Source organism: Ovis aries, chromosome 17 (assembly GCF_016772045.2).
Source record: "Ovis aries strain OAR_USU_Benz2616 breed Rambouillet chromosome 17, ARS-UI_Ramb_v3.0, whole genome shotgun sequence".
Lineage (NCBI taxonomy): Eukaryota > Metazoa > Chordata > Mammalia > Artiodactyla > Bovidae > Ovis > Ovis aries.
In genome coordinates, this window is record NC_056070.1 from 57,231,460 (window position 1) to 57,721,080 (window position 489,621).

The 489,621-nt window shown below is 46.1% G+C and overlaps 1 protein-coding gene and 1 long non-coding RNA gene across 3 annotated transcripts; one reads left to right on the forward strand and one right to left on the reverse strand.

The window, feature by feature from the left end:
• The first annotated feature begins 13,305 nt into the window (after positions 1-13,305).
• KSR2 (kinase suppressor of ras 2) lies at positions 13,306-475,592 on the forward strand. Of its 2 annotated transcripts, XM_042234645.1 has the most exons (20): positions 13,306-14,181; positions 105,454-105,594; positions 109,304-109,454; positions 184,390-184,903; positions 271,185-271,369; positions 350,947-351,016; positions 353,934-354,017; positions 371,507-371,574; positions 374,719-374,837; positions 384,013-384,181; positions 392,609-392,650; positions 393,317-393,389; positions 396,309-396,357; positions 398,189-398,556; positions 445,503-445,599; positions 446,559-446,692; positions 451,007-451,138; positions 457,209-457,338; positions 458,321-458,454; positions 461,319-475,592. In XM_042234645.1, the coding sequence occupies exons 1-20, from the start codon at positions 14,002-14,004 to the stop codon at positions 461,323-461,325; spliced, it is 2,847 nt and encodes a 948-aa protein (XP_042090579.1). In that variant the 5' UTR covers positions 13,306-14,001; the 3' UTR covers positions 461,326-475,592. The 2 variants fall into 2 exon arrangements, with proteins under 2 accessions (XP_042090579.1, XP_060256762.1); XM_060400779.1 differs by lacking the exon at positions 461,319-475,592 and having other exon boundaries at positions 458,321-458,458.
• On the reverse strand, positions 160,215-165,489 carry LOC132658001 (uncharacterized). Its single transcript, XR_009596872.1, has 2 exons — positions 165,129-165,489; positions 160,215-163,987 (listed from the first exon to the last, which is right to left on the reverse strand). It is a non-coding gene; the product is annotated as an uncharacterized LOC132658001 (long non-coding RNA).
• Positions 475,593-489,621: the final 14,029 nt, after the last annotated feature.

Sequence of the window (489,621 nt, forward strand, 5' to 3'; positions counted from 1 at the left end):
TGGCACTGAATCACCCAGTAAGGAAGTTACTCCCCTCTCGATCCCTTGCAATCATTTCAACAAGGAGAACGTCCCTATGTGGTGTTAGAAAGACTGTAACATCTTTTTAACCCTGGCCAGTTTTCTTTAAAAAGCCAAGATGCACCTGCAAACTCAGAGCTTCGGTGAGTAACAGTGTCTAGGTAGAATTTAATAACATTATTTTTTAAAATTATATTTACTTCTATAGTTATCATCTAATTATGGCAAGATATCTATTTTTCATTTGCTTGAATGAAATAAATTTCCCTTTTACAATAAATTTGCTTTTGTAAAAATAGCAAGTCACTTCATAGAAAATTATATGCTGTGTCAGATTGTAAAATAATTGGGCAAAAATTATGCATAAAGATAATACTCAAATGAAGTTTTGGAGACACTACTTTAGTGGATCTGTAACAGCAGTATCTGGGCTTCAGAGGTACTGCTATTTGTTAACTCTGTTCATACTTTTCTAGCTTTAGAAAAGCCCCATCATGGCCCCATGGGATGCTTGTTAAAAATGCAGGTTCCCAGGACTTTAACCCCAGAGAGCCGAAGTAAGTCCTAGGTGGGATCTGGGATTTTGAAATTTTTTTGGCTGTGCCACATGCCTTGGAGGATCTTAGTTCCTCAACTAGGGGTTGAACATGGGCTATGGCAGTGAGAGCCCGGAATCCCAACCACTAGGCCATAAGGGAACTCCCTGGGATTTTGTAGTTTTGAGGTAACTGGTTAGCATGGGGTACTTACAGAAATTCTGAACTAGATCTTCCAATTTTAACCCAATACAGGTTTTTTCTTTCTTTTTTTTTTAATGGGTTTGTAACAGGGCTGCCTGTGCGCAAACCTGCCAAGCCACAGAAGTGCTTTTGCCTTTGTGCTACTATTGTGTTTCCAGGGATAGAAGCAGTTACAACTAACATTCGGGCTATGTTCTAAGCACTTTACACTTGTTGAGTCATTGACTCCTCATTACCACCCCAGGAGGCAGACAGTTACTACTCCTATTTTATAGGTGAGGAAACCTAGATCCAGAGAGCTGAGATCCCTTGAATAAGGTCACAGGGCCAGGAGGTTGGCAGAGCTGGGATTAGAACCTGGTTATGTGGCTCCAAGCCAGCATTTTTCCCTCTAGTAGTCTATTACCTTTCCTGGACCCCAGCTCTACTTGTGATGATGAAGAATCCATTGTATCAGGAAATCACACTATTTATAATCAGAAATATATTGATGTTTGGACTGAACAAATAAATGAATCAAAGACTAGGTGAATGTTTCAGCATTGAGAACAATTTGCCTTCTCTTGAAACTGGGGCAGGTCTGTCTTTTAAAAACTAAAAGTCAAAAGTTTTACTTCTTTTGATGAGGAAAAAAAAAAAAAAAGAGGCGTTCTCAATTTACCAAGAAAACTAAACTGTTACTGACATACGTGATCCTGTACACAAAAAGCACAAGAAGGGGGAAAACCTGTGATCTGTCCTGCTAAACATTTCTAATTTTCTCCCCCATTTCTTCAAAGAAAAGAATCCAAAAATCACAGATGAGACTTGTAAAGGACCTTCAGTTTTATTTTTCCAATTCAGGTGCAAAATGGGGCTCAGTGAACTCCGGGTCTGTACCTTTCAGAAGAAGGCAGTCAAATTTTGGATGACTTGAAGCTCACCCAGGACGACCTGGGCAATTTTGTTTACTCACCACATGCATTTTCCTTCCCTCCCGCCCTCCCCCCACCCCCACCCCCAGCCAAAGTCACAGATTGGTGCTGGACTCGAAGCCAACACTGGCCCACCAGCCGAGCTGCAGACAGCTGTGGTGGGGTGTGAAGAGGAGGCACATTCTGCTTTTACTGACCAAACAGCCCAGACAGTGTGAGCTAGAGGCAGTGGTGGGCTTCATCTCTGACCCAGGCACAGGTGACCTCCACAAAGGTCTGGTACCAAGGTAGGAAGCATGCCTTGAATATGCACAGACTATGGAACAGGTTTTGTTTTTCCTGTCAGCAGATGCTTTTTTGCACCGCTGAATTGCTCTGGTGGAAGAGAGCTTACAAGCAGGAGCACATGGAAAATGCATGGCCAGGATGTCAGCAATTGCGTCACAGTTGCACTTTGCAAAGGGGTGATCACTTTGAACAATGCACACGCATTCACATGACAAACCATTAAGACTCCGGTCCCAGGGAAACAGCATGTGTTCTTTATCAGATGGCTTCCTCAGACCGCAGCACACTGTGGACTGGAGCCCTTCACACCCATTAAACAAATATGGGGCTAACTTTTATATTTTATGAGACGCTTCAGATGTCCTTTTGATAATGAAGCAGTGAACGCTCCTCTAAAAACAAACAAACAAACAAACAGATGATTTACTCATGTGTTTCTTGTATCTGTCAAGATGACTGTTGGGCAGCTGAAGGTAGCCTGTGTCTGTTGGAGTAGATATTGAGAACTGCAAAAGACATGTCAGTAAAAACCAAAGGAAGATTTTCAACTCATGTGCAGTTTGATCGGTAAGGTCCAAGGCCAAAAAAGGGTGATTCTCTAAAAGACAGCTGTCAAGTAATTCTCTCAACTCCAGTTGCATGTTTGAATTACCTAGAGAGCTTTTAAAAATTCCAATCCTTTGGTTGCACCCCAGACCAAAGAAATCAGAATTTCCAGAGGTAGGACCCAGGCCTCAACACTTTCAAAAAAAGTTTCCTGGGTGATTCCCATGCGCAGATAAATCTTATTGAATCACTGCTTTAAGGGGATATTTCTGGGATATTTCCTTACTTTTTTGAAAGTCATATAGCATTTTGGGGAAAATAGTGATCCACTGATATCTCATTTACAAAGGAATGAAAATGGAAGTCACCATGTAGTGTGGCTGATTTCTGGACTTTATCATCTGCCTCTCTTCTAATTGCTTTGTGCAAGTATTGGAAGGCCTGTGCTTAGTGCCTCTGGGGGCCAGGCAAGTACCAAAGAGGAGGTGAAGGCTGAGGGAAAGGGGACTGAAGGGAACTGGAACACCCCCTTTGTTCCACCCCTCCTCCCATCCTTTCCAGGTACTGATGCAGCCTAAGTAGGCCCAGGGTTTCAAATTCTTCTGAATAAATTGCTCATCAGAATTATTTTTATGTGAAATATCCCCCTGCTAGAACTGTTTGCCAAAATTTAAAACTCCCTGGAGCCAAATGAAACTCACCTACAGTCCAAGTTTGACTTTGTGGACTGCCTTTGCTTTATACACCTTTTGGGGATTCTTTTTATTGCAGTAAAATACACTTAACATTAAATTATCATTTTAATCCTTTTTAAAGTATACAATTCAGTGGCATTAAGTTCATTCATGGTGTTGAACAACCATCACCTTTGTCTAGTTCTAGAACTCTCTCATCACCCCAAATAGAAATCCGATAGCTGTTAAGCACTCACTGTCCATTCTCCCCTCCCCCAGCCCCCCGCAACCACCAATCTGCTTTCTGTCTCACAAATTTGCCTATTATGGATATTCCATAGCAGAATCATACAGATGTGACCTTTTGTGTCTGACTTCTTTACCTCAGTGCAGCATTTTCAAGTCCATCCATGTTGTAGCTGGAGAAGGAAATGGCAGCCACTCCAGTATTCTTGCCTGGAGAATCCCAGGGATGGAGGAGCCTGGTGGGCTGCTGTCTATGGGGTTGCATGTATGCATTGGAGGAGGAAATGGCAACCCACTCCAGTATTCTTCCTGGAGAATCCCAGGGACAGCGGAGCCTGGTGGGTTGCCGTCTATGGGGTCGCACATAGTCGGACATGACTGAAGCGACTTAGCCGCAGCAGGAGCATGTTGTAGTATGCGTCAGTGCTTCACTCCTTTTTATGACAAAGTAAGATTCCATTGTGGGTTTCCCTGGTGGCTTATTGGTAAAGAATTTGCCAGTGATGTAGGAGACTTGGGTTCAGACCCTGGGTTGGAAAGACACCCTGGAGAAGGGAATGGCAACTCACTCCAGTATTCTTGCCTGGGAAATCCCATGGACAGAGGAGCCTGTCCACGGGGTTGAAAAAGAGTTGGACACAACTTAGCAACTAAATCACCACCACCACCACTAAAATTCCATTGTATGGAAAGACCATGTTTCGTTTATCTGCTCATTAGATGGTGGATAGGTGACTTGTTTCCACCTTTTGGCTCTTGTGAATAGTGATGCTCTGAACAACTGTGTGCAAGTTTTGTTTCAACACAGGGCTCATTCTTCCATAACAACATATGCTTCCGGAACATTGATCCCAACTCCAAGCATACTCTAAGTAGGTGCTTATGACTTGGGAACTTAACTCTAGGATGACCGAGTCATCCCAGATTGCTTTATACTGTCACAGTTCTAGCACTGAAGGTTCCACATCCCAGGAAGCCCCTCTGGGTGGTTATACCCCTCTAGAGGCCGCTGAAGCTAATAGGTAGAGGAAGGGCTGACAGGACCTCTCTCATTCACCAGCATGAGCCTTCTCAAGGCCAGGCCACGTAGTTTAAGTATTTCAAGTGTGACTTTAAAAATCATTGTGACAAGTATATGTTCCTTGTTATTGTTTGTAATCGCCAGTGATTTCAGGCCTCTGTGCTTTAGCACAAACCAGTGCTTCTGTGTGTACCTGGAGGATTCCCTTTTATTTATTCCTTCTTTTATTTATTAAATTTTGTTTAAAAAATTGAAGTATAGATGATTTACAATGGTGCGTTAGTTTCTGGCGTACAGCAAAGTGGTTCAGAAATGTGCATGTATACACATACATAATACATATATATCGTTTTCTACATTCTTTTCCATTATTGTTTATCATAGGATGTTGAATATCGTTCCCTGTGCTATACAGGAGGACCTTGTTGGTTAACCATTCTTTATATAATAGTCTGCATCTGTTAATCCTAAAACTCCCAATTCATCCTTCCCCTCGCCTGACGCCAGCAACCACGAGTCTGTTCTCTATGTCTGTGAGTCTGTCTCTGTTTCACAGATAAGTTCATTTGTATCATACTTTCCATTCTACCTATAAGTGATGTCATAAAATATCTTGTCTGTCTCTGTCTGACTTTCTTAGTGTGATCATCTGTAGGCCCATCTATGTTGCAACAAACGGCCCCTTCCTGCTTTAGTCTTGGCTTCAGAATCTCCTCCTCAACAGAGCTTTCCCAAAGTCCCATTCCTGTCTTTTGCACAGGTCTAAAGGACTCTTTTCTCTTTTCCCAGAGCATGTTCTAATTACAGGATTTGTTTGCACTGGTCCCCCAACTAGACTGTGACTTTCTCAAGGAGGGTGGATGGTTGCTGATGTTTTTGTCTGACCAAATATACCCTCTCTACTTCTGATAATAGTATTTCTCTTTCTCTTTGGGGGACCAGTCCTCCCCTAATCTCATACCACGTGGTTTGTGTAGACTTGATGCCACTTCCTGCTACCCAGGCCTGGCCCATCCTCATGTCCCACCCCCTTGGCTTGGGAACTGGTGGCCTGCACGTTCAGTCCTGCAACTTATGTTGAAACTAGCTAGAACTATGCTGGAGTGAGCTAGAACTTCATTGGAACTAAGGAGAAAGGGACTATATTTCTCACAGAATTACTAAGCTCTCTGTGCTTGTCTTTGTCACTCCCTGGGAGAAAGCCACCTAAAAACAAAATCAAAACAGAAGACAGCAGAGCTGAGTGATAGAGAGAGAAAAAGATGGTGCCGGGCCAGAGCAAGATTCCTCCCCTTCATTTCCTGGTGATGTCAGTCACTTTTTTTTTTTTTTTTTTTTACCTAAATTGGTTTGTGTTGGGTTTTTGTCCTTTGCAACTAAAAGAAAACTGAAGAACACACTGTCCCTAATATTTAAATTCCATGCATGCTGCATTTCCCTAGCACATTATAGGTACCCAAGAAATGAATGTATTGATACTTTCCTAAGGACGCCATTATGATGGGTTATTTTTTTTTTCAGTAATGGAATAATATCAGTGCAAGAAGAGTCAGGAGGGGAGGATATAGAAAAGTTGGAGCCCTCACACACTGCTGGTGGAAATGTAAAATGGTGCATTTCCTATGGAAAACAGTGACAGTTTCTCAAAAAGTTAAACAGAATTACCATATATGATAATTCTGCTCCTAGATATATACTTAAAGAATCAAAAACAGGTATCTAAACAAAACCTTCTACAAAGATGTTCACAGCAGCACTATTCACAAGAGCTAAAAGGTAGGAAAAAATCAGCTGTTCACCAACAGATAAACAGATAAACAAATTGCAGTATGGCCACACAATGGAATGTTATGCAGCCATAAAAAGGAATTAAGTACTGACATGTGCTTATGAAGTAATGACACTTATGAAGTAAGTGAATCTTGAAAACATGATGCAAAGGGAAAGAAGTCAGACACAATATTGTATGATTCCACTATATGGACTATCCAGAATAGGTAGATCCATAGAAACAGAAAGCAGATCAGTGGTTGCTTGGGGCTAGGAGAAGGGGGCAAATGTGGAGTGACTGCTAAATGTGTACAGGATTTCCTTTTTGGATGAGGAAAATGTTCTGAAACTAGACAGTGGTGATGGTCACCCAAAACTGTGAGTGTACCAAATGTCGCTACTGGTGAATTTTATGTTGTATATATTTTACAACAATAAAAATAAAGGAATCAGGAGCTTCCTCCGGGCTGCTGCAGATAGATGCTATGCAGGTTGCAGGTGCCCAGATTGAGGCAAGTCTGTAATCCAGGCTGCGCCCTGCCATACAAGCTGTGACCCTTGGTCCCCTTGTAGGGCAGATGCTTCATTCTGATTCACATAGTCTCCATTTGGGCTAAAGCAGAACTTCATAGACAAGATGGCATGAGAAGTAAGCAAACTTGGATGATGGCATCACTTTATTAAAATTTTTAATACTCCTCAGCTGTGTACCTCTCAGCATCCACAGAGAGCCACAGTCAGCATCCTTTTCTATTCTGAGGGTGCTGTGTCTGAAAATTTACAGTGCATCATTTGGGTGCTTAATTTGTAAAACCAGCATAAATCACTGGACTAAACTGCCCATTACCATGAGCTCAAACTATCTCGCCATCAAGAGTGTGAGCTGGTAGTTTTGCTCATGTTGGAAAATTAAGAGGTAAAAGGCCAAAAGGAGAAGAACTCTGAAACAAGTCAGTTTTCTCATGTTGGGAAAACTTTTAAGGTTAAAGGCAGGAACTTTCTGCCTGTACTCATCAAAGGTATTTTTTTTTTCAAAGTCATTTATGTTTTGGGGATCAATGAGTTAGAACAGAACAATAGTAATCCTTTCGAAGCTATGAAAGATTTGGTCATGTCCTGGGGACTAGTTTTCTGAACTTTTCCCCCTCCTCAAAGAAATCAATAGGAAAAAAGAAAAAAAGGAATTGCCCTGGGCAATTGCTTTAAGGACAAGTCAGTGGTAGTTGTTGTTTTTTGTTCGTTTTTCAGTTTCAGGGTCATCAACGACCCCTCTGCTTTTGAGTCTGCCATTTTCCAATTTGCGTCTGCATTCATAATGCAACTTAGGGAATATTGGAAGCATTTATCACTAATGGGCTCAGATAGTAAAGAATCCACCTGCAATGCAGGAGACCTGGATTTGATCCCTGAGTTGGGAAGATCCTCCGGAGAAGGGAATAGCAACCCACACCAGTAATTTTGCCTGGAGAATCCCATGGACAGAGGAACCTGGTGGACTACAGTTCATGGTGTTACAGAAGTCAGACACACACACACACACACACACATCGCTAATACAACAGGATGTGGAATGAGACTTTTCCTGTCAACCCAGAACTATAAAACTTTGAAGGTGAGGGCAGTGGGTAACAGTACTTCCTCCTTCTGTTATGAGGTGGCCAGACTGGTACTTTGACCATCAGTAACCATCAGCCTCCAGCTAATATAAGACATGGTCAAGATTTTATCTAGAGGAGGTTTCTCCAACAAGTCTTCGTAGGGGGTGTTTTCTTCTTCCCTTTCAACCCCCAAGCCAAGAGAGGAGAGTTCAAAGGAGGATCACTCATGAGACTGGGCACACAGAGGGGGAGTGGCTGGCATTTCACTGCCCACTTAAGGCTGCCCATGGTGAGGAGAAAGGGCAGCAGGGCAAAGGTGCATCCTGCTTCTCATGGGCAAAAGCACGTATCCTTAGACTTGAGTCATCCTGAAAAACTCACCGGAGAGGGTAGCCTGCCAGGCAAGGGGCCCTCAGAAAGAGAATGTAGGGTACTTCCTGGGGTATGAGTGGAAAGGGGATGTGTGAGAGATCATAGCACGTGCTTTGAGTCTCCACATGGTCCCCACGGAGGTCTCCAAAGATCCACCCCCACTGTGCACCCCTATGTGAAAGAACCAGCATGTAAGGACTCACCAGGACATGGTGGGGGGGTGGGTGGGATCTGACACTCAAATGTCAGATATATCTGTTCTCACTTGTTTCATCTATAGGTCCCTTGCACTCATTCCTCTGCTCCTGAACACCAGCAAGAGAAGCTGGAGAGAAGGCAGGAAAGGACATGCCCACCCTAGTCTCCTTTGCACGTTCCTGAGCCATCTACGGTCATACCAGAGAGGGTGGGGAAGAGGCATTAAACTGGATGTGAGAATGAAGCATTGGTTTGGACTACAATGGACTTCTAATATGCAAAATTGAGATCATTCTTAATGGTTGAAACTAAAAGCTATGGGATCTTATGAGGGTTTGCCAAGTTCAGCTCATTCAGTAGCCCAGTAACAATAATTTATTTCCACTATTGATGAAGCTACTCTGAGATTTTCATCATTCAGAGCTCGAACGCAGTTTCTGGTGTGAAATACGATTCTCATCAGTTAGTTTCCAGGAAGGGAGCTGCTTCTTGGGGACAGAGAAGCCACAAAACTTTTGGCAGCCTTCTAAGGTTGGAAAGACAAAACTGGGAACTTGAAAGGCTGCTAAGTCACTTCAATCGTGTCCGACTCTGTGCGACCCCATAGACCGCAGCCCACCAGGCTCCCCCATCCCTGGGATTCTCCAGGCAAGAACACTGGAGTGGGTTGCCATTTCCTTCTCCAATGCATGAAAGTGAAAAGTGAAAGTGAAGTCACTCAGTCGTGTCTGACTCTTAGCGACCCCATGGACTGCAGCCTACCAGGCTCCTCCCTCCGTCCATGGGATTTTCCAGGCAAGAGTACTGGAGTGGGGTGCCATTGCCTTCTCCTCTTGAAAGGCTAATACTGTGTAAAGAGGGAGTGGGGGACAGAAAAGTGAGCTTGATAGATGGCAATTTCCCACTTAAGACATTTGGCAAATTCTGAAACAGTGCAGGCCAAGAGGCTAAGGAGCCAAGCAAAACGTTTCTGAGAAACAGCAGAGTTTTCAACAGTCTTGTCATATTATGGAGACAAGGATTCGAACCTAGGACCAGGGGGAGGGGCCTTGGTGAACACCTAAACTTCTCAGTTAGAAATACTGAAAGGCAAGGATTTAGAAGTGAGAGCCAGAGTTAAATGGTGTCTTATCAAAACTGCTATGCAGCCTCCTTCCAGCTCAGCCTCTGATTGGATTAGGATGGTTAGTCTTCATGCCATCTGTTTTGCAGAGAAAGGATGAGCCCTCTCCAGAGTTAGACAACATCAATTGGAGACTCCAGATATTTTTTTCATACACAGATACTGTATTGCATTCAAGAAACATTACAAGGCCTGCCAAGAGACAGGACCAAATCACCAAAAACAAAGAGAAAAATAGTCAATAGAAATAGACCCCCCCTCCCCTCAGCTGACTGAGGCATTGGAGTTAGACAGGGGCTTTAAGAGAACCATAATTAATATTTCCAAGAAAAACAAAAGTTGGAAAAAATGAATGAAGAGAGAATTTTCCCAGAGAACTGGAATTTGTAAATTTCATAATCCAAAAGATTGAGAACGAGAGAACACACTTGAGCTCCTCATGGATGGGGGGAACATTTTGAAAATGCTGATTCAGCTCTGTTTGAGCCATTAAACCCCATGGGCCCACAGTCTAAGAAAAAGTTTGATATCTCCAGTTATCATTCTACATCTTAAGCAACTTCCTTTAAGGAATACATATTACCATGAGTTCTGAATCTACTCTGCTCTATAAGCCCAATCCCTGGAATGGAGCTCTGTTCACCTGAAGAAAGAGGTGCCTTTTGCCAATTATCCTAAATATATCCTTCGGGCAATGCGTCTTGGGAGTACTATCAGTCAAGATGGTCAGGGAAATGAAGCCTTTCTGAGATGACATTTGAGTTGACACAAAGTGACAGGAGTCAATCAGAAAAGTATTGGGGGAAATGTGACCTGGGGAGAGGAGACATAGGGTACAAAGATCTCTAAGACAAGAGCATGTTTGGCAAAAGTATGTTTAACCTGGGGATAGCAAACTTTTTGGTAAAGGGCTAGATAGTAAATATTTTAGGTGTTCCAGGTCATACAGTATCTGCTGCAACTAAATTCTGCTGTTATAATGCAAAGGTAAAGACACAAAATAAATAAATGTGTGGCAGTATTTCAATAAAACTTGATTTATGAACACAAATTAGAATTCCTTGTTAATTTTCACAACAAAATATTCTTTTGATTTTTTCTGAACCATTAAAAAATGTAAAATCCATTCTTTAAAGAATTTTTTTTATTGGAGTATCATTGACTTACAATGTTGTGTTTGTTTCTGCCGCACAGCAAAGTGAATCAGTCATACATATACATGTATCCACTCTTTTAAAGATTCTTTTCCCATGTAGGTCATTACAGAGTATTGAGTGGAGTTCCCTGACCATACAGTATAGTTCTTTATTAGCTGTCTATTTTGTATATGATAGTGTGTACATGTCAATCTCAACTCCCAATTTATCCTCCCCCTCCTTTATTTCCTGGTAACCATAAGATGGTTTTCTATATCTGTAACTCTATTTCTGTTTTGTAAATGAGTTCATTTGTACCTTTTTTAGATTCCACATATAAACAATATTATGATATTCATCTTTCTCTGACTTACTTCACTCAGTATGACAATCTCTAGGTTTCTTCATGTTGCTGCAGATGGCCTTCTTTCTTTCTTTTTTTTTTTATGGCTGAGTAATAAGCAACAGTTAGAACTGGACGTGGGACAATGGACTGGTTCCAAATTGGGAAAGGAGTAGGTCAAAGCTGTATATTGTTACCCTGCTTATTTAACTTATATGCAGAGTACATCATGCAAAATGCTGGGCTGGAGGAAGCTCAAACTGGAATCAAGATTGCTGGGAGAAATATCAATAACTTCAGATATGCAGTTGACACTACCCTTATGGCAGAAAGCAAAGAGGAACTAAAGAGCCTCTTGATGAAAGTGAAAGAGGAGAATGAAAAAGCTGGCTTAAAACTCAACATTCAAAAAGCGAAGGTCACGGCATCCAGTTCCTTTACTTCATGGCAAATTAGATGGGGAAACAATGGAAACAGTGATAGACTTTATTTTCTTGGCCTCCAAAATCACTGCAGATGGTGACTGCAGCCATGAAATTAAAAGATGCTTGCTCCTTGGAAGAAAAGCTATGATCAATCTAGACAGCATATTAAAAAGCAGAGACATTACTTTACCAACAAAATGTCCATCTAGTCAAAGCTATGGTTTTTCCAGTAGTCGTGTATGGATGTGAGAGTTGGACCATAAAGAAAGCTGAGCACCGAAGAATTGATACTTTTGAACTGTGGTGTAGGAGAAGACTCTTGAGAGTCTCTTGGACTGCAAGGTCATACCAGTCAATCCTAAAGGAAATCAGTCCTGAATATTCATTGGAAAGACTGATGCTGAAGCTGAAGTTCCAATAATTGGGCCACCTGATGTGAAGAACGGACTCATTGGAAAAGACCCTGATGCTGGGAAAGACTGAAGGCAGGAGAAGGGGATGACAGGATGAGATGATTGGATGGAGTTACCGACTCGATGGACATGAGTTTGAGCAAGCTTTGTGAGTTGTTGATGGACAGGGAGCCTAGTGTGCTGCAGTCCATGGGGTTGCAAAGAGTCTGGCATGACTGAGCAACTGAACTGAACTGAATATTCCATTGTGTACATGCACCGCACCGCATCTTCTTTATCCATTCCTCTGTCAGGGGACATTTAGGCTGCTTCCATGTACTGGCTATTGTAAATAGTGCTGCACTGAACATTGGCGTGCACATATCTTTTCAAATTATGATTTTCTCCAGATGTATGCCCAGGAGTGGTGTTGCTGGATCATATGGTAGCTTTAAGTTTTTTAAGAACCTCCCCTACTGTTCTCCATAGTGGCTGCATCAACTTACATTTCCACAGTGTAGGAGGATGCCCTTCTCTTCAAACCCTCTCCAGCATATATTGTTTGTAGCATAAAATCCATTTGTAATTCTGGGACCATAGTTTGCTGATAGAAGGTCAGTTAGGTATTCTGGGATCAGATCATGCAGGACATGTAGGACACGGTTAACAATCAGATTAAGGCAAAGCCCCTTTCACTCTCCAAATGGAAAGTCACCCATTAGGGCGATTGAAGGCCTGGGTGTCAGTTCTGGGAGGCAGTTTCCTACAGCCCAAGGGAGAGCATCAGGTTTGTCCCCCTCCCCCCTGCCCCCACATACCATCAAGGGAGGACAAGCAAACACACGCACACCCCACGCCCCACCACACACCTACACCCACCCACCCACACCCACACACCCTTCTAGCCAGAAAGCCAGAGCGGACGTGCCCAGGTTCACGCTGACGTTTTTCCAGCACGCACTATGGGGTTTAAAGTTGGACACACACCTGCTCCCAGCCAGAGCGCACCTGCTGAGCCGCGCGCCGGCCTCCTCTCGCGAGAGCGGTGCAGTAGTAGTGTCCCCCACCCCCGCCCGGCCACCAAATCCCTCTCCCCGCCCCCTCGCCCAGTCTCCGCGCTCTGGCACACTCCCTGCCTTCTCCACCGCCCCCAGGAGCAGCCTCAGCCGCCGCGCGCGCTTCCCCCGCCCCCCGCCTGCCGATCGCTCGCTCGCACGCACGCCCGGTAGTAATTTCACTTTGCCACGCGAGCTCCGCATCCCCTAGAAATCCCGCCCTCCGCTCCCCGTACCCGCGCCGCGAGCCGTCCCTTTCCCCGGCCAGGTGCGCGAGCCTGCGCGCTCCACCTCCGCCTTCTCCAGCGGGTCCCTGGCGCGCCGGAGCCGGGGCCCGGCGGGGGCGGATGCGCGCACGGCGCCTCTCCACCAACCCGCTCCCCTGCAGGTCTCTCGCTCGCTCTCCATCCCTCGCCGGCGCTCCCTCGCTCCCCCCTCCCCGTGATTGACAGGCAAGATGTCGGTGTGGAGCGAGGCAGGAGCGAATGCAGCAGCCGTCACCCCCGGAGCCCGGCGGCGGCAGCAGCAGCAGCGCGAGGACGAGACAGCAGCCAGCCGCAGTCGCCGCCGCAGCCGCGGGAGCAATGCAGACAGCATCTTGAGAACGCGCTAAAGCACCCCAAACGGTGGACAATGCCGTGTAACTGCAGCTGGGAGGGGGGCAAACCAGATTTTTTTTGACATAAAAGCCAGCCAGCCAAAAATATATAATTTTGTCCTTCACGGAGCCGGTGTGTAAAGAGTGAGCGCTATTTTCCTTCTCCTCCTCCTCTCCCTCCCCCTCCTCCTTCTCCCCCGCCCCCCCGCTAAGTGTACAGACAGCATCACATCACCTGGTTTGCTTCTGAGAAACAGCATCTCTTCTTCTCAGGGACCAGAGACTCAGAGAGGGGAGACGTTCTAATGGAGTCTGCTTGACACCCCAAAATAAAATAATAAATTTTGGCTCTTGTCCCCTCCTCCCACCCCCACCCCCTCAACCCTGTGTGAGATGTTGGGTTTCTTCTTCATGAGACACTGTTGAGAAGTCGCAGTGGTTGGAGAGGCGTAGGGGATAGACTACCTCTACTCCCCCCCCCACACCCCCCTTTTTTCTCTCTGGGAGGAGGAGGAGGGGAAGGGGGCTTGCAGAGCAAGCGATGGATGAGGAAAACATGACGAAAAGCGAGGAGCAGCAGCCTCTGAGTTTGCAAAAAGCCTTACAGCAGTGCGAGTTGGTCCAAAACATGATAGACCTGAGCATCTCCAACCTGGAAGGGCTTAGGACCAAATGTGCTACCTCCAACGACCTCACACAAAAAGAAATCCGGACCTTGGAGGTAGGTGTTGCCTATGGAAAAAAAAGAAAAAAAAGCAATCCTTCCTCCCCTCCCCTTTCTCCCCCACCATCCCCTTTTTCCTTGATTCTGTTTGTTGGGGGTGGGGTGGAGGGGGTGGGAGGATTGCAAGGTGGGCACGGTTCGGTCTTCGATCTTCTGTGATTTATCTTGCAAACCCTGCGCTTGGATGTCCCTTCACTGTACCGCTGTCGGCTGCCGCTTGGCTGGGTGGTGGGAGCAGTAGTAGTAATTGTTATTCTTTATTATTGTTCTGGCGGCTGTGGTTATCGTTCGCTTCCTCTCTGAGGAGTGAGTTCTCTCTTTTTTCCGCTTGTGGATTTGTTGATATGCCGCGGGGGGCTTGTGTGCAGGGTAAAGACGTGAAGGCGCTGCAGAGAACCCACGTGACCTTGCGCATTCTGCAGGTGGTCAAAAGGTGGTTTTTGCTTGCGGAATGGGGCTGCCTGGAAATGTAGACCTCGTCTTTCTTGGTCTCCTTCCCAGCCCTCCCACCGCCCCCCACCCTGGGCTCCTTGGATTTGGCTTGTTTGTTTTCAGGGGTACACAAGTCAGGAGGCAAGATGCCTGAAAAAGAATTCCCCGTTGAGCTCCCCATTTCCAGTCGAATCATTTTGATGCAGGGAGCTGTTGCAGGCCTGAAGCATGCTTTTTTTTTTTTTTTTTAAGAAAAAGCCTGGATCGGCACACACAGGTGGTGTGAGAAAATACTCTGGAATCTTGGTGGGACGGTGAAAAAAAAGGAGGGTGGTCGGGAGGAGGAGTTATCTTTGGCGTGTTATAACATTCTCTCTAACAGAACTTGAGGGGGAGTTTGAAGCAATTTTGTCCGGGGGGGAGGGGGGTGGGGTGGGGTGGGAGGTAGGATGGATGCAAAGTTACTCAGAAAGAAGATGGCAGAAATTATTCCTTTCCAAGGCCATCTGGTCAAAGGAAGGAGGTTTCAAGAGGTTTAGAAAATGCCTGGCATCCACGTTGTTCCAAACACCTGAAGGGTTTAACTCACCTCCCTCCCTCAAACCGGCGGGTGGTACACATGGCTTGAGGCTTGATGAAATGTGGGAACTCCCATTACTTGGCATTTGCTGAGGGTGGTGGCCATGGGCTGGGAGCAGAGGAAAGTGGTTCTCCTGTGGTGGAGCTGGCGTGTGCAGAGCTGGGAGGGCCCTTCGTTCCAGCCCGAGTGTTTCCAAGGCCTGCACTCTTCAATCCTGGACTGAATCTTTTAGCCTTTGTGCTCCTGTCCCAGCATGGATGAGCACCTCTCCCTGATTCACTTTCAAGTCTTTCTCCTCCATGGTTTTAAATTTGGCCAGATGTCAGTCAGCAGGCAGGAAGGTCACCAGTTTGAAAGTGGAAGTTAGTGTGTGTGTGTGTCTGTGTATATTGAATATGCTATTTGCTCCCCTAGAATGTGTCTCTGTATGCACCTGTCACCTGGGAAAATAACTGTCAGAAATGAAATAAGTGTCAAGGGGTAGCAGAGGCGTGGGAATTCTGTTGGGAGGCACAGGTATTTTCTTTCTCAGAGCTTTGGAGAGCCATGCAGGGTGGGACTCTGCCGATGGAAGAAAAAGTGTGGGATGCCCTGGCCCAGCCTTCCGTCTCTGTTCGAGCAGTGCCTCAGAGAAGATTCTGTTCAGAATTGCATGCTGTAAATAAAGAAATAACCCAAAAGGGCCACCGGAGGTCTCTTCTGATCCTCTGAGTCAGAAGTCCCAAATGCTAGCTTGTGTATTAGTATGTAACTTTCTCTAGTTTTCTTTTCTTTTCAACATGCTTCATCCTCTGAGAGCTCTGTGGCTCATGGTGATTGTTGCAGTGGGCCACTGATTCCATTGCTTCTTTTCTGCATAGAGAGGTATTTTAAACTGGGAGAGGTAGGCATTGGTATGGTGGGAGGTGGCAATTACTGGGAGTGCATCTGTTTGTTTCCTAATCCCAGTATGCCGCAGAGCGTGCCAACTACTTTATCTATATTGCCCAAGAAAGGGTCTTGAGCAATTAATGCCAATTTAGGCTTTCTAGATCTCCAGGGCTAAGGTGGGGCCCCTGAGGAGGGCTGGTGCCTTAGGGTCCAGCCAGGTGCTGCCAAACCTCACATAGGTTTTGGATCCACAGTTGTTGTTGTTTTTGAATCCCAGAAGTTGTCAAATTGTTTGTATCAAAATCACCTGGGGGAGCTTATTGCAAATGCCCATTCTCAGCCTTTAACCCCAGAGATTGTAATTCAGTTGGGATTGGAGGGGGCCCAGTAAACTGTTTAATAAACAGTCAGGTGTTTCTGATGCATGCTTTCTGATTGACACCATGGAAAGACTAAATAGGAGATAGAGGCCATATTTCAGCTATTCGACGATGACCTCTCTGTGCTCACAAGCACTAAAGAAAGCAGTAAATTGAACAGACCATTCCTGAAATTCTTGCCTATACCCCTGTGGAAACAAAAATGTACGACATGGACTTAGCCTCCAAGAAGCATACTTTATGATGAGAGAGACGAGTAATAACGTACGTGTGAGATAATGATTAAGTTCAACAGTAAGTGATATGGGAGACTGCATCTGCATCCATTAGAAATGTGTTCAGCTGCGTGAAACAGGAAACCCAACCGGCGTGGTAGAGTAAATAATGGTTTCTTTCTCTTAAGTAACAAGAAATCTGGAGGTATATAGCTGCTTGAGTTGGCTCAGTGACTTAATAACATCAGGACTGATAGCTTTGTGAATTCTCATGGCCTCTATCTTACAGTTTCAAGATGGCTGCTGAAGCTTTCACCATTACACCCAGGTTCAAGGCAGGGAAGAGAGGGACCAGGTGAGTGGGAGGGAATAAAGGCATCATATCTTTGTTTGGCTTCCATAAAACACCTCTCCTCCTTACCCCACAAATGTTGTTTTAGTATGTCTTCTTGGCCAGCACTAGGTCAAATCACTCATCCAAGCTGCAAAGCAATGGGACCACTGCCATGACTGGTTTAGGTGGTTGCAATCCATTGCCTGGTTTGACCTGTTGCTACTGTGTATAAAACCAGGGTTCCGCTAGCAGAAGAGAGCTAGAAGGGATATTGGGTGGACAGCCAGCCATGCTGGCCACAGTACATTATCAGGAGGCACTCTGGCAGAGAAGAAAGGTCATGAGCTTTGGAGTTAGACCTATGCAGTCTTGTGTTCTTGCTTTTCCACCTACTTTATCTTGGCCTAGTGATTTAAGTTTTCTGACCCATGGTTTCATTTTTGGCAAAAGAGCAGTGGAAGAATAACATTACCTACCTCAGAGGTGGTTGTAAGGATGAAAAGAGATGACGTTTTCAAGGGTCTAACACTGTCTGTAGGCAATGCTTGCTCCTTTGATGGTGATGATGATCATCACGTGGTGTGGAGTCGATGACATGGGAGGGAACAGCTCAGATTAGAGGGACAGCAGAAGGAGCTCAAGCAGCGTTTCCAAAGTATGTTTTGTGGAACCCTAGTTCTGGGGGATGTCGACACTATTCATTTTTTCAACAAGTGCTGAATTCCAGCCACGGTACTAGATGTTGGTGGTCAACAAGTATTCTGTAGACAAAATAAATCCCATTGTTTACTCATTGGGGAAAGGCTGAGTTCAGCAAAAGAGATAGAAAGGTATCTTTCTATCTGCAGGACTTCTCAGAGCCTTTAATATACCATATTTGTACACTGTGACTCCAAGGAAGGTGAACACCTGCAGACGTCTTTTTCCAAAGATGTCTTTTGGGCTTGATGTTCCATAGAATTCACCCAGGGAAACATGGGGCAGAGTGGTTAGGGGAGCATTCTTGGCTAAAGAGCTGCGACTCTGAGTGGAGAGAAGGATGGAGAGGGTTGAAATTGCAGCGGGCCACGGGAGCATTCTGGGCTAGAACAACGAACGATAGAGGCACTGTCCTGCCTTCAAGGGGCAGCTTACAAACGGTTTGGCCCAGAATGATGAGTACCTGGGAGAGTGTCGTAGGAAACAAATTCAGGTCACAAACTCCTGGGGTCTGCGTTAGGACGGGGAAGTCAGACCAATAAAGTTTTTATCTCTTTGAGGGAGGAGGTAGAAATCTTTAAAGGTTTTGGAATGAATACAATTAAAAAGTTGCTTAAAGTTTAGTCCAATGGCAGGAGGGACTAACAGGAGGGACCAGCCGGCTTTTCCTGTGAAGGGACAGATAGTAAGTTGTTAAGGCTTTGTGAGCATGAGGTTTTCATTGCAACCACTCAGCTCTGCTGCTGTAGCTTGCAGTAGCCATGGACAATCCAGAAATAAATGTGTTCTTATAAAAAAATCACCTAGGGACCCTGAACCTTGAATTTGATATAATTTTCACATGTCATGAAACATTATTTTCCTTCTAATTTTTTTTGACATTAAAAATGTTTTCTTAGGGTTCAGGTCAAGCCTTACAAAAATGGGTGGTGGTCAGATTTGGCCCATGGGCTGTAGTTTGCTGATCCTTGATCTTTAGGGTAGATGGGGTGAGAAAGAACCTGGAGGCACAGAGACCATCTGAAAGATGACTGAGTGGCCCTAGGACTGGTGGGCAATGGCTAGGTGTGGGTGGTCCTGCTGCTGCTGCTGCTAGGTCGCTTCAGTCATGTCTGACTGTGAGACCCCATAGACGGCAGCCCACCAGGCTCTCCCGTCCCTGGGATTCTCCAGGCAAGAACACGGGTGGGTTGCCATTTCCTTCTCCAATGGTCCTGAGTTGGGTTCTATTTTGGTTAAATTATAAGAGGAGGGAGGTATCAGGGATTGGGTTGGGGGATAAGTAAGTAACAGAATCTCCTTTTACAGCAAGAGCATTCTAGCCATTACTTATCAATTACTTGTTTTTAATCTGTTCTATCTCAATTATTAATAATGGTTAGAGAGACCATGCTGCTGCTGCTGCTAAGTTGCTGCAGTCGTGTCCGACTCTGTGTGACCCCATAGATGGCAGCCCACCAGGCTCCCCCGTCCCTGGGATTCTCCAGACAAGAACACTGGAGTGGGTTGCCATTTCCTTCTCCAATGCATGAAAGTAAAAAGTGAAAGTGAAGTCGCTCAGTTGTGTCCGACTGTTAGCGACCCCGTGGACTGCAGCCCACCAGGCTCCTCCATCCATGGGACTTTCCAGGCAAGAGTACTGGAGTGGGGTACCTACCTAGACTTAATTACGTTTGGGAAACTGGACCTCAGACAATATCCCATTATTTTCAGTGATTCTGTGGGTTGGGATCAGCTGGGCAGTTCTGCTGGTCTGGCCTGGACTTACCGTGTGGCCACATTCAGCTGGCAGATGCACTGGCTGCTGAGAGAGCTGAGCCTTTCCTTCCACGTGGACTCTCCAGTGGGATCACCTGCGTTTCTACATGGTCCCAGTATTCCAAGAGGGTCACAGGGAAAGTTGCAAGGGTCTTGAGATTCAGAAGTGACACAATGTCACTTTCATTGCCTTTTATGTGTTGGCACAAGTCACATGCCAGCCTGAATTTAGATGTTGGGGAAAGAGACTCTGCCACTAAGTGGGAGGAGCTGCAAAGCCCCTCTGGCCATATTTAATTTCTGACAGGTGTAGATACTTAGTGAACACTCACCGTGTGCCCAGAGTTGTTTTATGCACTAGAAACACAGTGGTAAATAAGGCAGGTGAGGCCCCTGCTCTCACGGTGCTTACATTTATGGGTGAATGTCAAGGTGGGGTTGGGGCAGACAGACAATAAGCAAGTGGACAGAGAATCTCAGTTATGTATTAGTTAGGAGAAGCTATATATACCCCCAAATTTGTAATGGCTCCAGTAGAGTAGAAGTCTTACTCTTGCTCTCTTGGTTGGGGGGTGTTTCTCTCATGGTCCAGGCCCCTTCCATTCTGCAACATTGTCATTTGTTTGCGTCCAGAAAGGGACAAAAGTGTGGAGAAAACAAAGCCTCTTAAAAGCCTCACCCCTGAACGTGCCCTCATCAGTTCTGTTTGCATTCTTTTGGCTAGAATTTAGTCACAACATTGCCAACAGGATGGTGAAGTGGGCCCACACTGACTGAAGAGCTGGTAGTTCTCTGCCACGGCTAGTGAGAAGCTAGTGTAACAGTAACCTACTGCTCTAAAACTAGCCAACCCAGGACTTAGTGGTTTAAAACAACAGTTATTTATCTGCTTACAAGTCTGCATTTGGGACTGGACTCAGCCGGCCAGTTCTGCTGATCTTGCCTGGGCCCCTTGTGTAGTTGTGGTTATCTGGTGGGTCCATTGAGACTGAATGGTCCAGTGTGGACTCACGTGGCTGATGGTTGGCTAGTGGTTGGCTGAGGCACCTCACTTCTCTTCCACATGGCCTTTCCAGCAGGACACCCCAGATTCCTTCTTTCCTTCCTTCTATTCTGTCTCCTTAAAATTGAGGTATAGTTGATTTATAGTGTCTTCCAGGTTTCTTACATGGTGGCAGCAGCAAGTGTTCCAAGAAGGCTGGCTCTAATTCATAGCCCACTTTCAGCCTCTGCTTCTGTAACCTTTGCTAATGTCCCGTTGGCCAAAGCAAATTATGTAGTTGAGCCCGTGGTCTGTGTGGGAGTTAATATTCAAGGGTATGGATTTGGCAGGTGTGGTTCTTTGGGGACTAGTGAACAATCTGATGTAACTGAACCACATGGAAAAATTCCCAAATAAACCCAAAAGAGCATAGGAAAGAGAGAGAGGGGTATGGGATGATCAGCAAAGGCCCTTCCCCTTGGGGAGATCTCACAGATGTGAGGGAGCAAAACATGAAATATCTGGGGAGTGTACAAGGCAGACGGAATAGCAGGTACAGAGTTCTTGGGTGGGAATACATTCCACATATTATGAGAACAGCATGGGGGCCACTGTATTTGGAGCAGAGTGAGTGGGGAAGGGATGAGGGGCACAGTAGGAGGAAGACACGGGGCCCTGGTCATGGAGGGCTTGGCTGAGATACTTGGATTTTGTTCTAACTGTGAAAAGGGTGGGGGATTGACTTATTTACAAGATCCTTTTGATTGCTGCAGGGAAAATAGTTGATAGGGGCCTAAGACTGGGAGCAGGGAAACAAACTGACAGGCTAGTGTGGGAGTCAAAGCCAGGAATGATGGTCCTTTTGATTCAAGTGATGATGAGGAGATGGAGCAAGTAGCTGGACTCAGAAGTTCACGGGCGTGAGAGGTTGCTCATGAATCCATGTGAGGAGCGAAGGAAAATACAGAACTGAGGTTTTTCGCAGGTGTTTGGCCTAAGAACTAAGTGAATGGCGGTGCCATTATTTGAAGTGTGAAGACTGGGGGCGCGTCAGATTGGGCTTGACGATTCAGTCCTGTTTAGACATTTAATGTTTGTGAAGTAGACAGTTGGGTTTGTGAGCCTGGAGATTTGAGGAAGACTGGATATATAAAGTTCACTTAATATGTCAAGAATATCTTTTCATCTTATTAAACAATATTTTTAATGGTTGTATAGTGTTATATGAATATACCAAAATTTATTTAACTTATTTAATGTAATTCTGTCAGTTGTATATGTTTGCCATTTTCTGCTATTATAAATAATACTGTGGTAGACATCCTCATGGCCTGTAGTAATGCTTGTCTTTGATTCACGAAGTAGAATTGCTGGATCTGGCAATATGCAAAGTTTCTGGACATTTGATAGGTCTTGCCAAATTACCTTTTACTTAAAGTTTGGGAAAGGACCTGCTTTTCCATATCCTTAGTCTGGATTTATGTTTTATTTTGGTTTTTGGTTGCCTGTATTTTGATGACCAAGAGCTTGGGTTTAAGGAGGCAGTTGTCTAGGCCAGAATTTCATCTTTCCAGTTTCTGGTTGAGAAGGACCTGGGAACCTGCGTAGACGAGAGGAGCACGTGGTTTTCCACAGACAGTGGCCAGCCTGCAGTGACCCAGCTCTGCCTTTTTCTCATAGAGACATGGGTGGAGCGTGGTCCCAAACATCTGAATCAGTGACAAGAGGTATTTCTGAAGGGTTCTCTGTGGATGCTCTGGGGTTTGGGAGTGGGTTCTACTAGGGAGCTCTAATCCTTCCTCCAATGGGTAGAAACTGAGGCGTCTTCCTCCTCTCCCTGAGGATGGCTGGTTTTCTGGGCTCTCTTCCAGCCATCCGCACCGGGCTCTATCTGTGGGACTGGGGCTTCCTCCTTGCTGCTCTGGAGCTGGGCAATGGAAGGTACTCAAAGGCCAAGGAAGCCAAGGGGGACATGGCAGCCAGGAAGGAGGATGGAGAAGATGAGGGCTGGGGAGGGAAAAGGGGCAAACATGGGAGAGGAGAAAAAAGCCTGATTTTCTTTGGCAGGGTTTCTGTGACCCTTGGAATGTCTCTCCAGTGGGGAGTGACCATAACTATAGTTGTTCCTGTTTTACAAGCCAGTTGCCTGAGGTTTGGAGTCACTGATCTGACCCCAATCCTGCAAATTCAGGGAGCCTTGGGTCTGGGAAGAGCTTGACAGCTTCTTCCTGGAGTCCCAAAGAGGGCCTGACCTGGAAGCAAAGAAAGCAAAGCTGAGGGCAAGTGCAGGTGAAGGAGGAAGGACAGACAATCAGAGCAGTGTGATCTGAGATGGGAGCTGGGGGATTCATGAGAAAGGTGAGGATGGAATACTCCACCACTCACACGCTCCCATCAGTGACCATTCCAGATGACGACGGAAGAGAAATACAGAACTGATGGAGACAAAGTAGGGCATTCACAGAGAAAAGGAAAGATGAGAAGAGGATTGTAGATCTGAAAGGTCCAGCCATTGGCCACTTTGGCTATTGATCAGTTGAAATGTGGCGAGTTCTAATTGAAATGTGCTATAGTTGTAAAATTCATGTGCTATGTGCATGCCAAGTCGCTCCAGTCGTGTCTGACTCTTTGCGACCCTATGGACTGTAGCCTGCCAGGTTCCTCTATCGATGGTATTCCCAGGCAAGAAGACTGGAGCAGGTTGCCATGCCCTGCTCCAGGGCATCTTCCCGACCCCGGGATCCAACTTGCATCTCCTACGGCTCCTGTATTGCAGGCAGATTCTTTACCACTGAGCCACCGAGGAAAGTGAAAGTAAAGTAGCTCAGCCATGTCTGACTCTGCAACCCCGTGGACTGTAGCCTACCAGGCTCCTCCCTCCATGGGATTCTCCAGGCAAGAATACTGGAGTGGGTTGCCACTTCCTTCTCCAGGGGATCTTCCCAACCCAGGGATAGAACCCTGGTCTCCCGCACTGCAGGCAGACACTTTAACCTCTGAGCCACCAGGGAAGCCCGAGCCACCGGGGAAGCCCCTGTGAAATACACACCAGATCCCAAACTCTTAGAATGAAGAATAGAATGTGAAATAGCTCATTGATTTTTTTTTTATATTGACAACATGTTGAAATTATACTACTTTAGACATATTGGGTTAAATAAACTACGTTAAAATTAATTTCATCTGCATCTTATTTTTTTCCTGAGGCTATTAGAACATTTTAAATGATACAGGCAGCTCAAAGTGTATTTCAGTTGCTCAGTGCTGCTCTTGAGCGTTGAGGTGATTTCAGGCTTCCCTGGTGGCTCAGATGGTAAAGAATCTGACTACAATGCAGGAGACCCCGGTTTGGTCCCTGGGTCAGGAAAATCCCCTGGAGAAGGGCATGGTAACCCACTCTAGTTTTCTTGCTTGGAGAATCCCATGCACAAAGGAGTCCACAAGGTTGCAAAGAATAGACATAACTGAGCGACTAACACTTTCACTTTCTTTCTTTCTGTGTTTTGTCATAATGGAAAGCTTGTTCTTGATAAAGACCGAAAGCATGGGCCCCCTGGAGTTACTAGGCAGCCATTGATTAAAGCCATGGATGCATTCCAAAGATGGATGCCTTCGATTTCCCTGGACCAGGAGAGAAAAATGAGATGAAGTCTCAAAAATTATAGCATAATTAGTCCTTGGAAATTTGGGTCAGTGCTCAAAGCAGTAGAGCTAAGTAGTTGGGAAGGCTTGGGCTCTGCAGTCAGACTGCTTGGATCCCAGTCTGAGTTCAGGATTTACTAGCTCAGTAACCTGAGGGTCAATGAGCTCTCCTTGCTGAGCCTCAGTTTTCTTGCTCATAAAATTGGGACAGTTTGACATGGGGTTGTTATGGTGATTCAGTGGACTCATGTATTACAAAGCTGTGTTAAGTGCCTGGCACACGGCAAATGCTTACTAGCTTCAGAGGTTTTGATGATCATACCCTCTGTAGATGGTCACGGGGAGGTGAGATGCTTCAGCCCTGGGTAGTTGATGGGGAGTTTCATTTATTCAGTCATTGATCACTGAGGCTGCGGTGTGTGAGAGGCAGGGACTAACACAGCAAGACGTGAAAAGGAGAAGCCCATGGAAGCCTTCTATGGGATAATGGCATACCCGCTGGGCTGCAGGTGACATAAGCAATCAAGATTCTTATACCAGGACTGCATCTTTGAATTTGCTCACAGATGACTCACTTCACATCAGTGCCTGGCAGGCTTTAGTCTTTAAACCACGTGCTCATCATAACTCCAAGTTCGATAACAAAATACCAGTTATGGGACTGGGCCTTACTACTCTTGAACTTGTCTCAAGCTTTTGAGGCAAAGAGAAGAGTCAGAAGCTGCGATATCCAAGGGCTTGAAAAGTGTGTTCTCTCAAGGTTAGAGGACCCTAGAGGTTGTGTGGGCCCACATCCTGCCCATGTCCAGCTTTGGCTAGGTGATTTGGGGCAAGCGCTACTTCACAAAGCTGCCTTTTAAAATTTTTTTGTTTTTTAAAAAATTGTGGTTATTTATATATATATATACATATATATATATATATATCACCTGAAATTTACCATTTTAACTGTTTTTAAATGTACAGTTCAGTGGCATTAAGGACATTCACGGTGTTATGCAACCATCATCACCATCCATCTGCATAACTTTTTCATCACTCCAAATAAAAATTCTGTATCCTTTCTGTACCTGCCCCCGGCCACATGATCACCTCTATTCTATTTTCTCTCTCTAGGAATTTGACTAGTTATCTCATGTAAGTTGAATCGTACACTGTGTGTCCTTCGTGTCCAGCTTTTTTCATATAGCATAGTATTTCTAAGGTTCATTCATGTTATAGTATATATACCAGTGTTTCGTTCCTTTTTATGGCTGAATAATATTACATTGTATGGATAGTCTATGTTTTCTTTATCTGTCCTGTGTTGATAGACCTTGAGTTATTTTCATCTTTTGACTATTGTGAATAATGCTGCTGTGAACACTATTTTACGAGTATCTGTTTGGGTCCCTGCTTTGAATTCTTTGGGGTCATATATCTAGAGTGGAATTGCTGGGTCATATGCTAATTCTGTGTTAAATATTTTGAGAAACCATCATACTGTTTTCCACAGTGACTGTACCATTTTCTGTTTCCACCAGCAATGCCCCAGGGTTCCAATTTCTCTACCTCCTTGGCAATACCTACGATTTTCTGATTTTTTGAATGTGGTTTTGATTTGCATTTCCCTACTGACTATTTGCATTTCCTAGGTGGCGCTAGTGGTAAAGAACCTGTCTGCCAATGCAGATGAAAGAGACATGGGTTCTGTCCCTGGGTTGGGAAGATCCCCTGGAGGAGGGCACGGCAACCCACTCCAGTGTTCTTGCCTGGAGAATCCCATGGACACTGGAGCCAGGCAGGCCATAGTTCATAGGGTCTCGAAGAGTCAGACACAACCGAAGTGGCTTAGCACAGCACAGCACAGTGACTAATGAATTAGGCATCTTTTCATGTGCTGATTGACCACTTGTATATCCTCTTGGGAGAAATGTCTATTCAAGCCCTTTTGTAAGTCAGCCTTTTGATATGGGTGAGTTATAAAGGTTGGAATTACCCTCTTTATGTATACCTGTATCTGCTCTCTGATGACTTCTATCCTTGGTTCTACTCTCTGAGGAAAAGTCAGTCCTTCCTTTGGCTGACGAAGTCTCAAGAAGTGTTTGCATTTAGATCTGGAACCCGCCAGGCAGAGACAAGAGATAGCCGCTTCCACAGATTTCTGACAAGTCTCCAACCCAGATTTTGCAGCCACTGCCTCCCTGCTTTGTCCTGTGTGGGTTCTATTCTTACAGAATTCTGGATGCTGGGGTCACTATTGATGGCGACATTTCCTTTGCCTGTGCACCAATTCTACCCAGAGTATCGCACCAATCAGAAATTGTCATGAATATATCTCTTTGTGCCCATCCACAAAGGCATTGGCATGGTGCCTTGGGCAGTGTTGGGCAGCCTGGACTTGAGCAATGAGACTAATAGGTATAATAAAGAACTCATCAGGTATAAAAAAGAACCCATCCAGGGGCTTTGTTTTTATTGTTGTTGTTTAGTTGTATCATCTGACTTTTTGCGACCCCACAGACTGCAGCATGCCCAGTTTCCCTGTCCTTCACTGTCTCCTGGAGTTTGTTCAAACTCGTGTCTATTGAGTTGATGAAGCCATCCAATCATCCTGTCCTCTGTCATCCTCTTCTCCTGCCTTCAATCTTTCCCAGCATCAGGGTCTTTTCCAGTGAGTCAGCTCTTTGCATCAGGTGGCCAGAGTATTGGAGCTTCAGCTTCAGCATCAGTCCTTCCAATAAACAAATATTTAGGGTTGATTTCCTTTATGACTGACTGGTTGGATCTTGCTGTCTAAGGGACTCTCAAGAGTCTTCTCCAACTCTACAGTTTGAAAAACATAAATTCTTTGGCTCTCAAGCCTTCTTTATGGTCCAACTCTCACATTGTAAAAGTGTTAGTATTAGTTGCTCAGTCATGTCTGACTCTTTGCTATCCCATCGACTGTGGCCAACCAGGCTCCTCTGTCCTTGGAATTCTCCAGGTAAGAATACTGGGGTGGGTTGCCATTTCCTTCTCCAGGGGATCTTCCCAACCCAGGGATTAAACCCGGGTTTCCTGCATTGCAGGCAGATTCTTTACCTTCTAACTACTGGAAAAACCATAGCTTTGACTATATGGACATTTGTTATTATTATTATTAGGTAGGAGGTAGAGCAAAGTTCGGAGAAGGCAATGGCACCCCACTCCAGTACTCTTGCCTGGAAAGTCCCATGGATGGAGGAGCCTGAAAGGCTGCAGTCCATGGGGTCGCTGAGGTCGGACACGACTGAGCAACTTCACTTTCACTTTTCACTTTCATGCATTGGAGAAGGAAATGGCAACCCACTCCAGTGTTCTTGCCTGGAGAATCCCAGGGATGGGGGAGCCTGGTGGGCTGCCGTCTATGGGGTCACACAGAGTCGGACATGACTGAAGCGACTTAGCAGCAGCAGGGCAAAGTTAGTTGACACTTTTTATATTGTTATGCTTATCTGACTGGGAGAAACAGTACATTGTGATAAACCCCCAAAGCCATATTATCCTTTTAATATGTTGCTATACTATTATTTTAATGTTGCTGGATTTGATTCCTTAGTATTTTATTGAGGGTTTTCTGTGTCTTCATAAGGGATATTGTCTGTGGTTTCCTTTTTTGTACCATCTTTATTTAATTATCAGGGTAATACTGACCTCATAACATGAGTTGGGAATTGTTTCCTCTACTTCTCTTTCCTGGAAGAGATTGTGGAGAATTGGTGTTATTTCATCTTTAGATTGGAGATGGCAATGCCAACCCACTCCAGTACTCTTGCCTGAAAAATCCCATGGATGGAGGAGCCTGGTAGGCTGCAGTCCATGGGGTTGCGACTTTTCACTTTCATGGTTTGGAGAAGGAAATGGCAACCCACCCCAGTGTTCTTGCCTGGAGAATCCCAGGGACGGCAGAGCCTCGTGGGCTGCCGTCTATGGGGTCGCACAGAGTCAGATACGACTGAAGCAACTTAGCAGCAGCAGCAGCAGCATCTTTAGATGCTGGTAGAATTCACCAGTGAAACTATGTGGAGTAGAGACTTAATTTCAATGTTTTGTGGAAGATTTTTAACTACAACTTCAGTTTCTTTAATTTATTCTTGGGTGAATTTTAGTAGTTTGTGGATCTGAAGGAATTGGTACAATTTTTCTAAATTGCTGAATTTACATCCAGAGAGTTGCTTGTAGTATTTCCCTATTATTCTTTTAGTGAGGTCTTACATTCCTAACGTTGGTAATGTATGTTCTTTCTCTTCTATTCTGTGTTTCTGGCTAGAGATTTATTAATTTTAGTTTTATTTTCAGAGAACCAATTTTTAGCTTCATTTATTTTCTCTATTGTTTTTCTGTTTTTAATTTTATTCATTTTTTGTTCTTCTTCTTATTATTTCCTTTCTCCTGCTTGCTTTGGGTTTATTTTGTGCCTCTTTATTCTGTTTTTTGAGGTGGACACTTTGTTGAGTTGAGACCTTTTTCCTTTACTAATGTAAGTATTACTTTAACTACGTCCCACAAGTTTTGGTATGTCATATTTTCATTTCCCTTTAGTGCACCTATTTTATAGTTTGTTTTGAAGCTTTCCCTTTGATGCATATGTTCTTTAGGAGTGTGTCATTTAATTTCCAAGTACTGTGGATGTTTCCCGTTATTTTTCTGTTACTGACTTCTTTTAATAGTTCAATTCAGTTATGATGAGTGAACACATATTATATTGATTCTTTTAAAGTGTTTAAGGTTTATTTTGTCACTTAGAATATATTCTCTCTTGGTGAAGCTAATGGGTGCACTTGAAAAGAATGTGAATTCTGGTATCGATAGGTGCAGTATTGTATAAATATCAGTTAGGTCCAGGTGGTTGATGGTACTAAGTCCTCTATATCCTTGCAGGTTTTCTCTTAAGTTTTATTGATTACACAGAGGTAATCTGTGTTGGTATCTCCTACTCTAAATGTGGATTTCTCCATTTCTCCTTGTAGTTCCATCAGTTTTGGTTTTTATGTATTTTGAGCTGTTTTTAAGTTTATACAAATGTGGGACAGTTGTTTTCTTGGTGACTTCACCCTTCAGCATTATGTAAAGTTACTTTTTATCCTGATAATTTTCCATGCTCTGAAAACTATTTCTCTGATATTAATGTAGCCACCCCAGCTTTTCTTTTTCTAGGTTTTTAAAAATTGAGGTAAAATATGCATAACAAAAAGTCACCATTTAAATGCTCCTAAAGTATACAATTGAATGACTTTTCGTATGTGTGCAGTGTTGTGCAACCATTAACCCCATCTAACTTTAGAACATCTCTATCACCACACATGCAAAAAAACAAAAACAAAAAACTCAACAACCAAGAAAACTAAAACTAAACCTTGTACTTGTTAGCAGTCCATCCCAGTTTTCCAGTCCTCCATCCCCTGGCAACCTTTCATCTATTTTTGGTATGTTTTTTTCCTCTTCTGGGTATTTCATATAAATGAAATCATACAGTACTCAGCCTCTTATGCATGGCTGCTTTCGCGTAACACAACGTCCTCAAGGTCGATCCATGGGGTGACATGTCCCAGTACTTCATTCCTTTTTATGGCTGAATAGTATTCCGTTGTATGGATCTGCCCATTTTGTTTATCCATCCATCAGTCAGCATTTGAGTTGTCTCTACCTTATGACTATTTGTGACTAGTGCTGCTGTGAATGTTTGTTTGCCTAAGAGGACGGGGCTGTTTCGGGGAGGAAACTGTTTCGCTTCTGCTACAAATGAAAGAAAGATGCCCCCAGGTTCAGGCTGGCACAGAGTTAGGAACTCTGGAGCTAGAAGTCCCTTCCATACCCTCTGTGATTGTACATGATGGTCTCTGGGACATTTCCCTGGAGCTCTTGCAGGTGCTTCTGTGGCTCTTCAGGTTACGTATGCCAGGTTATGAGTCGTTCACACTGACTTCAGAAATGGAACTCATTAAATAAAATAGTGATTTAAAAGACATTTATAGCCATTAAAGCAAAGTATATTCACCCAAGGAAAAAAAGAGAATGTGCATTTAATAAAAAAGAAAAATGAGCACACTCATAATCCCACCATCCACAGATCAGCACTGCTAATATCTTGTTATAGAGCCTTACAGATTTTCCTCCATGCATATGTGTACTTCCATATGACTTTTATGAACAACTATATTTTATTTATTTCATAATGTTCTCCTATTTATTTCTTTTTCCTCTTAAAATTTGACTGAAGACATGAATGTCTTTCCCTGCCAAATCCTTTTTTTTTTTTAATAGCAATTCAAATGGCTGGTAACACTCCAGCATAAAGATGTAGCATAATTGAGTTAAACAACCCCCTTTAGTGAGTTAGATTTATTTCTGGTTTCTTGCTCTCATAAACACAGCCTTAGTGACTACTTTTGAAATGAAATCTTTGTAAGCATCTTAAGAAATATGCCTAGAAGTAGAATTACTGTGTGCTTATAAGGCTTCTTCTCATGTATGACCATGGTCCTTTAGAAGGAGTGTCCATTTATAAAGCTCTCAAAGTTTATGAGAGTAGAGTTTGTTGTTTTGCATCTCTAGGAATGACAACTGGGAGAGGCAAATGTTACTAGCAAATCTGTAACTTAATAGAATATATATGTAAAGTCACTTTACTACATCTGTGAATCCGCTTGTGATGAGCTAAGAAACTTGAGGCAGGCTTGGTTTTTAAAAATACATACTTTCAGTTGAAATAAATGCAGTTATAATCATGTTAATAGCTAGGACACCTAATTTAAGATGAAATTTTTCTGAAATGATTTCAGAAAGGGACATGAGTTTTACAGATGAGGTCATCTGGTTTCAGGGGATCACGCAGTCAGTTGTTTTCTGGAACCAGACAGGGAACGCACAGAAGGAAAACAGGCCAGGGGCTGGATACTTGGGAGGAGACATAAGGGCCATGATGAACTGGAGAGCGTATGTCATGTTTACAGATGTCAGAGTTGTCAATGAATTGGATGTAAGCTTCATTTTATCATGGAATTTCCATTTTCCAGCAGAACTCGGAAATCAAAACTGTAAGTAAAAAGCAGACACTGACTAATGATTATCTGATCAAGAACCTCACCAGAGACTTCCCTGGTGATCCAGTAAGACTGCATAATCAGGGGGCGCGGGTTTGATCCCTAGTTGGGGAACTAAGATCCCGCATGCCTTATGGCATGGCCAAAGTAAATAAAATAATAAGAGTAATAAATTAATTTTAAAAATAAATACTTTTTTAAAGGAACCTCACCATCCTCTCTCTTAGTATACTTAATGTTGGGTAAGGAAAAGGAAAGTACAGATAATCAGTGCTGTCTTGCCCCAGCTCTGCTGACATAACTTTAGACCGTCTTGAAAACTGTCTTCAGAGTCACATTACAAGAAAACAAATCTCTATTTTCTCTTGACCTTAAATAATAGCCTTCAAAATGGAAAGCTACCATCTTAACTTGGCTTGATTGATTCTTGATGATTTTTGTCTGTTTAAAACAAACAAACAAAAAATAGGCAAGTCCACTCTCAAACAGGCCATGTTGCCATTGCAGATGATCCTGACAGTGCTCTGGGCAGTGTGTCTAAGAGGAAACTTGAGGAGAAGAGTCGTAGGTTTGATGTTGGGATAAGTGTTCAGCCATTTGCAATGTCTGTTCTGAAAGGTGACCTGGTTGATTAGTTTCAACATTCACTCACTCACTTATTCATTCATTCATTCATTCCATTTTGTGTCAAATGCATTAGACATACAAAGGAGACTGGCAAGACTTACAAAGTCTTGCCCATATGGGGCTTAGGATGTATGTATCTATATACAGCACATAAGGCAATGTTCTAAGTACTGGGACCTGGAATATATTGCCTCATGGATCTAGTGATGTGATGCTACAGCTAAGACATGAAGGGCCATGGAGTTAACTTGAGTTGAGGAAAAGCTCTTCCAGGGAGAGGGAAAGTCTGTGCAAAAAGCCTAGAGGTAGGAGCCAGTCTGGGGCTTCTGAGGGACCCGATGGAGCCCAGCATGGCTGGCACGCCAAGTGCTTCAGGCCCATTGGAAGGCAAAGGGATGGGACAGCTTGCTTTCCTTTCTCTAAACTGAGTTCCTTCACATCTTCTTCCGACTTCATCTCCTCATTATAGAAAAGTGAGGCATCTCATTTGCCAAATTGAATCAAGCTCTCTAATGTATGATCACCACTTCTCAAATACGACTTGAAAGCTTCACATGAGCTTATTGCTACCTGACCTGCCTCTTGAGAAATCTGTATGCAGGTCAGGAAGCAACAGTTAGAACTGGACATGGAACAACAGACTGCTTCCAAATAGGAAAAGGAGTATGTCAAGGCTGTATATTGTCACCCTGCTTATTTAACTTATATGCAGAGTACATCATGAGAAACGCTGGGCTGGAGGAAATACAAGCTGGAATCAAGATTGCCGGGAGAAATATCAATAACCTCAGATAAGTAGATGACACCACCCTTATGGCAGAAAGTGAAGAGGAACTAAAAGCCTCTTGATGAAAGTGAAAGAGGAGAGTGAAAAAGTTGGCTTAAAGCTCAACATTCAGAAAATGAAGATCATGGCATCTGGTTCCATCACTTCATGGGAAATAGATGGGAAACAGTAGAAACAGTGTCAGACTTTATTTTGGGGGGCTCCAAAATCATTGCAGATGGTGACTGCAGCCATGAAATTAAAAGATGCTTACTCCTTGAAAGGAAAGTTATGACCAACCTAGATAGCACACAAAAGCAGAGACATTACTTTGCCAACAAAGGTCCATCTAGTCAAGGCTATGGTTTTTCCAGTGGTCATGTATGGATGTGAGAGTTGGATGGTGAAGAAAGCTGAGCACCGAAGAACTGATGCTTTTGAACTGTGGTGTTGGAGAAGACTCTTGAGAGTCCCTTGGACTGTAAGGAGATCCAACCAGTCTATTCTGAAGGAGATCAGCCCTGGGTGTTCTTTGGAAGGAATGATGCTAAAGCTGAAACTCCAGAACTTTGGCCACCTCATGCGAAGAGTTGACTCATTGGAAAAGACTCTGATGCTGGGAGGGATTGGGGGCAGGAGGAGAAGGGGATGACAGAGGATGAAATGGCTGGATGGCATCACTGACTCGACAGATGTGAGTCTGAGTGAACTCCGGGAGTTGGTGATGGACAGGGAGGCCTGGCATGCTGCGGTTCATGGGGTCGCAAAGAGTCGGACATGACTGAGCGACTGAACTGAAGGTGGGGACAAGTTCTTTAACACCATGACAAATACAAGGCATTCCATAATAATCATTGATGCGCAAGACCTTGAGAAGGGTGACCTGGAGGGAGGGAAAATAAAGCCAGGAGAGAGAGAGTTGGCAAAATGGAAATACATTTTCAATCCCATGCTTTGTGGTTTATTATTAACAGCAAAGCAGAAAACATCTCTACAGAGTTATGAAAAATTCATCAGCAGCATGCTACAGGTCTGAGAAGCTGGTCATTGTTTGATCAGATTAATGATAATGAGAGCAGTCTTATATTAACTCAGATTAAGAGGAGGACTCTTCCCCCTACTATTCAGTCATTCACATATAATCACATTTCCTCACAGCCAGTTGCCCTTAGTTGTCTGCTAAGATGGGAACTAGGGTCTCTGCAAAGATAGACCAGGATGGCAGAGGGTGGGTTGAGCCCAGATGCCACTTTGAACCTGGGGTCCAATAGAGGAAGAGTCTCTAGACCTTCCCCTGTGCTTCGGCTTTTGTCTAGTCTCCCTGACACTGCCCTTCTGTTTTTCAGATCTAACTTCCTCCTAAACCTGTGTCATCCCAACTCATGATTTCTCAGTGTGGAGTCCCTGCAGTGTTCTGTGTGGTGTTCTAGGTGCTAGGGATACATGCAAGTGTAAAACGGGCACAGAGCCCTGCTGTAGTGCAGCTCACATTCCAACTGGTGGAGACAGACAATAAATACATGTAAAAAAAAAAAAAAAGGAAATATCACCTTTTCCAGCTTCATGGAAAAGGTGACATTTGAGCAAAGACTTAAAGGAAGTAAGGGAGCCATCCATGAAGCTGTCTAGGGCAGGGGAAGGAACATTTAGAGCAAGGCAACATCTAGTACAAAGGCCCTGAGGCCTTGGAGAAAGCTTGTATGACTGGTGTGGAGTGTTGAGGATAAAGTCAGAGCAACAGAGTGAGACCAGATCAGTAGGGTCTTTTGTTATTGTTTAGTTGCTAATTCGTGTCTGACTCCTTTGTGACCCCATGGACTATAGCCCACAGGCTCCTTTGTCTTTGGGATTTTCCAGGAAAGAATACTGGAGTGGATTGTTGTTTCCTTCTCCAGGGGATCTTCCTGACCCAGGGATTGAACCCACTTATCCTGCATTACAGGCAGATCCTTTACTACTGAGCCACCTGGAAAGCCCAAGTTTCTTTTAGTCGAGTGTAAAATTTTTACTAAGTGCGACGAGGTGCACTGGAGGGTTTTGAGCAGAGGAGAAACATGACCTGTCTTGAGTTTTATTTATTTATTTTTAATTTATTGTTATTTTAAAAGGTGTTTATTTACTTATTTAGTTTTGGTGGTGCTGGATCTTTGTTGCTGCGCATGGGCTTTCTCTGGTTGTGGGGATCAGGGGCTGCTCTCTTATGCAGTGTGCAGGCTTCTCATTGCAATGGCTTTTCTTGCTGTGGAGCAAGGACTCAAGGGCACCTGGTGTTCAGTAGTTGTGACACACAGGCTTAGTTGCTCTGAGGCATGTGGGATACTGTTTCGGGATCAGGGATTGAACCCGTGTCCCCTGCATTGGCAGGTGGGCTCTCAACCACTAGGCCACCAGGGAAGTCCCTTTCTTGAGTTTTAATAGCATCTTTCTAAGTAACAGACCATAGAAGGCAAGAGTAGAAGAAGGCAGACGAGTTGGAAGATTATCATCGATGGGAGACAATGGTGGGTCACACCAGGCCGGTGAGCTGTGGTTGGATTTTGGATATGTTTAGAAATTACGGCAAATAGGATTTCCATATATTTTTTACCTTGCCTATTGATTGATGTAAAAATTGATTATGCTTACTGGTTGCATTAATCTGAACTGTTTTGGTCACAAGTGACAGAAACATAACTTAAATTGTTTGTATAGAAAGTGGGAATTCTTTGGCGTATGTAACTGAGAAGTCAGCGCAGGCAGCTGACTGGTGTCTCAGAACCATGGCTGAGGCTGACGGGCTGCGGCAGCGCCAGCCCCTGCGGCCACAGGTGGTCACGGAGGACAACCAGACACTGGAGGCCAAGGGCGGCAGGTAGGCCTGGCCTGGAGCGGGGCTGTGCCCCGAAGGTGGCGACAGCAGCTGGCGCCTCATTTAGTCCTCGGCAGCCTCACTTCAGGAGAAGGCAGTGGCACCCTACTCCAGTACTCTTGCCTGGAAAATCCCATGGGCTTAGGAGCCTGGTAGGCTGCAGTCCATGAGGTCACTAAGAGTCGGACACGACTGAGTGACTTCACTTTCACTTTTCACTTTCATGCATTGGAGAAGGAAATGGCAACCCACTCCAGTATTCTTGCCTGGAGAATCCCAGGGATGGGGGAGCCTGGTGGGCTGCCATCTATGGGGTCACAAAGAGTTGGACATGACTGAAGCGACTTAGCAGCAGCAGCTTCAGTGTGGGTGAATCTAGATACTTATAGAGGGCAGACAGTACCTCTCTCTCCATCTCTCAGCTCTGCTTTTGTCCTCTCTTGTCTTCGTCCAGTCTTTCTGTCACCTTAGCTACTATGGAGGAAGAGCACTGTTGTTTCCTAGGAGCTCCAGTGAATGTCTGGGATAGCCTTTCCGCTGATCAGGTTTGGTTCATTCCTGTACTCCTCCTCTCTACAGGAGGGCAGAGCATTCTTATAGGTGAGTTTTGGAACCAGGGTGAAAGATTGGCACTTTCAGGCCTCATGGACTGAGTAGGGATGTTCTAACCAGAAGATAATAAGTTCGGCTGGAGGGAACACTAGATTCTCATTCAGCAAATGTCAGGAATTTCAGAAAATGTCAGGAATTCTAAGGAGGATATAAGGAGCAAAGGGTAGAGCATACCCTGGGAATGTTGAGGTGCTTTGGAGTGGGATATTTCAGAGATCTTTTAACCCAGTGTTCACACAATCAGCAAATGTATCTAATAGTCTTACTCTGGTAGTCGGCTCTGGGCCTAAGGAACCTTTGCTTCCAATGCGTTCTCATGATTGACCTCCCTTTTGAGATGGGCTATGTATCTCTCTTGGGACAGTGATTAGATGGAGAGTTAGTATACAACATATGGGTCCCAGTTCTGCCACCCTCTTGCCACACAGATTTAGGCAAATTACATAACTTTAATGAACCATAGAGGATATTGGCAGGATCAAAGGAAAGACACTTTTTATTTTTAACTTTACTTTTTGGCCCCGCTGCAAGGCATGCGAGATTTTCGCTGTCTGACCAGGGATTGAATTTGAGCTCCATGGACTGGGAGTATGGAGTCTTAACCACTGGACCACCAGGGAAGTCCTGAAAGATACTTTTTAAAGTGCTTGGGAAAATGGACCCACGTGTCAGGGCCTTGGCTGGATTGCTCCTAGTTAAAGACTGCTTTGTATTTTCTGATCATGGGGTTGCCAGGTAAAATACAGGATATTCGTTAAACTTAAATTTTGGATAGATAATGAATATTTTTCCAGTGCAAGTATGCCCCAATATTATACAGGACATGCTTATATCAAAAATCATTTTTGTATATCAGACATTCAGATTTAGCTAACTATTCTTTTATTTGCTAAACCTGACAGCCCTGGGTGATCATGACAAGGGAAATAAATGTGTTATTATTACTGATTGCCCATGACTGTCTACTGACAATTCATACAAGGAGACATGACTAGTGTTCTCAGATTGGACATAAATGGATTTTTTGTTCTCTTTTTGGACTGTGGGTTTATGGCTAAGTTTAAATTCTTAAATTTGACTGTGTTAGAGTCATATATGTCAATCCTGCTGCTGCTGCTAAGTCGCTTCAGTCGTGACCAACTCTGTGCGACCCCATAGATGGCAGCCCACCAGGCTCTGCCGTCCCTGGGATTCTCCAGGCAAGAACACTGGAGTGGGTTGCCATTTCCTTCTCCAATGTGTGAAAGTGAAGAGTGAAAGTGAAGTCACTCAGTCGTTTCCGACTCTTCGCGACCCCATGGACTGCAGCCCACCAGGCTCCTCTGTCCGTGGGATTTTCCAGGCAAGAGTCAATCCTATACTACCATATTTTGAAATTCTCATTGTAAGAAAGATTTAAATCTTGGATAATAGTGTTGCTTCTTCCAGTTATGAGTCATAACCTTGGGCTTAACCTTCTCCGTGTCTCAGTTTTCCCATCTGTACAAACAGGAAGATGACAGTACTTACCTCATAGTGTTGTTATGAGGATTGGATAATATATGCAAAGTGCTTAGCTCAGTGTCTGGCATGTGACAAGAGCTCAATAAGCATTAGCTGCTGCAGTTATGGCAAAGCTCTAGAAATTAATCTGGTTCAGAAAAATATGTGTTTAGTTTTCCAAATTAACTTCTCAGCTCTATTTGGAAAATTTGGGCTTGAATTGTCCTATGGTTTGGGCTTTATGCTTACTAGATTGAACTCTTGAAGCAGCGTAACAAGATAGAGACTTGAACTTGACATATATGAACAGTTTTGACCTCCAAACTGTGAGATGAGAGAGAAATGAGGAGTGAAAACTAACAGTGATTTGGATTGTTGTTCCCAGGCTTGATTTTGGGCATGATTTTGGCAGTCTTAGCTCAAGATTTTGCCCCACATCCAAGGAGGCATGCCCTGTTTAGCAGGAGGATGGATGTAGGAACACGACTTGGATTCCAAGGCTATGGAGCTGTTCTCCTTTTTGAATCGTTTTCTGCAGCTCCTATTTCTGATTCTATCTATTCCTCACTCCATGGCAAATGCCAGGATTGAGTACAGATGAACTCTTGGTCTCCAGAAGTGTTTGAGGGCTGCCCGAGAACAGAGTCTGGACAGGGCCTGCCCAAGGTTCATCCTGTGTGTTATGCATGCTTCTTTTTCCTTGGCATCATTTAACATGGAAATGTTTTCAACCTGGGTGTTTTTATTCATATGCTGTTGTAAGAGGAAAGTTTTTAGACAACTGTGGGAGACCCAGTGGCTGAAGTCTCTGCAAGATTCTTGTAACTTCTGTAAAAAGAGTGTGCTTGGGGGTTATGAAAATTTCAAAGGCAAATCAAAACGTGCTGGTGTATACTGAATCCTAAGCACTCACCTGAGCTTCAGGTACATGGTTCCCCCCAGTGTGGCCCACGGACAAGTGGTGTCAGTGCCACTTGGGGGCTGGTTAGAAATACAGAGGCTCAAACTCATCCACTTAGTTTATTTGTTTGTTTATTTTTGGTTGCATTGAGTCTTGGTTGCTTTGCGGCAAGTTACGGCATGCAGGGGCTGCTCTTCATTGTGGTGCTCAGGCTTCATTACGGTGCTTCTCTTGCGGTGGAGCATGGGTTCTCGGCCCATGGACTTCAGCAGATGCAGCACGTGGGCTCAGTAGTTGTGGCCTGTGGGCTTAGTTGTTCCATGGCATGTGGAATCTTCCTGGACCAGGGATCAAACCCATGTCCCCTGCACTGGCAGATGGATTCTTATCTACTGTACCACCAGGGAAGTCCTGAATTGCATTTTAATACAATCAGATTATCTGCATGCACATTAAATTTTGTGAAACACCAGTTTAATCCTTAGAACAACCCCAATATTATTAGTTCCATTAAAAATGCTTTTCTTGTGGTAAAATGTGCATGATATTTACCATTTTAACCATTGGTAGGTATACAGTTCAGTGATGTTAAATATATTTACAATGTGGTATAATAATCACCACTGTCTATACCCCAAACTTTTTCATCACCCCCAGGAAAAACTCTGTAACCATTGAAACAATCACTCCCCCCTCCCACCTCTTGCATCCCTTGGTAACACCTATTCTCCTTTCTGTCTCTATGAATTTGCACATTCTAAATATCTCATATAAGTGGAATCATACAGTATCTGTTCATTTGTGTCTGACTTATTTCACTTAGTATAGTGTCTTCCAGGGTCATCTATGTTGCCATGTGTATCATCACCTCATTCCTTTTTACATCTGCATAATGTTCCATGTCAAAGTGAAAGTTGTTCAGTTGTGTCTGACTCTTTGAAACCCCATGGACTGTAGCTTGCCAGGCTCCTCTGTCCATGGAATTCTCCAGGCAAGAATACTGGAGTGGGTAGCCTCCAGGGAAGCCCAAGAATACTGGAATGGATAGCCTATCCCTTCTCCAGGGGATATGCCTGACCTAGGGATTGAACTGGGGTCTCCTGCATTGCAGGTAGATTCTTTACCAGCTGAGCCACCATTTGAGCTACCATATAATATCCCATTATATGGAGAGGTCGCATTTTGTTTATCCATTCATCTGTTGATGGACACTGAAGAGTCATTCCTACCTCCTGACTATGGTGAATAATGCTGCTATGAATATTCATGTATAAATATCTGTTTGTAATTTTCCTGCTTTCAGTCCTTTTGGATGTATTCCTAGGAGCATTAACTCCATTTACACATGAAGAAATTGAGAGCAGAGGTGTGAAGGAACTCGTCTCAAGTCATCCAGCTGCTAGGTGATAGCGCTAGGTTTCTGGATTTTTAAAAAGTGTTTTAGCTGCTGCACCTTGTGGCATGTGGAATCTTAGTTCCCTGACTAGGGACTGAACCTGTGCCCCCTTGCATTGGAAGGCAGAGTCATTACCACTGGACTGCCAGGGAAGTCCCTGGGTTTCTGCATTTATTTGGTTGCTTCTCTTGTTTCCAGGGGCCACATGAATAACTAAAGAGAAAGACAAGTATTGTTCTTCCTTTCTAAGGGATGACAGTGTGGCCTGGTGGTAAATATTGGGCTTAGGGGCCTTCCAGCTCTGAGTTGAAATCCCAGCATCTGCCCTTGCTAAGTTCAGTGTCTTGCACTTATTACCTGTCTAGTCTTAAGTTCCATTTTTCTATCTGTAAAGTCATAATACCCACCTATGGGAATTGCTGTGAGAGTTAAATGGGAAAAAGTAATGCAAATTCCTGGTTTGTAAATATTTAAGAAGCTTATTTACCATTAAAAATAAGGAGGCACCTTAAAAAATTAAACATAGAAATATTATATGATCTAGCAATTCCACTTCTGGATATATATCCATCAGGACTGACAGCAGAGACTCAAATAGATATTTCTACATGAATATTCATAGAGGGATTGTTCACAGTACCCAAGAGGGTGGAAACAACCCAATCGTCCATCAACTAATGAATGAATAAACAAAATATGGTCCATCCATACAATTGAATATTATTTAGCCATGAAAAGGAATAAAGTACTGACACATGCTAAAACATGGATGATCCTTGAAAACATTATGCTAAGTGAAATAAACCAAACACAAAAGAATTAGCACTGTCTTTTTCTATTTTCATGTGATACCTGGCATGGTGAAATTCATACAAGCAGAAAGTAGAATTGTGGTTGTCTGGGGCTGGGAGAGAGGGAAATGGGAATTTATTGTTTAATGGGCATGGAGTTTCAGCTTAGGAAGATGAAGAGATTAATGAGATGGATGATGGTGATGGTTGCACAAAAATAGGGATATGCTAAAATGGTATATTTTGTTATATATATTTTACTACAGTATAAACATAAGGAGGAAAAGAAAGGGAAGAATGATTTTTCTAGGTACTAATTTTTTGCTGGTATGTCCCGACTACCTTGTTTTCAGCATACCAGTGTTTGACTGGTGTCCAGGAAAGGCTGGGTCCTTTATAATGATTATAAAATCATTACCCATAAGTGATCAGTGTTGTTATTGGATGCTGACAGTGCTGGGCAAACCCCTTTCCCTATATTATTCTATTTTCATCCACACAGCAACCCTGGGAGGTGGGTGCCCTCATATTCAACACATGCAAAAACTGAGGGATTAAATAACTTTCTGAAGGACACACAGTTAGTTGTTGATGGAGGCAGAATTTGAGAGCTTCAGGACCTGCTGTCCTACAAACCAAGCCATGCTGCCTCCCAGGATGTGCACCCAAAGGTGACCTGCACAGGGCACCCTCAGACCATACTTATGCCTCTCTATTGCAGGAAGAGGGTAGGTGGTGAAAGTCACTGGGCTATCTGTGGCTTTCCCTACCAGTAGCTACTGAGTGAATTTTCTCCTCTGGGTAGGAATGAATGCATGACAGGAGAAGGGGTGTTCAGGGGACCTCCCTTGGTGCCAGAAAGAGCTCTTGGAAATAGTACCAGTGGATTCCCTCCCAGGAGAGATCAACTAGTTTCCTCTGTTTAAAGCAGCCTTGACATATGCAAATCAAATTTATAATTCACCTCAAAAGCAGCAGCTTCCAGATTCCTAACTGAGAGATGCTAATTAGGAATTACAGAGTGTTTGTCATCCTTGGGGTGCTTCGCACATGATGCTCGGTGCTCATAGCATCCTTGTCAACAAGTTATCAGGACTTTGTTTTTGTGGCAGAAAACAAGATGAGCTAGTGAAGCTTTGCCTGGTTTCCTAAGAAGGAAACCAAGGCGAGGATGGGGAGAGAGCTGGCTTTTCTTCTCTTTTCTCTGTCGTTTACTTCCAGATCTACACGAGAAAGATAGACGGGCAGCCATTACTTCGTTTCTTAGAATGCCTTGAGCAGCATTCCATGTCAGATAAGCACACAGTTTAGAGTCAGCCCTGGGTTCAAATCTTGAATTTGCCATTTATTAGCTATGTGTCTTTGAACAACTCTATCAGTTTTATCATCTGTAAAATACAGAGTGTAACAAAACCTACCTCTCAGGGTCAGAATTTAATGAGATAATGCATGTAAAATGCCTTATATCAGGCATGCAGGAAGTAATAATATTAATACCCACAGCTATTGTCATTATTGTTGTTCAGTCACTGAGTCATGTCCAATTCTTTGTAACCCCTTGGACTGCAGCACGCCAGTCTTCCTTGTCCTTCATTGTCTTGCAGAGGTTGCTCACACTTACATCCATTGAGTCGATGATGTCATACAACCATCTTGTCCTGTTGCCTCCTTCTCCTCCTGCCCTCAGTCTTTCCCAGCATCAGGGTCTTTTCCAGTGAGTCGGCTCTTCGCATCAAGTGGCCGAAGTGTTGGAGCTTCAGCTTCAGCATCAGTCCTTCCAATGAATATTCAGGGTTGATTTCCTTTAGGATTGACTGGTTTGATCTCCTTGCTGTCCAAGGGACTCTCAAAAGTCTTGTCCAGCACCACAATTTGAAAGCATCAGTTCTTCAGTGCTCAGCCTTCTTTATAGTTAAACTCTCACATCTGTACCGGACTACTGGAAAAACCATAGCTTTGACTATAGGTACCTTTGTCACAAAATGATGTTTCTGCTTTTTAATATACTGTCTAGGTTTGTCATAGCATTTCTTCCAAGGAGTGAACAGTGTCTTTTAATTTCATGGCTGCAGTCACCATCTGCAGTGATTTTGGAGCCCAAGAAAATAAAATCTGTCACTATTTCTACTTTTTCCCCATTTATTTACCATAGAGTGATGGGACTAGATGCCATGATCCTGGTTTTTTGATTGTTGAGTGTTAAGCCAGCTATTTCACTCTCCTCTTTCACTCTCATCAAGAAGCTCTTTAATTCCTCTTCACTTTTTCCCACTAGAGTGGTATCATCTGCACATCTGAAGTTATTGATATTTCTCCTGGCAATCTGGATTCCAGCTTGTGATTCATCCAGGCTGGCATTTTGCGTGACGTACTCAGCATATAAGTTAAATAAGCAGGGTGACAATATACAGCCTTCATGTACTCCTTTCCCAGTTTTGAACCAGTCCATTGTTCCATGTCTGGTTCTAACTGTTGCTTCTCTAACCTGCATGCAGATATCTCAGGAGGCAGGTTAGGTGGTCTGGTATTCCCATCTCTTTAAGAATTTTCCACAGTGGGTTGTGATCCACACAGTCAAAGGCTTTAGCATAGTCAGTGAAGCAGAAGTAGATGTTTTTCTGGAATTCCCTTGCTTTCTCTATGATCCAGTGGATGTTGACAGTCTGCCTTTTCTAAATCAAGCCTGTACATCTAGAAGTTCTTGGTTCACATGCTGCTGAAGCCTCGCTTGAAGGATTCTGAACATTGCCTTACTAGCATGTGAAGTGAGTGTAACTGTACAGAAGTTTGAGCATTCTTTGGCATTGCCTTTCTTTTGATTGGAATGAAAACTGACCTTTTCCAATCCTATGGCCACTGCTGAGTTTTCCAGATTTGCTGGTATGTTCACCTCCACTAGGTTTGTTCACAATAATGCTTTCTAAGGCTCACTTGACTTCACACTCCAGGATGTCTGGCTCTAACCAGTGACCACACCATTGTGGTTATCTGGTCATTAAGACCTTTTTTTGTACAGTTCTTCTGTGTATTCTTGCCACCTCTTCTCAGTCTCTTCTGTTTGTGTTAAGTCCTTGCTGTTTCTGTCCTTAATTGTGCCCATTCTTTCGTGAAATGTTCCCTTGGTACCTCCAATTTTCTTAAAGAGAACTCTAGCCTTTCCCATTCTGTTGTCTTCCTCTATTTCTTTGCATTGTTCACTAAAGAAGGCGTTCTTGTATCTTCTTGCTATTCTCTGGAACCCTGCATTCATTTGGGTATATCTTTCCCTTTCTTCTTTGCCTTCCACTTCTCTCCTTTTCTCAACTATTTGAAAGGGCTTCTCAGACAACCACTTTGCCTTCTTGCATTTTTTTTTTCCTTTGGGAAGATTTTGGTCACTGCTTCCTGTACAATGTTATGGACCTCTGTCCATGGATCTTTAGGCACTCGGTCTACCAGATCTAATCCCTTGAATCTATTCATCACCTCCACTGTATAATCATAAGGGATTTGATTTAGGTCATACCTGAATGGTCTAGTGGTTTTCCCTACTTTCTTTATTTAAGCCTGAGTTTTGCAATAAGAAAAGTTGTCATTATTATACAGTTACTATCATGTAAAATATCACCACGTGTTAAAAATTGTCAGCATTAACTATCTTTTCCTATAAAGAGTAAGGTAAACAGGAGACTATTTAAAGTCTTTTTTAATGGAAAAAAGTAACAGATTGAGCAATAATCAGCATTTTGCTAGTCTTGTTTCATTTGTCTGTGTGTGTGTGTTAGCAGTGTTTTGAAGCAGATCTTAAGTGTTGTAAACTTTTATCTGTACTTCAGCATGTGTCTCAGTCAGGTTAATAAACCTTTTAAAATAATATAACCACAAAGCTGTTAACCACAGATGCCAATATAAAAACTAATTTCTTAATGTAATTTAGTACACAGTTCATGTTCAGAGTTCTCCATGTGCTTTTAAACTGTCTTTTCATAGCTGATTTGTTTACATCAAGATCCGTATGAGGGTCTTATATTGCCTTTGGTTGGTGTGTCTCTTAAGTTCTTAATCTTGATAGTTCCTGGTCCTTTTGCCCCACGTTACTTATTTGTTGATAAAACAGATTCATTTGTCCTGTAAAGTTTGTATGCTTCCTTGGAGTATGGTTTAACTTGTCCCTCTATCCACATGTTTCCTATCAAAGTGAAAGTGAAAGTCGGTCAGTCGTGTCGTGTCCGACTCTTTGCGACCCCATGGACTGTACAGTCCATGGAATTCTCCAGGCCAGAACAGTGGAGTGGGTAGCCTTTCCCTTCTCCAGGGGACTTTCCCAACCCAGGGATCGAAGCCAGGTCTCCCACATTACAGGCAGATTCTTTACCAAGGGCACTATTAGGGAAGCCCATGTTTCCTGTCAAATGATAGCTAAATCTAGAGATGTTTGATTAAGTTCAGGTTTACTTTTTCTTTTGCAAGAATACGTCATAGGTGATGCTGAGCATTTTGTAATGATCACACCAGAAAACACATAACATCTAAATACCGCCTTTTCAGTGACGTGAACATGGATCACACAGGATCATGTGCTGCCAACCTGATGTACCCATTATGTGTTCCAACAGTCTTTCACCTAATGACTGGCATCCACTGATAACCACAGCTAGGTCCTTGATTCCCTTCGGGGGTTGCAGTATCATGCTTTTCTAATTTGGTCATTCCTTCTGCATTTTAAGCTAGAAATACTTTATAAATAACCTTTCAGTTCAGTTCAGTTCAGTCGCTCAGTTGTGTCCAACTCTTTGTGACCCCATGAATCACAGCACGCCAGGCCTCCCTGTCCATCACCAACTCCTGGAGTTCACTCAAACTCATGTCCATCAAGTCAGTGATGCCATCCAGCCATTTCATCCTCTGTCGTCCCCTTCTCCTCCTGCCCCCAATCCCTCCCAGCATCAGAGTCTTTTCCAATGAGTCAACTCTTCGCATGAGGGGGCCAAAGTACTGGAGTTTCAGCGTTAGCATCATTCCTTCCAAAGAACACCCAGGGCTGACCTCCTTTAGAATGGACTGGTTGGATCTCCTTACAGTCCAAGGGACTCTCAAGAGTCTTCTCCAACACCACAGTTCAAAAGCATCAATTCTTTGGCACTCAGCTTTCTTCACAGTCCAACTCTCACATCTATAGATGACTACTGGAAAAACCATAGCTTTGACTAGATGGACCTTAGTTGGCAAAGTAATGTCTCTGCTTTTGAATATGCTATCTAGGTTGGTCATAACTTTCCTTCCAAGGAGTAAGCATCTTTTAATTTCGTGGCTGCAATCACCATCTGCAGTGATTTTGGAGGCCCCAAAAATAAAGTCTGACACTGTTTCCACTGCTTCCCCATCTATTTCCCATGAAGTGATGGGACCAGATGCCATGATCTTCGTTTTCTGAATGTTGAGCTTTAAGCCAACTTTTTCACTCACCTCTTTCACTTTCATCAAGAGGCTTTTTAATTCCTTTTCACTTTCTGCCATAAGGGTGGTGTCATCTGCTTATCTAAGGTTATTGATATTTCTCCTGGCAATTTTGATTCCAGCTTGTGCTTCTTCCAGCCCAGTGTGTCTCATGATGTACTCTGCATAGAAGTTAAATAAGCAGGGTGGCAGTACATAGCCTTGATGTACTCCTTTTCCTATTTGGAACCAATAACCTTTACTTATCTCCTATATGGTTACTTTGAAATCAACTGATAACCTCATCACTTGATCTAAATATTTAAAAGTTTAAATGGAAAGGCAGGAGAAACGTTGATCATTTCCCTTTACTTAACCAGTTTTTCAAATGTAGAGAGGAAAAAATGGCCAGTGATTTTAAAAGAATATGTATTCTTTGGCTGTGCTTTGCAGCAAGCAGGATCTTAGTTCCCTGATCAGGCATCAAACCCACACCTCCTGCTTTGGGAATATGGAATCTTAACCACTGGAACACTGAGGAAGTCCCTTAATATTATTCTGAAGTCATGAATTTCAAAAATGTACTTGATGTGTTACAATCCACAACAGCCATGACTCTTTTTTGAAGCTCAAAATGCTCCATCTTTGACCAGTCAAAGCCCCTTTAAGCTGCCTCCCAAGTTCTTCAGACATGGTCTTGGTTGCCTTGAATGGCTTCCATGCCTTCTGGCACAAGTCTTGCCCAAATTATTATTTTGTTCCATTCTTAAAGAAGTCCTGCTTCCTTTGAGAGAAAATGGAATTTAAAAACCAAGTTGGGCACTGGGGGTGCTCATTGCTACTTTTGTAGATAGACTTAGAAGATATAAATTTTTCAAAGAGAGGAAAATGAACATAATTTAAATCTAAGATTATATAATTTTACTTAACTTTTGATTTTATATTTGTATTTCATTTCTCTTAAGCTAAGAATCTTGATTTCTATGTTGATCTTAATACTAATTATACATAATTCAAAATAATGATTTTTATACTGCTACTATTAAATAAGAATACTGAATATAATTAATATATTTTGAGTTTCTTTTTTGTCATTATGATGTCTTACTCAACAAAAACAGTTGAAACATTGTGTTTTAAAATCGCATGAATTTTTCCTCTATATAATTATGTCACTAACTTGATACACAGATTCATTTGTTTTAAGTTTTATTTTTTTAAGCTCCATTATTAAAGCAAATATTTATTATATATAGGCAAATATATACATATATGACAAATATATTAATTAATATTACCCCTGTTCTACATAAAAGGTAGAATACTATCTACACTATATACCCTAATAGTCTGAATAAAGTTCCCCTGTTTAGTTCTATTTCAGCTAAGTTGTTGGCTTTGTTGTGTTTATAGATTTGATTGAGTTGATTCTTGTTATTCATGGCAGTTATGTTCTATAAAGTCATCGCTGAGTTCACAAATACTGAACCATTGCCCCAGGGAAGATAGAAGGTTAGGTAGGTTCCCGCAAGCCTCTGGTCATAGTTTTGCCAACTGATCAGGACATAACCTTGCTTTATGTGTGTTACCATTTAAAGATATCTTATTTAGTATCACGACCAACTCTACTATAGCTCACACCTGACTGAACCTTATCTAACACAGGTGTTTTCTCCATAAGTCACATTCCCAGTTTTCTTAGGAACTCTAAACAGCTTTTCAGCCCTATGCTTGAGTGTCATTTGAAAAAGTGCAGTCTTTAAAAAAGAAGAAGGCACAAAAAGTGGCTCTAAATAACCCTGAAAAGGACACTTGTTTATAGAACCAGAGCTGAAACAAGAAGCCAGAGTGTCACTCCATTCAGCCTCATCTGACAACATACAGTGGGCAGCGGAATAGTTTCACTGCTTTGCGTATGTCCCCAAATGACTGTGAAAATGCTGTGAGTAAAGATTTGGGGGTTACAAATGCATTTTAGCAAGTAGGCAAATTTGCAACAGGAAATCTGTGAATAATGAGGATGGATTGCGTTTTATTTGCCTATCTTTATCTTCTTTCTCCTTCATTCTCCACTGCTGTAAGCTCCAGGAGGGGAGAGCTGGTATGTGTATGTGTCTTGGATGTGGTAGAAGCTTAATAATGATGGATGAATGAATTCCCAAATGAGAATGGGTATTTTCTACTTTGGGTCATATAGCTCTAACTATTGGTGTTTAATTTGGTTTAGACGTGTTTCCATTCTTCTGAAATAGTAGTTTTTTGTCAGTAAGGCACTGGCCTAGCATATTAATCATAGAATCTATCAACTCTGTTGGTTCCAGGTCTTCAGAAATGTCTTACATGAAGTCAGACTCATGTAAAATTTCTCAAGTGCTTCATTTGTGACTGTTGGTCACCCTACCATATGATTTACCCAGGTTTTCTTTAAATAGGGGACTCTACTAATATGTGAAAAGTGTGCTTTCTTTTACCCCAAGTTGATTGATACGTACTGGTAGGTGACCTTCAGCCATGAATTTTTTTTAAACTTGTTAGGCAGAATTTCTCACAGAATTTCTCTGAGAAGAGGTTAAAACATTTGCATTAGATTGGTTGATGAGATTTTGTTGGATATTTCTAATTTGAAACTCGCTGGGTTTGCCCTGTCTTCAGATAGGTGGGAACATTTCTGGGTGTGATTAGAAGCCTAAATATACCATGTCATCTTGCCTGCAAAGGAGTTAGGCTTCCAGAGAGCTTGGGAAAGAGTCCTGGCTTCTGTCTGGGGATGGCTTCTATTACAGCCTTCACCATATTTTGTTTACGTATAGTGTATCAAATTCTAGGCAAATAAAAGCATGCAGCCTCCATAAATAGCTGTCACACAAACATATATTTGCTAACCTCTTTAGGGATTTGTATGTGAATTTGTTAGGAAGAGCAACTACTATTTACTGATCACTTCCTGTTATTCTGAAAGGTTCAAACCACTTTACTAGCTACACATCCTCCTTGGTTGCCCTTATAACATTATTTGTGATGGAAAGGGAGTAGGATTAAGTGCACCCAATGCGGTGACTTAGTTGCTGATAGTGCTTACTGTTATTTTAATATTTATTATGTTCTAGACATTGTGCTAAGAGCTATATATTGATTGCGTTGAATTCCCCCAGCAGTTCTGAGGGAATAGTCTCAATAACTTACAGATGAGGAAGTTGAAGCTCAGAGAGGTGAAGCAATCTACCCAAAGTTACACAGCCTGTTAGTAGCAGAGTCTAAGTCAGCCTGATTCCAAAGCCTGTGTGTTGACCACCTCAGTTAGAAAAGTCTCTAAAAGCCTCTTTGTGATAAGCTTTCACTGTGTGGCCTCAAAGACAGTCTTATTCAACTTGCTTAATATGTATTGAACAGGTATCATATGCTAGACACCCCAGTAGGCTTTTATGGAATTAATAATAGTAGCAGCTATTACTTAATGTAGTATTTAATGTGCTCCACGCTATTCTGAGGATTTTACATATATTGGCTCTTATAATCATTATAACAACCATTGGAGGTAGGTTTTGTTATTGCTATCACCAGACAGATGAGGAAACTGAGGCCAAGAGTGGTTAAATAAGAAGTCAGAGTCACAAAGTGAGTGAATAGCAGCCAGGCCTCATGCCCAGCTGGACCACTGCCCTCTGACTGCCTCTCAGATGTAAATCAAGAACCAGTATGGGGGTAAGAACAGTACCTCAAAAGCCATAATTTAGCACGAGGAGGGTTTTGTGCTTCTATCCACAGTGGGTCCACAGTTTTCCCCTAGATTTATATTTTTCCACTTGGGAGTTCGCCATCTGTGGACTGCAAACCCATTTTGAAGCCAGGTGGTCTCCGGGTTCAGAAACCCTGCTGCTTTGTGCTTGAATTTTTCCTCCCCTCTACTTTGTGCTACAGTGTGGGCCGTCACTCTGCCATCTCCACGTGAGCCCTGTGTTTCCTTATAGATGGTAGGAGACTGCATTTCAGGATGTAATCTTAGGAAGGGCTTCTCTGGTAGCTTGGATAGTAAAGAGTCTGCCTGCAGTGCAGGAGACCCAGGTTCAATCCCTGGGTCAGGAAGATCGCCTGAAGAAGAGAATGGCAACCCTCTTCAGTATTCTTGCCTGGAAAATCCCATGGACAGAGGCGCCTGATGGGCTATAGTCCATAGGGGCGCTAAGATTTGGCCATTTACCTTCTCAACTCATTGTGTCTTTATTTAAACCTGAGAGACCATAATTGCACCTCTCCCATGGGACTCTTGTGAGGTTTTAAGTTAATGCATACAAAGTAGCTGGTTTAGTGCCTGGCATATAAAAAGTGCTCAATAAATGGCATCAATGTCTTACTACTATTCATCTGTCTTATTTTAATCCAGGCAATTGTTTCTTAACTTTCCTTTATTCCAAGTCAAATCCACTATCATCAGACCTGTTTTACTTTTCTTTCATTTATATTGGTAAAACATTATTCATATAATGTATGACTCATTATCTTGGTAAAAAATTAGAGTATCACGGATAGCATTAAAATGCCCTTAAACACCCCTCCAATTCTATGGTTTGTTTCCTGCTCCCCAGAGCTAACTAGTATGATTGGCTTGCTATGTAGACTGTTTTCTGTGTGTTTACGTATACATATATGCACTTGTAGGAAATACCTATCATTGTTTTGTTTGTATATAAATATATATTTATACCTTTATACGTTATTCTGTATTTTTTTTCACTTAATGTGAATCAGTTCCTACTTTTTCCAGCCTTCTCCATTTTTGCTGATTTTGTCTATGTCTATCATTTGTTGAGAGTGGAGTATTGAAGTCTCCAACTATTAGTATTAGATTGTTTTTTCCTCCCTTCAGTTCTGTGAGTTTTTAGTTCTTGTATTTTGGAGCTTTGTTGTTAGATGTGTATTTTGTATGGTTTGGCCTCATCTTTTAGAGTGCTGCATCGCATTCTATAGATTATGTGCCAGTCAGCACGGGTTAAGAAATGCTGCAGTGACAAATAATCCTCACATTTCAGTAGTTTAACACAACAACAGTTTATCCTTATTTCATGCTACGTGCTCAGCACAGGCCGGCGGGGATCTTGGATAATCAGAGCCGCTCATGGGTGTAGGCTGATGGAGGCTTCAACTTCCCAATCACAGAGGCAGATAAGGCAGATAAAGGGGATGTAGAGATGACCACACTGGCCCTTGAAGGCTTCCATTTGGATATGACACATGTCACTTCTGCTTGTGTTTCATTGGTCAGAGCAGGTCACATGGCCATGCCTTACTTTAAAGGATGTGGGGACGTGTAGTCTTTTGTGAGGCTTCCCACATGGTGCTAGGGGTAAAGAACCCGCCTGACAATGCAGGAGATGAAAGTGATGCGGGTTCGATCCCTGGGTCAGAAAGATCCTCTGGAGAATGGAATGGCTACCCACTCCAGTATTCTTGCCCGGAGAATCCCATAGACAGAGGAGCCTGGCCTGCTGCTATCCATGTGTCACAAAGAGTTGGACACGACTGAAACGACTTAGCACTAGTCCTTTGTGACAAATGAATATGGAATTAGTGAGTAGCACTAAGGAAAGCCATAAAGTGGATGTTTGGTGGTTTGACATTTTACTAGTAAAAGTCATCTAGGATACTTTTGACTATTTTTTTATTACAACCATTATTGCAACAAATAGCCTAGTACATGCCTACTGGGGGATTTACCTTCTGCCACACTGTGTTTAAAGCTGAGGATGCTCCTACTTATTCCTTGGGGCTCTGGGACTTGTTCACCAACAAACTATATGTACAGCACAGGAGTTATTGAAAGCAGGGTCAAGATCTTGCCTGGTCTGATGGACCAGATAGGGTTTATCAGATACAGTATATGAAATGCGTATTGAAAGGTGGCTAGGAGACAATAGTGGGTAAGTGATAGGGTAATTAAGTAGCCGACAGGGCTTTCCTGGTGGTTGAGCAGTCAAGAATCAGCCTGCCAATACACGTCTGATCCCTAGGTTGGGAAGATCCCCTTTAGAAGGAAATGGCAACCCACTCCAGTATTCTTGCCTGGGAAAAGCCATGGACAGGGGAGCCTGGTGGGGCTCCATGGGGTTGCAAAGAATTGGACACAGCTCAGCGACTAAACAACAGCAAGTAGGGGACAGGGCAAGGACATTTGGAGTTTGTCGTGAAGCACGCGGAAGTTGACCATTGAGACTGGGGCCATATCATCAAGAGCTTTGAATACTTAGTTTGGTGAGCAGTGGGAGACAGTAAAATTTCATGAGCAGGAAAGTGGCATGATCAGAGTTGTGTTTTAGGATGCTGTGCAAGGCATTATGTAGGGCTTAGGTTTGCAAACTCCAGTGCTTAGAGATGCCAAAGAGGCCATGATAGTGAATGGGGTAGTGTCCCCTGAAATAAACATACGGTCGAAGCTGCTTGCTAGCTCAGGGCATTTCAGGTCAGCCTCCTCTTTGAATCAGAAAGCCATCCTGGTGGAGCTGCTGCTGACTGGATGAAAGATAATAAGCAGAGGAGGGCAGGGAGGAGACAGAACAGGCTGGAAAGTGGAGACACTGGTACTGTGTTCCAGCTGGGGTTTCCAGGCACAGATGTGGGCTTAGAATTGCTGGACCTTCTGTTTGTTTTTCAGGAGAAGTCAGACATGTAGATTTTTCATGATTTCCCCTAACTTTCAAAGTTTGGCAACTAATGCACAATTAAAAGGACACTTTTATGGGCTGGATCTGACCTGTGAGTTGTCCATTTTTATCCTCTGGTGCTGGGCAGAGAACAGAACACGAAGAGGCCAGATACAGTAAGAATTCAGAGTATTGATTACATTCCAATATATCTACAGATATATCCATCTGTATCAGATATGATACTCTGTCAGTTGGAGTTTCTCAAACTCACAGAATATTCCTTTTATAAAGGAAAAAAGACTTTCAGAAATTTATATAGATTTAATAATTTAAAGTAAATAATTGTTTAATTAAATCTCTACTGACATAAGCTAAGTTCTTAACTTGGGCTGGATTTGCCCTTTCCCAGAGGTCCTTTGGAGAAATCTGGCGACAGTTTTGGTTGTCATGATTTTGGGGAGGATGACGTACCACTAGCCTCCTGTATGGAGAGGACACTGATCAACATCCTGCAATGCACAAGATGGCCCCAACAACAAAGGATTATCTGGCTCCAAATATCAGTAGTGCCCATATGGAGATTCCCCCCAACTCTCCCATCCCCCACCCTACCGCTGCACTGCCCTTGCACAAACTTAGATGTAAATGACTTATGCTGATAGATGTTAAACAGTGATTAAAACAACACACATTTGCAAAATTTAAACACAGACTGTTTCACAAACCCAGTATATTCCAGTGGAGCCCATCAGTGGGGCAAGCGCTACTTTACTTGAAGCCAGCTGTTTCCTGGGAGCCTGATGGGGCTCCACTTACAAAGCAGTATGGCTGCTTTGTCTTAGGTGAGGCTCAGGTGTGTGCCTAGGTGACCAAGTGCTTCTGTCCTGTGAGGAAGGAAGAACGGTAGGATTTGGCCTTCACGGGGAGCCTGTTATCTCTGTATTAAGTCCGCGTCAGTCCGATGCTCATTAACCTGTGATAATTAAAGCAGAACAGCTCGGCACCAAAAGGCTCATAAATTACAAGCACTGAAATTGCCAGGCAGGACTGGTTTCCAAGGTGGGCATCCAGCAGGTATTTGTGTGTGTGTGTATATATATATATATATATATACATACATACATAGATATATGCATACATACATTCATATATATATCCTGTGCCATTAAAAAAAATTAGCTTTGAAGTGAAAACTCAAAATTAAATACTCATGTGAAATTTATAGACCTGCTTCCCCCAACCCCCACCATGCTGAAAGAATTCATCTGAGGAGCCTCAAGCTTTTAGGTATCCTAGTTTGAGGATCCAGAGAAGACGATGGCACCCCACTCCAGTACTCTGGCCTGGAAAATCCCATGAACAGAGGAGCCTGGTAGGCTGTTGTCCATGGGGCCCCGAAGAGTTGGACATGACTGAGCGACTTCACTTTCACTTTTCACTTTCATGCATTGGAGAAGAAAATGGCACCCTACTCCAGTGTTCTTGCCTGGAGAATCCCAGGGACGGGGGGCCCTGGTGGGCTGCCGTCTATGGGGTCGCACAGAGTCGGACACGACTGAAGCGACAGCAGCAGCAGCAGCAGTTTGAGGATCACCAGTGTGGACAATGTCAGAGTTGTTGAGTTGGGGGAAAAAGGGAGAAATGGAAATGGAATTATTTTGCTAATCTTGCAGTTGGCAAAAATGATAAATTGGCCATTTCCTCCAAGTCTGCTTAATGGTAGAGAAGGTTTTGGTACTCTGTGTGTGGGGGAGAGGGTGGGAGGGTGTTCTGGGTGTGTAGGCCGAGAGTGTGCAGTTCCTCAAGGCTTAAAGAGGCTCTGAGGTGGAGGAGCTGTTTGAATCAGGTCTTGAAAGAGGGGGGACATTTTTAGGGTATATCTCAAGCCAAAGCTTCTAAACTTGTCAGGGTCCACAGAAAATACACAGACAGGACAGTTTTCCCTGGAATTGCCAGGACAGGTTTAGTCTGGGATCAGCCTGATGGCAGAGGCCATATCTGTGTTCCTCTCCATTGCGTGCCTGCTGTCTGGTATGTACGAGTATGCAGCTGAGTATCTATCAAAAGGTTGAGTGCGTGGTCATCTCAGCTGAGAGTTCTCTGCCCCAGCATTCTCCTAAGTGTACTGGGGGCTCGTTAGATCTCGAATCTAGATTTTGGGGTAGAAAATAGGGGGCACAGACTGATGCTGGTACAGTAATGGCTCTGGGTGACCTTGTACCTCCCACTGACACTTGCTGTTGTGGACCTTCACCCTGTGACTGTAATCCTGGGTACCTGAGTGTCCTTTATTGACCTCATCCCTCTGAGATGCTCTGCTGACTCAGAGTCCCCCCACCCCCTTCAGATCCCTATATTCACACTGTATTTAGCTATTGCATGTGAAAATTTATCACTCATCATTTTCTTTTTTTGAAAAAAATTTATTTATTTATAGCTGCACCGGGTCTTCATTGCTGTGCACAGGCTTTCTCGAGTTGCAGCGAGTGGGCTTTTCATTGTGGTGGCTTCTCCTGTTGCGGAGCACGGACTCTAGGCTCACAGGCTTCAGTAGTTGTGGCTTGCAGGCTCTAGAGCACAGGCTCAGTAGTTGTGGGCATGGGCTTAGTTGCCCCTCAGCATGTGGAATCTGCCTGGGCCAAGGACTGGACCCATGTCCCTTGCATTGGCAGGCAGATTCTTAATCACTGGACCATCAAGGAAGTCCTCATTTGTTATTTTCATTAAAGTGCTGTCCAGCACTTATTATTACCAGACACTGAGACAGAGGCAGGGTTGTGTGTGTGTGTGTGTGTATGTGTGTGTGGGTTAGCCGTTCAGTCATGTCTGACTCTTTGTGACCCAATGGACTGTAGCACGCCAGTCTCCTCTGTCCATGGGATTTCCCAGTCAGGAATACTGGAGTGGGTAGCTATTCCCTACTCCAGAGGATCTTCCTAACCCAGGGATTGAACCCAAGTCTCCCGCACTGCAGGCAGATTCTTTAGTTTGAGCCACCAGGGAAGCCCCAGAGGCAGTCATAGATGAGACAAATCAGGGATCTTATAAAGGCTCAATGCCCAATAGTAAAAATTCAACTCTCTGAGCTTTGCTTTTTCATCTATATAACCGGGATAATAACTTACACTTTGCAAAGTTACTGTTAGGCTCAAACAACTCACAAAGTGGAAGCAGTTTGCAAACTGTAAAGGGATACCATTTTTGGAATTTATTATCTAGCAACTGCTAATTTTCCTGCCCAGTTTCAGAAACCTTAGAATCATTCATAATTCTCTCAGCTCCACTTTTATCCAAGGCTGTGCAGATCAGCTTAGGAAAAACTGTCAATGAAAGGGGCATAAATAGTTGAGTAAAAGCATCACCAGATAGGAGAGATAAAATCAGTTGGATATTTCTTAAGTGTTAGTTGCTGTGCTAAATGCTTTGCATAGATGACTTCTTTGATCATCCTAGTAACAGAATACACCTAACACATTATTCTTCCAGTTTTCAGATGAGAAATCTGATGCTCCAGGAATTTAATGTAATATATATCCAGTGTCACACAGCCAGTAAGTGGCAAGACCCCCTTAGAACCATTTTGGGGCCACTTGCCCCCTTTGGAATGAAGAGAGCAACAGAGAAGTCACAGGGAGAGGGTGATGTGTCAGAGCTGGGTTCATGGGGCCAGGGTGGAGAACTTGGGGTGGTAGGTGTCTTCATTACATGGGGCTGCTGTAACAAAATGCCACAAATTTACTATAGAAATGTATTCTCTCGAAGTTCCACAGATCAGAAGTCCCCATGGAGGCATCAGCTCCTGGCCCTTCCTGGCCGCTTCCAGCTTCTGGTGGCTCCAGGTGTCCCTTGGCTTGCGGCTGCATCATCCAATCTCTTCCTCTGTCTTCACGTGGCCTTCTTTCCTGTGTCTCTCTGTGTGTCCTATTTCTGTTTCTAATAAGGACACGCTCATTGGATTCAGGGCCCACCCTAATTTAGTGTGATCTCCTCTCAATTTTTACCTTAATTACATCTTCAAGGACTCTGTTTCCAAATAAGGTCACATCCTAAGATTCCAGCGGAACATGAATTTTGGAGGGGACGCAACTCAGCACTACAGTAGCATGGACAGGTTTAAAGAAAGAGAGGCCTGGATCGGGAGGGAGTGTGGGCAGAAAGGCTGGCAGTCGTTACTGCCCCACGGTTCAGGGTGGTGGTGACTGCTTCCCTGGGGGCGACTTTCAGAGCTCCCGCAGCTCACTGGCACGTGAGCATCTCACAGCCAAAAGAAACCAGGTCCCTGCGTCCTGTTCTAGAAACTCATCGTTCAAATCCCAGGATGTTTCTCCTTTTGGGCCACGTGCGGATGGGGGTACTCTGCTTCTCAGACAATCTTGGGGTGGGGAGAAGATATACCATTCATTTCCTGGTCTGAAGACTTCCTCACTCACTGTTCCTGGCTCCCCTGCTTGGGATAGGGCCTCTCACCTCTGGGCCTGCTGGAGATTCTCATCAAAAGGTTAATTTGGAACAAACTGTTTTCAGAACTGCTGGAAACAGTGTCTGCCCTGAGGGGACTGACTGCCAATGAATTTTTTTTTCTTTTAACTAAGTAAGCCTCCCTAGCTGGCATTTCACTGTCTTTACAGGTCCCTGCTTGCATCTTCCTGAAATACAGCATTCAAGGGGCCAAGATCAGAGAAAACTCTATATCCTCTGGAGTGTTAAGCGCAAATCACTCCGCCTTTTAATCTGTTCCCTGTATTTTATATTTTATAATCTGGCTTCCTGTTGAACATTTGGATAGTATGTAAAAGTGTTAAAGCGTACAAAGCAGTCCAATAATCGTACCACCCAAAAGCATTCACCAAAACATTTTTTATATTTTTTCCACTTTATAATATCAAGGTGATCTGCATTTAATACTTTAAATCTTGCTCTTCTTGCTTAATCTTATTTTCTTTTTTTGCACTTTTAAAAACAGCTTCAAAATCTTATATTCTTATTTGACCATTTCTCTATTATTTCAAAACTCTTGGACTTTAGATCCCTGTGGACAAACAGATCTGTGGTTTTCCGTAAGTTTCTGTTTCATTATAACAGAAATCTCTGGCAAGGTTTTACTGTAAGTAAAACCATGCTTCCAAATGTTCTTAAAGTCACAGGTTTACTTTTTTATTTTTTTATTTTTCCTGAAGAACGTAATCTACTATCATTTGAGTAATATTAATCTCTACTTTTATTTTTAACAAGGAAGTTAAGACAAAGCATTGATCAGGGTTATAGATCCAAATAGCTAAGTACCAGCAAAATAGCTTTTCCCCAGTCAACTTGGCTGCTTAATCTGTTCTTGGGAGAAGTTAATTTTCATATATAGTATATAAGGCACTGAACATGTAAGATTCTTGTTTATTCAACACTTCCTAGAGGTTGAGAGCAATCTAGGCGATGTTCCTTCTGTTTAGTTTCCTGGTATGTTGGAAATGAAGAAAAATAAGGAGAGGCCCAAACAAGATTATGCAAGTTGGTGATTTGTTTTAAATGTTTTCATTTAGGAAATCAATACATTTTACCCTCACAATGTAGTGGGATTTTTGGCATTTTGAGATGGTATTGGATGTCTGGGTCCAAGGTTCTTTGTGGATTCAAACCTAAGGATAGGTGGCCCTCTTAACCTAAGAAGCCTAAGCCCTGGCTTCTTGCCAAGCAGTATGTTGGTGTGTTTAAAAATCCAGCTCATGTTTTGCTATCTTATGCCTGTCGTGATTGAGAATTTGTAGTCATGGTGAATTGCAGTATCTGTCCAGTCAACGCTAGTATATCAAATACCTGTCATATAAGAAACTGGAAGAGATATGGTTCCTGCCCGCAAGGAGCTGTCTTATAAGGACCTGGACTTGTACATAAGAGCACTTAGAGTATGGTAAGTCCTTGAATAGAGACGTGTTCAAGTACCGTCATAGTGGAGGAGGGGGTCTGGATACAGCGTGTATCAGATGACCGAAAAGTAATGCCAGGGTCGAGGGCATGCCCTTTGAGGGCAGGGGGACCAGCGAACCTTGCCTTCCTGAGCCTAATACAGGAACAGGCATAAAGTAAGATCCCATGAGCTGACACTGGTTGTTTTCTATGCCAGGAACTGAGCTGGGCGCCTTTCACGTATCTATTTTGAACCTCACACCATCCTATGAGGCAAGTATTGTTATTACAAATGAGGACATAGAGACACCTGCTTAGAAGAAGGAGATTAGCAAACACTAGGAAGTTGTTAAGGACAGAATAGCACTAAGCTGAGACTCTTTTGGTATAATCTTGATGTAGTTGAAAACGAATTGGAGAAGGCGAATACGTTTCATACCACGTGATTCTGTGTGATTTAATGCCATGTGCAGGCACCAGCTAGATATCCCCTGATATTAACAGGAGTACGTATACCACACTTGGGTAGATTGTATCTTAGGTAATTGTTGTGGAGGGTAAAGCCAGTTGAAAGACACAGGAGCTGCAGTGGGGGCAGTGGAGGGACAAGTGAAAGGGCAGAGAAGTGTTCTCATACTTTTATCACCGTCCTTTCAGTAAACAATGTCAGATAACTTAGACCCGGTAGGGAGGGAACTAGTGAATTTGCTTTATAGGAGACAACAACTGGGGTAATAACCTTTTTTCCAAGTGAAATCTTAAAGACTTCTATATAAAAAGTAGATGAAAGTCAAACTACTAGATTGAAGCAGTTGGGGTTACTGGAACCCTGAGAGTTCCATGGAACATTGTTTTGTGCATATCCTTAGACATACACCTTGGTCCTAGGAGGCACAACCAAGTGTGAGTCTCAGTGCTGGGGTCAACTTGCTTCTTGGCTTTGCATATTCACATCACCCCTTGGAGTCTTTCCGCACTTACAGTTGGATTTGATGAGAGGCCCTCAGGCTCACTTTCGTTTTCAGTGTTCTCTAGAGTTATATGTTGCAGTGAATTAAATACTGGAATTGAAAGTGATATTTCATTGCCCAGCTGCCTCGTTGTCTTAATAGTACAAAAGAAATTCTGTAACTTGCTTTTGAACCTCAAGTGGGGGGGCTTATTCAAAGTTCATAACTTTTCCCTGTATTGTGTTTTTTTTTTTTCCTAAGTCGCTTCAGTCGTGTCCAACTCTGTGTGGCCCCAGAGACGGCAGCCCACCAGGCACCCCCGTCCCTGGGACTCTCCAGGCAAGAACACTGGAGTGGGTTGCCATTTCCTTCTCCACTGCATGAAAGTGAAAAGTGAAAGAGAAGTCGCTCAGTCCTGTCTGACTCCTAGCGACCCCATTAGAATGGTGATTTATTAGCTGTATAGCACATAACTTCACCTTCTTAACAGGTTGTTTTCTCTTTTTTGCTGTTTTTATTTTATCTTACTTTTAAATTTGTTTGGCCACACCACAAGGAATGTGGGATCTTAGTTCCCCCACCAGGGATTAAACCAGTGCATCCTCTGCATTGGAAGCATGAAGTCTTAACCACTGGACTGCTAGGGAAGTCCCAACGACTTCACATTCTTGTAAGAGTCACAGCACATTGAAGCCTCTTCAACCTCAGAGTGGCTGTTATAACAGCTAGCATCTCTTTGACCTTTGACCTCTGTGGATTTAAATCCCAAAGACAGGATTATCTTTGTGATTTTTGTGTGTCCTAGAGATATATTTAAAGAGCAGACATCCTTCAGATAGTAGAAAGGGCAGCTTTCGGGAATTGTGCTTCTGTTTACCATTCTATTCCTAAGGCTGGTTGCTTAGGAATATTTTGCCTTGACAAAGTCCCTTAAAGGTGAAGGTAGGTGTTCATTTCCACATTTGTTCATATTTCAGAAGACTTGTTTCTCCTCTCAAGGCAGCCTCACTCAGTAAACATGCCAGCAGATTCTAAAATATAATCCCGAAGAAAGCCAAACTCAGTAAAGAATTAGTCTTGCAAGAAAGCATAAACAGGGCCACAGTGAATGAGTTTTCCAGTTTTTTTTTTTTTCCGGATGTTTATTTGGAAATGTGTATAAATGGATATATGACAGGTTCTATTTAAATATAGTCTGTGTTTTGCTTTTCCATATATGGATTGTTTTCGTTTCAACATGAGATACAAATAGAAGATATTGATGCCACTTTGTAAATTGATTACTGTTAACCACTCTATCCTGCAAATACTCACCCAAATATTTCTTTTTCTCATTACATTCTTCTTTGTAACTAATTAACACTTTACCTTTAACCAACTTGAATCTTCCAATATCTTCCAGCCCTCACTAGAAACTTTCACTTGATTCTTTTCTCTCTAAAAGACAAGCAGTGTGATTATATTGAATAATTTTCCTGTAAGTTGGCAGATCCCAGGAGGCGCTTATCAACTCAAAGGGCATGAGTTTGAGCAAACTCTGGGAGATAGTGAAGAACAAAGAAGCCTGGTGTGCTGCAGTCCATAGGGGTCACAAAGAGTCAGATACAACTGAGCAACTTGAACAACAACAGCAATGAAGAGGGGCAGTGAAAGGATTATTAGGAAGCCAGTATCATATAGCTTTAGAGAAAGGAAAAAGGAAAAACTAAAGATGTGGCTACAAGTCCCCCCTCCAAATATTTCTGGAACCTTGCACATGAATTTCTCTTCATTTGCATTTTATGATTCAACAGTGTGAGGTCAGCTTCCTTTGACCTTGTACTCTTACAGGTGGTTGGTTTGCTTGCAGATTTTTCCATTCACTTTTTCTGATATTCTTCCTCTCTCCCTCTGCCTCTCTCTCTTTCTCTCTCTGTCTCCCCCTCCCCCTCCCCTTCTCTGTTCTGTGCTCTCTTAATCTCTAAACAGGTCAGGGCAGGAGAGCAGTTTCCACTGTGGCTGACGTCAATCCAGCCCTGCAGATTAGTTATCCCAGGGTGTTGCGAGAGGGGTGCAGCTGTTGTGCCTTCACCTGGAGACCAGGTCTCACCTGAGATGCCTGGCGAGTGTCATCTTGAGTTCCCAGACCAGGAACGTCCAGGCTTACAGGCTGGAGGATCGTTTCTTTGAGTTTTATACATTCTGGCAGGAAGAAAGTACACCTGTTCAACCTTCGCTGAATCAGCACGGCAGGACCACCCTCCTGCCCCTCAAACAAAGACAGCTTATTGCAGTGGCAAATCTCAGAGATCTTGTAGTCAGAAAGAGCCGGGTGTGAATCTCGGTACTGTCCCTTACTGTGTTACTTTGAGCAAGTCATTTAATCTCTCTGAGCTTCAGTTTTTCCAGCTGTCCAACAAAGAAAATACAAGTACCTTTCTTATAGACTTGCTGAAAGGCAGTGGTTGCCAAAGAGGGGCCCCCAACCAGCAGCGTGAATAAACGTCACCTTGATACATATTGTGCTGTGCTTAGTTGCTCATTCATGTCCAACTCTGTGACCCCATGGGCTGTAGCCCTCCAGGCTCCTCTGTCCATGGGATTCTCCAGGCAAGAATACTGGAGCAGGTTGCCATGCCCTCCTCCAGTGATCTTCCCAACCCAGGGATCAGATCCCATTCCAGGACCCATTGAATCAGCAACTTTGAGAGTGAGACCCAGGCATCTGCGTATTAGCAAGTCCTCCAGGGAATTTGATGCACCCTAAACTTTGAGAACCACTGCCATAAGGAATCAAGGAAAGACTTGTTGGCACATCAGAAGCTTCTACCTCTGTAGAGCAGAAGTTTGGTGAAGACTAGTGATTTTATAATATATTTCACCCATATCCCAGCCCCAGGCCTTGCATATAATAGATACTCAACAAATATTTGTAGAATGAATGAATATTAACTATGATCCTAATCACCCAATTATCCTATCTTCCTACTTTTTAAGTCATGGAATCAGATGAGAAAAAGGGGAAGGTTGTATAATTTAGTCCAAATCTCTTCAGAAGGATAAGGATATACGATTCCCATTTTGTGGTTATGACTCTCGTGACCCCATGTGTTGCAGCCCGCCAGGCTCCTCTGTCCATAGAATTTTTCAGGCAAGAATACTGGAGTGAGTTGCCATTTCCTCCTCCAGGGGATTGTTCCAACACAGGGACTGAAACCCCATCTCCTGTGTATCCTGCTCATTGCAGGTGAATTCTTTATCAGCTGAGCCATCAGGAAAGCCCATTTTACTTATTATTTTCCTCTTATTATGGCTCAGTGTCTAGTCCCCAGGCGTAAGGCAGAACTGTGATTTCAACCCTTGTCACCCACCTCCCAGGGTAATGCTTTTCTGCTGCAGAAAATATGTTCTTAGTGATGCAGAATTTTTTGTAGCTGCAGTGCATAGCCTACCCATTATCTTAGCTTTTTCTCTTTCCTCCTTTGGGTGCCTGCCTCCTTTTATTGTTTTTGCTGTTTCCAGAGTTTCAAGCATCCCAGACTGGCAAATTGACCAGCAATGGTACATGTACATAGTGGTTTAGGCCCAGGGTGTGGCACCTGGGCAAAACACTTTGCATTTTAAACAGTTACACGTTTAGTTTTATTTGTATTAAAAACACAGTACTAGCATATTAAAATTATGGCCTCCCAGACATTATGATGTAGGACAAGGCCAGAATGAGTAGTGATATTACTACTGAAGAAGTAGTAGTAGTTTTCCACTAGCTTGAAGACAAATTTTAAAGAAATAACAATTGTGAATTTTAAAGACATGGCAGTGCCCATGGCGAAGGTCAGTAGAGTGGTATACAGGTGACAAGTTTTGGAAACTGGCCCAGGGACTAAAAGCATCATATTTGAGGTTAAACACAGCTGGGTGTGAGTTCAGGATCTGCCGTTTACCAGCTCTGTGTGTACATGCATGCTAAGTCACTTTAGTTCTGTTGGACTCTCTGTGACCCTATGGACTGTAGCCTGCCTGGCTCCTCTGTCCATGAGATTCTCCAGGCAAGAATACTGGAGTTGGTTGCCATTCTCTCATCCAGGGGATCTTTCCCATCCAGGGATCAAATCCGTGTTTCTTGCATTGACTGGTGGATTATTTACCACTCAGCCATCTGAGAAGCCCCTACCAGCTCTGCTGCTGCTGCTGCTGCTAAGTCGCTTCAGTCGTGTCCAACTCTATGCGACCCCATAGACGGCAGCCCACCAGGCTCCCCTGTCCCTGGGATTCTCCAGGCAAGAGTACTGGAGTGGGGCCATGCCCTCTTCCAGGGGATCTTTCCCATCCAGGGATCAAATCCGTGTTTCTTGCATTGACTGGTGGATTATTTACCACTCAGCCATCTGAGAAGCCCCTACCAGCTCTGTAACCTCAGCCAAATCATTAAACATCCTTAAGCAATTATTTTGTTTATTTGGCTGCTTTGGGTTTCAGTTGTGACACATGGGATCCTCACTCCTAGTTGTGCCATGTGGCACCTAGTTCCCTGACCAGAGATCAAACCTGGGCCCCCTGCATTGGGAGTGTAGAGTCACTGGACCACCAGGGAAGTCCCAGGCAACTGTTTCCTCATCCATAAAGTGGGAATATATTTTTCTTTCACAGGTAGTAGGGAGGAGTAAATGAGAAATGTATCCAAAATGCTTAGCAGAGTGCTGGTGCTTAGTATGTGCCCAATATGTGTGTGTGTTAATCGCTCAGTTGTGTCTGACTCTTTGCAATCCCATGGACTGTAGCCCGCCAGGCCCCTCTGTCCATGGGGTTCTCCAGGCAAGAATACTGGAGTGGGTTGCCATGCCCTCCTCTAGGGTATCTCCCCAACCAGGGATTGAATCCAGGTCTCCCACATTGCAGGCAGATCATTTACAGACTGAGTCACCAGGGAAGCCCTGAATGCGCAATATACAGAAGCCCAATATGTTTAGGAGAGGAAGGGGTTATAATGCCATTGAAATCTGTTTTCTAGATTCTTAAAGATGGTCTGAATTTAAACAGTGTTGATGTGGAAATGTTAATATGAATGGTATGATAGTCCTCCATTTTTCAGCTCAGAGAGGTGAAGGGAACTTGCCCAAGGTCACACAGCTCGTAGGCGGTTCAGTGCAGTTCAGTCGCTCAGTCGTGTCCGACTCTCTGTGACCCCATGAGCCACAGCACGCCAGGCCTCACTGTCCATCACCAACTGCCGGAGTCTACACAAACCCATGTCCATTGAGTCAGTGATGCCATCTAACCATCTCATCCTCTGTCATCCCCTTCTCCTCCCGCCTTCAATCTTTCCCAGCATCAGGGAAAGATTTCAAATGAGTCAGCTCTTCACATCAGGTGGCCATAGTATTGGAGTTTCAGCTTCAACATCAGTCCCTCCAATGAACACTCAGGACTGATCTCCTTTAGGATAGACTGGTTGATCTCCTTGCAGTCCAAAGGACTCTCGAGAGCGTTCTCCAACACCACAGTTCAAAAGCATCAATTCTTCAGCACTCAGCTTTATGGTCCAACTCTCACGTCATAGGCGGTAGAGTCAGGATTTGAATCCAAGCAGTTTGGCTCCAGAGACTGTTGTTGATCTCTCTGCATTGTTCAGTATATGTTTAAGATGAATCCATAAATGAAACCTTTGGAACCTTTGGAGAAGTTTTTCCATCAGATCTGGTTTAGCAGAGACTCCTTAAAATAGAAGTCTATTGACGTTTGTTCCAAAGACTTCCTTTTCCTTTCCTGGTAATTCACCTTTAGCAAGAATAGACAAATTTTGCTGTATCCAGAATTTTCAAATTTTCAAACAGTTTGAAATTGTGTTCATTGTGTTTGGCCATTCAGTGTATATAAAGATGAAAGGATTTGACTGCTGACTGCTGTCCAGGAAAGGTGGTTTTGATAGTGTGGAGCAGAATCACACTGAGGCATGATGGGATAGGAAAAATGTGCTCCTCTCTATGTCTCTCTCAAGAGATCTGCCCAGGGAGTTCTCTGGCGGTTCAGTGGTTAGGACTCTGTGCTCTCATTGTCAAGGGTGAGGGTTCATTCCCTGGTCAGGGAACTGAGATCCTGCAAGCCCACATGTCATAGCTCCCCGCCAAAAAAAAGATCTTCTTATATTCTGAGCTAAGTGGGAAAGTTAGTAAAAGCTCTACAATAAAAAGCATGACTACATGTAAAGCCTGCATTGTCCCGTCTCTGAATGTCATTGTCAACCCCCCTGAACCTGCTCAGTGGGGGATGTGATGGCCTTACAGGTCTAGGGCTGATTGGAAAGGAAAACGCCTATTGCATACTAATTCAGGTTCTTAAAATGAACCATCAACAATGGCCTGTCTTTTAGAAATACTTGAATATTTTGTTCATGAATCATTTTTTCCATTTTTGGGGAAATGTGTATTTTATTTATATTTTTATACATTTATTTACATTTTATTATTTACTTGTCATTTCCTGGCTGTTGGGTGTTTTGGCACTCCTTAACTTTTTTTGGTGGCAAACAATTTTTTGAAACTTTATTTTATTGAAATATAGTTGATTTACAATGTTGTGTGAATTTCTGCTGTATAGCAAAGTGATTCAGTTACACATATACATATGTACTTTTTAAATATTCTTTTCCATCACGGTTTATCACAGCATATTGAATGTAGTTCCCAGTGCTATACAGTAGGACCTTGCTGTTTATCCATTCTATATATAATAGCTTGCCTCTGCTAACCCCAAATTCCCAGTTCCATCCCTCTCCCTCCCGTCACCTTTGACGACCATAAGACTGTCCTCTGTGTCTGTGGAACTCCTTACATTTTGTATCCAAGGTGAATGCCTCGGCTGCATCACCCTAGCCCTGGTCCCTCCACTTCAGTGACCCTGCTCTGTGCTGTTTCATTCTTGAGCATTTGTCACAATGTACTCTCTTCACGGATATTAAGCTGACTTTTTGGTAAAAGTCTGTGATGCTTTTGAATTTACTTTCCCAACAGATTCTCTGCTAAGAAAGGTGAATATGTCTTTTGGTTTTAATGATTCAATGTCTTGCCATGCTGTTCTAAGCATTTTGAAGAGAAAGCATGCCTTTGCCAAAATACAGATTGGTTGGGAGGCATGGGAATGTATTGTGTCTAATCAAGCATCCATGTAGTCCAGAACTTGTCCCCCTTACATGTTGACCCATCACATTTGCTCATCGCAATAGACAGTATGGTCTAATGTCAGTTTATTCAAAACCTTATCAATGCTGAGTGCATTCTTAAACACAAGTTTTGGCTATGATGCTGATGTTCTTATGATAGGAAAAAAAAAAAAAACAGTGGGTTACAAGTTGTAGGTTGGGTTATATCTCTGGTGAAGATGAAACATATAAAGTCCCTGTCATGGTGCCTGGCACACACTAGATTTTCAATAAGTGATAGTCTTTATTACTTTGAATTTTATGTCTATCTTTCTGTTTTTCTCTCCTTTCTCTTACTGCATCCATGAAATGTTCTTTGATTACACACTGTGTGGTAAAGACTGACTGTAGCACCTTTCGTATAGGGTCTGTTCCTGATGGCAATATCTTCCTGGTGTTATGTTTCTTTCCAGCTGTGTAGAAAAATATACACCTGAAATATGTATGGGATTAGAGTTAATAAACCTCTGTACTGGATATTGGATGAGAGCCTGTGTGAAGTGTGAAGTTGCTCAGTCGTGTCCGACTCTTTGCAACCCCACGGACTGTAGCCTACCAGGCTCCTCTCTCCATGAGATTCTCCTTCAGCTCTTAATAGGTATTTAAGGATCTTTGTATTAGTTTTAGGTGCTGCATACAGATTATCACAATTTTAGCACCTTGAAACATACACATTTATTATCTCAGTTTCCATGGGCTGTCTGTCCAGACATGGCTTAGCTGGGTGCTGTGCTCAGAGTCACACAGGGCTGCAGTCAAGGTGTTGACTGGGCTGCATTCTCATCTAAGGCTTGACTGGAGAATAATGTGCTTCCAAGTTCATTCATGTTGTTGGCAGAATTTATCTCCTGGCAGGTCTATGCCTGAGGACCCCAGCTTCTTACTGACCGTTTGCCCGGAGTCCACCCTTACGTCCCAGAAGTGAGCCATGGTTCCCTGACCATATGGCCATCTCTGTAGTGGTTCACAACGTAGCTCTTTGTTTCTTCAAGGCCAGCAGAGAAGTCTTGTTCCCCAGTCCACTGGGATGGGAGTTTTATAGAATGAGTCCTAATTATAGGAATGATATTCCATCACCTTCACCATATTCTATTGGTTAGAAGCAAGCCACATATTCTACCCACACTCAAAAAGTAAGGGTTGTACAAGGACATAACAGGTCATGTTGTTGTTCAGTCACTAAGTCATGTCCAACTCTTTGTGACCTAATGGATTGCAGCCAGGCTTCTCCGTCCTCCACTGTCTCTGGAGTTTGCTCAAATTCATGTCCATTGAGTTGATGATGTTATCTAATCACCTCATCCTCTGTCATGCCCTTCTCCTTTTGCCTTCAGTTTTTCCCACGATCAGGGTCTTTTCCAATGCGTCAGCTCTCTGCATCAGATGGCCAAAGTATTGGTGCTTCAGCTTCAACCACACCTTCCAGTGAATATTCAGGGTTGATTCCCTTTAGGATTGATTGATTTGATCTCCTTGCAGCCCAAGGGACTCTCAAGTCTTCTCCAGCACTCCAATTCAAAAGCATCAAATCTCCAGCATTCAACCTTCTGTGGTCTTACTTATACACCCGTCCATGACTACTGGAAAAAACCATAGCTTTGAGTATATGAACCTTTATCAGCAAAGTGATGTCTCTGCTTTTTAATACACCAAGTTTGTCATAGCTTTCCTTCCAAGGAGCAAGCGTGTTTTAATTTTATGGGCCCTCTTAGAATTCTGGCTACTATAGCCTTCTTGGAGAAAACATGTCAATTTTAGTGCATGGGCCTCATTAACACTAACTTTTCGTAGGACCTCATCTACAGTTTACTTTATGGTTGTGGCTCAAAGTGGGGAAGTTGCTGGAAGTGTGGCCTGGGAATAAGTAGTGACTTCTGTGTGTTTATCACATTAAGTATCCATGATAGACCAATCAAATTTATGTAGCTATTGAGATTATCTGTGTTTATGTTGGGATCCATCATATCAAGGTTTTATGAAAGGGGGGACTTTCAACAACAGTTTGCATGGAAGGAAGAATCTGAGGTCATCTGATCTTGCTTCCTGCCTCTAAGGAGGAATTTAGCTAGTTCTTACCCCTCCCAAACAAAAACAACCCAGGAGACAAAACAGCCCCGCAAATACCCCCTAATGTTTTCTTAAAAGAAAGTGGAAAAAAGAAAAGCTTCACTAACCTCTCCTTCAGCTGGAGGATTTTTGAAGTATGATTGCATTTGGCTCTCTACTAAGAAGACAGTTGTTGAGAGAGGGGTGATTGACCATCAGTGTCTGTGTTCACAGTCCCAACACCCTTTTGAAGTGCCTTTGAGTGTCTTAACCCTTGGAGATGGGGAACTAGTTTGCAGGAGGTTGATGTGCAAATGATGGCTTTCAGGAAGCCACCTGGGAGGGGTGCTAAGTTGCTGAGCTGAGGGTGATATATGACTGTATGCATGCACTCCCTTGTGCTTGTGCACATACGCGCATGCACACACACGCACACACACACACATGCTCATACACTCTGGCGAGGTGCACAATAAATTGCCAACCCTTTTGTGTGGGTGGACATATTCTCAAGCCAAGTGAAACTTATGCGGGGGTGTTTTCATAGAAGACTTCAAAATAAAACAATATTCCCGACAATTTGGGGACGTGAGACCATTATATTTGTGGGGCATCTGCTTGGTGGTTTCTGCTGCTTTAATGATCTGGCATCACCAGGTTTCTTTGCCCTGCAGACAGCTAGCACCCAAGTCACCCAGCTCACACTGAAAAAAAAAAAAAGAAATAGGAAAATAACCAACCCAGTGCTTATTTTTGTACCAAAGGGGATTTCCACAGGGGGAGAATTTTCCTCCCTTCTGAAGGCTGTTGCTACCTCAAAGGCATGTCTGCTGAGCCAGGTAATGGGGACAAGCATGCAGACAGAAAGAAGCCAGGACTTGGCCCCTTGCATGGGAATCGCAGGAGACGCTACTAAGCTTTGATTGTATTTTTGGACACGGCAAAGCTGATGTGGTTTCCTAGTCAACCTTTCATGCTTCCTGATAATGGAGGCTGCTGGGAAGACTGGAGTGCTTGCTTTTTCTCTTAAAAGAAGCCGAGATCTCAGACTGCTGGGTCAGGGAGAGCAACCTTCTCACCTTTCTGCACAGCATACTGAGCGCCAAAGCTATTCTTAGTTCGCGTGTATTTCCTTGGCATCCATGCCGTGGTTGTTTTTTTTTTCCCCCTCTCTCCAGATCATTTCTGCTGTGGATAATGTGGCTTGAAACTGGCATCTGCCACAGCTTGGGAGACAGATCCTAATGAGGCGATAACTCCTGATAAGGGTAGATGCTACCCACTTCCTCCCCCACCCCCCACCTGGAGCTGAGGACCAGTCCCTGTTGATTTGGGCAAGGAGGAACAGGGCGAAGGGGAAGAAACTGTTCCTCTCTAACACCTTCTGGTTAGTGGAGGAAGTGGCACAGCCCTGCCCTGTCAAGCTCCCCGAATCTGATTGCTATTGGAGCCCTGACCTTGCTGAGATGGGCAACTACCAGCACACCCATTTTATGAAGATGGAGACTTGACTGCATGTTAGTGTCATGTGGAGGCCTTTTTTTTTTCTAATTGAGATATAATTCACATAATATAAAATCTCCTCCTTTTGTGTGTACAGTTCAATTGCTTTTTGCATAAGGAGCAAGGTTGTGCAACCATCACCACTATCCAATTCCAGAATATTTTCATCACTCCAGGAAAATATTTGCATCACCCCAGGGGCATGCTCTGTAGACTGGAGTCTGTTCTCACCCACCTCTGGCAACCACCAACCTACTTTCTGTCTCTGTAGATTTACCTATTCTAGATAGTTCATATAAATGTAATCATACAATACATGGCCTTTTGCCTCTGGCTTCTTGCACTCAGCATAATATGTTCAAGGTTCATACCTCGAACCTTGAAAATGTTGTAGCCTATGTCTGTACCTCATTCATTTTTGTGGTCAAGTAATATTCCATCATATGGCTAGACCACATTTTGTTTATCTCTTCTTCAGTGGGTAGACATTTGGATTGTATCCACACTTGGGCTACTGTGAATAGTGCTGCTGTATACTTTTGTGTGCAAGTTTTTGTATGAACATAACGTTTTTCAGTTTTCTTGGTCTATACCTAGTAGTGGGCTTCCCGCAATGACTCAAGCAGTAAAGAATCCTCTTGCTAGCCATCCGTATGTCTTCTTTGGAGAAATGTCTATTTAGTTCTTTGGCCCATTTTTTGATTGGGTCGTTTATTTTCCTGGAATTGAGCTGCATAAGTTGCTTGTATATTTTTGAGATTAGTTGTTTGTCAGTTGCTTCATTTGCTATTATTTTCTCCCATTCAGAAGGCTGTCTTTTCACCTTGCTTATATTTTCCTTTGTTGTGCAGAAGCTTTTAATTTTAATTAGATCCCATTTGTTTATTTTTGCTTTTATTTCCAGAATTCTGGGAGGTGGATCATAGAGGATCCTGCTGTGATTTATGTCTGAGAGTGTTTTGCCTATGTTCTCCTCTAGGAGTTTTATAGTTTCTGATCTTACATTTAGATCTTTAATCCATTTTGAGTTTATTTTTGTGTGCGGTGTTAGAAAGTGATCTAGTTTCATTCTTTTACAAGTGGTTGACCAGTTTTCCCAGCACCACTTGTTAAAGAGATTGTCTTTACTCCACTGTATATTCTTGCCTCCTTTGTCAAAGATAAGGTGTCCATATGTGTGTGGATTTATCTCTGGGCTTTCTATTTTGTTCCATTGATCTATATGTCTGTCTTTGTGCCAGTACCATACTGTCTTGATGACTGTGGCTTTGTAGTAGAGCCTGAAGTCAGGCAAGTTGATTCCTCCAGTTCCATTCTTCTTTCTCAAGATTGCTTTGGCTATTCGAGGTTTTTGTATTTCCATACAAATCTTGAAATGATTTGTTCTAGTTCTGTGAAAAATGTGGCTGGTAGCTTGATAGGGATTGCATTGAATTTGTAAATTGCTTTGGGTAGTATACTCATTTTCACTATATTGATTCTTCTGATCCATGAACATGCTCAACATCACTCATTATTAGAGAAATGCAAATCAAAACCACAATGAGGTACCACTTCACACCAGTCAGAATGGCTGCGATCCAAAAATCTGCAAGCAATAAATGCTGGAGAGGGTGTGGAGAAAAGGAAACCCTCCTACACTGTTGGTGGGAATGCAAACTAGTACAGCCACTATGGAGAACAGTGTGGAGATTCCTTAAAAATTGCAAATAGAACTACCTTATGACCCAGCAATCCCACTGCTGGGCATACACACCGAGGAAACCAGAATTGAAAGAGACACATGTACCCCAATGTTCATCGCAGCACTGTTTATAATAGCCAGGACATGGAAACAACCTAGATGTCCATCAGCAGATGAATGGATAAGAAAGCTGTGGTACATATACACAATGGAGTATTACTCAGCCATTAAAAAGAATTCATTTGAATCAGTTCTGATGAGATGGATGAAACGGGAGCCAATTATACAGAGTGAAGTAAGCCAGAAAGAAAAACACCAATACAGTATACTAACACATATATATGGAATTTAGGAAGATGGCAATTACGACCCTGTATGCAAGACAGGAAAAAGGACACAAATGTGTATAACGGACTTTTGGACTCAGAGGGAGAGGGAGAGGGTGGGATGATTTGGGAGAATGGCATTCTAACATGTATACTATCATGTAAGAATTGAATCGCCAGTCTATGTCTGACGCAGGGTGCAGCATGCCTGGGGCTGGTGCGTGGGGATGACCCAGAGAGATGTTGTGGGGAGGGAGGTGGGAGGGGGGTTCATGTTTGGGAACACATGTAAGAATTAAAGATTTTAAAATTAAAAAAATAACAATAAAAAAAATAAATTAAAAAAAAAAGAATCCTCTTGCTATGCAGGAGACCCAGGAGATGCAGGTTTGATCCCTGGGTCCGGAAGATCCCCTGGAGGAGGAAATGGCAATCTGCCCCAGTATTCTTGCCTGGAAAATTTCATGGACAGAGAAGCCTGGCAGGCTATAGTCCATGGGGTCATAAAGAGTCAGACATGACTGAGTGGCTGAGCACGCACAGTATTTACTAGCAGAATCTCCCATGTGGTAACTCTGTTTAGATTATGAGGAATCACCAAACTGTGTTCCACAGCAGCTGCACCATTTGACATTCCCGCCAGCAATGTATGTGAGTTCCAGTTTCACCACAACCTCACCAACACTTGTCTGTCTTTTTGATGATAGACATCCTAGCAAGTGTGAAGTGGCTGTTGTTCAGTCGTTCAGTCATGTCCGACTCTTTGCAGCCCCATGGACTGCAGCATGCCAGGCTTCCCTGCCCTTCACCATCTCCTGAAATTGACTCAAACTCATGTACACTGAGTCGTGATGCCGTCTAATCATCTCATCCTTTGTCATCCCCTTCTCCTCCTGCCTTCAGTCTTTCCCAAGATCAGGGTCTTTCCCAATGAGTTGGCTCTTTGCATCAGGTGGCCAAAGTATTGGAGCTTCAGCTCCAGCAGGGGAAGTGGTTAGGATATCTTTTTAAAAAATACCAAATGTCCATACCACCTGCATCTCTCTTCATTCCAATGAATTGGTCTGGGGGCTGGGCGTGGGCATCAATTTTATCATTGTGTGCTAGATTGCTAGTCATGTCCAACTCTTTGCAACCCTATGGACTGTAGCCCTTCAGGCTCTTCTGTCCATGGGGTTCTCCAGGCTTGAGTTGGTTGCCATGCCCTGCTTCAGGGGATCTTCCCAACTCAGGGATCAAACCCACGTCTCTTATGTCTCCTGCATTGGCAGGTGAGTTCTTTAATACTAGCACTGCCTGGGAACACACGGTTTTATTATTACCATATTTTAAATTCCCCTGATTGATTTTCTTGTACAGCCAGGTTTTACAACCATGGGCCTGGGAGCACTTTCAAGCACATTAGTAGATATTTTGTAGGGCTCTACCCAGGGCTGGGGGTAGGTGAGGTATGCAAGGCACTCCACTTGGGCACAAAATTTAAGGGCCAGATGTGAAAAAAAAGTCAGTGATCAAGATATCTAATATTTTAATGCAATATTTAAAAATCAAAATTAATGCAAAAAGTTATTGATAAACAAAATACCACACTTTATATAAAGACAGCCTATGACCCCAAACTGGCATGACTTACCTCATTCCCCTCACCCTAATCCTGGTACTATTAGATCCTATTTTTATTTAAGATTGTGAGCCTGATGCTGGGAAGGATTGAAGGCAGGAGGAGAAGGGGACAACAGAGGATGAGATGGTTGGATGGCATCACTGATGTGATGGACATGAGTTTGAGTAACCTCTGGGAGTTGGTGATGGACAGGGAAGCCTGGCGTGCTGCAGTCCATGGGGTCGCGAAGAGTCAGACATGACTGAGCAACTGAACTGACTGTGAGCTTTTGTTCTTTGTAGATTCTTTTTAGGTATTAATTTTGATTTTTTAAAAAATATTGCATTAAAGTAGAATCCAACTTGAATTTTGATGCCTCCTTGAATTTTGCACCCAAGGTGAATGCATCACTCTCCTCAACTCTCTCCCATCCCTGCCTTTACCTGCTTCTAGATATGGTGAAAATTAAGCACTTACTATGTTCTAGTTACTTTTAGTTGCTCTACCTGACTTCATTTTATCACACCTAATTCTCTCAGCAATCCGCTTAAAGTAAGTGATAGAACTCTCAGTTCATGGATGAAGATACAGGGTTCAGAGATATGGTGAAAAGCGAAAGCGTTAGTTTCTCAGTTGTGTCTGACTCTTTGTGACCCCATGGACTGTAGCCCACCAGGCTACCTTGTCCATGGAATTCTCTAGGCAAGAACGCTGGAGTGGGTTGCCATTGCCTTTTCCAGAGGATCTTCCCAACCCAGTGATTGAACATGTGTCTCCCACGACTCCTGCATTGCAAGCAAATTCTTTACTGCCGAGCCACTGGAGAGATAGTGACTGTGACCCAAATCCCGCAGGTAGCACGGGTGGTAAGGCTGGGTTTGGACTCAGATCTTTGTGCCACCAAATGGTGCTTTTTGTATAGCACTGTGCTGCTGCCTGCTGGGGTGTCTGACATGTTCACATTCACAAGCCTCAACTAACTCTGTAAAGTAGCAAGGATGGAAAATGTGAGTCCCCATGTGCAGATGAGAAAGCTGAGCCTTAGTCACTAATTCATTGGAGACTTGGTCACTTTTTCTGAAAAGGCTTTTTCAGTTTACATAGAATCTCATTCTGTTTTTCCCTTAAATTTAATTAGTAATTTATTTATTTGGCTCAGCAAATAATTACTGAATCTAGCTATGTGCACTCTTTCATATTGGTTGTGGAGTCAGCAACAAGATGGCCAAAGTCCTATGTGTGGATTAGTGATGCAGTACTATTCATAAAAATGTATTTTACAAGCAATTCTCATGAAATTGATTTTTAGTTTTGTATGTGGAGCAGGGGTTAGCAAACTTTTCAATAAGAAGCCAGATGGCAAATATTTTGAGCTTTCCAGGTTCTGCAGTCTCTGCAGCAACTATTCAACTCTGCAATTATAGCACGAAAGCTGTCACAGACAATATGTAAATAAACGGGTGAGTCTGTGTTTCAATAAAACTTTATTTACAAAAACAAAATAAGGGCCAGATTTGACCTGTGGGCAATAATTTGCTAATCCCGGGTGTAAAGGAAGGTGTATCTTTCACCAGAAGCCAGTATGTGGGGAAAAAAATGCTTGGGAATCTCTGAAATTGGCCTGTGGAACATAGAATCTTGAAAGGCTGGAAACAAAACGAATTCTAAATGGAAGAGGTGGAAATACTGTGTTGTGAGAATCCTTAGCCTTTCAGGCATTAGGGGAATGAGAAACAAAGAAGATGTGCCAGTTTTTGAGGGGATGTGAGGACTTAGTTTTTAATTTAATCTTGAATTTTAAATAGGGAGGGGAAATGAGAATGTAAGTTAGAACAAAGATGTTGAAAAGGATATATAACCTGCTTTTTTTTTTTTTTTTGCTTGACTCTCAATTGTCTTTTAACAAATTATTAAAAATTTTTATTGTGGTAAGAACATTTAACATGAGACACACCCTTTTAATAGTTTTAAGTGTATAATACACTACTGTGAGATTTCTATGGTCACAATGTTGTATATCAGATCTCTAGAACTCTTATCATCTTGCATAAGTGGAATTTTATACTTCTTGGTTAGCAACTCCCCATTTCCCCCTCCTCCCAACCAATTTTGAATGTCACTTTAGATATAATAAGACATTAAAATTTTTTTTATTTTCTCCTCTTTTGGCTGTGCAGCCCAGCATGTAGAACCTTCCTTTCCTGACCAGGGATCAAACCTGTGCCCTCTGCAGTGGAAGGGTATAGTCTTAACCAACTGGACTGCCAGGGAAGTCCCAAGACATTTCTAATAAAAGAAATGAGCACTAGTGATTGGAACTAGAGGCCTAAGAATCGAGGAACCTCACTTACTTTCTCCCCCCCTGACATAAACACTTCTCTTGTGAACTTTGAATGATTTAAAGGGATGACAGTGCTTAACCACATAGCAAGGTGACCCAGTGGTAATTCCTTGTCCACAAGGGAACAGTAGCCCTTGGAGGGAGAGAATGGGCTGTTGCAATATTCCACTTTGAGACTTCCTTTTCCCATCTGCTGGAACCCAAGTCTCCTGGCTCCTAGTCCAGTGCTATTTCCATTACACCATTTGAGTGTGATGCAAGATTTGGCAGAAAAATGTCCCATGGTGGATCCAAGTGGGAAGAAAAAAACCCTATGGTTTATGGATATATAAACAACTTTAAAGGCAGTAAAATGGATGGATCTGAATGAAACATGGGGAAGGGGTCCCCACCTAAAGTCAATCAGGCATGAAATCATGGGTGAAATATTTCTTCTATATTAAATTTCTACAACCCACAAAAGGCTTTAACACAGAAAGGACTGTTAAATAGTGATCTTATTTAAAAATATTAGATTTGTAAGCAGTGTTTCCTGGAGAACATGATTATGGAATTCTAAGCTTGGTCCCCTTATTCTAAAACTTAGAAGCTTCACTGATAGAGGATTGTGGTTGCAGAAGGCACTTGCAAATGGTACTATCCTGGCTTCCAGGCCGCAGTGGCTGCACGCTAAAGCCTTTGGGTCCACATGGAGGCTGGAGAGTGTATACATCTGAGCTTGAATACTGGTTCTGTCATTTAGTAGCTTGAGTGACTCTGGGCAACCCTTGTCCCCTTTAGAGCTTTTGTTCTCATATTCATAAGGTAGGAAGAACAGTGTTAATGCCTCAAGACTGTTGTGAGGATGACTCAAGTCAGTGCATCTCCCACTGTTGTCCCTGGACCAGCAGCATCAGCATCACCTGGTTGGATATGAAGTTGGGCCTCTCCCCAGACCTACTGAATCGCAGCTCTGAGGGTGCAGTCCAGCAATCTCCATTTTTAACAGGCCTTCCAGGGGATTCTGATGCAGCTCAAGTTTGAGAACCATTGGCCTAGGAGAGGGTTTCTCAGCGTCTGCACTACTGAAATTTGGGGCTGGAGAATTGTTTGTGTGGGGGGCGATGGGAGAAAATGGGGGATTATCCTGCACACTATAGGATACTGAGCAGGAGGGAGCCCTGGCTTCTACCCAACTGATGAGCGTAGCAACCAGCCCTCCGCCCCCGCCACAAGTTGTGATAATCAAAAATGTCACCAGACTTTGCCAAACATCCCCTGGGAGCCAAAATCACCCCTAATTGGCAACCACTACTTTAGTATAAAGCAAGTTCCTAGAACTATAGTAGACTGTTAATTAAGCGTTAACTTGCTTAACTTTCTTCTATGGTTTAGCCATTTGAATTGTAATAAGAAAAAAAGGAAAAAAGTGAGATGAAAGTTTTTTTTTTTTTCTTTTCTTTTAACTTCTGTTGGGTGTGCTGACATTGTGGCCTGATGTTTCATTTAAAAATAGTCACACCCTTTAAACTTTCTAACAAAATTTTCCTTTAGGTTGAAGCTAAACATGGAAAATCTCAGCCTTGGGGACCCGCGTTAATTCTCCCCCAAGAACTAAGTGGCTGCACATGGGGATTTTGGTGGAAAGTTTTAGGCCGTGGTGAGTGCAGGGCTTGCTGCCTAGATGCGCGCACATGCTGGCCCTGCACTTCATCTTGGGCTTCTCTCCCGTGAGAGCCACACAGCTGGTGCCCTCCACACCCGGCTTCTTGGCCCGGCTAATAATAACCAGAGGAGATCTGTTTTCCTTTGCTGGTGAACTGTCACTGGTGCTGGATTTTCCTTTGACATGTGCCCTGAGTGTGAAGAGGCATCCGAGGCTGGGGAAGGGGGGCATCATCCCCGTGTGATGCCTCGGAATTGGGTGACCCTGGTTCTAACTCTGCCTCTGCCGCTGACTTGCATGGGAGATGCCAGGCAAGTCGTTCGGTTTCTACATCTGTAAAATGGACACTACAGTACCTGGGGCTTCTGTGGGAGCATGATTTTTCTTTTATTTGTAAGATACACACATAACATGTTGTTGTTCAGTCGCTAGGTCCTGTCTGACTCTATGCGATCCCATGAACTGCAGCACCCCAGTCTTCCCTGTCCTTCACTATCTCCTGGAGTTTGCTCAGATTCATGTCCATTGAGTTCATTGACGCCATCCAACCATCTCATCCTATATCACCCCCTCCTCCTCTTGCCCTCAATCTTTCCCAGCATCAGTCTTTTCCAATGAGTTGGCTCTTCAAATCAGTTGGCCAAAGTATAAAACTGTTTGAACTGTACAATTTAGTATTAAGTTTATTGGCATGTTGTGTAACCATCACCATGATCCATTGCCCAGAACTTTTTCATCCATCCCAAACTCAAACTCTGTATCCCTTAACTCCCAGTCAGCCAGGGTTGCCATAACAAAATATCACAGAGTGGGTGGCTTTAACAATATGCATTTATTTTCTCACAGTTCTGAAGATTGGAAGTCTAAGATCATGGTGCCAGCATGGTCAGGTTCTGGTGGGGGCTCCCTTTCTGACTTGCAGACAGCTGCCCTCCTGCTGTATCCTCACGTGGTGGAGAGAGTGCTTGGGTTCCTTCCTTCTCTTATAAGGCCACTCATCCCTTCACTGGGGCCTCACTCTCCTGACCTCATCTAAATCTTGCTTAGTCACTTCAGTCATGTCTGACTCTTTGAGACCCTATGGACTGTAGCCCACCAGGCTCCTCTGTCCATGAGATTTTCCTGGCAAGAATATTGGAGTGGGTGGCCATGCCCTCCTCCAGGGGATCTTCCCAACCCAGGGATCAGGCCTGCATCTCCTGTCTTGTAGGCAGATTCATTACCACTGAGCCACCAGGGAAGCCCCATTTAAACCTTATTGCCTCCTAAAGTTCCCAGCTCCAAATGCCATCACATTGGGGATCAGGGTTTCAGCATATGAATTTTGGGGAGACTCATTCAGCCCATAATGCTTCCTATCCCTCCCCCGCAGACCTCTACTCTAGTTTCTGTCTCTGTGAATTTGACTATTCTAGACACCTCACATAAGTGGAATCGTCCGATATTCGTCCTTTCCGAGGATGTACTTTTGATATGGTGGAAGCTCTTATTTGTAGTGTTGGCCCTCTTTGAGTTTTCCCAGAAGCCTCATTGAGGGCTGAATTGAAACCCTGGTGGAAAGTTTGGAAGTGCCCTGGGGAAAAACCAAAGGTCAAACATCTGAATAAAAACTAAAAAAAAAAAAAAAAAATTCTGGTGGTTTTAGGGTTATCCTTAATAGGGGTTTAAACCACAAGTTATCTGGGGCTGAAGTGAGATAAACACTGGGTGTGGCAGACACTCTTGTTTGCCTGTCCAAAGTCATCCATCTTCCTCCCTGCTTCCTGAATTCTAATATGATTTTGTTTGTGTTCATTTGAGTACCACTGCCCTTCAATGTGGAGAAGCCAGTGGCACCCCACTCCAGTACTCTTGCCTGGAAAATCCCATGGACGGAGGAACCTGGTAGGCTGCAGTCCATGGGGTCGCTGAGAGTGGGACACGACTGAGCGACTTCACTTTCACTTTTCACTTTGATGCATTGGAGAAGGAAATGGCAACCCACTCCAGTGTTCTTGCCTGGAGAATCCCAGGGCCGGCGGAGCCTGGTGGGCTGCCGTCTATGGGGTAGGACAGAATCGGACACGACTGAAGCGATTTAGCAGCAGCAGCCCTTCAATGGGTCACTCCTGACTGGTCCAAGTCAATGACATTCTCTTTGCAATGATTGGCTAGTTCTTACCACATGACCGCCCCATTCTGGCCAATGGGATGCAGGGAAGGTCTAGAAGGAGGTGGGCTCCTGGAAAACGTATGTATCACTCATAGAAAGAGACCCTTGGTGAAAATGTTGCCCCTTCGTTGTCACCTATGGGGAACTGCTGCAGCCACTTGGTGCCCACTAGGAAAGAAATCATTCATGGGTCCTTGCTGGTGGCAAAGAGCCAAAGAATGAACCAACCCCAGGAGCTACCAGCCTCTGAATTTCTTGCTCTGTGACTGAAAGAGTCCTCTGTTGAAGCCAGTTTTAAGTTTTTAGCTCCCTAAAACAGAGCATCCTATGGATAGGCTTGATTCTCAGGAATTGATCCTGGACCTGTGTGGTTTCATTGAGACCTGTGTATACTGGATTTTGACCGAGGTGGAACTGCATGTAAATATCACAGGCACCTCCTTCCTTCGCTTTCAACATCTCTTCTTAGGACCTTTATACAAAATAAGACAAGATATTTTTTTCCTCTTCCCCAGGGGGATGACCCAGTGTTTTTTAATAACCCAGGTAATAGTTGCATTAAAATGCATAAAATGCATAGCAACCCCCCCAAAAAAAGATATACTTAACAATTAGATATATACATCTGTATGTGTGTATGTAATGGTGTTACACATTTGTGTATATACACATATGATTTCATGTATATTATAAAGATAGGGTATGTACGGCACACATGCACACACACACACTTTTGCCCCAGAGATAACCCTGGCAGGGTAACATAGTGGTTGGGTGTCTGGGCTCCAAGCAAGACCTCCTGCATTCATTTTCAGGCTCCATCTTCTCTGGTTGTGGAATCTTGGGCAAGGTGACTAACCTCTCTGTGTGTCAGTCTCCTTATCTGTAAAAAGTGATTAATAATAATAATTAAGTTTATTGGCATGTTGTGTAAGCATCACCATGATCCTGCTTCATAGTTTTGTGGCGCAGATCAAATGAGATATGCATGCAAAGTGCTTAGCCCAATGCCAAGTGTATAGCGAGCTCTCAATAATTAGGGACAGTAATGACTCCTGTGACATTCACTGGCAAGACTTGGATTCCAGGTCCAGCTATGCCGCCTCGTAGCTGTGTAACCCTGAAGGAACCCTTTTGTCTCTCAGCCTGGGCTTGGCCATCTGCACCCAACAGGGCTGTTGTGATCATGCCCGTTGCAGTGGGATCCAAGACCCAGGTAGATGAAGTGACGTGTCCAAGGACACCCAAGTCAGCTCTGTCTTCCCTCCTCCGGGCTGTGGCATCCTTTGGCATTACCTATTGAACATTGGGAGGGAAGACAGAAATGCATTAGTTACGTGCAGTTTTTCTACATGGCAGGTGCTATTTTTGCTTCTACTCCCATTTGTGAGACTTAAAGAGAAGGACCTGAGTGGACGGTAGAGAGGCTGGACACAGACAGGGCTGGAGAATTCTAGTGCCTCATTCCCTGAGTTGGGTTTTGCGGAGGTCTGTTCAGTGCCATATTTTGCTTCTGCCTCTCTCCTTTCCACTCACTTACTATGCAACAGCTGCAGAGGTCAGAAATTTTCATTTTATTTTTTAATAACTCCTGCCAGATTGCTTTTCATAAATATATGACTTCTTGCACATCCACCAGAAATATAAGATGGTGTGTTTCCCTCAGTCTCAAGGCAGTATTTTTTTTGGCAGCACTCTTCTGAGTATCATCTTTTGGTGGAAGCTGAATATATGAGGCTGGCCGGCCATCAGGATTCTGGGAAGCCTTTTTTTTTTTTCCCCCACCACTACAAGTAATAGGTTTTCAGAAATTTCCCTTTGAGAAGACCATTTTAGTTCTGGCAATAGCTGGTGTCATTGAGGATTTTGGCTGTGTGATATGGAGACAAAAATGTCCATCTGAGCTCCAGGACATGCTCATTAATGTTTGCTGTGCTGAGGCCTCACTGGAGACAGGATTCCCCCTCATCCCCGGTTTCATGTCTTCTTTTCTCTCTTTTTGCTTCTATCATTTGCTCTGGGATTGGGGATTATGCTGGGGTATATTTTGTAGAAGAGCCTTTACTGTTAGAAGGCAGGAGGAGGCTGAAATGGCCAGCTGGAATGGGTTGCAGAGTTACAGATCCAGAACAGATGGAGAAGCCCTAATCACCTGGTGCCTCTGTTTACCCATTTGTAAAATGGGCATAGTGACATTGGCCGGACCCATCTCTCATAAGGTTGCAGATGAGGTTGTTTACTCGTTTTATCAGGTAATAGCACCTCTTGCTTAAAAAACTTCTGCAACATGGATAGACCTAGAAAGTATCATACTGAGTAAAGAATTGGCTTGCCAATGCAAGAGACTCAGGTTTGATCCCTGGGTCAGGAAGATCCCCTGGAGGAGGGTATGACAACTCGACTCTAGTATTCTTGCCTGGAGAACCCCATAGACAGAGGAGCCTGGTGCTACAGTCCATGGGGTCACAAAGAGTTAGACACAACTGAAGTGACATAGCACTTATCACAAGCCACAGAAAGACAGATATTATATGACATCACTTATAGGTAGAATCTACAGATAATACAAATGAACTTATTTACAAAACAGAAACAGACTCATAGACATAGAAAACTTATGGTTCTCAAAGGGGAAAGGGAGGGGGTAGGAATACACTAGGCGTTCAGGATTTGCAGATACAAACTACTATATATAAAATAGATAAACAAAAAGGAATTACTGTATAGCACAGGGAACTAGATTCAGCATTTTTAAATAACATATAATGGAAAATAATCTGAAAAAGATATATATATATAAATGAATCACTTTACTGTACATTTGAAGTTAACACAATATTGTAAATTAACTATAGTTCAAGAAGAACAATACAAAGTAAAACCAAAAATCATCTACTGCTCCCTACGGCATAGAGATAAAACCTCACTCCTGGCGATGACTATAATAGACCCATGTGACCTAGCCCCTGCCTGGATCTTTGACCTCATCTCCTCCTTTTCTTCCCTTTGCCTATGATAATCCAGCTCTCAGATCCTGAAACATGCCAAGTACTTTCTCACCTCAGGGCCTTTGCACACACTGTGCTTGGCTGCATAGTCCCTGACGCAGGGAGATTTCCTCTGGCTGGTTCAGGCACCCATCTTTCCCTGCTACATTCTCTAAGCTCTTTTTTACAACCATAGTAGTTATCACAATCTGTGATTAACATTTCTTAGTTGTTGTTTCTCTCTCCCAAGATAGAAGTTCCATGAGGGCAGGGACCAAGCCTACCTCATTCATCATTTTATCACAGTGCTTAGCACAGTGGTTGACACTTGCAGGAAATCAGCCATTTACTGATTGTCTACTATGTGCCAGGCGCAATGAGAAGCACTTTTAAAGCAATATCTTATTCTACTGTGTGGTTGTTTGTAAACTAACTTTATTGTCAAGACTAGTAGAAATGTATGTCACTTAGGTATAACAGCTACCCAAAGCATGAAGTGCCCAGTGTGATGTCAGTGGCTTTCAAGATGGGAATCCATCCTGGCTTCCCTGTGTTTTCATCATATGGTGCTAGGCAGGTACCATCAACGACATGCTTATGTGATGAATGGATGATTGCATGGATGAGTGGATGGAAGGAGGAGTAAGTGGGTGAGTGGGTGAATGGGTAGATGTTTGATGGGTAGATGGATGGGAAAGGAGAATGGCTAGGTTCCAGATCTCTGCAATCATAGGATACCAGGGTGGAAAGGAACCTCCAGATTCATCCAGTTCAATCCCCATCCACACGTGACTCCCCTCTGCTCAAATGAAAGCTGGAGTGGATGTGTTTTTGTGTGTAGGGGACAGGTGAATGGTGACTGGGAACACAGGAAATCATGAATGTCTGACAAGGCTGGCCTTGGATGCTGCTTCCTCTGGGGGATTTTCTCAGATTGTCCCTCTTAGAAGTCATCTCCCTGTCCTTGGAACACTTGGAGCTGTTTCCCCTGTCACTGGTTGAAGGAGCTGTGTGTGTACCTGGCCACTTCACTACCCTCCCAGCTCCTTGAGAGCGGGGCCTGTTTGGGAGCTGCAAGGTGCTTTCATCTTGAGGTTGTCTGCCCTTTTATACCTGCTGACATGGACATCACCAGATGGTCAACACCAAAATCAGATTGATTATATTGTTTGCAGCCAAAGATGGAGAAGCTCTATACAGTCAACAAAAACAAGACCAGGAGCTGACTGTGGCTCAGATCATAAACTCCTTATTACCAAATTCAGACTCAAATTGAAGAAACTAGGGAAAACCGCTAGACCATTCAGGTATGACCTAAATCAAATCCCTTATGATTATACAGTGGAAGTGAGAAATAGATTTAAGGGCCTAGATCTGATAGACAGAGTGCCTGATGAACTATGGAATGAGGTTTGTAACATTGTACAGGAGACAGGGATCAAGACCATCCCCATGGAAAAGAAATGCAAAAAAGCAAAATGGCTGTCTGGGGAGGCCTTACAAATAGCTGTGAAAAGAAGAGAGGTGAAAAGCAAAGGAGAAAAGGAAAGATATAAGCATCTGAATGCAGAGTTCCAAAGAATAGCAAGAAGAGATAAGAAAGCCTTCTTCAGCGATCAATGCAAAGAAATAGAGGAAAACAACAGAATGAAAAAGACTAGAGATCTCTTCAAGAAAATTGGAGATACCAAGGGAACATTTCATGCAAAGATGGGCTCGATAAAGGACAGAAATGGTCTGGACCTAACAGAAGCAGAAGATATTAAGAAGAGGTGGCAAGAATACACGGAAGAACTGTACAAAAAAGATCTTCACGACCCAGATAATCATGATGATGTGATCACTAATCTAGAGCCAGACATCTTGGAGTGTGAAGTCAAGTGGGCCTTGGAAAGCATTGCTACGAACAAAGCTAGTGGAGGTGATGGAATTCCAGTTGAGCTGTTTCAAATCCTGAAAGATGATGCTGTGAAAGTGCTGCACTCAATATGTCAGCAAGTTTAGAAAACTCAGCAGTGGCCACAGGACTGGAAAAGGTCAGTTTTCATTCCAATCCCAAAGAAAGGCAATGCAAAAGAATGCTCAAACTACCGCACAATTTCACTCATCTCACACACTAGTAAAGTAATGCTCAAAATTCTCCAAGCCAGGCTTCAGCAATACGTGAACCATGAACTCCCTGATGTTCAAGCTGGTTTCAGAAAGGGCAGAGGAACCAGAGATCAAATTGCTAACATCCGCTGGATCATGGAAAAAGAGAGACAGTTCCAGAAAAACATCTATTTCTGCTTTCTTGACTATGCCAAAGTCTTTAACTGTGTGGATCACAATAAACTGTGGAAAATTCTGAAAGAGATGGGAATACCAGACCACCTGACCTGCCTCTTGAGAAATCTGTATGCAGGTCAGGAAGCAACAGTTAGAACTGGACATGGAACAACAGACTGCTTCCAAATAGGAAAAGGAGTACGTCAAGGCTGTATATTGTCACCCTGCTTATTTAACTTATATGCAGAGTACGTCATGAGAAACACTGGACTGGAAGAAACACAAGCTGGAATCAAGATTGCCAGGAGAAATATCAATAACCTCAGATATGCAGATGACACCACCCTCATGGCAGAAAGTGAAGAGGAGGTAAAAAGCCTCTTGATGAAAGTGAAAGTGGAGAGTGAAAAAGTTGGCTTAAAGCTCAACATTCAGAAAACGAAGATCATGGCATCTGGTCCCATCACTTCATGGGAAATAGATGGGAAAACAGTGGAAACAGCGACAGACTTTATTTTTTTGGGCTCCAAAATCACTGCAGATGGTGATTGCAGCCATGAAATTAAAAGATGCTTACTCCTTGGAAGAAAAGTTATGACCAACCGAGATAGTATATTCAAAAGCAGAGACATTACTTTGCCGACTAAGGTCCGTCTAGTCAAGGCTATGGTTTTTCCTGTGGTCATATATGGATGTGAGAGTTGGACTGTGAAGAAGGTTGAGCACCGAAGAAGTGATGCTTTTGAACTGTGGTGTTGGAGAAGACTCTTGAGAGTCCCTTGGACTGCAAGGAGATCCAACCAGTCCATCCTAAAGGAGATCAGTCCTGGGATTTCTTTGGAAGGAATGATGCTAAAGCTGAAGCTCCAGTACTTTGGCCACCTCATGCGAAGAGTTGACTCATTGGAAAAGACTCTGATGCTGGGAGGGTTGGGGGCAGGAGGAGAAGGGGACGACCAAAGATGAGATGGCTGGATGGCATCACTGACTCGATGGACGTGAGTCTGAGTGAACTCCGGAGATGGTGATGGACAGGGAGGCCTGGCGTGCTGTGATTCATGCAGTCGCAAAGAGTCGGACATGACTGAGCGACTGAACTGAGGTATGTATTTTATACTTGCTGAGGTGTTTCCCTGCTGAGGGCTATAACTGCCTGCAGGTTTTCAAGGAAACGTATGTCTTCTGTAAATGTACCCAGGACACCTCAGCATCCCCTTTGAGGGGCTCTGGATAGGACTGTGGTCCTGGGGTGAGGCCCTAAGCTATTCAGTGTCCTGTCCTCTCTCTGTTCTCATGATCTTGAGGGATGAATTGGACTAAGATGCATAGAGTCACTAACCCTGCTAGACTTGACCACAACCTTGGCCTCTGATTCCACCTCTTACCAACTCAACTGGCCATCGTGGCTGTGGAAGCCCTTTGGCTTTGAAGCAGACAGCCCGGGGGTCAGCTCTGCCACTGGCCAGCTAGCGTTGCCCCGGACAAGTCCACCGACCCCCTGCTTTTCTCATTTGCAAAATGGAAAAAGTGAAGCCAATCACGTAGGTTTGCAGTAAGGATTGGAGAGGATATACATAAAGAGCCTGAAAAACGGAGTCTGCTGTTGCCATTTATTAGCTGCTGAGATGACTAGGAGAAATGACACTGCAGGGGCTGTAGGATGGTCACTGTGCTAAAGAGGGTCAAGTGATCAAAAGAGTCTCTCTTTTGGAAAAGAATAGCTTTCCGCTTCTCTCTGTTGCCAACGACCTCATCTCTTGGTGAGTAGCAGATGGTTGGAGTTATCAGTCTGTTGTGTTTGCATACCAAACCCCCTCCACACCCCAAAACACACCCAAACAAATGAAATAAAATGGTAATCCAGAGTTGAGGGTGGGAATCCGAAGCTAGGACCTGTGGGGCAGCTGTGGGTTTTGGGAATGGAGGCCTTCCCTTTGGTCATTTTTGCGCATCTCTCATTCATTCATGAATCCATTCTGCTGTTTTAATTATTTCCTATGGGGACATCACTCTGTTCATCGATGGGAGAATGCAAAGGTAGTAAAGACAAGGCCCCTTGCCCGTAAGATACTTAAAATCTGGTGGGAGAATTAAGACATGAAGAGACCCCCCTTTAAAACAAGGGAATACATTTTAGCTGTCAGGGATAAACATTGCGGTCTTTGAGTTGTAGATGGTGGATTGTACTTTTGGGTGGTTAGAGAAAAAAGAAGGCTTCCAGGGAGAGTGAGCATTGGAGCTAGAACTTGAAGGATGAACAGGAGGCTGAAGGGTAGGTAGGTTATTTCTGAAGCCCAGAAGGGCCTAGAGCGAGAGCTCCCACACTTGAACGTGCATCAGAATCACCTTATGAAAAACACATTGCTGGGTCAACCCCCAGAGTTTCATTCAGTGGTTCTGGGGTGGGGCCTGAGAATTTGCATCACTAACAAGTTCCCAGCTGATGTTGATGGCCCTAGTCTGGGGACCCCACTTTGAGATTCCCCTGATGAAGGTAAAGGGGCAGAGGAAGAAAGTCCAAGAGATCTTTCATTCACCCACTTTCCCGTCAAACAGGTATTACACACTATGCATCAGGCCCTGTGCTAGGTGTTGAGGATACGGAGGAGGATAAGAGAGACTGCTGTCAGGGCAGGGAGAGAAACATGTTAAGCAGAGACATCAGGGGATTATGATTGGAAGCTGTGGTAAGTGCTATGAAGGAAAAGAACGTGGTGATACAGGGGATAATAACAGAGTGGGGGGTCTCATCTGTTTTGCTGGAATGGACATGGCATATGCGGAGGCTCTGCAGGATAAGAAGGATCTGATAAGACGTTTGTAGGGAAGGTTCTTTGTGAAGGGCCAGCATATGCAAAGGCCTTGGGGGTAGTAGCGAGCTTGGCTTGTTTGAGGAGTGGAAGAATCTTCTCATGGACTTGGAATAAAGAGTTGTGGGGTTCATGGTGGAGTAGAAGTGGGCAGAGCCCTGCAGCCAGAGTAAGGCATTTGGATGGTACTCTGAGTGCACTGGATATCTATCAAACGCACGTCTTGGGGGAGAAGTGGAGAGAGTTTAGGCCACAGGACAGGAAGATCTTGGATGACAATCTCAGGACTCTGGACCTTTACCCATGACCACAGAAAGATCTGAACGGGGACTGCCCTGAGCTAGGCTGCACAGTGCCACGTCATACCTCCGAAGGGACCTGCTCTTAGCAAACCCTCAATCCTCCACAGTAGTTCCTTTGTTCAACCCCTAAACATGCCTGGAAGGTAGGGAGCAGCAGGCGTGGGTTCTTGCTGAGGGGGAGGAAAATGGGGAGAAGAAACACCATGGAGAAGGGCTACATCAATGCTGTCCAAGATGGTAGCCACTGGCTGCAGGTGGCTATTGAAAACTAATCAATGTGAAATACGACTTTGAATTCAGCTCCTCGGTCACATGGAGAAGCGACACTTCAGGCACTCAGTTGCCACAGGTGACTGTGGCTCCCATCTTGGATGCTGCCCGTACCAGGCATTGGCTAAGTGCTGCTATAAGCAAGATTCTATCAGTTTGTCAGATGGGACAGTCAGATGGGACCCCGGTCTCCTGAACAGCTCCCAGCATGGAACTCTTTTTGCTCCACGATTTCCTGTCCATGGCAGCCACCTGTGCCATCACATGTATGGACATCTCCCTGCTCTCAGCTTTGCTTGCTCGCACGCAAGGCCAGGAGGCTGGTGCCTCAACCCTGAGCCCTGCCTGCCTGGCCAGGATTCTCTTCTGAAAACTGACCCTGTTCACAAGACCCTAAGTGCAACACAAGGAGACACAAAAATGGTTTTTCCCTGCCCAGCGAGGTCAAGACAAGTGTGTAAAACTTGGTAGGAAGGTTTTGCTTTTCCTTCATCAGTGTCACTTCTAAGAATAATCCTGAAATCTCTGAACTTGGGGTCACTCTGGAGAGTACTTCTAAATCTTTCACTGAATGGATAAACGAGCCTGTGAGGGCTCATGGGGCTTGCCTGGCACCTCATGGTTTCTTAGTTACTAAGCAGAGAGTTGAATGCAGCCCCCTGACTTTTAGTCTTTTTCCACCCTGGCATTCAAAGAGCACAGTGATGTCCTATGGTTCATCTTTAGCTGTACCTTTTTCTGGCTCATTTGCAAATTTCCAAGTTTATTTTTGGGTCAGAATCCTTTAGGTTGCCTGTGAAATGTAGCAAATGGGGGAAGAAAACCAAGCTCAATTAAACCACTCCCTGGTTCCCGGTTCAGAGCCGCTCAGTACTGAGTGGGGATCAGAGTGAGAGCAATATCGAGAATTTGGCAAAACTCCATCATCAAATAAAATGGACAGGGGTAGAGGTTTATCGCTTGTATGCTTCCTCCTGCAGACTTTTATGGATTGTCTTCATTCTGGAGTAAATTTCACAGCCAGCATTCCCTGTACTGTTCTCCGTCTCTCCCATCCCAAGTCCCCTCTGGAGCTTGCCTCTTGTCTTCAGGAGCCTGCATTTCCCAAGCATTTTCCAGTCCTGAACATCTTGGAGAGAGTCAAGTTGTCCCCTCTGGGGGGAAAGGCTTTGGGGTGTTTGTTTCCTAAGAGATCTGCTAAAAGCTGGAGATGTGTGTAGGGGAAACACCCTATGAGTGACGGACATAGTCTACTTTTGTGTTGTTCAGCACCACAGCTGCTGGCCACACATGGCTGCCGACGACCTGAAATGTGGGTAGTGCAACTGAAGAAAGGAATTTTTACTTTTATGTAATTATTTTTTGGTCTTAGAAGTTAATAGTTTATTAAAGCAAAATTTTTTTCAATACCCTTATTCTCCTTATGCTTTAAATTCAGCTGACAGGCAGTATAATTCTAGTCATATACGTTCAGGACATTTTAGCAATCACATATAAGGGAATTTTGCATAACGTTTGCGTCCGTTGACAACCTTAGTGAATTAAACACCTTCAAACAATTTTAACTATATTTATAAATTTGAGATACAGAATTTTTGAGTACTCAGTTGACAGACAAGCCTCCCCAACTACTTACAGAGCACATGGAAATCTAAAAAAATAAACTTGTAAAATATACTGGGCCTTAAGCCACTTTCTAATATAGTACATGAATGGAGTACAATTTCAACTTAAAATGTAAACCAGTTATTCAGTTACACATTTGAAATTAGAATTAGGAAGGTGAAGTCTTCCCCTAATTGACCCTATGTAAAACATTAAGAGAATGTAAAAGAAATACTCCAAAGGCACAGACTCTTTAATTTAAATATTACTATTACAGGTTTAATTATCTTAAATATGTCTAATAATTCATCATAGATTTTCCCAGAGCCTAAAGATGCTAACCTGTTCAGGAAACTAGTTTACCTCATGCAATTATAAGCTTCCATTTTAATGATGTTTTTGGGAGGTGAATTCTCTGATTGTCTGAGGTCACTTAATGGCCAGTCTGGATTTTTGCTAGATGTTGCTTTCTGGATTTTTGTTAGCAGTACGCATAAGCTGCCTCAACCTTGTTTAGTCAGTATGTTGATTATTTATGTAATTTTAGTTAATTTAAAGGTACCTATACCGAGCCATGTGTGCTGAGTGGCTGGTTATTGGAAAGCACAGCTCTAGATGGAATAGGTTTCCAGCATTAAGCTGGAGTAGTTGCCTGGAAAATCCCATGGACGGAGGAGCCTGGTGGGCTGCCATCCAAGGGGTCGCGAAGAGTTGGACACGACTGAGCAACTTCACTTTCACTTTTCACTTTGATGCATTGGAGAAGGAAATGGCAACCCATTCCAGTGTTCTTGCCTGGAGAATCCCAGGGATGGGGGAGCCTGGTGGGCTGCCGTCTATGGGGTCGCATAAAGTCGGACACGACTGAAGCAACTTAGCAGCAGCAGCAGCAGCAGCAGTTGCCCAAATGAGACCTGCTTTCAGTGTTCGCAGGTTTTGTGTTTTTCCCTTGCGTCGTCTGGTCTTGCTTTATGCCTGTAAGTTCTACTTTCCCTCTCATTTGGACAGTGAAGAGTAAGGCGGCACAAGGCCCAGGCCAGACCTTCCACAGATGTTCTTGTCTGCTCCTCTTTTGAGTCTGGCTTTCTTCCCCCAGTAGCACAGGGACCACAGACAGGGCCCCCCAAAACTTCCAGCCATGCCTCCTCTTATGCCATGCCCACCCACTGGTCTTTTTTTTTTTTTTTTTCTTTTTTAAATAACTTCATCTATCTTTGTCACTTGCCAGGAAGTCTCATGCTTCGCAGTGTAGGTACAAAGCGTGGGTCCCCACCCTGAAAGCTTATATTTCTCTGTACAGCTTGGTCCCTGGTGGACGATTAAGGGAGGAGGGCCAGGGGATGGGCAGTGAGAGGTCATTTTGACTGTCTGGCTTTGCCCTCCTCAAGCCAGTCCTGGTCAAAAGTGTGTGCTATTTCTTATTACTCTTCACACAGGCTGTCCTTGTTCCAGAAAGGTTGGGAGAGGTTACAGCGGGGACACAAGCTAAGGTTTCCTGAGGGGACCCTGCAATCTTATTTTCCCCCTGCTTCTCCTCATTTTCAGGACGATTGGTCACTAAGCCCTCTCCGGAATTCGAGCCCCTCCAGACTCCCTCGTTTAATCAGATCACCTAATTGGCGCTGCAGTGGCAGTGGCTAATAAAGAACCCTTCGGCAGTGGTTCTGCACCTCTCTGCCTCTGTCAGAACTCTCTGGGGACCTTGTTTAAAAGGAACAAGAAGAAAAGCCACCCCCCACCCCCGTTCTCAGGAGTATTTGATTCTGCACGTGTGGGTTGGGGGGAGCAGGGGCTCAGCCTGTGTGCTCTTAACAAGCTCCCCTAAGGGAGCTAAAGGTCGACATATTTAAAGTGTGGAATGGAAATAAGGAACAGACCAGGCTTTCAGCCCCTTCTTGTTATCTCTCTGACCTTAGGCAAATTATACCATCACTCTGTACCTCCATTTTCTCATCTTAAAAATGAAATTAGGGAATGCCCTGGCAGTCCAGTGGTGAGGGCCCAATGCTTCTATTGCAGAGGGGCATGAGTTTGATCCTCAGTTGGGGAACCAAGATCCTACAAGCAGCACAGCCAAAAAAAAAAAATATAAAAATGGGGAATGATAAAGTTCTTGGCTCTTAGGGTACATATGACAATCAAATAACATGAATGAAGCATTTAGCGCAGTGTCTGATACATGGTAGGTAGCTCAGTTAAACTTAGCTATGATTATGAATATATTATTGCATAATAGATCATTGATAAGAGCATCATTCTTAACACAACTAAAGCAGTAGGCATAGGGCTGGCGTATAAAAAGTATCAACAAATGTCAGTTTTATTATTATAGATATATATGCTGTATACTAGAGATATTGCTATGTTTAAAATTATCTTATGTATTATAGATTTAGAATTAGATGGTAAAGAATCTGCCTGCAATGCAGGAGACCCTGGTTCGATCCCTGGGTCAGGAAGATCCCCTGCAGAAGGGAATGGCAACTTACTCCAGTATTCCTCCCAGAGAAATCCCACCGACAGAGCAGCCTGGTGGGCCACAGTCCATACAGTGCAAAGAGTCGGACATGACTGAGTGACAAACACTTTATCACTATCTATGATATATATAAGAATATGAATATGTATTAGGCAAATAAATTATATATAATATACAATCCACAATAACATAATACATGTATTTACATATAATAAACTGTGTATGTTATGTAGTATAGCAAAATATATTGTCATGGCAAAAATATTAAAATTGTAATTTACCATTACGTGAGGCAGTGACCAGTGGGGCCGGCATCTAAGTAAGTGCTCATTAAATGTATGAAGCCTTTTTTTCCGTAGAGTTTGTAATATTCATTAGCAGTAAGACTATAGAGAAAAGGAAAAGCCACCAGGAACATTGAGGACTTTAACCCAAGGCAGCGGGCAGTTGTGGGCAGAGGGAGCCAGAGCTGGACTGGTGCCTGAGGTTGGCCTCGGCCAGAGGAACCCTGTTTTAATTGGGATCCGGTTTGGAGAAGGCAATGGCACCCCACTCCAGTACTCTTGCCTGGAAAATCCCATGGACAGAGGAGCCTGGTGGGCTGCTGTCTATGGGGTCGCACAGAGTCGGACACGACTGAGCGACTTCACTTTCACTTTGGCAGAGGAGGAAGGGCGCGTCTCCCAGGCCTCCAGCCCTCAGTACCGGATTTGCCTGCGGATGCAAATGGCCGGTTACTTGAGACGTTTAGCGAGTCAAATAATTCTCTTCTGTTGTCAGCTGGTCCCCCCAGCGCCGGGGATGTTATGACAATGGTCGCCCTGGCAACCGCGGGAAGGCGTTGGGCCGCCGGGGCTATTGCTTTACCCTCGGAGAGCCTGGGTGGCAAAGCCAGGGCCTGGTTGGCCTGGCTCTGAACGTGCAGCGCCCGCTGGAAAAGCAGTTGAGATTTCTGGATAGAGGCTTCGGCACTTACCCCCACCCGCCTCCTCGCCAATGATGCTAGTTCATAGAACGACCAAGAAAAATGTCTTGTATTGCCAGGCACTGATCTGAAAGCTGGGAGGAAAGACGGGCAAAAGCCAGTGCTCTTTTGAGCTGATACTCCGATGGGTGTGTGAGATGATGAGGTGGGGTGAGGGGGGTGGGGGTGGGGGGGTAACCATGGAAACCAATAAACAGGATAATTTGTGGGATAGCATGAGTGCTCCTGAGGAAAAAAACAGGGTGCTGTGATGGTGACATCGGGGGATGGTTGGGAGGGGATGACACCCAGAGGACAGGAAAATGCCATTTATGTCTAACGCCAAAGGAAAAGAAGTCTGGGCGGTGGGAAGACATGAATCGTTCGGATTTAGTGCTTTGAGCTCCTCACAGCTAGCCGGTTACTGTTAAAGAGAAGGCAGGAATGCGGGTGGCTGCTGACGGGCAGCCCTGAGGGGGTACAATGGGCTCTGGAGCCTGCCTGTTCATTCGTGTGATGTTAAGGCCAGTTATAGCTCTCCTCAGCCTCAGTTTCCTCATGTGTAAAATGGGCATGTGAACCATGAGGTTCACACGAGATGCTCTGTGAAAACCCACGTAGATCCTCGTTCTGTATTGCACTCCTTTCCAGTGCCCCCAGACTCTGCTTTAGTTTTTTTTGTTTTTGTTTTTGTTGTTTGTTTTAATTGTGCTTTTTAAAACCATCTGAGTGGTGAAGGTTTTGAACTCCAGCAAACCAAACCCCAGGGGCTTGCTCATGGGTCTCTGGGTTTATCTTGGTTTAGATTCTGAGTGAAAAGTACCCATTTTCACATTAGAGATTTCAGACATGATTATTTATAGCTCTGTCACATGTCTTGACTTTAAACTTTTTTTTGTTGTTTATGCTGCTAAATTTATCATCATGCTAATACCGAGTACTGTAATAAGGCATGGAAGATGCTGAAATCCAGGAAGGTCTGAGAAATTATTCCATCTATTGTGGACAGTGCCAGGCTGCCCCCTGGTGGGAAGCTGGGGAAACACACATCTCCGTTCCTACTCTTCCCAAGTCCTGTGATCCTTCTGACCTCAGGCCCGCAGAGACCTGATTTTGTATCCGACAGTACAGGGGCCAAAGGTGGTGGGCTCAGTTTGGATGTGCTGTTTCCAGATACCCAATGCTTCTCACTTAAAGATGGGATTTCTTTGGACGTTTTGCAGTTCAGCTCTGCATGGACTTAAATTGAGGGTGACCTAAAAAGAAATCAGGACACCTGGCATGGTGAGGACAGACCAAGGCCCTTTTCTAATCGTATTTCACAACCTCGACGTCAGGTGATTTGAACCTTCTGCTTTGGTGTGGAGAGTTATGGTGAAGAGGGAGCCGAACTGGAAATTAGCTCCCGAGTTCAAATCCTGACCCTTCTGCTTCTTTAGTGATGGGCTTTGACATAGTTCCCAAGCTTCAGAGCATCAGTTTCACCGTTTGTAGAATTTTGTTAATAAAAGCCCAACACCTGCTTCAGGACTGTCATGATGCTCTTATAAGGCAGTATCTTTAGAATCATTTTGGAAAATAGTTTAGTTAGTGGTGTAGGGAGATTGAGATCAATCCATGAAAATTCCCCAAGGGGAGGTCAGTGCCTCTCACACCTTGTGTGGGGGAAGAATCAGCTTTGTTCTTTCCTGGTACTTTGGAGCCAACACTCTTATAAAAATATGATAAAAATTGTATACTTACTAGAAAAATGAAATGGGCCCCAAACCCCAAACAAAATGGAAGCTTCACTTTGAAACTATCACGTTCAACAAAACAAAAAGCTACCCTGTCAAATAGCCATTAACATGTCTTGTCGTTTAGTTCCTCGGTCGTGTCCAGGCTTCCCTGTCCTTCGCTATCTCCCAGAGTTTGCTCAAAATCTTGTCCATTGATTTGATGATGCCATCTAACCATCTCATCCTCTGTTAAAATGTCTAAATGCTCTCAGTTTCTGTCCTTAACTGAAGGGGGCTGGCCTTCAGGGCCTTCCCATATTTGAATGGCCCTTCCTTAGGGCAGGGAGGGTGTAACAGATCTTGGATCCCACCCCTCTCCCAAGCTCTTTGTATTTACCTGAAAAATCTTAAATGAATGAATGAGAAGGTTTACTTCTCTTAGGATAAACGTGGAACGCCCACTTGTACCACCCTGCGATCTTGGAACACTGTTGTGTGAGAGGCTGTTTTCGTGATTTTTTCATCCTTGGTGCCTGTGCTGAACCCTGGCTGCCCTTCTGCTCCTGTTCTCTGCCCCGTGACTGTGGTGATTGTGTTTGCCCGGCTGTCTTGTCTGCCCCACTGGGAGCCCCTTTAGGCCTGGATCTGTGCAGCCTGCTCTTTGGATTCCCGTGGACTCCTCCCTCGAGCTCCTGCTGAAGGCCTGCTGTGCAGCTGCGCCCACAGCCCTTAAAGGGCACTGCTGGCAGGGGTGCTGCACCCTGGCTTCTAGAAATGTTTTTTGGCCCTGATTTTGTTGCCCAAGAAAGAACCTGGATGCTTAACCTTGTCTGAGAAGCAACTAGCTTTCATTACGTAATTCAGATAGGAGATGGATGTTTCTCAAGCCTGCCTAACGCTCAGAATCCTGGGGGTGCTTGCATTTCTGTAGATTCCTGGCCCTTCTCTAGATTCCTTGTATCAGAATGTCTGGATCAGGGCATGCGTCTGGAAGTTTGATTTTTAACACCTCCAGGTGCTTTTTTATGGTTAGGAAATTAGGGAAAGAGGGAACTAACTTGTAAAATTACCTAGTGCCTTAGGAGGGCCACTTAAGCTCTATGGCTCTCATTTTCCTCATCTGTAAAATGGGAATATGTGTGTGTGTTTATACATAAATAGAAATTTTATGTTTCTTTATATATTATGTATGTATTTAAAATTTTATTTAATTTGAAATGGCTAACATTGTGAATGACCCACATCTTTATTTTTGGCAACTATCTGATTTTCATGACATCTGTAGCTATAATTTAGATAACTTAGGCTTACAGAAAAATTACAAGATACACATGCACAGAAATGAGCAAATAAGTCTCACCTTTAATAACCCAGAGATGCAGGTGCTAACATTTTGGAGTATTACCTTCTTGTCTTCTGTGTGTGTCTGTACATACATTTTATATTCAGAAAATGAGATTATACTGTTCCTGTTGTGTTATTGCTGTTGGTAAGTAGATCATAACACTCTTCGTGTGTCATCAAGAAATAAGAGTTTGTTAGACTTGGGTTCAAATCTTGATTCATTCACTTAGTAGCTGAGTAACCTTGGGCCAATTATTTAACCTTTCTGGGCCGTGATTTTCTCAGTTATGGAGCTGGGCAGTGATTGAACCTGTGCTGTGATGTCGTCATGAGGATTAAATCAGTAATTCGTAAAAAAGCACTTCTCACGGCATCTGGCTCAGAGGGAGCCCCTTTTACCTGACAGCCTTGGTTGTCCTGTACCCACCCTCCCCGGGCCCTGGTGGGAAGAGCTGCTGAGCCCCAGGGCCCCCATGTGGGAGGTGCTGCGTCTTCTCTGCCCAGTCTGAGCTCACACTGGGGGCAGTTCCCTGGGTTCTTCCCTGCTTAGACCAGCCATGCTCTTCCCTGAAAGGTGATCTGTGCTCCTCTTTAACTCCGGGGGAAGCCCTGGACTTGTCTTCCAACCCGACTCTTCCCCTTCATCTGCTTCCTACACTGTTTCTCTCCCCAATTCTACTGAATCATAGTGGGGATGTTCCTTGCTTCTGGCTTCTGGGCAGGTATAGGTCCAGTTTCTGGGTGACCCTGGAAACACCTCTCCAGAATCCAAAGTAGTCAGGACACAGTGTGTGTGTGTGTGATGGGGGGCTCAGCCTGTCTTCTGTACAGACATCTCCTGTGATGGCTCAGTAGGCATGTGAACAAAGGTGATATATACCCATTTCACAGATGAGAAAGTAGAGGCCCAGGGAACTGATATGACTTATCCAAGCCTCAGAACTGGAATTTAGAAATGTACTTCTCCCAAAACAGCCAGTGGGTTTCCCAAGATGAGTGAGACCATTTTCCTGCCCTTGCGGGGTCAGTGCCCAACTTTTGAACTTCCTGTTTGATGGGAAGGACCCATGAACAACTCATAGTTTAGTATCCTGGCAAAGAGGGTGCTTTGGGATCATACCCTGGTTCCCTGCTTAAGTATTATGACTTAAGTAACTTTGTGGATCCGGGCAAGTGATTTAACATTTTTACATTTTTGATGCTCAGTTTTCTCATTCACAGAATGGGCTCAGAACATCTGTCTCATAGTTAGCATTTTTGTGTGCATTAAAAATGAACAAACATATTCAAAGCACTTATCTCACAGCACCAGACACACTGTGCATATTCAGTGAATAGTGGTTACGTTCAAGGCCATTCCCTGGTGGCTCAGACGGTAAAGCGTCTGTCTACACTGCGGGAGACCTGGGTTTGGGAAGATCCACTGGAGAAGGAAATGGCAATCCACTCCAGTACTGTTGCCTGGAAAATTCCATGGACAGAGGAGCTTGGTAGGCTACAGTCCATGGGGTCACAAAGAGTTGGACACGACTGAGCGACTTCACTTTCACTTTCAAGGCCATTAGTCCCGAAAATGCTTTATGGGAACTGACAAAGACACCCTCAGCAGACATCCCAGAACTGCTTGCATCATGGGCTTTTGACCCTGGTATCAAAAAAATCTCTCATGCCAAAGATTAAAAAGAAAGAGGTAGATCAGCATGAGCTAGCAGGGAGAGATCCTGGAGGCTTACTACCAAGTGAAAAAATATGATATAATTGATGTGGAAAAAAACAACAACAACAAACAATCCTGCCCATCAAACCACACTGCAGAGTTTCTACATGTATGTACATTTACGGAAAGTAGGGCTTCCCAGGTGGCTCAACAGTAAAGAATCTGCCTGCATGCAGAAGACATGGGTTCGATCCCTGGGTTGGGAAGATCCCCTGGAGAAGGGCATGGCAACCCACTGCAGTATTCTTGCCTGGAGAATCCCATGGACAGAGGAGCCTCATGGGCTACAGTCCATGGAGTTGCAGAGTCAGACCCGCCTGAAGCAACTGAGAACTAGCACATATGTGAATGTACATGGGAAGGGTCTGGAATGAAGGACAGCAGAGGAATCTCAATAGTTTCCCCCATTTTCTCCATGGAGAAGGAGGCCAGCATGAGAAAGCGTGGTCACAGGGAGCTTTGTCTGGAATGTTCTAGCTCCTCCTCTACGAGGAAAATATATAGATGTGTTTATTAAATAATTAAGATGATCCTTTCTGCAACACTGAGTCTTTGGAATCAGATTGGGTTTGAATCCCTGCCCTCTTCTTAAGTTGTATGACAGGGAGCAGACAACTTAATCTCTCTGGGCCTCGTTTCTTCATCTTTGAAGTGTAGCTCTTAACAGCACCTGCCTCCAGGGGATGTGGGGAAACACTGACAGGATGCACGTACAAGCACATGCAAGCACCCAATAATGCTACTTTTATTTTTATCAGTGATGCCATTTTTATCAAATAGCAATGATGCTTATGGGCTTATAGGCCTCCCTTGTAGCTCAGTCGGTAAAGAATCTGTCTGCAGTGCAGGAAACCCAGGTTTGATCCTGGTTTGGGAAGATCCCCTGGAGAAAGAAATGGCAGCCCACTCCAGTAACCTTGCCTGGAAAATCTCATGGACAGAGGAGCCTAGTGGGCTGCAGTCCGTGGGGTCGCAGAGTCGGGCACAACTGAGCGACTAACACTTACTTCAGTTCAGTTCAGTTCAGTCGCTCAGTCGTGCCCGACTCTGCGACCCCATGAACCGCAGCACGCTAGGCCTCCCTGTCCATCACCAACTCCCGGAGTCCACCCAAACCCATGTCCATCGAGTTGGTGATGCCATCCAGCCATCTCATCCTCTGTCGTCCCCTTCTCCCCCTGATGCTTATTTCACTTATTCTTCCAAATCTGCAAAGGATTCCTTAATCCTTTAACGAAGGGATGAAGATTCCTGTGTCTTCATCACTCACCACTTATGATGTGAGGAAAACAGTAATAAAGTTTATAATACTGTATGTACAAATAAAATGCCAGGAAGGAATTGATAAAGACTTGCTGGAGAAGGTGACATCAGAGATGGGCTTTGGGGACAAAGTCAGATTTTCATGAGTTGATACGGTGGTATATCAGTTAGCTGTGGGTCCCACTAATGCTCTCCAAACATTTTTTTTCTATTGATAAGCAGGCAATACATACACATTGTATTTTCTAATATTGCTACAGAGGAGCAAACAGGAAAAAAAATAGTTCACTTGTAATCTTACTGCTGCTAATATTTTGTTATATATTTTCCCAAGGTTAGAAACAAAAATTTCTTTAATGTTTTTATTTCCTTTTGGCTGTGCTGCTGCTTTGCTTGGGCTTTTCTGTAGCTGATGCCAGCGGGGGCTACTCTCTAGCTGCGGCGCATGGGCTTCTCATTGCAGGGGTGTGGCTTCATGCAGAGCACAGGCTCTAGAGCGTGCAAGCTGCAGCACCTGCAGCACATGGGCTCAGCAGTTGCAGCTCCCAGGCTCTAGTGCACTGGCTCCATAGTTGCGGCACACAGGCTTAGTGGCCCCGCGGCATGTGGGATCGTCCCAGATCAGGGATCGAACTTGTGTCCCCTGCTTTGGCAGGTGGATTCTTTACCTCTGAGCCACCAGGGAAGCCCTCCCAAGGCTTTTTTGTATGCATCTATACCCATAAAGTTTTATAAATCTTTTAATATATTATTTATATATTACAAATGTTACACATACATATTTAATACATTATCTTAATGGTATGGCATTGTATGAATATATTGTAATTTATTTACATAGACTTCTGTCATTGAAGAGTTGGAAGGTTTCCAATCTTTCATGTCTATCATCCGCTTGGAGCAAGACCTCATGAATAGCCTTAATTATTTCTTTAGGATGAAACCCTAGTGCAGCATTGTCCATTAGAACTCTAACGAGAGTGACAGATGTGAGCCAAATGTATAATTTAACATTTTCTAGTACCCACATTAATAAACAGATGAAACTCATTTTAATAATACATTTTATCTAACCCAGTGTATCCAAAATATCACTGAAATGTGATCCATGTAGAAATATTAATGAAATATTTTATGTTATTTTTTTTCCTATCCAGTCTTCGATAGCGTGTATTTTACACTTATAGCATACCTCAATTCAGACACGAAAATTTCAAGGTTAAAGTAAAATGCGGCTCTATCATAACAATAAAATTATGTTTAACAGAAAAATATTGTACATGACTTCCATTTTCAAATTTAAATTAAATTTAAAGTTCCATTCCTTAGTCACACTAGCCATACCCTAAATGTTCAGTTAGCTACATGTGGCCAGTGAAAGAACCATTTTGGCCATATTGAGACTGAGATTAAGTCAGCCTCACTAACATCCGCTTCTCAATGTGTGAAACCAAAGCACAGCTGGGGATGGGGCCTGAATTTGGGATCTGAGAGCCCGCTGGCAAATATCAAGACCTGGAACAACAGCAGCAACGTGCCACAAGCAGCAGCAAGGCAGGCCACATGGTCTTGCAGCCCCACTCCCGGGCGTGTATCCAGACGAACCGATGATTCGAAAAGATACCCACGCCCCTCTGTTCACAGCTGCACTATGTACAGTGGCCAGAACACGGCAGCACCCGACACGTCCGCTGACAGACGCGCGGGTAAAGCAGACGTGGTGCATGCATGCAGTGGGATAGCGCTGGCTACAAAAGAGAAGGAGTGTCATGCGCAGCCACAGGGACGGGCCTAGAGCTTGTCATACCAAGCGAAGTAAGTGAGAAAGAAAGAGGAAGACAAGTGCCTTATGATATCGCTTATATACGGAATCTAAAATACGGCGCACATGAACTCATCTGCAGAACAGAAGCAGATGTAGCGAGCAGACTTGTGGTTTTGCCAAAGAGGGTGGGGTGGGGCAGGGAGGGGTGAGCTGGGAGTTTGGCACTGGCAGACACAACTGTTATACATAGAAACGGATAAACAACAGTGTCCTATAGTAGGACACAGGGATGTACCAAAATATTCAGTATCCTGTAATAAACTATAATGGAAAAGAATGTAAAGAAGAATATATACGTATGTGTGCGTGTATATATGTAGCATGGGTACATGCTTGCTCAGTTGTTAAGTCATGACTCTCTGCAACCCTATGGACTGGAGCCCACCAGGCTCCTCTGTCCATGGGATTCTCCAGGCAAGAATACTGGAGTGGGTTGCCATTTCCTCCTCCAGGGGATCCTCCCTGACCCAGGGATCGAACCCATGTCTTCTGCACTGGCAGGCAGATTCTTTAGCTTTGAATCATCAGGGAAGCTCCATGAATATACGTCTAAGTGAATTACTTTGCTGTACAGGAGAAATGAGCACAACATGGAAAATCAAGTATGCTTCAGTTTAAAAAGCAGCAGCACCAACAATGCAGGCAGCAGAACCAGGGTGAGGAGGCAGCCCCGCAGGGGTCGAAGTTTCCTAGGGCAGCACCCACGCAGGGCAGTAGCCTGGTGGAGTTGGGGAATTAACTAGATTCAGCAGATGGAGCCAATACATATATCGGGGATTGATTTTCCTCACTGTCTGAGAAGAGTGATACAAATGTGGGGAGGGGAAATGCTAGAGGAAGCCCTGTGGTGTTGACTAGGATTAGAGGTGTCAGTCAGCTATACATAGAGATAGCAAAATCAGTGTAAGTGCAGCCTAATGATATTTATGTGTCTACATATTCATACATGCATTGCACATACCTATGGTGCCCAGGCTGTCTACAGAGGGAACTGGAAATGTCAATGATCTCACCAAGTACCCAAATCTTGGTTTCTGAATACCATGAGGAACCAAGCAAGACTCCTTGGAGAAATGACTGATCCAGGGTTGGGGCAGGAAAAGGAGATGATGAACCTGGAAAACTTTGTTGTGCCAGAAAGTAAGGAAGTACTCCAGGAATGATGGGGATGCGTCAGAGTGTCGTTTTTCTCTTTTTCTTCTGTGTGGTTTTCCGTACCCGTGTAAAGATAACTGTTAAACCACTCATAGACTAAAACAACAGACAGACAGCAGAGTTCTATAGATGTCTCAGCTGAGAGCCTGGCTCTGAGTTCTCAGTAGGTCAGACCCTATTCATTCAGAAATAAGTTAGAGAAGAAAGACATTCTTTCGGACATTTTTCTATTTTAACACTCGAAACAGATTCCAAATGACAGGTATTCTAGGTACGTTGGCTCATTAATGTGATTATGGTGCCTGTTATTGCAATGGAATGTGGGCTTGTCAAGAATGGCAACTTTCTCTTTGTTAGTAAGGTGAATAAAATTAATGTTAGCTTAAAAACCACTTTTCTGATTTCTTCCAATGCACTTCAGTGTCAGGCAGCAGGAATGCCCTGGCAGCTCCTGGCGTCTCTGGCACCCTCCTGACAGTTCTCGAGGGGAGTGAGGGCTGTCTTCTGAGTGCTTGCGAAGGGAGCCTGGGGAGGCTTTTCTGTGGCCCAGCCCGGCTCACTTGTTATCCCTGATCCCAGTGCTCTGGCCAGGCGTGGGTCGCCAGCCCGCCCTGCAGCCCAGGTGTGGTGGGTGGGTGAGGCCAGCCTCGTCTCAGCCATGTGAACTGGGAGCCAAAGAAGTGTCACGCGAGCGTATGTTCCTCGGTTCTTTGTCTCGTCACAACAAAGATTTGGAGTGACGGACATTGGCGCCGCCTCGGCGAGTCACAGCTCTCAGGTCTTGGATAGACCGTGTTATAGCTCTCAGGTCTCAAATGGACTGTGTTATAGCTCTTAGACAAATCAGTGTTACAGCTCAGTGTTACAGCTCTACTTTATTTAGAAGATAGCAGGAAGATCCATCTTCGAGGCGTGAGGGCAGGTTGATCTAAAGACACGAGGAGAAGAGCGCCCCAGCGCGTGGGAGAGTGAGCGAGAGAGCTGGCTCTGGCTCCTCTGTTTATATGTTTATCTCTCCCTGGGCCTGTCCTATGTAAACTGGGCCAGCCAGGAGTGTTGTTTGTTTTACCTGAGGTCCTCACTCCGGTCCTCGGACCTTCTTTTGTTTAATTTTCGCGGGCTTTTCCGTTCCTTGTCTGTGGCCACCGCCATTTTGGACTCCTCTTCCCTGTTCTACCTGCCTAACAGAAGGAAGGTTCCCCCGAAAGAGACTCAAACGGTCTTTACCAAAAGAAGGGCAGTGCTCACCAGCTGAACAGAAACACACGCCTGCTCCTGTCATTCCTTGCTCCAAATTATGTGATCCTAGAATTCCAGGGGGCTTCTCTGGTGGCTCAGTGGTAAAGAGTCCACCTGCCAACATAGGAGATGTGGGTTCGATCTCTGGGTCTAGAAGATCCCCTGGAGAAGGAAATGGCAACCTACTCTAGTATTCTTGCCTGGAGAATTCCATGGACAGAGGAGTCTGGCGGGCTACAGTCCATCGGATCACAAAGAGTCGGACAAGACTTAGCGACTAACCAACCACAGAATTCCAGGACTGTCTTCTTGATAAATATTGATTGACAGGTGCTTTGAAATGTCAAAGGCATTTATATACCTAAAGATTTTTATTTTTGTTTCATTGAGTTATCTTTATTAAATAGATTTTATATCACAAAGATGATAATATACTTTGGGTAGCTATTGAAACAAGGCAAAAATATATAGAGAAATGCAAAGCCATTTTTTGTCACCCCATCTATAGGTCCTCCCCATCCCAACTTAGCAGGCTGGGGGGTGTGTCTTGCACACTTTATCCTCTGCTCATACATGCCTATTGCCTTCCTTTTGTTAATGTTGTTAGCTTTTACAAAATAGGCAGTTAAAAAAAAAACTTGCCTTTTTCACTCCATGGCATCCCTCTAGAAGCATGAGTTCAGGTCCATCTCATTTTATTTTTAAAATTTATTTGTTTGGCTGCTCCGAGGGGCATGCAGGGTCTTAGTTCCCCAAGCAGGGATGGAACCTGGGTCCCTCTGCAGTGGAATCACGGAGTCTTAACCACTGAACCACCAGGGAAGTGCCGGTGTCCATCTCATTTTAAAAGTATTTGTTAATTTGTGAATATCTGCATGTGTCTTAAGATTGAAATAATACACAACGAGTTAAACAAAGGTTCCTCTCGCGTCTGCTACCCACCCTCCCTCTTCCCTTCCCTAGAAGATTAGAGATCCTTCCAGAGTGTCTGCGTTTACAAAGATCTACAAATGTAAAATTTCCCACATGAGTGAGAGTATTTTTTTTTAATTTTTATCAGCGCATCTTGTCTCAGTACAATAGCACGCTTCCTTGCTTTATTCTGCAGCTGCATAGAGCTCCTTGTGGGCCTGTATCCTCATTTATGAAGAGTCTCCTACATATGGCTCCTTGGGGTGTTTGCAGTCTTTCACCATTGCAAACAGATGTGTAGGAAGTATCCTTTTCTGGTCATTTGCCATAGGATGAGGGGTCTGAGAGAGAAGTTCCCAGAAGTGCAACTGTGAAGGTCAAAGGAGACCTTTGTGCAGTGGAGACGTGGATGGATACAGCCCAAGTCCCACAGCCCCACTCCGCGGGAACTTCGCACGCCTCGCTCCCCGGCAAAATATTGGAACCTGCCTGTGTGTCCATCTTCACCAACACAGTTGGGTCATGAGTGGAAACTGGGTCTCACTGCAGCTGAATGGGTCTTTAAAATAGAGCTGGATGAACTTGGGGTGGGAGGGAATGCTGGCGAGATGCCTGCCTGTCCTCCTGTGGTAATACCTCTGAGACGCGTCCTCTGTTCTCTGTGTCTCTCCGCAGAGCAAGCTGGTGAAGTACTTCAGCCGGCAGCTGTCCTGCAAAAAGAAGGTCGCCCTGCAGGAACGCAACGCTGAGCTGGACGGCTTCCCCCAGCTCCGGCACTGGTTCCGGATCGTCGACGTGCGGAAGGAAGTCCTTGAGGTGACTGGAGGCGACCCCTGCTCCATGCCCCTTATCGGCTGGTAGCCAGCCCCCTCAGGCAGTGGGGTTTTGGCTGTGTCTGGCACACAGTAGGACTTGAATATGTGTGGGATGAAAATACAGAGCATCTCTGATGCTCTGAATGAATGAAGTCAGTGAGAAGGTGTTCCTAGGGACTTCCCTGGTGGTTCAGCGGTTAGGGATCCGTGCTTCCACAGCAGAGGGCACAGGTTCGATCCCTGGTCAGGAAACTAAGCGCCCACACACAGTGTAGCCAAAGAAAGAAAGAGTGTGGTTCTAGAGTCAGGTAGACCCTCTTTCAACTCTGCCACTTAAGGACTCGCTTGGTGACTTGGGTCAGATCACTTTACCCCTTAGATGGGTGCTGTCCAGCAGAATGTTCCATTATGATGGAAATATTTCATATCTCTGCTGCCTGATGCAGTGGCCACCAGCCGGATGTAAGCTACTGAGCACTGGAACCGAGGTCAGTGCATGTGACTGAGGAACTGAATTTTTAATTGTATTTAATGTTCATTAGTGAGGCCAGTGGCCACTGTACCAGGCAGCACGGTCTTAAGACATTAGTTTTCTCTCCTCTTCTTAAGTAGCTGGTGTGATAAAATGAGATAATCTGTGTAAAATGTTCAGACCATAGTCTGAGACCTAATTGTACCCAGGAAATGTCAGCTTACTATTATTATTGTCATTGCTGTTGTTGAAAACTTAGGAAGTAATGGGTTTTCCAGTGACAAAACCAAAACACCTGTTGTCTTGTGTCCACCCTCCAGGGTGGACCACATCCTTAAGGTTTCAAGGGTGGTGAGATTTCCTTACCCTCTGGGATCTTGGGTCCCCACAGTTATTAGTGACTGCGTGGAACCTTTCCACATTCATTGAATCTTCAGGGCCAGGCATAGTATTGAGGGCTTTACATGCAGGCTCTCAGCTCTGGAGAGTGTTCAGACCCTCACGATGACCTTTGAGGTTGGTCTGACTGTTACCCCATTGTACCGAGCAAGGAACTGAGGTTGGGAGATGGAGGGACTTGCCCTGCTAGTGAGTGGGAGGGGCTAGCAGGAAAAGCCAGCTCAGATAGACTCCAGAGGGTGAGGTGGGAAGCATGGTGCTTTCTCCTTGTTTTCCTGATGTGGGGGCCTTTCTGAGCTGGGGAGAGGGGTGCTGGGTGTGCCCCTTGCCTGCAGGGCCAAGTGCCGTTTCTCAAGGCACTCCCTGCTTCCTTCTCAGAGAGGTCTGAAAGATCCTCTTCTGCCTTTTGTCTTTTTTTAGACCTCGTCCTCAGTGTAATCTTGCCTGAACCCACCACATCTAACAGTCCTGAACTGGGGGCGCAGGACCCTCCCACGTTTCCCCATCCTCTCCATCCTCCCCACCCCATCTTGCGCCGGCGCACCAGATGGCGTATGCGTCTGTGTTTCTTAGTGTCATTCCCAGGATGGTGGTTTCTTGTGAACATCCTTCAAATGAAAGGTCTCATAAGAGTTCAAGCAGTACATTTTATTTGCTTGACCCTGTATACACTTTTCAGAGGCTTTTGGAACCATTTATTTATCAAATGAGGCGAATAAGACGGAGACTAATCTTCAGGGGTTGAAAACTAGTGGCGCTCTGTCTTATCTTGTATCTGATGCACAGATTATTTTTTGTCTGAAAAATTATTTTTGAGCCCATATGTAAAAGTTGAAAGAGTTTGCATTAAAAACCCAGGTCTTCGACTTCTCTTGAAAAATCGGAATTGCTGACACACAGAACTGAATTTGTCTGGTGTCAGTCTGCCCCTTAGGAAACCGCAGGCGAGTTTGCAGCTTTGTTCATTTACATTTACCTGGGCTGCAGGTGCTTGAGCTCAGGCTCTCACTTTAGTTTGTTGGAATAAACGAAGTCCAAGGCCATCCACCAGGCGGTGTGGACGTAGCAGGGTTTCCAGCTCTCTTTCTGCAACTCCTGCATATGTCCACAAGAGGGCCACCTTCTGCGGAGGAACAGGCACTTCAGAGAACGCTCCCAAGAGAGACTGCCTGGGTTCAAACTTACTGTGTGACACTGGGGAGTGGTCTAACTTTTCTGAATTCTAGTTTCCTATGTACAGACTGGTGATGATGGTAAAAGTACCTGCTTTATGTGGTCTTTGTGACCTTGAAAGAAAATCCACGAAGAGCACTTAAAGTGGTGTTACATCTATTTCGTTTATTATTATTATATCCAACAGAAATGCTTCTCCTCTTTTGGCTCAAGCATGTTAAAGCCTTCTGCATTTTTTTCTGCCTTTTTCCTTTTGTGATGTGTGGGTGTGAGCTATAAACTTTAGTGTAAATTGAGTATTTTGGAGGATACATAATAGGATTAAAACACGCAAGTGACTCTTGCAGCAAAGTGGAGAATTCTTTTATGTTGTGAATCATCCCTTCTAAATGTATCTCGTTTTATATCAATACTTCCAGATCTTGGTCCATCACCTTTCTTAAAGTGGCGCTACCCCTGTAACAGTCCCTGTTTGAGAAAGCTTCTATGTGACTCATTACTATTCTCTCCACCCCTGACCTAGTGAGTTGGAAAGGCGCTGACTGGGTTTCAGCTTTTGCCTGGCAGCTTTTTTTTTTAATAGAATTTTTTGTGCTGATGCGGTTTTCATCTTTCTATTGTAATACATAGATATGGCCACAAGAGGGCAGAACTACTCCACAGTAGTGCCTCAGAATCGCCATTCTTTGATATCTCAAACTCTTTCTTTCAAAATAAAAATAATACGTAAAAACACTGGTTATCATTAAGTGCTATAATGTGAAGTCTAGTTTTTGTGAATACATAAACATAGAAATCGACAAATTTCGAGGTATGTCCGTTCTGTAGTGTACAGAGACACACGGTTTGGGGGAGGGGAGTGGTTGCTGACAGTGGTGAAGGGACATCTGACTCACACATTTATACTCGGGAATCTTCCTTTTCTTTTCCCAGCCCTTGTCTTCAGAGGTGTCCTTTTCCCCCACTCCATGCAATGCTCCCCTTTGTCTTAGGTTGCAAAATCATGCCTCTAGTCGGGCTCAGACACAAACCCTGTTTCACTGACAGCATTGAACCACCCACAGGGTTCCAGCCCCCATTTCCCCTTAGGGCTCCTGAACCCCCAATCTGAACCCTATAATGTGTGTGGCTTGGAAAAAAAGAAGCACGGAATGGAGACCAGCCATCAGGAGACTGGGGCTGTCTGGTTTGCTCTGCTCTGAGGTTACCCGGGATTTGCAGCAAGTCAGTGCAGTCCAAGCTGGGCAGGAGGCATGCAGAACCCTCCAAGATGAGTAAACTGGAGCCTTACCCATAAGGAGTTCAGGAGCTGGATAGACAGACAGACAGGTAATTAATGGCTACCATTTGCAGAGCTCTCTAACGGTGTGGATACATAGCATGTGAGCATATATGTTACTTTACAAATCTCATGAGCTTAACATTCCCATTTTACAGGTGAGGAAAGTGAGGCTCAGAGAGGTTAAGTTATTTGCCCAGGGTCATTTAGCTACCGAGTGGCAAGGCTGAGATTCAGATCCAGGCCTGTCTGACTCCAAGATAGCAATCCCAAGCAGACGTCCACCCAGAGCCTGGTGTTCCGCTAGGTACCACTAGGGGATGGCATGGAGGCCTCCTCTCAGGGTGCTTCGGGTCTGGTTACCCTTCTCTCTCTTCCCTCCTCTAGGAGATCACCCCGGGCCAGCTGAGTCTGGAGGACCTCTTGGAGATGACAGATGAGCAGGTGTGTGAAACCGTGGAGAAATACGGGGCCAACCGGGAGGAGTGTGCCCGCCTCAATGCCTCCCTCTCCTGCCTCCGGAACGTCCATATGTCAGGTGAGCAGACCCATGGGGATGGACGCTCGTCCCCAGCGTGCGCCGGCGTTCCCGCGGGTTCCTGTTCCCGCACCTGCAGGCCAGGTTGAGGCGGAGTCGGTTCTGGATGGTGTGTGCCGCTCATGAGCAGAGGAAAGGGGTCTGGGGTTCGGAGCCAGAGGTGGTCAGGGCAGCTGTTCTTGCCCACCCTTCTGAGGTCGTTCAGCATTTGGTTCTGGATAATTAAGGTCCAGATATGGAAATATTGGACACGTGTGAAAGTTGAGGGGTCTTGTTACTTTAGACATTGTGACGTGCCTTTGTATTTAGGCTCAGCATCTAACTTATTTTCTTACATAAATAATATAAATTCATTGTAAAATAAGTTGAAAAAATAGATAAAATAGCAGCCCCAAGTCCCCACCCTCTACTGTTATCGTTTTGGTATAGTTTTTGGTGTAATTCTTCCTGACAAATGGGTATGTATGTAGTGTCTTTAAATGGTCAATGATAAAACCATAAAATTAGGGCTAGCCATACATATGATTTTGAAACCTACTTTTTTCACCCAGCAAAATAAGCTCTCACTTGTTTTATCAGTTTGAGGTCCAAATATATTGTCATCTTCCGTTGCTATTTCTCATTAATTGCTCAAATCTCTGTTTGCCCTGATTAACAAGACATCAAAAATCGTCCTGACTGAGGCTTCCTGCTTTCCTCTAGTCTCATGATTTTCCCACAATTTGCGGGGCCTTTTCAGTCTTAAGAGATCAGCTCTGCAAACATCAACCAAAGAAAAGCATTATTGGTCCACCTGCGCTGTTGTTCCAGTTCCTGCCACAAGGAGTCACTGCTGAGCACCAGTCTGGCACAGTCAGGTGGATGTTCATAGGTGCCCTCGATGGATTCAACATGCAACATTCGACGAGCATTTATCGACTGACTGTATGTGCCAGCAGGGCTCGGTATATGGAAGTGGACAGAGTAGAACATGCTTGAAGCAGGTCATTGGGCCAGGCTTTTTGTGTTCTTTCTTGCTAGCGGATTCTAACGATGGCTACAGTCACCATCAGGCATCCCTGAGTTGGGGGCTGTCTTGCCTTGAAGGATATTTGGTGGCTTTCCTGGCCTCTGTCCACTAGACACCAGTAACACCCCCTGTCACGACAAACAGAACCATCTCTAGATGTTTCTAAATGTTCCAGGGAGGGTGCACAATTATCCCTGGTTGACTAACTTTAAAGGTCATGTTATTCTTCACTCTGGTACAATGCTATTGACTCACCTAATATTTGCGTAGTTAAGAGCGGCACTCAGCGCAGACAAAACCTGCTTCAAGGTGACTTCTCTCCCCCTGCTGTGAGAAGCAGGTGGCAGTTTTCTCACCCTTAAAAACTGCACCGAATTGCAGTATTATATCACAAACAGCTTCCTCTGTCAATAAATGCATTTGCTGCTCATTTTTAATGCCTGAATTCTGCCACCATTTATTTCACCCCCCTCCTAGTTCTAGAAAGATACGTTGTGTCTGTTTTTTCTCCTATGATAGGCATTGCTGCAGTGAACAGTTCTGAGTGTTAACTTTAGGTACATCCTTGGTGGTCCCTGTAGTGTGGATTCATACGAGTGGGGTTCCAGCAAAGTATGTCCATATTTTAAAACTTCTGGTGAACCTTGCCACATGACCTCCCCAAAATTTGTGCCAATTTTTGCCTCTCTCCAACCCCTACCCCCCTACAGTGTATGAGAGTGAGCATTTGAGGTTAGGTTCTTAATTGCTTTTCAGAGTTAATATCTTCTCTTCAGAACTGTCCTGCTGAGTTTGAAAAAGTCCTTATAAATGAGCTAGACCCCAGTTCCTCCTGAGAAAGGGGTTTATGTCACTTCACCATGGGCTGGGCCATCATCCTCTGTAACATCCTGGGCTGGCTGAGACTTGAGAAGGACTCTAATCTGGAGTTTTCCAAAAAGTTTTTGATCACGATGCACAGGAACAAATATGACTTATGTTGCAGCCCTTTCAGCTCAGGTCAGTTCAGTCGCTCAGTCGTGTCCGACTCTTTGCCACCCCATGAATCGCAGCACGCCAGGCCTCCCTGTCTATCACCAACTCCCTGAGTTCACCCAAACTCATGTCCATCGAGTCAGTGATGCCATCCAGCCATCTCATCCTCTGTCGTCCCCTTCTCCTCCTGCCCCCAATCCCTCCCAGCATCAGAGTCTTTTCCAGTGAGTCAACTCTTTGCATGAGGTGGCCAAAGTACTGGAGTTTCAGCTTTAGCATCATTCCTTCCAAAGAACACCCAGGACTGATCTCCTTTAGGATGGACTGGTTGGATCTCCTTGCAGTCCAAGGGACTCTTAAGAGTCTTCTCCAACACCACAGTTCAAAAGCATCAGTTCTTTGGTGCCCAGCTTTCTTCACCGTCCAACTCTCAGATCCATACATGACCACTGGAAAAACCATAGCCTTGACTAGATGGACCTTTGTTGGCAAAGTAATGTCTCTGCTTTTGAATATGCTATCTAGGTTGGTCATAACTTTCCTTCCAAGGAGTAAGCATCTTTTAATTTCATGGCTGCAGTCACCATCTGCAGTGATTTTGGAGCACCCCCCAAATAAAGTCTGACACTGTTTCTACTGTTTCCCCATCTATTTGCCATGAAGTGATGGGACCAGATGCCATGATCTTCATTTTCTGAATGTTGAGCTCTAAGCCAACTTTTTTACTCTCCTCTTTCACTCTCATCAAGAGGCTTTTTAGTTCCTCTTCGCTTTCTGCCATAAGGGTGGTGTCATCTGCATATCTGAGGTTATTGATATTTCTCCCGGCAATCTTGATTCCAGCTTGTGCTTCTTCCAGCCCAGCATTTCTCATGATGTACTCTGCATAGAAGTTAAATAAGCAGGGTGACAATAAACAGCCTTGACGTACTCCTTTTCCTATTTGGAAGCAGTCTGCTGTTCCATGTCCAGTTCTAACTGTGGCTTCCTGACCTGCATATTGGTTTCTCAAGAGGCAGGTCAGGTGGTCTGGTATTCCCATCTCTTTCAGAATTGTCCACAGTTTCTTGTGATCCACACAGTCAAAGGCTTTGGCATAGTCAAGAAAGCAGAAATAGATGTTTTTCTGGAACTCTCTTCCGTTTTCCATGATCCAGCGGATGTTGGCAATTTGATCTCTGGTTCCTCTGCCCTTTCTAAAACCAGCTTGAACATCTGGAAGTTCACGGTTCACGTATGGCTTACGCACATGCAAATACACAAACACACGTGTACACATTCACATACGCAAGGAAGCAGTCTCCATTCCTACTGTGCGTGGCATTTTGTGCACTCTTTTCTGGTGTATTCCATGTCATTTGCTGAATGCTGGTGATGACCAGCCACTTTGACCTCATACCCCACTTTGGACTTTGAGCCACAGTTTGAAAAGATATTGATCTTATTGATCCTCCTGCCACCACCAACCCTTTCCAGGCAGCTAAGATTCCTTCAACGATGCCCTACCTCTGATGCCACCCTTTGAGCCACTGGGTCCTCTAAGGGCTGTGCCCATGCCCAGATTCTTCCAGCACCAAGGTCAGCTTGGAGAGAACCTCAGTGCAGTAAAGCACTGTCCACTCAGCCCTGAGTCTCTCTCTCTCTCTTTTGCTGCACCTTGTGACACGTGGGATCTTAGTTACGCCACCAAGGATGGAACCCAGGCCTGCTGCATTGGAAGGCAGAGTCTTAAGCCCCGGAGCGTTGGGGAAGTCCCTGAGTCTCCTTAATATCAGTATTGGACTTTACTTCTGCACTTCGTTGATGTTATGGTGCCACCTTTCAGATTTTAATTTAAACTTTTTTAAAGAGTGTTTTTTTCCTAAATGGATGCCTCTCTTCCTTAGTAGACTTAAAGCTGCGAGAGAACAGGGATTGTATCTGTTTTTGTTCACCATTTTATTCCTAGGTATATAGCTAACCTGTAGGAGGGACTCAGTAAATATCTCAATACACCTTCTGCCCTCATGTAGCACAGGAAAACTCCCCAGTGCCTGCACGTACAGGCTCTCTTATGGACGCCAGCCTCCTCAGATTCCAGCTCCCTTCTGGAAGCCCACTGTTCACATTTCCCCCAACAAGTCCTAAATACCCAATTAATCTATTAGTTACTTAGGGTTTCCTAGATCAGACATGGATTTCCCATCTCGACACCCACCTCTCTGGCTAGAATTCCATTCCCCTTTGTCCTCCTGATGGATCCCTGCTTATCCTCACAGCCAGCTCCTGCCTCTAAGCTTCCACACCTTATTGAGTGAATGGATGAATGAATGATTCTACCACCGACTGACCGTGTCTAACAGTGACTTCCAGCGTCCTTGACTCACGCCCTCATCTGACCGTTACGTCTCTGAAGCAGGCGCGGTTGGCCGCATGCCCTTCACCCCTCTGTTGCTGGCAGCGGGCCCAGGTTACCTGCCTGTGGTGAAGGAAGTTTGGGAAGACCGCCTGAAGTGCTTGCTACTCATCTCCACCAGGGGGAAGCAGTGAGCCACCCGTCAACAATCCTTGCTTTACGTTCTCTTCTCTCGGAAATGACCATCGGTTCCTTGAGGCTTCAAACTCTCTGGGGAGCTGGATGGTTCCTGCCATTTCCCCCACCCTTCACCTTAACCAAAAATGTATCCCAAACTAGAGGAAAACACACACACACACACACACACACACACACACACACACACACACACACACACACACACACAAACACATGTGAGTCTTTCCCACCAGATTCTTGTTTCTTGAGGGTCATACCATATTCAGCTTTGGTATCCCAACGTCTCAGCCAGAAAGCTGGAGCTTCCAACAGTCAGTGAAATCAGATATTTAAAATTCTGGTGTGTAGTGGGGACTCAATGTGTGTTTGTTGAGTGACTGAAGGAATAAAAGTTGTGTTGAGAAACCCATCTGGAAAGCAAGCTTGTGGAGACAAAGGGAGCTTTCTGTTTGGCCAGGAATGAGTGTAATCTCTGCCTCTGTCTCAGAGCATAGGGGCAGGTTGATTTTAGGGTTGTTAACTCTAATCTTAGTTTTTCTCCTTGGGTTCTGGGGCTCTCCTTATTTCCAGGTTCCCAAGGAACCCCAACGATAGGAAAGCTTAACCCTTTCATCTCTTCTCACAGTTTGTTAGATCAGCTTTTGCCTGACACCAAAGAATACTCAATCCTCCCTTCAACAAGCTCCAAGAACCCCAAAGCCAGGGTGTCTTAACCTTTCCTTACCATATCAGCTGTGACCTGAAACCGGAAAGCATTCATTCGCTCATTTAACAGAATTTATCAGTGCTTCAGTTATGCCAGGCACTCTCTGAAAACACGTGCTTGGATATATGTCTTCATGGAGTTTACATTGTAGCGGGGGGAGACAGGCAATAAATTATGTCATAATAAGCATGTACATTATAAAGTGTGTTAGACTAAGAGCTGTGGAGAAAATGGAAAGTTGAGCTGGTGAAGGCGGATCAGTAGTGTCCCCTGGGAACAGGGGACAGCTGTCATATTAAAAAGAGTGACCAGGCATGCCTCCCTCCCCGTCACTGTTTTCCTTTCCAGGGTCTCCTTAGTCCTCAGTCGTCTGCTCAGAGTATGGAATGTGGCATCAGACAAACCTGTCAGCTGGGTGACTTTGAGTTTGGTACCTCCTGATTCTGAGCTTAGCTTCACGAGTAGAGTGGAGATGACGGTCATTTCCACCCCACTGACTTTTGGGTGGATTACAGGAGATGATGCAGGCGGTGAGAGACGCGAGTTTGATCCCTGGGTTGGGAGAATCCCGCCAGAGCAGGGCACAGCAGCCTGCTGCAGCATTCTTGCCTGGAAAGTCCCATAGACAGAGGGGCCTGCAGATTACAGTCCATGCGGCCTCAAAAGAGCCAGACACGGCTTAGTGGCTAACGCAAGGGTGGAGGTGATGGTCGCTTCCACCCCCCTGATTGGGTGGATTGCAGGCACTGGTCAGGCAGGGCACTGTTCCTGGTCTGGGTTAAGTACACTGTCATTTTTACTCTCATTATTGCAGTAATTATCACCGTCCCACACCCACCATCAGCACCATTCCTGCTTCAGTTCCCGTGGTCACCGTCATCGCCAGCACCATGACCGCCATTACTGTCGTTGGAGCCTCTAGCCTTTCTCTGCCCCCAGCTCACTTTCCTCCACCTTCTTTCCATTCTCTCTCTCTTTTTTCCTTCCAAAGGGACCCTGGGCTTCCGTTTTCTAACTCCACTCTCTAATTCTTTGCTTCTCTTCCCTCTGAGCCGCTGTCTTCCTCAACCTTGATGATTCTTTAGAACCTATTTCCCACTTTTCGCTGGCTTGATTGTTCTCTCGTGGTGGCCCACCTTTCCCTGGCTAAAAAAATAAAAATAAAAGTCCAAGCTCTACCCCACTGCTGTGGTCACTGTAGACCTGAGGTCCTAGCGTGAAACTGATTTCGCTGCTAGAAGAGTATGTTCTCGCCATTCTTCCCACCCTCCGCCCCCCAGCTCCCTCCAGCCCAAGGCTTGAGACCTTGGATACAAAGACCACGGGCTCCCTTCCTGAAATTTCCTTTCCTGAGTCGTAGCTGCCTTACCAGAGGAAAGCCTGGTGGGGGCATGGCTCCGATGTCAGAGTGCTGTTGCTGTGGCTTTCTTTCTCTTTTCCAAGGCTTCCTCTTTCTCTCTATGCTATTTCTTGGCTTTTTGATTATTTTCAGCCTAATAATACATGGTCACTTGTGTCTTCACTTTCCTAAGGGAAAAACCAGGTTCAAGATAAAGGAAGACCTTGCTTTTCTCCCTCTTCCTCACCTCTCCCTCGTGTACATGTGTCAGGCACTCACGACACATCTGATACTGTGCTGGGTTCCAGGGCTTGAGGACTCTCTTGGAACTTCAGGCTGGAGCTGAGACCGAGAGGAGGAGGAGGTCTCCTGATGACTCTGGGATGCCGGGATCATGTGGAAGTGTGTTGCTTCCACAAGGGAGCATGGAGCATCCCAAGCATGGAGAGACCAGTGTAGGGCTGGCTCACTGGGAATGCTGGGGAGAGAAATTGGAGCTGGGGTCAGACAGAGGGCAGGCCAGCCCTCCCGGTTGACCAGGGCATGGAGCTTGCATGGCAGGGTTTTGAGTTGAAGATGCCTGGATCCCTTGTCTAGTTTTCAAACAAACACTGGCTGCGGATTGGGTGGGTGGCTCGGAGTGAGATGCCAGGAAGTGTCAGAGGAGCCCAGGGGTGCCACTGGCAGACAGGTGTCCTGGGGGCTTGCTGGGGAGCACCCACCCCAGCTCCTCCTCCCCTAAAGGTTAGGGCTTGGTGGAGGGTCAGGGAACCAGCAGCCAGGAGACAAACAGGAGGCAAAGTGGTCCCGAACTAGGACAGCCTCAGATGCTCTCCGGTTTCTGTGCAGTTTGGGGACTGAATGAAGCCCACCAGGACCCCGCCTTCCACTAGAGCCTTCCCTCCACTGGAACAAAGAGTAGGCGCCGTCTTGACTGCCCTATGGTTTCAGTTGCTTCTGACTTTGGGAGGGCTGGGCAGGGTGGCGCAGGACGAGCCGCCCCTCCCATAGCCCCCAGCTTTGCTGTGCTCCAGTCCCTGTTCGTCCTCCAGAGTCTTGTTTCGTGGGTTTTCAGGAATCCCTGGAAACAGCACGGCCCCTTGTTAGGACTCGATGCAGGTGACCAAAACCTAACATGATCACCCTCATGCAGACACAGCTCATTCATTCACCCCCAAATTTACGATTGAACGTCACGGCGGGGGACTAGAGACACAGTAGTGGGCATGGCGAGCCAGCTCCCACGGCCCTTGTTGTGTTCTAGACCTGAGCCATCCATTACAGCACCACTAGGCTCATGTGGCAAATTAAAGTTATATTCATTAAAGTGAAATAAAATTAAAATGTCCCTTCTTCCACGGCACTAGTCACTCTTCAGGTGACCCATCGCCACCTGTGTCTAGTGGCTCCTCTATTGGAACAGCCCCGGCTTCTAGGCCATTTCCATCATCACAGAAAGTTCTGTTGGGACACTCTGCTCTCGAATATACAGAGAGAAACAATAAGCAAGAGAAGTGACAATCGGTGATCAGTTTTGTGCAGAGGATTATAGGAGAGTGCGATGATGGTGACTCGGTGGCTGGTTCTGGTGGGGAGGCCACAGAAGGAGTGTCAGTCAGGGCTCCACCAGAGAAGCAGAGCCCCAGGGCAGCACCCCGTCCGGGGCCTCACCTGCCCTTCCCGATCCAGCCTCCTCTCCTGCTTTCTTGAAGGCTGCCTTTTGGCCCCTTTGTATAGCCCACTTGTTGCTTCCCCTGCAGTGACCAGCTCTGGCTTTTGTGGACCTCCCCACCATCCCTCTGAGATGAGAACAAAGAAAGCCTGGCCCCTGCTGTCACCTCTGATCAGCACCGAGGTTGCGCCCAGCAGGTGCTGAGCAGAACTGGGCACAAAACTGACCCTGAACTTGTACTGTATGGTCTGCGGGGGCTGAGCTGTTTGAGGATTGTGGTTCCACGTGCACCTCACTGGATGAGCCAGGTCAGACCCAGACAGACCGTCACATCCGCAATCAGATCACAGCTCCTCCGCCCAGGCTCTCCATGTCTCCACCAGCCCACCACGCCCGGCTCCCCCGACTTTGCTTTTCCTTGGAAGGCCTGCCTCAGGGCCTTGGCATGGGTCTTTTTTTCTGCCTGGAATGCTCTACCCTAGTCTGCCTGTGGCTAATTCTTTGTCACTTGGGTCTCAGCTCAAACGCAACCTTCTCCTGGTCCCACCTCCCTCTCAGTCACTCATTTCTTCACGGTCCCTATCATAAATACAATGATTTTTTTGCTTAAATGTTTGTTTCTCTACCTCTTCTCACTAGAACAATGGTTCTCAGACCTGAATATGCATCAGAATCCCCCAGAAGGCTCTACCCCCAGAGTCCGTGGTTCAGCCAATTTGGGGCAGCACCCAGGAATCTGCATTTTTTAGCAGTTTCCCAGGGGATGCTGCTGCTCCTGGTTTGGGGCCTGCCCTGTGAGAACCACTGTGCTGGAATTGTCCCAGGGCCTGACTCAGAACCAGAGTGTCAGGAGGAGTTACTGAGCAACTAAATGAGTGATAGTCCAAGGTAATGGTCACAGCAAACACTGCATTCTTGCCGGGCCAAGAGCTGTTCTGGGTAACTGACATGCAGCCTTAGCTTACTTAATTGTTCCCACAATCTTGTGAAGTCTACGTGATTTTATTTTCTGATAAGAACACTGAGGCTCAGAGTCACACAACAACTGAGTATCAGAAACAGGGTCTGTGGAGAAGGAAATGGCAACCCACTCCAGTATTCATGCCTGGGAAATCCCAGGGACAGAGGAGCCTGGCGGACTCTAGTTGATGGGGTCGCAAAGAGTCGGACATGACTGAGCGACTAAGCGTGCTCCAGTGTCATATCCTGGCATGGAATACAGTCATGGCTTTAGGTTTCCCAGAGACAAAATCAAATCAGCTTAGTGGAAGAGCTTACCCCAGAGAAAGTACAGCATGTCAATTCATAGAATACAAGAGGGAAGAGATTGCTAGTCCTGATGCCCTGAAAACACTGGTATTTCAGACTTCATGGTTAGTTCTTTGAGTGGCTGAATTGCTTTAATATCTAGATTTTATCTGAGGAGTCAGAAATCCCAAACCACATTTATTTTCTATAAACATTAAATCCAGACCAGCCAAACAAGGAAAACGCACAACAGAGTTTGAACCTGGGTCCATCTGACTCCTAAGCTGTGGCTCCCTCCTAGGAGAGAGGTGAGGGCAGCTTTCCCCTTACCTCTGAGAGCTCCATGTGTCTCCCTCCATTTGCTCTGCTGAAGTGACTGCCCTTGGTGGGGGAAAGGGGTTGCAGGGATGTAACAGCTTAAGCCAGAACAGAGATAAAAAGAAAGAACATAAAGCCTGAATGATATGTAGCCACCAAACTGCCTGTTTGCAGAGCACCTTCAGTTGTAGTAAGAACCCACACACAGATAGCTCCTTTCGATTCTCACAACCAGTTGAGTGGTAGGTAGGCAGACCAGGATGAGTACCCATTCCCCAGATGGGAGCACTGAGGAAAAGAGAAGGTTACTCTGAGCCACCCAGGATCTCACAGAGCTGGGACTGGAACAGCAACGTCCCTTTCCTGCTTCTCAGTGCAGAACCTCTTCTCTTGTCTGGTGTCAGGAGTTGGGTGGGGATGATGGCAGTGGCCGTGTTTCCCCTCCAGGTAGGATCCTGAAGCTGGGGAGAATGGGGTGCTGCCCCAAGCTGGGCATGGCTGGGAAAGCTCAGGAGTCCCTAGATCTGCTTCAGAGTCTGGGGAGACTCCCCCCTTTTCCTGGCAGGGTTAAGTCTGACTTGGTGACTATTTCTGCCCTTTTCAGCCGTGGAGGCATCCTCAGGTATATGAATGTGTTTGAAAAGTTCAGTAAATGTGCAGGAGGAAGGTAGAAAGGGCAGGGATGATGGAGAAAGATGTTATGATGTCATGATATTATTTGGAACTGAGCTATTTTCCCCTCCCCCTAAAATGTCCCAATATTGTGACAACACATTGCTGGAAACTATGAGAGGATTCTAGTTCGTAATAGTCACGCTTTTTACTCAGGTAGTTTTTTCCCCCCATTGTTTAATAGTAAATAAACTATTTACTATTTAAATAATTTTCCTATTTACTGACTTATAATCTTATATGAGAAGTATCCAAGCTATTGTTTGGGGAAGGGAAAAACAAGGCTTTGTTTTAACCATAATTTGCATGTTAGTTAGTATTTTAAAAATGGATTCATAGGAGGAATAATGTCTGGAAGGAAACACTTGGATGTTTAGCACAGTTTTTGGATTAGGGTAATTGCGATTTCTCTTCTGCTTGTCTGCTTTTTCTATCTTTCTGGGTAGGGAACAAGCAGTTGTGTAATTTAAACAAAAAAGGAAAAAATTCCTCCTTGAACCCAGTTTGTTTAGCTCTTTCTGTACCCACCCCTTCAGTTATTTCAACAGTTTATTTGTTGATTAACCCCTTTCTTTGCACCTGTTCAAAAGGGAAAACTTCCTGCTGCAGTTTCCTGAAGTAAAATTCCCTGTAGCTTAGACAATTCTTGATGATGCCCCCAAAGCAATTTATATGCCACCACTGCTGGGAAGGCTTCCTAGATTGCCCTTCTTCACTTTGCATTAATGATCCCACAGTTCTCATGTAATTTTTTTTTTAAGATTTTTTTAATGTGGACCATTTTTAAAGTTCTTATTGAATTTATTACATTGCTTTTGTTTTATATTTTGTTTTTTTTTTTTTCAGGCTGTGAGGTATAGGGTATCTTAGCTCCCTAACTAGGGCTCGAACCTGAACCCCCTGCATTGAAAGGGGAAGTCTTAATCACTGGACTGCCAGAGACATCCCTCTTGTAGTTGCTTTGATATAAAAGTCTTTCAGATTAGAAATCCCTCATTAGCAGGAGCCATCACAAATAGCGATGAGTTATTAAAAGCATGCTCTGTATCAGGTATCGTTCTAAGCTGACTTCAAGGATAACTTCACTTAATCTTGAGAACTTGACCATGAGATAGGGAATATTGTAGTCCCCAGTTTTCAGATAAGAAGACTAAGGAGCAGGGAGGTGAACCTGCTGACCCAAGGTTACATGAAGTGACTTGCAGGGCACCAGGATTTGAGCTTTGGCTGACCACAGGCTCTTTTTTCTTTCTCTCTCTATTTTTTTTTTTTTTTGGCTTCTTTTGTTTCCTATAAATTACTTACCACAGTAGCAAAAGTACCATTGAAGCAGTTAACAAATACATGGAAGTAAAAGTCTCTCAGTTGTGTCTGACTCTGCGACCCCATGGACTATACAGTCCATGGAATTCTCTAGGCCAGAATATTGGAGCGGGTAGCCTTTCCCTTCTCCAGGAGATCTTCCCAACCTGGGGATAGAACCCAGGTCTCCCTCATTGCAGGTAGATTCTTTACCGGTTGAGCCACAAGGGAAGCCCATGGGTAGCCTATCCCTTCTCCAGTGGATCTTCCCGACCCAGGAATCGAACCGGCAACTCCTGCGTTGCATTGCAGGCAGATTGCTTACCGACTGAGCCATCAGCGAAGCCCTGAACAAATACATGAGCAGTCATAGTTTAATCATGGAGATGATGCTCTTGGAGGGAGAGGTTGGTGCATTTCTAGATTTGCTCCAGGAGAGAGAAGTGAGAAACAGATATTTTCTGCCTATATCACTGAGGGCTTGTGTGGTGGAGATGACAAACAGATAATGAAAGAGAATTCACTCTGAATCAGGGGTCACTGGCCAAATTCGGCCATCTGCCTGCTTTCGAAAATAAAGTTTTATTGGAACATTGCCACACCCATTTATTTACACTGTAAAATAAAATTCACATTTTATGTCAAGATAAGAAAACTTTGAACATAAAAATGTTTTCTCTGCCCTGTGACCTCCCCTCTCAGCTCTACTGTGCTTTGCTTCTCTGCGTTATGCGGTGACCAACCTTCTCCATCGGCAGAAATACCTGTTCAACCATAAAAAGCAACATTCTCCTAGCATCAACAGGACAACATAAAGAGAACATTCCTTCTTGGTCTTAAGAGGCCACGATGATGCTTAGATCTGGATTGTGTAAACTGTCAATAATGTGCCATTTAATGTATAGCCCTCTGTCTCAAAAAACTTACATGACTGTGCCTTGACTTCTAACAGGCAGAACAGTTCTTGGAACTTTCCGAGATGCCATTCTTGGGTTGCAATCCTCAATTTAACTCAAATAAAATTTTCCATTTCTTTCTTAGATCGATGGGTTAAATGTTCATCGACAACATATTATGTTGTCTATAGCTATTCTCACACAGCAATGGCAGAATGGAGACCATCTGGCCTAGAAAGTCTAAAGGATTTACCTTCTGGCTTTTACAGAGGAAGTTTGCTAATAACCCTTACTGTAAAAGACCAAGCAAGAGATACTGAGTGTTCTTTAAAACAAATAGACACATGCTGTGTATTTGATGGGACACTGTTGGTGGAGAACTCTGCCACGAGGGTGCATTACTGTCTGTGCAGTACAGCATTACCTGGAGCTGTCCTTTATCGAGCACTTACCATTCTAAATGCTCAGAGGAGGGAAGAAACGGCAGGAAGGATGGACAGGCCCAGAGAGGTTGAATAGCTTGCTCAGGGTCACACAGCTGCTATAGGATAGAGCCTGCCCTCAGGCCTATGCCAGACTCAGTCAAAACACTTGCTTTCAGGGAACTTCCCTGGCAGTCCAGTGGTTAAGACTCCATGCTTCCACTGCAGGGGCCATGGGTTTGACCCCTAGTTGGGGAACTAAGATCCCACATGCCAATTTTGCTGCTGCTGTGTCGCTTCAGTCATGTCTGACTCTGTGTGACCCCATAGATGGCAGCCCACCAGGCTCCCCCGTCCCTGGGATTCTCCAGGCAAGAACACTGGAGTGGGTTGCCATTTCCTTCTCCACACATGCCATGCGTTGTGGCCAAAAACACAAAACAAAATGAAACAAGCCCACATGCTTTTATTGCAGTGTCTTGCACGCCGACTTTTCCCGTCTGTTTCCTGCTAGATGTGAGGTTTGGGGGGCTGGGGATCACATTGTATCTCTCGAGTGCCGCCTCAGTTGTGCCCCTGGAGGGTCACTCTCATTTAGGGGGGTCTGTGGGTCTCTTTGGGCAAACATGTCACACCATCCCCGTAGGATTCTGAAGGCAGGGGCGCCTAGCACTCCAGGTCTCCCAGCTGCCTCCTTCTCAATTTGGAAAAGGAAACCCGAAATGCCTCCCTTCCCCCAGTAACGCAGGCCTGTTGATGTGTCCACCCTCCACGTCAGCTCTGTCCTTGGGAACAGAGCTCAGTTTAGCTCCATCATCTGATCATCTTCTTTCTTTAGCACTTTTGTTTTTCCCTTCTCCGTCTGGTACTTTGTGGAGGAGAAATGAGGCGGACAAGCTCTGTAATCAGATACCAGGACACCCTCGGTGACAGCGACAGTTTGTTTTTCTAGCTCTAACTTCTAAAGACCTTCTGCCTTCATTGTCACGGAAGGCGGGGGTACTAAGTGGCAGGCTGTCTGTTTTGCTTTAAACCTTAGGCTCTTTGCTTGCAAAAGTTAGGGTCAAATCGCTGGCTGGCTGGACACACTTGGATGATTTTTCCTCCCTGTGTTTATTACCTTGGACACCATCCAACCGGGGCTAGTACATGATGACTGCTGATGGCCACCAGGGGGCGCTGCCTGACAACCATCCTTTAGCTGAGCCGGGAGTGGGGGAGGGGGGAGATCTACATTTAAGGTGCAAACTGGAAGAAGGAAGTTCAGTCTAATCATCTGAACTTTCAAATAGGGAAAAAAATAGAGTCCCGGAGAGGAGAAAGCCCTGACCCATGTACAGGATGGAAGAATGTGGGCTTAATTCTGTGTTATAGACAGAGCATCCGGGCAGGCTGAGAACCAGGGGAACTTTAGTCCCTTGTCCCAGCTGGCCTTGTGTGAGCTACACAGCATCGGAGCAGCTCCTGGTTCCTGCCTGCCTCCAGTCGGCTCAGGCGAGGTCTTGCAGTCACTAACCTTCCTACAGCCCTCTTGTCACCGAAGCTCTCGCCCCCCAGCTCCTTGCCACACTGCAAGACCAGTTAAGAGAAGAAAGTGATCTGTAAAGGAGGAATGCTGAAATGTAGTCTCCAAATAACAACGATTGGAGATGCAGCAGGAGCTCGGTAGTCAGTGGCCTCATTCCCTTGGGAGACATCTGGCAAGAGCAGGGGGCCAGACGTGGGGTAACTCTGGCCGTAAAGGAGCCTCCTGGAGGCCAGGAACAGGGTGGCCACGAAGAGAAGTAGCAGGACTTGCTTTGATCAAAATAATCATTTTAGCCTTTGCCATGTGCCCGGCATGGAGATGTAGAGATTAAAAAAACACGCGGGCTACAGTTGGCAAGGGGCTGGGCTCCTGGTTTCCTCTTCTAGCCAGCCTGGCCAGGTTTTGGCACAGTCGGGAGCATGTGTGGGTTCTGAGCCTGGGATGTGAGTCCTGGCAGGGCCACTGGGCTGTACTAAAGCCGGTTCAGCCCTTTCCCCATCAGAGTCTCTGTCTTTGAAGAAACGGGCATGAAAACACCTGCCTATTCAGTGTTGTCGGGAGGAACGGGTGTCATGATGCGTGTTCCTCCGCCGTCAGGGGTTGCTCCCCTGCCCGAGCAGAACCTCAGTTTAATCCTTTTGGCTGCAGTGAATCAGAAATCATATGAGCCAACTGAACGGGATGAGCCAAAGGTTTCTCTCTCTTCCCCAAAGGCAGGCTCCTCAGGAGCTGAAAGGTCCTGGGGCCTCAGAGCTGGTGGAGCCCACTTGCCGACGTGCGTGGGCAGCCAGGGGGCATGCCATGACTTCAGACAAGCCCCCGAATTAGCCAGAGCTAGTGCCCCATGGATTGAGGGTGGGCAGTGCAGCCCGTTTTATTATTTTGGAGCAGAAAAGAGATACCCCATCACAGCCTTCTTTTCATACACTTGAGAGGTTGGAAAAGTTCTCTCATCATCTTTTACAGAACCATAAGACTCTTATTTATTCCTCCAAAGTGACCAAGCTTCTAGACTAAAGAAAGGGCTTTTAAGGCAGGGGATCTGTCGATTTCCACAGGGTTTTCCCTCACACTGCTGACTGTCTCCGGGCATGGCGTGGGAGATATTGTGCTTAAGAACAAAGATCATTGTCTGTTAATCCCATCGATGTCACGGTCACCAGATCTCAGGCCCCAGGCAGGAGGTTTTCTTGGGCTCCTCAATGACAGCAGACAAAGGGCAGCTCAAGGTTCTCAAGCGGCACTGTTGACATGTCTGGCTCGATGATTCTTGGTGGTGGAGGCTGACCTGTGCATTGTAGACTGTTTAGCAGCGTCCCTCCGTGCCCTGAGCTTTGATGCCAGAAGCATCCATCCTCCAACCCCCTCCTCCTTCGTGAAATCCAAAATGCCTCCCAGCGTCCTCAGATGTGCCAGGTGGAGAACCGCTGTCTTGATTTCTCCGAGGTGCTCCAGGCTTCGCCCAGCTGATGATGCTCCTGCTCAGATGATGGTGGTGATGATAAGGATGTCAAGGATGATGACAAGTGAAATATTCTGAGGCCAGATGAAAGCCAGGAAATTTTGTGAAGACTGAGGGTCTATAAAAGCACAGAAAACTGTAATTGAGTTGGACTTGGGCTTATCATGCCCAGAGCATCATTTTCCCAGGGGTCTTTAGTCAAATTTCCAGAGACCAGATGAAAGCCAGGAACCTTGATGTACCACCCTCCTTCCAGTGAGCGCGTGCGCACACACACACAGACACAGACACACATACATGCTCACATTCACATGCATAATCCTTCCCTCTCTCTCCCCAGGGACCTAGTTAAAACTTCCATCACTTCTGCAGGTAGATAGCTCTTGATGCCCTGACTTCACCTGCTGGGACTGCCTGGACCCACCATGTGGCCTCTCTGTGCCTGTGTCTGTAAAATGCCCGGGACAGGAAGGATGAGCATGAACCCTTCCCCCAAGATTCTGTGTTTCGGGTTTGACCTTCATGCCCGGCTAGTGAGCTGACAGCAGTGAGCACATCCCCACTCTCACCCACAGCTGTGTGGTTCAGACGGCAGCTTCCAGTTGTGATGGTTGTCGTTGCGTGGATGCCTGAATCAGCTCAATGACACCTTGTGGGGATCCTTTGAACATAAGAAGCTCATTCCCACCCTTGCCCTCGTCTCTTCTGCCCTCTTCTGACACCCTTCCTGGGGGCTGGCTCCTTCCTACTATGTGCTGCCAGCTCTGGTGTGCTCTCACTGAGTGGAGTTCCTCTGATTACTTTCTCCGTCATTACTCGGGGAGCACGGGGGCTGGGAGAACCTGGGAGGAGGGGCTGGGAGGACCTGGGGGGAGGGGCCGAGTGCAGCCCCAGAGAGTTCCAGGGAGCTTTCTAGAGGAAGGAACCAGCTACACGGAGTTCCGAGGATGGCAGGCTGTGTTTGGGCTTCTTTGCCTACTTCCCGAGTTGATTATTTTGTTTTATTGCCCACCAGTGCCAACTCTCAGATCCGCTCAGGGTGTCGTTGCTTTTTTTTTTTTCTTTCAAATCATCCTAGCTCAAAAAAATTTTTTTTCATATTTACAATATCTTTGGGGGATGTTTTGGGGGCAGTATCTTCCTGAACCATTTTGTGTTGTAAAAGCTGCCTGCAGACTTTCAGTGCCAAAGCCAGTCATGCGCATGTTCTTTTTTTGGAAAGAAGGATGTATATACAGAAAATGGCAGGATCTGACCCAGCTTTATCCACTTTCCTTTGATCCCATGACCAGAAGGTGAAAGATGAATTTAAGTTAAGTTCTTCCTAAGCCTTGACTACAGAGAAGGCAATGGCACCCCACTCCAGTACTCTTGCCTGGAAAATCCCTTGGATGGAGGAGCCTGGTGGGCTGTAGTCCATGGGGTCGCTAAGAGTCGGACAGGACTGAGAGACTTCACTTTCACTTTTCACTTTCACGCATTGGAGAAGGAAATGGCACCCCACTCCAGTGTTCTTGCCTGGAGAATCCCAGGGATGGGGGAGCCTGGTGGGCTGTCGTCTATGGGGTCGCATAGAATCGGACACGACTGAAGCGACTTAGCAGCAGCAGCAGCTAGCTCTGACCATGGGCTTTATTTGGCAAGGTCTTTCATGTTCCTGGGCAATGCCAGTTCTATGAGGAGACACTGGCAAAGGCAAATTATGGCAACAGGGCCGGGCCAGAAAAGGCTGGGCCAGAGTTTAGGTTAGAGGTTTAGTTATGCAGGAAGGGCTTGGCGTCCAGTAGATTTTTTCCAAACATTCATCGTGCCAATGAATGTGGAAAGGGAGGATTTAAAATGCCCCTCCTGCCCCTGCCTCGATATCTCTCTCTGCAGAAATGATTGCTGTTCCCCACTGTGTCCAAGGCATTGTTCCATGCTTACAATGTGCTCAACACACAGCATATAGGGAATTTCTGTGATGGCCACCTGTTGTCTTTATAACAACTTTGTCAAGTTGGGGCTGCCCTGTGAAAAGGGAGGAGATGGGGGCAGAGAGGTGGACGAATTTAGCTGAGACTGCATAGCATAGGCAAGTCAGGAAGGCAGCCTTGCACTTGGGAGTTTGGAGTGAAACCACTGCTTTAATACCACGCCCCGAGGCCCTGAGGAGAGACAGGAAGGGAGTGGCATCGATTGAGAACCCAAGCGTGCTACAGAAGTTGCCCGGCCAAGGTCACCTGGACTGGCAGGTCTGCTTAGGCGTGAGTTTTGAGAATCATGAACTCATTGGGTGGCAGTGACCTATGGGCCCAGGTAACGCCAGTGGATGATTTGAAGCCCTGGGAGTAGATTGGAACGGAGCCGCTGAGCTGACCGAGTTGCACCCGGGCTGGGCCTGGAACAAGTGGTACGTGAAGGGGAGGGAGAGGTGAAGTGACGCAGGAGGGGGCGGGTGGGGACGAGGCCCAGGGCCTGAAGGGGAGTCCTGCTGTGTGGTGTCAGGCAGCTGCTGGCCCGAGTGCTCTGGATCTCTTTAGTGGGAGAAGAGTAGTAAGGAAAGTGTTAGTCCCTCAGTCCTGTCAGACTCTTTGCGACCCCTTGGACTGTAGCCCACCAGGCTCCTCTGTCCATGGGATTCTCCAAGCAAGGATACTGGAATGGTTTGCCATTTCCTCCTCCAGGAGGAGTACCTGTATCTCCCCCCAAAGGAAGGATGCAGTGAGGCGATGCGTCTCAAGGCTGTGGCCAAGCCCTGGTGCACAGTGTGTGCTCAGTAAATGCATGGCAGACGCTGCTTACACTGTTACTGCTAGTGATCAGGTTCAAACAGAAACAGCTCAGAGCAGGTAGGCATAGCTGCTGCCTGCAGAAGTTTCTTTAAGTGAAACGTCAGGCGAAGGGGAGACCTGGGGTTTGGTGCAGTGAGAGGGGAGTCACAGCTGCTTGCTTCCTGGTGTGCTGAGCTCCCATTTCTGCTGACAAGGACCAGTTCTGTGGTCCGAAGGGCGCCGTTCCTCAGTGTTAGCAGCCCGGGGAGATCCCAGGAATATGCCGGGGATCTGGGTGGGCTCTGCTCAGGGGGAGGGGAAAAGGACGGAAATGGGAGGGACTCTTCCACAGATCAGCTGAAATCTCATTAAACGTTGGCCTTGCTGTCACATGGTCCAAATGTCACGTGGTTTCAAATGCTGGGCTCCTGCAGCTTTCCTGCTCGCGACTTTGGGAAGTTGATCCACTTCTCCAGGCATCAGCGTCCGCTTCTGCACAGAGGGAAGAGGCTGTGGAGTTGGAAGGGCCACAGGAGCCGAGAGCAGTTGATGGTTAGCAAGCTGGAGAGGGCCCAGAGGAGCAGGCAGGGACTGGGGCAAGGGGACCAGCGGGGGTACCAGAGATCCAGGTGAGCGGGGACAAAGGTCAGCATCGATACTGCTGGGCGTCTGCCCTGCATTTTGCACCTGTGTTGCTGGGGTGATGCCTCTCAGGTCAAAGAACATCCCTGGATCCTACAGCCATCAGCCATTTCTCTCTCCCTGACCCACCAGACTCTTCGCAGATGTGAGCAGGGAGCAAAGTCTCCCCACACACCCCTCACACCCCTCACCTGCCCTGCCCAGCAGAGCAGCAGCACCAACTCAGAGCACAGCACCCCAGGCTGGGACCTGAGACCTTCCTGGAATCCTCCTGGTTTACTTCCTGGGTCACATCGCTCAAGCCTCACTTCCTCTCTTTAAAGAAGAGAATCAGAATTCTCACTCTCCTCACCTGCCTGGGTGTCAGTGAGTTTCAAACCAGGTGACATCCAGGAAGGGCTTTGCCAGTCATCTAGCACCTACAGTGGGGAGGGGTAGTTACTTTTACTGAGGACCGCTGGGTCTGAAGCACCAGCTTTATCTGGGGCCTTGAGCAAAGAAAAGGTGGAATCTCTCTTGAAGCAAGTTCCCCGGAGCTCTGGTTTGCTTCCCCCAAACAGATGTAGGCAGACACAATACGAATGTTACAGCAAGGCACCCAGAAATCTTCGATGGCCCATCCTGGGAAAGCAGAGCCTGGTTAGGAGGTTGTGACAGTAGGGGGTGATGATGGTTTAGTATATAGTTCACTCCTGTATTCAGCTTGAACCGGTGTTAATCAGTTACCTCGCTGTGCCCCGGGGGACAGTGAGTGAGTCATTTCATCTGTGAGCCATCATTTCCTGGCCTGAAAATTCAGGTGATCGTTGTCCCTCCTTCTTGGCTTCTTGTGAGGATTAAACGAGATGAAATATGCAGTGACAGTGCCTGGCATGGTGTTCCCATGGAGCCTGATAACTGGTCCTTTGCTGTTACTCTCATTGATCAATAACTGTCGTTACTCTTCGGATTCTCCAGTTCTGTTCTCAGCTCCTGGGAGTCCTGAAAGAGTTATTTTCTTCCTCTTCTCATTGGCACTCCCCTTTCCCTACCCTGTTTTCTGTGTGGATTAAGTGCCTGAGGCTCATGGTCCCAATTTATGGATAAAGAAAGAGGTACCGCTGTCTACGCCAACTGGTCCAGGTCTCAAAGAGGCAGAGAAGACGGGTCTTGGGTTTGCCCCTCCTGTGCCTCTGTCAAGATGGGCCAAATTTGGGATGGTTTCCGCCAGTGCAATGCTTGTATAAAACTTCTCACCTAAGGAAAGAAATGGCTGATGCTGGGTGGAGACAGAGTATCAGCCAAAACATAGGACGAAAGAAGAAAAAGTTGACCAAACTTTCTTTTCAAATGCATTTTTGGGGGAAGGGGAAAGAGCAAAATGAACAAGTTCTGCCTGAACAGACATGATTTCATGTGGCCAGGGCATATTGATAATATCAGGAAGTTTCTTGCTCTGGGTGAAGTATTTGGATTTTTCATGCTCCACTGGTCCCTCAGGAGACAGGGACCTGGGAGGAAGCTGGACTTTGGAAACATTTCTTATCTCTTTTCTTTTACAGTCAAGAGAATCTATTTATTTAATTAAATTTCCTTTGAGTTTGGTTTTTCCCTTGAGCTAATTTTCTCTTCTGTTTTCTTTCTTTCCCAAGACGTCAGTTAGGGCAGAATTTATCAATAGAAATGACAGTATTAGTAACAATAACAATAAAGATTGTAATAAAATCCAAACAGCACCACATCCTCTGTTATCTTAAGTATGTGGCTGAAGTCACATTGCTCTCTTTAGAGGAATCTGTCATTAACTTGCAGCTTATATACATTTTGTTCTTCCCATGTCCACCTCAAGGGTTTGAAGCTTGGGGTCTGAGTTTCGAGAAAATCTGTTTAATCATCCAGAAAACTTTCAGGAAATGGCATATCTACCCCCTGCCTCCTTTCTTCCTTTCCCCCTCCCTCCACCTTCATCCCTCCATCCTTCCATCCTTTCCTTCTCTATTGTAGCCTGGCCAGCTATCTTTGGGGGAAAATAGAGGAAGACTTGCTAAGAATGAGCCTATCTTCTTTATGCCATTTTGAGATATATCAGATAATCTAATCCAGGGGCCAGCAAACTATGGCCGGTAGGTCAAATCTGACCAGCTGTCTGCTTTTTAAAATAAAATTTTATTAGACCACAGCTACATCTATTCATTTGTGGCCGCTTTTGCATCATAATAGCAGAGTTGAGTAGTTGCAGTAGAGGTCATATGGCTCACAAGTTGAGGTATTTTTACTATCTTGTCCTTTACAGAAAACATTTGCCAATCTCTGGTCTAGTCCTTGACTGTACATGAAAATGATTTTTCACTTTTCTTCTGCTGTGTGTGATGTGAACAAGTAAGCTCATTTATTTATTTATTCATTCATCAAGCATTTAGGAAGCACTTTTTTGGCACCAAGCCCCCTGTTAGGCACAAGGGGTGTGTTTTGTCTTTAAGAAAGTATTGAAATACAGTAAGATACAAACAGAGGGCTATGTATGTAGTGGTATCAGTAAGGAGGAAATAGGCAGTGTTTTGGAGGCTGAGTATAGGAGAAAGCTAGGGAAACCTTCATAGAGGAGGAGATATTTGAGATGGGTATAAAAATGGGAAGTTACCAAACGGTTGGGGGACCATGACCTCCCAGGCGTGGGAACAGCCTGTAGTGAACCACTGGTTGTGATAAAGCATGACCAGCTCAGAGAGTAGGAAGTCAATTTGTAGGACAGTTTGGGTGATAAGAGGAAAAGTTGAAACTAGTAAGAATAGGAGAAGCTATGTGGGAGCACTTTAAGGACAGGAATGGTGACTTCTGTGTCTTTATTCTGTTGTGATTGTCTCCAAGCCACAGCTTTGGAGTGGTGTGTGGGTGACGGGGTCCATAAACCTAAGGTGTATCTCAAGGTCACCACGTCTTCAGGTGGCTTTGAAGCTGGCTGATCTGGATGCAGGTTGACTTTCCATTTTTATACCCATCTCAAATATCTCCTTTGAAAATACCTCTGCTTTTGGGGTCAGTGAGAATGTTAGCAGTAGAATTCTCCAAGGCACAGTTCCTATTTTACAGTACAGATGGCAGTTAGGAGGCTGACCAGAGGAGAAGACCCTGAAATCTGGTGTATTCCATTAAGTGTCTGAGCAGGTCCCAGACCTGCTCAGGATATTGGTCTGGATATTGTATTCCCACTGAGGGCCTGAGATCAGGGCTGATAAGTTCCAGGCTTCCCAGATGGTGCTAGTGGTAAAGAACCTGCCTGGCAATGCAGGAGATGTGAGAGACATGGGTTTGATCCCTGTCAGGAAGATTCCCTGGAGGAAGGCATGGCAACCCACTCCAGTATTCTTGCCTGGAGAATCCCGTGGACAGAGGAACTTGGTCCATAGAGTCACAAAGAATCAGACATGACTGAAGTGACTTTGCATGCACACATGACCTTGAACACTGGCTGCCCCTGTAATTTGGGGACAGCCTGGCCACAAAGGCAGGTCCAGGGTTGTACATTTGCTTTATAAAGGGGCTTAGAGACCTGTGCTTCCTTATCTGTGAAATGGGATAATTATAATTCTAACTTCTTAGGATTGTTGTGATAATTTAGTGAGTTATGCTAGAAAGAAATTATCTTGGACAGTAAGTACTTGACAAAATGATTCAGCAATGAAATTGTTATCCAGGATAGCATTTTCTAAAGAATATTGAAGCGTTTTACTTAACAAATGTGTTTGTTTCCTGTAAGGCTTCTTGGTGTAGGTAGTAAGTTGCTATGTACTGTGATTTTACTTATAACATCAGGATTCAACCCAAACTTGGCCACGGCTTTCTGTTTTCACTGAGTGTATGTTGAGACAGTATTGCACAAAGCAGGCTTTGGGGAATTCTGTTTAAGGTAAGGGTGGCGCCTAGCGAGGGCTTCTTCTGCATCTGGCACTGTGCTCGGCTCTGGGGACAGAAGAATGAGTAAGAAATCCTGGCCTCACAGACTCTGATGGTAGTTCCTAGAGTTCACATGAGAGTCCTGAGCTGCTCTGTGCCTCAGTGTTACACTCTGTAAAATGGGAACAGTGTGAATCTCTGCTGCCTCTTATCTTGCCAGGAGGTTGGAAGGGTGATGAGAAATACTGACTTGGCAGGAGTTAGTAAAACTGAATTGGGGAAGAGTCATGCTTAAGCCTAATGTAGGAGCTAATAGCACAGACCTTGCAATCAGTCAGCTGAGGTTGGAGAACCAGCTCTGCCTAACTGTGGTCTCTGACTGTGTGATCTTGTGCAAGGTACTAAACCTCTCTAAACCTGTTGCCTCTTCTACAGAATGAGGAGAGTACTCCTACCTCACAGGATTAATATGAGAATTTAATGAGTTATAAGGCACTGACATGTATAAAGTGCTTTATAAGTATTTAATAAAAGAATAGTCAATAGCAATGATAATAATAACAGCCAACACTGGTGGATTGTTTGCTCTGTTCTAGGCACTTTGCATGGATTTGTTTAATTTATTCCTCGCAACAACCTTACCTGGCAACGACTGTTATTATCTTCATTCAACGGATGAGAAAACTGAGGCTTACAATTAAGCCCCTATCAAGAGGACACAATTTGTTAGTGTCAGAGCTGGATTGACAAATTCCAGTGCCTGAGGCTGTAGCCACTGCCCCATCACTCTGTCGCTGAGATTATTGCGGAGCAGACCATGTTACCAGGCAGGGGTCCAGCTTGTGGATGCATGTGGAGAGGAGAGTCCAGCAGAGCTAGGGGGCAGACTGCATTCGGTTTAGCATTTTCAGAGATCAATCAAGCCTTATCTTTCTTCCCTAGACTTTCAGGAACCTGTACACCTTCTCCTTTTCTTCTCTTTCAAAAGGCAGACTTGATTCTCTTCCCTCCTCCTCTCTCTAGCCTTTGTAATGGGCTTTTGAAGTCAGAGGTATAGCTCAGGGCTCCTAAGAACAGATCTGTAAAAGAGGGAACTACTTTCTACAGTGTTTAAACAAAAAGTGTAAGGACATGGGAGCTCTGATACTTGAATCAGTTCTCTGTGTGTATATGTGTGTGTTCTGTATGTGTCCTCGCCAAATGCTAATGCCTGCCTCTGCTGATGTCAGGCAGGGCTTCCCAGAGGTCACCCTTCAGACTTCGCTTGTCTCCTGCTTGTCATCCTCTGAGTATTTTGAGAGTGGGGGGCTTGACCCCCTCTGTAACAAGCAGCGTATTTTAAGAGTGTTTTTTTGTTGTTTGTTTGCCTATCCCAGTGGTTTTTTTTCTCCTTGTCTTTAAAAATCTTCCTTTTTCCTCCTTCCCTGTGCCCCATAGTCTGACCCTGCCTTGCTTATCTAAGACAATAAAACATGAACAAGCTAACGTTAACCCTGGGGACAGGCTGAGGCTGCAGAGCAGAATTGCCATGGCCTTTATGAAGAGAGAATTTAAGTCCCTTAGCAGCTGGGAGGGTTGAGTGTCTTCTCTGCGACTACTCTGTGCTTTGTCAGCTGGTGATTGAGTGGAGGCTGAGTGAGACTTCTTTAAGCAGGGTTAGGTTGTCCTGAGTGTGGGTCAGAAGGGAGTGGGTGCATTCATTCCCTCTCATTCATTCATCCAATTTTTCTTCCTTCCTTCTCTTTTACCCTCTTCTCTTTCTGTCCTTCTATCCTTTGTTCCATCAATTGATCCATCCATATATCCACCCACCCATCCATATACCATTCATCCATCTATCTGTCTGCTCATTCACTCACCCCCTTACCTACATGCCAGCTCATACATCCACCTGGCCACCCAGCCATCCATCCACTCACTCATCTGTTCATCCACCTATCCATCTTCCATCCACCCCCTCATCTGTCCATCTACCCACCTATCACATTTACTCACCCATCTATCTATCCATCCATCCATCCATCCATCTATTTGATAGGTACCAAGTCCCTTCTATGCACCAGATACTCTGCTGAGTGCTGCAGATTTAGGAATGATGAGCAAGGCCCCTCCCCTTGTGGAGGACAGAACCAGCTAATGAGGGAGACAGACAATAGACCATTAAACAAGGAAATGAGTTAATTTGAGAATCTGATAAACACTGTGAAGAAAGTTAAGTGAGAGAACCATGTTAGTTAGAAGAGTCAGTGAAGGTTTCTCTGAGGAACATTTGAGCAGAAGCCTGAAGAATGTGAAGGGGAGAGAAAGTGGCAGAAAGAGTTCCCTAGACACAGGGAATGGTTGTGCAAGAAGGAAAGTACTTCCAGCTTAAGGAAGTAACCAGAGTCCCCTGTGGCTGGAGACACAGCATCCATGCCCCCATGAAGGTCCCCGTCCATCCATGCCCCTGTCCACTCACCCATGCACATCATGCACATCCATGCATCCCTGGATACATCCATGTGTGCATCTGGGTATATCTGTCTATACCCACTCATCATCCCTGCTCACATCTGTCCTGCACCCAGGCACATACTCATGCACCCATACGTCCATCCCAGAGAATGTGCCCATTCGCTCTTCTGTGCAGCCATTCACCATGCACTTATCCACTAACTCATTCATCCATCTGTGCATCCATCCACTATCCATGTGCACATCCATCCACACACCCACTCATCCATGTACCCATCCATCCATCTAGCCATACATCTAGCAAACTTTAGCAGACAACTTATATCAGACACATCTCTTTTTTTTTCTTTCTTCTTTTTTTTTTTTATTGAAGGATAGTTGCTTTACAGAATTTTGTTCTTTTCTGTCAGACCTCAACGTGAATCAGCCATCAGTTCAGTTCAGTCACTCAGTCGTGTCTGACTCTTTGCAACCCCATGAATCACAGGACGCCAGGCCTCCCTGTCTATCACCAACTCCTGGAGTTCACTCAGACTCATGTCCATCGAGTCAGTGATGCCATCCAGCCATCTCATCCTCTGTCATCCCCTTCTCCTCCTGCCCCCAATCCCTCCCAGCATCAGAGTCTTTTCCAATGAGTCAACTCTTCACATGAGGTAGCCGAAGTACTGGAGTTTTAGCTTTAGCATCATTCCTTCCAAAGGAATCCCAGGGCTGATCTCCTTCAGAATGGATTGGTTGGATCTCCTTGCAGTCCAAGGGACTCTCAAGAGTCTTATAGGTATACATATATCCCCTCCCTTTTGAACCTCCCTCCCATTTCCCACCCCATCCCACCCCTCTAGATTGATATAGAGCCCCTGATTGAGTTTCCCGAGCCATGCCTCAAATTCCCCATTGGCTATCTGTTTTACATATGGTAATGTAAGTTTCCATGTTATTCTTTCCATACATCCCACCCTCTCCTCCCCTCTCCCCATGTCCATAAGCCTATTCTCTATGTCTATTTCTCCATTGCTACCCTGTGCATAAATTCTTCAGTACCATTTTTTCTAGATTTCATCTATATGTGTTAGAATATGATATTTATCTTTCTCTTTCTGACTCACTTCACTCTGTATAGTAGGTTCTAGGTTCATCCACCTCATCAGAACTGACTCAAATGCATTCTCTTTTATGGCTGAGTAATAGTCCATTGTGTATATGTACCACAACGTCTTTATCCACTCATCTGTTGATGGACATCTAGGTTGCTTCCATGTTCTAGCTGTTGCAAATATGCTGCAATGAACAATGGGATGCATGTTGCAGACACTTCTCTCTTATCTGACTTAATCTCTCAGGAGCAGATACAGCCATTGGCCGCATCTTCCTTTTGGAAACATTCTCTTCTCTTGGTTTCCAAGAAGGCACACTCTCCCAATTTACTTCTACTTTTCTGGCTCCTACATGCCTAAAACAGAATTTGCTTATCTTTCTCTCAAATTGCCCTTCCAGTAATTTTTTCCTTCTTAGTTAAGTGGAAGCACCAACTCGTTAGTTAAGCTGAGAACTTGGGAATCATCTGCATTTCAGCCCTACCCTCCCTCCTCACATGCTGTACCTCCCCAGGTTATGTTAATTCTGTCTCCAACATGTAACTCAAGTATGCCCACTTCTCACCACTACAGCTTTACTCTTCTGCCTGGGTGACTGCAGCAGCCTCCTACCTGGTTTCCAGGCTTTTGTCCTTGTTCCTCTCCACTGCCTTCTCTACTTAGAGTCAGATTAATCTCTTATAATCCCAAGTCAAATCATGTGGTTCCCCTGATTAAAGTTATATGCCCACATGAAAAATACATTAGGAAGGGAAGTTCGATAAAAGTAATTCAGACAGTAACTGTATTTACCATGGATTAATTACTCTGTGCCAGGCAGTGTGCTAAATGCTTTATATGCATTATCTCACTTAGTTCTCCCAACAGCATGGTGAGGTAAGTTCTATTAGTGTCCCCATTTTATAGATGGAGAGACTGAGACACAGAAAGGTGGAGTCACTTGTCTAAGCACTTACAGATCAGAGGCAGAGATGGAATTGGGACCTAGAGCTATGAGAGTCTCAAGTTCTTGCCTCAACCTCAGCCCTGCAGGGCTTTGACATAGCGAAAGCTCCATAATCTATCTATAGACTTGGAGAAGGGTGACGTCAGCTCTTCTGGTGGTCTTGGCTAAGCACATGAATGTTCTTTTGCTTTGAGAAGAGAGGTAGACCAGATGAACCCCATTTGGGACTGTAGAACTAGTGCTCCTTGATAGGCCCTAAGTGACAGGGGCAACTAGATGTTTTTTCTTTACACTCTGCTGCCAAGTTCTGTTGCAAATGTGAGGCCAGTCTGCCGCCGCTGAACGTCTGGGCTCAGGGCAGAGGTGCAGGTGTTTGCCTTTGGTGTCAGGTGGTCCTGGGTAAGAATGTGACCTTGCTGATGCCCCGAGTCTTTCCACTTCTTCCTATTCCTCCTTCCCCTTGGGATCTGGAGCCAGAGTCTGGTTTTCAAATTGCAAGATAACGATCTGATTTAGTGATTTATCTGATTAGGCTTAAATGTATTTATTACATGCTTAAACATATTCCAGCGAGCTCTGAAAACGAACTGCAGGACTGTCCTGGGATGAATTTCCGGGACCCATTGGAGTGAGTTCAAGAAAAGCATAATCTACTTAGAGGAAGACAGAACCAGGCCCTAATCCAATCGGCATCTGCGTTAGGGAGCACATCCCCCACCCCCTGTCCACAACCTCAGAGCCCCCAGACGTGGGTCTGGAGGTTAAAAGGAAAGTCTGATTCAAAGGAGCCAAGGTCATCTCGACATCAATACGCCTCTGGCTTCTCCTTCCCCACAGAAGTGGTATGGGGAGATCACCTTTGTATACTTTACTTATTGTTCTAAAGTAATATTTATTTTTCTTTTTGATGCTAAAATCATTTTCATTTGTAAAATTCTGGAAAATAAAGAGAATAGAAAAAGTAAACCCATATCATCTATCCTCTTGCTCGTAGTCACATTTTATGGTGGGTCCTTTCAATATTTAAAATGCTTTCAAAATTTCCCAAGTAACACAGTATATATGTGTGTGTGTGTGTGTGTGTGTGTGTGTGTGTGTGTGTGTGCGTGTGCGTGTGCGCGTGCATGCACACGTGCATGCTCATGTTCAGTCACTTAGTCTTGTCCGACTTTGCAAGCGACCCCATGGACTCCTCTGTCCATGAGATTTTCCAGGCAAGAATACTGTAGTGGGTTGCCTTTTCCTCCTCCAGGGTATCTTCCCCACTCAGGTATCGAACCCATGTCTCTTGTGTCTTCTGGATTGAAAGGCAGATTCTTTACCACTGCACCACCTGGGAAGCCTAAATAACCCAGGATTGCATTTAAATTATAATTCCTTGGCTTTTTTCTACACATTTTTAGCAAAATTGCAACAGTACCAAGTTGTGTAAATTGTCTTATGCCCTTTTCCCTTCCCTCAGTTTTTTTGGGGGCTATGTCATTAATTAACTTTTGAAACCATCACACCTAGTAGCTACACCTTATTGCTTCCTGCAGGTGTGGTGAATTTGCACGCACACTGTCTTCTGGTTCTCTTGTACTTTCCTTTCTAATTATTATTAGCACTAGTGTCCTGAACATCTTTGTATCATCTGGTCTTGGTAGCATCTACTCTTACTCTATTTCTTTTAAAGACGGTGTATTTTTTAAGAGATTCATTGAGTTATAATCAGCATATAATTAACTGCACAGATCCAAGTATACAATTTGATGAGTTTTGACATATGTATACTCATTGGAAAAGACCCGGATGCTGGGAAATATTGAAGGCAAAAGGAGAAGACGGTGGCAGAAGATGAGACAGTTAGATAGCATCATGGGTTCAATGGACATGAGTCTGAGCACACTCCAGGAGATGGTGAAGGACGGGGAAACCTGGAGTGCTGCAGTCCCTGGGGTTGCAGAATTAGACACGACTTAGCGACCGAACAGTACACATGCCAAACAGACATCACGAGTCAAGACAGGGAATGTGTCTGTCACCCCCAGCCTGTCCTTGAGTGACTTTGTTTTCCTGGCACTTTGCGGTGACCTCACATGTCTAGATGCTCTTAGCAACTTTGGATCCCCTTCTGGGTCCCAGGGCACAGCTTAGGACATGCCCTGCATGTAGAAGATGGATACCACAGTTCACCAAATGAAGGAATGCAACTTCACACACATCTGCCTTGAATGCCTTCAGTGACAGAGAGCTCACTACCCCCAAAGTCAGCTTCCTTTCATGGCTGACTGTTCTGCATGCTTCTCCCTTGACCAGTCTCTCAAATGGGCCTCCTGACTCAGTGTACACTCTATGGTTTTAATTCTGCCTTCTGATCTTTTCAGGAGACATTCCTTCTCTCCCTACTGACTGAAGCTTCTTTCCCTGTTCATTCATTCCCCACCCCGGGGCTTGACGTTAAATATTTTGACCACAGCTGTGACTGAGACATACATTTTGATCTCCTCGGACTCATGATTAGGTGCGGGAGATAGATATTCAACAACCAAGTATGTAAATACAGCTTAACCCTGGGATGAACCTCATGCTGAAGGAGAGGGTAAGAAGCTATGAGAGCTTATCACAGGGTGCTGACCTGTTTTGGGGGGTGGGGAATGCCACAGTCAGGGAAACCCTCTATAGAAAGTGGCATTTAATGTGCTTTTTCTGTTGGGAGGTAGCATCTTATGCGTCTTTTCAGTTTTCTCTTCTCTGGACCAAACATTTTCAGTTCATCCAGCTGTTTCTCATTGGGCAGGACTTTCAGACATCTCTATCCCCCTCTGCTTTTTGTCATCCTTGCATCCCGTGACAGAAGGACACCAGGAGCTCTGTCTTGAGGACATTACCTGCCTAATCACCCAGTCAATGACTGCATTCACGTTCCTCCCCCAGACGCAGGAAGTGTTCAGCAGGATCAAAGGCTGACTGAGAAGCAACAATAACCACAGTCAGACACCGACACCCACGAACACCTATCAGATGCTCCTCTTACCTGTGCTAAGCCCCTTCCCGGGAGCTCACTCACCTCCCTGCTCCCATGACAATATAAACTCACTAGTAAGAGCCAACCCTTTATAGCACATGGGGGGGGGGTGGTGAAGCCTCCATTGTGAGCAGTTTATGCCTCGTCACTCACTTCATCCTCGTAGACACCTGCCAAGGTAGGTATTTGGACTATTCCCACTTCACAGATGAGGATGCTGGGGCCAAGAGAGAGGTTAAGCAATTTGCCCCAGACCATCCAGCCAGGATCAAATCCCCAGAGTCAGTGACTGGAGCCAGCAAGCATTCTATGACCTCTGTTATGGCTCCTGTTTTCCAAGTGAGGATATTAAGGTTTGGGGTGGGGAAGTGGTTGGGAATCTCCCCAAGGCCAAATGGTGACACTGGGATTTGGCCCCAGAGGTATGACTCCAGAGGTTATCTTCAAACCCTGCTCTGTTCCACATCCTCTTTGGAGGAGCATCTTGAGGACAGGAGGTTGCGGGTGCGAGTCCCAGGTTGTGCAGAGAGAAGTAGTCTTTCTTTCTCCACTGTCCCAGCCCCTGGGGTCTAATCCAGGTGTTCTGGGAGCACAGTGTTGGCCTGCAAAGATGAGGCATTGCAGAGGACCCTTCATAGCGCAAGCCAGAGCTTGGATCCTGGAAGCAGGGTGCCCTTTTCTCTAAAACATGGCAGGCTTGCTGTGGGAAGGTAGCTCGTTCAGGGCTGAAACACGTATCCCCTTTTCTTTAATTATTGAGTCATTAATTAGAGCCGTCTAATTTCCTCTGCCATTTCCAGTTGGGGATGTGGGGAGGGTGGTAGAGGGAGGGAGAGATCAGATCATTGTCTCTTCTGCCACACTCCGAATCTAATGAAGTTTTGCTTGAACAGCTTAGAAATTCAGATGTGATCCGACAGTAGGTCTTAAGGGACTTCTCTGTGTCAGCAAACTTTTTCTTCCAGAGGAAGAGAGGCTGTCACGGAGAGGCTCCGACAGCCTCAAAATGGCTTATCAAAACTTGCGCGAATTAGGAGTTGGTTAAAAGCTGAGTTCTGGGACTGCCGGCGACATTTGTCAAGAGGGCATTCTCCCTCGTGGACTGGCCACTCCAGACAGAAGCATACCCGTCTGTCTGGTAGCTTCTTTGTGCTGTGTGTATGATGGTTCAGGGTGTAGACTACAGGACCCGCCAGCACAGCCCTCCCTGGGTTGGAATTTCTGCTCTGTCCTTATGAGCTGATGAACCTCCAGCAAACTCACTTTACTTCTCTAGCTTTGTTGCCTTCTCTGCCAAGTGGGTAGTCATTTCTATGTGACAGGTTGTTGTATGAATTAGCTAGAATTGCATGAAGCCCTCAGCTCAGTGCCTGCTGCCCAGTGAACACCAAGGGTGGGCCAGTTTCTGTGCTGGTCATTGAGGACATAAGGATGATCATGACCTAGACCTTAACCTTCAAGGAACTCACGAGTTGCTAAGGGAGACAGAGATATAAGCTAATAAATATAGTGAAGAGTCACACCAACTATGCTCCAGGACTCTCCCCTTCAACCATCACGACTTTCCAGTTGTTCCATGATGGCCAAGAGAAGACAAAGCCACTTCACAGACATTTGTGAAATCTTGTCACAGTTATCACTGCCATGTAACAAACCACCCTAAACTTAATGATGTTAAATAGCAACCATTTTATGATGCTCATGGATTTCTAGGGTCAGGAACTGGGACAGGGTACAGTGGGGATGACTTGTGTCTGCTTCATGATGACTGGGGGCTGAAAGCATCTAAAAACTGACCTCCACTTACATGTCTGGAAGTTGAAGCCAGCTATTGGCCAAAACCTCACCTGGGGTCCTCAATGAAACTCCTACACTTGACTTTGCCCTGTGGCTGCTTGGGTATCCTCACAATATGCCATAAAAACAGTTTAAAGTTTCCTCATAGCCACGCTGGAAAAGAAACAGGTAACATTAATTTTTATTAATTATATATTATATAGTATATAATTATATATTACTGACATATAATTAGCATATGTCAGAAAACCTGGCAAAAATTAATGTTGCCTGTTTCTTTTCCAGTGTGGCTATGAGGAAACTTTAAACTGCTTTTGTGGCATATTGTGAGGGGTCGCAAAGAGTCGGGTACGACTGAGTGACTAACGCTAACTTTGGATAAGTCTAAGGTGTATGATATGATGATGAGATATGTGTGGTAATCAATGATTACCACAGTGAGGTTAGTTAACAAACATGTCCTCCGCCTCATGTAATTACCTGTTTGTTGTAGTTGTTGTCATGGGGAAATATTATAGCTCTACTCTTGTGCCAGCTTTTACGGGTACAGTGTGTGATGAGTGATGCGTGCGAGCACTCGGTCGTGTCTGACTCTTTCCGACCCCGCGGACTATAGCCCTCCAGGCTCCTCTGTCCATGGGATTTTCCAAGCAAGAACACTGGAGTGGGTTGCCATTTCCCCCTCCAGGGGATCTTCCCAACTCAGAAATCAAACCCGCATCTATTGTGACTCCTGCTTTGGCAGGAGGATTCTTTACCAACTGTGTCACCCGGGAAGCCCCTTATGGATACAATATAGTATTGTTAGCTACAGCCACCATGCTGTACATTAGACCCCTGAAACTTATTCGTCTTATAACTGAAAGTTTGTACCCTTTGACTAGCATCTCCCCATCCCCCCCACCTCCAGCCTCTGGCAACCATTATTCTGTTCTCTTTCTCTAGTTCAGTGTTTTTAGATTAAAAGAGATCACAGAGTATTTGTTTTTCTCCAACATATTTCACTTAGCATAATGGCCTTAAGATCCATCAGTATTATCACAAAAGGCAAGATTTCCTCCCTTTTATGGCTGGATAATATTCTTCTCTCGGTGTATATGTGTGTGTACATACACATATTGGGTTGTACAAGTTTCTTATAAATTTTGGTTATTAACTCCTTATTAGATTTATGGTTTGCAGCATATAGACTGGTTTATTTTCTCCCAGTCTATATGTTGTCTTTTCATTTTGTTGATTGCTTCTTTTGTTGTGTAGAAGTTTTTTAGTCGGATGTAGTCCCATTTCTTTATTTTTGCTCTGGTTTCTTGTGCTTTTGATATCATATCCAGAAAATCCATTGCCAAGACCAATGTCAAGGAGCTTTCTCTGCATGTTTTCTTCTAGGAATTTTATGGTTACAGGTTTTGCATTTAAGTCTATTCCGTTTAGAATTAATTTTTTGTGAGTGTGTAAGACAGGAGTCCAGTTTCATTCTTCTACATGTGGATAATCAGTATTCTTGATACTATTATTGAAGAAACTATGTTTTCCCCATTGAGTGATCTCAACTCTATTGTCAAGTATTAATTGACAATATGTGGGTCTGTTTTTGGGTTCTCAATTCTGTTCTATTGGTCTGAGTGTCTGTTTTTGTGTCAGTACCAAATTATTTTGATGACTATAGCTTTGTAATATGGTTTGAAATCAATAAGCATGATGCTTCCAGTCTTTCTCAAAATTGCTTTGGCTCTTTGGGGTCTTTTGTAGTTCCATACAAAATTTAGAATTTTTTTTCTATTCCTGTGAAAAATGAGATTGGAATTTTGAAAGGGATTGCATTGAATCTGTAGACAGGGAACTAATTTTAGTGTGTTTTATTTAACTCTGCATATCCAAGATATAAGTATTGCAATATGTCATCAAAATAAAAAATTATTGAGACATTTTACATTAAAAAATATATAATGCTAAGTCTTTGAAACCTGCTGTTTATTTTACACTTAGAGCCCATCTCAGGTCAACTAGCCACACTTCAAGGGCTTAACAACCACACTTGGCTAGTGGCTACCCTACTGGACTGGGCAGCTCCAGAGCTCTCCAAGGTGGGTGGTTTGTGAACAAGAAACATCTGCATTGGACTTTAGCCCAGTGTATTCCAAGCAGAATTTTGCTTCTCCCAGAACCCAAGCTCAGGGAGCTGACTCCCAGTGGGGACTTTCACCAGGCACATTCAGCCGGCTTGTTGGATAAGGAAGCCAGTATCAGTTCAGTTCAGTTTAGTCGCTCAGTTGTGTCTGACTCTGTGACCCCATGGACTGCAGCATGCAGGCCTCCCTGTCCATCAACAACTCCCAGAGCTTGCTCAAACTCATGTCCATTCAGTCAGAGATGCCATCCAACATCTCATCTTCTGTCATCTCCATCTCCCCCTGCCTTCAATATTTCCCAGCATCGGAGTCTTTCCCAGTGAGTCAGTTCTTCACATCAGGTGGCCAAAGTATTGGAGTTTCAACTTCAGCATCAGTCCTTCCAATGGATATTCAGGACTGATTTCCTTTACGATCAACTGGTTGGATCTCCTTGCAGTCCAAGGGACTCTTAAGAGTCTTCTCCAACACCACAGTCCAAAAGCATCAATTCTTCAGTGCTCAGCTTTCTTTATAGTCCAACTCTCACATCCATACATGACTACTGGAAAAACCATAGCTTTGACTAGATGGGCCTTTGTTGGCAAAGTAAAGTCCTGCTTTCTAATATGCTATCTAGGTTGGTCATAACTTCTCTTCCAAGGAGCAAGCGTCTTTTAATTTCATGGCTGCAATCACCATCTGCAGTGATTTTGGAGCCCCCCCAAATAAAGTCTCTCACTGTTTCCATTGTTTCCCTGTCTATTTGCCATGAAGTGATGGGACCGGATGCCATGATCTTCGTTTTCTGAATGTTGAGCTTTAGGCCAACTGTCTCACTTCCCTCTTTCATTTTTATTTGAGGCTCTTTAGTTCTTCTTCACTTTCTGCCATAAGGGTGATGTCATCTGCATTTCTGAGGTTATTGATATTTTTCCCAGCAATCTTGATTCCAGCTTGTACTTCATCCAGCCTGGCATTTCCCGTGATGTACTCTGCATATAAGTTAAATAAGTGGAGTGACAATATGGAGGCTTGACATACTCCTTTCCTGATTTGGAACCAGTCTATTGTTCCATGTCCAGTTCTAACTGTTGCTTCTTGACCTGCATACAGATTTCTCAGGAGGCAGGTAAGGTGATCTGGTATTCCCATCTCTTTCAGAATTTTCCATGGTTGGTTGTGATCCACACAGTCAAAGGCTTTGGCATAGTCAACAAAGCAGAAATAGATGTTTTTCTGGAGCTTTCTTGCTTTTTCAATGATCCAACAGATGCTGACAATTTGATCTCTGGTTCCTCAACCTTTTCTAAATCCAGCTTGAACACCTGGAAATTCATAGTTCATGTACTCTTGAAGCCTGGCGTGGATAATTTTTAGCATTACTTTGCTACTATGTGAGATGAATGCAATTGTGTGGTAGTGTGACCATTCTTTGGATTGCCTTTCTTTGGGATTGGAATGAAAACTGACCTTTTCCAGTCCTGTGGAGTTTTCCAAACTTGCTGGAATATTGAGTGCAGCACTTTCACACCATCATCTTTTAGGATTTGAAATAACTGGAATTCCATCACCTCCACTAGCTTTGTTTGTAGTGATGCTTCCTAGGGTGTACTTTACTTCTCATTCCAGGATGTCTGGCTCTAGGTGAGTGATCACACCATCATGGTTATCTGGGTCATTAAGATCTGTTTTGTATAGTTCTTCTCTATATTCTTGCCACCTCTTCTTAATATCTTCTGTTTCTGTTAGGTCCATACCATTTCTGTCCATTATTGTGCCCATCTTTGCATGAAATGTTGTATCTCTAATTTTCTTGAAGAGGTTTCTAGTCTTTCCTATTCTATTGTTTTCCTCTATTTCTTTGGATTGATCACTGATTTCTTATCTTTCCTTGCTATTCTTTGAAACTCTGCATTCAGATGAGTGTATCTTTCCTTTTCTTCTTTGCCTTTAGCTTCTCTTCTTTTCTCAGCTAATTGTAAGGCCTCCTCAGACAACCATTTTGCCTTTTTGCATTTCTTTTTCTTGGGAATGGAAACCCACATAATCGTGTCCTTTCCCAGGCTCCAGGCAGGGCTGTGAATCTCCAGATGCTGCCAGGAGATGCTCTGGCTCCCTGCAGTGTCTCCAGATGCTGAGCAGGCAGATCCACAAAGACCTCAATCCAATTTAGGACTCGCCCTCTCCGTAGCTACCAAAACTTAGCAACTAGGTAGTGACGACACCGGCAACTAGAACCAGCGCTTGCCAACATCTTCACCAGGCTCCAGGCACTGCATTAGCCCCATCACACCCCTTATCTCACAACCACCCTGTGATGTGGATACTTCTGATGTGCCTATTTGAGAGAGGGGACACTGGGGCAAAAAGAGGGTAAAGTAACTGGCCAAGGTCTTAATGTGAAGCAGTACATCTAAACTCGAGTGTGCGTCAGAATCCCCCAGAGAGCTTATAACACCACAGATTGCTAGTCTCTGTCTCAGAATTTCTGACTCTGTGAATCTGGGGTGGGGCCTGGGAATGTGTGTTTTAAAAAGTTTATCTATCTTTGGCTCTGCTGGGTCTTTCTGCTATGCACAGGCTTTCTCTAGTTGGGGTGAGCGGGGACTCCTCTCTGGTTGCAGTTTGCAGGCTGACTTTGGTAGCTGCGGCGCGTGAGCTCAGTAGCAGTGGCTCCTGGGCTCTGGAGCAGTGTCAGTAGCTGTGCACAGGCTTAGTTGTCCTGCAGCATGTGGGGTCTTCCCGGACCAGGGATCAAACCCATGTCACCTGCACTGGCAGGCAGACTCTTTCCCACTGAGCCACTCAGAATGCCCAGGAGTGTGCACTTTAAGTAGGTTCCCAGGTGATGCTGATGCTGCTGGTCTGGGGGCCACAGTTTGAATAGCACTGTGCTGAAGTCAGCCCTTCCTCCAAGCCGCTTCCCTTGCAGAAGGGTGAAGGCGCTGAAGGTGTTTGTCCTGAAGCGGAAGCCAGGAGGGGCACAGCCTCACCTGGGTGCCGCATGTGAAGAGGGCTGTCAGAGGGCACCAGGGTCTGTGCTGTGCGAGTATAGAGTGCAGAGCAGGGCCAGGAAGACAGAATGTACCTTGACTGGACCTGGGCTCCAGAAAAGAAAGAGCTTTCTGTTAGCCAGACCTGCCCTCCCTCCTTGTAAGAGGGTTTGAGCTGAGACCTCACATTGCTCAAAAAGCAGGAGAAAAATCCTTTCTTTGTTTGCTACTTTCTTAAAAAAAAAATCATAGCACATTTTAATTTGGATTTAATTTTATTTTGTTTCACAACATCATTGTTATTTATTCATTTATTTTTAGCTTTGTCCTGCCAAGCTCATTAACTCTGGCTTTTTTTTAAATTTCTCTTTTCTCTTTTCTCAAAGCAACCAAAAATAATACCCACAAAACAAAATAAACACAAAACAACGACTAAGTCCAGGATGGCTAAACGTGGTTTAACCATCTTCATATTGCAGTAGCTGTCTGTCATCTCTCCTGTATATTAGCTGGCTAAGACATGATGGTTTAATTGCCAGTCAGGTATCATCTTTAAAATTGAGAAAGGATTTATTTAATATTAAACTGGGGTTTGGGCTTCCCTGGTGGCTCTGCTGGTAAAAAAAAAATCTGCCTGCAATGTGGGAGACCTGGGTTTGATCCCTGGGTTAGGAAGAACTCATGGAGAAGGGAAAGGCTGCCCACTCTAGTATTCTGGCCTGGAGAATTCCATGAATTGTAAAGTTCATTTGGTCTCAAAGAGTTGGACACAACTGAGAGCTTTCACTTTCACTTTCAAGCTGGGTTTCGATAGAGATACTCTAGAGTCAGGATTAATGGAGTGATAGCTCATGAGTATTGTGGACTCTGTTGTTTGACCTAAAAAATCAGATTGGTTTGTGAGGTTCCATTGGCCAGAAGCTCACTGGTTGGTCTGTCCTTAAGGAGCAGATGCTTCAGCAAAATTTCCAGGGGAAAGAAACCTCAAGTATAAACAAATCCCTAAAGTAATGTATTAGTTAATATAATGCTGGCTGTTATAGAAGTCTCAGCAGCTAAATATAGCAGAAAAGTTTATTTCTAACTCAGTTATAGTTTAAATGGATGTTTTTGATGGGAGGCCAGGCAGGAGCTCTGTTCATTCAGTAACCCAAGGCCCAGTCTTCAGCATCTTCAACACGGAGCTACCGAGGTTGTCCTGCATATTGATTGACAATCAGAAGGTGGATGGTGGAGGGCAGGGGTTGGGGGAGGACTGAGCAGGTGGTTTTTTCTTTTTTTAACACACCTTTCTCTGTGGTCTGCCTTGCTTCCATCCATGTTCCACTGGCCAGAACTCTTAACTACAAAGGAGGCTGAGAAACGTCCAGATGTGGGCCCAGTAGGAAAGGGGGGTGCTTTCCATGAGCCGGGGATTTGGGAGGCCCAGTAAGGAGTTCACCAGGACTGGAATGGGTGGGAGAGGGGAGCGTGTAGGGGCTGAGGTTGAAGGGATAGTCATGGCTTCAGTCTGAGGTAGACAGACACTGTTTTCCTAGGAACACTGGCCAGTGAGAGGTAGCAGGCAGTGGGCCCCGGGCTAAGCCTCTCTCCATGAAAATATAATTTAATCCTCACACCAACTCTTTGAGATTGTTACTCTTATCATTCCCCTGTGAGAGATGGTAAGATGATGAACCTCTGAGGTTTAGAGAGATGAAATAACTTCCCATAGTCCCATATAATAGCTAATAAACGTTGGAGCTGGGATTTAATCACAGACACCAAGAAGCCATGGTAGAGACCCTAGGCTAGTGTTTCCCAAACTTTTGTTGCATCAAAGTCATCTAGAAGGCTTGCTGGGTCCCGCCTTTCTAGTCGTGCTTAGACTGACGTGTGGGGTCCTTGAAGAGCACCGTATGTGTAATATTGACTCACTGTAACCCACTTGGTGTTTTCCAGGAGCTTCTCAGGGATTCATTCAGTGGGGATCAGTGGGGACTGGGAAGCAAACAGAGAGATTCCTTTCCCAACGGAGTTTACAATTCAGCTGAGAATCCAGGACATAAAACAGGAAATATTAACAACCTAAGAGATCATGAGATTTCTAACATCATGATCTGGGAGCTGGCACAGGCAGAGCACAACTGATTTCCTCCTGCATGGTACCGACCATAAATATTATAGGAGCTGAAAGAGGAAGATGTCTCCGCTGATTGGAGGGGCCCAGAAAGGTTTGTTGAGATCTTTCAGGCAGGCACTGAAGGAGTAGATTCAGGTGTTGTTATTTTTGTTCATTTATTTACTTACTATGTCTCTACCTACCTGAATAGAAGCTCCTTGGGTGCAAGGATCACAACTCTTCTTGCTTCCACATCCCTAGTACCTCAAATTGTGCCCTGCACATAGTAGGTTCTCAATAAACATTTGGAGAACAATGGATTCAATTTGTGAATCCTTTAGGGACTTTTAAGATGCCTTTACAAGCAAGGGTCCACACAGGCAGAGGAATATTTCTGTGATCGGATGCGTTAAATGAAATGACCATAGTTTCCCTTCTTGCAGGACTTCTCAGGACCATTGATTTACAAACTTGCTTAGAGAATCTTTAATATGGGGAGCTGACAATCAGTGATACCCAAACTTAGAGCATCTGGTCTCTCTTTTCCAGAGCCCCTGACAACCTGCTGTGAAGCGGTATTAATGTGGGAGTACAGCCTGGGGGATATTCTTGAGAGTGATGGTGGTTTTCTTCTGCATCTTCTCTGCCTCTCTCCCTTGCCACTTCCAAGCCCTGCGTGGTTTCCAAGTGGTTGGGGGCAAGGGGCACACTCTAATGTGCACATAAGTCATCTGGGGATGTATCACAGTGATGATCTGGGCTCAGCGGGTCTGGGATAGTGTAAGAATCTGCATTTTCCAACCAGCTCTTGAGTGATGCTGATGCTGCTGGTCCAGGGACCAAATTCAGCCAGGGTCTAAAATGCAGATAAATCAACATGTGAAAATTCAGGTCCGGAGACTTTTTAAAAAGGATTATTTTTGTTGATTTATTTTTGTCTGTCCCCATTTGTATAACAGGGACAATTGAAGCACTTACTTCAGAGAATAGGTGTGAGGACCAAAATGACCAGAGCATGTAAGACAGAGTTCAACAGTAGCTCTCTGGTGCTATATGCTTTTTGAAAAAAAAAAAAAAAGGCTGCGGGGGTTTCCCTGGTGGCTCAGCAGTAAAGAATTTGCCTGCCAATGCCGGTGATCCTGGTGCTATCCCTGTCTTATATGCTTTGGTCATTTTGAGGACAAATGAGGACAGTGAGGCTGAGAGGCAGAAAGTAATGTGTCCATGCCTGTACAGCCATGCTGTTGACCTCTGCTTTCCTCCGCTTCCAGGGAAAGGACAGAGGCGGTCCAGACCTATGTGTCTTGGCTCAAGATGGTGCAGAGATGGCCAGGGTAGTATTCAGAGTCCAAATTCAGCATAGCCACCGGGTCCATAAAAAGGTGTGTGTGTGTGTGTGTGTTAGGATTCAACAAGTGGGTCCCCTGAATTAAAAGGTCTGTAGTTGAAGAGACTTCCACGGTGGTCCAGTGATTAAGAATCCATGCTTCCACCACAAGGGGTGTGGAGTCGACCTTTGATCGGGGAACTAAGAATCCCACAAGCCAGGCAGATTGGCCAATCAAGGTCTGTAGTTGACCTCGGCAAGGCCTCCTGATGGAGCAATCATATGTCTAGGGTGCAGGGGTGACCAGCTCATCCTGGTTTGCTGGGGATGTCCCTGATTTTAGCTTTGGAAGTCCTCGTCCTTGGAAATCACCCCACTCCTTGGCCAACCAGGATGATCTGTCCCCTACTGAGAGCTCAGGAGTCCTTCCACAGCTTCCAAGGGTGCCAGGTTGGCTATGGCTGGCGGGGAAAGGTGTCTGAAGATGCCCCTCTTGTGTCCCCACACATGGCTGGTCTTGGTAAATGGCTTCTACCTTTGTCAACCTGTGTTCCTTTGAACATCCCTGGAATTGTGCTGTGATTGGGGAGGAGAGCAGCTTGCATTTCCAGAAGAGCCTGTTGAAGGATGCAGTTGCAATTTAAATTCTCATGAAGATGCTCTGCTGTGTTTAGTCGCCCAGTCGTTTCCAACTCTGTGACCCTGTGGACTGTACCCTGCCAGGCTCCTCTGTCTCTGGGGATTTTCCAGGCAAGAAAACTGGAATGGGTTGCTATGCCCTCCTGCAGGAGATCTTCCCAACCCAGGGATCGAACCCAGGTCTCCCACATTGCAGGTGGATTCTTTACCACCTGAGCCACCAGGGAAGCCCAAGGATACTGGAGTGGGTATCCCTTCTCCAGGGGAGAAGAGAGCTTCCCTATCCCTTCTCCAGGGAAATGTCCCAACCCAGGAATGGAACTGGGATCTCCTACATTGCAGGTGGATTGTTTACCAGCTGAGCTACCCAGGAAGCCCCATTAAGATGCTAGGAATGTTGAAAAACTTAAACTCTTATGTTGAAGGTTCTTATGATTTACTATGGAAAACACAACATTTATTATCTTGAAGGCTAGCTCCATGGTGGGTGGTTGGCAAAATCTGTCTTTCTCAAGGAGGTAACGATAGTAAAAGCAGCCTAATAACAACAGTAATAAGAAAACAACAATGATAATGATTATTTTGGCTGCCGTTTACTGAGCGCACAGTGTAGGGTCTCCAAATGGACCGTGAACTTGCTGGCAAAGGATATACAACCAGAAGTCAGCAGGCTCTTTCTTAAAGGGCCAGAGAGTGACTATTTTAGACTTTTGAAGGCCATCTCATCTCTGTCAAAACTATGCAGTGCTGCCATTGTAGGGAAAAATCAGCTCCAACAATCTGTCAACAAATGTGGCTGTGTTCCAATAAAATCAGTTACCGAGGTATTAGGTATCGGCCCTGGGCTGCAGTTTGTCACCCTCTTGTGGAGTGGAAAGAGCACCATCTTCCGGAGTCCGGCTTGGGTTCCAGACCCAGCTCTGACGCTTTCTAGCAGATAACCCTGGACACGTACAACCTCGTCCTCTGAGCCTCAGTGTGCTCATCTGTAGAATGGGGACAGTGGTAGGTCCAACCTCACAGAGTTGTAGGAAGGATGCATGAGCAGAGAGCCTGCAGGGTAGCTAGTTCAGTAAATGTTAACTCATTTACATAAGCGCCTCAATGTGGAGTGGGGGTAGGTGGTGGTCACCCCAGGACCTCTTTCAGATCCCTTGGCAGGAGGGTGATGTATATTGTCCAAACTTGCTCCTGCATGGCCTGCAGACTCCCACCTCTCCGCCATGCACCTCCTGGCTTTCGAAAGGAACACCGTGTTCCTTCCCGCAGGTGCTGTTTGATGGAGGGGAGGCTGAAGTCCTTCTCTCTCTTTGTTTTCACGCCCAATAAATCACTCTGACAAGGGCTTGTTATTATTTAACTCTGTACATTGTTTCGGCGGTTGCCGGTAGGAGACTGGAGGGGAGAAAGGCATCATTTTGCCCAGAATTGCTTTAGGGATGGAAATATTTTTTTTGTGAATTAATATTCATCAAATAGATCAGGTAAACATCCAGTAATGACAATGCACGGGCAATTTATCAATTCCGGTTCAGAATGCAGTTATCAGTCCAGTAACGCTGAGACACTGTAATGAAGCCTGCCTGAAAAATCCCATTACTCCCAGATCGGGGTGGGGGTGTGTGTGTGAAGATTCATTTTTCACTTTTATATGAAGAATGCTACCCTCTTGTAAGAGAATAAGTTTCTCCTGAGCCTCAGCCTTGGACAGGTAGTTTGGCAAACCCCAGTTCTAAAGATGCAACAGGCCTCCTGGGGTTTTCGGGTAAAAGAGTGGGAGTGGGAAAGGGAAGGGGATGGCCCCCAAACGACCCCCTCCCCACCAACCTGCTCTGTCCCTCTTGCTGTGCTAAGAGATCATTGCATCCTATTGTCATCCTCACATAAACTCAGGGTATTTGATACTATTATTATTACTGTCATTTTCATTGTCTCCATTTTACAGGTGGGAAAACTGAGGCTCAGAGAGGAGAAGGCACTTGCTTGCTATGGACTCCAGAGATGTTCTTGTTGCCCTAATCTCTGGAACCTTACATGGCAAAAGGGACTTTGCAGATGTGATTAAGGGTCTTAAGGTGGGCAGATTATTCTGGAATGTTCAATGGGCGCAATGTAATCACGGGGGTTCTTGTAAGAGAAAAAGGAAGGCTGAAGGGTCAGCCTCAGAGAGAGGGGCCTGAAGGTGCTACACAGCTGGCTTTGAAGACGGAGGAGGGGGCCAGGACCCGAGGAAGGTAGGCGGCCCAGAGAGGCTGGGAAAGGTAAGGAAATGGCAGACCATCCACTGTAGTGACGCCCTGATTGCAGTCCACTAAGACCCACTGGGGTTTTGACACCCAGAACTCTGAGACAGTAAATGAGGGTTACATTGAGCCACTGACAAGTGACACTGAAGTCGCTCAGTCATGTCTGACTCTTTGCGACCCTGTGGACTGTAGCCTGCCAGGCTCCTCCGTCCATGGGATTTTCCAGGCAAGAGTACTGGAGTGGGTTGCCATTTCCTTCTCCAGGGGATCTTCCTGACCCTGGGATCGAACCTGGGTCTCCCGCATTGCAGGCAGACAGTTTGCCATCTGAGCCACCAGAGCCACTGGGTTTGTGGTGCTTTGCTTCAGTGGCCACTGGAAACTGATACACTTACCTGAGGTTAGTGGCTAGTCCCACACCCCATCTATGACCTTCTCAGTCACCCTTTTCTTGGAAACAAGTTTCCATGATGAGACACTCAGATAATGTAAACTTCTTCAGCCCCAGGGTCACTCAGGAGTCCCAGACCAGCTGCTTGATGGCCTTCAGTCAGCTACAGGCACTACTCCTCCCCTGGGCCCTTCCCACCCCCTTCTTCTCTATCTGGTTAGAATCTGCTTTTCCCCCAACTGAGTGGCCAGTGGGCTTGGCCTCCCCAGATCCCCAGGGGACGAGCACCCAGGCCTCTGTGACTCAGGGTTCTCTGCCGTGATGGTCAGGGCGAGCTGGTGAGGCAGCACTCATAGGAGCTCCGTCTTTAGAGCTCCTCACTCCCAGGAAGTGCTGCCGTAACAGCAGCCTGCCTTCCTGGTTCCTGTGACCACCTGGAAGGGTGTCCAGAGGGCCCTTGGAGCTTCTGCTGCCCCTTTTACTCCTAACTCTGGAGTGAAGTTACCAGAGGTGAGCAGTAGGCGCCCCAAAGCAGTCTAACCACGGGTGGTGCTCGGGTGTGTGGGATTGCCAGTGGCTCTTTAGAAAGGCTGGTGCCCATAGTACCTGGGCTCGGGTACGTCCTTTGTTTTGTTTTTAACATTTATTGAAGTATAATTGATTTATAGTGTTGTGTTAATTTCTGCTGTACAGCGAAGCGATTCAGTTATCTATCTATATGCATTCTTTTTCATAGTCTTTTCCATTTTGGTTTATCACAGGATGTCGAATACAGTTCTCTGTGCTATACAAGAGGACCTTGTTGTTTGCCCATCCTATATATAATAGTTAATATCTGCTAATCCCAAACTCCCAACCCAGCCCTCCCCCAGCCCTCTCCTGGGCAACCACAAGACTGTTCTCTGGGTCTGCAAGTCTGTTTCTGTTTTGTAGGTTAGGTTCATTTGAGCCATGATGTAGAATCTACATCTAAGAGATATCATACGGTATTTGCCTTTCTCTGTATGACTTACTTCACTGGGTATGATCGTCTCTAGGCCTATCCATGTTGCTGCAAATGGCATCATTTCATTCTTCTTTATGGCTGAGTAGTATTCCAGTGTATATTACGTACCACATGGAAGATGTCCTTTGGCTGTTTCTCCTATCTACAGGTAGTGCCACGATCACTGAGTTATTAATACCACTCCACTGTCATCTTGGAGGCACATAGCCGCCACGTCTCACAGAACCCAGGAGTCAGCCTCAGAGGCAGATTGGTGCCTGTCTTTATTCTCAACACAGAAGGCTCCAGGAGGTGGGAAAGAGTTCTGATGCCTCTTAGCCACACACCAGTTCTTAATACTCATCACTATTGATTCGATATTTAAGCCAGGCACTGTGGTTTATATCTTCATTCACAATAACTCTTATCTCCGGGTATTTTCTTTTTAATCTCTCTGTTTATTTATTATTTATTATTATATTTTGTCTAATTTGTTTAGAAAGAAAAGTAATCAAATTATATTTTTAATGCATGAAAAGAATGGGTCTTTTTGCTTAGAATTTGAAGGAGTCGTTGTTTCAAATTCAACTTCAATAACCTTTATTGCTGGCTTCTGATGTTCTAAGGGAACGTATATGGAGGATGAAGAATAGGACCTATCACATTTGGGAAATCAGGGTAGCTCTGGGTACTATTATAGATTGGAAAACTGGCTCAGAGACATCAAGTGTCTTATACAATATCACACAGCTTGGAGGTGGTTGCAGCTGAGCTGCAGACACTAATCTGCTTGACTCTTGACACCAGTTCTCTGAATTTTGCGTTTAGAAAGAATAAAGCCAATAACTTCCCATCATCTATTAATTTTTTAAAATTTGTTTATTGTGCAAAATAGATTTGAAATAGCTCAGCTGGAATTCCATCACCTCCACTAGCTTTGTTTGTTGTGATGCTTCCTAAGGCCCACTTGACTTCACATTCCAGAATGTCTGGCTCTAGGTGAGTGATCACACCATGGTGATTATCTGAGTCATGAAGATCTTTTTTGTATAGTTCTTCTCTGTATTCTTGCCACCTCTTCTTAATATCTTCTGTTTCTGTTAGGTCCATACCATTTGTCCTTTATTGTGCCCATCTTTACATGAAATGTTGTATCTCTAATTTTCTTGAAGAGATCGCTAGTCTTTCCCATTCTATTGTTTCTCTCTATTTCTTTCGATTGATCACTGATGAAGGCTTTCTTATCTCTCCTTGCTATTCTATGGAACTCTGCGTTCAAATGAGTATATCTTTCCTTTTCTCCTTTGCCTTCCTTTAATTTCTCTTCTTTTCTCAGCTATTTGTAAAGCCTCCTCAGACAACCATTTTGCCTTTTTGCATTTCTTTTTCTTGGGGATAGTCTTGATCACTGCCTCCTTTGTGGCTCAGCTGGTAAAGAATCCACCTGCAATGCGGGAGACCTGAGTTTGACCCCTGGGTTGGGAAGATCCCCTGGGAAGACCCCTGTACAGTTGGGAAGACCCCACTGTACAGTCCATGGGGTTGCAGAGTCGGACACAACTGAGCGACTTTTTCACCATTTTTAACCATTTAAAGTGTACAATTCGGTGGCATTGATGACACTCACAGTGTTGTACAACCGTCACAATCCACTTCCCAAACTTTGTCGTCACCCCAAACAGAAACTCTGTACCTGTTAAACAGTTCCTCCCCATCCATCTTTCTCTCCCACCCCCTGGCTAATCTACTATTCTGCTCTTTCTCTCTGTGACTTTGTCTTTTCCAGGTATTTCATATAAGTGGAATCATACATTTGTCTTTTGTTCTGTGTCTGGCTTTTTTTTCCACTTGGCATAATACTTCCCAAGTTCATCCAGGTTGTACTTCATTCCTTTTTATGGCTGAATAGCTATCACTTTGTGTGGACACTATTTTGTTTATCCATTCAACCATCAATGGGCATTTGTATTGTTTCCACTTTGGGGCTATTGTGAATCGTGCCCCGGTGAGCAATGGCACACTGCCCTGGCGCTATGTGGAGCGCCTGGTGCTTCAAAACACTTACTCCTGTTACACACAATCCAATCTTTTATTTAAATTGAGGTGGAACTTACATAACATCAGATTAACCATTTTAAAGCAAACAATTCAGTGGCGTTTAGTTGCACTCACCTCTATTTACAGAACATTTTCATCACCCCAGAAAAAACCCTGTCCCCATCAGGCAGTCACTTCCCACTTCTTCCTTCCTGAAGCCCCTGGCAACTACCGGTCGGCTTTCTGTCTCTGTGGATCCACCAGCTCTGGGTATTTCATATACATGGAGTCGCTGCGTATTTTCCTTCTGCGTCTGGCTTCTTTCACTCAGCATCATGTTTTCGAGGTTCATCCGTGCTGTAGCATGCATCAATGCTTCATTCCTTTTTTGTGTCTGAATAATGTTCAATTGTATGACTAGGGCACATTTTGTTTACCCATCCATCTGGGTTTCTTTAACCTCTTGGCTACTGGGAATAGCTCTGCTGTGGACATTTGTACACAGAGAGTTGTTTGAGCACCTGTTTTCCATTTTTGGAGTACGTACCTAGGAGTGAGATTGCTGAGTCATGTGCTGATTCTGTTTAGCTTTTTGAGGACCCATAATCCAGTCTTCCAGCCACGATGATTTGCAAGTATCCCCCTGGGCACGGGAGATCCTTTCTCATCTTCCTTGAGCCATTCTGGGAAGGGGAAGCCAAGAAAGCCCTCCCTTTGTCCATCCTAAAGGAGATCAGTCATGAATATTCACTGGAAGGACTGATGCTGAAGCTGAAACTCCAATACTTTGGCCACCCGATATGAAGAACTGACTCATTGGAAAAGACCCTGATGCTGGGAAAGACTGAAGGCAGGAGGAGAAGGGGATGACAGAGGATGAGATGGTTGGATGGCATCACCGACTTGATGGACATGAGCTTGAATAAGCTCCAGGAATTGGTGATGGACTGGTGTGGGTGAGGGTGATGGGAAGCCTGGTGTGCTGCAGTCCATGGGGTCACAAAGAGTCAGACACGACTGAGCAACTGAACTGAACTGTGAGCCCTTCCTTGTTCCTGGTTCCGTGATGAGAAACTCTGTTTATCTTCACACCTACTCTGGGAAGTAGACGTGATTAGCTCCATTTTATAGCTGAGGGAACTGAGGCTTGGGAGAATTAAGGACAGTGTGCCTGGAGAATTAAGGGCTGGGATTTGAACCTAGGTCTGTTTGAGTCCAAAGGCCATGCTGTTTGCCCAATTGAACAGTACTGTTTCAGGTATAAAGCTTCACTGGGCACTCTCCGGTATGTAACATGGGTCTAGAAATTTACTGGGCAGTTTGCACCCCTTCCACACTTCCTCAAAGGTGATGAAGGGACTTCCCTGGTGGTCCAGTGGTTAGGACTCCATGCTTCTGCTGCAGAGGGCCCAGGTTCTATCCCTGGTTGGGAAACTGAGATACCACGAGCTGCGTAGGAGGGCCAAAAACAGAAAGAGTGATGAATATGATGATGATGATGAGGAGGACAATTCAGTGTTTACTGTATGCCCAGCTGGTGATGAGTGATTTCCTTGTGTCATGTCATTTAGTCCTTAACCGCCACCTTACACAGAAGATATTGTCCTCCCTAGTTTACAGAAAGGTAAACTGAGGCTCACACTTCTCTTGTTCACAAATGCCTGAGAGTAAGAGGCAGAGCTTGGATTCAGTCGCAGGCTTCTGACCCCACCCCCGACTTGTCCTCACCCCACATTCTCCTGCCAGTGAGCTGTCATAACCTCCTTCCTTCACCTTAGTGACAAATGGTGTTCTCTGGGCACCAGGGACAACTGGGAAGTTTCTGGATGGCTCCCAGAACATCTCCGTGTACTGATAACCCAAACCCCGCTGTGCCTCCCAGGTCTTCTAGCCTGTTCCACCTGGCAGGCTGAGCTGTGAAAAGTTGGCATCGTTTTCTAGAGTGAGTGTCATTTGTCACCAGGAGGCACCGGTGATGTCCCTGGAATGGTGACATGATTGACAAGTTGGGCTGCCTCTCTTTTCTAAGAAAGTCTAGAGGTTTTAAAAAACCTTGTGCTCATGGCCCCTGATGTGTACAGGGAAGAAGCAAAGGGCCCCATAGTCGAGGGTGAATTTCTTCCCCACCACAGCTTCCCAGGCACTTTCAGTGGCAAAGGATGTATTTCCAGTAGCTAAAGAAAGATGAGTCCACTTCCCTCTGTGTTGCAACTTGGGATGGCATGCCTGGGAGCCATTCCCCTGCTAAAGGAGGGAAGCAAGACACTAACTTAGAATAGCGGATGCTCTCGTGGCAAATGAAGTCCAGAGAGGTCGCTAGAGCTGGAAGTCAGCGCCTCTGCTGTAGCTCCAGGGAAAATGTCACCTGGCTGCATTCTCTGACACCGTAGTCAGGCTGCCTTGTCCTGTTCCCCATCCGGGCTGGCTACTGTCCCCAGCCTTGACTCACTATGAGGGTGATAAAGGACTGGAGGACTTTTCCTCCTTGGTTGAAGTTGGTGTGTTTCCCCATTCCATTTAAAGTGACTCCTATGTGTGTGTGTGTGTGTGTGTGTGTGTGCATGCACACACGCTCATGTGAGGATGCGTGTGCCTGATGCAACCCAACATTCATCGTGTCGCCTTCACTTATGAGACGCTGGGTTATTTTTAGGGATGACGCACCCGACATCAAAATAACTGGTTATTTTTGTGATTGGGTGCATCAATCACATTATGACATATTCCAGCTCCAGAGAAACAGCAGCTAAACAGCAGGCAAGACGTGGAAAGGGAGCAGAGTGAGTCAGACACCAGGACAGAGCCAGAGGTCCAGGGGCTGAGGGGCCGGGAGAGGCTGCTGAATTGATTTAAGTGGCCAACGTTCCTAATAATAGCTCCCTAGGTTGAGGGCTTGCTTAGTGCCAGGCACAGTGCCAAGCCCTCTATAGGTAGGGTCCTGTTTACTCCGTGCCAGCATCTTCTGTGATGGGGGGGCCATTATCCCAATTGTGCAGATGCAAATACTGGGGCCCAGAAGTTAAGTGGGCTGCTGAGGTGTTGCACAGAGCGTAACCAGCTCCGTCCAGAGCACCATAGTCCCTTGTGTCTTATTGAGAGAATACTGGTCTTTTCCCTCTTACAAGCTCCACCACGTGTTTATAAAGTAGCAGTGTATAAAATAGTCCACTCACTGTGTATATTGAGCCCTGCAATTTATCTTTTGGGGTGGAGAGAAGTACAGAGACAGAGACATGGAAAAGTCATTTCCATTTCTGAAATACACAGAGAGCAGTTGAGTCAGACAAACAAAATGTTTATTTCTATTGGCTACATGATTCGAGTATCTGGGCAGCGTGGTGGGCCGACTGTAATGGGGTTTCGATCTTCGAGGCATCCTTTCCTTGGCCTCCTCCACATCTTGTCATTCATTCATTCCTCCCAAACGCCTCTCGAGTTGGTCTGTGTCATGCACACCACACACATCACACACACCACAGCCACAGAGAACCTGGCCATCCTAGCCTCTGCTGGATTTCCAGATCAGTCTCCAAAATGATCTCTCCCTTCCTCCCACGCCTTTCCACTTCCAGCCAGAGGGATCTTCTATAAAGTGCCTCTGATCATGTCATTCCTTGGCTGGAGATCATTCAGCCTTATTTCCACAGATGCAGTGTTCTGGTCACACTGAGTAGTGTGGGGTTTTTTTGGCCATTTACTCCCTCCCTCACTCGTGCGGTAAATATTTGTGGTGCTGTTGTGTGCCAAGCTCAGTTCGAGGTGGGAGAATGGTAAACAAAATACAACAGAAGTTCCTACTTTTCTAGAGCTTACATTCCAGTTGGGGGAAGCAGACGGTAAATGAATAAACGGGCAAATAGAGAATGGCTCAGTGCTGCGAAGAAAATAGCGCTTTGATGTTATGGGGAGTGATTAGCAGGAGAGGGGAGGCCTCCCCAAGAAGCTGGTGTGTGTGAGACAAGGGGCCAGCCTTTGAAGGGTCTGGGGAAGAGCTTTCCAAACAGGGAAAAGCAAGTGCAAAGGCCCTGAGGTCAGCTGGTGTGTTTGAAGGAAAGTAGGAAGGCCAGTGCGTCAGGAGGTCTGAGGGTGGGAGAGGAAGAAGGGAGGAGGAGGGGAGGCTTGTAGGCCTTGGGAGGGAATTTGGATTCTAGGAGTAATAGGGAGCCATTGAAGTTGACAGTAGGGAGGTGAGGGCTTTTTGTATGATTGTAAGATCAGTTGTCTTTGGAGAATGGTTTATAGAGGAGCTGGAGAGAAAGTGAGGAGACTGACCAGGAGTCTGCTACAGCTATGTAGCATGAGATGGCGAAGCCTCAGACCAGGCAATAGCCATGTGATGGAGAGAGCAGGGGGTGTGGGATGTGTTTGGAGGCAGTGTGGACAGGTCTTGCTGTGGGGAGAGAGGGAAAGCTGCATCTGAGCATGGGACCCTGCTGTATTTGGAGCTGGGGAGTCATGGAACATGATGGAGGTCTGGGGTGATGGCCAAGGGGTTGACCCAGGGCTCTTCTTTGAACAGCACGCCTTCCTCCAACTAACTTGACCTCTCCTCTGAGATTCAGCTTAGAATCCTCCTCCCAGAAACCCTGTCTGAGCTGCCCTGTGTCAGCTTGTGAACAAGGGGTGCACACTTTCTGACAGTTGTCTGTCTCCATGACTTTGCTCTAACCCCAGCAGTGATGCACGCCTGGTCTGCCCTGTTCACTGCTGTATCTGCAGGTGCCCGATGCTTAGTAGCCCTTTGAAGAACTGCATGGAATTGCTTACAGGAGGAATCAGGGAGGGGAGGGCCTTCTTCCCTCAAGAATTTATTCCCAGGGATTTCCTTGGTGGTCCAGTGGTTAAGACTCCACACTTTCTATTGCAGAGGGTTCAGTTGGGGAGGTTTGGCATGTCGTTCAGTGTAGCCAAAACAAGAGGAAGAATCTGTTCTCAATATAGGGCTTCCCTGGTGGTTCAGTGGTAAAAGTATCCACCTACCAGTGCAGGAGACACAGGAGACATGGGTTCTCTTGGGTCGGGAAGATCCCCTGGAGTAGGAAATGGTGACCCACTCCAGTATTCTTGCCTAGAAAATCCCATGGTCAGATGAGCCTGGCAGGCTGTTACAGTCCATGGGGTCACAAGAGAGTCAGGCGTGTCTTAGTGACTAAACAACATTCTCTGTATAGAGGTAGAGGGTTGGAGGAGAAGAAATAGGAGGGCGTGCCAGGTGGCAAGAAGACGGTCATGTAGTAGGAAAAGCTCCAAACATAAGCTCAAAGGATGAGGATTCACACCCCAGCTCTGCCTCCTTCTACTGTGTGACCTTGGCCAAACCCACTTTACCTATCTGAGCTTCAGGTTTACCATCAGTAAAAGGGGAACCATGGTAGTTTCCTGGAAAGGTAGCCGTAGCGGATAAATGAGAGAGTGTGAGTGAAAGCACCTAGATGAGGTCTAGGGAAAAAAGTAAGTATGTGATTGGATTAGAACATGGGAGGTCTGAACAGGGCTGGGTGTCCTGTCCAGGCTAATAACACCCCTGAGTGTTCTCTGGTCACACAACTGGCAGGGAGGGCTTTGCGAACTAGACCTCTATCACTAAGGATCAGATTCTTCTTTCTCTCCCCTCTCCACTTCCCACCTTTTGAAGTGAGAATAAAAGATCAGAATTATGAAGGCTTGGAGATTAAGTCAGTGAGATGACATGGAGCTCTCTGACTCCAGGTTGGTCTTCATCTTAGATTGTAGACAAACAGTTTTCAGAGTGTGGTTCTTGCACCAGCAACATCAGCGCTATCTGGGAACTTGTCAGGTATGCAACATATCAGACTCAATTCCAATCCAAGGCATCAGAACCTTGGGGTGGGCCCCACATTCACTGTTTTAACAAGCCCTATGGGGAATTCACAAGCATGTTCAAGTTGAGATCCAAAGCCTAGAGCTTCCAGTCTCTACTACTTCTTTCCCTTTAATGGAAAGAGAATCAGAATGTTCAGATCAAGAAGATCAGAATTATTGTCTAGTCCTGGTTATTTGAAACACATTTTATAGACCATGAGTTTCACCCATGTGTGGTGGAAGTTAAGTCATTTGGATTCTATAATCAAATAAGTCTGAGAAATGCTGAGTTTCTACTCTACAGGACTTGTCAGAGCCTTTAATATGCTAATGTGCTTTGTGAATCTCCAATGGAGGGCTGTAGCTTGCAGTCTTTTTCAAATTTACTTTCAGGGCTCATATTCCATGGCACGTGGTTTGGGTAACACAGATCTAGTTCAGTCTGCCATCACATGGACAAACCCCATCTGTGAATTTCTGGTTATTCAGCATTTTCTCCAAAGCTTCTGATACAGGGACTATCAGTATCATAAGTATCAGACTTTATGAGGTCACCCATTTCTTATTTTAGAGAGGCTGTTGGTAACTACTAGCATTTGTACTAAGCCAAATTTGCTTTCCTTTAGTTTCCTCTTATTGGTTTTAGCAATGACCCCTGGAACCATCTGGGACAAATCGAATTCCTTTTCTGCCTGATGGTAGCAGAAAGATAGGTGTCCATCCTCAATCTCTTCCAAGGTTTCTCTTTTCCATTTCTCATCCCATAAATGTCATTCGATTTCTGTAGTTAGGGAAGTACTGGGATGTTGCCTCTTTAAATTGGCTTCTTTCATAGAAGTGATTACAAAGAACAAACATTTATCATTGGGCAGACATGTATTTCAAGAATCGTCTGTAGTAGTTTTTCATCATTCCATCCATCCAAGTAGTCCAGTCTATTAATAAAGATCTGGGGAGATCACAGTCTTTCTCATTCATCTGTTCTGGTGAAGACCAGTAGTTTTGCTCATCTGAAATCTCCTTCGTATGCCTAACTGCATGGTTTGCTTGCCCGTCTGCTCCTAAACCATATTTGCACTTCACTTGTACTAAACAACCAATTGACCAGCTGACTGACTTCTCCCGTTTGTCTCTTTATTCATTCATCTGCAAATCTTTGGGTGTCCACGCTGTGCCAGGCATCTACAAGGTGCGACAGAGCTGAGCAAGACCGATTTGATCCATGCAGTCTGTAGGGAGAAGAGTGGTGACAGAATGAAAAGAACACATAAATACACATTTTAAACGTGTACTAAGTGGCTAGGCAGTGATGGGGAATGACGAGGGGTGCGAACTAACCCAGAGAAGATGGTCAGGGAAGGATGCTTGATGTTTGAGCTGAGAGCTGATGTATGTAATTGCAACCTTTTTTTTTTTTTTGGTTTCTGATCGTGTCATTATAATCAGCCTTATAGTGTAAGGACTGAGAGGGCAGGGACTAGGTTTTCACACTGTGTTCAGTATAAAGACGTAAGCATTGTGGTGGATGCTGAGGAAGATTTGAATACCTCATGTACAGTTGGAACAAGCCTCTCCCTGTAAAAAAGCAATCCACAAGCTATTACCTTTCTTAAACATCAGAGTATACTAGAGCAAGAATAATGTCATCATTTATTAAGGGTCTTCTCTGGTCTGAGTTTCCACTCTGACTTGACATTATGTTAATAGTTGTCATATGCGTTACGCCTGCAAACATTGAAGTAGTCTTGGAGTATCTCCCGGGCATTTGGAATACTGTGAGATTCTGAATCTCCTTTGGAGAGTATCGATTATTGTTTGTTTTGTGTTGATTTTCTCAAGCAATCCATCCGGTTAGGTTCAGGCTGTCAGTTTTGCTTTACTTTCTGTGGGTCCAAGACCGGCTGATTTCTCTGAGATTTTGCGATGCTTCTTTGGATTGGTCTGAGCAGGTACAGTGTTCCATACACAAAATTAGGAACCCCCTTCTCCTGCTCTTTCCTTCTGGGGAAATCTTCCCTGTTCTCTGTTTCCCAGGGGCCCCTTTCTCCAGTTCTTCTGTCCGGAAGATGGGGTTCTCTCAGAGGGTAGTCTGGTGCCCTGGTGCACTGTTCTGAATGACTGAGCCTGATCTTGGGATGAAGTAGTGACGAAAGAGAGAGAAAGACCCCCATGGATTCTCCCTCATGTTATGCACATCACACAGACCCCTATTCCCAGTTCCTCCATCTAGAGGGATGGGTTTTCTCTTGGAGTCCTAGGTGCCTGTGTTGTTTCTGTGTCATAAGAGAGTGGTTTTGTGTCTGGGGTGACCTGGGGGCAAGGCTGCAAGAGGAAAAAGAGAGAGAGAGAAAAAAAGAAGATTCTCCCTACCTTCTTCTGTTCACTGGGCCCCATGTCTGCATCCTTTAGCTAGAGAGTTGGGCTGCTCTGGGAGTTTTCTTCTGTGTGCCCATTGCATAGTTGCGAGATCCTGCCCACTTTCAAGGCAAAACAGGGAGGCGAAGGAAATTCATAGCATTAGTCCTTCTTCAAATTTTTACTTTCCTCCCTTCTTCACTGGCTGTTGTTTACTTGTTTGAATCCTCAGTTAGCTGTCTTTTTGCATTTTTTTCCGAGAGTTAGGGGCTGTAATCAGCGCTCCTAAGATAGTCTTTCTCCGTCAAAGCCAGACCCAGAACCTGCATAGGTATTTTGTAAATGTCAACTCATTAGACCTTCCAAACAATCCTGTGAGGTAGGTGATACCGCCCCCATCTTACAGGTGAGGAATCAAAGGCTCAGAGAGATGAAGTCATGAGATAAACCCTCAGCTGACTGCTGTTCTCACTCTACCTGGTGTCTTGCCTAAAGTATCCTTGTACCATCAGAGCTGCTCACCTGGGCCCCTTACCTTGCGTCCTCCACTGGGATGCCCTTGGGGCCAGCGCCGATATCCTCCTTGCCCCTCATATTTAAAAGGAGGAAATACTGGTGTCTGCCACATAGCAACAGTGCAAGGACTGGATGCGGTAATATGAGTGTTTAGAATAGTGCCTGGCGTGCCATACGCTCCCAGTGAAGGGTGACTGGGATCATTGCCACTGCTATTGTTTTCTTCCTTGTATATTAGACATTTCTCGGCACAATGACTGGCATGCCATGGGATTCAGTAAATATTTATTGATTTCAGTCATTTGTGACACCATTTTATCCTTAACCACAGTGGATATTACTTTGTCGTTTCTCTTTCAGAAATACATTAGCACTCTGGGCCATTATTCCTTTTCCTCTCCCGGCTGCTGACATGGCCCAGAGGATGTGCCCGGGGGGCTGAGTCTCAGGTGCCCATTCTCTGCCCTTTCCCAGTTTTCTTCTTCTTCTTCTTTTTCTTAGATGCACTTCCCCGCCTTCTTCCTTATCATCCTCCACCAGAAAAGGAAGAAAGAGGAGCTCTGGTTTCAGGTTTTGCCTTTCTCATTCAATAGCAGTATAGCTTAGGACAAGTAAAACTTAGACCCGCACCCTCCCACCCCACCCCCCGCAACACCCAAAACCTCATCTGTACCTTGTGAATAATTGCTTCCATCTGTGAAATTTAAAAATACAGGCAAAACATCTAGCACGATGTCAGGCACATAGTAGGTCCTTTTAAAATGTTCCTTATTAACGCCTGATAGTGTGATATCCAGAAGCTCCGACTGCAGTGTACAAGGAGTTATTCCAAATGTAGGAGGAGTTATGGTCCAGATACAGTTTGCAAAAAGTTGCCCAAGGCTTCCGACACCTCACAGGTGCTTGCTGTATAGTAAGTGTTCAGTGAGTGAGTGTGAGATGAGTAAGCCCCCTCTCGACTCAGTCTTGGTGCCTTGTCTGTCAGCATGAGACGGCCCTTTGGAGTGAGTAGCCATGAGGTCTGAGTTGCTAATATCTAGACACCCCGAGTTCCAGCTCAGGCTCTGATTTGTCTAAACCAGTTTAAAGTGTTTCATTGTTGTTTAGACCTGGAGGGATATTTTTAAATTTTGCATTTTAAAAAAAATCTCTGGACTCAGCAGCATCTCCTTTTGAGTATCCTTTGGAAGCATCATCAATGTGATGCTTGGGCTCCAGTAACAGCCTGGGTTCCAGACAAGGTTAGTCGCTACGGGCCCAAGATGGTGTGAGGAGATGGGAAGTGCCAGGATGTGGCCTCTGACCTCCAGGAGTTGGTGGTCTAACTGTGGATGTGGACAGGTCCACAGCGCCAATGAAGTGGGCTCGCTTCCTGAGGGCCGGTCATCAGTGTCTTGAGAGCACAGAGGGCGCCGTCCTCTGGATGAAGCCTCAGCTTCCCACCTTGGCCCGCACCCCACCTCACCTCCCCACCAGGTTACCATCTTCTAAACCCTGGCCCATTGGCCCCGCGAATTTCTTCCAGTGGGCCCCATCCTTAGACATGCGTGTCCTGGTTGGGGCACCTGCCCCTCTTTCTTCGCCTAATTAATCACTGCTCAATCACCAGACTCCAGCTGTTGGTGGGGGGGGGCCTCTTCCCAACCCTCTGCTGTCTCAGTTCCAACTAGATAATTAAATCACAAGTCTATGTCTAATGCCTGCCTCTTCTTTAGATCTGCTCTGGATCATATATGTATGAGAGGACGATAAGGCAAGCCATGTATGTATAGATAATTTAAATTTTTCTAGTTGTCACAGTAAAAAAGAACCTTTATTTTTTATTCTGGCAAAGTATACATAACAACAAGTTGCCCATGGTAAACATTAGAAGTGTACTGTTTCAGAGGTAGTATTTTTACAATGTTGTGTTATCATCTCAGCTATCCCTCCCTAAACTCTTTTTTGTCATCCCAAACTGTTACTCTGTAAACATTAAACAACTCCAGCTCCTGGCAACCACCATTCTACCTTCCTGTCTATGTAAAGTTGACTAGGGACCTCATATAAGTGAAAACATAATGATATTTGTCCTGTGAATGGATTATTTCACTTAGCGTGTTTTCAAGGTTCATCCATGTTGTAGCAGATATCAAAATGCCACCTGTTTTTATGGTTGAATAATGCTCAGTCGTGTGGATGTTTGTTTTTTCATTCATTGATGGACACATAAGTTGTTTCTACCTCTTGGTTACTGTGAATAATGCCACTGTGAACATCAATGTACAAGGATCTGAGTCCCACTTTCAATTATTTTGGGTATATACCCAGAGGTGGAATTCCTGAATCATATAGAGTGATGTTTAACATTTTAAGGAATGACATTAAATTTTACGATATATTTTATGTAGCCCAGTATTTTAAAAAATTACCCTTTCACTGTGCAGTTCACATAAAAATTATTAATGAGGGTTTTTTTTTTAAGCTTCTTTTTCATGCTAAGTCTTCATAACCCTGTTTGTAGGGCATAAATTCCATGTGGATGGAGAGCCACTGGTTTTGTGGATCCAGGTGGCTTGTAATGTATGCTAACTTGCTTCAGTTGTGTCTGACTCTTTGCCACCCCTGGACTGTAGCCCGCCAGACTCCTCTGTCCACGGGATTCTTCAGGTGAGAATACTAGAGTGGGTTGCCATGCCCTCCTCCAGGGATCATCCTGACCCAGGGATTGAACTCGCATCTCCTGCAACTCCTGCACAGCAAGGGGATTCTTTACCGCTAAGCCACTGGGGTGGGTGTCTAACCTGAAAGATGTATGTCTGTAGCTTCCTGGAGAAGGAAAGAGGATTGTAACTAAACAACACTAGCAACAATTGTGACAACGAGGGCAGGACTGTTTTATTTTCACGAATTTTCAAAACAACCCTACAGAGCTAGTGCCTTTCTCATTCCCTTCTGAGATATGCAAATGGAAGTTCAGAGAGGTTAGGCACCTGACTCCAGGTCACACTGCTAGTATTAGCAGGGCTGGGATTCGGTTGGGTGCTGCTATTCTGTGACAAGGAGTTATTGCAAGAGGTGCTAAATCTCGAGGTCCCAGCAAAGCCCTCTGGTGCCCACAGATGTGCCTGCTTTGGTCAAGAGGGGTGGTGGAGGATAATACAGGTTTTCCCACCACCTTTTTTCCTGGAAGCATCCATATTTCTGCCTATGGGGGTAACCTGAACAGATGGACTGCCTGCCACACCCCAGGCTCTAAAGCTTTCACAAGCAGTTTCCCCGCTGAGGAGTGGGTGCTGGTCCCACTGAATCCCCACAGCGAGGGAACTGGCAGGAGGATTAAGAAGACCTGCCATCCCAGTCAGGTGTCTGGAGATAAAAATAGGGTGCCTTGCTGCACCTAAGTTCATCTAAAGCTGCCTTCCGCTTTCTCGAATTTGCCAACACAAGAAGTTATAAAACTAATATACCTCCTGTCACTCAAAGGGAGATACAGTGATGGAGCAACAGAGGGTTCTGGAATCAGAGTCTCAGAGAGCATCCTTCACTAATGTGGCTTGTTCCTTTGTGGGCTTTCTCCTCCTGCATCACTGGGCGAGCTGGTCCTAGCCCACTGGGCACCTCCCCCAACTTCTAACCTCCCCTTCTCCTCCCTCAGAGGCCCATGGGGCAGACCACCCTTCTGCACGAGGCTGGAACAGGGCAGAGACACAGCTGTTACTCAGAGGGTGTAGAACCAGAAGGAGCCAGGCTCAAGATAAGGACATCTTATTTTTCTTCGGTCATTATTTCTTTAAGGACTTTATTTCTTAAGATTTTATCTTTCCAGAGAAGCCCTCAGCATCCCCAGGGACTTTAGTTATGGTAAAGCATTTCCCACCTCACCCCTCGATAAATTCAGGGTGGGTGGTATAAACAAGATGATCAGTCATGGCAGTTACAATGTCTGAAGAATCGATTCAGTCTACAAATATATACTGAAGCAATGTATAATATATGCATTGAGACAAAAGTCTTTATTTAAAAAATTTCCTCTAGTTTTGTGGAAAATTCTTAAGGAGATGGGAATGCCAGACCACCTGACCTGCCTCCTGAGAAACCTGTATGCAGGTCAAGAGGCAACAGTTAGAACCAGACATGGAACAACAGACTAGTTCCAAATTGGGAAAGGAGTACATCAAGGCTGTATATTGTCACCCTGCTTATTTAACGTATATGCAGAGTACATCATGTGAAATGCTGGGCTGGATGAATCACAGGCTGGAATCAAAATTTCTGGGAGAAATATCAACAACCTCAGCTATGCAGATAATCAAAAAAATGAAGATCATGGCATCTGGTACCACCACTGTAAAGCAGATAGAAGGGGAAATAGTGGAAGCAGCAACCTATTTTGTCTTATTGGGCTCCAAAGTCACTGCGGATGGTGACAGTAGTCGTGAAATTAAAAGGCACTTGCTCCTTGAAAGGAAAGCTATGACAAACCTAGAGGGCAGGTTAAAAAACAAAGACGCCACTTTGCAGACAAAGGTCCGTATAGTCAACGTTAGGGTGTTCCCATGGTCATGTATGGATGTGAGAGTTGGACTCTAAAGAAGGCTGAGCACTGAAGAATTGATGCTTTTGAACTGTGGTGTTGGAGAAGACTCTTGAGAGTCCCTTGGACTGCAAGGAGACCAAACCAGTCCATCCTAAAGGAAATCAACCCTGAATATTCACTGGAAAGACTGATGCTGAAGCTGAAGCTCCAGTACTTTGGCCACCTGATGCAAAGAATCACTTGTTAGAAAAGACCTGATTCTGAGAAAGATTGAAGGCATGAGGGGAAGGGAGCAACAGAGGATGAAATGGTTGGATTGCATCACCGACTCAATGGACAGGTTTGAGCAAACTCTAGGAGACAGTGAAAGACAGGAAAGCCTGGTGTGCTGCAGTCCATGGGGTCGAAAAGGGTCAGATACAACTTAGTGACTGAACAGCAACAACCTCCAGGTCTATCAAGATATAACGGCAATTGATAAATAACACGGTATAAGTTTTAGATGTACCATATGATGATCTGATATACATGGGGTTTGGGGGAAAAATATCTGTCTTTGTTTATTGCCAAGCACTGTGCTAGGTGCTGGGTGATGCAGTGACGGGAAAGTTAGCCCAGGGCTCCGTGTTCTTAGAGCTCGTATTTCAGTGAAGAAGACAGATGATAAACAAATAGTCTTTTAAAAAAAATTTTAAATTTTTTAATTTATAGCTGCTCTGGGTCTTTGTTGCTCTGCGCGGGCTCTCTATAGTTTTGGGGCTCGGGCTTCTCATTGCAGTGGCTTCTCTTGTTGTGGAGCACAGGCTCTAGGGTGTTCAGGCTCAGGGGTTGTGGCACACGGGCTCAGCTGCCCCACGGCGTGTGGATTCTTCCCAGACCAGGAGTCAAACCCATGTCTTCTGCACTGGCAGGTGGATTCTTAATCGCTGGACCACCAGGGAAGTCCAGTATAGTCAGTCTTAATTCTTTGTGGGTTCTGTATTTATCTCCTTGAATTTGCCAACTCCCCCAAATTTATTTGAAATCCTAACATCAATACTTGCATTTGTGGAGTGGGGAGAAATGTGAGTGACCTGACGTGCACGTCCTCAGCTGAGGTTGCTATTTCAGCTCTCGTACTGTCCAAAAGGCTTTAAATTTTTTTCCATGATTTTTTGGGGGTGATTTCTCTGTCTAAAATGCCCCATGAGCATAGTGCAGCAGGTGCTGTCCCGTAGTCCTGAGCAAGGAGGCTGCCACATGCCTTACAGAGAAAACATATGTTATGTAAGATTCCTTTATTTAGGCAGGAGTAACGGTGCTGTTGGCCATGCATTGAACCTTAATGAGTCAGCAATATAGATATTCAGTGACTTATCAAATTCTGTTTCTGAACAGAAATATTCATAAAACAAGATTATGTATGGATCAATAGATGAAAATGTGACCCAAGGCTCATAGGAACATAACCTGGTATTTCTTCTAGGAGCCATATCTGTGCTTGCAGTGACTTTATAGATTATAATGATGGTGAATAATGAGAACAGACGATATGAAAGAATAGTTCCACCAAGTGGTGAGGAGTGTGAGGAAAATGAAGCAGGAGGAGGAGGAGGGGAGAGAGGAGGAGGGGTGGGGTGGAAGCGAGGATGGGTGCTTGGCGCCGTGGGAAGCTTGGAACCCAGGAGTCCTGGTGTCCGGTGTGCTGTGCCATCCACTCTGCCTTTGTGTTAGGCTGCTCAGAGCTGCTGTGTGATGCTGATGGTCACCGGGGTTCAGAACCATGGTTCCAAGGAGACTGCAGTGTATGGTGTGAGAACCATCAGTACCTCCAGGGTTCACTGCTATCAGACATCCTAACCACAGCTCCTCTGGGAGCTGTCTTGTTGGAGTATTCTCAATGCAGATTTTCACCGTGTTACTCACCAGGAAGGGCTTTTTTTTTTTTTTTTTCACTTTAAAATGCCCAACAGATGGTAGCAGTTGCTCTCTTTATTCTGGAGAATGGATGCATCCCAGCCACAATTTTAACTTTGCTTAACAATTAAAACACTCAATATTGTAAAAGAATGTATAGCAGAGGGAAGAACATGGCGTTTGGAGTCGGAAATACCTGGAACTTTCTAGATGGGTGGAACCTAGGAAAGGTCCCTGCTGCTCTGTGGGGCTCAGTTTCTCCATCTGAACAATTGGGCTGGTAATACATGTCACCTGCATGTCCGCATGGATTAATTCAGATGTGCTATGTATGGCTGCCAAGAGAATGCAGTCTGTGGTTAGACTTACCAGGGTTTGGAACTTAGCCTCAAGCAAGTGTTTTAATTTTCCAAAGCCTTAATTTCCTCACCAACCCCACAGGATTGCTGTGAGAATGAAATGATGTTTCAGGACGAGAGATGGTGAGGTGTACAAGTAGCTATGGCCATGATTAAAAGTGCTTTGTTGGGAATACTCTGATGATCCAGTGGTTAGGACTCCATGCTTTCTCTGCCGAGGGCACAAGATTGATCCCTGTGTTGGGGAACTAAGATCCTGCAAGCTGTGGGGGTAGGGGGCAAAAATATAGAAATAAATTAATTAATTTAAAAAGAAGTACTATTAAAAATGCTTTGTTAAACATTCATTAGGATGGCAATAATGATATAATAATAATTTTGAAATAAGTAAATAATGAAACAAAAAGTAAAAGGAATTGGCTAAGATTGGAACAAATTAGACCCTCGGACATTGCTGGTGGGAATATAAAATGGTGCAGCCACAGTGGATAACAGTTTGGTGGTTTCTCAGAAGGTTAAACATAGAATTACCAGGTGACCCACAATTCTACTCCTAGGTGTATACCCCTAAAGAACTGAAAACAGTTGTTCAAATAAATACTTGTATAATATGTAAATTTTCACAGCAATGCTACTCGAGACAACCGAAAGATGGAAACAGCCCTCATATCCATCAGCTCACGAACAGATGAACAAAACGTGATCTACCTACAGAATGGAATATTTCATAGAAAAGGAATGAGATTCTGATATAGACTGCAACATGAGTGAAACTTGAAAACATGATGTCAAGTGGGAGAAGCCAGTCACAAAAGAGCACATATTGTTTGATTCCATTTATGTGAAACATCCAGAAGAGGCAAATCCAGAAAGACAGAAAATGGATTAGTGGTTGCCAGAGGCTGGGAGAATGGGGTGAGGTGAGGAGTGGCTCTTTAACAGGTATGGGATAGTTTGGGGGGGGATTGACGGAAGGTTTTTGAAACTGACAGAAACAACACTGTAAAATTTCATTGAATTCTGCACTTTAAAGGTGGTTGACATGAATTTTACTTCAATAAATTTTTTTTAAAAGGAGCTTTGTTAGAACAGAAAAGCCACCCTAAGGTTAGTGACCAAAAGTTAATCTATCTAGATCTCCGTGAATAATAAAATGACAAAAATCGTATAGAGCAAGACCTAGGAAGCATTACTAGGTCGGAGCCCAAGCTCCCTGCCATAACCTATCTCCCAGATGACTTGCACAGACTGGGGTCAGTGCATTTTTTTGGTCCTCCTTGGGATGTCCTGGGGGCAGAGACAGTGTCCAGCGGGACCCACAGTTTGACCAAATGCCAAGCTCATTAATGTGATCTTAGATTAAGATTCTTGCCAATGTTGAATTGCTTTGGCAACAGTGTGTTTTTCATTTGTCCTTATTTACTTCTCTTTGCAAGCACTCCAAACGAGAAACTTGAAAATCCGTCCTGGATTTCTGGTTTCACTCTTTCAGGCACAGTGGCTGTAATGAGTACAGTATTTGACTTTGGAAGGGTCACATGGCATTTGCCTCTAGTGCTGATCCAAAAAGACTGTGTCAAACAGTTCAGCCTTTCAAGGGCTTGCAGGCTGGCTGTCTTACTTTCTGAGGGCATTGCGAGGTTCCTAGAAAGACCTAGATGAAAAGGGGTACAGATCTGCATTGCAAACCCCACTGTACCGCTTATTAGCTGTGTGACCTTGGGTAGTTCAGTCTCTTTCAGATAATCCTCCGTTTCCTCTGATATAACATGGAAACAACGGCAGAGTTTTTTCCAAAGGGTCTTGTGGGGATGATGTGATGTGGTACATGCAAAGTGCTTGGAATGCTCTCTCACACATAGTAAGTGCTCAGTATATAGTAGATCTTATTAGTGTTAATTGTAAATGTTGTTACCTTTTTTTTTTTTTTTTTGCTTTACCAATGGCTCCAGGGAAATGTTTTCAACCAGCATCTAAAAGTTCTGTTTCTTGTCACAAAGTTATAGGGATTAAAGTACAAACTCTTTGTTTTTGTTCCACCCAGGGCTTCAGTCTCTTCTCTTCAACCAGCATCTAAAAGTTCTGTTTCTTGCTGAAAAGTTATGAGGATTAAATTGACAAGCATTTTGAAATAGTCACAAAAGTTACAGGCAGGGGTGATTCTGAAATAGTAGCATATATGCATTCTGATGCTGGCTCTGAAACTCAGACAAGGACTAAGTCACACATTTGTCTGTTTATAAAATTTTAATGGAAAGGGACAAAAAAGGTAGACCCTTGCCTAGACTTTCTGAAATCACTTTCTCTCCTGAGAATGGCTTTTATTTCTTGTAGACGCTTATCGGAGAATGTCAAAAGAAAAATCCCTGCACCTTGAAATGTCTTTAATCAATCCTCAGACCTTTCATTTCTTAAAACCTATTCCCTTCTCCCCGCCCTTTCAAGACCTCAAATAAAATGATTTTCCAGAAATGGATGACAAGATAGCAAGGGCAACGATTAATAACCCCAGAGCACCTTGGTACCACACCTTCCCTATTTAAAATGAAAAATTACACTCTTCCCTCAGACTTTATTAAAAAGAGGATCAAAAGAGAGAGGGGAAGGGTTGATGTCAGTACAGCCCATCAGTGAAACACTTCTGAAGCATCAGCACAGAGAAGTCGACAGTTGAACAGCTGGCAATTTGGATAATGAAATGAGGCTTTTTGCTTCTCCATCCCCAAACATTACATTTTAAATGTAAGAGTGAAGGAGAAGAGAATTCGATGGAGAAGGAAATTTGGAAACAGTGAAGCTTTTTTCCCTCTTTTTTATCTTTCAGAACTTTGAAACTTTAGGACAAGGATCCTTGGGACCAACTTAGTACTTCCTTGAATCTCATGGAGGCATGTGTGTGTGTGTGTGTTTGGAAGAACTGTAGGCTGTGCGGGGCGGGGTAGGGGGGCAGGCACTGGATCTCAGCTCAACTTCAGTTGCTACATGATCAAGGTAAAGATTGAAGATGAAGTTTATTACCAGCTATGGGAACTTTAGCCCTGTCCCTCATCTAGAACTTATTTATGAAACAGCTCAATAACACCTACCTCATAGGGCAGATAAGACAAGCACTGAATCCCCTAACTGGGGATTAGTTGAGATAAACATTGATATAGACACTCAGGGAATTAGAAGAATCAAGAATGATTGCCTCTCTAACTGGGATGGAGAAGGATTGGGCAGAGGACTGCTGTTAGCAGCAAAAATGTTTTCATACCTTTTTGCTTTCAACCATGTGATATATTTCTTTGATTAAAATACAAATTTTTTTTTTTTTGGTGCACTGCAACAGCTTACAGGATCTTAGTTCTCCAACCAGGGCTTGAACCCAGGCCACCACAGTGAAAGCCACTGCGTCCTAACCACCTCCAAAAGCTGACCTTTGTTTTGTTACTCCCCAGTCCGGATTCAGTAAACACTGTTGACTCCCTGTTGAAGGCTCTGTTACTCTCCCAGATCTACTGTAACAAAACCGCCACAAACTAGACAGCTTAACACAGCAGAAGTGTACCCTCTCACAGTTCCAGGGCACTCAAAGTCGAGGACCAAGACGTTGGTGGGGCCATGCCCCCTCCAAAGACTTGGGGGGAGAGTCAGTCCCACCCCTCTCTCCCAGCTTCTGGTGGCATCTAAGTTCCAGTTCCAGTGGCTGCATCACAGCAGTGTTCGCCTCTGCGTTCACATGGCTTCCTCCTTTGTGTGTCCTTTCCTCTTCCAGTGACACCAGTCATGGGATTAGGATGTGCCGTAATCCAGTGTTCCCTCATCTTGACTTGATCATATCTGCAGAGACCCTGTCTGTAAATAAGGCCACATTCACTGGCCCGGGGGGTTAGAGCTTCAACATAGCTTTTGAGGGGATACAGTTTAACTGCAATAAAGACTCAGAGGCTTTTGTGTCTTGGGTTTGCTTTCAGTACGGGATGGCAGCAGGCAAGATCAGGGGTATAGGCACTGAAGGCCAGGCATCTGTTTATTTTATTATTATTATTATTATTATTATTATTATTACTTGGCTGCACTGCGTGGCATGTGGAACTTCCCAACCAGGGATTGAGCCCACGTTCCCTGCAGTGGAACTGCGGAGTCTTAACCGCTAGACTGCCAGGGAAGTCCTAAAGGCCAGACACATTATATATATGCATATCAATCTCATTCAGTCCTCACCAGCATCATGTAAAAATAGGTGGTTTTACTCCCATTTTCGTTAACATTTATGCAGCATTGGCTGTGTGCCAAAGATCATACTGAATATTCTACCTGTATGGTCTTATTTAATCCTCAAAAGAGTCTAATGTTATCTCCATTTTGCAGACTAATAAACCAAAGCACAGGAAAGGTAGGTACAAGTTAATCTCTACGTATCATGTTGCAAAGTCCAGGGTGTTCTGTGCATATAAAAAGTCCCATTTCCTTACTTGATATTTACTTGGAACCAGTTCTTGTTCTTTCGGCTCAGAAAGCAAGTCTTCAATGTGCAGGGGCATCGCTTCTCTTTCTGGGGGAGTCGGTCACTGGGTGCTGTGCTTATGTAATTCAGGGCGATGGATGTCTGCTCTGAAGATTCAGGGATCAGATGGGAAAGGAGGCAAAAGGTGAAGTGTCATGTCTTTCTTAAAAAGAAAAAATTATAAAATGAGCCTGACACTCCTCCATAGACTTAGAAGGTTTTAGAATCCCCCGACCAATTCTTTCAGGCTCGACAAATAACTTCTCCTTAAGCAGTGCTGCCAAGATTTCCAGGGAGCCAGAGGAGGAGGCGGAATTCTGCTGCCTCCCAGGCATCGCCACCCAGGTGTCCTGCGAGAAGCTCGGACTCGGCCGGTCTGACCCTGAACTTCCGCCACGTCCTTCATGTGCTCCTTGAGCTTCACTGCTCCATGCGCACGTCGCTCCGTGTGCCCCACTCCCTTCTGCATTTTCCACTGCTGTGCTGACCCGAGATGAGGGGTGGAATCAGGACGTCAGCCTGGGCTTAGTGTCATGCTCAGGGGCACAGACTCCAAGCCCAGCTGTCCTTCTCTCCAACTGTATTGTCTTGAGTGAGTCATTTCAACACTCTGTGCTTCAGTTTCCCTGTCTACAAACTAGAGTGATTTCTGGCTACTTTGTAGGATTGTTATGTGGCTATTAATTTGATACAAGTAAATCACTTGGAACAACAGTGTCAGGAAAATGGTAAGTTCTCAATCAGGACAGCTATTTGTTTCTCCTCCTCTTATACTAGTCACCCCACCCGTCTCCGTCTCTGCTGTCACCATCCATTCCTGGTCCCCATCATCTCCCATCCAGGTGCCTCAGCAGCCTCAGGCTGGGCCTCTGCGCTTGCCCTTGATTTGTCTGATCCTTTCTCCGTACTGTGGCCAGATAGCGCCTTTCCACAACACTCACCTGGTCATGTCCTCTGTGCACAGCAGGTCCCACTGAATAAAAATGGATGCCCACACAGCCCTGTACCAGGGCCTCTGGGCCATTTTTAATCACAGAGGGACAGGGGGAGTAGCCAGTGTGCGCTCTGGGCCAGCACACTGGGCCTAGCAGGACTCCATGGCACATGGACCCACTCCCTTAGCCTGTGTGGTTTTTAAGCCATGGAATGAGAGAAGCACCAGCCCCTCCCCTGGTATGAACAAGGGGTGGGATATAGCAGTGATGTGAGGGCAAAAACGCTGGTCCCCAGCCCTAACCCATTTCTCAGCATTTGCCCACTGGGAGAGCCAGTCCTTCCCTTGGCATGAGCAGGAGTTTGGGTCCAAGGCTTGTGGATATAACAGTATGGCCAGGCAGGAACTTGGCTTCTGTATCATGATCACTTATGGTTGGGGGAGTGCCAGCCCCTCCTTGGGCATGACCGTGAGGCTGGGGTCGAGCTTACAGCTGCGTGGTGTGTTGGAGCAGAGCTTCCCCCTTGTCATTACTGGGTTTGATGGCCTTGAGCCTTCGGCTGCCTCAGGTTTCCAGGAGCTCCATAGGAGTCCCATGCAGGGGATCAGCTTAGGAGAATAAATCCCTGGACAGTCCCACTTTGCCCTTCTTTGCAGCCTCAGCTCGGATTTCTTCCTCCCTCGGAACATCTCCAGCCACACCAGACTGTCCGAAGTTCTCCAGAGTCACCCTGTTCTGCCATCATCTGGCTCTTGACCCTGCTGTTCCCTCTTCCTGCATCCTTCCTCCCATACTCTCCACCCGACTCCTTCCCAGGACCTTCTCCCTCATCCTCAAGGTCTGGGCATAGGTGCCCTCTCCTCCAGGATGCCTTTCCACCTCCTTCCCCAGGGGGTTGGCTTCCTTTCCTCTTCTCTCACCTGCGCTTTCTTCAACAGGGGCTTCCCTATTTCGTATTGTGAGTACTTTAATTGAGGTGAAACTCACAGAACATTAACAATTAACCATTTAAAAGAGAATGGGGACGTCCCTGGAGGTCCAGTAGTTAAGACTCTGCACTTTCAATGCAGGGGGCCATGGGTTCAATCCCTGGTCAGGGAAGTAAGATCCCATATACTACATCAGTTCAGCTCAGTCACTCAGTTGTGTCCGACTCTTTGCGACCCCACGAATCACGGAACACCAGGCCTCCCTGTCCATCACCAACTCCTGGAGTCCACCCAAATTCATGTGCATTGAGTTGGTGATGCCATCCAGACATCTCATCCTCTGTCGTCCCCTTCTCCTCCTGCCCCCAATCCCTCCCAGCATCAGAGTCTTTTCCAATGAGTCAACTCTTCTCGTGAGGTGGCCAAAGTATTAGAGTTTCAGCCTCAGCATCAGTCTTTCCAATGAACACCCAGGACTAGTCTCCTTTAGGATGGGCTGGTTGGATCTCCTTGCAGTCCAAGGGACTCTCAAGAGTCTTCTCCAACACCACAGTTCAAAAGCATCAATTCTTCGGCACTCGGCTTTCTTCACAGTCCAACTCTCACATCCATACATGACCAATGGAAAAACCATAGCCTTGGCTAGATGGACCTTTGTTGGCAAAATAATGTCTCTGCTTTTTAATATGCTGTCTAGGTTGGTCATAACTTTCCTTCCAAGGAGTAAGCATCTTTTATTTTCATGGCTGCAATCACCATCTGCAGTGACTTTGGAGCCCCCCAAAATAAAGTCTGACACTGTTTCCACTGTTTCCCCATCTATTTCCCATGAAGTGATGGGACCAGATGCCATGATCTTCGTTTTCTGAATGTTGAACTTTAAGCCAACTTTTTCACTCTCCTCTTTCACTTTCATCAAGAGGCTTTTTAGTTCCTCTTCACTTTCTGCCATAAGGGTGGTGTCATCTGCATATCTGAGGTTATTGATATTTCTCCCAGCAATCTTGATCCCAGCTTGTGCTTCATCCAGCCCAGCATTTCTCACGATGTACTCTGCATATAAGTTAAATAAGCAGGGTGACAATATACAGCCTTGACATACTCCTTTTTCTCTTTGGAACCAGTCTGTTGTTCCATGTCCAGTTCTAACTGTTGCTTCCTGACCTGCATATAGGTTTCTCAGGAGGCAGGTCAGGTGGTCTGGTATTCCCATTTCTTTCAGAATTGTCCACAGTCTATTGTGATCCACACAGTCAGAGGCTTTGGCATAGTCAAGAAAGCAGAGATCGATGTTTTTCTGGGACTCTCTTGGGTTTCCGATGATCCACACGGGGTGGCCTAAAAAGAGAAGTGAGCGATTCCACAGCATTCAGTGCATTCGCAATGGTGAGCAGCCATCATCCCCTCTGTCAAGTCCCACAACGCTTTTATCACCCTGAAAGGAAACTCTGTACCCATTAAGCAGTTGCTCTCCTTTCCTTCCTCCCCCCACAGCCCAGCCCCTGGCAACCACTTGTCTGATTTCTGTCTTTATGGGTTTGCCTATTCTGGAAATTTCATATAAATGGAATCATGGGCCATTCTGATCCCAGTTGGCATCATGTTTTGGAGGTTCATCCAAATCATAGCATGTAACAGTACTTAATTCTTTTTGATGGTGGAATCGTATTCCATTGTATGGACACACCACATTTACCTTACCCATTTGGCAGTTGATGAGCGTTTGAGTTGTTCTCACCGTTTGGCTGTTGCGACGAGCATTGATATGAATATTCACATACAAACACTTGAGTGCTGCATTCTGTTCCTGTGGATCTGCACCTGGGAGTGCAGTGGTGCTTGCTTCATCTTTGATCTTCCCAGTGGACTGTGAGCTCCGTGAAGACAGAGGAAGACAAACAGCCGACCCCAGGGGCCGGCCCAGCGAGTGCCTGGGGAGCAGATGGGACGAATCTCCAGCATCCAGAGTCGCTGTCTCACTCATCCTCACCCACCTGCCCATTTGTCCGCATCATCCCATGGTCCAGGCTCTACTGACTGCTCGACTCATCTTATCTCATTATTTCACTCCTTGATTCACTCCGATAATTTGTTCAGATGCCCGCTCATCCTTTCCTGACTGAGGTATCCCCAGCACACTCTTGGTACCCAAATCCAGCTTTCTTTTCCTCCATGCATTTATTATCACTGACATATAGACAACATACATATTATATATGACATCTTATAGATAATATACTGTCACTTTTTCTGTTCATCCCATTCTCTTCTCTCTTTCTTCACCAAGAACGTGTACTCTGAAGACAGGGACTTTCAGCTCTTTTGATCATTGCTCTATCCCTGTGCCTAGAACAGTGCCTGGTGTATGAGAAGAGTTCAAATATTTGTGAAATATACTTGGATGAATGAATGAGTGTGTTTAATCCTCACTGCACCCTTCAAGGGAGCCATGAGCATTCTAGTTTCAGAAACCCTGAAACAGAGGCTCAGAGAGGTCAGGTAACAGGCCCAAGGTCACAGAGCTGATCAGCTGGATCTTTCCGAGTCACGGTCCCATCTTCTTTTCACTTCACTCAGGGGATCATGAGGTCTAGTGATAATGCCCAAAGTGCTTCCTGTGGCCTTGGAGTGCAGTATATGATTAAGATAACTTAAAAAATAGATTTGCTCTCCTAAACATGCTTTAATTAGGCCCATTTGGCAATATGTTTGTATTTTCTGAGCAAATACATCAGTCAGGAGTTCACCGCGTGATGGAGAAGCTGATCTGGGCTTGAGTCTCTGTCTGTCCCCTGCTCTCAGAGCTATTCGGCCTCTCTGAACCTCATACTTCCTAGAGGTACACAGAGTGGTGATGTCACCCGGTGTGTGGACAGCTCTCAGCACAGGTGCATACACTGTAAATGGGAGGTAGCAACATGTCACCATGGTGTGGGGAATGACAATACAAGCAGCTAACATTTATGGAGTGCCCGCTGTGTGCCAGGTGCTGGGCTCAGCACGTTGTGTGTGTTATTGCATCTGAGCCTTACACCCCATGGGGCATATCTATTATTATTCTGTCTTACTACTGATAAAGTCAAGACTCAGAGAAGCCTGATGAGCGCCAGGGTCACACAGCCAGGAAGCAGGTAAGCCAGAATTAAGGCCAAATCACCTGACTAACAGAGCTGACTCTCTTGTCACAGGGCTGATGTATATGTGCAAATATTTTGAGAATCGACACCATAATGATGGTGATATTGGTAGAATGTTCTGGCAAAGTCTCGGAGGAGGGAACAGGGTGACTCTTGCCAGAAAGAGCCCTGGCTCCAGCTCCTGCTCCCATTTAGCTCATTACGATGGCCCAGGGTCTTCGGTGAATGCAGGTCCCATTCTTTCCCAGATGCCTGGTCCCCTCCTTGTTGGAGTGGCTGAGATCCTGGGTTTGAACTCCGGCTGCCAGTCCCCATCTCTGCTGTAACCTTGCAAACATCATCTCTGCCCATACATTTCCTTATCTACAAAGTAGAGATCAAAATGGCCCTTTGCACACAAATTTATGAAAATTAAGTAAGATGTGGAACAGTCTCAATATAACAAATGAAGAAAACATGACAAACCATTAAATAAGATCTTATGGCATTTCTTAAAAAAAAAAAAATGCACAGCAAACCATCTGGCAGGCTCCACGGCCGAGCGTTAATAGGGATGACAGCTAAGCTGTAGAACAGCATTGCCTTTCTCTTTATCTGAATTTTCTAATTTTCCTATAATGAATATGTAATAACAAAATGAGCTGTTTTAATTAAAAGGGGGGGCAGTGAGACAGTGTTCATGAAAGCACTTTATAAACTGTCAAAGGCCCTATGAATTAGCTCTCGTTATGGCCCTTATCATAATTATTACTGTTACTGCTAGTCAGCCAGGAATTGGGATTTATTTCTGCCCCAAATCTCCTTCCTTGGGCTGTGGTGGGAGGGCCCACTCGACTGCCTTCTGCCAAGTCCCACCACGTGGTCCTCCATTGACATCTGCCGACTTCTCTGCACCTCTGCTGCCACCACTCAACTGGAAGGCAGTATCACCTCTTGCCTGGAGCACTGTGATACCCTCTAACTGGGTTCTCCTTGTCTGTGCAGCATCCTCAGTATCTTTGAGAAATGAACTTTCTTTTATTTTTTTGGATTATTTAAAATTTTATTTATAATCATTTTATCATCAATCTATCCATCATCATCTATCAATCCATATATCATCTGTTATCTCTATCTATCATCTGTCTATCCATCTTTTGTCTCTATCTATCTACATCTAAATATCTATCTTGCAGTTTTATTGAGAAATGTTTGACATACAACATTGTCTATGTTTAATGTGTCCCGCATAATAATTTGACCTACATACATCATGAAATGATGACCACAATAGATTTAGTGAATATCTATCATCTTCTATAGATAGATACAGAAGAAAAGAAACAAAGTATTGTCTTTCCTTGTGATGAGAACTCTTAGGATTTATTCTCTCAGTAACATTCATATGTAACAAATGAGAGGGTTAATTGTATCAGTCATGTGGTAATGACATCCCTAGTACTTCCTTATCTTGTAACTGGAAGTCTGTACCTGTTGGCTGCCTTCATTCAGTTCCCCTCCTCCCCAACCCCTGCCTCTGGGAATGACAGATCTGATCTCATTTTCTCTGAGTTTGTTTGTCTTTTGAAGTATAATTGACCTACACCACCATCTTAGTTCCTGGTATACAGTACAGTAATTCAAAATTTCTATATATTACAGAATGATCACGGTAAGTCTCATTATAGTGTGGGGAATATAGTCAATAATATAATATCTTTGTACGGTGACAGATGGTAACTGGAGAAATGAACTTTTAGATCAAAACCCTCATTGGCTTTCCACGGAACTTGGTATAAAATCCGCCCTGCACCTAGACACCAGAAAAGAGACCCAGAGAAGTACCTGGCTTGACTTCGATGGTTTCGGATCCTGCAGTTTGGTATTGGTATCTGACTCGTGCTTTTGCGTCACTTTGCGTAGACGGTATAGAAGGGCTGCATTTTGTGGCCTGAGGGCCTGTGCATGTTTGAACTCTCAGTACAGAAAATGAGTGAAGAACGTTAATACACTAGTGGATTTATTTGTATTTTCTGACGTAGCTCGTATCAGGGCTGAAAACCTCAACTTGTGTCCAGACAGTAGGATATTTTTCTTATATTACTTTTTCAGTGCTCCATTTTTTTTCTAATAAACTGTTATAAAACAAACAAAAAATCCCCTTCCCACTGCTATGCTGTTGTCCTTGCCATCCTCCTCCTCTCTCCTCGCTCCTGCAAGTTCTTTCCTTGGACACTTAAATTGTGGGCTCCCCAATCCTGGACAGTGGAGGGCAAGGCTGTTGAATGAGGCTTATGGTGAGAGGGTCAAGGAAGGGTTTCTTTCTTTTTGCTGGGGCCAAGTGGGTGTGGTTGAATATATGTAAATTGTGCGTACAACTCATGGTGCGTAAACTCACCCTGTAACCAGCAGGCAGTGTTCAGGGTGTTATGTGCTTATATGGTAAGGTGCAGATGGTGTAATTAAGCAGCTTTCTCATAGCTCACCTGTCGTCTTTGCTTCTTTGTTCCAACTCAGGAGGCAACCTTTCCAAACAAGACTGGACCATCCAGTGGCCCACCACGGAGACGGGGAAGGAGAACAACCCGGTGTGCCCCCCGGAACCGACCCCGTGGATCCGCACCCACCTCTCCCAGAGCCCCAGGGTCCAGTCCAAGTGCGTCCAGCACTACTGTCACGCCAGCCCCACCCTGGGGCCGCCTGTGTACACCCACGTGGACAGGCTCACTGTGGACGCCTACCCGGGCCTGTGCCCGCCCCCGCCGCTGGAGTCCGGGCACCGGTCCCTGCCCCCATCGCCCCGGCAGCGGCACGCGGTCCGCACCCCACCGCGCACCCCCAACATCGTCACCACCGTGACCCCGCCGGGCACGCCGCCCATGAGGAGGAAGAACAAACTGAAGCCCCCGGGGACCCCGCCGCCCTCCTCCCGGAAGCTGATCCACCTCATCCCGGGTTTCACGTCCCTGCATCGGAGCAAGTCTCATGAATTCCAGCTGGGTCACCGCGTTGACGAGGCCCACACGCCCAAGTGAGTGCATTTGGTGGGGCCCCCCGGGGTGGCTGAGCCTCCCCGTCAGCCAAGCCACAAATCGGCTGTATTCCCCTCCTCCTGTTGAAGGAAAGGTGGAGTTTCTCTAATGGCTGGGCTGGAAAATGAATAGAAAAGAATTTCCCAGAAATGACCTCTTTTTATATTATTCATGCTCTAAAGTCAGATTTGGAAAACTGTAGCCCAGGAGCCAATTCTGAATTCATTGCACCCCATCCAGGTTCATTCCCTTCTGTTTTGTCTGTGATTGCTTTCTTGCTGCGATGGATGAGTTGAGTATGGCCCACAGAGTTGAAATCTTTACCATCCAGCCCTTTTGGATGGAACACTTGGCAGTCCCTGCAGGGTCTGCCCTAGTGCTGCCCCTAGATATAGGGTGCCAGCTGCACATGCGGCCTTCTGCTTTCTGGAAGCTGCCTTAAAAAAGAGTAAAAAGAAACAAGTGTTATTAGTTTTCAAAATACGTCATTTAACCCAGTCTATCAAAACATGATCATTTCAGCACAGAATCAGAGTAAAATATTACTTTGGAATTTTTTTTTTTCTTTTCTCTTTATTAAGTCTTTGAAATCTGGAGCGTATTTTGCACCTCCAGCTCATCTCAATTGGTTCTGGCCATGTTCCAAGTGTGGCCATGTTCCACCTGTGTCTGGTAGCCTCTGTGCTGGGAAGCGCAGCTCTGATAGACCCTATGCGTGGGACTTGCTCTGAAAGTGGATATGTTGTATACCTGGCTCCGGTTTGGAGGGGTCTAGCTTCTAGCACATAGTATCTGTGGCTAGTGCTGGCTAATGAGAGAAATGGGACAACTCTCTGCAGGGTCCCTCAGAGGCTGACTCTGACTTGGGTCCCTTGTAGACTTTGAGGTTCTCTGTGTATTAGAAATGGAAGAAATGCTAAACAGGATCACAAAAGTGGGTAGCATGTTTTAAATATTTACATTTAACAAAATTGCACCTGAGGCATAGAAGATAAGGGAAAACGGGAAGTCGCTCAGTCGTGTCCGACTATTCGCGACTCCATGGACTGCAGCCCACCAGGCTCCTCCGTCCGTGGGATTTTTCAGGCAAGAGGACTGGAGTGGGGTGCCATCGCCTTCTCCAATTAGAAGATAAAGTGGTTATGTATAATCCTGTTAGGAGATATGGGAAGGAGTCTACACTTGGGGATTGTTGTTTATGAGAGGTGTGGATCTTGGTTCTGGGAACTCTGATGTGGGGGAGCACTGGGGAATGTTTCATTGTGTTTCCATCTCAACAGTTTAGCGGTTGTTTCATGAGCTCGCATTACCATGCGTCCTGTGATAAAAGTTTTAAAATGTGCATCTTAGAATTGATGAAATGGGGTAGGTTCTAGGCTCTGGGCTAGTTGGCAGGGGTGTAATGGAAAGGAAGAAGAGACATAGCCTTTGGTCCTGTGAAGATCGACATTAATCAAATAACCACACGTAGGTGTTATGCTCTTGTGTTCAGTAATTACAAACAGCATTACAGGCCATCAGGAGAAAGTGTAGGAAGCTATCAGAGCTTATAACCTGGACCTGATTGAGTTTGCACTGGCAGGGAGGTGAGTGGCCGGGGAGTGGGGGAGTGGGAGTGGGGGAGGGGCACTGGGGAGGCTTCCAAAGGACTGTTGGGACTGAAGACTAATTGGGGATTAAGATGGTGGAAGGAGTGAGAGGTGTTCCAGGAAGGGAGTGTGAGTATGACCCTCTAGAGAACTCAACTAGAAGGCCTCTGTGGCTAAGGGAGCAGACAGGTGATACAAGAAGAGACTCATAGCTTGGGCGGCAGTACTGTTCACAACAGCCAAAACGCGGAAACAACCCAGCTGTTCATAGGCAGGTGAAGGGATGAACCCAGTGTGGTCCATACAACGAAATATTATCCAGCCATAAAAAGGGACGAAATTCTGACACCTGCTACAAGGATGAACCTTGAAAATGTCATGCTAAGTGAAATAAGCCAGGCATGAAAGGACAACTGTGGTCTGATTCTACTGATGTGAGGTGCCTAGAACAGGCCAGTTCACACACAGAGAAAGGAGGACAGAGGTTGTCAGGGACTGAAGGAGAGAGATGAGGTTGTGTTTACTGGGGACAGAGTTTCAGTTTGGGAAGTGGAAAACTCCTAGAGATGGAGAACAACAATGACAAAAAACGAGTTAGGCAGGAAAGCCGGGCGTGGGCACGCTTTTCTGTGAAGTGCCAGGTGGTAAATACTTTTGGCTTCGCAGTCCAGCTGTTCTGCGGCATCCCTGCCGTTGTAGCGAAAGCAGCCACAGAGAGTAGCTGAGTAGGTGGACGTGGTAATGTCCCAGGAAACTTTGCTATAAAACCAGGTGCCTGTCTGCATTTGGCTAACCCTAACCCTAATCCTGTGGGCTGTGGTATGCCCTAACAGAAGCCCAGTTGTAAACAGTGAGGGATTCTCCCTCCTGAGGCCTGAAAGGGAAGCCCTTAAAGTGATTTACGTGGAAGACATGATTGCATCCGATTTTAGGAAGGTTAGCAAGCTTCTGTGTGAGGTCTGGATTGGAAACACTCTGTTTCACCAGGCCTATTTGGGACATCAGAGACCGAGGCAGAGGGCCGATGCTTTTCTGATTGGAGATTGGCTTGATTTTTATGGTTTCGTGAGATCCTGAGGGACTGAGAGTGCTGCTGAGACCTCAGGGTGAGGGTGTGGGAGGGTTTCAGAAATGCAGGCTACCACTGTGGAAGATGGGAGAGGCATTTCAGGTTTGCTGGCCATAATCTGTGGTTCTGTGTCCACAGATTATACATCTTCCATATCCCTCCTTGTGTTGACCACAGAGTGGGGTGGAATTTAACCAGGAAAGCCTGGCTGGACAGACACACCATCTTCTAATCTATGAGGTGGGGGCAAAGTGAGAGAGGCTGCCCTTTGCCTGTTTGTTTTCTCCCAGCGTTATTGAGATGTAATTGACAAATAACACTCTGTAAGTTCAAGGTGTGCCGTGTGATGACTTAGTACACACACATATTGGGAAATGATTACCACAATAAGGTTATTTAACACATCCATCACCTCGCATAATTACCTTTTGTGTGTGTGCGGTGAGAGCAGTTAAGATTTGCTCTCTTAGCAACTTTCAAGTACTAACAATACATACTGTTAAGCAGTCAACACGGGTACACTAGATTCCCAGTACCTATTCTTATACCGGGAAGTTGGTACTGTTTGACCAGCGTCTCCCCATTTCTCTCACCCCCTTGCTCTTGGCAACCACCATTCTACTGTTTCTATGAATTCAGTGGTTTTAGACTCCCCATGTAACTGAAACCATAGTATTTGTCTTTCTCTGGCTTATTTCCCTTATAGCCTCATGCTGTCACAGTCAGCCCATGTTGTTGCAAATGTCAGGATGTTTTCTTTTCTGTGGTTGAATAATATTCCGTTGTGTGTTATATATATGTATATATGCCATGTTTTCTTTATCTGTTCGTCCACTGGTGTGCATGTAGGTTGCTTCCATGTCTTGGCTATTGTGAATAATGCTTCAGTGAACATGGGGGTGCAGAAATCTCTTTGAGGTGATAATTTCATCTTCTTTGGATATATACCCAAAAGGGGGATTGCAGGGTCGTATGGTAATTCTGTTTTTAAGTTTTCAAGGAATCTCTGTACTGTTTTCCATGGTGGCTGCACTGTTTACATTCTTATCAACAGTGCCTAAGGGTTTTCTTTGCTCCACCTCCTCACCCACACTTGGCATCACTTGTCTTTTTCATGGTAGCCATTCTAACAGATGTGGAGTGATGATATCTCATTGTGGTTTTGCATTTCCTTGACGATTAGGGATACCGAACCCTTTTTCATGTAAATATTGGCTTTTTGTAAATTTGTAAATCTTCTTTGAAAAAACGTCTACTCAAAAAATGTCTATTTTGCCCATGTTTTAATTGGATCTTTTTTTTTTTTTTTGCTATTGAGTTGTAGGAGTTCCTTATGTATTTTGGATATTAACCCCTTACCAGACATATGATTTGTAAGCATTTTCTCCCATTCTGTAGATTGTCTTTTCATTTTTGTTTCTTTTGCTTCTGAGTCTGATATAGTCCCACTTACTTTTCCTTTTGTTTCTTGTGGTTTTAGACCAGTATTAAGGAGCTTATATTTTTGGTCTATTTTTAAAATTGAAGTATAGTTGCTGTACAACATTGTATGTTACAGGCATATAATATATAGATTCACAATTTTTAAAAGTTACACTCCATTTATAGTTATTAGAAAATATTGGCTATATTCCCCATGTTGTGCAACACATCCTTGTAGTTTATTTTATACCTAATAGTTTCTACCTCTTAACCCCCTACCCCTCTATTGTCGCTCCCTCCTTCCCTCTCCTCAGTGGTAACCACTAATTTGTTTTCTATGTCTGTGAGTCTGCTTTTTTGTTATAGTCACTAGTTTGCTTGTTTGTTTGTTTTACACTCTGCATATAAGTGATATCGTGCAGTGTTTATTTTTCTCTGACTTATTTCACTTTAGCATAGTGCCTTCCAAGTTCATCCATGTTGCTGCTAATGGCAACATGTTGTTCTTTTTCATGGCAGAGTAGCATTCCATCCTGTAAGTATACCACATCTTCTTCCTCCTTTCCTCTGTTGATGGACACTTAGGTTGCTTCCATATCTTGGCAGCTGTGAATAATGTTTCTATCAACACTGGGGTGTATGTATCTCTTTGAGTTAGTGTTTTTTATTTTTTTGGATATATACCCAGGAGTGGGCTTCCCTGGTAGCTCAGTCGGTAAAGAGTCTTCCTGCAGTGAAGTAGAGCCAGGGTCAATCTCTGGGTTGGGAAGATTCCCTGGAGGAGGAAATGGCTACCCACTCCAGTATTCTTGCCTGGAGAATCCCATGGACAGAGGAGCCTGGTGGGCTACAATCCATGGGGTCACAAAGAGTCCGGCACTATTGAGCGACTAACACACACACACACCAGGAATGGAATTGCTGAGTCACATGGTAGTTATCTGTTTAGTGTTTTGAGAATCCTGTTCTCAGAATACTGTTTTCTGTAGTGGTTGTTCCAATTTACATTCCCACCAACACTGTACGGGATTCACTTTTCTCAAGGAGCTTATTTTAATGGGCTGTGGCCAGTGTTAAGAATATGAAATAGACTATCCCAGACTCAATTATGTTGGAATGCACTGCCTTTAGTGAGGCTAAGTTTTAGTATTGCTTTGTGAAACTTGTGTCTGATATACAGTCATCCCTCTGTATCTATAGACGATGGGTTCTGGGACCTGTCGAGGAAGTCTCAGAGTTGGCCCTTCATTTCCATAGTTCCAACCACAGTTTATGTATGATTTATTGAAAAAAAATTGTGTAAGTAGCCCATGACGTTCAAACCCGTATTGTTCAAAGGTCAACTATATACAAATTTTTTCTTTCTCTGGGGGTTCTTCTCGCTCTGGACAGCTTTGGTTTGGGGATAAACCCCACCAGGGAGCAGGTTAGAAGGTTTGAGAAGGTGGCCTTTAATTCTGTGGAATGTGGCCAGAGGCATGTCCAGAATCCCTCAGCTCATTCCGGTTTCAGTTAGTCTGTTTAGTATCTGATTTCTTCTCTCCTTCTGTCTGGTAGCCCTGCTGGGGATGGTTCTTTGCTGCCAACTTGGCAGTTTTCATCTTGCCTTTATTTCCTCTCAGTGGGATGTGGGGTTTCAGAATACCTTTCTCAACTTTTTAGAGGTCTTTCTAAGCAGAACTGAATCTTTCAAAACCATCATTTCCTATGAGTTTTTCAACACCAACACCCTGCTAGATTGTGGGTTCGAGGAAGGCTGTGTTTGAGACCATTTATCCTGGGCACTCTCAGGCATACCCACAGTGGTGTTTAGCAGAGATCTGTTGGGGTTCAGTCTTGTCCCCAGTAGCATCTCATGGGCATTTGTAGGAAAAGCATGACAAGAAAGCAAGAATATATTTGCAGTTGTCCGTCTCTCATCACTGGAAGCCTTGCGGCCCAGGTATATTGGGCTGGATCACAACTGTTGTGATCAGTCTTGGCCAAAACCATTTCTCCTGCTTTATAGGCATTCTCAAAGATGTTTTTATGCACTCTTGCCTGGAAAATCCCATGGACGGAGGAGCCACATAGGCTACAGTCCATGGGGTCACAGAGTCAGACATGACTGAATGACAACACATTTCCTTTTTTCTTTTCTTTTGCATTTGAGTTTATGAGTGTGATTTTACTCCTATGACATCACTAAAACACACACACATACACAGAGGGGGAAGAACGATTTTTTTTCCTCTGGTAAAGTAATACCATACTCACAGAAAACTAGTCAATCTAATCACACTAGGACCACAGCCTTGTCTAACTCAATGAAACCAAGCCATGCCTGCGGGGCAACCCAAGACAGGCGAGTCATGGTGGAGAGGTCTGACAGAATGTGGTCCACTGGAGAAGGGAATGGCAAGCCACTTCAGTATTCTTGCCTTGAGAACCCCATGAACAGTAGGAAAAGGCGAAATGATAGAATACCAAAAGAGGAGCTCCCCAGGTCATTAGGTGCCCAATATGCTACTGGAGATGGAGTGGAGAAATAACTCCAGAAAGAATGAAGGGATGGAGCCAAAGCAAAAACAATACCCAGTTGTGGATGTGACTTGTGATAGAAGCAAGATCCGATGCTGTAAAGAGCAATATTGCATAGGAACCTGGAATGTCAGGTCCATGGATCAAGGCAAATTGGAAGTGGTCAAACAAGAGATGGCAAGGGTGAACGTCGACATTCTAGGAATCAGCGAACTAAAATGGACTGGAATGGGTGAATTTAACTCAGATGACCATTATATCTACTACTGCGGGCAGGAATCGCTCAGAAGAAATGGAGTAGCCATCATGGTCAACAAGAGAGTCTGAAATGCAGTACTTGGATGCAATCTCAAAAATGACAGAAGGATCTCTGTTCGTCTCCAAGGCAAACCATTCAATATCACAGTTATCCAAGTCTATGCCCCAACCAGTAACGCTGAAGAAGCTGAAGTTGAACGGTTTTATGAAGACCTACAAGACCTTTTAGAACTAACACCCAAAAAAAGATGTCCTTTTCATTATAGGGGACTGGAATGCAAAAGTAGGAAGTTAAGACACCTGGAGTAACAGGCAAATTTGGCCTTGGAATGCGGAATGAAGCAGGGCAAAGACTAATAGAGTTTTGCCAAGAAAATGCACTGGTCATAGCAAACACCCTCTTCCAACAACACAAGAGAAGACTCTACACATGGACATCACTAGATGGTCAACACCGAAATCAGATTGATTATATTCTTTGCAGCCAAAGATGGAGAAGCTCTATACAGTCAACAAAAACAAGACCAGGAGCTGACTGTGGCTCAGATCATGAACTCCTTATTACCAAATTCAGGCTCAAATTGAAGAAAGTAGGGAAAGCTGCTGGACCATTCAGGTATGACCTAAATAAAATCCCTTATGATTATACAGTGGAAGTGAGAAATAGATTTAAGGGCCTAGATCTGATAGATAGAGTCCCTGATGAACTATGGACTGAGGTTCGTGACATTGTGCAGGAGACAGGGATCAAGACCATCCCCATGGGAAAGAAATGCAAAAAAGCAGAATGGCTGTTTGGGGAGGCCTTACAAATAGCTGTGAAGAGAAGAGAGGCGAAAAACAAAGGAGAAAAGGAAAGATATAAGCATCTGAATGCAGAGTTCCAAAGAATAACAAGAAGAGATAAGAAGGCTTTCACAGCGATCAGTGCAAAGAAACAGAGGAAAACAACAGAATGGGAAAGACTAGAGATGTCTTCAAGAAAATTGGAGATACCAAGGGAAAATTTCATGCAAAGATGGGCTCGATAAAGGACAGAAATGGTCTGGACCTAACAGAAGCAGAAGAAGAGGTGGCAAGAATACATGGAACAACTGTACAAAAAAGATCTTCACGACCCAGATAATCATGATGATGTGATCACTAATCTAGAGCCAGACATCTTGGAATGTGAAGTCAAGTGGGCCTTAGAAAGCATCACTACGAACAAAGCTAGTGAAGGTGATGGAATTCCAGTGGAGCTGTTTCAAATCCTGAAAGATGATGTTGTGAAAGTGCTGCACTCAATATGCCAGCAAATTTGGAAAACTCAGCAGTGGCCACAGGACTGGAAAAGGTCAGTTTTCATTCCAGTTCCAAAGAAAGGCAATGCAAAAGAATGCTCAAACTACCGCACAATTGCACTCATCTCACATGCTAGTAAAGTAATGCTGAAACAAGCCAGGCTTCAGCAATACGTGAACCATGAACTCCCTGATGTTCAAGTTGGTTTTAGAAAAGGCAGAGGAACCAGAGATCAAATTGCCAACATCCGCTGGATCATGGAAAAAGCAAGAGAGTTCCAGAAAAACATCTATTTCTGCTTTATTGACTATGCCAAAGCCTTTGACTCTGTGGATCACAAGAAACTGTGGAAAATTCTGAAAGAGATGGGAATACCAGACCACCTGACCTGCCTCTTGAGAAATCTGTATGCAGGTCAGGAAGCAACAGTTAGAACTGGACATGGAACAACAGACTGGTTCCAAATAGGTAAAGGAGTACGTCAAGGCTGTATATTGTCACCCTGCTTATTTAACTTCTATGCAGAGTACATCATGAGAAACACTGGACTGGAAGAAACACAAGCTGGAATCAAGATTGCCAGGAGAAATATCAATAACCTCAGATATGCAGATGACACCACACTTATGGCAGAAAGTGAAGAGGAACTAAAAAGCCTCTTGATGAAAGTGAAAGAGGAGAGTGAAAAAGTTGGCCTAAAGCTCAACATTCAGCAAATGAAGATCATGGCATCTGGTCCCATCACTTCATGGGCAATAAATGGGGAAACAGTGGAAACAGTGTCAGACTTTTTTTTGGGGGGCTCCAAGATCACTGCAGATGGTGACTGCAGCCGTGAAATTAAAAGACGCTTACTCCTTGGAAGAAAAGTTATGACCAACCTAGATAGCATATTCAAAAGCAGAGATATTACTTTGCCCACTAAGGTCCATCTAGTCAAGGCTTTGGTTTTTCCAGTGGTCATGTATGGATGTGAGAGTTGGACTGTGAAGAAGGCTGAGCACTGAAGAATTGATGCTTTTGAACTGTGGTGTTGGAGAAGACTCTTGAGAGTCCCTTGGACTGCAAGGAGATCCAGCCAGTCCATTCTGAAGGAGATCAGCCCTGGGATTTCTTTGGAAGGAATGATGCTAAAGCTGAAACTCCAGTACTTTGGCCACCTCACGCGAAGAGTTGACTCATTGGAAAAGACTCTGATGCTGGGAGGGATTGGGGGCAGGAGGAGAAGGGGACGACAGAGGATGAGATGGCTGGATGGCATCACTGACTCGATGGACGTGAGTCTGAGTGAACTCCGGGAGTTGATGATGGACAGGGAGGCCTGGTGTGCTGCAATTCATGGGTCGCAAAGAGTCGGATACGACTGAGCAGCTGCACTGAACTGAACTGAAAGTAATACCTGATTATTGTGGAAATTGAGACAACACAGGAAATATGATGAAGACAGTGGAAAGTTTATGCTACTGCTTTTGTTTTACACATGCACACACACACAACATGCATTCTCGCAGGTGTGAAGTCACTCCCAGTGGGGCACAGATTGACTTTTAGGAGAGGGAGGTGGGAAAAAAAATGCTAGATATAATCAGTTGCAAATCTCCATAGAGCAATACACATATAGATACTCAGTATATCTGTGGTACTCAAGTTTCCTTGGAAGTTGGGGGTGATGATTAGAAAAACCTTCTATATTGTTTCTTTAGGGGTCATTGAAAAAGAGTCTGGGAAATGCTGACATAGATCTGTGGAGATAATCCTGTAGATAGAGTTAGGCATAAACATTGAGGGTTGTTAAGTCTCCCCAATGTTCTCAGTGGTCTTTCTTGCTTCTTTCTCCATCAGCCTTCGTGGTCACATTTACATAGGTAAACTGGCACTGGTTCCTTACAGTCAGCCAAGTGAAAAGTTAAAAGTTAAGCCAGCCTCGAAGATTCTGGTTGTCTTGGCCTTCAGTACATGGATTCCATGGTCATAGTGTTGGAAGAGAGAAAAACCTAACAATTCTTAAGAGTGTGATGAGTTGTCTGTCTTTAATCCCCCCATTTGTCCCCCCATCACATAAATGACTTGCTTTCTCTTGTCAGAGCATCTGAAAGGGTAAACTGGATTTCTGTAAACTAAATCAGCTTTTAAATGCATAGGCGTAGCTCAGTATTAAAAAAGAATCCTATTGTAACCTTCTCCCCCTTTTGGCAAATTCCTTTTTAAAGGTAATTTCCAATTATAATTTTGTTTTAATTACACAGTTAATTCCCAAGTACAGCTTCATTTAGAAAGTAAAAGCAATATAAAATGTAAACCACCCAAGGTCAGAGTCCCCTTCCCCTTGCCATAGAGAACACCTAGAGCTTCTCTCGGAGAAGGCAATGGCACCCTACTCCAGTACTCTTGCCTGGAAAATCCCATGAATGGAGGAGCCTGGTGGGATGCAGTCCATGGGGTCGCTGAGAGTTGGACACGACTCAGTGACTTCACTTTCATGCATTGGAGAAGGAAATGGCAACCCACTCCAGTGTTCTTGCCTGGAGAATCCCAGGGACAGCGGAGCCTGGCGGGCTGCCGTCTATGGGGTTGCACAGAGTCGGACACGACTGAAGTGACTTAGCAGCAGCAGCCGCAGAGCTTCTCTTAATAAGAGTCCTTGTGTACATATTTGTGTTGTATGCATCTGTAATATCTCTGCTTCCCTCTCTTCATAATTGGAACCACACTGTATGGCTTTTCCAATGTGACTTGTCTTAATTAGTCCTGCATAAATATAAACATCCTGCTTATGACTTTCTCACACTTTATCTCTTTTAGAAATTCTTTTGTCTCCCCAAAGCCCATCTAGAACATTGTTCCTATCTCTGCTTTCAGCCCTCTGTATCATTTCTGTATGAGCACAATTCCCCTCTGCCCTTCTGGGACAGAGTATGAAAACCTCAGCTGACCTGGGAGCAAGGAGAACAGGCTGGATGAAACCCACACTCAGTCCTCATTCTGACCCTCCATTCCAGTGAGCTCACATTTCTATATCTGAGATCTATGCCATTTGTAGTTCGTATGAGAACAGACTCTTCTTGACATATTCCTTATGTATATAAGACTTCAAGGGGGCTCTCTTCATTTATTTTAGAAAACTAATTATGGGCAAGCACTTAGACTCTCTGACACAAACCTACAGATCATTGTGCTAATTAATACAACACTCACTAATATATTTATAAGTGCAAGAGTGAGTGATTAGTTTATATACCATAGCATATTCATTAAATTAGGAAGGTTTCTGCTAGGCTCATGCAGGGGATTCTTTTAGGTCTAACTAAGCATTCAGACACACAAGATTAATACTAATCACGCTTGGCATCCGACTGATGCCGGGCAGCCTCAGGCATCTCTTCCGTGGGTCCCTGGGGGCTGCTCTTCCTTGCCTTCATCTCCAAGTGGCAGTTCAAGTGCCAGGTGGTGAGATACACACTAAGCAGGTGTGGGAACCATCCTGGCTTAGGGCACAAGAACTCGGGTAGAAACTCCATCAGTATAGCTGCTTACGTCTCCACAGGGGACGTGCCCAGCTAGCACAGTCATGCTGCTCCAGGATCCCCGAAGGTTGTGGATTCCTCATCAGGTATTTCAGGTTCATACTGAAAACTCCCAGTCTGTGTGCGGTTTACCCATCAGAGGCCAGGTCTGCCGCTAGCAACGGGGTCTATTGACAGAGTCGACATTCCCCCTTGAGATTCAAAGGATTAGGGCTAGAAAGTCAACCCAAGGTCACCTTCCCATCTGCAGAAGATGAAAAGGTTGAGTTCACCCTTCACCTACAGCTTCTCTTGAAAAATCCTGTAATTTTTAAATGCCTCTGATTTGCAGTGAATTTCTTATTTTGAGTCAGTGAGGTCTTTAGTAAGGTCTTTTATAATTCATATAATAATGTATAACATGTATACATTATATACGGTCCCATCACTTCATGGTAAATAGATGGGGAAACAGTGGCTGACTTTATTTTTCTGGGCTCCAAAATCACTGCAGATGGTGATTGCAGCTGTGAAATTAAAAGATGCTTACTCCTTGGAAGGAAAGTTATGACCAACATGGACAGCATATTAAAAAGCAGAGACATTACTTTGTCAACAAAAGTCCATCTAGTCAAGGCTATGGTTTTCCAGTAGTCATGTATGGATGTGAGAGTTGGACTATAAAGAAAGCTGAGCGCCGAAGAATTGATGCTTTTGAACTGTGGTGTTGGAGAAGACTCTTGAGAGTCCCTTGGACTGCAAGGAGGTCCAACCAGTCCATCCTAAAGGAAATCAGTCCTGGGTGTTCATTGGAAGGACTGATGCTGAAGGTGAAACTCCAATACTTTGGCCACCTGATGCGAAGACCTGACTTGTTTGAAAAGACCCTGATGCTGGGAAAGATTGAGGGCAGGAGGAGAAGGGGACAACAGAGGATGAGATGATTGGATGGCATCACTGACTCAATGGACATGGGTTTGGGTGGACTCCGGGAGTTGGTGATGGACAGGGAGGCCTGGCGTGCTGTGGTTGATGGGGTTGCAAAGAGTTGAACTGATACATTATATATAACATTATTATAATTATTTGCCATAAAATATATGCTTAATGGCAACCCACTCCAGGACTCTAGCCTGGAGAATCCCACAGATGGAGGAGCCTGGTAGGCTACAGTCCATGGGGTCACTAAGAGTTGGACACAACTGAGCGACTTCACTTTCACTTTTCACTTTCATGCATTGGAGAAAGAAATGGCAACCCACTCCAGTGTTCTTGCCTGGAGAATCCCAGGGACAGAGGAGCCTGTTGGGCTGCCGTCTATGGGGCTACACAGAGTCGGACACGACTGACGCAACTTAGCAGCAGCAGCAGCAGCAGCAGCAGCAGCATATGCTTATTAGTTTTTTTTTTTTTGGTTAAATATTATCATTACTTTACGTAAGAAAGTTATGTTCACAGCTGAGACTTCCCATTCACCCTTGACCCATGCCCTCTGGTCTAGATGCCAGGCCCTCTTCCCTAGGGCTGGAACAAGAGTAGGCTCTTACTCTCATGGATACCTTTCCTTTCCCTCAAGCTGCTGAACCTTTCAGTCCTGTGATAACTCCAGTGAAAGTCATTTAGAATAAGTTTGTCTTTCCAGATATTAATCAGATTATCTTTCTCCGTTTGCCCCAGAGGCTTATAAACACAGCGCAATGAACTATCATTGCTACACTCCTATTGACATAGCAACCTAGAAATTCCACAGTGAAAACTCAGCTAGACAATGTGCTGATTGTATTATGACCTCTTGTGGTGAAGCGTGCTGTGGGTTGGGGAGCAGGTATTTTGTTTGAGGTGCTTTGTACAAGGAATAACTGAATTTATTATAGGTGAGATTTATTCTATGTAGAGTCATTCTGCTTCCCCAGCCCTGCCTCTGTCTCTTGTCTCAACTTCTTAAAAAGAAATTGAGAGTTTCCTGAGATCTCTCATAACAACTCCACCTGGGGTAGCTCCCAGTTTTAGAAGGAGCTTGGGGCAGCCCCAGGGCTTCCCAGGTGGTGCTAGTGGTAAAGAACCCACCTGCCAACGCAGGAGACGTGGGTTCAATCCCTGGGTTGGGAAGATTCCCTGGAGCAGGGCATGACAACCCACTCCAGTATTCTTTCCTGGAGAAATCCCCATGGACAGAGGAGCCTGGTGAGCTATAGTCCATAGGCTCGCCCAGAATTGGGTACAACTGAAGCGACTTAGCATGTGTGCATGGGACAGCCCCAGTGTTGCTGCTGACCAGCTTTTGACTGTCAGCAAGTCTCATAGGAGCTACTGCTTCCAGTGAAAGGAAGATATGTATGCCCACATCTCAGGGCAGGTGAGGCCCTGCCTATCCCTCCCGCTGAGTTGCATGTTACCTGCAGCTTTGATGAACAGACTCTGTGCATACCTCTCACACGTGTGTCTCTGCCTGGGGGCCTTTTGGGGCCAGTGGTCATGTCTTGCTTAAGTGCAGGGCAACCCACACCCCCAGGAGCAAGCTTCAATCAACAGGGTTGAGAGTTCATGTATAAATTTGTCCTCAGTGAGGCCATTCTGATGTGTTCTCTTGGAAGGTTCTCAGAGGGGCCATGCCCCAATTGCCCATGGTGGTACAGACCCATCATAACACATTGTCTATAAGCTTCCTTCCTTCCCTGCCTCACCTCTCCGCTTCAACATGTTTCCAGGGGCCACTTCCCAAGTATCCTACTTGTATTCCAGACCCCTCAGGGTCTGGTTTTGGGAGAAACGGAACTAAAACAGGAATAAAGGTAATCATTTATATAATCACATTAAGCTCTACACAGAGCTGTGTGGACACATTTCTACTTAAAAGATTTGCCGATTGGATGATTGTTGTAATAATGCAAATTATAGCTGTCACATACTGTATATTGTACAGCTTGCTGTTTGCTGGCACTTTATGTGGTGTATTTTATTTAATCCTCAAACATTCCACTTTACAGGCAAGGAAATTGGCTTTAAGAGAGGATATGCTGCCTCCAAACCCATTCAGACTAGTTAAGTACAGAACTGTGGGGTTCCTTCTAACCCAAAGTCCATGGTGCCATTGAGTGATAGGGTGAGTAGGGGCCATGGGCCCTGGAGTCAAGGGACCTGGTTAGCATTCTGCCTTTACCACTTGTTGGCTGTGTGACCCTGGGTGAGTTGATTACCCTCTGTCAGCCTTGATTTTTTCATCTATATAATGAGATTCATATGGTTCCTAGTTCATAGCATTGTTGAAAGAGTTAATATATGTCAAGTGCTTAGAACAGTGCCTGACCCACAGCAGGGGCTAAATAAGTGCTCCTCACTGTCACTATTTTAAAAAAATACCAGAATCCATGATAATAACCTTGGTTATTTGTAGGTTTCCTGCAGGGGAATAATCCATTAATAATACTGTGAGGCATAGGAAAGAGGATCTCATAGGATCCCTGCTGCTTTTAAGGAGCTTCAGTTCTTATTTGAGACGACCAGCATATCGTTAAGGCCTAATCTTAATAATGTAAGGCAGCTCAAACACAGAAATAGATTTGGAAGTAGAGACAAAACTTAACTAACTTGTCACCCCTAGCCCCGGGCTCCAGGTACTTCTGCACAGGGTGGCTGTGAGTGGCCACATTGCCATGGCTCTCCTCCATTCCTTCCCTTCTTGCAAGCTGAGTTAGAAAACTTCTGTCAGATCTTGGGCTTTCCATAAGCCAAGCTCTAGGCTGGAACCACAAAGTTCATATCAGCCTTTAACTGGGGCACTGCTTTCCTTTCCTCCCATGTTGTGGGACATATAATGTGACTGATACAGTCTTATGAATCTACCAGCCCACCGTCTGTAACCCAGTTACAGGTGGGGTAGGTCCTGGTACCCAGAATGGATGGATGCATGGGAAAAGCATCACTATAAATTCAAGGAGGTAGAGAACTGACAATTACTAAATACATATATGGAGGGCCTGACACTCGTGTGTGTGTGTGTGTGTGTGTGTGTGTGTATGCACGCACTTAGTTGTTCAGTCGTGTCCAACTCTTTGCGACCCCGTGGACTATAGCCCAACAGGCTCCTCTGTCCATGGCATTCTCCAGCAAGAATCTTAGAGTGGGTAGCCATTCTCTTCTCCAGGGAATCTTCCCGACCCAGGGATTGAACCCGAGTCTCTTGCATTTACTTCCCACCAGGGAAGCCTGACACTCCACATGTGGTGGTGTAATTACTTCTCATTGTAAACGGGAGAGGTCGTCGTCTTTATCCCCATTTTACAGATTAGAAAACTGAGGTTCAGGGAGGCTGACTAGTGTCGTGCAGCTTTGTACGCAGCAGAGGCAGGATGGGAACCCAGCCTGACGCCGGAGCTCTTGTTACTGTGCCATACTGGATGTGGCTTGCACTGAGCAGATGGTGTAGAAACCAAAGATTATAGGAATCATATGCACTAGGGAGCATGTGGCGTGCTTGCTGGCTTGGGACAGTCAGCACCTACAGATGGGGATGTTTGGTAATAAAGTGAGGGGGCCAGAGAGTTCAAGCAATGCTCTTGGCACTTCCCAAGAGCATCTTGATTTGTAACCTAGTGGCCAGGTTGAAAGTATCCAGGTAGTAGAGAAACTTCTGCTCCCCTGAGTCCCCCTGAATTAAAAGGGCTCTACCATGCTTCTGAAATCCTTACCATTTTAGAGCCAACTTGTCCATCAGTGACAGAAAAGTAGTAAGCCTCAAGGCTAAGTGTGCAGGCAATAGAGCCAAACAGACTTGGGTTCACATCCCAGTCATGCGACCTCCTGGCCAGATTTCCCTGGAAAGATAACTTGTCTGAGCATTCATTTTCTCTTTTGCAAAATAGGGGCGGTTGTAGTATTTACAGTACAGAGTTATTGGTGCAGATTCAGTGCTATGGGTATATTGTAGGGGATGCACTCGCAGAATATACCCACGCACCTCACTGTGTGTATAGACTTGCATTGTAGTCAGCCTGGAGGCAAAGGAGGAGCCCTGTGCTCCTTTTGTCCTCCTTGCCATTTGTAATCCAGTTCTTCTCATCTCTGGTCTGCCCTTTACCCCTCTGAGAAGTTCGTTGTGGCCTGTAATCCAAAAACAGATTCTTCCACAGCAACTGACAGAGCTGAGGGTGACCCCAATCCTCAGTGAAGATGAGGTGTCCTCCTTCCTCAGCTTCTTCAGCAGAGGCTGGTGGTGATGAGGCGCTCTGCCGGGAGCCTGAGCGGTGAACTAAAGACATTGTTATTAGGATTTCTGTGTGTTTATGGGGGCACATCAGTTCAGGTCAGTTCAGTCACTAAGTCGTGTCCGACTGTTGGCGACCCCATGAATTGCAGCATGCCAGGTCTCCCTGTCCATCACCAACTCCCGGAGTTCACTCAGATTCACGTCCATTGAGTCAGTGATGCCATCCAGCCATCTCATCCTCTGTCGTCCCTTTCTCCTCCTGCCCAGACTCCCTCCCAGCATCAGAGTCTTTTCCAATGAGTCAACTCTTCACGTGAGGTGGCCAAAGTACTGGAGTTTCCGCTTTAGCATCATTCCTTCCAAAGAAATTCCAGGGCTGATCTCCTTCAGAATGGACTGGTTGGATCTCCTTGCAGTCCAAGGGACTCTCAAGAGTCTTCTCCAACACCACAGTTCAAAAGCATCAATTCTTCAGTGCTCAGCCTTCTTCACAGTCCAGCTCTCACATCCATACATGACTACTGGAAAAACCATAGCCTACAATACCCAGCTGTGGATGTGACTGGTGATAGAAGCAAGATCCGATGCTGTAAAGAGCAATATTGCATAGGAACCTGGAATGTCAGGTCCATGAATCAAGGCAAATTGGAAGTGGTCAAACAAGAGATGGCAAGGGTGAACATCGACATTCCAGGAATCAGCGAACTAAAATGGACTGGAATGGGTGAATTTAACTCAGATGACCATTATATCTACTACTGCGGACAGGAATCCCTCAGAAGAAATGGAGTAGCCATCATGGTCAACAAGAGAGTCTGAAATGCAGTACTTGGATGCAATCTCAAAAATGACAGAATGATCTCTGTTCATTTCCAAGGCAAACCATTCAATATCACAGTTATCCAATTCTATGCCCCAACCAGTAATGCTAAAGAAGCTGAAGTTTTATGAAGACCTACAAGACCTTTTAGAACTAACACCCAAAAAAGATGTTCTCTTCATTATAGGGGACTGGAGTGCAAAAGTAGGAAGTCAAGAAACACCTGGAGTAACAGGCAAATTTGGCCTTGGAATGCGGAATGAAGCAGGGCAAAGACTAATAGAGTTTTGCCAAGAAAATGCACTGGTCATAGCAAACACCCTCTTCCAACAACACAAGAGAAGACTCTACACATGGACATCACCGATGGTCAACACCGAAATCAGATTGATTATATTCTTTGCAGCCAAAGATGGAGAAGCTCTATACAGTCAACAAAAACAGGACCAGGAGCTGACTGTGGCTCCGATCATGAACTCCTTATTACCAAGTTCAGGCTCAAATTAAAGAAAGTAGGGAAAGCTGCTGGACCATTCAGGTATGACCTAAATCAAATCCCTTATGATTATACAGTGGAAGTGAGAAATAGATTTAAGGGCCTAGATCTGATAGATAAAGCGCCTGATGAACTATGGAATGAAGTTCGTGACATTGTGCAGGAGACAGGGATCAAGACCATCCCCATGGAAAAGAAATGCAAAAAAGCAAAATGGCTGTCTGGGGAGGCCTTACAAATAGCTGTGAAAAGAAGAGAGGTGAAAAGCCAAGGAGAAAAGGAAAGATATAAGCATCTGAATGCAGAGTTCCAAAGAACAACAAGAAGAGATAAGAAAGCCTTTTCAGTGATCAATGCAAAGAAATAGAGGAAAACAACAGAATGGGAAAGACTAGAGATCTCTTCAAGAAAATTGGAGATACCAAGGGAACATTTCATGCAAAGATGGCTTGATAAAGGACAGAAATGGTCTGGACCTAACAGAAGCAGAAGATATTAAGAAGAGGTGGCAAGAATACACGGAAGAACTGTACAAAAAGATCTTCACAACCCAGATAATCATGATGATGTGATCACTCACCTAGAGCCAGACATCTTGGAATGTGAAGTCAAGTGGGCCTTAGAAAGCATCACTACGAACAAAGCTAGTGAAGGTGATGGAATTCCAGTGGAGCTGTTTCAAATCCTGAAAGATGATGCTGTGAAAGTGCTGCACTCAATATGCCAGCAAATTTGGAAAACTCAGCAGTGGCCACAGGACTGGAAAAGGTCAGTTTTCATTCCAATCCCAAAGAAAGGCAATGCCAAAGAATGTTCAAACTACTGCACAATTGCACTCATCTCACATGCTAGTAAAGTAATGCTCAAAATTCTCCAAGCCAGGCTTCAGCAGTACGTGAACCGTGAACTCCCTAATGTTCAAGCTTGTTTTAGAAAAGGCAGAGGAACCAGAGATCAAATTGCCAACATCTGCTGAATCATGGAAAAAGCAAGAGAGTTCCAGAAAAACATCTATTTCTGCTTTCTTGACTATGCCAAAGCCTTTGACTGTGTGGATCACAAGAAACTGTGGAAAATTCTGAAAGAGATGGGAATACCAGACCACCTGACCTGCCTCTTGAGAAATCTGTATGCAGGTCAGGAAGCAACAGTTAGAACTGGACATGGAACAACAGACTGGTTCCAAATAGGAAAAGGAGTACGTCAAGGCTGTATATTGTCACTCTGCTTATTTAACTTCTATGCAGAATAAATCATGAGAAACGCTGGACTGGAAGAAACACAAGCTGGAATCAAGATTGCTGGGAGAAATATCAATAACCTCAGATATGCAGATGACACCACCCTCATGGCCGAAAGTGAAGAGGAGCTAAAAAGCCTCTTGATGAAAGTGAAAGAGGAGAGCAAAAATGTTGGCCTAAAGCTCAACATTCAGAAAACGAAGATCATGGCATCTGGTCCCATTACTTCATGGGAAATAGATGGGGAAACAGTGGAAACAGTGTCAGACTTTATGTTTTTGGGCTCCAAAATCACTGCAGATGGTGATTGCAGCCATGAAATTAAAAGACGCTTACTCCTTGGAAGAAAAGTTATGACCAACCTAGATAGCATATTCAAAAGCAGAGACATTACTTTGCCGACAAGGTCCGTCTAGTCAAGGCTATGATTTTTCCAATGGTCGTGTATGGATGTGAGAGTTGGACTGTGAAGAAGGCTAAGTGCCGAAGAATTGATGCTTTTAAACTGTGGTGTTGGAGAAGACTCTTGAGAGTCCCTTGGACTGCAAGGAGATCCAGCCAGTCCATTCTGAAGGAGATCAGTCCTGGGATTTCTTTGGAAGGAATGATGCTGAAGCTGAAACTCCAATACTTTGGCCACCTCATGCGAAGAGTTGACTCATTGGAAAAGACTCTGATGCTGGGAGGGATTGGGGGCAGGAGGAGAAGGGGACAACAGAGGATGAGATGGCTGGATGGCATCAGTGACTCAATGGACGTGAGTCTGAGTGAACTCCGGGAGATGGTGATGAACAGGGAGGCCTGGTGTGCTGCAATTATGGGGTCGCAAAGAGTTGGACATTACTGAGTGACTGAACTGAACTGAACTGACTAGATGGATCTTAGTTGGCAAAGTAATGTCTCTGCTTTTGAATATACTATCTAGGTTGGTCATAACTTTTCTTCCAAGGAGTAAGCGTCTTTTAATTTCATGGCTGCAGTTACCATCTGCAGTGATCTTGGAATCCCAATAAATAAAGTCTGACACTGTTTCCACTGTTTCCCTATCTATTTCCCATGAAGTTATGGGACCGGATGCCATGATCTTCGATTTTTGAATGTTGAGCTTTAAGCCAACTTTTTTGCTCTTCTCTTTCACTTTCATCAGGAGGCTTTTTAGTCCCTCTTCACTTTCTGCCATAAGGGTGTTATCAGGGGGCCACATGGTGATTGGCTAATTGCATTGTATGGGAGAGACAAGTCCTTGACCTTGACCTGGAGAAGCTGGAGGTTCAGATTCTCCTGGAGGGGAGGGTTCTAGTTCCCTTCAGGAGCTCACAAAGGTGATTGAGTAAATGTCATGGTCCCAGCACGACTCCCAGATTAGCCACACTTTGTAGAAGTGAAGTAGGATATTTATCAACTGCATTCTGATCACAGATTTTGGCTCAGTTATCTGGTATGTGGGTTTCCTCATGATGTAACTATTCTTCCAGGGGGTGGATGGCTTTGATTCAGCAGAGACGGACTCACTGATGACCATTGTTCTATTCCTGTCTAGATTTTAAAGATTGACAGGGTTGGTTGTGCTTTCAAATACTTGGGAGGGAAAAGTCTGTTTAAAGGTCCCTTAAAGTCTGTTTAAAAAATGTTTTTGAAATTATTTCAGGCTTGTAGAAAATTTGAAAGATTACTACAAAGAATTCCTTCCTAATTCTCTTCACCCATATCCCAAACATTAATATTTTATCACATTTGCTTTCTCCCTTTATACACCTATTTATCCATCTGCCTGTCCATCCAACCATCTATGCATCCATCCATCCATCCATATTTCTTTCTGAACCATTTCAGTATAAGTGGCAGACGAATACCCCTTTGGTCCTACCTTCTTCAGTATGTATTTCCTAAAATCAAGAGCATTCTCTTAAATAATTACTATATAATTCCCCAAATCAGAAAATTAACACTGATTAAGTACTGTTACCTAATCTCAGACTTTATCCAAATTTCAGTTATCTTCATAATGCTCTTAATAGCAAAAGAAAAACCCGAATCAGGCATTGAATCCAGTTATCATGACCCCTTAGATTTCTTTAATTGGAAGAGTTCCTGAGATATGCTTTATCTTGTAGACCATCTCTCAATTTAGGTTTTTCTGATGTTTCCTTACGTTTGGGTTCAGGTTACACAGTTCAGCCAGAATATCACAGAAGCCATGTGGAATTCTCAGTGCATCACAGCAGGAAACACACGTTGATTTGTCCCATTCCTGGTGATGGTAGTTATGGTCATCTGGTGAAAGCGACATCTGAGGGAGGGCTCCATAAGAAAAGTATTATTTTGCCCATTAAAATAAATAAGCATCTGGTGGGGAGATACTTTGAAACTATGTAAGTCTTTTGTTGCTCTTCAAAATTTCACCACTCATTTGAGCATCCATTATTGATGATTCTTGCCCGAATCTGTTATCTTGATGGTTTCCAAATGGTCCTTTTCTAATTTCATCATTTCTTTTACATTTGAAAGGAAGAGTTTTCCTTCTCCTTCTTGATTTATGTCAGTGGGGTCTCACAGATTCTTAGCTTATTCATCAGGTTATAATCCTTTACATAATATCATTATTTATCTTGCTACTCAAATTGTATCAGATTTGCCCAGTGGAAGCCCCATCAAACTGGCTCCTGCATCCTTCAGACATGTTCTCATCTTTCTTTGAGCATTGCCTTATTTTCTGGCACAGAAAGTTGTGAAATCTCTATCTGAAGGCAGGTGGTTTTTATTTTTTCCCCAAGTATAAGATACTGTGTATACAGAGCTGAGCACCATGCCTCATGCAAAGTAAGTGTTAACTCTTACCATTCATGTCATCACCGCTGTTATGATATGCAAGCCCTTGACTCTCCTCCCTCCTCATCTTTTTCTAGCAGCAGCGGGTAGGCAGGCTCTGCCAGACACAGATATCTGTCACAAAGGCACAAAGGCTGTCTCTTCTGGTGCCCAGACTCTTAACTCACTCCAATACAGTCTTCAGGGGATATCCCCTTGCTGCTGCTGCTGCTAAGTTGCCTCAGTCGTGTCTGACCCTGTGTGACTCCATAGACGGCAGCCCACCAGGCTCCTCCATCCCTGGGATTCTCAAGGCAAGAACACTGGAGTGGGTCCACTATTTTTTTTTTTTAGAAATTAGAAAGTTTATAGAAAGGTGTAATGACTCATATAATGGACACTTAGGTTCTCATTACTCAGAATGAACATGCCTTAACATTTTCTTCCATTTGCTGCTGCTGCTGCTGAGTCGCTTCGGTTGTGTCCGACTCTGTGCTGTTTGCACTGCCCCCAAATAACAACAACAGCAACAGAAACTGGCAGATAAAGTTGAAGATCCCTCTGAAAACTCAGCCTCACTCCTGCCACGTCTCAGAGGCAGCCGCAAATGCATTCCAGAGTGTGTCTTTCCTGGGTGTGTGTATTATTTTGTGTACTTAACATTTTTATGTAACTGGTATGTACCTATGTGCATATCATTGTTTCTTGCTTTCCTTCAAGATGTTTTTGAGACTTTTCCATGTTGATGTATACATAGCTTCATGTTATTCGCATTTCAATGGCTGTATTGTGTATTATGCAAATATACAACATGTGTGTACAAATATGGATACAAGTATACCATAGTCACATATTTATCGATTCCCCTGTTGATGGACATCTAGGTTGCTATTAAATCTTTACCATAGCAACTAGTGAGAGGGTAGACACGTCCAATGTGGGTGACGCGCATGTCCAAGTTCATGGAGGTAGAAAGCTGGGTTTTGAGCTGAATATAGAAGATTTTGGATTGCAGACTGGGGAGAAGTACAGTCTCCCCTGTGGCTTTCCAGTTGGTTAATCTTCATGCTTTCCTCTAAGCTGTAGAGCATGGTTCTTGGTGGGGAGGAAACTCTCCTACTCTGGAATAAACTTATTGGAATTTACCGTGGAAATGTATCCATACACCTTATTAATTTTAACAGTTCTTGTGATTGGATGAGAATGGGATGGAATTTGTTCAAATGCAACATGAATTCAACAGATTATTTACTGGGCCCCTTTCATGATCCGGCCATGGTGATAAGCATGATGGACAGAGAGATGAACATGGAGGCAAGTTTCCCTAGTGAGTGTCAAAGTGCCAAAGAAAGAGTAGAGTTTACTTTGTAAAAAAATGTATGTTATTGAGGAATAGTTGATTTGCAATGTTGTGTTAATTTCTGCTGTGCTGCAAAGTGATTCCGTTATATATACATTCTTTTTTATGCTCTTTTCCATTATGGTTTATCACAGGATATTGAAACTAGTTTCCTGTGCTCTAACAGGACCTCGTTGTTTATCCATCCTCTATATAACAGTTTGCATCTGTTAACCCCAAACTCCCAATTCACCCCTCTCCTACCTCCCACCCCACGTGGCAACCATGTCTGTTCTGTGTCTGTGAATCTGTTTCTATTCACATAGATGAACGTTCATAGATAAGTTCATATTTTAGATCCCACACATAAGTGATATCGTATGGTAGTTGTCTTTCTTTTGGTGACTTCCTTCACTTAGTATGATCACTTCCAGGTCCATTGATATTGTTGCAAATGGCATTCTTTGTTTTTTACGGCCGAGTAATATTCCATTACACCACACACACACACACACACACACACACACACACACACACACACCCCTTCCACATCTTCCGTAACTGTTCATCTGTCTGTGGACATTGAGGTTGTCAGCATGTCTTGGCTATTGTGGATAGTGCTGCTGTGAACATAGGAGTGCATGTATCTTTTTGAATTATGGTTTTGTCTGGGTGTATGCCCAGGGGTGAGATCGCTGGATCATATGGCAACTCTAGTTTTAGTTTTTGAGGAACCTCCATTCTGTTTTCCATATTGGCTGCACCAACTTGCATTCCCATCAAAAGGATGACTTTACATTTTTGAAGAAAGAAATATTTGTTCTCCCCAGGCAGAAGGGAATACTGCCAAGGAAAGCTCAAGTGAAAAAGTGATACTAGGTTACCATTTAATGGCACCTTGTGGGAGGTGATTGACTTGGCTGGGCACAGAGAATGGGGAGAAATTTCAATACCCATTTTACTGAATTCCGCTATGGTCAAAGGACCAATGGTAGGGTTGGCATGTCTGCTATGTGTAAGACTGGCCATTCCCCTTCCAGTTCCAGGAACAGGCATTCTTCATGGACCCTGTTAATGACTTCAGAATCCTTCTCAACATAACATCTTGGGAAAGTCACCATCAGTCACTTGATGCTGGAATGTTCGATTAATTAATGTTTGTGCATTTCCGTCCCTCTCCAAAGCCCTTCGTTCTGTTGATTAGAACAAATGGTTCTTCTCTTGATGAGCATGTGACTTCAAATATGAAACAAAGACAGATAAGAAAAAGCTGGAGAAAGGGTGTCACCCTTAAGCTGTTAAAAGTATTTTTTACCTACTGTTATAGAGCAGCCTGTGGTTTTGTGGTGCCATGATTATCTTATAGACGCACTCTCCCCAAATCATCCAGAAGTGTCGTCCTGTGGGCCCATTGTTCATGCAAGTCCAGAGCTGCTTGGCCGCAAGTGGAGTGAGACATTTTGCACTGCACTGGTATCGGAGCTGTGTGTTCACACAGTGAAATCAGGCCCCACCTGACACCCTGTACCACTGTATGCCAGGTGGAAGGACTTGGTGACTGAGTTTCATTCATTCATTCATGCATCCTTTTGAATGTATAACAATAGTTACTGTTATTACCACGATTAAAGGGAAAGCATTAGAATTAAACTCAGGATTGAGGTGCCTAGGAATAAAAGTCCGTCTTGCATGCAGAAAACTGCAGGGTTTCCTGATTGAACTCATTCACTGAGTGGAATTTATGGGTCTTTTTAATCTTTCTTTGTGGTAATGATGTTGAGTTTTTGCTTCCCTCTGCTCTGCCTCCCTCTCTTTGCTCTGCCACTGGCAGGCGCCAGGCTTCTAGGAGGGAATGTCTCTTGATTGCCAGATTAAATACCCCAGATCTATTCACTCGAGAGAATGGTATCATTTCTGGAAAAAACAAACAGGAGGCACTGTTCTCTATCTTGCTATCTGGCCTGTCTGATAGAATTTGAGACAAACCTTTTATTGTGATAAATGGGAAGACAGAAAAGTTCCTCCCAGGGCCAACTTCACCCCTGTGTTTGGCTCCCAGATGGCAACTTGAGTCATAGAGGGCAGCTGCCCAGCACTTTGATTTAAGATAATGGGGGCCGGGATGCAGGAGTGATATCAGCGTGGGGTGGAACGGTCATACTGAGGCAGGCTTACAAGTGAGGCCTTTGAGAGCCAAGGCAGAAGTCAGGAACAAGGCTGGGTACAGCTGAGACCCCAGAAATACATCCAGAAAACTGGAAGCCATGGTGGAGAAGCTGTTGGAAGCCAAGTGTGTGGCCTCAGCATGCAGGTGCGAGATCGCCATGAAACAGTCATGACTATCCTTGTGGAAGGTACTCTGTGTTCCCGTCTGTGTCCCCTGTGGTCAGGGGCCAGTCTTGGGCCCGCTGCAGAGTACAGTCAGGCCCCATCTGACATTCTGTACTACTGTATACCAGATGGAAGGATTTGATGTTTTGTGGTTCATTCATTCATGTATCGTATGTTTTTGCCTACCTGGTACCAAGTCCTACAGGGATTCCCTGGTGAGCATATGACCCTCACTTTCCAGGAGCTTACAGCTGAGCAGAAAGGAATGGTCAGTTAGCAGACCAGAATAGTAGTGTGTGCTGAGCCCTGGGGGCTGTCTTGGAAGGCATAGTAGGATTTGAAGTATGGGTCCCAACTTGGAACAGTCTATCCCCAACCAGCAGTGACCTTTTCTTCTCTTCTCTCCTTGTGTTTGCCCTGAAGCCATTCCCCAGGACATATTTTAGGGCTTCTTTGTTCATTGGATGGGCCAATATTTGAGCCTTCCCTCTTTTCTCTGTTTATCCCAGGAGAATAATGCTGCTGGGAAGTGTCCTGACCAAGTTGCCAAGAGCCTGAATTAGTTGTACCCAATTTAATGGTATTATTGGGCTCTCCAGCCCTGCATCAAACACTCACTCATTGACTGATTCTTTCACTCAGAAAAAATTTATTTTTCCAGCACTTAGGATGTGTAGGATCTGTGTGAGAAGCTGGGGAAGCAGAGTTGCAAAAAGAAAACAGTATTCCTTTCAAGGAGCTCAGGATTTAGAGGCTACAGACTAGAAACCTATATTATAACTCAGTGGGGAAGGGTCTGGAGTAAGGGAAGTAAGAGCAGGACTGAAGGAGCCCAAGTGAGGATAACCCAAAACATTGGAGGAAGCCAGGGACAGCTTTGTGGAGGAACCATTATCTAAGGCAGCAGTGGGAAAGCTTTCTGTAGCTTTCTATAGGGGTCAGGTAGTAAATACATCAGCCTCTGCAACCCAATGGGTTCCCTGGCATCCACTCAACTCTGCAGTTGTAAGCGAAAGCAGCCATAGGTGGTATGCAAATGAGTGGGTGTGGCTGTGTTCCAATAAAGCTTTATTTACGAAGACAAGTGAAAGTTGCTCAGTCTGACTCTTTGCGACCCCATGGACTGTACAGTTCATGGAACGTTCCAGGCCAGAATACTGGAGTGAGTAGCCTTTCCCTTCTCCGGGGGATCTTCCCAGCCCAGGGATTGAACCCAAGTCTCCTGCATTGCAGGAGGATTCTTTACCAGTTGAGCCACAAGGGAAGCCCAACAATACTGGAGTAGGTAGCCTATTCCTTCTCCATGGGATCTTCTTGATCCAGGAATCAAACTGATGTCTCCTGTGTTGCAGGCAGATTCTTTACCAACTGAGCTATCAGGGAAGCCCGTGGTGGGCCAGATTTGGCATTTGGGCTGTAGTAGTGTGCCAGTTCCTGGCCCAAGATGAGACCTGCAGGGTGAGTGGAAGTTGTCCAGGTGAGGAGAGAAGGGGAAAGATGTGCAGGCAGAATGGCAGGTGGAAAGGCCTGGAAAGGAGGGCTGCTTGGGGAGCTGAAAATATTTATGTGACCAGACTGTAGCGTGTGTGTTTGTGTGTGCGTGTGTGTGGTGTGTGGTGTGGTGTGTGTGGTGTGGTGTGGGGTGAGAGGGAGGATTAAGGATAAGCTGTTGGGGAGTTTGGAGTGTCTCCCCGAGGTGGTTGGTAGGGAGCCTCTGGAAGGACTCTCAGCGCTGAGGAGCAGGACCTGAGTCATTTTAGCTGAGAGGCATTTTGGCCTCAAGGCCTCAGTCCAATTGCTCTGATCACTTTTCTTCATGTTTTCCATTAATTAATTCTTTCAGGTATGTGGTGTCCCTTCCAGGACACAGGAGAGTATAGCTCTGGTAACTTGGGAGGTCGTACCATCTGCTCCTGGCAGCTGATAGTAGAGAAGGGGGCCCCTGACCCTACTTCTAGAGCTGCCCATTTCATCCAGTGCCTCCTGGCCTGTGGTCCCCTTTGGGCCCTGTCAGGACTCTGTAATTTAGAATGAACGTGGCCGGGGCTCTCCCCCCGACAGCAGTGAGTTCTCCACCCCCTGCTCTTGCTTTCCTCAGACTAGAGGTATTTGTCAATACTAACTCGAATTAACGGAGTAAGAATAAAAATTTTAGTAACTCTTGAGGCGTCCAGCTGGGGCCCTGGATGCTGCAAACAGGTGAGTTTAATGTTCTAGAATGGTGCTTAATGATTGTTAGGAAGCCATCAGCAAATCCTTCCTTCTAGCCCTGGTTGTGTTTTGGGATCGTGACTCTGACATTAGAGAGAGATGGCCTTTAGGTGCCTGTCCACTGGATCAGGCACAGCTGTGTGGCTATCACTTTACCAGCCTGGATTTCAACCACCAAATAGGGGTGTGCTGTGTCTAGGGAGACCCAGCTGTCAGGATGTCATCTCCTGGGACCTGAGGTTGGCACCGACTTTGATGTCACTTTCCAAGATCCTGAGACTGAAAACATTTTGTCTTCTGTGAAAATGAGGGGGAGTATCTAAGGAACATGTTTGCACAGTGAAGACACCGATTAATTTTCTTACACCTTTGTTTCTTTCATCAACAGTTTGTGTGTGTGGCCTGAGCAAGTTCCCGTTTTCAGAGAGCTTTTTCCTTCGCCCCCAGAGAGCGTTTTGGACCACTACTGAGCCCTTCAGGGTAGTTGGGTGGGTTTGTCCTTGTTCTGACACGTAGGTATGTTGCTGTTGTTCACTCACTAAGTTGTGTCTGACTCTTTGCGACCCCGTGGACTGCAGCACACCGGGCTCCTCTGTCCTCCACTGTCTCCCAGAGTTTGTTCAAAGGTCCATCTAATGGACCTTTGGTGATGCTATCTAATCATCTCACCCTCTGCTGCCTGCTTCACCTCTTGCCTTCAATCTTCCCCGGCATCAAGGCCTTTCCTAAAGAGTTGGCTCTTCACATCAGGTGGGCAGAGTTTTGGAACTTCAGCTTTAGCAGCAGTCTTCCCAGTGAATATTCAGAGTTGATTTCCTTTAGGGTTGACTGGTTGGATCTCCTTGCTGTCCAAGGGACTCTCAAGAGTCTTCTCCAGGACCACAGTTCGAAAACATCAGTTCTTTGGCGCTCAGCCTTCTTTATGGTTCAGCTCTCATGTCTGCACGTGACTGCTGGAAAAACCATAGCTTTGACTACACAGACCTTTGTCAGCAAAGTGCTGTCTCTGCTTTTTAATACATTGTCTAGGTTTGTCATAGCTTCCTTTCCAAGCCTTTTAATTTCATGGCTACAGTCAACATCTGCAGTAGATTTTAGAGAGACTCAAATAGGTAACATTGATTGTGGTTTCCCTCACACCAGATGGACCCTCCACTCCTTTCTGCCTCTGCCAGCACAATTCTGTATTCATACTGTAGTGCAGTGAGTAATAAGTAATAATAATGATAATTATTTATTGCATCCTTACCATATTGTGAGCACTGTGCTAAGTGCTTTACATGTAGTATCAGCTTCTGCCACCCATGCAATAGGTGATTATTATCATTTCTCTTTAGTATTGAAAGAAACTGAGGTGAAAGGAGATTATATAGTTCACCTAGGATGACATCTTCTCCATCAGATATTGACAAACTACCACCTGGGAGCAAAATCTGGCCCTCCACTTATTTATGTAAATAAAGTTTTATTGAAATGCATCATATCCATTCACACTACAATGCCAGTGTTGAGTCATTGAGACCAGAGCCTGAAATATTTGCTTTCTGGCCCTTTCAGAGAATGCTTACAGACTCCTGTCCTTAGCTGAAGTCGTGATTGTAATACGTTTCAGGCCCAGAAGCTGAATTCATGATCTTACACATGCTAGGCCACCTCTGTAATTGCCATGCTTGCACCTGGCACTTTTCCTCCAGCAGGGTTTAAGTCTCTCCTTTTCTAGACCCTGGACTGTGAGTTCTTTGAGAGGAGGGATGCTGTCTCATTCATCTCTTTCACTTCTCTGCTTAACACAGCACTGGCTGCAGAGTTAAAGGCTCAATAAGTGTTTGTTGAATGACTGGATGAATGGGTAGGTGGATGATTCTCCCAGCACCCCCAGTATTGGAAGCCCCCACTTCCTACCCTCAGTCTAGTACTCTTCCCATTACAGAGTGAATGTGAGCGAAGCTGCATAAGGAGGGCCCTTGTCCAGTTTGCTCCTGTACGTCAGGGAGGGAGGTGAGTGATGCTGTCCCTGGCAAAGACACCGGCCTCATGGTTTCCGCCTCCCACCTGCTGGCAGAGTAATGTGGAAGCAGCTGGCAGAAGCCAGAGTAAGCAATCTTTACTGTTCATCTGGACAAATCTCATGGAGTTGTCCTTGTCTGGAATTCAGGTTCTGAATGTTCCTGACACCCTATTCTATTCAAGCAGCGTGTGTCAACCAGCATGGTGAGCACAGTCCCGAATGTGAACTCGTGGAGCCCCTTTGCTGGAACTTCTGCACAAGGCCTGAAGGAGAGGAGGGCTCTGTCACTCAGCCAGGAATCCCAGGAAGGGGCCAAAGCAGTGTCACCCTCCTCAAAGGGCAGCTGTGAGGCCAAGCCCAAAGGCAGGCCCAGAGGCATTTCATCCAATGTTAAGGCCACAGAAAATGAAGTCTCTAGCGGACAGCTTTTTTAAAAGCAGGGAATGCAATTCACATGGAGTTTACAGTCTTTAGGGTGCTGCTAACCTCCTTTCACAAGAGGAACCCCGTGTTTCCTGAGTACTAGTTCCCTGTCTGTGTGTATCTTAGCATCTTCCCATTTCTCAGGTTGGGAAATGATGGTGTAAAGAGCCCAGGGAGGAGGCAGTCTGGACACTTGAACTTTGGGCTATCTGGAGCCAAAGTTAGGGACTTTGGCCTTTCCCCGTGTTTGCAGTGACCCCTGGTGTGGCTTGGCTGTAGGTGAGGCAGCAAGGAAGGCTTTGACCTCAGACGCTGCTTCCTACCTGAGCCCTTAGGTGTCTGCAGCTCCACACAGGCCAAGTTCCCAGCATTGCCCGCTGCTGTCTGGGCGGTGACAGCAGCGCGGTCATTAGCCTCACTCGGAACGTTTCATGCTTTGATGCCAGCAAACCTCACAGGTTGCTCAGCAGGCACTGAGATCTGAGTTTTTCTCCATTGTCCATTTATGTTTTCAAGAATATTCCCGAAGTGTGGGGTGGCTAGGGGCTCTCTGGGAGCCAGAGGGGCCTCTCAGAAGTTAATGTTCCATTCCAGGTTATAATGGACAGCAGCTGGGATGTCTGCCTGGGCCAATTTGCTGTGAACAGCTCTGCAAACTTGGCCTCCAGGGGGGAATTTTCGAGTTTACTTACCCGTGGCGAGCACAGGTGTAACAGAGTGACAAAACTTGTTGGAGGTGGGGACGCAGTGGCTGACGCGTTTGCAGTTGGTCTTTTTCTGATGCGGCCACTTACTTTCTCCCTCTCTTTTCCTTCTCTGACCCTTATCATTGTGAGAACATCCCATGCTTCCCAGTTTTCTTTTCTTTTGAGCCTCTTTATTTCCAGTTTTAAAAACTAAGCATTAATTTACATACAATAAAAAATACAGATTTAAAGTTCAGTGAGTTGTAATAAATATATATTGCCAGATACTCACCACCCCAATCAAGGTACAGAATATTTCTCATCCACTCTGGAAAGTTCCCTTGTGCCCCATTCTCCAGTTGTTTTCCCTACCTTGAAGGCAACCACCATTCTGATTTTTATTACTTTGTAAGAGGCTGAGATATCTTATAAAACTTTATTACAAACAGAATCCTGCATTGTACATATACTCTTTCACGTCTGGCTTCTTTCACCCAGCATGATGCTTCTGAGCTTAATCTATGTTGTTGTGTGTATCGGTATTTTATTCTTCTGTATCACTTTATTGTGTGTGTGCTCACTCAGTTGTGTCTGACTCTTTACGACCCCATAGACTGGAGCCTGCCAAGCTTCTCTTATCCATGGGATTTTCCAAGCAACAATACTGAAGTGGGATGCCATTTCCTACTGCAGGGGATCTTCCCGACCCAGGGATCGAACATGGGTCTCTCACCTCTCCTGCATTGGCAGGTGGGTTCTTTACCACTAGCACCACCTGGGAAGCCCATCACTTTATTATTATCTGTTAATAATACCTCATTGTGTGACGAGACCACAGTTTATTTATCCCTTCTCACTGTATTTATTTCCTAGGGCTGTTATAACAAAGCAATACAAACCTGGTGGCTTAAAACACCAGAAATGTATTAACTCACAGCTCTGGAGGCCAGGAGGCCAGGTCAGGGTGATGACCGAGCCTTACTTCCTCTGAAGGATCTCAAGAATCCGTCCTTGCCTCTTCTGGCTCCTAGCAATCCTTAACATTTCTGGGCTGGTGGCTGCATCATTCCAGTCTCTACCGCAGTCCACACAGAGCCGCCATCTTCCCTCCTCTTCTTATAAGGACAGCAGTCAGTAGATGTCAGGCCCCCTCTAATCTGATATGACCTTATCTTAACTTGATTATACCTGCAAATACCCTATTCCTTGTAGGGTCATAATCATAGTTCCTGGGAGGGGGGTGGTTAGGGCTTCAGCATATCCTCCTCCCAACCCCCCCCCCCCCACCAAATTGGGTTCATTTATTTATTTATAGCTGCACTGGGTCTTCATCGCTGTGCTTGGGCTTTCTCTAGTTGTGGTGAGCGAGGGCTACTCGGGTCCAGTACTCGTGGGGCACAGGCTTCAGTAGTTGTGGCGCGTGGGCTCTGCAGAATGTGGAATCTTAGTTCCCTGACCAGGGATCAAACCCACGTCCCCTCCGTTGGCAGGCAAACTCTTAACCACTGGACCACCAGAGAAGCCCCTAACATATCCTTTTGAGGGTACAATTCAGCCCTTTACACTCACATAGATTGACATTTGGGGTGTTTCCAGTTTGGAACTATTGAGAATAAATCTGCTATGAACATTCCATACAAGTTGTTTTCTTTTTCTTTCTGTCAATGTATATTTTCATTTCTCTTGGGTAAATACCTATGAGTAGAATTCCTAGGTTGTAGTGTATGTATATATTTAACTTTATAAGGCTCTGCCAAACTGGTTGTACATTTTACAGCTCACCAGCAGTGTAGGGAAAGTCAGCAAGTCTGCATCAGTGGTTCTCAATGTGGGACAACTCTGTCTCCCAGAGGAGATTTGGCAACATCTGGAGACATTTTGTGTTGTCACAACTTGGGGGGAGGGTGCTGCTAGCATCTAGCTCCTGGGTGAAGACCAGGGGTGCTGATAAACATCCTGTAATGCATGGAGCAGCCCCCACCTTTACCCTCCCCTCCTCAGCAAAGAGTTTTCAAACCCAAAACATCACCAGTGCTGATGCTGAAAAATTGTTCTATATCCTTGTCACCACTTAATATTGTCAGGCTTTTGTTTTTGTCCTTTTAATAAGTATGAAGTGGTATCTTATTATGTTTTTATTTGCACGAATTAATTGATTTGCATTCCCTCATCCCTGGAGGCACAGAAGGTAAAGAATCTGCCTGTAATGCAGGAGACCAGAGTTCAATCCCTGGGACGGGAAGATCCCCTGGAGAAAGGAATGGCAACCCACTCCAGCATTCTTGCCTGGAGAATCCCATGGAGGGAGGAGCCTAGTGGACTATGGGATAGCAAGGAGTCAGACACAACTGAGCAACTAACACTTTGGGGGGCTTACCAAGTGGCTCAGCGGAGAAGGCAGTGGCAACCCACTCCAGTACTCTTGCCTGGAGAATCCCAGGGATGGTGGAGCCTGGGGGGCTGCTGTCTATGGGGGTTGCACAGAGTCAGACACGACTGAAGTGACTTAGCAGCAGCAGCAGCAGCAGCAGCAAGTGGCTCAGTGGTAAAGAGTCCACCTACCAATCCAGGAGACACAGGAGAGGTAAGTTTGCTCCCTGGGTCAGGAAGATCCCCTGGAATAGGAAATGGCAACCCACTCCAGTAATTTTGCATGGAAAATTCCATGGACAGAGGAGCCTGGCTGGCTGCAGTCCATGGAATCGCAAAGAGTCGGACACAACTGAACGCAACACACATGACTCGAGATGTTAAACCTTTCCTTGTCATTTAATCTCTCTTTATGTGAATTATCTGTCCATGTCTTTTGCCTATTTTTTAAGTGTTTATCTTCTTACTACTGTATTGTAGACCCTTTATCACGTTATGCTGTATGGATACTGTCTCTCAATCTGTAACCTCCCTTATCACTTTCATACAATTAGTTGTCTTTCAAAGAGCTGAAGTTTTCCATTTTAATGGAGTCAATGTATCAGTTTCTGTTTAATGCTTAGTGCTTTCTATATCCTGAGAAATCTTTACAAATCCCAAAGTCGCTAAGATATTCTCCTGTTTTCTTTTAGAAGTTTACAGTTTCAGCTTTTATAATCTAGATTCATTTTATCCATCTCCCATTAATTTTTGCACATGGTGTGAGGTAAGGGTTAAGGTGTGAGTATCCAGTTGCTCCAGCTATTTTGCTGTAAGGAGCACCTATTCCCCATTGAATTACCTGGTGACTTTGTTGCAAATAAATGAGCCATGTGTATGTGAGTCTATTCCAGGCCTCTTTTTCTGTTCTATTCTCATGCCAGTCTTATACTGTCTTGATTACTGTAGTCTCCTCGGCCCTGCTCTGCTCATCCATCTCCTGTTTTTTTCCCTCCCTAAATTTCCCCTCTTTCACTGGGCTTGGGATGAAGGCAATTGGGAGGAAAAAAAAAAAAACTATTTATTTCTTCCATTTTCATGCCTCTTTGCATGCCTCTCTCCCTTTTCATTTTCTCTCTCTCCTGTGCGTCTGTGTGAGTGAGAAAATTGACGTAGCCAGGAGTGAAAAGTAGTACCTGACTGCATCCAGCATTCTTGTCCTTGTTAACCAGTTTCCTAATTTTTTACGTATCCCCTGAGTTCTCACTCACCCCAAGAATGTCCTGTTTAAGCAGATTGGCCACAACTTATTCTTCCCCTTGTCTTTGATTCTGTTGACTTCTTGAAATCCTTGCCTTCCTCCACCAGTCTTCCTGGAATCAACAGAAAAAGGTCATGTTTCTCTCCTAATGAATGACTCATCAAGCCAGGACTGAAAACTCACAAACAGCCATCCCTATAAGGGATCAAAAATATTTCTTGTCTCCGTTGATTCTGTTTATTCTTGGCATGTTCCTGAGCATCTGGGCTGATGCCACTGGTTATGTCCTGGCATTGCAGACCCCCTGCCTGTTTGATGTGGCTCATGGAGTATCCAGCAACTCAGAAATGCACAGAGGGAGGAGGGGGGCAAGGCTATCTTTTGCTAATGATCCAGAGAGATGATGCTTGTTGTGTAGCTACCAGCAGCAAAGCCACCTAAAGTCCCATGACTCTGCAGGACTACAGGGAACGGTTGTAGTGCCCATCATATCTGGGAAAGTCTGGTGCTTTTATATGCAAATGATCTTTAGAACCTGCCCTGATTCCTCAGTGTCTGAGAGGCGTTGCTGCTTATTTCCAGGTATACCACAGTGGTCCCCAACCTTCTTGGCATGAGGAACCAGTTTAGTGGAAGACAATTTTTCTACAGAGCAGGGACGGGCATTTGTTTTGGGATGATTCAAGAACACTGCATTTATTTTGCCACTTTATTTGTGTTATTGTTACATCAGCTCCACCTCAGATCATCAGGCATTAGATCCCAGAGGCTGGGGATCCCTGGTTTAAAAGATTTACAGCAAGTCCTGTCCCCCAAACATACGTTTTAAAGAGTAAAAAGTGAATGTTATTTGCTCAGTCATGTCCGACTCTTTATGACCCCATGGGCTGTAGCCCACCAGACTACTCTGTCCATGGACTTGTCCAGGCAAGAATCCTGGAGTGGGTAGCCATTCCCTTCTCCAGGGAGCTTCCCTACCCAGGAATTAAACTCGGGTCTCCCACACTGCAGGCAGATTCTTAACCATTTGAGCCACCAGGGAAGCCCCATTTTACTGTACACTGAAATAAATAGTAAGAGCAGGCTTTAAAGACAGCTTGAATCTGAAATACTTACCTGAAAAATTTAGGATTTCCATTATCTTTAAATGATTTTCTTTCTTAAATCATAGACTAATACTTCAATGTAAAAACATACAATAAACATTTGCACAACTTCCAAAAGACTCAACTTAAAAGAACTTTTTATTATCAAATGGTTTAGGACTCCCTTTGAGAATTCCTTGGTGGTCCAATGGTTAAGACTTGGTGCTTTCACGGCTATGGGCCTGGTCTGGGAATTAAGATTCCATAAGCCAGGTGGTGAGGCCAAAAAAAAAAAAAAAAAAAAAAGGTAGAACATAAGAATGGTTTAGGACTCCCAAGAAGTTGTCGTGCAGAAGTTTCTTCCCCCAGCTTCCCCCTGCATGGATGGTGTCTTACTAACCACAGTATGTTGTCAAAACCAGGACATTGACACTGGTACAATACTGCTCACACAGGTGTGGATCTTATTTGGATTTCATCAGTTTTATATGCATGCTTTTTTTTCAGCTTTTTTTTTTTTAAATTATCATATTGTCCAAAAGATGACTTAAAATAATTAAGGAAAATTTTGGAGCAAGAAAACCTGGGGACAAATTTCATCTTTGCCACTTATCTGTGGGATCATGGGTGATTTACTTTCTGAGCCTCAGTTTCTTCCTCTATAAAATGGGGATAACTGTAGCATTATTGTGAGGCTTAAACAACTTATATGAGCATATAATGCTTGGACACTGTTGTAATTGGTTTGTTGAAAAGTCTAAACTCATCAGAGCGTGAACATGAAGGAAGCAGTTTGTTTTTCCTGCAGTTGAGATAAGCTGAATGTCTCCTTTCCCATCCTTAATGACAACTTGGACAGGTTTGTTCACTTTTGGTTGGAAAAACTTAAAACCAGGCTTGGCTTCCTGGGTAATGCTCTGGTTTGGTCTTCTGCATGAGTGACTTCCATTATAAGTGGGGAGCATGGTTTTCCCTGACCTGTCTTCATGCTCGTACTGACCGCCTCTCCCGTCCCTGAGAACCACCCTCCTCAGAGGATCCCGTGGGGCCCATCTGGGGCACCACCCTTGGCCCCTTCTCTGGTGGCCACCTAGACATGGATAGATGCCGCTCACCCACTAACCTGCAGGCTCCTTCCCCTGGACCCGTGGGAGCACTGGGGTCCCTTCTCACCCTGTCTGAGGGGGCAGAGATCAGGGATGAAGTAGAAAGTTTTCCCATTTTCTCCCCCAGCTCGCCACTTTTGTGTCCCCTCAAAGTGTTTAGATATCTAGTGACCTCTCATCCACAGAAACACCTCGACCTGTGCTGTCCAATATGGTAGTCACTATCCACAGCTGGCAGTTATTTAAATTGAAGGCAATGAAAATGAAATAAGGGCTTCCCCAGTGGCTCACTGGTAAAGAATCTGTCTACCAGTGCAGGAGACCAGGGTTCAATCCCGGGGTTGGGAAGATCCCTTGGAGTAGGAAATGGCAACCCACTCCAGTATATTTTGCTTAGAAAATCCCATGGACAGAGGAACTTGGTGGGATACAGTCCATAGGGTCACAAAAGAGTCAGATAAGACTTAGAGACCAAACGACAACAAAATGAAACAAAATGAAACTTTCAGTTCCTCAGTTACACCAGTCACATCTCAAGTACTCAGTAACCATGTTTGGGCGGTGGCTGCCATATTGTGTAGCACAGGTACAGAACATTTCCATTATCACAGAAAGTTCTTTTGGACATTGCTGGTCTAGACATCCTTCACCTTCATTTCTTCCAAGAACTGTCCCCCACCCTTCTCTGCTTGGATGGTGGCATTAGAGCATGGCTGTAGCATCAATATTTCAGCAGCTGTCTGCTCAGGATATGAGACGCCTGTTTCCCTTTTCTTGCAGATACCCCAGGGAACTGGATTGTACATACTTTGTGAATTCTGTACCCTCACAAGGGCAAAGACCACCCCATCCCCCTCTTCTTCTGTAGAGGAGGAGGTGGCAGTGATCACTGGGATGTGGGGCTGACTCTGTCCCCTCTTTGCTACCCTGGTGGGAAGGAGTCTGGTCCCAACTTTAGCTTGTGGGCAGTTCTCTTTAGAAAGTGGAGTTATGTGTTTCATTTTTAACTTTGGGCCTAAGCCATAATTCCAGGATAGTAGGAGAAATCCCCCTTGATATCCTATTACACTGTCATTATTAATAGAATCATTCTGACCATATATCCTTCTAGACATACTTACAAGTATGGAAGTATCTTGCCCTCCACTTCTTCTCTACACTCTTATATAGCTGTTCATTTCTCACATGCATGTCCCCAAGTTCCCACTTCAACTAGAATTTCCCTTTTTAGATAATATCGCATCATGTTGATGCCCATGGTTCTCTAGTGATCCTTCTTTTAGTTGGAGATTTCCATTCTTTCCAGAGCTTTGATGTTATAGATAGCGCAACTGCAAGCATCTTGGCATATATAACTCCTTGATCTGGATGATTTCTTTGGAGAGATTTTCCCAGGATTGGGACATGGGATTGAATTTATGGACCTCTTAACTCTGTCAGAGCTTAAGCTGGCCCCCTTCCCGCACCCATAGTGGATCTAGAGGCTGATGGGGCTGTAAGAGTCTATCTAGGTGACGTGTCTGTGTGTCACCTGTGCAGACTGCACACACCTGTCTTTCCTTTCCAGTTCCAGCTCATTCCGTTCTCCCAGCCCTCCTACCCCAGAGGTTTTGCCTATGCTGTCTGCTTCTTCTATGTGTCCCTTTCTCCCCCTTTAATTAATTTCTCTCTGTCCTTTAGATTTCTGATCTAGGCTCCAATGCCATTCTCTTTGAGAAATCTTCCCTCACTCCACGACCTTCAAATACATCAGACTCCCTTGTCAAGAATGATGCCCATTCTTCTCCGTCATAGCATTTGGCACGGTGTGTGCTTGGATGTTCATTTGTGTAACAAGTGGCCTGGTGTTTGAGTCCTTTATTAGGACACACAGTGGGGCTCAGCACCAAGTGCCTGGCGAGTGCCTGGCATTGGGCAGTGTTGAATGAATACCTGCGTCTCAATGTCAAACCAGGAGACTGCCAGTCAGGATGTCTGGGCTTTTATCAGTCTTGTCTCTGCCTCATCTCACTTTGAATAACTCCTCTTTGGGAATGGAAACCAATCAGGGATTAAAACCAATCTGAAGTCTATGAATGGGCTTCGGGGGCTGTGAGCACCAGGACATTATGTGTACAAGTGTGGTGTGAACAGGTGGGTAGCTTTCATCAGATTCTCAGAAGTGGGGGAAATGAACCCTCAAAGGGATGATAACTGTCATCCTAGATGATCGTCAGGGTCTTTGCAGCACTCAGGAGCTAGCTCTCCTTCTCTCATTCTCTGCTGAGCTTTGAATCAGTTGAGAAATACAAGTAAAGAAAGATGCAGATGGGGATCAAAGTACTCTCAATCTGGAGAAGGATGAGGAAGCATAGGGGATACACAGGCCCAGTTCTTCCTCCAAACTTTGAGTTACTGAATCTCCCTCTCTCTGTGGAAGGCGTGATGGTGGGTGAAGAGGGACCCTGTGTGGGATGTGGGTGGAGCTTCTTTCACGTGGAAAGATATACTAAAGGTTTGAGAAGTACCTGCCTCTCTTCTCCCTACCTCCTTCCGCCAGTGGTCTCAGAAAGCTTGTACAGCTCTGGTATCTTCTGAGTCCAAAGGGGTCTTAGAAGCCTCATTTTCTTTCACCTCCTGGTTTACTTGAGTTTTACTAAAACAGTTTACTATGCAGTTAATTCATGTGCATTTGGTAGAGCTTGTGAACTCCAGTATTTAATAGGGCCAGGCAGGAAATTCAGACAGACAGAAAGGGCCTGGTGTAAAATGACAAATGGCAACTTACATTCTGCTTCAGACAATAGGGCAGGGTGGGGAGTGGGGCCAGCCAGAGAGCCCGTGCCCTCATCTGCACTCCCCATCTCCAGCTGACTGTTGCTGTGGAGAATGCAGGCTGTACATTGCTTTGGTTTATCAAGTGAAGCCAGAAGTATGGCACTTTTTTCATGTGAAATTTCTCTGTTAATAAAATGTTGCCAGCAATTCCAAACTTAAGCCTCGTATTGAGCCAGATAAAATTTGTCTGCTGTCCAAATGGTACTGTATAGGTCACCCCGTTGCTTACTAAATTTAAAGTCTTATACATTCATTTAACAAATATTTTCCTTGAAGTCCACCAGACTAGAAAGCCTGCTGGGTCCACTGTAGGGTGGTTTGTTGAAAGTCCTCTTGGGACTTCCCTGGCAGTCCGTGGTTAGGACTCCGAGATTTCGCTGCTGAGCGCCCAGATTCAATCCTTAATGGGGAACTAAGATCCCACAAGCCTTGCAATGCAGCCAGAAGAAACCAAAATAATAATAAAGGTTGGAAGTCGTCTTTTGCAGGGAGATGGTGACTCTATGACCTCAACTGGACCTTGTCAGTGTCTCCACGTTCAAATCATATATGGCAGAAGGGACACACGGCAAACCAGCTGAAAGGCCATACTTTGCCAGGGCTGCTATTGGCATATGTCTTGAAGCCCGTGCAGAAGAAGCTGAAAAATAGTCTGGGGTGTTGGGTGATTGTTTTAACCCCTCCCAGGTCCTTGCCAATTGTCACCTTATTAATCTTCATGTCATGGAGCCTGGCTTATTTCTGACTGGGCATGGCACATGTGACCCTCAGTTTCCCCATCTCCCCATGAGCCATCTACTCACTAACCTTGTGAGGTGGCCAGGAAAGTGACCAGCAGGTCAGGATTTCAGGGTAAAAGTGGAGGTTTCTTGGTGGCATTCCTGGTGGCAGGTTTTTCTCAAGTAACAAGACTAAAACTCTGAAGCCCACATTAATTTAAAACCCCAGTAATCCAATTCTGAATTATTCCAAGTGGAGTGACTTGTCTGAAGTTTACTTCTGAAGATCAGGACCTTTCCTTCCATGGACAGTGAACAGTTGAGTTTCAGTAAAATGATCCCAGTGAACGTGACCCTTTCATGAACTTCTGTGCATTCTCAGTGACTTTAGAAGAGGCTGTTTGTGGTTAATTCATAATATAGTTATAAAGGATTCTTAGTGGCACCTATGGACAATACTCTGTTAAACCCAGATGGAGTTGTTGCATTAATTGAAAGTTATAAAAGTAAAATTCTTTTAAATGTGCTGTACTTGATCTCTTTTTGCTTTAGAAAGGTTTCTCTTGGTGGCAAGTGATTACCTCTCAAGTTAAACTGACTTCTCCCACAAAATGCACTTGTTGGCTTTTGGGACTGCCAAGTTCAGAGGCATTCAGAAGTCACTGGCTGCAGGTATAGTTGTATCTAGGTGACTGAACAGGGTTGAAGAGGCTGTCTGCCTTGACCCTTTCTCCATGATAGTCTAGCTTAGCTTTCTCATGGTGGCCTGCTTCTCTCAACTCCGTGTCCCAAGTAGTTGCAGACTTATCATCCAGTGGCAAGATCAACTCTTCTTTCTTGAAGGTTCCTCTAGATCAACTTCAGTCTTGTACCCTTCCTCGAAACCGTCACTGTGTCCAGGGGGATGGAATAAACTGATCAAGACAGGCACACATACACCTGTCTGCCCTACCCTGACTATGTGGGTGAAGACCAGGGGAAGAATGGGTCCTTAATAGAGCAATGATTATGCATTTGTGGGAACCAGAGGAAGTGGGTGATAGGTAGACTAAACCTACAAGGTTTCTACATTTTAAAAATAATTGAAACTTCAGCCCTGCTGCTGCTGCTGCTGCTGCTGCAAGTCGCTTCAGTCATGTCCGACTCTGTGTGACCCCATAGACGGCAGCCCACCAGGCTTCCCCATCCCTGGGATTCTCCAGGCAAGAACACTGGAGTGGGTTGCCATTTCCTTCTCCAATGCATGAAAGTGAAAAGTGAAAGTGAAGGCCCTCAGTCGTGTCCGACTCCTAGTGACCCCATGGACTGCAGCCCACTAGGCTCCTCCATCCATGGGATTTGCCAGGCAAGAGTACTGCAGTGGGTTGCCATTGCCTTCTCCACCTCAGCCCTAGGTCAGCCGAATTAATATAGAGCTCTCTCGAGGGTACAGTTGTCAATGGGCAGTTGTAGTACAAGAGGAAGCTGTCTGAATAATTAAGTTTCCCTTGACATCACTGTTACTTGAAAGATCACCGAGTGGCATGGGAATGTGGCTCACACACTGACTTTGATGAACTTGAGAAGTGTGACAGTGGACTTGTTTTGCCAAACTCCTCAGCTTCTGGAATTCTGTCCCCAGGGCAGGAGGGATGTGTCACTTGGGAGAAAGAACCAGTATTGATTCCAGAAGTCAGACCATGAAAATCAGAATTTGGAAAGGATGGAGCAAGTTAGGTCATAGGAGCCAGGGAGGCAGGGGAAAAAACACCTTGGGGATTTAGAAACAGAGTCAGAAAACCTCATTACAGAAGAGCTTACATCTATAAAGACTTTTTCCCAGGCACTTTCCTATCCATTATCTCATTTGAGCTACACCACAACTCATGTATTTGGCAGGTCAGAAATATTCATTTGTTGCATAAAGAAACCAAGACCTGTTGAGGTTAATTGACTGGGCCAACATCAGAGAGCTAATTAGTAGGAAGTCTGGGAATAGAATTGGGGAGGTCTAAACCAGTGCTACTTAATAGACATATAATTTTAAAAACTTTACCCACTCCAGTGTTCTTGCCTGGAGAATCCCAGGGACAGAGGAGCCTGGTGGGCTGCTGTCTATGGGGTCTCACAGAGTCGAACACGACTGAAGTGACTTAGCAGCAGCAGCAGCAGCAGCAGCAGCAGCAGCCACATTTTAAAAAAAAGTAAAAAAATCACCCAGTGAACAGATGAAATTGATTTAAATAATTTATTTCATCTTGCCCTGTAAATCTCAAATACCATTTCACCATAAAGAAAGCTGAGCACAGAAGAATTGATGCTTTTGAACTGTGGTGTTGGAGAAGACTCTTGAGAGTCCCTTGGACTGCAGGGAGGTCCAACCAGTCCATCCTAAAGGAGATCAGTCCGGGGTGTTCATTGGAAGGACTGATGTTGAAGCTGAAACTCCAATACTTTGGCCACCTGATGTGAAGAGCTGACTCATTGGAAAAGACACTGATTCTGGGAGAGATTGAGGGCAGGAGGAGAAGGGGACGACAGAGGATGAGATGATTGGATGGCATCACTGACTCAATGGACATGGGTTTGGGTGGACTCCGGGAGTTGGTGATGGACAGGGAGGCCTGGTGTGCTGTGGTTCATGGGGTCACAAAGAGTTGGACACGACTGAGCAACTGAACTGAACTGAACTGAATGGATATAGTCAGTTTAAAAACTTGAGATATTTTACATTATTTTTTTTCCATATGAAGTCTCCAAATCTGGTGTGTGTTGTATACTTATAGCTCAACTCAACTCAGACTACCCATATTTTAGTTGCTCACTAGCCACATGTGACTGGTGGTCACCATACTGGATGGCACAGCCTAAGCTGTACTTGCTATAATGGGTGGAGGTCATACTTTGGCATCAACTTTTCTGGGTTTATCAACTTACCAGTTCGGTTCAATACCTATTTGTTGAGCATCTGTTATGTGCCAGATGCTGAGAATATAATGGCAAATGAGAAAGACTTGATCCCCACCTCTGTGGAATTGATGTGCTAATAAGTGAGGTTGACACAAAACCTCCCTTTCATTAAAATGAAATTAATCAAATCATTTAAAGTATACCCAGTGCTATGAGAGAAACACACATGGTGCTGAGATGGAGAATGATAGGGTTGTCAGGAAGGCCTCTCTGTATCAGAAGCTGAGATCAGAAGGATCACAGCAGTAGCTAGGCAAAGAGCTGGTGGTGTGGGGATGGAGGAGGGTGTGGTAAGGGGAAGAGAATAGAGGCCCTGAACAATATTCAAAGGTCCTATGCAAGGCAAGCACTCACATGTCCCAGGAGCTTTCTGACAACCCGTGTAGGCAGAGCTACCTGGAGAAGGAGTTGGAGGAAACTCATTTGTCTTGATATCCAAAGGTTCTGACATATGGTAGGTTGTCAATGAATGTTCATTGTATGGATAGATGGATGGATGGATACATTAATGAGCTGGTGGATGGACAGATGGATAAATGAATGGATGGATGGGTGGTGTTGGTTGGATGGTTGGATAAATTAATGAATAGATGGATAGCTGGATAAATAAATGAATGGATGGACAGCTGGATGGACAAAAGAGTGCATGCCGTATGTATTGTCTACAGCTGCTTTTCTGCCAAAAAGGCAGTTGAATAGTTGGAACAGAGATCCTACAGACTACAAAGCCTAAAATATTTACCATCTTGCTCTTTACGGAAAAAAGTTTGATGATCCCTGGGTTATAAAATGGGGTCGGCAATAATACTGACTTCTTCAAACAATTGTGATTTAATGAGAGGAGGCTGTCCCTTGCCTGCTCCAGTGACTAGGCTTAGTTTACCCTCAAGGAGGTGGATTTTCTCCTTTGCATCCCCTCCCCCATTCTTCTCTGAACTCTCTGTTCATCCTTCCATGGACGGCTCATGTTCCAAGGCAGGTGAAATGGGAAATTGACTTCTCTGTCTGGATCAGAGGTTCCTCCTGAATGTGGCGTTTCATTTGCTTGAGGGGGCAAGGGTAGGATGGGGTGGTCTGTAGCTCATAGACCCTGCTGCCATCACCCCATGCTACAAAGCATCTTAGGGGTTTCATTAACATTAATTACAGCTTTGCTTCATTTCAAGGGAGCCCAGACTTTTCTCACTGCTCTCGGTAGACAGAAACTTTGACTGCACCCCTTAATGAGAAAGTTGTGCTTCTCTCGCCACCGTGAAATTGTGAGCGTGAGCATGAATTTAGATGAGAATTTATGTATCCAGGGGCAACGCAGAGAGGCAAGAATTCCCCACATACCTGCTCACTACCAGACGAGTTTTGTTGCAGGCATTGGGCAAAAATATAGGAGCACTGGGTAGAATTTCTAGATTGCCAGGGTGAAAGCCAGGGGGCTGTGGGAGCGATTGCCCATGGCCTCCACAGAGTACAAACCTTCTCAGCCTTGGCACTGTGGACATTTGGGGCAAGGTAATTAAGGGGCTTTCCTGTACATTGGAGGGAGGTTAATAGCTTCCCTGGCCTCCAATTAGGACACTGCCTCCCCCCAAGTTGTGACAACCAAAGACATCTCCTGACATTACCTAATGTCCCCTGGAGGACAGCTCTGTCCCTGGTTGAGAAGCAGTGGTATAGAGGGAACCATCGGCTGTGGACACCTGTGTGAGTTAAGAGACAACTGCTCCAGGTTTGGGGCTTAGAGGTCAGACCAACTGGCTTCAAGTCCCTGCTAGCTGTGTGACCCTGGGCATGCCACTTAACCTCTTGGAGCATAACTCCTGCTTGAAAGGTCATTGTAGAGATGCTGTGGGATGGTTTCAGTGAAGTGCTGGGCACCAGGGAGGGCCTCTGAGTGTGGATTTCTTTCCTTGCTTCCTGTCCCCCACTGCTACTGCCTCCTTGTCCTCCCTGCTCCCCAGATCCTGGGAGTCTTTTCCCCTCTGAGCTGATCCGTAAGGGCAGATGGGTGCAGGCTTCATTCCAGGTTTTCCCCTGTTCTTCTCTTGCCTTTCTTCAATGAGATCCAGCATAGGAGAGCACCTGTCGGGGTGAAGAAAAAGTTGCATTTGATTACTTAAAGTTCTCTTCAAAGAATGGTGCGGTTTTCTAATTTGCAGCTGCATGAAAGAGTTCCACCTGCGGCTCCAAATAGAATAATAGATCAGTGAGATTCGAACCTTAAATCGGATCATCCTCCTGGAACGGTGACAGGCATCCGGATGAATATTTAACGAGCCCAGCTTTGCTAACGAAAAGCTGCTTCTTCCCCCGATCCTGCCCTCAAATCAGAAAAGAAAATTCCTCTTCTTCATTCCAGCCTCTTAGATGAATGAGGAAAGGATAAAGTAAAATAGTGGGGAATAATTTGCCCTTCCCAGCCCCGAAACATCACAAGTAACACCATGCCGCCCAACTCATTTAATTCTGACTTCAGAGCAATGAGTTGCTGGCATCCAGGGAGCCCGAGGAGTTGAGACTGAGTCAGCCTCCAGAGTAATTTGTGTTTTTGCTGCATCCCCTGGGGAGCAGCCCCATTTCACCTCTCCCTCTAGAAGCCCTTTTGCTGGTATTTGCTCATCAGGGCTTACAGAAAACAGGAGGGAAGAGAGGGCAAGGATATGGTTGTGGAGGCTGGACCGGCTTTCCTTTGCTTATCCTGCCCTGTCCTCTCATCCCTCCCTCTCACTGTCCCTGACCATCCCTCCCCTTCCCCTATTTTAAATGATAAAGGTAAGCTGTGCTTCTGTAACAGACAGATGACACACAAGTACATAGAGTAAAACAGTGAGGAGTCCCCCTTCCCTCTAGCCCCAGTTTTACTCCCCAGATGACTGCTTTTAATCCTCTGCTGTGCATGGTTTGGGGGAATAATAGCCAACATGCCAAAGAATCTGTATTAGTCAGGGTTCCCAGAGAAACAGCCAAGAGGGTGTGTGTGTATAGCTCTATCCTATCTCTAGAGTGTCTTTGTCTCTGTCATTTCTATCAATATTATCTCCATCAGTATCATTTATATCTATATCAATACCATCTACATCTGTATCAATACATGTATCTATATCAATATCATATATATCTATTCAGTTCAGTTCAGTTCAGTCACTCAGTCGTGTCCGACTCTTTGTGACCCCATGAATTGCAGCACGCCAGGCCTCCCTGTCCATCACCAACTTCCAGAGTTCACCCAAACTCATGTCCATCAAGTCGGTGATATCTATAGCACCTATATTTATATCTATTCAGAATTTGAGGGATTGACTCATGGGACTGTGGGGGCTGGAAAGCCCAAAATCTGCAAGGCAGACTAGTAATTCCAGAGTTGATGCTGCAGCCTTGAGTCCAGAGACAATGAGGTGACAGAATTCTTTCCCACATGTCAGGTGCCGTGTTAAGCCCTTTAATGGCATCGTATTTGCTCCTAGAGATACCTGGAGTAACAGGCAAATTTGGCATTGGAGTACATAGTGAAGCAGGGCAAAGGCTAACAGAGTTCTGCCAAGAGAATGCACTGGTCCTAGCAAACACCCTCTTCCAACAATACAAGAGAAGACCCTACACACAGATATCACCAGATGGTCAATACTGAAATCAGATTGATTATATCTTTGCAGCCAAAGATGGAGAAACTCTATACAGTCAGCAAAAACAAGACCAGGAACTGATTGTGGTGCCGATCATGAACTCCTTATTGCCAAATTCAGACTTAAATAGAAGAAAGTAGGGAAAAGCACTAGACAACTCAGGTATGGCCTAAATCAAATACTGTATGAGATTATACAGTGGAAGTGAAAAATAGATTCAAGGGATTAGATCTGATAGACAGATGGACAGAGGTCTGTGACATTGTACAGAAGGCAGTGATCAAGGCCATCCCCAAGAAAAAGAAATGCAAAAAGGCAAAATGGTTGTTTGAGGAGGCCTTATAAATAGCTGAGAAAAGAAGAGAAGCTAAAGGCAAAGAAGAAAAGGAAAGATATACCCATTTGAATGCAGAGTTCCAAAAGAATAGCAAGGAGAGATAAGAAAGCCTTCCTTAGTGATCAGTGCAAAGTAATAGAGGAAAACAACAGAATGAGAAAGACTAGAGATCTCTTCAAGAAAATTAGAGATACCAAGAGAATATTTCATGCAAAGATGGTTACAATAAAGGACAGAAATGGTATGGACCTAACAGAAGCAAAAGATAATAAGAAGAGGTGGCAAGAATACATGGAAGAACTGTACAAAAAAGATCTTCATGACCCAGATAACCATGATGGTGTGATCACTCACCTAGAGCCAGATATCCTGGAATGTGAAGTCAAGTGGGCCTTGGAAAGCATCACTACGAATAAAGCTAGTGGAGGTGATAGAATTCTAGTTGAGCTATTTCAAATCCTGAAAGATGATGCTGTGAAAGTGCTACACTCAATATGCCAGCAAATTTGGAAAACTCAGCAGTGGCCACAGGACTGGAAAAGTTCAGTTTTCATTCCAATCCCAAAGAAAGGCAATGCCAAAGAATGTTCAAACTACCACACAATTGCACTCATCTCGCATGCTATCAGAGTAATGCTAAAAATTTTCCAAGCCAGGCTTCAACAGAATGTGAACTGTGAACTTCCAGATGTTCAAGCTGGATTTAGCAAAACCAGCTAAACCATGCTGACATCCGTTGGATCATCAAAAAAGCAAAAGAGTTCCAGAAAAACATCTACTTCTGGTTTATTGACTACGCCATAGCGTTTGACTGTGTGGATCACAACAAACTGTGGAAAATTCAAGAGATGGAAATACTAGATCACCTTACCTGCCTCCTGAGAAATCTGTATTCAGATCAGGAAGCAACAGTTAGAACTGGACATAGAACAACAGACTGGCTCCAAATATGAAAAGAAGTATGTCAAGGCTGTATATTGTCACTCTGTTTATTTAACTTATATGCAGAGTACATCATGTGAAATGCTGAGCTGGATGAAGCACAAGCTGGAATCTAGACTGCCAGGAGAAATATCAGTAACCTCAGATATGCAGATGACACCACCCTTATGTCAGAAAGCGAAGAACTAAAGAGCCTCTTGATGAAAGTGAAAGAGGAGAGTGAAAAAGTTGGCTTAAAGCTCAACATTCAGAAAACTAAGATGATGGCATCTCGTCCCATCACTTCATGGTGAATAGATGGGGAACAATGGAAACAGTGAGAGACTTTTTTAAAGGGGGGGCTCCAGAATCACTGCAGATGATGACTGCAGGCGACTGCATGAAATTAATAGATGCTTGCTCCTTGGAAGAAAAGCTATGACCACCCTAGACAGCATATTCAAAAACAGAGACATTACTTTGCCAACAAATGTCCATCTAGTGAAAGCTATGGTTGTTCCAGTAGTCATGTATAGATGTGAGAGTTGGACTATAAAGAAAGCTGAGCACTGAAGAATTGATGCTTTTGAACTGTGGTGTTGGAGAAGACTCTTGAGAGTCCCTTGGACTGCAAGGAGATCCAACCAGTCAATCCTAAAGGAAATCAGTCCTGAATATTCTTTGGGAGGACTGATGCTGAAGCTGAAGCTCCAATACTTTGGTCACCTGATGTGAAGAACTGCTCATTAGAAAAGACCCTGATGCTGGGAAAGATTGAAGGCAGGAGGAGAAGGGGATGACAGAGGATGAGATGGTTGGATGGCATCACCAACTCGATGGACGTGAGTTTGAGCAAGGTCCAGGAGTTGGTGATGGACAGAGAAGCCTGGTGTGCTGCAGTCCATGGGGTTGCAAACAGTTGGGCATGACTGAGCAACTGAACTATTTGCTCCTGTAAGTGACCTAGGAGGTAGGAATGAAGCTCAGTACCCCATCTTATAGGTGGAAGGAGTGAAGCCCAGTCACAAGAGTGTTCCTGTGACTGGGCAGAGAAGAAAGCCCCTCCGGCCAGTGATGTTTCTGAGGTTCTCCACTGCGGATTCCCTGACTTGTTTCTAGTAGTCCCTGCCTTCTTGGAACTTAGAGGCAGAAATAGTCTTTGAACAGACAATTGCACAAAGAGTTATACACATGATAGAATTGTGTTAAGGAAAAGGAAGGGAAATAATGGGCATGATGAAGGATGAAGCCAGGAGGATCTGACTTAGACGGGACAGATGGAAGAAGCATCTCTGATTAAGTGACATTCAAGACAATCTCTAAAGGATATGTTAGACCTTAAGTGTTAGTTGCTCAGTCTTGTCCAACTCTTTGCGACCCCATGGACTGTAGTCCACCAGGCTCGTCTGTCCATGGAATTCTCCAGGCCAGAATACTGGAGTGGGTTGCATGCCCTCCTCCAGGGGATCTTCCCAACTGAGGGATTGAACCCATGTTCTCTGCATTGGAGGTGGATTCTTTACTGTCTGAGCTACCAGGAAAGGCCAAGAATAATGGAGTGGTTAGCCTATCCCTTCTCCAGGGGATCTTCCCAACCTAGGAATCTAACCAGCGTCTCCTTCATTGTAGCTGGATTTTTTTTTTTTTTTTTTACCAGCTGAGCTACCAGGGAAAGCCCAGCATAATGGTACTTACCATTTATTCTTCCCTAATATGTATTAGGCCCTGAGTAAAAAGCTTTTTTGTAGCTCCTTTAATTCTTACAAGCCCAGATAACATTATTCTTAGGGTATAGATAAAGAAATGGAGACTCCCAGAGGTTAAGTGACATGTCCAAAGTCCCACTCCCGCAGCCTGCAGGGACAGACCCAAATTTGAACCCAGAACTCCAAAGCTTTTAAATCCCACAATGCACTTGTTTCTGTCTACACTTTGTTCCAGTATCAGGTTCCTTCTGCCTCAGCATTCAAGGCCACCAGAGGTTCAGGGAGGTATGAGCATCCCCAGCTCCCCTATAATCCACCCCAGGAACCAGCTTTCTGCCCAGCCCTGATATGAACATTTTTTCCATAGGGCACTCAAATGTTCTATTATTTTCATTCCCCCCCCGCCCCCAGTGCTCAGAAACTCTCTCATTTCCTTGTGCTTCCCCCGCCCCCCATTTCCTTGTTAAATAAAAGATGAGAAGCAGATAATGAAATCCAGATGCCCTCAAGGCCTGCAATGTCACCTGCCAATTTTTCTGTTGGTCATTTTTTTTTTTCTTTAAACAAACAGCAGCGATGGTTTGATGGTTCGGAGCAAGAGGCCATATTCAAATGGCATCATTACCTGTCGGGCCTCGCTATATTTTATTCACTCATTTCTCTCCTTGGATTCAGGGCTCCAATTCAATATTCCAATTGCCTTGCAGACAATTTTTCAAATATGTCTCAAATGCCAAAGGTCCTGTCCATATCCACCCCCTTGAGGGCTGAGAGCCGTCTCACTCTGTGATCTTCTTTCTGAGGATAAGAATGGTGTGAAACTAGACTCTTTGTGATCAAGTGTATTTAGTACCTGTCTCTCCCATGGGCCGGTGGTTCTCAATCTGGATGGTTCTGCTCCTCAGGGGACTTCAGGCAGTGCCTGGGTCTGTTCTGGCACTGTTGGCATCTGACAGGTACAGCCCAGTGATGCTGCTTGATATCCTGCAATGCGTGGGACAGCTCCTCTCATCAAAGAATTTTTGTTGTTTAGTTGCTAAGTCATGTCTGACTCTTTTTTGCAGCCCCCATGGACTGTAGCCTGCCAGGCTCCTCTGTCCATGGGATTTTTCCAGGCATGAATACTGGAGTGGGTTGCCATTCCCTTCTTGAGGGGATCTCACCAACTCAGGAATCGAACCTTCATCTCTTCAGTCTCCTGCATTGGCATACGGGTTCTTTACCACTAAGCCACCTGGGAAGCCCCAACAAAGAATTACCTGACCCCAAAAGTATCGAAGCTGGGTGATCCCGAATCAGACTGTGACTCCCAAGGGAAGCTGTTGTCTTCAGCACTGTGTCCCCAGGCTAGTTCTGGGCACTCAGCAGAGACTCAACAAATGTTGGTTGAACAAATAGTCTCATTTGGCCACTCTTAGCAGGAAGTTTGGGAAATGGCCCACCTACATCCCCCATCCTTCCGTGGTCCACTCCAGCAACCCCCAAATCTGTGTAGTTTTTTCACTTGTTCCTTTCCTCATGCCCTTCCTTATCTTCATCTCCTGGCTGATTCCTGTTTACTCTTTAACACTCTGTTCAGGGATCACCTCCTCCAGGAGGCCTTCTTTGACTCCCTCAGGCTATGCTCTCTTCTGAGCCCCATCACACTCTCCTCTCACCCAATCACAGTGCTCATCACTATGTGAAGTCCACTAAGTTGTGAGTAAGTCCGGCCCCTTCCCTCCCAAATGTCTCCCCTGTATTGTAACCTACCACCTACTTCCCCTGACTTCCTGTTCCTGCTGACCACCATCCCCTGACCCCCTTTCAGGGGAAAAAATCATATAGAGATTAAGAACTGACGTTTCTGGATTTGCAAGCTGTATGAGTCTCCCAAGGCTGCTGTAACCAATGACCACAAAGTTCATGGCTTAGATAATAGACGTTTATTCTCTCACAAATTTGGAGACCAGAGATCTGCAATCAAGATGACCTCAGTGTTGATTCCTTCTGGAGTTCATGCCTCTCTCCTAGCTTTTGGTGGAGGTTGCTGGCAATCCTTAATGTTCCTTGGTTTAGAAACTTATTACTCGAATCTTTACCTGGTCTTCGTAAGACCTTCTCCTCTGTGTGTCTGAGTCTCAAATCTCCCTCTCCTTTTTCTTAAAAGACATTAGGCATTGGATTTAGGGTCTGTCCTAAATCTTTGATGATCTCATCTTGAGTTCCTCAATTACATCTACAAAAAATCTTATTTCCAAATAAGGTCACATTCCTGCTTCTTAAAGCACTTGGCCTGTACATCTACATTAGCAGTTGGTCCTCACTCTTTCCCACCCCAGCCCCTGACAACCACTAACCTATTTCTGGGTCTGTAGATTTGCCTGTTCTGGGCATTCCATATAGATGGAATCATATACTGTGTGGCCTTTTGTGTCTGGCTTCTTTCACATAGCGTGACGTTTTCAAGGCTCTAGCATGTGTCAATACTTCATTCCTTTTTATGGTTGGATACTATTCCATTGTATGGATGGACCACATTTTGTTTATACCCTCTTTAGTTGAGGAACATGTGGGTTGTTCTGACTTTTTGGCAATTATGAATAACACTGCTGTGAACATTTATGTAAAAGCTTTTGTATGGACATACGTTTCCATTTCTATTTTAACCCTTCTATTTGTGATAGTATATATTTTATCTTTATAGCCATGTTTATAGCCATTTACAGCCACGTTGACCAGCTCATTTTGGGGGAAATATAATCATATTTGTTCATTTTTTTGGGAAACAATATCATATTTGTTCATATTTAAGCTACATACCATAAAATATATCCATTTTAAATACAATGAATGCATTTTTAGTAAACTTACAGAATTGTGCAGCCTTCACGATATCCTAGTTTTAGATTGCGTTCATCAGACCTTATATCTGCTGGCAGTTAATTCCTGCTCCTACCCCAGATCCAGGCAACCGTCAATCTGCTTTCTCCACATTATGTGTCTCCACATATGTGACTCGGCCATGTTAAAATCTGTTTTGCAAGCAGAATGGTTACTACTTAGAGAAGATGCTATGCTTTCTGAATGTCTATCCATCATGGAAAATGTGGATCAGGGACAGGTGACTTGGGCAGGTGACTTTGCCTCAGTTTCCCTAGATGTGAAATGGGATTGATTACTATAGGATTAGAAGTTGTAACCAGTGAATATATTCAAAATACTCAGCTTGATGGTCTTTATGTGGGAGGTGCTCAGCAAATTTTGGGCATCCTGATTACCTCCTCACCTTCTCCTAACAACTCTGTGAGGTGGGTGCAGCCCCATTTTACAGATGAATATACTGAGACTCAGAGCAGTAGATGGAGGTGCTGGGAATGAATTCCAAAATCAGTGGCTTTCGGAGTCTGGGCCCTTTCACTTCACTGGCTTCTCAGATTTTGCAACAAGAAGAGTTCCCAAAGAGGAGGGCAAGCCCCCACCCCAACCTTGCCTGGCGAGTTCTGAGTGCTTTGTTACGGCCCCATCTCTCAGGAACCAATTAGGGCCGAGAGTACTTAGCTGTAAATGTGGTTTCTGGGTAAGGATGGTAATAAGGCAGATGGGAACTGTCATCTGCAGCTGCTCGCCACCAAGCTAAGGCCAACCTCGAGGCTGGGACTGTGGGATCTGAAGATATCAGGATGAGGACTGGGTTAGGCACCTCTGCTGAGTGTCCCCTGGAGCCCTGTCAGGGAACCTGCCATCATTCATGGAAGAGCTAGGAAAGGGTGTCCCTGAGCCACATTGCCCTGTGTCCTGTGTCCCCGATTCCAGACTCCTAATGGCTTCTCGACAAACAGGGGGCCCTGTTGCATAATCCAGAGAGTGTGGGAGCAAATGGACAAAGCTGACATTTCTTAACTCAGGTTGAGAAACTGCACCTGTATGCATCTCCCACTCTGGGAACATCCTTTGCCTAACCCCATCTGGTCATAGCTTTCTTGGGGAACCTTCCCTGGCCCCCTTCACTAGGCTATGTGCCCCTGATCTTCTCTGAGAGGACCACCCTTCCATAGCACTTTCCGTAGTTTCAATGAAGCCATGCTTTATGGAATGAGCTCTGAGTCCCTTGGAGGCGGCACTTGGCTAGTCTCGTCCACACCACACCCCCAGCATTTAGTCCAGCATCCCACACAGTCTAGGCCCTTTGTGGGGCAGGTGATGAATAAAAGGCCAGACATCAAGCTCTTGAGACCTTGCCCTACTCTTTAAATGTAGAGTTAGTAGCTTCTAATGGAAACCATCTCAGCTCTAGATCCTTTTCCATTGCATCTTGAGTGTGGTATATTACAGAGGTCAGAACACTCGTTTGTAAAGGGACAGATAGGAGATACTTCAGGCTCCCTGGGCCATACGGCCTCCGTTGCAACTAAGTGCATTTACCATGTGCAAGCAGTCAGAGATGGTATGTCAGTGAGCGGACTTGGTTGAGTTGCAATAAAATTGATTTACAGAAAGAGGTGGTGGGTCAGATTTGGCCAGAGGGCCACAGTTTGTTGACCTTGGGTGTGGAGGGCCATAGGCAAAAGATTGGAAGATCTGGCATTGTGAAACCTGGGCCCTGAAGAGGAAGGTGGTCCAGACCATGTCTTTGAATTTGGAAGGGGATTGTTTTCAGGGTGTGTGTGTGTGTGTGTGTGTGTGTGTGTGTGTGTTTTCAGCTCATCAGATCCTATGCAGTGATTTCCACTGGAGGGGTCAGAATAAGTGGAGTGGACCCAAGTTAAAAAAAAAATCTTTGGTTGGAGACAAAGAATTCGATGGAAGTCTTGGCTTAGAGAGTATTTGTCTCAGTCAAGGTTGTAAAGGATTTAAGGAGCAGAAGTCCCTCCTTTTTAAGAACATTCACACTTTTACACACACAGTGAGATTGGTTGGAATGGTAAGGGTGCCCCAGGGAGGCTGAAGTTGGGAACCCAGGGGCTACTGACCCCCCTGCTCCTCTGTATAACCCCTGTTCCTTTGCAGGTCAACCTTCCTGACTCTCTGCACATTCTGAGTGGCAGCCTCAACCCCAAGTTCACGTGCCCTCATAGTGCAGCATCTGCAGCTAGCCAACCATATGCACTAGGCCCAATGCCAAAAATCCCAGGAGAGAGACTCTGATTGGCCCTTCCTAGGTCCGGAGCCCTCTCTCATCCAATCACCTGTTGCTGAGACAGGGGTGCAGGGACACATAACGCAATACTGGCTGAAGGGGGTAGCAGTCTTCACAGCGGGAGATATGGGTATCTTGAAAGATGTCTGCTAAGCGTAGGTGCTAGGGTGTTCTTCCTGGTGATGAAAGAGCATGAGCAGTGAGCTGATAGAACAGTGAGCCCCCTCTCCCCGGCCAAATCACGTCCATCCAGAACTACAGGATGTGACCTCATTAGAAAGAAGAGTCTTTGCAGATAAGAATCAAGTTAAGGTAAGGTCATTCTGGATTAGGGCGCACCCTAAATCCAGTGACTGGTGTCCTTATCAGTAGAGGAGTGGGACACTCGGAGACACAGAGTCCCACGGAGGAGAAGGCCATGGGAAGACAGAGACAGAAACTGGAGTGAATGGTTACACACCAAGGAGTGCCAAGGTGTGCTGAGAGCCCTCAGAAGCTGGATGCAGGGTTCTTCCTGGGAGCCTTCAGAGGGAGCGTGGCCCTGCCAACACCCTGATTGTGAACTGCTGGCCTCCAGAAAATAGATTTCTGTTGTTTCAAGCCACCCGGTTTGCAGGAGTTGATAACAGCAGCCCAAGGAAATGAGTACTCAGAATAGCTGTATTGCTCAGATAGTAGCTGACATGGTAGTGATGTAGGGGCACCAAGGCTTTCACATACTATCTCATGTGATCTTTACAACAGCCCCCCGAGAGAGACGTCATTATCATTCCCATCCTTCAGATGTAAAGCATGGGGCTGGGGTTTAGACCCAGGCATCTGATATGGAGCCCATGTTCTTTGACACCTCTGCCTCTTGGCATTCCAGGGGTCCGATTCAGTGATCTTCCTTCTCTCCCCAGCCATCTGGGTCTCCAAGGTTGCCTTCATTGCTCAGTTATTGAAGCAACACAGAAGTAAGCTCCAAGGTCAATGTCAGCTGGGTTCTTCCAGCTTCATCCAGTACCGATTTCCCCATCCATGCCGGAAACAGGCTTTTCCACTGGTCCACTTAGCTGGAGATGGTGGTGTGTGGGTTTACAGTCCTTGGAGGGAAAGACATGTTTCTGTCACTGGAAGTGATGGATGTGAAAGATCTTTCAGGGGCACCTGCAGCTCAGCAACTGAGCTGGGTGATGAGCCCAGGTTCATCTCCAAGGCATGAATAGGAACATCTTCACCTGTGAATACAGAATGTCCTTCTCAAATTCAGATAATCCTGAAGATTACAGGTCTTCTATTGGAACTTCACAGAAAGCAGTGCATGGATCAAATAATACCCCCAAGTGAGACTCAGCTTTTACCCAGAAATCGCCTGAATGCCTTCTATTTATGTTGATACATCCCAGTTGTGGGCATGTCCTCTTTTGCCCTCCCCCCTCCCCCCCAACAGTTTCTTTGCAAAATGAAGAGACTAGCTGATTCCACTGCTTCTTTCTTACACTGAGTGGAGAGAGGGTAATTTTGGTGCTCCCAATCCAGACCCTGGTGCAGTTGGAGTGCCCAGCATGCAGATTGGGAGGACCAACACTCCAGCAGGGCAGGTCTGGAAGAGGCTGATATTTATTGGGTCTGCTTGAGTTAATTTCCTTTGGCCTCTAATCCTGCTCTCTGGGAAGATTGCTGGGTAGCTGTGAGTGTTTGATAAATTCAGCCTAGCCTAGGACACATGAGTGGTTTTTCAGCAGGAGGTGGAATTGCCTTTTAAGAACTTCAGGGAGCAATTTCTTAGCCGTTATTTTTGTTGTTGTTGTTGTTGCGGCCAAAGGGATCAGTGTCGTAAAGTATAGACAGGCTTTCCCCCTTCCAGCTCCTAGACTTCATGACTGCAAAACGGACTTGGTGGTGTTCTCCCAGGACCCCTGCCCCAACACCAGAGCCAGGGTTGGGCGAGTAAGGCGCATATGGAGTCATGTTTACAGAGATGCTCACTCGGGGCTGGGCCAGTGCCTGAACCTTGGCCCCAGCTACCTCCCCCAGCTCCGCCTAGTTCCAGCCCTGCCTAACACGTTGTTGGCATTCCATGAGTACTTGTTGAATGAACAAATGAAATCCTGCTCCACAGCTTCAATGAGACTATGCGTGCGTGCTGAGTCCCTTCAGTCATGTCCGACTCTGCAACCCCAGGGACTGTAACTCCAGGCTTCTCTGTCCGTGGGATTCTCCAGGCAAGAACACTGGAGTGGGTTGCCATGCCCTCCTCCGGGGGATCTTCCTGACCCAGGGGTCGAACGTGTATCTCCCGCACTGCAGGTGGATTCTTTACCGTTGAGTCACCTGGGAAGTCCCTGAAATGAGACTAAAAGAGGTTAAATAATTTGCCCAAGATTTGGCACATGGCAGCTCCTGAGTTTGTGATTGGAACCTAGGCTTGACTCCAGGGCCATCTTGCTCTCCCTCCATGGCCCCCTGCTCCTTCCTGTTCAGTTCAATTCAGTCGCTCAGTCATGTCCAACTCTTTGCGACCCCATGAACCGCAGCACGCCAGGCCTCCCTCCCAGACTCATGTCCATTGAGACGGTGGTGCCATCCAGCTATCTCATCCTCTGTCATCCCCTTCTCCTCCTGCCCTCAATCTTTCCCAGCATTAGGGTCTTTTCAAATGAGTTAGATCTTCACATCAGGTGGCCAAAGTATTGGAATTTCAGCTTCAACATCAGTCCTTCCAATGAACACCCAGGACTGATCTCTTTTAGGATGGACTGATTGGACCTCCTTGCAGTCCAAGGGACTCTCGAGAGTCTTCTCCAACACCACAGTTCAAAAGCCTGGCTTTCCTCAATTCCCCATTGTTTCTGGGTTGGGTTTTTGGAGGAGGTTGATGAGTTTGAATTTAGACAGAATGAGAAGGAACCGAGTCCGTTGCTGGAAAACTGTCTTTCCTCACTTTTTCTCCTTCTCATCCCCCCAGGGGAAGCTGGCTGGTTTTCCCTTCATCCAGTCAATTGTCCAGATGTGAATAGAGAAAAATGGCCCTGAACATGTAATAATGTAGCTCTGGGAGATCTCACGCCAAGCTGAACACATCCCATTAGCCGGAGAGGAGCTTTAAGAAGGCCATGGTGTGCCGGTCACCAGCTCCAGCAGCTTCATTGAATTTTTCTCCTTTTGCAAATGATCAGAGTCTTGGCCTTGGTCTCTGGGAATATTCCAGTTTGGTGGAGGCATGGATAGAAATGATGCTTAATGAGGAAATTAGTTCTGCCCACACTAGGGAGTCTGGAAGACAAGATGTCCTGATTTGACACCATCCAAAGGCTCTGAAAGTTGTTCCTGAAAACTTTGATGTGGCTTTGGGAAAACAAGTCAGGCTAAATTGCCTGCTCACCTCAGAGACCTTTTCCCCCCACCCTTTTTAATTTGATGGGTCTATTTGAAGTCTGGCTATAGAACCTATTTCTGAGGTTCCCTGAATTACTCCTCCCTTCAATATTCAATCAGGTCTTCAGGGATCTATTATATATCAGGCACTGTGTGCACAGCTCTAGGGACAGGCGTAGAAGACCAATGTGATGCTCACCCTCATGGAGCACTGTTGATGGGGGAGATGATTGAATTCCATACCTTGGCAATGGTAACAGACATGACTACCAAGGAGAGGGGCATGGTAATGGGAAGAATTCTAACAGGGAGCTCACGCTTAGCCAGTGACATCAGGAAAATGTCCTTTAGGGCAGTTATGACTGATGCTTTCTGAAGGTGTAGGAGAAGTTAACTGGGGGCAGACAGAGACAACATCACGTGCGAAGGCCCTGGGGTGGGCAGGAAAGCCTGTTACATTTGAATGGCTGAAGAAGGGCAGTGCAGGAGGAAGAGATCAAGAGCAAGTGTGAGGAGTGAATCCCATGGAGACTTTGGAGGCTGTGTAAATTTCCTGAAAAGTGAAAGCGTTAGTCGCTCAGTCCTGTCCGATTCTTTGTGACCCCATGGACCATGGCCCGCCAGGCTCCTCTGCCCTTCGGATTCTCCAGGCAAGAAAACTGGAGGGGGTTGCCATTGCTTCCTCCAGGGGATCTTTCCCACCCAAGGATGAAATCTGGATCTCCTGCACTGCAGGCAGATTCTTTACGGATCTGAGCCACCAGGGAAGCCCAAATTTCCTGGGGCTGCTCTAACAATTTACCCTAAACAATAGGAATTAATTCTTTCACAGTTCTGGAGGCCAGAAGTCAGAGCAGGGGTGTAGCGGATGCCCCGCCCCCTCCATAGGCTCCAGGGGAGGACCCTTCCTGGCCTCTTCCGGCTGCTGGCGGCTTCAGGCTTTCCTCGACTTGCAGCTGCATCACTCCAGTCTCTGCCTCCGTCTTCACACGCCTTCTACTCTGTCTCCTCTTCAATCTGAAATCTCCCTCTCCCTTTCTCTTGTAAGAACACTTGTCGTTGGATATAGGGCCCCACTGGATAATCTAGGATTATTTCATCTCAAGACCCCTGACTTAATTGCATCTACAGGAACCTTCTTTTCTTTTAACAGGTTTTTATTCTGAGGTTGGGGAACAAAATACATTATGCTTATCTCTTTATCATGAATGCATAGGTGCGGTTTTTATACAAATGAGGAAAAGTGGCATGATCCCCATCCTGTCCGTGCCCCACATCTGAGCTTTGGGTCCCAAATGTACTTGTACAAATAGTACAAGTACAAATGTACAAAAGTACAAATGTACTTCCCCCCAAATAAGGCAACATTCACAAATCCCAGTGGATGTATCTTTTAGGGCAGGGGGGAGGGGGAAACCATTCAACTCACTACAGAGGTGATGATAAAGAATTTGATATTTATTTTATGACTTTGGGAAGCCACTAAAGGGTTCTAATCAAAGGCATGGCATGTCCAAATTTAAACTGTTAAAAAGTTTTCTCTTCTTTAATGCAATGAGAGGACTGAAAGGCATCGGATGTAGCCAAGACTTTTTTTCCTCCAGGAGAGAGATGCTGGGGCTTATCCTGGAGCAGAGGAGGGAATGATGTTGAAGAAGTGAATGGAAATAAACTAGAAGTTCCTTGTTGTCATCTAGGATCATTTATTCAGTGTTGCCCTGCATGGTGGCACGGGTGTTGAGAATTGTTAAGAGGACGTTTCAGCAGTTTCAGCGAGCCGTTCCCCCTCATCTGAGAGATGCTGACATTTGCTCTCACACAGACAATTCCCCTCATTACATGGCTTTCTTGTGAATAAATGTTTTCTTCTGGGCAGTTAATAGCATCCTTACCTAGTTAAGTACACACAGTGGCAGGAAGCCAATTAAAGCCTGGGAAGGCTTTATATATCTCCATATAGCTCCAAGGCATCAGTGCAGCATCATTATTTTCCAGTGACTTAAAAAGAAACAAAACAAAAAAACAAGCGGACCAGTCCTGTGCAGCAGAAATAAATAAGAAAAGGCAATTTCGTGGTTACTGTTGCTTGCATTTCATTTGCATTTCTTGAAGGATCTTGCTCTGCTGTGATGCTAGTTCAAATCATGGCTGGGGAGACAGAGTGGTATGTGGTGAGCTTAGGAGGCGAGTGGAGGGGGCAAGGAAGGTGGTTCTGCCCGGGGCCTCTGGGATCTGGTGTCCTGCCATCAAATCCTGCCTCCACCGCCCCATAGCTGTGTGTCCTTGGGTGAGTCACTTAGCCACCCTGTTTCCATCTGTAAAAGGGGATAATCCTAATGCCGACTTGATTGGGCTGCTGTGAGAATTAAATGAGATACCGTACTAACAATAGTCCACCAAAGGGTAGTGCTGATCATCACAGACGTTTTATGTAAGCGCTACAAGATGGATTTGTTCACAGGCATGTGTTGAGTGCCTGGCACGTGCCAGGCACTATCTTAGGTGCCAGGCTACAAGCAGAACAGAATCTTGAAGGCCCTGTGCTCATGTGGCCTCGCGGGGGAGATAGAGGGAGGTACATAAACCAGTAAGTATGCACAGTGTCCGGTGATGATTACTGCCACGAAGAAGCTGAGAGCCAAGGGAAGGGAACAGAGTGTGTGGGAGAGGAGGCTGCCACTTTATTTGTTCATTTATTTTCTAGATTAATTTTTTTGGAGTATAGTTTCTTTACTAAGTTGTGTTAGTGTCTGCTGCAGAGCAAAGTGAATCAGCTATACATATAAAAGGACCCTGATGCTGGGAAAGATTGAAGGCGGGAGGAGAAGCGGACGACAGAGGACGAGATGGTTGGATGGCATCACTGACTCAATGGACGTGAACTTGAGCAAGCTCTGGGAGAGAGTGACAGACAGGGAAACGTGTCGTGCTGCAGTCCATGGGGCTGCAAAGAGTCAGCTCAGGACATGACTGAGTGACTGAACAACACCAACAGATACATATATCCCCTCTTTCTGAATTTCTTTCCCACTCAGGTCACCACAGAGCACTGAGTAGAGTTCTGAGCTGTACAGCAGCTTCTCATTAGTCATCTATTTTATGCACGGTGTCAATAGTGTGTGTGTGTCAATCCCATCTTCCAGTAAAGGGGATGGCTACCATCTAGATAAGGTGGGTGAGATGGCCTTACTAATGAGGGCACGATGGAACACAGAGCTGAATGAAATGATGAAACAAGCTGTATGGACTTCTGTAGAAAGAGTATTTCAGTTTAAGACAACAGTGTGTGCAAAGGCCCTGAGGCAGCCAGTAAGACTCCATGGCCCCAGTCAGGAGACAGGCAGAAGATCAGTAAATGAGAGGTAATAAAACATCAGGTGGGTGCAGGGCAGAATGCAGCATGGGAGACTGCTGGAAGCCTTTTGAGGGGGAGCAGTCAGGGAAGGTCTGTTTGAGGATGTTGACGTCAGAGCGGTGTATGAAATGCTAGAGAGCTCGTCTTTGGGAGCGGCTCGGCAGCATCCTTTTTGCTCCCCATGCTGAAGGGGCTTATGATCTTAGATAGAGGGAAGTGATGGGGCTGCTCTTAGCTGTGGGCCACTGCCCCAAAGGTCCCAGCGGGTACCACTCTGAAGTGGGCGTGGAGCTCTCAATCCAGGTGTGCCTGACCCCTCACAGCGGCGCCACGAGCAAAGCTAAGAAGGGATAACAGATAACGGTGATTAAAACACATTCTCTGGGAGTACACACAAGAAGCCCTTAACAAGTGAGGACCTCTCAGGAGCTTGACTGAGAATGAGAGAAACAAACAGAGGAAGTGTATTCATTTCGTAATAGCCAAGCACTGTGAGCAGGATGGCATACATGACAAGTTTACTGTCTCACAGATCTGCAGGCTAGAAGTCCAAAGCCAAAGCGTTGGCAAGGTTGGCTCTTTCTGGAGGAAGAGCCTGTTCTAGCCTCTCCTCTGGCCTCTGGCAGTTTCCCGGCAGACTTTGGTCTGTAGGAACATCACTCTGCCCTCTGCCTTCATCTTCCCATGGTGTTCTCCATGTCCCCTCACTTGTCTGTGCCCAACTTTCCCCCTTTAGTAAGGACAAGTCATGTTGACTCAGGGTCCCCCCCTATTCCAGTGTGCATATGTGCATGCTAAGTTGCTTCAGTCATGTCACCACCCAGATAGCAATTCTGTGTGACCCCATGGACTGTAGCCTGCCAGGCTCCTCTGTCCATGGGATTCTCCAGGCAAGAATACAGGAGTGGATTGCCATGCCCTTCTCCAGACTCTAGTATGGCCTGGTCTAGATTTAACTGATTACATTTACAACAATCCTAGTTCCCAGTAAAGTCACAGTCTGAGTTACTGGAGGTTAGAAAATTGACATAGTTTGGGGGTAGAGCCCACTTCAACTCAGAGAGATCTGAATTATAACAAAGGGATCTGAAATGTTTTTGCTGAAGGAAATGGCAGCCCACTTCAGTATTCTTGCCTGGAGAATCCCAGGGACAGAGGAGCCTAGTGGGCTGCTGTCTGTGGGGTCACACAGAGTCAGTCATGACTGAAGTGACTTAGCAGCAGCAGCAACGTATATATAGAACAATGCATGTTGGTATGTGTATAGCTCTTGGATTTTCATCAAATAAGCTCACCTGTGTGATCAGCTCCCAGACCAAGAATCTGAACATTACTAGCTCTACAGAAGTCTTCCAGAGGGGCATTTCATTTTTCATTATGTACCTTCTAATGCTGACTTTGACATTTTGAAATGGTGTGGGTTTGCTTTACAATAAAATAAAGCTGAACTTAGAAATAAAGAACTCAAGCCTGTGGGCCTCCTAGGAGCAGGAGCGCACATGGGTCCCTCCATCATGGCGCAAGGAGAGCAGCTTAGCGCATTGTCTGTGCTCATGCTTTTCAGTGGAGCTTCCCCACCAGTGTCCTGTAAAATGGCTTAAAGGTGCATCAAAGCATTGACCAGCTCAGTCTCCTGGGTGCCTGGGGCAGCTGGACCCCATCATCTGTGTCACATTCTGCATGAACCATGGGGTGAACACAATTCAGGAGCCCAGCTTGACACATGTCATCTCAGGAAACCCTTCCTGAAACCTCAGGAGGCAGACACTACTGTTAGTTCCATTTTACAGGTATGGAGGCTGAAGCTCTTGGAGGCGACTTCCCAGGTCCAGTTTCTTAGGTGTTTTCTTAACATCAACCAGATCCGGCAAGGGGAGGCCATGGATGTCCTTGGATGTCTGGAATCGCTCATTGATTTCCATAGTAGCTACTCTTAGGGAAGGTTGGAGTGAGAAGGGTCCTTTGGGGAATGGTGCTCTCTAAGCCAACCCAGTCCCTTAATGAGAGAGGTTAAGCACCTGAATCAGCCCAGGTGCTCCACTGCAGAACTGGCACCTGAATCCCATTCCACCCCCTGAGCCCACACAGAGAATGGCTCCATGATACCGCCTCTGGCAGTGCAAGGACGCAGGACATCCCTTCCTACAAGAGAAATCCAAGGTGTAAGAGAAACAAGTTCCAAGCTGGTCTGACTCCAGATCCGCATTCTTCTTGGCATCTAGTGCTCTGGCTGCTCAGATTATTACCATGACCCTTTGAAAGCTTGTGCAAGCTGTGCTCCTGAGAAATCCACTCTCGTTTAGAGTTCACTGTCCACTGGTTTCCTTATGATCCAGATAATGTGTCGATCATGGGTGGAATGGGACCCCAAGGACACCCAAGCTGGGGCTTAGCAGCCTCCTCAGGGTGGCAGGTGGCATTGGATGTACTTGAGCAGGTCTGGGTTTTACAGCTCCTTTGCCAGTGTTCATAAACTTGGCATTTGCTTTTGGTGCTTGGGAAGCCCTGACTCTCTAATGAAACTGGGTCTGAGCAGGTGGAGAGCACATAGCTAGAGGAGGTATATGGAAAAGGCAGGGACCCAATTGGAGCTGGCTGATGGCTTCTCTCATTGTGGTGGCTGTGCACTTTCGTTCCCACAGTTTAACTTCCTTTGCCTAGAAACTCACACCCTGGTTCTGCCACGGGTCTCGGTGGTCCTCTCTTTGCTCTACTTAAAGAAAAGCAGTTTCCTCTCCAAGCATCTCTCTTTCTCTCTCTTCCCCCGCAGGACTTTCCTCCCCAAACAACATCACTGGATGGGTTATCCACTTGCTAACACAGTTTTAAAATTGTGATAAAATATGTGTGTGCTTAGTCACTTGGTCGTGTCCGACTCTTTGCGACCCCATGGACTGTAGCCCACCAGGCTGCTTTGTCCATGGGGATTCTCTAGGCAAAAATACTAGAGTGGGGTTCCTATGCCGTCCTCCAGAGGATCTTCCCAACCCAGGGATCAAACCCAGATCTCCCACATTGCAGGTGGATTCTTTACCGTCTAAATCACCAGGGAAGCCCACAGATACTGGAGTGGGTAGCCTGTCTCTTCTTCAGGGGCTCTTCCCAACCTAGGGATCATACTGGGGACTCCTGCATTTCAGGATGATTCTTTACCAGTTGAGCTATTATAATATCAGACAGGTCACTTTAACCATCTTTAGGTGTATGGTTCAGTGGCATGAATTGAACATTGTTCTGTAGCCACTACTACCATCCATCTCTGGAACTTTCCCCATCTTCCCAAACTGAAATTTTGTTTCCATTAAACATGAATTCTTCATTCTTCCCTTCCCCCAGCCCCTGAAAACTCCCATTCTACTTCCCATCTCTATGACTTTGACTATTCTGAGTACCTCGTATAGGAGGAATCATACAACATTTATCCTTTTGTGACTGGCTTATTTCACTGAATGGCATCAGGGGTTCATCTTTATTGTAGCATGTGTCAAAATTTTCTTCCTTTTAAAGGTTGAATCATATTCCATTGTGTGGATAGACCGCATTATGTCTATCCGTTCTTCTATTGATGGACACTTGGGATGCCTCTACCTTTTGGCTATTGTGAATAATGCTGCTATGAATATGGGTAAACCAAGATCTGTTTGGGATTTTGTGTTCCATTTTGCAGGGATTATATACCTAGAAGTGGAATTTGGGGTTGTATACCTAGAAGTCTTATGGTGATTCTGTTTACATTTTTGAGGAACTGCCATATTGTTTTCCTCAACAACTATACCATTTTCCATTTCCACCAGCAATGTGCTAGGGTTCCAATTTCTGAATACCCTCAATGCATTTGTAGGTCCTTTGGGTAACTCTCTTATGTCTTGCCCAAAGTTCAAGGGCTGAATGATGACCCTTCAGCCATTGCAGACCAAGGAATATGGAATTGAGGAAAGGAATCTGTTTGAGTAGCAAGAGCAGAGTGGTTTAGCCCCAGGTGGACTCAGAGAAAGGGTAATTCTTAAAGCCTGAGTTTGCTGCTCACAGGACAGATGACTTGAGTAAATGACGCTCCCTTCTAAGTCTTAGGTGTCCCAACTAATCAGTGGGATAACAGCAGGACCTGCTTTCTAGGTTTGGGAGGGTTCCATGAGACTGTGCATAGGAAGCATCTAGCATAGAGACTTGACAGGAGAAAAGCATTCTGGGAGTATCCCTAGTATGGATAGAAGGCATCCCTCCACTCAGGAGTTATCACCTACTAATGCTCAGCCTTGGAATTCACAGACACACCTACTATCTGTCGTGCTTGTTGCTTCTCAACAAGCATCTCTGCATCTCTGGGCTTTGAGATGCAGATGTCTTTAGAAATAGTCACATCTTCAGTGACCTAGTAGAAACGAAGAGGAAGTCTAGATTTTGAAATGTGAGCTTCTTCCTCCAGTTCAGGAATGTCCTAGAATGTCAGTCCCGTCCTCTGGGCTTCCATCAAGCATGGATTGGGAGTCATTTATTGCCTGCAGGTGGTTCATTTTATGTTGGTTCTTACTCTACAGCACTCTTAGATTCTCCTTTAAGTAAGACCAACAGAGAGAGGGTAATTCTTGAAGCCCGAGTTCACTGCTCACAGGACAGATGACTTGAATAAAAGAACACTATATGTCCCCCTTTGTCTCTATTCACTTTCTGTGTATAGCTTCTTGTGGGAGTCCATCTCGTCTCCTCAACTAGAGTATCAGCAACTTGAGGGCAGGTGCCTCTTCATATATCCTGCCCTATCGCTCGGTAAATATTTGTTCAGAGATTGAATGGATGTTCTGACTAGATACTGCCTCGGTTTCCTTATCTGTAAAAGGAAGACGGTGGGACTAGCACCCACCAAGGAGTATTTGGAAAAATTAAATTGACTTTATTAATTTACACAGGAAGCCTGGCAAATCGGAAGTCCTTACTAAGTGTTATTTCATAGGGATGACAATTTGTTTGCAGTGTACTATGGAGCTCTAGGGAGAAGGCAATGGCACCCCACTCCAGTACTCTTGCTTGGAAAATCCCATGGACAGAGGAGCCTGGTGGGCTACAGTCCATGGGGTCGCTAAGAGTCGGAGACAACTGAGCGACTTCACTTTGACTTTTCACTTTCATGCATTGGAGGAGGAAATGGCAACCCACTCCAGTGTTCTTGCCTGGAGAATCCCAGGGACGGCGGAGCCTGGTGGGCTGCCATCTATGGGGTTGCACAGAGTCGGACACGACTGAAGCGACTTAGTAGTAGTAGTATGGAGCTCTAGGGACTGCTGATGGTTAATATGATAGTTTGGGAAAACGTGAAACATTTACCAAGCATCCATTAAGTGAGCACAGCTCTTTACATGCGTCACCCCATTCAATCCTCATGCCAGCCCTGGAGGGAGGCGCCAGGTCCATCCTATAGTGGAGATGAGGACGTGCAGGCCTGGGCCCTTGGAGTGACAGCTAGGACACAGCAGAGCTGCCATCTGGCTGCCTCCAGGATCAGGTGACATGTTCATCTTCCCCTTTCCTTTCCTAGTCTGATTCATCTTTTCCCTACTGTTTCATATCCCACCACACCAAGTATCTCATTTGTGCAACAAATACATTCCCTTGAAGCAAGACAAGAAGTACGTGGGTGATGTCAAATTCTCTCTTGCCTGCCTGAGGTTGTTCTCCAGACTTTATGACGCAGCTGAAAGAGCCCCTGAGTGCAGGCTGAGAAATAGTAAATGGTATCCCCACTCCCTGAAATTTTCAGGACTGAGTGCAATTCAGCAGAAGCCACATGGCCCTCATGCTTGTTTGCCTGTGGTCCTTTCTCAGGGGAAAGATTCTTTGCATGTCAGTGGCACCACCAAGCCCCACATTGCCCATCGTGTAATCAGAATCAACTCGACCCTCTGCCCTCACCACACGCCTCTAAACCTCTTCCTTCGCCAGAGCTGTGGGAATCTTCAAGAGTAACTCTGTCCCCCACCTGTCCTATTTCTATTTGCTCCTGGGCATGTGTGTGTGCTCAGTCGTGTCCAAGTCTTTGCCACGCATGGACCATAGCCCACCAGGCTCCTCTGTCCATGGAATTTTTCAGGCAAGAATACTGAGGTGGGTCACCATTTCCTACTCCAGGGATCTTCCCGACCCAGGGATCGAACCTGAGTTTCCTACATTGGCAGGCAGATTCTTTGCCATTAGTGCCCCCTGGGAAGCCCCTGGGAAGTGATCTCAAGGGGTAGATAAAACAGGGGCTTAGGAGCTATGTCAACCCAGGTTTGAGTCCCTGCTTTCCCATTTCCCAGCTGTGTGGTTTCAAGCAAGTGAAAAAACCTCTTTGAGCCTCAATTGTCTCCTCTGCTCTGAGATGGGGTAGAGGGCTGGGTTCCCCCAGGAATAAGCCTCTTAGATGAAGTTAAGCACAGTGGATGTTTATTATGGAGTGCTGTGGGGATCCACCCCTATGGAAGGGAGAGGGCATATGTAGGAACAGACAGAGGGGGATGTCAAGTGGTGATGGAGGTCAAGTGAGACAGTCTCAGCCCAGAGACCCCATGGGAGCTCGGGAGCCAAAATGTTCAACCAGAGTTGACTTGCAATGGGTCCACATGGCCAGGCCTTTATATTCCTATGTTTTTGGGTCACTGGATGAGGGCTTTCCCCAAGAGGTATGATCTTGGGTGAGCCAGTCCCTAAAGGGCAGCTGGGGAAACAGGTTCTTCCTGAAGGCCCATCTGGGTGGCACCTCACAGCGTCTAGCACTCAGGGTGCACAGCACTCTTGGCTTCATGGATCTGTAATGAAGATTCAGTTTTGAAAGATGTGTATAAAATGGTATAGCACTTGGACTATTGTACATGCTCTATAAATGAGAGTTACTAATATTGTTCACATTGGATCCAGCCTCAATCCCCCATCTTCTGTAAACCTTTCACTGATTTCTAGAGTTGGAATGAATCCCTCCCACCCCGACCCCCACTCACTTCTGGAGCAGCTAGATGGTTATGCAGTTCCTGCTGAATTCAGAGGTTTCAGCAAGCAGACCTGTAGCTTACTATCAAATTCCCAGTACCTGCACATAGTAGACCCTCAGCCAGTGCTTGTCGAGTGAGGGCATCTCTAAGAGCCTGTTCTGTGACTATGTTATCCAGCAGGCAAGGAAGCTGAGGCCCAGAGAGACCGATGGAGGTGGCCCATCATGGAGCCAGTAGTGACAAAACCTCCAGGTCTCCTGACGTCCATGTTTCCACTTTTGCAATCCCCCAATGTCCCCATTTCTTTGGATGCCACCCTTTTTTTTAAAAGTATTTTTTAAAATTGAAATAAAGTCACTTTTGCAACATCAAAATTCAGAAAACATGAAACAAACTCTTTTGAAGCGAACAATGCAGTGGCATCTGGTAACTTCATCGTGTGCAGCCACCATCTGTGTCTAGTTCCTAAACATTGTCATCACCCTAGAAGGAAAGCTCATACCCGTTAAGTAGTCACTCCCTGTGCACCTTCCCAGTAGCCCCTGGCAGCCACTACCCTGCTTTCTGTCTCTATGGGTTTGCTGTTCTGAACATTGCACATAAGTGGAATCGCACGATATGTGACCATCGGTGTCTGGCGTCTTTTACTCAGCGTCCTGTTTTCCAGGTTCATCCATATTATAAACCTTCCTTCCTTTTCTCAGGTGAATAATAATCCACAGCATAGGTATGCCACCACTTGTTTAACCATCCGTCCTTTGATGGGCATTTGGTCATTTTCACCTTTTGAGTAATGCTGCTATGAACATACGTATACATGTATTGGTCTGTGTTGTTGTTTAGTCACTAAGTCATGTCCCACTCTTTTGCAACCCCATGGACTGTAGCCCGTCAGGTTCCTCTATCCATTGGATTCCCCAGGCAAGAATACTGGAGTGAGTTGCCTTCTCCAAGGGATCTTCCCAACCCAGGGATCAAACACATGTCTCCTGCATTGGCAGGCAGATTCTTTACCACTAAACCACCAGGAAAGCCCACATTTGCCTGAGTACCTATCCCTATTTTTAATTCATTTGGAGATAAATCTAGGAGTAGGGTTGCTGGGTCCTGTGGTCACATCATGTTTGAACTTTCTGAGGAGCCACCAAACTTTCCCATGGCAGCTTAGCCATTTTACATTCCCACTAAGAATGGGCAAAGGTTCCATATTCACATCCTTGGCAACACTTGTTATTTTCCTTTTTAAAGATTTTAGCCACCCTAGAGTTGTGTGAAGTAGTATCTCATTGTGGCTTTAATTTGCAATTGACTAATGACCAGTGTTGAGCATCCTTTCATGTTTTGGCTGGCCACCATTTGTAGATCTCCTTTGGAGAAATAGCTATGCAAGTCTTTTGTCCATTTAATAACTGGATTGTTTGTCTCTTTGTTCCATACTCTCTTCGAATCCACATTTGTCATTTCTCCTTCTCTTGAGCCCCCACCAACTGTAGCAGTAGCACCTTTCAGAGGTAAAGGAGTATAGACTTGTAGGCAGCAGGGTCTGGGTGGAGTACTACCTCTGTGGGCCCTTGGGTAAGCAGCTTCCATTCTCTGTGCCTCAGTTTCTACATCTATAAAATGAGGACATGGTCCTCTGTTTCCTACATGAGCTCTAAAGATTGGAAGTAATGTAGGGGAAATGCTTATTCCAGTGCCGAGCATGGGGAGGCCCCCTGAGAAATGATAACCCTAATTAGCTTGAATATTATTCCTGCTCCTTGACTGAATTTGCAGCTCATGGCTGGGCTCATGACATATACTGTCTTTCTGGATGCTTCTGCATCCACTAGCGATCTGGGATGGATGCTGCAGATAGTGATGGAGACAGCTTAGGGATTCTGTACCAAAGCAAACAGGGGCAGGAGGGAGCCTTTTGCAACATCTTGATGGCTGTGTTTACACTCAGCACGGCCTTTGGTGGGCAGCCGTCTGTCTCTGTCAATCTGCCAAACCTCTCTGATACATAATTCATCTTGATGCCACAGTCACACTGAAGGCAGCAGAACCCAAAGGGCAGGCAGGTTAGCATATTCAAGAGGGAGAGGGGAGCCTCTTACTTAGTAGCTTCCCAGGTGCCTGTGGCATAAGGTGAGGGCCAGTGACTCAGTGTCCACTGCAGCTATCTTTCTCTGTAGCAGTGAGACTCCAGGTTGTATCATTTCCCCAAGACTTAAAGATTACACTTGACGTTGCTCCCTCCAGTCTGCCAGTCGAGACGCCAATTGCCCTTGATTCGCAGGCACTGCGGAACAAAGTGTCCAAAAGCACAGCAATTTTCTCACTGCTTTAAAAATCCTCTTGCGAAGCCTCCCATCTCTCCTCCCACCCTCTCAAAAAACACAGCCCCGATACTTTCGAAAGTCACCTTTGCAATGTCGTCACTCCATATTGGTCCCCCTTTAAAGCCCTGTTCCTGTTTTTGAGAAGGGATTTGCAGATTTTCCTCCAAATCAGAATCTGTTTGCCTGTGGTTGGAAAACACTGCCTGGCATTTAGAGATGTGGTTTCCGTGGAGATGGAAACATCTGCTGGCAGATCTGGGGACCCGCATGACCGCAGACCAGCTTTTGTGCCTGGCAGTAACTGGGGACCCGGTCTCCAGATGTGGAGCAGAAGCCAGAGTGCTGTTGCTTTTTCTAAAGCAGCCCAGTGCCACAGAGCGAGAGCCCTTTGATGTGGCATTGCGAGAATAAGAATTGTTTTGTTTTGTTTTTTAAAGATCACTGCCATTTAATTAACCTATATGCTGACAGCAGTTAGTTTAAGGCATCTGAGTAACACACAACCAGGTTCCCTTTATATCTGCTCGTGTCAAGGGCTTAGGGTAATTGTTGACTTGTTAGTTTCCTAGATTCATAGAGAGAGGCCAGGTTTTATTCATTCTTCTAACAGTTATTTCTTGAGCTCCTACTGTGCACCAGGGTCTTCTCTAGACACTGCCATGTCCCTACCCTCACTGAGTCGGTATTCTAGATTAGACCATGGTCCATGGACCAACTCTGCCCACTGCCTGGTGTTGTAAATAAAGTTTTATTGGAACACAGTTTTCCTTCTGTCCTTCCCCTCTCTCCCTTCCTCCTTTGCCTTTTTTCTTTTCCTCTCTTCCTTCCTCCCTTCACTCTTCCCTCTCTCTCCTTTCTCCTAGTTTCCTTCTTCTTCCCTTCCGTCTCCCCTTCCTTCCAAATCACACACATTACACTCATGGTAAGCATTTTCACTTACCTTTCACATACACAGTCAAATGTGGGAGTTTCTCCAACTCTCTTACTCCCACCACCCTTCTTCTGTGACCTTAAATACATCATAGGAATATATAGTAAATATATTCAAACATTGCACAAATGCATCTATACATATTTTTATATATTTATATTTGTAGAGATGAGATCACACTAGGTGTGTTGCTGGGCAGTTAGTTTTCTTCATAAATCACTGTCTGGTGGCATTTTCCTCATCTGCTCATGGAGAACAGGAGTTGGTAAACCAGGGCCCCAGGTTCAAATCTGGTCCACTGCTTGTTTTTGTAAAAAAAAAAAAAAAAAAAAAGAATTAGGACACAGCCTCACCCATGTGTTTATGTGTTGCCAAGGACAGCTTTTGTGCTTCATTGGCAGAGTTGAGGAGCTGTGATGGATACCCCCTGGCCTGCAAAGTCTGTAGAATTTGCTACGTAGCCCTTTATAGAAAAAGTTGGTTGATCCTGGCTATAGAACTACCTTATCCTTTTTCAAGATTGCATAGTAGTCTAAAGTGTGGATGTATTGTATGTTATTAAAGTCAAGTGAAGTGAAAATCACTCAGTCGTGTCTGACTCTTTGAGACACCATGGACTATACAGTCCATGGAATTCTCCAGGCCAGAATACTAGAGTGGGTAGCCTTTCCCTTCTCCAGGGGATCTTCCCAACCCAAGGATCGAACCCAGGTCTCCCGCATTGCAGGTGGATTCCTTGCCAGCTGAGCCACCAGGGAAGCCCTCTGCTTTAGTCTCTGTATGTACTCTAGGGGGGACCCACTAACTCAGGCTCTCTCTGTGATGCCTCCAGTTTGACATAAATATTGTGGGCTTTTCTGATGGGGAGGGTGGTGAAGCCTTAGCTTTCAAGCTTGCACCAGAGATGGGCAGTGTGGCTTCTGCAGCTGTGTCCCCATGGCTGTCTTGGGGAGTGTGTTTCGGTGATAGCTTTCGTCTCTTCTGGCACACTCTCCCTGGTCTGGCCTAAACTCTCAGACCTTGAGGTCTGGTCCTTGGAGAACCTGAGCAGATGCTGGCAAGGCAAGTGGTCCTTCATTTCAGAGTGTCAGCCTGTGCCACACCTGCATTGGTGTTGAATTGGCAGACAGGGCAGAGGTTCTCGGGAGTGTGGAAGTGGTTTTGGAAAGCCCGTTAAAATGCAGATGTCTGGGCCCCACCCCAAAGGATTTGAGAAACTCTGGAGTTGAGCATATACTGCCCAACACAATGAAAAAGGGAACCATAGACATTCTTGGAAAAGAAACTCAGTTTCATTGGCTCCCTCAAGGGTGCACTAGGGGTCTTGGGTTGCAAATGACGGAAGCCAATTCTAGCCGGCTTACACAGAGAATGGACCTACTTGGAAGATTCCGGGATAACTCTCAGGATCTACTGGAAAGCTTGGAAAGGAGCAGGATCCAGGGCGTCCCAGAGGCTCTCGTATCAGGAATGACTTGAAAGGGTTTGGGGGAGCTGCCATAAATCAGCTGAGCTTCAGAGTGATTTTTTCCATTGTGTCACACCATTCAAGATTCACATTCCCTGGAGAGAGTCCGATGGGTCTGATTTGGCACCTGGTGACTTGGGGTGGGCAACGTCTGTTCCCTGGTGGACACCTCCAACAAGATTGTGCAGAGAGGAGAGAGAATGCCCCCAAACAGTGGGGGGTGGGTGGGTGGTCACAATCAAATGTCCATTGCGAAACAGCTGGACAGGCCATTGGCTAAGAATTTTAAATACCTGAGATGTGCTGAGCAGAGAGAAATACATGGACAAGCGCATTAAGTTACAATCCCTGGTGGACCTGCCTTCTGTATTATTTGATCCCCGATGAATACATTTTGTATCATAACAAGTCACTGTTGGATGCAGAAGTTGAAACCAGGTGGAAGGCCTTGGTTTGAAAAGCAAAACAAAACACTGGTTTCAGGCAACAGTGTTCAAACTCACATGGAAAAAGGGTTTCAGACCTTCTCAGAGTCACCATAAGACAGTACCGACTTATCGAAAATTCCGCACTGCTGGGATCATAGCGCCGAGGTTTCACCCTGCTCATGCTGACTCATTTGCCCCCAGAGAAGCGAGGGGTAGACAAGGGGTCTGGAGAGGTTGTCCCACAGTATAAATAAGAAGGCTCAAAGCCTTGCGGTTTCTGACCTGCCGAAGGTCACGGTGTAAGTCTGGAGGAAAGAGGGCAGAATCACAGAATCTTCACAGTGAGGATGGATGAGCTTTTAAGGATGATCTGCTCTAAGCCCTCATTTTATGAGTGGAGTGGCTGAACACCCGCTGAGGTTAAGTGGCTGGCCTGAGTGCCCAGCTGGTCCTGATGCTGTCTGAATCCTGCCCAAGCCCTCAGGGCTGTCAGAGGCTGCTGTCTGTCTTGCTGGCTCTGATGGACGCCTTTCACGTGGCTCTTGGAGAACCACCAGATTGAAATATGTGCTTTTTAGGCTTGTCTGTGAAGATTCACTCCCAATTAATTTTTCCCAGGGTAAAGGAAGCTTCTTTGAAGAGCTTTATAGGTGGCACACACGAAAAAATCATGGTTTCCTTGAAGAAACATTTCCTGCCAACCTCTAGCTTTGCAGAGAGAAGTCTCTCTGCTGGCCCACCACCTGGCAGACAATTGTCAATTCTGCCTTTGCTTAGGATGCTGACCCTCAGTCAGTGCTTTCATTGGGGGATAAAGGGACGTTAAGAATGCACGTGACAGCTTGCCTCTGTGCCCCAAGCAAATTCAGGTGTCAGGGAGGCTGCGATATATTTCAGGACCAAGAGCACCGAGGTCAGACAGAACCAATTTCAAGTCCTGGCTTCTGTCCTTCCTCACGTGCAGTGTGACCCTGGGGGAGTGGCTCAGTCTCTCTGATCCTCTGTATCTTCACCTAGAGATGACAATCCCCGTTTTAAAGACTAAAACGACCGAACACCTATACAGTGCTTAGCACAAGACTAGGCTTATCATACCGGCTTAATGGATGGTGCCAAGATACCTGGACTGGGAAGGGACAGATACAGCTTGGCAGATCCCTGCTTTGACAGGAAGGGAAACCAGCCTCCAAGGCTGCAGTGACCTGCTAAGTAATGACGGAGCCAGGGCAGCAGCTCAGCCTCCTGCCTCCATACCCAGAGATCTTATCAGCACAGCACATGACCCCCTCAGGGTCACCCTGGACAGGCCACACCATCCCCGGTAGGGTGGGTGTCCCTAATGGTGGTAGTGGTGCTGCCGAGTTTCCCCTTCCCGGCCTCTCCTCTCTGTCTCTCCTTTTGTTGCTGTTCAGTCGCTCAGTCATGTCCAGCTCTCTGTGACCCCAGGAACTGCAGCACGCCAGGCTTCCCTGTCCTTCACTATCTCCCAGAGTTTGCTCAAACTCGTGTCCATTGAGTCAATGATGCCATTCCAACTGTCTCATCCTCTGTCGCCCCCTTCTCCTGCCCTCAGTCTTTCCCAGCATCAGGGTCTTTTCCAATGAGTCAGCTCTTCAGGTTACCAAAGTATTGGAGCTTCAGCGTCAATCCTCCCAGTGAATTATTCAAGGTTGATTTCTTTTAGAATTGATTGGTTTGATCGCCTTGCTGTCCAAAGGACTCTCAAAAGTTTTCTCCAGCACCACAGTCTCCTTTAGGGTTTCTGATTTTAGGGGATGTTTGGTTAAAGCATTCTCTGCCCAGGAGGAGGCCAAGAGAAGCGGGAAGAAGCCAATACCGGCTGTCACTTATGGGGCTGATGAAAGCCTGTCCACATCCTACTGTCCCCAGGGAGACAGCAAGAGCAGACCTCTGTACCAATTCATCTTGGAAATTGTCTTTTCTTCAGGCCAGGGGAGGGGGAGGGAAACCTAAAAGAAAACATCCAGCCACATGCCCGTGAAATCTCTGTCCAAAATCAGTCATCCTTTCTAATAATGAGGGCTGTCATGAGCCTTGGTTCATTCGGAAATGACGGCCTGTGTAAATATTTGGTCTGTAACTGATTTATGAGTTGGGGAACAAAAATATAAGATTAGTTCCTAATCACAGAGACGCAGGAAAATCAGTGGGCCTGGATGCCGGCACAAATCAGGCCTGGAAGGCAGAATTGGGGGTGGCTGTCTGGGTGAGCTCAGATGGGGTAGGGGAGGCTGGAGAGGGAGCTGGAGAGGAGCCTCCGGGTCATCCCACAGGTCAGAAGCAGCGTTGTCTGTGTCCAGGTCAAGAACTGGTCAAAACCGCAAGATGCCTGGCTTGCAACTGTAAGATTGATTGTCCCCAGCCAACCCCCGTATCAACAACCTAGACAGCTCTAGAACTGCACAGGCACTGCTGTAAGATGGGAATATGTGTGGTCAGCTCTTATGGTGGGATTGATAAGGCGATTAGGAATTGGCTTTGAGGTCAGTGAAATCTGTGATCATGCTCCTAGCCTTTATCGAGCTGTGACCTGGGTATGTTAAGTGTGGAGAAACCCAGTTGCCTTCACTGCAAAATGGGGGTCATGATTGTTCCTACTCCAATGAGATAATATGTCCAGAACACAGCATCTGACCCCTTACCTCTCAGCCAGGCCAGTCTTAATGCTGACATTAGCAGTCCTAAGAATACTGGAATTCAAACCCCACCCCCCTCCCCAGGTGGCTGATGTGGGCACATACCTGTCCTGCAGGTTAACCAGCCCCGCAGCCACTTCATATAGAAAATGTCTCCTACCAGAAATAAATGTATAGGGTGGGTGCCAGCCTGGCACCCCCCACCTATGGCATCGAGGCAAAGTGTGTGTACTTGAGTGGGTGTACTCGCTGCCAGGAGGAGCCCCCGAGCATTCAGGCGATGGTATAGTGGGCACACTTGGACCTTCAGACATTCATTTCGTTAACTGAGCTCTTATTATGTGTCAGACTCCACACTGGGCCCTGGGGATCCACACAGAACAAGTCACACACGATCCCTGCTCTCCTGGTGCTTCCAAGTGGATGGGAGAGGTCCATGTTCATCAAATAATTAGAAAAACAGATGTGTATTCCAGAACGGAGCTAGAGCTTGAAAGCATGTCCAGGTGCTATGACAAGACCCAGCCTACCCTGGACAGAAGGGGTCAGGATGAGGAAAGGAAAGACACCAAACGAAGTCCAGCAGGCAGGGGTGGCAAGCTCATGGGATGAGCCAGGTGATGGGAAGTGGGAGTCGGGGTGAAACAAACCAGAGGAGTTTTCCTGCTTTCAGGTGAGTCCAGACCCTACTAGGACGGGGTTGGCAAGCTGCAGCTCACATCCAGCCCAGCGCCTACTTTTGTGGGTATTTTGTTGGAATACACCCCGTCCGTTCATCACTTGTCACCTGGGACTGACTGAGCTTGTGCTACAAGACCAGAGCTGAGTAGCTGTGACTGAGAGCTTAGGGCTTGCAAAGCCAAAGATGCTTACTTTCTGGCTGTTTACAAGAAGTTTGTCAACCTCTGCACTGGAACATCTTTCCTTTCCTCTCCTGATCATTTTTTTGTCTCCTGTACTATTTGTGCTTGGGAAATCCCATGGACAGAGGGGCCTCTGGTGGGCCACAGTCCATGGGGTCACAAGTCAGACATGACTGAGCAACTAAACAACAACTCACCTTGGGTCTGAAGTGTATCTTAGTGGATGAGAGGACAATGTGTGTATGAGGACTGTTTGCTCTTCCCTAAATCAAGTCTTGGTAGAAATCTATTGGATATTGAGAGCTGATCTGTTACTGAGTGAAGTTTAAAAAAATACAGTATATCTGTTCTTAAGACATTTTCAAGTGTGTATTTATACATACATTCATATATGACATATTTATATGTCATTTAAAAAAATTATGTATTATGTACTATATAGAAGTTTACATATATTTAATTATATATCATATATAAAATGGACTTCTCAGGTGGCACTAGTGGGAAAGAACATGCCTGCCAATGCAGGAGACTTAAGAGATGCTGGTTTGATCTCTGGGTCAGGAAGATTCCCTGGTGGAGGTCATGGCAACCCACTCCAGTAATCTTACCTGAAGAAATCCCCATGGACAGAGGAGCTTGGCAGGCTATAGTCCATAAGGTCACGCAGAGTCGGACACGACACGCACAGTCTCATTTAAGCTGTAGAGCAGGATTTGGCACCCATGCATGCCTGCATATATAATATATAAAAATATATGTATATGTTTACTTATATATCATGTAAATATAAAAGTACAAACATGCATAAATATATGCATCCATAAAATTTATGTAATATTGTATTTAATTAATATATACAAACATAATATTATGCAATTAAACATATATGCTAAATTTCTAAAAATACATAACCACATTTTAATATCTGTTAACTAAATCTGAGATACTAACTGGTACCAATCATATGGAAAACAAAATTCACCTCAAATTTGATCTTCAATATAAAACTTGAAGTAATAATGAAACATCATTGAAATATTAAGTAACAATTAAGCACATTATTCCATGCCCATACCTCTTGTTTTCTAGAGATTTTTTTTCATTTTAATAAAATAAAGAGGAGACATTCAAGCAAATAGTACAGTATGCATTTAAAGATTTATTATTATTATTATTATAAAATAATACTCCCGTGGCTAAGCTCAAATGGCAAAGAAGTCTTAAAGTAATAAAGTACGTACTCCAGAAATCCCATTTTGCCAGTTGCTTCTTGTGTAGCTTTAGACATGAGTGTGTCTACCTAAGACTGGGGGTCCATATGACACACCAACTTAGCACACGTCTCACGTCTCTTCCTGTTTCTCCCCTCACACTGAATTGGCCAGCAAGTCCTGGGAGAGCTGAGTCCCAAATACCTCCTCTCCCTCTTCCTCCATGACCCAGACCTTGGTCCATGGCACAGTCATCTTTTGCCTGGGTGCCTTCTGCAGCCTCCAGTTCAGATTCCCTCATCCCATTCTTGCTTCCATCACGGTCAACTGTCTACACACCGGGGAGAGTGATCTCTTAAGAACAGAATCAGATTTCATTATCTTCCTTCTTAAACCTCTCAAACAGGTTCCCATCACTTTCGCAATCTCCTTTGAGTAGCCCCCCTGCCTCTTTTCTCCTCTCTTGCTGTGAGTTGACCTGCCTTGGCCTTGACCTTTCCTCATGGCCTTGTCTCTCTCCCTTCAGATCTCTGCAAGTCTGGCTTTCCTTGACATGCAAGTCTCGGCCTAAAGGCCGTGTCCCCAGTGAGACCCCGCCACCGAGCCACTGCATCACCTGCTTTTCATTCTCCCTGTAGCTCTTATTATTAACCAGTATTTCCTTGTCATTTCATGTATTTGTCTGTATCCCCCACCAGGATACCAACCCAGGGACAGCATGGCTCTTGTTTCTGCCTCCTTCATTGCTGGCGTCTAGCACCTCCTTGTCCTAAGAATATTTATTGGATTCATGTTTTTCACTAATATATCTTTTAATGACACAAATGAGGTCATGCTATATATACTGTTTTCTCCTCTTCCTTCCTTCATTTTGTAATAAGTGGTATTCTCCCTATCCAGATTCTTTCAAACACCTACACAGCTCCATCAAGTGGAGTTTCCATTTCATACCGTTTAATGGGTCAGCCCCCTATGATACATATTTCTGCTGTCTCCAGGCTTTTGCAAAGCAAAGTTAATTTTACTATTAGGAGAGGGCGGGGGAAAATCAGAGAGAAGAGAGGGGGTGGGATGAAGAAGATGCTCTAATAGCAGAACAGTGATCACCTCACCCCGTGTGGCCGGGAACAGGGTGCCTTAGAGCAGCAAAGTCCAAAAAGAGGTTCCAGTGATGCTGGAAGTGCTGTGTCCAAAATGGCAGCCACTAGCTGCAGGTGACTTCGGGGCATTTGAATTGTGGCAACTTGAGACTGATGAACGGAATTGTAAATTTTATCTTACTGAATTTAAAAATTTTAACAGCCACATGTGGCTATGGTTACTGTATAGGCTGGCCTAGATTTAGGCAAAGGGGTTTATACTTACACTCAGGGATGTGGCCAGTGCTTGACCCTGGATGATTCAGGCCACCGTGGCTGAGCTACAAGGAGAGAAGGGAATAGGAAGGCGGAGTGTTTATTATTTAGCTGCAAAACGTCAAGAGATGCTGTCACTTGAGGGAAAATAAATTCCAAGCCGGCTCTGGTTCTTTTTAGAATTTTTTCATGATTAACATCTGTGGGCAGGGAGCCTAGAACAGGGATTGGAAACTTTTTCGGTAAAGGGCAAGAGAGGAAATAGTTTCTTTCCCCTGTGTGGGCCATACAGTGTGTGCTGCAACTTAACTCCCCCGTTGTCAAGCTAGAGAATTCACAGACAATGTGTTATGAATGGGCAAGGCTGATAAAACTTTATTTACAAGAACCGGCTAGGAGGTGGATTTGGTCCAGAGTTGGTCCATAGTTTGTCAGCCCCAGGACTAGAAGAATCTGGCTGGATCTACCCAGCTCAAACCAGCAGGCAGCCTCCCAGAGAACAAGAGAACAATGCCCAAGGCATAACTCAAGGTTTCTTGCATTTTGCACACCCAGCCAGGGTAGGAGGTAGCTGGGATGACCTACTTCCAGTGAAAGACGATTTCTGATGGGTTACACCTGAGTCTGAGATTCCTGCTCTGCTTTGGTGGGATACTCTCAGCCATAAAGCAGGTGTGGAACACACTCCTGCTTTCTGGCCCAGGTCCACACTGGTGTGGAAGTGGTATGCAAGGTGGGGCTGCTGAGAACAAACTGGGCTCACATTTCCTTTTTTATGTCCCGTGGTGTCCAACACAGTACCTTACACTTAGAGTATGCTTGGGCATCCAAATGCCACATCATCTCTGTGAGCTTCAGTTTCCCCATCTGTAAAATGGGAATGACTGTAGCACCTTCCCCACAAGGCAGTGGGGAGGACCGCAGGAATTACTGCCTGTGTAGGGTCGGTGTCTGGAATGCAGTGAGCACTCGGGCACGACAGAGATGCACATGCTGGGCTGTTGATGGCAACCCAGCGTCAGATGGTTCTGGAGGGATCAGAGCTGCTCATCCTTGAGTTCAGCCTCTAAGGGTGTGCAGGGAGAAGATGCGAGAGGGTTCTAGGAGAGTGAAGGCACAGGGAAGCTGAGGTAGCGCTCACTGGCAGTAAGAGGAAACAAGGAAAACAGAGCTGAGGTCGCGTGCCTTCATGAAGTAGGAAACTGACGGGAAACAATACAGATTCACACCAAGAGGATGGTGCCAGGCCTCACACCTTTCAGATCCCTCTAGTCTCCTGTGGTAATTTGCACACTTGGATGATAGCCCTCAGCAGAACAAGGAAGCAACCAGCCCATGACCACAAAGCTAACACAAGGGGAGCAGGACCTCCACCCAGGCTACTTGACTTCCAGGCCTTGGGAAGCACATTACTATGCTGTCTGCAGTCCTTATCCACAGAAAACCACAGGATATCAAATACAGTTCCCTGTGCTATACAGTAGGACCTTGTTGTTTATCCCTCCTACAAAATATACCATTTTAAAGAGTACAATTCAACAGCATTAAGTATATTCTCAATCTTGTGCAACTATCACCTCTATCCAGTTCTAGAATTTCCCATCAGCTCAAATGGAAACCCCAGACCCATTAAACAGTCATTGCCCATTTACCCTTCTGACCTCAGCCCCAGGCGACCACTAATCTGCTTTCTGTCTCTATAGGTTTTCCTATTCTGAATATTTCCTATAAATGGAATCATCATATGTGTGTGGCCTTTGCATGTGTTTTTTTCACTTAGTTCAAGTTTTTGGGGTTCATCTACATTGTAGCACGAATCAGTATTTCATAATACTGAGTAATAGTCCATTGCCTGGATAGGCCACAATTGGTTTATCCATTCACCTGTCGATGGACATTTGAGTTGTTTCCACCTTTTGACTGTTGTGAATGATGCTGCTATAAACATTGTGTACAGTTTTTGTTTGAACGCCTGTTCTCAGTTCTGTTGGGAATATATCTAGGAGTAGAATTGCTGGGTCAGTAATTCTGTTTACTTGTTGAGGAGTCATCAAACTGTCTTCCACAGTGGCTGCACCATTTTACAGTCCCACCAGCAGTGGACACAGGTTCCAGTTTCTCCACATCCTCACCAACACTTACTGTTTTATGATTTCTTGATTATGGCCATCGTAGTGGGTGTGAAGTGGCATCTCACTGTGGCTTTGATCTGCATAATGCTGGACATCTTTTCATGTGCTTGCCAGTCATTTGTGTACCTTCTTTGGAGAAATGTCAGCTCAAATCCTTTAATCTTTCACTTTTTAATTGGGTTGTCTTTTTTTTTTTTACTGTTGTCTAAAAGACTTTTTCGTAAGGCATAACTTCCACTCAGAAGTAAAATGCACAATTTTTGTGTACAGTTTGATGAATTTTGTTTCTCAGTACCACCCAATCAACACAGAGGACACATCCGGCACCAAGAAGGATTACTGGTTCTGTTTCTAGTCAATAACCTCCCCCAAAAAATCACTCTTCTGGCCTCTGTCACTATGGATCAGTCCTGCCTGTTCTTGAACTTGATGTAAATGGAATCGTGAGGGACTCAGCATATGCTCTTCTATGGCTGGCTTCTTTGGCCCAACACCGTATCTTTGAGACTCAGCCATATTGTACTATAGCAGTAGTTTCCTCTTTTTCATTGTCATGCAGTTACAGTCAAATATATGAGTATGCTACGATATATTTATCCATTCTATTATTGATGGACACTGAGAGTGTTCCCAGTGTGTTTGCCCGTATGAACAATGTTGGCATGAACATTCTTACACAGGTCATTCTGTGGACACGGGCAGTCATTTTGGTTAAGGACATAACACCCTGGGGTGAAATTATTGGATCAGAGTATTTGTTCAGTTTCAGTAGATACTGTCAAATTGTTTTCCTAGATGGTTGTACCAATTCACAGTCTCACCAGGATTTTATGAGAATTCTGGTTGCTCTGAATTGACATTTGGTGCTGTCACCTCTGTTAGCCACTCTGGTGAGACCTATACGAGAATTTACTTGACTTTTTTTTTTTTTTAAACCAATGTCTCTTCTCCATCTCCTTTCTTCTTCCTCATCTGCGTCTTCCTCTTTTTCTCTTTATTTTCCTTTTTCTTCTTTCCCTTCCTCTTCTTTTAATTCTTCTTATTGTATTTTACATAAGGCTGTATACTGGAAATTAACTGCATGAAATTATAGATTTGATGTACAAAATCAATACAAATTTTAACTATTAAAATACAAACATGATTCCGTGTCTCATCTGAAAGTACTGCCTGTTCATCCACACCTGGGGAAATGCAACTTATGCTGTTTGACTGACTCATTGGTGCTTCTGTTTTTGCCAAGGCCCCCGTTGATTCTTGCCCTGCTCCAGGCATGCTTAAGCCAGAAATGAGGGTTGTTGCCTGTGGCCAAGGAACAGAGTGGATTCTCAATAAACACTCTCCCAGCCTTAGGCTTTTCCAAACCTTCCTCATCCTCTGAGCATTTGAGTCCAGGGTCCCTAAGTACCCCCCACCCCAACTTTCACCCCTTCTCATCCATGAACTGGTGTTATTCTTTGCTTTTTGAAAAGGGTCTTTCCTGGAGGAGACTGACTGCAAAAGATTTAAATGGCCCAATTTGAGAAGGAGGAGCAACTCACACAGCCCCGGGTTAGACCAGAGGGCATTTTTCCTGTTTGGGGAAATGGCTCCTGGATTAGCCCTCTGCCACCCAGGGTGGTGTGTGAGAACGCACGTTTCCGCCTGTCCTCCTGCCATGCCCGAGAGGAGCTTGTCTGTCCCCAGCCCTGTCACTTCCTCCCAGTCGACAGGCCAGATGCTCCAGACCCTGTTAATAAGATGCTGAGGGATTTGGCCATTGAAGGCTTTTGAGTTCAAGGGGACATAGCCCACCCCTGACGCAGCTGAGGGGCTGTGAGCCGGCAGCTCAGCTCAACTCAAGATCCAGCAGGCTCTGGGGAGAGGAATTGGTGCAAAGCCCAACCATCAGTTTGGGACTTCCCTCGGCAACCTTTGTGATGAAAGCTCTGAGAGGCAGGTTGGCAAATGGGCATTCATCAGGAGCCTTCTGAGTGCAGAGCTGTCTGCCAGACCCAGGCAGAGATGGCCGAGGCTGGCAAAAGAAATAAGGTGCATTTCCACCCTCTAGGAGCCCATAGTTGAGAAGTAACTGGGAAGATGTGAATAAACAGTCCTCCTGACTCACAGATCAAATCTGGGCCACAGTCCTTTAGAATTTTCACAAGGTGGAGGATGTTGGTTCCCAGCCTGAGCTGGGGCACATGGACTTGGATGGGAGTCTGTGGGCCCGGCTCTGCCACTGTGGGGTGCCTGCTTTGTGTCTGCACTGACATCCAGCTTAACCTGGTCGTAGTTGCATTAATAGCAGGTAACCTGAACCCTCATTCTGTGGTGCGCCCCGTGTCATGCACATGATCTCATGTATTAATATCACGATTTCCTTCTTAGGTAGGTGCTATGATTTACCCCCATGGTCAGGCGAGGAAACTGAGGCACAGAAAGGTGAGATGTCTTTCCTGAGGTTACAATCAGGACCTGAGCTCCAGTCCTCCCCCAGACCCCAAAGCCTGTGTGAAAGTAACTCCTACTCCCTCTGTGCAGACACCTTTTTGAACCTCCACAGCTGGACGCTCATGTGGAATGAAATGCCGCGCCCTTCCCTCCTCTCGTCTCCAACCACGGGCAGGGTGAGCCAGAAAAACGCCGCCTGCCATTCTAACAAGAGGCCTTGCTGCCGACCCCTGGAGGGATAATAAGCAAGGCTGCCAGTGCAGGCGCTGCAAGGGGACGACTCTGCAGGCACCGCTAGAACTCCTTAAAGCCGAGGAGCAGCAGACCTCCTGGAGAGGGTGACTTCTAGGCTGCCTGTGTGGGAGGCCTCCACCCTCAAAATTAGCACTCTCCCGCCCTCTGTCCAGAGCTGTGAAAATCTGCAAGGCCGGTTTGCTTTGACCACAGGAAGGCGCCCAACTCCTTGCCACACCTGAACAGGGCACTGGGGTGGGGGGAGGTGAGGGGGAGAGAAGTGAGGGTAATTTTGGGTGCAGTTTTAAACCTAACTCTTCTCAGCTGATCACATGAGCTCCTGGGGGAGGGCAGAAACATTTCAAAACCAGCCCAAGAGGGACCTTCTATTCAGCTGGGGCTGAGCTAGGGGCTGAGAGTTCCAACAACAGAAATGACAGGGTCCGACCCTCCAAATAGCGTACAGTCAGGAGAATTCCAATGCCGTTGCTAAGTGTCCATCCAGAGCGATCATTTAACAAGCATTTCATGAGCACCGACTGTGTGTCAGACTCTGTGCTGGTTGCCAAAGACAGAAAAACAAAAACAGTACAAAATCATTGCCCTCAAAGAGCCACATGGGAGAGAGAGAGAGAGAGAGAGAGAGAGAGTGTGTGTGTGTGTGTGTGTGTGTATGCGCGGGCAAGATTAGTGGGGTCCAACTCTTTGTGACCCCATGAACTGTAGCCCACCAGGCTCCTCTGTTCATGGGATTTCCCAGGTAAGAAAGCTGGAATGGTTGCCATTTCCTAATCCAGGGAATATTCCCCACCCAGGGATTGAACCCGTGTCTCTTAAGTTGGCAGGCAAACTCTTTAGCACCGTGCCACCTGGGAAGCCAGACAAAGCCTACAGGAATAAGTTTGGGAAAAAAATAGGAAAGTGCAGACACAGAGATACATAGAGAATGCTTTAGAAGGGTGGAGGAGGAGCACCAAACGAAACTAGGAGGAAATGGGGAGTATCAGGGAAGGCTTCCTGGAGGAAGAACACTCGACCCTGGCTGGGATGGACTACAGTGTCAAGGAAGGCTTCTTGGAGGAGAGGACAGGAGAGCCAGAGTTATAAACGACATGTGGGGGTCAACCAGGCAAAGGAGGAGTGGGTCTTTCAGGCGATGGGAACAGTATAAGCGGTGGACTGGAGGTGAGGAACAGCACAGACTCTAGTGCGGGGAGCCTAGGGAGAGAACGTGGAAGAGGGCGGCAAGGCCAGGTGGAGATGGGGGGTGGGTGCAGAGTGCTATGGTAGGAGATAGGGCCCCCGGCTGTCTTTGTGTGTGCGTAGGGATACATTCCCCTCTTCTCTTTCTGTCTCCTTTTCAGAGCCAAGAAGAAAAGCAAGCCCTTGAACCTCAAGATCCACAGCAGCGTGGGCAGCTGTGAGAACATCCCCTCCCAGCAGCGCTCCCCGCTGCTATCCGAGCGCTCCCTCCGCTCCTTCTTCGTGGGACATGCGCCCTTCCTGCCCTCCACCCCTCCCGTGCACTCCGAGGCCAATTTCTCCGCAAGTAAGTCCTCTGTACCCGCGCCCGGCTGCCCTCCGCGCCCAGGGCGCGCCCCCTGCTTTTCCTTCCGCGAAAGTATACCTCTTCCACGCTCCGCCAGCCGCCACCCCTTGCGCCACCCCATGCCCCTTTGGAAATGGTTTAGGAGAAAAGGGGTATAATTGGGAGGCTGTTGTCACTGGTCCCGTGAGCCTGCAGGTGTGCAGGGATGACAGCGAGAAGCAAGGTTGCAGGACATTAAAGGAAACAGCAGTCTTTTCTCTCCTCTGCTTCTCAGCTGCCTGGTCACAGGATTTTCCCTGGACACCATGGGCTAAGGCGTCTCTGATTTAATTTTGTAATTATCTTCCCCGCACCGGTGGATGCGTGTAACCTTTACATCTCCATGATGGATTTGCGTTCACACTGGGCTGAACGGGGCCTGAGGTGGCTTACATTCTGCTGTCATGAGTTTTGCGGCAAAGTGGTTATTCCTAGGGGCGGAAATGGAACTTTCTGGTGATCAAGGATGAAGTCTCAGAAGGCGTTTAATCTTCTCTGCCCAGAGGCCCGTTTTGCGGAGCAGGCGCAGATGTGGTCAGAGGGGAGCCCCTGAAAAAAGCTCAACCAGTCCTACAGCCAAGACAACTTGGGAACTTGGGAAGAGGAGGGGGTGCTAGAATGTGGAGGAAATAACCACTTGCCCTTAATACAGCCAGACTGTGTCCACGTGTTGCTGCTCTGATAAGTGATGGTGCTCACTGAGTACTAGTATGTGCTAATCAGACACGTGATGTCATTAGTTCTTGCAACAATCAGTGGTACACATGGATTATTCCCATTGTATAGATGAGGAACCGAGAAGGCACTGGCGACCCACTCCAGTACTCTTGCCTGGAAACTCCCATGGATGGAGGAGCCTGGTAGGCTGCAGTCTATGGGGTCGCTAAGAGTCGGACACAACTGAGCGACTTCATTTTCACTCTTCACTTTCATGCATTGGAGAAGGAAATGGCAACCCACTCCAGTGTTCTCGCCTGGAGAATCCCAGGGACGTAGGAGCCTAGTGGGCTGTCGTCTATGGGGTTGCACAGACTCAGACACGACTGACATGACTTAGCAGCTTAGCAGCAGCATAGATGAGAAAATCGAAGCCCAGAGACATCAAAGAATCATCTAAAGTCACACAGCTATGGAGTAGTTGAGTCAGGATTTGAATCTGATTCCTTCTAACTCCAGAGTGTACCAGTTTAACCATCATGCCTGATTTTGTAACCAAGTTCCTCAGATACCCAGCAGGACATTTTTCTCTAAATGTGGGATTCTGTTCTTTATCTTTACATAAAAGTTTTTAAAACTTTTTAGGGAGCCCATGGACCTGTTAAGGATTGGATGCAATCTATTAGTTCTCTCCCTGGAAGACTGCAGATGGAATGTCCAACACAAATGTGTGGAGTCAGGACTGCCAGGTTCAGAAGCTCTGCCTTACCCAGCTGGATGGTTGGCCCAGAGCAGAACTGTGAACTCAGTTTACAGGTCACACATGTGTCTCCTGAGTCCACGGCAGGACTCGGTGGAGGCTCTGGTACCGGAAGAGACTTGTTGGACATCAGGAAAGGCTCCAGAACTGGCTTATCTCGGTGCCCAAGGCTACTGGCCCTGAATCAAGCAAACTAAAATAGTGCTCACGACACATGTTGACACCAGAAAGCCAGTTTATCAGTTTTCAAGGGAAATCACTGTCAGAGGGATTAGAGACACTCCATGATGGTGGGTGGGCCTGAGGTGAGCCTGGTCAAGGGAAAGGGGTGATGACATTTGCAGTGAGTATCGGCAGCCGACTGGAGCAGGGTGTCATGGCTCTGGAGGGGGCTGCCTGGGTTCCAGCCCCAGCTCTGTTATTTCTGAGCAGTATGCTGACCTCCAGCAAGTTAAGAGCCTCTCTGAGCCTCAGTTTCCTTAATCTGTGAAATGGGAATAACAATAGCTTCATGTCACAGATGTTTGTGAGGACTGGATGAGCTCGAGTTTGTCAAGTTGCCTGCACAGTACTTGGCATGCAGTAAGTGCCTCATAATGGCAGTTGGTATTCTGTTGTTTGTTGTTTCCTTCTCCTAGAGTCATTTCCATCCTCTGGCTCCATGATTAATTTTGAGGCTGTAGCTAAGTGCCTTTCAGTTTACCCCAGCACCCCCAACCCAACTCCCTTTGGTCCTAAGAGTGCCTGGAATTTACCTTGGCGTGATGCTGGGCACTGCCTTTGGCAGCCATCTGTCTTCAGGCATCGCCATCAAATGAGAGAATGTCAGCATGGCTGCCTCAGAGGGTTTGACCATAGCCCTGGACTTTAATCCAGCCAGAGGAGAAATATCTCCATCTTACCTTAAAAAAAAAAAAAAAAAGCTGTCAGACTTGCACGTTCAGACCCCTGCTTCTTCCAGAGTTTTGCAAGGATTCACCGTAGTTTCCCATTTTCATGCCTGCCCCCATCTCCATCTGGAGGAGACGCTTCCCTGCCTGCCCGTGGGCAGGAGCAGAGTCATCCTGAATTAAAATCAGCTCCCGATACTATGAGGCCCTATAAGTACAATTTTCTCTCAGGACAGTCCTGGTCCTTGTATGCAGAGAGGCCCCTCCCTGATCTCCCAGGAAGGAAAAAGCTAGCATTTGCGTCTCAGGGAGAGAACAAGTGTGTAACCCAAGTTATTAGCTGGACTCCCATGGACCAGTCCTATTTTCAATGATCCTAACAAATAATAGAAGCAGAGGCAGCCTGGTGGAAGAGGCTCCAGATCAGGAAATGAGAAGCTCTCCACTGGATCTTGGTGTTGTCACCAGTGGCCCGTGTGACCTTTGTCCTTGGCATGTCGGTGGCATTGTCACAGTTCAGATGCATTGCACTCTGGGGGCGGATATCATTATTCCCATGTTACAGATCAGGAAACTGAGGCTCTGAAAGGTGAGTGACCTTGACCACATTATAGGTATTGAATCCAAACGCAAACTCTAACCTGCATCCCGTCTTCCTTTCTCTCCTTGGGTCTCAGTTTGCCCAACTGTACAATAAAAGACTCCATGCAGGTCCATTCCGGAGCTTAGGAACTCTAAGGCTAACCCAGTGAGTATGCAAAGTGGCTTTTCCTAGGCAGATATTTTGACTCACTGAGAATGCCAGTTTGGGAGTCTCTGGGTCAGGGTTGTGGGGAGCACACAGCTGCAGGCACCGGCTCCCCCATACTGCTGACAGTCCTGTTCTCACGCCACTCTGAGCTCCAGAGGAGAACTTCTGGCCTCTGGGCCCCAGTGCCAGCCTTCCTCCCCTGACCTGGCTGAGGGAACCTCTGAGGCGGTGTCCCTGCCAGGCTGAGTCCGTCCTCCTGTTTGTCACTGTCAGCTCTGACTGTGGCTGCGCTGTGAAGGGTGGAGATCCTGCGTCCTGTTATCCCCGATGGTAATGCCGGGAGTCAGCGTTAGGAAGACTCTGGCTGCAGAGTGGCCGGGCCTTGGACCCGGGGTGCCCAGCCACCTCGAATGAGCTGCAAGAAGGACTTGACCTCCTTGGGGCTCGCCCTGCTTCCCTGGTCTGGGGATGATGGGCAGGGAAAGGAAGGAGAGTAGGAGTCCTGGCTCCTGAGGAATCCGTCTCTAAGATTAGCCATGGACAAAACACCAGATATCAGACTCTACTGCTCAACATGGAGGATGCAGACCCAGGAGTGAACCTGCTTCTCGGAGGAGTAGAGAACCATCGCTTACCTCTCCATCCTCGTGTATTTATTTACTCCATGCTGCGTTCATGCATGCCACATTGCCCCTGTATTGTCTCATTGGATGCCTTCCACCCATGGACCATTTTTGGACCAATAAGCTGTGTTTCTATGGCACCTTGGAGGGCATCTCTGATCCCCAGCTGACTCAGTTCAGGTAGCCTCTATGATCCTGATAAAGGAGTTTCTTCAGAATGAAAAAAAAAAATTGCTGCCTACGTGGGAACAGTAATTATTCATCATCATTCAATACCGGATGGTGGAAGTGATTTGGGGATTATAGCAACCAAGTGGTGGCTGACGTACCATTGGGCATATCGCTGAACCCCGTGGGTCTGTTTCTACCCAGCAAAGATGGTAGTGAGGGTAAAATGAGGAAATCGTGTGAATTTCCTAGCATGGGGGCCAGAACTGAAAGCACCAAGTCTCAATGAAGGGTCGCTTGGGGAGCTCTTGCTGTACATTATGTGATGGAATAGCTTGTAACAATGAGGAAAATGACGATAATAATAGCAGTCGGCATTTATTGCGTATTGACAATGTCCCAAGCTTCATCAATTCAGGCAAAGCAATTTACTTCTGTTGTTTTGTTTAAGTTTCATAGTCCTCCATCGGGTAGGTATTCTTCAGTTCAGTTCAGTTCAGTTTCTCAGTCATGTCTGACTCTTTGCGACCCCATGGACTACAGGCTTCCTATTATGATGCCCATTTTACAGATGAAGAAGCTGGGGCTGAGAGATATAAGTCACCGCCCCAAGGTCACAGGCTAGGAAGGGGATTGTTCTCATTCAGAATCCGCCAAATCTGTAACACTGGCGTGTAAAATGGCAACACCTTTTCCACTGAAACTTCTTTGTTCAGCAAGTAGGGAGCTTACCTTGTTCAAGGTTTCTCTCTGGCACCCTTGCCTCGTTGGGAGACTGTGTGATGGGGGCCAGTCTTGCTCCAAGGATGCCTCTTGTTCCACCAGAGCACAGTGCTTGCTCAACGATCAGCACCCACGCTGGCTAGCAGACTGTTACCCACCAGACTCTGGTGTTTATACTCAGGGGATCCATTGTCCCAGGCGGTGGCCATCCCTGTGTGTGTGTGGTGGGGGGGGCAGGCAGCTGCAGAACGCACCCAAAAGATGTCATCCTGAACATCTTTGGTAGGAGATGAGGGGTGATGGGGACTTCTTTTGCCACCTGCAGTTTTTGGGGGTGTTTATTAGCTGTCTGGGTGGATACTTCAAGGCAGCAGCTGCCAGAACGAACAAGTGACTGATGATACCTGGACATCCCCATCTTGGCCCTGAACACCAGCTGCAGTTGGATATGAGACCCCAGTCTTATGAAATACTGTCCTTCACCAGGTGTTTGAAGGACAGCATGCCCTCACCTTGCCCTGTCTCACTGTGCCCTCTCATCTCTTTTCCAAGAAGCTCCTGTTCTTTGTTCCAGACACAGCAACAGGCAGCTGACCCTCAGCCAAGGGCCTGGCCTCCTGTGCCTTGGCGGGGATGAGTCAGAAGCCCAGTTTGTTAGGGAGGCAGCCGCAGGTAGCAATAAAGTCTGATGAAGCTGAGCTTCGGACTCGCAAGAAACCAGCCACTGGAAGGGTTATAAAGAGGCTTGGGATGGGGTGCATTATATAATGGGGTTTAATGAGGCTTGAGGCCAAGGTTCATTACCGCCACCCCCTGGAAGAGGGGAAAGAGGAGTGCGTGCCTTGACAAAATTTGACTGCCTGAACCACGTTCTCATCTCAGAATTGAGAGAAATTTTGAGAAATTTGAGTCTGACCTGGCTCAGTGGTGGCATATCCAAGGGGAAGACATGATATCCCATACGAGTGACCCAAAGGACTTTTCTCCCCTAGAGTGAGCCAGTGGAAGTCCTGCTCCCCACACCCCCACCCAGGAGACCCAGGAAGCGCCCATGTCCCATGCCACCTGGCAACTTTAGAAACTGAGGTCCCAGCAGGTTGCTAACACTTACTGACCATCTGCCACTTGCCAGGCAGGTGCTGCTGTAGGTGCTTTATAGGCTGTCAGATATGTGCACCTGGGAACAAGTGAAATGGTACAGAAAGGTTCATAATGAGGACTTTTGTCCCTCGCATCCTCCCTCTCCCAGTCTTGCTTTTAAAAAATGCTTTCCGTGTCTGCTGCTGCTGCTGGACTCACACAATTTAAGCTAGGTTATAACCGCTTTGTTGTTCTCAAATCATGTCTCAGACTAGCACCATCCCAAAGCTTGTGAGAAATGCAAATTCTTACTCTTCTCCTTCCAGACCCACTGAATCAGCACCCCTGGGGAGGGTCCAGACTTCTGTATTGTCACCAGCCCTTCAGAATAGTGCAGCCCTATTCTGCACTTGAACATTTGAGATCACTTGATTATATCTCTCTCTCTTTTTGGGGAAATAGTTTCAAGCTTACAGAAGAGTTGCAAAAACAATACAAAGGTTTCCTGTACCCCCTTAGCTCAGAGTCATTAGTTTTTATCATTTCTTTACATTTGCGTCTTCTCTCCAATCCCTGCCCGCCAACCTCAGTTTCTCTTTCCCTCTCTCCCTCCCTCTCTCTCTTTCTCTCCTTTCTGTGGACCATTTGAGACTAGGTTGCATATTCTCTTACATAACCACACGTAGTTACCAGATTTAGTAAACTTGATATTGAATCAAGACTTTGATTTGACCATCTTCCAATTTCAGCAATTTGTCTCAATAGCATCCTTTATAGCATTTTTTTTTTTCCTGGTGCAGGATCCAATCTGAGGTCACGTACTACATTTAGCTGTTTTGTTGACCTTGAACAGTTCTTTACCCCTTGTCATTTTGACTTTGGCATTTTTGAAGAGTAGAAACCAGCCACATAACAGAATGTCCCTCAGTTTAGGTTTGTCTGTTGTTTTCCTGTGGTTAGACTTGGGCTGTGCAGCTTTGGTGGGACTTCTACTCAAGTGGTGCTGTGTTTTACTTAGTGCAGCCCTATTCTCTGTGGGCCAGGGCTGCAAGACCTTTAGCTTTAAAAAAAAAAAACCACAAAAAACAGTCTGAGACCATGACGTTGATGAGAAAGCTCCAAATCTTAAAATCTAAGCACCCAGTGAAAAATCTTTCAACTGTGTGTGAACCAGTTTAAATAGTCCCACAAGCTTATGAGTCCTACTTGGTCTTGGGTTTCCCAGTTTCTAACCTCTGTTCTAGAATCATGGAGATCAGAACAGGTAGGTGCCTCAAAAATAACCAAGTCCAAGCCCTCATTTTTACAGATGTAGAAAATGAGACCAGAGAGTGGAAGGGACTTGCCCCGGGTTACAGAGCTAGGTTTGGACCCAGGTCTCCTGATGCCCAGCTAATGGTTCTCTCTGTTACATCAAGATGGTTGGAAAACTGAAGCTTCATAAAATTTTGTGCTGTAAGTGCCCCAGAGGAAGGAAACAGTGCCTTTGATTAAAAGGCAATGTATTTTGTATGTACGGAGGGCTGGTGATGTGTCTGTGTGGGGGGTGTGTGTGTGTAGGTGGCTATGTACATTTTATGCAAGGCCACTATTGGGTTTTTATCAACTCCTTCTCTGATGTGCCCATGTATTTTGTAATTCCTGCCTTAGCACAAACAGTCTGGGCTCAGCATGCAGTGTGGACAACCTTAGACCTTTTGTTATGATTGCTCCCACCAGGAACTATGGCAGCAAAAATTGGTTGGTAAGTGGTTGGCACTTGGAACTGGGTGGGGGAGTCATTTGTGCCTCTTAGAGTGAGTCCTGATCCTCAGTCAGGTGCACATTGTCAGCATGGACATCCTATTCCTGTGTCTGATTGTGCCTTTGTCCCACCAACAACCCCTCCTGCACAAATAAATATTTTTGAACAGACAGTACCATTTTTGAGCATGTGCTTTGTGGCCAGCATTGTGAGTCTATAGCTACCCAACATCTTGAAGGTAAAGTAGAAAAGATTCTGCTTATTGCCCTTCAGAGCTGCTGAGCTGGATGGTTTTGGCATCACTGAGGTAGGAGCTGAAGTTGCTAGACTTCAATGCAGTCTTTGTATTTTATGGATGGTTTTCCTGACCAGACAAACAGGTGTCCAAGCAAAATTCTGCCAAAAACTATTTTGTTAATCAGAAAATAAGCAGGTCTTTATTGCTTCATAATAGTGGTTGTACGGACATATGGCTTTGTTACAAGTGACAGTAAACAAACTTGAGCTTTTTTTTTTTTTTTAACTGTGAAAGTGATTTATTGGCGCATGTAAGTGAAAAGTCCAGGGGTTGTGTGAGCTTTAGGAATGGCTAGATCTAGGGGCTCAGTTCATGTTGGGACTCTGTATCTCTCAGCTCTGCTCCTCTCCAGGGTGGCTTCACTTTTAGGCTTTTTGTGGTGACTATATGGCCTCAGAAGTTCCAGTCCCTTCCCTCTTCTGGTCCATAGTAAAGGAGTGAGATTGTTTAAGTCTGAGATTCACTGAGTCAACCAGCATGTGCTCGCCTCTGAACCAATCAGTGGAGTCAGGGAAATGGGGTGGAAACTTACTCGTTTAATCCTGAGCTGTGATTTTTACTTTGGGACTTAGAAATGGAATCTTTTTGCCTAAAAAGGGAACATGAATGCTGGGGAAGCTGACAACCAGTGCCCATTAGAGTAGAAATGAGCAACAATGGTCCCTGTCCTCAAAAGCTTTGAGGAGAATCTTTCTGGCCAAATTAGTTTATGATCCAAGTTAGTGGGGCCTTGTATCTCCCTTGGGCTGTAGTTCTCAGTGATCTCCGGCAAGGAGTTTCTTTTCTATCCCTCTGACACTCCTGTGGTGGGGTCTCCAGGAAGCACATAGCCTGTCAGGGAAGGTTAACCCATGGTTCCAGGTGGAGACTCAGCTCCACTCACAATCTGAAGCCATAGCATCTTGGCATTAGCCAGGCATGGGATGGAGAGTTGGACAAACCTGGGTTTGAATCTCATCTCTGCCATTTATTACTTAACATCTCTGAGCCTCAGTTTCCCCATCTTTAGGAAGGGCCTAATAGGCCTTGCTCATGGAGTAGTTCTTAGGGTTTGAAATAAAAGGAAGCTGAGCACTGCGCCTGTTGCTTAGATCTGTTTTGCTGTGGTCGTCAATACTATCATATAGGGTCTGGGTTTCAGTCAGCTTTGATCCTCCCTGGTTTCTGCTGGACATCGGTCCAGACCACCCCTGCCACCCACACCACACCTGAATGGAACCATCGCTACTGATTGAATGCCGGACGAGTAAAGTGTGATACTGAGCAACTTAGTCCTTGTGGGCTTTTCTGGTCCTTGTGCCCATACCTGCCTTAAATGACATGTCCTTTGCTAATTCTATTAACAGAAGGTTTTCTTTTCACAGACATCGAGTCCACTCTTCTCATCCCCAGGACTGTGCTCCCGGACTCCCCTCCTGATGACCTTTTCCATCACTCACGTGACACACAGGCTGTCCTGTTCTAGGATGGAGCTCTGATAACTCTGATCTTCCTCCTGGACATTTTGTCTGTTACTCCTTTTGAGTGGGGCTTCCCAGGTGGTTCAGCGGTAGAGTCTGCCTGTTAGTGCAGGAGATGCAGGAGACATGGCTTCAATCCCTGGGTCAGGATCCTCCCAGGATCCCCTGGGAGAGGAAATGGCAACCCACCCCAGTATTCTTGTCTGAACAATCCCATGGGCAGAGGAGCCTGGCAGGCCACAGTCCATGGGGTCATGAAGAGTTGGACACGACCTAGTAACTGACCATGTACACATTCCTTCTCAGCGGGGAGAGTCGCCCTTCTGCAAAGACCAAGTTGCCTCCTGGGCCTCAGGTGGCCTCCTGGGCCTCAGATGGCAACTGCCCCACCCCTGCTGGCCTGGGCGCACCATCTTACTGGTCATGGGTGCACGCCCTGGTTTGAATGCCCCACCCCACCAGCATCCAGGCTGGATCTGGGCACCTGTGTTTCATTCCAGGCACATTCTTCTCAGCTCTGTCCGAGACCCCTGTTAAAGCGAATCTCCCCTCGGCTGAAAGTCAGGGCATCACCGGGCAGGTGTGGTGGACACGGTGCTGCCCCCAGCTCTTCCCTTCTGTTTTCTCTCCTCCCCCTCTTTCTCCATCCTGTCTGTCTCTCTGGATTGGTCAGCCTCTTTTTCTGTTGGTTTTCCCTGGGAACACTGTCACGCTCCTCTTTTCTCCCACGGTGTCATCTTCACACTTTCAGTCCCCCTCCCTGCTCTTCCCCTTGCTGACTTCCCCTCTCTCTTTTCTCCTCTGTCTTTCTCTCCTCACCCTGCTGTCTCCAGTTACCCACCTTCCCAGCCTGACTCTTCCACTCTGTGCTGTGTTCCTTGATAGAGGTGATCTGGATTTGGTGGCTTGGGGGCTGGAGAGAGGGATGACTAACCCCATCCCCCAAGAAAAAAAAAACCCAGACTGCCTGTCTTTTAGGGATTCATCACAAATCGTAGGGGTAGATGGCGGAAGTGTCCTGTTTGGGGCAGGGGCTGGCCTGCCTCTTCCTGGCGAACCCCACTGCTGATGCCATCATGACAGAACTGGGATCTTAGGTCCTTAGGTGCTAATTGGCGTGGCTCAGCCTGCTTCCAGCCAGGGTCATTATTTTCTGTTTCCCCAAGCCTTCCATGCTGCATTTGGCCTCAGCACTTTCTGGAAACCCCAGGAGACACTGAGAGTATTTAGGCCAGGGCTCAGCAATTTTTTCTGTGACCAGAGAGCAAATATTTCCAGCTTTAAAAGTCAACAGTCTCAACTACTAACTCTTCAATAGTAGCATGAATATAGCCTTATGTAACCAAAGAGGTAGGGCTGTGTCCCAATAAAGCTTTATTTACAAAACAGGGGTTGGGCTAACTTGGGCTCAGACTTGGAAGCTAAACAAGACCTGTTTTCACCTCCCAGCTCTACCCGCTATCGGTTAGGAGACCTTGGGCGAGTGAGGTCTCTGAGCTGCTGTTTCTCATCTGCAAAGTTAGGAGAACATTTGGGCTTCCCTCATAGGGTGGTTTTAAGATTACATGAGAGAATGCCTGCAAACTGCTAGCACAGGGCCAGGCACATGGTGAGCAGGCAATAAATACCAGCAATTATTATTTATATAATGTTACTAATATGTGTACATGTTATATATAACATTCATATATGTTATATATATTACATACATACATATATGTTTTTATTTATATATATATATACACACACACGCACACGCACGCACACACAGACATACACAAATGCTCCATGAGTTGCAGTTGTTTTCTCTGATGGATTTGGAATTACAGGAAGAACCAAAACAGTGTGGTTTTTGGTGAGGCTTCTGCACCCACCTTACTTAATGAGGCCACTTCACAGTTGGTCCTCATGAGAAGCCAGGGCTTTAATCCAGGACCCATTTCCTCTGTCAGGGCTGCCATTCCCACCACCCAGTTCATCCACATTGAGGTGATTGCCGTTCACAACCCCTTCCAAGCAGCATGGGATTCTGTTTCCGGTGACAGTGAGTGAAGAGACAGACTATGAAATCAAGATTTGCACCAGGGCCAGTACAGCCTCTGCTCATATGTAAACTTAATCCCAAGAGCAGATACATGGTTTGGGAGACCCAGGCTTCTAGACAGAGGAAACAGTCTTTACGTACCCAGTTTCACTTCCTTTTGAAATCCCATAGAATCTGGACAAAAGAGTGGGGGTTTTTAAAAAAAGAGTGGCGGTTGCTGGTGAAAGAAGAGTATCTGGCTTAGACACCTCCAAGACTGCATTTATCAGGGCTTTTTCTGATGCAGAGACCTTCCACATACTGGCTTCAGAAGATAAAAGGGAAGTTGCTGGTTTAGGTACTGGGGGAAAAAAGCCTAGACATAAACAAGGTCTTCAGGAATGGCTGGATCCAGAAGCCAGTGTCATCAGCTCATGCTCTTTTTGTCTCTCATCTCACATTATGCTTTCCTTTTTATGGGCCTCATTCTCAGGTAGGCTCTCCCTTCGTGGTAGCCTTTGGCTGGTCCAGGTTTCCATCCTTGCAGATCTAAGTGCATCACTCCCTTGAACCAACTGGATTGCAGTTAAGGGGCTAGATCTCCAGGGAACACCAGGGTGATGTAACATCCAGAATAGGGATGCTGAGCAGATAGGAGCAACAACTGCTCCTACAAAACTGTGGGTTGAGTACTTATGATTCATTCTCTCACTTGTTTCTCTCCTCATTGAGGAGCCAGGGGAAATATGAATGATTAGTAAATCAGAAAAAGAGCGTGAACCTATTTGATGAGTCCACTTCCCTTTCTGTTTACTTGAGATTCCCACTTTCAGAGGGTGTCAGGAATCTTTTCCCCTTCAGTCAGCCATGAAATAAGAAGGAACTCAGTGGTTCCATGGAGAAGGCAACGGCAACCCACTCCAGTACTCTTGCCTGGAAAGTCCCATGGACAGAGGAGCCTGGTAGGCTGCAGTCCATGGGGTCGCTAGGAGTCGGACGCGACTGAGTGGCTTCACTTTCACTTTTCACTTTCATGCACTGGAGAAGGAAATGGCAACCCTCTCCAGTGTTCTTGCCTGGAAAATCCCAGGGACGGGGGAGCCTGGTGGGCTGCTGTCTATGGGGTTGCACAGAGTCGGACACGACTGAAGTGACTTAGCAGTAGCAGCAGCAGCAGCAGCAGCAGTGGTTCCAACCCTGATTGTACATCCCAATCACTTGGGCAGGGAGGGCTTTTCAAAATCCTGATTCCCAGGCTGAAGCCCCTGTCCAGTGATACCAGTCTCTGGAAGGTGAGGCCCAGGCATCAGTACTTTTCAGTGCTCCCTTGGTGATTTCAATGTGCAGCCAACATCAAGAACCACAGATCCAGCTGGAGTGGCCAGCATATTCAGAAGCTATCCTAGACAGGCGGAGGTAAGTTCTTGTAGGATTTTCTGAAGACCTACGTCATCTCTGTGGATACTGGGAACTGTCTTCTCATCTCAAGCTTTAGAATTAAATAGAAGACAGGTTTAGGTCTGCAGTATGACCCATGTGATTTACAGGTGTTGGGCCCCTGCTGGGGCCATGATTCACCACTGCTGTTCCTGCTTGCTAGCACACTGATTACTGTCAGATTATCTGGTCTCCTTGCTGCATCTTAAGCTGGGCCGACACTGAGGCAGCAACACGAGATTTTGAAAGCATATATGCAGAGGTGGAGGAAGTAGGTGGGCAGACAGGTATGAAATACAGACAGGACTGTGGTTCCTGGGGTGGATGACAGACAGATCAGGTTAGGCAACAGGGCCAATGAGGAGACTTGGACACCTGTCCAGAGGGCTTCAAATATCTGCAGTTTTTTTCCTGGGTTCATTCAGTGCTGGTGACGGGCTGACAAAATCAGGAGCTATGCAGAAGCATCTGAACCTCCTCTTGTTGAGTGAGAGGAGATCCTGGAAGGTCCTGTATTGGTTCAAATGGATCAGCTGTTCAAGAGTCTCTTTCCTATCCCAATCTCTGAGGCTGGGCCCGGAATCTGGGAATTGAACAAGCACCCTTGAGTTATGCCCCAGTTTGGGACCTGGGGCTGTTTTTAACTGGCTTCCAGCTAGATAAAAGAAATAAGGACAAGGAACAAACTGTGTTTCCACGAAGTATGTTAGTGAGCTAAATAAGCAGCCTTTTGGTTTGAGATTGTTGTTATTCAGTCGCTCAGTTGTGTCCGAGTCTGCGATCCCATGGACTGCAGCAGACCAGGCTTCCTTGTCCTTCACTATCTCCCGGAGTTCACTCAAACTCATGTCCATTGAATCAGTGATGCCATCCAACCATCTCATCCTCTGTCTCCCTCTTCTCCTCCTGCTCTCAATCTTTCCCAACATCAGGGTCTTTTCCAATGAGTCAGCTCTTCACATCGGGTGGCTAAAGTATTGGAGCTTCAGCTTCCAATGAATATTCGTTCAGGACTGATTTCCTTTAGATTGAGATAATATCCATCCAAACTTTTTGGTATTAAATATCCTTTTTAAAGTGAAATGATGGATAATTATAGATGGTGATTTTTTTTTTTTTACATAGCATCCTTTCTTAGAAACAGACATTGCTAACTGTAAGCCGTCTCCTGTTTATTAAATATTCTGGTCTGTAAAATTCAAGTCAGGAACTCTTTCTCTATATTGGAGTTTTAAAGGTTGATTATTAATATTATTGAACTAAGCCCCTTCTTCAAAAAGAAGCTCATATAACCCCGTACAGTATGAATCAGCAGATGAAAAGGGAGTTGTACTGGGTTTTGTAAACCAGGGAGCCTGATGTTCCATGCCCTGGCCCTCCCCTCAGTGATGGCTTTGGAGATACTTCTTTGAAATTCAATTTGGAACTGCAATCTCAGAAATTTCTTTAAATGATTCGAATGGGAAACCCGAGGCCTTAGGATGGAGAGCATTCTCTCAAACTCCTGATTCCTAATTGGGTCCAGTCATCCCAGGGGTTCATGTCATTAATGAATTAAAAAGATCCTCCCATCCTCCACCAACCCCAGAATGGATTTAGCACCTGGTGGGGGCATCATCTTCACTGTAACAACCCCTATTTTCTCACTTTGAAAATGAGAAGAACATAGCCCAGGGAAGTGACGTGACTTTCTCAGGATCACCAAGAAGGAGGAAGGACTTGGGGTCAGGACTTGGTTCACCTTGAGGTCCAGAGGACCTTTCCACTTTCCCTTATGGGACAAAGCTGGCTCTGGCGTCTCGGAGGGAGCTTCGAAAACATTAGGGAACTATGGCTTTTCCCATAGTATAACACATGAGTCTATCTCTTCAAGAGTCATTCCTCCATCTGTCCATCCAACCAAAAATATTTCAGATTGCCTTCTCCCTGTGTGGGTACCAGGGATACGAGGATGTGTAGACATTCAAGATCTCCGTCTTCACGGAGCAGCCAGACTGCTGGGGGAAACAGATAAAAAGAGTCACTAGCTATGGCGGTGATGAAAGCTGCGGGTGAATGTCCAGGATGCTGTGCAAATTAAAACAGGAGTGATGATGGGAGTGGGCAGAGCAGGGATGTCTAGTCCAGCCGAGGAACCAGGGGAGGCTTCCACGAGCATAGGCGGTTTATGCTGAGACTTGAAGGCTAGATGGGGCCAGTCAGATAATGTGATGCCTTTAAGGCAGAAAGAACAGCCTGGGCTGAAAGAGTTGGACAGGTTTCAGGAACCCAGGAGTCTGTGGATGAGGCAGGGCAGAGACAAAGAGGTGAACAGGAGCCCAGATCCGGAATTTTGGTTTAGCGTACGGGGTTTAGTGCTGAGGGAAGCTTTTAAGCCTCAGGCCTCAGGCACTGACCCACCTGTGCTGTTTCACCCTTCCCTTGAATGGCATCTCGTGCTCTCTGACAGGTGGGTCTGTTATGGGTTGAATTGAGATCCCCTCAAAAATAGGCTGAAGTCCTAGCCCCCTAGGATAGAACATGCTCATATTTGGAAAGGGGGTCATTGCAGGGATAATCAGCCAAGTTACAATGAGGTCATAATAGATCAGGGCAAGCCCTTCACCAACATGACTGGTAATCCTTCTAAGAAGAGGGAAATTTGGACGCCAAGGCAGAAACGGACAAGGGGAATGACACAGGAAAGTGGAGGCAGAGACTGGAGGGGCACAGCTGCAAACGAAGGGGCCCCCAAGGTTGACGGCCACCCCTAGAAACTGAAGGAGACAAGGCAGGATTGCATTTAGTCGTGATTTCAGATTTCTGGCCTGTAAAACCATGAGAGAATGCGTCTCCACTGTTGGAAGCCACCCAGTTTGGGGCACTCTGTTACGGCGGCCCCCGGACAGTAACAGGCGTCTCTAAGGGCTACATCTTCAGCCCTGACGTATGCGAGTGTCGTGCTCATGAGTCAGTCTCCTGGTGACTGTATAATTGGTCTGGGAGTAAACTGGGTGCTTTTTGGGAAAATGACATGAGTTCTTCTCAGCTGTGAAATTGCTCGTCAATCAGTGCGTTCAAGTGATCACCTGGCAGACGGCCTCTTAGTGACCCTAAAGAGTTAGTGCCGCTTCCCAAAATGGCCTGCTGGCTCCCTGGATGGCTGTTTGCCACAGAAGAGAGTCTGGACATGCGGCCCACGGGGCCTCTTGACGGAGGAGAGGGTGGGAGCCAATTAGGCACAGCTGTTGCCGCCCACCCTCAGGCGCACGTGTCTGTACTGCCTGCAAAGCTATGGGAATAAGCTCTTTGGAATCAGCCATTGTCCCAGCCCAGAAAGCCTCAGTGGAAGCCCCTTTGTACCCTATTGTCACCCCATTTTGTGATTTAATGGTAAACTGGGTACGGCGCCTCTCAGTTTACAAAGCATGTGAGTCTGATGTTGGCGTCTATGTAATGAGTGTTGAATGGATTAGAAACTCCCCGGTGTGAGCCGGGGCCTGTGATCCCTCACTGTGCAGTGTTGGCAGGGTTAGTCAACCTCTCTGAGACTCAGTGTTCCCATTGGAAAGTGAAGATTCTGCTACTTCCCCACACAGTAATATGATAAAGATTAGATTCAAGAATGGATGGCTAAGCGGCTTCTGTACTGAAGAATTCGGCCCCATTGGGGAAGGCTATTTGAAGGAGTTGCTAGACAGGCTGACAGAGGATTTTTTAAAAAAAGAATTTATTGAAGCACAGTTGATTTACAATATTGTCTTAGTTTCAGGTGTACAGATTTATACACATTTTATATATATATGACATATATTCTTTTTCAGAGTTTTTTGATTGTACATTATTACAAGCTATCATGTGGTTCCCTGTGCTATACAGTAGGTCTTTGTTGGTTATCTATTTTATATATGTGTGTATGTTAATCTCAAACTCTTAATTTATCTCCCCATCTTTCCCCTTTGGTAACCACAAGTTTGTTTTCTATGTCTATGAGTCTGTTTCTGTTTTGTGAAAAGTTCATTTGTACCTTTTTTTTAAGATCCCACATGTAAGTGATATCACATGATATTTGCCTTTCTCTTACTTCACTTAGTAGGATAATTTCTAGGTCCTGCTGTGTTGCTCCAAATGGCAATATTTCATTTTTTGTGGCTCAGTAATATTCCACTGTGTGTGTGTGTGTGTGTGTGTGTGTGTATATATAAAAACATACATACACATACATATATATGTATATATTCCACATCTTCTTTATCTACTTATCCTGAGGGAGGTTGGAGTGAAGCCCCCCACCCCTCTGTTTGGGGTTCAAGGTAGAAAACATCCTTTAATCTTACTGAAAATGCCTGATGAGTGGTGGCTGCAGTAGAGATCTCCCAGCCCAATGTTGTTCTGGGTATTCTTCTCACTGTTTTTTCCTTTCTGTAAAATATTTACAAAATATATATCCCAAATGAAAAAATAGTGTATTTGCATATATACATAATACATATGTGTATGTTTACAATCTGTATACACTCAAAAGAAAAATATTACAAGCTTAATGCAATATTTTAAGATAATAGGCGGACAGACTACAGTGTGTGGGCCAGCTGTCAGTTTTTGTTAATAAAGTTTTATTCAAACCAGGGCTGGGATTAGGGAGTACCAAGTGAGGCAAGGTCATGTAAGTGCTTGTATAAAAGTCGGCTCTTTTGTTTCTAGTGGATCTTTTGCGCTCAGTTAAAAATGCCGCTTCAAAATATTTTTATCTTGACACCTGAGCGTTTTGGCCACCTCCTTAAATTCCTGCAGGCTAATGCCCCACTTAACCTTCCCCTAGTGCCAGCCCTGATAATAATGCTCAGGAAACCAAACTTGAATTTGAGAATACGCATCTCAGGCTCCTGTTTATGTGCATTCCTCTTCCGTTCCCCTGAGGGACTGACAGCATCCTGGGTTTGTCTCACCACTCTTGCTTTTCTTTGTGGGCCACCTCACAGATGCAAGTCCCTAAACAATACATAGTTTAGTTTTGCATGAATTTGGCTTCACAGAAATGGAATCATCCCTCACATATTCTGTGGCTTTTCCCCCTTGAAAACTCTGGTTTTGAGATTCATTCAGGTCTATATAAATAATTGTAGATTATTTTCATACTGTCACATCCTGAGTTTCACCAGCTCTAAGACGCACATGTCCCCCCACAGTTCAGCACCGCCGAAGCTGGGCGGTGACTTGCAGTTTCTGGCACCTCTTGGTCGCTCTCCTCCTGGCAGGCTTTCAGGCTGTCATCATTTACTGCCCATCCATTGCACACAGACATGGCTCTTCATAATGTTGTCACTTCTGAGGGCCTCTGCTGTTTTGATCTTACGTGAGTTGAGTTTCACTGGAGTTGAAAAAGTCTTACACAGAAAGGTGTAAGAACAGAGCCGCATGATATATGATAAAATATGTCTAAATAAGTCTAAAAGGTATTTTACTTATTTTTTAATTTTTTTTTGTTTATTTTTCTGGCTGCACTGCATCTTCATTGATTCGTGAGCTTTTCACTAGTTACAGTATTCTGTAAATAGTGCACAGAGCTTCTCATTGTGGTGGCTTTTCTTACTGTGGAGCATGGGCTTTAGGGCTGACGAGCTTCAGTAGTTGTGGCTTTCAGGCGCTAGAGAACTGCCTCGAGAGTTGTGGTGCACTAGCTTAGCTGTTTTGCAGCAAGTGAAATCTTCACTGATTAGGGACTGAACCTATGTCTCCTGCATTGGTGGTGGATTCTTTACCACTGAATCACCAGGGAAGCCCTAAAAGATATTTTATTTTATTTTTTAAAATTTAAATTTATTTATTTTAATTGGAGGCTAATTACCTTACAATATTGTATTGGTTCTGCCACACAAAAACATGAATCCACCACGGGCGTACACGTGTTCCCCATCCTGAACCCCCCTCCCACCTCCTTCCCCTTACCATCCCTTGGGGTCATCCCATTGCACCAGCCCCGAGGATCCTGTATCGAACCTGGACTGGCGATCCGTTTCTTATATGATATTATACATGTTTCCATGCTATTCCCCCAAATCATCCCACCCTCTCCCTCTCCCACAGAGTCCAAAAGACCATTCTATACATCTGTGTCTCTTTTGCTGTCTCGCATACAGGGTTATCGTTCAGTTCAGTTCAGTCGCTCAGTCGTGACTGAACTTTTGCTCCTTTGCTTTTCACTTCACTTCTTTTCACAGCTATTTGTAAGGCCTCCCCAGACAGCCATTCTGCTTTTTTGCATTTCTTTTCCATGGGGATGGTCTTGATCCCTGTCTCCTGTACAATGTCACGAACCTCCGTCCATAGTTCATCAGGCACTCTATCTATCAGATCTAGGCCCTTAAATCTATTTTTCACTTCCACTGTATAATCATAAGGGATTTGATTTAGGTCATACCTGAATAGTCTAGTGGTTTTCCCTACTTTCTTCAATTTAAGTCTGAATTTGGCAATAAGGAGCTCATGATCTGAGCCACAGTCAGCTCCGGGTCTTGTTTTTGCTGACTGAATAGAGCTTCTCCATCTTTGGCTGCAAAGAATATAATCAATCTGATTTCGGTGTTGACCATCTGGTGATGTCCATGTGCAGAGTCTTCTCTTGTGTTGTTGGAAGAGGGTGTTTGCTATGACCAGTGTGTTCTCTTGGCAAAACTCTATTAGCCTTTGTCCTGCTTCATTCCGTTTTCCAGGGCCAAATTTGCCTGGGTTATCATTACCATCTTTCTAAATTCCATATATATGTGTTAGTATACTGTATTGGTGTTTTTCTTTCTGGCTTACTTCACTCTGTATAATAGGCTCCAGTTGTATCCACCTCATTAGAACTGATTCAAATGTATTCTTTTTAATGGCTGAGTAATACTCCATTGTATATATGTACCACAGCTTTCTTATCCATTCATCTGCTGATGGACATCTAGGTTGCTTCCATGTCCTGGCTATTGTAAACAGTGCTGCAATGAACATTGGAGTACACGTGTCTCTTTCAATTCTGATTTCCTCGGTGTGTATGCCCAGCAGTGGGATTGCTGGGTCATAAGGCAGTTCTATTTCCAGTTTTTTAAGGAACATCCACACTGTTCTCCATAGTGGCTGTACTAGTTTGCATTCCCACCAACAGTGTAAGAGGGTTCCCTTTTCTCCACACCCTCTCCAGCATTTATTGCTTGTAGACTTTTGGATAGCAGCCATTCTGACTGGCCTGAAATGGTACCTCCTTGTGGTTTTGATTTGCATTTCTCTGATAATGAGTGATGTTGAGCATCTTTTCATGTGTTTGTTAGCCATCTGTATGTCTTCTTTGGAGAAATGTCTATTTAGTTCTTTGGCCCATTTTTAGATTGAGTCATTTATTTTTCTGGAATTGAGCTGCAGGAGTTGCTTGTATATTTTTGAGATTAGTTCTTTGTCAGTTGCTTCATTTGCTATTATTTTCTCCCATTCTGAAGGCTGTCTTTTCACCTTGCTTATAGTTTCCTTTGTTGTGCAGAAGCTTTTAATTTTAATTAGGTCCCATTTGTTTATTTTTGCTTTTATTTCCAGTATTCTGGGAGGTGGGTCATAGAGGATCCTGCTGTGATTTATGTTGGAGAGTGTTTTGCCTATGTTCTCCTCTAAGAGTTTTATAGTTTCTGGTCTTACATTTAGATCTTTAATCCATTTTGAGTTTATTTTTGTGTATGGTGTTAGAAAGTGTTGTAGTTTCATTCTTTTACAAGTGGTTGACCAGTTTTCCCAGCACCACTTGTTAAAGAGAGTGTCTTTTCTCCACTGTATATTCTTGCCTCCTTTGTCAAAGATAAGGTGTCCATAGATGCGTGGATTTATCTCTGGGCTTTCTGTTTTGTTCCATTGATCTATGTTTCTGTCTTTGTGCCAGTACCATACTGTCTTGATGACTGTGGCTCTGTAGTAGAGCCTGAAGTCAGGCAGGAAAGTAACATCAAATTTAAAAGTTTTAAGTGTAAGAAAGCACTGTGTCCTAGATAATTGGTAGCCTCTCTCTATCTTCAGTTCAGTTCAGTTCAGTTGCTCAGTTGTGTCCGACTCTTTGCGACCCCATGAACCGCAGCACGCCAGGCCTCCCTGTCCATCACCAACTCCTGGAGTTTACCCAAACTCATGTCCATTGAGTTGGTGATGCCACCTAACCATCTCATCCTCTGTCATCCCCTTCTCCTCCTGCCTTCAGTCTTTCCCAACATCAGGGTCTTTTCAAATGAGTCAGCTCTTCACATCAGGTGGCCAAAATATTGGAGTTTCAGCTTCAATAACAGTCCTTCCAGAGAACACCCAGGACTGATTTCTTTTAGGATGGACTTTTTGGATCTCCTTGCAGTCCAAGGGACTCTCAAGAGTCTTCTCCAACACCACAGTTCCAAAGCATCAACTCTTCGGCGCTCAGCTTTCTTCATAGTCCAACTCTCACATCCATACGTGACCACTGGAAAAACCATAGCCTTGACTAGACGGACCTTTGTTGGCAAAGTAATGTCTCTGCTTTTTAATATGTTATCCAGGTTGGTCATAACTTTCCTTCCAAGGAGTAAGCGTCTTTTAATTTCATGGCTGCAATCACCATTTGCAGTGATTTTGGAGCCCCCCCAAAATAAACTCTGACACTGTTTCCACTGTTTCCCCATCTATTTCCCATGAGGTGATGGGACCAGATGCCATGATCTTCGTTTTCTGAATGTTGAGCTTTAAGCCAACTTTTCTGCTCTCCTCTTTCACTTTCATCAAGAGGCTTTTAGTTCCTCTTCACTTTCTGCCATAAGGGTGGTGTCATCTTAGTGGTTCATAAATTGATGACCTTACACTCAACAGCATCTTAAAAGCCAGTGAAATATGGTAATATTCCATTGTATGAATAGGCCACAGTGAATGCATGCATTCCTCTGTGGATGGATGTTGGGATATTTTCCTGTCTTTATTTATTTTGGCTGTGCTGATTCTTCGTTGCTGCACTTGGATTTTCTCTAGTTGCGGGGAGCAGGGACTATTCTCCAGTTGCTCTGCACGGGCTTCTCATTGCAGTGACTTGCTACTGAGCACGGGCTCTCGGGTGTGCAGGCTCAGTGGCTGCGGTGCACGGGCTTTGTCGCCCTGCAGCATGGGGAGGCTTCCCAGACCAGGCATCAGACCCGTGTCCCCTGCACTGGCGACGGATTCTTAACCACTGGACCACCAGGGAAGTCCCTTTTCCCTGTTTTTAACTGAGGCTTTCAACTTGAGGTCAGAGTTTCTTAGCTTCAGAACTATTGACACTTGAGGATGAGTCATTTTTCATAGTGGGGCCTATCTTGTCTGTCTTAGGATGTTTAGCAGCACCCCTGGCCTCTCCCTCTGAGATGCCAGGAGCACCCGTCCCCAAAAAAGCACACTTCAGAAATCAGAAGCTCTTCAGACATTGCCAACCTTCCTCCAGGGGCAAAAATCATCCCCTGGCTGAGAACCGCACGGCCAGAGGATGTATGGTTGGTGGCCACAGTGGTTGCCTCAGTTAATATACATGTTCACCCAGTGATGCACTGGGGTTCTCCATCCTCCCTACTCTTGCCAGCTTTCATTAGGCCGGACTGTTGAACTCCTCTGCCCATGTGGTGAGAATAACGCTGCATCTGGGCTTTGTTTCTGTTTGCATTTCCCCTGTTGCCAGTGTGGTTGAGGATCTTTTCAAAAGTGTTTTGACCTCTCATGTTTCCTCCTCTGTGTCTTTGGCCCATTTTTTTTTTTCCTAATGAGTTGTTTCCTTTTTTTTTTTTTTCACCTTATTGATTTTTAGGGACTAAAAATATTCTGAGTTCTAATTCTTTGTTATATGTGTGGCAAATATCTTCTGATTTGTGGCATGCCGTCTCACTTTATTGTCTCTTTTGATGAATAGAAGTTTTTAACATTAATGTAGTCAGATGTATCATTTCTTTCCTTTATGGCTTTTGCTTTTAAGAAATCTTATTTAATAAAGTCTTTCTGCCCTGAAGTCATAAACACATTGTCCTGTCCACCTGGGATTGATTTTGATGTATGGTGTAAGGGCAGCTCTCTTTCTTTTTTTCTTCCCCAAATGGGTAGCCAGTTTCCCAGCATCGCTTATCAAATAGGCTTTCTTTTGCCCCACTAATCTGCCATTTCACCTTGTTATTGGTCAGGTGCCTAAGTTCACTCAGGACCATTCCTGTGCTTTTTATTCTGTTCCGCTAGTTGTCACTTCTTCCTATCCCCCCACCTTTTTTTTCAAGTATATCTGAATAATTTTGTAAATATTGTTTTAATTTTCTTTTAAAAGTAGTCTGTCTTAAATGCACTGGGGTATCTCAGAGCAGAAAAGGACACTGAGGAAAAAACTAGTGAAATACAAATAAAGTCTGGTGTTTACTGAATAGCAGTGTACCAACATTGGTTTGTTAGTCTTGACAGAGGTACTGTGTTTATGGAAGAAGCTACATGAAAGGTATATGGGAATTCTCTGTGCTCTCTTCGCCAAGTAGTACATTGATTAAAACAGATTTCTCTCATTTAAAAAAAACTTTTTTTTTTTTTTTGCCTTCTGTTACTAACACCATCTCTAATGCCTTCTCTAATCCTTACACCCATCACTTACTTTTACATTTTTTAATTTATCATCTCTCGGCTGTAAACCATTTGTCTTAATCTTCGAGCTCTTTTGCCCTCCACCTTTAAATTTCTGCTTCCTTGACTGATAGTCATTTTTTATTTTAAGTCTCTTTTCTTTTCTCTCACTACATAAGGCAAAAACTCTAACTGTCTTCTGCTTATCGACGTCCTGACTCATTTTGAACTTATGGGTTATTCATCGCTTTAGTTCACTCTCAGCTTTCATCTCTTCATAGGCTTCTACCCTCCCTTTAAAATATTATATATTTTAAATATATAATATTATTACATGTTATATAAATACATATTAAAATATGTGATATTTCTCTCCTCTGCTTCTCTCTGAATACCTTTTTTAAGTTTTGGTCGTGTTTGTAACAGTAGAAAACCCTGGCCATAGGAAGCCAGCAAGGAGGAAACCCTCAGCATGAATGAGGATGGGGAGGGGGCGACAGCTGGTCTGCTTCCTCCCTCCCCTGAGTTTTAGCGCTGGACTCCAGTTCTCCAGAGGTCCCCGCTCTGGGAGCACTGCCGTGGGTTAACCCTCTACAGGCAACTGTTCTGAGTGCAGATGGCATGTTTGAGTTGCTGGGGCAGCAGCTTCTGTAACACCTGGGGCAGCAGCCATCACGTGGCACCTCCTCCTTGAAAGTCCCTGGTCTGGTATCATTGCATCTGGGCCTCCTTCACCTCTGTTGACTGAACTTGATCTCACTGCTCTCATATCCCCGACTTTGGGATGGTCAGACGATCTGCCTCTGGGCCTGACTGAAGTTCTCCAGGAAGATAGATATGGCGTATCTCAACACTGACATTTTCCTTGCCGAGGAAAACACCTTCAGCTTGGAGGTAACCCTAGTTGACTCCAGAGTCCTCAGGGCAGGCCAATCATCTCTGGGACTCTGAGTGCTGGGTGTGGCTGATCCAAGGGGACCCAGCCCTGATTTCCTACCTTCCTTGTGGTCAGTTCGTGTGACAATGAAAGTATGACTTGAAATGGAAATTCTTCCTCAGGTGGTATATTTCAGCAGCAGGCTGGGGGAGAGACAATTCCTGTAAGATTTTATCCTGAGGGCATCTCTGTCTAGCCACTTTCTGCTTCAAGTGAAATTTCTTCTCCTTTACATCTTGGCCTGGCAACTGTCTGCCTTCATGATTGGCTTGTGGAAGTTGGTGGCTGATGAATGCCTAGTGGGGGCTTTCAGATTCTACAGGAAACCTGAGCTTTGTGAGGGCCTTTTAAAGGTCCATCATACAGACCCAACTTTTTTCTTCCATCAGAATAAATAAATCTTTTATGAGGGCTTTGAAAGATTTTTTTTAACTTTGGAATTTTGTTTAACGCATGGTAACAGCTCATATTCTGTATAATGCTTTTTAGCTTAAAAGTGCTTTTTCGTTTATAATCTCATTTGATAAATAATGATAATTATCCCTATTCTGCCCCCAAGGAACTTGTTTCGTCTCATTTGTGAGTATGTAGAAAACACTGAGGTTTCATTTGGATTCCGGGTGTTAATTAACACTTAGTATGCTTAGAGAAGGAACCAACTAAAGATTATCTAGATTTATTATCATAATATTTAGCATATTGGAATATAGATGAAGAAAAATAATTAGGCATGAAAAATATAGATAAAAGTCAAGATTTTTTTTTTGATGGAGAAGAAAAGACTTAGATTAATAATAATCACAAACAAGGATCATGAAGTTGTTTTTCGAGCTTAAGAGTCTAAATATTTTTCAAAAACAGAAATAGTTATAAGAGGTCAGGCCATCATCCAGGCTTGTAGTTTTAAAATGGTAGGTTCCAGGCAGCTCCAGACTTGGCTGATCATTCATTCTTTCAATAAACTATTCAGAACCTTGTTTTTCCATCTGTCTCTTTCTTGGCAGCCTGGAGAAGAGTTTTACTTTTCATGGAGTCCACTGGCCTGGGTTGCAAATCCTCAGGTCTTTGATCAATAGATACCAACAGGAAATAGTACTGTTGTCCTTTATCTTCAGGGTCCCTGCTTTTTGCAGAAGACATAGTCCTGACCTCTACCTTGTCCAGCTGTCCTCAACACCCTCCATTCTGCCCACCAGGGCCTCTTTTCTTCACCCATTCAGCAACCACACACCCACAAAACCTATGTCCCTGATTCCTCCCTGTTGTCACTTCCTAGTGAGTTCTCAAATTGCATCTTTACATTCATGGTTTCCTTCTGGGTCAAAGCCATCACTGCCACAACCACAGTCCCCTAACTCCTTTCCCTTCACCTTCTTCCGATCCATGACCCAGCTGAAGCCAAGGAGATCTGTGCAGAAGGCAACTCTGGTCAGTTCCTCCTGCTTAGAATCCTTTCAAAAACCCCCATTGCTCTCAGGTCAGCGGTGCACTAAGTTGCTTCAGTTGTGTCCAACTCTTTGCGACCGCATGAACTGTACCCCACCAGGCTCCTCTGTCCATGGGATTCTCCAGGCAAGAATACTAGAGTGGGTTGCCATGCCCTACTCCAGGGATCTTCCCCACCCAAGGACTAAACCCACATCTCTTATGTCTCCTGCATTGGCAAGGGGTTTCTTTATCACTAATGCCACCTGGGAAGCCCTAGGTCAGAGACAAAACTGCTCAGTGTGGCCACCAGGCTGTGTGCTCTGGCCCCTCCCTCTCTGGCTTCATTTTGTACCCCCCCCCCCCCCCCCCCCCCCGCCACACACACACACTTCTCTCTCTCTCTCCCTCCTGCCCTCTCTCTCTTTGCCTCATCTCCACGCTCCCTCTTCCATATGTACTGGTTTCTTTCAGCTCTGCTTATACCACCCTGTTCTATTCTGCCTCAGGACTTTTGCACGTGTTGCTCTCTCTGCCTGGAACACAACTGAGCACCCAGAGTATGTCTCAGCCCTCACCCTGCAGTAGCTTTGTGTTTCCATAAGGAGACACTGAGAGACAGTACTTGTGGGAGTACATATATTAGGCATGTGTACCATCACTTCCTTAGAATTTCAGGGTTCTCCTTGCTTCCTCCTGGATGTGCTGGAAGGACCTCAAACCTACTTAAGAGAACTCTCCCTGGCCTGTCTGTAAACATTCCCATGACCCACTTCTGTGTGAGCCCAGTTGGCTGAACAATAAAGCAGATGGTAGCATACTCAGTGAAGCTGGAGACAGTCCCCCTACTAGAGGACTGGCTAATGTTTCTTATTTTGCATAAAGTTGACTGAAGGGAGCAGAGCTTATGGAGGGTATGTGCACATTTCTTGATATACCAAGTAAGTTTCTGGGATGATACCAGGACTGAATCATTTTGACTTCCCACAGGATTCCTTGCACCTACACTGTGGCTCTTATATTTCCTCATCGTTAACTGAAACATTTTAGGATGATCCCAGGAGGGGTATGTGGCAGATGCTGGTTGCCTTGGTAACCAGTATCCTATGGAGGACCTATTTCTGTTTTCAGTAACAGGAAGAATTGTGATTCTCACACTTTCTTGCTTCGTTTTTTATATTATAGAAGCAGTGACTGGGTCAAGTGACTGATTGTATTTTCCTCTTTGCACGGGCTACCAGGAAGCTCAAGATCAAATCTTTGGCCAGCTGCCCACAACTATCAGCTTAAATGCTACATCTGTTCTCTTAGGTTTTAGATTTATTTCCTACTCTCATTTTCTTTTTGCTCAGCATTTTTTATTAGCTCATTCAAAAAACTTTTTTTCCTTCTATAATGTCTGCATATAAACAGTTTTAGATCCTTTCTGGAATAAAGAAAGGAATTAAAAATATACAAATGTTAAGTATCATTGTATATATGGCTACTCACCCTCCCCACCCCCACCCCAAGGGCCCATGGGGAGTCTATCACATGGCAGGCACTGGTCTACATGATCAGATTTGCATTATGAAATTTAAATAAAAGGAAAATGAGGCTCAAAGAGGTTGGGTAGCTTGCCCAGAGTCACACATCAGCACTGGGCTGAGTCTAGCTTCTTAAAAACTGGGGTTCAAGCCACTAGCTTAAACTTCCTCCAGTGGAGTGCTTGCCTACCTCACTGCATTGTAATTGTTTGGCTTCTTGTCTTTCTCCCAGATCTGACTGTATTTCAGGAGGACAGTGTTCACACATGTTGTCATATTCCTGGCACTGAGCACCATGTCTAGAGTATAGAAGAAGTTCAATAAATATTTGTTGAGTGGGTATCAGCTTAAACTAGGTTTTGGGAACAGTTTCCCCTTATTCCTAAAAGTGGAGTAAGGAACATTTCTAAATTCATGATTCTGAAAATTCCATTTAAAGTTTTTTTTTTTTTTCTGGTGTATAATGGACCTGGAAGTTTTGTGCAGATATAAGAGAACCTTTTTCAATCAGTGTGAGTTAGTCATGGTTTTGCCTTTGTTCAAGGCAGTGGAAGATATGAACATGTGTTTAATCATGTTTGACCTTGTCTTCTGGGGACAGGGAAAAAAAGAAATCTTGATAACTAAATTGCACAACACTCAAATTGCACAAATAGGCTCACTGAGAAGGAGATGCCAGTTGAATAAAGTGACTTTCGTTGTCTTATCAAAGAGACTCTCTGCAATAGGATCTTCTGCTTTGCAGCTGTTTGGGGTGCAGTCTGTGAGGGCTAATTGTGAATCCCGATCGCGTTGACTCTCTGAGCTCTTGAATTACACATGTAAAATAAGATGCAGGAAATGATGATTCAATCCTCAGCAAGTGCTTTTTTCCACCTCTCCTCTTTTCTGAAGAAATCAAAAGTGCAGAGAATTATGGTGACCTGCCTATGGTTGCATTGGAGAAGCAAATGGCAACCCACTCCAGTATTCTTGCCTGGAGAATCCCAGGGACAGAGGAGCCTAGTGGGCTGCCGTCTATGGGGTCGCACAGAGTCGGACACGACTGAAGCGACTCAGCAGCAGCAGCAGCAGCAGCAGCAGCCGCAGCAGCCGCCCATGGTTGCATTGGGAGTCATTGGTGGGAATGGTCTGAGTCTCTTCTATGAAGATGGGCTTGAGGTTTGCAGCTGGTGCCATCTTGCTTGTGAGCAACACAGTCATGTAATTTTCATGTGCTGAATGAGATCATCCCTTAGTGCCTGAAAGTGACAGAATAGAGTATGCCAGTGCATCCCCAGGTAAACCATGGAGTGTCTCTGGCCCCTTCATCTGTCTCCCTTTTGCAAATTAGTATAGTGGAGGCTAAAGCATGGAGGTGTGGATGGTGTTGAGGAGAAGGTCTGTGTCATGATGATCATTTTTATATTGGGCTTAGGAATTGTACACTTTTTTAAAACTTTGAAATAACAGTGGACTCATGAGAAGAGCCCAGATAGTATAGGATTCCTGTGTACTCTTCACTCAGCTTCTCCCAGTGACCTTAACAAACATAGCTATAGTACTGATCTATTACCATTACCAGGAAAATGATCAGTACAGTTCAGCTGATTTGCTCAGTCATGTCCGACTCTTTGTGAGCCCATGGACTGCAGCACGCCAGGCTTCCCTGTCCATCACCAGCTCGCAGAGCTTGCTCAAACTCATGTCTATTGAGTCGGTGATGCCATCCAACCATCTCACTGTCTGTTGTCCCCTTCTCCTGCCTTCAGTCTTTCCCAGCATCAGAGTCTTTTCACATGAGTAAGTTCTTTGTACCAGGTAGCCAAAATAGTGGAGCTTCAGCTTCAGCATCAGTCCTTCCAATGAATATTCAGGACTGATTTCCTTTAGGATGGACTAGTTGGATCTCCTTGCAGTCCAAGGGACTCTCAAGAGTCTTCTCCAACACCACAGTTCAAAAGCATAAATTTTTTGGTGCTCAGCTTTCTTTATGGTCCAACCCTCACATCCATAATGTCCCTGCTTTTTAATATGCTGTCCAGGTTGGTCATAGCTTTTCTTTCAAGGAGTAAGTGTCTTTTAATTTTATGGCTGCAGTCACCATCTGCAGTGGTTTTGGAGCCGCCTCCTAAAAAAACGTCACTCACTGTTTCCATTGTTTCCCGATCTATTTGCCATGAAGTGATGGGACCTGATGCCGTGATCTTAGTTTTCTGAATGTTAAGTTTTAAGCCAACTTTCTCACTCTCGTCTTTCACTTTCATCAAGAGGCTCTTTAGTTCTTCTTCACTTTCTGCCATAAGGGTGATGTCATCTGCATATCTGAGGTTATTGATATTTCTCCTGGCAATCTTGATTCCAGCTTGTGCTTCATCCAGCCCAGCATTTCTCATGATGTACTCTGCATATAAGTTAAATAAACAGAGTGACAATATACAGCCTTGACATACTTCTTTTCATATTTGGAACCAGTCTGTTGTTCCATGTCCGGTTCTATCTGTTGCTTCTTGACCAGCATACAGACTTCTCAGGAGGCAGGTCAACTAGTCTAATATTCCCATCTCTTAAAGAATTTTCCAGTTTGTTGTGATCCACACAGCCAAAGGCTTTGCTGTAGTCAATAAAGCAGAAGTAGATGTTTTTCTGGAACTCCCTTGCTTTTTCGATGATCCAACAGATGTTGGCAATTTGATCTCTGGTTCCTCTGTCTTTTCTAAATCCAGCTTGAACGTCTGGAGGTTCACGATTCACATACTGTTGAAGCCTAGCTTGGAGAATTTTGAGCATTACTTTGATAGCGTGTGAGATGAGTGCAATTTTGAGGTAGTTTGAACACTCTTTGCCGTTGCCTGTCCTTGGGGTTGGAATGAAACCTGACCTTTTCCAGTCCTGTGGCCACTGCTGAGTTTTCCAAATTTGCTGGCATATTGAGTGCAGCACTTTCACAGCATCATCTTTTAGGATTTGAATAGTTCAACTGGAATTCCATCACCTCCACTAGCTTTGTTCATAGTGATGCTTCCTAAGGCCCACTTGACTTCACATTCCAGGATTTCTGGCTCTAGGTGAGTGATCACATCATTGTGGTTATCTGGGTCATGAAGATCTTTTTTGTATAATTCTTCTGTGTATTCTTGCCACCTCTTATGATATGATACATTGGTATGATACTATTAACTAAACTAAAAGAGAAGGTCTGTATTATTTACATGCATATATATGTAGATTTTGGTCATCTGATGCGAACAGCCAGTTCATTGCAAAAGATCCTGATGATGGGACAGATTGAGGGCAGAAGGAGAAGACAGCGTCAGAGGATGAAATGGCTGGATGGCATCACCGACACAATGGACATGAACTTGAACAAACTTTGGGAGATGGTGAGGGACAGGGAGGCCTGGTGTGCTGCAGTCCATGGGGTTGCAAAGAGTCAGACACGACTAGGTGATTGAGCAACAACAATATGTGGATGCAATCACTGAATTCTTGCTCTGTACCAACCCCTTTGCATGCTGATACCATTTAAGTTCTTGTTGAGGTAGATGCTATCATTGTCCCCATTTTACAGATGGGGAGAGTGAGACACTGGTTAAAAAAGGTGCCTAAATGCATGCAGCTAGTAAGTGTGCTGTTGTGATGCTAACCTGGAATCTGACTCCAGAGCCTACATTCTTAACCTCTTTTCTCTACTGCCTTCCAGCTCAGTAGTAAAATTCTTTGGAAGTAGAGGCTTAGATTATATATCCTCCTACTCTTACTGCAGTGATTTACCTGTGGTAGGGTCAGACATGACCGAGCGACTTCACTTCCACTTTCATGCATTGGAGAAGGAAGTGGCAACCCACTCCAGAGTTCTTGCCTGGAGAATCCCAGGGACAGGGGAACCTAATGGGCTGCTATCTCTGGGGTCGCAGAGTCGGACAAGACTGAAGCGACTTAGCAGCAGCAGCAGCGTGGGTTTACTACATATTTAGGTTTGTTTGGGCTTCCCTTATGGCTCAGCTGGTAAAGAATCTGCCTGCAATGCGAGAGACCTGGGTTCGATCCCTGGGTTGGGAAGATCCCCTGGAGAAGGGAAAGGCTGCCCACTCCAGTATTCTGGCCTAGAAAATTCCATGGACTATATAGACCTTGGGGTCACAAAGAGTTGGACACGACTGAGTGACTTTCACTTTCACTTTGAATACATGATGGGTAGGGTCTATGAAGTGGGCTTCCCTGGTAGCTCAGCTGGTAAAGAATCCACCTGCAATGCAGGAGACCCTGGTTTGCTTCCTGGGTCAGGAAGATCCTGTGGAGAAGGGATAGGCTATCCACTCCAGTATTCTTGGGCTTCCCTGGTGGCTCAGATGGTAAAGAATCCACCTGCAATGTGGAAGACCTGGGTTTGATCCCTGGGTTGGGAAGATCCCTGGGTTGAGAAGATCCCATGGAGAAGCAAACTTCAGTATTCTGGCCTGGAGAATTCCTTGCGCAGAGGAGCCTGGCAGGCTACAGGCCATGGGGGTCAAAAAGAATCAGACATGACTGAGTGACTTTCACTTTCAGGGACTGTGGGGTATGACCAGAGTGAATCTTTTTTTCCCTCTACATCCCCAGAACTTGGGGATGGCTAAGTCTAAGCCACGAGAACTAGAAATGAAAGATGCTGGGGAAACAAAGGAAGAATGGGAAATAGCCACACTTTGGTTTTTGGTCATAAACCACTTGATCTGATACCAGCATCCTAAGCCATGTTGTCAGCGAATGGGCTCACCTTTCTGGCATTTGCCTAACCCATCATGGAGCTAGGAGCAAACCTAACCTACCGCTATCAGGGCACAGATATCTGTTCATCAGGAGCTCTGAGGTGTGTGAGCTCCAGTAATAGTTAATCCACAAACTATTGTGCTGCGTGTGCTTCCTTAATTTCTTCATTTTTCTTTGTTTGCCCTTGGTCAACCATGACACAAATGTGTGATCCTGAGGAATATATCAACTAATGACAGTCAATATGAGGTCACTCAAAATGGTACCTGGGGATAATGAATAAGGATAGGGGCAGGAACTAAATAGGATAAATTGACTTCAGTTCAATGAATAATTCCTGAACACTCCAATGGGCCAGACACTGCTCATCACTCAGGATCTAGGGACCATTGCGACTAGCTCTAGTTTCCAGGCATCTTGCACGTGATGGTGGCAGTTTGGTAGAGGGAAACAGCTCTCAGACATGGGTTCACATCCCAGTGCCCTCATCATTAACCAACTGATGAACTTTGAGCGAGTCTCTTAACCTCTCTGACCTTCAACTTTCTCATTTGTAAAATGAAAGGAAGAGTGCTTTCATTAAAGATCAACTGTGATAAATGAAAGAAGGCAAAGACCTTGTTCCCTACAGTTTCATTTATATGAAATGTCCAGAAAAGCAAATATATAGAGACAGAGAGAAGATTAGTGGGTGCCTGGGGCTGGGAATGGGAATAGGAAGTGACTGTAAATGGGTACAAGGTATCTCCTGGGGTGATGGAAATGTTCTAAAATTGAGTTGTGACGATGATCACAACTGTGTAAATTTACTGATAGCTCAGTTGATAAGGAATCCCCTGCAATGCAGGAGACCCTGGTTTGATTCCTGGGTCAGGAAGATCAGTTAGAGAAGGGAAAGACTACCCACTCCAGTGTTCTTGGGCTTCTCTTGTGGCTCAGCTGGTAAAGAATCCACCTGCAATGTGGGATACCTGGGTTCGATCCCTGTGTTGGGACGATTGCCAGGAGAAGGGAAAGACTACCCGCTGCAGGATTCTGGCCTGGAGAATTCCATGGACTGTACGGTCCCTGAGGTTGCAAAGAGTTGGACATGACTGAGTGACTTTCATTTTCACATTCATTGAAGTGTACCCTTAAACTGACTGAATTTTACAAATTTGTAAATTATACCTCAATGCATGCATGCTCAGTCGCTAAGTTATGTCCAACTCTTTGTGATCCCATGGACTATAGCCCACTAGGCTTCTTTGTCCATAGGACTTTCCAGGCAAGAATGATAAGAATGACTTCCAAAAAAAAAAAAGAATGACTTCCAGGCAAGTTGACTACCACCTCCTTCTCCAGGAATATTTCAAAAAAGCTGTTTTTTAAAAAGTATTCATTGGGAGGCTCAGTGAGATGATGGGAACGGAATCACTTAAGACATTCTGACACTCTCTACATGTGTGCACTATCATTAGCATTTTCAAAACTGGAAGTTGGCTGCTCTCTGAGGCCAGCTGCACAGAGAAAATGTTGCTGGGGAGTACCGTTGCACCAACTTGGTAGCCTGGCAGTCTAGCAGACATCCTTGTAGTAAATAATGTGTATTGAAAGTTGTCAGTTTTTGGAAGGTAGGGGCTGGCCTTGGATCTGGGTCTCCCAAAGGCCCTCAAGAAATTCCTCCTTCCAGTAATGGCAATCTGTACTTTTGTGGACCAACTGTCCTGCCAAGAATAACTGGAAATACTGGATAAGATATTTTTAAAAATCTATATAAAGACATCAGTAAGGTACGCAGTTAGTGAGGCTCCCAAAAAGAAAGGTCACACAGAGAAGTGACCCCCTAGTTCAATGCTACTTTTCCACTCAAATTATTGGTTAAATCCAAAGTGGCAGCTGAGAGATTAGGAAGCTAAGAATTTCCTTCACCTCTTGGGGCTGGAGGAACAAAAATTGGAGCTCAGGACAAACAGAAGACCTTGATAAATAGTAGTGTGTCTAGTAGGGATCTGAGAGGCTATGCTCTAGGAGTAAGGGTAAACTAGAAACATTCAGTTCAGTTCAGTCGCTCAGTCATGTCTGACTCTTTGTGACCCCATGAATCGCAGCACGTGAAACATACCCATGCTTATAAAGATAAAGCTGAGCTTCAAATCTCATCAGTCCCTGTTTGGATTAACATGATTTCCCCCTTCCTTAACTGCCTGCCAAAAGCAGAAGCAAAATCTCCAGCCCTTTCTGGAGAAAAATAACATCTAGCATCTTGAATTTCCTCAATTTTCGGACAATTTTGGGAATTCAATTAAAAAAAAAAAAAACTATACCAAGCATATTAGGAGGCAAAACCACATGACTTAAAACCAGAAGGAAAGGACAGACCAGAGGAGTCATTTGAGGGCTTTGTCTTTTGTTTTATTAAGATTTAATTTCTTAATTCATGTGATTCAAGATTTGCCAGAATTAGAAGCTGTCTGCTCAATTAGCTTAGGTCTAATTTAACTTTTATAAGATCAACACTATTGAGGTATAATAAGTTGCACCCATTTAAATTTGCTGTTGGATGGATTTTCACAAGTGTATTCATCTAGGTAACCACCACCACAATGAAGATATAGAACATTTTCATCATTCCAAAAAATTATTCAATATCCCTTTGTAGTTAATCTCTTCATCTTCCCAGTCCCATCAACCATTATCTTCTCTATGTCACTATACATTATTTTGCACTTTATAAAACTTCATAAATAGATTCATATGGTATGTATTCCTTTGTGTCTGACTTTTTCCCACTCAGCATAATGTTTCTGAAACTCATTTCTGTTGTTACAGTTATCAGTGTTTTGTTATTTTTATTGCTTATATTTCATCGTAAGACATGGATTTTAAATAACTATAATTAAGATACATAAGAAATTTGATGACAAGCTGGAGAATTTCAGCAGAGATCTGGAAATGAGAAAAAAATCAAATGAGCATTCTATAAATGAAAGGTATAATAATAGAAATTAAATATGTGGGTTCAAAAATTAGCAAGTTAGGCATGTTGAAGAGAGAATTAGTGAACTGGAAGATGGGTCAGAAGAAAATACTCAGACCTAAGCACAAAGGGAGTATATTGTAAAGTAATTAACCTCCAGTTAAAATAAATAAATTTATATTTTAAAAAAAGATAGGTAAAATATTGAGAAGAATATATGTGAGACATATGGGAGATGCTTGGATGACATATGGGAGATGCTTGGATGGTCTAATAGTTGGGATTTTGGAAGGGGAGGAGATGAAGAGACAAAAGCAACATGTGATAATGATAATGATAGAGACATTTCCAAAAATGACAAAAGATGTCAAGCTAAGAAGTGCTTTGAACCCCAAATAGAATGAATACAAAGAAAGAATACACCCAAGCACCTCTTAGTAAAACTGGTAAGATCCAGTTCCTGTTTCATGGAGGGCTCTCTGTCATTGCTCGTTACATGCATGTATGTGTGAATGAATCGTGAAGGAAAGGAAAGAGGGAAAGAATTAAAAACGGAAGGAAGATGAGTCATGGAGCCCAGATTTCTTTCCCTGACTTGCCATGTGTTGTAGGTAGTTTCCTGGGAAACAGAATCTGAGATGGGAATTACCATGTGGGAAGTTTCTTGACCACTGCTGGAACCTACAGCGAGGGGCCAGTGAAGGGTGCAAACTGGGCACAAGGAGAAGTTGGGCTGTGATGCAGTCTCAGGGAAGACCTCATTGAACCTCACAGGACACTTGAGCTGGGCTGGTGATGCAGAGATGTTCTTAATAGGGACAAAGTACTCAGGTCTTGACATGCCTTCATTGGCCAGTTTTGGTAATGGACTGTCCTCAAGGAGTGGGGGTGCTTTGGGCAAGGCTGCTTTCTTCAGCCAAGAGTGGTTGCTAGGTGGAGAGTGTATCTTGGGGGTATCTCGCAGTGTTCATTCACTCTCTGATACTTCCTTTCATTTCTTTTCCCCATGAAAAAGAAATGATATGGAAACCCAGCGTTCCAAGTTTTAAAGCCTTCTCGAGTTACCAGTTCTTTAACACTCATATAAAATAACTTACGCCCTCATACTGTGTGAATGAAGAAAATCCGTTTACCTTGTGGGACGTGATGACTGGAGTGCTGCTTACCTATTCTGATTTTTTTTTCTGATGCTTTTCTTTTTTTCAGAATTCACCCATTTAATGATTCATCATTATTAAAATATTAATTAAATTATTTTTGAGATACTGTACTAGGTACTGAAATTCTTTTTTTTTTTCTTAAAAATCCATATGTTATCTGTTGCTGGATGACAAATTATCTCAAAACTTAGTGACTTAAAATAACATATCTTTATTATCTCACAGTTCTGTAAGGAATTTTGGAGCAGCTTAGTTGGATGGTTTTGGACAAGGGTCTTTCATGAGAGTGCAAGCAAGATGTTGTTGGAGCTAGAGTTGCATCTGAAGACTTGACTGAGATGGTCTTAGTCTATTAGAGCTGCTATAACAAAATGCCATAGACTGGATGGCTCATAAATGAGACGTTTATGTCTCACAGTTTCAGAGACCAGAAGGATCGTGGTACCAGCATAGTCATTAAGAGGGCCCTCTTCCTGGTTTGTAGCTGGCACTTTTTTGCTGTGTCCTCACGTGATGGAAAGAGCTAGGGATCTCTCTGGAGTCTCCTTTTATAAGGCGATTATTCTGTTCATGAGAGCTCCTCTCTCAGGCGTAAGCACCTCCCAAAGGTCCCACCACTCATCTCACATGCTAGTAAAGTAATGCTCAAAATTCTCCAAGCCAGGCTTCAGCAATACGTGAACTGTGAACTCCCTGATGTTCAAGCTGGTTTTAGAAAAGGCAGATGAACCAGAGATCAAATTGCCAATATCTACTGGATCACGGAAAAAGCAAGAGAGTTCCAGAAAAACATCTATTTCTGCTTTATTGACTATGCCAAAGCCTTTGACTGTGTGGATCACAATAAACTGTGGAAAATTCTGAAAGAGAAGGGAATACCAGACCACCTGACCTGCCTCTTGAGAAACCTATATGCAGGTAGGAAACAACAGTTAGAACTGGACATGGAACAACAGACTGGTTCCAAAGAGGAAAGGAGTACTTCAAGGCTGTATACTGTCACCCTGCTTATTTAACTTCTATGCAGAGTACATCATGAGAAACGCTGGACTGGAAGAAGCACAAGTTGGAATCAAGATTGCCAGGAGAAATATCAATAACCTGAGATATGCAGATGACACCACCCTATGGCAGAAAGTGAAGAGGAACAAAAAAGCCTCTTGATGAAAGTGAAAGAGGAGAGCAAAAAAGTTGGCTTAGAGCTCAACATTCAGAAAACGAAGATCATGGCATCTGGTCCCATCACTTCATGGGAAATAGATGGGGAAATGGTAGAAACAGTGTTAGACTTTATTTTGGGGGGCTCCAAAATCACTGCAGATGGTGACTGCAGCCATGAAATTAAAAGACGCTTACTCCTTGGAAGAAAAGTTATGACCAACCTAGATAGCATATTCAAAAGCAGAGACATTGCTTTGCCGACTAAGGTCCGTCTAGTCAAGGCTATGGTTTTTCCTGTGGTCATGTATGGATGTGAGAGTTGGACTGTGAAGAAGGTTGAGCACCGAAGAATTGATGCTTTTGAACTGTGGTGTTGGAGAAGACTCTTGAGAGTCCCTTGGACTGCAAGGAGATCCAACCAGTCCATTCTGAAGGAGATCAGTCCTGGGCTTTCTTTGGAAGGAATGATGCTAAAGCTGAAGCTCCAGTACTTTGGCCACCTCATGCGAAGAGCTGACTCATTGGAAAAGACTCTGATGCTGGGAGAGATTGGGGGCAGGAGGAGAAGGGGACGACAGAGGATGAGATGGCTGGATGGCATCACGGACTCGATGGACATGAGTATGAGTGAACTCTGGGAGATGGTGATGGACAGGGAGGCCTGGCGTGCTGCGATTCATGGGGTCGCAAAGAGTTGGACACGACTGAGCGACTGAACTGAAAAGGTCCCACTTACTGAACCATGATCCTTTGGCAGTTAGGATCTCAACACATGAATTTGGTAGGTACGGGTTTAGAACGTAGCAGAGGCTGCAGGATCTGCTTCCCAGATGTTGTGCTTAGATGGCTAGCAAGCTGCTGCTGGCTTTTGGCAGCAAGACTTCATTTCTCTCCATGTGTATCTTTGTGTAGGGCTCTTTGAGTGGCCTCATGACACAGCAGCCTGAGTTTCACAGGAGCTAGTTCCCTCCTCTCCACATTGTGTTGGTCTCTCCAATCTGCTTTGTTCCAAGGTGAGCAGAGTCGTAAATTGATGTTTTACCGAAGACTAGAAACTTGGGGATGGACAGGTAATGGAGGAAGGGCAGGGGAAGTGGCGAAGAATGGTAAAGCGTTTAGCATTGCTTAGCAGATCGTACTCTTCTCAAGGTGCTGGGTCATTCAGAATTTAACCCCTGTGTCTGAGCTGCTCTTAGGTCTTTAAAGCATAGCAAGTTCTTCTAGACCAAAATGGAATATGATGCCTGAATGGGTTGTATAACTGGAGAGAAGGGAACATGCCTTCTCAGTACTCTGGGTATATTTCACCAGGAGAAGATGAGTGGGTGGTCACCTCTGCTTTTACCCTAAGATTCTTCTCTCTGTAGCAGGTCCACTGAAGTGGGGAACACCCCAGACACCAAGGGTGTTCCTGGTGTATGCTGGGTGTTCCTGGTATGTGTACTCAGTATTTCTGGTTCATATATTTGGTGTTCCTGGTGCATATATTGGGTGTTTGTGGTGTGTATAGTAGATGTTCCTGGTGTATATGTGGGGTGTTCCCGGTATGTATATTGGATGTGTACCCAAGTGTGTATGTTGGGGTGAGAGGCAAAGAGAATAAAATAAATATTCTTTTAAAATAAATTTTATCACCATTGCAACCACTATTAACAAATCCGGGCCAAGTCTTGGCACGTCAGAAAAGATGTCAGGACAGGAAGCAGACAGCAAGTGTTTCCACACTCGCATATTAATAGAGAGATAACACTCAGAATATCCAAGTAAATTTCAGAGGCAGTGGTGACATTTCCAGGATAAACATTAGTTAAACACTTATGAACGACCGTCAAAATTATTTCATGGGTGTAAATTAAAAGCCAGCCCTGTAATGTTGATTCATTTTCCTCTCCCCAAGTTCCCACAGTTGAATGCGAAAAAGTACGACAGGAAGATATTAAGCGACCTTTCTCCACATGGAGATGTCAATTGCCTTCCCTTTTATCATCTATGAGGTTCCTTTTTCAACAGGATCTATCATTTACTCCTAATAGTGATATTAAATTCACATTTTATCAGATGATGAACTGAAGTTCTGAGTGGCCCACCCAGGGAGAAGTATTTCAGAGAGTTTCAGGGCTTTTTTTTTTTTTTTTTTTAATCTAGCCTGAACAAGTCCAGTCAATTCTGTTATCCATTTGTAATCTTTATTCTGTGTGTCTTATGCATAGATCAGGTTTTCTCCAGATTTTTGCAGCTTTTTATTTTAATTACAAAAAGTAATTTATGCTAACAAATTCAAACAAACCAAGTGTATCACATAAAAAGGTCTCAAGTTCCACCATCAGGATATGTCCACATAAACCAGTCTGAGTCTATCCTTCCTGAAGTTTTTTTCTATACATATAGTAGTATTCTATTTTAAAAATGTATTGACAGTTTGTATATTTTCACTTAATATATCAAGGACATCTTGTCACATTATCTGTATATGTCCATGCTTTTAAAGATATAATATTTCATACTTTGGATACAACATAATTTATTTGCTTCCATATTTTTTTAAATCTGAGGACAGTTGATATACAATATTATATTGGTTTTGGGTGGACAACATAGTGAATTCGATATTTTTGTAGATTATACCTCATCTAAAGTGAATATAAAATATTAGCTGTATTTCCCTGTGCTGTGCATTAATTACATCCTATCTTGTTTATTTTATGTCTAGTATTTTGTACCTCTTCATCCCCTTACCCTATCTTGCCCCTCTCCCACCCCCTCCTCATTAATAACCACTGGTGTGAGTCTGTTAATAACCACTCTGTGTGAGTCTGTTTTATTATTAAAATTGTGCCCATATTTTACCGAACTGTTGTTACCACAGTGTCTCATATGCAGCTCTCTTAGCGTAATGTTCATTGTTTTAGCCTGTCTTGGAACACAGAGTCTAAGGCAAGAATTAAGTGCTAATGCTTTGCTTGGGTGGTGCAATCCCAGGGCATCAAGAGTGAGAAATAAAGGAAGAAGCGGAAGCAATGCCGTCCTGGCCCGCGGTCCACTGTGAGCCACACACAAGCACCACATCACTCGGCAGGTGTGTCTGCTCTTCCATGTGGGGTGTCCTAGGACAAGCTGGGCAGAGAAACTGTACCTCAAGAGCTGACCACTCAGGAGAGGAAGGGAGACACAACGCATCTGCCCACTGGCCTCTCTCAGCCTGTCTTCCGGTGGTCGTGGTTCATCCTGCAGTGCATTAAGCCTCCCGCCCTTACAGGTTGTGTCTTTCAGCCCATTTGGTAGCTGCTCAGAGGTCAGATCCCCTGCCTCATGGGATGGTGGTGTTTCTTCTTTTCCTGTTTAATTTATTTTGTTGAAGTATAGTTGATTTACAATGTTGTGTTAATTTCTACTGTATAGCAAAGTGATTCCGTGATACATAGCTATACCCTCCTTTACATATTCTTTCCCATCACGGTTTACCACAGGATATTGAATATACTTCCCAGTAGAGTGGTTTGTTTTTTTTTTTTTTTTCATGGGGCCAGTACAGGAGGCTGCAGAGGCTCTGAATGTGTTGTTGATCAGTCTCAGGTGACTAAACAACGCAGGCCCCATGGGATGGCTCTGAATAGGCAGTTGGCCCAGAATGAGGTTTCAGGAGGCACCATTCAGTTCTGTTGCTCAGTTGTGTCCAACTCTGTGCGACCCCATGGATTGCAGCACACCAGGCTTCCCTGTCCATCACCAAATCTCGGAGTTGCTCAAACTTATCTCCATCGAGTCAGTGATGCAATCTAACTGTTTTATCCTCTGTTGTCCCCTTCTCCTCCTGCCTTCAGTCATCCCCAGCATCATGGTCTTTTCCAGTGAGTCAGTTGGAGTATTGGAGCTTCAGCTTCAGCATCAGTCCTTCCAATGAGCATTCAGTGTTGATATCCTTTGGGATTGACTGGTTTGATCTCCTTGCAGTCCAAGGGACTCTCAAGAGTCTTCTCCAACACCACAGTTCAAAAACATCAATTTTTCGGTGCTCAGCTTTCTTTATGGTCCAACTCTTACAACCATATATGATTGCTGGAGAAACCATAGCTTTGACTAGATGGACATTTGTCAGCAAAGTAACGTCTCTGCTTTTTAATATGTAGGCTAGGTTGGTCATAGCTTTCAATCCAGGGAGTAAGCATCTTTTAATTTCATGGCTGTAGTCTCCATCTGCACTGATTTCGGAGCCCCAGAAAATACACTCTCTCACTGTTTCCATTGTTTCCCCATCTTTTTGCCTGATGGGACTGTGATCTTAGTTTTTTGAACGTTGAGTATTAAGCCAGCCAGGAGGCTGGGATAGTCTGGGGAGGCCAGTGATGTGTGTCAGATAAACTCATACTTCTATAAAATGTACTACTAGAAGAATTGTTCATTCAAAGGTTATGTGCATATAGAATTTTGATAGATTCCAATGAATTTCTTTCTAAAAAGGTCCTACAGATTTGTAGTCTCATAAGAGAGCATGAGAGAGTCATTTCTTATACTTTCACCAACTCAGGATACTGTCAGTCTTCATCGAGGTTTCCAACTTGATAGGTGAAAATGGTTTTGGTTTCACCTCTGATTATTTAATTATTAGTGAGGTTAAACATTTCTTTCATAGACGTATTGATCATTGTTTTTTTGTTGTTGTTGTTTTTTCTGTGAATTGCCCATTCGTATGTCTTGGAACAACTTCAGCTTTTCTATTTTCTAGCAAGTTCCTGGATGCTTTTTCTGGGGGGAATAAATGCATTTAAGTATTGTTCAAAGGGACCCTAGAGAAAGGAAAACTTCTGCCAAAAAAGAACTGCAAAGTCAAACACAAATGTGATTTTTTTTTCTGTATTTTTATTGTGGTAAAATATATGTAACATAAAAATTACTATTTTAACATTTTTTAAGCATACAGTTCTGTGGCATTAACCATATTTGCATTGCTGGGCAACCATTCAGTTCAGTTCAGTTGCTCAGTCGTGTCCGACTCTTTGTGACCCCGTGAAACACAGCACGCCAGGCCTCCCTGTCCATCATCAACTCCCAGAGTTCACTCAGACTCACATCCATTGAGTCAGTGATGCCATCCAGCCATCTCATCCTCTGTCGTCCCCTTCTCCTCCTGCCCCCAATCCCTCCCAGCATCAGAGTCTTTTCCAATGAGTCAACTCTTCGCATGAGGTGGCCAAAGTACTGGAGTTTCAGCTTTAGCATCATTCCTTCCAAAGAAATCCCAGGACTGATCTCCTTCAGAATGGACTGGCTGGATCTCCTTGCAGTCCAAGGGACTCTCAAGAGTCTTCTCCAACACCACAGTTCAAAAACATCAATTCTTCGGCGCTCAGCTTTCTTCACAGTCCAACTCTCACATCCATACGTGACCACTGGAAAAACCATAACCTTGAGTAGACAGACCTTTGTTGGCAAAGTAATGTCTCTGCTTTTCAATATGCTATCTAAGTTGGTCATAACTTTTCTTCCAAGGAGTAAGCGTCTTTTAATTTCATGGCTGCAGTCACCATCTGCAGTGATTTTGGAACCCCCCAAAATAAAGTCTGACACTGTTTCTACTGTTTCCCCATCTATTTGCCATGAAGTGATGGGACCAGATGCCATGATCTTCGTTTTCTGAATGTTGAGCTCTAAGCCAACTTTTTCACTCTCCTCTTTCACTTTCATCAAGAGGCTTTTTTGTTCCTCTTCACTTTCTGCCATAGGGTGGTGTCATCTGCATATCTCAGGTTATTGATATTTCTCCCGACAATCTTGATTCCAGCTTGTGCTTCTTCCAGCCCAGCGTTTCTCATGATGTACTCTGCATAGAAGTTAAATAAGCAGGGTGACAATATATATAGCCTTGACGTACTCCTTTTCCTCTTTGGAACCAGTCTGTTGTTCCATGTCCAGTTCTAACTGTTGTTTCCTGACCTGCGTATAGGTTTCTCAAGAGGCAGGTCAGGTGGTCTGTATTCCCATCTCTTTCAGAATTTTGCACAGTTTACAGTGATCCACACAGTCCAAGGCTTTGGCATAGTCAAGAAAGCAGAAATAGATGTTTTTCTGGAACTCTCTTGCTTTTTCCATGATCCAGTGGATGTTGGCAATTTGATCTCTGGTTCCTCTGCCTTTTCTAAGACCAGCTTGAACATCTGGAAGTTCACGGTTCGTATATTGCTGAAGCCTACTTTACTAGTGTGTGAGATGAGTGCAATTGTGTGGTAGTTTGAGCATTCTTTGGCATTGCCTTTCTTTGGGATTGGAATGAAAACTGACCTTTTCCAGTCCTGTGGCCACTGCTGAGTTTTCCAAATGTGCTGGCATATTGGGTGCAGCACTTTCACAGCATCATCTTTCAGGATTTGAAACAGCTCAACTGGAATTCCATCACCTCCACTAGCTTTGTTCGTAGTGATGCTTTCTAAGGCCCACTTGACTTCACATTCAAGGATGTCTGGCTCTAGTTGAGTGATCACACCATCATGATTATGTTGAACTTGAAGATCTTTTTTGTACAGTTCTTCTGTGTATTCTTGGCACCTCTTCTTAATATCTTCTGCTTCTGTTAAGTCCATACCATTTCTGTCCTTTATTGAGCCCATCTTTGCATGAAATGCTCTCTTGGTATCTCTAATTTTCTTGAAGAGATCTCTAGTCTTTCCCATTCTGTTTTTTTCCTCTATTTCTTTGCATTGATCGCTGAAGAAGGCTTTCTTATCTCTTCTTGCTATTCTTTGGAACTCTGCATTCGGATGCTTATATCTTTCCTTTTCGCTTCTCTTCTTTTCACAGCTATTTGTAAGGCCTCCCCAGACAGCCATTTTGCTTTTTTGCATTTCTTTTCCATGGGGATGGTCTTGATCCCTGTCTCCTGTACAATGTCACGAACCTCCGTCCATAGTTCATCAGGCACTCTATCTATCAGATCTAGGCCCTTAAATCTATTTCTCACTTCCACTGTATAATCATAAGGGATTTGATTTAGGTCATACCTGAATGGTCCAGCAGTTTTCCCTACTTTCTTCAATTTGAGTCTGAATTTGGCAATAAGGAGTTCATGATCTGAGCCACAGTCAGCTCCTGGTCTTGTTTTTGCTGACTGAATAGAGCTTCTCCATCTTTGGCTGCAAAGAATATAATCAATCTGATTTCAGTATTGACCATCTGGTGATGTCCATGTGCAGAGTCTTCTCTTGTGTTGTTGGAAGAGGGTGTTTGCTATGACCAGTGCGTTCTCTTGGCAAAACTCTATTAGCTTTTGTCCTGCTTCATTCCGCATTCCAAGGCCAAATTTGCCTGTTACTCCAGGTGTTTCTTGACTTCCTACTTTTGCATTCCAGTCCCCCATAATGAAAAGGACATCATTTTTGGGTCTTAGTTCTGAAAGATCTTGTAGGTCTTCATAGAACCATTCAGCTTCAGCTTCTTCAGCATTATTGGTTGGGGCATAGACTTGGATTACTGTGGTATTAAATGGTTTGCCTTGGAAACGAACAGAGATCATTCTGTTGTTTTTGAGAGTGCATTGAAGTACTGCATTTTGGACTCTTTTGTTGACCATGATGGCTACTCCATTTCTTCTAAGGAATTCCTGCCCGCAGTAGTAGATATAATGGTCATCTGAGTTAAATTCACCCATTCTAGTCCATTTTAGTTCACTGATTCCTAGAATGTAGACGTTCACTCTTGCCATCTCTTGTTTGACCACTTCCAGTTTGCCTTGATTCATGGACCTGACATTCCATCATCCTATGCAATATTGCTGTTTATAGCATCGGACCTTGCTTCTATCACCAGTCACATCCACAGCTGGGTATTGTTTTTGCTTTGACTCCATCCGTTCATTCTTTCTGGAGTTATTTCTCCGCTGATCCGCTGCCCCTCAGGCACGGGGTCCTCCCAGCTTCTGCTCCTGACCTCGGACGTGGAGTAGCTCCTCTCGGCCGCGCTATGTGCGCCGGTTGCAGCCCACGTGCGCTATGGGCAGCCATTACTGACACCCAATTCCAGAACATTTTCGTCTTCCCAAACAGAAATTCTGTGCCCATTTAGTACTGCCTTCTCATTCCCCCTCTGCTCCTGCCCTGGAAACCATCATTGTACTTCCTGTCTCTGTGATGTTGACTACTCCGAGTATCTCCTATCAGTGGGTTCAGACATGATTTGGTCTTTTGTGACTTACTGATGTCACTGAGCATAATACCTTCAAGGTTCAGCCAGATTGTAGCATGCATCAGAATTTCCATCCTCTTTGAGGTGGAATACAAGTGTGACTTTGAATTATCACTGGTTAGGATTGTCTGTGGGATTCCCTGGTGGCTCAGATGGGAAAGAATCCACCTGCAATGTGGAGACCTGAGTTTGATCCCTGGGTTGGGAAGATTGTCTGGATGAGTGCATGGGAACCCACTCCAGTATCCTTGCCTGGAGAATCCCATGGACAGAAGAGCCTGGCCAGCTACAGTCCATGGGGTCGCAAAGAGTCAGACACGACAGAGCAGCTAAGCACAGCACAGGATTGCCTGTAGTTTCCCAGTAGAGCATGGGTTTCTGAAGCCATCCTTAGAAGAGGCCCCAAGTGGCTATCTGAGCACTGGGTTCAGCCATCACCTCTGCTCCAGATCTGTTTTTTCTTGGCCACATCATGGCTCCTAGGCGCCCCCAGGTGTCCCCTCACCGTCTCTACCTGCTTCCTGTGGACATAAGGTTTATTAGCGCTTACCTCTGCCTTGACCCTCCACTTCTCACCCTGCTTACTGATGGCAGACAATCTGCAATGAATACACGTGTGTGTGTGTGTGTGTGTGTGTCTTTTCAAGTATTGACAGATTTCTGTCATGCTGAGAAGCATGATTTGACTAATTTAGAAATTTTGAAAGAGACCATATGTTAACCCTGGAATTGCCATGCCCTGTGGGACCTTCTAAGCTCTCTTTTGTAAATCCAGAACCAAGTTACGATTGCCCAAGCTTCCCTTGGAGCTTCCCAGGTAGCGCCAGGGGTAAAGAACCTGCCTGCAATGCAGGAGCCACAAGAGATGCGGTTTCAGTCCCTGGGTCGGGAAGGTCCCCTGGAAGGGAGCACAGCAACCCACTCCAGTATTCTTGCCTGGAGAATCCCATGGACAGAGGAGCCTGGCAGCTACAGTTCATAGGGTCACAGAAAGGTGGACACGACTGAAGCGACTTAGCATGGCAAGCTTCCTGCCCCACCCATGGATTCCTACTCCCTGCAGGCTTCATTTCACAACTCCAAGCCCACATGTGGTGCTGAGGCTAAGAGGAGAGGAGGGAGGAATGATGATTTCAGTTTCATTTAAAATTAACAAGAACTTGATTTTTACACAGTGCTAATAATAGTCTATTGCAGAAGTAATCTTGCTTCTTAGAGCGTGTTCTTAGTTATATTGTGAAATGTTCTCAGTGTTTTTCTCCCCTCCCCCCCCACCACATGTATTTTTGTTTATATATAAAATTTTGGGATATCTGGGTCTAGATTTGCTAATTAGGATCAACTTTAATAGGTGCATAGCATCTCACGTCCTGTGTTTTATTTACCCATTCTCTTATTGTTTGACATTTGGGTTGTTCTCTAATTTGGGGGCATTCTAAATAATTTTACAACTTTCAAACAATCTACATAGCTGCAGAGCTTTGTGTGCAACCACGATTATTTCCTTAGGCGGTGTTTTTTGGAAGAATAATTTCTGTGTCAGGGAACGCGCATATTTATAAAGCTATTGAATTATGTTGCCAAATTACGCTATGGAAATTGTACTGATTTATACTCCCTGAAAACTAAAAATCTTCCTACCCAGGAGGCTGGTTAATAATATAGTAGGAAGAACACTCCGGAAAAATATAAAAATAAGAAAACTACCCAGCTGGGAGGATCTGGGCAGTTCTGTCTCCCTCCCCGCAATGGTTTCTTCATTTATGCAGTAGGGAAGTTGGGTTACGGCTGGCACTGGCAAACTTTTTCCCTTAAGGGCCTGATAGTAATTATTTTAGGTTCTGTGGGCCATATGGCAGTAGTTTTCAACTGGGGGTTATTTTCCATTGCCAATATCTGGAGACACTGTGGTCATCACAACTAGGGAAAGAATGCCGTGGCCATGTAGTGGGGAGAGATGAGGGGTGCTGCTCAACAACCTGCGACGCACAGAACAGCCCCCACCACAAAGATTCATCCAATGCCAAACGTCAGCAGTGCTGAAGCAGAGAATCCCTGCCATAGGTTCACTGACATAACTTCTCAGCTCTGTCCCTGAAGTCCAGGAGGAGTCAGGGATGGGTACCACTGTGCTCCAGTGGAGCTTGGTTTATGGACCCTGAAATCTGGATTTTGTATAATTTTCCCATGTCACAAACTGGTCATTAAAAAGCTTTTTTTTTTTTAAAGTAACTTAAAAAATATAAAAACCATTCTTAGATTGAAGCCATAAATGGTGGACTGAGTTTGGCTGTCAAGCCATTTTGCTGACCTCTGGGTTAGTTGGACTCTATAGCCTCTTGGGTTAGCTGCTCAGAGATTCTGTCAGAGGGAGGCAACCGATGTTACTCCTCGAGCATTTGTTCTCTGCCAGGAACTGTATGCGGATGGTTATCTTGCTTCCTCTCATGTCAACCTCATGCAAGGTTCTTATCCCTGTTTTAAAGGTGAGGAACTTGAGACCAGAAGAGAGATGAAGTCACTTGTCTGAGGTCTCTCACTTACAAAGTGGTGGAGCTGGGATTTGAACCCAGGGATGGCCCCTTCTGGACCCAGAGCGTGAAATCCACACACCGCCTGGCTCCAAAATGATATACCTCTTCCCCAAACCTATATGTGTGTGTCTGAAGTTGGGACGAAGGTGAGATGGCAGGCGGTGGGGGGAATAGATGGGACCGTAGGGAAGAATGAGGAGTGTGTAAAGGAAGGAGGTTGAGAGAAAGCCCTGCTTCCTGTTGGCAGAAGGTACGAAGGAGGCTCCCTGGCTAAGGATGCACCCCCAGTCTGAGCTGTTATTCCCTCGCCATGTCCATCTCAGACCTCACAGCACTTAGCTCCATCAAGAAGCCTCCACTCCTGGGCTCCACATGGCTCCTTGTGGCTGTGTTCCCGCTGAGTGCCCTAAGGCACTTTTCCCTTCGTGAGCCCCTTCCTCCATTAAAACATTTTTTAAAATCCTGTTTTGGTACTACGTTGTTATCCAGACTGTTGTTGATTATTATATACCCATTATTCATGCATTAATTTCTTCCTTCTAGTTTATAAAGAGATGAAACCAAAAACTTCTTACATCATTCATGGGCCTCCAGCACTGAACTTCCTATGCCGAGCAGAGTAGCTGCTCCAGTGCTGTTTCCCCAGAGTTCTGGGATCAGGTCATGACTGCTCTGAGTTCTAGACAAATCTCTTTATTCTCAGAGCTGCGATTTCCTTGTTTCAAAAGTAATAACAATGCCTTACAAATCTGAATCAGGAGGCGATGATGAAATGATCTGAGATTTCTTTCCTTTGTTCCTTCCTTCAGTCAGCAGATACTGTTCTTATTAATTGAGCAATTACTACATGCCTGGTACTTTTCTAGGTGCAGCATAAGACACTGCTGTGCTTTGAGGAGCTTGTGGTCCAGGTTGAGCTTATAACAAAACGCTGGTGAGTCTGACATCATTAGGCACTTGATGGGCAGTTTGTCACTTAACAAGCCCAAGAAGCAGGCACTGTTTTCTGCTCCACTACTGATGAAGATGCTGAGGCTCAGAGAGTTTAAATAATATTTCCCACTTGGTGGGACACTCCTCTTGCACAGTCGAGCTGATCCCTCATGGTGGTGGTTCCTGTGGCCTGGGCGTCCCTGCTCAGGAGGCATCACTCATGCTTCAGTGACCTCGGGGACAACCCAGTTTCATGTGGCAGCAACTGTGCCCAGACTCTGTCCCGCTGTCTCCGGAAGGTCCCCTGTGGTGTCAGAAACCCTGTCCCCTCCTGACATACCTATCTTTTGGCCTGAGATCCTCAGAACCCCTGGGTTAATCTCCTGTCTGCTGGATGCCTGAGACTATCACCCACCCTGCCCATCAAGCTTGTTCATTGCTCCTCTGAAGTTTGCTTTCCAGGAAGCGCTGTTGATACAATATGGGTGGTGGAGCATGAGTCCAGGACAGCTCTGAGCTTTGCTTGACTCCCCTTCAGGGATCTCCCTACTCAGAGAGACGTTAGGGAGGTTGGAGAGGCAAGAAGATCCCCAGGTTCCCAGCTCCCCATGCCAGAAGGGAGTAGTGGTCCCTCCAGGGTGGTGCAGACCTGACCCTCTGCAGCCTTCCCAGGTTACCCACCCTGAGCTTAGCGCTGGCTTTGCTGCCGACCAGCCGTGCATCTCTCTGAGCTCAGTTTCCTTATCTGAGAAATGGGCACATGCATGCCTCCCCATCCCATAGTCCTTGGAAAGACAGTGAACATATTTCAGGTAATTACTATGAGAAGGAATCCCTCTGTGTGCAGACTATAGCCTAGCCCACCCTCACTTTTATGTACCTAGATCTTCAGTAGCCATTCCTCTGAGCGATACAAATCCTAGGTCAGCACCCAGGAGACTGAGATGAACCAGATCTGACCCTTGTTCTTGAAGATCATTGCCATCACACACAGAAAGATAGCCCAAATCAGCCTGCAGGTGCCTCTCAGGGACAGGTCAGGGCTGCACAGGGTCCCATCCCCTACAGAACTCTCTGTGGATTCCAGGGTAGATAGAAATTTGGGAAGGCAAGTGGTGGGGGCTGAGTGGGTGGAGGGCAGCTTCCAGAGCCCCCTCCTTCCCATGTTGGGCAGGAACTTTTCTGTCCCCACTTCTGGGTTTATTCACAGGAGCCTCTCTCTACAGTACTCATTTTCTTCTTTGTTTTCTAGCCATTTAGGAATGTGTCTAGAAGGAACTGTTTGTTTCTTAGGGAAAAGGATGTCCCGTTATTCTTGTTTCCATGTTGCCAGAACCAAGACCAGTGCGTGAGCCAGAGAAGGCAGTGAGCAGATACTCACTGGTGGAAGGAGGGAGTTAAGCAGTGTGAGTCAGCAGGAATCACCAAGAAGACTTTTAGTCAGTTTGGGCTGCTGTTAGCAAAAGTTCCCTAGACTGGGTCATCTAAACAACAGAACTTTGTTTCTCACTTCTGGAACCTGGCAAGCCCAGGATCAAGGTGCTGACAGGTCTGATGTCTGGTGAGAACCCCCCCTTTCTGGTTTGCAGCTATATGCCTTCTCATTGTGTCTTCACAATGAGAGGGGAAGAACAGAGAGAAAGTGTCTGAAGGGGCGCTAATCCATTCACAGGGGCTCCACCCTTATGACCTAATCACCTCTCAAAGGACCCACCTCCTAGTATCATCACGTTGCAGGCTAGGATTTCAACATATAGATTCTTGGGGAGGGGAGAGCTGGATGGGGGGAGGGTGGCACAAATATTCAGTCTGCTATGGAGCCTGTCTCTGTTTTGACCAAGGCCTTAATGCTTTGTTTAAACTTTTTAATTTGTTCACCTTTCATCTGCACAGCCTGCCTCTGTGCTCAGCTCTATCCTTAAACGCTTTGCATGCATTATCTCTTTACAGCATCTTACATAAATCATGACCACCACCCTGGGGCATACACATTACTGATGTACAACAGGTGAAAAGAACGGAGAGCAGTAACTCACCTAAAGTGCCTGACTAGGCAGTGACTGAGCTGAGATTTGAGCTCTTGCTGCGATTCTCATTAATGGGTAGAGTTGGAGGGCTTTTCCTGTCCTACCCTTCCTTAGAGGGAACCTCTGTGATCCTTCCTCTCCTTTTTGGAGTGAGGGTCACAGTTGGAGAGGGGAGCCGGGAGCTGGGGGTTGAGGACTGAAGCTGGGATGAGGCAGGTGGAAAGATGTTTAGAAGCTTCAGGGGGCTGTAGGCTAACCACCAGCTCTTAGCCTATTGGGATCACTCCATTGGCCCCTTTGTGGACCAGCCAAAAGCAAGGAGGGAAAATCCTGGGTGTCTGTTATGTTTGTTGAAAATTAGTTACGTGGAATGTTAATAGGTGTGATGGGAGGGAGGGTAAGGTCCCAGGTCAAACACATTTGGAAAGTCTAGGTTATAACAAGTTAAGCAGGTCTCTTTAACTACAAGACTTTTCAAAAGTGATGATATTGGTAATGGTGACTCTTCAAAGCTCAGTGTATATGGCATCCTGGTTTTTTTCACGAGGCATTTATCAGGATTATCATGGTATATGTAATAAGTATTGGGATGCACAGAATTATATCTTACAACCCCAAACACTTTGATCTTGCAAGTCAGAAAGCGGGAAAAATGCTTACCAGCGTCTCCATCTAACAGGCAAAGAAACCGAGAGGTTAGCAGAGCATCCCTAAAACTCAGCCTGATCCCAAGCCCAGTGCTCTTACCAGCAGACAAAGCTTTATTGCAAATCTTCCAACTCACTGCCATAAATATTTTGGAAGAGACTGTCTACCTTTTGTGGATGAACCTTCTTCATTTTGGCCTCACTGTTTCTTTCACTGGTTTCTTTTGTTTATTTCTGGATTCCATCTGAGGCATGAAATAAGCCTATTGTCATTTAGTCCAGTGGCCCACTGCCCCATCCCCCGTTAAGTGACAGGATAGGAAGTCTGGGGTTCTTGTCAGCAACACTAGAGGAGCTTTAGTGGATGTCAGAGCCTTGTTGGCTTGGAGAGAGCCTCCTTAAAACACAATCAACAAGTTTGTCACAGTACCACTCACCCGAACTCAGGATGCACGCATCTGTCCATCAACAGACTCCTGGGAGAACCTCAGAACACAGATCCTCTCAAGAGACCAAAATTCTCCAAGATCCCAGAGAATCTGTTTGTCCCTCTCTTTAGAAGAAGCCACCAACAAACTTAGAAGGAAACACAAGAGATCAGACCTCTTAAATACAGACTGTTTGGCCCATGCAGATGAATCAGTCTTTCCCCGGAATTAATTGTCAACGTTTAAAACTTGTGAAATTTCATATGAAAATCTGAATCTCTGGTTTCTCAAAGAAAAAACAGAAAATCTGGCAGCACTGGACCCTCGTTCCTGATTGGCCACAAAGGCCTAGAGCCGAGTGGCGGCCTCTGCTATGTCAGTATGCAGAATGCACCTCATCACAGAACCCGCCCTTCCTGTTTTCTCTCTAGTAGCAAGGCAGAATGCCAGCTGCCACCTAGCAGCTGCATGCACTCGTTGTTTTAATCTATATTTAATTGGATTAATTATCATAAACAATTTCCTACATCCATGTTTCTATAAAATTTAAGAAAATTATGAACAGACTGAGAGGGCCCCATGTTTCATTTTTCTAACGCTGTGGTTGTTGTTGTTCAGCTGCTCAGTCAAGTCTGACCTTTATGACCCCATGGACTGCAGCACGCCAGGTTTCCCTGTCCTTCACTGTCTCCCAGAGTTTGCTCCAACTCATGTCCATTGAGTCGGTGATGCCATCCTACCATCTCATCCTCTGTCACTCCCTTTCTTGTTTTGCCTTCAGTTTTTCCCAGCATCAGGGTCTTTTCCAGTGAGCTGGCTCTTCACATCGGGTGGCTGCAGTATTGGAGCCTCAGCTTCAGCATCAGTCCTTCCAATGAATATTCAGGGTTGATTTCCTTTAGGTTGACTGGTTTAATCTCCTTGCTGTGCGAGGGACTTTGAAAAGTCTTCTCCAGCACCATAGTTGGAAAGCATCAATGCTTGGTGCTCAGTCTAACTTGCAGGCACTGAGATTTCATCTCCTTGCTCTAGATCGAGGATTGCCAGACTATGAGTCGCCAGCGACACCCGGCCCACTGAAGGCAAAATGGCAGAAAGGAAGACGGGGTCTTCCCAGGTGGCTCTGTGGTGAAGAATCCAGGAGACTTGGGTTTAATCCCTGAGTCAGGTCCGATCCCCTGGAGGAGGAAATGGCAATCTGCTCCAGTATTCTTGCCTGGAGAATCCCATGAAGAGAGAATCCTGGCAGGCTGCAATCCATGGGGTCGCAAAGAGTTGGTCGCTAAGCAACTGAGCATGCACGCACTGTGGAACACAGTTTGGCAGTTCCTCAAAAAGTTAAACTTAGAATTACCATAAAACCCAGGAATTCTACTTCTAGATGTATCCCCAGAATAGAAAACAGGTTTTCAAACAAGTACTTGTAGAGAGATGTTCACAGAAGTAGGATTCACAGTAGTCAAATGGTGGAAACTGCTCATATGCCCATTGGTGGATGGGTGGATAAACAAATGGTGATCACACAGTAGAATATTATTCAGCCATGAAAGAGTGAAGCACTGATGCACGCTACAGCTTGGATGGCCTTGAAAACATGATGCTTAGGGGCAAGAAGACAGTCACAGGAGGTCATGGGTTGTATGATATCATGTACGTGAAATGTCCAGGGTAGGTACCATCTACTGAGACTGAAAGTGGATCGTTGCTGGGGGCTGCCAGTGGGTAGAAAGCAGGCAGTGGCTGCTTCATAAGCCTTTTTGAGGGTTTATGAACATGGTTTGGAACTAGACAGAGGTGTGGTTTGCACAGCGCTGCAAATATGCTAAATTCCACTGTATCCTACACACTGAAATAGTTAATTTTATGCTATGTGAGTTTCCCCTCGTTAAAAAAAAAATCTAGCCCCCTTCCTGTTTTTGTCCTGCCCGCAAGCTAACAATGTGCTTTCACATTTTTAAATAAGTGAAACAAAGGAAAAGAAGAATAATAGTTAATGACTCGTGACCACTATATGAAATTAATTTTAGTGTCCATAAATACAGCCTTATTGGAAAACAGCCATGCCAGTTCATTTATGTATTGCCTGTGGCTGCTTTTGAGTTACAGCAGTAGAGTTGAGTAGCTGTGACAGAAACTATGTGGGCTGAAAAGTCTCCCATGTTTCCCATCTGGTACTTTACTGAAGAAGTTTGCTGACCAGGTGATGGAAGTCAGATGGAAATTAGTATCTCAGGTTCCCAGAGGGGAGCACAGTGGTCACTGGTCTTGATCCAGGAGGCAGAGGGATGGACAAACAGGCTTCCCTGGATGTTCAGTGTGTTAGCCCCAGGGCTGCTCCAGCGAAGTTCCACAAGCTGCGTGGCTTAAACAACAGACATTTATTCTTCCCTATTCGGCTCTAGGGGGGAGTCCTTCCTTGTGACTTGCTAGCTTTTGGGGTTGCCAGCAGTCCTTGACTTGTGGACACATTGCTCTAATCTCTGTTTCTGTCTTTACACGGCTTTCTCCTTGAATGTGACATCACATCCTCCTTCCTCTTTGTGTCTCTGTATCCATTTTCCCCTCTTCTTATAAAACCATCAGGTTAGGACCCATACTAACCCATTATGACATCATCTTAACTTGACTGCATTCCCCAAAACCCTATTTCCAAATAAGGTCACATTCTCACAAATGAAGTCATCTAGGAAACAGACTCACAGATATAGAGAACAGACTTGTGGGAAGTGGTGGTAGGGGAGGAGGGATGTATTGAGCATTGGGATTAGCAGATCCAACTAGTGTATATAGAATGGATCAGCAACAGGGTCCACTGTAAAGAATAGGGAACTATATTTAATATCCTGTGATTAAACCATAATGGATAAGAAAGAACAAATCAGGTCACATTCTGAGGTTCTGGGTAGACATGAATTTTGGGGGGACCCTATTTAACCCAGTACATCAAGCGCCCCCAAGATCTTTGATTCTGAATGAGTGAGCATAGACTGCTGCTGCTGCTAAGTTGCTTCAGTCGTGTCCGACTCTGTGCGACCCCATAGATTGCAGCCCACCAGGCTCCCCCGTCCCTGAGATTCTCCAGGCAAGAACACTGGAGTGAGTTGCCATTTCCTTCTCCAATGCATGAAAGTGAAAAGGGAAAGTGAAGTTGCTCAGTCGGAGCACAGACTACTCACACCTAATTGGAAGCATCCTGAGGCTGAATGGAAGTAAGCAGAGGGCTATTAAATATGAATTAAGCACCTTTTAAGTGCTGGAAATGGTTTTAAGTGCTTGATTAATCCTCTGAGGAACCAGTGAGGCACAAAGAGGTTAGACAAGAACTTTCCTGAAGTTTTGCAGCTGACGCGTAGCAGAGGATGCCAGCCCAGGCAGCATGACTCCAGGGCCTTATTGAATCCGTTGGCCACCTCGCGGGGCTGCTGTCTAAATTTTCATTTCGTGGGTTAAGTAAGTAAACAGTCTCAGAGAGGATAGTGGACTCAGCCACTGGCAAAGCTGAGCTGTAAACTTAGGAAGCAGGACCTTGCTCTCTCGAGCACACAGGCGTCCCCTCCCCACAAGCCCCCACCTTTAATCTCCGTTTCTTCCTTACATGCATGGAGAAAGTCTTTTGCCTGCCCTCACTCAAGGGTGATATCTAGGGATGAAAGAAGCTAGCGGATGCAAAAAGAGTCACCTGGAGGCTTTGATGAGGCTCCAAAATCCCTGAGCTGGCTCTGAGCATTCACCCATGAAAACCCTTTCAGCCTTTAGAGAATCAAGGTCCTATTGACAAATGTGAAGATGTTGACACGGGCTCGAGGCTGACTGCCCGCCCCAAGGTGAAAGGCATATATCAGGCCGGTGAATGTGCTTCCTCAGAGTTCATCAATCCTGCCTTTGTTTTGTGCATAAGTGAGGATGATCACATTGAAGGAATCCATCATTAGGTTGTGTTCCCTTCTGCAAGCACAGAGGCACCAGGGAGAAGAGACGGGGGGTGTGGTGTGGTCCAGGAGTGCATTCAGAGCCCACCTCGACGGAGAATAGGGGCAGGTGTCAGAGCGAAGAGGCTCTGAAAACATGTCTGATTGCATCCACACCCATCCATCAGCCCTGGGTTCAGCCCCTCTTCCTTTCTCCACCAGCTGTCAATCACGTGGCTTTTTCAAAACCTGAGAAAATTTCACCTTAGGGTTTGGCTTGCTGAGCTGGAGAATTGGGAACCTGGGGCCCCTTTTGTGAATTTATTTTCCTCTGTGACATCTGCAGTCACACCATCTTTGAACACTGGCCCCGAATGCCTTCGACAGCTCAGACTCAGTCCTCAGGATTAGTCTGAAGATGATGAGCCATGTGGCTAGTTGAACCTGTGGCTACATGACTGACCTTGTGATGCCCACAGGAGTCACAGGCTTGGGCAGCCTGTCCCAACCCCCACACTCACCATTCACCCCACACCATTGATAAGTAGTTGGGACCATAGTCAAGAACCCAAGATGTTTGGGGCTCCCATTAAGTGGTTCCCTTCTTCTTATACATTCTCAGTGTCTTTGGCCTACAGCAGCGATTCTCAACCAGGGCCAATGCTGTCTCTTCCCCACCCACTCCCCAGGGACACTTGACAGTGTTTGGAGACATGTATCGGAGAAGGCAATGGCACCCCACTCCAGTACTCTTGCCTGGAAAATCCCATTGACAGAGGAGCCTGGTGGGCTGCAGTCCATGGGGTCGCTAACAGTCGGATACGACTGAGCGAATTTACTTTCACTCTTCACTTTCATGCATTGGAGAAGGAAGTGGCAACCCACTCCAGTGTTCTTGCCTGGAGAATCCCAGGGACGGGGGAGCCTGGTGGGCTGCCGTTTATGGGGTCGCACAGAGTCGGACACGACTGAAGCGACTTAGCAGCAGCAGCAGCAGCATATGTGTCACAGGTGGGGGTGCTGCTGGCATCTAGTGGGTGAAGACCAGGGATTCTGCTCAACATCCTATAAGGCACAGACAGCCTCCAACAGAGAATTATCTAGCCCCAAGTCTCAATCATGCTGAGGTCAGGAAACCCTGATCCAGAGCATCATTCTCAAGGTGCAATCACCAAACTTTACAGCAGTGTCCACATCACCTGGAACTTGTTAGAAACACACATTCTTGGTCCCTACCCCAGACTCGGTGACTCAGCAACTGAGGCCCAGAAACCGGTATTTTACCAAGCCCTCCAGGTGACCTGACACATGGAGTTGGAGAACCACTGACCCAGGGCAATGCGTTTTATAAAAGGCCAAGAGAAGCCGCTGTGGGCCCCCATCTCCCTGCATAGACCACAGAGATGCCTCTCTGACTCAGAGTCCATGTTCACCATCATTCTCTCCCAGTCCCATTTGAACTTGTGCCAGACTACAGATACCTAACCTTCCACACCAGGGCCTGCATGCTGTGCTAAGTCATTTCAGCTGTATCTGACTCCTTGAGCCCCTAGGAACTGTAACCCTCCAGGCTCCTCTGTCCATGGGATTCTCTAGGCAAGAATACTGGAGTAGGTTGCTATGCCCTCCTCCAGGGGACCTTCCGAACCTGCGTCTGTTATTGGCAAGTCAGCTCTTTACCACTAGCGCCACCTGGGAAGGCCCACATCAGGGCCTAGGGTTGGTCTAAGAGGCTAAAGAATTTGTGAATTAAATGAAAAAACACTGCTAAACGGCCAATGGGGGTGAGAGCATACCTTGGGTTTCTCTGGATGTTGCCGGCTCTTGTGGGCTTGTTAGATTACGTTGTTGCTTGACTCCACAAAGAGCCAGGGCAGGATTTCCCTTGGTTTTGATTTCCATGGAATGTTGAATCTTATTCACAGATACTACTGTGCCTGCCTCATCACTTCAGGATGCTAGATGCATGAACAGATTCCCTCGCTCCCCCATGGGAAGTTTCTGATAAAGGAAGTAGCAAGAAATTCCTCCCTCCTCCGTTTCGCTGTGTTGGTAAATTACTGAACTCTGAGCTGTAATCACCAACTCAATGGAAATGAGTCTGAGTAAACTCTGGGAGTTGGTGATGGACAGGGAAGCCCAGCGTGCTACAGTCCTTGGGATAGCAAAGAGATAGACACGACTGAGTGACTGAACTAAACGGAACTGAGCTGCGATTTTCTCTTCTGTAAAATAGGATAGGGTCCTGGTCTTTCTGGAGAATCCTGTGCCTAAAATGCCATGCACAGAGTAGACACTTGATAAATGCCCATTTATACTTCTCCTTTGAAAGAAGAGTTGGGAGGCATATGGCCCTGTCAGTTCCTTATTGCTGCTGTAACAGATTGTCATACATTTAGTGACTCAAAACCACATGTACATTCTCTTACAGTTCTGGAGGTCAGAAGCCCAAAATGAGTCTTGGTGGGGCTAAAATCAAGCTTTGTGTCTGCATGGCTGTTTCCTTCTAGAGGCTCTAGGTGTGATCTAGGCGTTAAGACATAGGTGTCTTTGGGAGGCCATCGTTCAGCCTACAGTGTCTTAGCCCATTTGAGCTGCTGTAACAAAAATGCTACCGATTGGGTGGCTTAAATAACCAAACATTTAATTCCCACAATTCTGGAGGCTGGGAAGTCCAGGATCAAAGTGCCGGCAGGTTCAGCATCTAGTGAAGCTGGCTTCCTGATTCCCTGATGCCCATCCTCTTGCTGTGTCCTCATATGGGAGAAAGAACCAGGGAACTTCCTGGGGTCTCTTTTCAAAGGATCCTAATCCCACTGAGGAGGGCTTCACGCTCACGATCTCATCACCTCCCAAAGGCCCCACCTCCAAATACCATCCCATTGAGGATAAGGCTTTCACCATGTAAATTTTGGAGGGACACAGACATTCAGTCCATAACACTAAGATCATTGGCAGTTCTATAAATAAAGTCCTTTGTAGGAGACACAGTAGTGAAAGGGCCCCAGCACTAGGTTTGGTGACAGGGTGATGTTTGAGTACTGCCATTCCTGAGGCATTCCAAAGTTTATGGCAGGTGGGGAGCAGCAAGCACCAACCAGTGTTTCTCAGAGCAGGGCACCTAGATTAGAAGCACCACAGCACCCAGGAACTTGTTACAAATGCAGATTCCCAGGTCCTGATCCAGATGTAACTAAATTAGTTTCCCTGGCAGCAGAGCCCAGTTAATCTGCATTTTACCAAGCTCTCATGATGGTTCTGATGCCCATTCAATTTTTTTAAATAGTAGTTTTATTGAAATAGCATTCACATACTTTAAAGTTTACCCTCTTAAAACAATTCACTGGTTTTCGGTATATTCACAGGATTGTGCAACCATCAGTTCAGTTCAGTCACTCAGTCATGTCAGACTCTTTGTGACCCCATGGGCTGCAGCACACCAGGCTTTCCTGTCCATCACCAACTCCCAGAGCTTACTCAAACTCATGTCCATCGAGTCAGTGATGCCATCCAACCATCTCATCCTCTGTTGTCCTCTTCTCCTCCTGCCTTCAATCTTCCCCAGCATCAGGGTCTTTTCCAGTGAGTCAATTCTTTGCATCAGGTGGCCCAAGTATTGGAGCTTCAGCTTCAGCATCAGTCCTTCCAATGAGTATTCAGTGTTGATATCCTTTGAGATTGGCTGGTTTGATCTCCTTGCAGCCCAAGGAACTCTCAAGAGTCTTCTCCAACACCACAGTTCAAAAGCATCAGTTCTTCGGAGCTCAGATTTCTTTATAGTCCAACTCTCATATCCATACATGACTACTGGAAAAGCCATAGCTTTGACTAGACAGACCTTTGTTGGCAAAATAATGTCTCTGCTTTTTAATATGCTGTCTAAGTTGGTCATAGCTTTCCGTCCAAGGAGCAAGCAAGTATCTTTTCATTTCATGGTTGCAGTCACCATCTGCAGTGATTTTGGAGCCCAAGAAAATAAAGTCTCTCACTATTTCCTTTGTTTCCCCATCTATTTGCCATGAAATGATGAGACTGGATGCCACGATCTTAGTTTTCTTAATGCTGAATTTTAAGCCAACTTTTTCACTCTCCTCTTTCACTTTCATCAAGAGGCTCTTTAGTTCTTCTTCACTTTCTGCCATAAGGGTGGTGTCATCTGCATATCTGAGATTATTGATACTTCTCCTGGCAATCTTGATTCCAGCTTGTGTTTCATCCAGCCTGGCATTTCACATGATGTACTCTGCATATAAGTTAAATAAGCAGAGTGACAATATACAGCCTTGACGTTCTCCGTTCCCGATTTGGAACCAGTCTGTAGATCCATGTCCAGTTCGAACACTTGATTCTTGACCTGCATACAAATTTCTCAGGAGGCAGGTCAGGTGGTCTGATATTCCCATCTTTTAAAGAATTTTCCACAGTTTCTTGTCATCCACACAGTCAAACGCTTTAGCGTAGTCAATAAAGCAGAAGTAGATGTTTTTCTGAAACTCTGATGGCAAGAGTGAACAGCAGTATTTTAGGAATCAGTGCACTAAAATGGACTGGAATGGGTGAATTTAACTCAGAGGACCATTGTATCTATTACTGTGAGCAAGAATCCCTCAGAAGAAATGGAGTAGCCCTCATTGTCAACAGAAGAGTCCAAAATGGAGTACTTCAGTGCAGTCTCAAAAACAACAGAATGATCTCCGTTCGTTTCTTAGGCAAACCATTCAATATCACAGTGATCCAAGTCTATGCCCCAACCAGAAATGCTGAAGTAGCTAAAGTTGAATGGTTCTGTGAAGACCTATAAGACCTTCTAGAACTAACACCCAAAAAAGATGTACTTTTCATTATAGGGGACTGGAATGCAAAAGTAGGAAGTCAAGAAACACCTGGAGTAACAGGCAAATTTGGCCTTGGAGTACAGAATGAAGCAGGGCAAAGGCTAACAGAGTTTTGCCAAGAGAATGCACTGGGTCATAGAAACACTGTCTTCCAAGAACATAAGAGAAGACTCTACACATTGACATCACCAGATGGTAAATACTGAAATCAGATTGATTATATTCTTTGCAGCCAAAGATGGAGAAGCTCTGTACAATCAGCAAAAACAAGACCAGGAGCTGACTGTGGCTCAGATTGTGAACTCCTTATCGCCAAATTCAGACTTAAATTGAAGAAGGTAGGGAAAACCACTAGACCATTCAGGTATGACCTAAATCAAGTCCCGTATGATTATACAGTAGAAGTGACAAATGGATTCAAGGGATTAGATCTGACAGAGTGCCTGAAGAACTATGGGCAGAAATTTTCTTGACATTGTACAGGAGGCAGTGATCAAGACCATCCCCAAGAAAAAGAAATGCAAAAAGGCAAAATGGTTGTCTGAGGAGGTCTTACAAATAACTGAGAAAAGAAGAGAAGCTAAAGGCAAAGGAGAAAAGATATACCCATTTGAATTCAGAGTTCCAAAGAATAGCAAGGAGAGATAAGAAAGCCTTCCTCAGTGATCAATGCAAAGAAATAGAGGAAGAAAATAGAATGGGAAAGACTAGAGACCTCTTCAAGAAAATCAGAGATACCAAGGGAATATTTCATGCAAAGATGGGCTCGGTAAAGGACAGAAATGGTATGGACCTAACAGAAGCAGAAGATATTAAGAAGAGGTGACAAGAATACACAGAAGAACTGTACAAAAAAGATATTCATGACCCAGATAACCATAATGGTGTGATCACTCATCTAGAGCCAGACATCCTGGAATGTGAAGTCAAGTGGGCCTTAGGAAGCATCACTATGAACAAAGCTAGTGGAGGTGATGGGATTCCAGTTGAGCTATTTCAGATCCTAAAAGATGATGCTGTGAAAGTGCTGCACTCAATATGCTAGCAAATTTGGAAAACTCAGCAGTGGCCACAGGTCTGGAAAAGGTCAGTTTTCATTCCAATCCCAAAGAAAGGCAATGCCAAAGAATGTTCAAACTACCTCACAATTGCACTCATCTCACATGCTAGCAAAGTAATTAATGCTCAAAATTCTCCAAGCCAGGCTTCAACAGTATGTGAACCGTGAACTTCCAGATGTTCAAGCTGGTCTTAGAAAAGGCAGAGGAATCAGAGATCAAATTACCAACATCCGTTGGATCATCAAAAAAGCATCCGAAAAAAAAAAAAAAGCATCCGAATTCCAGAAAAACCTCTACTTCTGCGCAACCATCACCACTCTCTAATTCCAGAACACTTCTATCACCCCCAAAAGAAGCCCCACACCCATATGCTGTCACTCCCTGTTACTCCTCCCTCAAACCCTCGACAACCATTAATCCACTTTCTGTCTCTGTGGATTTACCTAGTCTGGACATTTCATGTAAATTAAATCATACAATCTGTAGCCCTTTGTGTCTGGCTTCTTTTACTTAGCATAAGATTTTCAGGACTCATCCATGTTGAAGCAGGAATAAGTACTTCATACTTTTTCGTGACCAAGTAATATTCCATTATTTGGATAGACTGCATTTTGTTTATCTGCACATCACCTGTTGGACATTTGGGTTGTCTTTACTTTCTTGATATTATCAGTAATGCTGTTATGAATGCCTAAGCTTGAGAACTACTGAGAAAAAGAATTCATCAGAATTCAGAAAACTGGTCTTTGCCAGTTCAGAATATAGAGACTCCTAGAGTTAGTCATGTTAACCAGACTTTTGAGGCTGATGTATAAAGCTGAAATCTATGTTTGTTAATGTACAAGGAGAACTCACCATCACCAGTACTGCATTTCTCAAGGGCCACTTGATTTGCCCATTTCCTCTCTGCAGTCTGCCCTTCCTGAAGGCCAGATTTTCACTGGAAGGCTTCCTGGTGATTCTGGAATACAGAAGAGGAGGGTTTGCTACATGAAATGTTGAAGACCCCAAGCTGGGATAGCCTGCTTTTCCTGGGCAGGGTAATGAGGAGTATAGGCAAACTGCCCAGGGATAGATCCTGGCCCCACCACTGGAAAACTGTGTGACCTAGAGCAAGTCACTCAACCTCTCTGAATGTTACTTTTCTTCTCTTTGATTTTGAGATCATAATAGTGATGATCTTATAGGACTATTGTGCAGATTAAATGAGGTAACACCTGTAAAGTGTTTAGTGCTAGTGCCTAGTCTGTGGTCCATGAATTGTGGATATGAACACCTTCACAGTGATTAATCATCTCGTGTTTGGGAGTGGGTTGCTATAGGGATTGAAGATAACAGAAGTCTGCTCTGAGGTCTGTCTGTGTGACCTTGTATAAGGACAGCATTCTTCTTCTTATAAGTGAAATAACTCAACCTGCTTCACATGTTTAAGAATGAGGATGTAATAGAGAAGCTCCAGGGGCCCAAATGATCTGTTAGCCCTTGGTTTCTCTGCATTCCTCCACTCTGTTTTCAGAATGTGTTGATTTCCTTCTCAGGCAGGCCCTTCCCATAGGTATGCTCAGGTGGCCCTGGGCACTCAGGTGTGCAATGCACCAACTTACCTACTCCAGGGAACAGAGGGTTTCCTTTATTAAAAAAAAAAAATCCCAGAGTGTTTTGTGGACTCTGGCCCCTCTTAGGTCACATGCCCCTGAACCAATCACAGTGGTCAAGGAGTTGGAATGCTTTGGACTCTCTGTGCCTGGGTAAATGCTCTGCCCCAGGACTGGGAGGTCCAGCCTACCCTGAATCTCTAGGACTGAGATGCTGGAAGGGGTGCTTCCTGCCGGGAGCCAGCACAGGAGATACCACCCATGACAAGGTCATGCAGAGAGGCCTGATGGGCAAGGCAAGTCAGGTCTCAAGGGGTCCTCTGTCTGAGCATCTACCCCGAAACCAAAATCTGTCTGTTTACTGTCTGCTATACTATACTCTTCTGACATTACCACCTTTCTCTGGAAAGAGTTAACTCAGAGCTCCAGTTAACAGTCTCCTGCATATAAAAAGAATGTCTCAGTTTAAACCCCTTTGATGGCTTTCTAACTTATCTGACCGGTCTTTGCAACTTGTGGATTGTTTACAGCCCCCAACTGTAAGAGGCACGAAGCTTAAAACATCTTAAAGATATAGAGCCTTTTAGAGCTAAGAATTAGTTTGGTGAAGGGTTCCACTGTTGAGTTAATGTTTGCTGCCAGGCCTCCATATCCTTTATCTTTTAGGCACCTGGGAGGATATTAATCAATGTAAATGGTAAACAGAAATAGGAATATAGTAGTTTTGATATTAGTAACACTAGACTTTTGAGTTAATTATTTTTCTCTTTGTTATAAATCACTGTACTTTACTTTCTTATTATAAAGTGTTGTATCCTTGCTATGTAAGAATGTAACTTTATTTAGTGTTTTCTGAGAGTGGCACCAGACTTTGGAAAGAACAACACTGTTAAGGCAAATAAGTCTTCTGGTTGACAAACCCTTATCAGAAAAGGGCTGTAAATGTTAATTGGCCTTCTGGCTGGAAGATTATGTAAATCACATAAGACTTATGTATACAACTAGGTATGCAGAGAGAAAGCCTGGTCTCAATAAGAGTCAGGGCTGCTGACGCTGCATAATTTTGTATTATCCATTGATCTCTATGTAAAATCAAAAGTATATAAGGCCTTTCTGGACAATAGAGGATGGGCCAGTCACTGGACTGGTTTTCCCCATGTCTTTTTTACTCTATTTTCAGGCTGAATTTCCATGTGGGGTGTGGAGGCTCGCCATGTCTACTTACTTGCCCCGGCTTCTAAGATCCATGAGAGAGGGAGCCCAAGGCGGGGCACCCTCTGCTATTCAAATGGGCGCTGGTGGCCTAATGTAGATGGCGCAAATCTCTTGTCCTGAGGTTTTATTAGTTCTCCATGTAAACCAAGTTATTCAGCCTCTTTTCTCCACTAAATTTCCCACTACACTATTCTTTCCTAATCTCTCTTTTATATTTCTAAATAAGTTTTTCCTCGCCTACACCGTCCCCACTTCGAATTACCCTGGATCCACTGGGGCAGGACCCCGGCAGTTTCCCAGTGGGAAACCAGGCTGCTGTTCCTGGAAGAAGGACTAGGCTCTGATGCCAGAGTCCCCCATGCCCTGGATGGGCTGGGAGAGTTGAGCCAACATCTGCCTCCTGGACTCCCTTTGCTTCTCTTTATGGTTGACTAAGGGCTTCCCAGGTGGTTCAGTGGGTAAAGAATCCACCTGCAATGCAGGAGACTCAGGTTCGATCCCTGGGTTGGGAAGATCTTGGGTTGGGAAGAGGAGAGCATGGCAACCCACTCCAGTATTCTTGCATGGGGAATTGCACAGACAGGGGAGCCTGGTGGGCTACAATCCATAGGGTCACGAACAGTTGGACACGACTGAAGTGATTGAGCACACACATAAGCATGGTCGACTCAGCTCCTCTTTCAGTCTGCCTTACCATTTAATCTGATTACAGCAGGCTCTGAATCTAGATCCCTTCCTAACAGCTCTTTGGATAGGGATTCTCAGCTATAAAACTGTGGCCGTTTAGGGCTGGATAATTATTCGTGCTGGGGGCTGACCTGTGCTTTAGGGGATGTTTAACAGCATTCCCGGTTTCCACCCACTAGGTGCCAGTCACACCATCCCTCAGTTGTGACCCTCCCAAATGTTTCCAGATACTTGAGAACCACTGCTTTAGGTTACTGTTGTTCCACTGCCCTCCGATCCATTAGGTGTTGTGCTGGATTCCCTCTTGGAAGATCAACTTCCTTACCTCCAAGTTCTTTGGGTGGGGGTTCTCTGTCCACCCCAGTACTGACAATACTTTGCTGATAAACTGCGACCCTGTTGGAGCAGAGGCCCCCTGTCTCCATGGCCTCACCTTCAGGGCTGCCGCATCAGGACCAGGATCTGATGTCACATCTCCATCACCTCAGCCCCATTTAGAGATGCTTTGGCATGTGGGCACCCCATCTTGACCTTGGAATGTGCTCCATCACAAGGCTGTCTCCACTGTGTCTGCAAACTGCAGACAGTGTGACACCTCTTTGGACATCAGTTTGAGCATCACAGAACTGAGACGGGGAGCAAATCTATCGCCTAGAGTTCAGACCCAAAGATGCCTGGCATCTTGGGTTTCTTAAAGTCAGACTGGGGTCTCTCCCAGCAAGCTTACCTGGTCTGTCCCCACTGAGCCTGCTAAGGCAGTAAATTCCACAAAATGACTCCATGTGGGGAACTTCTCAGCAGCCCTTTATTCTATGGATAATTAACTTTGGCCGAACAGTGACTATTGGGTGACTGCATAATTAAAAAAAAAAAAAAAAGTGCCACTGTTCCATGGGGGAAGAATTTCGTCTCAGGCAACTCTGAACGGCTCTGATTTAAGATCCATAAGTCCAGTTCAAGGCAATAAATATATAAGTAATTGATGATGTAGTGTGCAAGCAACGTAAGACCCATCCATCACACCCAGGCAAGCGAGGGCTGTGGACACGCTCAGAGAACAGGATGATAGGAGGGGAATAAATGGTCAGAGGGACCTAGACAGCTCTGCTTTCCCCATAACTCACCACTGCTTCTCCAGACTCGTGGCCTCATTCTCAAAAGAGCTCCTCCACCCCCTAGTTTTGTCTTCTTGGGCCAGAGAGAAGGGCCACTAAGGAAACAGCAGACAAGAACCTGGGTTGCTTAAGGGGGAAGCCAGCCTTGTTGCATACCAACTTTGTACCAGGCACTTGCTTCATATTCCAGTGCCTAATTCCCAAGGAAAGCCCACAAGATGGGTTCTATCCGTCCTCTGCTACAGAAGTAGAGGTCCAAAGAGCAGAGAACAAAAGCATCACAAAGGCAGAGTCAAGGATTGGGACTCAGGTCTGTGCCTGTAATTAATGCCATCTTGTCCCTCTGCCTCTCAGGCAAAAGAGTGGGCAGGGCCCCTGGGTTGCCTGGATAGTGGACCATGCCATCCATGAACGTGTTTGTTGCCCATTTCTGGGTCCAGGTGTCAAGCCCAACTTGCAGATCCCAGACTGTAGTCTGCACGTCCCCCGTGCCCCGCGCCTGTCACTGATACTGCCTTTTCTGTGGCTCTGTTTCAACGTGAGGCCATTTATTAATACAGCTGAAATTGATGGAGCACAGATCTGACTGTTTTCCTCCCTTCACAGGGACATTTGCAGTGATGGCAGCGTGTGGCCTCTGTCTGTCAACTCTTGTTTTGTCCTCGTTTAAGCCTGAACCAGGCGCAGTAAGCCAGCCTCTTCCAATTAGCATTTTCCTTGAGGTCAAGGAGAATGGCCCTGTATCTGTGTGGTCTGGGATGGCTCTGCATGGCTGGCGGGACCCCGAGCTTCTTCAGGTTTCCAGGCTGCCTCTCCTCTTGCTCAGGACTCCTCTCCTAGGGAGGGTGCACAAGAAGACCCCCTCACTGACACTCTGCCGGTCTCTCCTTCTTTCTGAATATCTGAAGAGGGGCCACACTGCTCACGAATAGGGCTCTGCAGTCTAGGAGTTTTAGGTTAAAGTCCCAGAAGGACATATTCCGTAGGTGACCTCTGAGCCTCCGTTTTGCCATTTGCAAAATGGGATCATTAGTACCTACCTCAGAGGGTAGATTCTTCTTTCGTTCATTCATTCATTCATTCTCTCATCAGTAAGTATTTGTGGAAATGCCACTTTGTACCCATCCCTGTGCTGGCTGCTGGGGATACAGGAGGGAATGAAACAGACATGTTACAAAGAATCAGTGCGCTAATATACGTGAAACACTTAGGCCAGTGAGTCTCAAGCTTGACTGTGAATTAGTAGGGTGTGAAGACCTTTTGAAATGTTCAAAGCCAGGCCATACATACCCCAGCATAATTAAATTGAGGATCAGCAAACTTTTAATTAAAGAGCCAGATAGTAAGTATTTTAGGCTCTGACAGCCATCAGGTATCCATTATGGCTACTCAGCTCTGCCCTTATAGTGCAGAAGCAGCTGTAGACAGTGGGCATGTTGATGTGCCAATAAAACTTTATTTATACAACAGGTTACAGGCCAGATTTGACCCTTGCACTTTAGTTTGCTGAACCCTGAATTAAATCACAGTGCAGGGGAGGGGTCCAGGCATCAGACAGTTCCAGAGTGCTGACAATTGGGAAACCACTGACTTGGGCAATGCCTGGTTCATGTTAGCTATTACAATTCCTAGGTTGTAGCTCAGAGAAGTCAAGTACCTTGCCCAATTTGGGGGCAGAACCAGGACAATAACCCTGGTATTTCTAACCCTGAACTGCATTCTTTTGATCATTTTGCTTTTCTGTTTTAAGCTCTTGGAGCCTCAGTGTCTTCACCTGTAAAATGGGATTGATACTAGACCTCCCTGACATAGTAGCTAAGAGGCCTAAGTGTGAACACTGATGTATCTTGCAAGGAGGGACTCTATGGTGAGAGTCAGGAGGAGCTGAAAATGTTCCAGTGGCTCCGGAAACCCTGGGGCCCTGGACAGGCACATGGGAAAAGGTTTGAGTGAGGAAGTGGTGGGCTCTGTTTTTGAGCAGATGAGCTTCATTTGGTCAGCCACCCTAGCTGAGGTCCAAACCCCCACCCAGAGCCTGAGAACTGGGGCTAGAGCCATGGGTGGATGGCCATGGCAAAGTAGAGTGCCTGGCTTCCTGGGATCCCTCCCTGGTCCAGGCACTGCAGGGCCCTGGAGAAGTGAAGCCTCCATTTGGAGGGATAGGCTGCTGGGTTTTTGCTGGAGTTAGCAAGAAAAACCCTTCACCTCTCTATTAAGCCAAACTCTGAACACATACAGATGAGTGATTGGCAGCTCCTACTGTCCAGGAGTGGGTAGTCAAGTGGGTAGTCAGGAGATCAGATGTGTTAGCAGAGGCTCTCGTGCAACAAAGCAAGTGACCTGGAAAAGTCAGCACAGGATGCTACAGGAGGGGCATGGCAGGGCATGGCTTCCTGGAGGAACCCTGCCTGTGTTGGATCTTGGAGAGAGTTGGCATGAGTTGGACTAAGAGAAGTAGGAAGGGAATAGAACATACAGAAGAATGTTCTAGGCAGAAAGACCAGTATCTTTGAAGGGAGGAGGTGCAGAACAGCAGATGCTGGTGCAGAACAGCAGTGCTGCCAGGGGCAGTTTTCAGGCCAGGACTGGCTCTCAGTGCTGCACTTCTGCTATCTCAGAGGCACTGGGCATTTCTTCCTCTTTGGCCTGGAATCAGTGTAGCAGTCCTCCTCACCTGACTTGTTTTGGTCACTTGAGTAGACATGATGCCATAACAGAGGTCCTATGATATACCAGGTCTGCCCTCAGGATTATATTTATGGGATCCACCACCTTCCCCCTCCAGAAGCACCACACATATTTCCTTGCATGCGTGCATGCTAAGTTGCTTCAGTCGTGTCTGACTCTTTGCGACCCTGTGGACTGTAGCCTGCCAGGCTCCTCTGTCGGTGGGGTTCTCCAGGCAAGAACACTGGAGTGGGTTGCCATGCCCTCTTCCAGGGCATCTTTGCAACCCAGGGATTGAACCTGCATCTCTTATGTCTCCTGCATTGGCAGGTGAGTTCTTTATCACTTGCGCCACCTGGGAAGCCCACATATTTCCTTATTGATAGTTAATTTCCTGAGTGCTTTGCAAATAAACCATCGTGGACCCACTATCCTGATGAGATTCTTCTGGATTTCTAGATAATGTTTTATTCTCCCCTTTTTGCATTTTAAAAATATTATTATATAAAGTGATTTTGACATTTCAAGGAGATGATCCCTCTCCTCTTTCTAGACCATAGGAATAAAGTTATATCAAGGGGAAATCCAAGGGGAAGGTTTGGAGTAAGGATACAGGGAGAGAGAAGGAAGATGGGTTTTCTAATAGGTCTTATTTTTAGAATTGCGGGAAAATGGATAATTAGTACCACTCCCCCCACTCCAATCTGTATGGTGGTGTCTTATGGAATTAGAGGCCCATTGCTTCATTTTCTTGTCATATCCACCCCCTCATCAGCCCCCAGTCCCCCAACACTGCCTACACACATCCTCAGCCTACTGTTAATGTCTTAGAATCTCCATCTATCATCCCCACAAGGACGATAATTATTCGTGTGGCACCTGGGTGTCCCATTGTTTGGTTACGAGGTTAAAAATCCCTGATACACTTTAATAAATTCAACAGTGAGCACATTATAAAATGTAATTAAATGCCTCAGCCATCTTCACTTTCTTTACCGGCAATGAAATTTAATTGAGGCCACGTGAGGGGGCTGAGATAAATCACGGGTGATGACTCCACGTTTCACGTGTCTACTGGGAGAGGGCATGATGTTATCTGCTGTCTACGCATGTAATTTATGGGCAGCTCAGGGGATCCCAGCTCAGCAGTTACCTGCCAGGACTCAGATGCGAGGTGGTAATGTTCTTTAAAAAGGGGAACATGATTCTGAAGTGGGGCGGGGGGTGTTACACACGTACATTCTAGTTTTCCCACTAGATCCTGAAGGTAATTCCAGTTTGGTTTCACCACTTAAATTTTTTTTTTTACCCAGGCCATGGGCCAGGAGGGACAGGTGATAGAGGAGAGCTTGGATTCTAACTCCTTGTGCCATCATCCCCTTTCCTCCTCTGCACTCTTCTGCCTCTCGCCCCACGCGTCAGTCCTCTCTGCACTCGCATTGCTTAGTGGCCTCACTGCCCACCCGTCCCACCGAGCTAGGCTTTCACCTGGAGACACCCCCAGGAGACCACTTCATCTCTTCCCCTCGGCCGCGACCAGCACCGCCACCTCTCCCGCTGTAACTTACACGTTCTCAGGGTCTTCTCTCTGCTTTGATGGAGTGACAACCGGATAATCGTATTAATTAACCTGGACAGAAGCAGTGAGAGGAGAGGGTTAATTTTTTCCCCTCTGTCTCCATGAGCTGACATAGATTTCAGCAGTGGCATGTAATCAGAGACATTGCCTCATCACAGATTATTCTACCAGGAGACAGAGCTAGAAAGAAAACAGGCATGGGGTGAGACTGGGCTAGGTTAGAATCTCGGCTGGACCGCTTATCGGTCCTACTCTGCCTGGCTCTTCTCTTCTGTAAAATAGGCATGGAAACAAGACACCCCATGCCCTGTTAGGATTAGGTAAGCAGAGGGGTGACACCTTGTGGGTCATGAACACTTCAGCCTGGAGAATGCACACCATTTGTTCAAGAATTCCCACCATGTAAATGGCTGAAGTGGGTCTACAACCCGAGCCTCTGGCTTCAAAGAAAAAAAAAAAAACTTTCACAATGTATACTTACGTCAAACCATCACATTATATACTTTAAATATCTTACAATTTTGTCAATTATACCTCAGTAAAAGTAGAAAAGTACTTTCCCACTAATCAGCCAAGGAAATGAGTTACATAGCTCTTAGTCAGTGTTTGACATACTTTCTCAATAAAGGGCCAGGTAATAATTAGCTTTTGACTTGTGGACCACATTGTCCCTGTCTCAGTTACTCAAACGCTGCTGTTATAATGCAGAATCAGTCACAATGTGTAAATGAGTGGATGTGGCTATGTGCCAATCAAACTTTATTTATAAAAGCAGGAGATGGGCCAGTCTTGGCCTGAGGGTCATAGTTTGCCAACCTCTGTTCTAAATCATCGTCCCTGGAGAGCTTTGTCAGGTTCTAACTGGTGTGTTAATTCTAGAGGCGGAGTGATGATGACAATGACAAGGACAAGAATGACAATAATATGTCAGGCACTCGGCTGAGCTCTGTTCCAACTGTATTACCCGCTTCATCCTCCTATGAGGGGGATAGTGTGGCCCCCCCTTTTTTTTTGCTGGAGACAAGGAAAGACACCTTTCACAGAGGTGAAAATGCCAAGATCTCATCGCTGGGAAGTGGCAGAGCTGATGGGTGAACACAGGTCTGCTCACTTCAAAATCCCACACTCTCCTGGGCAGCTTGATAACCTGGAGGCCCTTCCCATTCAGAAATGAACTCTGCTGCCCTGCCTCCAGAATAGGTCTGCACTCAGTGCCTTGTAGGTGGCTTGAACCCCATATACATGCAGGTTGGTTTACCCTATACCTCCGTTCCCACAGTTTTCTTATTCCTAGGCTGGTGGCTTCACACCATTGCCCTTTGTTTTGCCCCAATGCCATGCGGACCCCTAAGAATCTCCTCTGAAGGGTCTCTTCCTTTAAGAGTGAGCAGCACAACCTTTGCTCACGCCAGGCATCTCTTTATCACTGTCCATCCCTTCTGCCTTATTGCTTCCCTGCAAGACCCAGGACCCAGGTTCACTTTCATCTACATACTCACCAGTGCTAAGTGGTTCCCCGGTCACCTCCATAGCAATCATGAGCCCCCAGATGATGAAATTCGCATCTTGAGAAGTGGCATGTAGTTGTCACAGGGAGAAAATTATGTCCATCTACGCCGAGAAACTCAATTTGGCCCTGAAGCACCATGGAGCTGTAACCTTTAGAGATAGCACAGAATGAAAAGACTCTTGGATCTGATTTGAATTGGATATTAAAGCAAATAGAGTTGTTCGCCACTATGTGAATAAGACTGTGAACAGCTTTAGTCAAGGATTGGTTGGCACCTTGGATGAATCAGTGGGATTTTAGCTGGTGGCTTGAACGCCCTAAGTTTTATTAGTTTCAGGAGCCTAAAGAATTTGCTGCTCGATTTGAGTGCAGCACCATTGTTAAATTCTCAGTCTGTCCTGTCTCTGGGCTGGAAGCTGAAGGGCAGCTGGACCTTCTATTTCATCTGTGGCATTTCTGAGGATAAAGCCTGGCGTTGGGCTGTCCTGGCTGAAACCCCAGCTCTCCCGCCTAAAAAGCAGTTAGGAGATCAGATGAAATAATACATCTAAGCATTTAATCTGAGTCCAGCCATATAGTAGATACTCAATAAATGTTAGCCGTTATTATTAATAGTATTATGTGCTCAGAAGTCTTTATCTCCATGGAAACGTTTAAGGTTAGCATAGCTCCTCTTCTAGCCAACAGAGTTTAGGGGCTAGACTGCAGTAGATGGTTTCTTGTGGTCCTGTCCAACTCAAGGATGCACAATTTGAGCAATAATTTTCACACTTGTCTCAGGAGACATAGCATAGGAAGGCAGGATGGTGTAGGGGTGTAAAGCAAGGCTTTGGTTTTTATAGGAAACTGAAGTCAGCTCTCAGGTGCACCAAAGCAGTAAGACGTTGAACAATTAATTATCCTCATTTTCCTTATCTCTGAACTAGGGATACAACCTCGTGGGGTTGTCGGGATTTAATGAAGAAACAGCTCTAAGAGGTGAATCCTTATTTGGGATATGTACAAGAAATAGCCTTGCTCCTGTGCCAGCCAGTGGACTGATTATTCAGGGATATGGGTTTATTTTTTAAATCTGTATTTATTTGTTTGTTTTACTTTTCGCTGTGTTGTGCCCGCATGGGGATCTTAGTTCCCTGACGAGGGATAGAACCCAAGTCCCGTGCAGTGGAAGCTCATAGTCTTTAACCACTGGACTACCAGGGAAGTCCCTGGGGTATGTTTTTATTTTTATTTTTTCAATTGGGGGCTGCAGGTGAGATCATGACATGACAGCTCAAATGAGAAAAGCCTGGCCTGGGAGATGAATGGCCTTGTAAGGGTCAGGGCTCATATTTTGGACCGCAGCTGGGGTGGGGAGTTAGAGATTTGGGGTGAGGGTGGGACCCTCCTGTTTTTATCACAGCCTGGCAGGCTGTTCTTCACTCGGCCGCCAGAGGGAGAACTTATACGTATAAGACGCCCCTGACACAGCATCCCACTCTGTTCTAAGAGACTTGTTCAGTCTCTCAGTCATGTCCCACTCTATGAGACCCCATGAACTGCAGCACGCCAGGCCTCTCTGTCCCTCACCATCTCCTGAAGTTTGCTCAAGTTCATGTCCATTCCATCGGCGATGCCACCCATCCATCTCATCCTCTGACACCCTCTTCTGCTTCTGCCCTCAGTCTTTCCCAGCATCAGGGACTTTTCCAGTGAGTACTAGACGGTTCCCATTGCTTTAACACAAACCCCAAAGTCCTGTTTTATTTCATTTATCGCACGTATCACATTATGGCTGCCCCTATAGACTCTTAACTCTCCTGTTCACCATGCCCACCCCCAGTTCCACTCCTGGCACTTTCAGTGCTCTGTCAGTTTCCTGTGGCTGCTGTAACACATTAGCAAAGCTCAGCAGCTCACAAAAGCATAAATGCATCATTGCTCAGTTCTGGAGGCCAGGAGCCCAGGACCGGTCTCGGTGCTAAAGGGAAGGAGTTTGCAGGGCTGTTCCTTCTGGAGACTCTAAGAGAGAAGCTGCTCTCTTACCTTTTCTGGCTTCCAGAGGCCACTGCATCCCTTGGCACTTAGCCCCTATCCATCCTCAGAGCCAGCAGATCGCCACATCCCCATGTCTCCGACTCTGACCCTCCTGCGTCCCTCTTTTACCTGATTACATCAGGCCCACCTGGCTCGTCCAGAGTAATCTCCCATCTCAAGATCCTTGACTTAATCACACTGACAAAGTCTCTTTTTACCTGTTAGGTCACAGGATATGGACATCTCTGGGGGTGGTTCAGTTCAGTTCAGTTGCTCAGTTGCGTCCGACTCTTTGCGACCCCATGAACTGCAGCACACCAGGCCTCCCTGTCCATCACCAACTCCCAGAGTTCACCCAAACCCATGTCCATTGAGTCGGTGATGCCATCCGACCATCTCATCCTCTGTTGTCCCCTTCTCCTCCTGCCCTCCATCTTTCCCAGCATCAGGGTCTTTTCCAGTGAGTCAGCTCTTCGCATCAGTTGGCCGAAGTGTTGGAGTTTCAGCTTCAGCATCAGTCCTTCCAATGAACACCCAGGATTGATCTCCTTTAGAATGGACTGGTTGGATCTCCTTGCAGTCTAAGGGACTCTCAAGAGTCTTCTCCAACACCACAGTTCAAAAGCATCAATTCTTCTGTGCTAAGCTTTCTTTATAGTCCAACTCTCACATCCATACATGACTACTGGAAAAACATTAGCCTTGACTAGACAGACCTTTGTTGACAAAGTAATGTCTCTGCTTTTTAGTATGCTGTCTATTTGGTCATAACTTGGAGGGTGGGCAAATTCAACAAAATATTTACTGAGTAACTGCATGAATGATAGTCGGAATACACAGCACACTATGGCATCACTTTCCAAGCCTCTGTGGCCCTTTTGAACTGGCTGGTTCTCACCTTCCCTTCACTCTTCTCAGAAGTAGGAAGCGTGGACAGTTACAGGGTGGGCTGAACTCTGTGTATCTGGAGGGCCATCTGGAATGGAAGCATCCAGCTTGTTCCTGTCTGTGGTTCAAATCCCAGTTCAGTGACTTCTAAACTATAGACAGTTGCTTACTGCTTCTAAGCCTCAGTATTCCCATCTGTGAAGTAGGGATGAAATTGGCTGTCATTTATTGAGCCCCAGCTAGGTAACCTGAATTAAAAAAAAAAAAAAACAAACCAATAACCCAGCCTTAGCCTTTACACGCTGTGTGACCTTGGACAAATGGCATCACTTCTTGATTTCCTCGTTGGTGAAGTGGCACCAGCGGTAACAGCTGATACATCACATGTGTGCATAAAATGAGATCACATATGTGAAGGGCTTATTTGGCAATAGTGCTTGGTGCATGGTAACACTCAACGCAAAGCATATTTATTGTTTTTCTTATTTCTCATTTAAAAAAATTCTTACCATTGTTCTTATTTCTCTCCTCCTCTTCTTTTTCCTCCCTTTCTTTTGCTTTATAATCAGCCATTTAAAAAATTTTTTAAGTCACTCCAACTGTTAATCTTTTTTTTTTAATGTATTTATTTAATTATTTGGCCTCACTGCACGGCATTTGGGATCTTAGTTCCCTGACCAGGAATCAAACCCATGCTCCCTGCAGTGGAAGCGTGGAGTCTTAACCCTTGGACCTCCAGAGAAGTCTCACATCACCCGTCTTCACGTGTTGTCTCTGTGATAAATGTTTTCAAGCGTGCTCTCCATGCCTGACTCCTCCATTAGCCTGAGTTCAAATTCACCAGGTCAGAGCCTGAGTTTTTAATTTTAAAGCTCTACCTACTGTGATGATTTTATTAATATTGGTTCCTTCTATCATGGGTCCTGTTTGTCTGTCTGGCTGCCAAGGTGTCAAAGACCAAGCCTCCTGGTTTCTCCCCTTCTCTACAGAGGCACTTCCGAGAGGGCATCAACAGTGGGACCTAAAGGAGGGAAGAGGAACCCTCCTTCCCTCCAACCGTCTCCCTTTCCATGCCCCATGAATGAAAATATCTGGGAAGAAGTATCTGTTTTCCTGTTATCCTGCCCCTGGAACGGAAGGCAGCACGAATGGTCACAATTCTGCCTCCGTGTCTGCCTGACTTGTTATCAGAAAATGAGAGTAGAAAAGAAGCTTTTGTTCAGCTATGGAGACATCTTAATAGGCACTTTGATTGTTAGACAGAAGTTTCTGTATCAGTTTAATTGCTCTAAATGCTGTTTGCCTTCTCTGTTATGATAAGGCCTGAATTTTCATAGATTTTCCTTTTAAACAGTTTTCCTTTGCTTTAAGGCTTGCATTGGCAAGTTTAATGAAATCCAAATGAAGAAAGTAAAGAGAAGATCTCAGAGTTCAGATCTGCACACCCACGGATGAAGCCGTGTGGCGGCTATTATTGCTTGAGACTAATGATGTCGCAGACACTGAATGTAATTGACGGAATTCACCCCTTCAACCAGATATTGAGAAATGAAACCAAACTACTAAACTTAATTACATCTACTTTTCTAAGAAGGTGCTGTAATTGAGAATAACAGAATAACTAGGATACGAGTCCAACGGTGGGATGTGCTTGTAATAAAAGAGGATTTGTTCTCTGCCTGGTTGAGCTTCACAAGTACCATCTCAAGATGTTGAGGGGAGAGACGGGGGTGGGGAGACGGCCAGAGAAGTGAAAAACATCTTGATAAGGGTTTCTCAACCTTGGCACCATTGCCGTTTGGGTCTGGCTAGTTCTTTGATGCAGGGGTCTGTCTTGTGTATTATAGGGTGTTGAGCAGCATCCCTGGTCTCTACCTAGTTCGATGCCAGTAGCCCACCACCACCACCACCTCCTCCACCCCATTTGGCAATATCTCCAAACAATGCCAAATGTTCCCTCGGGGCAAAACCTCCCTGACTGGGGCTTTTGGAAGGCTCATAAACACTTGCAGAGTTATTCCTTGAGGATCTACCAGGGCCCGGCTGTGTGACCTTCAGCAAGTCACTGCAGCTTTCTGAGCTCCTGTCTCTTCCTTTGTGCTGTGGGAATAATGAGAACACCGACTGCACAGAGGCATAGCTTCTGGGTATAAGCTGCACAGAATAGTGCCTACCACATATGGAGTACTCAGTCTATTCACTCTTTCTGTGATACTAGTCTCAGATTCAGCAAACATGTATTACATGCTTGCTTTGTCCAAGATGCTGTGCTGTGAGACAGTGATGCTGAGATGAAGATGTGGTCCTTGTCCTTGCAGGAGCGGCAGAAACGTGCAGACTTTTTGGTATTGCCTTGTTCTCCACCCAAGGCAGACATGCAGAAGCAAATGGCAACCTCCTCCAGTATTCTTGCCTGGGGAATCCCATGGACGGAGGAGCCTGGTGGCTATACAGTCCACGGGGTCGCAAAGAGTGGGACACAGCTTAGTGACTAAACAATGACAAAGTGGCAGACATTGCTAATCAATCCCAATGCTCTTTCCTCTTGAGCCTCAGAATCCTTCTGAATACACCTTTCTAGACAGCCACTACTCACGTCCCGTGAGATGAAACCTCCTTGGTGCTGCTACTGATAATTCTGTGGATGCCCCATGAGGAGGCTGTGTATCTGAGCTGGTGCACTAGCTTCCATTCCAGCAGGTCATTCCACCGCCACCTACTCCTGGCCTGGAGAAAGCATCGTAAGGAGTTAGCAGGTCGCATCCTTCCTCCGAAATCTGACTTCAGTCCCCTGCTCTCTTTCCTTTAAAATTATTTTTCTTTCTTGTTTTTTGTTTGTTTCTCCCACAAGTCGGAACAAGTTATAAAATGGGCTTGGACTTGATCGCATTTAGTTTTTAGTTAGCCTGGAAGAGATTCCACTGGCTATGATTCTGACTGATACATCATCCTGTCTCTCTTCTGGGTTTTCTCTGCCCTTTGGGACTTACAAAATCATTTGCTCTCCCAGAAATGGTCCCAGCTTTACAAGGGCGGAATTGGGGTTTCTGGAAACAGCTTTCAGATGGCTGTCGACAGTGTCATTAGACAAAAGGGAGGCGTGAATGGGTTGGGGTTAAACGCTCCCTGATGGGTTCAGACATGCCCAGCTCCCCAATGAGCACGCCACTCCATAACAATTGCTGTGAAAAATGAGGCATGCATTTGCAGCTCTGAGGACGGGGCACCAGCTCCATCCATCTGGCCTGAGAAATGAGAGCTGGCGTGTGGGTCAGCCACTTCCTTCTTCTCTCCCCTAACTGGTGGAGGCTTCACAGAAAGCACCAGTTCATTTCTGCTGTTGTTTCACACTTCCCTGGGGCCTGTGAGGTCTGTGAGGAGGGTGATGCAGGCAACCAGGCACTGGAGTGAAGGTGGAGGCTGGTGCTCAGAGGCTGTGGAAGGAGTCCTGGAACTCAGTGGTGGAGTGGTGGTATGGGCCACTGGGATGTAGCCCAAGGCATGAAAGAAAAGACTTGATGAGAACAGGCGCCCAGTCTAAAGTCCACGTGATTTATTGCTTCCTCCTCATTCCCATTTATCCATCAGATTATCCATCCATCTAGCTGTCCATCCTTCTGTCCTTCCATCCACTCACCTACCATCCATCCATCCATCCATCCATCCATCCATCCTTCCTTCCTTCCATCCATCCACTCACCTAACAGTCCATCATCCGTCCTTCCCTCCACTCACCTACCAATTCATTGATCCACCTACCCATCTGTCCACATTGCAGCTCATCTGTCCATCTTCCTGCCTATCCAACCATTCATCCACCCAGCTATCCAAACAGCCATCTATCCATCCATCCACCTACCAATCCATTTACCCACCTTCCCTTCTGTCCATCTGCTGACTCACCTGTCCGTCTGCCCACTCATCCATCCATCATTTCTTCTAGTGTGAGTTTAAGGTGGTGCATGGTTAGACATATTCTAAACAGTTACTTATACAGAAAGTGATATTGACTTTCCATATAGAGTTTACTTTGGGAAAAAATGTGTTTAAACAAACAAATAAGTCAACTTAATTAAGTTGTACAAGGGCATACAAAAACTAGGAGAGAGGTAGCTGTATGACCAGCATTCGGAATCTGCCGAGTCAGAGCCTTGCGAGCACGGGCTTGTGTTCTAGGTGAGCCCAGACTCAGCTGGTGTGCCGTCTACAAGGTGTGGGGCCCTTGAGCACATGGCTTCCCCTCTCCAGGCCTCAGCTTCCTTATCTGTAAGGATGGGATGCTGACAGTCTCTACTTTGTTTTGAGGATGTCATGAACTCAGGCATGTGAGTCACGTGGCACACACCTCGCTCACAGTAAGTGCTTACTGATGGGAGCCAGGCTCAGCTTTATTCTCCCTTGGCTGCGTTCTTTCCAGGCACTGACTGGAAGCCTTATTCCAGGGACCTTGCTTGAGTCAAGATAACAGAAGCTAAACCAGTTTTCCACTTCCCTTTGGTTTAGCAAGTGATGGCGGCCAGTGCCCTTCCTGAGGCCAGCAAGCCTGCGTCTTCCTTCCAGGGCTTGGTGAGAGCCCACCTCCTCTTCCAGTTTTCTGTGTAACGCGACCTTCTTGTGTCTTGTCTCCCTGCAGACACACTGTCAGTGCCGCGCTGGTCCCCACAGATCCCTCGCAGAGACCTCGGCAACTCCATCAAGCACAGGTAGGCTGGATTCCTGAGTGCATGGGTGGCTCTCTCCCAGCATGTGAGGGCTGGGGGCTCTGGCCCTGGGGTGGGGAAAGGCTCGGCAGAATGTTCTGCCCCAGTTCCTGGATCGCCCTGCTCTTCCCTTCTCTCCTCTGCCAGGTTGAACCTTGATGTGGCAGGGCACTGAAATGCCTGCTTCTTTTTCACCTGGCTCTTACAAAGTTAACACCTAGTGGTTAAAAGCCAGGGCTTTGGAGTCAGACTGACCTGTATTCCATTCCCAGCTAGTAAAGCTTTGCACCCTTGAAGAAGTTACTTAACCTCACTGAGGCTCAATTTTCTCATCAGATAATTCTACCTACTCATCGGGTGGTCGTGAAGATTAAGTGAGGTAATGTATGGAAGTGCTAAGCGAAGGGCCTAGCATGTAATAACCACTCAGTATTGAGACAAATGCTTGTCCTAATTTTGAGTCTTTGTACCCAGAAGACAGGATTGCAGAGGTGCTCACTTTCTGTCAGTCCAGAGCTCCAGCTCTGTTGGATGCTGGGTTCAGCCTCTCCAGGAGTGCACTTGCCCTTTTCAGGAGGGAGATTTCTGTCCACTAAGTCACCCGTTACACGAAGTTAACTTTTTACTTTTTATTGTGTTACTTCACAATCTGTTCACAAACTCAGCGGGGTAAGTAGCACAAGTGTGGTCACATCCATTTGTCAGATAGGGAGACTGAGGCCCTACATAATTAAGTGATGACTCAGCAAGCTAACTAACCCCGGAACTTTGTGTTCTTTTGACACCGCTGCTGAGAGTTTTCTGTGCACTGAGGCCTCTGTGACCAGCAGAGTTCACTCATTCATGGTTTTTTTTCTCTAGTGTTTATAGAGAGTATCTGAACCAGGGCTGCAACGCTGAGCGCCACAGAAGGCTTTCAGCCTCGGGGAGCTCACAGTCTAGTGGAGGGATAGACATTTAACAGACCATGACAGTACAGAGGGGATCGGGGCTATAAGAGGTGGGCAGTACCAGGGGCAGACACCTAAGGGTATCCTGGGGTGAGGCAGGAGTGGGCACACTCTCTCAGAATGTCATCCCGTCAACAGTTTTTGAAAGAAATGTGTTGACAGGATAGTTGCTAAGACTCAAATGAGAAAACGGTGAAGGAAGCCTTGAGAAATACACGATAGACACATCAGTAGACAGGCAGTGAGATGCAGAGAGAAAGACGTCAAAAAGAAGGGCCTGTTTCTGTTTTCTTACATTCTGCTCCCTGACGTCAGCTCCGCCTCTGACTGGCCACACCCCAAGCTCAGCTTCACGCCCTGACTTGGCTCCACCCCAATTGCCCTCACCGTGGCTGAACCAAGACACCAGACTCTAGCATCCTAACGTTAGACCTGGTGGTGCCTCGGATTCAAATGCTGATCCCAAGAGGAGGAAAATCATCTGGTGATTTTGGGCATCAGGAACATCTTCTTAGAGGAGCTAGCACTTAGGATTCCCTGTTACTCTCCAGTCTCACCCTGTGTTTCTCCCCGGCTCCATGCCAGGACAGAGAGACTTGGACTCATCCTAGCCTTCGTGGAAAAATGAAATTAAAATCGCACCATCCCCGGTCCTCAGAGTCACTTCAGTCACATCTTAGGAAGAGGGATTTCTGATCCGCAGGATGAGAGAGGGCTGGAAAAGAAGGAATTCCCATCTGCCACTCATACTCTTGATTCCCACACTGCTGGCTAGTGGGTGGAACACGAGCCCCTTTGCCATTCCCCAGAGCTGCCAAATCCTGCAAAAATAGATCCTGCCAAACTCACTGGCCCTACAGAATGGGACTTAGCCAGCCCCCAGTCCAGAACTGGAAAGGGAGTGTTCTTGGCCGCAAGAGTCTGTGTTCAGAATATTGCCATTTGCTTGTACATGGAGGCTTCGGGCTGCAGCTCATTCTGTTGGAGAGTGACTGACCCAAATCAGGCAAGATGGTACAGCAGAGGAATGCAGGCTTGCCCTCAAAATTTTCAAGCACCAAAGTTACATAATCACTTCCAATTTTCATTTTGACACTGTGAGGCAGTGGAGATTAGATACAACTCCTGCTGAAGGTGACAAAAATTGAAAATGAAAATTAACTCTGACCTGGCAACCTTCAGTACTTTTTTTGGGCCCAGCCCTGCTGCTGCTTGGTATCTCTGTGTGAAGAAAGCAACCTGGCAACAGCAGGGAACCCCGGAAGTTAGTGCACCTCTGTGCCCACTAGTTCTTAGCTGTATATCAGAAACCTCCAAACTGCCTTCTGTTTGCAGCAAGTGGTTGTGGCTAGGGAGGAAGGTGAGCTGATGGTCCAAAAAGGCTTTCCCTTTAGAGGCCTCTTCTCTGCTACTAAAGTTTGAGGGTCTCTACTTTTTTGGGGAGATTCCCTCTTGAAGCTCCCTAACCAAGGGATGTAAATAGCAATGATGAGGAAGGCTCAGCTCAGTGATAGGGAACAGACTCGCAGGGAAACTGCACCTTGCTTTGTGGTTCTCTGAGGATAGTCACAGCCCCATCCATCTGTCCTGGAACTGAAATTGGCACATAGTAGGCCTCCAGGCATGTTTGTTGAATGACTGAATGACTGTTTTGAATGTTTGGTTAATAATATAGTCACAACCCCATGCAGTGACCGCTTTCTGTCTATCAGGCCCTGTGTGAAGCCCTTGACATGCATGACCTTGTCTAATCCTCCAAACAACTTATGAGGTCAATAGTGTTATTATGCCCACTTTCCAGATGAAAAGACCAGAGCTCCAGTGGTTTAAGCACTTTGATTAGTCACCTGCTTTGGAAGAAGCGGGGCTAGAATCAAAGGCGCATTGCTTTTCCTTCCAGCGGTCATCCTTCTGGAGCTGGGTCAGTCACCATCACCTTGGCCTTGAACCCTTCTGTCTCTTCCTCACAGGTTTTCCACCAAGTACTGGATGTCTCAGACGTGCACGGTCTGTGGGAAAGGAATGCTTTTTGGCCTCAAGTGTAAAAACTGCAAGTAAGTGGCTGTTCCCACAAGCGCCTTTTCATAGTGCCTGGTGTCAGGCCGGAGCCAGCTTGGGCTCTGAAATGGTTTAGGGGGGTTCGTTCCTTGGCTCTCAGGGGAGCTGCTTGCTCTGTGTTTTGGAAATATGCCCTAAAAGAACACCTGCACTTGGGGACAGGGTCAGGAGAGTGCTTGTGAGTAAGAACTGGAGCTGATGGTCTATGCTGGAAACGCAGAGTGCTGTCTGCAGAGTACAGCGAGAACCTGCATTTCCACAGGCTCTGAAATCAGGGGTTGGCAAACTGTTTCTCTGGTTGACCAGAGAGTAAATATTTTAGGCCTTGCAGCCCACAGGGTCCCTCAGCTCTGCTGTGTTGTTCAAAAGCAGCCATAGACAATATATAAACAAATAAGCACAACAGATTTATCTATTCCAATAAAGCTCTTTGTACAAAGACAGGCCATGGCTGGTTTTGGCCCCTCAGCCATGGTTTGCCAATCCCTGAGTTCAACTTTGTAAAGCACTTTTGCCCTTAATTTTTTTCTCCTCATGGTGTCTCTCCGAGTAGGAGTGGTTCTGATTCTTCCCATTTTACAAATGTGAAAGCTGAGTTAAAGCTAGGATAAGCCTGAGGTCACACAGCTAAGAAGTGGCAGTCAAGACTTGAACCCCCAGACTCTTGTTCTTTCTGTGGCATGCTGGTCTCGAGTTCCGGCAAGAAGACCAGACCATACAAGCCCCCACCTCCACCGGCTTCCATGTACCCACCCCAGGTCGCATCTGGCAACGGGATACAAGAGGGACTGTCAGTCAGACTGAGATAGGTTTTTACATCTTGGTCCCGCCACTGTTTAGCTCAGTGACCGTGGGTGAGTTGCCTCACATTTCTGTTGCTAGGATTTTCATCTGCACCAAAGAAATGATCATCACACCTGCCTGATGTGGCAGTGAGCGTTGAGTAAATCAACACCAAAGGACATAGCCCAATGCCAGGCTTTCTGTCAAAGGTCACAAACGCCTTTCTGTTTGGTCTTCTTCTTCCCTCCTGTATACTTGTACTAAATACCTGCTCTGGTCTGTAAAATATTAACGTTCAACTGTATCAAGGGTTACAAATGAGTATGCATCTGATCGCTTTATAGGGGCCACTAAGTTGAAAAGTAGGACCCTTTCTTTCTCCTCCAGCCTCCCTCTTTCTTGTCCAGCCCAGGTTGGGAACTGATTCAGGTTGCATCAGGCCTCCCCACATCGCTGCCCCGTGAAGGAGTTCTTATTCTCCCTGCAGCCTGGATGTCTCAGTGATAAGGCAAGGCTGAGCCCCGTTCCCTCCTGGAGTTGTGGAAGGGATTAATTAGTTCCAGCCTCTAAGGGACGTTAAACTCCATGGCACGTGGGGACAGGGTGGGGGCAGTAGCTACCAGGTGTTAGTGTCTGGAGGCCCACGTCCCCACCTTGGTCGCAGGTGAGTCCCCAGGATGGCGGCCTCTGCTCTTTCTGACCCAGAGATGCACGAAGCCAGGCCTTTGGGTCCAGGTGGAACTTCGGTCTGCTTTCCCTGGTGCACCAGTTGCTTCGGGGTCCGTCTCATCTGTGTGTAGTCACACCACGTTCTGAGGGGGAGATGGCAGCTTTCACATCCTCACACCTGCCGAGCGGCGGCTTTGAAGTCAGGTAATTAGGTGACAGGGACGCAGCCAGGAGTCCGCAAGGCTGAACGCTTCCTAAGCCGTTTTAATTTTCAGCGCTAGAGGCAGAAGTCTGAGGTAGCCTTCACTCATGCTCTCTCTGTTCTGGAAGTAATGAGCAGAGGCTCATACCCTGTGGAAGGTTGGGGGAGGGATGGGGACCTGAGAGAGAGAGGTGGGTGCCTGCCAGAGGCTCTAAAGCAGGCAGAACCAAGCTGGAGTACCAGCTGCACTGCCGAACTCCCCGTGTGACCTTGGGAAGGGACTCTCATCGCGGGCTGTCTCCTCACCTGCAAAGTGGGCGGTTAGTACCCCTTCCCCACCCCTACCCCCGCCACAGGGCTGTTGGAAGGAGTCTGTGAAAGGTTCTCGCCCCAGATGACAAACATTTTATCAAACATTCCTCCCCATCCTTACCTTTTACAGAAATGCCTCCTGGAATTGTAAGAGGCAGGATTCAGACCAAGCCCTGGTTGGAAGGAACACTTGATCTAACCAATTTGCTCAGCCCTTGGGACTTCCCTGGTGGCTCAGGCAGTAAAGCGTCTGCTTACAGTGCAGGAGCCTGGGTCCAGTCCCTGGGTCGAGAAGATCTCCTGGAGGAGGAAATGGCAACCCACTCCAGCATTCTTGCCTGGAGAATCCCTATAGACAGAGGAGCCTGGTAGGCTACAGTCCATGGGGTCAAAAAGAGTCGGACACGATTAAGCGACTTCACTTTCACTTTCTTTTACTTTAGAACAACCACCCAAAAGGTGAAAGCAGAAATCTGTAGCAGCCGCAGACCTTCAGGATGCCTCAGGAACTTTGATGCTGTACTCACCTGATGTCAGCAGACTTTAGTGCTCTCTCTGGTGTGTAATTGTTGCTGTTGCTGTTTAGTTGCTGAGTCATGTCTGACTCTTCTGCGACACTGTGGACTGTAGCCCACCAGGCTCCCCTGTCCCTGGGATTTTTCAGGCAAGAGTACTGGAATGGGTTGCCGTTAGGAACTTGCATGACTGATATCATCTGTTGAAGTTTGATTTTACTCTTCATCAATGAAATTCTGCAGTTTTTTGCATTCATTGTGAGGAGGATGGATGGCTGTTTATGTGATTTAAAAGATGGGCAAAATTTTAGTTGAAAAGATTTGGATGAAGGACAGAAAAGGGAAACAGACCCCATTGTCAAAGAGGTTAGGGGAAGACACACCTATAAAGAAATGAACTTGGGTGAAGCTGAAGTTCGGGCATACAAGCAGTAGCCAGTGAAATCCCGGAGAGCAATGCTGAGAATGGGGAGGGAGCTGGTTAGAAAAATGGGCAGAACTGTTTGTTCACGTACTCTACCAGTGTTTATTGAGCATGTACTGTGTGCCAGGAACTGTTTTACTGTTAGTTGCTCAGTCGTGTCTGCCTCTTTGTGACCCCATGGATTGTAGCTCGCTAGACTTCTCTGTCCATGGAATTCACCAGGCAAGAATACTGGAGTGGGTTGCCATTTCCTTCTTTAGAGGATCTTCCCCACCCAGGGATCAAACCTGTGTTTCCTGCATTGCAGGGAAGATTCTTAGCCGTCAGAGCTGATTTTTAAAATGGGCAGAACTATTTGTTCATTTACTTGACTGATGTTTACTGAGCATGTACTATGTGCCAGAAACTGTTCCCGGAACAGGGGAAACAACAGTCAATGAAACAGACAGAATCCCTGCTCTCACAGAGTTTACATGCTAGTGGGGGTGGAGACAGGGAGGCCAGACAGTAAATGAAGTAGTGAAATAGGTCATCTGTTCAGATGATGCTGAAGTGCTAAGGAGAAGAACAAAGCAGAGCAGGGAGGCAGGAAGGACCAGGGAAGGGGCTGCAGTTTTAATTGGAGTGCTCAGGGAAGGTCTTAAACCTGACTGGGAACCTTGGGGGGAAAAGTGGTGTGTGATGCGGGTCATTTCCTATTACCCTAAAGCAATATCCAGAGGCTTGGGTTTGAATCTGTCCCAAAGGTAGTGATTCTCCACCCCCAACCGCCATCCCATCCCTGCCTTTTTAAAAAAAGAAAACCCAGAACAGGGCTTACCTGGTGCCTCAGACAGTAAAGAATCCTGCCTACAGTGCAGGAGACCCAGGTTTGATCCCTGGGTGAGGAAGATCCCTTGGAGAAGGGCATGGCAACCCACTCCAGTATTCTTGCCTGGAGAATTCCATGGACAGAGGAGCCTGGTGGGCTACAGTCCATGGGATCACAAAGGGTTGGACACAACTAACCTAACAGAAGCAGAAGATATTAAGAAGAGGTGCCAAGAATACACAGAAGAACTGTACAATAAAGATCTTCACGGCCAAGATAATCACAATGGTGTGATCACTCATCTAGAGCCAGACATCCTGGAATGTGAAGTCAAGTGGGCCTTAGAAAGCATCACTATGAACAAAGCTAGTGGAGGTGATGGAATTCCAGTGGAACTATTTCAAATCCTGAAAGATGATGCTGTGAAAGTGCTGCACTCAATATACCAGCAAATTTGGAAAACTCAGCAGTGGCCACAGGACTGGAAAAGGTCAGTTTTCATTCCAATCCCAAAGAAAGGTAATGCCTAAGAATGCTCAAACTACCGTGCAATTGCACTCATCTCACACACTAGTAAAGTAGGCTTCAGCAATATGTAAACCATGAACTTCCAGATGGTCTTAGAAAAGGTAGAGGAACCAGAGATCAAATTACCAACATCTGCTGGATTATGGAAAAAGCAAGAGAGTTCCAGAAAAGTATCTATTTCTGCTTTATTAACTATGCCAAAGCCTTTGACTGTGTGGATCACGATAAACTGTGGACAATTCTGAAAGAGATGGGAATACCAGACCACCTGACTCTTGAGAAACCTGTATGCAGGTCAGGAAGCAACAGTTAGAACTGGACATGGAACAACAGACTGGTTCCAAATAGGAAAAGGAGTACGTCAAGGCTGTATATTCTCACCCTGCCTATTTAACTTCTATGCAGAGTACATCATGAGAAACGCTGGACTGGAAGAAGCACAAGCTGGAATCAAGATTGCCAGGAGAAATATCAATAACCTCAGATATGCAGATGACACCACCCTCATGGCAGAAAGTGAAGAGGAGCTAAAAAGCCTCTTGATGAAAGTGAAAGAGGAGAGTGAAAAAGTTGGCTTAAAGCTCAACATTCAGAAAACGAAGATCATGGCATCTGGTCCCATCACTTCATGGCAAATAGATGGGGAAACAGTGAAAACAGTATCAGACTTTATCTTTCTGGGCTCCAAAATCACTGCAGATGGTGACTGCAGCCATGGAATTAAAAGACGCTTACTCCTTGGAAGAAAAGTTATGACCAACTTAGATAGCATATTGAAAAGCAGAGACATTACTTTGCCATCAAAGGTCCATCTAGTCAAGGCTATGGTTTTTCCAGTGGTCATGTATGGATGTGAGAGTTGGACTGTGAAGAAAGCTGAGTGCCGAAGAATTGGTGCTTTTGAACTGTGGTGTTGGAGAAGACTCTTGAGAGTCCCTTGGACTGCAAGGAGATCCAACCAGTCCATTCTAGAGGAGATCAGCCCTGGGTGTTCTTTGGAAGGACTGATGCTAAAGCTGAAATTCCAGTACTGTGATCACCTCATGCGAAGAGTTGACTCATTGGAAAAGACTCTGCTGCTGGGAGGGATTGGGGGCAGGAGGAAAAGAGTGCGACAGAGGATGAGATGGCTGGATGGCATCACCGACCTGATGGATGTGAGTTTTAGTGAACTCTGGGAGATGGTGATGGACAGGGAGGCCTGGCATGCTGCGATTCATGAGGTTGCAAAGAGTCGGACACGACTGAGTGACTGAACTGAACTGAGCAACTAAAAAATCTAGGACAATTCTGGTGGTGTTACTGCCAGAAACTCCATGGCTTAGACATATGCTACTCCAAATGTGGTCCCTGGGCTTGTAACCTGTAGCAGCAGCGGCACCTGAAAGCTGTTCAGAAACTCAGACTCTCAGGCCCCACCCCAGACCTGCTGCACCCAAATCTGCATTTTAAGATTGTCCCAGTGACTCTTGTGCACATTAATTTTGAGAAGCACTACTCTCATGAGCTCCAAATCCCCTTGCAGAGCTGATTTTACTTCTGTAGATAATGGATCTCAAACTGGAGTGTGAATCAGCATCCCCTGGAAGGTTGAATAGAACACAGCTCCCTGAACCTACCCCAGAGTCTCCAGTTCAGCGGGTCTGAGGTGGGTCTCCAGAATCCGAGTCTCTGACAAGTTCTCAGGTGATGCTGATGCTGCCAGTGCTGGACCTGGGACCACAGTCTGAGAACCATTGCTCTATATATGAAAGCACTGGTTTCCCAAGATCAAACCTTATTTTAGCATGAGTTGTTTTTTTTTTTAATGTTGGTCCGTCTTTGCTGATTACTTTTTAGTCTCTTCTGCTGTTACATCCCTTGGCCTCACTCTGTAGACATGAGTCTTGCTCGTCCTGGTCTCTCCAGTAAATTCATCCAGTAAATATTTGTGTGCTGAGTCAAAAAAGATACGCTATGATTAGGAACCCAGGCTGTAGGTCAGACACACACACACCTCTCTTTGAATCCTGACTCACCACTAACTGTGTAATCACTTCTAAGCTTTAGTTTCTTTCTACATACGTGCTAAGTCACTTCAGTCATGTTCGACTCTTTGTGACCCCATGGACAAGAATACTGGAGTGGGTTGCCATTTCCTTCTCCAGGGGATCTTCCCAACCCAGGGATCAAACCCAGGTCTCTTACATTTCCTGCACTGGAAGGTGTGTTCTTTACCACTAGCACCACCTGGGAAGCCCTTTTGCTATATAGGAAGAAAAAAATGACATCTATTTTACTAAATCTTTTTTTTTTTTAATTGACTAAATAAGGGAAAGTGCTTAGGCTGGTACCTGGCCTACTATAAGAACTTAATAAATGAAAGTTAATGCTGTTATTAAATTAGTTTGGGAGTACCCCTCCACCCAGGAAGCCGGAGTACTTCTGAATGTCTAACCCCTCTCCCCCCTGCTTTGGTTCGGTGCCCACTTCCTCCGGAATTATCATCAGCTGTCTTGTCAGCATTGTGAATAGAGAGATTAATGAACTAATAGGAAATTATGCTCAGAAAGCAATTTGCAGTTATCTAAAATGAGGCGTTTTCGTCTAATAGGTTCACGAGCACGGAGTGGAGTTTAGTTCTAAGTGGTCGGCTGTCAGTACAGACCATGTATTGTCTGATAACCATGGATTCAGCTGGCTGAAGTTTGCTTTTGCAGTTAAGATGCTGATGGATTTCCCTAGCTCAGTCGTGTCTTATCTGCACCCTTCCCCCTTCTCAGGGTCCTTCCAGAGAAGGACACTTCTGCAGGGCTGAGGTCAGGTTCCTTGGAAACCTCTCCACATCTCTCTGGGTTTCTTGTGGGAAAACCAGCAGTGGTGCTTTGAGTGGTTGTGTTCTAGAAAATAAGAGTTTGAACCAAGGTGACTGTGACCCAGACTCTTGGTGTAGGGCCTAGAAATCTGCATTTTCAGTCGACCTCCTAGATAATTCCTATTTGCACATAAGCATGAGTGTCCTGGGCTGAGCAAACAGCACAGACAAAGGCTTGGCTCAGAATTTAGTGTTAGTCGCTCTGTTGTGTTTGACTCTTTGAGATCCTGTGGACTGTAGCCCACCATACTCCTCTGTCCTTGGGATTCTCCAGGCAAGAATACTGAAGTAGGTTGTCATTTCCTTCTCCAGGGGATCTTCCCAATCCAGGAATCGAACCTGGTCTGAGCATATTTTGCAGGCAGAGTCCAGGGTAGAGAGGAGACTGGTTCTGCTTTGCAGCCACGGTACCAGCCCTAGGACTCCTGTTGTTGCTTCCTGAGGCTCCAGGCCTGTGGAGGGGAGGCACCCCTTACCATCCAGCCAGCTGCTCTTCTGGGAAAGCAGTCTTGGGCTCTGGAGCTCCCACCACCCTGGACCAGCTCGCCAGCTAGAACGAGGCCCGGTGCAGGGAAGAGAATGTGTTGTCTGGATTGCCGTGCCGTGCCTCTGGGTGGTGGTGGAGAGTCCTGCTGTGCTCTGAGTCACCTGCTCTTGGGGCCTGAGACAGGAACCGTACGGGTCTCAGAACACCTTGCAGATGTATAAAACTCATTTTCCTCTAGGACCACAGAGTACTTGCTCCTCTGCTTTGAAGATAGGATGATTAACTTAGTATCCGCTGAGTGCAGTACCAGTGACCTCGTTTAGGGATGCCGGTGCTACCAGTTCAAACCTGAGACCTTCCCTGGCGGGGCTTGCCCTTGGCTGATTGTAGCTTCTCCCCCAGGGGGCTCAGAGGCAGGCAGTCAGGGCATAACTGGTGCAGGTGTGCAAAAGGTCAGCTTCCTTGCCTGCAGGCAGACATACTCAAGGGTACAGTTCACACCCCAGAGACCCGCTGTGGGGTCAGGCTGAGACTAGAGTCACCTGCAACCATGTCCTTGCTTAGCTTCTCCCCCATCCTGCTGTGCTAAGGAACATCCTGTAGAACTCCCTCCATAAATCACTTGCCAGATTGCCCATCTCAGGATCTGTTTCTAGGGAGCTCGACTTAGGACAGGAAAGCAACAGCACGATCCAGACTCTGGAGCCAGAGAGAGCAGGTCCTGGTTCTGCTGCTTCCAAGCTGTGTGACTCTGGGAAAGTTTCTAAACCTCTCTGATATAAAGTGAGGCTACATTTGATGTGATGAGACATGTGAGTGCTCTAGTCACATTAATGATTTGATGATTCTTTCAAATCAGACTCTTTAAGATGTTCAGCAGTTATTTTATTACAAAAGTGGATTCTCTATTAATATGAAATATGAAAAGAAACAGACTCACCAGATCACCTCCGAGGATTTGAGCAATGTTGAAGTTCTGGAAAACTTAAACCATTTCCTACTTTTCTGTAGTCCTTGTTCCCCATTTTGCTTTGGGGATTTTCTGAACCAGCCAGTTTCCTGGGAGACTAGTTAAAGGCTTTGTACCAAGGTTTCTCAACCTTGGTACTCTTGACATTTTGAGCCAGATAATTCTTTGTGGTAGGGAGGCTGTCCTGTGCATTGAAGGATGTTTAACGCCATTACTTCCACACACACACCCCCGCTCCACCCTTCCCCTACTCCACCCTCAGCTATGACAATCAAAAATGTCTCCAGATATTGCCAAATGTCCCTTGTGGTGTGTAAGGGGCACAAAATTGCCCTTGGGGGAGAACCACTGTTTTATATCGTAAATCCCTCATCCCCAACCAGTGGGGCTGTATATCCATTATTCAGCTTTTAAGTGTCAGCAGTAGAGTGCCATTACTAAAGTATTCAATAGAATGATCAAACCGCTCGGGTTGCCTGGGACTTCCCTGGGTCAAGCACTGAAAGTCCCAGGTCCCAGGTGGCCCAGGTTGGGGGAGGCAGGTCTGTGCCGGTAGAAACATTTTACATGCTCCAGTTAAGGTCACTACCCGCTTCCGTAGGCGTGAGAGCCATAATCACTTCCCTGGAAAGGTAGAAAGTGATGTTTAGAAACAGCACACTATTTCCAGTTCATTCCAGTGTGTTTTAATGCATTTTCCATAGTTCCCCCTCCTCCTGCCCTCAGTAGCCTGGTTAGACATGCTTGCACTGAATTCTTTTCACGTAAGCAGTCCCTTTGCCATTTTACAGGTACTTCTTTATCTGGTTTTGCTCTGTTATTGGGTCTTTTCACTTGGATTTCATATGCTCTTTGGTGCCCTCCTTGCCCTGCGTGTCCTCCTCTCCAGTGTCCTTGCCTCAAAGTCCAATGTTTTATCTCAAGTTTTCCTGTGTTTGCAAAATGACTTCAGCCACAGGTGACAAGGAGATAAAAGCAAGAAGTAAGCCATGGTTGGTTTGAGCCACTGGGCGCTCTAATTTTTCCTGCTCTTGCAAAACTAGGGAAATGATGAGCTGGTATTGCAGCTGCTGCGAAGTTCCTGGAAGCTTCAGGAATTTGTACAACGGGCAGGATATTGGCAGGATATAATTATGAGCATGCATTTCAGAGATCACCAGCTTGAAGCCTAAACTTATTTTTTTCCATTAATAGAAACACTTCAGTTTTTGCAATAATCATCATGAGAATTATTGGTCCCTTATATGAGTTTTTACCTATTATATGTGCTAAGTTGCTTCAGTCATCTCCAACTCTTAGCCTACCAGGCTACTGTGTCCATAGGATTCTTCAGGCAAGAATACTGCTGTGGGTTACCATGCCCTCCTCCAGGGGATCTTCCTGCCCCAGGTATTGAATCCGAGTCTCTTATGTATCCTTTATTGGCAGGAAGGTTCTTTACCAGTAACACCACCTGGGAAGCCCCTTACCTATTATGCTGCTGCTAAGTCGCCTCAGTCGTGTCCAACTCTGTGCGACCCCATAGGCAGCAGCCCATCAGGCTCCCCCATCCCTGGGATTCTCCAGGCAAGAATACTGGAATGGGTTGCCATTTCCTTTTCTAATGCATGAAAGTGAAAAGGGAAAGTGAAGTCGCTCAGTCGTGTCCGACTCTTCGTGACCCTATGGACTGCAGCCCACCAGGCTCCTCCATCCATGGGATTTTGCAGGCAAGAGGACTGGAGTGGGTTGCCATTGCCTTCTCCGGTTACCTATTATAGTTCAGTCCAATTACAGTTGTATGTGAGGGTGGATTATAATTCTCCTGGAGCTTGGGGTGGGGATTGGATACAAGGATGATGGTGATGGTCATGGTATCATGTATCGAGGGCTTGCTGAGTGCCAGACATTCTGCTAAGTACTTTACATGCATGAACTCATTTAATTCTTACAACAACCAGGGAAGGTAGGGTATATTTATTATCCCCGTTTCTAAGAAAACAGAGCCCTTCAGGGATAACTCGTTGGCCCAAAAGTATCACTGTGGGTGAATCCATTCCTCAAACCCACTGATCCCTCTGATTCAAGATCCCAGAGCCTTAACCACTTTATGTGGGCAAAAAACCAGCCACACAGCTGCCAGTCCCTACACTGCTTCTCTTTGAACCAGACAAGCAGAAGATGAGACTCTGATCTCAACCTGCAGCTGGACCAGAGCCATCAGTCTTTTCCTCCCCCACCTGCTGCCTTCTCCCATCATCCCTTCTTGAATCGAAAGATGATGAATGGGTCTCTGTGATGAACCCCACCCCACCCCACCCAGGTGCTGGGAACCCAGAAGACTCTGTGGTCACGGTCTCCTCTCTCAGGGAAGTGGGGTGTGAGGTTGAGGGAGGCGTCTCCAACAGGTAATAATTCTATAGCTTTCTTATGGAGACCTCTTATGGAAAGACCGGTGCTGGGGTTTTCCCGGTTATCGTCCATTATGTTGCTGGAGCATTCATTCTGATTTCTGTGTTAATACTCCCCATCTCCCTTGCTTATTTCAGCTGTTGCCTTTCTCTTTCTAACTCAGTTGAAGGCCAAAGAGCTCAACCCCACTGGGCGGTCAGCAGTGAGTTAAGGAGGGTGTGTTCTTTGAGGTCCTTCACCGAGACCATAAGGAGATGTTTCTAGAAGTATCAGCTCAAATGACAGACCCCAGGGGAACCAAAATTAGACAAAACTGCTCAGTTGGGGTATTCATACAAGCCCACTGCAAAGAGGGTACTGATTTGGTTTAGTGATTTTGCAAGAAGCCTTCAGAAGCACCTAATGCAGTGATGTTGGGGGGGCAAGCAGAGGCAGGAGATTGAGGAGGGATAACCCGAGAGGGGCACTGGCTGCCCTGTAAGTGTGAGTATCTGCTTCCCAGGGTGGGGCAGGGGTGGGGGAAGTCTTTCCAAAATGCTTATCCAGGCATCACCTCCCTGTTTAACACCCTCCGCCTCCCTGTTTAATACTCTCCTTGGTTCCACTCAGTTCTTAGAATAAAATCCAGGTTCCTGAGCAGACCTGTGCCATCCTTATTTACCTCTCCTTCCTCCCCTCTCACCACGTCCTTCCTTTTGCGCAGAGCTCCAGCTTCCCCATGCCACCAACCCTGCAGCAGCACCCGTGCCCACTCACTGATGCTTCTTTGCACCCTAGTGCTTCAGCCTAGGTCTTTCTTGTGCACCTCTGCTAGCTCCCTGGGCTCAGCTCAGTTATCACTTCCTCCAGCAAGCCCTCCCTGACTCCCCTCAGTTCCAAAGTGCCATATCCTGCCCTTTCAGATCATCCCATGTACATATGATGTTGTGTTTGTCTGTTTACCGCTCTGTCCCTCTAACCAGACTTTGCTCAAGGGCAGGGCTGTGTCTGCTTTGTTCACTGTTCATACAAACAGGGTGAGCACAATGCCTGGCACAGTAAGTGCTCAGGAAATACTAGATGGTGGAATCGATCTCAAAAGGAGCCTCTGGATGGATCCCAAGGCCCTGGGATCCTGGTTCCCATCCAAATGGGGTCATTTCTAGGAGGTGACTTGACTTTGAGGCAATGAAATGAGTGAAATGGCATTCATGTTTGAAAGGACAAGAGATGGGTTTCCATACTCATCTAGATAGTAAACTCCTTGCTAGATGATTCTAAGAAAGGTGGTTAAAGAAGAATTCTCCCTCTATGTTATTATACACTGGCAGTGCCTCACACAGCACCTGGCACAGAGGGAGAAGATGATGTTGTTTTATGTGAGCATGAATGAATGGTTATCCTGATTCTGCTGTTTACCATCTGTGTGATTGGGCTGCTTCCTGAGCCTAGGTCTTTTTGACTCTAAAATGGGTGTAACAGTATCCATCGCTCACAGGATTGTTGTTCAGAATTGCCCAGGGTTATGTAGGAGCACCTGACTCCAACTGGGTGTTTGCTTAACATTTCTTCAACTGGATGTTGGGGACCAGGTATTTAAAAACATCCCATTTGCACTCTGTAAGGAAAGGCAGATGCAAAGTGAGCTGGTGTGGGATGAAAGAAAGGATCAGGGATTTAGGCTGCCCGGAGCAAACTTTTCATAAATTGGTTTGACTCCGCTGGCAAACCACTTGAAATGAACATATTAATCTTCACCAGCAAGGATCATAATAGTGCCTCATCCAGGAAGGCTGCCTTTCTGATCCCAGCCCCACACCACTCTCCAGGCTTGTATCTGCTCTTAGGGGGTGCTGGGGGCCAGGACACATCCATTAAGGAAAGGGCAGAGCTGCTCATAAAACTGTTTGCCTCATGTAGTTCCTGGGCAGGATCCACAGAATTCCAGTTTGCTTGTGGTCAGGTCCCCATCTCCCATCCCCACGTTGGGGAGGAAGGAGGGCGGAAAGAAGGGAATGCAGGAGGGGTGTGTTTGCACTTCACAAACTGCAAGGGATACAATTTATAAGAAATAGAAATAATTTTCTAAAAATTGATGGAGACTTGGGACTTCCCTGATGATCCAGTGGTTAAGATTTCACCTTCCAATGCAGGGGCCACAGTTTCAATCCCTGGTCAGAGAGTTAAGATCCCTCATGCCTCACAGCCAGAAAACCGAAACATGAAACAGAAACAATACTATAACATGTTCAATAAAGACTTTAAAGAGTAGTCCACATCAAAAAAAATTCAGAAAATTTGATGGAGACGATTCATGTTCCCAGCGCCAGGAGCAATCTGGGGGCATTCCCTTCTGCTGAGCTGCCTTCCTGTTTCTTTCTCTTCTCCTCTCTCCCTCCATCTCTCCAGTGTCTGTTCAGCGTGTATCAGGCACCAGCCACAAACCAGGCACCGACAGCAGGGTAGGAAAGTTGCTGCAAGGAGGAGGAAGACCCAAATCCTGCCCCCAAGATAAATTCACATATTTAATTTTCAGACAGAGAGGATGTCTCATTCGGCCAGCAGCTAGCTCCTTTGGAGAATGAGATATCCCACGTAAGCAACTTTTCTTGATAACTGAAGCTTATCCTGTTAGCCTTTGAAGTTGGAAAAAATGAACTCTTTTCCATGAAAGTTTTATGTAAATCCTTTCCAAGTGTCCAGGCTGCCTGGGGCTCGTGTGACATTTCCTGTGTGCCCTCAAGAGTGCCTTAGCCCTGCCCGCAGAGACGTTGACCTATTTGCCATCCAGGTGGGCACCACTTGGACATTTTCTCATTGGATCCTCATGGCAGTTCTGCCTACGAGGAACCTGGAACTTAGCCAGGCAGGTGGATGCCTCCTTGGTCTGGGAAAGGTAAAACTATGACCCAGGCTCAGGTCAGCTGGATTCTGAAGCCAAGGCTTTTTACCTGGAAGCACATATGACCTTTACCTGGTGCCCTGAGTTGATCAGAGCTACCATCCTAACTTGCAGGGCTCCTCAGGGCCATGTCTGGTACGGAGATTTGTCCAGAGCGGTCAGCGGTGTCCTTCCCACCTCTCCATTTTCCTCCTTGTGGAACGGAGCACGTGGAGGACCCAATTCCTTAAGGACTGTGGGCTCAAGGGACACATGAAGGACAAGGAGCAGAAGGCTTGGTTTTGATGTGAGAGCTTTGGGGCAGACCATGTCAGTGTTCCAGGCCTCCTCTAATAAGCATGGTAACTTAGTTGGGCTCCCCTTTTTCTACAGACCCTGAGACAAAGATCTGGGACAAGTAGTTTCTTTGAGAGGTGAGCCCAGGCCACCCCAGTGGTGGGGGGGTGGGTGGTGTTGAGAAGTGAGAGAGGGACAGGAAGGGAAGGCAGCCTCTCCTGGGTCCTAGAAGAGCAGGTGACGGTCATGGGCACCTGGGGTCCAGTCCGTTGACAATACACCCCTGAGTTGTCCCACAAATTGTTAGTTTGGGGAACACTGTGCAAACTAACAATAAACACAACTCCCACAGTAAAAACAAGAGTACCTGCAACTTCAAGTGCTCATCCTAGGCACCTTACCTCTGTTGTATCATTCATCTCTACTGTCCTGTAAGACAGATGCTGTGATTGTCCCCACTTTACAGATGAGAAAACTGAGGCTCAGAACGGGTCAGCGACTTGCCCAGCTTGTCACAGTCTGGAGGTGGTGGTGTCAGGCTTTGAACTCAGATTTGTTCAGTATATTATCCTGATACCATTTCCTTTTACTTTTTTAATCTGTTTATTTTTGGGGGTGATATGGAGCAAGGAGGACCCTGCCTTCTGGAAAACTTAGGCATCCAGACATCTCTTATCTGGGAAGTAGAGTGTGTCTCTCTTCTGTGTGGTCCTTGAGCTCTGGCGTGCATTTGCTGAAAACCCACACTCCCAGCACTTCCCGGGTCAGAACCAGAGAGGGTATGCCTTGGGAATCTGACTCTGAAGTAGATGGTCTACCGATAAATTGCATGCTAGTGGCTCTTCTTTCTTAGGCAATGAAAAGGAAAAAATCTAATTTTGGTGGAATCGTGCATGTTTCCTGCTGTAAAAATGATTCTTCATAAATGAGGCATGTCTGGCCTCAGTCCCTGTACCCCCTCCCCTCCAGGGTCTGGGTGATTCCAGTGCCCAGCCCATCCTACTGTGTGGATCAGCAAGTCCTGAATGTGTGGGCTCTAGTTTTTCACATGAGAACCTCTGTGCAAGGTTTAACTGTCTGGGCATCAGAGAACGATCTCTTGGGGTTTCTGCAGGAGCAGGGGCCATGCTCCCGGCCCTGGCACTGCCCTCTGAAGCCATGGCTGGAAGGATGCATGTTCCATCTCCCACCCTGCAGCCAGAGGTGGAGGAGGGCTGCTCCCTTCCCGCAGAAGACGGAAAGGAAGATGCCAGGAGGAGACAGGAGATGGCTGAGGTCACAGGGGTCTTGCCTGCTTCGTCCTGATTTGGACACAGTCCAAAGGTAACATTGAGTTGCTTGCCCTTGCTTCATGGCGCTGCCCATGACAGGGAACGGGGTGCTTCACACCTGCCCATCAGCCTTCCAGCTGGGTTTGCTCAAGAAGACTCCTAGGTCAGGGGTGGCAGAAAGGAACAATCTCTTTCCGGAAGTTTCCAGAAGTTGAGCTATTTCAATCAGGGAAGAGTACAGAAACCTCTTGATCTATCGTTTGTCATCAGCAGTCTCCCCAGTTCAGGTGTATTCATCTGACCCAGTCATGGTTGTCTAAAGCCTCTAATTTCTTCCGGGTGTTTGTGGGATCAAATAGACTCTCCGTACTGGGGCTCTGCTGCCCTCTCCTTCCTCAAATCTTCCTTTCACTCTGGTTCTCTTCATTTCAGCTTCATCAGCCTTTAACTTCTGACCTTTGAACCCATCAGGCTTGATTTTGCCCCCTAACCTTTGTGCCTCTGGAGCCTTTCCCTTCCCACTCCTGTCAATTTCCATCTCGTTTCCCTGCTTTATTTTCCCACCATCTTCCCACACTGGCAACGATCTGATATTTATGTGTTTATTAACTGTCCCCATAAACATAGGGGCTTCATCTGCGTGACTGTTGTGTGTGTCTCCAGGACCTGTTTGTAGAATGAATCAAAGGCTAATTTCACACTCAGCAGGGTTTTCCATCAGGGCTTTGATGCAACACTAGTTATCTCCAGGGGAGCTGAGACCTTCCCGATGGGTCTGAGTCTGGGGGCCTTAGAAAAGAAAAAGAGAAAACCAAGTCATAGTACCCTTTGAAATCTGACAAAGGTATGGGGAAGAGCAAGGTGACATCTTGGATTTGTCTCAAAGGAAGACATTTTGCTTCCAAACTCTTAAACATAATACCAGTAAAACTTAATACCTGTTACTAATCTCATCCTAATTAGAAGTCTGGGTTGGCTGTCTCCTATAGAATGAGCCTTTAAGAAAAAAGTGAGGCTGCCTCAGGCACCACTGAGCCAGGGTTTCTGCCAGGACAAGTCAGTTAATCTCAGCTTTTCTATCTGTAAGATGGGAAGAATAATACCTATTTCATAAAAGTGCTTTAAAGATCTAATGACCTGGCATCTATAGAATGCTTGATACAATGGCTGGCAAATGAGTCTTCAGATAAGCAGGTGGTGATTGAATGATGATGACAAATATAGACTGGTAGATAACAGTGTCTTTCAAAGCATGAAGTCCAAGTGGACATTGTTGGTTAAACACTTGCTTCCCGCTCTTGGACTACCCAGGACTGACCTGTGAATGTGGGATGGCAGGAAAACTCTCTCCAGAGTTAATTTCCTGGGTTCCAAGGGTGTGCCTTTGCAGTAGCTGTCTTATCTCACCCCCACGTCTTGGTATCCATAGCACCCAGAGCTTTCTGAACCATTGGTGTGTCTCATCCACCCATCTACCCAGCCATATATTCACCCACCCATCTATCCATCCATCCACTGATCCATTTAAACATCCATCTATTCGTCCATCCATCCATCTGTTCATCTGCCTACCCACCCATCTATCCATCTACTTAACCATCCATCCATCCATCCATCCATCCATCCATCCCCTCACCCATCCATCCATCCATTCATCCCCTCACCCATCCATCCATCCATCCATCCATCCATCCCCTCACCCATCCATCCATCCATCCATCCATCCATCCACTCACCCATGCATCCATCCATCCATCCATCCCCTCACCCATCCATCCATCCATCCATCCATCCATCCATCCATCCACTCACCCATCCATCCATCCATCCATCCATCCATCCCCTCACCCATCCATCCATCCATTCATCCCCTCACCCATCCATCCATCCATCCATCCATCCATCCATCCCCTCACCCATCCATCCATCCATCCATCCATCCATCCACTCACCCATCCATCCATCCATCCATCCATCCCCTCACCCATCCATCCATCCATCCATCCATCCATCCATCCATCCATCCATCCATCCCCTCACCCATCCATCCATCCACTTGTTCATCTTGACATCCATACATCTATCCATCCTTCTCTCTTTTTCTCTCTCAGGTTAAAGTGCCACAACAAATGCACCAAAGAAGCCCCGCCCTGTCATCTCCTGATCATTCACCGAGGAGGTAAGTATTTAACACTTCCTGCCCTGGGGTAGTAGTGGGGGTTCCTGCAGGCCATCTGAGATAGCTGTCCATCCAGGTAAAGTTTGGAAAAGCCCTTGATCCTTACCCTTTGCCTGCCTCATTTCTTTCCCTCTGACCCCCTCCTCCTGGCATCTGCCTCCTTAATCCATCCCGGTGCCCATTCTCCCTGATCTTTGTCCTCACTCTGGTCTCCTTGATACTTTAGCCCCAGATTCATCTCCCCTCCCTAATTCTTTTCTCTCATTCTTGTCCTCTCTCCTAATTTTTCACTCTCCTCTCTTCCCCCCCCCCCAGCCCTATTCCTTTCCTTTCCCACTGAAAAAGAGCACTAGCTGAGTGTTTTTCCACGGTGTGCTCTTCAGACTCAGTCAATTGGCCCTGTAGAAATAGGCACAGAGAGGGGTCTTGATCAGACCTGTTGGTTTGGGTCATCCGTGTTCCGTCTCCTGGGGCCTTGGGAGTGCCTGAGCCAACCTGGTTGGGCAGGGAGGTAGCCAGACACTGCCTCTGGGAAGCCACTACCAGCCTTCCACCAGGCAAAAGCAAGACCAATTTAGTTGGAAGGAAAGACTAGAAGGAAAAATTTTTCCCTGCCTGCCAAGAATACAATAGGAGGCCTGGTAGTCCAACTTTCAAAATGTAGTTCCCCTGATTCTTGGGGCAGTTTTTCCATTATCGACACTGTACTTCATCTAGTGGGGAACTCTCTAAGCCTGTATTGTTCAATACAGTAGCTACCAGCCACATCTGACTGTTTACATTTAGGTGAATTACAATGAAATAAAAATAAAATTTTAATTAATCACACCAGCCACATTTCAAGGCCTCCGTGGCCACATGCAGCTACTGTACTGGACAGTGCAGATACAGAACACGTTCATCATTGCAGATATTGGCCATCGCCGGTCCAGACCATTACTCTTCCAGCTGTGGCCCATGGACCAGCAGTAACACGGGAATCACCTGGGAGCTTGTTAGAAATGCACAACTTTTGGCCCCACTCCAGACCTGTCGAATCAAAATCTGCATTTTAAACAGCATCTGCACGTGATTCGTCTGCACTTTAAAGTTAAGCACCGCTCTGGAGTAGAAGTTGCAAACTCAGATGCCTGCCAGGGTCAAGCAGGTACCCTGAATGACAGATGCTGGCCGGATGGGGCCATGCAAAGCGGAGAGAGAGCCCAGGCACCTCCTAGAGGGGATGGCCACTCCAGCAACGTGACTTGCATTGTACCATTTCTCATGTTTCTACAAGAGCCCAAATGGCTTCATATGCCATATACTTATTTTTAAAAGTTGTGCACGTGTGCTAATTCGCTTCAGTCGTGTCCAACTCTTCGTGACCCTATGGACTGTAGCCCTCCAGGCTCCTCTGTCCATGGGACTCTCCAGGCAAGGATACTGGAGTGGGTTGCCACGCCCTCCTCTAGGGGAATCTTCCCAACCCAGTGATTGAACCCGAGTCTCTTATGTCTCCTGCATAAGCAGACAGGTTCTTTACCACTAGCGCCACTGGGAAGCCCAAGTAAGCAACTTATTAAAATTGTGAAAATTCTTGCGGGCCCCCCTTCCCGCCACCCGCCTTCTGTAGGTTGGGTGGAGGCTTAGCGCCAACTTTGGGGAACACAACTTGTTAGTCCTTGTCCTCCTCCTCCACCTCTCCCAGCCCTCCTGGCCTTGGGTCAGCGTGGGCTCAGGGGAGCCTGCCCTGTTCTCAAATGAACCGAAGAGAAACTTTAAAAAGGAGGCAGATGGCTGCCGAAAGCGCTGGCTTGTCTTCCAGAGCCAATGGGCCGTTGGTTTTCGATGATCTTTGCATTGCTTTCCTCCACAAGCAGAGGAAATTGCAAGAGAAGGAAAGGTCTGCAGCTCTTTCCTCTTTCCCCTTCCCACCTCACATCCTTCATTAAGAACCATCTGTTCCTTGAGCAACTGTATACACACCCCAAGCCTGTTTTAAACCTGAACTCTCACTGCTCTGGAGACCTTGTCTTGCAAAAGATTCTTTGGGGGAAATCGCCTCCCGCTGAACACCCCTCCGTGGTAGCCTGCTGGAGCCCTGACTCCCATGTGGAGACCGGAACCAGCCTGCTGGGAGGTGACCCGCTCTCAGACACCGACATCTGAAGAAGGGCACCCTCCCGCCCACCCACCGTCAGGGCCATGCCCCCTTTACTCAAAGAGCAAACAGGAACTTTCCAGCACTCTGCTAGCTTCTTGCTCTACCCACTTCTCTTTGGTAGGAAGTTGAAAATATAGTTGGTTTCCATGGTGATGGTAGCTCAGGCTTAAGAGAGAAATTAAATCCCTGGGTCAGTCCAAAGCTGTAACTTTCTCCCTGATGGCCCCACCCCCGCAATAAAAAACAGCTAACCAGTAGCATTACCAGGCATCACATTTGCACGTGAGCTTCGCTCCTCCCACAGCCCCTGTAAACAGTAAGTAACAGAGGGCTCACAGAGAGAGGGGCTCAGATGGCATGGTTGGAGTCAGGACGCGTTTGTTTAGCACCGCCTGCTGGTCCAGCTTTGGTGTGCCTTCAGGGATGGATGCAGAGGGGAGACTGGGGGAGCCGAGACCTCTTCAGGGATCCCCAATGACCTTGTTTAGGACAAATGTGCCTTGACATGCTAGAGGCCCCTCGGGCCTGAGAAATCCCACGAGTGATGCAGGATGATTGTAACATACAAGCTTAGATGGGGGAGGGACAGGTGGCCACAATGAGCTGTCCACTGATGATAGCGCCTGAGAAATCTGGAGCCGCCTGTCTTTCAAAGGAGGTTCAATTCTGAAATGAACACCAATGTGAAACAATTATGATACTGGAGAAAAAAATTCCGATAGCTTCAGTTTCATTATTAGAAGTTTTAATTGTCAAAATAAAATTGTCAAAATTGTCGTACCATGTGTTGACGGTACGAACATCTTAGAAGCCGCAGAGGACACAGGTAGTGGGGAGCGTGTCCCGCTACTGTAACACAGCATGACGACTGTCATTTCTCGGCAATTCCCTTCCGGCCTTGGAGGTGTGCCTTTGAGGAGGGGTCTGCTCTCCTGGCATCAGTATGGAGCAGAAGTGGTACTTAAACTCCCAAATCTCTGTCTTTACCCCTACGGATCCAGCAAGGTTAGTCCGGACAGAGTCCGTCCCGTGTGACATCAACAACCCTCTACGAAAGCCACCCCGGTATTCGGACCTGCACATCAGCCAGACGCTCCCCAAAACCAACAAAATCAACAAGGTGAGACTGGGGTTCTTCTGGGTTCAGGCGTGCTGGGTTGGGGCCTTGCCAGACGAGGAGCAGGAGGGAAGAATGTTCTCAAACAGAACTCAGTGGCTTGATCTGGGAGCCTTGCCCTTACTTCCCAGCACCCCTGGGCTCTCTCCTCCTTCTGTGTGACTTGTGTCTAGGAAAGTTTTGGGGGGCATCCAGCCATCAGTGCAGAGCGAATGTGGCAGAAGTCTGTCTGATTTAGAGAGAGGGCACCTGGCAATGGGAATGAATGAAGGTGTTGATGGGGGCACAGTAGGGATGGGAGGAGAGCCTGAGAGGGGATCCTTAGTTGTCCAGGCTCCACCCTCTTTGCTCTGAGCTGTTTCATCATCTGCCAGGATGAGCTTTGCAGAAGGTTCTGCACTCTCTGACACATCTGTTGAATCTAATCACCCCGGGAGAAAGGTCTGCTTCTGAGCTCCTGCTGGAGACCAGGTAGATGGATCTGTGTGGGGTCCCTGAGCTCTGAGCCATAGCTGATCTGGTTGGCTTCTGATTGGTCCTCAGATGGTGGTCAGCAGTGGGCCTTTCTTTGTGTCTTTCTTTCTAACATGGCCTGGAAATTTCCACTGGGGATTTCCTCATTCTTTGTTTGATCTGTGGGTTGGACGACACCAAAGGGATCCCAGGGACACCTAAAGCCTCATGGATGAGGAAGAGGTAACACATGCCAGCAGGTGGTTTCTCAAGCCCTGTGGTGCCTCCGTGCATTGTGTGGAAGGTGGATAAAGTGTGGGCCAGTCCAAGTGTGTGGACAGTCACCCACCCAGATGAGCATCTCTGGCCGCTTGACCTCTCCCTGGCAACCAACCATACTCTCCCTTCTGTGCATAAGGCTGGGGAGGGCCTAGCCCCCTCCCTAATCCATTCTCCACACAGCAGCCAGAGTGATTCTTAATGAATGTAATTTGAATCATGCCACCCTCTGCTGAAAAACCCTCCTGTGGCTTTCTGTCGAGTGGAGGAAACAGTCAACCCCTTCCTGCAGTCTGCAAGCCTCCATGCACAACGGGTCCCTCCCTCCTTCTCCGACCTCCCTACCAAAGCCCATATGTTCTTTTTCTCTCTAGCTGTCACCTACCGCACTGGGTCTCAGTCATTCGCCATCTGGCTCCTGTGGTGTCGTCTTAGGACTTGATGATACACTTGGCCTCTGAAGTCAGGCAGACTTGGCAGCCAGTCTTGGCTTCCTCCACTTACTTGCTCTTAGAGTCTCTGGGCAAGTTACTTAATATCTCTGAGCCTCAGCTTTCCTGTGTGTAAAATGGGCGTGTTCCAGTTATTCACCGCTGTGCAAACCAACAACCTCAAACTTAGTGGTGGACATCAACAGCTCTTTAATTATGCTTGTGGAGGCTGTGGGTCAGGTATCTGGAAAGCAGTACAGTGGGAATGTTTTTTTTCCTGCTTCATGATGCCCAGGGACTCAACTGGGAAAGCTGATGCAGCTGGGGGCTAGAATTGTCTAGAATATAGATTGGCAAACTATGGCTCACAGGCCATATCTAGTTCACAGCTTGGTTGTTTTTTTTGTGAATTAAGTTGTGTTAGAACAAGCCACGTTCATATTTTCTATGGCTGCTTTCAAACTGGAGAAGGCAATGGCACCCCACTCCAGTACTCTTGCCTGGAAAATCCCATGGATGGAGGAGCCTGGTAGGGTGCAGTCCATGGGGTCGCTAAGAGTTGGACACGACTGAGCGCCTTCACTTTCACTTTTCACTTTCATGCATTGGAGAAGAAAATGGCAACCCACTCCAGTGTTCTTGCCTGGAGAATCCCAGGGACGGGGGAGCCTGATGGGCTGCTGTCTATGGGGTCGCACAGAGTCGGACACGACTGAAGTGACTTAGCAGCAGCAGCAGCAACAGCAGCAGCAGCTTTCAAACTACAACAGCAGAATTAAGTAGTTATAACAGAGAGCACTGGCTCACAAAGCCTAAAATGTGTACTAATGAGCCATTTCGAGAAAAAACTTGCCAACCCCTGAACTAGAGGCTCCTTCACTCACGTGTCTGGGCTGGGATGAGTCACAGGCTGAACTCAACAGAGGGTCTCTTTGGGAGCAACTACACACAGTCTTGCCTTGTGGCTTGGGCTTCCTCACAATATGGCTGCTTCAGGGTAGTGAGCTCTTCTTACACGGCACCTCAGGGCTTGCAGAGCCCTTCTCATCCAACAAGGTGGAAGCTGCAGAGGCTTTCATAACCTAGCGATATAAAAGCCCCATGCACTGTCTTGGCTTGTCACTAGCCAAGGGCTGTCAGTGTTGCTTCTGCTGTACTGTGCTGGTAGAAGCAGTTGCAAGCCTACTTAGATTTGAGGGGAGGAGGCGTGGTCCCACTTGTCAGTGGGAAGAGTCCAAGGAATTTGGGGCCACATTTTTAAAATGTCTCCTGCTGAGCAAGAAGAATACTAACCTCAGAGAACGGCTGGGAGGATGAAATGAAATAATCAGTGTAAGGCGAGGCACTTGGGAGAGGTTCCTGGCATGTGGATAAGTGGCCAGGAAATTCTAGCTATTTTTATAAGCTTAAATCTTGGGCTTCTAATCACAGTGTCAGGCTGGGTCCACTTTTCCTTTATTTTTTGGTAAACTATGTAGGTCTCTAGGGGAGGGTCTCCCACTTCTGAAGTTGGGGTGCTTAAGGGGGTTCCAGTGGTGAGGCTCCTGGGAAGTAACTATAACCATCCTTTCCTTTATGACCTTTTGAGGGGTGAGTGGCGCAGAGCCATCTCGAGACCTTTCTCTCTGGCTTTACAGACACAGTGAGCCTCTTGGTGTCAGGTGGGACAGAAACATGGGTCAGATAGATCGGTGACTCTGACATTGTTCTGCTTGTCTGCCAGCAGGAGAATTTGATAAGAGAAATAAATTAACCTCTATTTAGAAAGCAGCTTTGGCATGAAGGTGGACAGGAGCTATCAGAGAACTGGGTTATTTTTTTTCCCCCTACTTCTCTTCTCACTAGCTCCACACAGATTCTTTCTGTCAGGCAATGATGTGGTTAGTGCAATAGATATCTGAGCCAATTTGGTCTGAAGATTTCCTTTCGTTGCTCTGTCTTCTCTCTCGTCTAGCTCTGTCAATCTAGTGTCATAAAAACCTAGCCTGTTCACCCAGCCTAATGGTTTGAATGTGCATTTTGGAATCAGAAGGTCTGGGCTTGAAACTCAGTTTCTTCATATGCTCTGACCGAACCAAGATCCTTCTGCCTTTGTTTCCCGCTGTGTAAAATAGGCCTTCTAATAGTAGATGTATCGGGGGTTGTGGAGAGGATTCGGTGCAGTGATACATGTAAAGGGTTTAGTCCTGACACTGGATCCTCAGGGCATGGAAGAGCTCAGGGGTGAGGAAGAGAGACAGTGGGGAGGAGAAAGAGGAACAGGAGGAGGAGGAGGAAGAAAAGGGGTGGAGGAGGAGGGAGAGGAAGAGGGAGGAGCAAGAATAGGAAGAAGAAAGAAGAGGCAGGAGGAGGGAACGGAAGAAAGAAGAAGGATGAGGAGGACGGAGGACATGGGGGAGGGTGAGGGGATGGAGGAGATGAAGGAAGCGGAGGAGACGGAGGAAGATGAGGAGATGGAGGAGAAGCGATGGCACCAGGAGCATCTGCAGGCTCCCAAGGGGTCTAGTCTGTAAGGCGCATGCTTCCACATCAAGGCATCGAAAGCCCCACCTACCTGGGTGTCCGAAGCTGAAGATCTGCCCACTGCAGGGACGCTTTCTGGAGGGGCTGCCTACTCGCTGTCCTTTTCAGCTGGTTGCAAGGAACAGAGCCTCATCTCTGCTAGCTCAGCACGAGGAACTGTCTCTTGGAAGGATTGGGCATGGGGCAATAAGAGAAAGAGGAATCCTGGTTAAGGAGCTTAGGCTCATGAAACTGGACGTAGAGGACAGACTTGTGCTCAGGTCAGCAGCTCAGACCCCCAGCAAGACCATGGCTCACTGTTCTGGTCCTCCATCAGGACAGTGGTCAGCTACTGTTTGTGGGTCCCCTCTGGTCTGTTACTGTTGACTGTTTTCCTCATCCTCTGCTCTCCTCTTTTCTCCCATCTTCACTTCTGCAGCGTAGAAGCACTCCTGCTCCTTGTTACCTCAGCTGATCTGTTTTCTGGCCTGTCGTGGCTCCTCTGTCCCCTTCAGCCTCATCTCCTCTCCACCTTTGCTCTGCTTTCTGCTATTATTCCTCTGGGACCCACTCATCTGTTTATTCCAGGTATCATAGGTCATTAAGCAGCTGCTGTGATGCCCTGACTTTTGGTCCTGAGTTGGGAATGGGCTTTGGAGGTCACAAGACAAGGCTGTTTAGGAGACTCTGTTGGGTTGGAAGTGGAGAAGGGCATGGCAACCCACTCCAGTATTCTTGCCTGAAGAATTCCATGGACAGAGGAGCCTGGCGGGCTACAGTCCATGGGGTTGCAAAGAGTCAGACACGACTGAGCGACTAACACTACTACTACTACTTTGGGGTTGGAGGTGGGGACAGTTTCCATGGGAGAGAGAGTTATTATTACTGCCATGTCAAAGTCAGTGCACAGCTGGTCGAAGGGGAACCTGGGAAGTGAACATGTTTCTTTTGATTCTCAGAGTCAGATGTGAGTTCTCATTACTTGGTTCAGCCTTCTGTTTCTGCTTCTGGGCTGGAGATGGGGACCTGGGCCACTAACTCTCTGTATGACTCCAGCACATTGCCCCGGTGTCTGAGTCTTAGCGTCCCCATCTACGACATGAAGTGGGGGGCTGGATGGTTTCTGAAGGATGTTTCCACATTTTAGCTGCACTCAGAAAGAGGGATTACACCATTAGCCCTTCCCTGCATGATCTGAGAAAGTCTGAGTTTCCCTCTGATGGAAGACAACCTCCTATTGGGACACAGATCTGGGTCTGGCCCAAGGAAGGAGTTTCCCCTCCCATTTAGCTATTCTGCTGGGGAATGTGGGCACTGTGAGCACTTTTCTCTTCTGCTGATTCTGTTGATTCACACCAGCCCTGAGCCTCAGATATGAAAGAGACTGAATTCCTGCCTTAACTGTTTCCCTCCATAAAGACAACTTCTCCTTGCCTCCCTCTCTTTATCTCGCCTCCCTCCTTCCTTCCTTTCCATTCACTGATACATATAACACTTACTAGCCACGTCTTATGTTTTTGTTTCTGTGCTAAGTTTTGCAGATTCCAAGATAAATAAGGCACAGTCTAGTAGGAGGACATAAACCTTTTCTCCCCACCCCCTTCTCCTTATCCATCCCTCTTTTCATTTCTATTTTCCTTCCTCTAGCACACATTTTTCAAGGGACCACAGTGCGAATAGGGAGCTTCTAGCCTTGAGGACAAAGACAGACAAGCAAGCTGAGAAGTGATGGTGTTGAAGCAACAGCAGAAGCCAAGACCAGTACTAGAGCAAGCTAGTACCAGGCCGGGCCATTCCCAGGAGGAGGAATGTGCTGACCTGGTTGGTTGAGTGGGAGGTCAGGGGAGCTTCTCAAAGGAGGGGCAATCTGAGCTGCATTTTGAAGAAAGAGCAGGCATCTTCTAGGCTGACTGGGGCAAAGCTGGGAAGATAGTGTTAGTCACTCCGTCGTGTCTAACTCTTTGAGAACTGTAGGCATCTTCCAGGCCAACTGGAACAAGGCTGGGAAGATAGTGTTAGTCACTCCGTCGTGTCCAACTCTTTGCGAACTCATGGACTGTAGCCTGCCAGGCTCTTCTGTCCATGGAATTCTCCAGGCAAGAATACTGGAGTGGGTACCCATTCCCTTCTCTAAGAGATCTTCCCGACCCAGGGATTAAACACAGGTCTCCTACATTGTAGGCAGATTCTCTACCATCTGAGCCACCAGAGAAGCCCGTTCCAAGGAGAAATAATAACATCTCCCAAGCCTTGGAGATGTGAGATAGCCTGGTTTGTGTTGGCAACTGTGGGCCATTTGATGTGACTATGGCAATCGTTGTAGGAACGCGAGAAGAGGAAGTGATGCAAGCCCAGGTCCAGCCTGAATGTGTGCATCAAGAACCAGCATTTTCATTTAAACATGCTCCGTCATTTGAGCCTGATCTGTATGCCTAGCAGGACACAGTTTTTAGCACAAACCTTTATGCTTTTTAAATAAGGCTAATGTGTTTTTGCAGAGCATCTATGGAAACTTCTTTGCCCATCTATGAGTAGAAGTTCAAAGAAGAGAGTCTTGCTAGGATGGATAGATGCCTGACTTTCATTTCCCCTTATCCCTCTACTGACACGATCAGTCGCTGACTTCCTCTGAAAACCTCCTATGCCCCCTTTGACTGTGTGGTAGCTTCACAGCCCAGCCACATAAAACTTAGCCCACATGTCACTGCCTGATTTTTCCTTACATTAACAAGTCTGTTGCCAGGAACATGTAATTACCATTAGGTAAATTAGGATGGAGTAAGAAGACTGGCCTCCTGATACCTTGCTATTAAAATCAGATCAGAATTACCTCCAAGGTGGTCTTACGTGGAAGGTGGCTGGAATGAACTAGAGCATGACCGTGCCTGGAATAGGACTCTGTCCAGGGCATGTTTGTAGTTGCTTGATCCACAAGAGCCACAGAGGGTGACAACCTACCTGTCCTTCAGTGGATGGTTAATCAGATAAACTGGGTACATCCGTATCGTGAAATATCACTCAGCAACAAAAAGGAACAATCCATTGCTGCATGAAGTAACTTGAATGAATCTCCAGAGAACCATCCTGAGTGAAAAAAAGCCAATCCAAAAAGATTACGTACTGTATGGTTCAATTTATAGAACATTCTTGAAATGACATTATAGCAATGAAGACTGGATTAGTGGTGCCGGGGGTAAAAGATGGGAGGGAGGGGTTGTGAGGAGAGAGAAGGAAATGGGTGTAGTTAGAACAGGACAGCATGAGGGATCCTTCTGGTAATGGAAACGTTCTGTATCTCGACTGTATCAGTTCAGTGTCTGGCTTGTGATTTCATTGTACCCCAGTTTTGCAAGATGTTATCATTGGAGAAAACTAAATAAGAATGCATTGTTGTTGTTCAGTCACTAAGTCATGTCTGACTCTTTGCAACCGCATGGACTGCAGCACACCAGGCTTCCCTGTCCTTCACTACCTCCCAGAATTTGCTCAAACACACGTCCATTGAGTCGGTGATGCCATCCAACCATCTCATCCTCTGTTGCCCCCTTCTCCTCCTGCCCTTAATCTTTCCCAGCATCAGGATCTTTTCCAGTGAGTTGGCTCTTCGCATCAGGTGACCAAAGTATTGGAGCTTCAGCATCAGTCCTTCCAATGAATAGTCAGGGTTGATTTCCTTTAGGACTGATTGATCTCCTTGCAGTCCAGGGGACTCTCAACAGTCTTCTCCAGCACCACAGTTGGAAAGCATCAATTTTTCATCACTCAGCTTTCTCTATGGTCCAACTCTCACATCCGTACATAACTACTGGAAAAAGCACAGCTTTGACTGGGATCCCTTAAAACTGCATGCGAATTTGCAGTTATGTAAAATTGAAAGCTTAATTGCAAAAATAAATGCTGTCACAAATATAATTGCTTCCATTTATTGATAACAAAATGCCTTATCCCAGTGCTAGGGATTTAGGTACATACATCACCTTAAACTTCACAACAGAGCCACACAGTGGGTGTTCCCAGCCCATATGAAGGGCAAGGAGAGACTGAAGCTCGCAGTGGGGAAGTCACTGATGTGGAGGCAGTATGACCTCATGGGAGTGGAATGACCTCTGGGAAAGGGGCATGGACAACCCGGTTGAGCACCCACTGGGCCTCCAGACGAGGAATGTCTATTCCCCACCCCCCACCCTCCACCCTTCTATGCTCGTTGGTATTTGCTATACTGACTCTGGAGTTTGGCAGGTAAACACACCTGTTGATAAAATCAGATCACACAAAACCATCCTTGGGTACCTGGAGCCATGCTGAGTGGTGGAGCTCTGAGTGATCCAGGGACCAAATGATCCATGTGCTGTGAGTGAACAGGTTAAGGTACCCCTGAAAATGCTTAGCTCTGCCGACTTTGAGAGGTAGGAACCTCTTTCCTGCGATGCTGAGGTTTGCTAGTATTCCCATTTTACAGAGGGCAAAACTGAGGAATGGTGAGGTTAGGCATTTTGTTCAGGATGCATGGGGAAGAGGTGGCTATGTTCCCCTTTCCCTCACTTGGAATTCTGCTCTTATTACTTTCCTGGGGCTGCAGAAACAAATTACTGCAAACTGGGTAGCTGAGACAAAACCCATCACAGTCTGGGGGCCAGGAGCCTGAGGTCAAGGTGTCAAGCGGGGTTGGCTCCTTAGGGAAACTCCACGGGAGAATCCATTCCATGCCTCTCTCCTAACCTTCGGTGGCTCCAGCAGTCCTTGGCATTTCTTGGCTTCTAGAAGCCTGTCTTCACAGCACCATTTCCTCTGTGTGTCTTTCCTTTCCTATTTTTCATAAAGACACTTGACATGGGAGTTTACGCACCCCACCCCACCCCAAATCCAGGATGGTCCCATCACATTTAGGTCACATACTGAGGTTCTGAGTAGACATGTCTTGGAGGGGAGACAGTATTCAGCCCACTGCATGGATACTGGCCCCACCCTGACCAGCGCCATTCTGAGGATGTGCACACGGATTCTGTCTTCATCTTGGCTTTAGAACAGTTTCAAGGGCCAGAGGAGGCTGTTCTGGTTCCAAACGAGATGCGGGCAAAGATGCTGGAGGCTGGCTCTCGCACTCTCTCTTGAGCTGTCAGGCTGCTGATTCTTTAATAAAACACTCGGGAGGAGAGGCGTTAGGATGGGAAGAGCTCTCTGGGCACCTCGGCAAGGGACTTTCCAAAATCAAAGAGGCCCGAGGAGTGTGGCTATCGCCCACCTGGCTTTCATTACGTGGTAACCTTTCAGCCCGGGCTCCAGGCAGTGGGCAGGAACTTGACTCAAGAGACTGCCTTCCACAGCTGGATGCCACCCAGTGGGGGGTGTGGGGATGCAGGTGGGACTTTGTGGGGGGTGGTGTCTGGCGGTTGAGGAGGAGGCACTGAGGATGCGGAGGGGGTGGGCTTCCCCAGCAGCTCAGCCTCACTGCTGCAGTGTCTCCACCTCTCTGCCTGCCCCTGCCCCCACCCTGCCCTGTTTTCCTTCTTCAGGACCACATCCCTGTTCCTTACCAGCCGGACTCCAGCAGCAACCCCTCGTCCACGACATCCTCCACGCCCTCCTCGCCAGCACCCCCACTCCCGCCCAGCGCCACGCCGCCTTCTCCCCTACACCCTTCTCCACAGTGCACAAGGCAGCAGAAGAATTTCAACCTGCCAGGTACCTTCTGTGCGTGGGAGGTCACGGGGTGAGAAGTCGGGTTCGTCCAGGCCAGTCCGCGTGAGGGGTGATAGGTTGGAAGCGTATGGATCAAGCCTTACCGTATGCAGGGCAACTGCTGCATAGTCCCTTATGTGACCTTTAGAGCAGCCACAAGGTAAGTAGGATCAGCTCCATTTTACAGATGAGGAAACTGAGGCTCAGAAGGTGAGGGGACTCTCAGAGACTCTGTCTTTTGGGAAGCAGCAGCCCGGGTTCTCTACCTAAGTCTGAGTCACAGGGGGAGCCATCTGCTCTGGAGCTAGACATTGCCTTCAGTGCAAAATCCCTGGTGGGCCGGTGGCTAAGACTCCATACTCCCAGTGTCGGGAGCCTGGGTTCAAACCCTGGTCAGGGAACTGGATTCCACATGCTGCAACTAAGTGTTTGCACACTGAAAGCTAATGATCCCACATGCCCCTATGAAGATTGAAGATCTAAGAAGAACTCAGACTTAGTGCTGCCAAAATAAAGAAGAGCTAAATCGGTTGAAACTGGCAGTGGGATCCTGTGCCAAGGATCTCAGGGCTCACACACCTGAGCAACGCTGCATTCTGAGTCTGCGCAGCCATCAAGACAGGGCTCCGCAAGAGCGAGCTGGCGTCCAGGAGTCAATAGCCAGCTCTCTCATGTCCCTGCCCTGTGACCTCTGGCTTCAGTTTCCATACCTCTGAGAGGATGCAGGTGGACAAGAGGACCCCAAAGGGTCTTCTGGCTCACAAACTCCAGGGCACTCCGCCACTGACCTGAGACCATGTGCTGGGCTGTGAGACCATGGAGAAGCCCTCGTGTGCAGTGTTGTGGCTTCTTGGACTTAGGAAAGGGATCTTTCTCAGCTCTCAGGTGAGACAGACCTGAGTGTCTTCCCACCCCTTCTGGGGCTCAGCCCAGCCCACCTCCTGTTCTCCGACCACAAGGACACTTCCAGCTCAACCATATTTGTAGCACCATAGCTGCCTTCAAGACAGAGGCTGGCAGGATGAGGTCTGGTTTGACGAGTTGGGACCAGAGTCTAGCTCTGTGTTGTTCACTATGGTACAGACTAGGCACACATGCCTATTTAAATTTAAATGAATTAAAAATAAATACAATTAAAATTTTAATTCCTTGGTCACGCTTGCCACATTCCAAGTGCTTGAGAGCCACTTGTGGCTAGTGGCCACCTTGTTAGGCAGCACAGGTATAGACTATTTCCCACCATTGCGGAAAGTTCCACTGGACAGTGCTGGTCTAGGGGTTGGTTTCCCCTTGAGCCAGAGAGCTTCCTCACAGGGAGAAAGGAAAAAACCCCAGGTCCTCAGTAACAGGTCACACCTCCAAGCCTACCCAGCCATGAGAAAATATCTGGGAAACAAATGAAGACTCAGCCCCACATTTGGGCAACACCCAGATACATCCACTCGTTGAGCATAAGCTGCTCATGTCAACGTGCCCACACTGCTTTGATCTGGGCTGTGTCCGAAGGGATAGAGTGCGTCCTAAAGACTTGCATCATGGGGAATTTTTTGGTTAAGTCCAGTCCCAAGGCAGCCTCATACCTGTGGTGTGAGGGCCCCTCACCTGGCAGCCAGCAAGGACCATAACGGAAATCATCAGCTGGAACCATCTCAGTAAGTGCCTCCAGGTCAACCAGGCAACAGTGCCCAGCGTCTCCATAGACTGAGGGTTCCCACCAGCACCCCCAGCCATTTCCACTTCCCTGGAAGGAAGCGAATGGGAAAAAAGCCCTTTGATACCCCCTTTACCCCTTTGACCCCTCCCCCCTCAATCTCTCCTAGAGCTGTTCCACCCCTCACCCAAGATATTCACTTCAGGGCTATTTTCCTTGTAACCATTTGCTGCTTGTTTACAGACAGGAGGCTGGCAAAGGACCTCTTAAGGGGGAACCGCACATCAAAGCACCAGCACTCTTTTATCTCTAGGAGACTCTGCTGGCATCTTGAGTCGCCAGGGGTGGTCCCTGTTTCCTTCATCCCTTTAGTCAGAGCCGTGGGGAGGGGTCTTGACCAAATTACTATGCTAGCCTTCCAGCGGGTCTGCATCTTCTCCATGGCAGGTCCCAATAGTGCCCTGACCCTCTTTGGGGAGTGGACTAGCGGGTCCTCTGGGTGAAGGCGCTTTAGAACAGCAGTGTGAGCTCTGGAACTGGGCTAAGCTAAGCTAAGCTAAGTTACTTCAGTCATGTCTGACTCTGTGCGACCCCATATATGGCAGCCTACCAGGCTCCCCCATCCCTGGGATTCTCCAGGCAAGAACACTGGAGTGGGTTGCCATTTCCTTCTCCAATGCATGAAAGTGAAAAGTGAAAGTGAAGTCATTCAGTCATGTCTGACTCTTCACGACCCCATGGACTGCAGCCTATCAGGCTCCTCCATCCATGGGATTTTCCAGGCAAGAGTACTGCTTGGGTTCAAATCCCAGCTCCATCACTTAATATCTATGTGCTGTTGAGCAAACTACTGACCTCCCTGTGCCCCTGTTTCCTCATCTGTACAATGGGGATAATAATAGTACCTACTTTGTAGAACCCTCAAAGGGCTCAACATTACCATACATGTGCAAAGCTTAGCAGAGCACCTGTCTCGTCCAAGAGCTAACCGAAGGTGAGCTACTTTCATCATTATTAGATTAAACACAGGGTTAGCAAATTACAGTGGCTACCAGTGCTAAGTAATATGCCCTAACCAGAATTGTCGAAATAAAGATGAGGTCCCTAGATACCCTGAAATTGAGAGTAGGAATTAAATTAAACTTTTAGGGGAGGTAATTTGGCATTGTCAGTGTTTCAAATGTACATTCCCTGGACCAGCAGTATCACTTCTAAGAATTTATACACAGAAGTGTTTGCACAGGGATCTATAACGATTTTTTTTGGCAGCAGTGAAAAATCTGGACTCAACCCAAATGCCCATCAGGAGGGGAGTGTTTGAATACACTGTAATATATCTGTATAACCAAATACTCAGCCGCCCTTGAAAAGAATGAAGTAGCTCTTTGTAAATATCCTGGACATGGGAAGAAATCCATAATATCTTTTAAGTGGAAAATAAGTGATTTGCAAAAGCACTGGTATAATAGCATCCTATTTGTTGTAAAATGATTTAATGTATTTACATGTCTATATTTATATGTGTGTGTGTATGTATTTGTATATGCAGACAAATGTCTGCAGGACTTCATGGCAGGTGTTCTTTCTAAGAAGAGGAATTTTATTTTATGCACTTCTGTAGTGTATATAATAGCAAGAAACACGCATCCATTTTATAATTGAAAAATAACAATAAAATGCAGTGTTGGCATAGAAAACAATATAGGACGCTCCCCTGGTGGCCCAGAGGTTAAAGCGTCTGCCTGCAATGCTGGAGACCTGGGTTCAGTCCCTGGGTTGGGAAGATCCCCTGGAGAAGGAAATGGCAACCCACTCCTATATTCTTGCCTGGACAATCCCATGGACGGAGGAGCCTGGTGGGCTACAGTCCACAGGGTTGCATAGAGTCGGACACGACTGAGCAACTTCACTTTCACCCTCTAGAAGGACAGTCAGACCTTCCCCCACCCCCGCCGCCTGCCTAGGCGGTTTTGGCAAAGTTCCTCCAGGGTGACAGGCATCTATTCTGTGCACACAAGGCCCCGGTCACCTGTTACATACTCCAGACTGTGAGTCTCTGTTGATGGGAAAGGAGCTTTGGCTCTGGTTTCTTGCCAGATATTGAGTTTTCTGAAGATAATTCAAGCTAACACCTAGGTATAACAATGCCCCTGGCACTGGTTACTCTAGAACATTCTTTTTGTAAAGAGACTGTGTGGTTACAGGCATTTGACTCAACTGTTAACCTCAGGGCCCTTGAAGGACACCCTTCACAGAATCTGGGATTGTGCTTTGCTGGTTGGGTGGACCCCCTTGCTCTTTGCCACTCCCTTCAGAATCTTGGTGCCATGTTGGACATGGCACAGTGAAGGGTGGAGGGCTTCGTTTGGATCCCAGATTTGCCCTCTCCCACCTCTGTGGCCTTGAATATGGCACTGACTCTGTTTAGGCCTCAGTTTGTCATCTGTAAAATGGTCTGACCTGCCCGTTTGTATGACATTTGCTGTGGGAAGGTACATGAAGGGACTTTGTAAGGGACTGTTGTATGGGTTCCTCAGACTAAAATGTTCAAACGCCTTCTTCCTTTGGAGTAACCTGGTGCCGTGTTTAGTGTCTCCTCCATCAGAAAGTCAGCTCCATGATGCTAGGAAACTCATCTGCTTCACCTACCCCTACACCCAAAGCCCAGCCCAGTGCCGACTGCTGAAGGCACTAATTAAATGTTTGTTGAGTGAATGAGCAAGTGAGCAAGTGACTTGAGGCTCGTTTACCTCCCAGAACTGCGGGCTCTTTTTCTTTAAACAGTCTCTGGCCCTGAATTCCATCCATTCATTTCTTTGATGAATGTTTATTGAGCATCCACTATATATCAGGTTCTGTTTGAGGCACTGGGTAAGGAGCAAGGCATACATCAGATGTGCCCTGTATGAGTTGACTGTTGCCGCTGTAACAAATTGCCATGAGCTTAGTGGCTCGAAGCAGCAGAAGTTTATAACTCTACAGTTAAGGAGTCAGAAGTCCAAAGTCAGTTTCACTGGGCTCAATATCAAGGTGTCTGCAGAGCTGGTTTCTTTAGGAGGTTCTAGGAAAGAATCCATTCCCTTGCCTTTTCCTAGCTCCTCCAGGGCCGCTTGCGTGCCTTTGCTCATGGCCCTACCTCTGTCCAACCTCTGCTTCGTTATCACATCTCCTCCTCTGATCCTCTGACTTGGATCCTCCTGCCTCCCTCTCATAAGGACCCTTGTGATTATACTCAAGGTTCACCCAGGGAATCCAGAATAATCCCCTTATCTCAGGATCCTCACCTTAAACTTATGCAAAGTCCCCTTGGTCATGTAAGGTAACATATTCCCGGGTTCCTAAGACTAGGATGCGGACGTCTTGGGAATGGAGTTGGCGGGAAAGGGCCTTGTTCTGCCTGTCACAGTCTCTGCCCTCATTGAGTTTATAGCTTAGTGGAAGAGACAGGTGTTAGCCTAGCAGACACACGAAAACAGGATTTTAAATTGTGAGTGCTGTGAGGAGAGAACAGTGCTATGAGCAAAGTCAAGAGGCTGAAACGTCAGAGGCAGCTGAAGGCAGGAGGGAAGTTGTTCAGGCAGACAGAGGGGAGCACATGTAAAGGCCCTGTTACCAGAAAGAGCTGGAAACTTGTGACTGATGGCTCAGAGTGCCCATAACCAAGGCACCAGGCAAGGCTCCGAGCTGCAGGGCTGAGGCCTGGGGGGGCCTTGCAGGGAACTGCGTGGTTTAGGCAGGGGATGATTTGATCTTTCCACCTTCCTTCTAGAGCCTTTCTTTCGGATGGCCACTGAGGCTGCTCCTGAGGAGTCCATGGGGAGGGAATGTGGCTTTGAGAGTGGAAGAGCCTTCAAAGCAGCCTGTTTGTCTCTCTGACCTCTGGTCACCTGCAACCTCTCAGTTCCCGAACCCTCTTTGGTACCAGACAGCCAGGAGCCACTCAGAGTCATCAGCTGCCCCTGCTTCTCTCTGGTGTCCATCATCAGCAAGAACAGGCGGGGTTCACAGCACCCTTTCCCTTCTCTGGCCGAGACTCTCGCCCTTTCAGTCATCAGGAGTGAGCTGTCCTCAGGCCACAGAGGGGTCCTGGCAGGAGTCGGAGGCTGTGTGTGGAGGCATTTGCCGGGTGTCCCATTGCTGGACACCTGTCCCTTCTCAGAGTGACACCCATTCCCCATCACCAGCCCCTCCTCTTTAAAAGAATGTTTAACTGCCAGCTAACCTTTTCTGCAGACACTGAATCCCCAGTTCCAGTTGGGGAGGGAAGAAATAAGCTAAGTCTCTTGAGAATCCCAGGTAGTTTTTCTTTTTTAATTTTAGTCCTGTTGACTAATAAAATGTCCACATGGAATGAAAAAAAACCTAAGTTATCTAATGGAAGAAGGGTCCCTGACATCACGGAGGTCAGATTTCTTTTAAAGCTATGTTCTGTAACCTTAAACGAGTTGCTGCCCAAACTGGGTACTTTGTTTTCCAGAATTAGAAAAATGCATCCATTTGGGTTCCAGCTAGCTAAGATATTTGGGGGATTGCTGTGCTAAAAGAGACTTGAGTAATTTAACAAACATGAGCAGCTCACTCACTGGGTGCAAGGCTCAAAGCCAGGTGTTTGGATCCTGAATACCAGAACTTGCTGTCCATTCTGGGATGGGGGTGAGGTTTATAAACCAGTTCCATCCTCAGGGCCAGCTCACGACTGAGTTGTTTGAAACTCTCTGTCTATGAATTATAAAGCATTCTTGTCTATTAGTTAAGAGAACTTAGAAAGATATCAGCTTATGCATCGCTGTTAACCCTGATTCTGCATCGTCCCTGAGCTCTTATCTCATATAATGATGAGCTCAGCCCTATGTAGGAGAGATTATTATTGGTCCTCATTTCACATATCTGGAAACTGAGACTTGGAGAGAGATGCCCAAACTTTCACAGGCAATCAAAGGAGGAACACAGATTCAACCCTACAGGATTGGGTTCTGGATTCCAGGTTTGGAGCCACTGTACTGATTCTTGGTGAGCCAGCTTGTCCCTGAATGGATAAAACTGTTTCTGGAAATGTATCCACCAGCTCAGACTCATATCTGATCCCATCCCTGCTTACTGCCTTTACCTGAGGATATAAAACTCTGTGTGACCTGTCTCCTGCCCCTGACATCCCTCTTGGACCCCGATCCAGGTTCTTCACCCCACTGGAGCAGTGATAACACTGGAAACCTTGGGGATGTCTGGAACAACTGGCCTCCAGTGAACAGATGGAAAGTAAAATGAATTCTAGGAAAATCAGCAGTAAATCTGAGGAATTTTCTTTTATGTTATCTTTCCTTAGATACAGAAATTTGTGCCTTTGCTAGGCAGGATAATGGTCTCATCCTGGGTCCTGTGAATACGTTACTTTACACACCTAAAGGAACTTTGCTGCTGTTACTGAATTAAGGATCTTGAAGTGGAAAGATTACCCTGGATTGTCTGGGTGGATTCTAAACACAGTCATGAGGATCTTTTATAAGAGGGAGACCAGGCGATCAAAGACAGTAGAAGACGACGTCAGGTTGGAAGCAGCAACTAGGGTGATGGGGGCATGAGCCAAGAAATGGAGGTAGATTCTCCAGCTGGAAAAGGCAAGGAGAAAGTTCTCCTTTGGAGCCTCCAGAAAGAAGAAGCCACCTATGACTGTTTTCAGGCTTCTGACCTTCAGAACTCTAAGAGGAGTTTAACTCTAAATTTGTGTTAAGCCATCGAATTTACAGTAATTTGTTACAGCAGCAATAAGAAAACCAATACAATGCTCAGTGCAGAAAATTAGGAAAACATGAGAAACACATAGACCGCCTTGACCCGGTGCTCCTGGCCCTATCCCCAACTTCTGGCAGTCCCAAATCTGATCTCTGCTTCTGTGAGTTTGATTGTTTTTTAGATTCTGCATATAAGTGAGATTGTACTATTTATCTTTCTCCATCTGACTTATTTTACTTAGTATGGTATCCTCGAGGTCCATCCCTTCTGTCACAAACAGCAATGGCAAGATTTCATTCTTCATCATGGCTGAATAGTATTCAATTGTATATGTGTGTGTGTGTGTGTGTGTGTGTGTATACACACACACACACATATTTTCCTTATCCATGTGTCTATCAATGGGCACTTAGGTTATTTCCATAACTTTGGATGCTGATTTCTTTTCCTTCAGATATATACCCAGAAGTGCCATTGCTGGATCATCTGGTCGTTCTCATTTTTACTTTTTTAGGAGCTGCCTACTATTTTCCACAGGGGCTGCACCAATTTACATTCCCACCAAGGGTGCACAAGGGTTTCCTTTTCTTTACATCTTTACCAATATTTGTCATTTCTTGTCTGTTTTGATAATAGGCATCCAAACTGTGAGGTGATACGTTATTGTGGTCATAAAGGATTTTCTTAAGCCACTATAGTCACTCTGCCAGAAGGGAGAAAATTAATTCCCTTATGTTAGATTATAGATTAGAGGCTTTCTCTCTCTACGTGTGTGTCTTTATGGGTTTAACAAAGATGAGATTGTGCTCAGGATGGCTCTCCAAGGTGGGGTGCTCTGTCTTTAGGGAGTTTCAATGGGAGGGTTGGCTTGAGTATTTCTGGATTCTTTACACATGTTCTCAGTCCCTTAGAATTCGGGGTGTCTTCAGAAGTCTGGAAACTGTCAGGGGTGGGCAGAGGACCACAGGGTGGCTATAGGAGCCCCATTTGTTACCTGAAGGGCCAGCTCCGGGGCAGCACTCACTGTGGTATTTTCTTTCTTTTGCAAGCGTCCCACTACTACAAATACAGGCAGCAGTTCATCTTCCCAGGTGAGTTTCCTGTGAGCTTGGTTTCTTCCAAGCGAGCCCACTGAGACTTGGCAGCTGCTGTGAGGGGACAGAGGTGAATGTTGCTGGGGTGGACGAGCCCAAAGAGGATCAGGTGGAACCACCCAGACCACAGGCTAGTGACTGGCTGTGGAGGCGGAGGGTAAAAAGGATGGGTAGTCCAAAGATTCAGTGGAACCAACGAGGTCCCAAAGCACAAATGGAAAGGCCTGAGTGGGTGGTCTGCAGTGCAAGGATGGGAAAGGGTGGGGAAGGGTCCAGAAGCCCTTGGTGGAGGAGAGATGGTCAAAGAGGCTGGAATTGGGCATAGGACACATGAAACCAAGAGGCCTCATTATCCCAAAGGGGACTTAGGAGTGAGCAGGACCCAGAGATGATGCTTCAGTGGTGCTTCAGGCCAGAGGCTTGGGGGCTCCAGCAGCCCCATAGGTGCCGATGGGGAGTTTTGTTCAGGATGTCATCTTGACTACTCATGCATCTCAGCAGGTAAATTCAAGTGGCCAGGGAAAGAAGAGAAGGGATTGGGCAGCCAGGGACTCCTGATCTGTCGAGAAGTTTCCCACTGCTGGCATCTCCCAGAAATCAGGCTTTAGGGGGAGCCCGTGGACCCCTTGTCTGGTTTCTGACTGTCCAATCTTTGGCTCTCAGATGTGGTGCCAGTGCCGGAGACGCCGACGCGGGCGCCCCAGGTCATCCTGCATCCAGTGACCTCAAATCCAATGTAAGTGGGACAGAGACCTCTCCCCCTGCCCTGGCCTTCCAGTTTGCTCAGGATCCCTGTCTTCTTTCTTCCTCTTCCTGGAACTGATGGGGTGGGAGGCAGGGTCGGTGGGGAAGCCTGAGGGGGCCATAGAGACAAGGGAATAACTTGGGCAGAGAGAGGGGAGAATGTGACAGCCCAGGCCGAGAGGGACAGTGCTAGTCCCCGTGAGTCACTTCTGCCGTGTGTCTCTGGTCTTGCCAATCAAGTGTGACTTCCAGGGGCCAGACCATTTCCTTCAGACCCCCAGACCCTCCTGTGATCAGAAAGACAACTTCCCCCAGGCAATAGCTAAACCTTAATGGAAGGGCAGTTATTCTACATCATTATCCCCTGTTTAAAAAGGAAAATTTAGGTTTATGCTAGAGATCAGTAACTTACAGCCAATGGGACAGACCCATATTTTTGCAAATAAATTTTTATTGGAACACAGCCATGCCCATTTATTCACAACATGCTGTCTATGGCAGCACTCGGACTATAACAACGGAAATGAGTCATTCCAACAGAGACCACCGTGTGGCCAGCAGGCTCTAAAATATTTACTATCTGGCCCAGCAAGTTTGCCGATCCCTGGTTTCTAACATTACAAAAATAAAACGAGCTTATTTTGTGAAATTTAAACTATTCTATAAAAAAAGAAAAAGAATAATTTATAATTGCACCACTCTTAGAAGTGTGCTGTATTCATATTTTACATACTTGTGATCGAAACTGTGTGCAATTTCCATCCTGCTCTGTTTATCCCTTAATGCTTTAACATCATATTTTTCATACTATTCCAGACTCCTCATACACATGGATTTTAAAATACCATATTGAAGTGGAATGATTTCCTTAACCGTTTCTCTACTGCTGGATCTTACATCTTCCCATATTTCACTGTTATAAACAGTTCGGCAATGAACATCTTTGTGTGTGATGTCTTTAGCATCCTTAGGATACAGGCCCTCTTTCTAGGCACTCTATTGCTCGTGCAGCCAAAGTGAAATCACCTTCCATAACTTCTGTGGTTGTGACCCAACTCTAGGGCATGCTAAGGACCCAACTTTGGTTTGACATCTTTCCAAACTCACATTTTTGCCTACCTGGTTTTTCTTCCAGCTCCCGCAGCTGCGCCATCCTTTCTGACCCATGTTACCCACTTTGTTAAAGACCCAAATGGTACATCCCTGAGATCACAGGAGCAGCAGTTTGCCGGGGGATGTTGTGCTGACATCTAGCTCCAGATCGTTTCTCTGCAGCACATAAACTAATTCCACAATTTGTGCAAGATGAACTCCAGGTTATTAACTGAGAGTCAGGGAGTGCCAGTGAAAATCAGAGTCAATAAGTGCCCACGATCTGCTTAAATGTGCGTGGAGTGATGGGAACTGACTCTCTGCAGCAGGGAAACCATTTAATAGCCCTGGCTGCTGTAATCGCGCCTTGATGCAAGCCGATGGGGGCAGCCCATTCTGTTGGGTGTGGGGAGGGACTCCAGCTGCATTGTTCCATCTCCCCCGGGGCATCAGATTTCCAGCGAGCGGTTTCTGCCTTTCGAAGCTGTACTATAAATTATTGGTTAATAGGATGGCAAATGCTACTTCTTTCTTCTTCTTCTAGCTCTTACAGTCTTTCAGGCTCCCTCTCACCAGGAGTCTCTCCAGCAAGTGGACTGACTCTGTCTGCAGGGTTGGCAGCTTCCTGGTGAGGTCTGAGGGTCAAGATAGGGGAGCCCCCTTCAAATAAGGAGATGGGGTGGGGGAATCGGCTAAGCTTCCAGCTGGGAAATAGGAAGGGGCCGTGGCGGCCATTGTGATCCTTTTCTCCCACCAGTTCCAGTTCACTCTGGAAATATCCTCTACCTTGAAAACCCACCCCGCCCCCACCAAATTCTTTAACACACACTGTTCCTTGCATCTCCCTCACGTATCCTGCGCTCCAGCACGCCCACAAATCCCCTGCATGTGCACCCAGCTCACGCGCACGCAGAACAACCCCCTCACAGAGCACATCCCATGATGCCCACACGGCCCTCAGTGGACACTTAGCACTCACGGTGTGTGTGCCCCCAGCTCCCGTACCCTGTTTGTTCCCATACTCAGAACACAACTGCAGCTCAGCAGCTCAACAATGCATGGGATACCCACACACACGCACATACTCGCACACACACCTGTGTCTTCCAGTCCAATACAATCTGTCTCCTCTTCGTTCTCACCCACACATCTCCACTGAACGTGATTGGCAAGGTCCAACTCAAAACACTGTGAACTTTCAAATTCATCCAGTGATCCTCTCTCTCGGGCATTTCCATCACCATCCATTTATTCAGTTCATACCTAACTTTTGACCCGTGTTACTCATAGCCTTTCTGCACTAGTACTATAAATATTCCTTAAGGTCAGGAAGCCATGTCAGTCTCAATGCTGTATCCCTCTGAGGGTCTGGCACTGTTCCTGACTCTTAATTCTAATCAAATGGGTGAATGAATGAATGAGCAAAAACAGCCAAAGAATCCTTCCAAAAGATTCAGACCTGTAGAGATCTGATTAATCCTTTCCTAAGGGAACACCTAGAGCTCTGGGGATCCTGCCATCCATGGCATTTTATAAGGAATTTATAAGGCCAGTTTATACAGAAATTGCTAGATTAGCGGAAACCAACAAAGAAAAATGAGCCCTGAGCAGACCAGAAAGTTCATTTAAAACAGTGTCCTTGTGCACCTCTCCTTGGTGGCAAGGTTATGGATTATTTTAGACACAAGCAGTGAAGGGAAATTGGAGAAAAAGGCTTAATGGAGAGCTTCACATTTTAAGATGTTTCATACGTGGATCAAGTCAACGCATGCACCCGTCATTTCACCCAAGGGTCACATTTATTTTTCTTTCTTTAAAGCTTGGAAGGAAATCCATTACTTCAAATTGAAGTGGAGCCAACCTCGGAGGTGAGAACTGGAGAACGATGAAGCAAATGAAGCAGCTTTTTCTGGGGGCTGCCTACTTGGCAAAGGCGACTGATGTCTTTGATGACGAAGAGGGCTTGGGGTGGACTGGGGGTACAGTGCCCTGCTTGATGGATGTTCTAACTCCAGGATGACTAATGAGTGAGGGGCCCCTCCTGGCGCCAAGCCTAATGGGCCGTTAACATGGTGTGCATCACGGAAAAGCTAGTTTTGCGGAAGTTGGCAAGTGATCTGCATTCTTAGTTGAAAATTCAGCTCAGGGCCAGTGAGTACCAAGAGGGACGTGCCCCACTACTTTCTGAAGAATATGTGAGAGGAGGGGATGAGGGCCTCAGGGTCTCTGGCTTAGTAGGGTGTTAAGAATGTTCTGGGGCCTCTTCCCACCTGCCAGAACCCCTAGGGGACTAAACAAAGTCTTTGGGGCGAGAACCAGAGCCCTGGCTCCTCGGCTCTGCTGTTCTGTCCTGAACTGAAGGGAATGGAGTCAGGGTGCCCAGAGCAAATCATGTCCTTTTCTAGAACGATCGCAGTAGCTGAAAACTGACTCTGAAAGAAGCCGTATTTCCCATGTCATTTCTCCTGAGCATGCCTTTGGGAGTAGCTTGCTCAGGTTTGGGGTTTAGAGAGACTGCACCCAGCCAAGGGGTCTCCTCCGGCTGTCTTGTCAGGCTCCAAGCCCCTGAAAATCACCACCACCTCCTCATCCCACCCCCACCCCCACTGGGCTCAGGGGTGCTTGCCCATTCCAGCTGAACAAGCCAAGGGACCAGGCCCCCTAGCCTTAGGTGCCCCTGGACACCACGCTGAAAAGGCGGATCCCTAGGCCTGGAGTTTCTAACTGTTGCAGTGGTCACATCTAAATGTGCCTGAGTCATGTGGGCGTGCAGTGAAAATGCAGAGTCCTGGCTCTGGCCTGCTGATTTTCTGATTCAGAAAATCTGGCTGGGGCCCAGGAGTCTGTATTTTTTTTCAGCCATCCTGGCAGTTTCATACAGGCAGTCAGGTCTGTGCAAAGAACTCAACAGATCTTTGCCTCACGGAAAACCTCACACCACCCCCAGGGGCAGATGTCATTAGCCCCACTTTATGATGAGTCAAGGAAGGCCCAGAGAAGTGAAGCACCTTGCCCAAGGTCACACAGCGGCCAGATTCCAGCTCCTCTGGTCTGACTGTTGAGCCCACTCTGTCAACCTCTCACTCTTGTATCTCTTGCTCTCCCAGCTGCACAGGAACCCTGGGCCTCCAGCCTATCCCGAGTACCTCTGACATCTCCTGGTTTCTGCCTCATGAATTCAAATTCCTCCAAGGGAGTGAAGGCCCTCCCTGTTGAGGATTGTCACATGTTATATGAAGGTGTATAGGGTGTCTGTATTTCAGCCTGTTGTCTTTCTTACTCCCATATAAATAACCAGACAAGTCAGAACTTCATGGTCTAGTAGGAGGGCATCGAATATTAGGAGTCGGGAGACCTGATTCTTAACCCTTGCTCTGCCTGGCGGCCTGACCAGAGCTAGGCACTTCCCACAGGGACCAACCATCCCTGTCTGCCGGTTTCCCAAGTGTGAGACTGTCAGTCCCCAAATGGGCAAAGTCCTGGGAAACCAGGATAGGTGGTCCCTGCCCCCCAGCATTTCCTGTCTCTGAGCTTCAGTTTCATGATCTGCCTTTCAGCATCTTCACTTCAGCACAATGATAGACAGGAGGTACCTGGGCAAATAGAGACACGTGTGCACCAGCGGGCAACACACAGCGGGGACCTGGCGGGCAGGCGGGATGCTGACGGGAACTGACCCCTCTCCCGCTCTGGCCGTAGAATGAGGAGGGCCACGACGAGGCCGAGGAGTCGGAGGACGACTTTGAGGAGATGAACCTGTCCCTCCTCTCGGCCCGGAGCTTCCCACGCAAGGCCAGCCAGACTAGCATCTTCCTCCAGGAGTGGGACATCCCCTTCGAGCAGCTGGAAATTGGCGAGCTCATTGGGAAGGGCCGCTTCGGGCAGGTGTACCACGGCCGCTGGCATGGTGAGGTGGCCATCCGGCTGATTGACATCGAGAGGGACAACGAGGAGCAGCTCAAGGCCTTCAAGCGGGAGGTGATGGCCTACAGGCAGACGCGGCATGAGAACGTGGTGCTGTTCATGGGCGCCTGCATGAGCCCGCCCCACCTGGCCATCATCACCAGGTCAGTCCCGCCCGGGTTCCCCACCACCATAGTCATTCCCAAAGCTCTGCTTCCGGCAGTGTTGAGCAGCGGGGGTTCTGGTAGATTCAACATTCTGGTAAATAGAGAGTCTGGCTTTACCAATCACAACATCTATGGTTTGAAGCTTTGAAATTCCAGAAAATGCTTTTTGTGCTATAACTCTGGTTGAGAAGTGCTCTGGAGAGAGCTCCCTGTGGGAAGTCAGAAAAGCTGGTATTGAACCCCCTTGTGCTCCACATTTGTGAAAAAGCATCTTTGAGGCTCACTTTCTCCAAATGTAATTGAATGGATTAGACTAACTCGGGTGTCAGCTAACTTTTCCTGTAAAGGACCTGATAGTGTTTTTGGCCTTGCAGGCCATAAGGTTTCTGCAGCAACAGCTCATCTCTGCTACTATAGTGTGAAAACAACCTCAGATAAACTATAAGTGGATGTCTGTGGCTGTGTGCCAATAAAACTTTATTAACACAACCAGGCGATGGGCTGGGTTTCACCTGCAGACCCTAGTTTGTTGAACCCGGATCAACATTCTGATGACTTATTCTGGCTTTCATTAAAACAGCAGAGCACATTTGTAGGGCTCCACCATTGTTGTTTTAAATATTCAGGATCCATGGTCTATAGCTATATAAAAGGGGTGGTTAACAGAGAAGTGACATTAGGAACATATCAGATGTTGGGAACTTTTTTGGACTTGCTGTCTCTAACCTCACACAGCAATGTAGGCATTGGAAAAAAATAACTGTAGCTTCAGTTGAGCAGTTGTGGAACAATCTTTTGATGTGTTTTTAAGCTGAGACCTTTGCTCTCCTATCACTTAGGACTAGCTACAGCATCAGTGTTCTTGGTGTGGCCTGTGATGCCAAGGGTCCATTAGGAGTCTTCTCATTCTTAATCTCAATACAAGCAGTAAGATCCCAAGTACGCAAGCCTTGCATCTTGGCAAGTGCTATGGTGGGAGCTGTGAGCTCAGGGAAGATCGGGTATGTCTTTGATCTATTCCCTTGTGATCCATACAAACCCTCTTTGAGTCCGTTTGTAAGACCTGGGTGATGGGTAGAAGCTGTGTTATCATCTGTCACCATTGATTATGCAGCTGGTGGGTTGACTGGAACTTGTGTGTCAAAAGGTAAGTGCTTGCAAAGGATTAGAGATCTAAGGATGGCCCTTCAACCCTTCTTTAAACCAAGGTAGAAATTGGCAGCTCTCACTTCTACACATTCAGGTATGACCTAAGTCAAATCCCTTATGATTATACAGTGGAAGTGAGAAATAGATTTAAGGGACTAGATCTGATAGACGGAGTGCCTGATGAACTATGGACAGAGGTTCGTGACATTGTACAGGGGACGAGGATCAAGACAATCCCCATGGAAATAAATGCAAAAAAGCAAAATGGCTGTGTGAGGAGGCCTTACAAATAGCTGTGAAAAGAAGAGAAGTGAAAAGCAAAGGAGAAAAGGAAAGATATAAGCATCTGAATGCAGAGTTCCAAAGAATAACAAGGAGGGATAAGAAAGCCTTCCTCAGCCATCAATGCAAAGCAATAGAAGAAAACAACAGAATGGGAAAGACTAGAAATCTCTTCAAGAAAATTAGAGATACCAAAGGAACATTTCATGCAAAGATGGGCTCGATAAAGGACAGAAATGGTCTGGACCTAACAGAAGCAGAAGATAGAAGAGGTGACAAGAATATACAGAAGAACTGTACAAAAAAGATCTTCATGACCCAGATAACCATAATGGTGTGATCACTCACCTAGAGCCAGACATCCTGGAATGTGAAGTCAAGTGGGCCTTAGAAAGCATCACTACGAACAAAGCTAGTGGAGGTGATGGAATTCCAGTTGAGCTCTTTCAAATCCTGAAAGATGATGCTGTGAAAATGCTGCACTCAATATGCCAGCAAATTTGGAAAACTCAGCAGTGGCTGCAGGACTGGAAAAAGTCAGTTTTCATTCCAATCCCAAAGAAAGGCAATGCCAAAGAATGTTCAAACTACCACACAATTGCACTCATCTCACGCACTAGTAAAGTAATGCTCAAAATTCTCCAAGCCAGGCTTAAGCAGTATATGAACCATGAACTTCCAGATGTTCAAGCTGGATTTAGAAAAGGCAGAGGAACCAGAGATCAAATTGCCAACATCCACTGGATTATTGAAAAAGCAAGAGAGTTCCAAAAAAAACATCTATTTCTGCTTTCTTGACTATGCCAAAGCCTTTGACCGTGTGGATCACAATAGACTGTGGAAAATTCTGAAAGAGATGGGAATACCAGACCACCTGACCTGCCTCTTGAGAAACCTATATGCAGGTCAGGAAGCAACAGTTAGAACTGGACATGAAACAGCAGACTGGTTCCAAATAGGAAAAGGAGTACATCAAGGCTGTATATTCTCACCCTGCTTATTTGACTTCTATGCAGAGTACATCATAAGAAACGCTGGGCTGGAAGAAGCACAAGCTGGAATCCAGATTGCCGGGAGAATATCAATTACCTCAAATATGCAGATGACACCACCCTTATGGCAGAAAGTGAAGAGGAACTAAAAAGCCTCTTGATGAAAATGAAAGAGGAGAGTGAAAAAGTTGGCTTAAAGCTCAACATTCAGAAAACGAAGATCATGGCATCTGGTCCCATCACTTCATGGCAAATAGATGGGAAACAGTGGAAACAGTGGCAGACTTTATTTTTGAGGGGCTCCAAAATCACTGCAGATGGTGACTGCAGCCATGAAATTAAAAGACGCTTACTCCTTGGAAGAAAAGTTATGACCAACCTAGATAGTATATTGAAAAGCAGAGATATTACTTTGCCAACAAAGATCCATCTAGTCAAGGTTAGGGTTTTTCCAGTGGTCATGTATGGATGTGAGAGTTGGACTGTGAAGAAAGCTGAGTGCCGAAGAATTGATGCTTTTGAACTGTGGTGTTGGAGAAGACTCTTGAGAGTCCCTTGGACTGCAAGGAGATCCAATCAGTCCATCCTAAAGGAGACCAGTCTTGGGTATTCATTGGAAGGACTGATGCTGAAGCTGAAACTCCAATACTTTGGCCACCTCATGCGAAGAGTTAACTCATTGGAAAAGACCCTGATGCTGGGAGGGATTGGGGGCAGAAGGAGAAGGGGACGACAGAGGATGAGATGGCTGGATGGCATCACCAACTTGATAGATATGAGTTTGAGTGAACTCCAGGAGTTGGTGATGGACAGGGAGGCCTGGCGTGCTGTGATTCATGGGGTCAAAAAGAGTCGGATGTGACTGAGTGACTGAACTGAAACGAACTGAACTTCTACACAGGACCAGAAGTGGCTATCAGATAATCAGCTCAGATCATATTCAGGGACTGAGCTGCTCTGAGTAGAGGAGTGGAATAGTAAGCTTTTCCGAGTAACAAACACCCCCAAACTTCACAGTTTCTTGCTAGTCTGCACACAGTTCTTCTGGGCTAAGCCAGGCTCAGTGGCTGGGGCCTTGGATATGTCTGTGGTCTGCTGGCAGGTCAGATTGAGGGCTGGTCAGTCTCGAATGCCCTCACTCACATGTCTGATGGTTGGACACGTGTCTGATGGTTGACAGATTGTCAGCTGGGGTGCCTCAGTTCTTCTATACGTGGCCTCTCACCCCCCAGCAGGCCAGCTTGGGCTCCTTTCCATGGTGGTCTCAGAGTTCCAAGTACAGCAAGACAGCAAGAGGTCAAGCCCTGATGGACAGAGGCATTCTCATCTCTGTCTGTGTTGCACTGGCTGATGTCCAGTGGCCAAAGTAAGTCACATGGCCAACCTCTATCCAAGGTGTGGAGAACAGACTCTACCTCTGGCTGGGAGGACTGGGAATGCAATTGTTGCGAGAATGTTCATGCCAGGAGAGGGCCAGTGTGTGGTGGTTTTTCCCACCTACCACTGCCAGCAAGCCCCTTAGCTCCCTTTTCTTTCTCCTTCTGGTATGTATCATCTATATCAGCAGGCTGTCTGCAGCCCTTTACTTGGGGTACACAAGTCTGATTAGAAGATGGTCTTCCCACCACCACTGGTTTCTGTCCCTGTTCCCACCGGTCTGCCATCCCAATTCCTTCTCTCTGATCAGCTCCTCACCTTCTGGCCTGCTAAACCCCTCTTTTTCTAATCCCCAGATTAGAAATTCAAAATCCATCATCTCTTCCCCTGTGCCTTGACCCTCTAAGGACCACCTGGCCTCTGACTTTTTCCAGGGGTAATGGTGGAACCCGCTTACCCACATCTCCTCCCCTCTTCCCCAAGGGCAGGCTAATTGGAAATGGATGGATGCAGTTAGCAGCCTTCCTTGAAAAAAAAAGAGTGGCTATTATGAAAATGTGTCGCTCCCCCTGCAAGCCAGCTGCGTTGGCGGCCCCTTTTCTATTATATACAGAATCCTGAGTCCCCCTCCCCAAGCACCATAACTGCTTGCAGATTTCACAAATAGCACAGCCTTTTCCTGGCACCACGATAAAGACTCCGCAGCTTTGGGACATATAATTGGTCTCTGAAGTGTTTTGGTATTTTGTTTGAAGAAGCCAGATGAGCCCCAAAGAAGTGGCATTTATTCCATATTATTGTGTCATTATATGTTTATCTGAGGGAGGGGCCGGGTGCCCTCCTCATTCCTGTTCAACACCGTCCACTTGTTGGCCACCAGGTTTCTTATCTGAACATTCAGTTTGAAACCAAATATTTGAGTAATTTGATTAATCACTCACATTCGTGCAATTGGCTGGCAGAGGTTGATGGTTGGATGCAAGCCAACCAACTGGAACAGCTTCTGGACCCTGGATTTATTTTACAGGGAACATAAAACCAGATAATCACCTGGCATATTCTGGATATATTCACAATGGCATGTTCTAGCCAATTACTTAGTAATTATCATTGAAGTTAACACATATTTCTAAGATTAGCTTCCTTGTAATGCGGTGTGGGTGGCTCTTGGGGAGTGAGTAATAACCAACTAGTTACCCAGTTGCTAGAGCCACAAATGCAATTAGCAGCAAGATTGCTAAATCGTTTCACAATTGGGTCATTATAGGATTATTGCAAGGCTATAGACCGTCTGCACAATCACTCATTTTTTTTAAGCCCCAGATGGAATTTGAAAGCTAATAAAGATAGAGTTGAACGAAAGCATCTCTTGTGCTTCTCCCTTGCTGCAGTGTCTCTTAGATCTCAGTTTCCCCATCTGTAAAATGAACAGGTAGAAGCAGATGTTGGTTGCAGGGTCCTTCTTTGGTTCTCTGAGCCTGGGCTGCTTCAGAAGCAGTCTGGAACAGCCCTGGAACCATGCTTCCCAAAATGCAGTCCACCAGGGCCTCCTGCATCAGAGCCACCAAAGGGAGGAAGGTTGTTAAAATGCAGATTCCTGGGTCCCACCTCTATTCATTTCCTAGGACCATCATGACAAATGGCCACAACCTTGATGGCTTCAAGCACCATGCATTCATTCTCTTACAGGTGTGGAGGTCAGAAGTTTGGAGTGGGTCTTGCTACAGCCAAAGTAGGGCTGCTTTGTTTTCTGGAGGCTTTGGAGCTTTTAGAGCTCCCAACTTTTAGAGCTGCCTTCCTTGCATCCCTTGGCTTGTGGCCCCATCCTCCATCTTCAAAGCCAGCAACATGTCATCTTACTTCCACTGTCGCAGGTCACATCTCTCTAATAAGAACTCTTGTGGTTACATGTAGGAGCTACCCAGGTAATCCAAGATAATCTCCCATTTCAAGATGTTTGACTTAATGGCACCTGCAAACTTCCTTTTGCCGTATAGACTGACAGTCACAGTGTCCAGCAATTAGGAGCTGGATATCTCTGGGGGCCATTTTCCAGTCTATTGAATTGTCCTCAGTCTGGTGGATCAAGTCTATTTGTAGGTGAAGCCTTTTTCAACCAAGCTCCCATTCTAATTCCAAACAACGCTTGGGATCCTGCCCTAAAGAGTATCACCAGGGAATATTATTAAGTGCACAGCGTAGGTGTCAGATGCGTCCAGCTAATGCAGAGGGAAGTGGAAACGGAAATTTCCAAGGAAGACAGACAGGACAGAATTACAAAGGGCTTGGACCTCAGAGGGAAGGTAATGTGTTACCTATCTGTGACAGGAGTCTGGGCCAACCTGCCTTAGCTTGATGGAAACAAAACAAATCCCTGAAGCTGGTGTCTCCAGAAGGGCTTCCCTAGGGCAGCCTGATGCCACTGAGCCCACCCTGGCCATGTCACAGATGTGGAAACTGAGACCAGGAGAGGCAAGAAGGAGCCAGGACAGGAGCACAGGTCTCCATCATCAGTGCACCTCATCCCCTGCCAGCTTGAAAATCCCATCCTTCTCCAGTCTTGTCCAGGCAACCATCCATCCATCCATCCAAACAACAGGTATTTAGTAAACTCTTATTAAGCACCAGGCATTTTGCTGGATGTTAGGGGATGATAGTGAGCAAGACAGGCACGGACCAGGTTCATAGAGGGCTGTTATTTTATTTGGAGAGACAGCAGTAAATACTGAAGCAATAGAGATCAGTGGAGTAGGCCCAAGTCTGTTGAAGGAAACAAACTGGAGAGATGTGCTGCAGAGGAACTTGGGTGTCAGGGTAGTTTTAGGGGTGTGTGTGTTGGGCTGGGGTGGTGTCCAGGCAGCTCTCTGAAGCAGTGGTATTTGGGCAGGGACCCTGATTTTAGGAGCCAGCAATGCAGACATGGAGGCAAGGCACACCCCGAAGAGGGAACAGCAAATGTGAAGGCCCAGGAGTAGGAATGAGCAGAGGGGGCTTAAAAGACCAGAAGGAAGACTGTGGTGGCAGAGCCTGGTGGGTGAGGGCAAGAGGGTAGACAGCGAGGGTAAAGAAGCTGGCAGGAGCCAGACTGGGGAGGGAAGGGGCTCTCTAGCTGGTTTGGGGGCCAGGGTTTAAAACAATACCGACACCTACCCCAGTCTCTCATCCTCAGCACTGGCACTGTGACCTTCTCATCCTCAGCCCTGTGACCTTTAGGGCTGGACGATTCATTTATGGGGGATGTCCTGTGCATTCTAGGCACTCCCTGCCCCCTGCCCACTAGGCACCAGGAGTACCAACTCCCTAGTTGTGATAACCCAAATGTCTTTAGATTGCCAATATCGCCTGGGGGAAAAGTCACCCCAGTTAAGGACTCTGTAGTTCCCATAGAATCTCTAAATAGCCTGGATGGGGCTCAGCCCTCAGTACAAAGCCTCCCCAGGTGATTCTTTCAGCTGCCAGGAGACCCTCTGTCGTAGGACCTAAAAACTGAGAGGTCTGAGTTTTATGCTCAGTGCAGCAGGCAGGAAGAGTATCTGGTGTGTTTGGGGGCAAAAACTGGGAAATTTCTAACATGAAGGATGTTGCGGAGTGTTTTTAAAGCAGGGAGTATTTTGATGGCTGCCAAGGCAACAACAGTTCAAAGAAATGTCAGTTTATCTGCCCTAACTTCCCAACATGATCAAAGAGCTGGTGGTTTCGCTGGGTGCCAGCATCCACTCCCACTGCCCATCCCACTGCCCCTGGCCAGACCAGGAAGCACTGTGTTATAAAGACCACCCTGTCGTGGCTGCTGTATTAACAGTGAATGAGGATCTGCACCAGCGGAGGGGAAGCTGCCAAGTGTGAGCCTAGGGAGGAAGAAGCTGCCCCATTCCTTCCATGAAGGTTTATCACAATGTCCCAATGTCCTCCTTTCATTCTACATCAGCCAGGACAGGAGGACTTGGAGAGCTGTGAGCCAGGTAGAGGCTCTTCTTGCCTTTTCTTACAGCTAAAGGAGGCAGCATAGCTGATCCTCATTGTTAAAACCATTCCCCTGACTGAGGAACGTTAATAATTTAACGTTAATAAGTGCAGAATCCTCCAGAAGAAACAGATTCCACCAGCCTTCAGCAAGGCACAGGGACAGTCTCCTGGTATTGAACATTTTCAGTTCTGTTCAGTCGCTCAGTCATGTCCAACTCTCTGCAACCCCATGGATTGCAGCATGCCAGGCCTCCCTGTCCATCACCAACTCCTGGAGTTTACTTAAACTCATGATCATTGAGTCAGTAATGCCATCCAACCATCTCATCCTGTCGTCCCCTTCTCCTCCCACCTTTAATCTTTCCCAGCATCAGAATCTTCCAGTGAGTCAGCTCTTCATATCAGGTGGCCAAATATTGTAGTTTCAACTTCAGCATCAGTCCTTCTAATGAATATTCAGGACTGATTTCCTTTAGGATGGACTGATTGGATCTCCTTGCTGTCCAGGGGACTCTCAAGAGTCTTCTCTAACACCACAGTTCAAAAGCCTCAATTCTTGGGCGCTCAGCTTTCTTCACCGTCCAGCTCTCACATCCAGAAGTGACCACTGGGAAAACGACAGCCTTGACCAGACAGACCTTAGTCGGCAAAGTAACGTCTCTGCTTTTCAATATGCTGTCTAGGTTGGTCATAACTTTCCTTCCAAGAAGTAAGCGTTTTTTAATTTCATGGCTGTAGTCACCATCTGTGTGATTTTGGAGCCCCCCCAAAATAAAGTCTGCCACAGTTTCCATTGTTTCCCCATCTATTTGCCATGAAGTGATGGGACCGGATGCCATGATCTTAGTTTTCTGAATGTTGAGCTTTAAGCCAACTTTTTAACTCTTCTTTTTCACTTTCATCCAGAGGCTCTTTAGTTCTTCACTTTCTGCCATAAGGGTGATGCCCATTTTACAGATGAGAAAACTGAGGTCAGAGAAGCTAAGGGACCCCTTGTCCAGATCATAGAACAGATAACTGGCAGAACCTGGAATTGAGCAGATGTACATCTGAATATATAGACATTCTCCTGATGGGTTGGTAGTTGAGGTAATTGGGAGTCAACATTATTAACCTTCTGGTTCCAGTGGGTCTGGAATCTGCATGCTTTTGGACAATGTGTAGTTAACTTCTTCCACCTAGGGGTTTCAGTATCTGCAAAACAGGTCAGAAGATATAGCTCAGAATATTATCTACAGCCCTTGAAAGTGAAAGTGTTAGTTCCTCTGTCCTGTCCGACTCTTTTGAGACCCCATGGACTGTAGCCGGCTGGGCTCCTCTGTCCATGGGATTCTCCAGGTAAGAATACAGGAGTGGGTAGCCATTCCCTTCTCCAGGGGATCTTCCTGACCCAGGGATTGAACCTGGGTCTCCTGCATTGAAGAGGAACTAAAGAAAGGTTCTCGACTTTGCTTAATGGTTGAACTATTATTATTTTGTCTTTCTTGGCTGTTTTCCCTTGTCTCTGCATTTTCTCACTTTTCTAATTAAAATTTTCCTCCCAGGGAAGGCCTGGGAGGCCAAAATTTTCCTATAAATAAGAGGCAAGGGAAGGATATGGAGGACGGGGTTTCTATCCCCAGAAGGCCCCATGGGTTCTGCTCAGCTGTGATCCCCTCTCTTCTTTGATACTCTTCAATCTTGAGAAGAAACAGGTGCAGGATGAGAAGAGGAAATCCTAAACTTGGCAGGGGAACCTGGTTTTAGGCGGGGACTGGGTTTCAAGATGGGAATGAAATGGGCATGTCTGAGGACTACAAGGAAGCAAGAGCGAGTGATGGGGACCTGGGGGAAGGAGCTACAGGGCCTCAGAGGTGCAGGTGAAGCCTTGGAGTCTATCCTAATGCAGGGGGAGAATTTTAAGCAGGAGCTCTCCCACCCCTCTGGAAGTTTCCTGAAGGCCAGGCTGCTGCCTCCTTTGACTCTCACCTGCTTGAATCAACTGTGTCAGAACTCATTTGGTTGAGAGCAACAATGCCGTCGACCGAGCCCAGCTCTAAGGGACACAGACCGAGAAAATGGGACTCTGGGGTGTCCTGGCTGACAGTGTGGTGTTTCTAGAGCTTTGGGAAAGATGCTGAATTGTTCCTCTGCCTTTGGGAACACAGTGAACTTCACCGCAGTGCTCTCATAGGGATGGAAGTAGGGGAGAGTGACATGTTAGGGGCATTACCTTAAATAAACATCTGGTCTCAAAAGAGGGGCTCGGGCTGTGCGCCCCAGGAAAGAGAGGGAAGGAAGGAGAACATTTCTCCACAGCTCTTGAGCGGACTTTATCTCTCATTCAGTGCCTGGCGTCAGCCCCCTTGCTGGGCGCCTGGAGTCCAAGTGCAATTCTGCAGTCGTGTCATCCTGACTGTTCTGCCGGCACGCACAGGACATCCACAGCCTGTCCTCATCTCCCAGGGATGAGACAGGAATGAAATCCCACGGGGCCTCATTTGCACAGCTTTTTAAGTCTGGTAAATATCAGGAGTTATTTAATAGGTTATTTATTTCCAGCTCCGAATCAGTTCCTGTTTTTCACGCTTCCAAACATAATAACTCCAGGCTGCTATCTTTGACACACGGAGGACCCTGCCTTCTGCTAAGATGGTAACGTAGTGCCTGAATGAGGTCTTTTTTGTAACTCTACGTATGGGCTTTCTGATTTTTTTTCTGTCTTCAGGCCACTTTGATTGTCCTAAATATATCATACAAGAGTTGGCAGGGGGGGAAACCTGAGCACATGAAGATTCCGTTCCCCCCCTCATCTAGTGGAATTGACTTCCTTTTATGTTCATAAAGCTGAATTGCTTTCTCTTTATATAAAGCACAGCTGAAAAGATTTTTTTGTCTGTGGCTGTCTTTAATTGTGCTGGAGTGTAAGACGCCCCGGGACCTTTGTGAAGGAAGCCTGTAAAAGTGCACCATCATCATCATCATCATCATTATTAGCATCGTCTCACTTACACTGTACATGCCTGTTGGTAAATGATCATGTGACCAGCAGAGGACTTGCGTGGGTGAAAAGGTACGCCACTGCTTTCCTCAGATCTGAAAGATTCTACACTGGCCTGTGTGACACCATCTTCACTTGCCTGCTGTGTCTTATTACACAAGTGATAACTCATTTGTTGTTACAGCAAAAAGAAGAAAGTGAAATTCACCCAGAGTGTCTCCAGCCAGAGGCATTTTGCTATGTATCATTCTAGGCAGTTTTCTGAGTATATATGCCAACTCACCGTTTGTATTCGTCAGAGTAACAAGTAGCTGCTGTAACAAATAAGCCTTAAAACATTAAGTGGCTTAATACAAGAGAAATGTATTTTCTTGTTTATGTAACAGTCCAAGATATGTGTTTCTGGATGGCAGGTGGCTGTTCTCCATGTGTGGAAGGGTTCATGCTCAATCCCATCTTTTGGAGCTTTTCCTAGGGCTGAGTCCTCTGCTTTCAGTGGGGGAAAGAGGAAAAGCATGCACGGTCATATGGGTCACATAATAATGCTACCATTTCACTCATATATCATGGACTGGCCCAGCCCCTGGGCAACACCTGACTGCAAGGGAGGCTGAAAAATAGCTAAACTATATCCCTGGAGAGAAAACAACTTGGGTTTCAGTGAAGAACCAGCAACTGTGAAAAACACACATTTATGGGTAGGATCGGTAAGATATGGGGAAAGAAATGGCGACCCACTCCAGTATTCCTGTCTGGGATATCCGATGGGCAGAGGAGCCTGACAGGCTACTGTCCATGAGGTTGCAAAGAGTTAGATACAACTTAGCATTTTGTTGTTGTTCAGTCACTCAGTTGTGACTCTTTGCAGCCCCCTAAACTGCAGCATGCCAGGCTTCCCTGTCCTTCACCATCTCCTGGAGTTTGCTCAAACTTGTGTCCATTGAATCAGTGATGCCATCCAACCATCTCATCCTCTGTTGCCCCCTTCTCCTCCTGCCTTCAATCTTTCCCAGCATAAGGGTCTTTTCCAGTGAGTTGGCTCTTTGCATCAGGTGGCCAAAGTATTAGAGTTTCAGCTTCAGCATCAATCCTTCCAATGAGTATTCAGTGTTGATATCCTTTAGGAATGACTGGTTTGATTTCCTTGCGGTCCAAGGGACTCTCAAGAGTCTTCTCCAGTACCACAGTTCAAAGCATCAATTCTTCGGCTCTCAGCCTTCTTTATGGTCCAACTCTCATATCCATACGTGGCTACTGGAAAAACCATAGTTTCGACTATACTCACCTTTGTCGGCAAAGTGATGTCTCTGCTTTTTAATATGCTGTCTAAGATTTGTCATAGCTTTCCTTCCAAGGAGGAAGCGTCTTTTAATTTCATGGATGCAGTCACCATCCACAGAGATTTTGGAGCCCAAGAAAATAAAATCTGTCACTGTTTTCATTTTTTCCCCATCTATTTGCCATGTAGTGATGGGACCAGATGTCATGGTCTTAGTTTTTTGAATGTTGAGTTTTAAGCCAACTTTTCCACTCTCCTCTTTCACCTTCATCAAGAGGCTTCTAGGATGATGACATCTGCACATCTGCTTTTTGTCATTAGGATGATGTCATCTGCACATCTGAGGTTATTGATATTTCTCCCGGCATCTAAACCACAAGTCCTTCTTCATTTAAAATAGACTTCTCCACCAACCCTGTTCATGGCTAGCTGTTTTCACTGAACGATTTTTGCATGAACAATACCTGTTTGGGGTTTGAGTCTATTATTGCCAATGTCATCACTCCTGTTTGCCTCAGTTTCCTCATCTGTAAAATGGGGCTGACGTTGATCTCTTTTTCTAGGGAGGGGTAAGCATTGGAGATCTTGTATGAAAAGGCTGTAGCTTAATGCCTCTGGTAACTAGAGGTGCTCAATACCTTGCATCTCCTGGTTGCTATAGTAATGACAACATTCTAACAGCAACGACAACAATAATGAAAATGATAGCAACAATTAGGAGAAGTAGCGTATTTTTAGGTGCCAAAGCCTTAGCGCTACAAAAAGATGTTTTGTGTTTATTATAACATCAAATGATACAAGGCAATGACTGCAGCTTGATGCTTGGGCTTGTGACCCAGCTCTGCTCCAGGCTTGAGCCTTGGCCACGTGGCTTAACCTCTGTATGCTTCAAGCTGCCCAGGAGGAGATGTCAAGTCAGGGCTTGAATATGCTGGTCTAAAGCTCAGCTGAAAGGCTGGAGCTGGAAATAACTGCATGTGAGTCATCCAAGTAGAAGTGGTGATAGAAGCCGTGGGCTTCAGTGGAAGCTGAGATCACCCTCCTCTCCCCTGGATGACCCCGGGCAGGACAGTAGGAGCAGCCAGGGGTCTCGGAGTCGGGAAGCCAATCCACAGCACCTCCCGCCGCCCGGCCTCCCCGCCGCCCGGCCTCCCCGCCGCCCGGCCTCCCCGCCGCCCGGCCTCCCCGCCGCCCGGCCTCCCCGCCGCCCGGCCTCCCCGCCGCCCGGCCTCCCCGCCGCCCGGCCTCCCCGCCGCCCGGCCTCCCCGCCGCCCGGCCTCCCCGCCGCCCGGCCTCCCCGCCGCCCGGCCTCCCCGCCGCCCGGCCTCCCCGCCGCCCGGCCTCCCCGCCGCTGGTCCCGCCTATGCTGTCATGTGCGCATGCTCAGTCGCTTCAGTCATGTCCAGCTCTTTGCAACGCTATGGAGTGTATCCCACTAGGCCCCTGTGTCCATGGGATTCTCCAGGCAAGAATAATGGAATGGGCTTCCATGTCTTCCTCCAGGGTATTTCCCCGACCCAGGATTTGAACTCACATCCTATGTCATCACTGTGTTTTATTTTCTATCGGGCACTTCTCACCATAAGATAATATTTTGTTCCTCAATTCATTTGCTTCTTGCCTCTTTTCCCTACATTCCCTCCCCAACCTTAGAATATAAACCCCAGGAACACAGAGCCTCAGCTATTTGACTCACCCATGTATCCCCAGCCCCTAAACTATTAAGTCCTCCTTAAATACTTGTTGAATGAATGAATAACAGTTTCCAAAAATACATTCACTCACGTTATCATAGCCTGCTTCTCTCGGCAAGTGTAGCAGCAAACAATGAATGGTACTATTTACTTAGAATCACTGAGGAATGAGTGGGACATAAGTAAAATATAATGCAAACTAGTCAGGGGGTGGCTTGAGGATGTGGGAGAATTCGTGGTGATGGCAAGAGGAAAGATGCCAATAAGGTGATGTTGGTGATAAAAATACAGTAAGGAAGCTGAATGGCTTGGGAGTGTTTGCTTGGAACACTCATCATGTATAAGGTCCTGGCCCTGATGCTGGGAATGAAAAGAAGTGGGCATGGCCTCTCCATCCGTGGTGCTTTCTAGTAGACAGGTAACTGGGTGATTCTCTAATGGTGTCCTAATGGCTGCCATAGGATCCTAGGGGGCTGACCGGGGCCCCAGAGTGGCCCCCTTATTCAATCAATTGGCCAGATGTACAAGAAGGTATTGGCATTCCTAGTAGAGGGACCGGCATGTGCAGAGGGCAGGAGGTAGGAGGCAGCAAGACCAGGGGGTAGGGGTGGGGCTAGGACACAGCTGGAGTCACAAGCTGGAATATAGGATCCACATGGGGAATAACAAGAGATAAGAGTTGGAGATGCTCTTAAAGGACTTCAAGAGCCAAGCTAAGGACACAGAACTCTTCTCCTAAAGTCAGCAGGAATCCTCCCCAGAGTTGTAACCAAAGGAGTGACAACGTCGGGTTTGCAATTTAGAAAGACCACTTTAGGGCAATCCCTTTTCTTAGGAGAGCTTGTCACAGGATTGTTGATGTGCTTCTCTGCTTTGAGAAGGGTGTAGATAGTCGGTGCTGATCCTCATCCGACGTCAGTGGGAACCAGTGCAGGTTTTAAAGCCCTCGGTCCTGAAAGATCCTTGGCTTGACTCCCTAAGGGGAAAGCAACTGTGAGCTGGCAGCCCTGTGGAAACGAAGGCGTCTTCAACAGCTTTCTCTATTTACCCGAGTTAAAAATAGCCACCGCACTCCCATGTTTTGAAGGCAAACGTGGGCAACATCAGCTCCTTACCATGTATTCCAGAAACCAGAGGAAAGGTTTCTTCTGCCCGGCTGGCAGGCAGTAGTTAAACAGAAATTCAGGAGTCCTGGGGGCGGAGGCAGCTTCATGAGGCGAGGGAGGTGAAATTGTCGTTAAAAGCTGGTGCCCCGCATCCAATCGACCTGGGTACGCATTCTGGTTTTCCGGTCTTCCGAATCATGCTAACAACCCTCTGAAGTAAGCACCATGCAACCCTTCCATTTTAGACAAGGGAATGGAGAGAGGAAGCAGGAGGCCTAAGGTTATAAGGCTTAGGAAGAAGCAGGGTTCAAACCCAAGATTGTCTGGTTCAGACCAAAGTTCATAGTAAACCATCTTCTCCTCTTTCCCTTCCCAGACACACCTAAGTCCATCCCCCTTTCTCCATGCACTATGGACCTCTTAGAACCCTCCGCTACTGGGTCCTCTGCCCCAAGAAAAGCAAAAGCTGACCCACGTCCTAGTCAGATTCATTGTCCAAGCCACCAAGCCTTGCCTGGCATGCAGAGTTGGCCTTGGTATTTGTCCCTTCTCCTTCCTCCCCAGATGGCAGACTCCAAGGTGGCCCCAATGGGCAGAGGATGGGAAACGTCAGATCAGTGGGTTTTAACCACTTCTGGGAGCTTGCCGGCCTTGGGGTTAGGTCTGATGGCTTCCCAACCTGGCTACAGTTGCTTGGGCACTGCTCAGCTTCTGCTCTGTCCCTGCCTGATCATGTTTAAGATAATTAAGCCCATAAATCAAATAATAAATAGCTATTGACTCTTTGTCGTGAAGTATATCAGAATTGATTGACCACTGGGAATACTGCTTTCCTCAATCAGTGGGGAACTGGGGGGATAAATAAATCTTGATAATGACTGGCTAGAGGAAGATCAATAGGTATATTACTATATGCATTGGGAGCATATATCTTCAAAAGTGAAAAAAGAGTTTGTTCTGGGAGAAGGGGAGAACAGGAGAGCAGAGACTGACCATTGGTGTCCCTGGATACCTGAGCAGGGTACCAGGCACACCGTAGGCACTCGCTGATTCCTTGGTAAGCTGCAGAAATCCAAGGAGAAGTTTGCTTTAAAGAGAAACTGTATTTAGTGTTTGCATGTGTATGTGTGTGCTCAGTCGTGTCTTGATTCCTTGTGACCCCATGGACTATAGCCCGCCAGCCTTCTCTATCAGTGGGATTTTCCAGGAAAGAATATTGAATGGAGTGCCATTTCCTCCTCCAAGGGATCTTCCTGACCCAGGGATCAAACCCGAGTCTCCTGCGTCCCCTGCACTGCAGGCAGATTCCTTACCGCTTGAGCCACTGGGGAAGCCTCTTATTTTGTGTTTACTGTTTCTATTCTCTGGATGTCCAAGCACCCAGAGACCCCCTCTGCCCAAGGGCTGTGTCGTTCCGTTTGTGTTTGGCCTTCCAGTATCACTGGAAGGAAAGAGGTAGGAAGGACTGGAAATGATGATGGGGTGGGGAGGGCGGAGGAGGGGAGTCCAGGCTGCTTGGGTACTGGCAACACACACAGAGAAAGAGGTTTGCAGAACCTCATCAGGTTCAGGGAGCAAAATCAAGAGTTGGGTTGAATTTGAGGGGCAGCTGAATTTTTCAGGAGGAGATGTCTTTAAGTAGGCATTTAGATAAATTGTTGTTCAGAGATGAGTTGTAGCCTTGTTGCTGTTGTTCAGTCGCTAAGTTGTATCTGACTCTGTGACCCCACAGACTGCAGCATGCCAGACTCCTCTGTCTTCCATTAAATAACGTCTTGAGTTTGCTCAAATTCATGCCCATTGAGTCGGTGATACTATCTAACCATCTCATCCTCTACCGCCCCCTTCTCCTCTTGCCCTCAGTCTTTCCCAGCATCACGGTCTTTTCCAATGAGTCAACTCTTTGCATCAGGTGGCCAAATTATTGGAGCTTCAGCATTAGTCCTTCCAGTGAATGTTCAGGGTTGATCTCCTTTAGGCTTGACTGGTTCGATCTCCTTGCAGTCCAAGGGACTCTCAAGAATCTTTTCCAACACCACAATTTGAAAGCATCAATTCTTTGGCCCTCAGCCATCTTTATGATCCAACTCTCACATCCATACACGACTACTGGAAAAACCATAGCTTAGACTATGAATCTTTGTTGGCCAAAGTGATGTCTCTGCTCTTTTAATACACTGTCTGGGTTTGTCATAGCTTTTCTTCCAAGGAGCAAACGTCTTTTAATTTCATGGCTGCAGTGATTTTGAAGCCCAAGAAAATGAAATCTGTCAACGTTTCTACTTCTTCCCCATTTATTTGCCTAGAGATATAAAACTGGGAGCTGTCTGTACTGTGAGGAATTAAGAGCTATGGACTTGAGGAGCTGGCCCCAGGCTGTGCTTCTCAAACTTGATTGTATATTAGAATGTCCTGGAGGGCTCGAGCAGACACAGGTGGTGGGCTCTACCCTCAGCTTTGGATACAGTTGCTCTTGAATTGGGGCCTAAGAAATTGCATTTTTCCTGGAATTCACATGTTCCCAGGTGATGCCGATGCTGCAGGTGTGGGAACTCCACTTTGAGGACCAGCAGCCCTGGGGGAAAAGATCAAAGTGAGAAGAAAACAGAGGGTAAAGACTGCTGAGTAGTGGCCAGAGAGTCAGAGGCAATCCAGGAGAGTATGTTATCATGGAAATCTGGAGAAGACAGTATTTTTTTTTTTATTTCCCACAAAGGAGGAGTGATCAGCTGTGTTGAAATGACAGGCAAGATACAACTGGAAAAGTGGCCCTCAGACTTATTGCAGCCTTGAAATTTGTTGGGTTGTGATTTTAGACCTGCTTAAATTTCCTATTCACCTGCCCAGTGACCTTTGACACCCCACCTGTGATCCTGGGTGCCTACCATGTGCATTCCAGGTTAGGGCTAGGTTTCAGATCATAATGGAGTGCTTCACCTTCCAAACCGGAAAGATGGTGGGACCATTTCAGAGATGTTAGTGACAGCTGTCAGAGGGGCCTGAAACACAGGTGGAAGACCCATCCCCCAAAAACAGTTCCCAAAGGAAAGAGTCGAAATTCATCTGATGGCTGTGTGGGGTCCCTGAGACCAGAAATTAATCTCTGCTCCAGGGAGAGACTGCACAGTATTGTTCTCAAAGCCTACTCAGCCACTACCATCCTTTTAAAAATAAGGGAAGTTGTTGGCTTGGTTGAACCATTGTAAACATGAAAGAGAGCTTTGCTGTGAAAAGGCACTCTGAATATTTATTAAGGGAAACGTTTATTGAACATCTACGACATGCTAGGCTCTGTGCTAAGAACTTTATGGACAGTGATTGTTGTCCCCGTTTTATAGATGGGAAACCTGGGGCATAGAGAGATGAAATGGTTTGTGTGAAGCTAAGTCAGGGTCTCACTTGATCTTTCTGACCCCAGAGTCTGAGCCTTAAGTACACCAGGCTGTCCTGTGCCATCTTAGACTGAATTACCTCTTTGTTTGAATATTTTTTTGATTATTTATTTTTTCCTCCCAGTTTTATTGAGATATAATGGACACGCGGCACTGTGTAAGTCTGAGGTGCACTGTACAATGATTTTAATTATGTATGTCATGAGATGGTTACCACAAGTTTAGTGAACATCCATCATGTCACATAGATACAAGATTAATGAAATAGAAAAAATATATTTTTTCCCCTGTGATGAGAACTCTTAGGATTTTCTCTCTTAACAACTTTCATATGTAACAAATAGCAGTATTCTTTTTGGCTGTTCCCCCAAGGCCCTCCAGCTAAGTTTTATATAGCTCAACATTCACAGTCTAGCCACTCCTTTCAGTCTTGGGCATGGAGTCAGATTTCTGGGAGTTCACCCCCATGTAGAAATTTTAAACTGATTAAGAAAGTTCTTGCCTGTCAGAGTCAAGCTTCTCTGGGTCTTCCAGCGATTGATCTTGTGGATTATCAGAAAATACCAAGCTGATGGTCACCAAAACATCCCATAGGAAAAGGTCTGGTTGACCAGTTGTCTGGATCTGGTGCAGCTTTGCCAGTGCAAGTTTTTCTTTTGTACTGATAAGATTTCACCTTTCTGAGCCTTGATTTCAGCATCAAGGAGATACTGGAGATAACGATAGCTTTCACCTCTTGGTATTATTGTGGGAACTAAGTGAGCTCATATATATAGGGCACTAAGATCAGAACCTGGCACACACCAAGTGCCATTTAAGTGTTAGTTAGCATTCGTTGTTGCTGCAGGTTTTATTACTACTAGCCCTGCACGAATGGAAGTGACAAAAATAGCACTCCTGTCCTATGCCGCAACAGAAAGAATATCAGATATAGAGTTCGGAGTCCTGGGTGATTGTTCTAACGTGATTACTTGCCGACTGTTTGACCTTGGACAAATTTATGTCACCCCTTTGAGCCTCAGTGTTCTCATCTGTAAACTGGGAATAACGTAATTCCTTGGGTGTCTTAAGAGGAGTACATGAAATACCAGAACTGAAAATGACTAAAGCAATGTGGGATAATTTGAACCTTTGTAGTAGTAACAATAGTTCAGGAAGCATTGAGCACACGCATGGTAGTGTTCTAAGCCCTTCAGTGGTGGCTTAGTCACTCAGTCGTGTCTGACACTTGCGACCCCATGGACTGTAGCTTGCCAGGCTCCTCTGTCCATGGGATTCTCCAGGCAAGCATACCGAAGTGGGTTGCATTTGCTTCTCCAGGATATCTTTCTGACCCAAGGATTGAACCTGGATCTCCTGCATTGCAGGCAGATTCTTTACCAACTGAGCTACAAGGGAAACCTCTAAGCACTTCGACTTTTCCCCACTACCAGATAAGATCATTACTTTCGTGGTGATGGAGCAGGGATTTGAACTTAGTTCTGCTATTGTCAAAGCTAGTATACGTAAATACTTCATTGGCTAAGAGAACTTTCTGCTTGAATTGGCAGGCAGCAGTGACCCAAGTTTAAAGTTGAGGGGACCTGCATTCAGTCTCCCTTTCTTGGGGTTCAAGCCTTTTGATCTCTGGGGAAGTGACCATCCTTAGGATGTAACTGACAGATAAGATGCAGGGACCCCTCTCCTGAGCCTTCTTATCATCTTCTCTCTTTGATTGAAACAGAGAATCTTGTGGCTGAGAAGTTGCTCTTGCCTTTAATCAAAAGGCTTGTCTCTGAGTCCTCTTCAAAAGCAGATTCCTTTTCTTCTAGGCATGCAAAAGACCCAGAGGAGCGCAGAGCAGGGAACAGATCAAGTACCTTCAAAGGCAAGGAAGGGGTCGCAACCATCTTCAGCATTTCCCCAGCTGAGGCCAGTCCCTCCAAGGCAGTTATTAGCACAGCCCACTGGGATTTGAGGCACAGATCAAGGATTCTCAGCGGACTTGTTTGGAAGTGTTTGTAGACCATTGAGGACTGTCATAGCATCTCAGTCACTAGAATCTGATCTCTTTCTGAGCAACAAGAGCTGCCTGTGACAGTTTCTCAAAATTGGAGGTGCTGCACTGCAGCCCAGTGGATTATTAGTCAGTCTTGTTAATAAGCCACTGTTCCTCTGGCTCTGCTGGCCTTGTAGCCCTTCCTTCTGCAGAAACTCTGCTGCCTCTGGCCTCCCTGTTCACCTTCTTCCTCTCCTGCTTTCAGCCTTGGTGCTGGCATATCCCAGGGACTAATCTTACCACTCCAATATGGAGTATAGAGATGAAAACCTGAAGCTGTTTACTCAGCTTGTAGAACAATGGGTATTCCATCAGGTGCTGAATATGACAAGGAAAGAGCATGGAGGGAGGAAGGAGCCAATAATTCAAGAAGTTCCTTTGCTGTGACCTTAGATAGGCCTTTAACCTTTCAGTTGCCTTGTTTGTGAAATGATTATAACATTACTTACTTCCCCCTTTGTAGGGTCATTTCCCTCCTTGTCTGGACCTGGTTGGCCTAAGCTGAATGCTTAGAAGTGAATGAGCCTCATCCATCCATCTATCTTCACATCAATTTGTCCATTCATCTTATACCCTCTCCCCCTTCACAGACCTATCTACCCACCCTTCCACCCATCCCATACCCACCCACCCACCTGCCTTTCCCACATATTCACCCATCCAACATCTGTCTTTTCAACTACCCATCCATCCACCATCCATCTATCCTCCCACCTCTCTGTTCATATACCCATCCACTCAGCCATCTAATCATCTAGCCATCAAGCCATTTAGTGAATAATTGTTGAGAGCTGTTCTCTTAGGCACTGCCATTTTACTAAGAATGAGTATTTGGGGCTTTTCTTCGGGGATGTGATGGAGTCAGCTTGTCAGAGGTAAAGCCAGTCCTTTGATGCAGCACAGGATGGCAGGGCCAAGTGGGGAAACTGGTTAGCATCATTCTGGTGTCACTGGGCTGGAGTCAACAATCAGTGACTCCACAGGCACATCCACGGGTGGGAGTTTCAGCAGACTGCACATCTGTGGAAAGGAACTGTAGTCCATATTCCCAGATATGAAATGGAAACAGACCACTCCAGTGAAAAACCAGGCAGCAAGACTAAAAGACTCAGAATCATCTTTGCCTCCGTGTTTTCTTCCCTTCAGTTCTATTTTTGTGGAGCTCTGCTGAGAAGTGTGGAAGCTGAGACCCTGGGGATAAATGGAGGAGGAAAGACTGGTCAGAGGGTCATCTTGGGCTGTGGGGGATGGGAGAAGAAGGTGCCCATTTAATAGGCTCTCTGGTAGCTTAGCACATTTTCCAAAAGTTGGTGGTTGGGTGTTGGGCGGGGGGGCTGCTGCAGACCAAAAGGCTCAGGGCTGTTTGCTGCCTGTGTTACACCCCATTAACTCTCAACTCATGATAATTTATCACTGGCAGGCTGGAGTTTACTTATTCATTATTTATTGAGAAAGTGTTTGCTAAGCAAATCAACAGTTCAAACAAGATCACAGTGGGGTAGATTTAACCCACTCAAGAAATCCTACCAGAGCACATTCACTGCCTGAAGGCAGACGGAATGCTGGTGGCAGATGGACACCCACTGGCCTTCATGGTTCCTGCCTTGCAAGCTCAGAAACCTTCACTTGCTCTCTAATGGTCTCTCTCTAAGGAACACGCCTCTCCCCTTCTCTTGCCCCATCCAACCCAGTTTTACGGTTAGCTTTGTGTTGCCATTTTAGTATCACGGTAAAACCCTTTGGTTAACCTTAGTAAGAATATCTTTGGAGTCAAGTGTCCAAACCAGGTCCCTTGAGTCCCTTACCTTATGCGAGGTGAATGGCCCTGGCTTTCTTTAAATGCCCTGAAGATCTGGTCCTTTTGTCTGAGGAAGACCTCCTGGTCTCGGGGTTGGGATCCCTGCTTTCCCAGCTTGATGCTGGATGGCCTTGGGCGAGTCATTTGGGCTCTGGGATCCTCAGCTTCCTCATCTGTACATGGATCTGCGCAGGGCACATGGATCCTTATTCCACAGAACTGTTTCAAATAATAGATTAAGCCAAGAGATGAAAATGTTTTATAAACAACAACAACAAAAACAGATGTGAAGAGGAAAAGAGTTTTTTAGAAGGATTTCAGTGAAAATAAGGTGTTTTTTTTTTTCTTCTTATTCCTTTGAGTCAGGGTGAGTGGTTTCAGCTTTTCCAGTAGTTCTGAACCTTTTCACATTAGGATTAACATCACCTAGGGGAGCTTCTTAATCCTGAGTGATGCCTGGACTCTCCGCCCCTCGCATCCCCCCAAAGTCCTGATTCAGTTGATCTGGGGTGGGGCTTGTGTGCCATTCTGTTGGGCCTCTCCAGGTCATTCTATCCTGGAACCAGGATGAGGAACCTCTGCACAGTTCCCAGAATGAACCATGTCAAGCTTTCTCCCCACTCTCAGGATCAGAAAAGCTTCGCGACAGGGCACCCGGAATCTTGCAGACTCCGGGACAGCCATGCCTCTGTCACCTCCTCACTGCTGTGTTCATCCTTTAAAAAGGGGAGAATGTCTCAGTGACCACTGTTATTGAGAAGAGTAAATATGATAACAGCACAGGTGCCTTTCTTTACCTGAAACAGTTCGGGCTCAACAGTTGGTACCTAAAATCACTGTTGTTACTTGCGAGGGGTTGACCAATAAAATCCCAGGTACAAATGGGATTGGGGGTTCCCTGGGACAAACTTCAGTTTCCAAAGATCAGTAGAAGCCATGGCGATGGCAGTAGCTCTTGCTAGAAGAGCAGGAGTAACCGTAGTAATGACCGTCAGTATGAAGTACCTACTAGGTCCCGGTTGTTGTTGTTCAGTCACCCAGTCGTGTCCGACTCTTTGCAACCCCATGGACTACAGCATGCCAGGCTTCCCTCTCCTTCACCAACTCCTGGAGCTTGCTCAAACTCATGTCCATCAAGTCGACGATGCCATCCAACCATCTCATCTTCTATCATCCCTTCTCCTCCTGCCTTCAGTCTTTCCCAGCATCAGGGTCCCAGGGCTCTTGCTAAATAACCCCTTTACTTGGATGATATGAGATCATCTTAACAGCTAGCTTCCTTAAGGAGCTATAACTGTTATTACCACTTGACAGCTGAAGGACTCAATGGAGGTGATTTCCTGAGGCATTCAGGGAGGAGGCAGGCTGGGGTTTGAACCCAAGAGTCACGGAGAAAGCAGATAATAACCAGAGAGGTGCTGCCCTGGATGGTGAGGCATCGTCATCCATGTGCCTTGAACCTTTTAGATCCTGCTAAAGTGGTTCATGGGGTCACAAAGAGTCGGACACGACTGAGTGACTGAACTGAACTGAACTGAAAGCAAAGGGAACATCTCCACTCCTTGTCTTCTCAAGAGAATGTAGATCTGCCTTCCAGCTCAGGATCCCTCAGTTAGTGCCCTAGAGAGAGCAGGACATCATTTTCCCTCCCTGAGCCTCACTTTCCTCCACTGTCGAATGGGAATAATGAGAGGACCAACCTCACAGACTTACATGGAGGCTTGAAGGTGGTGATGCCTGTAACAGACTCAGAACATGCACACGAGGAGTGCTGGTGAATGGTGGTGATGCTTTTAGCTCTTGCTATGAGCCAGGCACAGCAGTAAGCCCCTAAATGTATTGTTTTCAGTCCCTCAGTCATGTCCGACTCTTGCAACCTCACAGACTGCAGAATGCCAGGCTTCCCTGTCCCTCACTATCTCCTGGAGTTTGGTCAGACTCATGTCCATTGAGTTGATGAGGCCATCCAACCACCTCATCCTCTGTTGTCTCCAGCCCTCAATTTTTCCTAGCATCAGGGTCTTTCCAGTGAGCCAGCTCTTTGCATCAGGTGACCAAAGAATTAGAGCTTCAGCTTCAGTCCTTCCAATGAATATTCAGGACTGATTTCTTTAGGATTGACTGGTTTGATCTCCTTGCAATCCAAGCGACTCTCAAGAGTCTTGTCCAGAACCACAGTTCAAAAGCATCAGTTCTTCAGTGCTCAGATTTCTTTATGGTCCAACTCATATCTGTACATGATGACTGGAAAAACCATAGTTTTGACTATATGGACCTTTGTCAGCAAAGTAATGTCTCTGGTTTTTAACATGCTACCTAGGTTTGTCATAGCTTTTCTTCAAAGGAGCAAGCATCTTCTAATTTCATGGCTACAATCAACATCCACAGTGATTTTGGAGCCCCCCAAAGTAAAGTCTGTCACTGTTTTCATTTTTCCCCATCTATTTGCCATGAAGTGATGGGACCGGATGCCATGAACTTAGTTTTTTGAATGTTGTTTTTAAGCCAGCTTTTTCATTCTCCTCATTCACTTTCATCAAAAGGCTCTTTAGTTCCTCTTCGCTTTCTGCCATAAGGGTGGTGTCATCTGCATATCTGAGGTTATTGATATTTCTCCCAGCAATCTTGATTCCAGCTTGTGCTGCATCCAGCCCAGCATTTCGCATGATGTACTCTGCATATATGTTAAATAAGCAACAGTGGTGATGGTTGGTTTAGTTGCTAAGTCGTGTCCAACTTCTGTGACCCCATGGACTGTAGTCCACCAGGATCCTCTGTCCATGGGATTTTCCAGGCAAGAATACTGGAGTGGATTGCCATTTCCTTCTCCAGGGAATCTTCCTGGCCCAGGAATTGAACCCAGGTCTCCTGCATTGCAGGCAGATTCTAAATAAGCAAGGTGACTATATATATCCTTGATGTACTCCTTTTCCAGTTTGGAACCAGTCTGTTGTTCCATGTCCAGTTCTAACTGTTGCTTCTTGACCTGCATACAGATTTCTCAGGAGGCAGATCAGGTAGTCTGGTGTTCCCATTTCTTGAAGAATTTTCCACAGTTTGTTGTAATCCACATAGTCAAAAGCTTTGGCACAGTCAATAAAGCAGAAGTAGATTTTTTCTGGAACTCTCTTGCTTTTTTGATGATCCAACAGATGTTGGCAATTTGATCTCTGGTTCCTCTGCCTTTTCTAAATCTAGCTTGAACATCTGGAAGTTCACAGTTCAGATACTGTTGACGCCTGGCTTGGAAAATTTTGAGCATTAGTTTACTAGCATGTGAGATGAGTGCAATTGTGCAATAGTTTGAACATTCTCTGGCATTGCCTTTCTTTGGGATTGGAATGAAAAGTGACCTTTTCCAGTCCTGTGGCCACTGCTGAGTTTTTCAAATTTGTTGGCATGTTGAATGTAGCACTTTAACAGCATCCTCTTTTAGGATTTTAAGTAGCTCAGCTGAAATTCCATCACCTCCACTAGCTTTATGCTTCGTAATGCCCAATTGACCTTACACTCCAGGATGTTTTACTCTAGGTGAGTGACCAGACCATCATCGTTATCCAGATCATTATGCCATTTCTGTACAGTTATTCTATGTAATCTTGCCCCCTCTTCTTAATCTCTTCTGCTTCTGTTAGGTTCTTACAGTTTTGATGTATTATCTAAATGCATTTTCAGAGCAGGGTTGTAGACTCATTAAGTCCAGCTTACAGATGAAAAAAAATGAGACTCAGGAAGGCAAAGTATTGGTGGAGGTAGGATTCACACCTGAACATTTCCTTGACTCTCAGGAAGATGGTCTTATCACCTTTATCTCAGGTTTGGAAACTGAGGCCCAGAATGGTTTAAAAATATGCCTGGGTTACTCAACTATGAAGCACTTGAGCCTGTGTGTTACTCTGAGGCCCATGAGCTCGCTCCTGGGCCTCTGTCCAGCGTCCAGATCTTGGAGAAGATCCTCCAAGGTCTGCTTCCCAGCTCTTCTCCTGGAAAAAGCCCCCAGGCCAGGCTCCCTCCTCTCATCTCCTATGTGCCTTTTGAAGCTGCCCTAGGAAGCAATAGTCAGGCTTGTGGTCAACACAGGGCTCTTCTGACACCAAGAGGATGGTGTTTCTGATTCTCTGAAGTGAGCAGACCCTCATGTCCACACACCAAAGGAGGATACAATCTCAAGCTGAAATTGACAACTCTGGGGGAAAAAATATCTATGTTTGTTAAGTGGGAAAAGAGGTGATATTGGCTGGGAGAGAAATGTCATTTTCAGGCTGCCAAAAAGAGCATAAACATATAATGTGGAGAGCCAATAAAATCCGTAGACTGATTCTTCTGAGCTGCCTGTTTGAAATAATTTATGAAATTTCATCTGAGAGCCTTGCATGTAGCTCCTAATCTTGATAGAGATGATGTTTTGTTGGCCCAATGAGGCAGTATGCATTGTCAATGCCCAGAGCACGTGTCTCCAAACAAAATGTTCAGAAACAGCTTTGTTAATAATCCGTGTATCCGACCATCCACTTGTCCATCCATTCATCCACCCACCCAACTCATGAGAAACCCAGCAATCATTATACCGGATAGGAAGGGTTGAAACAAGTGTGCAAAGTGTGATGAGAATTCAAGGAGCAGGGAGGTGGGCTATGTACTGAAGAATAAGACATTTGGAAGAAATAGAGGAAGGGTGTTCTTGATGGAGGGAACAGTATAGGCAAAGGCAAGAAGGTAGTAGAAACAAGATGTGACATTTAGAAAAGTAACAATAGTTCAGTTGAGTTGGTACACGTGGTGTCAACTGGAGCATGTACAATAGGCACCAAAGTGTGAGGTCTCTTGACCCTCAAGGATAAGTAACCATAATAATAGTAAATGATTATTGAGTTTTACTGTGTGCCAGGCACTATGCCAAGCGTGTTACTTTGGATTTTTTAAATATTTATTTTTATTTATTTATTTGGCTGCACCAGGTCTTGGTTGTGACACTCAGGATCTTTAGATGTAGTACTCAAGATCATTTTTAGTTGTGGCATGCAGGATCTTTCTGTTGCAACATGCAAACTCTTAGTTGTGACATGTGGGATCTATAACATGATACTTTGTTACTGAATGCTCAGGGCCAGCCTGAGAAGTAAATGATTCTTCTTCTCCGTCTGATAGACCAGACTCTATTTTAGTCTGTCCTGGCTGTTGTAACAAAATGTCACAGACTGGGTGGCTTATAAACAGCAGACATTAATTTCTCACAGTTCCAGAAGCTGAGAAGTCCAAGAACGAGGCACCGGCAGATTCAGGGTCTGGTGAGAGCCCAATTCCAGGTTCATAGATGACTGTCTTATCACTGTAACCTCACGTGATGGAAGGGGTGAGGGACCTCTGGGCACTGGTCCTCTTCATGGGGGTTTCACTCTCATGATCTAATCAACTCCCCAAGGCCCCACTTCCAAGTACCGTCACATTGGGGGTTAAGTTTCAACTTATGAATTTTAGGTGGAGGAATACAAATTTTCTCTATAATTCTGTCCAGGAAGTTTTGTTACTTGTCCAGGTTTCCCTGGGTGTGAGCAACAGAAGCACAGCTCAGTCTGAGCAGGAGGCTGGGGTGATCTGATCGGAAAAGATGAAGACATGGGAACAGAATGGTCTGGGTTCTACTCTTGGGTAGAAGAAGTAGCATCTCCACGTGCTGGCTGCAGGGTTGAGTTAAACCCTGAACTTCCATTTCCTTGGTGTAAACTGGGGCCAGCTAGACCCATTCAGGCAGTGTGCATGAACTGATGCAGCACAGAGGACCGGATAGGGACTGATATGAGATCAGGACTCTGGTCCTGAGCTGTGTAGACTGAATGGCCTGGCTGGTCCTCACTTCTCTTATATGCATCCCAGCCCCAGGCCTGGGCATCCCCTCCCACAACCTCCCTATAGCATCTCAAAGCACATGAACCTTGGGTGTCAAGGTGGCCGGGCCTTTGCTTGTCAAGATCCCTGCATCTTTGCCCTCAAAGCTTTGCAGATAGAAACTAGAGTGCCTCTGGGAGTTAAGGAGGCCTGGAAGGACAAGATTACCTGAGTGAATATTGGAAAGGAATTCTCTTCATGCCCTGGAGTTAAAAGTTTAAGGGGAGAAAAGAACCCCAGATGAACCTGAGTGACGATTCTCACCTATCTTCGAGAAATTGGCATAAACTTACATTTTGTTCCTATACCTTCTAAATTGGTTTCTGGGGAACAACAGGACTTTACATTGAAACAGATTACCAAAGTGAGGCTAGGTGACTAGTGGAAATATTTGTAATAGGATTACATGGAGTTTTCATCTTTCCCATGAAGATGCCACGTTGTCATGTGACAGCGCTTCGGGGCACAGAACCTGTGTTTTTAATCTCTCTGGACACTTATTTTCTGTTTTTAAATGATTGAGAGGTAAGGTCACATCCCTGGGGTGACTTGCTTTCTATCTGTGTGAAGCAGGAGAAAGCTATTAACAAAAACATGAAATAGAATCTTGCTGAGCATAGGTTCCCATTTGCCTCTGCTTCTTTAAAACCACTGCCAAGTTATAGGCAAATGGAGGTGTCTGTGGGCCGTTTGGTAAAGAACCATGCTTCTTCACAGTTCCCATCTTGGAGACTGGTTTCCCTGGTGATGGTTGCTGCAGAAGCATGGCCCTAGCCAGAGTATCTTATTTTTATTTTACTATTATGTCTATTTCTGTTTTCTTAGGTCCTCGCTCACTTCATCTCTGTGTGAGTCAGTGCTCTTTGGGGCTGGTGGTACCTGTCCTACCTGCTGGGAAAGCCCTACACCTACAGACCTTTCCCTCCTGCTAATTACTGTGTTGTTGTTCAGTTGCTAAATTGTGTCCAGCTCTTTGCAACTCGTGGACTGCAGCATGCCAGTTCTTCCTGTCCCTCCCTATCTCCAGGAATTTGCCCAGGTTCGTGTCCATTGAATTGATGATACCATCCAACCATCTCATCTAGTCAAGGCTATGGTTTTTCCTGTGGTCATGTATGGATGTGAGAGTTGGACTGTGAAGAAGGCTGAGCGCCAAAGAATTGATGCTTTTGAACTGTGGTGTTGGAGAAGACTCTTGAGAGTCCCTTGGACTGCAAGGAGATCCAACAAGTCCATTCTGAAGGAGATCAGCCCTGGGATTTCTTTGGAAGGAATGATGCTAAAGCAGAAACTCCAGTACTTTGGCCACCTCATGCGAAGAGTTGACTCATTGGAAAAGACTCTGACGCTGGGAGGGATTGGGGGCAGGAGGAGAAGGGGACGACAGAGGATGAGATGGCTGGATGGCATCATGGACTCGATGACGTGAGTCTGAGTGAACTCCGGGAGTTGGTGATGGACAGGGAGGCCTGGTGTGCTGCTATTCATGGGGTCGCAAAGAGTCAGACACGACTGAGCGACTGAACTGAACTGAACTGAACCATCTCATCCTCTGCTGCCTTCTTCTTTTGCCTTCAGTCATTCCCAGCATCAGGGTCTTTTCCATTGAGTTGGTAGATTGCATCAATTACCTGCAAACCAGGTACTATAGTCAGGATAGGATAGGCTTATGCTGCAGTGACAAAGAACCCTGATATCTCTTTGGCTTACTCAAAGTTTCTCACTCACTTGAATTTGCTCTAGGTTGGTCAGTGCTCCAGGGGAGCTGTCTTCCATGCAGTCTTTCAGGGATCCAGCAAACTCCAGTCTTGTGACTCTACCCTGTCATCATGGGGCCTCCACATTGACGGTGGTAAAAGAGGCTGCAGACTCAGCCATAGGCTTCTCTGTACCCCAACCAGAAAGCTCCGGGGGTCTCTTTCCATTGGCCCAGAACCAGTCACGTGGTGCTGCATACCCACAAAGAGACCAAGAAGTGGTCTCCAGGGGAGTTGGAAGGGAGCAATAGGGCACTGAACTTGGTGAGCACAGGACCTTTTGTCTTCCATGCAAGAGTTGTCTAATTTAATACCCCCTGACCCGAAAGGTAGTTTCTGCCTTGTCCACCCACATTTTTTTATCTTTAGCAACATGCCCAGAGGCTTATAACATAAGAGGTCCAGGCATGGATCCGGAGCCCAGTTCTGCCCAACTCCAGAGTCTGGGCTTTTAACTGCTGGACACGGCTGCCTCCCTGGTGAGTTCTCTCCCTCTACCCTCTTTTCCTATTTCTTCTTCTATTTCTGTTTCTGACTTCTCCCAGTGTACTCCTCTGTCTCTGGATTCTCTGTTTCTCTCAGGGTAATGAAATGGTAGTTCATTTCCCTGCCAGTGTTCATCCCAGTGATTCTGTCCATCCAGCCTGTCTTAACCCCCTCTCAGTGCTGTAGATTTATCTACAAAGCTTCAAGTGCAGAGGACACAGAATTTCTTGCTGTCAGCCTGGCAAAGCCATGGGTTCTAGAAAGTTGAGGAAACCCCTCCCTGGTAAAATTTCTTCCCGGGCTGAGAAATCAGCATTTTGTTTTTTCCCAGACCAGGGCTCCTCTGTAAACATAGTGAGAATAAGTGAGTGGGAGGGTGGGAATTTTTGTGAATTTCCAGTTTTTTTCTTTTTTAAACAACTTTATTGATTTTGTATCTATCTATCTATCTATATATATTTAGATAAAACCTATATATATTATCCATACAGTTCAGTGGTTTGTAATTTATTTACAAAGCTGTGAAACTGTCACCAAATCTAATGTTATTGAAGTATAGTTGATTTACAATATTATATTAGTTTCATATGTACAACATTGTTGTTGTTCAGTTGCTAAGTCCTTCTGACTCGGCAAGATATACAACATAGTTATTCAATAATTTCATAGATTACATTTCATGAAATGTTACTATATGATTTTAGAACATCTTATCACCTCACAAAGAAACCCTGTACCCATTAACAGTCACTCACTAACTCCAGCCCCTGGTAACCAGAGCCTCCAGTTTTCAGACCAAAAAAAGAGGTTTTCATTGGAGCATTCCAGAGGCTGGGGGAAATGAAGACAGACTGCTTTTCAAGGGGAGAGAGAGAGGCTGTGGCCAGTTCTGCAGCTGGCATGACCATACCTGCTTTCCTTTCCCCAGTTCTGAAGTGAAGTGAAGTGAAGTCGCTCAGTCTTGTCCGACTCTTTGTGACCCCATAGACTGCAGCCTGCCAGGCTCCTCTGTCCATGGGATTTTCCAGACAGTAGTAGTGGAGTGGATTGCCATTTCCTTCTCCAAGGGATCTTCCCAACCCGGGGCTCAAACCTGGGTCTCCCACATTGTAGACAGACGCTTTACCGTCTGAGCCACCAGGGAAGTCCTTTCCCCAATTCTAGTCACAAAAAAAGGGGCTTTTTTTTAATGGGGTCAAGTGCCTCTGCCTGTATGCATGCATATGTGCATGTAAATATGTGTATATTGTTTACATGTGAGTGAATTCATGTGTGTATGTGTGCCAGAAGGCAGTAGTATGTGTATATACTTGTGTATATGTGTGTGGGGTGTCTGCATTTATGGGTACACTTGTGTAGAGTCTACCTATGGATATGTTAGAAGCCAAGTGAGGGGAGAGTTGGAGGGGTGACTGACAGGATCACCTCCCCAAGCAAGCACGGCATTCATTCTCCCTGAAACATAGCGCCCAAGGAGCAGAGGTTTCAAGCCAAAGAACCAAAATAAAAAATAAAAGGAAAAGAATTCCTAGATAAAGGAACCATGAAGTCTAGAAAGGCAGAGCGAACAGTGGAGAGGGACACAGAGAAAGAGGAGGAGGGAGGAAGAAAGAGGAGGAGGGGGAGGAAGGAGAGCAGAAAAACGGAGAGAGAAGAGGGGAGAGGAGAGAGAGAGAAAGAGAGGAAAAAACATGGCGCTTGCGAGCTGTATGTTAAACATATCCATAGGTAGACTCTATACAAGTGTACCCATAAATGCAAATACATCCCCCCCCACACATGTACACAAGTATATACACATACTACTGCCTTCTGGCACACATACACACATGAATTCACTCACATGTAAACAATAAACACATATTCATGTGCACATATGCATGCATACAGGCAGAGGCACCGGTATGCACAGACATGTCCTTTGCTACAGGGATCCTTTGCTGGCGGCGGATCAGGTAACCTCCCCCTGCTGGCCCTGTCCAAGCCAGTGGTCTGCAAGAAAGGCATTCTAAAGCAATTTGGGATTTACCTCACTCCGGTGCACATTCGTCCAGCTAATTTCATGCCCAGGGGCCACCTGGGAAGGCTCTGGTAGGGTATGGTGTGGGAAATCAGGCAGGGGATGGCAGAAGAGGTAGGAAACTCAGAAACATGTAAATTGTGTGACATGAACTTGGTGTGTGCTTTCCGGTTAGAGTCGCGGCATGCCAGGCTCGGGTGGGTCTTTGATGGAGCCTCCCTCCAGTCAGGGGTGGCAGCGGGCAGTACATCCATCTCCACTGTTGTGGAACTTAGCTTGCAGAGAAGCTCCTGGCCTGCATTTACACTGGCCCCAGACTCTCGCGTTCTCCCACATTTGCCTGGCTGAATCCCCAGCAGAGAGCTGTGCCCCTGCACCTGTGGCACTGCCCACCCACCCCTGGAGGGGAGTGTTGGCTCAGGGCATGGGTGGATGGGGAGTGGTTGAATGTATGAATGAGGGAACAAATGAATGGAAAAACTTGACCTTGACCACACCTGGTTCTCAAAGCAGAGAAGAATGGTTCAAATTTGTCAAACTCCTAGACCTAGTAGTCCAATTTCTGCTGACCCACTCCAGTTTCTTAGAACAAAGGTCAACAGCCATTTTCTGTAATGGGCCGGACAGGAGATATTCCAGCTGTGTCAGTCCGTGTCGTAACTACTCAACTCTGCCACCATGACGCAGAGGTGTCCACACACAATATGGAAACAAAGGGTGTGGCTGTTCTCCAACAAAACATTATTCACAGAAATTTGAATTTCATGTAATTTTCACATGTCACAAAATACCATATCTCTTTTGAATTTTTTAAACTTTTATTTAAGGGTGTTAAAAGTAGCTGTGGGTCTGTCATATATGGTCTTTATTATGTTGAGATATGTTTTTCTAGCACATATGAGTGTTAATTTATTTACTTTGACAGCACCAGGTCTTGCAGCTTGCTGCAGGATCTTTTAGTTGAAGCATACCAATAAAGGATTCCCTGGTGGCTCAGTGATAAAGAATCCGCCTGCCAGTGCAGGATACACAGATTTGATCCCTGGGTCAGGAAGATCCCCTGGAGAAGGAAATGGCAACCCCACTCCAAAATCCTTGCCTGGGAAATCCCATGGACTGAGGAGCCTGGCAGGCAGTCCATGGGGTCCCAAAGAGTCAGACACAACTTAGTGTCTAAGCAACAACAACAATAGGAACTCTTGGCTGTGGCATGTGGGATCTAATTCCTTGACCAGGAATGGAACCCGGACCACCAGGGAAGTCCCAGATGGATGTTGGAAAAGTAGGAAGATGAAAAGTCCCCTTCCCCACCGACCCCCAGGTTTCTGGTGAGAGGGAGACAAGCATCAGTCTTGTCTCAGGAGCTCAAGAACATTGGTTTTCTCAGTTCTCAGCCTCTGTTCTATTTCCCGAAGAGGCTAAGTAGCTTAGAGATTGAGAGCAAGATGTACGTGTCAAATAGACCAAGGGGAGAATGCCAGTTCTGCCTCCTGTATCTTCGCTGTGTGAGCTTAGAAAACAACCTCACCAGTCTGAGTCTCAGTTTTCCCATCTGTGAAGTAGGAATGATACCTCCCAAAAAGGGTCAAGCTTAAGAGTAAGACTAAATAAGATCATTCATACAAAACCTTTAGCATAATGCTCACGAGAAGGTTCAATGAATGGTATTGCTTATTCTTAGGAGGCAGCATGGCTCTGTGGCTGCAAGTTTCGTCTCAGACAGGTCTGGGTTCCAGCTCAGCTTTGCCAGTCGAAGCACAGCCTTGGGAAATTCTATCCCCCTTCTGCTTTTTGGTTTCCCCATCTCTTCCGTGACAGACGAGAACCCAACAACTCTAGAAATTTCTGCACATATTCTCTTTCCCCTTTTCTCCTCCCCCTCTTCCCTTCCTCCTCCTCCCTCTCTTCCCAAGGGCAGAAAGGACACAACTATGTTATGGGATTATACACACCACTCATCTGTCTGCCCCTTCTCCTTTACCAGCCCCACAGTCACTTTGTCAGACTGAGTGAAGTCAGAGAAGGACAAAAACCATATGATGGCACTTTCATGTGGAATCTTTAAAAAAAAAAGGGGGGGAGGGACAGAGGAGTGTACAAATGAACTTATCCACAAAAGAGAAATAGAGTTACAGATGTAGAAAATAAATTTACGGTTACTAGGGGGTAAGTGTGGGGGAGGGATAAATTGGAAGACTGGGATTGACATATACACATTACTATAAGGAGATCAAACCAGCCAATCCTAAAGGAAATCAACCCTTCATTGGAAGGACTGATGCTGCAGCTGAATCTCCAATACTTTGGCCACCTGATGCAAATAACTGACTCATTAGAAAAGACCCTGATATTGGGAAAGATTGAAGGCAAGCGGAGAAGGGGACGACAGAGGATGAGATGGTTGGATGGCATCACCAATTCGATGGATATGAGTTTGAGCAAGCTCCGGGAGTTGGTGATGGACAGGGAAGTCTGGTGTGCTGTAGTCCATAGGGTCACAAAGAGTCGAACATGACTGAGAGACTGAACTGAACTGATACATAAAATAGATAGCTAATGATAACTTGCTGTACAGCATAGGAACTCCACTCAATACTCTAGTAGTTTATATGGGAAAAGAATCTTAAAAGGAGTGTATGTATGTATTATTATGATGTTCACTTTCCCATACATGTGAAACTAACACAGCACTGTAAACCAACTAGACACAGATGGAATTTTTTAGAATATCAAATATCAAATAGTCAAGTTCATCTTCTTCATTAGGGATGCAGTTTTTCAGAGGGAAGGAGATCCATTGGGACTTTCATGTAAGGGTCAGTCACTGGCCGTGTGCCCTGACCAGGCTGTAAACCCTGTGCAGAAGACCGGGGAGCAGGAGACCGCTTTCTGCCCTGAGAGTCACAGCCGGAGAGCCTTCCAGGCGAGGCTGGGCTCCCGGGAGGAAGAATTTTGTTCCCGCTCTGCTTTCTCATTTCAGTCTGTCACTACTAGTTCAATATTTTCCAAACCGTCTATAGCATAAACACGTGTCAAGTCTGACTCAAAGTTGCTTTTTTTCTCAGTTTACAAAAGTAATACATGTTTATTGGAGAAAAATTAGGCAAGAGAGATAAGCAGGGAGAAAAAATGTCTTGCAAAGCTTCTAATCCCACGACCCGGGACTAGGCCTGCTAACACCCTGGAGTCTATCTTCTCTGTGAGTTTTAATGCATATGAATTAGGTGGTGTATGTATACACTTTAAAAACAGTCATTCAGTTGACTTTTCCGTTTACAAAACTGTGGTTCTGGTCAGGGGCAACAGTAACATATCCAGCTGAGTTTTGATATCCAGCTCCGGAGGGAAGGACCTGGGTCGGTCCAGTCTTTTCATGCCGCAGAGAGCCTTGGGCAGGAACGAGACCTGAAGCTTCCTTGCTGAGTGGGTCTGGTTTGGCACATAGTCAGTTTCATGTGCTGAGTTGGTAAGGAAGACCTGCTTTGGCCCAGAGCGCGGCTCTCCCAGGTCCCATAGGCGATGGGAAGAAGGAGAGTGGCTGGAGTGCCTCATTTCTCTGTTCATCCCTTCACCCATTCCAGAAGCACTTCCTGAGCTCCTCCCCCAGACCTGGCCCATGTGTATTGCCCACTGGACTTGGCTTGCATAGATGCATCCAGAAGCTCTCCAGATCCTCTCCCATGATCTAGCTCCCTGCAGCCTGCCTTGCCTGTTTTTGGGTGGCAGCTGGGAGTTCCCAAACAGAAGCAACAGAGTGGGTGATGAGGCCAAACATGGGCTGACCCTGAATTGAAAGGGTGGAAGGAGAGGCCTAGAATTGGGAAGGGAGGGAGAGTCTCAGCTCAGTGGATAAACAAGGGTTTCTAAGGTCAGGTCCTCTGAGCTGGGCTCTGCCAGTTCCTGCTCTGTGAAACCATCCTTTTCCCAGGGGATCTTAAGAAATCCTGGAAAGATGATTTGAGACTTGGACTTGGGTCCTGACCCCATTGCCCACTGACTGTGGGGCCCTGGGCAGGTTACTTAACCTTCCTGCACATGAATTTTTCCATTTGTTAACATAGAGCCTCCCCTCCGGTGCAGGCTGGCATGACAGGGTCTCGGCTCAGTGCCTTGTAGAGAGACCACCATCAACTCCAGGCAGCTAAGTGCACGTAGAGATCACATTCCTACTCACACGGATAACCAACCCTTTTCCGGAATCCTCTCTCCTCACAGTTCACAAAGCGCTCCGAGTTCCAAAGATTTCAGGTAACTTGCCCAAGACCACACAGCTAAGAAGGGACAGGCTGACTCACTGCCTTGGCTTCCTCATCTATACAAAGGGAATAACCAGATCTATTTTGCCAAGTTATTAGAAGCATTCAGTGTGATGATACCTGGGAACCTTTTGGCTCTGTCTCGGTCCCCAGGGAAGCCTTAGGTAGATGGTCGTCTTCCTAAACATGATGAGGCCTGCCCTTCTTGGAGAGATTAAATCGGGGTCATTTGGTTGGATGTTGCCAGAAGTCACTCCACAGTCCTTGCCCTGAAACAACAGAACAGGATGTGGTTGGAAGGACTCCCTGCTGCTCACCCTGGCTACCTGTTCAAAGAGGCACCCTCCCCATGCTCATGGTCTGCCTGACCACACATGTGCTGCCTCATTGCCCTCATCGTCACCTCCAATTATTCTGTGTGCCTGTCATGTCTCCCCCACTAGAATGTCAGCTCCATCACCAAGGAAATGATCCTTTTTATCTTGTCACTGCACATACCTGGCCTGTGTGTGTGTGTGTGTGTACGTGCTCAGTCATGTCTGACTCTTTCCGGCCCCATGGACTGTAGCTTGCCAGGCTCCTCTGTCCATGGGATTTCCCAGGCAAGGATACTAGAGTGGGTTGCCATTTCCAGGGGATCTTCCTGGCCTAGGGATCGAACCCGTGTCTCCTGCATTGCAGGCAGATTCTTTATTCACTGAGCGACCTGGAAAGCGCCTCCCTGTTAATACCTAATTGGCAGGAGGGGAAAGTTGTCAGGCCTAAGGATTAAATGAGCCCAGATTTCCCAGAAGTTAGGACAGGTACCACCAGCCCCAGATAATGTTGAACCACTAGTGGGATCATGATTTTCTTCTTAATTCTCTCGCTATCCTTCTGGTGACATTTAGGAGAAACTGTTCATTCAGTTCTGGTGTTTAATACCTTCCTAAGTACTCTTGCCTGGAAAATCCATGGATGGAGGAGCCTGGTAGGCTGCAGTCCATGGGGCCGCAAAGAGTTGGACATGACTGAGTGACTTCACTTTCACTTTTCACTTTCATGCATTGGAGAAGGAAATGGCAACCCACTCCAGTGTTCTTGCCTGGAGAATCCTAGGGATGGTGGAGCCTGGTGGGCTGCTGTTATGGGATCGCATAGAATCAGACACTACTGAAGTGACTTAGCAGCAGCAGCAGCAGCAGCAACCCTTACTTGCTGAACATTTAAACAAAAAGAGGATTCAACCATTTGGCAGGCCATGATGCCAAGCAAGGGTTTAATTTTGGTTTTTAGTGGGTTTGTTTTCATTGTATATCTATTTTTACACTTATTTGGGGCTAGAAATTCTGAGTTTCCTTCTGATAATGATAAAAGGTAATGATACATTTTCTTCCTAATGTACACTTATTTTTCAGAGGCAGTGCATCTAAAGGAAAACTATTAGCAAGTGATAAATAATATGAGCTGGCCAGTCTGGCAAAAAATCTTTAGGTGGTTTTGGAATGATTGCAATGTGGGAGGTACCAAGTGAAATCCTCACTGAACTTTAGGTGATGCTGAGAAAAGATATTGTAGAGTCCGGGAGGAACGTTCTCTGGATGTCTTTCAATTAAAGTCAGAAGAACAGGTCTTGGGCAGTGGCTGGACCACACAGTGTGATGAGAGGCAAAGGAAGCACCCAGAAGTTTTTGTAGTGAACTAGAGGCCCAACCCTCCCCAGCTGGATGTCGGTGCCCCTGGAACACTCCCTCCCTCAGAAGACGCAGACCAGGGAGGACGGAATGTCACAGTCAGCGGCTGGGGCACCCCTTAAAACGTACAGAACCCCTATCTCAGTTCTTGTAGGGCCCAGAGGAATTCAACACTTGGCCTTTCTGGATTTAGCAAAAACGGAGAGAGGAATCCAGTGAAGTGGAGATTATAAGCTTCTTTTTCCTTCCCACTTCTCCAAGCATGGCAGGGTATCAAAGGCTGGGTGGGGCTGGGGGTGGTGCATTTGCAAAAATAAAGAAAAAGTGCTGAAGCCCTGCTTTCAAGCACTGCTGGTTTCTGCTCTGCATATTCCGAGGCCTTGAGGGTCCCTGTCATCTTTCTTGTCTGGCTGGGACATGAGCCTTCCCCAGCCAGCCCCTCACTTAATGGAACTCTATAACTCTTCATTTCCTGGACGCATGTCAGGTTAAACAGGTGGCACACAGCTGGCATTTCTCACTCGCTTTCTGGCATTTCCCATTTTTATGGGAAGCTAACCTGGCTTTTTTTTTTTTTATTATAAAGCCCCAGAGTTCCAAGGTTTAATATCCTCGGTGTTAGATTCACAAAGTACTTGGAAGTTAGAGATTGCCTGCGGCTGGAATTTGATGGAGCAGCAACTTGTCACTGGGTGTGTGATTTATTTGCTCAAGGGAAGGGGAAAGCGCAGAGGGCAATTAAGTGGGTTTTGAGTTTTGAGAGATCGGGGATGCTGAGAAGTAAGTGAGGAGGAGGAGCAGCTGAGGGGTTGTAAATCCCTTCTGACAGAACCCAGTGTTTTTAAAATAATAGCTGACTTTTAAACCAGCTAAAAATGAGGCAGAGCTGAGGACGGTTCCCACCCAGCTGTTTCTTTTGTCTGGAGGATCAGCCCTTGGGGAAGGCAGATACCTCTAGATGCTCTCTAGAGTCCGGCCATATGGCCTGGGCTGTGCCATCGAGCATACTGCATTGGTCCTGCCTCAGGGCCTTTGCACCTGCTGGCCCCTTAGCCTGAAGGCCTTGTCTCCCTTATTTCCAGGCAGCCGGCTTATTTCTTTTGTCTCAGCATGCCATTGCCTGGAGCAGCTTTCCCTGAGAGTCCTAGCCCAGAAGGTTCCCAGCTCCTCCGTGTTTTCCCAGTAAGTCCACTCATCCTGTTCATAGTACTCATTCCCTCCCGACAGTTCATCAGTTTGCTGGCTTACGTGTTTATCACCGAGATTCTCCTCATCCCGGCAGGCCCAGATGAAGATGGGCCCGCCTCACTCACTGTATCTGTTACACCTAGAACAGTACCAGGCCCACATGGCACTCACTAAAGGGACTGTGATTGTGAACTTAATGATCTCTGGGGCTCAGGAAAACAAGATTGGCTTGAAAGGCAGGTCTCAAAGTGGGGTCCCCAGACCACCTGCGCTATTAATAGCGTCACCTGGGAACTTGTCAGAAAAGCACATTCTCAGGGCTCCCCCTGGACTCCCAGAATCGGAATCTCTTGTGGGTGGGAATAGCCATCTTTGTTTTCCCAAGCCCTTCCAGGGGAATTCTCACGTATGCTCAAGTTTGTCGGCCACTGCCCCAGTGCTTAAATACCTGTGAGGTCCAGGCAGGCGGTGTCACTGCAAGAAGTGGACAAGGTGTGGCAGAGGAGACGCTACGCGCCCTGTCGAGGGACATTCAAATGCAAGACCAAGCCTGCCCAAAAGTCTAACACCCCTTCCTTCCTAAAAGGACCAATTGTTACTTTCATCCGGAGCCCCTTAGAACTCCCAAAAAAAGCCCACAAGCAAAACAAGCCAAGAAAAGTAAAGATACAGGCCCCTGAGAAGGTGTTTTTGTTTGGTTGGATGTGATGTGGATGCTCTGGTGGGGATCCCACACCCAGGAACCCTGGAAGAGGAGGCCTGGCCGTAGGAGGCACCCGGAGCATCGCATCTCTCCATCCTTCAGACGCTTTTGTGTGTTGGGAGGACAGCGGCAGCCAGGTAGGCTAGACCCTCCCTTCGTGGCGTGTACAATCCAGAGGGAGAGACGGCCCGTAATCAAAGACTCCAGCTGGCCCATGTGGAATGGCAACCACAACAAGGGCTGCAAAGATGGAGTGCCCGGTGCCGCAGGGGCCGACAGGAGGAGGGGCCGAGCTGGGGAGGCATCTGAGGCCAGATGGGGAGAGCATCACAGGCCGAAAAGATGAGCTGGCGGGCAGTGGCCCTGAGCTAGGCCACTGTGGCTGGAGCTCCATGAGCAAAGGGGTGAGCTGTCTGCTGGGGTCAGACTCTGCAGGACCTTTGGATGCTGGAGGAGTCAGGTCTGCGTCCACTGCTGGGCAGTGGGGAGCCATTGTAGTTGGGGGGTGACCTGGTCAGCCTTGCATTTTGAAGCTGCCACTCAAAAGTCCTGGATGGAAAATGAATTGGGAGAGGCAGAGTGGCCATGAGGGGCTGCATAGCCATCCAGACAGGAGAGTGTTATTATTAGAGGTAATATTAGAATATTATTAGACATAATAATATTAGAAATAATATTCATATTATTAGGCACGATGTGAGCCATGTTCAAGGAGTACATATTCTGGCAAGTTGCTGGGCCGAGCACTGTACTTCCATGATCCCATTTCCCCCTCATACCCTATCTGCAACACTACTTACTACCCCTGAGTAAGTCAGTTGCTGCAGTAAGATTACCATGAACTCAGTGGCTTGGAACAATAAAAGCTTATAGCTCTGAAGGTTAGAAGTCCAAAATGGGTCTCACAGGGTTACAGTCAGGGCTTGGACAGAGCTGCATTCTGTTCGGGGAGGGGGTCCTTGGGGAGAACCCACCCCTTGCTTTTTCCAGCTTCTCTTGGCTCCTGCATCCCTTGGCTTGCAGCCCCTTTTCCATCCCCACAGCCAGCAAAGACTGGTTGAGTCCTTCTCACGTCACATCACTCAGCCTCCGCTACCGTCCTCTGATCTCCCTCTGCCTCTCCTTTGCCTCCTGGTTCACTTGCCACCTTCCCTCACTCAACTCTTGCCTTCCTTTTACAAGGACCCTTGTGATGACATGTTGGGCCCACCCTGATCCTCCAGAGTAGTCTCCCCGCCTCAAGAACCTTAATTTAATCACAGCTACAGAATCCCTTTTGTGCGTAAATATTCTTTCTGCACACATGCTCCGTAGTGTCTGACTCTGCGACTCCATGGACTGTAGTCTGCCAGGCTCCTCTGTTCGTGGAATTTTCCAGGCAGGAATACTGGAGTGGGTTGCCATTTCCTTCCCCAGGGGATCTTGACCCAGGGATCTAACCCCTGTCACCTGCATCTGCCATGTCTCCTGCATTGGCAGGGGGATTGTTTACCACTGTGCCACCAGGGAAGCCTGTGGATATCTTTGGAGGACTGTTACTGAGTTGATCACTGTTACCGATGGGAACATAGGTGAGCCACAGTGAGTCCCCAAGGCATGTGGGCTCAGAGGGAGCAGAGTTGGGCTGGGAGCCGGTCTGTCAGTCTTCAGAGGAGGTTGCCCCCGCCCCCACTCCCCACCATTCACACTGGCCTGGCTCCCTGGCTTTGATGGTGAGGAGTTTGTGGGAGAGAAAGGAAACAGCTGCTACGGCGTTCAGATTTCTTTCCCAGCCACTGATTTGGCAAAATGAGCCAGTTTGAACAGAGGCCCTTGGAGAGAAACCCGCTAGATGGTTTTATCTGATCGGTTTTGACAAGCCTCTTTTAGGACAGTTTATAATAAAAATCTTACACTTGCCGCACCAAAGGTTTACTGTGTCACCTGGGATGTGGGATCAAAGACAGCCTTCTATGAGCTGCCTGCGGCCAGGGCTGGGAGGGACGGTGACCTGTAGATAAGATGGTCCATGCTCCTCTTCTCGGAAGAACACGATCTTTGTTGCAGAGAGAGATGCTGTGTGTACACTAGCTCTTGAGCCTACGCCCCAGAAGCTAGAGAGGTTCTAAATATATCTGTAAGCCACCAAAACACCTTCTCTTGACCTTCAGACTAGCTCTGCTACCGAGGGCAGTGGACGTCATTAATCTTCATTGCTGTCAGTGATGTTCGTAGCGATATTACAGCCACCATTTACTGAGGGCCTATGATGCGTTGGAGTCTGAAAAAAATTGTTAAGACTCAAAAGATGGGAGTTAAGAACATAAACCCTGGAGCCAGCCTGCTTGGGTTCAAATCCCAGGTCGGCTTTACCTCCCTGAGCCTCATCTGTAGAAATGGGGCTGATTCCGAACTCGGTGAAGCTGAAGATGCCGTCGACTAGAACATGCGCCGTTTCTTCCATGTACTCCAGAGAGAGGCAGTGCCCGTGAAACTGGCACCTGTCCATGAATGCAAAACGCATTCTGATTTCAAAGATGCTCGTTACAATGTGAGGAAATGCCCATTGAAGTCAGTGAAACACCAAGAGAGCACCCACCTCCTGGGTTCTTAGGCTTAGACTGGCGTCGGGCACATAGAAAGGGCTCGGCCTGTGTTAGCTGGTATTGTTACTATTGTCCCCATTTTACACACAAGGAAGCCAAGTTTGAAGTCAGTTCCCAAGGTCACCCAACAAGCAGTAAAGGGTAGAGTTGGAATTTGGATTCCCTCAGCCCTGTGTCTCTTTCCTGGCCCCCGAATCGTGTCCAGCACCTGGGCACCCGCACCGTGGATGCCGTGGCTGTGTGTCCCTGACACAGGTCGTCTGCCCCTCTGGATGTCTGCATCCTCACCTGTAAGAGGTGGGTGACAACGTGGACCCTCCAGGGATGCTGCGAGGATGCTGGGGGCGAGATAGGTCCCACACGTGCTCAGAAAACCATCCTGACCTCCCTTCCCTTCCGCACCGTACATCCACAAGTGGCTTTTAGGGCACTGGCATTAGCCACAGAAACTCAGCGCTCGAGCAGTTGCCGCAGATACTTGGACCGACCTGCCTGGACTGTTGGAACCTCAGCCACTCGTGTGCCTGCCCGGTGCCTGTTCCTGCTCAGAGCTCAGCCCTCACCCTACACCTCCTCTCACTCAGCCACTTATACACACCTGAGCAGGCACCGCCGTGCACCCCTCCTCTCCCCTGCAGGTACTGCCCCTCTGGACTCTGTGAAGCATTTAGAAACGGATACCAGGGATGTCGATATTGCCTGAGATTTTGTTTCAACACCATGTGTTAATGGTTCATCCTTTCCTCACTGATTTTTTAAAATTTATTTTTAATTGGAGAATAATTGCTTTACAATGCTGTGCTGGTCTCTGCCATACATCAACACGAATCAGCCATAGGTATCCATATGTCCCCTCCTTCTTGAATCTCTCTCCCTCCTACCTCCTGCCCTATCCTGCCCCTCTTTGTTGTCACAGAGTACCTGATTTGACCTCCCTGTGTCATACAGCAAATTCCTACTGGCTGTCTGTTTTATATATGGTAATGTGTATGTTTCCATACTACTGTCTCAATTCATCCCACCCTCTCCTTCCCCCACTGTATCCAGCAGTCTGTTTTCTATGTCTGTGTTTCCATTGCTGCCCTGCAGATAGGTTCATCAGTACCATCTTTTTAGATTCCATATGAATGTGTTAATATACGACATTTGTTTTTCTCTTTCTGACTTACTTCACTCTGTATAATAGGCTATAGGTTCATCTACCTCATTAGAACTGATTCAAATGTGTTCTTTTTCCTGGCTGAGTAATATTCCATTGTATGTATGTACCACAACTTCCTTATCCATTCACCTTTGATAGACATCTGGGTTGCTTCCATGCATGTCTTAACTATTGTAAATAGTGCTGCAGTGAACACTGGGGTACATGTGTCTCTTTCAATTTTGGTTTTCTTGGGGGTATATGCCCAGTAATCATGGATTTTTTTTAAGTTTTTTTTTTTTGAAAGGATAATGTATCTACCACAGTGTTCATATCCTAAGAGCATAGCTTGATGAATTTTCACTAAACACACATCCATATAACCAACATCCACATCAAAATATAGAGCATCACCTGCCCCCAGCACCCCTCATGCCCTTTCCAGCCTCCCCACGAAAGGTCACCACTGTGCTAACTTGTAGCACATAAACCAGTTTTGTCTGCTTTTGAACTTCATATAAATGGAATCATTCAGTGTTTGTGTGGCTTCTTTTGCTCAGCATTTGTTTAGAACTTCATGCCTTTTGCAGTTAGCAATAATTTGCTTATTAATAATCCAGTATGCATTTATTTTGTTACATGGATATATCATCATTTTTCTGTTGGTGGACATGTGGGTAGGTTCCAGTTTGGGGCTAATATGAATGGATTGCTATTAACATTCTAGAATATTCTGGTACATTCTGGTACATGTCTGTAGGTCAATATGAGTATGCATGCCTGCTGGGTACATGCTTAGGGAAGGAATTGCTGGTCCTGGCTTATTTGTATATTTCACCTTAGTGGATGTGCCAAGCTGTGATCTTACCAACTGATATCCTACCAGCCCATGTGTGTGCATGTGTGTGTGTGTGTGTGTGTGTGTGTGTGTGTGTGTGTGTCCACGGGGCTCCAGATGCCCTAAGGTGGAAAGAGAAGCACAGACTTCAGCAGCTGCTGCTGGAAAGGAGGATGTGAGCAGGGGAAAGGAGACAGGCATGGACATTTGGACCCTGCAACTTCTACACAACCACCCTGAGAGTCTAGGAGTCTCGGAGCCTGTTGCAGCTGTTCACTGTGCTGTCTACAGTGGGGACGTATAATATTTCTTCTGGGCTCTGGCGGGTAATCAGCGTAGGTGACTATTCCGGAACAGCGTCTCTGGGTGAGGGAATCCACCCACAGTCTCTACCATCCTGAATACTTAAATGTCACTTTGGTCTAATTGGCTACGCAGCCCACTCCCCCTCCTCCACCGTGCCTCCAGCAGCCACAGCAAACACACTACCTGAGCCAGCAAGAGGGGACAACCCTGAGTCATCGTGGCTGTCACCCGCCGACAAACTGCACAACCCTGGACAGGAGAATCAGCCTCTCTGTGAGTCAGCTACCCTGGGAATCTCACCTTACGCAGGTGAAGAAACCAACCTTAGTCGAAGATCATGAGTGATTACAGGTAGCATGATGAACAAGCGGATAGATGGGTAGATAATATGTGGACAGACCAATGCGATGTGTGTATAAATATATAATTCTTATATATATTTGCACACAAGCATGTGTGTGTGTGTTCACCGTTTTATTGATCATGTACCACCTCTCATAATAGCCAGCATTTCAGGAATAGTGACTGTATTGGGCATGGAGACTTGCCTATACCCTGACACACCCGATTTCACGTGCTTCTCCTAAGAAACCTGATAAAAGCAAAATCTGTATTGACCCCATTTTACAGATAATGAAACTGAGGCTCAGAGAGGTTAACTCTCCTGCCCAGGGTCACAGCCACTGACAGACAAACCACGGTTCCAACCCAATCTGACACTAGGCCCCTGTTCTAACCACTGTGGACACCAGTGAGAGAGATCTTTCTCTTATGCAGTCCTCACACGAATTCTGTGGCTAGGTCTCGTTAGTTCCTTCGATAGATGCGGAACCTGAGGCCCAGAGAGGTTAGGTAGCCCACTGAAAGACACAAAGATGCACACTGGGTGAAGAGCAGAGCCCTTCTGATAGCAACGTTCTGGCTATAACCACGTGATCTCAGCTGATTCTAGCCCACAGCAGGGCTTGGAAACTATTAAAGGAATGAACAGGATGCCAAGAACATTTTAGCAGTCAAGTCACAGATTAAAAGAAAAGTTCATGCCATCATTTTGACACAGAAAAGGAACATCCCTAGTGCCCTTCCTTCTTCTTTCAGCCAGTAGTGGATGCAGTGAGCGAGATGTGGTCCTAGGGACGGGATGCCTTGGTGAATCTAGAACTCATTCCGTCTCTCGTTCATTTGGTGACTGTTCATCGAGTGCGTGGTCTGTGTGCCCCAGGCATCGTGCTCATTGCAGAGGAAATGGATGGACAAACATGCCGGCGATTAAATGGGGTGTTACTGTTACTGTATAATGTCCTTTTTCATCTTGTCATTCATCTGGAACCGCTGGTCCTCAAAATGAACTCAATGAGGCTGAAAATAGTTTGAAAATCCTCTGTCCAGACAGGCATCTGGTTTGGGGGAGTGTTACTGGTGTTTACACACCCCTGTCCAAAGGCTTGAATACATCATTCACTTAGTACACATCAGCGACGGCTTTGCTGGTCTTTCGTCACTGTCCCCACACACCAGTGGCTCCTGGCAAGTGATGGCAGCTGGGATGAGGGGCCAGCAGAGTGCCATCTGAGTGCTGCCTGTGGACTGCCACACACAAGTTACAATTTTCACCTGTGAGAGCCTGGGTTAGACAGTGGGTGGCATTCCCGCTTCTGGGCTAGGCTAGACTCTGAAGGTATCCTTGGATGCCGAGGGGGGCAGGGGGAAGCTGGTGAAGATCCGGAAGAACCCCAAAGGACTTGCTCCCAGACCCGCATCCCAGAACCAGAATCAAGGTCCAGTAGCAGGCTTAACATCTCGGGGGCGTAACAGCGGCGTGTCCACACACGCCCCACTCTCTACGTGTCACTTGTCGTGTGTGTGCCGCACAGCTTGCAAGATCTTTGTTCCCCAGCCAGGGATCAAACCTGGGCCCCGGCAGTGAAAGCGCCAAGTCCTAACCGCCGGACCGCTCGAGAATTCCCTCTGTGCGTCGCTCTTGGTAGCTGTTGTGGGGGGCCCTTATCTTGACAACTGCCAGCCATTAATTCTGTTCTTTTGCTTTCCAGCCTCTGTAAGGGCCGGACCCTCTATTCTGTGGTGAGAGACGCCAAGATCGTCTTGGATGTCAACAAAACGAGACAGATTGCCCAAGAAATTGTGAAGGTACCGTAGGGCCTGGGGCCTCCTCCCTGAACCTCAGAAAGACCTGGCCCCATCCTGAGACTCATGGTGTGGCTTCAGACCAACAGTGTGGGCTTAAAAGAAATTAAACTTGACCTGAGTGACACCGCGCAGCGTGTGTATAACAGTTGCTAAAACAGCCATTAGAGACGGTCAACCAGTGTTTGGTTTCCTTCTGGTGTCCTGTCATCAGGATAACTGGGTGTGTGCGGGGACCAGGGGGCTCTTCTCATTACTAGAATCCCTTACCCCCTGAATCCTTGAATTCCCATGAGTGTAAACCATCTCTCTCCATAGCTGCCGGGAACTATCAAATTGTTGGGTGTTGTTTGGGATTAGAACAAACGAGAACATGCTGTGTTTTCTGGTGGCTACCTTGTGACTCCGTAGTATTCAGGTTTTTATTCTCCATTGGATGTGTTAGGACTGAACTTCAAAAAAGAAATAAAACTGTGACTGCTCATTCAGGCAAAAATAGAAATCTAGGTATTTCACCCTTGAGCCTGACCTTCCATAAGCCCTTCTCCATGTTCTTGATAATCGCCTCATGATACGTCTCTTGAGGAACACAAGTGAATTTCTGCAGTGGTGTGGAATAAGATCGAAGGGGTTCCTGTCTCTTGAGGGCCCTCTTTTCAGATTTGGCCCTGCTCCTTTCCCTCGGGGGAGATCTTCCCTTGCTTCTTTTTCAGGAAGCAGAAGCACTTAGATGGAGATGGTTTTGCTACCATCTGAGGCTGGTGGCAGATTTCTGCCTTGGGGACCCTGCTCAAGGCTGTTCCCACTTGCCACGCCTGCTCCACCCTACTTGCAAGCCTGGGTGTTTGGGCCCCAGGTCTGCAGCTGTTCAACATGTGTGGTCTCAGTGGAAAGGCAGGGCGTGTGAACCGTGAGCCCAGGCCAGGCTCCAGTGAGCGCAGAGGTGTGCTTGTCTCCTGCAGGGCATGGGCTATCTCCACGCCAAGGGGATCCTGCACAAGGACCTCAAGTCCAAGAATGTGTTCTACGACAACGGCAAAGTGGTGATCACAGACTTTGGGCTCTTCAGCATTTCCGGGGTGCTGCAGGCTGGCAGGTGAGTGCTGGTTGGAGGGGCCCCGAGGGGTTCTCGAGAGGTGATGGTCAGGGGATGGGAAGTCACCCACATGGCTTTAGTGACCTAAACATGATGCTGGACCTGAGATCGTTTAGCCAAGGGGCGAGGCTGCTATGCCTGTGGTGCAATGCTGGTGCCCAGGTCAGGCTCCGAGTCCCATGGGGCCTCTCTTGAAAGTGGTGCCTTTGAATGCGCACAGAGCTTCCTTCAGTCCTGCAACGCCCTTGCCCTTGAATTTCACCCAAGGACTCTTTTCTTCCTCCAAGCATGCACATGGAAGTTGGACTCACCAAACACCCTTGCTCAGTTTTCATATGAATTCCTTCATTTCAGTGCAGCTGGAGTGTAGTTGAGAGCAAGAGATTTAAGGTCAGACCCGCCCAGGGCCTAGCGTGGCCTGGCCACTCATTAACTGTGCCTTCACGTTCCTGCAAGAAAAATGATGATGCCTACCTTAGTGTCTTTATGGGGGTAGAATAAGAGCACACAGCGAGCGTCCAGCACAGCGCCTGGAGCACATCAAGCAGACAAACAATAGCCACTGCGGAGCTGCTCTAATTAGTATGAATTTGCATATACCTCCCCAGTATCACCCAGGAGGATCATTAACTATTGTTAAGTAATTAAAGCTCAGCCACCACTCACCCTGGAGCAAGCTGCCTTGAGCTGGCCAGTGAAGAAACAGCCGGGATCTCGAATAAACAGCCCATAATTCCGAAGGTCTGCCCTTTGTAACTTTTAATTTGGAGAGTTGTGCTCACGCGCACGCCCGTGCACACACACACACACACACACACACACACACACGCACTTAAACCCAGTGTGTTTTCTCTAATCACGCCTCTATAACAAATGGTGTGCCTCTCCAGAAAGACAGCTTTGCACCCCCCTTCAGGCTTCTGTATTTGTACTCCTGTTTCAGCTGATTCGGGGAATCTCTGATCTCTTTGAGGTATGCCCCAGTAGCCCCAGTACTCCTCCCCGCACAGTGAATTTTCTCCATGCTCTATAATACTTTGAATCTTGGTCAGACCATCTGAAATTTGGCAAAACCTGATCTTGCTGTTCTTTGCGATGCAGTAACCATCAGAAGCTTGAGGGTTTGTTTGTTTTCAGATTATTACTTCGCCCAAAGAGATTCATCTTCCAAAATGATCTATAGTCCCTAAGATAAGAAAATAAGGAGACAGGAAATTAATAGATAGATGGAGAGGGTCATCAAGGCAGAACCTAAGAAGCCAGGAACTCACTGAGGTTCCAGTTTCCTGGTTGGGGAATAGCTGTTTCCATCACCCCAAGGCCAAGGGCAGAGAAAGCAGTTGGTGACGTCATTATGAACCTAAGTACTTTGTGTCAAGACACGAAGAGGCTCAGCAAGTGTCTTTTTTAACCTAGTTCAAGGCTCTTTAAAAAAAAACATCGGATTCTTCCCTCCTGGTGGCAGGTCCACACTCATCCTCCTGGCCAGTGGCTTTTCCCCCAAGCAGGGGAAAGTGGGGCAGGGCCTCTGCTTTTTTTCCCTTTAGAGTCATGGTTTCTGAAGCCATAGAAGAAAAAGCACGGGGAAAGGGAATGACCTTCAGCTTAATCATGGAGGCCCCATGCCAACCAGGGAGAGAAGTCAAATGAAGGGCAAGATGGCTTCTGGCCTTGTCCCCCAGATAGCACCCCGCCCCAACCGTGCCCCAGTCTGGTTGTCAATGCAAACCCAGTTAGTGTCGCAGGATGCCAGGGAACCCTCAGTAACACCTCCCCACCAGAGACCCACATCACCTGGCTACCCAGGAGGAGCCATCAGTGACTTCCTGTGCTTTTTTTCTGTTGCTGGGACAATAGGGCTCAATTCAGAACTTTGCTCCCAAATGGTGCCATGGAATCTTATAGGACTGTGGTTAGGAGTCTAGTCGCTGGAGTTTTAAAGACTAGCAATCAAACAGATCTTAGTTCTTTCACTTTTTATCTCCGTGGCTTTGCCAGGGTCACTTAAGCTTTTTGGGCTTCCCAGGTGGTTCAGTGGTAAGGAATCTGCCTGCCAGTACCAGAGACATGGCTTTGATCCCTGGGTGGGGAAGATCCCCTGGAGAAGGAAATGGCAACCCACTCCAGTATTCTTGCCTGGAGAATCCCATGGACAAACTTGCCTGGAGGGCTGCAGTCTATGGGGTCACCAAGAGTCGGATACAATTTAGCAGCTGAGCACACACACACACTTAAACATTTTTAAGGCTATTTCCTCACCCATAGAACAGCGGTGATCCCCAGTTGATTGTGGGTGCCTGAGAATTAAATGGGCTGGAACTCCTGGTATACAGTAGGCACTCAGCAGGAGCTACTTGCCTTCCTGCCCTTCCGTCAGTTAGACATTAGGGGCATCCACAGTGCTCCGTGCCCAGAAAGGGGAGATCAGCTGGCCCTGGGGCAAGGGTGAGTCACAGTAACAGTGAGCCCATTCTGGACATCCAGACAGACGCCAGGGCTTCCCTGAGCCCATCCTTAGCATTGCCTTGTCTACAGCTGTTCTGCCATCATCCAGAAAAGGTGTCATTTAAGATGCCAGTGCTATCATGCCAGCTGCCTATAGTGATAGCCATAGTGAAGACAATTTGGGTTGGTCACTGATAGGCCCATCACCAGGGGAACAGGACACCCCAGGGTGTCTGTGCCAGGCCTGGGTCTCAGCCCCCTGCCAGGCATGTGCCTACCTCCACCCCAGGATGATGGTTATCGAGTGACCCAGCCTTACAGTTCCAAAGCTCCACTGCCCCAGCAAGTCAGTAGGAGGCAGAAGGGGCTGTTGAGTAAGATGGGAACTGGCAGGTTTGTCCTTCTGGTAACAGCATCCCACCCCACACAGCCTGGTCATGCCAGGAGAAGGGCGGCTGGCCCAGGACACGACCCCTCTCTCGGATGACATTCTTACTTTGGACTCTAACCTCCATTCTGTTTCTGAGTCCTCAAGGCGCAAAAACATCCACAGGGAATATTGATGTCCAGGACTCGTGTAGCCCTGGCAGCTGACCCAACCCTTCTCCTCTTCATTCTTGCACCAGTCATCTGGAGTCCAGGTTCATGTGTTCATTTCACAGATGGGAAAGTGGAGACTCAGGTCTGTTCAAAGATGCACACCTAGTAAGCAACAGATGGGTCCTTAAACCCCTGCAGGTGTCCCCGATTCTAAAAGCAAGAACTCATTGGACCTTGCAAACTCATGGTTTGTTTGTTTTTTTAATGAATGAATTTGAGTCCTATTTTCTAGCAGAGGATGCGTTCTATCAGGTCAACCTATACACACATTCCCGACTGAGGTCCAAGGAGAGGCTGCCATGCAGTCTTGCTTTGGCTGTTGCTTGGAGATGACCAGGGCATGGACACAGGAGTATGTGGTGCACTGCAGGGCAAGAAGCTCCAGCTCTGGGGCCAGTTGGATGGGTTTTGCAATTCTGCCTCCCTGGTAGAAGGGCAGCCTCAGAGCAAGTCAATACTTCTGAGCCCCATTTTCTCTTGTGCAAAATAAACTAGACTAGGATGAGTGAGTTGTTTTTAGGATTTAAGATTAATGTGTATGAGACACATGCATGCAAGTGTATATATTGTATAGCTCCTCCAGGAGTATTAACTCAGTCAGTTCAGTCTCTCAGTCGTCTCCAACTCTTTGTGACCCTGTGGACTGCAGCACATCAGGCTTCCCTGTCAATCACCAACTCCTGGAGCTTGCTCAAATTCATGTCCATTGAGTCGATGATGCTATCCAATCATCTATCCAACCATCTCATCCTGTCGCCCCCTTCTCCTCCTGCCTTCAGTCTTTCCCAGCATCAGGGTCTTTTCTAGTGAGTCAGCTCTTCACATCAGGTGGCCAAAGTATTGGAGCTTCAGCTTCAGCATCAGTCCTCTCAATGAACATTCCAGACTGATTTTCTCTAGGATTGACTGGTTTGCTCTCAGTATTCACTAATCCAGTGTTTACTGAGGCTCCGTATAGAACATAAGTGCCATGAATAACGAGGACCAGCTCTACTTGTTCGATGAAGATGGAGGAGGGGGCGCCTCAGTGGCAAAGGAACAGGATGACGGTTTGGGTGTTGGATGTCTCTCTCCAGACCATCCTGTCTTGTACCTCCCGCTGGGTCTTGGCCTCAAGCACAAGGTCAGGCAGTGCCTGATGGGGAGCACAGGGCAGGGGAGAAACAGAAGGAAGCCAGCAGAGGTGGTCCAGGGACTTGCAGTCAGTGATGGAAGACCGGTCCTCTCTGGGCTGTGAAACAGGGCTCACCCTGTGCTTCACTTCTCCAGGCGTGATGACAAGCTACGTATCCAGAACGGCTGGCTGTGCCACTTGGCCCCAGAGATCATCCGCCAGCTGTCTCCCGACACAGAGGAGGACAAGCTCCCCTTCTCCAAACACTCAGACGTCTTTGCACTCGGGTAGGTGGCCCAACCCAGGCTCTTCAGAGCCCCAGCCTGAGCAGAGGGGCACTTCCCTTTTGGAAGGGACAAGGCGTCTGTCTGAAGATTTCTGGGTGAAATTATGGGGGGAGGGGTCTGAGTGGGCTCTAGTAGAGAGACCATAGCAAACCTCCATGCCTGCTTTCTAACTGATGATGCAAACGTGACAAATTGCCTGACTCACTCATTCATTCATTCATGCAAGAGCTTTGTCCTGGGTGCTTAGTATGAATGAACTGTCAAAAACTTAGTGGCTTAAAAAGACATTTATGATCTCAAGTTTCTGTGGCCAGGAGTTTGGGAGTGGTTCTGAGCTGGCTCAGCATCTCACATGAGGTCACAGTCAAGATGTTGACTGGGGCTGCAGTCTCATCTGATGGTTTGACATCTGAGGATCTGTTACCAAGTTGTGACCACTCACATGGCTGCTGGCAGGAGGCCTCAGGTCCTTACCACACAGGCCTTTCCACGGGCTCGGCGGCAAGAAGCTGCACTGCCTTTATGACCTGGTCATAGAAATTATATATAGTCACTTCTACCGTACTCTGTTTGTTAGAACCAAGTCAGTAAATCAAGGTGAGGAGAATTAAGCTCTACTTTTTTTTTTTTTTATAAAAAGGAGTATCAATTTGTAGATGTTTTAAAACCACCATAGTTTCCCTATTCTCTCTTGCCTAACAGAAGACAGACAAGGAAACAGTTGTTTTTACAAAATTCCATGGTAAATGCTATGCTGAGGATAAGCACAGGACTGTGGGGAGAAAGGGGAACTAAATCCCGTCTGGGGGATCACAGAGGGCTTCCTGGAGGAGGGGACTCCCGAGCCTGTGTTAAAAATTGAGTATAAGTAGTCCAGGTGAGGGCAAGGTAACGTGTTTCCGATAGAGGGAACACATGAAAAGGAACACGGATGACAAGGAACAAATTGTCCACCATGGAGGAACACACTGGGGAGCAGGGCAGGGGGAGGAAGGAAAGCCGATGGATGACGAATCAGGGGGAAAAAAATGAGACTAAGGTGGTGAGATGAAAGCCTAGAGCGGAAAGAAGGCACACTGCAGGGACTTAGAGGCTGAGTTAAGTAGTTTCCATCTTCAGGGCACTAGGGAGCCACTGATGGTCATTAAGCAGGAGAATGACGTAATCACATGTTGAGTTTTAGAATAATCTCTACTGTGTCAAAAAACAGAAAGGAGGAAGACAAATGGGGCCAGGTGACCAATGTAGGGTGAGACCCTGAAATTCTGCACCGAATCAGTGCCAGGGGAATGAAAGCTGGGATTGGACATAAGAAGCAGGATTTGGGGAGTGGAAGTGATAGGGCTTGACTATTGGTTTAAATGCGGGTGGTGGCAATATCTTCCTGAAACAGCTGGGTGGAAAGTAGTGTCTTTTGCCAAAGTAGAGACCCGCCTGGGGGATGGGGATTGGGGGTGGGATGTACCAGGAAGGCAAAGAGAGCAGATCTAGACACAGTGCGTTTGAGCCACTTTGGAGTCAGCCGATGGAAGCGACCAGAAAGCAGCTGAATCTGCACATTTGAAGTCTGGAGACAAAGAGCATAGGACTCATCAGCAAAGACAGAATAACTGCAGCCACGGGAGAAAATGAGTTGTCTTTGAAAGTACAGAGGAGGGAGAGAGGCTCCAGGGCACTGTCCTAAGATGCAGGTCCCGGCACTCGGAAAAGATCCACCAGGAGCCTCATCTTACCTTGACTGTGGGGGGCGGTTGCAAGAACTGGCAGAGATGACGCTGGGGAAGCTGTTTGGGAAAGCTGGAGGCTCGAAGATGTGTGAAGTTAGATTTTAGCACCACCGGGAGCTGGTACAGAGACCATCTTCCACTGAGAAGTACCCCGCTGTGTCCTCTCCATAAATCGGGGTGGGGGCGGCATTGGCTGGCACATCAGGATCCTCACCATCTGTCACTTGGACCCCTTTAGAGGCTGTCACTTGTTCCAGCTAGTTTATGCCCAGATCTTTATCTAGTTAAATATTGTTATCTGAAACCAAATTGCAGTAATTAAGTTGGTATATTTTAGTATCAATTTAGCAAAAGAAAAAAAAGAAGAATGTAATTAACAAAATGTACCAAAGTAAGTAATTGGTTTTCCATTGGAGTTTTAATCTTGAGCAATTTTTTTTTCCCCCTTAAAGCAAGTTTCTCTTGAAAGTTAGGTTTGAAAGGAAGTTTTAATGAGACCTTTATCCCTGACACTGCTGAATTCCAAGGGACCTGGTGCTCTTGGTTTCCTGCCAATTAGCTGCATCTTGTTGCTTGGGAACCTCATGCTGGGGCATGACTTGGAACAAAAATGGATTTTTAAAAGTGTGTTGAGCACCGTGTTAAGCTTGTCATGGGCGCTATCTCAGAACATCTTCAGAGGTACAACTTTGAAGCAGGTACCATCGTTCCCAATTGACAGATGAGGAAACTGAGGTTCCGAGTGGCTCAGTGACTTGCCTTACAGTAATTAACCATGGAGCTGGGAATCAAACTTGGGTCATCCTGACTCCACAGCTGGAGCTTTTAAACACAGAGCCCCCGATGGGCTTGAGAGTCATTTCACCACTCAAAACCCTACGTCCCTCAGCCACAAATCGAAGTTAATAAAGCCATTGTGATATTCTAAGGACTGAAGGAGAAAACATCTGTAAGGCACCCAGCACAGGGCCAGGCTTCCAACAGTCTCCCTTCCGCAGTTCACATGAGCAGCGCCTACACTCTGTGCCCCTGTCCCCAGGCCCCAGCCATCACCTATAGGGTCGCCCTCCCAAGTAGTGCACTGCCCCCGTTGCAAAGGACTCACAGAGATGACCGTGTGTAGGTTTCCCATAGAGCAGGAGGCCAGTGGTGTGATTCTGTGGTCAGATGGTCTCAACTCTGGCTGTGACCTCTCACAAGCTGTGTGACCCTGGGTAAGATACACAACCCTCCTGAGCCTCATTTTCCCAGCTGTGAAATGGGGCTGATATTAGCACTTCTTGTTTTCAAATGTACGTTTTAAACTTTTTTCCAGTATGATGTGGCCAGTAGATCAGGAAACAACTTACCATTGGATAGTTTGTTATTCAGCTCAATTCAGTTCAGTCGCTCAGTCATGTCTGACTCTTTGCGACCCCATGAATCGCAGCACGCCAGGCCTCCCTGTCCATCACCAGCTCCCGGAGTTCACTCAAACTCATGTCCTTCGAATCGGTGATGCCATCCAGCCACCTCATCCTCTGTCGCCCCCTTCTCCTGCTGCCCCCAATCCCTCCCAGCATCAGAGTCTTTCTCAATGAGTCAACTCTTCGCATGAGGTGGCCAAAGTATTGGAGTTTCAGCTTTAGTATCAGTCCTTCCAAAGAACACCCAGGACTGATCTCCTTCAGAATGGACTGGGTGGATCTCCTTGCAGTCCAAGGGACTCTCAAGAGTCTTCTCCAACACCACAGTTCAAAAGCATCAATTCTTCGGCGCTCAGCTTTCTTCACAGTCCAACTCTCACATCTATACATGACCACAGGAAAAACCATAGCCTTGACTAGACGGACCTTTGTCTTGTCTAACTCAATGAAACTAAGCCGTGCCATGTGGAGCCACCCAAGACGGGTGGGTCATGATGGAGAGGTCTGACAGAATGTGGTCTACTGGAGAAGGGAATGGCAAACCACTTCCGTGAGAACCCCATGAACAGTGTGAACAGTTTGTTATTCACAGCTCCCAAAAGGAGGGGGCACATTGTCCCATGCAGGGGTTCATGGGGAGGCACCAGGGTCAATCAAGAGGCAGAAGGAGCAGGAAGAGAATGTAGGCAAGAACCATTATTGTGGTTTCCCCAGGAAGGAAAGGATGAGGCAGGGTAAGCAGATTTAAGATTGGCTGGTTTGACTAACTTCAGTGGGCACAGGGTCTGAGAGCTGTCTTAAGTAGGACAGGGGAATACCAGACCTGAATGTGAGAGCCTGATAGAGGAGATGGGGGACAGAGCTTTGGATTAGTGAGTTTGCATATGAAAATCACCACTTACAGATCAGCTGTTTACTGTCTCTAGAAATTGGCTGGCCCTGAGAGGGGCAAACCCTCCAGGGTCAGCAAGACCCCAGATATCAAACCATCGGAATAAAAAGGCTTGCTTAATACACCTCCTCCATAATCATAACAAATACAAAGGGCTTAGATTAGTCCAGCACAGAATGAAAACTCAGTAAGTGTTATTATTTATGATGATGATGACTAGAACCATCCAGCACCCTAACTTGAGAACTTCCTGGCCATCTGACTCAACAGCCCAACACCTGAGCATCACCACCCCTGCCTGCCCCAGATGGATGAGGTTAGCAGGGGAGAGAGTATATTGAGAGATGGGCCCCTAGAAATAGCTGGTTTGATATAGTCCTCTACTAGCTCAGTTAGTAAAGAATCTGCCTGCAATGCTGAAGACCCCGGTTCGATTCCTGGGTCAGGAAGATCCGCTGGAGAAAGGGATAGGCTACCCACTCCAGTATTCTTGGGCTTCCCTTGTGGCTCCGCTGGTAAAGAATCTGCCTGCAATGTGGGAGACCTGGGTTCAATCCCTGGGTTGGGAAGATCCCCTGTAGAAGGGAAAGGCTACCCACTCCAGTATTCTGGCCTGGGGAAATCCATGGACTTTATAGCCCATGGGGTTGCAAAGAGTCAGACACGACTTTCACTTTTCATCATTAAAAAGGATGACCAAGTACTCCATATTCTTTAAAGCAAATTTACATAAATTACCTTAGGTTAGAGGAAAGATCATTTCCTGGCGTTGTTGCAGATGTTTCCTGAGTTGGGGAATCTCAGTGAGTTGAGACCTACCCCCACGGCCCAATTCAGTGATAGCCCAGCATCCTCTGAATCCCCTAGGGCATCCGCCATGGTCCTCAGTGCCGACCACACCTCTCCCAGCATCCCTTCAGCACCACCCAGCCCATCTCCCCTTCCACCCCATATGTGCTGCTCACAAGCAGTGGCTTCTTCAGTCGTTACCATATCATGATGTGTGAAGCAGAGGTGATAACATAGTTGATCCCTCTAGAATAATCTCAGCATTGAGTTGTTCTGACATTCAGCCTCCCAGATAAACATTCTTCCACTGCAGTTTTATCATCATTCTCATTTGGCAGGTAAGGAAACCTGGATTCAGAAGGGAAGCAACCCACCCAGTGACATACTTCTAGCGTAGTGTAGGACAGAATCAGGACTTGAACCCTTCAAGGCAGTCTGACCTTCAGATCTTTATTTTTTCTTTCCGTTGTTTCACAGGAAGGTTCCTTCTTAGAAAACACAAATATAATAGAAAAAATGTGTCCTTTCTATCTCTGAGAAAAGACAGTTTGCTAATATTTTGCTGTGTTATTAATTCTCTTTATATCCATATACATATGTGTATACATATATAAATCATGCATTATTATTATACATTATTATATATATATCAATATGTATATAATGGTTTTTAAAAGTGTAACATATCTAATATACAGTTTTATGTCCTGCTTTTTTCACTTAAATTTATATATTTAGCATTTTTATATCAGCAACATTGAAATTTCTAATAATAATAATAATAATAATAAAGTATTCCATTTCATTTTAATGATTTACCATCATCCCTATAACCAATTCTTGTTGAACAGTTTTGTTATTGCTACTTTTTTTCAGTGTCCTATATAATGGTGTACAGAAGATCCTTATAAACGAATTTTTGTTTATATCCCTTATTTTCTCCTTAGAATAGTTTTCTAAAATTACAAACATGGGGCCAGAGATCCTGGCCACATTATATTAAACTGTTCCATTTCTAGCTTTTGATTCATTTTAATTCAGGCACCAGAGAAGATATCCTGGGATAAGCAGGACTTCTAAGACATCATGAAAGCTTAAAGTACATCTGAGGTAGCAAAACAGCTGTCCAGTGTGGCAGAAACTCAGGGGCCAGTGTGATTAGCCAGCAGGCTGACTGGGTGGGTGTGTGTTGGTGAGGGACACAGAGTTGCAGGTGACATATCGCCCCAGCATCCCTTAACAATGTCTTCCCACAGGACTATCTGGTATGAACTCCATGCCAGGGAGTGGCCTTTCAAGACCCAACCAGCAGAGGCAATAATCTGGCAAATGGGCACAGGCATGAAACCCAACCTCAGCCAGATCGGCATGGGAAAAGAAATCTCGGTAAGTCCCAGGATGGTGCCAGGTCTGGGAGACGAAGGGAGAAGTAGACACAGTTCTAGGCACTCCTTTTCCCACACATTAAGGTTGCAAATGCTTCCCTGGAGGGTGATGAAAACGCCTGCCTACAGCCTTGTCAGATAATGATTTGGAGCTTCGAAGGCAAAGCTTTCAAACTATGCCTGCAATTCAGGTTCCTACCATCAGGGTGCAGTACACTTGGCCAGATTTTTCCTAGCAAGGGATTGAGTCTAGTAGAACCAATGAATCCTTTTTTTGTTATTTTTAAAAGATATACATTAAACTATCACCAGTATCAATTATTCTAATTTTATTTAAATGTACATAAAAAGTTTAAGGCATCATCCAACTCAGAACAAGATACATAAAAACACAGAGGCCCGAGTATAAATTAATAATCAACCTCTGAAACACATCAGGAAGAATCCTCTGTTGATCAGAAAATAGATGAATCAGGGAATGTGTAATTATCTGGTATTTTTTTTAAGGATTACCTTTCTCTAGATTTCCTTTCTCATGTGAGGCGATCACTGGTAGAGTAATTTTCCCCTCTGAGACTTTCAGAGGCACTTATAGTATTAGATGTGGATAGAAGCCTCAGGATCTTCCTCCTCCCTTTTGAGAAAACTGTCAAGAGACTCCTTGGGGAGCACTATTAATTTCAGTGTATCCCATATCCTCTATAATAGGATTTACCTAGTTAGCTATATAGGCTCAAAAAGTGGATAAGTAAAATGATGGATGATACATGGGTAAATAGTGCATGGCTGGATGATTGATGAAATGTAAAATACACGAATTGAGGTGGATACATGGGTAAGTGCACAATAGGTGAGTGCGTGATGGAGGGATGGATGATAGTGGAATCTGAAAGTGGAACAAATGGGTAGACAGATCCAATGAGACGCCAAGGAGTACTCAGCAGTTACTATTTACATTAAGTCACCACGTTGGTTCCTTTTAGGACATTCTTCTCTTCTGCTGGGCCTTTGAACAAGAAGAGAGACCTACCTTCACCAAACTCATGGACATGCTGGAGAAACTGCCAAAGCGAAACCGCCGCCTGTCTCACCCTGGACATTTCTGGAAGTCTGCAGAGTAAGTGTTCCTTCCCTCTTAGCATCTCTTCCCACTCCCCTCTCACCTGTGGCTTTTGTCACCTTTTTGCTTCCACTCCAAACTCCTCTGCCAACTATCTCCTTTCCGTGTACCCACCTCCCTCCCCTACACAAAACCCTTTCCCAGTACGTTTCTGTTCAGGGGAGTCTCCTCTGGAATCTGGGTCCTCGAGGTGTCCACACAGGGCACAGATCCCAGTGGCTACCATGGCTATCTCATTGCCCATCCCTTCCTGATTAAGATTGACACCCCAGTGAATCTGAGCATCACATGGTGAAATGGTACCCTGAACCCACCAAGCCCTACATGTCAGCTATTCATCAAAGTACAGAAGTCCTGAGGAGTACCTATTTCATGGATGATAAACGTGTATGAGTTGCCTCTGCCCTGTTCCTGTACTGATGGCAGGCATGACTAATCTCTCACCGCACATTTGCCATCACTCAGTGATGCTCATCAGCAGTTACTTAGAATCAGCACATTGATGCCTTTCCTGGCCATTCCAGATTTGGTCTAACTCCTTTTACACATGGAGATACTGTGGCCCACAGAGACATTCAGCAGCTCAGCCACATCTGCATGGGGTGTTGGTGATAGAACTGGGGACACAGGTCAGGCTCCAGTTCTATAATTTAGAATTTGCTCTCCCCACAACCTCAGCCCCTACAAATTCCTCACTCACACTCATCTGGCTTTGAGATGGTTACTCCAATGGTGTGGTCCTTCCAAAAGCTACCTGGGTTGCAGTGGATTGGGGGAGTGCTTGACTAAAGTAGGCCCAGGATCTGGGCCCTGTCTAGGGCTTTGTCTGCAGAAGGGACCAACCAAGAGGTCTCAGCTGCAGCCGACATGTTCCAAGGAGGTCAGCAGCTAACTCAAAACTCACCCCTGGGATCTTGGGTGGGCCCTTCCATGGCTCAGATGCCAGAGGAGCTGGCATTTCTAGAATCCTTGCACACGGCAAGTTGAAGGCAAGATGGGCAAGCCTGTGTTCCAGAGCAATGCATCCCAAAATTTAATACACATTCATATTACCCAGGGGCTTTGTTAAAATGCAAATTTTCATTCTGTTAGGTCTGGGGTGGGGCCCGAGATTTTGTATTTTTAACAAACTCCAAGGGGATGCTGATGCTGCTGGTCCAAGGACCACACCCCCCCTTCAGACCTGTGTTGTCCAATAACAGCCACACACTGTATGGGGCTATTGAACAGTCAAAATGGGGTGAATCTGGATTGAAATGTGCTCTGAGTATAAAGTGTACACAAAATTTCAAAGACTTAGGAGAAAACAACCACAGCAGTTAATCCCTTCTCTCCCTAACCCCTAATCTTTCATCTGTGTTCTGTCTCTATGAATGTACCTGTTCTAGAGACTCCATTTAGCCAATGCATACAATATTTGCCCTTTTGTATTTGGCTTCTTTTACTCTGCATGTTTTCATGTTTTATCCACATTTAGCACAGTGGTCCCCACCCTTTTGGCACCAGGGACTGGCTTCGTGGGAGACAGTGTTTCCCACAGACCATGGAGGATGGTTTGGGGATGATTCTCATAAGACGCATGCAACCTAGATCCCTCGCATGCCCAGTTCACAGCAGGGTCCATGCTCCTATGAGAATCTAATGCTGCCTCTGATCTGATAGGAGGTGGAGCTCAGGCGGCAATGCAAGCAAGAGGGAGCAGCTGTAAATACAGAGTAGCTTCACTTGCTCACCTGCCACTCACCTCCTGCTGTGTGGCATGCTTCCTAACAGGCCACAGACCAGTACCAGTCTGTGACCCAGGGGTTGGGGACCTCTGTTGTAGCATATATTAGACCGTCATCCTTTTCCATGGCTGAGTGATATTCCATTGTGCATATATACCACAGTTTTTTGTCCATTAACCTGCTGCTGGACACTTGGTTTGTATGTGCTTTGGGGCTATTGCGAATGGCATCGCTGTGAACTTGGTGTGTGAGCATTTGTTCAAGTCCCTGCTTCCAGTTCTTTTTTCATCACCTCGACCACCAGCACCATCTCCATCATCTGGGCATCATTTATTAAGCACATATGTGTGAAAGGTGCTGTGTCAAGCATTCTATCTGCGTCATCTCACTGAATCCTCAGAACCCCCACCCCTTCGCAAGAGGTAATCTGGTAACCCCAGAGGAGTGCCCAAGAGATTAAGTGCCTATTCCCAGGTCACACAGCAAGTAAGGGGCAGAGCAAGTATTGGAACCCAGCTTGGTCTGGACCTTGATCCCTCCACTTCACTGCTTTCTAGGCAAAGACTGCCTGTGTACTTTCTGGGTCTCTTTCTAAAACCATTCAGGGAGAGTGGGCATAAATTCTGGCCCCAACAGCCCAGATCAAGGCTCAGCAGCAGTCAGCAGAGCCTCCACTCAGAGCTGGGGTCTGTGATGTGGCTCTGGTCTCCCCTCCTCCTCCTGCATCTCCATCCCCCACCGAGCATTCTCAGCAGCTCCACGTGGCCTCAACCCAGCCACACCTGGGTGACCATCCCTAGTCCAGAGGTCGCTTGCTCCAGTGAGGAGAGCCTGCTACTTGCAGGCTGTGCACCCTTGGGCAAAACACCTAACCTCTCTGAGCCTCAGTTTTCGCATCTGTAAAAGGGGTACAGTGTGCCTTTCTTGCGGACCGTCCTCAGGTTTAAGTGAGATCAGGTATGTGTGGCACTCAGCCCCAAGCCCAGGGCCCAGCAGGACCACCGCCTTTTCTTGCAGAGCATGGGAACCACTCACCTCAGACCACCTGCCCTCCGACAGGGTGCTGATTCAAAAGATGATGTTGTGACACCCATGTGACCTCTTGCCACTCTCTCCCTTCTCTCTGCGCTCCAGGCTGTGACCGCTGAACCAAGGGGACAGCGCTCAGCTGCCTCAGCTCCCAAGCCACCTCTCCTCCCCCGCTCTGCCCTCTGCCAGTTCAGGAGGCCAGAGGCTCACCATCAGAGGGTACCGACCCCTGCCAGCCTGGGAGCGCTGCACGACTGAGCCCGGCGGCTTCCCTGCACCCAGACTCGCGCCTTTGCTCGGGCAAGGGCAGGGACCCCCCGCCAGGACTTTGCAGGACCGGCTAGGGGGACACGGAGTTGATCAGTGAGCCCCGGGGGACGGTGTAGACAAGAGAATGACGGGCTGGATGCGGAGCCACTGGGCCATGGAGACAAGGGCAGGGGGCCCACGCGGGCAGGCTCGCAGGGCCTGTGTGTGCATGTGTGTCTACGTGCGCGATGCCATCTGCTCTCAACTCCTCTTGACAACAGGAGTCAGGCTGCCCAGGTCCAGAGCGGGACACCCCACCCCCAGCTGTTTCGGTGTCTTCATGGGGGGTTTCGGCTGCGCTCTCTGCAAAGATGGTGAGAGGGCTGCAAAGCTGAGCACCTGCTTAGTGGAGGCTACAGGGCTGAGATCTGGGCAGGGGGCTCAGCTGTTCCTTTGCAAGCGTCTGTTCTCAGAGGCTCCACCCAAGCCCATCAGGGTTTGAGTACTTTGGCATCTCGTTCCGAAGTGCATGGCTTCTGCCCTCTGGGTCTCTCTGGGGTACGCTGCCCTCTTTCTGCCGCCTTCTCCTGTTCTGTGACAGCCCCATCCCTTTTTTCCTCGCTGCCCCCCACCACCACCATTTGGAAAGCACAGTGGCTCCCTGGCCAGGATGACTTCAGGGGGGCTCCTTCCAGCCCACCTTTATCCATGACACCCTCTGAAGTCTGAGCTTTGGGAAATGGGGCTCTGGGAGGGACACGTTCTAGGACATTCTTTTTCCCTCCCTCTGCTCTGGCACTCACACCAGCTAAGTTTGTCCACCACGATGACAGATACGGGTTGCTAGGTTATGTGTGTGTATGTGACAGGTTGTATGGCGTGTGCATGGCATCCTGTTTGCCAGTGATCCCTCCCCCACCCCCACCGCTTTGCCCTTAAGAAGTCCTTGGGGAGGCGAGGAGGGCGGCTGTTCTTCAGGGCTTTGTGTCCTGGGCTCTAGCCAGTGCCGAGCCCCAGAGTGGCTTCCCCATCCGATGTCTCTGCACACTCGGTTCCCCCACCTCCCATCTCTTGCCCCCTCGCCACCTGGACCAGCTGCTTTTTCTGACCACACTGGGGTCCAGTGTTCTACATGGAGGTCGCTGGGAGCAAGTTAGGTGCAGAGCGATAAGGAGAGCCTCTGTCTTATGTTACTTACATTACAAGGGAATGTCTTTCGTTCCCCAAACCCTGCACCCCACTCACCTGACCTGGCATAAGGGGGAACTCTGTCCCCCAGTAGGGTACTAGCAGGACAGCTGGGCATTAGGCAGGAGGCCCGGGGTCGGCCCACAGTCCTGCCGAACTTCCTGGGCAGTGCCCAGGCTTGGTTTATTCTGATCGCCACCTCATCCAGACATCTCCCTCCCAGAGAGGGGACCTCAGACTTCAAAAGCCCAACCTAGGCTTAGACTCAACATCCAACCAGAGAAACGGGGATCTTTCCCACTCTGGGTGGCCCCCAGACAGGCTCATTCTCTGGGGGCCAAGCCTGCTTCCAAACTGGGGAAAATGATGAGACCAGTCATGCTTCCCAAGACCCAGGCCGAGGAGGAGCCCTGTGCCTCCCCAAAGGCCTTCCTGATCACCTTCCCAGTGCTCCCAGCCGCCTGGGACCAGAGACTCCAGGCCCTCACACGGGCCATTCCCGAATGTTCCTTTTCTGGGGGCATCTGTCGCTGTGGCCCTCGAGCCATCTTTTATGTGTCCTAGAGCCATTTATACATGTTTGCACAAGCCCCAGCTGCTCTGATGTTGCTGCAGGCAGCTCTTGTCAGTGGCTGCCTCCCTGTCCAGGCAGGTCCCCCAGCAGACGTGCCCCAGACCTCCGCTTGAGCCTTCTGAGAGTCTTGCATCTCTTTAGCCCAATCAGACTTCTTGGGTCCCTGGACCCCAGTCTTTATCAGGGACCTCTGTGCAGGGGAAGGAAATGGGGAAGGGGAGGAGCAGTCAGGGTCAGCTGCCTAAAGCCAAAATGCTCATCAGAACCTCTGGTTGCTGTTGTTTCCAAAATTAAACTAACACGCCACCCAGAGCCTTTGGCAGGGCCCAGCGGCATCTCCACAGGCTAATTTTTCCATTTGTTCATGAGCACCAGCTTGAGATTAAAGACAGGGCCTGAGAGACCAGGGAGAAGCCCCCTGCACCTTTGCAGCTCCTCTGCCTGCAGAACTGGGTCCCACGTCACCTGCTCTCGCCTCCTCCCTCTTTTCCTGTGTCTTCGCTTGGCTCCCTCCTTCATCATTCTCCACTGTAACCAGTCCAGCCTCTCCCTGTTACCTTCCTCCGGCTTCACCGCCCTGAATTGTTTAGAAGCCAGCTTTCACAGAAAGAACCAAACTGCTGCTTCCCCTGCTGACCTCCATCCTCATTCACTGAAGCACTGGGAAGAGGGCACGTTCATTCATCTTCTGCAAGGAAGGAAAAGGGGTGTGTGCATTTAAATCATAGTTGCCAGACCCACCATTGGCTCACTCCACAGAATCCACATGACACAGAATGTGTGCACACGTCCCACCACAGCTGCACACAGGTGCCCAGCACCCAACTGCCAGTTGCTTCTGTCTTTGCCTCACTTTCAGCAAACGCTCACACACACTGGCTTCCCAAAGGGACCAGTCCGTGGGATAAAGATTCACTAGTGAGTCATGACTCTGCCTTTTTTGCAGGGTGTGTGGATTTGCACACTGAATTCCACCTGGCTCTTCCTGGCCACAGGTCTTTCATAAAATGGGGCTGGGGGGAATCCCCTTGGAGGGAAACTTCCTTGACCTTATGTGGGGCCATCTCCACATGTCACCATTCCCAGAGTGGACTGGAGATCAGAGTCTGCACTTAATTGTTTTGTCCTGGTTTTCCTTTTGCTGGTCAAAGAGAAAACTCTCATCTTGCCAGGGAGTCCCCCAACTCTCTCTATATTTCTATCTTGGATTCTTTGCCAATAGAAGCTCTGGATTGCTATCTGGAGACTAGATTCCTGTATCTGGGAAACCCTGGTCTGTCCCATTTCCACCTCCCGCTGCACACATCCTGCCCCACCCCACATCTCCTGCTGTTTTTGTGATTGGCTAAGGGACAGGAAAGAAGTGATATGCACTGAGGCCCAGTCACTATGTTTAAAACTCTAGACTTAGGGTAGGCAGAATAGACTGTATCCAGCTCATCAGATGGGTTGTACAGTGTTTAACTGGAGGGAGGAAAAAAAAAAGAGAAGGTTTCATAGTATGTGAAAACCCTACGAAATTCAAATATCAGTGTGAATAAACAAAGGTGGTTGGTGCATAGCCACACCCACTCATTTACATACAGGCCACAGTTTCATTTGTGCCATGACTACTTGTAACGGAGACAGGGTGGCCCTTCAAGCTGAAAATATTTACCGTCTTGCCCTTCACTGAAGACTTTTCCTAACCTTTGATCTAGGCAACTGTCAGAAGGAAGGAAAAACCAGCTTGCACATGGCTCCCAGCTGGGGGAAGCGGGAGCTGGGATGGGAGTCACAGGGGCCAAGAACATAGCCTAGCAGGGGAAGGACTTTCCAACGGCTCGCTCTGGGAGGTAGAAAGCTCCCCATCCTGGGAGAGGTATGCGGACATGGAGACCACTTTGTGGGCAGAATCTGGAGGGGAATTCAGGCCCTACCTCAGGAGGGCTCCTGCTTTCGTCCAGTCTGCTCGGGCTGCCGTTGCAAAATCCCATAGCCTGGGAAGCTTCAACAACAGAAACACGTTGGCTCACAGTTCTGGAGGCTGGAAGTTCAAGATCAAGGTGTCAGGGTTGGTTTCTTCTGAGGCCTCTCTCCTTGGCTTGGAGACAGTCAGCCTCCTACTCTGTCTTCACGTGGCCTTTTCTCTGGGCGCAAACGTGCCTGGCATCTGTCTCTTCTAAGGACACCGGTCACATCACACTACCGTCCTGCCCTTACGACCCAGTTTGACCTTAATTACCTCTTTAAGGACCCTCTCTCCAAACAGCCACAGCGGAGGTTAGAGCTTCAACGTATGAGCTGGGGGAGGGCAGTGTGTACATAATTCAGTCCCTCACAAGGACCCTTGGGATTTCAAGGACTCTGACTTGGGGGCCTTTGGAGGCAAAACTCCCATCCTTGGCTGGCTTTTCCATGCTTGTTCTCAACCTTGAGTTCCTAAATTTGCCCGCCCTGTCCTCATCCTTCACCGGCCTTTTTACCCAGCCATCCCCTTAGGGCCAGTCTTATTTCAAATATGCCGCCAATGCACTCAAGCCCCTTGCCCCCTCTGTACCAGCTGGCTAGGGCTGCTGGAGCAAAGTGCAAAGAGCAGGAATTGATGTTCTCAGATCTGAAGGCTAGAGGTCTAGAATCAAGGGCTGGCAGGACCACAGCTTCCCTGGAACGCATAGAGTTCTTAAGGAGTCCTTCCCGGCCGCCTCTCTACTCCCCTTGGCTTCCTGGCAGTTTGGGCCTTCCTTGGCTTGTGGCTTCCTCCAGCCTCTGCCTCTGTCATCACGTGGCCTTCTCCTTGTGTGTGCCTGTCATCTCCCAGCGTCTTCTCCTAAGGACACGCCAGTCATGTTGGACTAGGAACCATGCTACTCAAGTTCAGCTTTCTCTTAACCAATGACACCGCAGTGACCCTCTTTCCAAATAAGCTCACATACTAAGGTAGTCGGGGTTAGGACTTGAATGTATCTTTTTTTAGGGTGAGGGGCTCATTTCAAAACCCCTGACATCCTCCAAGAAGCTTTCGGTTGTGCCTTGGGTGGTCACTTTGGTTCTTCCATAGCAGACCCCCAGAGATAGATTCCCCAGACCTCTGGGCCGCAAGAGTCAGCCCACTGCTGCCACTTTTATCAAACCTGCCCCCTGCCCCCCACACCCCATCACTGGGGTCCAGTAGTCCCATATTTCAATGCTATGGATGAGGGTGGGCAGCCCACGTGTAGCAGGACAGTCACTTGACCACTGAATGCTCTTCAGCCCAGTCCGAAAGGGTGGTGGTGACATCATGACGGCTTCTGTTGACATTCTCTCTCAGCAACAAAGGAACAGACCTCAGTGAGCTGCACATTTGCTGTGTCCTCTTTCAGCTTTGCCTGTGAAGTGAGGAAGGTTTTGAGCAAGCTCAGGCGGACACTCTCCCTGGCCCCCCAGCTTCACCTCACCAGCCCCCAGCCCCAGCCCAGCCCTCACCTGCACACGCCTGTAAGAGTAGTCCTGACCTCCAAGGGGGATGAGACACAGCCAGGGTCAGCCTGGAGGCTTGGAATGTGGAAGCCTTGTGTCTGGCAGGTTCTTCCTGGGCAGCCCCATTCCTCTCCAGCCACTGCTCCTGATTATCACCCCAAGTCACTGACTCCCCTCTCAAGGACATGCCATCCATGCCCTTCCTGTCTACCAGCTAGGGCACGAAGTTGGTGGGAGACCTTTAAGCTTCTCCAACTTTCTCAACTTACCTACACACTGCCACCAAGCATAACACCTGGCACGTCATAGGCACTCAGTAAATGCTTGCTGAATGCGGGGGGCTGGGGGCTGGAGGGGGTCAGTGCAAGGCCCTGAGACAGGGGACCACATGTCCTTCCCTGCAGCCAGGAGGGTCCACTGGCAGGGCCTAGTGGTAATGGGATTCCCCACACCCTGGCCCTGTACTGTGGATTCCACATCACCCCGAATGAATATGCCAGATTCAGTGGTGGTGACTCACAAAGAGACTTGCTGGGGCTGGTGTCGCAGGTGCCTAAGTCCTGGGATGCAGAGTGATGATGCATCTCTAACAGCCGCCCTTCACCAAGCACTTGCACGCCAGGCTCTCTGAATCCCCCTGACAGGATGGCCTTCGGAGGTGGGTACCATCACCTGCATTTCACAGGCAGAGAAGTGGTGGGACTCAGACATAAACCAGCCTGTGAGGTGGTAGAGCCAACATTATAAATGTGATTCTCTGGGCTCGTTCCTTCCCAGGAGCCCACCACCACCTTGAGCAGTAGATGCCAGCTGTCTGTTGGGGTGTGACAGGCCCCGCCCCTGGTGTTACCTGTAGCTTATAACCAGAAAAGGAGAGGATTCAGGCAAGGGTGGGGACCCTCCTGGGAGTTTGCATGGAAGCTCCCACTTATACTCCCAGACTGACAGGCTGCCAGGAGCTGCACATTTCCAGGAAATGTGTATCTGGGTTGGCAAAGCCACTCCCAAGTTTCTTCAACACTTCTGCACTAAGCAGCCTACACCTTCAGCCCAGCCCTCTTGCTGTACCACTCTGAACATTGAACTGTGGTCCTCTGTCTTGGGAGGCTCAGCAGTGAGTCCCCCTCCCTCCTAACCACTCTGAACATTGAACTGTGGTCCTCTGTCTTGGGAGGCTCAGCAGTGAGTCCCCCACCCTCCCACTGGCTCATGCTAAATACTAGCATCCTCCAGCCCCTTTTCCTAACACCAAGAATACGAAGGATTTGTCGCCCTGGGGTTGAGATGGCCGCTGTCCCTCTGTCGAGGGCCAAGCTGGAGGAAATGGGCTTTGTCCGGAGCTTGCCTGAGCCAGGTTGACCCAGTTTACCAGGTACGTCGCATAGGCCTTTAATTCCATGGCAGATTAGATGAATGTTGCATCGTTGGAAGGGTTCGAGACAAACACGCATTGGAAATGCTTAGGCAGGACAAGATTGAGCCAAGTTGTTGATTGCAGGGCTTATCAGAGCTTTGAAGACACTACCTTGTAGCTAAATCTCTAAAAGACTGACAACAGGCTGCTCTTTCCAAGCTTCCCCAGCTGGTTTCTGAATCCCCAGTAAAGTCAACCTCTGTGAATTCGACTTGATGTCCTGCATGGTGTTCTGAGAGCCAGTGCCAGCCCACAGAAGAGAACAGCTGACCCCAGCATTTAGCTGTCACCTGCTAGGAGCTAGGAGACGGAGATCAGCCCCGCCTCCCCTGGAGGCTGGCTCTGTGAAGACGATGAACCTGGAAGCTGAACAAGATGCACTGGGCAGAGGGATGCAGCTGGAGAGTGGCCAGTGGCTATTCTGAGCCCCAGAAAAGTTGAATCTGTCCCTGCCACCTCACATTCCCTCCCCAGGCCTGCTGAAGGAAGAGCGTGGTTCCATGCATGAGGACAGTGATTCCACACACAAGGGCCCCACAAAGGAATACCCTGGCTGGTCCTGTCTTCCCACGGAGGGTCAGATGTGCTGTGTACCGGCGACTCCCCACACACTGTGGCTCAGAGACCAATGCAGAAATAGCGGAGGGCAGCATGCCCTCACAGGGGCCAGCTAGGTCCAGACCTGAAATTGTATCTCAGCCTGGTCATTGCAGAAAAGGCCTAGAATGATCTATATCCAGAAGATCCAGAAGGATGACCTGATCCAGAGGGTACAAATATGTGACATTTCTGCCACCACTGCACCTCCCGTACTAGTGGCAGATACTGCTACAATCACAGCATGCCTTCCTCCTTCATGTGGACACAAGTAGCCCACCTTATCTCATGCCTCCCCTCCTGATACAGGAGAAGGAACTTGGACCCAGAGCATGGAAGATGAACTCTCCCAAGCCAGGGCCCTTCTCAGAGGCAGATTTAGAACTAAGGCCCCAGAAATTTCCAGAAACTGTCTTGGCTGTTGCTGGTGGACTCAATGGGCTTTATTTGCAGTCAGGTAGCTTAAAATGCAGAAAGAAAGATTCTATCCTAAGACCTTGAGTATGATCCTATTTGATAATGTGTTTGCTTGGAGAGAAATCATTTAACCTCCTAGGAACAGCTTCCCCTCAAGACCTCATAACCCCTGGGCTGAAAGGCCCCACTGTTGTTCAGTCGCTCAGTCATGTCTGACTCTTTGCGACCCCATGGACTGTAGCACGCTGGGCTAACCTGTCCTCCACCATCCCCCAGAGCTTGCTCAAACTCATGTCTATTGAGTCAGTGATGCCATCAACCATGTCATCCTCTGCTGCCCCTTCTCCTCGTGCCCTCAATCTTTCCCAGCATCAGGGTCTTTTCCAATGAGTCAGCTCTTTGCATCAGGTGGCCAGAGTATTGGAGTTTCAACTTCAGCATCCATCCTTCCAGTGAATATTCAGGGTTGATTTCCTTTAGGATGGACTGGTTTAATCTCCTGGACCTTACGAAAATATAGTGTGTATGTGAGTGGGTGGGTTTCTTCACTTGAGGCAGTTTATAAAAATTTCTGTGGTTCAGTCTGGACGTCTCTGAGATATGGAATGCTGCCTGCAGAGAGGCAGAACAGAAATCTAATTGCAGTTGTCTTTTGGTTGTTTCACTGTGTGGAAGGCTCAAAATCAAGTTTTCACCCAGATAAAATTCCCTGGAATCCTAGTGGACCAACAGCTCTATCTTTGAGCTTTTGAAATGCCTTTAGTAACCAGCTTGGTGGCTGAGAGTACTTTCTGTATGCCGCTTTTCTTCCTTTCCTTTCTCCCCTTATCCTCTACCACCACTGCCTCCTGCCAGATAACATCTCCCCCGGACCATGAGCCGAGGAGAAAGTTACACAATAGTAGAGATGAAAAATAGCTGCCATGTATTTAGCTTAAATTAGCTCAGAAGAACAGTTCCCTCCCTCCATTGAGCGGGCAGTCATTGTTTATGCCAACGTGCTATTTGCATCCTGCCTTCTTAGATTTGAAAGTCTAATGATTAAAAACAAATCTTAGTTTTTCTTTTCCACCACTTAAGAAAAAAAAAAAAAAAGACCAGCTTGGCTAGTTCTTGTAGTTTAAAAATACCCTGACCTCCAGCGCTTAGAGTGAGAATTTTGGAGAGACTGGTGCCAGGATAGCAGCAAGCAACAACAGAAAGACAATAAGAGACAGAGAAGCCTGTTGTGAAGGAGGGAGCGATGGGCTGACCCAGGAGGGAGACGGACTTTTTGCACCCCCACACGGATGACAAGGGCCAGATCAGATCAGAATCCCGTAGGGCTTTTTCTTTACATGCCATGTATGCAACAGGTTATTTATTGAGCATCTACTATGCTGGTGGACCCTGGGCATTCATTCAGTGATGAGGGAAATAAAGTCTCTCCCCTTTCTGAAACATAGAGCCTAGTGGGGGAGGTAGACAAGAAGGCAGCCAATGACAAATATATAAATTGCCACTCACATAGCGCCATCCCCCCCCCCACCCAACCACCCACCACCACCACAAGAGGATCAGTAACGCAAGATGAGACTATAGTTGAGGGAGCAATTGGCAAAGGTCTTTGCCGGGAGGTAACATTTCAGATGAGATTTCAGGGAAGAGAAGGGAAGGGGCGCTCGTTCTAGGCCAGGGTCCCTCAGCCGCGACACTGTGGATGTTTGGGACCAGGAAATTCGTGTTGTGAGTGGGGCGTCCTGTGTGCTGGAGTGTGTTGAGTAGCATCCCTGGCCTCCACCCACTAGCTGCTGGTGGCACCCCCACTTTCCTGCCACCCCTGAGTTGAGACAACCAACGATGTCTCCAGACATTGCAAATGTCCCTGGTGGGGAGGAGGATAGAATCACCCTCCCTCGCCCATTTGAAAGCACCATTCTAGGCAGAGGAAACACAAAACACAAAGACCCCGAGAAGAAGACAAGTGTGGCATGGGCCAAGGCGTGGCGGGAGACCAGAGAGGGGATGAGCAGGGTAGACAGTGGATGAACCAGGCTGGGGGCTGGGGAGTAGGAGCATCCCAGGCTGGGGAGCATCTCAAAGGTCTTCAAAGGGCAGCGGGGGAGCACTGGCGCTTTTAAGGGCTCCATCGTCACCATCTGATTTTCACTGTTTTAAGCGAAGGCGTGACATCGTTTGCACACTGTCTTCTGGCCACGTCACTAGGACCCACATTCGGCCTCCTGCCATTCTGCAGCCTTTCATGAGAGAAAAGGGAAATCAGACGGAGGGGAAATGGGAAAACCCAAGGAGGGGGCTCTTTGAGAACCTAAGGCATGGAAATAGGTTTTAAAGGCAACCTTCAATGGTTGGAAGGCTGCCTAGGCAAGAAGGAAGTACCTAAGGCACGGAAATGGGTTTTAAAGGCCATCTTCAATGGTTGGAAGGCTGCCTCGGTGAAGAGGAAGTTGACTTGCCCGTCACCATCCACATGAACATGACAAGGTCTGAAATCCCAGCTCACAGGCTAGGAAGTCATGCACCCAACGCCCCGGCTCTCCCTGCCGCATCCTCCCCCGTCCCTTCCGTGGTGGCCGGCCCCCTCGTCTTACTGTTGCAGATCCTCTCATTGAATGGAAATCTCAGCGCTTGCATCAGCAGCCCCAGTGCTGCTCTCAGGGGCTACTCAGGGAAGTCCCCTCTGTCCTCCCCAGGAAGGAGAGTCCCCTGACATCCGAGGGCCTCTCCTACCCTCCTTCCAACCCCCAGTTAACTGTGGGGAAGAGAGTTATAAGGGCTGTCTCTGGTGGGGACGGAGTCATAAAACAGATGATGTGAACAAGAGGGGGCTGTTCAGTGTCGTGCCGTGTGACTGATTTGGGGATGGAGGTGGGTGGCGGGGTATGCTGCTCCACCCCTGCAATCAGATCCTGGGGGGTTCCCATGGTCCCAGGATCGGGGGGTGCGAGGAAGTCAGGCATCGCAAAGGACTGGGGCTGGGAAAGTTGTTTTGGGAATCAGGGACACTCAGCCCAGCACCTTCCAAGAAGGATGCTGAGTCGAGACTGGAGTTCCATTCCCCAAGGTGTTGACTTTTCCCCACCCTAGCCCTGCCCGGCTTGGGGCAGTGGCAGTTTAAATGCATCCTTGTCCGTGAATGCCATGCATTGGTCCCCAAGATTGTAGCCACTTCCCTCTGTTTATTTTCTGTGTTGCTACAACTACTACTAATAAATGAGTGCCTATGAACCCGTGTAAGTTCAAGTAACTGCTCTGTAGCTACAGTGTAGATACCAGACTACCCTAATGTACCTGTCTTGCCACACCAAGCCCTTCCCAGTGCCCACCCACTCACACTCCCAACCGGCATCCCACGGAGTCCTGCTCAGCCCCCCTATAAATGCCCAGCCAGCTGGGCAGTGGTGGGCCAGGCTGGGTCATTAATGGAGCGGGCACAGCCAGTGTGGGTGCCCTTGGCCAGGCCTGAGCACAACTGTGAGATGCCTGAAGACTGTTCCCAGCTTCTTCCTCCTCTCTCTCTCATGTCTTTCCTCTGCCCCGGTGCCCCCTACCTCAGGGAAGGCAGTAGATTTTCATTTCCCTTTCTTGGCCCATTCATCCTGACCTTGCTGTCCAGAATAAATCCTCAGAAAGCCCCAAGCCTTGGAGCTGGATGCCTGAGCAGTGTCAGGCGTGATGTCACCCAGGCCTCTCTGACACCCCCTTCCCAAGCTGTCATCCAGTTGGTAGCCTTTACCCACTGTGGGCTCCCCGAATCCGCATAGACTCCCACATTCCACAGGCGTTGCTCTATGTTGTGGTCCCTGAGTATCACTGTAGCTCCTACTTTCTGGCCCTTTGATGGGTTTAAGATGCTTCCTATTGAGCAGTTGAAGGACTCAAAGAAAGTCTTCCCAGTATTTCAAAAGCCCGTGTCCCCAGCCACGCTGCCTATACCCCCAGCAGAGCTCAGCATCAGGCAACGTGTGTCCCTTCATTCCCCAAGACTTCATCTCATGCACTCATCCAGTAAATATTCAGTCAGTGCTTCCTGTGTTCCTGGAAAAAGTGAGGAGGTGGCCCCTCCCTGCAGGGACCTAAGTCCAGAGGAGGAGACAGAGAAGTTGTGACCGGGTTCTGAAGCTCCAGAGGATCACCCTGCCCCAGCAAGGGCCCTCAAGAGAAGCTTCTCGGAGGAGGGAACTCCTGAACCTTGTCTTGAGATTTGAGTCACATGGGAGTGAGTGGTAGGGAACAGTGTGCCAGGTAGAGGGAACAGCCCATGTGCAGGCCCAGAGGCAAGATCTCGATTTATTGAAAGCCTGCCCCCTAGGAACTAGCTCTGCCCTTCCCCTGCTTTCCCCAACCCTGGTGCCAGACCCTGGGAAATTCCATCCCTGAACAGAAGGTACCCTGGCTCAGGTGTGGAGTCCTCAACTTCTCCCCCCATCATACCTGGTCCAGGCTCTTGGCCTTGTGCTGAGGAAGGAGGTGTCCCAAGTGAATCTGCGCTTGCCGCATCAGACCAGTGCTTAGGCTGCCTAGGACTCCCTTTGCCTCCCCGCCTCTGGCTCTGTGCTTCCTGTCTCCACACAGTGTCTGTTTCTTCGTGCCCCTTCCCTGGGCAGGACTCAGGGGCATCACTTCTATAGATGGATTGGCCTTCACCCCTTCTCTTTAAGGCATGGTCCTCCCTGTCTTTGCTTCTGCCTCCTCTTGCAACCTGTGTCTCTGATCGCTGAGATCCGCGCATCTGTCTTGCCACACCAGGAAGCCTCCCTCAGCTGTGTCACCAGGGCCTCTTTGCTGGAGAGTTTAATGTCAGCCTGTTCATAGGCCACTGGGGTGTTGAAATGAAGCACAGGCGTAAACATGGAAATACCCTACTTTAAGGGTCTCCCAACTAGATGTGACAGGTGTGATGGGCGAAATATTGGTTTGTTACAGAGTGGCTGAAGAAGACCTAGGGGTCCTAGTGGGCCGCAGGCCATGTCTGCAGCGCAGCTGAAAGTGTGGGAGAAAATGCATCTACGCTGGTGATGGAATGGTGTGTGTCATTGTCCCTATAAATATGAGTCAGAGCTTGAAGGATAGGGAACAGGGTATCTTTGCCAACCATAGGACTCCCGGGAGAGTGTGTGTGTGTGTGTGTGTGTGTGTGTTGCTGTAAATTAACAGGGCTTGCTCACCTGTTTCATTGTGACAACGTGTATTTCGTAAGCCACGCTGGATCGTGAATAATGACCTCTCCATCAGTTCTCAGCACCAGCACTTCCCCCCAAACATTCCTTGGATCTTCTTAGCTTCATGCAGCCTACGAGTGCTTTGTATATCCCTAACCCTCAAGGATACTGGAGGGATCAGCTGAAGTCACGAATGTCAGCAGCATCGCACAATGCCTGGCACAGTTGTAGGTGCTCAGTAAATGTGGTTTCTCTTCTCCATGACCCAACTGAAGCTTCCCCAGGAATTCCACCTCTAAGGGGATCTTCCTGAAAAAACGGAAGGACTGGAATAGAGAGATGGTAGGTGTTAGCTATTTTCTTAGATGTTGGTGCCCTGATAGACATGGGGTGGGATGCCCAAATCTCACAGGGACACCCCCCTCCACTGCTGTGGGGGTCAGCATCCATAGGGCGAGGCTCACCCTCAGGGAGCTGGAGAGCCTCTGGCAAGACCAGCCGCCCGCCCCCAGGGCCCCAAGACAGAAGCCAGAGGTAGGCACTGGGGCCAGATGAGTCTGGTCACACCCGGTGAGCGCCCTTGCCCATGGCTGGGCCAGGCTGACAGCATACCACTTGGGCAGTCAAGTCCCACCCTAAGCCTTTCGTTTCTGCCTCCCTGAGCTTTGATCTTCCACTGGGGTCCACTCTACACACTTACCGCATGATTCATTTGGTTGATTACTCTCAAAGTTATTGACCTTAGGAAAATTCTCAGTTGTAAACAAAAAAAAAAAAAAAGGCTTTCTCTATGTAAATTATGCTGTTACTTTTTTCTATACACAAAGTATATATACCTATAAATATTATACATATATATATTATATATATATAAAGACTAATTCTTGTACAGACCGACATGGACCGATGGCCCATACTTTCTTCATGTTCGTGCTGTCACAGAATGAGTTCATATAAGAAGTTGGTTTCATGTTTTCCTTTTGGGGCCACTTCTTTCCTTCCCTTGTTCTGTCTATCTTTGTCTGTCTTCGTCTCTGTCTGTCTGTCCGTCTCTCTCATTGCCAATGTCTCATTGCTGGGAAAGAACTGTCGATTCAGATGCCATCCAAGAAAGGAAGGCCAGCTGGATGGAGGGTCCACTGTGTATATTTGTACAGAATCATTTATAAAGTTTTCTACACTTCTAAAATAAGTATTTCTAACTTGGGCTGTTGGACAGGTTGTGAGCCTCTGGGCCGGCAAGCCTATTGTTTCTTGTGTTTAGTGCAATGTTTAGTGAGAATCCAATGTCTGAATTATTTATGCCAATAAAGAATTTGAAAAATTACTGCATCGCACTGCCGCCAAAACAGGTGTGAATTCTGTTGTTGTCTGTGGTATAAAGGGAATCCTGTGAAGTGACATCAGCCAGTGTCTCAGTCAGCCATTGACACAACAATGCTGTGTAACGAATTTCCCCACAAACTTTATGGCCAACAACAGCTAGCATTTATTCTCATGCTCCTAGGTCTGGAGGCCCACACTGACTTAAATAAGGGTCCTTTTAAGATCAAGCCTGCTCTACCCACCTCCCTAATTCAGGACCCAGGCTGAAGGAGAAGCTCCCTGGGGCATGCTCTTCTATGGCAGGTCCCCAGAACAGAAATGCTAAGCCAAACTGCATATAAAGACATTCAAGGCATCTTCTCAAACCACATTCACTAACATTCCAGTGGCCAAAGTAAGTCATGTGATCCAGCCATTCATTTGGAAGGGGCCGTAAACTCTACCCGGAGTAGGAGGGGGAGGAAACTGAATGTTTGCTCAAGAGTAATGCAAACTGTCACAGCCTGGCCAAGAATCCTTCCATCTGGCCAGCCATGGATAAGTTTTCTCCCTAGGAGTGCCTATGGTAAGAATGTATAAATACATACACAGGCATGCACACACTGTGTACACACACACACACCCCAACATGATTCTACACATTGAGCACCTGCTCTGTCCCTGGCCCAGAAAGTATTAAGCACGGTCATTAATCCCCACAACCACCCAATTCCCTTTGACAGAGGAAGCCGGTGCAGAGGGATGAAGTAACTGGCCCAAGCCAAGGTGTGAACCCAAAGCCCGCATTCTCTTGGGCGCACACACAGCATGACAGGCTCCTCGGTCACATGGATTACGAAAGCCCACTTTACAGAGTGCTTTTAAGAAACCAGATCACTTCTCATCAGGGAAACTAGCCAGTGAGTCAGGGGTATTCAACTCATCCAAAGCAGGAGGAACTGAGAGCTGGGGAAACAAGCCAAAGGGTAACTGACTCAGATTCCCAGCCCCCTTCCTGGAGACCGTGCTGCAGAGAGATGAACTGGCCTCCTTGGCCCCAGTAAGTTCTTCCCAGCACGCACTCCAGGAGCACCGGCAGCCTGATGGACCTGGAGTCAAAGTCTGGCTCTACCACATGCAAGCTGTGTGGCCTTGGGTAAGTCGCTTAGCTTCCCTGAGCCTCCATTTTCATGTAATAGGCATAATTGTTGTAAAATAGGCATAATTGTGGCTTACGTGGAAGAACATAACTACTTGGAGCAGTGCCAGCTTCTAGTAAATGCTCTACGGATGTTAGTTGCTAGTGTTAGAGTTTGTTACTAATATGGCTGTGGAGTGGGGCCAGCCTTAGTGAGTAAAGGACAATCTCCACTCCAAGTTTCTGTACCACAGAGTGCCCCATCTCTGCTGGGAGGTGACCCAGGCACCAGCCCACCCTCAATGTCTCTCTCAGAGAATATCACCTGGTATCTAATGCTCTAAATTCGCTGACCTGCCTTCATAAGCATGATTTCTTTTTCCCTCTCAAAACAATCAAATGGGGAGGGGTGGGTTGTATGAGTTGCCTCATCTTACAGATGGGGAAACTGAGGTTCCAGGAAGCTAAAGTCTCCCACAGCACCTGAATTTCAGTCCCAGGTTATGTTACTTGGACCAGCCTTGTGACCTGGCTGGGCCGTGATGTCAACTGTCACAGCCTTGGTTTCTCGTGACTATAAAATTGGGATAATAATTGCTCTCACTTCAGAGGGCTGTGATCAGGATTAAAAACAGGTAAAATACTTAACACACTGCATGACATAAACAACCAATAAACATTATATATTTCCAGCCTGGATCTGACATTTAGCCCTGGGATAGTGTTGACGTGGGAAGAAAGTGTGAGACAGAGCAGAAACTTCCATCCCCTCCTCTTCTATTTCGAGCAGAAAAGAAGGGGAGAGGTTTCCCTGGGGCCTGGAACTAATTGATTGTCCCGGTTCTGACTTGTGGTCCACTGTGGCCGCAGGGCCACCATCAATCAAGCACAGCCGGTGTTAAGCTGAGTACGGGAGGCCTTTCGAGTCAACGGAACTGAACGGCTCATTAACCACCATGCACAGGCTGCAAGGAAAGTGCCTGGGAGTGAGAAACAACAACAGAGGTGGTCACCCAGCCGCCCCAGTGGCAGGGACAAGGCCTCTCAAACCTTTCTGGCCCCTGGGGTCCTCCTCACCTTTGCCCAAACTGAGACCTTCCGGAGCCTACCCTCATCTCCTGTCTCCTATCAGCCTCTTCCTAGGCACGATGCCACTAACAAGCCAAACAAGGGTATATGCATTCTTATGCACTGAGAACAGTGGCTTCAGCCAGTGCCCAGAGTTTTCCTGAAATATGTCAATAGCAGGCTAGTGAGTGTGATCAAAAAGCAAAGAGGCACTGGGTAAAACGAAATGAGGTGCTGTTTCGTTGCTACAGGACTTGTCAGGGCCTTTACTATGCTCCCAGAGTGGACCAGAGTATATAGGTTTCCCAACTCTTTTGACCCCAGAACCCTTTGTTCACTGTATCTTAGAAGATGCATATTCCAAGGGAGAAACATTGCTCTCAGCCACGGGAAAAATTCAAAGTATATTCTTGGGCCTTTTACAGACCATACAGTATGAGACTCCACGTTTCCTGCATTGTTAGATGAAAAGGAAAAATGGGGTAACTGATGGATGCACTGTCTCAACTTCTTATTTCGTTTTGTCAAAAAACAGCAAAATCCAAATAAGATCTCTCCACCACTTTACTATCATACTTCCCAGGTGGCTCAGTAGCAAAAAAAAAAAAAAAAAATCTGCCTGCCAATGCCGGAGACACAGGAGATGCAGGAGACTTAGGTTCAATACCTGGGTTAGGAAGATCCCCTGAAGGAGGAAATGGCAACCCACTTTAATATTCTTGCCTGGGAAATCCCATGGACAAAGGAGCCTGGAAGGCTATGGTCAATGGGGTCACAATGAGTCAGACATGACTTAGGGACTAAGCTCCTTAGTGTGCACCTTACTATCACCACTGTTTTATGAAAGAAAGGCTAAAAATTAGAGCAGCCACAATTTGGGAGAATAAAAATAAAAATATCCTTATATTTTTCATTTCTCCAAAACCCAGTGAGCACGCTGACACAGACCAGCATGAGTCTGTATACAAGTGTCTGGGGGCCTCACGCTTGGTGTGGAAGGTCCGGGGCTCTAGGGTTTGACACCAGGACTCTGAACCCCAGTTCTTCCATTCATTGCCCCAAGGCCCTGAAGAGCTGCCATTCTGTGTGCCCTTCCCCTTCCTCTAAGGACAGCTCTACCTGTGATCCCAGGAAGACCGTCCTCCAGCTGCTAGAGCTGCTCTTGCATCCCCCTAGGGCAGCTGTTAGCCAGGACTGGACTGGTCGCAGAAGTACCAAACCAGGCAGTCTTTGTCTTAAAGGAGGATGACCTCCGAGGCATACCTTACACTCTGGAGTACCTCCTCCCCTGCAGGATCAGGCTGAGGCTGGACCTAGCCTGAAATGGCTCCTTGCCTGCCTTCTCCACACCCATCATCCCTGGGAACACGTCTTTAATAAATGACTCACTCACGACTCCTTAGGATCTGCTTCTGGGAGAAGCCAAGCTAAGACAGTCACCCATGCCAGTCTCAGAGTCTCAATTTCCTCAGGCATCATATAGGGACAATAATCATATCTAACTTCTCAGCTTCAGGGAGCTGATATATGTGAGCCATTTAGCATGGAGCCTAGCTCATAATTCAAGAAAAGCTGATACTTGCCTTTGTTATTACATTGTTATTGGAGCCTATGTGTCTTTGGAGTTTGCAGCAGCTCTCTCCCCAGCTCACAAACCCAAGAGATCAGTCTCGTACAAGAAAGACTGGCTTTTGAGCAATGGTCCACCTGTAATGTCCTCACCTATAGACCCAGCCCCTCCCCTGCCCCTACTCCCTGCCAGGAGGTACTCCCAGAACAGGGGCTAGAGCTTGAAGCTCTAGCACCAGACTCCTTCCCCTCTGACTGTTCATCCAGAAAGAACGAAGCTTCAATGCCTCCAACCACACCTCTGAGGATTTCAATTTATTTGATCGCTTCCTCTTCTTTTTTTTTTTAATATCTTACTCACTACCAGGAGCCTGACTATGGGGTTAGGCTTCAGAGGGAGGGTGGGGAGCAGGACTGTGATCTTCTGGTCCAGCACCATCCTGACTCTTTGTTCTATGTGACATTTTCCAACCTCAATGAGACTTTTTTTTTTTTTTAAGGAAAATCAGATCCCACATAAAGAATAATGGCTAGAAGTTCTTCAAGGAACAAGAAATTACAATACCATTTGATAAGGAGGCAGAGGTGAAACATAGCTGAATAATGTCCCCTACACACTGACCTGAGGGAGGAGGTGAATTGACCAGCATCACTCACTTAGGCCAGATTTGCAGTTGTTTTATTACATGTCTAATTAAGTCCTCCTAAGGCTGGTTTAGCTTTCACTTGTAACATAATTGAAGTGATGTTTGGTTCCACTGCTGCTTTCTCTATCTTGAAGTAAACCTTCTGATCAAAGAACTTAATGTTACTCTTCATGACAACAGGGTATCAGCAACCTCCAGCCCCCAAGCCCCATCTGACTAGCCACCTAGTTTTGCACAGCCCACAAGAATGAGTCTTTTATTTTTAAGTGGTTGAAAAAAGATTCTGTGACATATGAAAATTATATGGAATTCAAATTTTCAGTGCCCATAAATAACATTTTATCGAGACACAGCAACACACATGGTATGGTTTGTGAAGCTAAAAATATTTACTATCTGGTCCTTTACAGAAATTTTTCGCTGACTCCTGCAGTACAGAATTGTCAGCACTTTCTAGGGAAGGAGGAGACAGGTCTGTTCAGAGTAGGACAGTGAGAGGACATCAAGCCACACTGAGTTTGGGAGGAGGGTTCTTTGCCAAAGGTAAGGGTCCCTTTTTCCTTGGCTGCCCACCCTGTCTTCTCTGCATGGATATCCCAGCAGTCCTTTCTGCTCCATGACTATATGATTAAGCCCCGCCTACCCACAGCTGATTGGTTTAGGGGTAGACACCTGACCCAAACTGAACCAATCAGATGTCTTTTCCTAGGAATTTTGAATTCTGAACTGGGGTTTGCAGGGAGGGATTGATTAGTATTAGGAGTCAGTCTGTGACTCAAAGACCTTCAAGAATTCTGCTCCTGATAGAATTTCTGCATTTCCTCAGATTCCTTGGATTCTCCAGCTGGATTCTAATCAGTTCTTCCCCCTTTCTCCTCTTTTCCCCACAGCTCGGTTAGATTTTTGTTGACGTTGTTATTTGCAAACCGAGCAAACCTGAAACCCAGGGCTCTAGCCCTTATCTCTGCTCATCATTTACGTGATATGATGTCAGGTCTTAAGGTCATCTCTTCTCACAAAGGAGCCTTACGAAACACCCAGAGTCAAGAGGATGAAGACAGTGACCCTCTAAGTAAATTGGAAAGATTAAATTTGAGCAAAGATGACAGGCTTTATTTTTAAATACAAAAACATTGTACAAACCAATTTCAGAGTCAATTTCATTAACAGTGTTCTTAACACTAATATTTTATTAGATAAGTTGTTAAACCTATCGGTGGCCCAGTTTTTTCATCATCACCAAATGATAGTATGCCGTGACCTTGTAAAACTAATGTCAAGACTGATACAGAATTACTAAGAAGCCATGGAAATATGAAAGGAGTTGAACAAGGAAACCGTATCACAGAGCAGAGAAAAGAGAGAGGGCTTCTCAGCTCTGTTGCTGTGTGACCTTGGGCAGGTTGCTTAACCAATCTGAACTTCAGTTCCACCATTCACATAACAGACAGTACAAGTCTCAATCACGTGTGCATACTCAGTCACTCAGTCATGTCTGACTCTTTGTGACTCTGTGGACTGTAGCCCACCTGGCCACCCTGTCCATGGGATTTTCCAGGCAAGAATACTGGGGTGGATTGCCATTTCCTGCTTCAGGGGATCTTCCCAACCCAGGGATCAAAACTAAGTCTCCAGTATCTCCTGCACTGCAGGTGGACTCTGCTGCTTGAGCCACTGGGGAAGCCCACAGGTCTCTGTGCCATGGAGTTACTGTGAGCAGTAAATGATATAATTCACAGTAAGCCATTTAACTCCATGCCAGGCACAGAGGTGGCCCCCAGCAACTGATAGCTGTTGTCACCAGTTTTATGATAGATTACCCACAGAAAGGCCAGCACTATTTCAAGGTGGCAGTCACCCTTCCTCCCCATTTCTCACAGTTTAAACAATCTTGTGGCCTCCGCCTCACCTGCCCCTACCTCAAGTGTGTGGGCTACCTGGTTCCAGCTAACCTCTCTTTCCTTCTCATCTTCCCATCAAAGGTTGATGTTCAAGATGCAAGGTCTTTGCAGGAATAAGCTTGGAGCCTTCCAGCACCTCTGAGAGAGCAGGTTCTTCTGAGGCTTTCAGGGCCCTTTGCATCCCAGTAAATTGTATCAAGATATTTGCATTTCAAATAGCCTCACCCTAATCCCCTCCAGAAAGAATGAAGGGATGGAGCCAAAGCAAAAACAATACCCAGCTGTGGATGTGACTGGTGATAGAAGCAAGGTCCGATGCTGTAAAGAGCAATATTGCATAGGAACCTGGAATGTCAGGTCCATGAATCAAGGCAAATTGGAAGTGGTCAAACAAGAGATGGCAAGAGTGAACGTCGACATTCTAGGAATCAGCGAACTAAAATGGACTGGAATGGGTGAATTTAACTCAGTTGACCATTACATCTACTACTGCGGGCAGGTATCCCTCAGAAGAAATGGAGTAGCCATCATGGTCAACAAAAGGGTCCGAAATTCAGTACTTCAATGCACTCTCAAAAATGACAGAATGATCTCTGTTCATCTCTAAGGCAAACCATTCAATATCACAGTTATCCAAGTCTATGCCCCAACCAGTAATGCTGAAGAAGCTGAAGTTGAACGGTTTTATGAAGACCTACAAGACCTTTTAGAACTAACAGCCACAAAAGATGTCCTTTTCATTATAGGGGACAGGAATGCAAAAGTAGGAAGTCAAGAAACACCTGGAGTAACAGGCAAATTTGGCCTTGGAATGCGGAATGAAGCAGAGACTAATAGAGTTTTGCCAAGAAAATGCACTGGTCATAGCAAACACCCTCTTCCAACAACACAAGACTCTACACATGGACATCACCAGATGGTCAACACCGAAGTCAGATTGATTATATTCTCTGCAGCCAAAGATGGAAAAGCGCTATACAGTCAACATAAACAAGACCAGAAGCTGACTGTGGCTCAGATCATGAGCTCCTTATTACCAAATTCAGACTCAAATTGAAGAAAGTAGGGAAAACCGCTAGACCATTCAGGTATGACCTAAGTCAAATCCCTTATGATTATACAGTGGAAGTGAGAAATAGATTAAAGGGCCTAGATCTGATAGATAGAGTGCCTGATGAACTATGGAATGAGGTTCGTGACATTGTACAGGAGACAGGGATCAAGACCATCCCCATGGAAAAGAAATGCAAAAAAGCAAAATGGCTGTCTGGGGAGGCCTTACAAATAGCTGTGAAAAGAAGAGAGGCAAAAAGCAAAGGAGAAAAAGAAAGATATAAGCATCTGAATGCAGAGTTCCAGAGAATAGCAAGAAGAGATAAGAAAGTCTTCTTCAGCGATCAATGCAAAGAAATAGAGGAAAACAACAGAATGGGAAAGACTAGAGATCTCTTCAAGAAAATTAGAGATACCAAGGGAACATTTCATGCAGAGATGGGCTCGATAAAGGACAGAAATGGTCTGGACCTAACAGAAGCAGAAGATATTAAGAAGGGGTGGCAAAAATACACAGAAGAACTGTACAAAAAAGATCTTCACGACCCAGGTAATCATGATGGTGTGATCACTAATCTAGAGCCAGACATCCTGGAATGTGAAGTCAAGTGGGCCTTAGGAAGCATCACTACGAACAAAGCTAGTGGAGGTGATGGAATTCCAGTTGAGCTGTTTCAAATCCTGAAAGATGATGCTGTGAAAGTGCTGCACTCAATATGCCAGCAAATTTGGAAAACTCAGCAGTGGCCACAGGACTGGAAAAGGTCAGTTTTCATTCCAATCCCAAAGAAAGGCAATGCCAAAGAATGCTCAAACTACCGCACAATTGCACTCATCTCACACGCTAGTAAAATAGTGCTCAAAATTCTCCAAGCCAGGCTTCAGCAATACGTGAACCGTGAACTTCCAGATGTTCAAGCTGCATTTAGAAAAGGCAGAGGAACCAGAGATCAAATTGCCAACATCCTCTGGATTATTGAAAAAGCAAGAGAGTTCCAGAAAAACATCTATTTCTGCTTTATTGACTATGCCAAAGCCTTTGACTGTGTGGATCACCGTAAACTGTGGACAATTCTGAGAGAGATGGGAATACAGACCACCTGACCTGCCTCTTGAGAAATATGTATGCAGGTCAGGAAGCAGCAGTTAGAACTGGACATGGAACAACAGACTGGTTCCAAATAAGAAAAGGAATACGTCAAGGCTGTATATTGTCACCCTGCTTGCTTAACTTATATGCAGAGTACATTATGAGAAATGCTGGACTGGAAGAAACACAGCTGGAATCAAGATTGCTGGGAGAAATACTAATAACCTCAGATATGCAGATGACACAACCCTTATGGCAGAAAGTGAAGAGGAATTCAAAAGCCTCTTAATGAAAGTGAAAGTGGAGAGTGAAAAAGTTGGCCTAAAGCTCAACATTCAGAAAACGAAGATCATGGCATCTGGTCCCATCACTTCATGGGAAATAGATGGGGAAACAGTGGAAACAGTGTCAGACTTTATTTTTGCAGGCCCCAAAATCACTGCAGATGGTGACTGCAGCCATGAAATTAAAAGACGCTTACTCCTTGGAAGAAAAGTTATGACCAACCTAGATAGCATATTCAAAAGCAGAGACATTACTTTGCCGACTAAGGTCTGTCTAGTCAAGGCTATGGTTTTTTCTGTGGTCATGTATGGATGTGAGAGTTGGACTGTGAAGAAGGCTGAGCGCCAAAAAGAATTGATGCTTTTGAACTGTGGTGTTGGAGAAGACTCTTGAGAGTCCCTTGGACTGCAAGGAGATCCAACCAGTCCATCCTAAAGGAGATCAGCCCTGGGATTTCTTTGGAAGGAATGATGCTAAAGCGGAAACTCCAGTACTTTGGCCACCTCAGGCGAAGAGTTGACTCATTGGAAAAGACTCTGATGCTGGGAGGGATTGGGGGCAGGAGGAGAAGGGGACGACAGAGGATGAGATGGCTGGATGGCATCACTGACTCGATGGACGTGAGTTTAACTGAACTCTGGGAGTTGGTGATGGACAGGGAGGCCTGGCGTGCTGCAATTCATGGGGTCGCAAAGAGTCGGACATGACTGAGCGACTGAGCTGAACTGAACTGAATCCCCTCAAAATTCCTGGTGGCTCAGAGGTTAAAACGTCTGCCTGGAATGCGGGAGACCCGGGTTTGATCCCTGGGTCCGGAAGATCCCCTGGAGAAGGAAAATGGCAACCCACTCCAGTACTCTTGCCTGGAGAATCCCATGGAGGGAGGAGCCTGGTAGGCTTCAGTCCATGGGGTTGCAAAGAGTCGGACACGACTGAGTGACTTCACTTTCACTTTCACTTTCAATTCCCTTAGAGGCTTATTTTCTGGACCTTGAGGTGATTTCCTCACACCCACATCAGTACTCTGAGTACTGTAAAGGAACCTTCATACACGGTATAGCCTCTCCAGCCTGGTAAACCAGGCACCAAGCGGGGAAGGCCTGCTTTGGGCCAGGAGGTTTAGACTTCATCCCCCATAGTGATGCTCCAAAACTGTGCTGATACACTGTGGCCAGCAGCCACTGGTGGTTACTTACATTTAAATTTAGTTAAAATTGGGCTTCCCTGTTTCAGATGGTAAAGAATCTGCCTGCAATGCAGAAGACTCTGGTTCGATCCCTGGGTCAGGAAGATCTCCTGGAGAAAGAAATGGCTACCCACTCCAGTATTCTTGCCTGGAGAATTCCATGAATAGAGGACCCTGGTGGGCTGCAGTCCATGAGGTCGGAAGAGACAGACACGACTGAGTGACTAACAGTTAAAATTTGAAAAACAAATCTCCATCAGACCTGCCACATGTGGATAGGGTTTAACCACCTCAGTGCCCACATGGCCATTATGGCAGGAAATCCCACTGAGTGCACCGCACCAAGTGAAACGGTCATCACTCCCACTTTCCAGATGAGAACACTGAGGCTCAGGGCCATTCAGCTGTGTAGTTAAGCCGGGATAGACACCAGGCCTCTGATTCCAAGCCACCAGACTATACTGCTTCTCCTACAAGAGCCAGGCTCTGGGGCTGGGCTCCAAGGAGAACAAGACAGATGAACTTGGAAGACGGAGAGGTGAGCAATGAAAAGCTGACAGTACCATGCAACAGCCCACAGGCTCTGTGGGCCCAGGGATGCCTTATCCATTGTGCTCAGAATATCCTACCTCCTGTGTTCATTCCCACGATCAGCAAACTTTCTAGAATGCATGCATGTGCTCACTCACTGAGGCATATCTGATTCTTTGCAACTCCCTGAACTTTAGCCTGCCAGGCTCCTCTGTCCTCGGGATTTTCCAGGCAATACTAGAGCAGGTTGCCATTCCCTTCTCCAGGGAATCTTCCCAACCCAGGAATCGAACCTGCATCTCCTGCATTGGCAGTCAGATTCTTACTGCTGAGCCCCCAGGGAAGCCAGTGGTGTTACCCAATACAGAACTACAGGCTACCTGTGGTTATAGAGCCCTTGAAGTGTAATGAGTCTGAATAGAGATGTATATGTACAATCCACAGTGGATTTCTAAGGTGTTAAAAAAAAAAAAAAAGCAAAATGTAAACTATCTTCTTAACAATTCTGTATAATAGTTATATATTGATGTGATCATTTTCGACTGCTGCTGCTGCTAAGTCGCTTCAGTCGTGTCCGACTCTGTGCGACCCCACAGACGGCAGCCCACCAGGCTCCCCCGTCCCTGGGATTCTCCAGGCAAGAACACTGGAGTGGGTTGCCATTTCCTTCTCCAGTGCGTGAAAGTGAAAAGTGAAATTAAAGTCGCTCAGTCGTGTCTGACCCTCAGCAACCCCATGGACTGCAGCCCACCAGGCTCCCCCGTCCCTGGGATTCTCCAGGCAAGAGTAGTGGAGTGGGGCGCCATTGCTAGATCCAGTTAAATAAAACACCTCACTATCATTAATTTTGCCTGTTTCTTGTCAGCTTCTTTTCAGGCTACTGCTAGAAAGCTTATCGGAGAAGGAAGTGGCCGCCCACTCCAGTGCTCTTGCCCGGAGAATCCCAGGGACGGGGGAGCCTGGTGGGCTGCAGTCCATGGGGTCGCTGTGGGTCAGACACGACTGAGCGACTTCACTTTCACTTTTCACTTTCATGCATTGGAGAAGGCGATGGCCCCCTACTCCAGTGCTCTTGCCTGGAGAATCCCAGGGACGGGGGAGCCTGGTGGGCTGCAGTCCATGGGGTCGCTGAGGGTCAGACATGACTGAGCGACTTCACTTTCACTTTTCACTTTCATGCATTGGAGAAGGCGATGGCAGCCCACTCCAGTGCTCTTGCCTGGAGAATCCCAGGGACAGGGGAGCCTGGTGGGCTGCCATCTCTGGGGTCGCACAGAGTTGGACACAACTGAAGCGACTTAGCAGCAGCAGCAGCAGAAAGCATATAATTAGGTCTTTGGCTTGCAGCGTATTTCTCCCATCTGTTGCTGCCCTGGAAAGCCTACTGGGTGCCAGGCCCTGTGCTCTGCAAAGGGCTGCAGGGTGAAACCAGAAAAAAATTCAGCTCCAGGCTGACAGCAGACCCCTGGAGCCCAGACAAGGAACCCGCTATGCCGCTCTGAAACTGGTCTCTGCAGCTGGTTCCCCGGCTCCCAAGGTCCACCGGCCCTGCCTCCTGCACAGGGATGCTGGTAAGCTACGTGTGCAGGGCTGCATGTGCAAATCTGGGGCCGTAAGCAAATGACTAATCTTTTCTGTTTCCTCATCTGTAAAATGAAAATAATTGCCCCTGCCTCCTAGAGTTATTTTAGAGATGGAGTAAATGAATGAATGCCAAGTGCATATCCCATAGTAGGTGCTTCACAGATAACTAAGGTTAGCAACTAGGGGTGGTGTTTTCCCCTACGGCAGTTGGCAATGTCTAGAAACATTTGGGGTGTCACACTTGAGGGAGGAGGTTGCTCGTGGCATTTAATGGTGGAAACCAGAGATGTTGCTAAATCTCCTACCATTCAGGGTACAGCTCCCACCTCAAACACTAATCAATGAATAGCATTGAGGTTTAGAAACTGTGCTGTATGGCAATGCTATTATTGTTATTAATAAAAACACCTGTGAAGATTACCTAATTAAAGGTACAATCATGAGGCGGCAGATCCCCTGAAGACAGGGATTTTTTATCAGTCTTTATCACCGCTGTATCCCCAGAGCCTAGGTCAGTGCCTGGCACATAGCACGTGCTCGGGAAATATTTGTTGAATGAAGAATGAATGAGTGAAATGGCGAGACTCCTCCTTGTCAAAGTATCAAATGCTCAAAGTATGAAAGGGCATGGTAGATCATCATTTCGGTAGATACATTTTTTAATACAAGAAACATTTGCTGAGCACCTACTGTGTGCCACACTCTGTCTTTGAGTACTGAGGGTTTCATAGTGTAAAGGGGACAGAGGAGATGGGGCTCAGTTTTGTGGGCAAGATGGACAAGTGAACTGGCCCTTCTGGCAACGGGCAGGAAGTGCTGACCGGGGGCAAGGGTGAACCCAGGGGTGGAGGGAGGTCAGGGAAACACCTGACAGGCATGGGAGATGGACTCAGAAGAAGCTTCCAGGAGAAGGTGATGTCAGGAGAAATCGACTAGCTTTTCTAGAACACTCTCCCCATTTCTGGAGTCCCCTTAACAGCATCCTGCTGGAATCTTTTGACTGACAGGGAACTCACTCCCTCACAAAGCAGAACATCCTGTGATTTCTCACTGCTTTTTTTTTTTTAAGATTGTTTTGATGTGGGTCATTTTAAAGTCTTTATTGAGTTTGTTACGAACATTGCTTCTCTGTTTTATGTTTTGTTTGTTTTGGCCATGAGGCATGTGCGATCTTAGCTCCCCGATCAGGGATCGAAGCCACAACCCCCACCCCTGCGTTGGAAGGTGAAGTCTTGACCACTGGACTGCCAGTGAAGTCCCTCTCACTGCTTCTTTCTAGAATATTCTCTCTACTAGTGAGATAACCAGGGGCCAGGGTGCAGTCACCTAACTCAGAGCCCTTCCCATCTGGAGGCCCCAGTCTGCACCCTGGCCAACAGCCCCATGTCTGGCTCAGAAGGACCCCGTGGCTCACAGCCCAGCCAGCTGCCTGCTTCCTTCTCAGCCTGACAGGTCAGGCCGGCTGAGTCACGGGCTCAGCTTCTCCCAGCCCACGTGGGGTCTGAGACTGGGCAAGGGGGATGGGCTGCTGGCCAGATTGCCCATCAGTCGCACCAAAAAGGAGCCCATGAACCTCACTGAGGATTAGACCTAAGAACATTCTGGAATGGCATGCTCCACCTTGGAGGTCCCTGAGGGGCAGACCCAGCAGACAGGAATGTTATTCTACCAGTGAGGACACCAGGGAACACAGTGTGTGTGTGTGTGTGTGTGTGTGTGTGTGTGTGTGTGTGTGTGTGTGTGTGTGTGTGTGTGTGTGTGTTGCCAGAGAATGGTCTTATAATAATTATTATTGCAATGAATTGTCATGGTTAATTATTAGAAATTGTCAGCTCCATGTGGACAGGGTCCATCCTCACTGTTCACTGCTGTATGCCCAGTTCCTGTAAGAGTACTTGGCACAAAGGAGGTGCTCAACAAGTTATTTTGTTGAGTAAGTGCATAGACAACAAGCAATAGCTACTTCCTATTTTTGGAGGACATTCTACAAGGAATTACGTATATATGTG

Bases quoted from the DNA above. Each gene is read 5' to 3' on its own strand.
- KSR2 (XM_042234645.1), top strand. From the start codon at position 14,002: ATGGATGAGGAAAACATGACGAAAAGCGAGGAGCAGCAGCCTCTGAGT. The intron at 398,557-445,502 runs GTCAGTCCCGCC...TTTGCTTTCCAG, and splicing joins CACCTGGCCATCATCACCAG to CCTCTGTAAGGGCCGGACCC. The intron at 451,139-457,208 runs GTAGGTGGCCCA...GTCTTCCCACAG, and splicing joins TCAGACGTCTTTGCACTCGG to GACTATCTGGTATGAACTCC.